This window comes from Camelus bactrianus, chromosome X, assembly GCF_048773025.1.
Source record: "Camelus bactrianus isolate YW-2024 breed Bactrian camel chromosome X, ASM4877302v1, whole genome shotgun sequence".
Classification (NCBI taxonomy): domain Eukaryota; kingdom Metazoa; phylum Chordata; class Mammalia; order Artiodactyla; family Camelidae; genus Camelus; species Camelus bactrianus.
This window is the reverse complement of record NC_133575.1, coordinates 16,559,048-17,135,763: the sequence shown is the minus strand read 5'-3', so window position 1 is coordinate 17,135,763 and position 576,716 is coordinate 16,559,048. Positions and strand designations below refer to the sequence as shown.

Below are 576,716 nucleotides of genomic sequence, written 5' to 3'. Positions count from 1 at the left end.
TTTCCAAACTATGAAAACTTAGACAATGAAATGCTCAAAATCAATAGCCATAGGAAGTCACATACTATGTTCTTTCTTGGCGTATAGTTCCAGGTTTCAGTTCCTGCATTGTGTGATAGCAAAGTTAGACCTTAATAAAAACAGTGCATTATTCCAGATATACTTTGAAAGTCCTTAAAAAGTGGTTTTCAGAAACAGGACAAATATATATCCTATATGGCTATTCATATATAGATAGTATGTGTACCTAACATTCTCATCCTTTAATTAATATCATCCCTGTATCATGCTGAGGAGGTAGAGAAAGCAAAACCGAGTAGCACTGATTGCCAGATGAGAGAACCGAAGCTTAAAAATGTTAAGCGACCACTCAGGGACACAAGCCTTTCGTGTCTGGGATCTGTGCATTTTCTGCCAGGTTCAGTTCTTCCTGTTACCAGCAGTTCTAGTATATATTAAAATTGTATTCCCTTCGGTGCATTTTCTTTTCAAGATTCCTGTTTTCTGGACTATAGTAATAAGAACATTAAAAATCTATTTTGTGGCAAACATCACATCCCACTTGGGAGGTGTGCTGGACCATGACAGATTCCTTTTGCACTTTGCGGGTCATTATATTAAATGTCTTATCATCTGCATTATCTCATAGCATTTCTATTTAAGCATATTATGCCTAATACTGGACAACATACCCAGAAAAGAATGTAATAAATGGAGAGATTTCAGGCTAGCAAAGAAGAATCCTCTCTACCTCCAATACCTCCCGTGCCCACTAGTGGATTTCTGAAATGTTCCACCCCTTCAGCTTAACAGTTTCATTCTTGCTAAAATAAAAATACCCTTGATATATGTCACAATGGAAGCTGTTTCCAGTCATTTTTACTAAGAATGATTTTAAGCCCTTTTCTAAAAACATCTGAGAGATGAAAGGGAAGCATCTACAGACTGATCATCTTAAATGGAAAAAAAAAAAGGTAGAGGGACAGTGGTAGAGACAGAAGAGAATGTGGAACAGTATTGTGGGACATCTGACTTCACTGTCTGCCTGAGTCCTTGTCACAGAATCACAGAATACATTCACTGGCCATGTTGTCGTGGGCAAGCCATTGACTCTTCCTAATCAAAGTTTTCCTATTTATAAATGATGGATTAGGACCACATGATCTCCAAGTTCTTTTCAGTTCTAGGATCCTATTATTCATTGATTCTATTTATTATATACTCTCATGAACATGGTATCAAAGGTGACTGGTAGGGGGGAGGTTATAGCTCAACAGGTAGAGCGCATGCTTAGCATACACAAGGTCCTGGTTCAATCCCCGGTACCTCCTCTAAAAAGAAAGAAGTAAACCTAATTACTTCCCCTGAAAAATTAAAAAAAAAAATTTAAGGTGAATGATACAAAGGGAACTATATTTGATACCTTGTAATCGCCTATAATGAAAAAGAATACACATATATATAATTATTGAATCACTGTGCTGTGCACCAGAAATTAACAGAACATTGTAAACTGAGTATACATCACTCAATCAATCAAATAATCAATGATAAAATACCAGTTGGCTTCTGTTTTCCTGAATATTAGCTAAGAAACCCAAAATGGTAATGAGATATTCATGGCACAGCCCGCATCAGTCATTGACTGCAGGCAAGCCTGAGAGGTGTTAATTCCCCGGCACTCCTGACAGCCAGAGAAAGCAAAGCCCTCCAGCAAAAAATGCAGGTTAGAAGTTAGGCCGGCCAACACCGAAGGGGGAAAGGTGAGGGGATCTGGATAAGGTAGAAGCAACATCACTGCCCGAAAATCATCTCAGTAAATCTTTACAACAACCCTTTGAGGTGATACTATTTCTATCGCTGTTACACAGATGAGAGAGCTGACCGTCAGCGACTGTAAGTGTCTCATAAGGGGCAGAGTTGAGATTGAAATCAAGTGACTATGACAAAATAGACCATATTGTTAAACCCTGCACTTCTGTGTGATGTGACAAAACCAGGGGATGTGTCATCTGTCTGGCAAGACTTGACCCAAATGCCCTTCCTTCTGTGAAGTACTCCCTGATTAGTCATCATTTTCCCTATGTGTTGCCATAGACCTTTCTTTATAGCTCTACAGGAACAGTTATCCACCTTTCTGTAATTGTTTTTATTCACCCTTCAAACTAGATGAGTTTCTTGGGTCATAGAGAAATCGGTCTCTTCATTTTTGTATCCTCTCCCCCAGCAAAGAGTTGACACATTGAAGACCCTCAGTTAATGTTGATAAAATGCTAACGCCTGAGGTTTTTCAGAGGCTTAAATTGGCAGTAATTTAACCATTCAAGGCAGCCAATATTGAAAGAGTTCCTACTACGTACTGAGCAAGAAATAGACACAGAAGTGAAAGTAGGAAATAAGTGTTGCTCTAAGGTACAGTTATATGTGTAAGCTTGCTTATCTCTTTTCCAAATATTTCTACCCAGTCAACCAGGTTTGATTAAATTTTTATAACTCTTATGGATGTTGAGAAAAAGCGGTCTTTCTTTTTAATCTTATTTTACTTGTGTGTGATAAACACGAAGAAACGTGTAAATGATGAAATCTGTTTAATTTGTTTTCTACAAGCTAAGGCTGTGTCTGAATACCTAGTTCTAAGATTCTGCATTTTTTAAAACTATTTATTTCTGATGTCAAAATGAACATGTTTCAAATCCACACTAAAATCTTATTTATAGTTGTTGCCGGTGCTTCCTTCAGCTGCCGATATACCTCATTGGGGACAGGCCAGGTGGGCAGTCATTTTCTACATATTTCCACTGCACAAGAAGCAGCAGTTAATTTCCAGGCACATATTGCTTTAATTTTAGTTAGTCCAATCATTTTTCAGTACAGTACCAGGGTCCTCCTGCCAGGGTCTATAATTTTATAAGAGTAGAACTCTTGAAAATGCGTAGGAGAGCTTAGTGGGTGTGCCTGAAACACTTTCTTTCTCACTTTGTACTGTACAGAAAGCCTCAGGAGGAAACTTTAGGAGGTGGTTTCATTTGGAGACAGTGGCCGATTTTGGATGAACTCTGGAGAAAAATTTAGATTGTCCTTAGAATTGAGTTATTGGAACTGGGAAGGGGTACCACGTTCCTGAGATGATGTTGTGAAAAGTGTGTAGGCCCCGTGTGAAAGCACTTCTCTCCTGCGCGTCCTTTTTTTTTTTTTTTTTTTAAAAAGACTATTGATTCTCAATTTGAGTTGGGGTTAAAAATGAAAAGAGCAAGCTTATTCCATGCCGGTCAGAACTTCATTTTAAAATATACTAAATACAGATATGTGTTTGGCGAATAAAGCGAGAAAAGATGAGGTAAGCGTGCAGTATTCTAATTAGAACATACAATTCACGTTTTATTTATTTCATGATGTATTGTATTTGACATTGAGTGTTCTATAGAGTTTCTTACAATTAACTCTTTGTTAGCATCCTTTTGTATTTAAAGACATAGACTGGTTAAGGTTAATTTGGAATTTCTATCATAATTTTGATATGAGTGTGCTTACAGATATGTAAGAATAATTTGCTGAATTTTTATCTTTAAAAAAAATCTATTCTTTAGTGGGGAGGGTATAGCTCAAGTGGTAGAGCACATGCTTAGCATACACAAGGTCCTGGGTTCAGTACCCAGTACCTCCTCTAAAAATAAATAAACAAGTAAACCTAATTACCTCCCCCCCAAAAAAATTAAATTAAAAAAAATCTATTCTTTAAAAATCTAAAATTTTAAAACACCCTATCTCATTAAATTTTCTAGAATTCTTCAATGTGTGTTAAAAACTCTACTCCCTTAGTGTTCTTCCGTGTGCTGGGTTTTTCTCTGACATTCCAGTATCCTGCCCAATTTAGACATCTTACACTAACATTGGAAGGCTGTCTATACTTAGTACATCTTAAAATGTGCAGCAAAATGCAGAGTTGACACTTGGCCTTAAACCTGTGCTCCATTTTCCATATGGGAACATAGAAAGTGAGTAACATTAATTCATGTCCTCATCAGTCCTTGGTGCTAATAAGTACCTTTTTTTTAGAACAATGAGTTTTATTTGATGAACATGTTCATTAAAAATTAGCTCAGGGCAAATTTATTAATCTAAGCCTTTATACTTGGAAGCAACAAACTTTTTAAAAGATTTAATCAATCTGTTAGTAAAAGAGTTTAGATACCTCCTTCTCAGTTCTCTTATATTTAAAGTGGTTGATTTAATTGTGTTTGATCATTCCCAGTTTCTTGATAAATGTTGAAAAGACTCGTGTTCTGGCTTAGGTTAAAGCAGTGTTCCCCAAAGTGCGTTTCACAGAATACTAATTCTACAAGTGTTAATTGGCGGTGTTCAGGGGAAGAAAAACTGTTTGCATGGTCAAGTGAATTCTGGAAATGCTCTATTAGACCAAGAACAAAGTTTAACAAGTTTCTTATTGTGGGACTTCTTAGAACCTTTAATACTATGAATTGTGAATCCCAAGAGGAGAGAGGGATATAATTTTCAGGGCTTTCAAATTGCTTTCACCATGGAAAATACTTTCAGCTACCTAGCCATAGCAGTGGTCCATGGAACATGGTATGGGGAACACTGGGTTAAAACCCCAGCAAGAGTAGGATTATTATTAACAAGAGGAATATCTGCATGGTGCTTAAAGTGCCTGTTGTTCAGAGACATTGAAATTTCTGTTGTGTGTGTCACTGATAATATTCTCAACTTGCAATTTTAAATAATTGACTCTCTGTGGGAGGGAAGGGTGACCTAGCCATGATAAAGCGAGAGAGAGAACACAGAGCAATTACAAAGCATTTTTCCATTCTGATTACTCTTTTTAAAAAAATCGTCTGATGTCTGTGCATTTTGTCTCTATGAGATAAAAGCTCTGAATTCTGATGAGGTACATCCCAAAGGTATACATTTTTTAATAATATCTTCTGGTAGGAAATGCCCAATCCAGTTCTTAAGCTTAGTTACCAAAATGGCCATATGTCGTGGTATGCGCAGTACAGTCTAGATTTGCACCTGTTACTTCTGTGCAATTGTTAATAACACCTCTGTTTAGTCTTAAAATATAGTACCATTTTGAATGATAAATTATATACTCATCATCCCAGTTACTCATGTGTGGCAGATTATTTTTTCCAAAGTGGTTGCAACAGTATGTCCTATCCACATGCCACTCTCCCATCAAGAGATGGAGTCTAATTTTTCTCCCTTGGAATCTGAAGGCCTGTGATACATTTGTAACCAGTAGAATGCAATAGAAAAGACCCTGCCTGGTTTCCCAGCTGAAGACATAAAAAGCCGTTCTGCTGCAACATCACTCACTGGAAACCCTGCCCTGGAGCCCAGTCCCTGTGTAAGCAGTCTGACTTTCTGGAAGCTGCCATGAGTGAGGAAGCCCAAACTAGCACACGTGGGGCGATCCCATGGAGAAGCTTCAGCTCTTGTCGTGACTGAACTGCAACTACATGAGAGATCGTGAGCCGGACGTGGCCAGCCACACACTTCCTGGAATCCTGAGCCACAGAAGCCACGAGATAACACAGTTGCTGATTTAAGCCACTGAGTTTTGGGGTGATTTGTGACACAACAAAAGATAAATGGAGCACTGTGGAATTTAGATCAGCCATAATGACCTTGGAGTGCTAGGGGTCCACTTACCTTGTTTTGAATTTGAAATTAGGCAGCAGATATTGAATTAACTATCTAAAATTCAAGTATAATATTCACACTTTATAGAAATGGTACATCTAAGTACTTCCCATCCAAATATAAATTTCCAAAATAATGCAATTTGGTAAAGAAATGAAATACCAAGTGATTTTTTTTTTGCCTTTCTTTAAGTTCTAATTTTACCTCTTAATTGTTTTTGTTAAATATATATCAAAAATAGTACATAAAACATATCTGTTTAGCTAAAAGACTGATAACAAAATGAATATTAATGCACTCATTTGCCACCCAACTACAAAAAAATTGAACATAACTAGAATCTCTGAAGTCCCCCTACCAAGTTTCTCTTCCCGAATTGCCTTCTTTCCTCTCCCAAAAGTAACTGCTGTGCCAAAATTTGAGTTTTTCATTCATTTATTTCTCTATGTAGTTTTACAGCTCACATACTATTCGTGAAACGATATATTATTTATTTTCCCAGGTTCTGAACATGGAAGCATACAGTATTTTTTTTGCCTCTGAGTTCTGCGCAGATGTATGTTTTTGGGATGTATTCATGTTAACGTTTGAAGCTATAGTTCTCTCCTTCCCCTTTTATACAACTCTTATTCCAATTAATTAAGTTAATGGAAAACAAAGGCTGCATGTGCATTTGCCTCAGAAGTTTCCACAAAACGAACAAAGGGCAAAAGCCAAAAAAATCTGAAACTGATTTAAAAGCATTCACAATCCATAAGTAAGGAAAAATTAACAAACGTGTTCATCTCTCAGTTCTGAAGGACTCCGGTCAACTCTTTCATCTCTGACACAACTTCCTCTTGGGTCTAGATGAGAAAGCAGCCCAATGTATGCATGATCTTAACCTAGCAGTAACAGAAATTTCTTAACAGACCATCATTCTCTCCTCACTGTGTTCATCATAGCAACATAGGTGCCCACATACTCATCCATCTGACTTCTTTATCTTGGATTCAGTGTTATTTGGGTGCCATGTGACTGATTCTGGCAAGTAGCAAGTCGGCAGATATGATGTATCCCTCTCCAGGGCATCATCATACATACTTCTCCATGAAAATCCTCAGAGATGGCTGTATTATAAGATGAAAGGAGCCTGGATCCCAGAGTTACACTAAGAGGGGATCTGTCAAGGAGAGTCAGTTGTCCAGCTGACACTGGGCTGGGAAATAACTGAGAAATAAACCTTTTTCCAGTAATTGACTTAGATTTTAGAGTTTTTGTCACAGCAACATAACTTCAGCTCTTCTGATCATTACCATCATCAATAAATGTCATAGAATGCAATGTCAGGAACTGGATGACATTGCTTTGAAGTTTGAGGTTTTTTTTCCTTTCGTTTTAATTGTGTTTTCACAGAGGACCAGCAGTTTTTGTGAGGTTGGAAGAGAGTATAAGATAAAACTTTATAGAAAGAATAACAACTACCATTAATTGAATCCTTACTACTTACCTGGCAATGTGCCAAATAATTTATAAGCCAAATATACTGGATTGCTCCCAGCAACCTTATGAAAGAGGTACTATTCAGTCATCACCATCTATTAGGAACTCGAGGCCTAGATATGAGAAGACACTGAATTAAAATTCTAGAGCCGATGAGTTCCAGAAACAGGACTTGAACTCAGGTCATTCTTTCTCCAAATTTCATACTATGAACAATGGTGCTTGACTTAACTTTAAAGCTTCCAAGAACAAACCAGTTTAGTAGAAATTAACTCTAACTGTAGTCAGTAATTGGAAAGATTCCTGTGCTTTCCTGCCATATTTTCCACATTTTTATAACTCTTACTCTGCCATAGAGAGTGGGCTTACCAAGGCAGTGTGAGCTGGGAGATACTCTCACTGTGATTATTTCCCTGTGGATGCTTTAATATTATCACTGCCAAGAAAGCAAACTCTAAAGAGAAAAGAGGGGGAAAAAGTCTGAGAACAGGCTCTGTGATATACATTAAACAGACCTTAAAATCATTCAGAGTTCTGGCAAACCAAAGTACGCTGAGTTGCTTGTATCTGTGCGAATTTGAAAGTCCACTGCCATGTCACAGGTGAGGATTTGAAATGCCTGAATATGGGTCGAGGCACTGTGGCTATTTAGGTATTCCAAATGGCACGCAGGGCTTGATGTGTGATTGTCACTTAACAGAATTTGCAAATGGCATATTTATCAGACATTGATGAATCTCAAAAAGATGGAGAGGTTCAAATAAGCATCCCAAGACTCTGAAGCTCATCGTTTGCACTTCTAAACGTGTTAAGGGCTTCCCTTTTTAGTTTAAAAGCAAACTACTTTCATGATGCCTTCTGAGTGTGGAATTTTTTGTTACAAAATCTTCTTTTCATGAATTAGAGGAAGATTGGACTGTATAATCTGTTTGGAAAACAAGGAGTCTTTAAGGACAATACAATATAGTGAAAAGAAAAAGCATCAAAGAAGAGAGGTGAAATGGAAGAGGAAAGACAAGAAAAATCAGAAATAGAGGCAGAGGGGGAAAAATACATCTAGAATGGAAGAAAGGCATAAAGGAAGAATACTTTTTTTTAAAGGAGCATGTTCAACTATTTATAATTTCCATGAAGAAATACCATTAAGCTTAAGAATATTCTACATTAAAGAGAGCTTAAGGAAAGAGAGTCAGTCTGTAAATGTTTTTCTTACTAGAGGGAAAGATAATGATTAATAATGCAAAGCAATAGATAATCCTAAAACATTCATTTTGTACTTATTTTCGGGATGCGTTTAGAAGTACTGCCTCTTATATATACTGACATAAACACGTCCATTTTGTGCTCCCTCTCAGTCCTTGCCCACTGTAAGCAAATGGGGGCTCATGGAGGAGTCCACCCCTACTCACATTCCATGATGATACAGACTTTTATCTAAACCACATGAGAAGGATGGAATTAATATGATTGCCTCATAGTCCTCGGTAAGCTACAAACGTTTTCTTTTTGAAAAGCAGATGAGATAATATGCCTGTGGTATCAGGATGATGTTCCCTGTCAGCAGAAGAAGAGAAAGAAGAGATAAAAGAGGAAGTCTTTTTAATCTGAATTACTTTGTGACTGGAAATTCACAAGTACAGCCTGGAAGGTCTGGACAGCTACTGCAGTACTGCTCATAGGAAGCTGATAAGCAGTGCCATTTATTTCCATCATTTCAGGATAACTCTAGGAAGGCCACCCACAGGTGAAAGGAGAAGGAAAGAGAAGCAGGAAGTCTCAGAGAATATCTCCTCGGATCGTCTGGCTTTACCCCCTTTTATTACCTCTGTCCTTATTCCCATCACCACTCCCCCATCCTCCTTACCCACCTTAGTGCACAAGTGAAAGACTTAGTAGTACAGCTGACTGAGAAAAAGAGGTAATGCCCAATTGAGATGAATTCCAAAATCAGCCCATGGATTTATGTTAAGTGTCTGGCTCAGCTCCAAGCATATCATTGGCACACGAGATACTGGTTTTCTTCCTTTCTTATCACCCCTACTCTTTCTAATCTCCAGTTTATTAGGTTGGTTTATTTGGGGTTGGCATCTGGGAGTAGGTTGACTAGATATCTGTATAGTCTTTTGCCTCAACAGAATAGGCTACAGATACCAAAAGTTTGAGAACCACAATTCTGTGAAATGTGCAATAACTTATCAAAATCAAGATTAGTCATTTGAGTCTCTGTTCTTTCTCTTACCATTTCTAACACATTTCTAGTAAAAGGATTTTGTCACTGAGATATTTTATCTGATAAAGTTGTTGCCTTGTTTTTTCCTCAAAATAAACTGACATGAATAGTAACAAAAGCAAAAGCAGTGACTTTTTTGCATTGAGAAAGTACAGCCATTGGTCAGTAACTGGAGTGATTTTTCATATATAATCTTATTTTATACTTACAACAACTTTCCTAGGTGTTATTATTATTCCTTAGTCATTACTTTCAGATTATATTTAAATAAAATGAATAAGAACACTGGTAAATTATCAGGAAAAAATATTCAATACATTTCCAAACCCTACCAGAAGTTCCATTAATCTTTACTGAAAAGCAAGTTCAAGATTGCAGTGTTGCTTTAATAAAATAAGCATGACCTAACCATAATACGGCTGAGCTAAAGAATGTCGATGACTCATTTTATGATCACTCCCCCCACATTGCCTGCCTTTAGCTAACACTATCAAGCAGTTCCTTATGTTACCATTTAAACTCATCCAAATAAATTAATTGATGGAAAGATATTGGAGATTATGTAATTAGTTCCTCTGGCTCTGGTGGTGTTGCCATCTGACTTCCAGGCAGCAAGATGAGATCTAAATTAAATGCAAATAATTGTTCACAATTAGGAAATGAAATGCCTGGAGAACCCCATGGTATTTTAAACAAGCTGATGCACTTGCCCATCGATCAACAGTTGAGACTTTCTAACATGTACTTGGCTTAAGTCCCAATGATGACATTGTGCATAGCAACAAGTTCCCCTTCTACATCACAGACGATAATTTGCAAGGATACTTCCTTCAGTAAGATGTGAACTTTTGCAGGAGTATGTACATAAAAAGTATTCTTTGTTCAAGTTTGTGAGGGGTACTAGATGGTTGATTTTAGGTCATGAAGTGACTTGTAATACACAATTTTACTTAAATAATCTTTTAAGGTAATCATCTTGGATATGTTGAGGACAGATCAAGAGTTTTCTCAAAGGAAAACATGTCTACCCTTCTGTCAGGGCATTTAAGCTAGTGAGTTTTGTGTTGCTTTGTTTTTGTTCCAAGGCAAAGAAGCTGTTCATTTTTAAGATGTTTCTCAGGATCCTTGGTGATGACCTTGATGGCAGCAGATCCATCCATACCTATAATGACCACATCTAACCAATAAGAAGGCTTCATTGCCTTTGAACATGCTAAAAAAGATGCTGCATTTTCAAAAGAGAAAAGGGCAGAATAATGAAGGCAAAACATAAGCCTGAAAGAAGAAAATGTTTCCAAAGAAAATGACCTTAATAGGCTAACAGCCTAGATGGGTACGAAGGTTTTTATAAACACTATTAGTATTCATTTAGTATAGGTAGCAGACAGCAACAAGAATTGGAAAATAACTTGGATGTGATCACTGAAGGAACAGAGGGAGGCAAAAAACCTAAGCTTCTTCCTGAGCACAAATCTCAGTGTCACCAGAGAGCACAATTGAAATGTCCTCCTTTCATGATTAGCAACCATCTAATCAAGGACACGGAGTGCCTGCCAAGTCTATATACATGTCATGCCGAAAAACGGAAAAGTTTAGGCAATGATGTTTTCAACCTATTGTATGCACCAGGTTAAGAAAAATATTAAAAAGTAGTTATTTGGGGGGATGGAGAAGTGGGTAGTTCTTTTTAAATGAAGAGAAAGTCTTGAGAAGTTATCGTTTAAGATATCCAAAGCTTCAGCATTTATGTACAGGGAGCTAAGGTAGGAGTGTGTAGGGATAAAGGAGGGAAAATCCCCGATACATATATATATATTTACAGATTTAAATGGAACAGTTGTTCAAGGAAACAGTCCTGTTTTTTCAATGTTAGAGACATGAGTGTTTTTTTCTTTCCTAATGAATAATCATCTGTTGTTGAGGAGATTCCAGAGGAAGAAGAAGAGGAAAATGGGTTGGTTTGGGTCAGTAGGGTCTGAAAACAATGATGAAACACACTTTGAGAAAGGGGCTGGATTTACATTTGAAGTCGTGATGACATTACAAATAAAGCTGTGCTCTCACCACTCAAGTAAGCATGAGAGAGGTCAGAATTAGCATGAACTTTCTGAAATGCAGATCTGATGATGTTCCTCTCTGACATAAAATTGGCTCCTTGACAATCTGTCAAAACTTGGTTCTCAGTTCCATCTCTCTTTCCCTGCATTTTGCCACATTTTCCTCCCCAAACCCTACACATTCACAGTAGCTTTCAGCTTCATAGAAACTCGGCCTTTTCTCAGTACACTGTGCTTTCCTATGCCTCTAAGCTTTGCACACAATGTTCCAGTGATTTCAAAATCTCTCCTCCTCCCCTCATCCATTTTTTAAAGCTTGGCCAAAACTTCCATATACAAAGTTATTCACTCCCTGTGAGAGCAGCTGTATATACTCTGTTACAATACTCATCACATATATGTTAATTGCTTATGTTCATTTCTGCTTCCAACAGTGGACTTCTTGCTTTTCAAGGACAAAGGTTCTGTCTTAGTGATCTTTGGATCCCAAAGACCCATTAGGTGCCAGAGGAAGCAATATAGTACAGTAGTTAAGAGCAAAGACTGTGGAGTCGGAGGGTTGGCTTCAAATCCTTTCTCTTCTGCTCACTAATTATGTGACCATCAGCAGGTCCCTTTGAATTTCAACTTTATCATCTACAATGATTATTATAATACTCACCTAAATAATATTCACTAGATAGAACTGGATAAAAGAATACATATCAAATGCTTAGCACATTACCAAGCACATAGTAGTGCTTAGTAAATTGTACCTATTTTTATCACTATAATACATTTTAAGGAAAGAAAGTTGTGCTATTGTATCTCTCTTAGGATGAAGAGGTAAAAAAATAATGAAGCAGTGATAAAAAGAAAGTCACAGGGGGAGGGTATAGCTCAGTGGTAGTGTGTGCCTAACATGCACAGGGTTCTGGGTTCAATCCCCAGTACCTCCATTAAAGATAAATAATTTAAAAAACCTAATTACCCTCCCTCCCCCAAAATAAAAAATATATAAATAAATAAAAATCTTTAAAAATATACATATATTTTAAGATTTTTATTTATATAAAATATATATATTTTTTAAGATTTATATATATATATATATATATATATATAAGATATGTTTAAAAAAGAAAAAAAGAAAGTCACTGTTTTATGCTGACTTCTATTGAAGTGGGAATACTGGATTTGAATAAAAAAGGAATTATTTTTTAAAAAAAGGAATTATAAATGAAGAAGTGTGAGATTTGAGCCCAGACATTTAAAGTGTGCAGGAGAAAATCAGAAAATAATGCTGTTAGTTACTAATTAGATGAATCAAAAAAAAACTTTCTTTGCATTACCAAAGTGTATTAAGAGGGAATAGGAAGGAAAATAAAAATATTTGTTGACAAATATCTCGTTGCAAATACTTTCACATAGATCATCTCAGTTAATCCTCTCTGAAAGGAGATACTGGTTGAGATACAGGTTGAGAAATAGTTAAGTTACCCTCAAGTAACTTGCTGCAAGATGTCAGATAGAGCCCCCGCCCACATCTATGAGCCATGTTTATTCATTCATTTATTTATTTATTCATAGAAACAAATGTTTACTAAATTCCTGTATTGTTCTAGGTTTTGAGCAGTGAGTGGTGGTCAAAATAAACAAGGCCCCTGCCCCCAAGGAGTTTATATTTTATTGGAGGAGACATAAAATTAGTTCATAAAAAATAAACAAGACTAATACAATAAAGAGTGATGACAGAGGTGCATCTAACTTAGGTTGGATAGTCTGGAAAGGCCTGTCTAAGAAGTGACACTTGGGCTGAGACCTGAATGAGGAGAAGGCACCAAGAGCATTCCAGAAAAATTAATAAATACTACAACTCTGAGGCAGAAATAAACTTGTTTAGTTAGAATACCAGACAGAAAAAAAGATGGTGAAAAACCCATGTTCTTCCATTATGTTTCACCAACAAGAAACAAGGATAAAGATGGTCAAGAAACCTAGAAAAGAGCTAATGTCGTGCAAAGAAATGTAAATGGAAGGCATGAAGCAGGATGTCAATAAAGCAGGGCTGCCTTTAGGTTGTGGTCCTTAGCCTTGAAGATAAAGAAACTACATTTTGTAAAGACCTTCAAGTAGAACATTTGGTGAGACTTGCTCATAATGATTCTACATTAAGGCTGGAGTCTGTAAACTGAAATACCAGTCGATTAGATTACAATGTGAAATATCACTGCCCAGCCCTCCCCCAGTAGAGACTTGGCTGTGGTCATAGAGCAAATGTATTTTCTCCCTATTGTCATATTACATAGGAAAGCAAATTACTATTATCGGGCTTCTTTGTGAGTAAGAAATTAGAGCAAAGAGAGAAGTAGTAATACAAAAATTTCCTACATCAGTCTCGGATGGTCCATAACAGGAATATACCTGCCAGATGAGCAACAGTGTAGCATTTGCTTGCCCAGGCACTCTCTCTGTTTTTCAGCATTTGGAAAAGCTTGAATTGAGCTGGCTTCTCAAGCACTCCTTATTTTCCCTTGTATTCCCAGTGCCTGCCTAGCGTACCCTGAGGTTCAAAGACAGTCTTAATAATGCTTGAAGAGAAAATGTATTAATGAATGACCTCTTACAGTTGATACCCTCTTTTTAAAATATACTTCTTCTTTCCTTTGAAACAGTCTTTTTTTTTTTTTTCCTGATCAAGAAACTAATACTGTGTGCTTTAAAGTGACTTTGCATTTCTCTGTTCTAATCCTGCGTGTGTTTGTATATATGATGTTCAGGCTGAATTCTGAGCTAAGAAATTCACTTTTGGGGGAAAAACATAATAGAAAATCTGATAGGCATTGTGGCCCAGGAAAATTGTCTACTATGCAAATGAAAGAAAGACTACTCAGGGAGGATGTCTTGATTCCCAGAAACACTTTGGGTTTATTAATATATTTTTAATGTTTACAAGCTGATCCCTTACATAAACCCTGTTTCAGTTCCCATAAATATCTCAAAATAACAGTGTCTTGGGATGATCTTGAGCTCCCAAGGATTATAAAATAGTCTTTGTCCAGAGTTACTCATTACTTTCTCAACTCACCTTTCAACTTTCAAATATATTAAGGTCTGCATTCAACTAGCAAGAAATTTAGACTTCTGTCCAACCTAAAAAGACCATATAATGTAAGCAGTAATTACTTCACAGAAGAATACTGATTACCCTACTAGATCTTAACCAACTACACTATAATAAAACACTCTAGGGATAGAGAGCCCACTGAAACTCCCCGCAAAACATAACGTAAGTTACATATGACCACAACAATAACATAAGACCACTCTCTGATGGAGGATCTATGCTTTCAACTTGCATCTAGATGTAAGACATTTCAGGGAGTGTGATGCCTTTTGAGGTTATACTGTGGTTTTAGAAACACAACTGAATTGTGAATGAAACCATGTTTTTCAGGCACTTTAATTCCTAAATTCTGTTTCTTTGTTAGTGGTGGTGTTTTTTGTTTTTTTATTTTTATTTCGGTGGGGTGGTATTAGGTATTTGTTCATTCATTTAGTTAGTTATTTTAATGGAAGTACTGGGGATTGAACCCAGGACCTCTAGCATGCTAAGCATGCGCTCTACGACTGAGCTATACTCTCCTCTCAGACTCTCTATTTCTTGATAGTCACTCTATTTACTGATTTTTCTCAGGAGACATGTGGGTAGTTACTGATACCCAGCAGGGAAATTATTCAGGGATTTTTATTTTCTCCTCTTTTTCAAAATATTTATTTAAAAGATAGCAGACACATATGATAGCTAAAAATGCCCTGAAACAGACTTGTGTTTAATGTTACTTGCTTATCTTTTGTAAGATTATTCAGAGTACATTTCAGACTCCCTACAAGGATACAGCCAAAGTATTGATTATTTTAATCCTTGGAGATGAAATGCTGCTTAGACTAGTGAGTTGAAGATCCTAAACTAGTAATAGGCTATTTCCATGTCTCTCTAATATTCAACCAAACTAATACTACAGATGTCTTGTGTCTGAAAGATTTATGCATTATTTCTGTGATTCTTTTAGTTGGTTTCTGTTCATTGTAAAGAATTTTAGTTTGCTTTTTAATATTCTTCAATCATATTTTTCATCTTCTGATTTTATTCTTTATTAAAATGTAACCGTACCTTCTTTTCTAGCTCTGTTCTTACACATGTGTGTACAATGTGTTTTGCATCTATCAGAAGCAACATACAGCTAACGCAAACACACTCAAAGATCTTTGGTATCTGGCATTAAATGTTATCCTTACAGATATCTTCTTTAAAGGTCCTTTGTACCTTTTGAAAAGAGAGGCAAGACAGTTTTAAGCAGTTTTGTAAATATGTCAAGTAAAAATGATGCTAATATTTATTTGTAGGGGCATTTACCATATTTAAATGCACAAACATTTGACCGTTTTTAGCCTGCCTTCAAATTGAATGACAAGTTTCTTCCAAAGACCACAGAATAATTATGGAGAATATTTTCAGTGGAGATATCTCAAAATGAAAAAGGGCATTTGAAGGGCAGTTTAACTCTTGAACAAATATTGAGAATATTTCAAATAATCTAAGGAAGAAGAAAATTCATCCCAGAACATAAATCTGTTGGGAAAAAAATCCTTTTCAATTCCATCACCATGTGATACTTTAATGGATCTGGGAGAGAAGTAAAACACGATAATTAAAGGGGAAAAAAGGCAAATTCAAGAACTCCAGTAATATTAGTGTGGAAATGGATACCTTGGCAGAAGCAAGGCAGAAGTCTAAGTAAATGATTTTGTAATGGACCCATCTGTCTGATTTGCACAACCATCCTATAACCTGGCACAACTTTTTGTATGTTGGGCTCAAAAGAACCTAAGGAATTGGAATTCTTCATGGACACTAGGTAAATACTCTTTGTTCTCATTTGTCTTGAGTTATAACTGATCATGATGGCTTGAAAAGTCTTGGTGAATAATTTTCCAAGAGCAGGCTGCCAAATTCCAAGGGACAATACTTGCAATGTATCTATTCATTTGCTTCCTTTCTTTCCTCTTTTGCAAACCAAAGTTAAATCGCCTGTGGTTGGTTATCCCAATGAACTGAGCGTCTCAAATTTAAACTGCAGGTGATATATGTAGCCTTACAGAATGTAAGAAACATTTGTTTGGTGCAAATAAATCAATACCTTGTATGTTTTGGTTTATAAGACTTCCTTCTGTGCTTTCCCAGTGCCCCTCCTTACCATCATTTAGTCAGCCATGGTCATAGAGCACCTATGTGCTAGTGTGTTGTCTTTTTTAAGATTCCTCAGAGTATACGTACCTTGTTGTATGCTAGGCACTAGAGCCACAAAGATGAGAAAGCAAGTTTGCCATTCCCAAGGAGCTCCGTATATAGTGAGGTAGACAGACATGCAAACACATAATTATAACAAAGTATTAACTGGTAGTAAAATGAAGTTAGATAAAAGGTCCTATGAGCACATGGAAGAGTTCCAAAGAAAGGTCTAAAAGAGAAATGATGTACTAAATTTGTTTTTTAAATCTGTGATGTAACAATAACAATAGCTACAATTTATCGAGTGCTTAAAACATTCCAGACACAGTGCTAAGCACCTAATATAATTCACTTTATTTAATCCTTTTCATGACCCAAGAGATAGATATTATCATTTCCTCCATTTACATATGAGAAAACTTGAGCAAGAAGAATTTAGATAAGGTTCTCACGGTCACACAGCTAATCAGTGAAGCCAAGGCTTGGGTCAGAAAATATGTCCATTGTCAAGATATTGTTTTCTCTTTAATTTTTTTAACTTTTTGTTTTGAAATAATTTTACCTTAAAGTAACATTGGAAGAGTAATACAAAGAATTCCCTTACATCCTTATCCAGGTTCCCCAGTTTTTTATATTTTTTTATCATATTTGCTTTATCATTCCCTTTCCCTCTCAGTAGATAGGTAAATTTATGATTTTTCCTCTGCATCAATTGATAGTAAGTTTCAAGCATGATGCCCCATTATCTCTGCTATAGGCTGAATGTGTCCCCTCAAAATTCATATGTTAAATGTTAACACCAAATGTAATGGTATTAGAAGGTGGAACTTTGGGAAATGACTAGGTCAAGAGGGTGAAGTCCTCATGAATGAGATTAGTGCCTTTATGGAAAAGACCCCAGAGAGCTAGCTCTGGGGCCCCGTCTGCCATCTGAGGACACAGTAAGACGATAGCCATCTCTGAGCCAGGAAGCTGGCTCTCACCAGACACCAAATTGGCTGATGCCTTGATCTTGGACTTCCCAGCCTCCAGAACTGTGAGAAGTAAATCTCTTCTGCTAAAATATTTTTTAGTATAGTAGCCTGAACTAACTAAGACAATTTCTGAATACTTCAGGGTTTATTTCCAAAATGACAAGGACGCTCTCCTATGTAATCACATTACAACCACCAAAATCAGGAAAATAACATTGATCCAATACAGCCATCTAATCAATAGACCTTATTAAAATATGCTAATTATCCTAATAATGTGTTTCATATTAAATATGTATTTTTTTTGTTCTGTTCTCAGAGCCAATCCAGAATCAGGTGTTTCACTTAATTGTCATGTCTCTTTGGTCTCCTTTAATCTGGAATAGTTCCTCAGCCTTTCTTCGTCTTTCATGACTGGCATTTTTGAAGAGCACAGGCCAGTTGTTTTGAGGACTATCTTTCAATTTGGGTTTTTCTGCTGTTTCCTCATTAGATTCAGGTTGTGCATTTCGGGCTAGAATACCACAGCAGAGATATTGTGTCCTTCTCAGTGCATACATCAGGAGGCCATGATGTCAGACTGTTTCATTACTGGTGATGTTAACGCTGGTCACTTGCTGAAGGTGGTATCTACCAGGTTTCTCCACTGCAAACTTACTATTTCTCCCTTTTTAATTAATAAATATTTTGTGGGAAGATACAAATATTTTGTTCCTTGATAAATATTCACCCACTAGTTTTAGAGTGATACTTGCCTGAGTTAATTTTTACTATTATGGTTACTAAATGGCAGTTTTCTAATTCCATCATTTTGTCTACATTCATTAGTTGACAATCTACCCTAATGAAGAGCTTTCCTCTCTCCCATATTCATTTTCATATTTCTTTTACTATTTATATTTGTATGGATTCATGAATTTGTGTTGTATCAATGAGTTATTTATTACTATCATAATTTACTTTGCTGCTCCAATTGTCCCAGGCTTTGTCACAGGTATCCCCTTCAAGGTTGTTCCTGTGTTCTATGAACATGTCTTGAGCATTTACTTTCTGACACCACAAAATATTTCAGGTGTACCCTTTTATTTTCCCTGCCCCAGCCATGGAATCAGCCATTTTTCTGAACTAGGCTCTTGTTCTTAACTTTTCTTTTTGTCCACTCACCAGGTCTTATGTTTATCCATATATGAACATAAGTAATACAGAAATCCAGAAATCCCTAGTAAGCAGCTGTTTTCACAACTACTACAGGAAATTTAAAACTCACTAACCTAGCTTGAAATCACTGTAAAATTTCCTAAAATGCCTTCTAAATTCCCCAAAAGGAATGACTTGGGCCCTAGGAAGATAAAAGATGATGAAAAGGAGAGCAAGAAAAGGAAAAGAAAGGAAAAAAAGAACAAGAAAAGTCATAGAAACAGATTTTTTTAGTACCTTTCCTGTGTCTGGCACCAAGATAGTTTCACGTGTAACTTCTCATTATATCTCTGCAGCCATTTCTCATGGTCGAGCTTATGATCCTCACTTAATAGATAAGATAATAGAGGTTTGGGATTTCTTTGACTTGCTCCATCCTACACAGCAAGGCAGAGAACTAGGAATTGACTCTAACTAGATCACGTTTTAAACCAGTCTTCTCCCACCCAATGCTGCCTCTATACAGTTTTAATGCTAATTCACTTCCTACATTCTGTTTCTTCAACTGGCCATCCCTCTACAACTTACATAGTAGTTCTTTATTTACCCATTTCCCAAATACCAGAACACCTTATGCTCAGACAGATGATAAAGACTTTCCTTAGCTCTAAGAACAACCTGTTACAACAAACATTTCCTTGAATTAGGATTCACCACTTGCTTTTTAGGTTAGCTTTATTTTCTGAACCGTGAAGCACTGTACTCTAGAACCACTTGACATAAAACAGACAGCCTTTATTTGGCAGGTTGTTATTAATGCCTCCTTTAATAAACACTATACTCGGTGTCTCCATTTTTTAAAGAAGACTATAAAATTTGGGAGGAAAATGCAGTTCACTCATCAGTAGACAATTTGAGAGAATGGGGAATTTTTATTTCTCTAACAGGGCAGAACTAAAATGTCTGATTAAATAGCAAAGCAAGGTGATGTTTATGGTGTTTATTCTGTGCACGAATTGATTACAGATCAAAAGCAGGATACATCTATAGATGTGTCCTAGCAAGTTAAAGCCGTCAGGATTCAGGCAGGGTTGTGCGAAACCTTTGGTGAAGTATGATGGAACACTTCCTAATAGAGCAACTAAGAATAGAGAATAACTAATTTTTGCACATTTAAAGCAGTGTATTCACCTGAATTTGCATCTCAAAATAACTCTGAAGAAGAGTGGGTGTATCACCTCGTCCTCATTTTACAGGTGAGGAATATTGAAGTTCAGAGAGATGAAGTGATTTGCCTAAGATCTCACAGCTAATAAACTGGCAGTTGATACTCAAATCCGGCTTAATGTTCTTTATACCCCACCATGATTTAAGTCCGACAAATTAGATTTTTGCTAGAATCTCTCTGGGCTTAATCAAATCAATGTGAGCACATGGCAAAATAAAAGAAATCCATTCCCACTTTATTCCTTGAAAGCTCTTAATAAAAGATGGAAGGCACAATGTGGGGCCCTTTATTCTGTCATTCTAGCAAAAAAAAATTGTGTTTTGTTTTTGAGTAGATCACAATATAACGTATGAAATATATTTTGGCCAAATTAAGAGCATCATACTGCAGAAATACTTTGCCTCTGATATTATGTGATCAGTTTATGCTATAGTTTCACTGTAGCAATCAAGTAACCTCTTCTATCATGTGAATAGGGATAAATATAAACCCAACAATACACAGGAAAGAACTAAAGGGGCGTCATGGAATTGGAGAGTTTGCCTACATACCCACCACTACCACCCTTGACTAAGATTACTAACTGACACTTATGACACAAGGGGATTTAAATAGGGGATCATTTTTCTCATATTATGGAAAATTTTATGCAGATACTATGATCATTATATACAGAACCTAAGACCAAATTCTTAAACTAAAAGTAATAATCACTATCATGTATTGAGTACCTTATATGTGTCAACTAGAACACATGGTGCTTTATTGCCATTTCGTCGTTTATTATTGAAACTAAACTATTGTGATGTAGATATTTATTCCTATTTTTTTAAATGAGAATACTGACGCTCAGACCATGCAGCTGATAATTAGGGAAGCTGGGATTAGAATTTCATTGTATTGAGCGCCAAAGCCCATTCCCTTGACAACTTGGCTACATTACACAATTAGAATGTTGTAGATATTATGGTAGACAGGAGTCTACTACTAACTCCCAATTCTTTTTCACATAGGAAGTTAGTGAATTAGCTTCAACCAGAAATGTTTAGGTCTCTCTTTCAGTTATCTTTCATCTTTATGTACTGCCATTTTTCCTCTCTTATTTTTTGCAGTCTTCTCCTGGGTGTGGTGAAGACTTGAATACTCCTTTTTCAGGAACCTGATTTCCAGTTATTCCTTTTCTAATTATTTGGACTTTGCTGCCAACTCTTTTTGCACACATGCTCTTCTATTCTGGAGTTTCTCTCTCCTGATGACTTATCTTCATCTTCTGGTCATTACTGTTGTAGCTCCATGGTACACTGTGCTCCATTTCTGTCACTTGTTGCTTGCTTGGCACATTCTCTGTTTTTTGAAAATATGTTTCATGCAACTTTCCTGTGACATTCATGTCCATAAAAATTTGCCTTCTCTTCTATGGACCAGTTCTTAGAACCTATCCATAATTAATCTTCTAGACAGTTAAGGGCTTAATTATTTTCATCTACTCCATCTCTTTCTTTTGGGCAGCAATACAATGGCCACTAGGAGGACAGTTTCCTTAGAACAATTCTCAAACTTCAGCCTGTATAAGAACCACCTGAAGGACTGGTGAAAACACAGAATGTTAAGCCCCACCCTCAGAGTTTCTGATTTCACAGGTCTTGGGCAGAAGCAGAGTAAGTGCTAAGACTTTGCTCTTCTAACACATTCTCAGATGATGTTTATGCTAGAGGTCCAGAGACCACACTTTGAAAACACTGCTTTAGACTGAGGGGAAAAAGAAAGCTAGTCTACCATGTCCCCATAGCATAGTATTCTTGTTGAGAACTCAGTCGTTTGACAATTCCTTAAAACCATCTGCCATATCTCAGCACATTTATTAGGTAGTGTGTATAAAAAGATAAAGAAGCCTTTATCCAGAATTTCAAGGAATTCATGGCTTGATAAGAGACATGTATGTAAATGAATAAATGCAATACAGTAATAATAAGGCCTGTAACAGTGGTAAAACAAGATAGCCAGAAGACAAAGAGGCGGTGGTTACTTCTCTCCTTAGAGGTTACATCAGGGTTTATTAAGTGGAAATAACAGTTAAAAGGAGCCTTCAGAGGAGGTGTAGGTAGCAAATTCTAGGCAAATAGAAGTGTGTTCAAAACCACAGAAATCTAATGTTTGCAGAGGTGGAGGGGATTGGTCGGTTTTTGGTATGCTTTAAGTGTTGAGTGAAGTGGAGATATTAAAGGGATATGATTGAACAAATAGTGAGATTGGATCTTGTGTGTAATCTAACATGACCTTTTCCTGGGGTTGAGAGAGTAATTTGAGTGTTTCTATCAGTGAAGAACGTTATTAGACTGGAGCTTTGGAAGTATCACTGTGGAAGATGGTTGGGAGGAAGGAAGAACGTGGTGCCAAATAGAAAGCATGGATACCCTAGAATCAAAAGAGAGACTCTCATAGACTGGGATACCAAAGATTTTGATACAAGGGAAAGTTCTGTTTAGTTTAGAAATACTCTGTAAACATTGTATTGTAATGATTGTATGTATGTGCCTGTCTTACACAGTACACTAAAAATTCCTTTGATCATCTTTGTATCAACACTACCTGTGGTAGTACCTGACCTGGCTTTAGTACGAGCTCTAGAAATTTCTCAGTGAATAGAAAATTAATGAAACCCAGTGTATCATTTATTCTCCTTTGGATTTCAGTCCTGTTCTCTATAAAATGGGGAGGAAAGGACTTATTTCATTCTCCCCAGAATATGATAAATGAATGGATGAATATTAATAAAGTGATATATACTTATTAGGAAGCAAGTAGAAATGGATGGCATCCTGGTGATGGGATTTATCACACAAATGATAACCAGTTGAACCTTCATTTATTTGAATAAAATTTCTGAAATTATCTCCAAATTGCTTTGGTAAAGATAGCTGGACTGAATTAAAACTGTTATTACAGAAGTCTCCAAATGTCCATTAATTTTTTTGCGCAAGTAGACTAATTTGCAGAAGATTTACCCATTCCTGTATGAAACCAAGGCACTGCTGGTTCTGTCAGATAATTTTCTCAATTACATAACTAGGCAATTAAATAAACTGCAAAAAAAAAAAAAAAAATAGTTCATTGCTTTCGGAACCTCCCATTCTGATAGGAGTGAAATTCTTACCCGTAAGTGACTAGGTATCACCAGCTAAACAGAAATTTTAAAAATAACTTGTTTTTAATTGTACCTATTTACTTTCCTGATCACTCTTTTCCTTAACACTCTAGCATTGGCAAGACGAAGACATTTTCATGCTTCTGTGATTTTACTTGTTCTTTCTAATAGCAATATAAATGTTCAGGGATTCAGATTCCAAGTACAAAAGAAATAACAAAATCAGAACTACATTTAGACATGCTAGAGATTCAAACCTAAGAGATAACATCCTAGAAAAACAGGGAAGGGGGAAGTGGTTACAAAATAAAGGAGAATTTGATTTTTTTTTCCAACAGAGGATGCTAGTTGGCCTTCAAAAATATGAGGGCTACGGATTCTGAACCTTGAATTCTAGATCCATTTCATCCTGGGGAAAAAAAGAGATTCTTAAACATGAAAAGGATTTGGAAAATATACTAAACACACACACTCTTTTCCTAAAAGTAATATGGCTGAAAGATATGGTCCAGCAAAACTAAAACACAATTCATAAAAGAGGAAGCTATCAGATACAAGAAACAGTGTGAGCAGAGAAAACAACAAAATCCATCCTTAAGCTGAAACCAGTTTTTTTTCCAATGGGGGTGCTGTGGGCATTTTGGGTGAACAACTGCTTGTTTTGTAGACTGTCCTGCCTATTGCAAAATGCCAAGCATCTATGACCCCCAGTTTTAAAGAAAGAGTTCTGAGAACAATAGAGACATAACACTTTTTAAAGTGAATAAAAAGCTAGAACAATAATACTGGGGGGGCAAGGAGTTATAGATAATGTTTATTGTGGTTCTTTGTATTATGAAAATTAGTATCTCAATGAGAATGATATGAACATGACAAAAGGCAACAAAGTGTAAAGTATACTTCACTCTAAGCCTCATTCTTGCTTCTCAGACTGTCTTCAGCTTTTGTACATGCTGCCGTAACATATTTATCAATGTGAGTGTATCATATACACATACTCATCTGCAGCTTCCTTTTTCCGCTTAATTTATCTAGCAGACATCTCCAAACCAGCACAAAAATAAACCTTAAACATCTTTGTTTTTGTTTTATGTTTGCTCATTTTTGTTAAAAGTATTATAAATGATATGCATGGAAAATAAATGAAAGAAAGGATTTTGATAGACTTTGCAAAAAGCTACTTATCAGCTATGATTGGATCGTAATTGAGGGGCACTTGGCCTTGCCTTGGAGGTGAATACGGCTTCTTGGAAGAGCCACGGCCTGAGCAGAGGTGGAAAGGGGAAAGGAGAGAGGCATTTCGGGCAGAGGGAGCATGAACCATCTATTTGGTGTCTATAGAGGATGACAGACAGTTTGGTATTGCCCAACAGAGATTGATGGAAAGAAGTGGGGAACAAAAGACAGGCAAGAACTGGTCATGGAAGGCTTTGTTGGCTGACAAAGAGGCTGGACTTTATCTTGGGAACCATTTGGCAAATTTCAGGTATTTTCAAATGGGAAATGGTGAAGCCGTATTTGTGTTTTGGAATGACTTCTCTAATGACTGAACAGATTTGAGCAGGTAAGATCAAAAAAGAAAAATCAGAAAAGGAGGCTATTGTAAAGGTCTGAGATTCAGAGGATGAAGATTTGGACTAAGACACATAGAGAAAGGAAAGGAAAGATTCTAGAGATATTTAGGGAGGAGAACAGACAGAACTGAGACTTGTTTTATGTAGGGTACAAGGAAAGAGTTGAGTGCCAGGTTTCTGATTTGAAAATACAAGAGTAGGAATGAATGTAGAAGAGGAAGAAAAAAAATTCCATTTTGGACTTGTTTGAGGATTTTAAGTTTCCTATAGGATATCTGCCATGTATTTTTCAAGTGAAAGTTGTAAAATCTATGTCATATAAATTCACGGGGAGAAAATGAATTCACTGGGAAATCTTGGGAACAGAAAGGCTCAACTGATATGGAAGACTCTTATTCTGTCAGTCTCTGTGGTGAACAAGATGGCCTCCAGTTTCCAGACTCATGTCCATCCGACCAGCTCAGTAACCTGAGGGAATAGTTGTAGCAGCAAAGATCTGGGAGGGGCTGCAGTTGGGAGCCCCAATCTGGGAGCAGTTTAATCAGCTCATTCACTCAACTAATCAGTCATGAAAGAAGCAAGGTACTCTGGTCAGGCCTGGACTGACTCTTACATCATGGTTGGGAGTGGGGTTAGCCCCACTCCAAACACATGTAATGACACCGCCCATAAAAAAAGACACTTCTTAAACTAGAATGAAGGGAGATAAGAGGAGAGATGCCAGAGAGGCAAAAAGTACAGATGTCTACTACTACATATTAAGGGATATATTCAGCAGAAAATTCTATACCACGGGCCTTAAGCTGGGTGACAGTAGAGAGAACCTTTCATTTAAGTGGAGTTTTGGAGTAACATTAGATGGCCTGAAATTTTTAATGACTGATAAGAGGCTGTTCTTGTGACAGAGACTGAAGAAGTTGTGGGACCATCCTGAGATTTCATTGAAGGCAAGGGAAGGCCCATGGAAGCAGGTTTGAAAGGACAGTGGGAGACAGTACCACATGGATTCCAGCTCATTCAGTAAAATAATTATGTTTTTTGGAAAAAAAAAAAAAGAACATGTATGTGAGGAGAAAATATCCAGTAATGCAAAAGAGCGCAAAAGGAAATATATCTCCTTCTCCTCTTTCCACTTTTAGCCCCCCACAACACACACACACACACACACACACACACACACACACACACGAAACCACTATGACAAGTCCTACCTTTATCTCTTCTGTGTTCTATCAATTTTTTGTAAAAGTCCTATGTCATGGTTTATCCTCTTTAGATAATCTCAGTCTCTCTCCCTCCCTCTAATTTCCTTCCTCCCTTTCTCCCTCTTTCCCTTGCTTTCATAAAATATAAGAAACTTGGCACTTTTTACCATATCCCCCATCTTCTCTTCCTTTTTATATTTGTTGTAAAATTTTGGTACATGATATTTGTCAGATGAAAAAAGTTTTCTTCTACTCTGATGTGTTAGAAGTTATTATGGTGACATGGGATTCATTTTTATTAACTTTACCCATGCCTATTAGATGACTGTATGATTTTTCTTATTTAAATGTTAATATAATTCTATAAATTGATATTCTAGTATTATGTCAACCTTGAAATCCTTGAATAAGTTAACACTGGTCGTAATACCAAGCCCTTCCTGACCCTGGTAGCGAGTCATCATGAAGTTCAATCCCTCAGGATTCACTGGACTTTTGAAATCTAAGAACTGTTGTCTTTAATTTCTGGGGAATTATCATCAAGTTTCTTTTCAGATGTTCTCTAACATGAACCTCTTACTTCTCTCCTTCTGGAACTCCAGATAGAAATATGGTAGATTTTGTCATTGGTGCTCCACGTATATTTACTATTTTCCATCTTTTTGTCTTTCCGTGCCTCCCACTGAATCATTTCTTCAGGTTCATCTTCTTGTTGCCTAATTCTGTATATAAATTAACTATTAAACTAACTCTTTAACACTAAAATTATATTTTTATTTTCATTTTTTTCATGTCTGGAATTTCTCATTGGTCCTTTTTCAAAGGTTCTGTGTCATTTATAATAGTTCATATATACTAATTGATTTAGGTATAAAATCATGAGTTTCTCTCTCAGAATGTTAAAGGCCTTTTTGCATAATTGCATAATGTTCTAGCTTGCAGTTATGCTTATGTAAAATATGATTCCTGTCTGATTCTTCAGAATGTATACTAACTCTGGTTGTCTCTGCCTCTTCCTCTCCTCTCTCTCTCTCACTCATTCACACACACACTGTGCGACTCTTCTTTGTTCTGTTTCTGAAAATATTTAGACTCTTTCGTTTTTCATTGTTGTTTAAACATATCAGAGTAAGTCTGGGTGTAAGTTGTTTGCATTATTCCTATCTGCAATCAGAGGACACTGGGTGAGGGGAGGGTACAGCTCAGTGGTAGAACACATGCTTAGCATGCACAAGGTCCTGGGTTCAATCCTCAGTACTGCCATTAAACAAACAAACAAACAAACCTAATTACCTCCCCCCTCCAAAAAAAACCCCAAAAAACAAAAACACCCAGAACATATACATAGAGAGAGAGAGAGGATATTTTGAGTTGAGAACATATATTGAAATTAGGGAAAATTTTCTCCTATTTCTCCATTTATTTCCTCTATTCCATTATATTAGTTATCCATATCCAAGACTCATTACTAGACTGTTGGACTTCCTGGATTGATCTTTTTTCCACTCTATCGTATTTTCTATTTCTGTCCATTTGTTCTTTATTCGGAAATACATCTTTACTTATGTTAAGAAGAACTTTAATTAGAGTAAAATGGAACCTCTATATAAGCACTTTCATTCACTGCACATGCTACAAGTGCTCGTCTTCACTAGGTCCAGATTCCTTTACTGATAAAATGCACACATTAAAAAAAAGATAGATCTATAGAAACCTAGGAACAGAGCCTACCTCAGCCAGCCCTAACTTGTAACGTGAGCAAGCAAAATTTTAAATTGTAAAGTCCTTGAAACACAAGTGCATTTTGTACCACCATATTAAAGGCTCACATTTAGTGAAATACAGGTATACTTCATTTTATTGTGCTTCACTTTATTGCACTTTGCAGATACTGTATTTTTTATAAATTGAAGGTTTGTAGCAATCCTACATTGAGCAAGTCTGTCAGTGCCATTTTCTCCAACAGCATTTGCCCACTTCATGTCTCTCTTACATTTTGGTAATTCTCACAATATCTTAAATCCTTCACCAGCAAAGATTACAACTTGCTAAAGGCTCAGATGATGCTTACTATTTTTTAGCAATAAAGAATTTTTAAATTAAGATATGTACATTTTTTAGGCATAATGCTATTACACATTTAATAGACCGCAGTATAGTGTAAATATACTTTTATATGTACTGGGAAACCAAAAAATTTGTGTGACTTGCTTTATTGTGGTGGTCTGGAACTGAACCTACAATATCTCTGAGGTATGTCTGTAATTAAAAAGTAATGAATCTTACTCCTGTAGATGAACATAGGGATTAATGAAGGCAATATTGTCCAGAGCCAGAGGGTGAATCATGAAGTGGAACCTGAGGGAAGCAGAGAGTCATCATCAGTGGGTGCTGTGAATATTAGTGGTACTAATTATTTGAGATAATAATATGAAAATTTTGAGTTTGAATATAATACTCTTCCCACCAACTTGTAACATGATCATTACTGTAGACCACAACATTAAAAATTTATTGACTATTGAATACCTGATTTGTGCACCAAGCTTGTAAACTCAGAGGGCACACAGGCTTCAAATTATATTCCTTGGCTTTATACTGAATTTAAATTCCATCTTCTCCTGATTTAGGAAATACAGAGAAAAGCATGTGGTTATCTATAATAGGATAAAGATGTCATTATATTCCATTTTATCTTCTATAGTTTGGAATATTTGTCTGATTTCTATCTCCTAGCCCAAGTAATCATATGCCAGAGTCCAAATTATTATGATGAAATATAGAATGAGTTTTATCATACTGGAAAAAACCGGTTAACTTGTATTGAATTTATATTAATTTATAGAGAATTAAAACTGGTACAATATTAAACCAGCTGTTTCTAACATTACTTTTTATTCATCTCTCTTTATACATTACTCATCTATTCTTATATGTTGTCTACTACAGTAGCCACCCCACTCCCTTATCCAGGGTTTCATTTTCTGTAGTTTCATTACCCATGGTCAGCCATGGTCTGAAAATATTAAATGGAAAATAACAGAAATAATTCATAAGTTTTAAATTGTACACCGTTCTGAGTAGCATAATGAAATCTCATACCGTCCCCCTCCATCCCACCCAAGACGTCTATCACCCCCTTTGTCCAGTGTATGCCACCCATAACTCATTTAGTAGCCATCTCAGTTATCAGATCTGCTGTTGCGATATTGCAGTGCCTATGTTCAAGTGACATTTACTTTACTTAATAGCCCCAAAGAGTAAGAATAATGATGCTGGTGATTCAGATATGCCAAAGAGAAACTGTAAAGTGCTGCTTTTAAGTGAAAAGGTAAAAATTCCAAGTTTAATAAAACAATTGTGTGCTGAGGTTACTAATATATAAACTAAGAACAAATCTTCTATCCATGAAATTCTGAAGGAGAGAAATTCATGCAGATTTTGCTGTTGCACCTTAAAGTGCAAAAAGTTATAGCCACAATGCGTGATAAGTACTTAGTTAAGATGGAAAAGGCACTATGTTTGTACAATAAGATACTTTGAGAGAGACCACATTCACATAACTTCTATATCAGTATATTAATTATAATTGTTCATTTTATTATTAGTTATTGTTCTTAATCTCTTACTATGCCTAATTTAAAAATTAAACTTTAGCATAGGTATGTATGTACAGGAAAAAAATTGTATATATAGATTTTGGTACTATCTGCAGTTTCAGGCATCTATCTACTGGGGGTTGTGGAACATATCTCCCAAGGATAAAGGGGGGCTACTGTACTTCCATTAGATCCCTTAGCATATGATAGAAATTAAAAACACTCTAACAGAAATAAAGAATACCTTTGATGGATTCATTAGCAGTGTGGGCACAGCTGAGAAAAGAATCTGTAAACTTGAGGACATGTGAATAGAAACTTCCAAAACTGAAAAACAAAGAGAAAAAAAAGATGGAAAATATGGAACATAATATCCAAACAACTGTGGGGCAATTTCAAAAATTGTAATATATACATAATGGGAGTACTAGAAGGAGAAGAAAGAGGGAAAGGAACAGAAGAAATATTTCAAACAATAGTGATTTACTTATAGAGAAAAAAGATAATTACATGTGACTTCTCCTCAGTAACCATGCAATAAGAAGAGAGTGGAGTGACATATTTATTGTGTTGACTTAAAAAAAAACCAACCTAGTATTCTGTACCCTGTGAAATTATTGTTCAGAAGTGAGGGAGAAATAAAGACTTTCTCAGACAAAGATTGACGGAATTGTTCAAGTGAATCTGCCTTGTGTGAAGCATTTTTAAAAGTTCTTCCGAGAAAAGAGAAATGACATAGCTTGGATCTGCGTAAAAAAGGAAGAGCACCAGAGTAGGAATCAGTGGTAAATCAGTAGGAATCAGAAGGTAAAAAATTTTTTAAGTTTTCTTATTCTTAATTAACCTAACAGATAATAGTTTGTTCAAAAAAGCAACAATATATTTAATGGTTATGCTTTATGGATAAGTAAAATGAATGGCAGTAATGATACAAGACAGAAGGGAGGAATTAGGTATACTTTGTTATTGTAAGGTTCTTGCACCATGAAGTGGTATAGTGTAATTGGAAAGTGGATTTAGATTAGTTGTAAATGTATACTGAAAGCTCTAGAGCAACCAGAAAATACGTTTAAAAAAATATATAGTTGATATGTTAAGAAAGGAGAGAAAATGGAATTATATAAAATGCTCAATCAAAATACAAAAGGCAGGAAAAAAGTTGAAGACAAAAATAAGAACAAAGATCAAGGACCAAGAAACAGAAAACAGTAAAAAAAAAAAAAAAAGTATGATAGATATTAATCCATTATATCACTTTAAACAGCAATGGTCTAAATACACCAATTAAAAAACAGATTTTCTGAGTAGATTTTCAAAAGACAAGACTCAACTGTGTGTTGTCTACAAAACTCACTTTATTTTTTTTCATTTTCAGTTTTATTAGGTAGAATTGTTACAATTTGACTGCACATATATGCTGTATTGCGTGTAAGTACATATACACAATATGCTGCACATTTTTTAAAATTTACATATGTGTACTGTTCATTGCAAAACCCACTTTAAATATAAAGACATGTATAGATTAAAAGTAAAGGGATGGAGAAAGATAACATCATGCTAACAGTAATCAAAAGAAAGCTGGAGTAGCTATATTGATTTCAAATAGCAACTTCAACACAAGGAAAATTATCAGGGATAAAGAAAGGTATTATATATGATAAAGGGATCAATTCTCCAAGAAGACATAACAATCCTTAATCTGCATGCATCTAACAAAAGAACATCACTATACATAAGGCAAAAACTGATTGAACGGCAAGGAAAAATAGATGAGTCCACTCTTATAGCTGGAGACTTCAACATCCTTCTAACAGTAATGAGCAGATCTGGCAAGCAGAAGCTCTATAAGGACAGAGTTGAACTCAACACTGTCAGTCAACTGGATCTAATTGACATATATAGAAAATTTCATACATTGGCAGCAGAATATACCTTCTTTTCAATCTCAAATGAAACGTTCCTCCTTTCACACTGCTGTCCAGGTGAACACAACCATATCTTTTATCAGCTAAAAATGCATATTTTATTAAATGTCTGCATCTGTATTTTAATCATGGAGCACAATCCATAGTGTTTTGGTTTCTGCTATAGTTCTAAAATCAAAACAAGCTCTCTAAAATAAGACTTCCTTAATTCCCCCCAAATTATAAGGTTAATTATAGTTTTAATGTCACTTCCTTCATTCCTTCAGTCAGCTATTAATGCTGTCTTTCTTTATTCCTTCATTCAGCTATTCAAAAACTGCTTTTAGCATCTACTTTATGGCTTATATTTTGCACAGCCTTCAATTAATTCTCTCACTGCCATTTTATTTTCCTTAGTCTGCCACCCAAGGAGAATAACTCCTGATAACCTCTAGGAAAGGGGAGAATCTTGTGCCTCATCCACTCCCATCTGTATATCTGATTTGTTTTTCTATCCATACCAACTTATCTTTGCATAGCATATTAAGGTTATATGAATATATTTATTTTCTGCAGTGTGGCAGAACGTGGTGAAGTAAAAATGAATGTAGGACAAAATCACTATTGCTGATTCTGAGAGGAAATATTAAAATACAATTTCCTGGGTGGCTTAAGTATCATAGTTCCACAAAATAACAAATTTGGGGGGAAAGTTATCAAAAAGACATAATCCATGCTCTTTAAATCTGTCACATCAGTGAAATGTTGTGAATATACATCTATGGTTCTTTCCCACATTTACAAAATGTAATTGTAGGTAGATGGTTGCCCTGGGAACTCTAAACCCACTTTTCTGACAGTTGTCACCTTGTTCCCAACCCAAGTTACTCTTTTTAATATAGTCCCAGATTTCATTATCAGATATTTATTCTGAGGGGAAGTTAAATCAGAAAAATGTAAGGTTCTCCTATAGATTTTCTTATCCATGTATTTGAAGCCAGAAGATTCTGCTTTTCCATACAATTGGTCATATCATATATATATATATATATATATATATATATATATATATATATATATATATATATATATATGCCTGATTAGATTATCTGTGAAATTGAATGTTAAACAGGGCTGATGTGACCTTGAATATTGCCCTTTTCCTTTCTTTCTTTTATTCCTTGTGATTTTTCCATATCTCACCCATCGAATTTTATTGTTCTAATTTCCCAGTATAGGATATGTGTCATAAAGGGTGAGTGAAATAGCTTTAGAGGAAAAAATAAAGGAAATGTCCAGAGTTAAAATAAGTGGAAGCATAAAGGGCACTAGCAACAAATAACCGCTTGCCATATTGAGACACTGTGGGAGATTCCCAGGATGCCCAGAGATGCTATGAAATTCACACTGCCTGACTTTATACCATTCTCTTAGGATTTACAGCAACTGCCAGAAGCCAACTGGGGTTTTTCTAGGCTATTCTCCACTTCCTCTTCCATATTCTTAATGTTCCCAAAAGTCATTGGAAGGGGTTAATGAAAAAGGATGTAGAATATTTTTCCTTTTAAACCTAAAGTGAAATAGTCATGTTTGAGGGACTTTTTAGCTTCTATGTGAAAATACAAAGACCTAAGTAATCCCTAAGGGCCTTTTGTTCCAATGATTATACAAACATTTTTAATTAAAATGTTACAATAGAAAGAATGATAAATTTAGTGAATGGAAGGTCATAAAATTGTTCAAGGCATGCAAATCAAAACAAACTAATGTACCAACTATATTGGCAAGAGATGCTTTGGGCTGAAAGAGATGGAAATTTCACCCAGGAAGATGTACAGAGGTGATAATGTTAGGTAGTGTTGGTGCAGCTGCCACCCAATGTCATTAAGGACCCAGATTCTTTCTCTTTTTGTGTTCCATCATCTTGGGTTTGTTGGCCTTTGGTCTTCATATTTTGACATCCTGATGGCAATGGAGTTTCTACAGTTTCATCGTGAAGTCCATGATCGATACAGGATGAAGGGAAATGGCTCTTACTGCCACATATGTCCCTTTTATCAGAAAAGCAAAATTTTCCTAGAAGGCCACAGGCATACAACCCCTCACTGCTTGAACACAGGTCATCTGGTCACTTCTAGCTTCATGAAGGTTGGTAAACTGATTCTGTGGTATTTTTATCCTTTACAGTGAGAAAAAAGAAAGAGATGGAGGCTTGGGATAGCTATTAGGCTAGACAACCAAGCATGTCTGCTACACAAACTAAGTTAATTGGGTTTTATGAATCCTTGTTTCATGTACCATTGTATGACTCTAGAAGATAAATTCGTGAAAATTGGTATTGTGGGAGAAAACTTCCTGCAGTTCTTTGTTGTGATAAACTCTTCTTTCTGTATATAAATCCTTGGGTTGGTTAACAGTGAAACAAGTTACCATGAATTAAAATGACTTATTTTACAAATGTCAGTCATTATACTAAAGATAAAAGTTAATTTAAATCCTGAGAAGAGATTTTGAGAAAATTATTGGAGTTGGTCCTCTTTTAACTTAAAAATCAGCTGCATAAGCTCTTGACCAAAATTTTCAAGTTAAAAATAACACTAACATCATTGTTTGAAAATAATATGGTAAATAGAGATTTGAGAAATTAAATGGATGTCATTGGAATCTGTAATCATTAGATTTCTAATGAGGGTGCCTCGAACAAACAATTAATCAAGCTTCAGTGGTTTGGATGAATCATGCCCATTCTTTGACTTTGTTACTTACAGAGCATTTTCTTTTTTAATTGCAGACTGAATATTTTCAAATGATGTTACTAGTAATTATTGATGAGTGAATTGCACAGGATTGTGAAATTTGGTTTCAGTTGAATAAGAAAAGTCAAACAATTGAGCAATTAAATTCATTCCAATCATCTGAGCTTCTAGAAAATTGGTTTGAAATGGCATTGAGGAATCTAATTGAATTTCTATATATTGTGTGCTAATATAACTATGGGCAATTAACTAATATTTGAAATTTGAGAAGAGTTTGAAGATTATCTCCAATCATCCAAGATGGTATGGTGGAAGTAAGTGAAGTTTAAATTAACTCCCTTACTTCCTCAGATAAAGAATTTTAGTTTAGAAGTGGTTAAATTACTTGATCAAAATAGTATGACTAGTTAGTTAAATCAAGAGCTAAAACCAAATTGGCTTAACGCTTGTGTCAATCCTCTAGTTTTATATTTCTCTTGAAAAATAATGGTCACATCAGTATTTTACTTGCTGCCTCAGGATACTGATAGGAATAAAATTTATGTGAAAACCAAGATTTGTAAATGATGTTAATGTATGAGAAATATGGGATTAAGGGGCTTTCATATACCTATTAATGTAGCCCAACAAAGAATCAGTAATCCATGTAGCTAGAAACAAACAAAATCTTGGACTTAAAAGAAAAAAGATAAGGCATCTATCTTATCAAAATCAGATAACAGAAAAATGCATCTCCATTGTATTCCTTTTATATTGTGTTCTCCTAGAAATCAATTTGAGGGGAGGACAATGAAAATATTTGCTGCAGCCAGGTGATTGAGTTCTCCTCTGGGGAATTGTAAAGGTAGTCAGAGAAAGAAAGGAGGTTTTCTGTTAACCCTATCTGTATTCTCTTCTATTTGCTGGGGTCAAAGTTTCCTTGCAAGGCTAAAAACAGTTTGTCGTTTTTCCCAGTAAGAGTGTTTTCTGTGTAATTCAATATTGGATAATAATAATAATAGCAAGCATTTAGTGCGCTCTCTTTTTTTGGTATCATGAACTGCACCTTGTGCTTTGAAGGCTTTTTCTTAATTGATTTTCACAAAAACCCTGTGAGATAGTGTAATATTCATTAGAACTAATCACAGATATTTCTTGTTCTTCTGGGCTGTGATAGGATTGCCCTTCTCTTCCCTCCTTGGAGTTAGGGATGATCGTAAATCTTGCTTTTAGCCAATGAAATGTAAGCGGAAGTGATGGGCGCCCTGTCTATGTGGAAGCTTTAAGAGCCAGTGTGCAATTCAACAGAGTCTTTCCTCTGCCATTACAGTTAACAATGTTCCAAAGAGTGGTACTCTCTTAACCTGTGTCTTAGAGTGAGAACCGCTGGGGCGCAGTTCCTAGCTGCCTTACAATGGAAATGTAAAGAGAGTGAAAGATAAAACTTTGTATTAAGCCATTAAGATTTTGAGGGTTGTTACTGCAGCATAGCCTGATCCATTCTGACTGATATAGGTAATAATTTTTACTACCTTCAATTTACAAAGGAGGAAAATAAGGGTAAGTTATTTATCCATGATGACACCACAACTTAAATAGAACTTAACTCGATTCAACCAAGCAATCTGACTCCATTGCTCATATCCTTAGCACCATTTTATATAGCTGTGGTAGTATACTTATTATAAAGAGGGAATGTCCACTAACATGATGTGGAGCCCTGTATTTAATTTCTAAGCATAGACAGGGGATTATTACTTTTAGTTCACTTAACTTTGACATATTTTTAGTATTTACGAATCATTTACACATGCATAATTAATCCAATAGGATATACCTGAATATTGTTGTCCTCAGGGAAAAAACAGTATGAAGAGGTCATCAAAGCATATATCCAGGGATCCTTTGCAAACATCCCTGTGTTAGTCAGTTTGGGCTGCCATAGCAAAATACCACAGATTGTGTGAGTAAACAACAGAAATTTGTTTTCTCATGACTCTGGAATCTGGGAAGTCCAAGATCAAGGTGCCAGCCCATTTGGTTCCTGGTGAGGACTCTTTTCCTAGCTTGTACACAGCTGCCATCTCATTGTGTCCTCAAATAGCAAAGAAAGACAGTGTGTGTCTCTTCCTCTTCTTATAGTAACACTTGACCTATCAGGTTAGGACCCCACCCTTATGACCTCATTTAGCCTTTATCACCTCCTCAAAAGCCCTGTCTCCAGGTATAGACACATCGGAGGTTAGGGCTTCAGCATATGAATTTTGGATAGACACAAACATTTGGTCTGTAACAATCCCCTAGGAGCCCTGAACAATTTAAGAAAGCTTTACTAATAAAGACTCACTTCCATTTATTTCCAAGTGTTTTCTGTCTCTATATATGGGACTAAAAAGAAAGTCCAATGAAAAGTGTATCATCCTTTCATTTATTCACTTATTTAACACCTATTTATTGAGCGTCTATTATATGCCATATTATTCTAGGCACTGAGGTACAGCACTGAACAAAGCAAATTTCTTTGCTTCGTGAAATTTATGTTTTAATAGGTATATATCATATGTCACATTATGCCAGAGTAATATATTACATTAATAAAAAATAAAGCAGATTAAAAGTATAGAGAATGATAGAAGCCAGAAAAAAAGTACTATTGCTGCTTTTCAATGGTAGTCAAATAAATTCTCTCAAATGAGGTGACTTTTATGCAAAGACCTAACAGTTATAGCTTTAACAGCTTCAAATATTGAAACTGAAAATATAATGAGAAAGCTATTCTCGGATTCCTTCACTTTACAGAAGGATAAACTGGGATCTAAAATAGGGGTTGGCAAACATTTTTCTCAAGAGCCCAGTTATAAATATTTTTTATTTTGCATGCTAGACAGTCTCTGTCATAACAACTCAACTATACTGTTGTAGCACAAAACAGCCATAAATAATAAATAAACAAAGAATATGGATGTGTTCTAATAAAACTTTATTTACAAAAACAGGCAAGGGGTAAGATTTGTCCCTCAGGCTATAGTTTGCCTATTCCTAATCTAGAACAATGAAATGACTTTCCCAGGTCACACGTTTCGTGGTTGATGACAGCAGAGAGGACAAATATGTTTCTTCTGTCACTGAAAACAACAAAGACATCTTTAGAGCAGGTTGTCACAAAGACAGAGTTAAATAAATAATAATATGTCATGGGTGAAAAAAAAATTATCCATTTAACTTCTGGCACCTGCATTTATTTTAGGGAGGGAACTGTCTTTGTTTAGGAAAACATATTGGTAAGCTACTTGTGAGAGAAGGTGACACCCTGAGGGCTGAGTTTAGCAGGAGGCAATGAAATAAAAAGGGTGACTCAGTGGCTCTGCACTAGAAAGGAACCAAAATTAGAAGAAAAGGGAAGGTAGAGAAAAGGAAAGAGGGAAAAGCCAATCGACAGAACATAGTGGTAGAAGAAGGCATTTGAAGAAAAATATGTTTGATCAATTTTTAATCAGCTGCATTGTGGCAATGCAAACCGTCTATTGTCCTCAAAAATTAAGAATACTCTAATGCACAATTCAAAGGCCTTTTATGAATGGGCTTTTGAATATGCCTGTGTGGGAGTAGGAGGAAGAAAGTTAGGAAGCTGAGTTTTGTCTGGGCCAATTCTTTTTGTGTGTGTGGCATTTAATTAAATCCCAACCTTCGATAGCTCAACCGTCTGTTTTCTCTATTCCTGTAGTTAAACACCACCAGGGAAGGTCCCGTTCCAGGGCATATTGGTCCAGTAATAAGTTTAAAACTTCCAACCTCAGAAGGGCCCTCGACAGTGCCCACACACTCTTTGCAACAGCTATTTCAAACGTTATCCACTCTATTCAAAGCATCAAGCTTTCCCCTCCTCCTCTCCACTTACATGATAGCCTGGCATTTTAGATAAAAAGAGAAAGCATCAGATGGTAACTCCCTTACCTTCCCACCCCACCTAACGTACTAATCACGGCACCTCTAACTTTGGAGTAGCCTCCTTCCCTTCTGTGAAAAGAGAGGGAGGGCTGCCTCTCCTCCTGCATAAGGTGAGACTTCTGCCTCGCGGACTGAACACTGTCAGCCCTTGTCACTCGCATACTCCAACGTCTTCATGAAACTGAATCCTTCACGTCGGTGCTTTACACTTACTTACGTGCCTCTGCTCTACATGCCACTGCCTTCTCCTGCCCGCTTTTCCTTCTCTCCTTCACCGCTTAGCTTCTTGAAAGAGTAGTTGGCGAAACTGTCCTCATTTCCTTATTCCCCCCCCCCCCACTTCTCAATCAACTTTTCCCAGTACCATAATCTCACTAAATGCAAGGAGAAATTTACATTTTTACCTTGTTCAAGATTTCCACAGAGCTTGACATTGTTGACCACTCCCTTCTTGAAAAACTAATCCTTTGGCTTATAAGTCATTACCCTCCCTTTTTCCCTCTCTGCTCTAACTTCTCACTAACTGCCTTATGTGCAGTTTCATGCTCTTCCGCTTCCTAGACACCCAGTGTTGAAGTTCCTCAAAGCTAAAACTGAGGTTCTCTTTTCTTTCTGCTCTCTGTTCTGCTATTAAGTGATCTTATTCTCATGCAAGGTTTCAGTTAGCACCCATAATCTGGTGACTCCATTTTATTTCTACAAATGAAACTCTCCTTGGAACTCTAGACCATAATTGCTAACAACTATTTGACATTTCTTTATAGATGCTTCAAACCCATGTCAAAAATCAAATTTATGATCTCCCTACTTAGTCCTCTTACTGAAGAGTGAATGGCATCACCATCCAACTGCTTATAAAAGACAGAAACTTAGTAATGCGTGACTCTTCCTTCAATTTCCCTCATATCCAGTTAATCACAAAGCTGTCAATTCTACCTCCTAAATATATGTAAAATGTCTCATGTCTTTCCACATCTCCTGCCACCACTCTTGCCTAAGTAAGCTATCTCCAACTCTCAAATGGGCTAATGCAATAGCCTACTTTAACACTTGGCCTCTCCACTCACTCCTACTCCAAACTGCGGTAACCAAGGTACTGGTTTGAAATGCAGACGTGGTTAGATCATACCTCCATTACATCAGTGGCTTGTCATTGTTGTTTGAACAATGACTGCAATCCATAACATAGCCTACCATTTCTTACATGTCATTGCTATTTCTTCCAATGTCATTTCACACCACAATCCATCCTAATTTGTGTACTTCAGCCGTGATGACCTTCCTTTATGATTTCCTTTCCACCATAGGGCCTTTCCATTAAGAACTCTCCATTTGCATCAGATGGTAACTCCCTTATATTCCCACCCCACCTAGCATACTAATCAAGGAACCTCTAACTTTGGGGTATCAACTTTTCCTTCCGTGAAAAGAGGAGGCTGCCTCTCCTCATATATAAGGTAAATCCTTCCACCTCATGAACTGTACATTTTCTATTATCCTTTAACACTCCTATATTCTAGACTCTCTCAGGGAACTGAATCCTTTACATTAGGGCTTAAGTCATTACTATCAAATGAAACATGGAGTTTTTTTTACCCTCTCCTTTAGCTTAGTTAACTCCTATAATTGTTTTGGATCACATTTTTTTAATTCTTAAATATATATTTTTATTGAAGTATAGTCAGTTTACAATGTTGTGTCAATTTCTGGTGTACAGCATAATGCTTCAGTCATGAATGAACATACATATGTTCGTTTTCATATTTGTTTCCACTGTAGGTTACTACAAGATAGTGAATATAATTCCCTGTGCTATACAGTATGAACTTGTTGTATATCGGATTTTGTGAGAATCCTGCTGTGTTTTGAAGTGAGAGACACTCTACTGGAGTTTGGTAAGTGTTCTGTGTGATTCAGTGGGTTTGTAGATGTAATTCTTGTTGTATTTGTGGGAGAGAGCGAGCTGTGAGCCTCTCTACTCCGCCATGTTGGCACTTCCTCCCTTGGATCACATTTTAATGGCTTCTTTTTTTTCTTTCAGGAGACTAGATAAAATACATGATTTTGTAAACATTCTCTTCTCCATCATAGCACTTATCCATTGTAATGCCCTAGTCACTTATATGATTATTTAACAGATGTTTTCTCTCAAGGTAGCCTAATGTTTTCCCTAAAACCAGCCCAGTGCCTCACATATAACATGGCCTAACAAATAATGGGCCCTCAGTAAATATTTGGTAAATGAATCAGTGATGCTCTGCAGAGCATACTGGATAGTAAAACACTATACAGTGCATTGCTTCAAAATAGATAGGAGAGTAAACTCAGAGGTGATCATGAGTATGACCTCTCTGAGACTATGCGGACATTTAGAAAATGGAATTGAACTTTCTACAAGCCATGAAATTGAGAGGTAAACAGACTTCTCTAGGCTATGGCTGACATCTGGATTGCAGTTAATTTCTCCAGCATGTGAAATGTGTAGTTTAAATTAGGAATCAAGAAGTGCTGACCCCATTTTTAACTTGGTAATGTTACATGGGACCACTATTGGGGAACAAAGTGAGATTTGGCCTGATCTCCACAGTTGTAAAACAAGGACTTCTGCCAAATGACTCAACAATTTTGTGAATTTTTAATAGCGTTCACCCCATTCTGATATTGGATAAGGGTGGCTTCAGTAAGATTTTTGAAGTTTATCTCATAAAAAAATAAAGAGTTAATTAGTATGTATCATCAAGTAAGGCTCAAATCCAGTTTTCACTGGTGTTATCTCACAGAGGGACGTCACACCTGCTACATTAAGAGCCAGCCGTGCTGAGCGTAGCCTACTTAAACAGGTCTTAATACCCTTTTTTGGCTGGGAAACATTATTGCACTCATGGAACATGTCATATTTTGCATATTTTATGCCTTGGGTTTTATAAGCATTAGATAAAACTATGATTCACAGGTATTAATCCAAGTCCCTCAGCAGTTCTCTGGCAGGCACCCGTTGCTCCATGACTTAGTTCCCCCAATTAATCATCTTCTTTTTTGACTCAAATTGCTCACAGCTGTGATCGAACATTGGCACCGCTCCTAAGAAGGAGGGGCATACAAGAGCTGTTATTGGGCAAATAATAGAAGCTGTCACACAACCTGTGTTTAGTTACAAAAAGTTTGCAAACTTAGAAAATGCTGGCTGTTGGGCAAGTGAAAGAGCCTCATTGGAAAGGGAGCCCCATTATTTAGATTTGTATAGCATTCTTGCCCAAGCCTGTGGTGTTGGAAATCATACCACTTGAGCTGTAAATCATTTTTAGAAGGTGTGTAAATACCTCATGAATGACTCTTTGAGGGAAAATTCTAAGAAAAAACGGAAAGGATTTGACCAATGGAAAAAAATTATTATAATTAATGTACCAAAGACCTTTGAAACAATGTAGGTGTATTTGTCTATCTTGTTTTTTGATAATTAATCTTTAGAAACTAAGGTAAAAGTTGTCCTCCCTCTTTCTGCTAACTTTATTTTCTCTGTATGAAGGAAAATACCAAGTAGAATAATCTGTCAACATACCAGATTCAAGAAAACTTAGAGCTATTCCTAAATTGCATTTTATTTTAAACTTGATAATGTAAGAAGTTTACAAACATTTTAGATCTCTTTTTGCACCTCAGATTGACTTATTTCCCTTGTTCATGTAGCTAGTAGTGGCAAATCTAAGGTTTAAGCTCAAGTCAATGGACTCTAAAGCTCAAGCTTTTAATCAGCCTCTCAGTCATCCTCTTATTTTGTTTTATATATTTACAGGGCTTAAATATTATTTCAACAAAAAGAAAACAGAATTCATCAGAAAGGGTACAAATATTGATGAGAATAAGATGTCTCCTCATGCTACAAAAGGCCAGATACTTATGAAGTTATTCACTTGCTAAAGGAGAACTTCATACAACTCCAGAGTGATTTTTCAGAGCTTTAAATTTCATAATTGTTATTTTACATCAGACGCCCATTAGTTTTCCCATTAATGTATCCAGTAAGAGGATACAAGTCCTGTATTTGCAAGGGTGTGGAGAAGCTGGCATTCTCACCCAGATCTGGAGAGTGTTCCAATATTCTTGATAGACATTTAAAAATTAAGCTAATGCTGTCTTACTATGTACACAATTGGCTTTTTTCATTCAGAAATATTTTGTAGAATCCATTGTGCAAATTCTTGAGTCCAATATAATCCCCCAGATTACGTCAGTTTTATAATTGTTCAGAGCTTGGTGGTTAATACACACCAGCATATTTTGGTTTCTTTTTCACTCAGAGAAGCTTCCACATTGACTAAGGCTGGTGCTGGTGCTGGTGCAGGAGTCTACTCAGAGCAGAGTGGTTTTATTTGTGTCACTGGAAAAACTGACTTGGGAAATTTTCAGTGGATTTCTGAACTTATTCCCCCAAGAGCTAGAAACTTAAATACAGGGGCTAATGTTATTCAGTCTGTCTTAAGGTACTGATCCAGATCACATGCTCTTTTTGGAGTTCGTTTTCTGAACTATAGGGCAGGGGGCCGCTAAATACCCAGAAAAAAAATCTCTAGCAAAAAAATAGTAAGAAAAATGGATATAATGTATATTTTTTAATATTTATTAATGTATGAATGAGTCAGCAAGGAAGTAAGGGAGATCCTCAGAGGTCAAAAATAAAATAAAATAATGACTCTAGAGATATAAGGAAGCTCTCAAACCAGTGCTTGCCCCAGAACTTCAGCCATATGGGCAGCAGGAGGTTAAGCTGAGGGTCCATGAAACGTGTGGAATCAGATTGGATGTTGTTGAATGTATCTAGGGCCCCCAGGGTTATACCCTCAGCAAAAAGATTCCTAAATTATGCCTCACAAAAGGACACAGTGAGGAAGCCTTCCTATCTCTAAATCTTGGGTCTGGATAGAGGGGGGGAAATAAATACCCTGAGCTGTGTTTGGGGCCCTAGTTTATATTTTCTTAGTTGTCCAAAAATTCTTAAGCCAAGGAATAATATTAATGTTGTCTTGGGTGATAATGCTTACAGGTGCCTGGCAGAAAATAATAAATAAGAATCCTTCTCAGAAGGACACTACTTCTACTCAGTTCTCAAAGTATTCCCATAGAAAAAGTTCATACAGATAACGAGCTTACAAAAAGACATCACAAAACCCAAAAGAAAGTAAGACATCATGAAGAAAAGTCAGGAGAAATAACCAACAGCAGGGACCCAAAAGCAGAAGTACATGGAAATACACAAACGCTTTCTCAAGTTTACTGCTGTCCCATTAATTAAACAAGTGACACAGCCCAGCCTGGAGTCATTGTGGATAGGTACTCCCGAAAGTGCTCAATTCCATCAGTAATCGAGGGAAGAGACATTACCGACAGCATAAGCTTTTTTATGTTTTTAATTTTTTATCAAATTGATCATAAGTATAAAAACTTATCATTAATGCACATACTTTAGAATCAAGCAGCTATATGGTATTTTTAAAGAAACCCTCTACTCTTATCATTATCCCATTTTCCCCTCCTAGAAACAACAGTCAACTCTTTTTAGATGATTCTTTCAGTATTTAAAAATATTTTTACTTATTTATTTCTTCCATTTTAAGCTATGGCACTCTTTCAAGCCTGGTATCCACTGCACACATGAATACTTCCTGTTCTCTCCCCCACTTTCCAAGATAAAATGTTTCAATTTTCTTTAGATCACTCTCCAGTGTTTATATTATCATGGTTATGAGAAGCTTTTTCCCTACATGATTATGAAAAGATAATGTGGCATACTTTCCTTGCACGTTTTTTTGTTTTCCTTGAAGATAATAATGATCTATTTTTATTGTTTTTTCCCTATATTATTGTGAATCAACCTAAAACTATCAATTATGTAAATCATACCTCAATACAGTAGATGATAAAGATATTCTATGAATGTAATCATTTTCAAGAAATCACTCCTGGGGCCTTCTGGCCTGCTCCAAGCAGAAATGGTTGCCCTCTACTCTTGGGGCAGAGCTATTTATCCTGGGATATACCTTTAGTATTATCCTGGCATTGTCTTCACGTCTTTCTGTGTTGGAGTACCCATTTTCTGAACCATTTCTTCTTTACCATCGTTTTGATGGGCCATATCCTATAATTGCTGTCTGATAAACAGTGCATAGAAGGTAAATTTTCTTGAGACTGTTCATGTCATAAAAAGTGTCTCTTTTTTTTTTTTTTTTTTTTTGCTACGTATTAAGCCATTTTTAGAACAGATTTCAGTTCACAGCAAAATAAAGAAGATACAGAGATTTCCTATAAGCCCCCGGCCCCTACACATGCATGGCTTTCCCAGTCATCAAAACCCCTCCCCAGGGCGGTGCACTTGCTGCTGTTGATGAACCTACACAGACACGTCATGACTGCCTCAAGCCCATAGTTCACATTAGATTTCATTCTTGGTGGTGCACAGTCTCTGGATTTAGACAAATGTATAATTACATGTATCCACCATTTTTGTATCATATGGAGTCATTTTTCTGCTCTAAAAGTTCACTGTGTTCCGCCTATTCATCCCTCCCTCCCTGCTAACCCTTGGCAACCACTGATCATTTTATTGTCTCCATAGTTTTGCCTTTTCCAGAATGTCATATAATTGGAACCCTACATTATGTAGCCTTTTCAAATTGGCTTCTTTCACTTTGTAATATATATTAAAGTTTCCTCCATGGCTTTTTGTGACTTGATAGCTCGTTTCTTTTTACTATTGATTAATATTTCATTGAATGTACCACAGTTTATCCTTTTACCTACTAAAGGACATCACATTTTTGGCAATTACAAATAAAGCTGCTTTCAACATCCACAAACAGGTTTTTGTGTGGATGTAAGTTTACAACTCCTTTAGGAAGTGTACCAAGAAGCGTGATTTCCAGGTCACATGGTAGGAATATGTTTAGTTTTGTAAGAAACCTCCAAGCTGTCTTCCAAAGTAGCTGTACCATTTTGCCTTTCTACCAGTTATGAATGAGGGTTCCTGTTGCATTACACTCTTGCCAGCATTTGGTGTTGTCAGTGTTCTAGATTTTGACCATTCTAATAGGTGTGTAGTGGAATCTCATTGTTCTTTTAACTTGCATTTTCCTGATGACATATGATACGAAGCATTTTTTTCATAAGCTTATTTTCCATCTGTGTATATTCTTTGGTGAGGTATCTGCCAAGGACTTTGGCCCACTTCGTAATCAGGTTGTTTGGTTTTTATTATTGGATTTTAAGAATTCTTTGTATATATTGGATAACAGTTTTTTTTTTTTCACGTATATTTCTTACATATTTTCTCCCAGTCTGTGGCTTATATTTTTATTCTCTTACCAGTGTCTTTTGCAGAGCAGAAATTTTTAATTTTAATGAAATCCAGTTTATCAATTCTGTTTTTTATGGATCATGCCTTTGGTGTTTTATCTAAAATGTCATCACTAAACCTAAGGTCATCTAGATTTTCTCCTATGTTACATTCTAGGAGTTTTATAGTTCTGCATTTTTATTTAGATCTGTGATTCATTTTGAGTTACTTTTTGTGAAGGGTGTAAGATTGGTGTCTAGATTTTTTTTGCATGCAGATGTCCAGTTTTTCCAGCACCATTTGTTGAAAAATCTATCTTTGTTTCATTGTACTGCCTTTGCTCAGTTGTTCTGGGTCTTTTCTGGGCTCTTTATTCTGTTCCATTGATCTGTCTATTCTTTCACCAATTCCACACAGTCTTGATTACTGTAGCTTTATAATATAAAAGTTGAGTAGTGTCAATCCTCCAACTTTATTCTTTTTCAATAATGTAGGTTTTTACTTCTCCATGTAAAATTTAGAATCAGTATGTTGATATATACAAAATAACCTGCTGTTATTTTGATTGGAATTACACTGAATGTATAGATCAAACTGGTAAAAACTGACATCTTGACAACACTGAGTCATCCTATCTACGAACACGGAATATCTCTACTTATTTAGTTTTTCTTTGATTTCTTTCATCAAAGTTTTATACTTTTTCTTATATATATATTTGACATATTTTGTTACATTTAAACCTAAGTATTTCATTTTTTTGAGTGCTAATAAAATGGTGTTATTTTTCATTTTGAATTCTACTTATTCATTGCTGATATATACGAAGGAGGTTGACTTTTGTATATTATTAACTTTATGTTCTTCAGCCTCACTATAATTGCTTATTTGTTCCAGGAGCTTTTTAATTGATTCTTTTAGATTTTCTACATACCCAATTGTGTATCTGTGAACAAAGATAATTTCATGTCTTCCGTCCCAATCATTGTATCTTTTATTTACCTTTATTACCTTATTGCATTAGCTAGAGTTCTCATTATGATATGAAAAAGGAGTGATGAGAGGGAATATCCTTGCTTTGTTCCTGATCTTAATGAGAAAGTTTCTCATTTCTCAACATTAATTATGATATTAGCTGTAGGTTTTTTGTAGATATTCTTTATCAAGTTTAGGAAGTTCTCCTCTATTACTGTTTTACTGAGGGTTTTATCACAAATGAGTGTTGGGTTTTTAAGTTTCTCATTATCAAAACTGAAAATAACGTTATTAAAGTCTTTCAGCTTGGGATTAGATAAACAAACCAAGGTTTGGCCACACAGTGGAATACTATGTTACAATGAAAAAGAACTATTTTTTATTTTCTAAAGTATTCCCACTTATTACTTTGAAGTTTCTTTTGCATATTTCTACTGAACAAATACATTTATTTCATATATTTCTCTTCAAAGATTCTGTCTAGTACTATTAACTGTAGACAGGGACTAACATCTGCAAATTCAGCTTTTAAAATAATTTTTCTGAATCTATTGATATAATCATGTGGTTTCTCTTTAGCCTGTTGATGTGATTGATTACATTAATTAATTTTCAAATGTTCAGTGAGCTTTGCATACCTGGAATAAATCCCATTTGGTCATGGTGCATAATTCTTTATATACATTGTTGGATTCAGTTTGTAATATTTTGTTGAGGACGTTTACTTCTATGTTCATGAGAGATATTTGTCTTTAGTTTTCTTTTCTTGTAATATCTTTGTCTAGTTTTGGTATTAGGGTAATTTTTTTTTTCACATACCCTTCAGTCTCACTCACACTCCTGGTTCCAGAAATACCAGCATTGCTGATTACTCAGTAAAAGTCTGTTGCTTCTTAGCTTTTCCCACTATCAGCCTAGGATTCAGCTTTCCTAGGTCTGCTGGGAAAGATTCTACTCATCTATGTGGTTTCATACTTCAAGATTTCATTTCTGTTGTCTTCTCTTTAATTCCCTTTTTCTTTGTGAGTCTATGCCTTTAAAACTCCTTTACTGCTGTTTAAGTTGGCTTTGGGGGAAAAGTAGATGTAAATGCATATGTTCAATCTGCCACTTTACGAAGACATCTGGAGATACAATTTTCCAGTCTCCAAACTGGCACAAAGAAATTAAAGTGTGATTATGCCCAGTTTTGGTGAAAGTGTGAAACAATTGGAACATTTATATACTGCTGATGGAAGTATAAATTGGTATAGATATACATGTAATTTAGTAGACTAATATGTATTAGTATATAAATATTAATATTAATTAGCATTACTGCTTTAGGAAACAGGATTAAATTGAGAGATGTCTATAATCAATAGCCCAGAAACTTTATCATAAAAAATACTTCAAACATGGAAAATTACATGCATATATATATATAGTAAGAATATAATAATAAAAAACACTCAGACACCCATGACCCAGCCTAATAAAATGAATATTACGAAATAAGTGAAGCTCCCTGCATGTCTATCCCTTTTCACAGACATTCCCTTCCTTTAGCTCTGGAAGTAATCACCAACTTGAAAGAGGTATTATTTGTGAAAGCAATTGAACTAAACATAAGTAGCTTTAGAATGTATTTCCCTTAAAGTGATATTTCTGCACTTGAATGAAGAACATTAAGTTCCAGTATTTTTAAAGAGTTTATAAAATAAATGCAGGATTTTGCATCACCTTTTATTTTATATATCAAATATAGATATTTTTTCAAGATGGAAAAGTAACACAAAATGACTCTTTGGCCATCCTAAAGAATAACCTTTAAGACTGTCTTGATACAGTTGTAGTGGTACGAATGAAGTTTTTTAATCCCAGAAGACTGGTGAAATCTAGTCTGTGTTTTCCATCCTTTAAAGACATAGAACATATCTGCAAGAGACTGCCTTAAGGAAAAACAGCACTCTGCTTTCAACTGCCGAAGTAGAAGAGGTTCCTGTAACTCCCAAACTGTCTTCATTTGTTTTATTTTATAGCTGCTTTGAATACTTTTAAAAAGTAACAAAGTGATTCAAAAGAGCAGAAGTAGCAACAACTGTATTGTCCATTCTGGTCATATTCTCCAAACTAAATGTCAGTTCATGCCCTTGTTAGCACTCAAAGGGAGCAATTCTGGTGCAAAGCTTGATTACATAAATATCTTTAAATTATGTACGAAGTGTTCACTGAACCATTCTGAAAGCTCCAATTAAATCCACAGTTAATTCTTACCTCATATGAATGGGGAAATATAAAATATATTCTCAAGCATAAAAAGTGTCCAGTTTCAGATACATGACCTATTCATTCATTATCTTCTCCTTTATAACTGAAAAGTAACATTTGTTTGTTTCTTTAATTTCCCCAACTTAAAAAAAATAAATAAAATTCTTAAAAGAGTTTAAACACTTTATACCAAATACATGTTTGTTAGTCTGAAAGAGATGCTAGAAAATATTTTCGGTGTCAGTTAAAGTGATACAATTTTCCAATTATAATTTTCCAACTGCCTCTCTTTTTTGGAGATTCTTGAAAGGTTTCCATCTTTTTGAATTAGTATGCAAAGTCCTAAGCTGTATCAGCTTAAAGTTTTGGATGGTGGTATTTTAATTTCCTGTGAGAGTTACATTTAATTCGTGTATACATGTACCTCATAATCCTCTTCTGGAAAGGAACCTCAATCTGGGCTAAAGGGAAAGGTATAATTCTAAGGGAGAATGAATCTGAGTTTTGGGCCAAAATTTCTACTTCCAAGTAAAGATATCAGAGCATAACAGGATCGTATCATCTTCCTCCTCAGGCATACAAATGCCAATAATAATATACGAATACTAGTAATAGATAACATTTATTCCAGTTGTATGCACTTCCATCGCTTTATATGCATCATTTCATTTAATCACCACAAAGACTCTATGAGGCAAGTGAGCTAGATTGTCTTTTGTCAGCTTGTCCATCACCATCCTTTTCTAACTTCTCCTAGTGCATTGCAGAGGAGAAAATGGGAACGTCATTTTCCAGAATGCCCTCTTTGTACTTGGTTTCAGTGTTGAGTCTGCCAAAAGGAGATCTGAAGAGATGTGTGCACAGACATAAAGTTCACAGAGCTTCTGGGGGGATCCCTTGAGGATTGCTCACCTCACTGCAGCACATTAAGGTGGTTGCTGGCATCTTCCAGGGATTCTTTACATTGCGGCAGTTTCCAAGTTAGCTCTTAAGCACCACTTGCTTGGGTTCTTCTATCAAGACTTTTGCTGACCACTTCCCTGAACTTTGCTCCCAGATCATCCAAAGTTTATATAAGTTTTTCATTTTCTGTATTACAACCATTCATACTTGAAACACATAGAGCACATTCTGTTTTCCTGGCTGTAAGTGGAAAGAAGAAAGTGCCTTTGGGACTTGACATCTTTCAAGGTGCACATCTACGTCTGGAGTATAAGCCAGATCCCATGGGAGTAGAGAAGACCACTGGACAGGTTGGGTGGAGGAAGCCCTGAATATATAATAAGGTATAATTAAGAGAGTAAGAGCACAAATTTCCCCCAGTAACTAACCACAGCCAGTTCTACCTAAGTTTTCCTTATCCTCTTCTGCCAGGATTGCCAGCTACATAAAAATGCATAGATAGGAACATGTAGCCATAATACCATTGTACTAAGTGGGTGAAAAACAACTGTCCTTACTCAAGAAGAAATCACCTACAGTGTATTCAAGCTAATAGAAGTTCGTCGCCAGTGATTCTGAAAGGTGGTGTAGGCTCTACCACCTCCTGGGGTATGTTGGGAAACACTCTGTGACTCTGTTGTAAGCTTTGTTGCTTTTTATGTATGGCCTCACTCAAAAATTGTGCAACTTCACTTTCATTGAACTCTTTTGGCTATAAGCAAGTCACAGAGACTACTAGCCCAGATTCAAGGGGATGGGATATACGGTTCCTTCCCTCCATGGGAAATGTGTCAAAGAATTTGCAGCCATGTTTTAAGACTATCAGACTATTCTATCTAAAATTACTCTCAGCCTCAACATCCCTTATCTCCCTTCTCTAGCTTATTTTTTTACAAAGTATTTTATTATATATTATATATATATGCCCTCCCTCATCAGAATGTGAGCTCCATGAGGACAGGGATTATTCTGTTTTGTTTACCAGTGTCTCCTCAGCACCTAACACAATGCCTGCTACACAGAAAGCAGTCAGGTATTTGTAGAATGAATGAATGAATTTCTCCACGTGAACTTGTAGTATCTCAGTGCTAGTTTTGTAGCTTTCCTGAGTTTTCAATTGATAGTTGCTCTAATAATGCTGCCAGCAAAATAGAGGACCAGCAAGTCATTATGTAGTGAATTTGATTAAAATAACCTAGTCATGAACTTGGATAACTAAAGCCAAGTTTTTTTTCCTGTTAAATTGGAAATTATTTGCTGATTGTTCCAATAAGGCCCTCAGCCCTTATTGATTCATATTTGTATTATTCACTTATTTCTAAATGTAATTGAGTTGGCTTCCAATAAAAAATGCCTTGTCCCTTTCTCTTTGTAATCCAGGGAAATAAACAAATCTAGAGTCATTCCAAGGAAGTAAAACAGGAGAAGACAAGTCAGGGTTGTGCTCATTGTTAGGTGAAGTAATGTGAGCTACATTCTGAATGCAATCAGTCAGTAAAAGGCTAATGTAAAATGAGCTTCAAAAATGATATCATGGTATCACAAAAGGCAGTTGAATGATTTTGCCAGTGGTTATCTCCAGTCATTCCCATCACTATTTCTGGAGATCAATCATGTTGCTACCACTATCAACCTATAGTGACTTTGTCGTCCAGACCTGGATGTTTTAACTTGACCAAGTTAGAACAAATGCATTTCTCACTATTGCACAGATGTGCTATAGTTGGGCAACTGTGAAGAATTTAGGCAACTAGGTAAATCTGTAAAATGAATATTGGATGCAAGCACAGACACACACACATACATACATGCATCTGGGATTTGGTAAGGTTCTGTGCCTTCTAACTATAAAACATGTGACAAAGACTGTTAACCCCTGTGAGCCTCTGCTTCCTCATCTGTAAAATGTCGATCACAACATCTTCCTCTTAAGTTGTGGTATATTTATACAATGGAATGCTGCTCAGCCATTTGAAAAAGAATAAAATAATTGCAGCAACATGAATGTACCTGGAGATTGTTATTCTAACTGAAGTAAGCCAGAAAGAGAAAGAAAAATACCACATGATATCACTCATATGTGGTATCTGAAAAAAAAGAAAAAAGAGAACACTGATGAACTCATCTACAAAATAGAAACAGACTCGCAGGCATAGTAAACAGTCTTATGGTTACCAGGGGAAAGGGGGTGGGAAGGGATAAATTTAGGTGTTTGAGATTTGCGAATGTTAACCACTGTATATAAAAATAGATAAAAACAAATTTCTTCTGTATAGCACAGGGAACTATATTCAATATCATGTAATAGCCTTTAATGAAAAAGTATGATAACAAATATATGTATATATATGCATGATTGGGACATTATGCTGTAAATTAGAAATTGACACATTGTAACTGACTATACCTCAATTAAAAAAATAAATAAAAGCAACAAAAAAGAAATGGGGTTTATGCCTACAACCCAGGCCTCTCCAGTTTGATGTTACAGTCACAACCTCCTGAGGCCACTATGTATCAGGAACAAGCTGTAAATCTGGGAAGATGAAAGGGATCCCCGTTCCCATGTCTTGACCAAAGATACCTGCACCATTCTGCAGATATTTTCAAATTCATTTTCTCATCTTTCTAGCCACAGGGGTAATACGGATTTTTTTCACTGAAAGAAAACTGTGGGGTTTCACCCTGCTGTGAGTAGTTATGTTCTTTAAACTTTATGGGAATATGTATAGTCGTGGAGTTTAAATCTCCCTTGAGTCGTTTCTTTGTCTGCCTTGGCATGCTCTGCGCTGGGATTTTCCAGCTGCATGCTAATGAGCTGAATGATGAGGGAAGAAGCTGCTCAAGAAAGGCACCATCGCTTGACTCCACAGCTATGTGACACTAATGCCTGTATCGATTACCTCTGGTTAATAAGCCCTACCCTCCTTGCATGACTAAGTTTTGACACTGAATGTGTACCTACATTTAGTCAATCCCTCCTTTTTGTTAAAAAAAAAAAAAAGGGAATATAACGAGGTTTAATTACTCTCTTGCTATAAGAAAGCATTTCCAATTACTGCTCAAATATAAATGAAACTGACAAAAGTTTTATTCAGGATTTTAAGTCCCTCCCCAAATCGTGTGTGTCCTAGAATGATACAGTTCTGATTCGTTTATAATGAGTTGCTGTGCATGGAGCGTGCTCAGGTTTAAAAGAAAACAAGCTTTGCAGTATAGCTCTGGGTTCTGGGAAACACAGGTTAAAAGTCAATTGAGATCAGAGCTATAATTTATTTTGCTCCAGTTACTTTCTCTTTGAATGCATCAGTACTAAAAAAGCAAATATGAAAGATTTTAAGACTGTAAAACAAGATCCAATTTTTTTTTTTCCTTAATGCTAGGAAAACACACCACAAATAAAAAACCAAAAGCTTGGTCTTTAATCGCCAAAACCCAATGACATAGTGCATTTTTTTCAAACGAGTTTTAATGTGTCCCTCTGTACTAATTGGGTTCTCTCTGTAGCCTTAAAGCAGGGAATCAAATTCTCAGGGGCTCCTATTAGTAAAGTCTGATATTAAAACATCAAATGTAAACTAAAGACATTTATAATTTATTTGTCATTTGTATCTATTTTTCATAAAAGCCCACTACTCTTTGTTCCTTCCAGCAGCTTTCTTATGTGCTTTGTAAGAACCATTCATAGGAATAATCTGTTTCATTGAGAAATACTTTAACCACTCCATCAAAGATACAGGACCACTGCTTCACCTATCATTTCCACCATGTTTAATTGAGGAGTAATCTGGATTCTGATTAATAAATAGCCTGACATGCTGTTGCTACTTTCAACCCTTCACCTATCTCTATCTGTGATTTTTATGTGTTTTGATTGACATATATATAACTGAATGGATAATTGATTATTTCTGCGGCTAGTGTGATGGAGATTGATTTTGCAGCCACAAGGTAAATTTGGAAAAGTAATTCACTAAAGAAACATGTTTCAGAGTCCAATTACATCTATTTCCTGCTTCTAAACATGCTTTATTTTTCTAAACCCACATTATATACATAAGTCAGGTACAAAGTAAAACTACCTTTAGGTTTTGGAACCTTTTATGTGGGCTTGAATTTCAGGCAGAAATTAAAGTGTAGGGATATAATCACTGAGCCATTTGAAAGGGTGGATTTTACCCCTCCTCCTTGACAAACATGGGTAATGCTTTACCAGGGACCCAAAAAATGCTAGCAAAATTCTGTGGAAGGTGTATTTACATAATGCGTCTTTTAACAAGAGAATGAGTGAGGGCATACGCGACAATGCTGGCATGATGTTCTCTCCCTCCTGTCAATTATCCTTGAGTCACCCTGCAGTTTAAGCTTTAGGTCAATAAAATGAATTTCAAAGCAGAAGCCTTCAGCACTATGAAGGAATTAACTCTGTGGGGTTGCTTCAAAAAAGCAATGAATCTTCCATTGCTTTTACCTTGTGCAATAAATTTTTTTCTAATTTCTGTCTGCTATCAGAAGGGTCCCTTATTCGCATTTAATTCCATTTCTTGATAAGAATTCATTTCTATAAATAAATGCTTCTCTTCCTTAAGTGTAATAAAATTGGGAATAAATTGCAGTTTTTAAAGCAAGAGATATATGTAATGAATCCCTATCAAATATTTGCAAGTAACTGTTTGGGGTTGAAGAGCACAATATTTTGTGTATTTCTTTCCAGTTTCCTATGTCATGAAATACGCTGTCTTCCCATGCCGAAAGATATTAATTTTGCATGGAGGGGAATCAGGCTTTAAACTCACTCTTTGATAATTGGGAATAATCGGAAACCATCTTGTTATCTTACGTTAACAAATCCACTTTTTTTTTTTATCCTCCCACAAAACAATGTGCAAACCAATCACTTCCTTTTTCATTTACTTAAAGTAGGGTCAGCAAAGTTTTTTTTAAGTTTTTATTTTAGAACAATTTTAGATGTACAGAAAAATTACAAAGAGAGTACAGAGAGTTCCCATATACCTTACACCCAGCTTCCCCTATTATTAATGTATTACATTACACGGTTCCTTTGTTACAATTAATGAACCAATATTGACATGATTATAAATTAAAGTCCATACTTCATTCAGACTTCTTTAATTTGTACCTCATGTCCTTTTTCAGTTCCAAGATCCCATCAAAGATACCACAGTACATTTAGTCATCATGTCTCCTTGGATTCCTATAAGTTGTGACAGTTGCTCAGAGTCCCTTGTTTTTGATGGCCTTGAGAATTTTGAGGACGACTGATTAGATATTTCGTATATATAATGTTCCTTGATTGGGATTTGTCTCATGTTTTCTTATGATTAGTCTGAGGCTTCAGGCTTTTGGAAGGAAGATCACAGAGGTGAAGTGCTATTTTCATCACGTAGTATCCTGGTGACAGTTTACTATCAGTATGACCTCACTCTTGATGTTGACCATGATCACTTGACTAGTGTTTGTGTCCACTCTAAAGTTACTCTTCTTTTCTTCTTTCTAAATTTTCTGTACTATGATTTTTAGAAGGAAATCACCATGTGCAGCCCACACTTAAGGAGTGGGAAGTAAGACTACATTAATTGAAGATAGAATATCTACATAAGTTATTTGGAATTCTGCATGGGTAATTTGTCTTTTCTCCTCCATTTAGTTATTCAAATACATATTTCTATATCTATATACGTATCTCTCTATATATATGTATGTATATACATATCAGTATGAACTTGTGCATATTTATATTATATTTTGGGTTCTAATCCAGTATTTATGTCTTTATGTATTTACTTATTTGCTCAAATTGTTTCAGCTTTGGTCATTTGAAGCTCTTTCAAATCTCCTTTTGAAAAGGACTCTTGCTTCTATGTTGGTTTGACATATTCAAAGATCCAAATCATTATGGACTGCTTTTTTTTTTTTTTTTTTTTTTTTTTTGAGAACTTGCTTACGTTCTGGCATTATAAGATGCTCCAGTCTCATCTTCTGTTTTGCCTGCCCAAGTCCTAGAATCAGCCATTTCTCTAAGGGGCCCTAGTTCCTTCTTATGAAGAATGGTATTAGAAACCAAGAGCTGGGTGCCAGGTGTGCTTACTGCTACTGAGGTATTAGTGCTCCTATGTTCTCTTAACTGACAGAGGAAAGGAATATGTGTATGTATCCTAATCTGGGCATATACACATATCTATAATTATTTCTATATGTAACTATCTAATATCTATATTAACCTGAACATGAGTTAATACTGATGTCCCTAGCTCTAATCAATCATCAGAAAAATCATTCTAGCCTCCTTCCCTTGCTTAACTGTAAACTCCCACTCCAACATTGAGAAACCTGGCTCCTACCATCTCCTGTCTGTTTACTTCATTGTTCATTTTCAGTATAAATATACAGCGGTATAGAATTCTTAATACATACCTCTATAGTAAAAATTCTGTCAACAAGAGTGGAGTGAGCATGTGTAGTTTCTTATGCCTTTAGTGTTACGGAGTCTACTCATTCCCAACTTACTCAGGTCACTACTTTCTCCCCCACCCACTTCAGTGAAGTTGTTTCATACATTTGTAATGCATTTAGATTATCTTGTCACATTATGCATTCTCCTGACATTCCCTGACCTTCTAAATGATTTTGTTTTTAATTTGGATACATTAAGTTTCACTCTGTGCTGCAGATTTCCATGGATTTTGACAAATTCACGTGTCACATTTCCACTATTATAATATCACACAGAATAGTTTCACTTCCCTAAAAAAAAATTTCCCTGTGCTTCATCCATTCAACCCTGGAAGCCGTAGGACAATTTAATCTCTCTATAGTTTTGCCTTTTTCAGAAAGTTACATAATTGGGAACTATATAGTTAATGAAATAAGTTTGGCTCCTTTAGTTTCCAGTATGCATTTAAGGTTCATCCATGTCTTTTCATGGCTTGATAGCTCATATCTTTTTATCATTGAATAATATTCTATTATATCGATGTATGAAGGTTTGTTTATCCATTCACCTATTGATGATCCTGATTGTTTGCAGTTTTTCAGCAAATATAAATTAGCTGCTGTAAACCTTCTCATGCCCATTTTTATGTAGACGTAAGTTGTCAAATTAAGTTGGTAAATACCTAGGAGTATGATGGCTGGATCATATGATAAGACTATGCTTAGCTTTGCAAGACACTGTCTTCAAAGTAGCTATAACATTACTCAGCAATGACTGAGACTTCCTGTTACTCCACATCCTCACCAGCTGTTGGTATTGTCAATTTTTTTATTCTAGCCATTTTTTCCAGCTTAATTGAGATATATTTGACATACTGTGTAAGTTTAAGGTATACAGCGTGATGATTTGATACACATCTATATTGGGAAAGGATTATCACGATAAGGTTAGTTAACATATCCATTACCTCACATTGTTACCTTTTTTGTGTGTGGTGGAAACATTTAAGATCTACTCTCTTAGTAACTTTCAAGTGTACGATACAGTATTGTTAACTATTTAACCATACTGTACATTGGGTCCCCAGAATTTACTCATCTAGTCATTATAATAGGTGTGTAGTAGTATCACATTTTTGTTTTAATATGCAGATTCCTAATGACTAATGAGAGTGAGCATCTTTTCATGTGCTTATTTACCAACTGTATATCTTCTTTGTTAAGATGTCCTTCAGATCTTTAGTCCAGCAGAAGTTTTTTAATTTCAATTAAGTCCGACTTCACAATTTTTTTCTTTTGTAGATTGTACTTTAATGTTGTATCTAAAAATGTGTCACCAAACGCGAGATCACCTTGAGTTTCTCCCATATTTCCTTCTATAAGTTTTATAGTTCTCTGTTTTATATTCAAGTCTATGATCCACTTTTATTTAATTTTTGTGAAAGTTATTGGGTCTTTTGCTAGATGATTGATGACGACGATGATGATGATACAGATGGATGCCCAGTTATTCCATCACCATTTGTTTAAAAAACTATTTTTTATTCATTGAATTGCCTTTAACCTACGTCAAAAATCAGTTGACTGTATTTGTATGGGTATATTTCTGGGGTCTCTATTCTGCTCCATTCATCTATCTGCTTGTTATTTTACTAGTACCATGCTGTCTTGATTATTGTAGCTTTATAGTAAGCCCTGAAGTTGGGTATTGTGAGTCCTCCAGGTTGTTCTTGTTCTTCAGTATTATGTTGGCTATTCTAGGTCATTTGTATTTCTACATAAACTTTAGAATGAAACTGTCAATATCTACAAAATGGCTTTTTGGGATTTGGATGGGGATTGTATTGAATCTATAGATCAATTTAGGAAGAAGTTACATCTTAATAATCCTAAGTCTTTCAATCCATGTACATGGACTATCTCTCCATTTATTCAGATAATTTTTGTTTCTTTCTTTAGAGTTTTGTAGTTTTCTGCATATACAACTTTTTTCAGACTGTTGCCTAACTATTCCATTTTTTTCCTAGTGCTATTGGAAATGGTGTTTTTTTAAATTTCAAATTCTAAGTGTTCATTGCTAACACATAGGAAAGCAATTGACTTTTGTATATTAAACTTGTATCCTGCAACCTTGATATGTACTCACTTTTAGATCCAGGAGTTTTTTTGGTTTTTTAATTCTTTGGAATTTTCTATACAGACAATCATGTCATCTGTAAACAAAGACAGTTTTATTTCTTTCTTCCAAACACATAAAACACTTAATCAATTTTCTTGTCTTTTTGCACTGATTAGGACTTCCAGTATGATTTTGAATAGGAGAAATGAGAGTTTGTTCCCAATCTTAGGGGAAGAGTGTCCAGTTTATCACCATTAAGTATGATATTAGCTGTAGATATTTGGTAGCTGGTTGTATTTATACCATTCACGTTTAAAGTGATTATTGATATAGTTGGATTAATACCAACCATGTAATTGATATTTATTGATTTGTTTTTTTGCTGCACTTTTTTCTGCCTTCTCTGGTTTTAATTGATTATTTCATGATTCCATCTTTTCTCCACTCTTTGCTCATCTATTATACTTACTCATATAAATTTTAGCAGTATTTCTAGAGTTAGCAATATGTATTTTTATGTAATATAAATCCTCCTTCAAATTACACTATAATGCTTGAGTTGTAGTGTATGTACACTATAACTGAATATTCCCAGTTTCTCCCTCACATCATCCCTTATGCTATTACTGTCATTCAGTTCACTTATCCATTGTTACTAGTAGTACTTTACACAGAGTTATATTTTAGTTCAATAAAGAATTAAAAATTAAAATACTTTATTTTTTTTTCATTTATTCCTTCTTTGACATTCTTACTTCTTTATTTTGATCCAGGTTTGTAATCTACATCACCTTCCTTCTCCCTGAAGAACTTCTTGTAATATTTCTTGCAAGGCAGGTCTGCTGATGATAAATCCTCTCAGTTATTGTTTGTATGAGAAAGTATTTCTCTTTCACTTTTGAAAGATAATTTCACTGGACATAGAATTCTGGGTTGGTGTTTTATTCTTTCAACACTAAATATTTTATTCCACTTGCTTCTTGCTTACATGGTTTTTGACAAGAAGTATATACTATAACTCTTATCCTTGTTTCTCTACGGATGAAATGTTTTTTCTCTCTGGTTTTTTTTCACATTTTCTTTTTCTTTGGTTTTCTGCAGTTTAAATATAATATAAATAGGTATGGTATTTTTAGTATTCATCTGCTTGATGGTCTCTGAGCTTCCTGGATCTGTGATTTGGTTTCTGTCATTAATTTTAGATAATTCTTGGTCTTCTTACTTCAAATATTTCTTTTTCTTTGTTCTCTCTTCTCCTTTTGGTTTTCTAATTACACACGTTACACATTTTGAAATTGTCCCACAGTTCTTGAATATTCTGTTTCCATTAGGGAAGTTTATTTGGACCTATCTTCAAGTTCACTGATTCTCTACTCAGCCCTGTCAAAGACATTTATTTCCATTACAGTGTTTCGTTTTAATTTCTAGTGTTCTCTTTTGATTCTTTCTTGGCATTTCCATCTCTCTGCCTACATTATCCATGTTCCTGCATGTTATCTACTCTTTTCATTAGAACCTTTAAGATATCAATCAACCTTTAAATATCAATTTAAATTTCCTGTCTGATAATTCTAACATCTATGTCATTTCTGAGTGTGGTTCTGATACTTGCCCAGTCTCTTCAGTACTTTTTTTTGCCTTTTAGAATGGCTTTTAATTTTTTGTTGAAAACTGGACATGACTTCTCAAGTAATACTGAGTGAAATAGGCCTTTAGTGTGTTTTATGTTAATCTTTTGGGCGTGTTTAATGTTTTTGGCAGCAGTAGAGACCACAGGATTCAAATTCTTCCTGTCTCCTTGTCTTTGTCTCTCCTGTAGACTTTAAGTTTCCCTAAATACTCCTCCTCGGAGAGAGTCTATGTCTTATCATTCATTCAGCTTCATTCACTGTTATTACGTTGGATTCCTGTTTGGTATGGTGATTAAAGTGTTGGGGGACGGAAAGCATGCTATTACCTCATGATTAGATCTTACTCTTTTATTGGACCTGTTCCCTAGGCTGTGACCTTCACAAGTGTTCCTTAGCTCGCCGGCCTTGGGTGGGACAGGAAGGCTAAAAGTAGCTGGAATGAGACTGTCCTTCCCCCTTGTGGGACCAGGCTTTTCTTATGGAGAACACTCTGGGTGTATTTCAAAATGGTTACTCTTCTCCTTGCCCTGCCAGAGCTTTGAGGGCAACTTTCTCACCATTTCACACTGGTGATGTTTCTGGAGATAAATTCCATAAAAGTGGGGGGGGGGGGCTCAAAGACTCCAGGATTTTCCCTCGCTCATGCTAGCTCATACTCAAGCCCCAGCAATTAATGAAGATTGTCATTTAAGTGTTCCTTCCAGTTAATGACCTAGTGGTTTCTGATCCAGGTAAGCAAATCTTGACAGTAACTCTCTGCATCCAACTGTCCCCCCAGATTGGGGGTGGCAGTTTGCTGTGTTGCCTTCGTTCTCTGATAAATAATGAAAAGTAATTGACTTTCAGTTTGCTTAGCTGAAAGGACAGGAGTTATAAGGACATGAATGACAATTTCTAAGGTCTTTGCATTTTGGTCCTGAAACTGGAATTCCCTGCAAAGTTTTTCTGTAAAAGGCCAGACAGTAAATATTTTCAGCTTTGCAGACCATGCGGTCTCTGTTGTAACTAATCAACCCTGTTGTTGCAGCATCAAAGCAACCAGAGAAAATATGTAAATGAATGAGTTTGGTTATGTTCATTGTGTTCCAGTAAACCTTTATTTACAAAAACAGGAAACTGGGTGGATTTGACCTGCAGGCCATAGTTTGCTGACCCCTGATTTAAAGCACAGATGGAAAATCCTGAAAGCTGGAAATCAATTGACAGTTTAATTTGTTGAGTGGATCAATAAATGAGTGAATCTCTCTGCATGTTAAAATGTCTTCAAGAGATTTGATGATGCCATGAATATGCTTCTCTATTAAAACTATCAGTTAGAGACGTTTTAATAACCCATGTGCTTCTGCTATTACAACCTTAATCATTCATATATATATATACACCCAAGTTCAAATGAAAAGGGGAAAAAGCCACTTAGTTTTCTCTTGAAATTACTTTTATTTTCTATTTTGCCAAATTATAATATTTGGGTCTAAATAATACAAGGCAAACAATGAGATATTTCCACTTAATTACCATTCAAAAATGATAACTTTCCAATGCCTGTAATAAGAAATGTAATGAAACCTAAAGCACCTAAGATTCAAGAAATTGTATTCCTCAACAAATTAGCATCTTTAAAAAATACGAGGCCTTCACAGGGTTAAAGAGTTAAAGCTTCACAGGATAAAAGAGAAAAACAGTACCAGCTAGCCTCATGAATTTAAACTATTTGAAGAGGGAGAGTTATATGAATGAAAAGCATAAATTTTAGCAGGCCAAATTAATATAACCAAGTTAGGATTTTTGCTACCTAAGTTAAAACTGTCTAATGCCTATAGTAAAAATATACTACTTGGGGAAATCATCCATAGAATAAATTTTCTAAAAATCCATAAAATGAAAATGTTTCTCTGTGAAGTATGTAAAACAATATTCCAAAACATTTCCCTCTCTGAATCTACAAATTTCCTCTCAAACTGCAAATCAGGAAAAGACAGAACCTCGGGTGAATAGTATTTAAGTAAAATATTTTGTGCATGTGATAAATTTGCTCTCTGCCAACTTCTTAGCCCTGGATTCCACTTTAATTTATTGTTGTCTGGCTTCTGGGAGCTAATCTGTCTTTCCTGAAATTGCCTAAGTCCTCTCTTACTTATTCATTACCTCAACAATTAGTTCAAGTTGCTAACATACATAAAGGCAGGTGACAGCATTAAGTCAGCAAATGAATATCTGTTATCTGTCTCACTGAGGCTAGGCGGTTCACTTCAATGACTACTCTCACTTTTTATCCAAGTTGATGTAAGAGAGCCTTTATGGATGGCAGTAACTGAGTTTCAAAATTCAACTTGTAGAAAACCCAAGTTAGATATTTTGGCCAGGATACATTGGCTTGTTGTTTACATTTTTTTAATTTCAGTCTTACATATCCTTATTAAGAATATTTATTTACATTGTATTTTTATTATGAATGTGAATGGACTGTACGTTTCCATTATATGTTGTAATTATTTATTGCTGGTATTGTAGGTAAGGCTTTGAATGTTAATTCAGAACGACCTTGTCAATATCAAGCCTTTATGTTTATTATATTTGGTTTTCTCAATAGACAGTCGTTATTGGTATGAGCAGAACATGGACTGTATGCAGGAAGTGACAGGAGATGAAAGTGGAGAGGATGTGAGGTCCATAGCAGCCGTATTTTGATAAGTGACTCCATCCCACTGGCCACGATTGACTGAACCATGTATAGAAACTTGATACATGTGGAGTCAGCCACTCTCTTTCCTTGGAATTTAAAACTAGAACTTAAAAAAACAAAATATTCCCTGCAAGTGCAAACAACTATAGTATGTAAAGTAAAAAGCTTTGTGGCAGTCATTTAAAAAGAATATTGTGCGTAGTAGAAGATTTATACAGACCCTCAGAGAGAAAGACAGGACAGATAGAGAGTTCTGGCTGTTTTCCAGGTCTTTCCTTAAACTGGCTGCATTCCTGCCCTTGAGTTTCATGAGACATCTCTGTATCCTTATAACACAGTGCTCTCTTTTGCTAAAGCTCATTTGATTTGCTTTCTGTTTCTTGTGACCAAACAACCTAAGATAATGTGTGTTACCATTATCACAGCATCTTTACCAAATTCTGCTGTAATTATTTACCTCCCCATCAAGATTCTTGAAGTAAGTGGCTAAAGCTTATTTTTTCCATATCCCCATCACTGAGTCAGCACTCAGCAAACATCTGCAAAGTGATGAAAGAGAAAAGCTTGTCTGGGTAGGAGACACAGCATGATGAAGCCTGCTACAACAGCTATTCCTTCTCATATGGAAATGTTTCTTTATGAACTATTTATTTAAGTCCTTAGAAGAGCCGTTCACAAATTGCATTCAGTGGCTACCCACTGGCTCAAGATAAGAGTAAGTGTTCAGTGCAAAATGGTTCCACAGTAGTTATGTATGTAAAATACTGTGTTACACAGAGTTAGCAGCTTTCTTTACCAAAGTAATTTTCAGAGCTTTTAACATGATACAGATATACTACAAATCTTTAAGAAGGTGATAAAACAATCAAAATTTCCCAAACTCTTTGGCCATGAGATCATTTTACCACATAACTACACAGAACTCAACAACAACAGCAACCCTGAGTTAACAACAGGCAAAGGACTAGAATAGACATTTTTCCGAAGAAGATACTTTTTTTTAAAAAGCCAGCAAGCACATAAAAAGATGCTCAATATCACTAATCATTAGTTAAATACAAATCAAAGCCACAGTGGAATACTACCTCCCACCCATTAGGATGGCTACTATTTTTTTAAAGTACATAACATTGGTAAGGATGTAGAGAAATTGGAACCTTTGTGCACCACTGGTAGCAATGTAGAATGGTACAGCCACTATGGAAAACAGATTTTCAGTTTCTCAAAAAATTAAAAATAGAATTACCATATGATCCAGCAATTCCACTTCTAAGTATATACCCAAAATAATTGAAAGCAGACTCTCAAATAGATATTTGTACAACCCTGTCCATAGCAGTATTGTGCGCAATATCCAAAAGGTGGAAGCAACCCAACTGTCCATCTGCGGATGAATGGATAAACAAAACGTGCTACAAACATACAGTGGATTGTTATTTAGCCTTAAAAAGGAAGGAAATTTTGACACATATTACAACATGAATGAACCTTGATAACATTATGCTAAGTGAAATAAGCCAGTCACAAAAAAACCACAAATAATGTATGATTCCATTTACATGTGGTATCTAGAGTAATCAAAATTATAGATACGAAAAATAGAATGGTGGTGGTCAGGGACTGGGAGGAGAGAGGAATGGGGACTTGTAGTTTAATAGATACAGAGTTTCAGTTTTACAAAATGAACATTCTGGAGATTTGTTGCACAACAATATGAATTTACTTGACACTACTGAACTGTACACTTAAAAATGGTGAAGATAGTAAATTTTATGTTATGTATATTTTACTGCAATTAAAGTTTTTCCAACTTCACAGAACAGTATCCTCAGAAAAAATATTTTTAGAAACAATGCCAAGACAATTTCATGGTGTTTTGCTCCCAAAAGCACACACATGGGAGCAAAGCCATTCTTAGAGGAAGAAATGGTGATGGTTAACTTTCCTTTCCTGTGAAATTTCCAGCATAGTAACTTTTAAGGTAATCAGTGTAATGTAGCACCCATGTGTTTTCTCTTACTTGAGAGTGGATGAAAATCAATTACATTTTGTTTCCTGATAGGTAGGTCTTATTATTCTATTATTATGTTGGCCTCTTCTTTCCATCTTTAAATATATGGTATCAGGGAATGATGACATGGAGAGAAGGTTCAGGGCTGATAAACAGCAACCATCTCGTCTACCTACTCCCCTAATTTAGTAGCCACAACACATAGCCCCAAGGAGACCTCTAATGGCAAGTGTAGGCTCCTAAGGGTCTAACAATAGTGGCTAAACTTCTAGCTACCAAGGTTTGGGTAAATTTAATCTGAGAAAAATCGTCTTAATCTCCAAAGTTTCTCTTTCACTTCTGACCATATATTTTAAGGGACAATGAAAACTCAGCTACTTATAATCCTACTGCTGCCACTTTCGAGCCTTTATCCCATCACATAATCTCTCAGTGGCTGTTGTCTTCTCTTAAACCTGGAGCCAGTAGCAGAACAACCTTCTTGAATCTACCCTGAAGAGTAATGAATAGAAATGAGTTATAAATATAAAATGATGTATAAATCTTTTAGCACCAGAAACTTGGGATGTTTTAAGTACACAAGGGACAGACTAATAAGACTATCAATCCTGTCTCCAATGTATAGACATTTAGAAAGTGGGATCCCATCCATCCCTGGCTCTTAGAGTGTCGGTTTAAAAAAAAACCTATGATTTCCATCAATGTAGAGAAATGTGCCCTTTTGCCTTTCTTTCTGGAGCTAATTTAATGAATTTTCCTGTAAATGCTAAGGCCATGAGAGATGGGGTTACATTTTATCTACAACGTAGCTAGACTGATAATGGACAGTTTTCTTAATTCAGAGAGTATTCAGTTCTACAGAGATGCTGCTCTGCTCGCAGCTGGCCACACTAAAGGTGTCAGATTGAGTATTAATGATAAGGTTGTTTGCGTATTATATGCTGAAAGTAAAACATTTCAAATTAAAAAGGATCAAGACTGACAGTTTAAAACCTTAATGGGGTACTATTTTCAACTGTGTTGAGTTTTAATGTTGAAAAACTTAACCAGGGCCCAATATTTAAAATTATATTTCTCTGTGAATTCTGAAAATATGATAAAAGTTGTTTTTCTGTTGTTCAAGGACTGAGCAACTCTCAATTGTGCCAAATTCCAATTATGTAACTTTTTAAACACAATCTGTAGGCTTATACCTACCAAAATTTTACTTGTAAGTAAGAAATCCATATTAAAGAGGCATGTGTGCTTATGTGCAACTAACTTAAGGGCCATTGCATATAACCTTCCGGCACTGAGTTAATAAAAAAGAAAACCATTTAGCTAGTAGTTCTGAAAGTACCTTCCTAGTCTATTGGAAGAAATTTCTATTGACCCAGTCAGCTGAATCATTACCACACCGATGCAGTATACCGGTAATTTGTCTTAAATGTACAGCACTCTAGTTTTTGAGGAAATTAAAAAAGAGATACACATCCCTGCAGGTCTACACATCCCTGCAGGTCTAGTCCTGTAGTAAAGTTGCTGGTATCCCACCCCAATACATCTTCCTCTCAATTTACCATTTGTATGCTGGTCTATAATCCTAGAGACAGTGTTTCCGCTGTTGAGGGAAATGAGAGAGCGTTTGAGACATTTTTCCTTCTTTTTCCTTCATGAGCCCAAGAAACAATGTTCATATAGCCTTCTTAGGTGTAAAAGAAATAATGAAGTAGATTAGCCACCTCTTTTTTACTGTCAATCAGAATTGAGCTTAAAAGAAAAAAAGAAGAAAGGAGTAAAATATTCCTCATTTCTACTTTCCTTTCTTTCTCCTTCTCCTTTATGCCTCTGACTAGCTTATTCAGCAGGAGACAGAACACTGGCTGAAATTGAGGAAAGGACCTCAGAAAAGCCATCACTGTACAGATAAGCAAACATTTTCTTGGTTACCAGGTGACTCCAAGGCCAGGTTGAGCCGCCAATTGAGTCAAATCCATGTGTACTTGTAGTTAGAAGCTGAGCCAAATCAAAACTACAACAAAAATTTAAAACTAAAAACATTGTGACATCCTTTGTTGGACCACCAGAAAGACAGGTGGATACTTTGTTGAACATTATCAGAGGCCATTTTGGCTGAAATATATCTCATATTCCTTCCGCATTTCAGCATCACCACTCAGATAAATGGAGCCTACCTAATCCCCAATAAATCATCAGTGACTTTTCTCTTTAAAATGACAGGTCTTCTTATTATCATTTCAAACCAGAGAGCCTACTGAAAATACTAGGTACTTTCCTACAGAGGTGCATTAGATTAGGGAAGAATAGCAGGTAAATTCTGACCTCTACAACTGAGACATGAGTTTCACTGATCACTATAAAAAATATTTTCAATTACTTAATGAGAAAAACCCCTCTATTTGTGTTTGCGAATCATCACTATCACTGCTGGTTAAGATGTTCTTCTCTCTAGTGATTCTTGACTGAAAAAGGTCAGTAGAAATACTTAGACACATAGTCACAAAAAATCTTACATCTGAGCCCGTCTATGTTCTAAAGACTTGAAGACCAAAAAAAAAAAAAAAAAAAAAAATCCTTAAAAAGGCAAAAATCAGCTTCAGAACCCAATTTTCAGATTATAAAAGGTTAATTCCTTCTCTTCTGACCCGATCACAACTTTGGAGGCCCAGCTATAGCAAGAAGCTTATCATATTCCATTTAGCACGGGCTAGCCTCCTATAATTACAGCTTTAAAATGTTTTCTAGGCTTCATACACTTGTCTAGAAAAGAACAGTTGGAGTAATAATAATAAGGTATCCTCCAAAGGAAAAAAAAAACTTTCACCTTCTGAAATTCAAGTCTTTGTGGCTTCTCATAGAAATCTGGTTCTTTCTCATAACATTTCATGGTCAGGGCAAAATCACTGTCGGTAGCAGCAACATAAGTTTCATCACTCAGTGACCTGGGCATAGGGCTGTTTCTCTCTGGTTTCAAGGCGGGAAGACTGCCAGGACCACAAGCACTCCCAAGTGAAAGGCCGTGCTTGACGCACTTACCATAGGAGTTGGATGATGTTTCAGAGCACAGATGCCAGGAGTTTTGTTTTGTTTTCCTTTTAATTTCATCATGCTTTTAAAACCATTTTTCTTTCTACAGGCCCCTGTAATGCGTTTGAAAAGATCCATTCTCCTGAGTCATCCAAGAGGACGGAGAACACGGTGAGCTTTCAGCTGAACGGGAGACTGTCCCTCCTCTGCCTGGTGAGAAGTGGCTCTCTAAGTGCCTTATATGTTCAACCTGTAGTTAATTCCACTCCCACTCTACCCACACTGGTAATGAAGACAAATAGCACTGCAGTCTTTGGGTATAGCCTCAATGTTTACTTCTGCTTACAGCCAAGGATCTACGGCTCAGACTCTGGGAACTATAAAAATCATTTTGGAGAAGAAATTTTTGACTCCCTACCTCTTCTTTATCTTTGCCCCAGAGGAGGAGGGCCACAGCAGTGGTTAAGAAAGCTGAAACAAGGAGAGAGGGTGCACAAAATCTGAATGCACCCTTAATCTGACTTCTGACATTCTATTATGTACAGTTAATTGCAACTGTTACTTATCAAGTATGGCCGATCTCCACGCCCCCAACCACCACACCCAGATCTCCTCAGCCTTTACCATTTCAGGGCCTGCCAACTGGCAGCATCTGCCTTTCTTTGCCCTTGGGCTTTCTCTGGACTTAAACTCCTCCATGCTTCTATTCCCCCATATAAACATGAGGCCAGAAATGCCCCCAAATAAATGCCTCCCTATAAGAACAGCCTTTGACTAGTGACAGACTGAAGTTGGTACATAAATATCTCAGTGCCCTTGTCCCTCAGGTGGGATTATCTCTCAGGTATTGTCCTACTCTGGGTCCCAGAGTTCCCCAGTGAGATTAAGTTCCAGTTGCCCACAGTAGTAATAATACAACTTTTTTGTCTGTTCCCAGCTCCTCCACAGTGTCCTCTACTGAGATCACACCCGGAATAAACCACTTGCAGTTGAATGTGTGTCCATGGGTTGGCTTCTAAGACACAGTTTCTGGATGTGGACTCTAAAAGAAGAGGATGAGCTGCTTTGTTAGGTGAGGTTCAGCTACAGACATTCCAGTCTCTCTTACATACCTCCCTCAAAGAACATTAGCCTCTTACAGCAGCTTTCCCCCCGCTATGATTAAACTTTATTTGATTTCATTTGGATATAAATGGCAGGGCTGGCTCCTGCCTCTTACCCCAACATCTGCTTCATCTCCCTCTGTTCCAGGTTGATGGATCTTTTGATAATCACCCTAACATACCCATAGATTTAGTTTCACTCAACTTCTGAGACCTCATAGCGGTCTTTCAACACACACACACACACACACACGGAGTTCTTAACATTTTTTATGCTATGAAATCCTTTGACAGCCTGTGGACACATCTAAGAATGTTTTTAAAGTCATAAAATTAAATATATCAGATTACAAAGTAAAAAGTTACAATGAAATATGATTTATAACCTGGACTTCAGATAAGAGTAATTCCTATGTACATACATATAAGCTCAAAGAATTTTAACCCTTATCATTTCTCATCATTTCCTTCATAAAGCAGTGAGACTTATTAATTCATGATTTCACACAATTTTTGACTTCCAGGACCCTTCAGACTCTCCAGTGCCAAGATCAGAGTAAAGATTTTCTGCTTATCATTGTTGGCCCTGATTTAATGTCTCACCCCCTGATTTAATGTCTCGCCTCTGCCTTTTTTCCCTCTTCTCGGTAGGACCCTCTTATATTAGTGCCACCCCTATGGACTGGTCAGTTACCTGGCTAGCTTTCTGCCCTGACATGAGATTGCTGACTGCCCTAAATCCCTTCTTGCTCCTTGTAGCTTCATATCTTTCAATATTTCCTCCTAAGGCCCCCTTGCTTTTGAACAGAGATACCATTTACAATGTCTGTAATTTTCTTTAAAATACACCAGCAAAGACTACATGATACAAATGTGTCAGTTTTAATCTACCCTTAGGAGCAATGATCCTAATCAAGAATCCATATCCCAGAAACGATGAGGTAACAATAAGAAAGGTCATTCCAGGGATGGCTGCTACAAATAACCTCACTATCTTTATCTTCCATCAACACTAGAAATTTTGCTAATTAGTTTAATCACTGGTAGAAATGTATTTTCATTAGTGAAATTTATAGCTTGCTAATTAGGCTAAGCAATGTTAGAAATGGGCTCTCATAGGTGCAGTTGGTGGTATTCAAGATGTATTTATTGGCTAAAATACTTTAAAGATACTATCCATCTTTGAGTAAACAAAGTATGAGAATCCAGCAAGCCCTTTATATTTATCATTAGTTTTGGCACAGAACCCAGTTGTTCTGGAATATTCCTGATCATCTTTGTATAGTTGATGGTTAGGCAGCCCCACCACTACAGTAATTTTGTATTTCTCTCAGGTGAACCTTTTATGCATGTTACTTGTGGACTACCAGAAATGACAGAACCTAGGGTTTCTTTAGTTTGGGATTATATGGCTTTTCTTGCCTGCTTGTTAATAAATGTCTGTTAATAAGCTATGAATGGGTAGCAGGATTTGGTCTGAGACTTTCTTTTATTACCAAGTTGTAGGAGAGATGCCAGCCCTCAACCTACCTCTAAGATTTGGTGATTCCTGAGTTTCCAAAATGAGCCTAAGAATTGTGATGATCAAACTGCCTGACCTCCTCACCCTAGTTCTTAATCACAGAATAGTAAAGATTTCCCATTATGCACAAGACTATCTTGTTGAATACCCTGATGCTAACCATTTTCCACAATGAGGATTGGGATTGTTTCATGCCATTGGGCCGTCCCCTTTGGTCCCAACTCTGGATTTGGGTGAGTCTTTCCTAACCTTCATCTTGTCCTAGATAATAGGTTTCAGTCCTGCTATGGCAGTTCCTTACCATTACTGGTGTCAAATTCATTCACTCACTTATTCAATAATTATTCATTGAATACCTTCTGTGTACTATATGGTGTTGTAGACCCAGAGGATATTTCAGTCAATAAAACAGATAAGATCATGTGATTAAAGATTGAACAAATTGATAAATAATTTCAAATAGCAGTAAGTGCGGCACAAAAATGAAATAAGATTATGGGATGTGGCATTAGAACAGGGGGCTGGCTATTTTGGAAAGAGTGGTCAAAGAAAGCCGCTTTAAGGGTTAATAAGAAGCACACTAAGCAAAGATCTAATAATTCTTTCCATCTGAGCCATCTAGAATTATAATAGGATTAGAAATTAGTGTGATTTGCAATACAAGGCGGCCCTTAGACCTCTGAAAATTTTCATTTTTAATCTGTTAGGAATAGCCAGATCCTCACTGGTGCCTATATGTCACCTCAAGGTTTAAACAAAGTGTGAAAGAATCCCTTAAAGAACCAAGGTCCATTTAACTTTCTTTGAGACAATATAATGCACAATTAGCACTTTGACTTTTTTCATTGAATTGATCAATTACATCAGTTTGTATAAACTGATTGGTTTAGCACTTTGTAGTCCACAAATAGACAAAGAAAATCAGTGGAAACCAAGCTTAACTTAAATAATATTGATAGAGTACTGAGAATCGTAAAAATCTGAGATATAGAGGGCCCTTAGAAATCAGTATACTCAGGAAGAAAATGAGTTCCAGAAAACTAACCCCAAAATGCTCAGCTTGTACACCAAAAGCTCTCATGTTTATATGGCTACTTACCCATAAACGCCTTTCAAAGATTCTTGGCTTTTATATCTCACTTACTATAAAATAGTTTATCATGAACTGTCTCAATTTTTAATATAAAAATAATATGAGAACATTTAGGTTAAAAAAAACAGGAAGATAAACTACCCACCAATCTACTGCTTTCAGTTTTATATTTATCAGTCACATTTGGTGCATTCAAATACTTACTTTATTTTAACCACAGAGTGCATAAAATTTAATATCATGCTCTTAAACCTAGCATTATATTATATGCCTTTTCCATAGTGTTATATAGTGTCTGTGTTTTGTTTAATGCCTATAAAATATTCCATTGAGCAGTTATACCCTAATTTAATTAGCAAGTCTCCTCTTTTAGCTATTTGGACTGCTTTTAATTTTCATTGTTATTTGAAAAATATCTTAATGCATAAGACTGTTCCAGAATTTGGATTATTTCCTTAGGCTAAAGTCCCAGAAGGAAAATTACAATATCAAAGGATTTGAATAGTTGTATAGTTCTTAAAAACTAAAGCTGTTACATTGCATAAAACGTAGGTTAACATTCAAAGCAGCAGTAATACAGAAGGGTATCAGATTTAACACATATTTACCAGCATTCATTTTTAAGGCTTTACTAATTAGGTTAAAAAAAAATGTTTCCTGTTTTTTATTGAGCATTTACTTGTTCAGTTTTCTTTTTTGTGAATTATCTGTTCACATCGTTTTCCTGTTTATTTGCTGATCTTAGAATTGATCCATTTGCTTGGACCCTTTATAAATTAGAAATGTTCACCTTCATCTCTCATTTTTTTGCTGCAAGTATTTTTCCCAGATGGCTTTTTATTTTATTTTGTCAAGAATATACGGAACTATTTGTCCACCTTTTTCTTTGTGACTATTTCTATCTTTCCTATACTTAGAAAGTCAGCATCCTCTGCAAAGTTTTCAATAAATAATCAATACAATTCAATTTCTTTCCATTTTATGTCTTTTACATTTTGTTCCTTTATTTAGAAGTTTATTTATACATAACTTTTCATTCGTATTTAGCATGATGTACATTCATTTTATCATTGTCCATTTGCTAATGAGTATCCCAATTTTATATGTTGTCTATCATTGTCCTTTTCCTATCTTAAGATACAAAATGACTTTGTTTATATTTAAATGTATATACAATATGTTCTATATATTTTAGTAGCTTTACTGAAATATACTTGACACACAATACATGTCACATACTTGAAATATTCCACCACCATAATCAAAATAATGAATATATCCATCACCCCCCAAAAGTTTTCTCGTGCCCTTTTGTATTCCCTCCCTCTTGTCCTTCCTGCCCTTTACAACCCCTTCCTCCCAACTCCAGGCAACCACTAGCCACTATAGATTAAATCTCACCTTTTAGAATTCTGTATAAATGGCATCATAAAGAAGGTACCCTTTTGGTCTGGCTTATTTCACTTGCATAAGTTTTTTGAGATTCATCCATGTTGCAGTGTATATCAATGGTTCATTCATTTTATTGCTGAGTAGCATTCTCTTAGAGGGATATACCCTAGATTGTTTATCCATTCTTCTGTTGATAGTTCATTTCATGTTTTTGGCTATTACATTTGTGTGCAAGTCTTTGGCCATATGCTTTCATTTCTCTCAGGTAAATATCTAAGAGTGGGATGGCTGAATCATATCATCAGTGTGTTAAACTTTTTAAAAAACTGTCAAACTGTTTTCCAAATCAGTTGTCTCATATTATATTCCCACTAGCACTGTCTGAGAGTTCTAGTTCTTCTACACTCTCACTAACATGTGGTGTGATCAGTCTTTTCAATTTTAGCCATTCTTAGTGGATGTGGAATGGTATCTCATTGTGGCCAATAATTAATGGCATTGCACATCCTTTCATGTGCTAATTTGCCATCTTTGTATAAAAGTTTAGAATAATAATGCTCTCTGGATGAGTTTATACTGTTATGATTATGAAATAACCATCTTTTTCCTTGATAGTATTCTTTCTTCTGAAATCTTTGATATGAATATAGTCACTCAGGTTTTATTTGAGTAGTGTTAGCATGGTGTATTTTTCCATTCTTTTACTTGTTAACCTACTTGTGTCTTTATATTTACAGTGTGTTTCTTGTAGACTTTTGAATCTTTATCTGCTCTAACAATCTCTAACTTCTAATTGGGACAATTAGAGCTTTTATATTTAATATAATTATTGGTATAGTTATGTTGAAGCCTATTATCTTGCTGTGTGTTTTCTGTTTGTCCAAACTATTCTTTGTTCTCTTTTTCTGCTTTCTTTTGGATTAATCAAATATTTTTATTCTAGTTTCTCTTCTTTCTTAGATTATTTGCTTATAACTCTTTACTTATTTTAGTGATTATGTTCGTAGTATAGATCTTTCACTTATCTCTGTTTACTTTCAACTGTATACCACTCACACATAACTGTGCAGAGCCTCACACACAGAATAAAAACCTTACCACAGTTTACTTCCATTTCTCCCCTTCAGGTCTGTATGTGTGTGTGTGTTTCCATACTACATTGTCATTATTTTTAAAACAGTACTCTTTTTTATTGTGGAAAATACATATAGCATCAAATTTACAAATGTCTTAACCATTTTAAATATACAATTCAGTGGCATTAAGTACATTCACACTGTTGGGCAGTAATCACCACCATCCATGTCCAGAACTTTTTTCTAATCATCCCAAACTGAAACTCAGTACCTATTAAAAGATAACTACCCATTACCCCACTCCTCAGCACGTGGTAATGACTATTCTTTTTTCTGTCTCTATAGATTTGACTACCCTAGATTCCTCATATAAGTGGAATCATACAGTATTGGTCCTTTTTGTGTGTCCTATTTCACTTACCTTCCCATACTGTTTTCAGGGTTCGTCCATGTTGTAGCATGTATCAAAACTTCCTTCTTTTTAAGGCTTAATAATATTCCATTATATGTGTATACCCTGTGTTGTTTACTCATTCATGTAACAATTGGCATTTCAGTTGTTTCTACCTTTTGGCTCTTGTGAATAATGGTGCTGTGAGCATTGGTGTATAAATATCTGTTTGAGTTCTTGTTTTCAATAACTTTGGGTATATACCTAGAAATAGAGTTGCTGGATTATATGGTAATCCTATGAAAAATAGCGAATTTTCTTTTGTAAAGATTTAAGTAAAAATTAAAATTATGATTTAAATTTTAAATTTTTCTATATTTCCCATGAAGTTAACATCTCTGGAGTTCTTCATCCCTTTGTGAAAGTCCCTATTTCCAAATGTATATTTACAGATGTTAGCTATTTGTTCTCACAGTTGAACTATAGGATAAAATTGTCAACTTCAGAAAAAATCATTTAAGATTAAAATTGGAGTTCCAGGTCACCTAAAACATAACTTGGAGAGAACAATGAGAAAATATTCAGTCTTTCCATCTAGTAATATGTCACAATTTGCCATTTATCCAGGTCCTCTTTTCAATACACAAATAAAATTTTGCAGGTTTTTATTTATTCAACTTCTATACATCTTTTCTTATGTTTATTTCTTCTGCTTTTAAGAGCATTATATTTCTATTAAATGGAAATATCTTAAAATTATCTTAAATCTTAAAATGATGTTTTATTTCTCTTTTTCATGAAGGTACAGAGTACTAGTTACTTAGGAATACTTATACACTATTACCTTGATTAGCTTTCATTAATGCTAGAGATTGTTCTTCTTAACTGAATGCCTTGGATTTCTAGGAATATAATCAAGTCATCTCAAAATAATAATTTTAGGTATTATTTTCTTTTACTCCTATTTCTTTGACGTGACTTACTACATTAATTAAAATTTCCAAAATGCCACTATATAAAAACAGTGAACATAGATATTTGTTATTGTTGTTCCTGAGTTTACAGGGACTTTCCCTAAGAGATCTGCTATTGACTATAATGATGACAGATTTATGATAAGGACTATTAATTATATACATTAACGGAAAAACCTTCCATTCCTTTTTTAAAAATACCTTTAAATGTTCAATTTTAGCAAATGCCTTCCTGCAGCTATTGTGTTATCGACATAATTATAGTAATGCATGTCCTTCATCATTCCTGCATTCCTGAGATAAGCCCTGCTTTACTGTGGTGGGTTATTCTTCTATTATATTGTTACACGCTCTGTGTTAGTATCTTCTTTAAGGAGTTAGTTAATGTGCATTATTGGTTTTAGGTATTCTAAGATGCAAAGAAGCAGAGAACCTCCTGCTACTCCACAGCTAGTCTTGATGGGGGAAAATCCATAAGAAAAAAAAAATGTGTGGTGGCCTTATTAAATAGCAAAAGACAAGGGGTTTTTGGCAGGATTTTTTTTTACCATAGGCCTAAGAGGTTGGATTCCTTAAAAGGTTGGTAATTAACATTACTACAGCTGGAAAATAAAAGGTCTTGCTTAAAAATAGGAAACAGGGTAAATAACTGAAAATAGGTTTTTCTACCCAGACATCTTCTTGCTGTTCCTACAGCCATTAAAAAAAAAAAAAAAAAAAGCATAGTAACATATAATGGAAAAGAATCTGAAAAAGGATATATTTGTATAACTGAATCACTTTGCTGTACACCTGAAACTAACACAACATTGTAAATCAACTATACTTCAATTTAAAAAAGCATTAAATCCATTTTTAGGACAGTAACAGACTCCCTTCTGTAATCCCAACATCGATCTGTCCATACAATCTCGGTGGAGGGGGAAGCAATGGTAAGAAATTGTTTTAAACCTTAGAATACACATTTTAAAACTACTATCTCAAAATTAAGGTTCATAAAAACAACAACATAAGGTTATAGAAAAGTTTAGTGAAAAACTAAACAATCCTATCTCTTCATTCACTACCTACCACCTTCCATGCTTTCCTATTATTCTGTATCACTTTATTGGAAACAGGAATTGTATATTTTTTTTGGTTGTTTTGTTTTTGTCTTCATATTCCCAGAGCCAAGGACACTTTAAGCAATTTTATAACTACCTGAATAAATTAAGAGAAAAATGGGGCCATAAAAGGCGGCTAAGGAGCAACAAAATGGGACTTGAAACACAATATGACAGCAAGTGAAGCAATTGGAGAACATTTTTTTCATCCTGTAAAATGAAATAAAATGGGGGAAATAAGATTTTTGTGCTGTAACTTTACTTTAAGTATATTAGATTTAGCCAGTGTTTGTGTCCATTTTCTTATACTGATAATAATTCACAAATGTTTTTTGTTTTAAGAATTCAAATGCAGTCCTTTTGGCAATTGAAGTTGCAGGGATAACATCTCTTTTGCTGATATAAACCATGGGGACTTCAGTTGCATGATCTCATTATCTGATTACAGCTGTGACTTTGAAGTAATATTTCAGAATGAGCACTGTTGGAAGAGCTGTTGCTCACAGGCCAAGCCTAAGGTTGTGGAAGAGGATTTGCAAAGGTGTTCCTTAACCCTGCTCTCTTTTCTTTTGGCTTTCTCCTGCTCTAGTCCACTAGTGTTTCATTTAGTTTCTCATCAGGCAGGAAACTACAGTGGGATTGATTTTAGTTCTATATACAAAGATCACTCCACTAGTACCACTTTACCAAGTGGGCAGTAGGAGAGCTCCAGTAGACTGTACTGCACATTGTTCCAAGGGACTCCCTGACACTGTGCAGAGTTCAATCCTATAAAATCCTTTTAAAAAGAAATTCCAAAATGATCTTGTGAAAATCATTATGTTTCACCCACATCTTTGAAAAAGCGATTTGTTTCCTTGGTAAGTAGCAAGTTTTATGTTTAGAAAATAAGTTTAAAGCAATCATCCCTAGGACCCATGGTTTTTCACTCTGATTCTCAGACACTAGCCCACGGAACATCTCTATCAAAATCACATAGAAAGCTATTGAAAACAATGGATTTCTGAGCTGGGATCCTGGAATGAATACACACACACACACACACACACACACACACACACACACACACACACACACACACATATTTAAAATTCACCATTTTAAACTATGTAACTGAGTACCGGTTTTTGCTGTTTACAATGTTGGCAACCATTACCACTATCTAATTCCAGAATATTTTCATCAGCTCTAAAAGAAACTATATACTTCCAGATGTCCCCTTCCCCCAATTCCCTAGTAATCACTATTTCACTTCTGCCTGTACTGTATAGATTTGCCTATTCTTGAGTTTACCATAAATGGAATCATAATATGTGATCTTTTGTGCCTGGCTTCTTTCACTTAGCGTAAAGTTTTCAAGGTTTATCCATGCTCTAGCATGTATCAGTATTTCACTCCTTTTGATGGCTGAATAATATTCATTGTATCAATCTACTGTATTTTGTTTATGCATTCATTAGTTTTCCTTTGGGTTGTTTCCATTTTTTTGCCTATTGTGAGTAATGTTGCTATGACTATTTGTGTACAAGTTTTTGCGTGGACATGTTTTCAATTCTCTTGGGTATATACCTAGGAGTAGAATTATTAAGTCATATGGTAACTGTATGCTTAACTTTTTGAGGAACTGCCAAACTGTTTTCAACTCTGGCTGCACCATTTTACATTCCCCCAGGGCATCAGGAAAGATGGCTGAAAGTGTTCTCCATTCCCCAGCAAGAGGGAATCCTGATGGCCAGAAGGAACACCGGAACTGTAGCACATGGCACAGAACAGGTAAGAAAACCAAAGGGTCACCAAGGCACCACTGTATCTAAAGGAAAGTGGCCCACAGTACCTTTGGTTCTCCAGAAAGCAGGAAGACAGGTGGCCCAAGGACCACCAGAACCATAGTACTGGGCAGGTAGGTGTTCAGAGGGTCCCTCCAGGACACCATTAGGAGGAAATGATGTAAACAAAAGGAGCCACAGTTTCGCAGCATGTAGGCAGTCTTGTGTCCCTAAGGATCCCAGGAATCCCAGGGGGCAAGTAGGCTAGTGACCAGATGGGCCCCAGGGCATCAGTGCTATGCAGGGAAGGTGACCTAAAGTGATCTGTGTTCCGCAGCAAAGGGGAAGGCCCACCCACAGACTGACACAGGGAAATTTCCCCGAAGGCACCAGCATAAGGATACGATTATAGGCAGGCCTGTGACCTAAAGTATCCCAGAAAATCCAGAGGGCAGGCAAGTTAGTGACCAGATGGGCACTCAGGACAGCTGTGCGCTGCAAGTAAGGCAGCTGAAAGTGATCTCAGTTCACCAGTGACGGGGAAGGCTGATAGCTGAAAGGACAACTAGAAACAGCACAGGGGCAGGCTGGCAGCTGGAAGGTTTGCCAGGGAGACTAGGGCAAGCATAAGATTCTGGACGAGAGGAACCACAGTTCCCCAGCACGTAGGCAGGCCTGCGGCCCAAGGAATCTCGGGAGGAGGGAAGGCTAGTAACTGAATTCCCTTCCCGCCCCTCCCCAAGCATCAGCACACGCAGGGCAGGTGGCCAAAAAGTTCACCCATTTCTCCAGCAAGGGAGAAGCCTGGTAAGCCTAAGAACTAGAGGTTCCCTAGCACACTGGCAAGCATTAATTCTCCGGAGGCACCAGTATGAGGGCAGGGCAGTGGCTGATAGGAATCAGGTTTTCCCAGCATGTGGGGAAACTTGAGCGCATAGAAATCTCCGAGACCCCAGGTGGCAGGTAGGGAGATGACCAGGTGTCCCTCTCTCCCTTCACCCCCACGGGGAATCAGCACACTACAGGGAAGGTAGTCCAAAGTGACCTCGGTTCCTCAGCAATGGGTATAACTGAGGGCCCGAAGGACATGAGAAACCATAGTACGTAGGTAGACTGATGCCCGGATGGTTGCCCCAGGGCACCATCGCAAGTAATGGGTGTAACCTTAAGGAGCCACAGTTCCTCAGGCAGGCTTGTAGTCCAAAAGATCTCAGAAATCCCAGGGTATGGGCAGACTAGTGACCAGATGGGCCCTTGGAGAATCAGCATGGTGTAGGGGAGAGGGCTGAAAGTCCACCCCTTTCCCCAGCGGAGGGAAGGAAGATGAGCCTAAGAGCTACCGGAACGCTATCACGAGGACAGGATGGTACCCGGATAGTTCTTCAGAAGCACCAGTGAGAGGATTCTACGGTAGCCTACAGCAGCCAAACTTCCGCAGCTCGCAGGCAAAATTGTGTTCGAAAAGATCGCTGAAACCTCCACGGCAGACTAGGCTACTGAGCACATAGGCCTTTCTGAGACTCTCCGCACTGCAGGGAAGGTGACTGAAAGTGCTTAAGTTCCCCAGGAAAATGGAAGGCTGACGGCCTGAAGCATACCGGCACCCCAGCGCTAGGGCTAACTGAGGCCGGGAAAGTCACAGAAGGCCCCATCATCAAGGTAATTAGGGTGGACGAAAGGAGCCACGTTTCTCCCAGAACGCCAGTAGGCTTATGGCCTAAAGTATCCCCAGAACCCTACCGTGTGGTTAAGCACTGTGGGGAAAGTGGATGAAGTTGATGAAGTTTTCCATTTCCCCAGCAAAAGGGGAGCTGAAAGCCTGAAGGACCACCGGAACTTTAGCCCAGGTGCCCGGAAGGTACTGTGCGGCAACACCTTTAGAAAACTGCAGCGAGCGACAGGAGTGATAGTTTCCCAGCATGAAGGCAAGCGTGGGGACCGAAGAACCCCAGAAAGGCGGACAGGGTAGTGACCAAATAGGCCCCTGGTGCGACAGTGCTCATGGGAAATGACCTAAAGTGCTCTTCATTCCACAGCAGAGTGAAAGCCCGTGACGGCCAGAAGAGAACCGTACCGCGCGTGCTCAGGCTCGTGCCCAGCCGGCTTCTCCTGGAGGACCAGGGCGGTAACACGGTAAGCAAAAGGAACCATACCTTCCAAGTACGCTAGCAAGCTTGTGGCTCACAGCGTCCCAGGGGAGGGCAAGCTAGTGACTGATAGGTTCCTGAGGCACCAGTGCCATTGAGTAAAGGTGGCCAAAACCTCGCTCACTTGTTCTGCAAGCCAGAAAGCTAGCCGCCCAAAGGAGTCTAGAACCCAGGTGCTACAGTAGGCTAGTCCCTGGAAGGCACCCAGAAGGACCCCCAGGGCACCAGTGCAAGGCATCGCCGGTGGCCAGAGAGAACCAATATTTCCCAGGCTCTCAGGCCGATGCATTACAAAAAGCCCCAAGGTTCCTTCGTGAGCATGCAAGTAGAGTCCCACATGAGACCCTATAGCCGGAGCTGAGGCAGAGTGATGGCCAGAAGACATCCAGAACCTTGAAAGGTCAGGTGGCATGTGGGCAAAAGATTCCATCAGTCCACACTGCAAGGGTGGCCAAAAGGACTCTGGTGTCCCTAGCGCGGAAGCTATCTGGTGGTCTGCCGCAGCGGATAACCAAACATCCAGACAGGCAAGTAACCCGAAGGGCTCCTGGGGCTCCGCCACACTGGAGGGAGCGTGACCAAAAGTGCTGTCCATTCCCCAGCAAGCAGGAAGGCTTGTGGCCAGAAGGAATACCAAATAGCGTCTTTAAGGACTTGTGCTACGTTCCACTGAACAAATAGTTGCTTAGCTATGTGAATAGGATGTTTCTTTCCCTCCAGGAGCCTGTGTGATGAAACGATACAAAGTGTGATTTTTTTTTTTTTAAGCCATGTGATTGCTAACAAATGCTCTAGGGCAGTGTTTATCTTACTTTAAAGTGCAGATGAATCAACTGGAGAGATGGTTTGAAATTCTGATTTAGCAGTCCTGAGGTGGGGCTTGAGATTCAACATGTGGAACGATACGGTAATCAGGTGTTGCCAATGCTGACTGACCACTTTCGAAGAGCAGATACCTAGAGCCACACACGCACTAGTCACCTGTGGCTAGTTAATGTAATTACATTTAAACGTAAACTTTAGCCCCTCTGTCTCACTGGCTACATTTCAAGTTCTTAATAGCCGCATGTGGCTAGTGGCTACCATACTGGACAACAAAGATAGAGGATATTTCTATCATATTCAGATAGTTCTCCAAGAAATAAATGACAGTATATTGTTGGGCAGTTCAAGGAAGTCTTTGTGAATTTTGTGTGGACCTGGAAATAAAAGTAGGATTGTGATGAAAGAAACAATCAATGTGGAAATAAATACTAGAACGCGACTTTGTGCTTCAGAAATAAAGGGGGCTCTGGACTAAAGATGCCTGGCATTGAAACCTGCCTCTGACATTTACAAGCTTTGTAATTCTGGAGGAGTTACTTTAACTTTCTCGTTCTTGGTTTGCTCAGTGTAAAAATGTCTGTGTGACAAAGTATGCATGAGATATATATGTAAAAATATTTTCAGCGTCAGTCTAAACAGATTCCTTGACCCTGCAGTTTGCCTTTTCCCCTTCTCACAGCTGAGGCCACTTGGGCCTATGTGTGCTCTCATCCCTGCCCTTGATTCCCAAGTTCAGAGTTAATATTTAATATTTACTAAACTCTCCATTATAGGGTAGCAAAATCCTGAAATTGATATGGAGGACCTTAGATGCCAAGGCAGAGAGGTCAGTTTCCATTGGCTAGGCACTAAGGAAACGATGCTTTTTAGCATGTTATTGTAGAGAGTGAGACATGCTTTTGGAAGATTAGCAACAGCATTCAGCATAAACAAGATGTGAGTAATGTAACTCAATAGGAGGCAGGGGTGAGAATAGAAAGGTTGGTGGGACCAGATCAGTGGAGAGCCTTGCGTACCTTGTTAAGGAGTTTGGCAGTTGCTGAAAAGTTCTAATCAAGGACATCTGGTAGGAGTGGGAGGAGATACTTGATGAGAACTGTCTGTGAAGAAGTGGGTAAAGAAGTGAAATGGGTGGAGAAAGAGAAGTCTCTAGTGAGAGATTGATTTCAGGTTTAGAGACTTTGAAAATGGAGCCCTTCTGAGTGATGACGAGAGTTGTGTGGCTGTCCAGGACCTAGAGAGGAAGAAAATTAAGTATAAGCCAAGACATCGCATTATTTCGCAAGGTGGGTGAAATGGGGCTTATTTCATTTAAGAAGTAGTCAAGGAAGGACTGTCTCCAAGGAGATTTCTTCCGTTAAGCTTCCCGTGTGGTGCCTGAGTTTCGAGAGCTGTAATTTAAAGTGCTAGATTTTTCGGAAATAACATGTGACCCAGCATTTATTCTATGTCCATGCTTCCTAACCATTATTATGATGAAAATCTTTCCTAGAGCTGGTTTTTCTTAGTCATAGAAAGCCACATTCCTTCACATTTGGGGCGTGGGGGCAGGTACTCAATGAACGATCCAGGAGCATATGGCATAAACAAGTTGACCTCTAAATATTTTTGCGTGGGTTATCTGCCACTGGGGTCCTGACAGCAGATATTTAATTCCTGTTGATCATTTCCCTGCTTTCTGAGCTGTTTGGTCCCCTCTAATGTTTCCCCTCCTCCATGTAATTGGGTAGTCCTCCATGTGAATATTGGCCTGAAAGAAGTAGGGCTGAGAAGATATAAAACTGTAAACTGCCTGCAGTGTACCTCCGAGCCAAATAAAAAGGATTTGGGGCCCAGTCTCTAGTGGGAATTATCTACCTCAGCTCTCTTCCACTGTAGAGAGGTGGCAGGGCATTTCTTTCTGGCCAACTTAGTGTTTGCTGTGGTCCTTCCCTTCTCCTTTATTTCTGGGCAGAATCTTATTCTGCTGTAAAACACTATACTACTTAGAACAATAGGAAGAAATATAGCAGTCCTCACTGTTAGGTTTTGGTTTTGAAGGGGGCAGTTAGTAATATAACAAGAAATGACTAATTATTTATTGTCTCAGCTTTAAAAGAAACAGCTCCACTATCTTTCAATCTCAAATTCTTAGATTTGAGGCCTATTCCAGTTTTATATCCAGGACTGTTGTTTGGAACTGGGGCAAAAAATCCAGTCATTAGAATTTGGACCCCAAGTTGTTGATTTGAAGTTATGTACTGGTTTATATGAATTTTTAAACGGCCATGGAAATTTTCAACATTTTAGCTTCCAGCTTTAATCCTTTCAAAGTTTATTTCCAGCTTCTCTCAAACCCTTGAATGTGTATCACTTTGTCTGAATTATTAATGCCAGACATACACTTCCATGAGTATAGTTGTATTTCCCACGTGACGCCGAGGCTCCCAGTTCACTTGCGTTCAGCTGCAAAAAGGAAAAAAAAAAGTGAAAAAGCTACCATTCTTGCCTGTTTCCCACTACTTTATGGAGATGACCATCTGTAAGCTAATTCTGAAGTTGTTAATGGCAAGAATTAGAGTCATTGGCACGTGTTTCAAAACACACGGTTTAAGGTTTAAGGTGATGTCTCCCACTCATTGATGGGAGCTGTGTGACACTGCAGTGTGTTCTCTCTAGGGGGTTCCAACAAAGACTTGTCTTTCAGTTGCTCTAACTGGCTTCTAGGGCATTTTTAGAGAGTGTAGATTAACTCCCAAACACAAAGCAAATCTGTGCTACTTGATTTGTTGTAAAACCATAACACGTTTTCCATTGATTTCCAGCCTAGCCACAGTTTCCATACTTCCCCTCCTTCCTGAGCTTGGAAAAACGAGTAGAAAAGAAGCTCTGATGCCTTTCTTTTCAACAAATTCTAATTCCAAGTGCCCACGGGAGGAATGACGAGGAAAAGAGTTCTTATTTCGAGAACAATAGGATTCTAGAAAAGGTACAGATATTCTTAAAGAATCTTGTACAGACTTTGCAGCAATCCGTTAATAGGGAAGTATTTTCCATAGCCTCGAAAATATCCTGAAACATTCCTGCCCATAAAAGTGTCTTGAGGCGAGCATGACAAATGACTGTGAAAAGCCAAGGATTAAAACACTGTCGAATACCAAAGGTTTTGATTTTTTTTTTGTTAAAACTACCTTCTGTAACCTAAATTCCTTAGGATTTGTTCTCATTTTTCTTTGAAGCCCTGGAGAATCTGTGCGAGTTTGTTTAGCTCTTTTGTAAAGGGGAGGCATCTTGCTAACACTGGATAAATTAGGAAAGGCTCCAAAACCAAAACAAGTTGTTTCTTTTATTTCCTCGTCTTTCTTCCCTGCTTAGGTAGGTTGCAGGGATCTTAACTAGGGATGCTCCCCAAATGACATATCAAGATTCTACATGTGAGGGTTTCGAGGAGCAGAACAGGCAAACATCTAAAGCTAAAATGTCACACAGAAAGACTATGATAAGTTCCAACAGAGCTCTGTCATGGTTGAGCCCTAGATTTGACAGTCATTAATTTGCTATTAATAATTCTTACTGTTACAGAGACTCACTTCGCCAGCCTCAGGAAGAGTTTGTTCTTTAGACACCCGTTGATTTAAGCGGCCTGTCAAATTGATTCAGACATTCAAGGTAAGAAAGAGATGTAATTAAATCTTTTCAACATACTGGCTAAGCACTCATCTCCTGCCAGCGATAGATACAATTTGGGAGTTGCTGTGATTTCTTTACCCTCGCCCTGAATATATTTTTAAATGATTTGTAATGCTGTAAATGCCTGTCAGCCAGTAGTAGACTTCGTGTTACTTGGGAACGTTAAACCATTTCCCAGTTAGATGAGTAAAGAAAGTTCACCTCAAAAAACTAGCTGGATAGTTTTTCCTGACACTAACGATGTGTGGCAACTATGACATACGTACATTGGTATATATTATTGCCTTCCATTTTGGGTTGATACAGAGTGGAAATGGCAAAGATGAGATTATCTATCAAAGTAAGTAATTCTAGATTGTTTTCCCCTGATTCTTTGCCTAGACGTTGCAAATTCAGTGGAACTGGAAACTTCAGTTCAGATTAGGGGGCGAGAACACTGTTTCAGGCAGGGAAGTCACTATCACAGTGTTGCGGGGACTCAATGCTGTGTCTCTAGCTCTGTTATTGGATCCCCTGCCTGCTGTGACCTACAGAGCTGACCTGTGCGGAAATGCCATCTCTTCTCACTTGCTCCCTTGTTTCTCTTTCTCTCATCACACCCTGAGTTTCCTTGAGCTCTGTCATAGATCTCTGACCTTCGTACCTCAGGGAAGACAGAATAAATTCCGGGACTGTGTGTCTTACTATAAATGTGTGGGAAAGGCTGGACTGGGCACAAGTAAAGGTCACCTTGCGGCTGCCCCACTTGATCTGTGCCCTTTTGTGAACAGTAGTAGTAAATATATCAGCTCTTAGCCTGGTCTAAATACCGGATTCATAGAGAAATCCAGCGGGAAAACAGTACTCTCCCCGTAAAGGGGTTTTCAGGCCTTATGCTACTAAAATCAGCTATTTTGTCTTGAGAACAAGATGGCCTTTTCATTTACGTGCAAAAATTGTTCTACCACAAATGGAAAAGTGTCTGAAAATGCCAGTGATGCCCCCCCATGAAGGATTCTCCCCTTGCGGGGTTCTTCTGATTATCCTGTTGAATTGCTTAACCTCTGCTTCTAAAACATACCCTGAAATTGCTACTGAAATACACTTGTTGCTGAGAGTTATCACTGGTACAGTAAAGACTTAACTCCGGTGTGCAGTACAAGGAAAACACTGGCTTTGGAAACTAGGATATATTATGTAGTTCCAGTGGTTTGCGTTATGGGGGTGCCACAGAAGGTAAATACATGTATCAAACTGCACAAGTGTCTGCCAATCTGGTGGGAAGGCAAAATATATACAAATGGAAAAACAGCAGAGATTTACAGAGCAACAAATAGAATAATACATGTAATAATCATTGTATCAGTGAGCTAGTGCTACTGACCACCACAAAAGTCTCGGTGGTTATAATAAGAATTGATTTCTCTGTGATTCTGCTGAAGTTTAGCTGATATAGGCAGAGCTCAGCCGGGCTTGACTGCAGGCCTTGAGTTTGATTCAGACCTGGTCCACTTGAGTGTCCTGCTTGTACCAAAGGGCTACCTCTTCTAAAGGTGATAGAGGTCAGAAGCTCCCAGAGAACAGAGTAAAGCAGGCAGTGCCTCTTAAGGCATTGTCTTGAAGTAGCACACAGTCAGCTGTGCCAACATAACATTGGCTAAAGCAAATCGCATGACTGAGTCCAATAGCAATGGGGCATGAAAGTGTACTCCCCCTATAAAGTAGGGAGGGGCGGGAGTGATAATTACTGAAGAAATAACCCTCATCTACCACAATTCTTAATTTTTTTCAGTAGAAGTGACATGAAAGACTAGAGGAATCTGTATGGTAGGTGGGTTACAGCAGGAGTTTTGAAAAAATCTAGGTGCCTTCTGGGCAGTTATGGTAATAGACTCAAGGCCTATCTGTAAACTTTCTATAAAATTTTTCATGGTTCGTTCAGCAACAAGGCGAGTTACAGTTTTCTCATCTTAAATGGCAAGGGGGTCGGGAATGCAGTAAGTCTTCTAAACCAGGACCTATTAGAAAAAGAAACTTATTTTTCCATCATAAAATTAGTATTTTGATATTTTTTATGGAGAAGTTTGCTGACACTTTAAGCTGTTCATGAACCCCATTAAGAAGAGGTTGCTGACTGTCACAGCCAGCCTCCAACTTGTACTCCCTCTGTGTTAAAATTTGTCTTCTGTTCACCGCCATTCTGGCCCTCGAAGTCGGTCCTCCCTGAAATGTATTTTCACTTGGTACAGTCTGAATAGCATGTCCAGGGATGATTACATAGTGGAATATTTCTCTGTTATTGTCACATATTTAGCTTGTCTCCACTTAAGCACACATCCCTGAAAGGGGTTGATAAGTCTCCAGCCTGCAGTTCATAGTGAGTATGTGTGGAAGCAGGATGTGGAGCAAAGCTCTCACTCTTCCCTTTAAATTCATTCATCTAGATTCATTCATCTGGATGACCAATTAAAATTCATGAAGAAGAAGAGAACATTTGAATATAGAATTGGGACACCAATATATGAAATGTCATTGTAAGGAATTCCAATTTTCTCTGTAACTAGCTATAGTACTCTGGGAAAGACGTTCTCTGCCGCACAGTTTTTTCCCTGAGTTTTTGTTTGATTTTTAAGGATTGGACTAGGTGGACTTCAGAATTTTAGTGTTGGTTCTTTCAAGCTGAAGCAGTAACTTTTTTTATTGAAATACAGTTGATTTACAATGTTGTGTTAATTTCTGGTGTACAGCATAGTGATTCACTTACACATATATATATTCATTTTCATATTTTTCATTATAGGTTATTACAACATACTGAATATAGTTCCCTGTGCTATACAGTGGGACCTTGTTTATCTGTTATATATATAGTAGTTTGTATCTGTTAATCCCAAACTCCTAATTCATCCCTCCCACCCTCTTCCCCTTTGGTAACCATAAGTTTGTTTTCTGTGTCTGAGTATATTTCTGTTTTGTAAATAAATTAATTTGTATCACTTTTTTAGATTCCACATATAAGTGATCTAGGATGTTTGTCTTTCTCAGTCTGACTGACTTAACTTAGTATGAAAATCTCTAGGTCTATCTGTGTTGCTGCAAATGGCATTACTTCATTCTTTTTTATGGCTGAGTAGTATTCCTTGTGTGTGTGTGTGTGTGTGTGTGTGTGTGTGTATAAAACATATTCTTTATCCAGTCATCTATCGATTGACATTTAGGTTGCTTCTATGTCTTGACATTTGTGAATAGTGTAGCTATGAACATTGGGGTGCAAAGAGTTTTCTCCAGTTACATGCCCAGGAGTGGGATTGCTGGATCATATGATAACTCTGTTTTTATTTATTTTTTTGATGAATCTCTATACTGTTTCCACAGTGGCTACACTAAATTACATTCCCATCAACAGTGTAAGAGGGTTCCCTTTTCTCCACACCCTCTCCTGCATTTATTGTTTGTGAACTTTTAAATCATGGCCATTCCCACTGGAGTGAGGTGACACCTCATTGTAGTTTTGATTTGCATTTCTCTGATAATTAGCGATTTGAGCATCTTTCATGTGCCTGTAGACCATCTGTCTGAAGCAGTAACATTTTTTAAATTCTACGATCAGTTTAACATGAAATAAATATAAGAAGGAAAATAAATATAGGGAGCATAGAATCCAAATTGACATAGGGAGAAAAAAAGTGAACATAATTAGGATTCTACCATTGAATACAGAAGTACAAGTCACAGAATAAGGGAGTTCAAGAAGCAGAGTCAGACATACAGGACCAAAGTTTCAAGGTGAGCCACTTGGCCCACCTGGCAGCTGGCCTGTGCATCACTGGTCTGATGCTAGAGCCCTGGGTTGCTCCTAGAAGAGCATTTACCTTCAGCACCTTAGGTGAGAAGATGTTGAGTGATAGAACTTTGTAGATGATAAAGTTATTTCCCTCACAAAGAGGTAGTTCGTAAGTCCCTTTAAGTCCCTGGCTGTACATATCATAGACAGTGTTCTTTTTTATCTGTTAGAAAAGCTTTTGTTTCTCATTATAAAATTGGGCTAGATTCTACCTTTGAGTTTCCCCAGAGTTACAGTTTCTTAAAGAAAGAAGACATTATTTTCACTGAATTCTTGAAGTACATTGCAAAGTATTTCCCATTGGGAACTCCTTTGATTTTTCAATATAAACCACCCACATTTGGGTTCCTTTAATAATTATAATGATTCCATTTTTGAAAAGAAAGTCATAAGAATATTCTGAAATACAGTATGCCACTGTTTTCTTGGAAAACCCAAGTTGTATGATATATGGAATGTTATGGATTTTGCACACTGTTATGTTGTTAATGAGTCACTATTAATTTTTATATTGTAGAGATACGGGGACAATGTTCAAGATAGCTTGTAGGACTTTTATCCAGAGATGTGATGAATCAATGCTCTAAATTCTAGGACATATTTTGCAGTGATAGGAAAAAAGCAATGACCAAAGACTTATGAAATATAAGTTAGTAGACTTCTCTGAACGGAATTATCTTTTTTTTTTCTGTATGAGACATGTCTTTAAGACATCCTGTATGTTAAGGTCAGCAACGATTAATTTAGAAAATGTGAATGTTAATTAAAGGCATGGTTTCAGAAGAAATCTTTTAAACATTTGGCTTATGCTGGTTAATTAGAAGAGCAAAAATTACTCCATTGTGTAAGTATAGGGAGAGTTTCTTCTTCCCAGTAATGTGACTACATACCTGTTTGGGTTGTATGAAAAGAGAAGAAATCATTAGGCAAGTAAAGTACCTAAGGAGACATCGACTTTGAGTTTTTAAATTATTTCTAATATTAGATTTTATGGAGCTATACCAGTGTACCTAGTCCTCATCCAACAGAGACAATAGCCAAAGTTGCAAAGCTATAAAAAGGGTGGAACTATCCACCATGGTTTTGTCTTTATAGATAAATGCAAACCCAATGGCAAAAACGTTCTAGGATTTCTCCTGCTGTAACTTTTGATCTGACTAATTAATGGTGTAATCTGTAGAACACCACAACTGGTCAAATCTTGGAAGTACCTATTACTCAAATGAAGCTATTTCTTTGTATTTATTGTTGGTTTGACAAAACCTATAATTAGTTTTTCAGAACTGCTCTTGCTTCCTTTTCATATAGCCTAAAATATAAGACATTTATGAATAGCTAAGATTTTGCATAAAGTCTTCAAACCTTCTCCAAATTTTTGTCATGAGGTAGAAGCAACCTTGATAACCAAGGGAAATCTATCAGGTTGAGAAATTTGCAACATGCCAAATTATTGCTGTGTGTGTGTGTGTGTGCGCGTGCTCACGCATACCCACACACAAAGTGAGATACTCATATAGGGATTTGTTACACTCAAGTGGGAGATACCTGGGGCCCTTCCTAGGAAAACTCATAATACATCACAGTGATTCAGTGTGTTGCCTGCTCACTACTCCACCCCAGAGGTAAAATCTGTTAAAATTAGCACCGAGAGCAATAATGACGAGGATAAGGTTGAGAGAGATGATGACTATAGTGCTGGGGTAATGAGGATCAGGGTCTGGTTATGAATTGATGAATTGTATTCTCTTACAGTAATGCTTTCTTTTCTGTTTTCTCATCTGTACCCCCACCATTCTGAGTCATTGGGACACTGAATACCTGATTTCCAAAGGAGGGACCCTGTAAAATTATCTGTCCCAATTTGTCAAAACTAGAGAGAATGACTAAGAACCAGTTTGTATTCTAGCCTCTGTTTTTTATTTTAATTCACAATTGTATTTAATACATAAAACCATTGAGCAGAAGTTATAGGGCCTACCCATTTCTATTTTAAATATCTTTATTTATAATAAGTCAAGCATGAAATCTGAATCTCATGATTTTTGAGTGAGTTATATTGAAATCTATATACTAACCGTTTAAAGTTTTGACAAATTTTTGCAATATGCATGATTTTACTTATTTAAGATACATTGCAAAAATTAAAATATACTCAAAGTATATTTTCAAACACACCCATTGAAAACCAGCAAGTATTTATCATACATATTTTTGTATATATTTTAAAAGTTTACTTCATACTAGGAAAAAAAATTCCATGTATTTTATTCCTTTAGTAATATCATTAAAACAGATTGTGCTATGAGAGGGGAAAAAGAAAAGAGTAAAGCATTTTTTATTTATTTATTATTTATTTTTATTGAGTTATAGTTGGTTTACAATACTGTGTTAGTTTCTGGTGTACAGCACAATTTTTCAGTCATACATGAATGTATATATTTTCATTCTCATATTATTTCTCCCCATGAGTTACCACAAGATCTTGTATATATTTCACTATGCTATACAGTCTAATCTTGTTTATCTATTCTATATATGCCTGTCAGTATCTACAAATTTCGAACTCCCAGTCTGTCCTTTCCCACCCGCCTCCCCCTTGGCAACCACAAGTTTGTATTCTATGTCTGTGAGTCTGTTTCTGTTTTATATTTAAGTTCATTTGTCTTTTTTTTTTTTTTGATTCCACATATGAGCGATATCATATGGTATTTTTCTTTCTCTTTCTGGCTTACTTCACTTAGAATGACATTCTCCAGGGACATCCATGTTGCTGCAAATGGCATTATGTTGTCATTTTTACGGCTGAGTAGTATTCCATTGTATAAGTATATCACAACTTCTTTATCCAGTCATCTGTTGATGGACATTTAGGCTGTTTCCATGTCTTGGCTATTGTAAATAGTGCTGCTGTGAACACTGGGGTGCAGGTGTCTTTTTGAATTAGGGTTCCTTCCATGCCCAGGACTGGGACTGCTGGGTCATATGGTAAGTCTATTGCTAGTCTTTTGAGGAATCTCCATACTGTTTCCCACAATGGCTGCACCAAACTGCATTCCCACCAGCAGTGTAGGAGGGTTCCCTTTTCTCCACATCCTCTCCAGCATTTGTCATTTGTGGACTTTTGAATGATGGCCATTCTGACTGGTGTGAGGGGATACCTCATTGTAGTTTTGATTTGCATTTCTCTGATAATTAGTGATATTGAGCATTTTTTCATGTGCCTATTGGTCATTCGTATGTCTTCCTTGGGGAATTGCTTGTTTAGGTCTTGTGCCCATTTTTGGATTGGGTTGTTTGTTTTTTTTCTTATTAAGTCATATGAGCTGTTTATATATTCTGGAGATCAAGCCTTTGTCGGTTTCATCTTTTGCAAATATTTTCTCCCATTCTGTAGGTTGTCTTTTTGTTTTGCTTATGGTTTCCTTTGCTGTGCAAAAGCTTGTAAGTTTAATTAGGTAGGTCCCATTTGTTTATTCTTGCTTTTATTTCTATTGCTTGGGTAGACTGCCCTAGGAGAACATTTTTTGAGATGTATGTGAGAGAATGTTTTGCCTATGTTTTCTTCTAGGAGGTTTATTGTATCTTGTCTTACGTTTAAGTCTTTGATCCATTTTGAGTTTATTTTTGTGTATGGTGTAAGGGAGTATTCTAGCTTCATTGATTTACATGCTGCTGTCCAGCATTCCCAACACCATTTGCTGAAGAGACTGTCTTTATTCCATTGTATATTCTTGCCTCCTTTGTCAAAAATTAATTGACCAAAAGTTTGTGAGTTTATTTCTGGGCTCTCTGTTCTGTTCCATTGGTCCATATGTCTGTTTTTGTACCAATACCATGCTGTTTTGATTACTGTAGCTCTAGTATAGTCTGAAGTCTGTGAGGGTTGTTCCTCCAGCCTCTTTCTTTTTCTTCAGTAATGCTTTGGCAATTCTAGGTCTTTTGTGGTTCCATATAAATTTCATTATGATTTGTTCTAGTTTGTGAAAAATGTCCTGGGTAATTTGATAGGGATTGCATTAAATCTGTAGATTGCCTTGGGCAGTATGACAATTTAACAATATTGTTTTGTCCAGTCCAAAAGCATGGGATATCTTTCCATTTTTTTTTAAGCCTTTTATTTCCTTAATCAGTGTTCTATAGTTCTCCGTATATAAGTTTTTCACCCACTTGGTTAGATTTATTCCTAGGTATTTTATTACTTTGGGTGCTATTTTAAAAGGGACTGTTTCTTTACCTTCTTTTCCTGTTGATTCATCATTAGTGTAAAGAAATGCAACTGATTTTTGTACATTAATTTTGTATCATGCTACGTTGCTAAATTATTTGATTAGTTCTAGTAGTTTGTGTGGAACTTTTAGGGTTTTCTATATATACTATCATGTCGTCTGCCTATAGTGACAATCTTACCTCTTTTCCAATTTGGATCCCTTTTATTTCTTTCTCTTGCCTGATTGCTGTGGCTAGGACTTCCAAGACTTTTGTTGAGTAGAAGTGGTGAGAGCGGACAACCTTGTCTTGTCTGAGATTTTAGTGGGAAGGTTTTCAGTTTTTCACCGTTTAGTACTATGCTGGCTGTAGGTTTGTCATAAATAGCTTTTGTTATGTTGAGATATGTTCCCTCTATACCCACTTTGGTGAGAGTTTTTATCATAAATGGGTGTTGAATTTTATCAAGTGCTTTTTCTGCATCTATTGAGATGATCATGTGATTTTTGTCCTTTCTCTTGTTGATATGGTATATTACATTGATTGATTTATGTATGTTGAAACATCCTAGTGTCCCTGGGATGAACTCAACTTGATCATGGTGTATGATCTTTTTTAATGTGCTGTTGGATTCTGTTTGCTAATATTTTGTTGAGGATTTTTGCATCTATGTTCATCAGTGATACTGGTCTGTAATTTTCTTTTTTGGTAGTGTGTTTGTCTGGTTTTAGTATCAGGGGGATGGTGACTTCATAGAATGAGTTTGGGAGTACTCCCTCCTTTTCAAACTTCTGGAAGAGTTTTAGAAGGACTGGTATGAGTTCTTTTGTATGTTTGGTAGAATTCCCCAGTGAAGCCATCCGGTTCTGGATTTTTATTTGTAGGGAGGTTTTTTTTTTTTATTGCAAATTCAATTTAATTTCTAGTGATTGGTTTGTTCAAGTGGTTAATTTCTTATTGATTCAGTCTTGGTGGACTGTATATTTCCAGAAACCTGTTCATTTCTTCTAGGTTATCCATTTTGTTTCCATATAGTTGTTCATAGTATTCTCGTATGATACTTTGTATTTCTGTGGTATTGTTATTTCTCCATTTTCCTTTCTTATTTTGTTTATTTGTGCTCTCTCTTTTCTCTTCTTCGTGAGTTTGGCCAGAGGTTTGTCAATTTTGTTTACTCTTTCGAAAGACCAGCTCTTGTTTTGGTTGATTTTTTTCTAATTTTTTTTTAATTCTATTTTATTTATTTCCTCCTTGATGTTTATTATTTCCTTCCTTCTGCTGACTTTTGGGGGTTTTTTTTTCCTCTTCTTTTTCTAATTCTTTTACTGGTAGGTTAGATTGTTTATTTGAGATTGTTCTTTTTTTAAGGAAGGCCTGTATCGCTATAAACTTCCCTCTTAGCACTGCCTTTGCTGCATCCCATAGATTCTGTGTGGTTGTGTTTTCATTATCATTTGTCTCAAAGTATTTTTTAATTTCTTCTTTGATTTCATCATTGACTTATTGTTTTTTTAATAACATGTTGTTTAATCTCCATACTGTCATTTTTTTCTCCTTTGTTTTTCTGTAGTTGATTTCTCGTTTCATGGCATTGTGGTCAGAAAAGATGCTTGAAATAATTTCTATCTTCTTTAAATTCTTGAGGCTTCTTTTGTGCCCAAGTACATGATCTATCCTAGAAAATATTCCATGTGCACTTGAAAAGAATATATATTCTATTTTGGGGGGATGTAATGTTCTGAAAATATCAACCAAATTTAGTTGTTCTATTGTATCACTTAATTTCTCTGTTGCCTTATTTATTTTCTGTCTAGAAAATCTGTCCAGTGATGTTAATGGGGTATTAAAGTCTCCTACAGTGATTGTGTTCCCATCAGTTTCTCCTAAAGCATTTTTTAAATTGAGAATCCCATCCTATGTAATTCTAGTAATATTCTACAAGAATTAAAATTAATTTAGTATTGGTATTAATTGATTTGCTTATTCAAATAAATTCATATAATGAATCAAAGACTTTTGTTCTTAATTCAGGTAAGAAATTTTATTACATAAATATAACAAAAATATTTTAAATTTTTTAATAAAAGACTACATTTCTTAATCATTTAGATAAAACAGGGTTTTTTTGTTTGTTTCCTAATTTGGAACCAAACTTTTTTTCCCTGTTGAATTCTGTTATGTAGTTTCCCAGGTTAAATACATCATGGCGGGTTATGTACAAGCCACGAGTTAAATAGGGTCTACCCCGCCTGTGAGTTAGAGATGGAGGGATCAAGGTAGTCTTTGGGTCATTAAGAGATTCTAATATATACATTACACTCTTGAGACCATTCTGCATTCATGCATCGTCATCTACTTATCTCAGTTATTTTTAATGAGTCATCTAGGTAAGCAATATGAGGGGAGCTTTAGAAAAGGAGTGTTTCTGTAGATAATTATACTGAAAGCATGTGCTTTGTCAAACGTATTATTAATGCATCATAAATAGTTTCTAAGAACATATGTGATTCCATAAAACCTGTCAGGGGAGATGTATGCTCATAAAAAAAAAAGCAGGTGCAATTATTGCTGAGTGTCTGTGGTGCTTCATGAGTAATGGAAAAATAACTGTACAAATATTAATGTGGCCAAATGAAACTCAGTTTGAGCAGAGCAAGAAACCATAGCAACTCATCTTTTTCACCCTGAAATAACAAGAATTGTAACCGGACAATGATCTCAAGACAACATATTCCTACCCAAGTATTATTTGATTTCTTTTTATCATGTGTGCTCAGTAGAATCCTTCAGTCACAGTGTACATTTTCTAAATGTCCTCTTAGAATTTTATGGAAAAAAGGGAAAGAGCTATGGTTTATTTTATTACTTCTGATATGAAAGCACACATTTTAGCTTTAATACTTTTTCCCCAGGAATACCTAAAGTTCTGTGTAATAAAAAAAAATGGAAAAAGAAGAAGGATAAATGATTTTATATAAAACACTAGGAAAACAAAATGGCAGAACATAATTTGGGGGTTTCAAACCCACATGGAGAAGCCAGTGTAGATTCTCAAATCATGTCAGGAAATGATGTTATAATCCACAGAGCCTGTTTCAAATGCTTATTTAGCTCATTATAAACACACAAAACTTCACATTTGCCCTTCTGAATCTACCTATAAGCGCAGGCTTGTGCTGCCTTTGGGCCAGGAAAATGGTCCTGATTTTCAGGGCAAGAAAGATTGTTCACTTTATTGGCACAGCTTCAAAGAGCACTCCCATCACCCTGTCAGTATCCCAGGTAGTGTCTTCTCCCACCACCTCCTCAATTAAAGCAGCTCAGAATTTTCGTACTCCCCTTCCTAGTAAACTTTGATTTAAATAAAGGAGTCTGACCAGAAAATATGTTAAACTGTTGGACCAGTGAATGGCTAGCAGCTCATTCCCTTGCCTTCTTTCCCCCAGAAATCTTTCCTTGAACTTAGTAACAGATACATATTTATGAAACATTGTATAAAGACACTCTTTCATTTACCTTATATAATTTCAATGTTGAAGTATATATACTCTACCTTATATAATTTCAGTGTTGAAGTATATATACTTTCAGAGGTAAATTACAACATAAATTAAAAATCTAAAAGACTAATATTTTTATTACTTCAAATATAAGTTAGCTCACAAAGGCTTATTTCTTTAAATTTTTTTATTGAAGTATTGTCACTTACAATGTGTCAGTTTCTGGTGCACAGCATACCATCCCAGTCATGCATGTATATATACATATATTCATTTTCATATTCTTTTTCATTAAAGATTATTATAAGATATTGAATATAGTTCCCTGTGCTATACAGAAGAAATTTGTTTTTTATCTATATTTATATACAGTAGTTAATATTTACAAATCTCAAACTCCCAAATGTGTCCCCTCCCACCCCCTTTCCCCAGTAACCATAAGTTTGTTTACTATGTCTTCAAGTCTGTTTCTGTTTTATAGATGAGTTCATTAGTGCCCTGTTTTTTTTTTTCTCTAGATTACACATATGAGTGATACCACATGATATTTTTTTTTCTCTTTCTGGCTTACTTCACTTAGAATGACGATCTCCAGGTCCATCCATGTTGCTGCAAATGGCATTATTTTATTCTTTTTATGGCTGAGTAGTATTCCATTGTATAAATATACCACAGCTTCTTTATCCAGCCATGTCTATGGACATTTGGGCTGCTTCCATGTCTTGGCTACTATATATACAGCTTCTATGAACACTGGCTAAATGATGAATACGTATAGGTTAGGGGGGTGGTGATTTGTCTCTTCAACCTTCATATGCATTTAAATATTTCAGGATCAAGTATAACATGGCTAATAAAAAAAGCAAGTCCTAGTTATATTGTACTTAGAAATTAAGCTTTAATATACCATATTCTCTAGAACTTTTAATTAGATTTATACTTTTAAAATACTTGCCCTATTCTGTTAAGAAAATGGGATTTGGTGTGGAAAGAATGACAGAAAATACAAATGGTGAGAAAGCATAAACCTTGTTGAGTGTTGATGAGTATGCTTGTCTGTCTAGGGCAGAGGATTTGCATGAGGAAACAGGTGGAAGATTATAAAGAGAATTTAGAGACAAACTGTGAAATCATTGACTTTCAAAATTCAAAGACTCTGGAAGATCATTTATTTATACCTTTTCTCTGGTGCACAAACTCCCTCTCCAGCAGCACTAATAAGCAATCATCTAGTCTGTTACACCTCCCATGTCAGCGACTGCGTGACTTCAAAGCCTTTTTTGTTTGACAGCTGCAATGACTAAAATGTCTTCCTTGTGTCAGAACTGAAACTTCTACCATTGGTCTTAGTTTTGCCTCTGGAATACCAAAGAATCCTTTTTCTAAGTCAATTCTTTTGAAGGTTGAAAGTGATTAAAAAGAATACTCTGACACACTCATGTGATTTATGACAGTCAAATTCCATAACCTATGACAATTTGCTCTTCAGCCAGAAGGGAAGTATATATGCTTAATATAAACATTAACAAACACATATATATTTTTAATGTGTCAGGCACTCTAATTTACATATACTAATTTATTAATCCTCACAACCTTTCTATGAGGTAGGTACTATCATAATCACCATGTTTTCAAATGAGGAAACTGAGGTACAAAGAGGTTAAGTAACTTAGCCAAGGTTACGTAGCCAGTGAGTGGTAGAGTTGGACCTTCAAGATAGCAAACTCCAATACAAATGACTTCTTGACTGACCCATTTCAAATGTCTTTGCATTTAAATAGGGAACCAGCAGACAGAAAGAGAGAAAAACACTGAAACTAGAAAAATCCATCAGTGGATTATCAAAAATTGACCTTAGTGCTCTATTTCTCATTTTCAGGTTACAATTAATCTCATTCTTCCACTTTATATATGACTTCATAACTTTGTTGTCTTTCGAGTGATATTTCTGTTTAATTTCTTATATCCAACTCCAGAATAACAGAGCATTGGGCATGCTGCTTTTACTGTGTTTTAGGCATCTTGTGCATTAGTCTCTCTTTTTTTTTTTCAAAATCAATAATTAAATACTTATATTATGCAAAAACCTCATATCTTAGTAGTTTCATTTTAGGAAATGGTAATGTTTTAGAGCATAGAATATGTTCTTTCTCCAGCTATATCTGAGTCAGTTTTAATGGTTACATTTGCATTTTCATCCCTATCTCTATAAAGTTTCAGCATTTGTGCAAAAAAGGACATCACCATTTTCTAATGTTTTAAATCATCGATATACATTGGAGATAGTCTTGAAGTTTGAATCTTCTAAATCCCAGTATATCAATATACTGAGATAGGTCCCAAAAAGGTAGACAGTCTCATTCACTGAAAGAAGTAATTTGTCTAATTTTAAGTAAGATTCTACCCTCTCAAACTCAAAATACTGGTACAGTGAGCGCACTGCTCATGTTAGGGTGTGTGTATATGCAGTAGCCTCTGTCAGAACCCTTCTCATATGCCTTTGCGTTTACAGTTCCTGAAACCACAACTCTATTTCAGGGATTTCTCTGCCCACAGTAGTATGCTTAGCTCAAGCACATGGTTGGTTGGAAGGGCTGGGAAGTTGTCATTGATTAACCTCTTAACCAGTAACAAACTAGAATTGGTAGATAAATATGTTCTTTGCTGCTCAGGTGGGGAAATGCTGAGGCATGTTCTACACTGCCTCCCAGAAGTCCTCCGTAGGATTGAGCCCCCAGTCGCCCACAGTGGTAATCACTCATTAACATGTTATGTATTGGCTGCTTTCACTTTTCTTTCTCACCTCTCTACTCCTTCCTGGTAATCACCTCCTAAATGTGTGCTCAAACCCTTGTCTGACAGTCTTAGTTAATGGGGAATCCAGGCAGATACTCTTTTTACACAAGGAAGCGCCATATGGGTAGAGTTATCTAGAGAGACCACTGCCCTTGGAGACAATGCCATCTCAGTTTTTCTTCCTGGCACTTGGTAACATATTTGTGACTATGTGTATTATCTTTATAGGTGTGTCCTCTCTCGGGGTCATCTGTCATTACCATGCAAATTTTTCTTTGTTTTCTCTACTTAAAAAAAAAATCTTCTTTTGTCTGACTCAAATCACAGGAACGCTACTTGGCAGGCCTAGATTTCTGGACATACAGTGATAAGATAGGCATGAGTCCTTGTTCTCCTCCTTATTTTTCCTATTATAATCAGCTCACCCATGAAACTGACCCTTCCCTCACACTTGTCTGTGTTAAAATTAAGTTCTGTCAGGTAAGCCACACAAATAAGTCCTAAACAATTCAGTCCCCTACCCTCACAGACACACTCCCAGCTTTAGACCTCACCATTCCTTGAAAACCTCAGTTCCTACACCAGCCCCTCAAATCTCTGTGTACCCTCACTCTCTCCATTTTGGTCTGTCATCTACCCTGCTGCCAGAGTATTTTTCAATATTGTAAATTTGATTGGGTTACATTTTTGTCTCAGAACCCTTCAGGGGTTCTATTTTACCTTTCTTACCAGAGATTGTAGGTTCTTGTCTCATAAAGGAAAGAATTCAAGAGCAAGCCATAGTAAAGTGAAAATAGATTTCTTTAGGGAAATACACACTCCGTATAGACAGAGTGCAGGTCACCTCAGATAGCAAGAGAGGCAGCCCCAGAACATGGGGTCATCTAGGAAAGTGAAAGTGGCCATGAGTTGTGGGGATGATTAGTTTTTATGGGCTGGGTAGTTTTATAAGCTGAGTAGGAAGTTTATTCTAATTCTTTTGGGGAAGGGATGGGGATTACCAGGAATTGGAGTCCCGCCCACTTTTTGGCCTTTGATGATCAGTCTGGAAACTGTCATGGTGCCTATAGGTGTGTCATATAGCATGCTAATGTATTACAATGAGCCTATAATAAGGTTCAAGGTCTACCGGAAGTCGAATCATCCACCATCTTGGGCCAAGTTGGTTCTAACCAGTTTATGTCCTATCCTCAATTGCTATGTCATTCTTTTAATGTTTTTGCCTTGCCCCCTTCCCTCCTATCTCACCTTGAGAACTGTCCCTACTCTTTAACATGGAACACAACATTCTTCATTATGTGGCTCCCAACCACCTCTGCAGACATGTCTCTGTCCACACTCAGCATTCATTCTGCCATCCAGGCACAGTGAGCCATTTGCAGTTCCCTGAACACATGGTGACAGGACCAAGTATGCCTGAGTCTGAAGTCTGTTCTGTTTCCCCCTATTCCAGGATGCCTCCCATGCATGATTTCCCAAATGCAGCTTTAAGAAAAAATTTCCTGGGACTGAGAATGAGAAGGAAGGGAATATTATTTCAAACCCTGTACAAAATAATTGTAGATACTTCACTTGGGAATTTCTAAGTGCAGTAGAAATCTGGGTGAGCAGGTGAAATAGCTACATAAATAAAATGCACACCTTTTAGGTCACATCAGGAGATTGCCTTGAGGTTTAAATGGCTGAGATCATTTTCACGTTCCTCACAGCTAGCCATCTATAATTAAACAGCAGCGCCAGTCGGCACACATTCATCATCTCCAAAGAAAAGGAAAGTCACCTCCATAAATCTCAAAAGATGGGATATTAAAAGTTTGTTTTTATACTAGCTAATACACAATCATTTGTGTTAACATCTGCTTAATCTGAATCCATGTCCCAAGATTCAGGATTTACTCATGTAATAAAGAAAACCTGCTAGTTTTTTCTTTGCTAAAAGCAAAGAACAATAAACTAATAGTTTAAATGACTTTTAAACTTAAACAAGTTGGATTCTGAGTGGCATTAGTAAATTCACTATGTATTATAGAGGGAACCAATCCGTTTATCACAAACACTTTTTAATGTTCCATCCCAATTCATACCTTTACCTCTTACAATTCTCCCTCTCATTCGCTTAATGGATTACTGAAGAATAACTCTACTAAACAGAATTCCCCTTCTGAAGTGCTCTGTGTAATTTCATCAGATTCTCTTATAATTCTCTCTTTCTACCTTCTATTACCTTAAGTACCAAAAAACATTCTTTCTTCCTGAGATAATAAAGCTCATGAAGTATCAAATTCCTAGAAAGAAACAGAGGACAACCCATTCTACTTTACTTCTTCCTTAGTCAGTTTTCAGGGTATGACTCTACATACGGTTATCTAGGCCTGGAGTTGGCACACTTTTTCTGTAAAAGGCCAGAGAGTAAATATTTTAGGCTTTGTAGGCCATACAGTCTCTGTTCAAACTACCCAGCTCCACCACTGTAGTACAAAAGCAGACATAGACAAGGCGTAAAGGACTGAGCCATAGTCTGCTGATCTCTAAGCAGCCCCTTAAATCCTCTCTGACATTCTCTTAGGACAGTAACAAAAGGATTATTTGATTTGTTTTAATACAAGTTTGTTGAGCAAAACACATGCAAATAGCCCTCTTTCTCTGAGGACTCCCAACTCAAAATCAAATAAGTTAAGTATACTAATACTAGGTATGTCTACATCATTTGAAATGATTAGAAACAGGACAATAAGGAGATTGAAGTATATAATGTCAATTGCAGGTTGAAGAGAAAATAGGTTTAGAGACAGGGTAGAGATTGGGAAAAACAATTCTGGCTATTTTCTGTCGAGACTGAATGGGAATGTATGTTAGTTCAGTCAATTTGGAAAAGTGGAACAAGTATGCGATCAGATTCCAAGGCTGAGTTCTTCCAGTTACCAATGGCCATCAGAATTTGAAGAAGTCGTAATATCTCTCAGACCTCCATTTTTTTTCATCTATAAAATGTAGACAATACCTGTCCCGATGTCTCTCTCAAGGTTGTTGAAAGACTGTATATGTGGAAACTCTCTTTAAGAAGTAATTTTCAGCTACAAATGCTCACTTTAAATACTCAAAGTGTGGAGGAATCTATAGATCTGATGATTCTTTTGAAGCATTTTACTTAAATGCTATGGATGCCCCTTGATCATTTTAGTTGCCATTTTCTTGGACTTTTCTCTTTTTTTTACGTCTTTCTACAAGAACAGTGACCAGAAGTAAAACACATAATACAAACTTTTATTTCTAAATAGCAGGATATTTTAGGGATTTCAAGTTTTTTAAAAGTGGTGCCCAAAGTCAGTTTGTTGTCATTCTTGCTAAATAGGAACAAAGGGATGGAGTCACCTTAAAGCTACTATCCAGATAGCTGTTTCTGCGTGAAAGAAGTCAAGAAAGGGGAAAGACTATGAAATGAGGCATCATCTCTGTCTACTGTCACTTTAAGCCTTATTAGCCAAAACTATTGAGCTGTGGAAAGGTCAATTTCTGGTACATAATAGTTGCTAAAAAGAAAGTTGCATGAAGGTCTGGAGGTATGAATAATAACCTGATCATTTAATATCTATGCTAGGATTAGTTGACTAAGAACAAGAACAATTTAAAATTGTAAATTTGGACTACTTAAGGGGAAGGGCATAAACTAGACAGTAGTGGTACCCAGGGGTTTTGCCACTCACCTTATTGCTAAACATATTTGACCACACTGGACCCCACAGATTTTGGCCAGTGCTTTCATCTGATAGAGAAGATACATGACTCAGCCAAAATACTTAGATCATTGGTGGTGAAGCCAGGGCTTGAACCAAGCTAGGTTGATTGAAATCCTGATTAACGGAACCATTCATTCATGCCTCACACATTTACGTTGGTTAAGTCTGAAGCAAATATTTCAGCAATTTTCTCTGCTATGTTTTTTTTAATCCTGAGTGCCTCTTGTTTATTATACAACCTCAGTGATTATCTCAGCATATCATTAAAGACATCGCATTCAAGGGTCTCTTGAAATTATTTTTTTGGTTCACCTAATTTCTGGTTCACTCACACCTGCAACCAATTCTGAGCCTTCATGTTCTTCATGTGAAGAAATCTTTTAAAAAGAAAAAAAATGAACATTTTCGGTTGAATTTTTGTCTCACCAATGACCTTTTTTTGAAGTGGAGAAATTTCATTTAATATTAATTCCTCAGCTCAAAACAAGATTCTGATGTTACACCCTTATAAGCAGACAATCCCTTTTAGTACAGATTACTGAACTAAAACATAAAATGCAGGGAGACAGTCTTATAGAAAACTTCAGTCCCACCCTCGGATCATCTATATCTAGAAAAGGCAGGTACAGTAAATACTAATGGAAGACTACTAAGATTCCTCTAACAGAAGACTGTTTAGACTTATATGAATTCTATTTCCCTCTTGTTTAACCATATGCATTAGTGGTGTATGTGAGAAAATGCAAGGCAGTCTTTATTTTGAAATGTGATAAATGGATCTAAATAGAAATATTTTATGTCTGCCAGTCCTCACATCCTAATTCTTAAAGGCAAATCCATCTTAATTTCTGTTCAATGGTTTTAATAAGTGAAGTACCGAAATGACATAACTATGAAACAATACCATGTATAAAACTGTGGTTTTGAGATCTGAGGTAAGAGACAATCTGAATTCCAACATCTTATAGTCAGTATGTTAAAATTTCTGTCTTTGACATTTCACTGTATATCCACTGTTATGTCTTATTAAGTGGGGGCTCCTTATTTCTCTTACTGAAAACTTTGTCCCAACCTTCTTTTCTTTCTGTTGGGAGCTGAAGAACTAACAGTTTAGAAGGGCATCTTTCTTTTTTTTTTTTAACTTTTGGGAAAACCCCTTTTATTTATTTGTTTTTTTGAGTTATAGTCAGTTTACAGTGTTGTGTCAATTTCCAGTGTAGAGCACAATTTTTCAGGCATACATTAACGTACAAATATTCATTGTCACATTCTTTTTCACCATGAACTACCACAAGATCTTGTATATATTTCCGTGTTCTATACAGTATAAACTTGTTTATTCTATGTATACCTGTCAGTATCTACAAATTTCGAACTCCCAGTCTGTCCCTTCCCACCCGCCTCCCCCTTGGCAACCACAAGTTTGTATTCTATGTCTGTGAGTCTGTTTCTGTTTTATATCTAAGTTCATTTGTCATTGTCTTTTTTTTGGGGGGGGGGGATTCCACATATGAGCAGTATCATATGGTATTTTTCTTTCTCTTTCTGGCTTCACTTAGAATGACATTCTCCAGAGACATCCATGTTGCTGCAAATGGCATTATGGTGTCATTTTTACGGCTGAATAGTATTCCATTGTATAAGTATATCACAACTTCTTTATCCAGTCATCTGTTGATGGACATTTAGGCTGTTTCCATGTCTTGGCTATTGTAAATAGTGCTGCTGTGAACACTGGGGTGCAGGTGTCTTTTTGAATTAGGATTCCTTCCATGCCCAGGACTGGGACTGCTGGGTCATATGGTAAGTCTATTGCTAGTCTTTTGAGGAATCTCCATACTGTTTCCCACAATGGCTGCACCAAACTGCATTCCCACCAGCAGTGTAGGAGGGTTCCCTTTTCTCCACATCCTCTCCAGCATTTGTCATTTGTGGACTTTTGAATGATGGCCATTCTGACTGGTGTGAGGGGATACCTCATTGTAGTTTTGATTTGCATTTCTCTGATAATTAGTGATATTGAGCATTTTTTCATGTGTCTATTGGTCATTCGTATGTCTTCCTTGGGGAATTGCTTGTTTAGGTCTTGTGCCCATTTTTGGATTGGGTTGTTTGTTTTTTTTCTTATTAAGTCATATGAGCTGTTTATATATTCTGGAGATCAAGCCTTTGTCGGTTTCATCTTTTGCAAATATTTTCTCCCATTCTGTAGGTTGTCTTTTTGTTTTGCTTATGGTTTCCTTTGCTGTGCAAAAGCTTGTAAGTTTAATTAGGTAGGTCCCATTTGTTTATTCTTGCTTTTATTTCTATTGCTTGGGTAGACTGCCCTAGGAGAACATTTTTTGAGATGTATGTGAGAGAATGTTTTGCCTATGTTTTCTTCTAGGAGGTTTATTGTATCTTGTCTTACGTTTAAGTCTTTGATCCATTTTGAGTTTATTTTTGTGTATGGTGTAAGGGAGTATTCTAGCTTCATTGATTTACATGCTGCTGTCCAGTATTCCCAACACCATTTGCTGAAAAACTGTCTTTATTCTTGCCTCCTTTGTCAAAGATTAATTGACAAAAACTACTAGAACTAATAAAAGAATTCAGCAAGGTAACAGGTTACAAGATTAACGTACAAAAATCAGTTGCATTTCTTTACACTAATGATGAATCAATAGGAAAAGAAAGTAAAGAAACACAATCCCTTTTTAAAAAGCTCCCAAAGTAATAAAATACCTAGGAATAAATCTAACCAACGAGGTGAAAGACTTATACACGGAGAACTATAAAACATTGATTAAGGAAATTAAAGAAGACTTAAAAAAAATGAAAAGATAACCCATGCTCCTGGATTGGAAGAATCAATATTGTTAAAATGGTCATACTACCCAAGGCAATCTACAGATTTAATGCAATCCCTGTCAAATTACCCAGGACATATTTCACAGAACTAGAACAAATCATAATAAAATTTATGTGGAATCACAAAAGACCCAGAATTGCCAAAGCAGTACTGAAGAAAAAGAAAGAGGCTGGAGGAATAACTCTCCCAGACTTCAGACAATACTATAGAGCTATAGTCATCAAGACAGCATGGTATTGGGACAAAAACAGACATATGGACCAGTGAAACAGAATAGAGAGCCCAGAAATGAACCCACAAACTTTTAGAAGGGCATCTTCTTCATATCTGTTCATGATAATGTCACAGATGTAGTATGACCAGCATAACCTGGGTGGCAAATACTCATATTCATCATCTCCATCTTGATTGCAGTGTATTTCAGCAGCTTAAAAGCATATTAAAATTGTAATTATCTTTGTCACCCCCAGATATTCTGCTGCTTACTGAAGAATGCATTACCAGTGATGAAGGACTCTTATTTTACTCTTCCTTGCATGATACACTGGGGAGATTATTTTGTAAACTGAGTGAGTGAAAGAGCTGCCAGACACCATCTCCTGGAAATGCCTGGTAAGAGAAAAACAGCAAACTTTGAAAAAGAGATCTGCCATCCTGCATCAAATCAGCCACCCCCAACCTGGGCTCCTCATACTGACTCGGTAAGTTCGGTCTACTGGCAAATCAGACACCATAATTAACTGTCCTTAATTCTGATGAACATTTTATGGGCCTACAGGGTCTGGAGAGAAAATCGTTAGCTTCGTTGACTAATTTTCAGCAACAGTTCATTCAACAGAGCACTAATAGGGCAGCCTTGGTTTGAAGTATAGGGATATGATATTAATTGGCTTCTTCTAACAGGGTTGAGGATGCTAAATGGCAAAGACCATCTATAGCTCTGTAAAGGACACACTTGAAAAATGCTTTGTGAAGGTAAATTATAAAACAAGAAAAATTTTTTTCCATTCAGTCTACAAAATATTTTGTTTCTTTTGTCATTATTTGATTCTTCCCTTCAGAGACTAAAACTTCTATGCAAAATACTGTTTTGTGTGACGTATAGAAATAGTGAAGCTAGGTGCTCTTCGACCAAGTCTTTTAGATTTTTGACTTGGAGGCACAGTTTGGGAATACTGAATATGTGTAGAAATAAAAATTGTACATGTGTATGTGTGTATACTTGTGTATATTTATATCCTAGCAGAACCCCAAATAAGTGGAATTTCTTGGGCAAAATCACTTGATTAAAAGATGAAGTGAAAGCAGTCTTCATGGCTGTTATTTATTAGATGTGTCTGAAAAAATTAAAAACAAATTAAATAGCATTTATTCAACGCTTTGAATTAGAGTACAGGAGAAATCTCCTACTCAGTAAAAATACATCTGAATGTTATGTACTGCAGTACCGAAGTACCTCAAGAATGGAGGATTTAGTTAATTTAATTTTCCTGCTAATTAAAATTTAAATCTAATCCCCCTTTATTCTAATTCTTATTGTTGAAATGTCTTTTGAAATAAAATGAAATATTTTCTTACCTTAGTAAGTTGAGTATAGGATATATAATTGAATCATAGATCATTTAGGATTTTCACTAGGGTCGTTCAGAAGATCACTTCTCATGCTGTAATGCAATAGAGGTAGGAATAGAGGGCAGGTTTAATTGAATAGAATTTTTTTTTTAATTGAGTAGAAATTTTACTTTGACCTTAGGACCATTAGGCGTGAGCGCACACTCTCTCTCTGTCTCTTTCTCTCTGTCTCTTTCTCTCTCTTCCTCCCCTCTCCCTGCTCCCTCTCCCTCTCATCCTCCTTCCCTCTCCTTTCTCTGAAATAAACTTGTTTTATTTGCCTTCCCCTCTGGTTTCTATTAATGGATTATTAAAAAGACCTTTAATTAAAAGTTTCTTTTAAGATTCTTTTAAATTAATAAAAACAGCAATTTTGTAATTCCTGAGGAAAATATTTCTTTGTCTCAATATCCACATAAAGTAAGTCAAACAGCCAGGGTTTGAATCTGCCATTCATTTCAGGGAACAGTAATTCAGCCCACTGCACTGCACGTATAACTGGAAATCTAATCATCTGTAAGATCCTTTCTAACTGTAACAATCAGGGTCCAGGATCAAATGCTAAGCTCCATCTTTTTTACCTAATAGAATTCAGATTTCTGTGGGATTAATGAGGTTTTCATTTCTCTGTCTCCTGAAAGAGTAAATGATCTAGTTCAGATTCAGTATCATGGCAGTGAGCTAATATCCCTCTGCCCCTGACTGAAAACACACAGAAATTCTTAATAGAATATGAAGCAAAATAAATGTACCATCATATCACAACTATAAGAAACTGGTAGCTGAAGATAATAAAATGAATAAACACATAAAATATTTGACTAGAAATTTAAGATTTGATCTAAATTATACATGTAGAGCCCTGAATGGAGTCTAGATGTATATTTTGACCAAGTTTATTTCCAAAATACGTTGAACATTTGAAGCCAAAGAAAGTCTTGAGAATTTTACCCCAAATTATAAAAACAAAATATTATAAAGCAAAATAAAATCTCTGACTATAAGTCACTTAACTTTAAAAATAACAATAAAAAATAGTCACAAAAAAGACTCACATATTTGGAAACTAAACTGTGCATTCTAAAGTCATTTAAATTAATAAGAGAAAATCAGAATAAGAAGTCTGTAAATGTATACAACCAAATCACAATGAAAATCCTCCATAGTAACAGTTGTAAAAGGCAAATAAAATAATACTTAAGTGAATTTGTAGCTTTACATATGCTTATTTTTTAAAGCTTTCAAAAATAAGAATTCAGAATTTTTTATTGAGGTAGAAATGACATAACATTATGTAATTTTCAGGTGTACAACATGGTTTGACATTCATATATACTGTGAAATGATCACCACAATAAGTCAAGTTAACATCCATTACTGTATATATTTAGGAAAAAAACATTTTTTGTGTTAAGGACTTTTAAGGTCTACTCTCTCAGCAACTTTCAAATGAGATACAGTATTATTAACTGTAGTGACCATGTTGTACATTACATCCCCATGTCTTATTTATTTTATAACAGGAAGTCTGTACCTTTTGACCCTCTTCACCGATTGTACCCACACCCACTCTCTACCTCCAGCAACCACTAATCTCTTCTGTTTCTATGAGCTTGGGTTTTTTTTTGGTTTTTGATTCCATTTATAAATGAGATCATACAGTATTTGTCTTTCTTTGTCTGACTTATTTCACTTAGCATAATACTATCAGTGTCCATCCATGTTGTTGCAAATGGTAAGATTTCCTCATTTTTAAAATGGCTGAATAATATTCTATTACACATATATACCACAACTTTTCTATCCATTCATCTATCGATCTTTGTTTCCATGTCTTGGCTATTGTACATGATGCTGCTATGAAAATGTGATGTATTTTTTGGAGTTAGTATTTTCATTTCCTCTGGATATGTTCCCAGGAGAGGAATTGCTGATCATATGGTAGTGTTTAGTTCTATTTTTAATTTTGGGGGCTCATCCATATTCTTTTCCATAGTGGCTGTCCCAGTTTACAGTCCCTTCAAAAGTGCATAAAGGTTCCCTTTTGTCCACGTCCTCACCAGCATTTGTTATCTAGTATCTTATTGATGATAGCTATTCTAACAGATATGAAGTGATACCTCATTGTGGTTTGGATTGACATTTCCCTTATGACAGGTGATGTTGAACATATTTTCATGTACCTATTGGCCATTTGTATATCTTCTTTAGAAAATAATTTATTCAGGTAATTTGTCCATTTTTAATTGGATTATTTTGGTATTTTTCTTTGATATTGAGTTGTGTCATCTTTATATATTTTGAATGTTGACCCTTATCAGATAGTTTGCAGATATTTTTTCCCATTCTGAAGTTGTCTTTTCACTTTGTTGATTGTTTCTTCTGCTGTGTTTGACATAGTCTTACTTTTTTGTTTTTTACTTTGTTACTTTTGCTTTAGGTGTCGTAAGCAAAAAATCATTATCAAGACCCACGTTAAAAAGCTTTTTTCATGTTTTTTTCTATTAGTTTCATGGCTTCAGGTCTTATATTTAAGTCTTTAATAATAATTTTGATTTAAATTTTAGAAATGGTGTAAGATAGGGATCTAGTTTATTTGCCTAAGTTGAACCATCCTTGCATCCCAGGAATAAATCCCACTTGGTCATGGTGTGTAATCCTTTTAATGTGTTCTTGAATTTGGTTTGCTGATACTTTGTTGAGAAATTGTGCACCTGTATTCATTAGGAACATTGGTCTGTCGTTTTCTAGTGATGTCTTTATCTGGTTTGGGTATGAAGGTTATACTGGCTTCATAGAATGGGTTTGGAAGTGTCCCCTCCTCAATATTTTGAGTTTGGGGAGGATTGATATTAATACTTTAAATATTTGGTAGAATTCATGGGTGAAGCCATAAATTATTTAAAACTTTTTCACCAAACATGATACCCACACTATCCTGTGTATTTGAAGTTCACATGGGTAATATAAGCTCTTACTGGAAAATAATTTGACAAGCAAATCTCTTTACAAACAAAAGAATGAAAGCTCAACAAGGAAGTTTATCAATTAAAACATACATCAGAGTGCAGTCTAATCTTACATAAGATGTTTGCTTCATCCTGATTAGTTACCTAGTCAAAGCTATTTCTTAGTTTACCAGGTTATAAATTCACTTTTAACATCACAGGTACTTGCAGATCCCATCTCAATAATTGATGTTCGCTATTTTAGGTCAGAGTGATTAGTTTTGTTTTTCTCTAATTAAAGCTGGTTTATTAAAGAGATACTTGTTTCCATTTTCCTATTTTTTTTCTCAAAAGGAGCATTTCCACATGCACCCTCCCCCCTTTATTGCTTTCAAGTACCATCTTTCTTACATTTGACTCTGCAGTGTATCTGTAAAAATCAAAGTATGGATACCTTCTGCATTATTTTAAATATATGCATTATTTTTTTTCTCAGTTTAAGGCACTTCTCTTTTATAGCCATGATTATTAAGAGCACACATCTAGTATTTAGAATTATTTGGATAATGAATACTAAGTAGAAAAAGGTATATCATTTTTGATGTTAGTTAATCTTTCTTTGACACTTACCTACAACCTAAAATGGAAGATGGGTATAGTAAGTTGTAAGTATCAGGGTAATTTTTTAAAGTTCAATTATGTCTGTGGTTGTTATTTTCATCTCTGTCAACAAAAGAGTCTTAACTTGCAGTCAGTACCTTAAAACTAACCCTTGATTTTGTTTTGAGATGGTCTAGGTTAAATCTTATTTGTGATGTCAGTGTCCTCCAGCCAAAGACCACCAGAAACACACCTATAGTTGAACAAAGTTGGGCTTCTTAGCTATTATAACAGAAAAGACAGTACATCATGAGGATGTAGTGACAGAAGACAGAAAATGAGGCATCTCAACAAGAGGGTTTCAGAAGGGACCTTTCATAGGATATGGGCTTCTGTTCGGCGATGTTGGAGGTAGGCTCAAGGAAGCACAGTTTTCCTATGGATTGCTTGCTCTCAGAAGACAAGGGAAATTTTATGTTTCTGATCTTAATAATTTTTATCTTTGCGGTGGGCATTCTAAATGATAAACTTGGGACTAGTAGGAAATAAATACAAATTTACTTTTATAGCTGGAACATGATACATGAAACTAAGAGCAAGGAGCTCTTAGTGAGAGTGGCAGGTATCTCACAGGGAAAACAAAGATTTATGGCTGGAGAGTATGAAACTCTGGTATTGAGTCATTGATTGGAAGGACTTCGTATGGTTCTATCCAGTGCAATTGCAGTGATATCCTGTCTGCTGAATCTTGAATTGTATCCAGTCTCTGAGCCGTAGCCCAATAGCATCTGTTCTTCCAGCCATGAATTGAATGCCTTGTCACAAGGCATTAATTTTTGTGATCATGTGTAAAAATATCATCTAATGTATGAGTATTTTCCAAGTAGATGGCTGCTGCATTGCAGCAGAAAATCTTACGATCATATTTATTAACATTAATTTCTCTGTTGATTATATATCTCATGCTCAGAAGCACTACTGACTATAATTATTATTTTCTTTTCACGCTCCAATGCCACAGTTTGACCACTGGGAACGCCTTTAGGTTGGCTCCCTTTACTACTACCCCAGAACTTTTGAAAGCATTCTTGCTTTCTTAGAACAAAATAATCTAGACTCAACCTTATTTTTTCTAACATACTACTAGAGTTTACTAAAGATTTTCATTCATACTTTACTAATAAATCTAACTGTTACATATGATGCTAAGTATATAGGCTGGTGGAATGCCACCAAATTCCAGAAAGGCGATTTGTAATCAGTGAGTTTGTCATCAGTGTTGTCTTCATTTGATTGTGGTTTTCAATTACTCTAATCCTTGTAGTTTAATTACAAATACTGTCAATTTAGCTCCATTATTAATTTGTCTTGGGAATGGTTGTTTGTTCACCTTACAGGGAGAAGGGATACAGTTTAGCATCAACAATATTTTTGATGTATAATTTTCTAATAACTAGATGTGTGTGCACTGAAGTTCAAATATGAGTCTCAGTTTTTGAGCAGCTGGATTCCTGAACTTCAAAAATGTTTAAGGACCTAAAAATCATATTTAAAAACTCATTTTTTTGGAAAATTAATAAGTGACTCATGTTGCCAACAACAGTTTTACTACGAATTGTTTATTTTCTTCCCCTACAGTTTTTGATTATCATGGTTGTCATTGTCAGTATCATCATCATTTTCCCTTTAGAAAGTACAAACAAGTAATAAAGATTGGTTCATAGACAAAAATTTAAAAACTGCTTAGTGAAGTCTCTCTCAAATGGAACTCATGTTAAAAATACCAGAGTATGTTAGGTGATTTTATTTTACAAAATATTCATATCACTTCCCCACCAGCAATCCTGATAGACTAGGCATGTGCATTACAAAAACTGCCACCTCACCTTTCTTTCCTACCTACCCAACCTTGAGAATCACCACTCTTCTAGGTCTCTAGTCCCTAAAGGTTATGAATGGATGTTGCTCAGCGGGAGCAAAGACTCAGCCCCTTGTGGACTTTTATGTGTCCATATATTCAAGATTACAGTGGTATTGGCTCCCTTTTATCCTGTAGTATGAGCTATTGGACATAGAAACAATAATAAGATCTCAGGGTGTATACACAATTTTCATTTCTTTCACTTTTGATCTACAGACTCCAGCTGGGCTTACTCACAGATCACTCATCTGTTGTTGCGTTGGGTGGCTTGTTGAATTCAACTAGGTGATCTCATGTGTGTAAAGGTCAATAGGTCAGCTGCAGTTTGACTGAGTAAAGATATGGTGTCTTTGGCAGCTCCACTTCACATTGCAGTTCTGTGATTTGGCTACAGATATTTCTCATCCTCCTCGTCGGAACACTAGCCAGCTGTTCCAAGGGTGCAACCAGGGTATGGCCTCCTTATGGCAGTGGTAGAGGCACAAAAGTCCTCCTGAGGCCTAGGATTGGAACTGGCAGACCATTGTTTCCTTCTCATTCTGTTGACCAAAGCAAGTCATACAACCAAATCCAAACTCAAAGCGTAAGGAAATATAATTTGACTCTTTGAGGGGAGGAGCTACAAAGTTATATATCAAAGGACATGAATAGAGGAAGGAAGACAGTGAAGAGCTGGGACAAGTAATGACATCTACCACATATCTCTTGCATTTCTGAGTATAACAGATGTAATTCACATGAAAAAGTCCCACAGGAATAATTCCTAACCTGATTCAGAAGCCAGCCATCTCAATCAGGAAGGAAAGATACTGAAGTGATTAAAGGCCTAGGGTTTGCTAACAGCCAGACTAGGACTTGAATAGTTGCTTTACCCACTTACTAATCAGGTAACTTTGAGCAAGTTGATTTCTCTGAGGAATATAGTGTTTCCAGCCAAACAATGACAAATGTAATAACACCTAACTCTAGGACTTGTTTTAGAATCAAATGAGGTAATGCTTGAAAGTTGTTTAGCACAACCACATGTAGTTGGTAAGAATTCAAAATGTCATATGTATAATTATTTTTCTTTCCCTCCCTCTCTTTATTAATCTCTCTCTCTTATTTTCTTCTTCTCCCTCCCTCTTTTTTCCCCTTTTCCAACTCTTTCTTTAGGATTTACTTCCTGATTATTATACTCATTCTTGAATCAGCTCACTTTACATGAAATATATTCGTCAAGATCTCATTAAAGCATTTTTCTTTTTTCCCCAGTTTTATTATAATTGACATACACCACTGTGTAAGTTTAAAGTGTACATCATAATGGTTTCACTTAATGTATTGTGAAATGATTACTGCAATAAGTTTAGTTAGTATCCATCATCTCCTATAGATACAATATAAAAAGCAAAGAAGACTTTTTTTTGCCTTTTGATGAGCACTCTTAGAATATACTCACTCAACAACTTTCTTCTCATACAGCAGAATTAACTATAATTATCATAATGTACATTACATCTCTAGTACTTACTTATCTTATAACTGGAAGTTTGTACCTTTTGCCCACCTTCCTTTAATTACCCTTCACCTCACCCCCTGCATCTGGTTAGCACAAATCTGATCTCTTTTCCTATGTTTTTTTTTTTTTGTTCCACATATAAGTGAGATCATATAGTGTTTGTCTTTCTTTGTCTGGCTTAATTCACTTAGGGTAATGCCCTCAAGGAACATCCACATTGCTGCAGATGGCATTATTTCATTCTTTTTATGGCCGAGTAATATTCCATTGTGTGTGTGTGTGTAATTTATATATATATATGCCACAACCTCTTTATCCGTTCATATGTTGATAGACACTTAGGTTGTTTCCATGTCTTGGCTATTGTAAATAACACCACTATGAACATAGTAGTGCCAGCATCTTTTCAAGTTAGTGTTACTGTTTCCTTTGGATATGTTCCCAGAAGTGGAATTATTTCTGGATCATAGGGTAATTCTATTTTTATTTTTTGAGAAACTTCCATGATGTGGGTTTACTAGTTTATAATCTCACCAACAGTGTACAGGAGTTGCATTTTCTCTACATGCTCACCAGCATTTGTTATTGCTTGTCTTTTTAAATGATAGCCATTTTAACAGGCTTAGGTAGTATCTCATTACAGTTTATGATTTGCATTTCCCTAATGATTAGTGATGTTGAGCAATTATTTGTGTATCTGTTGGCCATTTGTATATCTTTTTGGAAAACTGTTTGAGTCATTTGCCCATTTGTTAATTGGATTATTTGCTTTTTTGCTTTTGAGTTGTATGAGTTCTTCATAAACTTTAGGTATTAACCCCTTATCAGATAGACAGTTTGTAAAGTTTTTTCCCATTTTATAGGTTGGCTTTTCATTTTGTTGATTGCTTCTTTTGCTGACCAGAAGCTTTGTAGTTTGCTGTAGTCTCACTTGTTTTTTATTTTGTTGCTTGTGCTTTAGGTGTCATATCCAAAAAATAATTGCCAAGACCCATGTAAAGAAGTTTTTTCCTCATATATTTTCCTTTAGGATTTTCTTGATTTCGGATCTTACATTTTAGTCTTTAATCCATTTCAAAATAATTTTGTGAGTGGTGCAAGATAAGGGTCTAGTTTTATTCTTGACATGTGAATATCCAGTTTTCCCAGAACCATTTATTGGAGAGACTGTCTTTTGTCCATTAAGTATTTTTGACTCCCTTGTCAATTATTAGTTGTAGACCATTAGACCATGTATATATGAATTTATTTCTGGACTCTCAATTCTGTTTCATTGGTCTTTCTGTCTGTTTTATGCCAGTACCAGCCTGTTTTGATTACTATAACTTTGTAGTATAGTTTGAAATCAGGAATTATGATGCCCCCCACTTAGTTCTTCTTTCTCAGGATTGCTTTGGCTATTTGGGGTCTTTTGTAATTCCGTATTAATTTTAATTTTAATATTGTATTTCTGCATCTGTCAAGAAATGACATTGGAATCTTCATAGGGATTACATTGAATCTATAGATGGCTTTTGGTAGTATAGACATTTTAACAATATTAATTCTTCTAATCCTTGAACACAAGATACCTTTTATTTGTGTCTTCTTCAGTTTCTTTCATCAGTGTCTTGTAGTTTTCAGAATAGAGATCTTTCACCTCCTTGGCTGAGTGTGTTCCTAAATATTTTATTGTTTTTGATGCTAGTATAAATGGGGTTGTTTTCTTTATTTCTTTTTCATAAAATCTGTTGTTAGTGTGTAGAAACTCTATTGATTTTTGAATGTTAATTTTGTATCCTGCAAGTTTATTGAAGTAGTTGACTAAATCTAACAGTTTTTTGGTGGAGTGTTTAGGATTTTCTATATATAAAATCATGTTATCTGCAAGTAGAAACATTTTTACTTCCTCTTTCCAATTCTGCTGTCTTTTTTTTTTTTTTTTTTTTTTTTTTCTTGCCTGATTGCTCTGGGAAGGAATTCCATTACCATGTTGAATAGGTGAGATTGGACACCCTTCTCTTATTCCTGATCTTAGGGGCAGAGCTTTCAACGTTTTCAATGTTTCACCAGTGAATATGTTAGTTGTGGGCTTATCATTTAATACCCTTACTATGTTGAAGTACATTTTTTGTATACATGATTTGTTAAGAGTTTTTATCATAAATGGATGTTGAATTTTGTCAAATGCTTTTTCTGCATCTTTTGAGCTGATCATATGATTTTTTTTTCCTTTTAATGTATTAATCTGATGTATCACATTGATTGATTTGCCTAAGTTGAACCATCCTTGCATCCCAGGGATAAATCCCACTTGATCATAGTGAATGATCCTTTTAATGTGCTGCTAAATTTTGTTTACTAGTATTTTATTGAGAATTTTTACATCTATATTCATCAGGGATGTTGGTCTATAGTTATCTTTTCTGGTAGCATTTTTTTTCTGGCTTTGGTATCAGGGTGATGCTGATCTCATAAAATAAGTTTGGGAGTGCTCCCCCCCTCTTTGGTTTTTAACAAGCATTCATGAAGGGTCAGTGTTAATTCTTCTTTAAATGTTTGGTAAAATTCACCTGTAAAGCCATTTGGTCCTGAAATTTTCTTCATTGGGAAATTCTTGATTACTGCATCAATTTCCATAGTAGTAACTGATCTCTTCAGACTTTATAATTCTTCCTGATTTAGTCTTTATAGATTGTATGTTTCTAAGAATTTTTCCATTTGTCTTGGTTGTCCAGCTTGTTGATGTATATTTGTTCATAGTAGCCTTGTATGATCCTTTGTAGTTCTGTGGTATCAATTGTAATGTTTCCTTTTTCATTTATATTTTTGTTGATTTGAGTCTCTTTTCTTTGGTTAGTCTAGCTGAAGATTTCTCAGTTTTGCTTATCTTTTCTAAGAGTCAACTCTTAATTTAGTTAATCTTTTCTGTTGTTTTTTCTGTGCTCTATTTTATTTATGCTCTAATCTTTATTTCCTTCCTTCTGCTAACTTTGGGCACAGTTTGTTCTTTCTAGTTCCTTAAGACATAGATTGTTTATTTGGGATCTTTCTTGCTTCTTAATGTAGGTGTTTATTGCTATGAACTTCCCTCTGAGGACTGCTTTTGCTTTATCCCATAAGTTTTAGTATGTTGTACTTCTATTTTCATTTATCTCAAGATACTTTTTTCCCATTTAATTTTTTCTTTAATCTATTGTTTGTTCAGGAAAGTATTATTTAATTTCCATGTATTTGTGCATTTTCCTGTTTTCCTAATGTTACTATTTTTGTTCAATACCATTGTAGTCAGAGAAGATACTTGGTATGATATCAGTCTTCTTGAATTTGCTAAGATGTGTTTTGTGGCCTAACATATGATCTATCTTAGAAACTATTCCACGTGCACTTGTGAAGAATGTATATCTGTCATTGGATGGAGTGTTCTGTATATGTATGTTAGGCCATTTGACATATAGTGGTTTTCTTGCTGTTTCCTTATTGAGTCACTGTTTGCATAATCTGTTGTTGACAGTGGGGTATTAAATAAAGTCCCCAGCTGTTACTGTATTGCTGCTTATTTCTCCATTTAGCTCTGTTTCTTTTTCCTTTATGTATTTAGGTGCTCCAGTGTTGGGCACAGAAGTATTTACAAGTGTTAACATCTTCTTGATGCATTGATCCCTTTATCATTATATAATGACCTTCTTTGTCTCTTTTTACCATTTTTAATTTAAATTCTATTTTGTCTGATATAAGCATAGATACTCCTACTTTTTATTTGGATACCACTTACTTCAAATACCTTTTTCCATCTCTTCACTCTCAGTCTACGTGTCTTCAAAGCTAAAGTGAGTTTCTTGTAGGCAGCATTTCTTTGTATCTTGTTTTTTTGTGTGTTTGGTTTTTTATCCATTTAGCCATTCTACGGCTCTTGATCAGAGAATACAATCCATTTTTGTTTAATTATTGATAAATAAGGATTATTGTTGTTTTCTGATTATTTTTTAGATCCATTGTTCCTTGTTTCATATCCCACTAACTCTTGTGTTTTGATATATTGAGGCAACTATTCAAGCTCTGAGGTGAGTTGAGAGGTTGCCACTGGCTGAGAACAGCTAGGTAGGACTGATAGCTTGGTTCCCTCCCTAAGTGAGGCTGTAGGATGGGCTCCACTGTTGGATTCTCTGATCAGGCTTACTAGGCATTCAGGACTAGGTACTATACTCAGCAACAGGTGGGACCTTGCATTAGCTTTCCTGTCCAGGCAGGGCAGCAAGATAGGACCTGCTTAGAGAAGCAGCTCCAAAGCCACTAAGGCTCCTTGTTTGTGGTCTTGATTCTAGCTGACTCATGCCTCAGGTTCCCTGGCCAAACAGGGCCAGTGGCTTTGCTCTGAGGGTGATCAGCTCTGTCCACCTGCTTCTCAGCTTGAGCGTTGTTGGGTTATGCAGCTTCCAGGTGTTCTCACCAGCCCTTTGTGTCAGCAGGTGTGGCTGTGACTCACCTCTTCTGCCTGGGTGTGAACAGACCAGGTTCCAGGGCTGGCAAAACTCCTCCTTTGAGGGCCCAAATCAGGCAGACCTGCAGCCCACTGAGTTCCCTGGTCAGACTGCACCACCAACTTGGTTCTGCAGATGAACAAAGCTGCTGACGGGGACTGCTACTTGGCTCTGCAGGTAGAAACTTAGTCTACCAAGATCTGAGTGTAAACCACTCCTCCCTTCCCTGTCATGATGAGATTCCTAGTAGTTGGGTCCTACAGATTCCCCCTCCGATCCCTGTGGAGCAAAACCAAACTAGGGGTTCCCATGAATTAACCCACAATGCTGAGGGGCTGGATTTCACCCCTGGGCTTTTCTCACTGGAGGAGCCAGAGGTTCAAGGGAGACCTCTCCAGGTGGTGCTGCTCTGGCCTTGGGGGAGGTGCAGTGTGATCAGCATATAGCCACTTCTCTTACCTTTCTAATGCACTCTGCCTTGGTTTCTGGGGTGCAGGGGTGCTTCAGCCTCACTCCCACATTCTAGGATTCTCTCTGTGTTATCCATGAATAGTTGTTAGTTGTTGTTCTTGGGAGGGGAGCTAAGTCAGGAGTGACCTGTCACCATCTTGGTGGTGTCACTCTCTGAAGTATTTTTCTTAAAAAGATACTTTTTAAAAGAGAACTAAAAATAATTTCCTAGGTTTGACCCTCGAGTCTGAACAATACTTCTTGAACAAAACTAAACATAAAGCAGTTCTCTTAAAGGTACTGAAAAAAAGTCATGGGGTCTCTAAGTTCAGAATAGCTTACATTTTGCTGTAAAGGAAATACTGATTTTCTGTATTTCCAACCATGACCTTGCGTTTGTGGTAACCATGGAAACTGCCTAAGTTGTGAGGCCTTGGTAAAGCCAACATGGCAGATTCATACTAAATTAGCTGGAGTAAATGACAAGGGGGGTATAATCAGCATAACTGTTTATGTCCCTTGACTATCTAGTAGTTAGTGATCTCTGAGGCATTTCTTAACATCTTCCTCTGATCCAGGAGTCCTCAAGCTTGGCTGCATGTTAGAATCTCATGAGAACTTTTAAAAATGCCAAGGGCCCATCTGTAGAGATACTGCTTTAATGTAGGTGAAACGTAGGCATCAGTATTTTTAAAAATCCCCAGATGATTCTAATGTGTAGCTGGGGTTGAGAACCATTGTTCTAAACAAATATATACCTCTTCATTTGAGATATGCTAAGTAGAGATAAGGTGCCCAGAGGTAACTGTAACATTCCCCTGAACTGGCTAATCAGTACAGTTGCATCACATAACCTAAGAATGTGTGAAATAGATACCATATAGTAAAAGTCAGAGGGGCATTAGGAAGAATAGGACTAGTAGGAAACATACCAAACTGAAGGTAGGTTGAATCCATGCGTTGGAAACACACCAGTGGAGGCAGTTTGCTGTTCTTGAAGGAGAATTATACAGGGACTAAAGCACAAATACTTACATAAACATGGACCAGTCATTATCCTTATCTGGACCTCATTCACCTCATCTACAAAATAAGAGGACTTAATTCATTGATTTCCAATTCGCTTTGTCTTCTAAAATTTTGTGGTTTCTAAAATACAGAAGGATTAAAACATGCTATGCCAGGGCCCCTCCTCAAACCAGTTAAATCAGAAAGAACTTCCAGGAGTGGAGTGTGGATGTCAGTATTTTTTAAATGCTCCCAAGGAATTCTAATATTCAGTCAGCATTGGTAGCAGTTAGACTTGAAGAATATGCTACAGTGCAGTTTTATGTGGAATGAGAAAAAGGACAGAATAAAGTCTTTGAAGTTGAAAAAAACGGGATAAAAATCACTAACACTTTTATAGAGGTTAATTAAAAACTCATAGTACCTTTTCCACCTCTTATTGATTTTTTCACTTTTACCACAGTCTTAGATCATGGTTCAGCATCTGTTTTCTCTCTTCTCTTTTGAACCTGTCTTACTAAGACATTTCATTACCAATGAATATTTCATTTGAAGAATTGAGAAAGTGATCAAAAGCAGTATTACTTGGGAAATGGAATTTACAAGATCTACTGCTAAGAGAGATGTCACTGAAACTGTAACGGAATATATTTTATTTTAATTTTTACAGCTGTGAGGATGTGTGCTTTCAGTAAGTGTATATTAAAGGCAATTCACTAAAAATGTCAGCATCTGTAAAAAAAAAAAAAAAAGAGAGAGAGAGAAAGAGAGGACACAAGAAAACAGACTAAATTTAGTCAGAGAGAGGCTAAAGGCATATGTTTTATTATGTACAGTTGTTGGGAGCATGGTAGCTTAGCCCAACAAAAAACTGGGCAAATGGCCAGTATCTGGTGGGCAAAAAAAAAAATCTTTTCCAGAGGCAGTATATTCACCCCCAACATCTTCCTCAAGTCTTGGCCATTCTTCCCATTGTCTTAGAAGCAGTAAGAGTTTACTCCCAGAAATTGCACCTCTTACAAGTCCTATCTGGAGATGTGATGCCCCAAACAGTAGCTACTAGCCACATGTGCCTATATAAATTTAAAATTAAATTAACTAAAACTCAAAATTTAGTTCTTTTGTCCCACTGGCCACATTTCACATGCTTGATAACTAAATGTGGGTATTGGCTACCATATTGGATAGCAAAGAATATTTCCATCATCACAGAAAATACTGGACAGGGTCTCACTGGAGTCTTAGCAGTGTTAAAGTTAAACTTACTTGCTAACCAAAGGTAATTTCCTGTTCTTTTGGAGCCCTATAGTACATAAAGTCTATGGGTCTCAGTGTTCTCCTCTGACAAATGGATATGAAAATAATGCTTGACTCCAAAGGAAAGGTTATACAATTATGTTTCAGTATCCTAAGGAGCATAATTCTAAATAAAAACCCTTACACATGAAAAACAACTATGTTAGAACTCATAATCAGAGGGGAAACTAAGGTGTAGTAATAGAAGGCTTACCAGTATTTCTCAAAATTTACTTTATGTACCACTTGCTTTGGACTCCCCCCTCTCCTCTCCAGCCCCACTATTGCTTATTAAACATACAGATTTCTGTGCCTTATCCCAGAGTTACTGAATCAATATTTGAATGGAACCCATGACTGGGCATTTTAAAAAATCCGCTGATGATGCTTATGCATACATAATATTGAAAAAATGCCTTTTGGGGGAAAAAAAATCATTTCTAATCCTCCCCAGCATCCCCCACTTTGTGTTTACATTTTAATGTGACTGATTTAATTTATCACTCCTTTTGGTCATTAGGTTATTTGCAAACCTGTTCACGAAGTCAGAGTTCTCTCCAACAGCGAGGTTACACTCATGATCCTGTAGAGTTAAATGGCAGTGTATTCCACACTCACTTTTCCCGTGACTGGGCAGTACCAGTGACTTTTAGTAATTTTATTTAGCATATCTTGCATAAATTGCTCATTTGGGGCTAGCCAAATGATCACCTAGGAAATATTTTGCAGTTTCTGAAAGAAGCTGTTTCAATTGCAAACAGCAGGAAAACACAGCCATTAAAAGAGAAAGAATGCCTGTGTTTTTACAACAAAATAATTAGAAGCCATTACTGGCGCTGTTTAGATTTCAGTACCCCATCTATCTTACTTTCAATTAGAAACAGTGTGCCCAGATAGGAAGAGTCTGGCTAAACATGAGTGCATTTTGACTGTACTGTTTTGATAAAGTGTGACCCCACTGATAACATAGTCCATGCAGTATTCTTTAAGTACAACTTGGTTGGCTGATAACAAATTTTTGAGGTAAAGAGCTGGGTACCAATTTCATGAATTTATATCCATTTATCCATCATGGTATTAGAATCTCAAAGATGAACTATTTAGTTTAAGCTCTACTTCTACCCAATGTCTGGATCATTGCACAGCTTTCCCAGTACATGATAGTCCACCCTCCATTACAGCACTTTCAAAAAGGAGATCATCCAAAGGAAGCTGTTCCCACTCTGGGACAGCACTGACTTGTACACACTTCCTGTATCTTTTATCATGTGGCTCTAGTCCTGCCCTCTTGGACCACAAGGAGTAAACCTAATATCTCTTTACATGACAGCTTTCCCAAGACTGGAAAATTACTAGGGCATTTCCCCTTGTCATCACCATTGTGTATTCAGAAATACTTTCTTTTAACTAACATATTCTGGCTTTCAGCTTGTGGTGATGAAAATAGAACAAATCATTATAAATTTCTTCTACTTCAAAACACTTGCCCATATTCTTAATTTAGACAATGAAAGGTTGACAGTTCATAGTTGGCAATTCAAGGAGACTTAACCTGTAGCAAAGACTATCTTGACTAAAGAGGGTTTTTAAGAAAATACATCCATTTCGTCTAATCTTCAGTGGTCTATCGAATCTCTTTGCTAAAAGCTCAAAGTTTATTCAGTAATTCAGCTTATTTATTAAATGTCCGATTGCTACATGTAGGGACACAATCATGAGTAAGAAGCTTAAGATCTAGAAAAACATTTAGATACCTGTTATAATACAAATCTTAAGCACTGCCCTTTCATGAGTGCTCATTTAAAAGTGGCGCCACAGGCAGTGGTGGGGTAGGGCTTGGGGGGTCGAAGCAACAGAAAGGGCACTAATCTAGTTTTAGAGAGGTAGAATCTAGTTTTGTAAGTCCAGCTCTGCCTTGTAAATATATCAAATGGCCTTCACCCAGTCATTGAGCCTGATTCGACTGCCATTTTCAATGTTGCGCCTACCTCATCAATTTGCATGCATTTTGTTGTAATCAGTTGAGAAGATGCTTGTCTTTCTATTAAAGAGAAGGAATAAATACAGATATAATAATAATCTGTATTTGCTGTATTTACACTTTACAAAGTTGCTTCTCAAACATTATATCCTTAAATATTTTCAAAGATTTGTGAACCCTTACTTCACTTGGGAGGGAAAGAAATGGCAGCTGAGATGGGATAGGCATTCAATTTGAAAATTATTACAGTGATTTTTTTATCATTATTTTCTGTGTAACCATTCCAGGTTGTTTTGTTAATGTCTGATGATGGTTTTTTTGGTTGTTGTTGTTGTTTTGTTTTGTTTTGTTTTTGCCCAAAGTCAAGTCTGCTGTCTACTTTGTAGATGCTAAAGCTAATTTAGTAGATTATGATAGCTCCTTCTCTTTAAAAGCCTAAGTTTTTTTTTTTCACGATAGATAAGCTTTTGCCAATTTCCAACCTTTGCCACACTGATCAAGTACCTGACTTTATGGCTTGACAGCAGGGAGCTTGTTTCCTCCAACCATTTTAAAAGTAGCTGCTGAAACATGAATATCAGAAGGAAAATAAAGAGACCTCTTGAATCAGTAGCTTGATCCCTTTCTGTTCTAGTTCTCTTTTCCCAGATACATACTTCGTAATGTTTTGTTAGTTGAGTTTTAAGTGTCTCAAGAGGTGGTGGATCTGGCACTTCTTGGCAGCATATTTCACAGTCTAATAATCTTAATAGCTTTAATAGCCGTGGAATGTGTTTAATCCAGTCTTACTTGTTTCTATAGGTTAAAATTTCCCAAGGGCCTCTTGTCACCCTAGCAATTGGGATTTTTCAATGGTCTCAAGACTTTTTTTTATTGCTTAAACTTTTACCTTTTATTTTTAGTGCCTAAAAAAAAAGGTTTGGAATGAGCATTTTACTTTGTCCTTCAAAGGCCTTCCATGGTCACAACCAGGATCATTTGCAGCGTTCTTTTCTCAGCTTAATCCTACAGCTTTCTTCTTTTGTCCCGTCCCATCAAATTAAGTTAGTTCTCTATATCCTTATTTAGGTAGCAGTAATTAAAGTAGTGCCTGTAATTTACTCTGTGTTTACTACAAATCAGGTGGTGGGCTACATTACGAGACTTCCTCAGTCTCGGCACAGTTGACTTCATGGGTTGGATTAATTCCTTATTGTAGGGGACTGTCCACTATAAGATGGTGAACAGTATCCCTGGCTCCTATCTGCTAGATGTTGCCAGTAGCACCGCCAAGTTGTAACAACCAAAACTGTCCCCAGATGTTCACTAGGGAGCAAAATTGCTCCTGAGAACCAGTGACTTACATGATCTCTTACAAAATCCTTGTAAAACAAATGTTATTATCACAATTTTATAGCTGAAGAAAATAAGACTAAAGGAGGATAAAAAATTTTATGTAGAGTCACACAGTGAGCAAATGGAGAAGCCAAGATTCGAGCCCCTCTTCTGACTTCAAAGCTGATATTTTCCTCCTGTCAGTACAAACTTACTTCAGTAGTATGTTCATAAAGTTAGTTTTGCTGTAATACTTTTACCACATTTGAGTTGAGTGGCATTTATTCTTCTTCACATTTCTTCAGTTTTTCTTCTTATTTATTTTTCTATTTCATCTGAACTTTTAAATCTCCTTACCTTAGAGGGAAATAATTCCCTCTACTGCTGTGTGAGGATCTTTTTTTTGTATTGTTATTAATCAGTACTTTATCACTGTCTTTTTTGAAGTCAGGATTACTTACCTGAACTATCAAGAGCTCATTTTGTTTTAATTTTGACTTCTAAAGAATGCGGGATCCCTCCCAGCTTGCCTAGTCCACAAATTTCATTAGTCCTTCCTCTATTACATCAATAAAATATTTGCTATTCTGGATGGCGTACTCCATTACATGTCTCTTCCCAAAATAGCTTTCTCTCTATTTGGATTTTTGCCAGTTTACAATTCATTGATCCCATCTAATTCATAGCATCCCATTTTTCCATAAAGATGGGATCAGGTGCTGAGGAAAAGCAGAAGAAAAGGATAATGAACAGGTAAGCAGTGTGACAGTAGCAGCAGCAGCAGCCACAGGAAAAGGCTGTATTCCTTCATCTCCTAGAGGCATATACCTTAGGAAAATCATCTAAACACTACAAAATGCAGTTTGAACTCAGTCTTACTCAACACAAATGAAGACTATGAAATATAGTTGACCCTTGAACAACACAGGAATTATGGATGCCAACTCCCCGCACAGTCAAAACTCCCTGTGCTGTTACCTCTGCCTCAAAAACAAAGGGATTGATAAATGACTCACCCAAGGGCAGGAAACTGAAACAGTTTGGGTAGGATCCAGACTCCAGCTCTAGTTCTTTGGATCCCACATATTGTGATCTCTAATTGAACACAAACTTACCCACACACTTAGTTAATTTAAAGATCTGTAATATGAAATTATTTTGTTTATTTTAAAAAATCTGCATATAAGTGGACCTGCACAGCTCAAACCTGTGTTGTTCAAGGGTCAACTGTGTATGATTTATACCTAGGCTTCAGATCCTTGTTGTTTTTTTTTTAATATATATCTTTATTGAAGTATAGTCAGTTTATAATGTGTCAATTTCTGGTGTACAGCATAATGCTTCAGTCATACATGAACATATATTCGTTTTCATATCCTTTTTCACCACGTTACTACAAGATATTGTGAGTATAGTTCCCTGTGCTATACAGTATGAACTTGTTTATTTTATATATATTAGTTAATATCTGCAAATCTCAAACTCCCAATTTATCCCTTACCACCCCTTTCCTGCCCTAGTAACCATAAGTTTGTTTTCTATGTCTAGGAGTCTGTTTCTGTTTAGTAAATAAGTTCACTTGGCTTTGTTTGTTTAGATTCCACATATAAGTGATATTGTATGGTATTTTTCTTTCTCTTTCTGGCTTACTTAGAATGACGATCTCCAGGTCCATCCATGTTGCTGCAAATGGCATTATTTTGTTCTTTTTTATGGCTGAGTAGTAGTCCATTGTCTAAATATACCACAACTTCTTTAACCAGTCATCTGTCCATGGACATTTGGGCTGCTTCCATGTCTTGGCTGTTGTAATTAGTGCTGCTATGAACATTGGGGTGCATGTGTCTTTTTGAATTAAGGTTCCCTCTGGATATATGCCCAGGAGTGGGATTGCTGGATCATGTGGTAGGTCTATTTTTAGTCTTCTGAGGAATGTCCATACTGTTTTCCATAATGGCTGCAGCAAACTGCATTCCCACCATCAGTGTACAAGGGTTCCCTTTTCTCCACAGCCTCTCCAGTATTTATCATTTGTGGACTTTTGAATGATGGCCATTCTGACTGGTGTGAGGTGATACCTCATTGTAGTTTTGATTTGCATTTCTCTAATAATTAGCAATATTGAGCATTTTTTCACATGCCTATTGACTACTTGTATGTCTTCCTTCTTCCTTGGAGAATTGTTTAGGTCTTCTACCCATTTTTGGATTGGGTTGTTTGTTTTTTTCTTATTAAGTTTCATGAGCTGTTTATATATTCTGGAAATTAAGCCTTTGTCAGTCTCATCTTTTGCAAATATTTTCTCCCATTCTATAGGTTGTCGTTTTGTTTTGCTTATGGTTTCCTTTGCTGTGCAAAAGCTTGTAAGTTTAATTAGGTCCTGCTTGTTTATTTTTGCTTTTATTTCTGTTGCCTGGGTAGATTGCCCTAGGAGACCACTGTGAGATTTATGTCAGATAATGTTTTGCTTATGTTTTCTTCTAAAAGGTTTACAGTGTCTTGTCTTATGTTTAAGTCTTTAAGCCATTTTGAGTTTATTTTTGTGTATTGTGTGAGGGAGTATTCTAACTTCGTGGATTTATATGCAGCTGTCCAGTTTTCCCAAGAACATTTGCTGAAGATACTGTCGTTACTCCATTGTATGTTCTTGCCTCCTTTGCCAAAAATTAATTGACCAAAAGTTTGTGGGTTTATTTCTGGGCGCTCTATTCTGTTCCATTGATCCTTATGTCTGTTTTTGTGCCAATACCATGCTGTTTTGATTATTGTAGCTCTGTAGTATTGTCTAAAGTCTAGGAGGGTTATTCCTCCAGCTTCATTCTTTTTCTTGAGTATTGCTCTGGCAATTCTGTGTCTTTTGTAATTCCATATAAATTTTAGGATTATTTGTTCTAGCTCTGTGAAGAATATCCTGAGTAATTTGATAGGGATCACATTAAATCTGTAGATTGCTTTGGGTGGTATGGGCCATTTTAACAATATTAATTCTTGAAATCCTTGTTTATACTTATTAGCTTCAGTGAAAAACCTGATTTAGATTTTAAGAGTTCAGCAATGGGTCAAATGGTTTCAGAGGAAAAGAAGGACAAAATTCAATGTTAGTCCATCTTTTAAAATGTAGCCTAACAGACTTCACAGGAAACACTAAGCTGACAAAAAAAAATAGATTCTCATTTTTCCCCTCTGGTGACTCTAATCACTCTGTCTTGAGGTCAACACTGCAGGTGTAACAGAATGAAAGTCACATGTTTTAGAGAATGCCAAATAAGCCAAAGAACAAAACTACAACTGTGGACTGTAAAGTACTAAGGAACATCTGCTGGATTAATAAGGTGTTTTTTTTTTAGGGGTGACCAAAATAATGCATTTGTAAGATGTTTGGGTAAATTGAGTGTGACACCACAAGTCTCATATGGAACAAAGTTCATTCAAATACTGGTGGTCTGTGTCTGTGGCATATGTTTCATAAACACATTTCTCTGACCAGCTGCAAACTATTTAATAACTGGATTACTGATCAGATATTTTGTAAATAACCTGTGAGTTGATTGAATTCCATCTATTTCCTTTTCCTGGTTTGCATGTGTAGGCGCATGAAAGTAACTTAAAACAACTGAATAACAAGTGCTAAAATGACACATTTCCTTTTGGCATCCAGATTGCCAGGACGGAATTTAGGGAATGAGAGAGGTAGGCTGATTTTGCACCCTTAAAGATTTCTGTTTACTACTTTACTGTGCTTATCAACAGAACACATGTTTGTTTAAAAGACTCAGGAGGGTTAAGGAAAGAGCCTTGTAAACATTATATAATGATATGAAAGCCCAGTATTGAAAATGTCATGACAGACATCTAGTAGAAACTGGGAAAAGAGTGATCATTTCCCAAATAGTTAAATGTATGTGAAGTTAGGGGTGAAATACTAAATATTCTGGTTTTAAATTCAAGGTTTGCACATTTTTAACTGAAAGAAGTCATGGAGATAATGATTTGAGCTATGTTTAGTATCCAATGAACTAGTCATTTTCTTATTAGTAACTATCTCAGTCAACTTCCAGAATTCCCTGTGACTGTATCAAAATATCCCAAGCAAGATGAGATGCTAACAAGTGAGTTTTTAGAATTCAGATTGGTTTAACAGATGTCACAAGTATCTGTGAATATTTAGGCATCAGAGACATGATAATGCTATGTGTTGATTCACTGTTACCAAAATTCTCATATTCTATGGGGGCTCCTTTTTGGGTTATGATTGAGGAAGATAAGGACATAAATAAATAAAATCAGAGGTGAGTTATTTGGATCAATACAAATTGGACTATCTCTGTACCTCTATCATAGCAAATAGCACTCGTCTTGGGTTGAGTTCTCCCAAAAGCAAGCCCTGAGACAGGGATTTAAGCACAGATAGTTTATGTGGAAGATGGTTCCAGCAGTGACTGAGAGGGCAAGGAGGAGCCAGAATAGGCAAGGGAAGGAAGCCAGTACAGGCTGCATGATGAACAGGTTCCCACTGAGAGCAAATGGAACAGTCCCAACACTGGAAACTTCCAGGAGACAGTGGAGGAGATGCCTCTGAGCTGACCCACCCAAGAGCCAAGGAGGCTAATGGTATATATCTGTCAATTCTGGCTGTCCTTTATGGACGACTGCCCCCAGGGGCAGAAGTCCCCGGAGGTGGCCTGTCCTATGTGCAGCTTGAACAAGCTCCTGGGGTTGGAGACTGCCCTCTGGCAGAGACACACAGAAGCTTGTAGTAAGATGCCCTTGGCCCATGAGTGGGACACAGACAGCATCTGTGATGGCACTAGTATTCCCTAAAATATCAACATGAAGCCCCCTAAATGAAAAGTTCAAATGGGTTAGCGTTTGGGATCAGAAATGTGAAATCCAATTCCAGTTAACTGCTGTTTAAAAAAAAAAAAAAAAAAGAAAGGAAACCAGTATTTTCCTGATATTCCTCAAAACTGCTCACACAGGAAAATCTACAGAACCCTTGTAAATTGAATCCCACACCATTTTTCCAGCCAAGGCTGTTGTATGCTATGTCCGTTTAAACAGAAAACCTCACTGGTTCTGACTTGCTTTTGTCAATTTGCTGATGTCCTGGGGTGCTTCATTTACACATGCACTTTCTAACTGAAAGAGTGGCCCTTGGAGAGAAGTCTTGGCAATCATTTTAATTAGCAGCAACTTGAAGACTGTCTTTTCTTTCTTCCCCCAGTAACCCTAATGAACTGAGAGATAAGCTTATAAAGTTTTGCCCCAAAGGTTTCTCAGCTGGCAGCTGATCAAAGTGTGCAGAGGCAATAATACTAGACAACTATTTCATTCTCAGGCTGATTTTTAAACTATTAATTATAGTCAAGCTAAGAGGTGAAGGAAGGTCTGTGATTGCTAGAATCATTTATAAGTTGTCAACACTTTTTTGGTCTACCCTGAAACCTCAAAGAGTTCAAGGGAAAAAAAAATTCATATGAATTCAGAAGATAAACTTTTAAAAATGTTCTTTACTCTCTGAAGAGCTTATCTCTGCACAACTATCCTTAATAACTGTCCTTAATCTTTCTTGTCTCAGAGTTAAGGAAATCCTTAAATATGCAGCCATTTCAAAATTGAACAGAACCAGAACTGATGCTGAAATTATAAAGCACAAGACAAATGAAACATTCACTCACACCTGTACACTTTTGCTGTATTTTCATTTTAAATGAAGTTTTTTAGGTCCATTTCCACTTTGATCAGACTCTTGATTCTTTTAGGATGCTGCTGGTTTTTTTCTGTTGCTTTCTCTCACCTTCTTTGAGTCAGTCTTAGGCCAACTCTTAGAATAGATTCACATGCTCCAAGAAACTACTTCATTGTATGTCAGTACACTCTCATTCTTTAAACTTACCTAAACACCTGTACCCTGGGTGGGCCAGTACCAGGAGGAGATACTAAAGGGAAGGGCTTAGATGCAGAGCTCTATCTACCAAATAAGCCCTTTCTTGCGGGACAGAGCTTTCAAACTAGTTTTTTAAAATCATTCTTTTGTTTCCCAGAAGCAAATTGTCCACTGTTGTATTTTCAGTAACTAGTATCATTTTAGAGATGCTCTTTTTACTTGCAAGTCAGATGGCACATTTTAAATCATCTCCTCTTATAAAATGCCAAGACAGAGAGCATTATATAAATTCAAGGCATGTACAATACTATGCACAATTCTTATTGAATAAAAATAGATCTTAGAGTCATATAGTTACTGTCTACATGATCCTCTAACAACCCATGACGTATGAAACACTCAGGTGGTTAGGCAAGTTGTTTCAGCTCCATTAAACCAAGCATCCAGTGTACAGAGAAATCATTTAGGTGCTTGATTACATTGTTTTCACATTTGGTCTGTTGACTTGGCTTCATGGCAGTAAAGCCCTGGAACCCCACTGACTCCCTGAAAATGTATTTATTTCTGACAACAGAGCTATCTTCGAGCTACTTTTCTGCCATTTCCATAATGATTGGCATAGACCTTGACTATTTTACATGTCTGTGTTACTTGATCATAGGAAAAATAATTCCAGGCTCAGTTAAAGATGAAGAAATGTTTAAAACAGAGCTTTGTGACTATTCTGAAATGATATTAAACAGTGCAAAGTAATGTCAAACTTGGGTTTTCCGGAAATATGAAGTCTCTCATATTTTCAGAAAATAATTTGCAGAATTCTTTTGGACCATCTAATGAGATGCATTGCCAGCTATTGCATTTTATAAACTTGAAGAGGTTGAATGGTTTTTCCTTTCCTTGTCCAATCCAGTTCTCTTTAAGTGTTTCAAGCCAGCTTGGATTTCCTTGGCATCGCCGCATGTGGCTTTTCCAGGATTGTCTGATGGTACTGCTGTGAAATGTGATTAGGGAATTTGAGAGAAGGAAGTTGGCTGAAGGTCATTACCAATTAGATGAAAACTAAAGGCTACGGAGCTACTCAAACAGAGTAATGAATAATTATCCAAACTTTGTGAAAGACATTTAGAATGTAATTTCATTGTGGGTTTTCATTAAATTGAAAAACGGCAGAGCTATCAAGTCTGCCAGACACCCCAATACACTACTTCCATGGCAAGGCAATTTCCTGTCATCAGGGAGGAGTGGCTAGTGGGCTAAGGTTGGAGCAAGATTGCAGAATTGCTTAAGCCATCATCAGTAGGTACCTCAATGGATAAGAGAAGCTCAAACCAAAGTGTGGCCCTCTAACCATCAATCCTAGTAGTCTCACAGGCCTGAGCATGATATTGCAACATCCTCCAACAGTTCCTTAGTTATTAGAGAATATAAAAGGGTAGCCGTCTCCTGAGACCAGCATCTGCCTCACCTAATAGTAGGGGATTAGATTCTTTGCTTGTATCTCTAATAGGCTGATATAAAATACTAATTTGCCCCATTTTAAAATCATATTGCATATATTCCCTGTGAGCATACAGGTGTATAACAATGACTTAATTGTTCTGAAAGGTAAAATGTAAGCAACTATCCACAGAATTGGATTCTTTTCTCATGTGTTACTTTAATTACAGTCATGTTAACAGCATCACCAATTACATCATCCTATTTTTCTCAAAAGCAATATAATTATATATAAAAAATTCAAGCAGAGATGTGACCAAGCAAACCCAGAAACGTGTGACTGGTTCTAGTGAGCTGAGAATGAATACTATTTAATATTTATCATTCAACTCTATAACCAAAAGGAAAATATAGTACTGTAAGTCTTAAGCATTAAGAAGGAAAAGATATGCCAATCCCACCAGAAGAAACTGCTTCACCTAGAGTAGACCACAAAGAGTGGGAAAATTAGAGTCAAAGAATGACCATAAAATCCTCCATTAGAAACTGGAAGTCTGAATTTCAGACAGCGTTTAGTGATTTGGCCCAAATCAGAAGCAACAGAAGCCTGTGACGAAGGTGGATATTACAGGTCAGCCTTTTCCCATTTCTGAGTTATAGAATGCTTTGTAAAATTAGGCTGTGTTGTGTCTCAGAAATTCATTGAAGTGTCCAAACATATCTGAGCTGGAACTTCTAAAGGAGATAAAGCAGTCAAATGCATCTATAGAAAATGGAAGAACTACACATCCATTCTGTGAAAAGAATTTCCACAGCAGCTATGAATCATAAGATGAAAATTAGTCCTGTGTTTAACTGCAGGAAAACTAAATCCAAATTAAACTAATGTAGCATTGTCATTTTTACACACTAAACAAATATTATTAAGGAAACAATTAACAGAGTGAAAAGGCCAACTACAGAATGGAAAAAATGCTAGCAAATGACATATCTGATGAGAGGTTAATACCCAGATTATATAAGGCACTCCTCCAACTCTGTAGCAAAAGTAAATAAATAGCCTAATTTTAATATGGGTGAAGGAACTGAGTAAACATTTCTCCAAAGAAGACATACACATGGCCAGCAGGTATATGAAAAAGTGCTCAACCTCACTAATCATTAGGGAAATACAAATAAAACCACAATGAGATAACACCTCACACCTGTTAGTATGGCCATTATCAAAACTTAACAAGTGTTGGAAAGGATGTAGAGAAATTGGAAACCTTGTGCACTGTTGATGGGAATGTAAAATTATGTAGCCGCTATGAAAAACAGTATGGAGGATCCTTAAAAAATTAAAAGTGGAACCACCATATGATCCAACAATTCCACTTCTGGGTATTTATCCAAAAGAACTGAAATCATTATTTTGAAGAAGTATTTGGATTCCCATGTTCACTGCAGCATTATTCACAATAGCCAAGATGTGGAAGCAACCTAAATGTCTACCGACAGATGAATGGATAAATAAAATGTGGGAGATACACACACACATACAGGACTATTATTAGGCATTAAAAATGAAGGAGATCCTATCATATGCAAAAGCATGGATGAACCTTGAAGACATATGCTAAGTGTAGTAAGTCAGTCACAGAGCGATAAACACTGCTTGATTCCACTTACTTGAGGTATCTGAAATAGTCGGGCTCAGAAGAACACAGAATGATGGTTGCCAAGAGCTAGGGGGAAATGGGGAATTGCTGTTCAGTGGGTATAAAGTTTCAGTTATGCGAGACGAGTACATTCTTTAGATCTGCTGTACAACATTGTGCCTATATTTAACATTGCTGTGCTGTACACTTAAAAATTTGTTAATAGAATAAATCTTATGTGTTTTTTTTTACTACAATAAAAAAAAGTCTAACCATTTCAGCCTATATGGAGATGATATGTCACTAGGACATATTAATTAGCTGGCACATAAATATAGAAAATGATGAATATCATTGTGATTGCAAAAAAACAAAGGATGATAGAATATGCATGATTATTTACTTGCCTTCATTTTATAAGAAAATAAGCTATTTTTAAACTTTCATTGAAATATAACATATACCAAAAATCATAATCTGTGAATTATCAGAAAGTGAACACACCGAAGTAACTACCACTCAGATCAAGATAGCAAAACAACCATTCTAACAGATGTTAAGTGATATCTCATCAAAGCTTTGATTTGCGTTTCCCTGATGATGAGTGATGTTGAATATCTTTTCACGTACCTGTTGGATATCTGTATGTCTTTGGAAAAATGTCTGTTCACATCTTCTGCCTATTTTTAATCAGATTGCTTGTTGCTATTGAGTTATATGAATTCTTTACATATTTTAGATATTAACCTCTCATCAAAGGTAAGATTTGCAAATATTTTCTTTCATTCAGTAAGCTGCCTTTTTGTTGATGTTTCTTTGCTGTACAGATGGTTTTTAGTTTGATGAGTACCAATGTTTATTTTTGCTTTTGTTGCCTTTGCTTTAGGAGTTGGATCCAAAAAATCACCACCAACACCGATATCAAGGTGCTTAATACCTATGTTTTCTTCTTAAGAGTTTTACAGTTTCAGGACTTATGGAAGTCTTTCAAGTCTTCAGTTCATTTTGAGTTAATTTTTGTGTATGGTGTAAGATAGTGGTTAAGTTTAATTCTTTTGCATGTGGCTGTCCAGTTTTTCTAACACCATATGTTGAAAAAACTATCTTTTTCCCTTTGTATATTCTTGGCTCCTTTGTTGTAAATTAATTCACCTCATGATAGGTTTATTTCTGGGCTTTTTATTCTATTCCAGTGATCCTTATGTCTATTTTTATGCCAATACCATACTGTTTTCATTGCTATAGTTGTGATACATTTGAAAACAGGGAGCTTGATGCCTCCAGCTTTGTTCTTATTTCTCAAGACTACTGTGGCTATTCAGGGTCTTTTTTGGTTCCATACAGAATTTTGGACTCTTTATTTTATATCTGTGAAAAATTGGAATTTTGATAGGGATTGCATTCAATCTGTAGATTGCTTTGGGTGGTCTGGACATTTTAATGATATCAGTTCTTCCAGTCCATGAGCATGGAATATCTCTCCATTTATTTATATTTTTTCCATGAATGTCTTACAGTTTTCTGTGTACAGGTCTTTCACTTCCTTGGTTAAATTTATTTCTAGGAATTTTGTTCTCTTTGATGCAATTGTAAATAGGATTATTTTCTTAATTTCTCTTTCTGATAGTTAATTATTAGTGTGTAGAAACACAACAGATTTTGTATCCTGTAACTTCATTGAATTTGTTCAGTAGTTCTAACAGTTTTTTTTGGTGTTTTCTATATATAAAATCATATTGTTCACAGACAGTGATAGATTTACTCCTTCCCAATTTGGATGCCTTTTCTTTCTTTTCCTTGCCTAATTGCTGTGATTAGGGTTTCCAATACTATGTTAAATAAAAGCAGTGAGAGTTGGCATCCTTGTCTTGCTCCTGATCTCAGAAGAAAAGCATTTCACCACAGAATATGATGTTAGCTGGGCTTGACATAGATAGCCTTTATTGTGTTGAGGTGTATTCCTTGTTGCGAGTTTTTATCATAAATGGATGTTGAATTTTGTCAGATGTTTTTTCTGTGTCTTTTGAGATGACCATATGATTTTTATTCGTTTTTTAATGTGATGTATCACTTTGATTGATTAATAGACATTAACTGTCATGCATCACTGGAATAAATCCCACTTGATCATGATGTATGATCTTTTTAATATATTATCGAATTTGGCTTACAAATATTTTGCGGAGGATTTCTGTATCTATGTTCATCAGTGATATTGGCCTACAATTTTCTTTTCTTGTAGTGTCTTTGGTTTGGGTATCAGGATAATGCTGCTCCCATAGAACTAGTTGGGAAGCAGTCCCTCCTTTTCTGTTTTTGGAAGAGTTTGAGAAGGATTGGTATAATTCTTTGAATGTAGAATTCACCAGTGAAGCCTTTGAGTTTTGGACTTTTGTTTATTGGGAGTTTTTGTTGTTGTTGTTGTTGTTGTTGTTTTTTATTTTTTTGGTTCAGTCTCCTTACTAGTTATTGATCTGTTTCTATTTCTTCATGATTCAGTCTTGGAAGGTTGTATATTTATAGAAATGTATCCGTTTATTTCTAGTTTGTCCAATTTGTTGGCATACAATTGTTCTTAGTAGTCTCTTATGATGTTTCATATGTCTGTGGTATCAGTTGTAACATCTCCTCTTCCATTTCTGATTTTAATTATTTGAGCCCTCTCTGTTTTCTTGGTGAGTCTAGCTAAAGTTTGTCAATTTTGTTTATTTTTTTTCAGAACCAGCTCTTGGTTTTATTGATCTTTTCTATTTTATTTTTAGTTTCTGTTCATTTAATTCTACTCTGATCTTTGTTATTTCCTTCCATCTCCTAACTTTGAGCTTCATTTGTTCTTCTTTTTCTAGTTCTTGAGGTATAAAGTTAGATTGTTTGCTTGAGATCTTTGTTTAAGATAGGCATTTATTGCTATGAACTTCCCTCTTAGAACTGCTTTTGCTGTATCAGATAACCTTTGGTATTTTGTATTTCCATTTTGATTTGTCCTAAGGCCTTTTGGGATGTCTCCGTTTCTTTTTTTACTCCTTGGTTGTTCAGTAGCGTGTTGTTTACTCTCCACATATTTGTGAATTTTCCAGTTTTCTTCTTGTAATTGATTTCTGGTTTCACACCATTGTGGTTGGAAAAGATGCTTGATATGATTTCAGTCTTCTTAAATTTATTAAGTTTTGTTTTGTGGCCTAACGTGATCTATCCTATAGAATGTTCCATGTGTCCTTAGGAAGAATGTGTTGCCTTTGGATAGAATGTTCTATAGATAGATATATAGATATATAGATATATATAGATATACATCTGTTGAGTCCATCTGGTATAATATGCCATTTAAGGTCGATATTTCCTTACTGATTTTTTTGCCTGGATGTTCTATCCGTTGATATAAGTAATGAAGTTCCTTACTTTTATTCTGTTGTTGTCTACTTTTCCATTTAGGACTGTTAATATCTGCTTTATATATTTAGATGCCTTTAGAGTTCCAACAGAAATCCTTGAATATATGTTAGGATTCCTCCCTCTTGATGGTTTTGAACTCAAATTTTCACCCTAGGATGCTTCTGAGTCTGTTGAAAGCTCTGTCCCACTTATAAGCCTGTCAGCAACTGCTTTTGGAATTGTCAAATATCTTGAGGTAAAAAGCAATGCCAAATGCCAGGCTCGCTTCTCTGGCTTTTTCTTCTCTATAGGATCTTAGTGCCACTAATTTAATCCTTGCACCTTGATAGGTTTCCTATACCTTCAAATAGAGTTTTTTTTTTTTAATATTTTGTTCTGATTTTCTAGTTGTTCTTAGTGAAAGACATGTTACATTGCCAAAATTTGAACTCCCTCTCAATCTGTGCACAGTAGACATAGGCGTACACCACATTTATTGAGTGCTTCCTGACTGCTGGGCGCTAAACAAAAGGCTCATACTTGTTTGTATGATAATCCTCATAGTAACTCTGAGTTCAAGAATTACCATTTTACAGATGAAGGTAAAGACACTGCCTAAGACTGTATACTTAGCAGTTTCCAGATGTGGAATTACATACATTTAGCAGTTATCTTTGTCCTCACAACTTATGCTAGATATCTGCAATTATTTAATAATAAATGAGACAAGTTTGGGTTTTTATTCTTCACATACTAGAAAGCGCAGGTCTAGTCACAGTTAGAGAAGTTGAAACTTTCTTCAGTGCCTAGCATTATGCTTGGGTAATAGTTGATGTGCTGTATTTACTTCAACCTGTTTCTTCTTTTTTCTAATTTTTATTGGAAAAGTTTCCAGATGTACTAAAGAATATAGGATACAGTGAACCATAATGGATATATGACACAGTTTCAGTCACCATAAATATTTTTTATTTTAAAAATCTATCCCCCTTTATCTTCTCCTTTGCTATGGCCTTTTAAACAGCATTGTAGAGTTTACCCCCTAAATACTTCAGTTTGCATCTTTAAAAGTAAAATTACTTTTGCTTCATACTTTTAAAAGGTTCTACTGAATGTATGTCACTCAGATCAAACTAGAACTCTACTTTTTAGAAAAGCATCAGCATCCCAGAAGTTCCATTCCGGGCATGCACTCAAGAGAATTGAATGCGTATGTTCACCAAAATGCATGTACGGAATGTTCATAGTAGCTATATTCACAATAGTCAAAAATTTAAAACTACCCAGTATCCAACAGGAATAGACAATATAAATGAAGGACAGTATATTCATACAACAGAACTACTGCCACGTGCAACAGCATGAGTGAATTTCACAGATACAGTGTTGAATAACAAATCAGAGAAAAATATATATACTATGTTTTACCCTATTTATATAAATTTCAGAAAGACGCAGAATCAAGTCATGGTAGTAGCCTTGAGAAAAATGGATCACTTTGGGAAGGAGTGGTGACTGGGAGGGAACCTTTCTGGGGTGCTGGAAATCTTTTTTTTATTTTTTCTCAAGTGGTGATCACACAGGTGAATACCTATATAAAATTTTATAGAATTTGTACCCTTCACCCTTTATTGAAGTATTACACTGTGCTTCAACGAAAAAGTAATTTTTAAAAAGAAGCAACAAGTATGCTCTAGATCAGGAGTTGGCAAAGTTTTTCTGTAAGCAGCCAGACAGCAAGTGTTTTTAAGCTTTATGGCTCATAGAGTCTGTCACAGCTCCTTACTGCTGCTACAGTGCAAAAGCAGCCATGAATGGTGCATAAACTCATGAGTATGACTGTGTGGTGATAAAACTTTTGATGTTGATAAATAGATTTCAATTTGATATAATTTCTGTCACAAAATCTTATTCTTTGCACTTTTTTTCAACTATTTAAAAAATGTGAAAACCAGTCTTAGCTCATGAGACATACAAAAACAGGCAGTGGCCATGTGGGACTTCATTTGGACCACAGGCTGCAGTTTGCCATCCCCTGTTCTAGGTGTGCTTGTGTCTAAACACACCAGGAATGTATAGATGAATATGGGCAAGAGAACGTGAGCAATTCTGGAATAGCCGAAGGCCAAATGAACTGGGCATTCATGCGTGTAAGATTTATTTCAGGGAAAGATAAAAAGAGCCAGTGTTCCATGCTAACTGGTCACAGTGGTCAGTAACAGGAATGAATATGGTTATGTTCACACAATGATTTACCGTGAAAGTAAATAATGCTCTGGAATTGTTATCATGAGACCACAGTATAAGCATTTAACATTTTCTTCCCTCTGCTTTTTATTTACCTAAAACTTTGCAACAGTGGTGACAGTAGTAATTTGGGATTTCGGGGATGTCACTAAATGCAGGCAGCTTGTGCGTGGAATGTCTCAGATGAACTTTCTTCACCAGCCCATCTCCAAAGCAGACTTGTTTTATGAACATGTTTGTGTGTGTGTGTGTGTGTGTGTGTGTGTGTGTGTGTGTGTGTGTGTGTGGCTTGGAGGTGTTCGTGGCAGTGATGATAATAATACGACTTGGCATTTATGTGGTGTTTTCTCCTTTCAAAGTTCTTCTCTCTAAAAAGAACCTAAAGGGTACATTTTAAATCCATCTTCTTTTCACAGCAGTAGAAGCCACACTTTTTAGTAACTCCAGAGAATCACTGTAGCCTTTTTGAAAATATGTACTTAGTTTGCTACCAGAAAGTTCTGGCTATGACCAGCATTTTTCCTTCAAAAGCTGTGCATTTCACTTTTTTAATTTTGTCTCTTTTGTTCTTCCATGGCACAAATTGCAATCGATTATATAAATGAAAGTTTCCTCACCTAACCCAATAGTCTCTTTTTACAGCTTGACTTCCTTGAATAGTAACATTAACAAAAATACTGTGTATCTGCTTAATCTGGATAGTTGTTTTTCCATGCTGCCAAAATTTATTGAGATCATATGTGATGAGCACTACAGGAATAAGGAGTAATTAAATAAGAGCTTCCAGAGGGAGTTCACAGCCTTGTGCGAGAAACTTGGTGGATAGGTCCCATCCCGATCCTTTATAGCTGGATCCTGCTGAATACACTCCCACAGGCACATAGGTACCAGCTCCTGACAACAGTGCTTATTGCAAGCATTGCCTGGGATAATACGCTGCTTTCTTGAATTGAATTTCTCTTCTCCTTGGCACCAGCTCCCTTCTACTGTCTGCTTCTGGCCTTGTGACTTTAACTATCTGCTTTGATTTGAACTCTTTGGCTTATAGAGTCAACTTCCTGTTCAACTCAGCTGTGCATCCTCCTTGATTTCAGCCCTGCTGAAGCTTCAGGGAAAAGAACTGCTCCATTAGTCCTGTACCCAAAGGACTGTGATAGCCCGGCTGACCTCTGGCCTGGGGAGAAGTTTCTGGGCATACACCACAAATAGGCATAATATAACTGAGTGGAACAACTGCAGCAAGGGCACAGAGGACTGAGCCAAATATCCCTGTTCGGATATTAGTAATTGTCTTGGTTTAATAGCTTCCTCAGAGCATAAATCTCCTCCTCCGAAACAGAGGAAATATCGGCAATAATCATGATTTTTGACCTCTGTGATTCTTCCCTATATATATATAAGCAAGTAGAGGTCAAAACGTTGCAGTCTGTAGATTGCTGTTCCATTGATAGTTTCCTCAGTTGCTACAATAAATTTTTGAAATCTGGTTCCCTTAATCTGTGAGTAGATGCCTATTCTCATGCTTCAAGCTCAAGGAGTTTTCCATTTCTGAAAGGCTGTCTTTTCTTCCATAGACACAGCCTACTTTTGATTAAGCCGAGTGGAATGGCCAAGCCGGCAAATAGAGCATCCAAAAGGACAGTCACAGTGAGGTGTTCTCTTTGTGGGACTCCGTCAGTTCAAGCAGGAAAATCGATGCATCGGAGTGGGGGAGAATACAATAGCAGTCCAACATTATTAATGCTCAGGAGGCAGCAAAAAATACAAGGAGAAAAATGCACTCAACTTTGGCCATGCAGAGAAACAACAGGAGAGGTAGCTAAGCTTACCCTCATTCACTCAGAAGAGAATGTCCATTTGAGAGGCATTGCCAGGTTTGCTTGTAGCTACTCTAGGTACTGAAAGAAAAGCCACATATTTAAAGTACCGTGGGCTTTTAAAAGTCTTGGCGATCTTTGTTTTTCATCACACTTAGTTCGGAAAGAAGGCTAGGGAGTCCTTGCTTTCCTAGTAACAAGAGTTGAGCAATGATGCGTTCAAGGAGGAGAAATTTGCATCATTGAGGCCAGAAATAGACCTTGTTAAAAGTGAATGGTTCCATTCAGCTGCCTTGCCCACTGAGTTGTACAGTTTCTGTTACACAAACCCTTAGACTTTGAAGGTCTCCCTATTAAAACTACTAATAGAAACTGCCTTGAAAGCAAATAATCCCTGTCTGGTCTCCCCAGCATTACATTCTTTAAGCTTTTTTGGGGGTGGGGGGGGTAAGTAGGTCTATTTATTCATTAATGGAGGTACTGGGGACTGAACCCAGGACCTCGTGCATGCTAAGCACTAAACCAGTGAGCTGTACCCTCCCCTCTGGTCTCCCCAACATTAAAATCTAGAGGGAGCCTGGAAGAACTATGGAGGCTAATATACAGAGTATTCCAAGAAAGGAGAAATCCTTCTTATGTTTTCCCTGTGTGAGTCAGCTGTGCTACAACAATGGTGAATAACAAATTGACCCAAAATTCTGTGTCTTAAAACAGACCTGCAGGTTGGCTCTGCCTCAGCTGGGCCAAGTTGAACTCCAGGCTCTAAGTTGGAATAAGGCCTATCCCCACATGTCTCCACATTCTCCTTGGACCAGTGGCTTCCCAGAATAGGCTGTTCTCATGGCAATCACAGGAATGCAAGAGGCTAAACCTGACCATGCAAGTAGTTTATAGCCTGTTAATGCTTTCTTGGCTGGAACAAGTTACATGGCTAAGGCCAAAGTCAAGAGGTGAGGAAACAGACCCAGTTCACCATGAAGCCAGGGCAAGTATGTATATATATATGGAAGGAAATGAAGTATTATGAGCAGTGCCCTCCCTTAACTGCCCAAATGGAAAGGATTTTCTCTGGTTGGAACTGGAAGGTTGCCATAGTAATCGGGAATGTTTCTCTTTTGCTCATTTAAGAAATAATCTAGTTGCTCACCTGACTAGCCTCACTCCATCTATTAAGGTCAGTGGGGTCTGACTGCTTTCCTGGATTTTCTTACAACTTAGCAAGGTGAAAAAGAGAGGGAACGTTTTCTTCTATGGTCTCTAAAAAGCCTAGAGCTGTACTATCCAGTATGGTAGCCACTAGCCATTTGTGGCTGCCTGAATTTAAACTATTTAAAATGAAATAAAGTTTAAAATGTACCTCCTCAATTACACTAGCCCCATTTAAAGAATGCAGTAATTAAATATGGCTTGTGGTTACCACGCTGGGCAGTGCAGCTCTACCATATCATCCCATTTATTACCTTCATAACACAGATCACACTCTAAAATCATCTAATGTATTTGCCCACATATTTACTTGTTCTCTCCCCCTGTGGTAGACTGAATGACCCCCGCTAGAGATACACACATCCTAATTCTCAGAACTTGTAAATGTTACTGTTCATGAGAAAAGGGGACTTTGCAGATGTGACTGAGTTAAGGATCTTGAGTTGGGGAGATGATCTAGGCAGGCCCAGTGTAATCACAAGGGTCCTTATAAGAGGGAGTCACGAGGGTCAGAGACAAGGTGGTGTGATGATGGAAGGAGAGGGACAGATTTGAAGATAGAGGAATGGGGACATGAGACATAGGATGAAGGCGACTTATAGAAGCTAGAAGGGGCAAGGAAATATACTTCCCTGGAGTCCCCAGAAGGAATACAGCCCTGCAGACCCATTTTAGACTTCTGACCTGCATAACTGAAAGATAAGTTGGTGATTTTTAAGCCAGTAAGTTTGTGGTAATTTGTTACAGCAGCAATAGAAAACTGATACAGTCTCCACTAGCATGTAAGGTCTATGTGGGAGGAACCACATTTGTCTCATCCACTATTTTATCTACAGGACCTAGCATAGTGCCTCTCGAAGAGCAGGCATTCTTAATTATTTGAGAAGTAATGAGTTTAAGGATAAAAGACTAACAATTAGCTCCAAGAGGCCCTTCTAATGCAATATATCTTCCACAATCATGTGCCGCCTGTCTACAGTCTCCACCACAGGAAGTCATCATTTCTTGCATCTTATTTCTAGAAAATCACTACTGGGAGACATCAGATCAAAACAGAAGAGTATATTGAATGAGCAGTCACCGAAATTAATTTATCAGTTAGGCAAACAGTACAACAGACCCATGCAGAACAAAGAATAGTGAAGATCTGAAAAAGGAGGGGGGGTGCATGCAGAGGGAGAAGGAGAAAAAAGGAAGAGCAAGCGCTCCGTAATAGGCACATCCATACCAATCAGCAGGTGTCTTGCACTTTGAAGCTGCAGTTCCCCTTCATATCTTTTAGCTCACTTGAACTTGGACCATTCATATTAAGTAAGCAGACAGATATTAATCCCATCAGCTTACAGAAACTGAGGCTCAGAGATGTTACCTGTCATGCTTATTGCACTGCAACTAGAAAGTGGCTCATATTCAAATCGCACAACCTGAAACCTAGTTTTCTTTCTGCTACGCTTGAAATGACATCAGGTGCAAAAGTATTGGGAAGGCACTGGAAAAATCCAGCATTTCTGTTTCAAATTCAATGTAGCATTTTTCTGCTCAGTTTGAGTCAAGGTATCTGGCAACTTTCAAGTCAAGGAAGACAACTACAAAGACAGGCAGGCCACCCACTGAGTGGCTCAAATCACAGCCCACACAGTCCTCACCTACATCAGAGTCAAGTGCACTCACATTTCAGAACTTAGAAACACAGCCTCCATTGAGGAGCACCCTGCTTGCAGCAGGGTATTTGGAAGCAAAGAAGCATGATTGTTTTGAACAAAATATAAAGTGCAGTACATATATTTAGCCAATGAAAATAAATGGTTGTATTTTAAATGGTTATGTAAGCTGTTACATCATAACCTTGATTTTGCTTCTTAGCCTGAGAAGCCTAAAGTATTTACTATCTTGCCCTTTAAGTAAACATTTGCCAATTTCTTCAGATGAAAAGTGAGGTACTAACAAAGAGATGTTTTCCCCTCAGCCCTACCAGAGAAATAAGGATTGAAGGCCTAAATCCGTGTCTCACTGTGACTTCCTGTCTCCTTCTCTGTGATTCACTTCCTCCTTTCTTCATACAGAGAGGTTTTAGTCTCCTCTCTGTGGAGGAACAGAAAGCTAAAGAAGTGTTTGGATTTTTTTAAATCGCTGCATAATGATAACTACAAACTTAGCTTCATAAAACAACAATTATTTTCTCTTCCTCCTCGTCGTCTCATAGTTATGGATGCTGATTGGGCTAAGCTAGGTGGTTCTTACTAGGAGTCCAGTGGTAGCTGGGGCTAAGTCCCTATCACAGGCATCCTCTGAGATGCCTGTCACCTAAACTGAAAGACTCAAACAGCTTAGGAATGGAACAGCCAGGACATCTCTATCTCTCTGTGCTCTCTCTAGCATGGTGGCTTCAGGTGAGCCATACTTCTTACATGGTTGCTCTGTGTGCCAAAGGTCTGAATCCAGAGAAAGAGAGCATGCCAGGTCAAGATTATACTGCCTGTCTGCTTTTTATAACCTAGCCTTGGTAGTCCTGTAGTATTACTGTGCCTATTCTCTACTGCTGCCATAGCAAATCGTCACAGAGTTAGTGGTTTAAACAACACAAAATTACTATTTCATGGCTTTGTAGGTCGGATGTCCGGGTATGGTATGTATGGCTTGTTCCTCTGCTCCTGGTCCTACCAGCAATGCATGCTGTTCCCAGTTCTCCAGATTCTCACCAACACATGTATTTTCTGTTATTTTATTATTATTATTCCTATTACTACTACTATTATTGCCATCCTTATGGGTGTGAAGTGGTACCCCATTGTAGTTTTGATTTTCATTTCCCTAATGATTAATGATATTGAGCATCATTTAATATGCTGATTTGCCATCTGTATATCTCTGAACAAATGTCTGTTCAAGCCCTGTGCCATTTTTTAATTGGGTTGTCTTTTTAATTGTTGAGACATAAGAGTTCTTTATATATTCTGGATACCATACTCTTAACAGATAAATAATTTGCAAGTATTTCTTTCACTCTATGGGTTATCTTTTTACTTTCCTATTTTTCCAACTTTATTGTATTTAACATAGAACATTGTATAAGTGTGAAGTGTACAATTTGATGGTTTTATTCGTTTATATACACACATACACAGTGAGATGATTAACACAGTATATACTAGGTTAACACATCTCTCACGTCACATAGTTAGCATTTTTGTGTGTGTGGTAAGAACTTTTGAAATGTACTCTCTTAGCAACTTCCGGGTGTACAATAAAGTATTGTTAACTATAATCATCATTCTGTACATTAGATCCCCAGAACTCATTCATTTTATAACTGGAAGTTTGGGCTGTTTGACCACCTTCACCCACTTCCTTTACCCATTCATCTCTTGATGGAAACACTTAAGTTGTTTTCATGTCTTGGCTAGTAAACAATACGGCAGTGAACATAGAGGTGCATATATCTCTTGAACATAGTGAAGAGATATGTTCCTTCTTTTCCTTCTGATATACACCCAGAAGTAAAAGTGCTGGATAGTATGGTAGTTCTATTTTTAAGTTTTTGAGGAATCTCCATACTGTCTTCCATAGTGACCACACCAATTGACAGTCCCACCAACAGTGCACAAGAGTTTCCTTTTCTCCATATCCTTATCAGTATTTGTTACCTCTTGTGTTTTTGATAATAACCGTTTTAACAGATGTGAGGTGACAGCTCACTGTAGTTTTGATTTGCATTTCCCTGATGGTGATGGTGAGCACCTTACCATGTACCTGTTGGCCACTGATTATCTTCTTTGGGAGAGTGTCTATTCAGGCCTTTTGCCTATTTTTAATTGGATTATTTTTATTTTTGCTGTTGAATTATATGTGTTCTTTATATATTTTAGATACTAACTCTTTATCAGAAAGCTGGATTGCAAATTATTTTCTCCTACTTTGTAGGTTGCCTTCTCATTCTATTGATTGTTTCTTTTCATATGTTGCTTTTTAATTTGATGTAGTCCCACCTGGGTTTTTTTTTTTAATTTGTTGCTGTGCTTAAGGTATCATATCCAAAAAAATCATTGCCAAGACCCATGTGAAGGAGCTTTTTTCCTATGTTTTCTTCCAGGAGTTGTATGGTTTCAGGCCTTACATTTAAGTCTTTAATCCACTTCAAGTTAATTTTTGTGCGTGGTGTAAGATAGGGGTGCAGTTTCATTCTTTTGCACATGGATATCCAGTTTTCCCAGTCCCACTTAGACTATCTTTTCCCCATTGTGTATTCTTGGTTCCCCTATCAAATATTAGTTGACCATACATGCATGGGTTTATTTATGGGCTGTCAATTCTGTTTCAGTGATCTTTGTGTCTGTTGTATGCCACTAGCATACTGTTTTGATTACTATAGTTTTTCAAAGTAGACTTTATTCTTTTAGAGCAGTTTCAGGTTCACAACAGAATTGAACAGAAAATACAGAGAGTTTGCACACAGCCCTCCCCACCCACACATACATACTCCCCTACCCTCAACATCCCCCATCAGTGTGGCAGATTTGGTAAAATTGATGAACCAACATGGACACATTATTATCAACCAAAGTCCGTAGTTCACATTAGGGTTCACTCTTGATGTTGTACATTCTATGGGATTTGACAAATGCATAATGACATGTAGCCACCACTGTAGTATCATACAGAATAATTTCATTGGCCTAAAAATCCCTTGTGCTCCATCTGTTCATCCCTCCCTCCCTCCCTGTCCCCAAACCCCTGGAAACAGCGATCTTTTTGTTTCTGTAGCTGTGCCTTTTCCAGAATGTCATTTGGTTGGAATCGTACAGTTTGTAGCCTTTTCAGGCTGGCTTCTTTCATTTAGTAGTATGTCTTTTAAGCTTCTTCCATGTCTTTCATGGCTTGATAGATCATTTTTTTTTTACTACACATATATTTTTTAATTTACATATATGTAGTGTTCCTTGTTTCTAAGAACATTTAGAGCTTTAGCTTTTTAAACTTACATAGTTATCAAAGGAATAAAGACAAGCAGAAAATAAGAATTAACTCAAAAAGATACATACACCCTGCTGTTAACAGCAACATCATTTATAATTGCCAAGATACTGAAGTATCCTAAATGCACATCAATAGGTGAATAGATAATGAAGATGCAGCATATATATACATACACATATACACACACACACATATATATACATACACATACACACACACACATATATATACATATACATAATGGAATACAAGTCACCCATTAAAAAAGGAGGACATTTTGCCATTTGCAGCCCTTCATTCACTTTTTTTTTTTCCACTTCAAAAACCAGAACTTTATAACTGGCGGAGACATTTTCCATTACACCAAAAACAACAAAATACCTGGAAATAAACTTAACCAAGGAGGTTACCTATACTCTGAAAACCAAAATGACACAAAGAAATGGAAAGATTTCTTGTGCTCTTGGATTGGAAGAATCAATAGTGGCAAAATGGCCACACTACCCAAAGCAATCCACAGATCCAACGCAACCCCTGTCAAAATACTCACAACACTCCTCATAGAACTAGAACAAACAATTCCAAAATGTATAAAGAATCACAAAAGACCCCTAACAGCCAAAGCAATCTTGTAGGTCTCTCTTTTTTCTTTCTTTCTTCTTCTTCTTCTCTTTTTGTATGGTTTGATGACTAGAGAAGGTCATTTAACATTTGTTGTAAAGCTGGTTTGGTGGTGCTGAAATCTTTTAGTGTTTGTTTATCTGTGAAGGTTTTGATTTCTCCATCAAGTCTGAACCAGAGCCTTGCTGGATAGAGTATTCTTGGTTGTAAGTTTCCCCCTTGCATCACTTTAAATATATCCATGCCACTCCCTTCTGGCCTGTAGAGTTTCTGCTTGAAAATCTGCTGATAACCTTATGGGAGTTCCCTTGTATGTTATTTGTTGCCTTTCTCTTGTTAATTTTAATATTGTCTCCTTATCCTTAATTGTTGTCAATTAATGGACCTCTTTGCGTTCATTCTGTGTGGTACGCTGTGTTTCCAGGACTTGGGTGACTGTTTCCTTTCCCAAGTTGGGAGCATTTTTGATTATTACCTCCCGCAAAATTTTCTCAGGTCCTTTCTCTCTTCTCGTTCTGAGACCCCTGTAATGCAACTATTAGAGCGCTTCAGGTTGTCCCAGAGTTCTCTTAAACTATCCTCATTCCTTTTTCTTTTTTCTGTTCTGCAGTAGTGATTTCCACTGATCTGTCTTCTAGCTCACTGATCGTTCTTCTGCCTTGTGTAGTCTATTCTAGGTTCCTTCTAGTGTATTGTTCATTTCAGTGATTTTATTCTTCAACTCTGGGTATTTATCTTTTCCAACTCTGTGGTAAAAACTTCGCTCTGTGCATCTATACTCCTCTTGAGTTCTCTGACCATCTTGGCCATCATTACTTTAAACTCTTCCTCGGATAATTTACCTATCTCCTCATCGCATATTTGTTCTTCTGGGATTTTATCTTGGGCCTTGGCCTGGGAGATGTTTGTGGACTCCTTCCACAGGCTTTGGGATTATTGTGTTCCTATTTCTGGTATCTGCCCCTTCTGGATGAGGCTGGACTAGAGGCTTATGCAGGTTTCCTGGCAGGAGCAGTGCCTGCCCACTGCTAGGTAAAGTTTGGTCCTGGACCTCTGGTGGGTGGGGCTGTGTCTGGAGGCCTTTGTGGCTCAGGAAGTCTGCTGATGGGTGGGGCTGTGTTCCCACCTTGTAGGTTGTTTGGCCTGAGGCTTCCCTACAGGCTGTTGGGTGCTAATGATCCAATCAAAATGTCAGCCTCCAGGAAAGCTCATGTAGATTAATACTGCCAGAATATCCACCACCAGCTTTTATGTCCCCTGGGTGAGCCACAGCCATCCCCCACGTCCCCAGGAGACCCTCCAAATCCAGCAGGCAGGCCTGGCCCAGGTTCGTATGAAATCACTGCCTCTGCCCTTGGACCTGGTGCATATGAGTTTCCGTGTACGCTTCTCAAGCGAATGGAGTCTCTGTTTCCCCCCGTCCCATCAGGCTCCCAGAGCCAAGTCCCCCGGTCCTTCAAAACCAGATTTCCTGGGGTCTCCTTCTCTTCCCAATGCCAGGACCCGAGCTGGGGAGCCTGACGTGGGGCTTAGAGCTCTCACTTCTTTGGGAGGGCCTCTACAACTTAACTAATCTTCAGGTGGTGGGTCGCCCACTTTGGGGGTATGTGGTCCAATTATATCACCAGAGCACTCCTCCTACCGTCCTGCTGTGGTTCCCTCTTTATGTTTCCAGTTGCAGAAGATCTTTGCTAGCTTCCAGTCTTTTTTCCGATGGTTGTTTAGCATTCAGTTGTGGTTTCATTGTAGTCACGAGGAGAGGCGAGCTCATGGTCCTACCACTCCGCCATCTTGCCTGGAACTCCCTTAATTACTATAGATTTTGTAGTATCATTTTAAATCAGGACGTATGATGCCTCCAGCTTTGTTCTTATTTCTCAGGACTACTTTGGCCATTCAGGGTCTTTTGTGGTTCCATATGAAATTTAGGAATTTTTTTCCTATTTCTGTACAGTATGCCACTGGAATTTTGATAGGGATTGCATTAAGATGGCTTTGGGTAGTGTGGAAATTTTAACAATATTTTCTGATCTGTGAACACAGGATATCTTTCCACCTCTTTGTGCATTTTTCAATTTCTTTATCAGTGTTTTACAGTTGTCAATGGACAGATATTTCACCTCCGTGGTTAAATTTATTCCCAAGTATTTTGTTGTTTTTCATGCTATTAGTCTTTTTCACGGTGATGCTCTCCTTTGAAGCAGAAAAGCTTCTAATTTTAATGAAGTCTAATTTGTCTGTTTTTCCTTTGTTCCTTGGGTTTTGATGTCATATCTAAGAAATGGATACCTAATCCAAGGTTACAAGATTACTGTCTTCTAGGATTTTTATAGTTTCAGCCCTTACATTTAAATCTTTGATCCATTTGAGTTAATTTTTATATGTGATGTGAAGTAGGGATCCAAGTTCATTCTTCTGCCTGTGGATATTCAGTTATTTCATTATAGATATTGGTATTTCATATTGACTACAGTTTCTAAATGAAAAGACCATTCTTTCCCCCCATTGAATGTCTTGGTGCCCTTGTCAAAACTCACTTGTCCATAGATGTCTGAGTTTATTTCTGGGTTTCACTGATCTATATCTATCCTTATGCCAGAACTACATACTGTCTTTATTATAGGTTTGTACTAACAGTGTAATTGGGAATTCTGAATGAGTCCATCAGCATTGTTCTTCCCTTTCAAGATTGTTTTTAGCTCATCTCAGTCTGTAACATTTCCTTAAGGATTTCAGGATCAGTGTATCAGTGTCTGCAAAAAAAAAAAAAAAATGACAGAGTTTTGATAGGTACTGAATCTGTAGGTCAATTTGGGGAGTACTGCCATCTGAACATTATTAAGGCTTCCATTCCGTAAAATTAATAAAGCTTTTTTAAGCCATCAGTTTAAGGGCTGCTGCTGAACTGTTTTTTTAGGTCTCCAGAATCTTGATGAGAATCACAAGTTGGGGTCTTTTTTTTCCATAGCTACCTCTGGATCCTGCCTGTCGCTGTGAATGTAGGATTTTATAATGGAATGGCTTCTTCATCAGTGGAGTAACAGAAATTCTGATATATTGGTAGTCAGAATGCAAAACAGAATCATCACTACGAAGGGTATTTTGGCAGTACCTATGAAATTTACAGGATACCATGGGAGAGTTCCCTCCCATCCATCCACCCAGAATCCAGGCCAGCAAGCTTGTTTTCTGTCTCCCTCTTCCTGTTCCTTTAACTGAGGAAGTAGTCTTTTGCGAGTACCAGCATTATGTATGTATGTTTCATTTCCAGCCGCCATGCTATCCAAGCCTACAGCGTTGTCGCCTGTCCCCAAGGCGGTGCTAAACACCAGCTTGCTAAGTTACTAAGACCAGCATTCATCCTGTCTTCATCTAGGGTACTCAGCCTCAGTTCAGGTACTTAGATCCTGGTTTTCAGTTTTCTTTTGGATTTCTTCCCCTTGAGAATTTCCCCTAATTTCATAAAAGCTCAACTATCCACTTAAAAGGCTATCGCTGTCCCCTTTTCCAATATTTCTAAGTACTTTTTAACAGGATGATTTTTCTAATTAACTAGTACAAGAAAATGCCTAAAGTATTTGTAAATGTAAGCATATAGTAGATCAATAGACATAAGTACAATACATAAATCTGATTGACAGACTTTATTTTCCCTATGTTATTTTTTAGTTGCTGTTTTTTTCTACCCCCAGTAAATTCTAATGAAGGCCTGTTGCCTGCCTAATAAGGAGGTCACTGAAATGACTATATATAATTTTTTCCTTGGGAGTAACTTTTGATAGGTATGTGCTTACTGCCACTTAAAAAATTGTTTTCCTCGCTGTTTTGTAGTTTATCTGTGCTTTTCTTCTCTTGCTCTCTCCCTTGGTGATTTGAAGATTGTCTGTAGTGTTATGGTTAGATTTCTTTCTCTTTTGTGTATGTATATTTACTATAGGTTTTTGCTATGTGGTTACTGTGAGGCTTAGATAAAGTATATTTATAGCAGCCTATTTTTAAGTTGGTAAGTTGGAACACATTTTTACTCTCCCCGTTTTGTTTTTGATGTCACAGTTTACATCTTTTTATCTTGCATATCCGTGAAGACATTACATTGGTTATTGTTATTTTTTCTACTTTTCTTTTTTAATCCTTCATACTAGATTTATAAGCTATTAGCAGCCCATCACTGTTAAAACAGTGGACTATTCTGAATGTAAGTATATAATCCCTTTAATGGTGAAACTTTACTGTTTCCTGTTACTAATTAACACCCTTTTGTTTCAGTTTAAAGAAGTACATTTCCTGTAATAAAGCTGGTCTACGAGTGCTACATTTCTTCAGCTTTGTCTGTCTGGAAACCTCTTTATCTTTCGATTCTGAGGGACAACTTTGCTGGATAGAGTATTTTGGTTGGTAATTTTTTTTTTTTTCTGTTCATACTTTGTAGGCCAGAAGGGAGTTTTGTGATAGCTTCAAAGTTTCTGGTAAAAAAAAAAAAAAAATCTGCTGATGGACCTAGGGGGTTCCTTTGAATGTAACAAGGTTTTCTCGTGATGTTTGTTTTAAGATTAACTTTTACTTTTGACAGTTTAATTAGACATAAACTTGGTTTCTTCGTGTGGTTCTCTTCTGATTACCGGCACAGGGGGCAGGGAAGATAAAGGTGCGTTTGGGGAAAGTAAGGTAGGTATTAGAGAGGCTGTAGGTCAGGGGCAGAGTGTAGGCCTAGCATGCAGGAGGTCCTGGATTTAATTCAGGAAGGGAGAGGCAGGATTCAATATATCATTCCCAGTATGGGAGAGAGGCTTACCCGTGCCCAGACCGGAGATCTGTTTTCAACGTCTGTTGATTATCGTGATGTTGTGTGATGTCTTTCTCCCCTCCCCCACTCCCTAATTTATTTAAAGTACACCTCTGATAAACAGTACAGGGTTAGATCTGGCTTTTTTATACATTCTGATGTTCTCTGACTTATATTGGAGTGTACAGTCTATGGATATGGTTGATTTTAGGTCTGCTACTTTAGTACTGCTGGCTTGCTTTATTTTGTTCCCCACTCTTGCTTTCTTTGGATTATTCCAGTATTTTTTAGAATTCCATTTCAGTGTATCTACTGGCATTTGCTGTGTCTTCCTCTAATATTTTAATGTCTAAGTATTACAATATACATCATTAAGGGGCCACAGTCCACTTAGACGTGATACTGTACTACTTCATGTAAAATGCAGAAGTCTTACAATGATAAGGTCCATTTACCCCTCCCCGGGCTATTAAACGTATCATATGGATCTATATACCTTATTTGTCTTTTTCCAGAAGACACTCGGGAGAGAGTTCTGGGCTGGCAATCTTGAGGATGGCCTGAACGTGATGGACACATCACCACCATCATCACCATGGGGTAAGTAATGTGGCATAAAATACTTAGCCTGAATCTGATCATGCCTAGACAAGCAGGCAAATCCAAACTGAGAAACATTCTACAAAGCAACTGGCCTGACCTCTCCTAAAATGTCAGTGTCGTGACAAATCGGAGCAGGCTATATCAAACATAAAATACACATAAAAAAAAATATACACTGTATATATATTCATTTATAAAGATGTTAACACATAGATAAACATGTTACTGAAAATAAAGCAAATGTGGCAAAATGTTAAATTAATCGCAGTTCTGCCCTAAGTCTGAAATTATTCTACAATAAGAAGCCAAGGACCCTTTTAACATTGGGTAAGTTAAATAAGTACAATATAAAATATTCTTTACAGAGTGATTGGGTAGAAGTGAAGGAGTCAGAGATTAACTGTTAGGAAGTCAGACTCCTGTGTGTGCAACTGTTTGTCTTTTTAAACAAAACTTAGGACACTGTCCCCTTTTAAAAATGTATACAAGACACGGGACAGAGAGACTTACCAGTGATGAGTATTTCATGGTTACACAGATCACCCAATATGACTTCACTCACAGTTCTCTTTAAAAAGTTACTGGGTGACAATGAATGTGTGTATGTTCATGTATAACTGAAAAATTGTGCTCTACACTGGAATTTGACACAACATTGTAAAATGACTATAACTCAAAAAAAAATGTTTAAAAAGTTACTGGGGTTACAAAAAGAATGCAACTCTACCAGAAAATGGTTCAGCAACCCCCAGCCTTATCGCATGAGGATGCACACTGCATTTTTTACACACCTGTGTGCATCCTTCAAGAATATGGTGGGTTAAGTGCAGTTGGCTTGTCCAGTTGGAAAAAACTCACCTTTGAATTCAGTCTTCTCAGAGAACAAACTTACTGACAACAGAGCCTATCCATTTTACTTTGGCAAGTTATCTCTTAGCCCAACTCAGCCACTGGTAAAAGCACTTCTGTCCTTCTGCGATGATCCTCTCAGCTCCACAAATCATCCAGCCCACGGCCTGACAGGTACTTTAATTTGGGTGCTTCATGCGCAGGCCGCCTTTTTGCCAGTCTTGACAGGCCTAAAGAATTAATGCTTCAAGGAATTCACCCGAAACTGGGATGGTGGATCCTTGGTTTAGCTTCGGTGCAGCCTATATGATCAATCACTATTCTTGCTATACTTATGTAAATAATGAGGCCAAGTTTATTGAAATGGGGCATATTCTGTAAACCAATTAGTGTCAACTTGAATTATCTCTGATAGAAGTAGGGGTGATGGTGGGATCCAATATCTAACTGAATGTGAACTTGATGTAAAGTTCAGAGAAATCACTGTAATAGCTTTTAGATAATCTCTGTGCCTTTTGCTGTGTAGGCCACTCAGAAAACTTACCTGAACACCTGATGACATCATCCGAGACCCAAACTGCAAAGAATGCTTAACCCCAACATCTAGGTATCTTCTCTTCCCTGCTAGCTGCCCTCGGGACTCAGACAGGGTTTTTAGTGTGCACCAACCTTTCTTTTCCTTTTGTTTCCATAGAAATGCCTTATTAAATACCTGATTGGTCATACCATATAGACCTAACTTTGGGAGCCCACCTCCTGAAATGAGACATACTGTTTGTTTGTTTTAATATTGAGAATAGGTCAGTTCAGTCAGAGACTGGTCAGTGACATACGGAGCAATCTATAAACTTAGCTTCTGGACTGTGAAACTGCCTGGGGAAATTTCAAAGGCAGAGCTGAAGGGGAGTAGAACCGGTCACCCTAAACTATGCCTCTTTGGCATAAGGACTATTTTAGGCCAACTGTGTTTGAGAAACAGCAGACATAGGAAAAACTCTGAAAACCAAGCAGAAGTTACCCCTTTGTGAAAGAGAGAAACACATTTACAAGGGGAATCTTCACTTGTAACCGTCTCCTTCTCTGTACCAGGAAGAGGACGATGACTAAATCTCTCCTCAGTGGAGGCTGTAACAACTGGAACAAATGAAGATAACAAAATTAGACCTATGGGACAATTTCAAATAGGTAAGAATATGCTTAGAAAATAGTGTGACTAGACATATAACAAAATGTTAACAACATTTGCCTTTGGGTGGTATGGGATTATAGACATTTGTCCTTGTACTCATTTTTAAAGTTACTGTATATAAATTTATTATTTTGTGATCAGACAATATCTAGTAAATAATCTATACTCGCCCCTCTCTTATGAAATATTTTTTTGATCTGACCCTTGATTCTGAGCCTTCTGCAATATGCAGAATTATGACATGAGAATAGTTCAACAAAGTGTGTCATATTTAGACTGCCCCACTGGTGAGCAGCGCCTCAGGACTACTTCAGTCTTCTGGCAGATCTCACCACTGGACAGCACAGTGCTCTTCACTGAGCATTCCCTAGCGTTACTATCATTTCTAGAGGAACTTTGGTCCCAAACAAGAGCCCTCTTAACCCAGAGCTGGAATACCTTCTTCGTAGAACCCTTGTACCTCACATTACCAGGTGTATACAGAAGAGGTATGTTTTTAATGCTCTCTAATGCCATGAGCCCCTTGTTGGAAATCTGGGATCATATAGCCCATTGATAATTCTGTTACCACAAATTCTGGAAATCTTTCAAGCCATAGTCTTTCTAGTGGAAAACCAAGTAAACTTCATCATTTTCTTTCTTTGCTGCTTTCAAAACAGCATTTCTCTAGCACCCTTACATTTTCTAAAGGTTTCAAATGTTAAGCTGTTTTAAATCTTACAAAAGCGTTTCAGGGCTCTCCTGGGCTGATATGCAAATTACACTTTCACTTTAGATATTCCGACGCTACAGTGGGCATCAGTATGCTACTTATGGGTGGAAACTGCGTTTGTATTTTGTTCTACTTTTGGCCCAGGCGGGTATGAATGGGGGAGTCAGGTGGCATGGCCATGAATAGGACAGTTTCATTATGTTTTGAGATTCTTAAATGAATCTATTTGGAACATAAGCTAGAACCAGCCAAGTCTCTAGGGAAGTCCTGCAAAAAATGAAATCATTTTGCATCCAAACCTCAAAGACATAAATTCATGAAATTGAAAACTGAGTATCACTTTTAGCCCCTTAGGAAGCCTCAGTAAGAGATTAAAAAGGGAAATTATGGCCCTTCTCTATCACTGAGCAGTAAGAGATTACCTTTTCTCTGTGGATGATTTGAATTGGGGGAGTGGCACACTGCAGATGATTGGATCACTTTTTGTAATCTCAAAATGTGGTTTCCTGTTGAGTTTACATAAACTGAATACACTCAGGGAAAAATGGTCTCTGTGATGACTGGTCATAACTGCACTATGTTTGTGTTACAATGTCTTGCTTACCACTGTATCACCTGTGGCTAGCACAGGCCCTGGCATAAAGAAGGCCTTCAATAAATAAACTCTAGTTACTCTTAAAAAAAGAAGTTATCCTGAAGACACCAAAATGGAGATAATCAGAACTGCACTGGCACAAAACATGACAGAGAATCACAAAGGAAACCAAGTCTAATATTCTATATAGAAAAGTCCTCACCTGGAATTGGGAAAGCTCCATGAATGGCACCAGCTGCTGGTAAACCATTTGACTCTTCTTAGTTCCCTCATTTAGAAAGTGAGAGTGTTCTGGGTGTAAAATGTTCTAATTCTTTCTGAGGTTCTTCCTCTAAACCTCTCAGCCTTCCCCTGTGGACCAAATTGTATTTTAGATAAGTGAAGTGGTTCTTTTGCCAGTTTCCTCGCCTAGGACTTCAAGCTACTCTATGGGCCTTTCTAAAGATCACTTCTGTGTTCTATTTTAAGTGTCCTTCACATACAAGACTCTTGACCCATCCAAACTAGGTTATAATGCAAACCTCAAGTTCGCTGCACACTTTTCTGTCCTTATCTTAGCCTCTCTTCCATAGCAAGGAAACATCCTTGCAAGGCTGCTGCCCAAGATGGAGCTCAAAGTCTGCAGTGATACTTGGAATAAAGCCTTAGAGAATTTTAATTCCTACCATTGGCCTTCCCGACCTGGTGTTTTGACAAACTCAATCAACAACGTAAACAAATCAACTCTAACATATTCTTTAAGATGATTGCATCTTCTCAAACCCCAAGATCTAAATAGAAGACATTTTGGAAATCTCATAGAATAGACTAGTGGCCTCTCAAACTAAACTTAGGGTCTTTCATCTTATTTGTGACTAATCTAGTGCCTGACATTTACAGGTATATTGAATACATTTATTACCTTCCAGAGAGAAATACTTACTAGCATTCATCTGCTGTTTGTTTTTGTTTCCTTATCTGTGAGTTTTTCCCTTTCTCGTTTGCTTTCATAACTTTATCTTTGCCTCACACACGCATACAAATTTAGATACTGCATGAAAGAACTCCGACAACAACCATAAGAAATATAGGGACAGAGTAGACTACAGCACATGGAAATAGGAATTTTGTATGCATAAGAAATTATGTCTGATTCCAAAACTAATGGTGAGATTTGTTTAGAGATACGATGACATATGAAGAATGTAACAGAAAACGGCAACAAGATGATGAGTGGAATGAAATCTACCAAACACCTTACTTTCCTAGGTAATTAAATTTGTAGATTTTTAAAAGAATTCATATGTTATTTATCCTCACAAATACTCAAGAAGGCAAGCCAAGCATTAACTATTACTCTGACTTCACAAATGACAAAACGAAGGCCTAGGGGAGAGTCAGTTGTTTGTCTAAGATTAAAACTCAGATCTTCAAACTGAAACTTCCATCACCTTTTCAATATGCTCTGTAACATATTGTTAGCCAAAACTTAACCTAAACCACATTTGTTCTAAAGCATATTCATATACTTGATTCAGGAAGCAAGATAGCTAAACATAGTAAATCATTTTGATAATATAGAAACAAAACAGTGTGATCTGATTATGACGGGGGAAAAAAGCCCAGGCAGTTACTGTTATACATGAGACTCATTTTAGTACAGATAGTAATTGCAAGGAACCATGGGGTGGAAAAAGGGTGCTGAGTTTTCAGTGCAAATGCCACCTCAAAGCATCAAAATGTTTCAACATAGGCAAAACAAACATTCTCTGACATAAATCTTAGCAATGTTATCCTAGGACAGTCTACCCAGGCAATAGAAATAAAAGCAAAAATAAACAAATGGGACCTAATTAAACTTACAAGCTTTTGCACAGCAGAGGAAACCATAAGCAAAACAAAAAGACAACCTATGGAATGGGAAAAAACATTTCCAAAAGATGAGACTGACAAGGTCTTAATTTCCAGAATATATAAACCGCTCATACAGCTTAATAACAAAAAAACCAACAACCCAATCCAAAAATGGGCAGAAGACCTAAACAAGCAGTTCTCCAAGGAAGACATACAAATGGCCAATAGGCACATGAAAAAATGCTCACTATCACTAGTTATCAGAGAAATGCAAATCAAAACTACAATGAGGTATCACCTCACACCAGCCAGAAGGGCCATCATTCGAAAGTCCACAAATGATAAATGCTGGAAAAGGGAACCCTCCTACACTGCTGGTGGGAATGCAGTTTGATGCAGCTGTTACGGAAAACAGTGTGGAGATGCCTTAAAAAGCCACAAATAGACTTACCATATGATCCAGCAATCCCACTTCTGGGTGTATATCTGAAAGGAACTGTAAATGTGAAAAGATACATGCACCCCAATGTTCACAGCAGCACTATTTACAATAGCCAAGACATGGAAGCAGCCTAAAAGTCCATCGATAGATGACTGGATAAAGCAGCTGTGGTGAATTTATACAATGGAATACTACTCAGACATAAAAAAGAATAAAATGACATTTGCAGTAACGTGGATGGACCTGGAGATAGTCATTCTAAGTGAAGCAAGCCAGAAAGAGAGAAAAATATCATATATTACTTATATGTGGAATCTAAAAAAAAAAGGAAAAGAGACACTAATGAAGTCATCTATAAAACAGATACAGATTTGCAGACATACTAAACAAACTTACAGTTACTGGGGAAAGCGAGTGGGAAGGGATAAATTTGGGAGTTTAAGATTTACAAATGGTAACCACTATATATAAAAATAGATTAAAAAAAATTTCTTCTGTATAGCACAGGGAACTATGTTCAATATCTCATAATAACCTTTAATGAAAAAGAATATGAAAATGAATACATGTATGTATATGCATGACTGGGACATTAAGCTGTACACCAGAAATTGATACATTATAACTGACTATATATACTTCAGTTTAAAAAAAATGTTTCAACAACCTTTGTACACATTAGAAGTAAAATTTTAAATCACATCAGGAATGCTTGTAACAAATTAAAGTGCATGATCAGAGTATCCATTTTGGAGGTTGGCACTAACATTGGCAAGACAGCTGTACCTTATTGCTTAAAATTACTCCTGAAACAGTTTTCATTCAACCTAAGCAAAATACCTATATGCAAAGAAAAAGCATACACATTCAAATACTGAAATATTCTGAAAACCGAATCTCCCAACTACTTGGCAAACTTGGAAGATTCAGGGAAAATGAAAGCAGAGTGACAGTTCTAACAGTGGATGAGTATTTGGACCATTAGTCTCTTTTATACCTGAGATCCTAAGAGTCAATGAATCACATCTAAGTATCACAGTTCTCCTTACTAGTTATTTTGATGTCTTGCTAAATGACCTTCCATAACTACCCTTACTGAATAATGGCTACATAACTTGGGCTGGAATTCAGGGCCATTCAAAAACTAGCTTTCAATCTCTTCCTTCACACACTATCAGTGATGTGGAAAATCACGTCTTAAGAGTTTAAGAAACAAATCTGATTTGTAGTATTTGCCAGTTTTCATGTTGTTAATACTCCCACTGTGACCAGTTTCAACCTACCAAGGATTTTCAACTGGCTTGCAAACATCCCTGAATATTTAACAGTTGGCTCTGTCTACCCTGTACCAGTTGATTCAGCTCAGGCACACCACTGACTCACCCCATCTTCCAGTCAGATGAATTTATTGCAGCTGTACAAATATGCCTTTCCATTCCCTGTAACAAACTATGCCTCCATGTATGTTGGAGTGAATCCCATTTCATATCAAATTCCTAACCACGCTTAAGTTTCAACCTAAACACATCTCTTTCTTTCTAATATCACTGGGAGCTAATAAAGTGCTCTACACATAATGATACTTTTTTTTTTTTCATCTGTATATTTTGCCATCTGTGTCAGGCAATGATACTTCTTAGATTCTTAGTTTGGGAATAACTGGCAAGTGGTTTTTCAGTGACATGTAAGGCAATGACTAAATAAGTAGAGTCCATAAGAGTGTATCTGAGGGTGATTTTGAGGCTTAAAATTAAAAATAATACATGCAAATTAAAATTAGTTTGAATATGCATTCACTCGAAAATAACCTCAGAAGTCACACTCATGAAATAAATAGTTCAATACTATTAGTTTTGTCCTGGATCACTTGGGGTTCAAATACTCTCTCTACTACTTACTGGCTGGTGATACTGGGCAAGTTATTTAATATCTCCAAGCCCCAGTTTGCTCATCTGTAAATTGGACATAATAATACCTATTCTCATTAAGTTATTGTGAGTATTGTGTAGAATAATATACGTAAAGCACTTAAAACAGTGCCTGGCACATACTCAGCATTCATTGCACACTTGTTAGTAATAGTAAGTATAGTAATAACAATAGTGGAAAATAGTGCCTATCACTGAAAAATAAATCTCAAACATTATAAATAACATGAAATAAATGAATGTTAAATAGGAAAAGGGAGAAATAGGTGACTATTTACAGTAATCACAAACACAGAATTTGTTGCCTCCTAGGCCTTAAACTGAACCAAACACCAACTTTTACAACCCTAGTAACTTAAAATCCTAGTATCCCCTCCTGTCCCACTTTTTCCTTATCAAATAAGTCCATCATTTTCCCCACAGCCTGCTTCATAGCTCCCAGGTAGTGTCCCACTGTACAATGCCAAAGCCATAATCATGTTTCCAATGTCCACTTGTTAGAAACAAATTTTAAGATCAGCTTGTTGAAACCACTTCTAAGCCTGCAGCATTTACTTATCTATGGTACACATGGCCCCGACTCACATTAGCCTCAACAGCTTCATGAAGTGTCCCCCTCAAATGCTAGACAGATGAACCATGAAGGACATGGAACTGCTGACATTTCATTTAAACATATGACATTTTAAAAGGATTCTGGGTTACCTGCTTATTCCACATTGGATAAATATGCTGCCTCCACTGTAAATCCTGATGGGTAAGAAGAAAATGAGTAAAAGGAAAACTCTTTGCTCATAAGCGAGAAAGAATAAGAAAATACCCAGACACTCTGATCTAAAGAGAGTGTGTCTGCCTTTTCAGTTCACTGTGGAGATTGCTGAAAATACTGAAGGAAGAAAGTTAACAACTGATTGTCCCTTAGCAGAGAGCTGAAAAAGCACTGAAAAATGTGAGGGTCTCTCTTTGGCAACACGTATTTTGGAAATTAGGCATGTGAGAGAAACAGTTGGAGATTATACTCCTACTTGGGACTTTCACATGTTTCACATAAATAATTCCAAAAATGAGTATTTTTAATGCCTGTCTCAGAATGGCATCTAATCTCTCACAAGAATACAGAATCTTGACAAACAGGAAGTATTTGATTGTATTGCAATCTCTTTCCATAGGAGTATCAACCAACTATCTTTTCAAAGAAGCCACTTGCTCAAGCTCACCAGCTACTCAGCAGCAACGTGGAAACTGTCGCCAGGCCTCCTCAGGCCGCCGCCTCCTTAAGACACAAGAACAGTTAAGTTACACGCTGCCGTGTGACTCTACAACAAAATAAGAGATCTGATAACATGGAAGGTTAGGGTGCAGGTAGACAGCTACTCTGAGACTGCAGGTTCCAGTGCTCCAGCCTCTGGGAATGTTCCAGTAGTGACTTGCCCAAGATTGCAGTGAGTCACGAGATAGGTCAGGAAGGCAACTTCAAGCTCCTGCTGAGACTTCAGTGGAAGAAACTGAATCAGCTGAGCAGGAATAGACAGCAACTCTGAGCATTTCAGAGCAGATCCCACGGATGAGCTGGCTTCATTTAAGTGGCCTGAGGAAATCTCAGATCACTGGCTAGAGTTGAATGCAACGAGTAATTTCAAAGATTCAGTACTGGCAGCAGACTTTGTACATGTCTGTGAATACTGTGTGCCTTTGAATAGGCCGAAGACCCTTCTCAAAAGGCCCTCTAGGTAGCATAGTCTTGCAGGAGTAGGGGATGAAATAGATGTAAGAAATCATTTCCATTTCCTCTCTTCCTTAGGCAGGAAATTCAAACAGATGAGGTTGTGTAGGGAGACAAGTTAACAGTAAGAGATTAGGTCACATGGGCAGGGATTAATTTAGAAGGCAGAGTCAACAGAGATGGGGTGACAAACAGGAACAAAGAAAAGTTTGATGATCTAACCCTATAAAAAGGATGCCTTCAGTCAGAGGAAAGGGACACTGCCTCCAGAATTGTATTTTTGTTTTCAGCAAGTAGCAGGGAACCACTGAATCACTTGACCAAAGGTGGGAACTTAGAACAGCCATGAAATGGTAATGGCAGAGAAGAAAATTAAGGCAATGACTGTGAAATGACTCAGAAGTAAATGCCTCCGTTAGCATCTGTTTCTCAAGATTTAAAGACAAGAATCTCAGACCCTCTAATCATCCATTTCACAGGTTCTATCAGGCTTTACCACATAAAGCAATCCCGGGCCCTACAAAGACCAGTGGTTCCCTAGCCTCTCCCTGACAACCTAGCTTTGCTGGGAATAGGGTGCTGGGTGTGACGGCTGCCCGCCAGCTTCCTGCTGAGGAGCAAATGGCTACAACTAAGCACTCCTTTCAAAACATCAGGGTGCTCAAGCCACTGGTTTGGTGCTCTCTTCCCTTGAGACCGTGTAACAATTCAAGGGCTATGGAGATTAAGAGCCCATTTAAAGAGACAGCCATAAAAGTTGAACATCATGCATTTCTAAGGATGTCACAGCACCTTGGTGATGAATGCACAAAATGGTTGTGTGTTGTGGGTCTTTGGGCAGAATCTCTCAAAGCTGGGAGATCAGGGTGGGGGTAGGATGTGTAAGTCTGTCCCTCAACCTGGAGTCCTTGTGAGAGTGGGCTAAGTGCTGGGCTCAGTCACCACCTGAAAGGATTAGCAGTTTTTCAGATAAATCATGGACATCCTAGAAGCCCTGCCTGCTAGTAAGTACACAGTTCGTTACACAGGATCATAAACCCTTGATAAGTTGCACAGTGGGTGCCCTCTAAAAATGTCCTAGTCAAGTAAGTGCCCAGCCGCCTGATCCTTCTCCAGATCATCCTCCACGGTCACCCCATCCCAGTGCATCACCTGAGGTGCTGAGGTACAGAGTGAGCTTTCACTGCTTCCCATCAGCAGTTGTCATGCCCCTATAAATTGTATAACCTAAGCAATTTCATGTAAACTATGCATCTTGTAATCATCCGGCAAAACTACAACAATGACACATGTGTGTCTGTCTACACACATGTGCGGATAAATCCATTCATTGGATTTTTGTGATCTCAACACTGCAAAATACTAAAATACATAATGTGCGGCTGGGGCTTCTCCCAAAGTTCACCTCTCGGAAAGATACTCTCTCTAAACAAAATTAAAAGCAATAAACACACCACCTGGAACTCATGCCTCATCCTTCCCTTATCATTGTGGCCTTCATCCAAGACATCATCTCATCTGGCCTGTCTCCCAGCCTCACGTCTGCCCACTGTGAGGCTACGTCACTCTAGGAGTGTTCCTCTTGCATGCTTTTGGCTTTCACTGAGAGTCCCATCTCCAGGCTGCCATCTTCTCATTTGTCTCTTCAAAGCCTTCCCCACTAATGAATATGGAGGTTAGACAGACAAATGAGGGGATAATTGAAGATGAGAGCCTGCTATAAAGATATTTCATTGATAAGGCCCACAACAATGTGGCCAAATGGGGCCAGATACAGAAATTCAATTTGTATAAGTCTGCATAGCTGGGCTACCTGGCAAGGATCTGAAATACCAGTTTTGTCACTTACACGTCAGTAAGACTGCTCTGGGCAAACTGTACCAACTACATTGTCATAGTCCTGTATTAAAAATTTCCCAGTTCCAAAAAGATGTAGTACATACTGTTCAAGAGACTAAATATGAGTTCTTTCCTTTCCTCTTCCTTATCATTTGTCATAAATGATTCACCTAAAAGCCTCTCTTTACACTGACTCACCCAGAGAAGTACCCAATTATGCCTTTCTTTCTAACGCAGTTCCCTCTTCATCATCAGTCTTGATCCTTCCTTCACAGACATCTCCAATCTCGGCTACAGCCCAGTCCCTCAATAGCTGTGCTGTGAAATTTCATCAAGGCCTTTTGAAAAAGCTAGGGGGTGGGTCGAGGGTTCAGTTGTGTGACTTGGGTAAGCTCCTTCATCTCTGAAGCTCAGTTTTCCAATCTGTTAAGGAGGGACATAGAGTAAATTATCATCAAGGTTCCCTTGAGATCTGAGAAGAACCAAAGATGCTGAAATAAAAGAGGGGGGAAAAGAGTAAGAGAGGTAATTAGCTTATCTGTCTCGGGAGCTTGTAAGCTGCCCCTACTTTCCACTCTCCCTAAACTTGTCTCTGTCATCAAAAGCCCAGAGCCTTCCTATTTATCAAAACATACCATCAAGAAAGATACTGTCAGATATTGGCCTGCACTATAAACGCTTCAAGATCAGAGACAATCTTTGTATTCTCAATGTTTAGACCCTAGCTCTCATCCTCTCAGTTCTTTAACTACTGAATGTGATGTGTCTCCCAGGCATCTTTTAAATTAAAACCTTATCTCTAAATAGAATGAAAGATTTCATCTCCTAATAAAGAAATTTTAAGAGAAGTAGGGAATAGAGGATATTTATTGCATAGCATCCTTTCTGTATGCCTGAAAATTGGTTCATTTTATTTTATTTTGGTCTAACCATGAAGCAGGTTAGAGAGTTGAAGTAGATCTAGGAAGAGAAACCCCTGGGAGACTGAGAGCAATCCCTACTTGTGTCAGTCAGATTCCTGGCAGGAAAGAGATGGGGGTGAGTCTTACAAAGGTCCATTTAAGGAAATCCAACAGTGGAGAATCCAGTACTCTGGAAATAGCACAGCAGGGAGCCATTAGCACTCAGGCTGGAAAAGGCTGGGGCCCTAGCCCCCTGACAGGAGTTGTTGCCTTCAGCAGAGGAAGCCAAACCCCAATGACAGGGCAGGAAGGGATCTGGGAGAACAAAAGCCCAGAGTCTCATTCTCCTCCTGCCCACCGAGCTCTTACTGGGACCTCACACTAGCCAAAACCAACGGGCAAGGGAGCCCATAGAGGCAATCTATGAAAATAAGCCTGCGGAGACAGAGTAGGTTGGAAAAAGCAGAAAGGAGCCCTGGAGTGACCAATGGGGAAGATGCAGCCCACTACTCAGACCGCTCATGCCCAGCACAGCTCCCACGCACAGCTATGGCAGCAGAGCGCGGTTCTGACCCCTGCATCACAAGACCCTGTGTTCATCGCTCGTCTCCACACACTGGCCTCCAAGAAAATAAGAGCCAGAGTCCTCATGCCTAGGATAAAATCAGTCTGTTCCTTTTGAAGCCACAGAGAAGTACCCCTACCGCATTTGAGCCTGGCCTGAGGTGGGAGGCCCTGCGCTTTAAAGCCCTGGTGCCCGTTCAGCGTAAGTAAGCCTCCGTGCTCCAGACGTGAGCCGTGTGGGTGTTGGAGTCCGTGCTCTTGCCCACAGCCCAGTCACACCTCAGCTGGCTTGAAAACGCCTTACAATGACCAAATCTGTGGGGTTTCAAGTCTACAGGCTTCCTTCTGTGAAGACAAAATAACCTGGGTGTCTTCTCAGATTGGATTCCTCTTTTGAAGAGGTAGCATTCTGGCAGAGAACTATAACTTCCTGTAGCTTCTAGCAAGTGCCTCTCGCTTGAAAGAAATAGGGTTTCGCCCCAGAGGGCTTTAGGAGGGAACACAAACTAGAAAGATCACTCAGAGCCACAAAAGCAGATTCTCTCTCTCCCTCTTTTCTCCTTTTTTGTCTAATTTTGCTTTGGCCATAAAGCATGAATCAGACTGTAGAAATTAAAGTCCCATCTTGGCTTTAATGAAGTCCAATTTCAGTGCTGATGAAATCCCTGACAGCAATGTGGGCTTGTTTACTCTTCACTGAAAGGAATGCTCCACCAGAATTCATAGGAAAATAACCCTTTCCAAGAAGCTAATGGAATAAAAAAAAAATGTTTTTAATCTCTTTGAAAAATATGCCAGAATAATCACAGATTCTCTATTAGCAAAAGTAAAATAGTACCCTTTCTTGTATAAATATAGTCCTTCTTGCTTGGGAGCAAACTGTCAAAAGATTCTAGGTTTCAAAAGAAGGATGGATTTAAGACAAGCCAGAATGATGTCAAATTTCATGGAGTCCAGATGGTTCTGTCAGACTTGTCTTCGGCTGCTTGGTTTGTGATGATTTTTTTTTCCTAAGAGCTAAATAGACGTGGGTGATTGAAACAGAGCAAGCAAGCCCGGGAATCCATCTGAATCGTGGTAGTAAATGTTTTCAAATGTGGGCCCATCCTGAGCTCTACTTCTTTTAACAGTTCTCCCCCTCTGAGAGGTGAGGCTCTGAAGCCAAGTCAGTGCGGTGCTCTCACCATGCAGTGACCCCAGCTGATTGGACCAAAAGTGGACACTTGACTCAGGGAAACCAATTCACAGTCTAGATTGGCAAGGAAAAATGTCTTTTCACCATTTGGTGTTGGGACGTAGAAAGTTCAGGACAAATAACGGTAGGCATTCATTTTGTAAACTGATGTAATGTGGATTGAAGAAAATAAAGAAATAATCCCTTTTAAAATTGCACCCAAAACAATAAAATACTTAGGAATAAATCTGAGCAAGGAGGTGAAAGACTTATAGAGAACTATAAAACATTGATTAAGGAAATTAAAGAAGACTTAAAGAAATGGAAAGATATCCCATTCTCTTGGATTGGAAGAATCAATATCGTTAAAATGGCCATACTGCCCAAGGCAATCTGCAGACTTAATGCAATCCCTATCAAATTACCCAGGACATTTTTCACACGACTAGAACAAACAATCCTAAAGTTTATATAGAATCGCAAAAGACCCAGAATTGCCAGAGCAATATTGAAGAAAAAGAATGAAGCTGGAGGAATAACCCTCCCAGACTGCAGACAATACTACAGAGCTAAATTCAAAACAGCATGGTATTGGCATAAAAACAGACATATGGATCAATGGAACAGAATAGAGAGCGCAGAAATAAATCCACAGGACCTATAGTCAATCTCCAACAAAGGAGGCAAGAATACACAATGGAGAAAAGATAGTCTCTTCAGCAAGTGGTGTTGGGAAAGCTGGACAGCAGCATGTATATCAGTGAAGTTAGAACACTCCCTCACACCAAACACAAAAATAAACTCAAAATGGCTTAAAGACTTAGGTGTAAGACAAGACACGATAAATCTCCTAGAAGAAAACACAGGCAAAATATTCTGACATAAATCTTAGCAATATTCTAGGGCAGTCCACCCAGGCAATGGAAATAAGAGCAAAAATAAACAAATGGGACCTAATTAAACTCATAAGCTTTTGCACAGCAAAGGAAACCACAAGCAAAACAAAAAGACAACCTATAGGATGGGAGAAAATATTTGCAAATGATGCGACTGACAATGGCTTAATTTCCAGAATATATAAACAGTTTATACAACTTAATAGCAAAAAAGACAAACAACCCAATCCAAAAATGGGCAGAAGACTTCAACAAGCATTTCTCCAATGAAGACATACGAATGGCCAAGAGACATATGAAAAAATGCTCAATATCACTAATTATCAGAGAAATGCATATCAAAACTACAATAAGGTATCCCCTCACACCAGTCAGAATGGCCATCATTCAAAAGTCCACAAACAATAAATGCTGGAGAGGCTGTGGAGAAAAGGGAACCCTCCTACACTGTTGGTGGGAATGTAGTTTGGTGCAGCCACTGTGGAAAACAGTATGGAGATTCCTCAAAAGACTAGGAATAGACTTACCATATGACCCAGGAATCCCACTCCTGGGCTTGTATCCAGAAGGAACCCTACTTCAGAAAGACACCTGCACCCCAGTGTTCGTAGCAGCACTATCTACAATAGCTAAGACATGGAAACAACCTAAATGTTCATTGACAGATGACTGGATAAAGATGTGGTATATTTATACAGTGGAATACTACTCAGCCATAAAAAATAATAAAATAATGCTATTTGCAGCAACATGGATGGACCTAGAGATCATCATTCTAAGTGAAGTCAGCCAGAAAGAGAAAGAAAAATACCATATGATATCAGTCATATGTGGAATCTAAAAAAGAAAATAGGACCCTATGACCTCATCTATAAAACAGAAAGAGACTCGCAGGCATAGAAAACAAGCTTATGGTTACTGGGGAAAAGGGGTGGGAGGGGATAAATTTGGGAGTTTGAGATTTACAAATGTTAGCCACTATGTATAAAAATAGATTTTTTAAAAAGTTTCTTTTGTATAGCACTGGGAACTGTGTTCAATATTTTGTAGTAACCTTTAATGGAAAAAAATATGAAAACAAATAAATGTATGTACATGCATGACTGGGACATTGTGCTGTACACCAGACGTTGACAGACTGTAATTGATTATACTTCAATTAAAAAAAAGTCAACTGAAGGCCACCATTTAGAGGCAGCTATGACGTGCCATATGTAAACATGGTGGAAGAATCAGCCTAAAGAGCGAGAGAAGTACAAAGCCAATAACAGGGATTAGCAGATATAAAAGACCATGTGGTCCCAAAGAGTGAAATGCGTATAGCTAGGAGGGGTCTGCCTTCCCATCTATGTTGACTTTCCAGGTCCTGTTTCCAGTCCCTAGTGAGGCGGGAATACATCCTTGCCCTTGGCATTGTCGACATGCCCTTGTATTCCTCCAGGGAATGTCCCCTTTTAGTTTAACCCACTTTGGATTTTACCAGCAAAATTATCTGAGGAGATAATTACCTCTGGAAAAAACCTGAATCAGGTATCTCAGGGCTTTAGCCTCCAGCAGCAATACCATGCAGGCACAGAGATTCCCACAGAAGTGTTCAGCCTGGTTCTCTAATAGCAAGACAGAGGACATCAAAGGGAATTTCTCTGCACGGTCAGAAGAGACAAGAGGATTGGCAGCTGTTCAGCAGAGGATGGAGTAACCCTGAGGCAGCTCTGAATGCCCCAGCACTGGAGGTGGGAGAGCTGGGAGGGTACATATCAGAGGCAGGGCTTTCAAGGGACTTGGTTCGTTACTCTGTTCTCTGTTAATACTTTATACTTAGCAGAACTCCAACAGCTGTGTTTACATTTGGCTGTCACCTGTAGCACTGCCTGTTTTATGCATCAACCTAAACTTCGTTTTAACCACACCAAGCTTAGAACACACTAACCCTATCAAATCGCACGTGTTTAATTCAGCCAGGATAAAAACCATTAAAGTTAATTTTTAAAGCAGCACCTTATAAAATATGTAACATGTTCTACAAAATGACACGACGTACTTTCAGGTTTCAAAGCCCTTGCTTGCTGATTGTTCACATCATAGCACCAGGTAATGACTAAGTTGTGGGTTACACGCCGTGGAGGCTCTCACACATTATATTCCACTTTCGTCAGCCCTACAGCAGCCCTGTGAGCTCAGCAGGGCAGGCATTAATAAATTCATTGTCAGTGGAAAAAGCGAGGCTCAGTAAGTCAGCTGCAGCGACCCCAGGCTTTATGGCTAATACGTGAGCAAGTCAGGACACAGATTCAGAAGTTCTAACTCTAAAGCCTATAATCCTTTCCCCCAGAGAGGAAGTGCAGAATTGTACAGAATGTCTAAAACGCAGCCTTTATTGTGGGAACCTATTTCACGTGGGTTCTCACTGCACTGTTTGCAGTTCATAAGACCTGAGAGCACTCCTTGAGAGGAAGACTGTGTCTGACTTGCCCGCGGCTGCATGCCTAGCACCCTGAACGCTCTTAGGTACCTAAAAGGTGTGTGACTTGGATTGGGTTTCCCAAAAGCAAGCCCTGAGATAAGGATTCATGTGAAAATGGTTTATAAGGAGGTGTTCCCAGGAAATCCATAGGGGACTAGGAAAATGAGACTAAGAGGAGGAGGAGGCCAAGCAAGGACAGGACAGTGACTCCCAAGGATCGGAACTGGCTCAGTCCCGCCAGGGAGACAGTCTGACTTCAGACTTGTCCCCATGAGGGGGCATGATGGCTGGAACATTTATTCCTTCTCACCTATCAATTACTGGTTAAGGGATGCCCACAAGGGGATGTAAATTCCCAGGCCCTTTTAGTTCTTCAGGCAAAGTGGGTTCTGGCAGCTTGAGGGCAACCCTTTGACAAAGAGACACAGATGCTGGCTTCAGGGAGTCAAAGGCACAAAAATTACAAAAGGATCCATGGGAACACGGATGGGGCACTGACAGCATCTGGCACAGGTTCAATAAGTATTTCTTGAATGAAAGAAATAGAGACAGAAAGGAGGAAGGGCAGAAGGGCAGCCTACTGTTTTCCACGTGCTTAGTGATATTACCTCAGCCAAATCTCCTGGCAACCCTTGCAGATAGATACGCTTTTCTCCATTTGACTGATCAGGGAACTCAAGCTCAGAATGTTTAAGGAGTTTGCCTAAGGTTACGCAACTTATAATAATACAGCCCCAATTCAGACAGGTCCGTCTAGCTTTACAGCCTCTGCACTTGGCCCTCCTGCACTCTGTCTCACCGAGCTGTCCTTCACGTGCCTGACCTCCATGGAAACTGCCCGCCTCCCTTTTCAACTCACCAAGAGTGAGCTGAGCTCTGCCAGGTCACAGTTTGGATCAGTCTGCAACCACGTTCTTGAGTCCCATGCATATTTCTTTTCTTATACCCTTAGACCTTGCCCATTTGAAACAGGATCCGGAAACAGCAACAACAAAAGAGTTGGACATACAGGCGATCAGATAAAAGGTGGTGGCCCATTGCTATGCGAAAGCAGTGAACGAAGCCAAGTCCTAATCAAGAATCTCATCTCCTGCAATCTCCTGGCATTTTCAGCAGACTGCAGTTTTCTGAGAATGTCTTGTGTTTTCCAGAGCATGTCTGCTCAGAATGTATGAGCCAACACCTCCTAGGGATTTTCCATCACTTGTTTGTATTGTGCCTGGATCTACTCGAATGAGTTTATTATAAATAAGATAGAGTGGTGGGATTTTTTTCATGAATTGAGACTGAAAATTGGTTTTAAATATTGTTTTCTGCTTTAAACTAACTATAAATGGCATTTAGACTGATTGCACTATTAGTAGGTAAAGAGTGCTGAGTTTTTAAGGGATTACAACCTGATTTAATATAATTACGAAACCAAATTACAATCAGACGGGTTGGGTAGGAGGTTGTAAGAAGCAGCCATTTCCTTTTTTCCTGTATAATACTCAAGCCTATCCCATTAAACATTCAATTCTCTTTCAAAAGAAGAGAAAGAAAATAGAATTGCACATGTTCCCAGAGCTTAGCACTCTAGTGTAACTTGCCTCTGCTCTCCTCCAGGATCCCTCTGTCTATGATGGTTTCTCCGCCAGGAAAACACATCCATCCAGCTTGTCTCCTGAGACATCCTAACCACCCTCTTAACTTCAGTTCTCCAACAGGACTGCTCTGAGGCGGACAGAGGTGGATGGCTCTATCTGGGGTCTGCCGTAGGGCGAAACTATGGAAGCAGATTGAATTCCATCTTTCCCTTCCTTTCTTGTGGTCCTTTAGCTTTTCAATGTCCTCCTCTTTCCCCACCAAGCTTCTCAAGTGCTCATACCCGACAGCGTTGATGACTGATTATCAGTGAAGTTTTGAAGCTCTCTCAAAGGCATTTCCTTTTACAGGAGACCAAGCAGCAGCAGCAGTGACAACAAAACAAACCCAAACCCCCACAACGTTTAACTGAAAGGGAGATAAGACAGTGTGGCAGCCTCACGAGGACACGTGTCAGGATGAAGCTTCTCAAAGTGGCGCACGGAGGCCGTGATCTAGTTCGCCAACGGGGTATGTAAACAGAGGAGACGCCTGCACTTGTAGCAACTTTTAATAAGAAATTTAACCACATTCATCATATCTGATTCATATAAAGTGAAAATTGCTCCTCCCCAAAATGGAAAAAATTCAACCCTGGCACCTAGGTCTCTTTTAATTTCCCTTTTAGACATCAAAATAACCTCAACTTTTTTTTCCAGCTGGCACACAGCTGACCACAGAAGCATAAGTCAGTCCCACAGAGCCTAGCTCACTTCAGGAGAATCATCCAGCCGCCCTAGATTCATGAACAGTAATAAAGAGCTGTTATTTTAAGCCACTAAGTTTGGAGCAGTTTGTTTTACAGCAGCTGATACGGGGCTAACTGATGTGGGGCTCAATCTTCATCATAAACAAGCTAGCACTATGTAAAGCCCAAGCGCTACATACAAAAAAAAGCAGCCCCTTGGAAGAAAGACACGTGTTCTTATACTAGGAATAACTAAGTAAACTACGTGCACACATATAAAACCTGCTACAGTGTGTTCCTTTATTATGTGATTTATCAAACATGAAAAGGGTAAGCTTGGACACTGCCCATAATTTATGAAAAGGTAGCTTTTAAATTATTATTTTCGGTTTTACGGAGATTGCAAACAGCCTACTTCAGCTCCCACCATCTTCACATTTTACCATTATTAAAACATTCTCTCATCTGTGACATCCTTGACTCATGTGACCCAGGGTCATTTTTCTGCTCCCTTTTTTTTTTTCAAACTATCAGTTATAGTGGGTGACAAAAAGCAGGTGAAAGTGGCAGATGAATTTACCCTGAAAAATAGGCAAAGCCCTTCCCCTAGAGCTGATGCCTGAAATGACTCACAAGGTGTGCCCTTACCCGCCCCACGTTAGTAAAGATGTCTATTCCTGATTCCTAGGCAATTTTCCCAGAAGTCATTTGAATGTGGCTTAGAGGCCCATCTATATGTTATAGAAAACTGGCAATTACACATATCAGCTGTACCGGAGACTATGAATTTTCCAAACAGTAACATCAAAAGCCTGGTGTTTTTCTAGAAAGTGTATGAATCCTATTTTTCCAATGCCCCAGGCCTCACCTCTTATCCGTGGGAGCCATAATTTTTGAAAATACTACTTGGAATAACACCTGAGAAGTTTTCAAAGTGCTTCCAAATCTTACTTCATCTTCCTCACAGTCTTGACAGAGAGGAAACTAAGAATGAGAACAACTGTCTTGCCCAGGGTCACACCAGAGAGTTAAATGCAAGGACTCATTTTTTTCACAAATTCCTATTTATTTTTCAAGTCCAATTTTACATATCACCTCCTCTGTGAAGCCTCCCAGACTCCACAGGCAAAGACAAAGGCTCCATTCTCAGTGACCCTATAGTTCTTTATGATATGACTGTGTATTTTAGTTACTGGTAATGATGCCCTAGCTAGAAGGTGGTTTTCCAAGCCTCAGGAAAACCATGTCTTGTTCATCTTATTCTCAGTGCTTTAGCATGAGACAAAGAGCTCTATGCATGTTTAGTAGAACCCTCATTAATTCACAGATGATGACTTTTTTAATACAAATCCTGTAAGTATCCTTTGTCAGCACTATATGGAAGCAGAAGAACGCAGTGCCTAGAAGGTAAACAGGACTCAGGTTGAGTCCCAGTTCTGACACTCAGTAACTGAGTCACCTTGGATCAGCCACTTCACCTCACTGAGCCTCTGCTTCCTTACCTGCCAAGGATTTCTTCTACAACCACATGGTTAAGGCTAGTTTCCAACAGTGAATATCAAAAAATCAATGAGAAAAGATATATGCACCCCAATGTTCACAGCAGCACTAATCTACAATAGCCAAGGCATGGAAGCAACCTAAGTGTCCACTGACAGATGGCTGGATAAAGAAGACAGGGTATACAGATACAATGGAATACTGCTCAGCCATAAAAAAGAATGAAATAATGCCATTTGCAGCAACGTGGATGGACCTGGAGACCGTCATACTAAGTGAAGTAAGCCAGAAAGAGAAAGAAAAATGCCATGTATCACTCATATGTAGGATCTAAAAAAAATGACACAAATGAACTTATTTACAAAACAGAAACAGATTTATGGACATAGAAAACAAACTTCTGGTTACCAAAGGGGAAAGGGGGTTGAGGGGAATAAATCAGGAGTTTGGGATTAGCAGATGCAAACTACTATATATAAGATAGATAAACAACAAGGCCCTCCTGTATAGCACAGGGAACTGTAGTATCTTGTAACAAACCATAATGAAAAAGAATCTATGTATATGTAACTGAATCATTTTGCTGTCCACCAGAAACTAACAATATTGCAAATCAACTGTATTTCAATTTTTAACAAGTGAACAGGAAAGAAAAGAGAGGCAAATAACAAGAAGTGGTAGAATGAGACCACTTTCTCTAGTTTCATCATGTGACAAGAACTGCAATAATTCAGAGACCCGGTGATTACATTTCTAACTTTAATCATTCCGGGTATGACTTTCAAACTCCCACAACAGATGAAATGCTAGACTCTGGGCATGTAGTTGAACGAAAACACAATCACTCTGGTCTGCCACGTCGCATACCAGTTGTTTTGGGGAAAGAGGGAAGATACTCCTAAATGTCCTATGATTTTTTACTACTAGAACTTCAGTGGAAAAAGTTTTTTTCCAGTAACAATACCTGCTCAAACTTGATTCATATTTTTTATCTTTTGTGGTAGTGCTGATTCTGTAAAATATACAGCATTTCCCACATCACAGATAATTATACACAGCCTAGGCCCTCATCCACCTACCCCTCTACCACATGCACATGCATCACTTGATAACCATAGATCTAGACAGATTCATTTTGGCTCCAACCCAAGATAGCTCAAGTGGAGACTCCCTTTCTTGTGCTCTCCATCTCAGAAAGGATGGATGCTGGCCGTGTCTGGGCAGAATGGGAACCTGGGCAAATAACCCACTCCTGCACGTCAAGCAAGATATTAAAGAGTTTCAATATGACTGTCATTTCCTCCACTGGCAGGGAGCGATAAATGAAACATACGTTCCTATTATCTGCCCACCCTTCGGAGTGATGGATTACCTGAGTGGAAAAGGATATTGCTCCTGGGCTCCCGAGAATTATAGGTAGCTCTTCATGAATGTTAATATCAAATGGGGCCAAATTGGCACAGCAGAGGCAAGAACTATCTGGTAATTCATTCTTCCTTTATTTTGTGTTTAAAAAAAAAAAGCAATGTCTTTTGCCTTCTTCCATTTTCCATATATTTTTTCCTCTAGAAAGTACGCAGTAACGTCATCATTCCTGCACTAATGGCAGTATTGGCCAAAATGTGCGGCTTAAAAGCAGGGTGATGTGTTTTGAATAGAGCTTCTGGGAGGCTGAACATCCGCACTCTGCTACAAAGGAATACAGGTAATGTTTTGCCAACCAGAAGGCTGACCTCGCCTGCCACAGCGGCAAAGTTTAACAAGTAGAATCTTGCAAATAAAGCATAGGATTGTTAATACTAATAACAAGACTTTTAGTAACTAAAATGCCCTGGGAGTGGAGTGTTTGCGGAAAACAAAGATGTACCTGAAAACCCACTTTAATTCACCATTTGCAGTTTCAAACATTTAAAACTGATTTTCCTCCTTTTTCACCTTCATAAATATGAGTTACTCTTTATCAAAGAAGGCTATAGAGTGCCCTGAAGTCCTCATTGCAAAGGTGCCTATATTTCAGATAGAGATGGAGAGGCGAAAAAGCATGTGAACAATCAACTTTAATGGATCTGACCCAGGACCATTCCCTGGAAGTCGTTTAATTAACTAAATCCTCGATGGCAGTTTGTTTCCCGGCCATTGGCCTCTTTATCTTATGAGCTTAGGCCAAAGCAATTCCCAGCATTTGGGCTCACTAGGTCAAGGTTTATAGTAGGAGAAGGCAATGACACTGCTTTGGAAGAAGACTGTTAGCATTATTTTAGAGCTGAACCTTTTTAAAAAGTCTAATTTGAAAGGAGACAGAGAGGGATTTTCAAGGCAGGGCCACACACTAGATCTCAATGCCTTCTGCCCACCTTGCCCCACTCCAGTAGTCTTTAAGAACATACAGCTGTGAATTTTCAGTCATCAAAGCACTAAACACTGGCTGCTTTTTCACTGGGCAGAATACTATAAATGTTAGACTCTGCAGGGATCATTAAGACTATAAACCAAAAGTCCACAAAAACATGTTTTCTCAGAAAATAATCCTAAACCATTTGGATCCAATTTGATTTATAAGAGAAATGAACATATTCTAAAAAGTGAATATGGGGATTTTTTTCTTGACCCTAAAGGGCTACCATTTGTTTGATATGAACTAAAATTCCCAAGATTTGTTGCACACAGTCCAGCCTGAGAACAATCTGTTGTGGAGTCATTTAAAATCCCTGCTCAGGGAGCACCAGGGATGCCCACAGCAGCTGAGCTGGAAGAGCGCTCAGGAAGGGGAAATAAAAACAACAGGAGTGCATTCCCGGCTGTATCAGCTGCTTCAGACGCCTTCATGTGAAAGATCAAATCGTGCCTTTGTGAATGTTTCGCTTTTCAGATTTCACCCCTCAGACTATGAGGGGGAATATGCTTTTGTTATTTGAAGCAATCAATGACTTTTTCAACTTTCCAGATACGAAGAATCAAACCAGTGTGACACTGGATGTCTTATGGGTGTCCTCGTGAGAAGCCAGAGATGGAAGATAGAAAGTGCTGTGGCTGTCAACTGCGTTAGCAGTGGAAAGATGGGAGAAATGCACACACACACTCACCCTGAATCCAATCTATACTGATAGTGGAACCGCTATTTAAATAATCATTCACTGGCTGTCTTCAAGAATTGGAAGCTGCTGTTTCCATGATGAAAGATCTAATTCATAATATCAGTTCACCACATTAAATATGAAAAAATACCAGTCTAGTGCATCAGCCTAAATTAAGCTTTAGTAAATGTTCAGACTTAGATAAATCATCACTCTTGGAACTGAAGAAAAATTCTTTAATATCTGGTCCAGATCAAATTTGAGTTGCTTATCTTATTGTATATGCAAAGTGAGCTAGCACTCATTTCCTTAAGGAGCTCGTGATCTTTTGACATAATATATTGGAACTTGAAACTGTATGATTTACAGAGTTTATTAAGGGTTCTCTGATGCCACATTTTCGGGCATACTCGGAATCTCTCGGTACCACTGCCACCTGGTGCTTACCCTGCCTCCACCACTTCCTTGGCCCATCAACTCCTCTCCCGCCTGCGTGGTTCTGCCATCTGGGATCAGTCAGCTACTTGCCTCAGGAATCCTGGATGCTTTGCCTTGGCCTCTGCCATGCAGCCTGTGGACCAGTCTTTTGCCTGGTGTTTCTGACCCCTCCTACCCTGAAGTAGGATGGGACACCCTCCACAGGGCATGGGATGCAGCATCCTCTTAGACTCCAAAGGATCGGGATGATACAACCTAGAAGTGTGGGGGAGTTCACACTCTTTGGGGTAAACTAACCAGTGGGAAACAGGAGCAGGTGGGGGAGACTGGCACATAAATTCTCCCTCGATCCTCTCTTCCATGAACTGTTTGGAGGCACAGTTTATCCACACAGTTTGTGCACAACATCCACTGACATTCTAAGAGGTCACATCTGCCAAGTGACCTGCTTTGTCTCTTTGGGGCTCATAGCAAAACACTATCACATCACCTCGCATCGCTTCCCCTCCTCCCTGCCTTACCTCCTTTATCCTCTCACTGCCCTGGGTTTGTACCTCTCCAATTTAGTATCAGTACTTCAGCCTTGCCATAGGCTCTTGGGAACCTGAGCTAAGACAGCTCATTAGAAATCATCCCTGCATTTGCAGATGCATGCATTTCTCAGCCAAAGAAAGAGGCAAAGTACATTTCATACATCTTTCTGATGTTTTGAGTCCCCAAAGCAAAAAGAGTCAAGTTATTAACATGTATTTGAAATTTGTATATTTATATGTAATGAGAAAATAATGTCACTCCATTCAAACTCTAAAATGTCAATGAGGACCTAGATATTGACTTGTTATGCCATTGTTCCTAGGGAAGAGCATAAGGTTGATTTTGCCTGATTACTGAAATCCCATGACTACAATAAAATTTATGTGAATTTTGGGGTTACAGAGAATGTGAATGGTACCTTAGCTTTGCCACCTACTTAGCTGTGAGATCTTAATCAAATTACTTAAACTCTGATTTTTTATTCCCTCCTCTGTCATGTGTCACTAATAATACATACTCCATACTGTTGTAAAGCATCTGGTCCTGTGCTTAGAACTCAGAGTGCTCAGTAATTAGTAGCTATACACATTATTACTGCAGCTTTCCAGTTAAGGAAAAAAGAAAAAGTTGGGTTTCTTACTGAACTTTTGGAAGAGCTGTGACGGACCTGAATTACAAAGAGGTGTTTTGCTGACAAGTGGTAGAACGGTCACTCAAACGAGCTTAGACAACAGAGGGGAATTGTTGACTCAGAACACACAGGGAGACAAGAATGGATGGAGCCTCAAACATCAGAGCTCCAGTGCTTTGGTCTGTGCCCTCTTACTCTCCATCTATCAGGCCCACTTCCTTGGCACGTCGGCTCCATTCTCTCCCATTACAGGTGCGCTTCCATGATGTCCACCAGCATGGCCAGGCTTATCCCATGTCAGCTCAGCAACCCCAATGAAAAGAGAGCTTTTCACCAACATCTATGTATCAATCCTTTTGGACACTGATGGCCCCTGCTGGTTTCACAAGGTCACCCCTTGGACCAATCATAGTTATTAAGGTGATGACATACTAGAATTGGCCAAGTCTGATCACCTGTCTGCCCTGGTGGTCAAGGGGACAAAATCTGTTATTTAAAGAAGGGGACTGAGAAAGTTTCCTAGGCACACACACACACATGCACACACACACACACATGCACACACACACACATGCACACACACACACATGCACACACACACACACATGCACACACACACATGCACACACACACATGCACACACACACACATGCACACACACACACGCACATGCACACACACATGCACACACACACATGCACACACACACACACATGCACACACACACACACATGCACACACACACACACGTGTGCGCGCACAAGCCACCACACAGGGATCAGCCAACGTTTTCTGTAGAGGGCCAAAGAGCAAATAGTTGGGTTTTTGCAGTCCACGTAAGGTCCCAGTGGCATGTTCTTCTTTTGTTTTTTTGTTTGTTTTGTTTTTACAACCATATATAGTTTTCTTAGCTTGCTGACTGTGCAAAAACAAGCCACGAGCCATCGTTTGCCAACCACTCCGCTACAGTATAATGCAAGCAAAGTGAATATGGAGGACCATTCACTGTGGAGCTGGTGATATGCTGGATATATTTATACAGGTCTAAGTGTTTGGACTTTCACAATACTACACTAGTGAGGAAGTACATGGCAGAGCTGGGGAGTAAGGAAACAATTTCTATCCAGCAGTCAACAAATATTTTCTGAGCACATACCACTGAAATTCTAAAGCTCACAGCACACTCATAAATTGAGCATTGCATTTTAAAGACCCCAAGTTACCAATATTTTGTGTATCAGTATGGAATTAGAAGGAGAAGAACAGAATAGATATTCTAGAACTTTAAAGGAGGCAACAGAAAGAACAAAAGAACAAAGGGAGAACCTTTGTACCAGTGTCTACCCTTCTTCCCTGTAAAGTATTCTGAATACTGAATAATGGGAGCAAAGGCAAATTTAAACATTTTCTGCCCTAATGAATTCAGTTCAAAATCTGTTTTAATATTAGGCATCTTTATGAATATTAATGCTGTTGAACATAGGTAACGAGAGAAAAGAATATTCAGCATTCCTCTCCCCACTCCACCTACTAGCTCTGTCATCACTCCTATGCCCTTTTAATGTCATTTTCTATCAGTGAGATGAAGACACTGACATGCTAATGCTATGGGTGTTGCTCAAAATTAAACAAGTACAGCAAAATAAGTCACTTTTTACAAGAATCCACACCGCTTAGTTCCATTTCTGAAGATTTACTTTTTAACATTAGACCAGCGATTCTGAAGGCAGAAGCCTGGAAACTTGCATGGAAAAATTAGATCTTTATTTTCACTAATCACTAACTGAAATTTAGCATTCCTTTGAGTTTTAAACATAGCCAACAGACCACAGTAGTATGAGCAGTACCTGTGATTTTGTCACAAAATCACAGATATTTTCATATCACATCTTCTATGTGTTATATTTTCATCTTCCATCTTACATTAAAGATGTTGCAGATCTCCAAATATCACCTCTGCTCACCACTACTTCAAAATTACAGTAGTTACTAACTCACCACTCGATCAAGTTGTAGGATATGTTAATAAAAACATATTGCCATCAAATTTATTTTTTTTTAATATTTTTACAATGCTACTTCAAGATAATTGATCTCCTTTGTAATTCTATGTTTTCCTGAGAGGTGTTCCACAGGCCTCAACTTCCTACAAAAGACATGATGGCATAAAAATGTTTCAAACCTGCTGCTTTAGACAAAGTTGACTCTTCCCTACAACTTGAAATATATTCTTGTTGTGTTTTTCTCAGCTTCACGCTCTCCTGATTGTCCCTCTATCTCACTGGCAATCTCCTCCGCTGGTTTCTCCTCTTCCCCTTGACTTCGATATTGAATTGGTCCATGGCTCACTCCCAGGTCCCTTTCTGTATCTGAACTCAAGCTGAGAGACCTCATCCCATCCATGGCTTTCAAGATCATTGATAAGCTGATGATCCACGATCTCCATCTTCAGCCTATTGTATCCAATCCTGACATCTCCACTTGAAGATCTGATAGGAATGTCATGCTGAACATGGCCATAACACAACTTTTGACCACCCCACCACTAACAAAACCTCTGCTCCCCCAGTTTCCCCATCTCAGTAAATGGAATCATCTCCTAAACCAATTGCTCAAAACATATCTTTGATTCCTTTTTTTCCCTCTCATGCTCCATATTCAATCCATCAGCAAATTTTTATCAACTCAACCTTCAAAACACATCCTCAGTTTGTTGACTTCTCTCCTGCACACCTGCTACCACTCTAGTTGTAGCTCCATTTATCACCCGAATTATACTGTGGCTTCCTGTCTCATCTCCCTATCTGGAAACTTGCATGGAAAAACAATTAGTTTTGTACACAGTAATAAGAATTATTGTAAAATTATGGAATATTTCTGATACGCAAACAGGAAAAAGGATTAATACATTTATACTTACCACTCAGGAAAATTTTTTATAATAATCAGATCATTGTCATGTCTCTGCCTAAAATGATGTAATTGCTATCCATTGTATTTAGAATTAATTAACAACTCTTTACCATGACTTACAAGACCCTATTATGATCTAGTCCTTGCCCATATCTATAACCTTCCCCTCCCACAACAGTCAGTCACAGTGACCTCACTGCGGTTCCTCAAAGCCACTGAGCTGACTCTCACCTCAGAAGCTTTGCATTAACTACTCCATCTGCCTACAGTTCTCTTCCACCAGATCTTTGCATGGCTGGTTCTTTCTGGCCCCAGCTTAAAACCTCATGAAAAGACCTTCACTGTTCATCCAACCTAAGGAATTCACCTGCTAATCCCTATCACATCACTATTTTCTCTTCGTCATTATATTTTAAATTGTTATTTTTGTTTATTCCTTATTTGCCTATTTATTTCTATAAACACACACGCACGAGCATGCACTCTATGAGACGTGGGATGTTGTCAGACTTGTATACTCTTTTAACTCCAGTACCTATTAGATGCTCAATAAATGTTTGGAGAAGAAAGGAAGGTGGGGGGGAGAGAGAGAGAGGAAGAAAGTGAGGACAGGAAGGAGGACGAAAATGAGAAAAGAGGAAAAGGAAGGAATTTAACATTTTTAAGTACTCCATCTAAAAACCTGTCACAGAATGATTTCAAGCAGCATCTCAATAGACATTTCTAGAGATGAAATTATTCACACCACCCAGTAACTTAAAAAAAAAAAAGTGTCATGCTCTGATCTTAAGGAAAAGAGACAATCATAAAAGATGATGAAGGCTGAACCATCACTGGTACAGCTCAAGAGGCCTAATTGCAAAGTATGTGGCTGCCCACTCATCCTGCGACAATGCCAAGTTCACCATGAAGAGCACAGTGTGGTCACTCAACCAGAGAACGGTGCACTGCCTTTCCGCCCAGATGAGCTGATCATCTCCCAGAGAAAAATCAGCATTAACAAGAAAATGTTTAACTGAGACAGAACACAGAACTAACTCCTACAGGTGAGAATCTAAGGTGATCCTCTCAAGTTTTCAATGTTAATCATTGATGGACTTGGTCACCAAACCTCAGAGTAAGGTGCTTCAGTCTACACCATCAGTTAGGCTTCCTATTCTAATTCTCCACATGAAGAGGCCTGCTTTAGAAAGCCTGGGTGGATTCAGAAGTGCTCAGGTTGAGATGTTCTTTCTAGGCGCTCCCAGCCTGGGCCTCACATCCTGACTGGAGAAGCATCTTTCGGATACCTATTACATGCTAGTCACTGAACCACATGCTGGAGACTCAAAGATCCTGACTTCACCAATTACTCACAGTGTGTCTTAAGGAAAGAAACTTACCACCTCTGACCTCAAATTCCTACCTGTAAAATGGGAACAATGATAGGACTTCCAAGCTCACTTGGGTCATTGGAAGAAGTCATTTCCTTGCAGCTGTGGGACACCTTGCAGCTGGCTTCTTCAAAGCTACCAAGGAGTCTCTAGAGTAAGCTGCTAGCAAGAAAGTTTATATAATGTAACCTAATCATGGGACTGACATCCCATCATGTTTGCCATAGTCCATTGATGAAAACAAGTTACCAATCCCAAAATCAAGGTGGGGAATAATACAAGAGTATAAACACCAGGAGATGGGGATCACGGGGGCCACCTTGAAGTCTGTCCACCACAGTTAGGGATAAAGCCAAGCATTTCCAGCAGAGTATGAGAAATGCTCTAATGGTCAATTACAGAATGCTGCGCACAGAACTTTTACTGGGTAAGTCGTGGTGGTGGTAGTGGTTCAAGACTTACTGGAGGAAGAACCATAAGCTGAGACAAGGAGGACATGTCCGAGTTTGCCATGTAGGTACTGGGAAGGGTATGTGTTCCAGACAGAGAGCCCGATGGAATGAAAACACTATAAATAAAAATTAATGCATATGACCAACCACGTTTCATTTTATTTTGTATTCTATGAACTGCTAACATGTTACCAGGTGAAAGTTCTCCATCATAGGCACAAGGTCACACCCAGTAAGTTTAAATACTTTCTTAAATTAATATCTAAAGGAAAAATCTTTTCAAATTTGCTCCTCACTCTTAGAGGGAAATGCTTACAGTGTTCTCAAAGAAAAGATTTCCAGTTTATGAGTTCCCATCACTATTTAAAATAGTGACTGACTCCTAAGGTTTTAGTGCATCCTTGGTCTTGAACAAACCTAGCTCAGATCCCAGCTCTTTGCCAATCTCTAAAGTAATTATCTTCTGAAAAGAAAGGCCCATGGGTGGGAAAGCACCAGCTGTTGAACACTTAATACTACATGCCAAGTGAACGGCCAGTTGCCCAAATAAAATAGGTATCTAAGCCAGGTGGGATTGTTTATTCTAATTTGCTTATTCAAATTGGAATGTAGCCAGTTAGTTTTGTAAAAGGCGCTTGCAAAATAATAAACTGGTATTGACTGCTAGACAGTATCCTCCTCTGTGATGTCTATACTGAACCTCCACTTCAAAAAGACCCCTGAACTTTGCCCTCTGCTTAATTTCTAATGGTGCTCAGATTTCTCAGCCATATTTAACATCAACTCCAGAAAAGTCCATGAAATGGGGCTTGAGAGCAGAGCTTACTGTGATAGATTATAGTTAAAGCAAAATCTTTATTGAATTACTTTCAAAGAATAAGTTCTAGTAGTCACACTCCCTCTATGCCTAAGTGTGTCCATAAGAATGCTTTCTGGTATGAGAAACAGAAGTCCTCATGTAAATGAGCTAAAGCACTAAAGAAGATTTAGAGGCTAATGTAACTGCTAAGTCCACAGATAGTGGTGGTTTCAGATACAGTTTGATCATGCCTTCTGGCTCCACTTCCCTCCTAAACTCTAGGCAATTTTCTCAGCTCTTTTAAAGGCGGATTCCCAAGAGTGACTGTGAGTAGCAATTTACATCCAAGAGGAGAGGATTCCTTCAACCATTCAGTGAAAACCCTGACCACTGAGCCAAGAAAGCCACATTCAAACCAGTCCCTGTGGCCAGGGGTCATCATTTGTTAAATGATTCAGTTGTGTGATTTCACAAGGCAGTGTGGTTGTGTATGTCTTTATCTGTGAGGCCAGTGTGAGGAATCGAGTCCCCTAGCCAGTGTATGGGTCTTACAGGCTGCCCAGCACCTGCAGCTCAACAGAGCTGTCTCTTCTCTAGATTGTGTTCATACTATAGACAGATTTATGAATACAGGCATGCCTGAAGGTCTACTGAGATGCACAGGGAATGTCAAGGGCCCACTCTTTGAGGTTTGATAATGTACCACAATGGAAGCACTCAGAGCTATTCCCAAGCGCCCCAAATCAAAACATCAAGACGTTCGGCACGCTGCAGAATTCCACTGTCTCATGCCCCATAACCAAACTTACTTGAAAATCAATCTCATAGCAAATCTAGGACAGGGGAAATGACCCCAGCTGCACCAGCAGCCTCTCCCTGACCAGCTTATACAATAATATTAGAATTGTATTTAATCATGGCATTTCAAGAGTCCTTTTCAAAGTACTCTTTTTGCTCCTCCAATTTTCTAGGCCTTCACATCTCTCAAGATATCAAACATGATGTTTTTAGGAGCCAACCAAGTTATACATAATGCATTTTTATGTTCCTAAATTAACAAAGTGACTTTAGATCTGTGAAGGGTGTTAAAAATTATATAAGCCATGTAAGTATTTTTATTTGTTCAAACATTTCCAGTTTCCTTCAGGGCTTAAAAGTTTCTGAGAACTTTATATTTCTAAGTAGGCCCAGCTTGTTATGTATGGGGAAAAAGGTACTCTAAAAACATGGCCATTTTTTTTTCTTAAGGGCCTCATGGCCAGCTTTTTTTTTTTTTTTTTTTTTTTTTTTTTTTGCATTTTCTAGAATGCCAACCAGTCATTTTAGGCATATCTATCCCCAAACGATAGAGTATATAGACAGCTTGCTTCTTTCTAATCAGCATTCATGAGGTCGAGTGGACCATGAGATAAGGATTTGAGTGCAGGTAGTTTATTTGCAAGGTGATCCCAGAAAACACCAGTAAAGAAGGGAAGTTAGATGGGAAAAGAAAGCAACCAATTCAGGATGTGTTGTCAGGGAGCAGGTGTCTACCGTCTGCTTTTGTGGCTTAATCCTGCTGGGGACCCCTGGGAGAGAGAGTGTAGAATAAGCTTCAGTGTTATCTCATCTGAAGGGCAAGTAGCTGGGATATTTATTCTTCAAATCCTTTCCATCACTGGTGGGGGGACTGGTCCCAAGGGGGCATTAGCTCTTGGATATTTCTGGCCTTCCCAGACAAAGGTCAAGACAAAGGCCATAAGCAGAGAGCTGCTCAATGCCTGCAGAAGGATGCTAATAGTACACACTGGTCCTGGGAGTGCAGACAGTATGGGCGGGGCACCAGCATATTTGCAGCAATGCCTAAGGGTACAGGGTTAATATGGAGATACTTCTTGGTACCAATCGTAAGTATCACTGGTTGTTACTTTAAAAAGGAAACATTGCATTCAAGAAATTCCTATTTCTTGAGGTTAACCGATATCATTTCACTTACATCTCAAGGCATCGTTGCAGAGTGAAAAGCGCCCTGAACTGGGGATGAGCAGAGCTAGGATCTGGCCCAGACTCTGTGGCCTCATATGCAGTGATTCTTGACTCTGGACCTCAGTTTCTTCAACGTAAATTGAAGCCTTAAGCTAATGATAATAGAAAACTCAGATCTGGCCTTATTACATGCCAGGCACCATTCTGAGTGCTTTAGGGATGTTAACTCATATTAACCCTCAAGACATTCAATGAGATGAGGACTGTTATTATTATCTTCATTTTACAGAGAAGAAAACAGACACAATGTGCTTAAGTAACTCGAATGAGGTCACGTTGGCAGTAAGTGGTAGAACCGGGATTGGAACCCAAATTATCTGGCTACAAAATCAGGACCCTTAACCCCAACTAGGCTTCCTCTTAATGTAGTCATCTCTAAGCCCCCCTCATTACTAGTGATCTATAATCTTTGACCTCTGATAAAACCAGGCAGGAGAGTAGTATATTCCTTTGCCATATGTTTTGACTTCCTTTGCCTGACACAGGCTGACTTGTGTCTTCCCTCTCATGGCATAATTTACAAGATACATTTATAGCAGCTAGCAATAACCGGAAAACATCATGTACCTAGTAGGTCCTAATATATCCTGTCTGGAAATGGCAATCCATGTCTGCATCAGGAAGAGATGTGATTTAAATCCTTAAGAAAATGAATTGTCATATCTTTCCAATACCCTTGCAAATATTTCACCAACTATGGAAGCTTTAGACCATCAAAAACTGATCTTCTGCCAGTTTTATTACTAGAATATATCCTTTCAGAATGTAACCTACATTTGTTCAAGTAAGATGCCAATAAACCAGTCATCATCAGTCTGACTAGGATTTTCAGTTTCCACTGGAGAGCAGTCGTATATATCAGCTCAAGGTAATCAGGCCAGTTTCCATCATCTCTAAAAGTCTGGTCCAAAAATTTCTTAGAATATCACTTTCAGATGTCTGAAAACTTCCCTCTGAACTCGTATTATTATGGTGAAAGTTATTTAATTCATTTATAAAACGTATGCTAATTTCCTACTACATACAGCCCACTATGCTAGGAATTGAGATTTGAGGATAGTGACATCCATTGCTGTCTCTGCCCTTTATGATGCTTCAAATACAGAAGGCGAGAGGGATACAGGACAACAATACTGGAAAGTGAATGACATGTAGCAAGCGAGACTCTAAGTGTAAGGTGAATATGGAACTGGACATCCTCAAAGATCTAAATTACTGAAATGGTGTCTGGTGCTTATGACTGAAGATCTTCATTCATTCATTCACCAAATAATTACTGAGCACCTATTATTATGTGCCAGGAATTTTGCTGTAAAGAAGATGTTTGCAATCAAGAAGACAGCTATGGATTTTGCTTTCATGCAGTTTACAGTTTAATTGGGTGATTGACAGATGAATTAACAACTGTTCCACCTCTGGCAGGTGCCACAAGTCCCTTACCATCGTAACCTTCCAGGAGCCAATTCTAACTCCTCAAACATCCAACCTAGATGATTTTCTTCACTTTGTGCCTTAACTGGTTTCCCCCTTCAGGTCAAGGAGGGTTCAAATGATGTGTTTTTAAAAGAAAGAGAAAAGGTCATCCTTTTTGCTGTAAAATTCTCTGGCTGGAGCCAAAGGATTCCCAAGCACCAAAAGAAGAGGCACATGGAGAGGGAACATAGCTAGGCAGAGTGGAACGACTATGGAATTCTCTACACAGTGAAGGGATGAGGTTAAGGGAAGAGGTTTAATGAGCAGTCGTGCCATTAAACACCAGAAGAGATGACAGGCACCCACCTAACCTGGCTTCTCTGGGCACCCCTTGTGCCCCCTACACAGATCACATCCTCTTTTGAGCCTCTGAAGGCAAATTTGCCATTTGACGTGTTTTTTATTTTTTTCTGTTATCTAATAGAAACAAAAGAAAACAAAACAAAATTCCTAAGGAGGGTAGGAAGTGAGAGAAGGATGGACCACTGACGCTGTAAAATCCAAGTGATGGCCTTTATAAAGTGCAACACAACGGCAAAGTGAAATATGCCTTTGACATTCTTTAAACCTTCCGGACATTCTGTCCACCCTTCCGAGCAAGAATCCTTTTGGTTCCCTTACTAACTTTACACTTAGATTTCTCACTATAAACAGCAACTAAGGATGTGACTCTGGCTATGATAACATATGACTCAAGCACACCCCTTGGGCACATACTGTGGTCTCTTATCAGATGACCTGCCTGACTTTGACACCCTTCTCTACTTCAGGAAATTTTGTAAGATGGAGTTTTAAGTGTAACCAGTCCTAATTCCCTTTATCCCCAAAGGCTCCCAAGCCAGCAATCTTGGAATGATCCATGCCTTGCGATTCTCACATTTCCCTTATCTCTGAGACTACTTCTCATGTTTGATTTGATGCCACTCGAAAAATATTCACCCCTTGACCTGCAATAGAACTGAAATCCCCATATATATCCTGACCTCTTCTTGCATCAACCCTTTGTCATACCACCTCCTAATACCTTTCTAAATCCCTCCTGAACATGAGAATTCTGTTCCTTGTAGCCGCCCCAAACTCACTCATCTCAACTTTAGCTATTCTAATCATTTTGTTTAACTCCAGTTTTTGAAAATTCAGCATGTGTTGCTTCTTGCAGCTCAGTTTATAGCCAAGGGCTTCATCCTACTTATGTCAGGTTTCCACTGTAAAATTTAATTGGAAAATTGAGGCAAAGATAGGTAATCCAGGGAAGAGCTTAAAGATAAAAATAAAAAACTGAAATGGTTTTACCATCAATATTGGCTACTCTCCCATCATCTATCTACATCTTGCTTTGAAATAGAAGGGAAAATGAATGAAGACCAAGGAAAAGATCAGGGTAAGAAAAGGGGTAAGTCGGAAGACACTCAGAATCAAATCTGGCTAAAAAAGAACCAAACTTTGCCCCCTCCCCTACTTTCCCACAACCCCTTATCAAGTATTACTTCACAGTGGACTTTTGTTGAAAGGTGCCTTGCAAAGAGTTTTGGAAAGAGCGTGAACACTGGGAACAGATGAACTTGGACTCTAATCCCAACTCTATCATTTGTTTGCTGTATGACCTTGTGCAAGTTACTTATCCTCTCGAAATTGTTTTCCCATCTACAGAATGAGGGTAATAGTCCTTCCTTATAGGATTGTTGTGAGAATTAAATGAGATGACTTATAAAAAGCATCTGTCAGGGGAACACACATTATATCTGGTCGCTCCCTTCCATTACCTTTAACTGAATGATTCAAAGAATTCTGTTTCAACATTGATTGATTCTACATTCCACTGAGATGCCAAATCGCAAACCCAGCAAGACAACAGCAGAGACTTCTAATATTTCCCCAAGATTTCCACAAGGAGTTAGTAATCTAGGTGGACTAAACTTCATTCAGGCAGGCTACACAGTTTTCGTGCCTTTTAGATAGCAATCCTCAAGCCTACAGTATCTTCAGACTGACCTGGTTTGCATACTACATATATATTTCAGAAGGATGGGTTCTAGAAATCTGTTTGTGACAAATTTCTAGGTAGTTCTGACATTCATCCAACTTTGAGAGCCTTGCCTCTTTAAAAGATGCTTCACTACTACAGTTTCATTTATAAACCAAGTCACATCCTCCCAACTATGTTAAAAAGTCCAGGGAGATACTACTTGTCTGACCACTAATAAATATGTCATTGCTCAACATCATTGTTTTCTGGAGGTTCCACTCTATGTGAATTAACTTTTTGAATTTTTGTTCAATTCTTAAGGTAATTTCGCAGGTCTTGAATGCCAGTGGCCTGAAGACAATTATTATAAATAAACTAAAAATAAAATGTAGTCGAATTTGCAGAAGTCTGCCAATGGCCGAACTAAATCTATAAATGGGAGAATAATTTACAACTAACATGAACAAATGATGGATCAGTAACTGTATTAAAGCCACCCGTGCCAAAACCTTTAGCCAGATCTCCAGCCTATGTAATCTGCCCAAGTCCCTGAAGCCCTTCCCTCCAGAATGGATGGATCCTATCTCATATGCAAGGTGTTCCAAAGCAAAACATCAGACAGTGCACTGTACCCTGGGAATGTCACCTGGGATACTTTGGCCAGGCAAGCTGAAAGTATTCAAGGGGGGAAAGTAATAAAAGAATACTTAGTACATTAGTGGACATCACAAGTTCTGATTTTAAAAGATGTGTTCTCAAACAAAATATGTTTAAGAAAAGGTATTTTAATTTTTCTTCATTTGGGCATAAAAAAATCTCTACAGGCTTCACTCACTCATCCATATATGTCACTGAACCAGCGTTTACTGATGATACGTTATTTTCTAGGGTTTGCTGTTGCAGACGCTCTAGATGCCACTGCCCACCCTCTGCTTAGCTCTCATCACACCCTTTCACACCAGTGGCTTTTTTGGCAACCCCCTGATTTTCCACCTAAGGGTATTCTGGAACTAAGTTAAAAGTACAGCACAGGTCCAAATACCAGGAGCTAAGACCTCTCAGTCAATAAAGGATGGGGGTTGGCGGAGAAACATCCCAGTGTCCTCACCTTGGAGTGAGACACGTCTGACGAGAGTTCTGTACAGCTTCCCAAAAGTCCCCAGTGAGATCAGCCCCAGGTGCCGTGCCCTGGAGACTCAAACACAGTTTGCGAGACAGACCCAAGCCAGCTGGTAAGTGCTGTACGGTAATAGAAAATATATCCAGATAGCACAGGAGGAACGACTCTCCATGCACGTTAAGGAAGGCTTCACAGATGAGGTCAACATTTTAGTTGTCGAAAGTATGTGCAGAAGCTCAACATCTATCTAAGAAGAGAAAGGGCATTTCAGACCATGAGAGCAGCATGCAAAAAGCACCGTATCCCCCCACCTACCCTACCATTTCTTACACGCACGTATGCAAGATCCCTGCGCGATTCTGTATACTTGGAGAGCAGAGCACACTGGGAAGAAATGCAGATTAAAGTAGAAAAGGAATTCGTTGTTTGGTAGCGGATGTCCCGATGCACCTTTCCTCCCGTAACTAGTCTCTCGGGTAGTCTTCTCCCACACTGAATCTGGACCAGCCTTAGGACTCCTCTGCAGTCAACAAAATGCAGCAGAAGTAAGCTCTGTGGCTCTGGGCCTCAGGTTGGAGGAGACCTGATTGCTGCTGTCCTACACGTTATGGAGCCCCGAGCTACCACGTAAGAAGCCCGGCCACCCCGCTGGAGACGTCACGAAGAGGGGCCAAGTGGGGAGGAGGGACCCTAGAGTCCTAGGTTCCCCTCTCAACACAGCTGCCCCAGCCGAAGCGCCGGAGCTCCGAGTTCAGTCACCTGTTTATACCAGCCTCAGATGCCATCTTGAGGGATCCCAAGAGAAACTAGCCCACAGAACTGTGAGAAATAAAAGTTTGTTTTAAGCAACTGTTTTCAGTTGATTTGTTCTGCAGCAACAGAGAACCAAAATGTGAAGGGTCTTAAAAGCCACAATGAGCGGCCCGCATGTAATTCGAGACAAAAGACATTAACAAACTGATTGGAGGTCGATGAAATCGTTTTGGAGAGAAAGGTCTGAAGGAGGAGCCACCATTTATCATCAAGGGTCCACTATGTTCCAGATATTTTTTAACTCTTATCTTATTTAATTATCACAAAACATTATGAGGTAGGCACTATTATCCACAATTTGTAGGTACAGAATTGAGAATCAGAGTTTGACAAGCTCACCCCAGGTCACAGCGTTAGAGCTGAGACTAAGCCCAGGACTCTGTGATTCCAAAAGCCTTGTTCTTTTCATGACTACACCATGATGCTGAGAGACAGAGACAGCGTGGTAGGAAAGGCTGTATTTGAGACACACTTGTGAGGCAGAATTCACAAATATGGTGAATGACTGGGATGTATCTTGGTCATGGAGAGCATTCAGCAATGATACTGCCTTCTATCTCAAGTGACAGGTTATTATAAAAAGTGCATGGTTACACATTGTAGAATTAAAAGTGAAGAATCAGGTAAAAAGTAACTCATTCGACATGCAAAGGAATAAGATAAATATGAGGCCATTCAGGGTTTTGCATTTGGACAGTGCTTTGCAGAACTGATGATAATATATATAAAGAAGATCTAGGAAAGTAAGAAATTCCAAACCACTGCACATAGAAAGGACTCAAAATATTTCTAACTCAGCCCTCCAGGTTTCAGGTCAGAGGCTGCCTTACTTTAAGCCCTCTGAGGTTTTTATACCAGGGCTGGGAGAACTTACTTAAATCAAGAGCCACTGAAAGAAAATATTTCTCTCATTCATTGTCCAAAGGGCAGGTTTTTTACTTTATCAGAATTAGAAAGGAAGAGTTCAGCAAAATATTTTTAAGAAATATAGCAACACCATAAAAATTTTATATTAATACCATTTTTCAAGAACTGAAAATTTTTTTAAGAAGATATAAAAGTGAAAACTGTATTCACCAGAAAAAAAATGCTATCCACACATTGATCCATTCTGAAGCACCAGAGGTAGGAGACAGAATATTCCTGTGAGGGCCATGGACACTCAGAAAAGAAAAGAAAAAGAAAAAAAAAAAAGGAAAAGAAAAACTCAGTCAAAGCTCCCATAGGAAACAGTAACTTTATTTTTATTGTGTTTTAGAGCAAGAGAAAGGTTAAGTGTTCTCTGCTTTAAAAATTAACAAAAGGGAGCACAAAATACTATCTAACGTGAAATTTTATCTTTGTTTTATTTATACTAAAATTATTTCTCTCTTGAATCTGTGCAATGAATACAGAAAATAAAGAAACTAAGTGAACCAGGCCTTGCTGATTCTATAGTCCATGGGCTCCCCAATACACCAGGCTGCCTATTACAGAATCAAAAGGATGTCCTTCCCTAGAACACAGCTCCTAGAAAAGGAGATGTGAAAAAACATTTTCCAAGGGAACATTATGCTCCAGAGTGAGCTTACTATCCCCCCAAACACACCACCCTGTTAGTATGGTGGGATGGACTGAATTTTCCAAACGGGGTCACAATAATGTCGGTATGACTTCCAAGGGTAGATCAGAAGAAGCCTTGCAGTTTCTTCCTTGGGCTTTTGAATGCTCAGTCTCCAGGTGCTCCCTTTTTGGATGCTCTCTTAGGAACCCAGTCACCATTCTGTAAGAAGCCCAAGCCACATGGAGAAGCCACGTGCAGGTGCTCTGGTCAACAATCCTTCGGAGCCCAGCCGCTGTGTCCATCCCAGACATGGGAGGGGAGAAGCCCCTAGATGACTCCAGCCAGCAGCTCTCAAGCCACCCTAGCCAACTGGGTCTTCCCAGATGAGGACCAGACACTGTAGAACAAAAATAGTCCCTCCCCATCATGCCCTGCTCCAATTCCTGACCCACAAAAAAAGCTGTTGTTTTCCACCACTAAGTGTTGGGTGGTTTGTTATATGGCAAAAAAGAACCAAACTATACGCACTTGGCAAACACTCTTCCCTCTTCCCTGCCTCGCTGCCTCCCATCTTCACGTATCATTTTACCCACCATCTTCCCTAGGAAGCATCTATCAGCCACCCTCCAGCTGCCGACAAAAGTGAAAACAATGGGCTTGTAATGCTTATACAATTTTAAAACAAGTCTCTCTCTCCTTCCCTTTCTACTCAGATTGCCTTTTATGGATCAATTCTGGAGGCACCAACTCTTCCCACACCCACTCATACAGAGGACACCTCACACTGTATCTGTTCAACAGTTGGCTTCTCCCAACAGACTGGTGTTCTCTGAGTGTTGAATGGTATCTGGTTTACTTCCCAGAGTCTAGTATAGTATATGATACAGAATAGCTACTCCATATGTATTTAGTGAATGAATGAGTGAAGGAATGAATGGATCTACACATGGCACCAGCCCTCCAACTAGCACACTAAGGCAGGGCACAAGCAGAGGCACAGCTGACCTAAGGGAACCTGCAAAGACTAAGTGTCCATGAGCCTGATCCCTCCCTCCATAGCTGGGAGGACTTTAGGAATATACTTTTCAAAACTCAAAAAGAACAAAAATACTAGCTCACAATAGCACTCATTACTAAGTGTTGTACACAAATTTACCCATTTACTGTTCACAACTTTAGAAGGCAGTTATTAACTCCACTTTAAAAATTAGAAAAACAGACATAAAGAGATTGAACAACTTGCCCAACATCATAGTAGGAGATTTACTCCCCCCAAGACCAGAAAATCTGCTCAGCTGACAGCACTAGCATCAACGAAAATTCTAGATGTATAGCAGCCAAAAAGGAACCATAACCCATGGCTATCCACTACCCTTCCATCTTCCTCCCCCTCAACACAAGATGCAAAAAGAAAAATAAAAAAGACAATGAAGCCCTAAAAAAAGAACATCCAAAAGAATCTGCAATACCATATTGACTCCTACCACTTATAATGAACACAAGATCCCATCGACAGTAGAAAGTTTTGAAGAAAAACATAAAAACCAAAGTCAAGAAGCACAGTTAATAAAACACTAGCTAGTCATAGTTCTAACATGGATTTTAACTGTAAATAATATAAAAAATGATATGTGCCCAGCAATTTGAAGAATCATGACTAAAAAATGACAAATTCACCCCTGAATCAAAATAACGAATCTCACATTGATCTTACCCCAGCCAACATTTCAGCTTGATGAAACTTTTGCCTGGTTCTGCCAATTTACATTACGCTCTGGGAACTTCTGGTTTCCATTCTGGCACGTAAAGCATCCGGAAGCCATCATGCCCATCCACACAACAAGAAAAAAAAAAGTTTAGTAAAGTGAAAACAAAGAGCTGCAGTCAGAGGGCAAACTGCTGCCCCCACCACTGCAGAGGGAGATGCGCAAACAGAAAATTAGCTCACCAGAGCAGAACGTCCCAGGGAACCAGTCTAGCAGAGGAAAACCTAAACTGTAAATGATGAATTGCTAGAGGCTCAGTGTGGACAAGTCTGAGAGTTTAAACAGTGCAAGGGGCCCAGTCTCATGGCGGCTCCCACACTTTTGCGAGTTTTACCTCCAGGAGGCCTACCAGGTCCTCATGGTGAAAACAGGAGAAAAACCTGGCAGCAAGACGAGGGGGAAAGTAGCCGTTCTGACATACACCGGAGCACTGTGCTCTTCAGGCCTGCCCTCAAAAGCAACGATTTCACCAGAAATCATTTTACCCGTGTCTAACCGGCTTCAGGGGAGTCAGGGACAGAAAGCACCAACTCTAGCCTCCTCTGGGCTTCCTATCTCACCTAAAGGGTTGGGGGTGAGTGTGGATAAATGAGATGGACCAGTAAAGTTCACAGTCGAGGGGAACAGGCTTACTAAGAGGCCAAGACCTAATCATAGGACTAGGATGTGTCCCCTCCACTCACGCCTTACCACTGCATCACTGAAGTTCTATCTACCTCAATTCCTTTTACTCAATACATCAAGTCTAGCTTTCAAAAGAAATTACAAGGCATAGTAAAAGGAAAAAAAAACAATTTGAAGAGACAGATCAAGCGCCAGATCCAGTGCCAGATCCAGGCTCAGATATGGAAGGGATGTTGGAAATGTCACACCAGGAGCTAAAAATTACTATGATTAATATGCTAAGGGCTCTAATGAAAAAAGTAGGCAACACGCAAGAACAGACAGGTAATATAAGCACAGAGATGGAAATTCTAAGAAGGAATCAAAAAGTGCTAGAAATCAAAAACACTGTAAGAGAAATGAAAAATGCCTTTAATGGGTTCATCAGCAGGGTGGACACAGTTGAGGAAAGAATCAGTGGGCTTGAAGACATGCCAAAAGAAACTTCAAAACTGAAATGCAGAGAGAAAAAAAAAAAGGACTCAAAAAGCAGAGAATATCCAAGAACTGAAGGACAAATTACATTACACTTTGGATCTAACAGCATTCTCACCATCATCTCTATTTGTCAAGAAGCTAAGCACAAATGATTAATCCAACACTTATATACATGTTCACCCATGTAGGCGGAGGCCTATATTATGAATGACACGTAAACACAGAAATCGTAAATGTCGACAAAATCACTACTTTGAGTAATAAAGAAATAGCACTTCTAGGGTATATACTTCTCTGAGCAAAAGCATCTTTCTGAGGATTGTCTTGTAATTTATCATCACAAATTTCCTTTCGGCTGCCCCTATACCGGCGCTACCTTCACAGAATGAACTGGAGGTGGACTCTCAACGGACAATGTGTTTGAGAGAACTAGGGGAGTCTTTGACAGCAGCACTATCCAACAGAAATACACCATGAGTTGGCGGGCGTGTACTTTTAAATTTTCTAGTACTTTCATGAAAAAGTGTATAAAGAAACAGATAAACATGATATTGTATTTTATTTAACCCAACACATCCAAAATATTATCATTACAACATATCAATATTTTTAAATTATTGAGATATTTTACATTCCTTCTTGCATACTAAGCTTCAAAATCCCATGTATCCTGTGCTCAAAAGCTACACATGGTTAGGGCTACATATTGGACAGTATAGTTCTAGGGCCTTAAATCTAAATGTGTGATTCCCAGACTAGAAGCACCAGAATAAACTGGGAACTTTTTAAATTGAAGTACAGTTGCTGTACAATATTATGTGAGTTTCAGGTGTACAATATAGTGATTCACAGTTTTTAAAGGTTATACTTCACTCATAGGTATTACAAAACATTGGCTATATTCCCTGTGTTATATAATATACCCCTGTAGCTTATTTGTTTTATACACAGTAGTTTGTACCTCTTAATCCCCTACCTCTATTGTGTCCTTCACCCACTGGTAACCACTAATTTGTTCTCTAAATCTGTCAGTCTGTTTCTTTTTGTTATATTGACTAGATTGTATTTATTAGATTCCACATATAAGTGATATCATACAGTATCTGGCTTTCTCGGTTTGACTTATTTCACTCAGTGTAATATCCTCCAAGTCTATCCATGTTGCTGCAAACGGCAAAATTGTGTTTTTATGGCTGAGTAGTATCCATTGTGTATGTACACACATCTTGATCCATTCATCTGTCGATGGACAGTCAGGTTGCTTCCATATCTTGGCAGCTGTAAATGATGCTGCCATGAACATTGGAGTGCGTCTTTTTGAATTAGTGTTTTTGATGTTTTGTATTTATACTCAGGCATGGAATTGCTGCGTCATATTGTAGTTATATTTTAAGTTTTTTGAGAAACCTCCGTACTGTCTTCCACAGTGGCTGCACCAACATACAGGCATTCCCTTTTCTCCACATACTCGCCTACATTTTTTATTTGTGGTCTTTTTGATAATAGCCATTCTGACAAGTGGGAGGTGAGATCTCATTGTGGTTTTGATTTGCAGTTCCCTGATGATTAGTGATGTTGAGCTTCTTTTCAAGTGCCTGTTGGCCATCTGTGTTTCCTCTTTGGAAAAATGATGATTCAGCTCTTCTGCCCATTTTTTAAATTTTTTTTTTTAATGTTGAGTTGTATGAACTGTTTATATACGTATATATAACTATACTGAATTCATTGATGAGCTCAAGTAGTTTTCAGGTTGCTTCTTTAGGCTTTTGTATGTATAGTATCATGTCATCTGCAAACAGTTTTACTTCTTTTCCAATATGGATTCCTTTTTTTATTTCTTTTCTTCTCTGATTGCTGTGGCTGGGACTTCCAGTACTATGTTGAATGAAAGCGGCGACAGTGGGCATCCTTGCCTTGTTCCTGATCTTAGAGCAAATGCTTTCAGCTTTTCACCACTGAGTATGATGCTAGCTGTGGGTTTGTCATATATGGCCTTTATTATGTTGAGGTGTGTTCTGTCTATGCCCACTTTCTGGAGAGTTTTTATCATAAGTAGATGTTGAATTTCATCCAAAGCTTTTTCTGCATCTATTGAGATGAGCATATGGTTTTTATACCTGGGAACTTGTTAAATTCAGAATCTTTAGTCTCACCCAGAACTACTGAGGCAGAATCTGCATTTTAACAGGATTCCCCCATCAGGTGATTAGTGCCCATTAAAATTTGAGAAGCACTGGTTTAGTATGATGGGCCTTCAGGAGAAATGAGAAAAGTACATAAAGGAGACAGGACAGTGCAAAGTTTAATGTGCTCTAACCAGCTCCCAGGTGATGCTGATGCTACTGGTCCTCTGACCACACTTCTAATAGCAAAGAGAGTTTAGTCCAGAAATACACACTGAATACTTTCTATTTTCCCAGCCCTATGTCCGATAAAAATGTATTAGATTAAATCTAGCCCCAGAACAACCTATGTCTACTTGGAAAGACAAGACCATTGCAGATGAAAACACCAGAAAGCAATAAAGGGCAGTATTACTAAAACAGCAAAATATTGAATCAGACAGGGAGTGCTGTGAGCTATCAGGGAAATGAACAATTTGAGTATGGGTCAATGTCAGCAGAAAATGAAGCTTCCCTGGTTATCAGAGAGGAGTTTAAGCTGGACTGTTAAAGAGGCATAGCCGCCTTTAAAGAAAAGGTCAAAGTGGGGATTGGAGAGTGGGCTCTGCTTACTCTGTGCAATAATTCTTGGTTACTCGTTGTTTTCTCCAAGTGATCTCAAATGTTCTGATTGTATACAGCTAGCAGTAAAAATATTGTTCACACATATCCTCAGATGATGTAAATTTATTTCTAAGCTATATACACATACTATGCCAATCCATAAAGTAAATATTAATAAAGATTAATTTCTTATCTTTTAGAATAAAGATATGCACACATATTCCAATATTGTCTTCCTGCTCTCTAATAGATTTTGGAAGCCACTGCTCTAAGCCAGGAAAACATCTCAGCACTCAGCAGAGTGTGATGCAATAAACAGAGGTACCAACTAGTAAAAAAAAAAAAAAAAAAAAAACTGCCAGGAGACTGGGGAGTTGTCACAACTTGATGTTGCAGTGGTAGATCTCCCCCAAGGAAAGAGTTTAGCCCATCACAAAAGGGTGAGCTGTGCTGAAGGTGGGCAAGCCTCAGCGGTTTTGACCAGCGCTCTTCCAACTGGCAAACTCTTTAATTACCCTTCCGGTCTCAGTTTAAGTCTTCCTCAAAGGGGCCTTCCCAGATCTTGCAGTTTAACTTGCGGCCTCTTGTGGATCTCACTCACCGCATTATGTCCTCTCCCTATATAATATTCATTACAATTTGTAACTCCTAGTTTCCTCGGGGGACCGTGCCTTTCACAGCTGTCTTCCTCACTGTCCTGTTAAGCTCCCTAAGAGCAGTGATTTGTTCACCGCTGTGTATCCAGCAATGAGCCCTAGGTCTGAGACATAGGAGGTACTCGATACATGTTTGTAGAATGAATGGCAAAGAAAACTAAATATGGCCATTATAGTCCTTTTAGTTTATAAAATGCTAAAATTTTCGAAGTAACTCTCCTTTAAGTGAAAGAGTCAGAGAGCTGACTGGGCCTTATTCACTGGAGCTCAGATGGTGACTGACTGACCACCCCGCTGTATGGACTGGACAGAGAACGGGACACAAAATGTGAAAGTTGTTCAATTTTTTTTCCCTCCATTTTTGCCATCCTTAATCCTGACTCTCGTTTCATAAATGCCTTTCTGGTATGCCATGAAGACATCTATTGTTTGGGCCAGTCACCCACATTGGGCTTAATGGGGAAATGTTAGCAACTATCAAAATCACAACTCTGCAGAATTTGAGGGAATCCAGTCAAGCAACACGTGGTCAGAAGTGGATCTGTTCTCCACTTTCTCTGGGTTCTTATTCTGTTACTTATCCAATTGATGCAGTTGGTCATTGGTTGTTGGGTCCAGTTCAAGCAGCCCATGTGAGCTGAGATCTCGATTTTATTTACTGTGTCTGTACAACAACAAAACATGTCCCAGCTTTGAATTCAGATTACGTCTGACATGCAAAAGACACCAACCACCAAAATCCCCAGTTAGCATTAGACTTCACATTTGATTAGATCCATTTCCATCCACATCTTTCAACATTGCATAGACTTGCCTTTGGTGGCACTACTAAACCACTTTTATACAATATTAGGTTGATTTATTTGTCCGGTTTTAGGAAGCATTATCTAATTTTAGCTAACTGAGCACAAGTTTGCATCTTGCTGTTGTATCAGTGTGTTTTAACAAATGCACTTAGTAGAGCCTCATTTTGATGGGTAAGTTTCATAACTATGCAATAATCGATCCTTGTACAGCTGCTTTAATCAATTTTAGTATTTTCTTGAATAGATTCTATGCCTGTATCATTTTGTCACTTCTCAATTGAGGGAGTGCGCAGAAGTTGCCAGAAGCAGCAAAAATTCACATTTATAGAATACCTTTTCACTGCATTGAGATTTTTCATGTTTCATAATCTTTCTGGAAGATGTTTCTGAGGGATTTCTCAGAAGACAGATGCATTGGTTTCTGTGACTGATGACAGTCTGACTTCACAAGTGGCCTTTTTGAGAGGTTACTAAGACTTGACACGTTAACATCCCATAAATCTCCCGTGTTCCAATTCCACAACGTACATTTCCTCTCCACCAGCCAGGGCAGAGAGGAATGCTTGTGCTCCTTTGACAGTTATGCCTAAGAAAGGAAAAAGGGAAGCCACTTCTGCAGGGACATTAACCTGCTCGATGTCTCTGCTATTTTATGTACATACCCCACTTCTCTCTTGCCGCCTCCGAGAAAATATGTGTGACCTTTGATAGACCAGAAGAACCTTGTAAACCTCTCTGATGTTTAATAATTTCATTATTCTTACTGGAATGATGTACCAGCCGGTACAGACAGCTTGTGGAACTCGGCTCATGGGTAAATGTTCAGTCTCATGCTGTTTTAACAACATTGGCTCCATCATCAGTGCAAATAGAACCAGTGGAAAGAATATGAGGAGTGAGATATTTATTTGGAGTTGCGGCTGTGATTCTGTTTTCCCAGGCGCCGTGATGAAGGTGCACTTTCTGGGAGATGAGGCACTGGCCATGCCACCGAGTCCCCCATGAGGGCTTGTTCAATATTTGCTGGTAATGATGATGATGTAATTCCATGAGGCAGCTGTCAGTTAACAAACCTCATGAGTCTCAATCAGCCCTGATTTAATTTGCCCTTCACTAAAGGTTAAAACATGGGGAAACTCAAAATATACACTGTGTAGAAAAAATGTACTACAGCTTTTAAAAAATTACTTTAAAAGCATTTTGGGGATTTTGAGGGGGTTAATTAGATTGATTGATTATTTTTTAACGGAGGTACTGTTGAACCCAGGACCTCGTGCATGCTAAGCACGCGCTCTGCTGCTGAGCTGTACCCACCCCTGTATTGCAGCTTTTGAATGAGTGCTTTTTAAAGGAAAATGTACCCTTTTAAAGGAAGATGCTCAATTTTTCAATTATTTCTCTCCAACTATAAGTGTCTTCTCTCTCGCTGGACCAAAAAAAAAAAAAAACAATCTATACACACACACACAGAAGCATATATCTCAGTATAATTATACACAAATAAGATTAATTCCAGAATGTAATGCAACTGTCTTCATCATCACAAAATAAACAGTGAGCAGAATATCTCTTGCTGTTGGACTCACCAGCTTGCAAATATTTTCAGGGTAGGCTGGTGCTTCCAACATGAATGATTTACCATTCCTTTCTCCTTTCCTATCATATTGATCATTTACTTACCAGGGAAGATTTTGTACCATGAGCAACAGCTTTTAAGGCTAGATTTACAAGTGTCTACACTAGTGGTTCTCCACTGGGCTGCACATGAGAATCAACCGGGGAGATTTTAAAATTCACCCTGCCAGGGTTGTACGCTAGGCCAATTAAATCAGAAATTGGGGAATCAGAACTTGGGAGCTAGGGGACATGGACACAATACTTTTAGAGCTTCTGAAGTTACTCCACTGTGTAGCCAAGGGTGAAAACCAACAGCCCACAGCAACAAATGGTTTGATCAGTGAATGAGCCAGTTTTGAGTTAAAAATTCTAAGTTCCATGAAGCCATTAGACAACTGACAACTATAGCATCTGGAAAGATTTCACAAAGCAAAACCTTGTGAGGATGGAAAGGAACAGGACATGTCAACGCGACAGCGTACCAATGACTGCACTCTGAGTAACTTTCCAAGGCAATCTAAGAGAGACTCCCTGCACTGTCGTCCTCTCCCCCCCTTACTAGCCAAAAGACCTGGGGCACGTGACATTTCATCTTAGAGCCCTAGCTTCCTCTTCTACGAAATGCTGTTGCTATTACCAGAATCTACTTCGTATCATGAAGATGAAGTGGACTATGGCAGGATCGGCAAACATTTTCGGAAAGGGGCCTATCATTTTGGCTTTACAGGCCGTACCGTCTCTGTGTAACTACTCAGCTCTGCCACTGAGGCGAAATAAGCAGCCGTCAGCATTGGGGAAATGAACACGAGATCATTCGAGCTGTGTTCTCATTTAACCTGATTTACAACAACAGGTAGTGGCCCAAATTCAGCCCCCAGGCTGCAGCTTGCCAACGCCTGCACTAACACATGCTACACGGTCGCTACAGGATGTTGCATTTTTGTTACGAAGTGTGGAAAGGAAGCCATCTCCCTAAGATATACACCTTTAGCCCTCTCTCTCAGCTCCTTTTAACCCGACCGGACTTCAGCTGGTAGAACAAAACTCCAAAGGCTGCAGTTCCTAGGAAAGGAGAAGGTGGCGGGTGTCCTGTGTCTGTTTTCTCCCTTTACAGTGGCCACGGTCCCAGAGCTGGGGGCGAAGAGAACTAAGGCCGGAGCGCAGGGCCCGAGTGCACTGCCCCGGCGGCGCATTGCTTTACGGGAGCTCTCGGAGCAAACAGCACAGACACTAAAGCCATTAGGGAAACTGTGAATTAAACCCCGAGTTGTAAGGAGCCACTGAAATCCCAGAGATGAAATAAATCATTACTGTCAACTGCTCAGCATGAGTAATAAAAAATATCAATCCACTTAGCTAGAAATGAATTTGAAAATTGTGCTTTAAACAATAGTGATATGTGAGCAAAATCAACAACGAAGCAGTTCTGCTATTTCATCCTTCAGGGAAGGACCGATGAGCGTGATCCCGGTGGCGAGTTAGCTTCTCTGGTATCAAGGGAGCAGGAGTCAGTGAGAAACGGCTGTGTGAGTCAGCAGTTAGAAACAAAACTCAATGCAGTGCTTCACTCCTTCCTCATGATATTAAACACATCCTTTTTTCCCCGCAGGTCATATTTCAAAGGCCAGATCCTTCCCAAGGCCTAAACTGTTCCTTGGATAATTTCAATCAGCCGTACATTCACTAATCATTTAGTAACCACTTCAACATGCCAAGCAATGTGCTCGGGGCTGGAAAAGCCAAGGCCAGGAAGCCTGTGTCCTTGCCCTCAAGACCTCTCTAGGGCCACTCTTTAAATTTGCTCATTCAGATGCCCACATTCTTAACTTTTCTCCCAGGAAGAATCCTAAGGACCAAATCTTACCTATTTTCTCAAATGGCTTCGAAGACCCACATCATCATGCGGTGTCCTGTCATTCTTTGCTGATGTACTTTCATCTTTGAGTTTTGCTTGCTTCATGTTGCTGTCAAAGACTGGCTCAGAGTGCGGGGGTGTCTTTCTCATTAAACCTTTTCTCACAAAACTCCAGAGTGTTTTCATCATTTAAGAAAAAGCCAAAAGCTATCTGACTTGTTTAAATGTGTGCGAGGACTTGTGGGGAAGGGAGGGGGAAAATGACAAGAACAAGTGGTAGGAATTTATCATAGTTACTATCTGTAAACTCCTAAGTAAGGTCCGCAGAGCCAAATGCATGGACAGCATCGAAGGTCTCATTCGGGAGTGTGTCTGCAGTAGGTACAAAACACAGTAATGCCCCCCTCCAAAGATGCCCGCGCCCTAATTCCCAGAAACTGTGAATTTGTTGTACTATCGTGTAATGATGACATGGCAAAATGGACTTTGCGGGTGTGATTAAGCTAAGGATCTTGAGATGAGGAGATCATGCTGGATGAGCTGGGTGGGCCAATGGAATCGCAAGGGTCCTTATAAAGGAAAGGGGGCAGGAGTGTCAGAGTCAGAAAGAAAGAAGGCGATTGAAGATGCTACACTGCAGGCTTTGAAAACAAAGTAAGGAGCCATGAGGCCGGGCATGCAAACAGCCTCTGGAAGCAGAAGAAGGCAACAAACACATTCTCCTTGAGAGCCTCCGTGGAGGGACACAGCCCTATGGAGGGACACAGCCCTACGGACCCACTTCTGACCTCCAGAAGTGTAAAAGAATGCATTTGTGTTGCTGTTAAGCCACTAAGATTGTGCTCATGTGTTACAGCAGTAGCAGGGAACTCATACGGCACACCTGTACAGGTATATTGCTAACAAATGCAGAAAGGGAGAGGGGTGCCCTTTAATTCAAGTGTGCTGATTTGCCACCTTAGATAATTTGTTTATAGTCACGATATAAGCAAAGCAGTTTATGTTCTCACCCTCGGCTTGTCTTTCCTAAATAAGGCTATCACAACCATTTGTTGGGAATTTGAGAATATTTTATCGGCACAGCATGTTTCTTGCATTAGATTATTTGTTGTACTAATGATTGAAAAACCCAGAAAAATACAAAATTGCATATGGGGGCTGGAGAAAATGTTCTCTACGAGACAGGAACAGTTATATGTTTGTGGGTACGTGTGAGCATGAAGGAAACCATTTTTGGCCCATCAAGGCTTATAGAAACACAGTGATCAATAATGTATAAAGAATTTTATCTTAAAAATCAAATGGCCCTGATTTTAAAAGAACAGAATATATTGCATTTGCACAGTCCTAATTTTAATATACAGTCCCTTTTCAATCACCATTTAAAAACCCCTCATTATGATCAAATTAGTGTTCCAAAATAGGTATTTTAGAGTAACATTTATAATTGCTCAAGTAATCAGACTCACAGTGGGTTGTGAGCCGCAGAACAGGACTCCAGCTTTGACCACTCTGAGCTCTCAGGATTTTGTTGCTATTACTGATCCCTAGGCCTGCATATGCCACTTCTGATGCCAAGGCACTGCGCCAAGTGCTTTATAAATATTCACTTATTTAGTCCTCACAGCAACCTTTTGAGGTGAACACTTATTATCCCGATTTTACAAACTAGGAAACTGAGGCACAGAGTGACCAAGTAACTTGCCCAAGTTCCTAAAGAACTTTAGCCCCTGGCAGATATCACGAAGGGAAATTGGGGACTGTTGGCCAAATCCCAGGATACCCCAGGAACTCTCCAGCAAGGAGGCAAGGAACTGGCCGAGGTATCGGGAGAGCAGAGATCATGTGTCCTGCCATATGGATGGAGATGTAACACCCACAGCCAGAGGAAGGTGGTATAAGGCCCTCAATAAAGGAAAAGTACCAAACTGAAAGGGCACGGCCAGTGTTGGTGGTTGAAAAGAAGAATGATCATTTAGGAGTTAGCTTCTGCACCTCTGGGTGAAGAAGCTTCCACCTCTGGGAAAATCTCCTTCCTCTTGGGGTTAAGCTGGCTCAAGTTCTCTCTGAGCGGAACACAAGCACAGACCATGGTGGGAGCAGAAGACCTCCATGCAGGCCAGATCACGGTGGGAAGCTGCAGCCACCACCAAAGAGGAGGGGGAAAGGTGCTGCTAGAGGAGATCATAAGAGTTCTCATCAAGAGGGAAAAAATAATTCATAACTATGTGAGGTGATAGATATTAACTAAACTTAACTGCAGTAATCATTTTGCAAGATATACATGTATTAAATCATTACGCTGTACACTTAAAACTTAGACAATGTTATATGTCAGTTATCTGTCATTAAAACTGGTCCAGTATGATGCCCATGATAACATCATAAACATAACTTCATCACATAGATCCAGGAGAAAAACAAACCTATTAGAGTAAATAGCAGAATCAGCTGTCTTCCAACTGTTAGTTTATCCCGGAGTGGCAAAAACATTGAAGTACTTCATTAAATATTTTAAAAACTGAAGCTTATTTGTTTCCATGCAACACAGTAAGTTAAGCTGCCATCACAAAATGCTTTTTTCACTAGCATCTCAATTACAAGTAATTAGGTGTTTTTAAATGGCTTGTGATGCTAAAATCAGTTGGTCTTTAAGTATTTTAACGTCCCATGCTAACTTCCACCATGACAAAAAAAGTGTTGTTCTTTTCCTACTGAACAAAAATTTTGTTCCCCATACCCCCGAAAAAGGCAAACTGGTACCCAGAAAGTTTGATTTATCAGAACTCTGAATTACAGTTCCAGAAACTATAAAGAAACAAACATGTTAAAAATTAAATCAAGGAAACATTTGGTTTATTTAAGAATAAGCACCCAAACATATGTGTCTAAATTTCCTGAGTTCTCAAATCTTGGCCCAAAACATCTTGGGAAAGCAGATATACCAAAGAGGTTTCTTGGCATACATCTTTCTGAGTTGTAAATACTAGTAGAGTAACGTTTCTCTAAGTAATTTTGGCACATTTAGTGTTGAGAACATTTAGAACAGAATCTGATTCTGTTCTAATCAAAATTAGTATTGAACTCTAATTTTAATCAAATTATGTCAACTACTAATTTCTGTCAGCTTATTTCTTTGCATTTATTTTGCCACACAGTAAAAGAGAGGGACTCAGAGAAGCGGGTGGGGTGTCTGTCTGGTCAGCCCCAGGAAACTAGAAAGCCAGGTAGCATGTAGGTTCCCGGAAGATGTGCCTACAATAGAAGCCAGTGGCTCCACTAGATGGCGCCATAAAAGACCACAGATTGGTGTACATAAACCTTTCTCCATAGTTCCGCTTACTAGAGCAGAGCTGATAAAATGGTCCGTCTTTCTTTTGTGACTTCTTCCCCTACTGCCTGTGTTCATAAACCTATAAACTCACAGAACTCAATATCCGAAGTCACTTTAACTCTTGAGTCTTTGGGCAACACAAAGCAATAAACAAGGCATGAATTTTGCAGATGCAGTGAAACCCAGCCCAACCCATACAGAGGACAGAAAATATTTACTTTAAAGAGATTATTGTGCAAGTAGGAAAAGGTATCTGCAGAAAGCTGTTTACTGAGGTAGTCTATAATAAGAAGAAATGAAAGCAAAACAGTCATAAATGAAGGAACAGTTTATATATGGTACAACCATACAATGGAGTACTGTGTGGTTGCTAAAAGCCATGCTGTCGATCTGTATTTGTGGAATGAGATGACATTCATGAAATAGAGATGAATGAAAGGGGCCAATAATAAAATAATGTGCAAAGAGATCCCACATAAGTAAAATTGAATACACAGAATGTGTTTCTATATATGTGCAAAGAGACATCTTACGGGAGCCAAAATGATAACTAATTATCTTCGGATGCAATTTCCTGTGGCCATTATTCCTTTATTTTCCCTTTTTAGTATTGAGCTCTTCTGTAATGAGTATGTAATATTTTTATTAAAATAATAAAAACTATATAATAAAGATATATAAAAATAAATAGAGTACAACAGTGTAGTTCAAACCAACCAACTAGGTACGCCTATAGCAATACGTACGTATCTTAAAAGCACAGTGCTAAGAATAAAAGAAGTCAACTAAATAAAATATATAATAAGAAAAGATCAATTATATATATTAAAATATGTGCACATAATGCAATTTTATAAGACCATACTTAAAAGATACATATTAGCCATTTTTAAATGGTTGCTTCTGGTGAGGACTGAGGGCATGAGAGAGTCAACTGAGGGGAAAAGAAATACTGATGAATTAATTGCCTGAGCCAATGCTGATAACTTTCCCCATACTATTACTCAACCCCTACACCTGAGGCCCCAAAATGTAGACACAAATTTAAGAACAAGAAACATTTCAACATATAAGCATATGTATAAAAATGGACAGTTTATTGGCTATTTTCAAAGAAACTATGGCCTGTATATTGTAGAACCTAAGGGGTCTTAAGACCCGCAGACGTATCATCTTGGACATGTAACTTAACCTTACTAAAGCCCCATTTGTTTATCTATTAAATAAGGAAAATCTTTCTCAGGTGTTACTAAGATTTGTGATGTCATTCTCAAAAATAATCATTGTGACTCCCAGTTTCAGCTCTGGCAAGTCAAGAGCTTAGAACTCTCATCCATACAACAAGAAAAAGCTGGACACACTACAAATCAATGACTTGTCTGGGACCTGTCAGAGAACTGAGTTTCCAAGGGAAACCATCACAATGAAATCTGGAGAGACAGGCAAATCAAGAGTCACAGCCACAACCTGCTTACCTGAAATAGAAGCCACTGGAACTATCAACTGGCTAGAACACTTAAATAATTTCATTGACTTTATCTCCAGGATCCCCACTAGGATCTCAAGATGAAGAGCAAGAAAGATCCCTTCATGGCTCAGGAAGGGAGAAGAGTAAAATAATTTCGGTAAAATATGTTCAGAGCTTTCTGCATAACAAAGGCCTAGGCTTCATGGAAAAAGACTTCACCAAAGTCTTGTCCCAGATCTTCTCCCTAGACCCCCTCCAGCATTCCTATCTCACATAATTGGGAGCGGGGAAGCTATACAAGAAAAAATACTTGTGATGATCACCAGTCAGTCACAGTTTCCCTCAAAGACTGAGATTTCATTAGGAGATTATAAAATGCTTCACCTCCCCCACATCAAGGTATGGCATCCCCATTCCAACAGGGCTGCAGCAGAATACAGTAGATTGCAGCTCACAGAGCAGAAAGATACATCTTCTCTGAGAAGTATTTAGGGAAGCCCAGAGTCCACAATGAAGACAAACAAGGACACTAGAGGACTTTGAAGCCTCTGGCACCTACAGCCACAGCAAACATAAAACAAAGCCCAGCTTCTAGCCAGATTAACATAAATCCTCACACCAGAGGTGTTTTGTCCTCAGTTCCTATTACCCAATACAACATCTCCAACTCTGAATTTTAAAAATACAAGCCATGCTAGTAAACCTGTCTGAAGAGACAAAGTAAGCAGAGAACTGGATTCAGATGCACCACGGATGGACTTACCTGGCAGGGTATTTACAATAGCTGTAACTAATATAACAAGGGTGCTAATGGAAAGAAGAGACAACACGCAAGAATATATGAGTCATATAAAAAGAGATGTGGAAAGAATCAACAGGAAATGCTGGAAATCAGAACCACTGCAAAAGAAATGAATGATGCCTTCAATACTTATCAGGGAACAGAGACTCAGTACTGTGGAGGAATCAGTGACCTTGAAGGTAACTCAGTAGAAAATTCAGAAATTGAAATGCAAAGAGAAAAAATAAGCTTAACAAAATGACAAACATCCAAGAACTGCGGGAAGATTTCAAAAGATATCACAGGTTTGTAACTGGAATACCAAAAGGAGAAGAAAGTGAACAGAGCCAAATAAATTTTTAAAGGAATAATGGCTGAGAACTTTCCAAAATTAATGACAAACAGCAGACCACATCCAGGAAGCTCAGAGAATGGCAAGCAGGAGAACTGCACGCACGCACGCGCACACACACACACTGCTGGGCATATCATTCCAACTGCAGAAAACCAAAGACAAAGAGAAAACCTAGAAAAAAACTAGAGAATAAAAACACCAGTAGAGAAGCAAAAACATAAATCACATCTGATTTCTCATCGGAATCCATGAAAATAAGGAGAGAATAGAGTGAAATATTTAAACTGTTGAAAGAAAAAAATCACCAACCTGGTATTATATATCCAGGGGAATTATCCTTCAAAAATTGAGAAATAAAGGCTTTCTTAGACAAACAACAAGTAAGAGAATTCATCCCTAAAAGACCTGTCCTGTAAGAAATATTAAAAGATTTTCTACAGGCAGAAGGAAAATTATTTAAGTCAGCTTAGCTTAGCTCTATATAAAGAAAGAGAATAGATAAACAGGTTTATACTGTATAGCACAGGGAACTATATTCGATATCTTGTAGTAGCTTACAGTGAAAAAGAATATGAAAACAAATAGATGTATATTTATGTACAACTAAAGCATTGTGCTGTACACCAGAAATTGACACAACAATGTAAACTGACTATACATCAATAAAAAAAAAAAAGAAAGAGCATCAGAGAAGGAATAAATGAAGCTAAAATATTTTTTAATTGATCTAATATATACCTGCCTGTTTAAAGTGGTAATAGTAACAATGCATTGATAACATATGGATAAACAATGTCCCAAAGGATAGGAGGGAAGAATTGGGAATACACTGTCATAAGGTACCCGTACTACACATGAAATGCAATAGTGCTGTCTGAAGGTGGACTTACATTAGTTAAAATGAAGTTACTTACAAAACAGAAACAGACTCATAGACATAGAAAACAAACTTATGGTTACCAGGGGGGAATGAGGGTGGGGAGGGATAAATTGGGAGTTGGGGATTTGCACATAATAACTACTATATATAAAATAGGTAAACAACAAGGTCCTACTGTATAGCACAGGGAACTATATTCAGTATCTTGTAATAACCTGTATTGAAAAAGAATATGAAAAGGAATATATATGTATAAATAAATCAGTATGCGGTACACCAGAAATTAACACATTGTAAATCGACTATACTTCAATTAAAAAGTTTTTTTTTTAAAAGAACAAAAACTTTAAGGCAACCACTAAAAAGTTTTTTTCAAGTATCAATTGCTACACTAACAGAAGAGACAGAAACTGAATTCTATAAAATGCTCAATTAAAACCAGAAAAGGGAAGAACAAGAAACCTCTGGTAATAAGCAAAAAACAGTTGCAAACATACATAGTATTAACCCAAATATACTAAAAATTACTTAAATGTGAATGGTCTAAACACAACAATTAAAAGAGATTGCCATACTAGAAACAAAGTAAGACCCAATTATGTATCGTCTATAAGAAAACCACTTTCTAAAAATAGACTGAAAGGATAAAGGTAAAGGGATAGAGAAAGACGTACCACGCTACCACTAATTTAAAAAAAAAAAGTTGGAGTAGCTTTGTTCATTTCAGATGAAGAAAATTTCAGAACAAGAGAAAATATCAGGGATAAAAAGAGGAACTACATAACGATAAAAGGATTAATTCCCTAAGAAGATGTATCATTCCTAAATATGTGTGCACCTAACAATAAAACATCAAAATACACGAAACAAAACCTGATAGAACTGGAAGTATAAAGCGAGAAATCCACTACTATAGTTGGCCACTTCAGCCCCTGCCACCCACCATCAGTAACTGCTAGATCAAGTAGGCAGAAAAACCAGTAAGGATATAGCTGAGTCGAATGGTACTGTCAATCAACATAATCTAATTGACAGCTATAGAAGACTCTATCCAACAACGGCAAAATACACATTCTTCTCAAGCTTGCATGGAACATTCACCAAGATAGACCTCATTCTGGGCCACATAACCTACTTTAACAAATTTAAAAGAATAAGTCATACAAAGTATGTTCTCAGACCACAATGAAATTAAACTAGAAATCAGTAACAGAAAGATAGCTGGAAAAATTGTCACATATTTGGAAGTTAAACAGCATACTTCTGAGTATCACATGGATCACAAGAGTCTCAAGAGAAATTGTAAAATATTTATAACTAAAGTAAAATTAAAGTACAACTTAGCAAAATTTGTGGGATGTGGCAAAAACAGGGCTTCAAAGGAAGTTTATACCTTTACATGCATATATTAGAAAAGAAAAAAGACCCAAAATCAATAACCTAAGCTTCCACCCTGGGAAACTAGAGATGTAAGAGCAATTTATGCCTACAGCAAGTAGAAGACAACAAGTAATAAAAATTAGAGCAGGGGGAGGGTATACCTCAGTGGTAGAGCAGGTGCCTAGCATGCACAAGGTCCTGGGTTGAAATCCCCAGTACCTCCATTCAAATAAATTAATTAAATTTAAAAATCTAATTACCTTCCCCACCCCTCAAAAAAAAGACATTAAAAAATTAGAGCAGAAGTCAATGAAATTGAAAATAGGAAAACAGATAAAAATCAACAAAACTAAAAGCTGGTTCTTCGAAAAAAATTTTTAAACTGATAACCCCCTGGCCAAACTGACCAAGAAAAAAAGAGAGAAGACACAAGTTACCAGTATTAGGAATCTACAGACATAAAAGGAAATTTAGGAATACTGTGAACAACTCTATGTCCACAAATTTAATGATTTAGATTAAATGAACCAATTCCTTGAAACATACAAACTACCAAAACTCAAACAAGGAGAAATAGATATAAGGCTATTTAGATTCACCATTAAAGCAAGTGAATGAATAAAATAACCTTCCAAAAAAGAAATCACTAAGCCCAAATGGTTTCACTGGTAATTCTACCCAACATTTGAGGAAGAAATTATACCAGTATTTCCCAATCTCTCCTAGAAAGCAGAGGGAACACTTCCTAACTCATTCTATGAGGCCATCATTACCCTTGTAACAAAACAAGATGACATTACAAGAAAACTACGAACCAGTATCTCTCATTAACATACCTGCAAAAATCCTCAACAAACTATTAGTGAATGAAATCCAAAAATAACTATGCACTGCATTCAAGTGTGATTTATGCCAGATGTGCAAGGCTGGTTCAATATTCAAAAGAAATCAACCTAACCCATTACATGAGCCTGGTGTATTTCATAGTGCCAACATATTAAAAAGTGCTCAAAAACAAAAACAAACTCCACACAGTCCCAACAACGAACTAAAACAATCTGAGCAAAAAAATAAAGTAGTCCTTGATTTATAACCCCAATTGTAATAGAAATATCTATGAATCTACACTGATATGAATAAATGATTTAATAAATAAATGGGGAATAATATACCGAGGAGAAGAGTTCCAAATAGTTTATGTAGATACACTGCCCTTAAGGAAGTGGACGATAACTCCTCACTCTTTAAGTGTGTTACTCATGATGACTTTCTTCCAAAGAGGATAACATGGAAAGAGGGAGAAAAGGGTACCTTTACAATGGAGAAAGCTGACTGTCACTCCCTTAGCCAGGTGGTCAACGTCACCATTAGCAGTGATCAGTCACATTGAGAGTATGTACTTGCGACATAATGTGATGAAAACGGCACTTCACCTCTGTGATCTTCCATCCAAAACCACATTAACCCATTATAATCATGATAAAAATATCAAAGAAACTCAAATTGAGGGACAGTCTCCAAAATACCTGACCAATAACCCTAAACATTGGCAAGGTCACCAAAAATAAGGAAAGTCTGAAAAACCCTGACAACCTAGAGGAGGCTAAGGAGAGACATAGCAAGTAAACGTAATGTGCTATCCTGGAAGGGATCCTGGAACAGAAGATGGACATTAGAGAAAAACTGAGGGAATCCGAATAAAATGTTGGAATTCAGTTAATCATCTTGTATTAATGGTTTATTAATGGACAATGTACCGTATTAGTGTAAGATGTTAGCAGGTAAAACTGGATTTGGATATGTGAGAACTCTCTGCCATCTTTAATCTCTATCTTTGCAATAATTCTGTAAATCTGAAACGGCTCTAAAATTAAAAGTTTACCTTAAAAATGACCACTGCAGTTTTAAAATTACCATAGCATGCCAAAAGACTTTTCAGGGTGAGCAACACAGGCAGAACCATTTGTCCTGGTCCCCTCTCCTAATGTCCATGTACACAGACACATTTGCCCAGCTGAGCAATTTGTGTATCAGCCCCACATTAATAGACACCGCTTCACCAGCTGTTTCAATTTCTAAGAAAACAGATCAGTTCAACTTGTAGACATCCCAGACAGGCTCCACACTCACACCTGTGCATACACACACGTGCTGCACTTGTATCTGCCAGATTGACAGATGATTAAGTGATCATTATCCGGTTATGAAAAATTAAAATAGAAGGATAAAAGGCAAAACCTGACTATTCTGTTCTACCTTTGAATTGTACTGCTTTGGGCCAACCACTGTTGCAGCACACCTCGGTTCGCGCTCTTTCCTTTCCCTGCGATTCCTACTAGGCTGCTTACTGATGAACAGACTGGCCCAAGCAAGGGAGAGACAAGAGAAGCCTCAGGAGAGGGAAAATCCAGAACCTGAGTCCAAGCCCCGAAATAATTAGCTATAGAGGCTCCACTGCCTTTCTGTCATCTGACTGTTAAGTGAGAATCCTGTTCTTCATCACAAATTTCCTTCTGTCTTGGCTTCGCGTTTTACAAACGACTGGCACTTTTAAACTATGAGAATGGTTTACCTTTCTGGCTGAACAGTCTCTCAAAAATCATTTTATTAGGGGGAAAAAACAGGGCCAGCAGCTCAGTGAGTTCTCTCTTGGCAGCATATCTTTTTATTTTTGAATTTCATTGTGACTTGTTTGCTTGTCCCTCTGCCACCGTCTAGTCTAACATCCTAATAACAGCCTGTAACTTGTAATTTGGATTTTCAAAGCTGTATTTTTCAGGCATGTTCTTTCTGTCCAAATCAAAGACACCATTTCAGTGTCAGACGGAGGGACAATGAGAGAAAACATGAGCAGGCAGGTGCATATACACACATTCACACGCGTGCACACACACGCACACGCACACAATTTCCAGTCAAAGTCTTGCCTGAGTTCTAGCTCAAATATTTTTTGTTTTTCTCTTTCCTCTGTTTCTGAGCATCTAGCTTCCTGGGCTATAAAGGAAGTTTGGGGTTTGGGTTATTTTTATTATTCAATGACCTTAAGTAGAGTTCCGACCATTATATTTTCAAATCAATATTGAAGATTCTCCTATCAAAGATACAGAGATTTTTGCAAATAAAAGCATTCTGACCTTCAAGAACATTTAATTTAAGCACACAAGCATCTTGTATTATTGCTTGAGTCTTTATATTTTGAACTTTCTTCATCTGTTCTGTGCTCTGTGTCAATAGTGATTAAGTTAGTAAAACTTACTGTGCTCAGACTGTCTTCCAATATGAGGAAGAATTTTTTTTACATATCTCCACCCAGTTACTTCTTCCCACAAATGTTCCCGCCTCTTAAATAGAAATATTGTTTACAGACACCTCCAAGGGAAATTTAGTGTATCTTTTCAACTGCTGAAATTCTAGAGCTGTAAGTGACTAAAAATAATTAGCCCAACACTTCATTTTAAATATAAATAATAATTTGTAAAAACAAGAAGCTATCATTATTAGCAAACACATGCCATGGTATAGCTTATCTTATTCTTTAAGTTTGTGACTCTGCTCAAATTTAGATACTTACACGAGGCAACATAATCGATAAGATTCCTACTAACAATGGAGTTATACTATTTTTAATACATGATTATGTACCAAGAAGTGACAATTAGCAAATTAAACAATTGTGCTGTTATAAGAATTAAATAGCCTAATTTAGTTGTTCCATTAATTTTTACCTTAATTTCTAGCTGTTGCTAGTGACTAGAAAGTAAAGTTATTTGGTTATCACAAATATACTTAAATTTGCATTCCACAAGTTTCACTCATCATAAACTATATTCTTTAGGTGAATATATATACACATTTTTATCTTACCTTGATCCAAAAAGGACTTCAAGCCATTTACAGACGTTCCTGTAATGTAGCAAAATAAAATCCCATTAAAATTTTAAAAACATATGAACCAAAAGATAACTCATCACAGGAAACTAATACAAAGCAATTAATAAGGTTGGAACACATTGGTGTTCATGCCAAAGGTAGCCCAATACTTTTGGATCTAAGCTTGCCAACTACCAATAGGAATATAGATCCAATTTCAAGTTTTATAGAACGTATGAAGAAAAAATAAACTAGTTGCTCATGAAAAGCACTACTGCTGAGACCAGAGGACAAAATATCTCCCAGTACTGTCTCAGAAAGATCAGAGTTTAATTCTATTCACAGAAATATCTATATGATAGTCAGTGAAAAGTTTCACAGAGCTTTGATTTTTTTTAAACAAATTAATACTAGCTAGGATTCTATTAGGTTGACTATATAATTGATTCCGGTACTCAGTTCTCTGGGTTGTCAATTAGTACACTTCAGAGTTTCTAGCAGTGGTACCTAACCAGGGGTGGTAGGGCTTTGGAAGCATGGGACGGCAACTGTTAGTTCTCATGATGATGGGAGGTGGGCATCATTGACATTTGGTGAGCAAGGTTTGGGGATTTTAACATACTACAATGCATAGGAAAGTCACACACAATAAAGAATTCTAATGTCCCAAATGACAACTGCAGCCTCACTGAGAATTACTAAGAGAAATGAACGGATTTCATGTTTTTCAAATAATCCCCCTACAGATACTGTTTCTCTTGGACAAGCTATTAAAAGGTATTGCCTGGCATTGAACTCAAAATTATTCTACCTGGCAAGTATTCAAAACATTTTTTAAGCTAATACCTCTGACCATGGCATAAAGTCTTACTTAAATAACAATTTTCCTATGGATGGGTATTTATCCATAAAGAGGCAAGACAATAAAATAGATTTGTTTCTCTTTCCTCTTACAGTAGCCACAAGTCAATGACTGAGAATAGCCATCATGCCATCTGTACTATGTACATATTATATATATTTTGCATATGCATATGGGGTTCATACATGAGTAATAGTTCTTTCTGATTCTTGGATAAACCTGGAACTGGTATTTTCATACATGACTTTCTTCATTAGTCTAACACCAAAACCTGGTATAATGACTCTGGCCTTATCTTTCAACCCATACCAAGTTCGTTCATAAAAGATCTCTTCATTTCAAATTCCTCAACACCAGGCAGGGCACTCTCATTTGTTTCTATAGTTCTATTATTATTATTATTATTATTACTACTACTACTACTACTACTACTACTACTACTACTACTACTACTATTATTATTACTACTACTACTATTATTATTATTACTACTACTACTACTACTGGCTTTAAAATGTTATTTACTACATTATCAAAACATTTCTTCTGTCTTCAATATGGGGTCTATATCAAAATAGGATATTTTCATGAATAAATCATTATGTTCTTCATTCCAAGAAATTGCTTTTTTTTTTTTTTTTAATTATCACTCCCCACACCCAACCCAGTGGCCAACCCATCATGGCCACTGAAGCTTTGCGGGGATATAACACAGACAAATGCAGAGAATTCAGTCAAATTTTTGGTTTTCAAACTCATGACAGAGAAATCATTTCAAAATTCAAAATGTCTGATAAGCAAGAGCTAGGAATTTTGGAATTCAAAAGGCAAACCTAGAAGAAACAAGATGCAAAGTTTATGCCTGAATCGAAAGAGAATGGAGAAAAAGCCAGATTATTTATTCCAAGGATAAAACAAAGGCTGCCAGGGCAAAGGCGGGAAGAAAGAAACATTACCCAGGAGGAAGGCTGGTTGGAAAGTGGGTAAAAGGACTAGACTTCACGTAACCACAAAGAAAGGAGCTGAATCAGCACTTGAGAAATAGCATGGCCTCTGCTCAAGCAAGAGCCACCCATTACAAGAACCAGGGAGCCATAAGGAAGCTAAGCCAGTCCCCAAAACTGTCCAAGAAAGGCACAGGGGAATCCCCCACTTCACCACTGCACCCAGGAGTTCTAATGATCCCACTGGATGCCAAGCAGCAAGGACCTCCCATTAACAGCAGCCTGCACACCATTCATTGATGAGCAAGAACTAGATAATGCCTGTATCCCAAGAACTGTTTTTGGACCCATCCACATGGACAACTGTCCTATCAAGAACTTAGTTGAATCATCACCCTCCCAGCAAAGGGGGGCTTTGGACAACCAGAGGCAAAATGGCGACATAAAAATGAGAGAACACAACACTTAAGTTTGCATGGAATTCAATCCAGCCTGAGATCTTTGTTGGGCCCTGCTTTACAATATCCCACAGTTCTGCTGCTACTACTGTCATATGTACAACTTACCTGAGTGCCTATTACCTTAATACTACTACGTATAAGATCAGAAGATTTCAACATGCTTAGAAGTACAGTGTTAAGACATATAAAAACGGAGTTGTTCTGTGGAAGTAAGGCCAGAGGGGCTTCAGAGCCCTTGTTGTTGGGCCTCTTACCACAACCACCCTCACTGCCAGCTCAAGTGACCCCTGTTATCTTCCTATGAAAACATACTTTGTAAAATATTCTTCTAGAATTTTCTGGGGAGGATTTGGTTTTGTCTCATAATGGACAATGATGCTTCCTAAATGTAAGGCTGCATTCCCACTGCATCAGAATCATCTGGAAAGTATTTGTTTATGTCTTTATTGCCCCTACTCTGGAGAGTGTGACCCACAGATCTGAGATAGGGTAGAGAAATCTGTTTTGAACAAGCTTCCCAGGTGACACAGACATTCAGATGGGTTTCCAGCCAGCTCAGATAAAGCTCACAGGTGGTGCTATTAAAATCCCTCAAAGACTCAAATAGCACCAACGCCTCATTGACCTTCTCTGGAGATGCTGACTTAATGCTTTATCTGATCAACTCCCAAGTGACTCTTCAGCCTCCTTGTTGTGATTTATCTGGAAGCTAAGTTTTCAACTAAGGAGCAGACATGATTCCATGTCGTCCTCTACCTATATTTTCAAATTGACTCCACGGTATGTTTCTATCTCATTTTTCATTTCAGTCTGCAGGCAATATACATTTATGTTGCACTGGAACAAAAGGCTTTTTCCTGTATCTGTCCCTACATCATCAGTATCCATTGAAGTTTTTGTGAGAGTGAAGATTAGTACAAGGAAGTTTTGTAAATGAAATAATGCTGACGAGCTTCTCTGAAGCCTCCTTTTAATGTGTTTTTTTTTTTTCAAAGAGGTTATGGTTTGAAGCAGGCTTCGAAGTAAATGAACCCATTAATCAGGCACTAAAGCGCTGCTACAGCAGTTTAAAACTATATCAATGAAAGTGTATTCTGGAAACCTTTTGCCAAAACTGTCCAGCTTGATTGATTGTTTTATATATACGTATATCTTTTGTTCCCATAGTGCTGCTGTGTTCCTGAGTATAGGCAATATTTAATGTTCATAGGGCAGAAGAAGAAAAATAACACATCCACAAATATCCAGTCTTTATATGAATGCTCATATAGTAAACCAAGTATTCCACAGTGAAAGGAGATGCATTTAGGCTGCACACACCTCAACCACAATAGCAAAGCAAGTGAAGATTGTCTTTGGCCACTGCTTTTGCTTCTTATTACCCCATCAATCTTTTCCTGCCCCATGGTTCACAACTACCCATCCCAACAAAGGCAATCTCCTGAGTTCAGCATCCTTGCCTTCTAGAAGCTTTCTCCAACCACCTTATCTAAGAGGGCAACCCCCTTCCCTAACACTGTAGCACTGTCAGTTCTGACAATCTGTTCCGTCTTCTTCACAGCACTAATCACCTTTTGTTTAGTGTTGCTCTCCTCCACTGGAATGGAAAATTTGAGAGCAGGACCCCGTCTGTCTTGTCCTCACAAGTTAAGCAGAGCCAAGCTCAGCACATCATAGGCACTCAAGAAATATTTGTTGAACTTAATAGAAGGAACACGAACTACTGAAAATCAGTTGGCCAAATATCTGCTCTCCAAAAGGCTAAATAGAAGTTGATTTGCTATTTGAAAATTTGATGAAAAAAAAAAATTCTAAAAGTGCTAGAACAGGCATAAAAGAGAAAACAACACAACAGAGGATCCGAAGGAATTTCATATAAACTGAAAAAAAAAAATCCTACTTGAACTTCTGAAATGTTGTATAAGGAAAAAATACCTTTCTAGTTATTAAATATCTTTGTAAAAATATCAAACTGCTATATCAGTCTTGGTTTGCAACACTTTGACTAGTCTTCCAAATGCTGCTATAAAGACAAAAATGAAAGCTAGTCAAGTAAAAAAACTTCACAGAAATCTCCCAAAGCTCTTAGGACCATTCAGTGTCAAATGCAGTAAGCTTCATAAAGATTTAATATGGGGAAGTTAAGTTTTAGGTAAACTGATGAATTTGATAAGTTAGGCTAATCGTTCACTTGAAAAATATTGTTATTTAACAAATCAACTATTCAGCCTATTGATTTTAGCTATTTAGCTACAACCTTATTTTGGACCTAGAACTGTATTATTCCCACCTTACAGTGGATGAACCTGAGGTCCACCAGCTTGCCCAAGGACACCCCAGCAGTAAATGGTGGAGCTGGCCTTCAGACTCCAGTCTTTCAAAATGTGGAGTCTGAGCCTTCAACAACAAGTGGTACTGTCTACCCCCAAGACCCTCAGCAGTCTAGAATTTAATATCAAAGGTTTCAAAACTTCTAGAATACTTCTGTAGGACAGAGATATGTAGTTACTTGTAATTTGCATACGGCAGGAATTTGAATCAAGGCTGCTTAGTGAGCATGTATGGCAGGCTGTGGACGTATCTGAATGCTTATGAAGCTATTATTTTCTGCTCAAGGTTACTTGGTCACTCTCAAGAGTCTGAAATTTACTAGGAAAAGTGCATGCTACAGATGAGAGGTATTTACAAATCTGGGCTATGTTCAGCACCCAGTGAAAGTCAACTTCAAGGTCCTCACAGAAATAGAATATACCTTATGATGGCAGCCTTGGGTATTCATGAATTTTCTGCACTTTCCCACACTGGCCTCTTTGTTTTTCTGAACAATATGGTAAACAGGGCCACTGGCTGAGAAAAAGAGCAGGTGAGTACTGCATGAGACGAACTGGAGACAAAGATTATTTCTGCACATGTCACAGACTAGTCATTTCTCTGCACCAAGCTTTGTAAACATTCAAGAATCTCCTGAGATTCTTAAGCCTCATAGGTTATTTTTGTTTGTTTTTGTTTGCACTTTTTAAAAGATAGTAATTCAATTCTCTCTCATTTCATAGATTTAAACTCAAGCCCCCAAATTTTTAATTTTTCTCAAGGTCACTGACCTGGTCACTGGTGGAGTATGGATGTGAAACTAAGTCTCAGTTTTCCCATGCCAGAGTTCTCTTCTATTATCAATGGTTTTTCAAACTTTTTTTTTTTTAAATGAACCATTTTTCCTCTGAACTGAATCTAACCTCAGTATACGTAACTGATAAAGGCTGCATTTTATTAGTATAAAATTATTGATGGGTATTATATGCAGCATTTACTTATAACATCAATCGAAGAGAAACATGAGATTTTTGAAAACATTTGAAATAGGGGATTAAGGATGCCAACAAATCTGTCTCAGCATCCAATTTTTCTTTTTATTTTATTACACAGTACCGAGAAAATCCTGACTCACTCAGAAAAGTAATTGCAAATGATAACAGTTTTTAATAACTCCCCTTGCAACCTCAGAATGCTCTTGAATCAAACTTTGCTCTTGAACCAAACTCTTGAAAAGGCTGGGGAACACCATGCCTGGAAAAGAGTTTGGAAACCGCTGCAATTAAACTACATTCCTTTCCCATCTTTTGCACAATATCCCTGCCAATGACTATTCAGTTCAATAGCAGAAGTCATCAACAGACTAAATGCTGACTGAGGATGGTTTGGGAAAAAAAAAACAAAAAAAACAAAAAAAACAGAGCCTGTAGGAAGATGGAAAAAAGAAAAGGGAAAAGCAAAGAGTTCAGTTTCATTCTAGTGCAATTCACTGGAAATTAATTCAACAAATGAGCAGTTTGCCAAATGACTAATTAATCAAATTTATTGATTTGCCAAAAAAAACCAAAACCTGTTTCTTATGACTGTCTAGTTCAGGGCATTTGGTATTGAATGTGATGCTTTTAACAGCATTCTGAAGGCCTTTGCTAAATTTCAGTTGAGTGGTTTTCATTTTGCTTTCAGAGCAGCATTTTAAGGAAAGTACAATTGACTTTGCTCCATCAACCTACAACTCAACAGCAGGGAGGGAGACCTCAGGCCTGCAAAAATCACTCCTGGCCTGCCCACCCCAGAGAGGGGTTACTAATGGGCCGAGAATGAGGAGACCAAGGGGCAGATGGAGAAAAGGTGAGGGGCAGAGAGCGTGCAGAGCACGAGGACTACATGACAGTGGGAGGGAAGAGCAAAAGGGAGGGTTGGGGTGGGCAGAATCCAAAGGCCCCAGAATCCAGGAAAGTTCTGGCTCTTCACAGCTCTCCTTGCTAGTTCCTCCAGTATCAATGGATGTAGACTTTGTTAAGAAATTAGGTTTCAGAAATGGGTAAAATTGCTGAGTATAAGACATGCATTCTCTTAAACTACTTGGAGAAAAATTAAGAGATTATCAAATCCTCCTCCCTCAAAAAAAAAAATACATACACACACACACACACACAGAAAGTATATACCACTGGAAGTGTGGAAATTCAGCCGGGAATGAGAAAGCAACTTTCTCATAAATCCAACTAGAGGCAAACCCTGGATTAAAACCAGATCTGATTCTTAGACTAATGCCTTTCCTGTTGCTTTTTATAGCTTTTTAAGGTGAATATGCCTGTCTGGACATTTGCCTCCGTTGGCTCTTAGAGATTTCTCCCCAAAATAATACCAAAGTAAAGTAAAATGAAATTACATTTCACAAGTTAATTTCTTATTCTTTTTAAGTGACTAAATTAATAGGCTAAAGTTTCAATCGGTCCAAAAGACATAACCCTCGTAAAAATGAAGTCCTTCTTAAACGCCAATTTAGTCATCAGGTCTGAGACACTTTTGTTTAAACCTGCCTAATTTTTAGAGGTTTAGACGTAGTTAAGCTTTTTCCCATTCTTTGAAGACTTCCTGCAAATGAGACATGCAGCCATTTTATAAAAATGATAAATTGGCTTGTTGCAAGTAGCCCAGCATCCTATTCCTCATGTCTTTTTCTCCTCTCACACTGTATCACTTCCTGGAAGTATTAATAGTTGCATTTCAGTTTCCTATATAAATATTTAAGGACTGTAATTCTGCCCAGTTGACATTGGCAGTGCCTGTGCACGGTGATGTTTCATTATCCGCTCCTCGTATCAACATAATCTTGTCAAACTTTGTTTCCAATAAATATGGCAGGCTGTATTTGGAATATTTTAATAACCGAGCAGAGTCATATTGCTTTCAATCATGGCCTGCTTACAAATCCCCAGCTAAGAGGTGCAGTTACATGGAACAATAACCCATGAGCAGCGTCCCAATATATTTTCATTAGTCAATGACACCCAGCTGCAGAGAGAAATTAGGCTGTGTCCTTTAAAACTCATCGTTCCCTTGTGGCAGAACCACAGCAGGCCGATTGGCTTCACCAAACCTTCCTGCCATTGTTCAATGAATGCTCCAGCTGGGTTGTGTTCATCATAAACCCTAAGTCTGCAATTTTTCAATTCCATATTAGGCTCAGATTCAAAGCCTATTGTTCTGCCATGACTGGGGAGGCAGACAAGGAGAATGTCACTGAGGAGCTATTGTTTAAAGCACTTCTTCTCACCCTATTATTCTGGGTCATTTGGAAAGATAATTTATCTCTGGAAACTTTGGAAACCATGATTGGTTTGGCATTACCTTTGATTTTCTCCTGGTTTCTTAATTCTTTAACAATACTCTTAAGAAGGACATCATTTTTCAGACTTTTCAGATCAAAGTAGCCCAAATGGGGACACTAGAAAGGAAACACTTCAAATGGAAGAAACTTCGTAAGTTATGTTTTCATCTTTGTTTTAACACTAGTTCGTTTTTGTTCTTTCATCATCCAAAAAGCTACGAAAGTGAAACCACATTTTTCTGTAATAGGCAGGTTGCCATTTAGATGAGTAAAACCCCAACATCTCTCAGCAAAAAGAAGTAAGAACCTGAGCTTTACACCTGTAGAGGGCTCACATCACACATCGACCAAGCTGAAATACCTACAAGGTCTGGGACAATCACGTGGGAAGTGTGCAGGGTCTGAAAAACAGCACAGAATGGTGAGGGTCATGAACTAGAATGTGAACTGCCAGCCTAACTGGGGCAGTCGCTGCTCAGATCCAGCTGATTGTTACCCTGTAAGAACAACAGGCCCATGGAGCCAAAGATCGTGATTTTCTTTTGGAGAGACTATAGATCTAAATTTGTACGTGAGATCCTGCAATTTGAGAAGATTAGCTAACATTAAAACCTATTCTGAGGGGATAAACAAAGCATGTCAACATTGGCCTCAGGTCCTGGCCACTGAGTAGCCACCTTACAACTTCCTAAGACAAAACATAAATAAATGAACAGAACAGTCATTCAGTCTGAATATTAAATCATTAATAGAGGCATCAACTGTTAAAACTACAAGAACATTAAAAATCATTCCGTTTGATCTAGTTACTGGAAAAATAATGAAAATAGAAGAAAAAAGTTAACAAACTTAAGCTTTCAGAGGTAACAAGAACTAGCTCATGATGCCACAGCAGATGGCAGGATTCCGAACTCCTCGTCCAGGGTCTATGCTGACATCCAAGTGAACCAGCCTTGACTCCGTAACTCGGGACATTTCTACACTGAACCGGCCAACACCACCATTTGGATAACAAAAGCAGTAACAGGTAAACCAAAGAGTCATATCATTTGTATAGTGAGACTTAAATGCCTATATTTTAAAATATTAGAGGAAATACTTTCAGACTGGAACTTGTCCTCCGTGTTCAAGAAAGAACCTCTCTGGGATACAAAAAGCATTGAACTCTTGCTATGAACCACTTGCTGGGCAAAAAGCTGAGGGTGAAAACAAACATGAGCCCAAAAGTTTATAGTCAAAAGAAACAAACCCTCATCAGGTTTGTCACTCCCTGCTTACAATCCTTCAATGGCTTCCCCAACCTTAAGAGTAAAAGCCAAGTAAATAAAAAATTACTCAAAGAAGCTAGGTAAACAGGAAGACAAAGAGAAGTGTATGTGGTGGGGTACTACTGTGGTTACAGAGGTTCCTCACCTAATGGAAGAGATGTTCCCTTGAAATATATCCCGTTCACGCAAACTATGTGTTATGTTAAACCATAGAAAATTATCAATATTTGACCATTCTTTAACTGTAAAAAATAGTAGTTTCATATGATTCAATCTATTACATAGAATCCTAGCTTCACACTGATTATTACCATTTAATTCTCTCTGGAGAATTCTACACTGTTAACCCCTTCTCCTCCTTCCTGAAAGACTCTTCTTCACTTCCATGATGCCTTGCTTTTCTGATTTTGTATCCTCCTTCATTGGACACTGCTCTTCTAGCTTCTTTGCTTGGCCCACCTTGTCCACCAGAACTCTAAAGGTCAATTTCCTAAGGCCTAGGTTCTGCTTCTTTTCTAAACACTTGCCTATTGTTTATTTATAATATCTATTTGAAGATAATGTCCAAATTTACATAACTAACCAAAATTTTCTAACTACCAGTCTGACACATCTAACTGATAACCTGTTATTCAATTTGGCTATCTTCTCCCAGGCATCCCAGATGCATCATGTTGAAGATCAAGCTCCTGGTCTTTTCCAAAATCTGCTCCACCTTTCTTCCCCATTTCCATAAATGCTACTTCTAACCACCACATTGCTTAAGCCAGAAAACCTGGAGTCCTCCTCAGTATCTCCCACACTCTGACCAAGTCCTGATGGTTCTAAACACAGGATCTCAAAGGTATCTGCTTCTTTCCACCTCTAACGTATCCACCATAGAGCGAGACACCTCTGGCTGGAATACTGCAATACTTCCCTAATAACTCCCCTTCCCTGCTACTGGTCTCTTCTCCACACTATAAATTCATTTCTTGTTCCATTATTTTATTCATTCCTCAAATATTTTGTGGGCCACTATGTGCCAGACAGTGTACTAGGTACTGGAGATTAAATGTTGGACAGAAAGTCCCAATGAAGCAAATACCACATCATGAAACTTTCCTATTTGAAAACTTTCAATGGCTTCTCATCTCTGAAAAAGATCCAAATGAATTAATATGAGAAAAAAGTCATAGATGACGTGGCTTCTGGCCACCTCTCCAGCCCCATCTCTCAGTTTATCCCCCTCACTCTCTGTACTGGTCACATTGGTTTTCTTTTAGTTCTTCAAGCAAGCCAATGTCTTTCCTGATTGTAGGCCTTCCTTCTTGGTAATTTCTCTGCCTGTAAATTTCTTCCCCATCTTCCCCATCACCTCTCCTCTACCATCTCATTTAAATGAAATGGGTAAAAGTCACTCAATTTCTATCACAGTGAAGTGTTAGAAATAAGCTGTGCATATATCCAGAGAAAACTATGTTAATTCGAAAAGATACATGTACCCCAATGTTCACAACAGCACTATTTACAATAGCCAAGACATGGAAATGACCTAAATATCCATCAACAGATGATTGAAGAAGTGCTATATATACAATGGAATACTACTCAGCCATAAAAAGAATGAAATAATGCCATGTGCAACAACATGGATGGACCTAGAGATTATCATACTAAGTGAAGTAAGTCAGACTGAGAAAGACAAATATCATATGATGTTGCTTATATGTGGAATCTTAAAAATTATATAAATTTTATTTATAAACCAGAAATAGACTCACAGACATAGAAAACAAACTGCTTATCAGGGGGGAAAGGGGGGTGGGAGGGATAGATTAGGAGTTTGGGATTAACAGATACACACTACTATATATAAAATAAACAAGTACCTACTATAGAGCACAGGGAACTATGTTCAGTTTCTTGTAATGAGCTGTAATGGAAAAGAAATTGAAATATATATGTATGTGTGCAGGTATGTATATGTATAACTTTGCTGTACACCTGAAACTAACATTGTAAATCAACCACACTTTAATAAAAAATAAGAATAAAAAAAAGAAAGAAGCCCTGAAACCCTGGACCTAAAGTCAAAAACATTGAGTGCACATCTTGGGTCGGTGGAAGGTTTGTCATTAGTTGTCTCACCAGTAAAGAAAGGGGTAAGCATGGAGAAAAGACAGTCTCCTTAGCAAGTGATGTTGGGAAAGCTGGATAGCAGCATGTAAATCAATGATGTTATAACATTCCCTCACTCCATACACAAAAATAAACTCAAAATGGCTTAAAGACAAATATAAGACAAGACACAATAAATCTCCTAGAAGAAAACACAGGCAAAACATTCTCTGACATAAATCTTAGCAATGTTCTCCTAGAGCAGTTTACCCAGGCAATAGAAATAAGAGCAAAAATAAACAAATGGGACCTAATTAAATTTATAAGCTTTTGCACAGCAAAGGAAACCATAAGCAAAACAAAATGACAACCTACGGAATGGGAGAAAATATCTGCAAATGATGCAACTGACAAGGGCTTCATTTCCAGAATATATAAACAGCTCATACAACTTAACAACAAAAAAACCAACAACCCCATCCAAAAATGGGCAGAAGACCTAAACAAGCAATTCTCCAATGAAGACATATAAATGGCCAACAGGCACATGAAAAAATGCTCAATATCACTATCAGAGAAATGCAAATCAAAACTACAATGAGGTATCACTTCACACCAGTCAGAATGGCCATCATTCAAAAGTCCACGAACAATAAATGCTGGAGAGGGTGTGGAGAAAAGGGAACCCTCCTATACTACTGGTGGGAATGTAGTTTGCTGCAGCCATTATGGAAAACAGTATGGAGATTCCTCAAAAGACTGAAAACAGACCTACCATATGATCCAGTAATCCCACTTCTGGGTATATATCCAGAGGGAACTCTAATTTGAAAAGATACATGCACCTCAATGTTCACAGCAGCACTATTTACGATAGTCAAGACATGGGAACAACCTAAATGTCCATCAATAGATGACTGGATAAAGAAGCTGTGGTATATTTATACAGCGGACTACTACTCAGCCATAAAAAATAAAATGATACCATTTACAGCAGCATGGATGGACCTGGAAATCGTCATTCTAAGTGAAGTAAGCCAGAAAGAGAAAGAAAAATACCATATGAGATCGCTCATATGTGGAATCTAAAAAACAAAAACAAAAACAAACAAACAAACAAAAACAAAGCGTAAATACAGGACAGAAATAGACTCATAGACAGAGAATACAGACTTGTGGTTGCCAGGGGGGTGGAGGGTGGGAAGGGATAGACTGGGATTTCAAAATTGTAGAATAGATAAACAAGATTACACTGTATAGCACAGGGAAATATACACAAAATATTATGATAACTCACAGAGAAAAAAATGTGACAATGAGTGTGTATATGTCCATGAATGACTGAAAAATTGTGCTGAACACTGGAATTTGACACAACATTGTAAAATGATTATAAATCAATAAAAAATGTTAAAAAAATAAAAATATTAAAAAAAATTAAAAAAAATAAAGACTATCTACTGCAGACCCCTGTCTTACTGATAAGGAAACCAAGGCCCAGAATAGTTAAATTAACTTATCATAGTACAATAAACAGCTCTTTTGTTGGGCAAACCCTTTTTCTAACATTATGTAGGTGCTATTGGCCTTTGGAACTGAACAGATTGTTTTGTACTAAGGGAGGAAAACAGACAGTCATATTTAGCTAGGATAGTAATTCAAAATGTTTGCACTGGTACACAGACAGAAACTAACAGTAAATGAAGAAACTGGGATGCTTAGTTAAATATATATTTTTTAAAAAGATGTTTTATAAAGATGCGAACATTCAGTACAGCAGATGGACACCCTGTTCGTAAAATCATTTCCCTGATATACAAATTCTAAACCTTCCATTGTCACAGTACTTTCATTAGTAAATTGGTTCAATGACCAATGCAAGGAACAAAAATGTCCATCTCCCTAGGAGACAGGGAAGCATATGCTGCATGTAGGTCCTAGAGAATCTCCTGACATGAGTACTTCCAATCAAAGAATTGTTTTCTAGTTGAAATCAAGCTTAAATAAGGGAGGGAAACACCTTATGGGAGAAAAAACCAGCTGGCTGAGATTGGTGGTTAAGATACAGACTAAAGGAATCACTTCCCCAGAGACCTTAGAAATTAAAGTTGGCCAGTCTGGGGACAGAGGGATAATATGGCCGGTGGCTCAGTTGACATGTTCATTTAAGTTCTGGGGCAAGAGTGTGAGTATGTCCCAGTCATCTTAAAAGGTAGTTACAAAGAGAGCCAAATACTAATTTTATCAAAACACCCTGTGTGGCACCTTTACCATAAGTAGACACAGAGCTAGTGAGTGAAAAAAAGTTAAAAGAAATGAAGTCAACAACAGAAACTGCAGGAAACATTCATTTACATACTTTAATTGGCACCAACTTATGAAAATTTAAATTTCATCCTCTTTCATAAATAAGCTATGTAGAACTCATCAGATGCCGTAAATATGGGTCACCTTATTTAGAACGCAGGGGATAAACCTGAACAGAAATATTTTAAATAGAAATCTGAGGGATGATGAAGATTTAACTGTTACACAGTCTTGTTTATGACGTATTTGAAATCTCAGTGAGACGGCGTATAGCAATTCTACCATCTTTGAAGACATCATGGAGAATACAAAAATTATCTTTGAGGAAAATAATCTGGATACAAGAGTCATTGTTAAGAGCTTTTTCAATGCAATTCTTCTCACCTGTAAGGTCCAATGGACTCTTCTAAGCCCACCTAAATCTCTCTTGTTTTCAAGGTCCAATCCATATCCCATCCATAAAAATATGGAAAACAGTCAACTTGACTGGATTATACATTAAAGCAAGATTTTCTTTTTAGTTTTCAAATTATCAAAACTTAAAAAAAAATAATAACAATGCCGAAGCTTGTGAGGGTGCAATGAAACAGAGCTCTCGCTGGGAAGAATGGTGGGAATTTGGTTAACATATCAAGAGGCTTAAAAGAACTCATTCTTTGACTTACTAGTTCCATTTCTGGGAATATATAAAAAAGATAGAATCAGATTAAGAGAAAACAACTTTTAGTGCATAAAAATATTGGTTCCCATGTTATTTAAATGGGAAAACTGGAAATATTGATATGGCCCACAATAGGGGAGTTGAAATTACAGTATATCAACAATGGCCATTTTCATTTTCTTCTCCCTAGTTTTTTATGCCTTAAAATTTTATATGCTGTATTACATCTGCAATGCTATTTATATTTTATACTGCTGCATTTCTTTTATTTTGCTGAATTATTTTTTCTTTTAAGTTGTCTCTCTACAGGCAAGTCTTAGTTCAGGTTGATATTTAAGAAAATTCTCTAGGGCTCTATTCTCACAGTTGGAGACAACAATGAGATTATGACGATGGATACTGTCACCAAAGGAAAGAGGGGTGAGACTATTCTTGAGAAAAATTGACCACTGGCCTTGGACGATCAGGGTGAGTCCCAAAGATTGCTGAGCTCTCAACCGGAGCTGACAAGTGCTGCTTCTAACGTCAGAAGGGAAAAGTTCCCATATTTGTTACATCCTACCAAAAAGAAATAGTAGAGAATTCTAGCAGATTTGAACTCAGAGTGTTTCAAAAGAAAAGCTATTTAGATTGAGCCCGTAGACTGGACAAATGGGCGCTACTGATACAGGAATACTGATATATTTGTGAATGCTTGAGATGGCCAGGCAAGTCAGAGACTGACATTCTAGGGAGGGGGAACTGACATATTCAAAGGCACAGAGATGTGAACAGGCATAGTGTTTAGTTTTGCTAGAGTGTAAAGAGAAACTGGAAAATGAGAGATGAGGCATGAAAGAGGAGAAGGAAGGTCTTCTGTGCCATGTTGAAGAACTGGAGATAAAGAGCCACCAGTGATTTTTCAGCCATCAGAGAAACACGATCAGATGTGCTGCTCAGAAGACTATCAGTGCAGAAGAGGAAGGTAAAACTGGAGGCAGAGAAACCAGATAAAAGTTGTTTAAATAGTCCCGGAAGACATGTTAAAAATTATTGTAGGTTGGATGCAACCTCAGGGCTTGAATATAGAAAAAGGTAGGTTCAGAAGATTTAGTGAGGGAAACCCATTGAGTAATAAAATTAAGGGAAAATGCACATTTGTGTTTCCACCAAGAAGGATCACAAATTGAAGAGCAATGAGCATGGCAATAAAAAACTTGTTCGAATTTGAAAACATGAAACCCTCCTACGTCTGTCTACTTAGATCTGTGGTGGTTGTAACTGATGTCCACAAGTTCTTTGATCCACTTTCAAAAAGATGGAGTCCAGTTCCCCACCCCATGGATTTGGCTAGTCTTGGCAACTCTCTTATAACAAATAAAATACAGCAGATTTACAACATACAAGACTAGAACTCACTCTCTCCCTTGGGATCCAGCCACCATGCTATGAGGAAGCCCAGGCTACACGGAGGGACCACTTGCTCCAGCCGTGTCATCTAACCATAGCTCAGGTGAAGTCCCAGTTGACAGCCAGCCTCAACCTTAAAACCTGTGAGTGAAGAAAACTTTTGAGATGACTCCAACCCCATCCACTACAACTGCATGAGAAACCCCAGATGAGAACTGCCCAGCTGGACTCAGTCAACAACTTCAACTGTGAAAGATAATATATAATAAAATGATAAAATATAATAAAATATAAAATAACATAATTGGGGGAGTTGATTTGTTATGCAGCAAAAGATAACTAGGACACATTCGCAACTATTTTCTTTTAAAATGACAGAGGTCCATACACTTGTCCTCAGGGACAGGACAGAATGTAGGGAATTGGGCAGTACTGAACCTCAGAGTTCCTGAGAAAAGAACTCCAAGGAAGAGAATGTCAACAGGGGCTTCCAAGAGCTCTTAGCACTAGACATGCTAAGACCTTAGCTACAGAAAGACACAAAGAACGTGCTTATCAATTTTCAGGTAATGCAAAGGAGGTAGAAATAACAAACCCCTTAAAAGTTAACTTAAAATTCAACAGCAATTTGATCTTAATTTAACAGAACAGATAATATTGTAAAAAAAAAAAAAAAAACCTCCTACTACAGAATACCTAAAAAGGTTGGAATATAAATTTATGTATAAATATTTATATGTATACATACACACACACACCTCCCCTGTACATGGGAGCTAGGTAGCAAGATACACGGACTCACTGGATAGGTGGATGAACTAGCAAGATAATGAAGTCTTCACTGGCTAAAAAGAAGCAAAAGCAAGAATCCAGAGAGAGAACAAAATGCTACCGCCCACAGCTGCCCTGATGTTATCTGCAGATCCTTGGCTGCCTAGAGTTTTGGGTTTTAAAGGAACAGTGATCAGGCTCAAGCAAAGAGAAAAGCTGAATAGGTTTCTTTGTAATGGTTGGTCCCTTAGGAGCTATACTAACTGAAAAGGGGGGATATTCCAGGTAACAGAGTTATAACAAAGTCATTTTCCTTCCTTAGTCATTTCTTTGGTGGTGGGGGTGGCAGGGTCTCTCCTGATCATCTACAACTGTAAACTGGTGTTCATGCAGAACTGGATCTAGAAATCACCCACCTTCCAAGAACTGAAAAAAAAAAAAACACTGGCAGAGACTTACTTTAAGAGGTCCAGAAATCTCCCAGAAGTAAACCCAACTGCTTTCTGGAAGAAAGCACATTAAACCCAGGTTTTAAAGAATTCTCAGAGATGACAGTTTCTACAAATATTACTCATCACAAAAGGAAGAGAGCAAGAGAGGAAGGAAGGAAGAATACAAATCACAAAACACACAGCGAAATCGGCCACTTATTTCATACCACTTCATATCCTCTTGGCTTTACCCAACACTTGTACAAGTTGCCACTGTGATCTCCAGCTCTGCAGATTCCAGCCAAGTAAAACGTATGCTCCTGAAGATAGGACCAAACTGACAGTGCCTCATTTTATACCTGGGCATTGCACCTCTTGCTTCCCTCCTGAAGCAACCTGCCACTATGACCCAGTGGCGTCACTGTACACAACTTGGTCATGAGAGAGAGCTAACACTCTGTGGGTCAAACTTTGACCAATAGGAGCTACAAGCTGGGGGATGAATGGTTCTCCTTTATCCTCCCAATGGCAGTCTTGAGCAGCAGTTGATTTGGCTCCTCGGATACAGGACTCTCAGGACAAACACAGAGAGTATGCTAGCAACAGACCTTCCAAAAAGAAATTCTGAAGAATTCAGGTCATGACAAAGGAAGATGATTACAGAAGGCAAGTCTGAGATGCAAGAAGGAATAGTGGGCCAAGACTATGGTAAACTGTGGGGAAATGTAAACAAGTATCATCTCTATAAAGCAACGCTAGTTTCCAAATTTGTGATATTAAACACAAGATACAATTAACGCAGTAGACAATAAAAGGATAGTCAGAATTGGGTAAGGAAAGTTAAAGCTTTCTAAAGTCCTCATATTCTTTAAGAGCAGGGTAACTAGTGCTGAGATTCAGGCTTCAACAAGCTAAATATACAGGTGTCACTGGATGTTCAGCTGGATTCTTCCAGACTCATTTGTAATTGGGACACCAATAAGGAAATATCAGATACCAAGGTGAGTGTGCAACTGAAGCTCTCACGTACGCAATTTGCAAACACTTATTTAAGAACCAGTCTCATGACCTTTGGAACCCCCAGGCAGAACAAGGATATAAAAGGGAGTCAGAATGCAGAAATGGGCCAAGATTTGATGAAGATATATCATCTGAGAAAGCTATTCCCAAACTGTGATTTCCCACTTCCCTTGTTGGGGAGGATTGAGGTGGTGCTACCTTCCCACCTCAAGTCTAATCTGAGGCATTTCCATGGTTCCACCCAGCGCGCTCACGCTTAAGTATATTTCCTGTATTTGGAAGACATAGAAAACTTGTCTCTCACGCCCGAAAAACTTAAAGCGACCTATGATGGAAATGGCCACCTAGAGATTCCAGCAGAAAGAAGCTGGTATCAAGTGCTAGATTTCTAAGGGCCATAAAAGTAAAAAAAAAAAAAAAAAATCCTACAGCAAACACCACACTGGGAATGTTAAAAGAATCTCTTTTGAAAGTGGAAAACAGAATGGTCGCTATCACCACTTCTATTCAGTGTTGGCCTGGATGCCCTAGTCAGGCAATTAAGACAAGGAAAATAAATAAAAGCTCGTAAGAACTCAAAAGGAAGAAATAAACCTGACAGATGCTATGATTGTCTGTGTGGAAAAACTAAGATAATCTATAAAGATATAGTCTTATTAAGAGGGTTTAGCAAGAGTGCAACCACACTACAATGCATTAGTTAGCAACCAGCAAAGTTAGCAAAGTCCTGGGTTCAATCCCCAGTACCTCCTCTAAAAGGTAAAATACATAAATAAACCTAATTACCTACCCCCTGCCCCCCCCCCAAAAAAAAAAAAGACACCATTTAAAACCACAACAAATGAATACAAGGCACATAAGAACAAATAGAAAGTTGTGTTAAAGACTTATTGAGAAAATAAAGATATTCAAAGATATTAATAAAGAGTTAAATGGAGAAATACATCCATGGATAAGAATACAATTTCATAAGGCTCTCTTCACACCAAACTCATCTGTAGATTCAATGATATTTTAATAAAAATCCTAACAAGTTTTTTAAAGGTATTTAACAAGCTGATTCTAAAAATGATATTCAAGAACAATAGACCAAGACACTTCCGAAGAAAAACAAGGTGTGAGAACTCATATCAGATATAAAACCTTTCTATAAATTATAACAATTGAACTATTGTGGTTTGGGCATAGGAATAGGCCAATTGACCTCAGTAACAAAACAGAGAGCCTAGAAACAGATTCCTGCCTAAATGGAAACTTGGTACATGACAGAAGGGGCATAAGAAATTGGAGGAAAGGTTGGACTCTTGAACAAATCTGCTGAAACAATTAGTTACACATATGGAGGAAAATAAAATTGGATTTCTTCCTTGATTTAAAAAAAAATCAACTCTCCATAATATAGGGACTTAAATGTGAAAGGCAATATTCTTAAAATATTTCAAAAAAATATAAGAGACTATCTTTATGCCACTGGGGTAAGGAAAGATTTACTAAACAAGATCGCAAAGTACCAACCACTCAAAGGTATCTAAAAAATAAAAATTAAAAACAAATTTTAAAAAATCACTGCCCCCCTCCACTTCTGTATATCACACCTTTAGAGGAACAGAATCAAAGGGAATCATGTTCACATAAGGATAATCAGCATAGTTCATGGTGAGGGGACTGGAGATCTTCTTACATATAGAATGGCTACATAAACTTGGGATTTTTAATTTTTTAAAAAAAGAGAAAGCACAAATTTATATGGCAAACAATAACCGCCTTTCCGAAGGCTTGATGTACGCTGGAGGACAGGAACTTATCACCACACACCTCCAGTTTTCTCTCTTCTCTTGGGAGGTACCAGTATGGAAGGAACTCTTTGGGTTTCTCTCTTCAGCCCACCTGTCTTCAGTAGAGAAGAGGAAAAAGAGGCTCAGGCATGTGTAGACCCTGAACTTGTGGGCTTTAATCTTTCAGAGTTCATAGGGAGTTCTGTTTGCCCCTACAGGAGGAGGTGGTAGATAAACATACAGAGATGCTTCTCTGCCCTTCAACAAACTCAGCCCAATTCAGAGGGAAGCGGTGGATGCCAAATGTTTTCAGGCCAAAGCCCCAATTTACCCACAATAATGTGGAACTTGCAGTGATATCTAACTTGTATGTATATTTCCAGTTGGCTCAAAACCAACAGGGAAAAGGTTATGAGTAATAGCCACATGATCACCACCCTTAAAACCGCAACCAGACTTGTGAGTTATGTTTATACATCCTTCCTTGACCTGGAAAGGATTTTAAACAACCCGCCTCTTAGGAGTGGTTGTTTAACCACTTAGGAGTTCTCCAAAGCAGAACTAAGATAAATAGGTATAACTTATAAACAGAAACATTTCCACTTGAACTTGTTAATATGAAACAACTTTCTTGTTAATATAAAAGAATACAATAATTGGTTGGTTCAAGTGTAGTTAAGTTTCCTGGCAAATTTCTAGTTTAAGCCACCAACCCACAGAAACAGAAGGGAATATTCCTTTAGGATCTGCAGCCTCTAATGTGCCTTCTGACTGTAAGAGTCAATGAAATAAAAGAAATGCAGACTTAAAATAGAGCTTGGTCATTTAAGGTCTTAAAAAACAAGAGCAACGCTGGTGATTTCTGACCAATATTCTTGAATTGCCAAGTAACTTTTTCAAAATTTTCATGCTATTTCCTATAATTTTTGCCATCAGAATCCCATAGGACTCTTTCTTTCTGACATAAATTTTGAAGTGCGTCAACCACAAAAGCAAGACAATTTCTCACAGAGAAGAATGGTCTTACCTGGAGAATTAATCATCACTTAAAAAGGGTATGGAGACTGACTCAGCCGCCTTTAGATAGAGCAGAAGGCATTCTGTATATGTAACTCATTTTATCTGTCTTTCCCCCAAACTCCTATCTTGCTTTGTTTTTCTGTCAAAAGCGGCGTCCTGCTTTTCTTTTTTGAAAACTGCCCCTTATAAGAGAGTGGGTTGATAGCACAGTGGGTGGGTCTCCTGCTTGTCTGAATAATAGGGTCACCTGGAGAGGTTTTGCAATTTCAATGATCAGGCTACACCCCAGACCAATTAAATTAGAATACCAAGAGGTGGAGACCAGATCTGCACGTTTCTTTTTAAAGTTCTCCAGGTGATCACACTTCTCGGACAAGGTTGAGACCCACTCTATGAGCAAACACTAGCAGTTCCCAAACTTGAACCTGCATCAGAATCATCTGGAGGGCTTGTTTGTTAAAACAGACTGCTGGGCTGCACCCTGCTGGGTTTCTGATTCAGCAGGTCTGGAGTAGGGCTGAGAATCTGCATCTCTAACAAGTTTCCAGGTGATTCTGCTGACCACACTGGGAGAACCATGGGAATACACAGATGTGTGGACTTTAGCCTATTTGGTTCTCAAGTAGGGAGGCTACAGGATAAAAACTGAGTTGGTTGGTGAGGTTGCCATGGTGAGGTGGATCCCCCCCCACCCCACACTACACACACAAGTCAATAAAAAATGATGTCTTCTAATTTGAAAAGATACGTGCACCCCAATGTTCATAATAGTACTATTTACAATAGCCAAGACATGGTAACAACCTAAATGTCCATTCACAGATGACTGGAAAAAGAAATTGTGGTATATATATACAATGGAATACTACTCAGCCATAAAAAAGAAACAAATAATGCCATTTGCAGCAACATGGGTGGGCCTGGAGATCATCTTTCTAAGAGAAATAAGCCAGAAAGAGAAGGTATAATACCATATGATACCACTTAAACGTGGAATCTAAAATAAAAGACATAAAGGAACTTATTTACAAAACAGACACAGACTCACCAACATAGAAAACAAACTTATGGTTACCAGGGTGGAAGAGGGTGGGAAGGGATAAATTGGGGAGTTTGAGATTTGCAGGTACTAACTACTACATATAAAATAAAGTTTCTACCGTATAGGACAGGGAACTATATTCAATATCTTATAGTAACCTATAATGAAAAAGAATGTGAAAAGGAACGTATGTATGTATATGTAAGACTGAAACATGCTGTACACCAGAAACTGACACAACATGGTAAACTGACTATATTTCAATTAAAAAAAAAGAAATTTATCACAAATAAACAAAGTGAAGTAAGAAAAAAAAAAGAAATGGTTCCTTCCCTCTAGTTTGTTTTTCCCCTACTTTTAGTTTGTGCTTAATACCCCAGGAAGTCTCAGTCTAGAGCTCACTTTTAAAGATTTTAACATAGTATAGTTATAGCCAAAGGAGGTCCAGAAGGCTTTGCAGAGTTCCAACAGCCCTGATAGAAACAGATTTTTTTAAAAAACCAAGTCAAATATAAAACCCACATCATCATCTCTTTAAGGGGGAGAAAAAACATACATGTATATATACACATCCATATATACACACAAATATATTTATTTTCTTTTTATAGTAATATTTATAACAAACATGATGAAACCAAGGTTTTTAAGTGCAATATTTAACCTGGCCATTTTCAGGCAAGCCAGGTCGCTGCGGTTTGAGACAGACAAATTCACAATGCTCCCAGGAATAGATCCCTCTCCGCCCATCTCCCAGGGTATTCGGGAACTCTGTCTGAAGGAAAACTCAAGATGTATCTGCTATTCCTATCTGTTTCAAAGCCTTGATAGTCTTTTAGTGTTTTGGAGGTTTTGTTATTGAAGAACAGTGGAAACAAAAAAATTAAGTTACTCCTGCTAAATTTGTACAATCAGTCTCAGCAACCTGGCCACATCCTTGAATCTATCTATCTTTTCAAGCAGTCCTGGCCTCAAGTTTCAGATTTATGCAATTTCCCTGGCTCAGACAATCTGCAGGCTGTTTCAATATCAAACCCAATGATGAGAGTGCCAAGACCATTATTTTCTTTAAATTCAAAGGGAAGACTTCCATTTTTTCCACTTTATATTCAGCATTTGCTACCACATTCTCAATGTCTTCCTTGCCTTTCACAGCCTTCTTTCAAGTTGGGAGTGAGAAGCTAATGAAATTCAGGAAGAACAACATAAATGCAATCTCATCCCGGAGGAAAAATGCAGTCCTTCATTTTGCCTAAGATTGAAACCCTCAACCCTGGTCCCTTGAAAATGTGCTTCCAGACTATCTTCATCATCACCCTCATTCTATTCTGGGTAAAATGAGAAAAGATGTGTGAAATACTTAAAAGAGCTCAGAGCACTGTACAAGTCTGAAGGTTGGTTATTATTATACCCAGACACAGGCTGCTACTCAGGCGTGTGATCCTCTTCCCCGATGACTCAACGGTTGATAAGTCTTCTTACAACTGGTCCAAGAGTAGTAATTAGTCATCTGTCTGGCTCTCACCCTGGTACTGCATGGAGTTGGGTGGGATGCGGGGGTGGGGAGGAGTCACATGAAGACTTAAAACTAAGTACTGATTCATGATCTTTAGAGTATCAAACCAGAATTGAGTCTTACTACATTGACCTCATATTCACCTGGACTGGGCTAGAGGAGTTTTTCATTTAAGGCCTGAACCTAGCTGGACTCACAATCAAATTTCAAGGTAGGAGGAGGGACGTTGAATTCAACTCTCTTAATTTACACATGGGTCAAAGAAATCCAGAGAACTGACTTGCCCAGTGTTTCACAATGACTCAGGACCAAGCAGGAAGTCTATCACAGTCCTGATGCAGCTTCATATGGAGAATCATACTGTCTGGAGCTAAAGCACACTGATCATAGCCCCAGTGATTAGTAGAAGGGTAGATGGACAGAAAGATTCGTTTAACACAGTATTTAGGGATGTCCATAGGAAGCTGGTCTAAACATTGAGGATTCTGTTGACATGCCTTTTGAAAAAGTCTGCAAAGTATTTCCATCTGTGGTAAAGTAGTCCTTGTACCCATTAATAATTCACAACTCAGCTCAGCAAATTGAGCAGAGAACAAACCTTATCATTAGTGCAAACTACTACTGTCAGCACTAATGAAAGTAATTAACATCGATATTTAAGTTTTTTGCTTACTGAGTAATTGGCAAGGGATTTAAAAAATAACTTCATGAGGAAATTAACCAGCCATCCCATAACTCTGTACTTTCGTTCCATTGTTTTAAACATCTTAATTGCCAGGAAAGCTTAACCACACAAAATGGGGGGAAAAAAAAAGAGGTTAGGAACTCCGGAAGGGTGGTTCATCATTTTCCGCAGCTTACTTTTTTCATTATAATACATTTTCCATTTTTAATTAAATGAATAAAATAGCTGTATGGCCTGTGAGATTATATATAATTGCCAGATAAAGCTGCAGATATCTCTCTCCTTAATGTGCTTAGAGAAGACAGCTCTGCTGCCTTTTAAATAGACACATTTTCTTCACTTACCTTGTTTTGAATTTGTGCAGGCTTATAAAATCACAACAGATGTTTCCTGTGGGTACCAGGTACCAAATAAATTATATATCAGTTTCCCGTTGGTTTTCTTTCTTAGCAGTCATCAGATTCTTTTGAACTCAAAGTTGGGTAAGACAAAATCAACTCTATTTTCAATCTTCTCTACTCCTGCATGGAGAATGAGGGCCAAGTCAATGATAGTAACCTGGACATTAAGAATTAAAAAAAAAATTTTTTTTTTAAAGGAGAAAGTTGACTACCTCCCATCAAAGTTTAAACAGTAATACACCAATACACCAATGGGCATTTACTGTGTCCTGAGCACTAGGAAGGATACAGAATGATGAGACATGGTCCTTAAATTCAGGGGGCTACCACTGAAAGTAGCCAAGTTAAACATAAGAGTAATATGCTGAGGAAAATGGTGGAGTTCCTCTCTCTGGAGTTGGGAAAGCATTTTCAGTAGGGAGGGAATTTGTTATAAACAAGATGGCCACTCAAGTTTCCTTAAGTCCTATGGATCAGATTTTATCCAGTTCAAAGTTGTAGGGATTTAAAATACTTGGCAAAAAACACCAAATTTTCAGCAGTGATTGCATGAGCTACAAGAGATGACTTTGGAATAGGCTCTGCCATGCCAGGGCATCGTGAAAATCATCAGGTATAATGATCACATTGGATAGAGAGGGAGAGAGTAAGAAGAAGTCAAGGGTGAAGTCCTCAATGACTCTCCAAGAGGTCTGGAGATGACAGTGCAAAGAAAGGGGTCTCAGCAATAACCGGTTGGTGTGACCCTTGTAGAAAGAGTGGTTTCCCAATAAGAGCAAGGGTGCAGTGGCCAAGCTACCTCTAGGTCCTGGGTCCTGGTGGGGCAGTTATAACTAGTGGCGCCTGTGTGGCTGCTGTTTCAAGGAGGAGGAGGAAGAGGAGTAATTGTGTAACTAGATTCAGAGTATCCATTTACAATGAAACCGAGGGCAAGAGGGAAGACTGAGAACTATTAAATGGTGAACCAGCAGGGGAATGGGAAACTGAGGACCAGGACAGTCCCAGACTGGATAAAGGTAATACCAGAGGATGGAGAAGTGGGGCTTGCACCTTTGGTGAGTGAGAAGCAAAATTTCTGGAACTGTAACTGTGAAGCTACGCAATGGCCCCTCCTCTGCGCTCCCTAACTACCCAAGCCTGGAAAGGCTCAGGTCCCAGTTTAGAGAGAAGTGATAGTCCACAAAGACTGATAAAACTAAGCATTGAAAACTTGTCTCCAGTATGTCTTTATTATCCTAGAGGCCTCAATAAGTGTTTACAATTAGAGTGTATCTTCAAAACTGTTTGCATCTTAGCCTGAGGAACACACACGCTTATTACTTTTCCACTTCACTGTTTGGGCAACTCCCCTCCCCAAATCTAAAGAGCCATCATCGTTGTCATTTATTACTATAAAGATGGTGATGATGTGAGAGCTTAGAAATGATCAGTGTTGGTCTGACCCAGGTTTTGCAAGCATGGCTCTGGCCCATCCCTGTCACTTCTAAAATTGCTTATCTCTACTCGGTGCGATGTGTAAATTGTCAGCTGCAGTTGGAGCAAAGAATCTTACTGCTCATCATGAAAACTGGCTGTTCTAAAGCGCGTTCTGCAAGGCAGCTCTTTTCTAAAAGTGGCCCATTATTTCTTGAATTTTTAACCATCTTGTTCTAGCAAGTCTAGGGAGGAATAGGCCACGGAATGGGTGTGCAGAACTGAGGACAGCCTGGCCCCCTTCCCATGTCCTTCCTTGGCCACCACAGCTGATGAACTGAGCTAACAGCACATGCCAAAGGCTCTCCTACTGTCTGACACATACTTAGGTTTGGGGTTTACTGGCTCAGACCCAGTAGCTGGGCTTCTGTGCTGCAACTGGGATTTCCTTGACCACCAACCATACCTGCTATCTTCTATCTTCCCCACCAACCCAAACCCAGAACAATATCTGAGCACACCTGTGACCTGACCCACAGCATCCCTGACATCACTCTTATTTTCCTGGGGACCCAATCTGCTTCAATCTCCTTCTTTCACTTTCACTGTCAACACCTCCCACTCTAGAAGACACAGGCCAGGAAAAATACAGGATCTGCACCTGAGACTGAATGTCTCCTTGAATTTTGCACTCTGGGCACCTCCCTTGTTTTACCTTAGTCCTGGCCTTGAGAAAACCCATCCTGATCTATAGCTCATTTGGCAGGATCTCTATGCCCTGTGTATTGTTGTTACTCTGTAATAAACCACTCCCGAAATTCAGTGGCTTAAAATAATAACCATTTATTTATATCAACTCAGGAGATTGGCAACTTCGGCTGGGCTCAGTAGGACAATTCCTCTGGTCTCACCTGGGCTCCCTCAAGGGACCTCGCTTAGCTATGGGTGGGCTCGGGGGCTCTACTTGACTGGTTGTTGACTGGATTGCCTCAGATTGCCTCCACAAGGTCTCTCATCCTCCAATAGGGGCTTATTCTCATGGAAGGTAGGGCTCCCAGACACAGAGAGCAGATGTGCACAAAACATACTGATGCCCAGGCTCAGAGATGACACACTGCCTTATCTGCTGCATTCTGTTGGCCAAAAAGAATCATGAGGCTAGCCCAGATGTGGGAAATTACCTCTACCTGTTAATGGAATGAGCTACAGAGTCATAATGCAAAAAGCTTAGCTAAAAGGATGGGTGAAGAATTGCAGCCATTTTAATCCTCAATCTACCACACCTTGCCTAGCTTCACTCTGGCCCCTCTTCTCCAGGACTGGCCCCTATTTTCAAACCCTAAGCCCACTGAGTATGATTCCATTGCATATGGATAGGTATCTAACAAACAGGGTAATATCTAACCATCTGCCAAGTTTTCAACAGCCATCTGAATTCCTAACTACCAGGTCTATACATGTCTATGAATCCAATGATGTCAAAACTTCTAGAAGTTGGACTGAGATAACATTCCTTTGGCAGTGTTCCTAGATTGATATAATGTCTCCAAGAGGCTGGCCTTCATGTCAATTTCAGTTTCATCATCCCCACCCCAACTCTGTCCGTGCCTTCTCTTTTTTATACAATCTCTTCTCCTTCCCCTGAAGGACTCCAGTAACAAAGCCTTACACCTGAGTCTTCCTGAATGACAAGAACTGTGAAAACTTCTTATCTGAATCAGTGGTTCTCAAACAATAGTCTCTTCAACAAATGATGCTGGGATAATTGGGTATCCACATGCAAAAGAATGAAGTTGGAGCCCTACGTCATACCACATATAAAAACCAACTCAACATGGATCGAAGACCTAAATGTAAGAGCTAAAACTATAAAACTCTTAGAAGAAAACTTAGGGGTAAATCTTCATGACCTTGGACTTAGCAAAGGATTCTTTGATATGACATAATAGCACAAGCAACAAAAGAAATATTAGATAAATCAGACTTCGAAATTAAAAACTTTGCTGCATCAAAGGAAACCATCAAGAAAGTGAAAAGACAACCCACAAGATGGTACAAAATATGTGCACATCATGTATATGGTAAGAGTCTGGTATCCAGAATATATAAAGAACGTGTACAACACAACAGCAAAAAAACAACCCAAGACGAAGTGGCAATGGACCTTCGTGAATGGCTAACAGCCCCTGCACAGGAGTTAAAAACCTGTCTTGGGGGTAGGTATGGCTCAGTGGTGGAGCACATGCTTAGTATGCACAAGGTCCTGGGTTCAATCCGCAGTACCTACATTTAAATAATTAAAAAAAAAAAAAAGGAACTTGTGCCTTGCCTGGAGCTGAGTCCCCAAAGTTTTCCTGGGAAGCCTAGATTAAACTGAAGATCAAAGTAGACAGGGTGAGTTCTTCCCTGTGGTAGACTGCCTGCTGTGGCCCCATTTCATCACAACTTTCTGCATCCACACACTTGCCACAGCCTCATCATGAGCAGAACTTACTTCTCTCCACCTTTCCTGACATTCTGGCCACGTGACTTGCTTTGGCCAATAAAATGATGCAGCAGTGACAATGTGCCAGTTCCAAGCCTAGGCCTTAATGTAACTTGTGCACTGACACTTCTCTTTAGTCTTTTTGCAATCGCATTGTGAACAACATGCCCAGGCTGGCTCACTGATCCCAGTAGGACAAAGAGAGACACATAGAGCAATACCAAATTGCCTCAGCTAAACCCAGCCTAGATTAACCAATCTCTGGTCAACCCTCAGATTTGTGAGCTGAATACCACTTTTTGTTTGCTGAGATTTTGTGGTTGTCATGCAGCATTACTGTGGCCACAGTTAACTGCAACACCACCCCAGCCCCATCTCACCACAGTCACTCATTGCAGGGCCAACAATACCCTTAGATATGCCAGGCTGGGGACAGCGCTTTCAGTCAGCATCTTCAAGCTAAGTGTCCTGCTGACTTTCAGGTAAAGCCTAATGTGGGCTGAATTCTAGAATCCATAGATGCCCAAGAAAGAAGACAAACATTCCTCCTTGCCAGCTGATTAAGTACACGGTGTGGCTAACTGCATCATATCCCAAACCTCCGAACTCCTAACACGTTCCACAGAAGCAGCAGATGTCATCTTGACAGGATTTCTTTGTTTTCTCAATAGATGCTACAAGAGCTGCCCATGTTCTCTAGAGCAAGCAATTTATCAAGAGATCAAGATTATTCACTGTGTTTTATTAATACATTTTATGCAGTCATACTGATTTCAAACAAAGTTATCTTCTATCTAATTGTTTTTGCCTCTAATCTGACGAGAGCATTATTTGAGAACAATTGTATCACTCCAAAACTTATCTTGGGTATAAAATGTAAAGAGACTACACAAAGTGCTTCTGCCTATAATGAAGTGTCAAAAACTTCCTGAGTCTGACAGCTTTACCTAGATATTGAAAATAACATTGTACCTTTCCCTGCCTCTGTAATACCATTTTTTTTCTTTTTTAAGCAGGAAGACATTAGGTGCCACGGAATTCTCAGAAGAGTAGAGTATACAGTAAAACCAGCTGCTAAGAGGCCAAATCTTTTCCCAGCAGGCAGGTAGCGTGTTCAGGTGTACCCAAAATGATCGCCTCTGAATTGCCCTCACCCTCCCCATTTCTACAACCAAAGTCTCTCCCTCTTTGTGAAGCCACTTTTACTTTGTGAAACCCTCTCTCTTAACTACCAAATAAGCAAACAGGGGTACAGGTGGTTGGAGAGTCTCAAGGAGAGGTCTGACTCAAGTCCATTATTGCAGCCAACAGAATACACCTCCCAGACTTCCAACTCCTGGGGGCCTGGGCCCCACTGCTGTGCTCCGGAAGCCACTGGTGCATTTGTGTGGGGCCGCATCTTGCAGAGGCTGCTCCAAGCCAATGGCTGAGCACCGCAGAGGTTCTAAGTAAGGGAGGCCCACTCCTAGGAGAGAGGGAATGCCTCTGAAGGCCAATGTGGGCTGGAGAATACCCTGACAGCCTTGCCAAACCTGTCTGTGACTGCCCAAAAGTCTAGGACACTTCCACCCAACCTCTCATTCTCCTCTTCACCCCGGGTCACACTTGTGTTGTGGTCTGATGGCTCTCGAAGCCTGGCCCAGCTCCCTCTCCATTTTCTCTCACACGTTCTTCTCTTAATAAAAGCTTTGCACATTTAATCCTGTCTTGACACCTGTTTCTTAGAGGACTGGGACCAACACATACATACACCTGTCCTATCTTTGGGACCAAAGGTTCAGAGGAGAATGGTTTCTCTGCTCTTAAGAAAATCTACTGTTATGTAAACCCAATGAACTTTCTGAAGAGCCTAATACGAAATTCTCTGCAGGTGCTTATTATAATTGTTCTTTATAGTTGATTACAACAATAAAAACCCATCTCTTGGTTGTTATTATTGTAATAATCAAAGAAGATACAGAGAGTCATCCCACTTAACATGTTTAACCATGACCTAAGACTCACTAAGTATGATTATATACCTCTTTTACTTCTGTGTCTCTATGGTGTAGACTGTTCCTCCACTGGGGACAGAGGGAGTCCTTCAACTGGTGGGAATGAAAGGATGAGTGCAATTCCAGGGCTGGTAAATACCTGAGCAGTTGGTAACATTCGATCATGCCACAACCCAACTTCAAAATTCTGCATTCTCCTCATTTCCAGACAACATAGTCTAAACTCCTTGACATGACATAAAACTCTTTCATGACAGCCAAAGTCCTTTATAACTGGTTCCAACTTACCTTCCTAGTCCCCTGACCTCCTGTCACTTTTAAATGCTATCCTCCGGGCACCTCACTCTTACTAATTAAAATGACATTTGAGGGAAAAGAGCTCCTGGCCTGCTTGGTCACAATAGTGATAAGATGTATGTGGGGGGAGGGAGGACAGCACTGACTGGCTCCAAAGAATAAGGAAAATAGAATTAACATCTGACTATGGCCCAACATCTATGTATTCTCACTATCTTTTTTTTTTTCATTTTGGAAAATTATTTACTAGCTTTTTTTTTTTTATTACGTATAGTCGGTTTACAATGTTGTGTTAATTTCTGGTGTACAGCATAGTGATTCACTTATACATATATATTCCTTTTCATATTTTTTCATTATAGGTTATTACAAGATATTGAAGGCAGCTGATCATCTCCAGTTTTTTTTTTTCCTTACGAAAATAACAATTTCCCCTGGCTATCAGTCTCTATATTGATCAATACCTGTTTTCCAAATGATTTTCAGTTTGCAACACGTGGGGCAGCATTTTTATCAGTCTGTAGGAGAGTTGATTATGCTAAAATATGCTAATATTGATTTGACTAACTAATGGACAGGATCTACCTGAATGAAAACTCTGTGTGGGACCTCATCTTGGCCCTGAAACCTTATCTGGGATGCCACATGCCTATCTATCAAGATTTGGTCTACATAAGTCACTCACTGCTCTGTTAGAATGACATAGTCCATGTTTCCCCATTTCCTGATGTCACCACTATCCCTACCATCTCTTCCCTGAAAAGCTGTGTTCTGTTCTGTGCCCTAGTGATAGACTCCTCCTAGTTCTTGTCCAGTTGGTTCTTGATTCCTCCTTGGGTCTTAGTCTGTACTATATTTGCCACTTCATCTGTGGTTGTTCATCCCCTCAGTGCCCTGGACACAGGGCACTGTGGCACCATCCAGGCAAATGGCCCAAATCAGGGTGTGGAATGGACTAGAATTAGGGAGGAATTGGAAGGAGACTGGAGCAAAGACTATGGTATTGTTCCCAGGTCGTTTTTCAGCACCATCCCATTCCTTCCATGGAAACTTATCCAGCAACACTAAGAATATCTGCTGCATCTCTAAGGCTCAAACACCACCCAGGTCATCTGTGAATGAGGCCCCCACACAGTGGGTGAGCCTGGAAAGGCCAGAGAATAAAAACAGATTTTAGAGAAGGATTTCTAAGATAAAGGCTCTGGTGAAGAAATACATTTCTTCACAATGTAATCCATTGAAAAACAGTTCTGTAAGTCATTAAGAGGTGCTGTCATAAAATAAACTTTATTTCCATGGTCAAATAAGTCTAGAAAACTGCGGCTTAAAGTTCATAATTTTTCTTCACTTACAGGACTTCTCAGAGCTTTTATTGCACCAATAGGAATTGTAAATCAGCAAAAAAAGAAAAAAATACAAGATGAAGCAATTCTCAAACATATTTGGCCATGGAAGCCATACTTTGTTTTTTCAATGAAGACCTACTGATGTCTTGCATAGCCTAGTATTCAGAGGACCAGAGTTTGGGAAACACCAACCAAATGTAATGTCTCTCAGTCACAGATTACACAGGGGATGAAAAATGATGAAAGATAGTTTCTGAAAAGCCAGGTTCCTCCCCTACAAGCGAACTGTACAGTCCTTCCCCTATGTAGGAAACCGATATAACTCTGAGTTTCCAAACTTCTGGCAAATCAGTGAGGGTAGAGTGACCTTGGGAAAGTTACAAACCTATCTCAGGCATGGTTCCTTCGTTTATGACAACTGGCCATAAAGATCTATCTTCCCACTCCAGTTCCCAAAGCTATAGAATTAATGGAGCCATTCCTAAGGAGTGATGTGAATTCCTTGGAGAAAGCCTCTATGTAAATACAAGGTCTTGCCATCTTAAATGCTGTGGATTTATGCCCTGGACTGCACAGTGACAGCCATGCAGATAGCTCTGTTATTTTTCAAAGCCAAAGAAGTCTGATCAACACATTAGCCTTTCAGCCATCCACCCTCCCCAATACTGCCTTTTCACATGAAATTCTTATTTCTTCCTCTGTGAACTGATAAAATGTGGCAGCAATGTGCCCATGAAAGCCAAAACTCTAGTATTTCAGTGTAACTATTTCTAAGGGATAGAAAAGGTAAACGACTTGTAATGTGGGATGCATGTGTATTACATTTACTTCCACAGTAAAAGGAAGAGCCAACATAGATAGGATGAATCGGATTCTTCATTATTTATGAAAATTGGCCTTTGAGACCTATTTCTTAAGTACTTAATCACATGAAGGGAAAACTGAAGCAAGATTTCAAATTAGTTTGGCATAAAGATATATTAATTACATCAATGAATAGAAAATGCTTTGGTGGTGTGGATGTGTGCTATCTGAAACACTGGTTCAATATGACTCAGATAATTCTTACTGCAGACTAGGTATTTTTGTATGTTAAAAAGTGACCAAGATAAAAGAAGTACAGATAGTAGGGTAATCATAAGCATGAACAAGATGTCTTTTTTTGAAGTAGTAGCAACAGAGATGGAAGACACATGACACTGACTGACTATTGTAAACTTGGCCAATGTCGTGTTGGTTGTAGGTGATCATGAGCTAAGTGGATGTGGAAGGTCTGGCTTGGCGACAACAGCTGGTTACATCCACATTACAATTTTGCAGGGATTCTTGTGCTTTGTACCCATTTATTCTTGTGTCTTACCTGCCCCAGGGAATTCTTTGTTAGAGCTGAATTCTTTCTTCGAGCTGAATTCTTTCTTCTATATAAATGTATCCTTCCCACCTTGAGATCTGCCATCTCTATTACCACAATCTTTCCTCTACCCAAAAGGCATTTTATCTCCTAACCTATAATTTTCCTTTTGCTCCCAACTCTACCTCAAGAAAAGTTTCTCAATCCTTTGGAGACAAAGTGACAACTGAGAAGTGGGAGAAAAAAAATCTCTCACTGTCTCTTCAGTTTTTTTTTTAAAAGCATTCATTCAGTTCAGACTCCAGGGAAGCTCTTGGACTCTGCCTTGTCACCCCCACATGCACCTCCCAGGATTGATCCTAATCTAAAATCCCAAATTGCCCCTTTGGAATGAACAGTAGCTTAGAACATTCCTTCTATTGCTTTGGAGTCTCTGAAATATCCCCATTAAATAAATGCAGAGCCTGCAAGAGTTGTGAGATGAAACTGGTGGAGATGAGTGGTCCTGAGGGAATTTTTCATCTAAAAGAAATTTCTTGCTGCCATTCATGAACCCAAATTAGCTATTTTATGGAGCAAAAATAAAAAAATAAATCCTCCTAAGTCATCACTTGATTTAGTAAGTGATGTAGAAATATCCCATCAGTTGCTATAGGAAATTGAGCCTAGTCCATTTATTATTTTAATTTTAGTTCCTTAAGACATGTAGACAGAGATCTTGACAAAACCTGAGATGGGGCAAGAAGTTCCATAAGATCTTTAAAAGCCACTGGCATTCCCAAAGTACATGGAAAGAAAAATCCATTTTAATGGAATCAATAACGCTTTGGATTTCCTGCCAGATTTTGTGTCTGTCCGTCATTCATTCAGTATCTGTAGGAACACGTACTAGGTAGCGCTGCTGGCACCATGCAGACCACCCCTTGCAGAATGGACAGCCAGACCATACAGAATGAATCAGGGATCCTAATCTTGCGAGTGCTGTCTCCATGGGTGCCCTGGGCAGTTCTGCTTGTTAGGAGATACACACGCACACTCTGAAGGTACTGAGGGGGAAGAAAACAAACACCTGACTTAAATCACTGCAGCAAAGAGTGTTTTGACAGGATACTGTAAGACTAAAGGCAAAAAAGAGTGGTGCACAAGTACTACCCTCTAATTGATAAATTTGTTTTTCACAGGGTTAAGGGTTAGCAATTCTGAAACTATTTGTATTCCAGAAGTGAAATAAGTAAATACATTGTAGATAATGAAAGCCAGGTTCTCACTGTCAGAGCAAGAAATTACAAATAAAGAAAATGGGGGAGGCTAGAATAAATCCTATGGTGCTGAAGTCAGAAAAATCAATAAAAACTCATGATTTACTATATATATATATATATATATATATATATATATATATATATATATATATACACACACACACACACACACACACAGACAAAAAGATACAGAAATATAGACGTGTGTGTTTAAGTACAACACCCCAGTAGCAATATTTATTTCTAAGCACCCAAATCTTGATTTCTAAATACCATTCTCCAATAAGAGGAACTAGGCCAAAAAGTAAAGAAGTACTCCAAAAAATTAGAAATTTTTTTAAAAAGGTGAAGACATGTTGAAAAGTCATAGGAGCCAACCTGAAAGAGCTCTCAATGGTCAAAGTTGGAACAATCTGAACAAGGAAATAGAGTATTGGAATATAAACCTAAGAATAAATAAACATTCATGAATCCATGCTGATACAACTGAATAAATAAACAGGGGAGAAGGACAGCTCTCCCTAGAGCATTCTAATTAAATAATACAGAAGGAATTAAGAAAACAGAAAATAACCATTAGAAGACATCAGTAATTGCTGCAAGCAAGAGCCACCAATGGATGCTAAAATTAGTTTGCAAAAGTTTAAGTAGAAACAAGATATTTGCTTACTCTCAAAGTCTCTCTCCAAACTATTTAGTAATTACAAAGAGAAAAATAGTAAGTTTATAGTCAGGAATACTGGTAGATACCACTCTGCAAATCAGCCAAGTGAACAAGATTAACATCACCAGGAATATATATGAACAGCATGTACCCTCTGATACTCTGTACTGAAAAGGGCACATGGCCTTTGGAGAATCCTTCCCAGGAATGCATAGCATCAATCTAATCATGAGAAAACAACAAGCTAATCCAAATTGAGGAACACTCTACAAAGTGACTGACCAGTACTCTTCAAAAGTGTTAAGTCATAAAAGACAAGAAAACACTATGGAAAGGTCAGAGTGGAGAAGACCACAGACACACAATTAAATGCAATACAGAATCCTGTGTCATATTCTAGAACAGAAGATGGTAAGGGAAAAAAAACTGGTGAAATCCAAAGAAATTCCTTAACTCAGTTCATAGTATTGTAGCAAGGTTAATTTCTCAGTTTTCATAATTGTTCTACAGTTTTGTAAGCTGTAATAGGAGGGGAAACTGGCTGAAAGGTATGTGGGAACTCTGTACTATTTTTGCAACTTGTCTGTAAGCCTAAAGTTATTTCAAAATCAAAAGTTAAAGCAACAATAGAAAAAAAAATCAGAGGCGTAATTCTTAAGCTCCCGTGACTGTCTTTTCCAACAACGGCCCCACCTGCTCCTCCAGAACCTTGCCACCCCCCTATCAAGAGGTGAGGTCTATTTACCTTTCCTTCAGCCTGCACAGGACTTGATGACAACTTCCATGAGTAGGACAGACACTGCCTGGCTTCTGAATCCAGGTCACAAAAGGTGGTGCAGCTCCTACATGGCGTGTTCTCTCTCTCTACCTCCCTCTTCTCACCCGCGGAACCCAGCCACCATTTTATAAGAAAGCCTAGGCCACGTGACGAAATCACGTTTATATGTTTCAGCTGGAAGCCCCAGCTAATAGCTAAGGCAACAGCCAGACCTGTAAGTATGCCTTCAGATAATTCCAGCCCAATGCCTTCAAGCTGTCCCATCCGTCACTAAGTGGAACAGAGATATGCTATTGTCCAAATTGCAGATTTGGGAGCATAATTACTGTTGTTATTATTTTAAGCTACTAAGGTTTGGGGTGATTTGTTATGCTGCAAAAGATAACTGAAACAGCTGCCCTAAATTGGTATAATTAATTGCTATTGGAAGATACTATATCCATTCCATCCCTTAAAACAAAGCTTTACTAACAAGAGTAAAAAGAGGACTCATAGGTGGTGTGAGTTTAGTAGCATTTCTTGCCATTCTGTCTCTACAGTGATTTATTTTCCTATACAGTATCCCCCTCTGAAGGAGATCAATATGACCTTGAGATATTAAGATATATCCTAATGGCATATTAGACTTGTGTTTTGCTAGGTCTCATTCTAAGCACATCCATATTAATGTCTACCTGTTTACTTTCAGAACTAAGTCATCCTATTTGTCAGTGAATAAAGAGCAAAGTGATCAGAGTCCTCAGTTTCTCCCTTTACTCTGTGCCCTATCTTCACCCTTTAAGTTCAAACCTCTTGCCTTCTAAGTAGAGCTGGGACCACACAAACAACCATCATTTACGTGCAAAAGTTTTTTCTTAAGTTTGTCAACTTGAGAATTCTGAAAGCAGAAAAGCCAGACACATCAATTTAGCAGTAAAACACGCTGATATCAAAGATATCAAATAGGTCAATAACCATCTTAGGAGTATTTGAGAACCTCTTTTTCTTTACAAAGCTTCTAACTCTTCATTTTCAGAATTAAGCTAAATTATGACCTTGATCTTAAAGAAATTATGAAATAAACTGTACCATCTTCGAGATATTAACATGGAGAAAATAAAACAGGGAATTATCAATGCTTAGTTTTCTTCCTGCTATAATTAAGGAAGAAGCTAATATTATAGGGATGTACATTACAAAAGTACTTTGCTCTTCTCTGTCAGATTAAAGTGAAGCATGTTTCAATGTACCTTCTTTGAAGTCACTGTATGTGAGTTCACATCAGTCTCTTGCTTTTCTCTACTTTGAGAGCAAGGGAAATAGCACCGAAAAAATCGAGTTCTGAATCACAAACACCTGAGTTTGAATCCGGGCACTCTCAGTCACGTACTTGCTATGTCAGTGGTTCTCACAGTTTCAACGTGCATCAAAATCACCTGGAGGGCTTGTTAAACCACAGGTTACTTGGGGCCCAACCCAAAGGTTTTTGATTCAGTACGTGTAGGGTGGGGCCTGAAATTTGTGTCTTACGAGTTTCCAGATGATGCTGAGTTGTAAGCGTTTGAGCAAATTACTCCTTGGTTTGAGTCTCGGATTCTGTGGCTGAAAAAAATTGGAGAGTTTCTTCCTACACCATAAATACTTACGTCCTTCCCCCGTATTAGTCAATACCCACAACAGGTTCAGCACCCTTTCCACAGTTCTGAACCTGAAACATTTCAGGAAACAGCGTTTCTTTTTCTCTTAGGTTTGGTTCAAATTCATTAGGCAACAAACCTGGTCTACTAACAGTCTTCATTTATTACATATTGTTTTTATTCGGTATCTATTTTATTATATGTATAGTTTGGTTATCGGGGGCTGTGACCCTACCCCACTAGAATGGTTTTGTATTAAACAGGCTACGAACCATACTACCTTTCTAAAATGAGGGAAAAGGTCTGAATCCTGAAGTCCTGGCTTTAAATATTTTGGATAAGGAACTGGTGATCTGTCTTTAGCACTTCAAGAGATTTATATCTTTTCTTTGACTTATTTAACTGTTTTCAGTTTTCTCAACTTGCTTATAAATCCCTCAAGAGCAGAATCACGTCTTGTGTGGCAACCCCCACATCACCTATCACATCCTGAACCTGAAGTATGTGCTAAATAAATAACCACTGGTTTGACTTTATTGACCCTAATAAGATTTGAGTAAAAGTTTGACATGATTCCACAGTATGAGATTCAAGAAGGATAGATGGAATCAAAAAAATTGCAAGGTTCTCAAAATCGCCATTCTGACTATAATCCCCATCATCCCAAATGATACTGACAAGAAGAAAATGTGACAGTGACATTTCTGCTCTTCTTTGCACTTGTCAAACATCATATCTAAAGTATTGGAACTGGACCTTGTTTCTGCTCCCCGTCTTAAGAACCTACACTATTATTCCCACACTTTGATTTGATCTCTTTTCTAATGGCTGCTTTCCAAAAGCCTTTATATATGCTCAAAGCTGTTGCATCTTTAAAAACTAAAGAGAAAGAACGCATGTTATGCACATAGGAACAAAGGTGCTGTGACTTGAGGTGTAATCTATGAGAAGGTGACCAATTCCATTTGTGATCCAGGAAGCCAAAGTGAGGTTGGCAGATGGGGTAAGGACAGTCCACCAGATTCACTTACAGAAGCTTGCAAAGATGCTGCAAGGGTCAGACCTCTCATTCAGAAGGCAAACTTTGATGGGAAACTGGATACCAGGCACCTGGATCATCAGTGGGACAGTACAACAAAGCCTGTCCATCCGGGTATTGCATTATTGCGTTATATAGAGATTTTTGCCCCCCAGGATCTTAAGGTCACTGCTCTTTTAACAATGCCTCTAATACTACATCCCCACACCCAGAAAATCCCCTTGAATCTAAGAGCCTAAATAAAGGGAAAAAAAGCAACACTATTCACATTGCAGGAATGATGACACAAACAAATTCACATTCTCATTAGAACTGGTCCTGCAGGATTCTGCAGGATCAAGAATTTCATATGCCATTGCTTTGGCTGGACCACAGGACCTCCCCTCCAGATATATGAAGTACATCAGTGGGTTTTCAAATTAACACTTATTGAAATCTGAAACCTCTCCTTTTTCTTAATTTTTTCCCAGTATTATCTATTGACCTTCACAGCTGGTATCTGGAGTAATACACATGTGCTTGCAAAGACAAGAAAATAGAGAATGGAGCCATGAAAAGAGACTGAGACAGACACAGAGAGAGGGAGGCAGAGAGAAGGAAGAGATACAGAAAAAATTATGATTCACTACAGGAAATTGCCAAGACTGTGTATCATTTTTTAATGTATGAAAATGGAGATTTCATATAGTTCAACTTCAACATAAATAACTACTATCCCACATTTTTATAAGAAAACAAAAAAGAGAGAAAGAAACGAGAGGCATTATACGTAAGGATGATCTAGATGTATCTGGGCCCTACATCTCCATAACACTGACTCTGATCATCCTCTTTCAGAGACAAAAAACCAGGGACCATTATGTGCCGGGTCATAATTTAGAGATGCACAAGAATGGAAGGGAGGCTTAAAAAGAGCCACATCAAAATTAATGGCTAAAGGGTCACATGCTAGACTTATGTATTCAGGGTCGCCAGTCTCCTTTAAGATTCTTAGCTCAGACTGTTGATTGCCCGCCTCCCGGGAGACCACACTAAAATCCATCACTGCACTGCCCAGCATTTGTTCTTAGTGCAGCCTTCCCTGCAAAAGGCCTGGGCTTCCCCTGTGGCATCAGAGTGCCCAGGTGCCCATGTACTGATAAAAGCACACACTTCCCTTCCCCTTTCTTTCTTTGTTTCACAGGTGGAGCTAGATGGCTTCCATCATCACTTGACAATCTGGCTTTTGTCAGAATCAGTGCCTCTCTCCCCAGGGAAAGGGAACGGAGGAAGGGAAATTGCAAGAACTTCTTTTCCTCTATTTTTCCTCCGAACGTCTATTTTTCTGACATTCTACTTGCTGTTTGTTGGAAACTGGATCCTGGCCAGGACCTCAGAATGAGGAGTGTGTTGTCATCACCAGGGAGAATACATTGAGCAGAACTTCTAAACTTGGGCTGAACACTGCACTGATCTGGGGTAATGCGTTAGAGCACATGTTCCCAGGACCCTACTGAATCAGGCACCCCCACCCCTAACCCGAGTCTGTCTTGTTGCTTTAACTCAGTGGTTCTCAACCATGGGGGCGGTGATTTTGCCCCCAGGGGACATTTGGCCACATCTGGACACAGTTTTGGGTTGTCATAACCAGGAGAGGGGTGCTACTAGTAACTGGTAGGTCAAGGCCAGGGATGGTGCAAAACATCCTCCAATGTATGGGAGAGCACCCCCACCCCCAACAGAGAATGGGCTGGCCTTGGAAGTTAGCAGTGCCAAGGTGGAGAAACTCAAGCTTAACTCCTCGGGCAGGTCTAGTGATCTGACAGGTTTCAGAACTACTAACTGTAGATAGTCCAAGAAGATGGTAAGACTGGAAAAGATTATAAGTGGGTCATTACAACTTATTGGTAAGAATAGTTACTAATTGCTGAATCTAGCCTGTATTTCAATTATCCAAAGTCTCCAGAGAGAGAGAGGGTTGACCATAACAATAACAACAAAAAAATTATACAAATTTTGCCCCTCCTTTTACTTACATTAGTGTGTGAAAGTGACGGTGATATATACACATATATAATACACATATATTCTTATTCTTTAGTTTATATATAAGAAAAAGTGGCATTATTGAAAACAAGATGTGTACACGTGGCTTGTGGTATATTCGGGGGAAGTAATATTAATAATGGAGGCAAGGAATGCTTGGATTTCACTTAATGCCTTGCCCAGTTTTCTTTGTAAAAATCTGGAGTTTTATGGTGAATCCTGAGATTCAAATATTGACTCAGTAGGCCAAAATAGAGAGCTTCTACTTTGCCTATTTGATACAAAGGTTTCTGCTAATGAAAGTGAAAGGAATTTTATCAGTTATCTTTTTTCTAATCTTTTCCTATGGTTTCTGGAAATAGCAGTTCCGAGGGAAGAGAAACTAGCCCCACAGGCTTAGAGATAGGTCAGAGATCCATCTTTTTTCAAACCCCTATAACTCATGACTTCTTACCTGCATGTCCATTCCGGAGACAATTTATGTAAAAAGAAGACAGTACTGGGGGCCTTATTTCTACATTCATCCATCCAGTCATACGTTCAGTACTGCTATGAGAATCTGCTATGTCGGGCAGTGTCCTAGGTGCTGATGGTACAACGGTGAACAAAAAACAAGACACTGCCCTCACAGAATTTCCCTTTTGCCGGGGCAGATGCACACACAAAAACTAAACAGCTAGTCTGTATATAAATAGTTAGGGGGCAGGTGGAGATGAGTGGTATCGGGAGAATTGAAGCAGGGAAAGGAGAAGAGGGAGCATCAGGGTGGAAGTAAGAGTCCACCTTACAGTGGCTGGTCAGGGAAGGCCTCTGTGAAGAGGAGATGCTTGGGCAGAGAGCTGAAAGAAGCAAGGGAATAGCCAGGTGGTCATCTGGATGAAGAGCACATGTGGCAGAGGGAACAGCAAGTGCAAAGACCCTGGGGTGTATGAGAAGCAGAGAATGAGTGAGAATAAGAATTAGAGAATATCTAATGGATCTGACTGGCCTCAAAACTTTGACCTTTGTTTTAGGGGCTTCTGGGGAGTTTGTAAAGCTATCTTGGGCACTGTGACTCTATGTACTCCTCTTCTCCCCACTTGAAAACAAGAAAATGAAGTAACAATCAACTAAGGTCAGAGAGAGAGAGGTGATTATGCAGTTTATTGGCACAAAACAGAGGAACTTGTGCTCTTCATCGCTTTCCGGGGGAAAATCGAACATGGTCTGTGCTTAGGGAAATACTGTGCTTCTTGGACAGCAGAGCAACAAGACAGCGCAGCAGCTGCAAATGACTAAGAGTTTTGGAAAGAGAAAAAAGGTGAGCTGAGTGAGTCTAAAGTTTAGTCCTGCAAAATACAAGTGGATAGACAGATACACTAACCCAGGACACACAGCTAGCTGCACAGACGGGACTGTCACCACCCCCAGAAAAATCATTCATCCTTGGGCGGGAGCCAAAAACCAGTGAGCAGTCCTGTGTAAATGAAGACTGTGCCCAAGGCCTGTGAACTCTCTTAATTAAAATATATTAAAAAAATAAAATAAAATAAAATAAAATAAAATAAAATAAAATAAAATAAAATAAAATAAAATAAAATAAAATAAAAAAATAAATAAAATAAAATAAAATAAAATAAAATAAAATAAAATAAAATATATTGATACCTGTTCAAGGTTGATCAATGAGCAGGCACCTTGAGTGCCCTTGGCTAGCTGGGTAAAAGCAATCCTCAAGGAAAGGGCTCTCTTGAAGAGGACTCCTAAGAGGGGACCCAAGAGATGTCAGGAGAGCAGAAGGTGGCCAGTGCCAGCCCTTTCACAACTCGATGGACCTACAGATGATCATACTAAGTGAAGTAAGTCAGACAGAGAAAGGCAAATATCATATGATATCACTTCTATGTGGAATCTAAAAAAATGATACAAATGAACTTATTTGCAAAACAGAAATAGACTCACAGACACTGAAAAACAAACTGATGGTTACCAAAGGGGAAAAGGGAGGGATAAATTAGGAATTTGGGATTAATAGATACATACTACTATATATAAAATAGATAACCAACAAGGACATACTGTATAGCACAGGGAAGTAGATTCAATATCTTGTAATAACCTATAATGGAAAGGAATCTGAAAAAGAATATCTATATAACTGAATCACTTTGCTGTGCACCTGAGACTAACACAACATTGTAAATCAGCTAAACTACAATTTAAAAAAACAGACTGAACAAAGGGAACAAAGTGGATGAAGGGGTGGAACCCACCAAAGGGGCAGAATTGGAGGATAGAAAAAATCCGAAGTCAGGGCAGAAGCTGGGATTACTGAGGGTCAGTCTGGGTTGAAAGAATGAGGAGACCCTTGAGGGTGGAGGAGAGATGTAAGGGCCAGAAAGAAGGAAACTGGAACCTAAGAAAGACTGAGGAAATGTGGAAAGTGGGAGACTGGCCCATAAGAGGATTTATCTGTGTGTGTCCGTGTGTGTGTATATCTGTTGTGTCTGTCTGTGTGTGTATGTGTGTGTTTTCAGCAAGTTTCTCACGGTGGAGGCAGGGAAGTCTCTCGAGATGGAGCATGACCATACTCTGAGGGAAAAGAGACTGGATGAAAAGGAGAACTAACCACTGGACACAGAGAGAAAAGGAGCAAAGCCTGGAGCCAGAAGGAACGGAAGCACCTTCAGGGTAACTAACATCCGGAACACAGGCAAAGTGACAGCAGCAGCGATCGTGATGGAACTAGAAGAGTGCGGCCAACGCCCATCCGCCACTCATTTCACATGCATCCAGTATACACTGAGGTCCACTATGTGCCAGGCACTGGGTTAGCTACAGAAGGTATAAAGAGAAAATTCCCTGGCCCTGCCCTGGGTTAGGCTATCTATCTGGTCAAGTTCATGAAGAGTAAAACAGTCCATGATTGCCTCTCTGGGAGGAAATGCTCTGAGTCTCTGGCTTCATGTTGCTTAGAGGATGAAATAGCATAATCTGGAAAGAAAAGCCGCTCGCAGCACGCTCCCTACCATCTTCAGTTGGCTTGAAAACAGTGATAGGGATAAAAGACTTAAATAAGGTTCTAGAAAACCCCTAACCACCCCTCCCCTTGAAGAACGAAGCTCTGATTTACAGCACTGATTTTCAGGGAGACCCTCTTACTGTCAAGTCAGCTGAATTTCTGTGAATTTTAGATGCCCAAGGGTTGGGTTGCTGTTTTGAATTAGTTCCTCTTGCCAAGGGATATAAGAAAAGGCTCCCGAAGGAAGCCTGCAAAAACAGCTCATTACTGTGCAATCCATTCCCCCGCCACCTTGCAGAAGATTCAGGCGGAAAAGCTTTGTTGCCACCGTCTGATAACAGAGGTGGTGGCCTGAATACTAACCAGAAAGCTGCAGAGAAGGAAATGTTTTCCGAGAAAATGTGTCTCTTCTGTAGGTAGGAAAACAACAAGACAGAAAAAAAAAAAAAAAAAAAACCCCACAAAAACCCCACAGGTCTCCGCTCACAAATCTCAAGCGGGTAAAGCTGCAAGCGTCTTGAGAAGGGCCGGAAGGTTAGGTCTGGAGGTCTGGCTTGTAAAGCCATTTTCAATGCCTCCCTTTGGCTGCTCACATACAGTGGGGTTGGTTTGCTCAAATGAATGCAAACAAAGGAATAAATTTGTTTGGAAGGGCAAGCTTCATTATACGCTAATTAATGTAAATCTCACCCACAGAGAGGAACCAAAATAAATAGCTATAGTAATTAAAGTTTAGGGGTTTTGCTTTGTTTTGTTTGGAGGGGGGGTTAGTTCAGGGATTGCCTGCAAAGGATTCAGATTTGATGGAGTTTTGGGGATGGATTTTTGTATAATAATTTTTCAGAAGAACAAACTACCTAAATCACTCGCATAGTTGTCCCTAATCCAGGTCAGTAGAATCTTTCCTCTCAGAAAGGAATACACTATGTTCCCACAAGAGGTTTTGGAAAACAGAAACCAATGTTAAGTATCAGAGCTCCAAAAATGTTAGAGAAAAAAGCCTAAAACAATGCGGGGGAAGAAAATTAAATCATTAAAGCACTGTCACATTGAAATAACCAGACCAGCAGAGCCAAAAGATCAAAGCTGAGTCTATTAGTTACCAGGCAAGGGGAAATGGTGTCATACCGAAGCGGGTTTGGTGAACCGCCCCAAGAAGAAGAGCTGAATAAGGTCAAAAGAGGAATTTTTGTCAAATAAGGCAGGATTCTGCAAAGAATTATTTGATTGGCTAAGAAGTGAATTATACAGTCTCTTCGGGGATTGATCATTGCTTGATTTAGGTCACAAAAGCACAGGCAAAGTTCTCAAAGTGGTCTAAGTTCTGTTGCATTGAGAGTCTGTTATGTTCAGGATCAGGGAACAGCTACCTGAATAACAGAATCCCGAGCCATGGCTAGCAATGACCAAGATATACTTTTCAATTAATGATCTAACATGGGCTATCGGGAAGGCAAGTGTAATGAACGTGCACATTTCTTTAACTTTCATGGCAATTAATGTTGTACTCGTTTTCACCTGTGACATATCCACACTGCCTGGTGAGGGAACCAAACAGGCAAAGATCTCAGAAGGGGAGGAAACAAGTGCAAAGGCCCAGGAGCTAAAATAAGCCTGGTGTTTTTGATAAACAGCAAGGCCAGTGCAGCCAGATCAAAGTGAAGGAGGAGGAGAGTGATAAGAAATAAATTCAGCAAGGTCCAGATTGGCCCAGGATGCGGTAGGACATGGACTTTTACTCCAACTGGGACGAAAATCCATTGAAGAATTATGAGCAGGGAAGGGTCATAATCTGGTTTACAACTTTTCAAAAGTGACTGTCTGATATGTGAAGAAAATTCTCCAGGCAAGTAAAAGGAGAAGCGGAGAAACCAGTTCGGGGGCTTCTTGTGATCGTCCAGAATTTGATGGTGGCTTAGACTAGGCGGAGAATAATGGGGAGTAATGGAGAGAGGTTAGATTTGTGATCTACTTTGGAAGTAGAGCCAGCAAGAGTGGATGAAGAACGTAGACTGGGAGTAAAATTGGAAATTAACATGATTTCTGGATTTTCAGCATCTTTTAAGATTTATAAGAAGGGCAAACACTGGAGAAGTAAAGGCTTTATGGGCTCATTGGAAGTTCATATTTGGACGTGGTAAGTTGGAGATGCCGGTAAGACATCCAAGTAAATATGCATATAAGCAGCTGGATATATTCATTTGAAATTCAAGTAAAAGGCAGAGATAAAAACTGGATCATTAGGAGACAAATGAACTTATTTACAAAATAGAAACAGATTCACAGACATAGAAAACAAACTTGCGGTTACCAAAGGGGAAGAGGCGGAGGGGGATAAATTAGGAGTTTGGGATTAGCAGGTGCAAGCTACTATATACAAAATAGATAAACAGTAAGATCCTACGGTATAGCGCAGGGAACTATATTCAGTATCTTGTAATAACCTGTAATGAAAAGAATATGTATATATGTGTATGACTGAATCACATGCTGTACACCAGAAACTGACACATTGTAAATCAACTATATCTCAATTAAAAAAAGAAAAGAAAAGAAAAAATAAATACAACTATACATATATCTTAAAAAAATAAATTGGAATAATTAGTATATAGGGGTCTTATAAGTCATGGGACTGGTTGAAGCCCTTTAGAGAGTAAATACTGATGGAGAAGGCAAAGGGAAGAAGGGAGGGGAGAGGAGGAGAGAAAAGGGGGCAAAAGGAGAGGACAGGACACAGCAGGGGATGGAGCCATGACCAAACGTAGAGATCATGTTGTGGTTGTTTGCTTCGATGGAAAATATTACAGCATGTTCACATGTTAATGGTAAAGAGGGGAGAATTTATGATGCACAAGAAAAGAGAAATAAGTGAAGGAACAAAGTCCTCAGGTAGTTGGAAAGGAATGGAGAGGATGCTCAGGGGACAGGTTGACCCCAGAGAGGAGCGTAACGGACTAGTTGTGACAGGAGGGAAGGGAAAGCATAGAACTGATAGATGCCTACAAGTAAGTGAGTCGACTTAGTGGTGGATGGACGAGGCTGTCCTTTTCTGAGAATTTCCGTTTTCTCGGTGCATTAAAAAGTGAGATCATTAAGAAGAGTGAGAACTGACAGGAGGCATTAGGAGAAGGAGTTTTGGCAGAAAGAGGAAAAGGTAAGAAACAGGTGTCTCAGAGGAGGGGAGAGCTGACTGAGCAGGGAAATAGGCCATACTGGTCAAGCAAGTTGAAGTTTACAGTCATCAGTTTGAAGGGAGGCCAGCAGCAAGGTTGTGTGGTTTTTTTTCTGGTAACATTCAGGTCCTCAGAAGGAAAATGGGCAGAGGTCTGGGTTTCACCTGGCTCTGGAAGATCAAGTAACTTAGAGACCAGAGGTTTGAGGGGGAGATCTCCTTGGATGTCCGAGCTGCAGAAGAGTCATCACCAGAGTAGTAGTGGAGGGGCGGGCAGGAGCGAGCCATGGGCTAAAATCTCCGTCAAAAGCGAGATGGCGACAGGATGTCAGCAGGTGCAACAAAAGGTCAGCAATAGAATGCAAGGCAAGTAATATGGGGACATGTGCTTCAAAGGAGCTTAGCGTTTGAGGAGGAGGGAGCTGCAGAAAGGACATAATCCCAGCAGGTCCACAAGTAAAATGGTGAGGAGGGGGAGCCATAGGGACAGCAGTGTCTTGAAAGGAGATCAGTTAGACCAGTGGTTCTCAGCCAGGGGCAATTCTGCCCCCTTAAGAGACATTTGGCAGCATCTGGAGACATTTTTAGCAGTTGAAACCTGTTGGGGAGAGGGAATACTTGTGGCTTTCAGTGGGGAGAGGGCAAGGAGGCTGCTAAACATCCCAAGAGTGCACAGGACAGCCCCCCACCCCCAGCAAACAATGATCCAGCCCAAAGTGTCAATAGTGCTGGGGGCGGGGGTGTGTGTTAGGGTTGGGGGGATGATATTAACAGGAGCTTAATCTAAATTTCAAATCTAATCCCTGAAAGGAAGACAGAGTTTGCTTGTACAGTTTCAAGATAGATGTCTATAAATGGGCAAAAAAAATCAGTCATAAAATCCTATATTAAAATGTCACATTTTGAAAATGATGGAAACTGAATATGTGCAGTGTGATAAAAAAAATTTTGGAAAGTGTTACTGTGCCAGATGAATGTACCTTAAATGTGTCATTTAGATTCTGACAGTTTCAAATGCTCCCTTTTTGTTCTCTCCTTTGTGCTAGAACACTGCAAATTCAGGGGAACTAGGGGATCTCTTGGCGTTGAAGACATTCTCTATTTTCGTGGCGTTATCCAGTTGAAGAAAAAGCTATAGACTTCTTAGAAATATTTTTTCCCCAAAATAGAGGAATAATTTCACTGAGTTTTTTTTTAATGAAAATAACATTAATGAATACCCACTCTGTGCCAAGAACTGTGACTCAAAGGAACAGAGTACTTTAATTATAGCATTTCTAGTTATTTCATTAAAACACATTCTCTCAGAGCAAATCAAAAGAGTCAAAAGTTAAAGATGAGTAGTCACATTCAAGTGTAATGTTTTAAAGTTTACAAGGATTTTTAAATTTGCCCATGAAGGAAATATCACATTTTAAAAAGTGCCACTTCAAATTAAAAATATATCTGTGATTTAAACCATTGACTAAGATTTCAATAGCAGGCATATTAAAATTTAGTCAATAGTCAAAACACTGTTTACAACCCTGGATTATTTTATTTCGAAATTTTAAACCGTGCATTGTACATCCAGATTATTCACAGATATTTTCCTGATGAGCACATGACCAAATGCTATCGATATACCTATTTGAGTGACTGAGTTAAAATTCCACACTAGTGATTTTTAAGCTGTCCTTTTAGCTCACTTCTTTGCCACCTTGTCAGGATGTCTCCTTGGTCTCAAGGGGAGCCGAGTTGCCGCATGTGGATACATCAACACAAATTCAGCAATACTGCTGGGAAAACATCCTAACAGTGGTAATGAGTGTAAGGAAAACAGATGACATCTCACTTTAAAACAGTGTTTAAATGTCATTAAGGTGTTTTGCTCTGTGTGAATGATAGAGCATCTGTAAAAAAGAAAAAAAGCTGTTTCTAAATAACTCTGTTATTGAGGTGGTTCATAAATTTTGGTGTAGGGATCCCCTTGCTAGGACTACCAAGCCAAGTACTATCTGTAAGTGAAGTTGTAGCCAGTCCACTTCTCCCACCGCACAAGTAAATCTGGATGGAAAGGGATTGAGGTGGGCAAATGAAAAGGAATGAGGTCATTTTCCCTTTACAGAGGGGAAAAGAAAAGGGTGTGGGAGCGAATGAGAAAATTACTCTATCCATCTAAAACACCTTGTGTAAGGCTTTTTTTTCTTCTCTTTTTATTTTTCTGCCTAGTGGAAAAGTAAACAAGAGGAAAGAGAGGGGAAGACAGGAGGGAGGAAGAGGGTAGAAGGAGAGAGGAGGAGGGGAGAGGGAGGGAAGCAAGAGAAATAGATTTGGGGAAAGGAGGGGGGAGGGGAGAGGAACGGAGATGCTGCGTCATCATGTCCCCCCTGCCCCGCCACCACAGCACTCCTCCTCCGGCTGCTGATGGAGACCCAGGTTGAGAGGGAAGCTGCAGTCCTGATGTGAATGAAGAAGACAGGAGGACTTTAGATCAAAGCAAAGTCACAGAGCAGTAAAGCCATGAGGAGCTGGGGGGGGGGGGGGAGGGTTAAGTACCACAGAAAGCAGATGAGAAAAAGGAGTCAAAGGTTTCCCTTTCAAAAGATGTACGAGTTAAGAGAGAGGAAGGCCAGCCATTATCAGAGTTATCAAATGGTGAACAAAGGAAGTGTTTTAACTTAGGTTGGCTAACTTTACAAGCTGCAATTAAGTAGCCATTTTCAATGTTGTGTCTTTTATAATGCCAGTTGACTAAAAAGATGCACGTTTGATAATTATAGTGTAGAAAATGCAGGGTTATTCATCTTTGGGAGGGAATGTAGGCAGAAAATACTATCCAAGCTTCAGGAAAATTGTCCCGGCCACACTGAAACATGAAGGCGGCACTGGCACCCATGCAGCATTCAATAAATGTTTGTTAAAAGGGTCAATAAAAGAATTGTTAAAAGATAAACTGAGGCATATTAAAATCTTCAAGAGCTTATCTGAGCAAAAATCAACTGTAATCAGACAACATCCAATCTAGTGAAACAGAGCAGGACCCTGTGGGGCTCTCCCAAGTATAAAAGCCTTTTTGTGTCCCCTGTTTCTTGTTTGTAGGGAAAAGGCTTCAGCCTCCTAGACCCTCCCTGAGTTCCAAAGGGCAGATTCTAACAGTTGCTAATCAGGGAAGGGAGGGGAGGCTGAAACCAAGGAGGAGCAGTCAAGAAACAATAGCGCAGCCGAGGGGCAGGGTCCTGGTTCCAACTCAAGGAATATACATACAATATCTTTGAGTCCTTCTGCAGGAGCTAAGGGCCCCAACCCAGGTGGAGGATGGTAACTTCAGGCCAGATGACAAGATTCCTGGAACACCACCCCATTACCTCACCACCAACTAATCAGAAGAAAGTCACACACCCTGCAGCCTTCATCCCAAATTTTACCTTTAAAAATCCTTCCCTGAAAACTGCTGTAAGCAGAAAGGGTAAGGGGTCCCCGGAGAAAGAGAACCAGGCGTGGCTTTCTTGACATAAGAGAAACCATTTTGGCCTGAGTCATTTTGTGATCTAAGCCTGGCCACGATGCTGTACTTGAACAGACCTCAGCAATTCCTGATCTTAAGGGAAGTGAGGGAATGCAGGAACAAAGGAAAAGCAGTCAAGAAACAAGTTCAGCAATAAAACAGAGTCCAAGTTCCTCCTCAAGGGATTTTACGTAACAACCTGACACTTTCAGTTCTGGAGGAACTAAGGCCCCCGCCCAGGTGGAGGATGGAAGGAGGATGTTGACCTTTTCTGACCCTCATGACTCCAATCCACTAAAACTTGGACTTTCTCAACCTTTGCCCAAGTTCTATGCTGAACTTTCCTCTGCTCAAGCCCCTTCATGAATATTCACATGCCCTTACCTTCAAATTTCCCGTTTTGCTGCTGCGGAGACACTGCTTTGGGAATGATCCCCAGTGTTCTCCTTACTTGCTGCCAGTAACGACTCCTCCCTTCTTCTGATCTTTGGCCTGGTTGTGTCTTTTGGCTCGACAGCCACCAAGGGGCAAACCCAGTTTTTCAGGTAACACAATCAGGGAGTTCGTGGGTTTTGAGCACAAGCAGCCCAACCTCCTTGCTCAGCCCTGCTCCAAAGGCCAACACTTCGGTTTCTTTGGACTCACTGTGCGTCGGGCACAAACTTGCACTTGGCAACTTCATTTCTGGGAGAACCAAAGCTGTAATTAAGTCTCAGTTTGGGGACATGGGGCTTAGCATAAAGCCACTCCATTTTGGGCTGGTTGTCTTGTTTTTAACAGAATGAATGGATGCATGTATAAATGAAGAAATGAAGGCAAGCAAGCTGATCACAGAATCCTTCAAATTTCAGGAAACGTATGTTAAGATTGAAAAAGCAAACTCTGGAAGAGAAAAAACCAGCGTTACAAACTAACAGAAAATGCCTCCTTCCGCGGTTGAGAGCATCGCTCAGCTTTTAATGACAGAGTATATGCATATTTATATGGAATTAAATTCATGGACTTGACAGCTTAATTTACAGTGTTTTCTCCTCACCACTATGTTTCTTCAGAAATCTGCTAAACAAGAACTAAATGCCCAAATGTATGCACTGTGGCGTTTCCGATGTTGAACAACAATAAGGAACCTCTGTGGTGTACTGTGACAGGCATTTCCTCCCAGGAAAGCTTTCCAGGATCTAACACTTGGATCCCACTTGTGATGCTTGAGACAGAATGATTTGCCCCCCATTAAACATGCTTTTCAGTTAATCCTCTCAAAAGTGCATTCATAAGCCAACCGAAGAGCTCTGTGCATTAAGAGATTTGGTCAATGACCATCAGCTCACCAAGTAGTGGAGTTCTTTTACCTGCAAATTTCCCCTGATAGGCCTTGCTTTAAATATGCAGGCGCGGGGAGATGGGCTGGGGAATCAAGCCAAGAAGAGAGTGTGAATTATCAGCACATCACAGCCTTGGAAATTGGCAAGCCCGCTTCATAAGTAGAAATATCCCTTAGCAGAGGCCATCTGTCTCATATTCCATGTTGAGTCTTTTACCTGTTCTTTTTAAGTAACAAAATATGGCACAGCAGGAACTTACCACCCAAAGGACATGTCTTGAAGAGTGAATTAATGGCTCCATCTAAAAGGACTCCAAGTGTTGGCTATGAGTCTGGGGAAGGAGCAAGGCTGGCCTTACCCTACCTTTCCAACCTGACTTAGCACTTCCCTCCCCACATGTGCGCCCGCCAAGAATAACCAGGCTCAGCTTGGTCTCCTCTGGCGTTATTTTGGTGACCTTTACTTAGTTTTGGTGAAATAGTCAAATAGTCAGATAGGTGACTTCTGGATTCAAACCCAACACCTTCACTTTCCGGCAATGTAATCCTGGAAGAAGTAACTGGAACCTCTCCATGACTCAGTTTCTTCATCTGCAAAATGGGTTAAGAGCAGTACAACTTGTGTGGGGTTAATGCATATAAAATGTTTGGCACAGTGGCATACAATACACACTTACTTGATTTTGCCAATAATTATACCATCTATCATTAGAATTATAGCTATCCAATGGAATCATGAAACCTTAAAGGTAGTAGAGGTTTTAAGAGCACTAAAAATAGCAGCTCCTGGTGGGGAGGGAATAGTTCAGTGGTAGAGCGCATGCTTAGCATGCACAAGGTCCTGGGTTCAATTCCCAGTACCTCCATTTAAAAATAAATGAATAAACTTAACTACCTCCAAAACAAACCAAAAAAATGGCTCCCCATTTAAACTCCACTGTTACTATTGTTTTATTTTGTCTTTAGTACAGATCCTCTAGGTTCTACCCCTAAAAACTGTGACTGAATTGATCTGGGTGGAGTCTGGGCACTGGGATGTTTTTTAATCTCTCCCAGTGATCCCAGTATACAGCCAGAGTGAAAAACTACTGACATACCACAACCACCCTCATTTTACAGATGAGGAGCCTGAATCTCGAAAAGCTGACCTGACCTCCTCACGGTGACATGGCTACTTCATATTGTCAGAAGAAGAAACAAAGCTGGACAGTAGTTAAATTGGTAAAAACAGATTTTGTTCAGGACTATTGCTACAGAAGAAAAGAGACGTCAGTACAGAACCAGGGTCAATTCCCAATACAGCATGGGCAAGGGGGATTTTATAACCAAGGAACAGGGAGGGAGTCAGTGGATGGAAAATTACTAAGAGAAACATGGGGGCAAGGGAGGTTCTAGCTAAACCCACCTAACAGGACACTTGCTGGAGACAGGCCAAGGTGGTCAGATATCACCTGGGGGATGAATGAGGATGAGGAACCCATTCAAATATTGAGGGTGATCAGATATTGAGGGTGGGAGGGGCTGGTTCTGGTTAAACTGACTTGCCCGGGTTGTTGCCAAAACTGGACATTAAATGTAAATGCACATGGGCCTAAGAGAAGGTTCAGGAGCCTGAGTAAAGTTTGGTCAAGCAAAGAATCTTCGTCAGTATGCCCAAGTCTCCAGCCCAATGCGGGTACCCTGTCCCCTGCTTATAACCCTAATGTGTCTCCTCAGTAAGGTTCTATCTGACAACATATTACTTACCTTCTAAAGTAGGTATTTTCACCTACAAGAGGGCTTTGGAAAAGAAGAAAGATGGCCAGTCCTTGGGTGGTAGTCAGCCCTCAAGGGGCCAAGAGGCAGCACAGTCCTCAGTCTAGGGAACCTAAGAGATCAGGGGTCTTAGACCCAAAGATGATTTTGTGGTCCTGGCCAGTGAGGCACAAGTGGCTTGGATGTTATCACCAGAAGCACATGTGACCGAGAGCTGTCCTGGTGCAGGCTTCCCTGCCTGGTGGTCCACACAATGGCAGTTAGGAAATGGACAAGAAAGTCATGTTTACAAGAACCTGTTCCACATCCAGGCATGCCTTGGCCTACTTCTATTTCTCTTCATTCTGGATTATGGATGTCTAAGTATGAAAGCTGAAACCTTACACAACATACATTTGGAGATGCAGCAGCCTTACTCCAGCCCAGGCCCATTCCTACCTCTGGGTCTTTGATTATGCTGTTCCACTCTCCAGTAGTGCCCTTCCTCCTCCTTCTCCTCCTTCTTTTTCTCTATGCAAAAGTCTATTCATTCCTCAGGGTCCACCTTTGTCTTAACTAGCTCTACCTTGAAAATTTCCTCTTGCCTGTGGACTATCACACTGGTCAATATCAGACAGTTCAATATTTAATCCAATTTAGAAACTCAATTATGAGCTCCTAAGGGTAGGGAATTGTAGGAACATTTTTCTGTATGTAATACAACACTAGAATATGGCTGAACACATCAGATTCTCGATAAACAACTCTGGCTTGATTTATTTGGGGTCTATTACTTCTTAAAGTGTAGGATAGTGAAGGAAAAAATATGGATAAGCTATGAATAAAAAACTTAATGAGTAGATAAACATTTTAAGAATATATAGAGGAGGAACTAATATAACAAGGAGGAAATAAACATGTAAGGAAACGAAACCTCTACTCCAGAGGGCAAAAGTGGGCCTCCTGGAGCTGAGCATGGAATGGAAGATGGCTCCTTAAAACCCTTGTTCTCAATTCACAGAGAAAATTTACAAGGAGAGGAGAGGAGCACTGCTTTGTTCCCTTTGAAATCCACAGGGAAACTTCATGACCTTCAGTAATACTTCAGATTATTGTTCAACAGCTTCCTTCACTGCCCTCACCGCCCCCACCCACTGTGGATACCCTATACTTCCTTGACCTCTTGATGTTGGACTTCACCATGTGACTTGCTTTGAACAATGTCATGTTGGAAGACATGGCACAAGCAAGGCCTTACATGTACAACCAATGTGCTTGTGGAATTGGGCTTGGCTTTTTCATGACAAAATTCATTGACAGGAAGACCACACCATGATAGCCACCACTCCTTTAGCCTGGGCTCTGTAAAGAAACACATGGAGCACACCTGAACCCAACCCACCACCTGGAGCCAAGTCCAGCCAACCTGCCACCCAGCTCTAACCAGCAAACCACAATCAACTTACAGACCTGTGAACAGGAGAATAGGTGCCTCTTGTTATAAGCCACTGAGTTTTTGGGTTGTTTGCTATGCAGCATTATTATGACAGCAGCTGGTTAATAAACCTTACATAGTCTGAAGGGGAACATTGGGTTGAATGTGTTGAAAGGAATAACCCAGATAAATTCATTATCTGAGTACCACACACCTGGTTTTATAGCTTACATGACTCACAGCCCTCTCAGTTACAGGCAGCTAGAAACAAAGATCTATGAGAGAGAAAATATCTTCCTGCTCATGCAAGCATTTTCTTCAATATTAGCTCCAGAACTTCTACAGAAAAGGAGCTTTGGAGAGGTAATAAGATGGGGGAAGGGGAGCTGCAGAGAGCCCAAATCTGGATTTGCACAACACTTAACTGAGAAATGTCAACTCTCTTCCATGTGGAAGGTGTGAGGTAGCCAATGACAATGAGGAGGGAGGTCTGGAAAAGCCTTTATGCTACCCTTTGGTGTCCGATGTCTCTTCCTCCATATGAACCCTGTGGAGGGAGGGAAGGTAAACACCTGCAAGTTTCAACAGGACTCATCTGATCCTAGAACAAGGTACTAAACTAATGATACTTTATCTGGGGCTTTGAAGAAGCTAAAACCATAGCTTCTTAGCTCTGTTCCCCTATGTTCATAGGGACAACTAGAGGGAAAGAAAAACTGAAGGTAAAGATAAAAAGCTGACGTATTCAGGACTGTAACATCTCCATTCAGTAATATGCCACAGTATCTTTACATTTTATACATAGACACATATATATTGATTTTTTCAAAAGATAATACATTCGTCTGATTGAACACGTCTATGTATATATACGTATTCATGTATGTTTATGTATTTCCATGTCTACATAGAGAAAACTCTCTCTCCCATGCTGTCCCACATTAGTCTAGTTCCCTATCCCCTAAAATCCACAAGTAAACACTTTAATTCATTTCTCAAATATATTTCCAGAACTGCTCTAGGCAAAGAGAAATATGGCATTATAATTTTCTCATTTTTAACACAGAAGATAGCATACTATACCCACTGTCCTATACTTTTTTTTAATACCTCATAATATACCCTGGAGATTTTTCCATTTCAGGATATAGAGACCTTCATCATTATTTTTTAATAGCCACATAATATTCGATTCCTTGATTGTTACTGTGGCCTTTTGAGAACTTCCAATAAGACTGTGTTATTGCTTGAATGATTCCAAGTTTTATATTTCTTAGAGATAAATGGTTTTATCACTACATTTATTATAAATGGGATAATAATGATTCAAACTGAAAATGTGATAATTACAGGATGAGTTTTATTGGCGTCTGAAAACAATCTCTGAGATGTTGGGAACCTTAGTTTAAAAAAATTCAAGAAGTCCAAAGACTTCTTGGCAGAAAATGTGACTCTAGGAGTCAAGACACTCCTCTGGGGGAACCATCATTACAAAACAGAGGAAGAATGGAGCCATAGTCATGAAACACCCACAAGATGTGAGCTAAGAGATCTTGTCCTTAGCTGTTCATGTGTTAAATCTTTCCCTGGGGAGCAAACTAAAGGGGGTAGAGCAAAGTCCTGCCTTTGTTTTCTAGTAGAATTCTGGGGACTTGACTACTATTTCCACAGGTCTTTGGGGGCCATGTTTTCTCTCATTTCCAACCTCTCCCGAGGCACCATCTGGGTTTGGATTTTATGTCTGTTCAAACTCTCACTTTTATAAAATTAGATTCCTTGCTTTACAGATAACTGTGAGATTTTTAAAACCGTCCATAGATAAAGTTCTTCTTCCTTTTGCTGATTAAATCTTAAGCTTAGTCTCGTCTTAAATAAATCCTAACCTTCATTATAGTTGTTTTAGTTATCAATTGCTACATAACAAACTTCCCCAAAATGTAGTAGCTCAAAACAAAGGTCTTCTTTTCCTCACAGTTTTGTAGGAATTCAGGAAAGGAGGGCAGCTCACCTCTGCTCCACATGGTATCAACCCAGGAAGACAGTGGAGACGCCCCCTCTAGACTTCTTCTTCATCAGCTCAGGGCTTTAAGGGTGGTCTGAGGGACAGGATGAGGCAGTCTCTTCTGGCCTAACCCCAGAAATTACCACAGTGTCACTTCCACGATAGTCTCTTGGTCAAAACAGTCACAGAGCTTGCCCGTATTCAAGGAGAAGGGACACAGGGCTCACCTTTTGATAGAAAAAAAAAAATCACATAATTTGTAACCATATTTAATCTGTCATAAAGGGGATATAATACATTCCATTCCTTAAAATTCTGACACCTTTTAAAGTTTCACTCAGAAATTGAAAGTCTTCCAAATACAGTATGATCTCACTTATATATGGAATCTAAAAATGTCTAACCACAGAAGCAGAGAGTAGAATGGAGGTTGCCAGGGGCTAGGGGTGGGGGAAATGGGGAGATGTTGCTCAAAGGGGACAAACTTCCAGTTATAAGATGAATAAGTTCTGGAGATTCAATGTACAGCGTGATGACTAGAATTAATAATACTGTATTAGATACTAAAAATTTGCTAAGCGAGTAGATCTTAAGTGTTCTCAACACACACACAAAAGGTTAACTATGTGAGGTGATGGATATGTTAATTATCTTGATTGTGGTAATCATTTCACAATGTGTAAGTATATTAAATCATCACATTGTATATCTTATATACAATTTTATTGGTCAGTTATAAAAAAGAAAATATGTTAAAATTAATTTTTTTTAATTTTAAAGAAATGAAGTCCTCATCACACTCATTTGAATTAGGATATGCTTTGGCTGATTTGCAGCTGTACATACTATAAAAAGCATGAACCAGCATAGTCTTGGGGAGGATGAGATAGATTTGTCTCTATCACAGAGCAGTGAGCCCCTCTTTGGTGTCTAAAAATAAAATTCTCACATAACGTTCTAACATCCCAGAGAGGTGAAAAATGATTAACTGTTTGGAATATGAAACAGGATGACATGTGAACTCACCTTAAGGTGTTATGAAACCTCAGCGACAGCTGTACTTCTACTGGAATAGCGTGGGAGTGTGTTTAGAAACAGGTTCCGCAGATGGACCACTGGTGTTTGAATCCAAGTTCAGCCATTTACTTACTATGTGACATTAGGAAGGTGACAAAAGCTCTCTATGTCTAGTGTCTTATCTATAAATTTAGGTGTATGATATATATGTGTGTACATGCATATAAATTTAGGTATATATGTGTATAAATTCAGATATACAGATATATATATATATAAGTATATATATATATATATATATATATATATATATATATATATATATATATATATAAATATATAAATAATAGGAATGTGATGAGAAGTATAACAGATAGTGCATAAACTTAATGTGGCATCTTTTAAGTGCTTCACTTGGTTGAAATAACATTAGCTGCTGTTATAGATAAGCCCCAAAGTCTAACTGGCTTAACACAGGAGAAGTGTAGTTCTCGTTCATGAGAAGCCCACTCAGAGGCTGAAAGTAGGAAAGGATGACACTGCTCCGGGTAGTCACTCAAGGTTCAGCGGGAAGGTGGTTCTTCTGCCTTCTTCAACAAGTGGCTTCCGAGATCACCTTGGGTGTTGCCATGCAGCTATCAATGGGAGGAGAGAGAGAGAGAGAGCACAGGATCCCTTGAGAAGCTTCTAAGGATTAGGTATGGATATGGTATAATCAATTCCATTTACATTTAATTGGCCAGAACTCAATTACATGACCACTCCTAGATGCAAAGGGGTCTGGGAAATGTAGTCTCTGGCTGGGCAGCTGCTTTCCAACAACATTATTACACCATGGAAGGAAAAGCACAAATACTTGGTGGACAGCTAATATATTTACCATGGTGCTCCATAAGTCTTAGCTTTTAGAACATATAATGGCTATGGCTGTAATTTTTTTCTTTGCACCAGGAACCGAAAAAAATTAAGGAGAGGTTAAAACTCCATCTTGCAAAGCAACCTACCACTACTATGGCAGAGTCTTGCTAAGTATGCCTCTTCCCACCCTCCTCCCATGCCCCAGACCCCCACTCACTGTGATCTTTCAATCCCTAATTTCAAATACCGCACTTAATTCTTGGTGATTCATTATGTATTTAGTAATGAAAATAAACTCTCCCAGGCCACTTCAGAATGAATCAATCATCTTCCATGGGAAAGTCCAAGATAGGAGTATCTGGTGGTCTTAGAGAGGAAGGGCAGGGGGATGACTTGAGGTTGAACAGCCCTTTGATGGCAGGTGATTTAGGGCAGGCCAAGTTTTCTTTTGGGAGAAAGACGTATTCCCACACAACAATGAAAAGTAAAACTTTTGCAGGAGATTAACCTCTCCTACTTGAGGTGGACACTATCTAGGGATTCAAAATCCAGATGTGCGTACACATTTGGGTAAGTGGAACTGACCACTTCTGTGATCCAAATTTATTAAGACTTCCTAGGGGAAAAAACACTCTCCCTGCACATGCATTATGAACCTGGGATTTGTGGACTAGGATGTCCATGGATGGTCTTCAAGGGGTCTACAGGTTCTCTGAGCTAGTATGCAAATGTGTGCATGTGTATACACGCATGTATACACACGCACATCCCTTCATGCTCACCACTTTCATACAAGCTATGGAAACCACTTTCTGAACCACTGTCAGTTATGTGCCAAGAGTTCGGCAGGATTTCCACAGTGCCACATGGTATGAGTTAAGAAACAGGCTTTTCTGGGGGTAAAAGGGAATCCACAAGTCCCCCATCCTCCTATTATTCCATACGAGACATCCTGAGACCTGGATGGTCTGCTAGACATGCAGTACGGATTTGTGCTTCCTAGAAAAGGGCTTCTCAGCCAGGGATGAATTGTGCCTTGGGGTCATTTGCTAGTGTGTGGAGATAGTTTTGAGTGTTAACAATCAGAAGGGGTGCTTTTAGTACCCAGTGGGTAAATGCCAGAGATGCTGTTAGTCATCCTACAAAAGACAGGTCTTCCTCCACAAGGAAGAACTATTGGGTTCGTATCAACAGTGCTAATGCTGAAAAATCCTGCATGAGAGGGACTTTCCCAATATGGTGGTCTCTCTCCAAGTAGGTTCAGAATTCCAAAAGATCTGCTCTGTTAATCTTGCATCCTACAGTAAGACAGGCATATTCCTACCTTCAGATTTTAGTTCTCCCCCAAAGCGGAGCCTGAGACAAAGCTCTCATGACATGGCTTGCGTATCAGTTGTTTATTTTAGAAAGTGATCCCAAGGAACAGAAATGAGGATACTAGGAAGAGTGAAACAGAGAGGCTGCAAAGCCAATCTAAGGGCACATTATTAAGCAAGCTGTCACCACTGTGAGCAACTGGAGTTCAGTCTCTCTGGAGATCCCCGGAGGGGTCACGTAGAATGCACCTCAGGACTGTCTGCCCTAGGGACCAATATTTTCCTACTGACTGCCATTCCCCAGCGATCAAGGATTTTCCCCTGGGGCTTAGCTCCCTTAAGGTTTGTGCATACCCTCAGAACACAGAGGCTGCAGGGAAGCCTTAGGTCAGCTCATTAAGGCAAGATGTTGTTAGGTTCCATCTGCAGATAGCTGGTTGCCACCACAGGAAGAGACTTGGGCCAAGAGGAAATGAGGCTGGGCACAAGATATGTCCAATACTCTCACTGTAGCAATTTATTTTGCAGTAGGGGCCCTGTGTTAAGCCCTCCCTGCTGCCCACTATTCAGCTTTACAGAGAGAAACAAGCAATCAAGCTTCTGGCAATTTTTCTAGCCAAAAGTGAGGCGCTAGCCTGGAGGGAGGCTTATTCTCTTTCTTGGTAATATTCCATTTCTATCTGTCCTAGATTTTTTTTCCAAACACCTCCTCGGTGGTATGATTAGGATGCCCTGCTGCCCAGAGAGCATCCTGGGTGAGGCTTTTTTCTCCATTCTCTGTTCCTAGGGCACAAGGCTTTCAGATTATTGAGGGAGGAGGGGAGGCTGCTTCACCACCTGGGGCCACCCTTCAGCACCCAGGATTCTGCTCTCACGGCAGCGGGTCCAGCACTCCAGAATTTCCAAACGACTGGCTTCTCCAAGTCCCAGTCAACATCAGATGAACCATGAGGCTACTAAAACACTGCTCATTCCTGGGTTGAGGAGCCTGGCCTGCCCTCTCAGCGGCTGTGGTGACTCACGATTACTCTGGTCATCCAGTGCCCTTCCCTTGTCCCACATGACCCTGCTCACCAGCCCTCCAGGTACCTTGTCCATAACCTCAGGAGGGGTATCCCCTACATCCAGGGACCCTTTCCTCCTGAACAATAGGAATGCTCCTCACCTGATGTGCCAGGTAGGTCCCTTTGTGGTTATCATCTGTTGTGTTAAAAGGCTCAGAACAAATTCCACACTGTCACACCATACAGAGATAGCGGAAACTTACAAGGCCAGGGTCATAAGAGAAGAGAGGGCATAAATGCCCTCCCTCTCATAACCTACATGGAGAGGTAGCCCAGGGACAGGGCAGGGGTTTGCATTCCAGGAAAACGATTCTGGGCCTTTCACTCTCAATCTTACAGCAAATATGTGAGAAAGTAGTCCTGCCAGAGAGAATACAAACACACTCCTGGGCAGCAAACTGACTAGATCTGGGTCCCGGTTGTTTAGAGGAGTTGCCTGGAACCACCAACTGGCAGGTATCTGGAGCCTCAGGGGACCCATGGGAAGCTACAGCCAGCTTTGTCCAGGTATGGGACCCACTAGTGGGAAACCGAGCTTGGGAGCGGCCAATCCCACTGGGCGAAACAACAGTAACTAGGCTGAATTGAGTCTTATACTTAGGAATATAATACTGCCAGAACTTTCTCTCTCTCTTTCCATTACTGAGAAATATAATGACTTATTTCATATAGTATACAGCCTGTTTCCATATTTATGTAAATCTTATGAATAAAAATAGATAAGTTGCTTTTTATTTGGTTGCCATTTAGTTATCTTCTTTATTGAGTGGCAGTTAGAGCCCACTTCCTTTTTAACAAATGAGACATGATCAGATTTCTCTTTTAGAAAATAATTTTACAAGCAAGGATAGAAAAAGGATAAGCAAATAAATATTGAGGACCCAGACCCTCCTGCTGGGAGAAAGAAGGGTCCCAGTCCAGCCAGCTCACTGCCCAAGCTACCCAAAGTAAGCTACCTGTTGTACCATCAGCTCCCTGCATCCCAGACCCCCTGCAACATTCTAAAGCCTCAGCAGTGTCTCAGTGAACTATTTCAGCTAGCAGTTCTAATTTCATTGCTACATCCGCCCTCACATTCATGTGTGTACCATTCACTTCCTTTTCTTACAATATTTTCCTTACTCTGCATACACATATCAGCTAAAAACCTCCGCTACTTACACTGATTACAGAAAAGAATGTGATGGTAAGTAGACAAGATTTCCTAGGCAACTAGCCACATGACCACCCAATCCCTTCAAAAATAACAAAAAATCAAATAGTTAACATAAATCAGAGAGATTAACCATCACTGCACTAAAATTCCAATGTTGATGTACTTCATTGCTAAAATATAACCTAGAAGAATTGAAGGGGCTAATGCTGACTTTCTATATCGGCTGGGAAACAATGGGGATACATTGACAAGCAAAACATCGCCTCTGTCCAGAGTCTAGCCACTACTGCATCCATTAATTTCCCACCCAGATGACATCATGCCTCCTAATGTTTGCTTTGCCACTTCTATTTTTCCCAATCAGCTGCAGTGATCCCCTTGCTAAAGAAAGTAAAAACAAGTGCCTGGTAAGGAAAACACAGAGAAAGCTCCATTGGTCTAGACAGACTCATGCCATCCTCAGCTCTGACAGCAGCCTTAGAAAAGGAGCAGCCAAAATGCTCTCTTTCCATTCTTAAAGGGGGGGGATGGGGTAGAGAAAGGAAAGATAAAGTTATAATGTATATTGGGGAGGTCTCCTCAAATAAAGGAGGTAGTAAAAATTATTGCCATTGTGTTTGAATGCAATTGACTTCCGGCACGTTTATAGCACTGAAGAAATAAACATGAGGAACTGCAAGTAAACAAAACTGCAAATGTCGTTTGGTCCTGAGGGGTGCAGCACCCGAACAGCACGTGGAGAGAATCAGTAATCACGTTTTCCTCCAGCTCCTGGTTAACAAATCAGATGGCAGCACAGGGCTCTCTAGGTATCACGGCATTCTAAAAATAACCACCTTGCCTCCTTATGTAACCCGGCGGCAATCTCATTCCATTTCTAAATTTAGAGCCCTCGGCAAAGGCCAGTCTGGTGGGGAATTGGCTGGTGATGCCAGTTAGCGGAATGACTCACAGAGCTCAGCTAATAAAAATTAAATGTGTCTCTCTCTGGAATAATATATGAAGTGATATACAGGTATGGAAAGCATTTCTAAGAGCCCCAAATAAGATAAAGACAGCTCTGTCATTGCAATCAGGGAGGGAGAGGACAGCTGGAATTATCTTGTAATAGAAACAAAAACCCTACTATGTTTATCTGATCATCTCATGAAGAGGAATTCTGAAAGCATCAACTTGCAGCCAATGCTTGCGGACTGTTGATATGTGTGGGTCAGCAACTCGGTTTGTGTGACAATTTCTGAAGCAAAAACACAATTTACGGACTTTGAAGTTTTCCATTAAACAGACACCTGCTTTCCTTCTCTGACCCTCTCACACTGTTCATCTCTAGTAGCCGTTCTAACAGCAAGTTTACAACAGAACTACACACACACACGCACACGCACACATGCACAACACAGAAGCATTTCTCCTAATTAATATACTAGGTTGGCTATGTAATAAAATCAGCTTTGTTTCTAGTCTCTAATCACAAATTATTGTTTATCTGGGTAAAGCTTCATTTACCCAGCATGCACACCACCAGAAAGTTCTAACGGCCAGAACTGCTTTGCAGTAATGTTCCACAGTCACAAATGCTCATGATGGTGCTTGAAGTGTTACATACCCTGAAGTATCTTCTGAATTATGAGAGAAAGTCAGTTTTCTGGTTTGAAAGAAATATATTAAGATTCTTTGAAAACTGTCTGTTGTAGATGGATGAGAGGAATTTTCCATGGGCCTCAGGAACTGAAAACCTGGATTCAAGTCCAGACCCGTTGGCAGTTCACTTCAGGATAATTTGTTTAAACTTTCTGAGCCTCAAAAACTCCTCACCTGTAAAATGGGGCTAATAATATCGTAGCAAAGTATTATAAGTCAAATGAAATATTATATGCAAGAATACTTTGTAAATTATAAATGGTTCGTTTTAGGTTTTTATGCTCTAAAGGCTAGGTAGCATTTAAACTTTATCAGAATACTCCTTTCAATAACCATTCTAGAGAAATTAAAATTTATTGTACTTAATTTATGCATTTATTGGTAAGAAAATTGGAGCTACACCCATAATGGAAGAAAACATTTGTCAAATGTATAACTTCCACTTCAGTGACACATCTGTTCCAAAAGCTAATTATTTATTTAAATATGAGCATCTTCCCTAAGTACAGCCTACAGGGAAATGAGATGCTGGGAAAGAAGGAAACATGATAGTAACAACTAACACAATATTCCAAGCTCTTCTTCTGCACCCTTCTAAGTACTTTACAAATACCAATGCGTTTAATTCCCCTAACAACCCTCTGAGAGGGTACTGTTATTGGCTTCATTTGATAGATGGGGAAACTGAGATACTGAGAGATTAAAAATAACTTTTCTGAGGTCTCTCAGCATCTGAGTGACAGCTGAGAGACCCAAACTCAGATTCCACTCTTGAATGTGGGTGTTTAACCACTGCACACATTGCCTGGACCTGGGAGCTTCTTTTCCCCACAATGAGGATGCAGCCTGCTGACCCTGAGTCTGATTCAAGATTCAGGAGGGTCCCAGACACTTGTCAGTATTTCCTGTTACCTATACATGCATTGCCTGTGGAGAGTTTCCCCAAAAGCTCACATTAGCCAGTTGTAAAATACACAATCACAGCATTCAAAAGGAAGCTCTCCCAGTCCAACAATACTAAACCTCGTCTCAGGATCAAAATTATCAAAGGCTGCTCTGCTGAGGTCTCTTTTCTACACCTGCAGCCCCCTCGCTTCTATAAAGTCTCCCATCCTTGACTAAATAAATCAGGAATTTACTGTGTGGTGAGTGCAGGGCTTCCAATCATTCCAGAGCTGAGGAGGAACTCATCACAAGAAAGCTGGGCTGACTTTGCAAGTATATTTCTGCCTCTACAACGTCGAAAATTCACAAGGAAGAGCCAGTGTGACTTAAGTTCTAAATACACTAGATAACAAAACCAGTCTGGGGACCCAGTGCTATCACATCTCCATCAGTAACTAGGGGGTTAGAACTTGACTGAAACACTAATCTAAGAGCCCCTGCATCGCCATCTGTAAAATGCTCATTGAAGAACTCCAAAGCCTCTAAAAAGTCCACTGCTCTAAAGACACAGGCTTGACCTGAGCAAACAAAGAAACTTAAAAGTAGGACTATACACCTAAGACAAGTATGGGTGATTGTAACAGACTTTCTGGTGGGGTTTTAGGGCATTTGCCTCCAGGGCTCAAGCTTTGGGGGAAGTTTCTTGCCCAAGAGAAACTCCCCAAAGTGCTTGGACCCTGGAGACAAATGAGGGCCTAAAATCCAACCAGGAAGTCCATTACAATCATCTCCTACTCTCATGTGGGTCTGCTGACTCAACAAGAAACATCTGCAAAATCTTAGTCTACCCCAGCATACAAAGTCTTTGGGGACACCCTCTAAAACTCCTATCAGAACCATAGAAGCTACCCATTTAATGAGCTGGACCTGGAGGGCTTGGTGAGCATTAATGCTTGAGAGAGAAGGAAATGTGATGCAGAGTCAACGACTGAAGCACCAGAAAGAAATGGTGCTACAATTGGTAAATTCAGAATAAATACTTTATGAGGGAGGTACATACACATACACACACACACACAGAATATTCTCCTCTCTTCTAATTAGCTATCTAGCTAATTCAACTAAACAGAAAATAGGAAATTACAAGGGAAAAAAATCTTAGCAATCAAAAGAGATGGTGACACTTTACGCATAGAAACGAGCCTCATTCAGAAACGAGCCTCATTTAGAATTTGTGTTCTAACTCGATGTGGTGTTCCAACAAACTTAAGTTATCTGGTTGCTGTATTAAAAATAAGAATGACTTAGTTTGAAGGGGGGAGTGGTAGAAACAGACACACTGACTGGGATCATAGGGAGAGAAAAGTCACAGCAACTTAAAAAGGGAACGCAAGGTAGTATTCAAGAGATACAGTCACGACGGGCCATTTAAGGGATCAAAGCCCTTTGATTATATCAGTTGGGCCTGAAGACTCACCACCACCACTGCTAGTCATGGTGATCCTAAATCATCCAAAATGTTTAGACCATGTTCAGAATTCTTGAGTGAAGGAATCGAAGAGGACAGAAACACATTATTAAAAATTTGCATCACTCGTAGACATAGTAGACAATCTTATGGTTACTGGGGAAAAGAGAGTAGGAAGGGATAAATTTGGGAGTTTGAAATTTACAAATGTTAGTTACTATATATAAAAATAGATTTTAAAAGTTTCTTCTGTATAGCACAGGGAACTATGTTCAATAGCTTGTAATAACCTTTAATGAAAAAGAATATGAAAACAAATATATGTATGTATATGCATGACTGGGACATTGTGCTGTGCACCAGAAACTGACACATTGTAACTGACTGTATTTCAATTTTTAAAAATTAAATTGAATTAAAAAAAAACAAAACAACAAGATACAATAAACCTCCTGGAGGAAAACATAGGCAAAACATTATCTGACATACATTTCAAAAATTTTCTCCTAGTAGAAATAAAAGCAAGAATAAACAACTGGGACCTAATGAAACTTACAAGCTTCTGCACAGCAAAGGAAACCAGAAGTAAAACAAGAAGACAACCTATGGAATGGGAGAAAATTTTTGCAAATGAAACCGACAAAGGCTTGATCTCCAGAATATATAAGCAGCTCATACGACTCAATAAGAAAAAAATAAACAACCCAATCCAAAAATGGGCAGAAGACCTTAACAAGCAGTTCTCTTAAGGAAGACATACAAATGATCAAAAGGCACATGAAAAAATGCTCAATATCACTAATTATCAGAGAAATGCAAATCAAAACTACAATGAGGTATCACCTCACACCAGTCAGAATGGCTGTCATTCAAAAATCCACAAATGACAAATGCTGGAGAGGCTGTGGAGAAAGGGGAACCCTCCTACACTGCTGGTGGGAATGCAGTTTGGTGCAGCCACTATGGAAAACAATGTGGAGATTCCTCAAAAGACTAGGAATAGACTTACCATATGACCCAGGAATCCCACTCCTGGGCTTGTATCCAGAAGGAACCCAACTTCAGGATGACACCTGCACCCCAATGTTCATAGCAGCACTATTTACAATAGCCAAAACATGGAAACAGCCTAAATGTCCATCAACAGGTGACTGGATAAAGAAGAGGTGGTATATTTATACAATGGAATACTACTCAGCCATAAAAACCGACAACATAACGCCATTTGCAGCAACATGGATGCTCCTGGAGAAGGTCATTCTAAGCGAAGTAAGCCAGAAAGAGAAAGAAAAATACCATATGAGATCGCTCATATGTGGAATCTAAAAAACAAACAAACAAAAACAAAGCATAAATACAGGGCAGAAATAGACTCATAGAAAGAGAATACAGACTTGTGGTTGCCAGGGGGGTGGAGGGTGGGAGGGGATAGACTGGGATTTCAAAATTGTAGAATAGATAAACAAGATTATACTGTATAGCACAGGGAAATTTACACAAAACGTTATGGTAACTAACAGAGAAAAAAATGTGACAATGAGGGTGTATATGTCCATGTATGACTGAAAAATTGTGCTGAACACTGGAATTTGACACAACATTGTAAAATGATTATAAATCAATAAAAAATGTTAAAAAAAAACAAAAAAATTTCCATCAAATAATTAACATAAATAAAATGTTGACACATGTATAATTTTCGTCTAAATGGAAAATTTCTTTAACTGAATCATACCATTTCCTTCTGATGTCAGCACATTTACTGGTGATTATCCTGAAGAATCTTTGCAATGCACCATACTAAGAACTTGCAGCAAAGGTATGCAAATTAAGACAGGAAGATACAGAAACAGGGTTTAGGGTGTGCTCTCTGGGCAAGGTTAATGGTGAGGCTGAATGCAATGGAGAAGATCATAAATGCTGAGACAGGAGAGGGAAGCGCAGTTGCAGTTGGAAAGACATTATCATTTTAGATACAAAAACCCTGAAGTGATGAGAACATTATCAAAGCTCTGAAATCACAATCAAAATCCTTATCATAGACAAAAAGATGCTATCTCTGAAATTTAAATCCCTGATCCTGTTGGCTTATGATTTCTTGAGATTGCAGCACCAACACCTGGGTTTTCAAGGGCTGCTTGAAAATCTCTGGGGGACAGCAATCTTCCACAAAATCCAGTTCCACGCTGTTTTGGTGTGAAGGAATCCCACACAGGGTGTTTGTTACCAGCACCTTTAAAGGTAGGTGAGCAAATGAGACAGCCAGAAGACTTCTGGGATGTGGAACTTGGCTGAACAAATCTTCTCACTTCACACTTCAAGCTGGCTGCAAAGCACTAAGCAATATGGTGCTTGTTTTGTGCCATCAGGGCCAGGAAGCTCAACAAATTCTAATATACATATGTATATACATATACACACACACACACACACACACATATTCTTAGCTGAGTCCACAGTATAAAGGCTCTTTATTTCCTCCTAGAGGTGCAGAATATTGATTTAACAGCTATCCCCTGGGCAGAGAGACAGAATTAAGATTGTATTTGCCTTTGTCCAGAAATTCTTCCCATCCAACAGGGCGTGAAGAAATGACCTACACAAGCAGGACCTGGTATGTTTATCTTTCTTTCTCAGGTATTTGTATTTTCCCTATACATGTGTATATATACATCATAGCTTCCCTTATGACTACACTGCACTGAAAGAAGTTGGAATAAGGTGATGGAAAATCCCCTTACAGAAATCCCTACTGTCAAACAGCATCTCTTACTGAGTCATTTACTCCTCCAACTGCCTAGAAAATAGCCTCTTCCAGTGAACTAAATGGCATCTCAAGTTGCTTGAGAAATCTAATGCACCTCCTTCTACGAGGCAATCTGTTCTCTTTTCATATGTAGCATTAGGACTATTATCCTTAATTCCATACCCACATGGGCTGTTACCTAGGCAACAATAGTCCTGGATGACAGACTGGTCAAGGCAAAATTTCCATCCATCTCTGTGAATCAAATGGGTGGCTAATACGAACAAAAACACCAAAATTGACTTTCAAACAGTTACAGGAGGAAATTTGCAAAAATAGCTAGAATCTCAGTGGTCAAAAGGAAGGTCGGTGTGTGTGGGGAGGTGTTTAGGCTGTTTCCAAGGCATACAGAAAAGGTCTCTACAAGCCATTTAGTCTCCCCAAGTCAAGCAGCAACTGAGACGGTGCCGGTGGTTGTCTGAGGACTTCTTTCTGTTCCTTAGAGGGAAACGTGTGATGTTCTATCCATTTGGGATCTCCCAGAAGCAGATCTTGAGTCAAGGACTTGGGTATGAGTAGCCTACCTGGGAGAGGATCCCAGGCAGGCAGAAAAGGGAAAGAAGCCAACAATAGATAAATGAACTAGTTACTGCTGTGGGAAATTGGGGCATAATCCCACTGGAAACCCACTAGAAAGAGTATGGAACATAACTCAGTCGTCTGAATGACAGCAAGGAAGCTGAGGTATGTATCCACCTATCCCCAAGCCTTCCTGGTTGAGGGTCGCTCCCATGCATGGACTCCCAATCACTTTCCGTGACTTTCCTAACTTCTCTGTGCTTCAGTTTCCTCATCTGTAAAATGGGATTAATACTAATGCCCACGCTGGGATTGTCTTGAGAGCTACATGAGATGATCTGTATAATGTGCTTAATGTAATGCCTAGCACACCCTATGCAATCACTAAATGGGGAGTTGTGGGGAAGAGGAGGGCTTGTAGCCTGAGGGGATGGAGACTGTGGAAAGTGAGATGTTTAATGATAAAGTTGGAAAATGACATCCTAGAGAGACAGGAAGGGGATAGAATCAGGAATCAACAGCATTATATTCCCTAGGGAATTCTGTTTTAAACTCTGATAATGATTTCTCCTATTGCTTTATAATGAGCTTTTTATGGGTCTAAAGTTTTCCACTAGACTCAACTCCTCCATGAACCTGTAATTGTTGAGCTCAATCTATATGTCAGACACTGTTCGAGGCACTAAAGTAGTGAACCAAATGCCCTCACAGGGCTTCCAGTGGGGGACAGGAAGATAGGCATAAATAAAGACATAAATATTTAAGAGAAAAGGTAGTCATGAGAGCAGGATAAAAAGAGGATGAGGGCACCAGAGCGGAGGGTGAGGATGATCGGGAAGTCTTTGCTGATAAATTGACATTTAAGCAGAGACCTGATGAAAGTGGAGGAAGGGGTCACATGTACATCCTGAAAGGAGCATTCCAGACAGAGGAGAGAGTGGGGAATTAAAGCCTTGAGGCAGCATGAGCATCACTTAAGAGTGTGAGGAAGAGAGTGGAGGCCAATGGGTTGGCCAGTGGGGCTGGACTGGAAAGAGCAAGAGGGGAGCTGTCTGAGCTAAGGTCCAAGAGGTAGCTGGAGGGTAGGGTCATCTAAGGTCCGTGGGACGGGACCTCAAACTAATGCACAAAACAATCACAGGAGATGCTTTGAAAAATCCCAAATTCCAGGCTGCTGCACAAACAAGTTTAATCATCATCTGGGGGTGGGACCCAGGCATCAGATCCCTAGGCGACTGATATGTGGCAAAATATGAGAACCCCTGACCTAGGTCTTTGAAGGCCATTTTACAAACTTGGGCTTTTACTCTGAGAAAGAAAGCCATTGGACAATTTTGAGCAGAGAAAGGACATGATTTGTATTTTAAAAGGCTAACTCTGGCTGCTGCATGTGGAAAAGACTAGAGGGGAGAGAGGAGTGATACAGCTAGACCAGTTAGGAGGCAAAACACTGTCTTATTGATTTTCTTCTATCTCCAGTGCTCAGGACAATTTCAGACAGAAAATTAATATCCAAGACATTCCCTCTGCCTGAAACCTCTCCTCCAGATATGTGCATGGTTTATTACCATAGTTCCTTCAGAGGTTGCCAGATAAGATTCAGGATGTCCAGCTGAATTTTAATTGTGGATAAACAATGAGTAACTTGCAATATTGCATGAAACATACTCATACTAAAAAACTTATTAGTTATTTCTCTCATACTCAAATGTAACTGGACACCTGGTAATTCTATTTGCTAAACACTGCACCCCGAACTTCAGGACATGGAGAAGGCTTTCCCTAACTATCAAATATAAAAATGAAGCACTCTCCCCTCAGAATTCTCTAGCTCCTTTACCTCACACTTCATTTATTGTCAAAGCTCTGATCGTTACCTGAGATGATACACACTGACTTGTTTCTCAGTTGTCTCCCCCACTAGAATGCAAGCTATAAGAGGGCAGGAATCCTGTTATACTCACTGTGGTACACACAGAGACTAGAACAGTGCCTGGTATAGAGTAGATACTCAACAGATAGTCGTGGAAGGAAGGAGAGAAGGCAGGGAGAGAACAAGCAGGAGAGGGAAGGAGAAAATGAATACACGTATGAGCAGAGAAGAAAAGAATGGATGATACTAGAGAGAAGTTTTCTGGCAGAGGAAAAAGCTTAGAAAGCTCAGTTCTGACTTTTTCTTTCCTCAGGGCACAAGAACTGGGGTTATCTGCTCTCTCTCTCTTCTCTCTCTGTGGGAGGCAGAGGTGGGCAGAAAATTCAATGAAAGAAACAAATGTTTAGAAAGTCACAGCGGGGCAATGGGAAAGTGAGTCAGCAGTGGAAAACATAAAAGAATTGTTAGAGCAGGAGGAACTACCCAAGGTTGAGAAGCATAATTTGTGATGAGGCTCATCCAGGTAAACTCACAATTCTCTCCACTGGGGCCCAGAGACCAAAGATTAGGAGAAAATACATATCAAGCAGTTTGGGCAAAGGGCTGAGCTGTGAGAGGGTCAGATGATCAAGGAACCCAGAAAACTGATTCATAACATAAGATAAGCTAAGTTTCAGGCTGTGTTAGGTGGTGAGAGGATCTAGGGGAAAGTAACTAGACTTGTAGCAGAGGACGGGGCTGGAAACCAAATCCTGAGGTGTGGGGTATAAGGTTAGGATGCTGTGGTCAGAGAGAAGAATTTGAGAGTAGGAATCACTGGAAGAGGTAAAGTGGCATCAAAAGATGAATTGCTCAGCCTCTGAAGCTAGACTGTTGAAGTCTGAACCCCAACCCTGCCACTTATTAACTATGTAACTCCAGACAAGTTATTTCATATTTCTGGGCCTCAGTTCCCTCAGCTGTAAAACAGTGATAATAATCGTACTTACCTCATAAATTACGTTGTGGTGATTAACTGAGTTAATGTATGTAAAGTACTTAGAATAGTTCATGGTAGGTTGTTCGTAAGTGTTCACTATTATAACTCTGGGTGTGGGTTGTTACCATTTAGTAGGAATAAAAGTGATTGTAATCCAGGAAGTTCACAGTGAGGTAAATAAATCAAATGTGCCAGATCAGTTTTATCTTAAGAAAAACGCAAAAATAACTCGAGAGAAAACTAAAGGAAAGAGAAAGCAGAAATAAGAGAGACATATAGAAAACAAATCTGAAAACGTCGTATCAGAACTGATCAATTCAAGACTGAGTTCTTTGGATAACAAGTGTTGGTGAGGATGTGGAGAAAAGGGAACCCTTGTGCTCTGTTGTTGGGAATGTAAATTGGTGCAGTCACTATGGAAAACAGTATAGAGATTCCTCAAAAAACGAAAGACAGAACTAACAAGTGATCCAGCAATGTCAATTCTGGAGTATATATACGAAGGAAATGAAATCACTGTCTCAAAGAGATAGCTGCATGCCATGTTCATCACAGCATTATTCACAGTAAATAGCCTAGATGTGGAAACAACCTAAGTGCCCATCAAAAGATGACTGGATTTAAAAAATGTGGTATATACATACAAGTCCAAAGAAGGAAATCTGCTTTTTGTGATAACATGTATAACCTTGTTATCACATGTAATCCACATGATAACATGTATTACACTGACCTGAGTCAGACAGAGAAAGACAAATACTGCATAATCTCACACATACATGGAATCTAAAACTAGCAAAATCATAGAAGCAGAGAGAATGGTGGCTTCCTGGGGTCAGCAGGGTAGGGGAAACAGGGAGATATTGGTCAAATGATACAAACTTCCAATTATAAGATGAGTAAGTTCTAAGGAGTCTAACATACAGCAAGGTGATTATCATTAATAACACTGTATACTCAAAAGTTGCTGAGAATAGATCTTAAATGTTCTCACCACAAAAGATAATTATGTGAGGTGATAGAAGTGTTAACTAATGTCTCTGTGGTAATCATTTCATAATCTATACATGTATCAAATTGTTACAGTTGTATACTTTAAACTTAAACCATGTTATATATCAATTATATCTCAAAGCTGGAAGAAAAATACTTAATCTTTGGAAAATTAGCAAATCTATTTTTAAAGATAAGATAAAAATAATGCAGGGCATAAAGTACAAGACATCACATTTTAATAATTATAATCACAATGAGCTACTAAGAGCAGGGATTTTATATTTTGCATCTTTTTATCTGTTGTGTGTTAGACTAGTGTCTCATCACATATTTGTTGGATAAATGAATAAATAAATAAGTAAATGGAAGGAATGTTTACATTCTTTAACACTTATTTTCTATGTTCTTGCTTTTTAAAAAACTTTGAGTGAGCTTCCAGATATGAAAGAGTAACTGACAGAAGATCAAATTTCTATCGAGAAACACTAGAAAAAAATGGTTTAAAAAAGAGAGAAAAAGGAAAGGAAGGAAGGAGAGAGGGATAGAGGGGGGAAGGGAGGAAGGAAGGTCTATTTGAAAGCATCAGAGGTGCTAAGGCAAACAAAACTCTAAAAAGGGGGAAGCTGCAGAGAACTGAGCTGGTGTTCCTCAACTGCTTTTCCCTGAGGGCAACAGGCTGAGGATGCAGGCTTTTCCCAGAGAGAGGACTTCTACTAATAGGCAGAGAAACAATCAGAGCTTTGATGGTCTAGGATCCCAAAGAGAAGAAAGGAACAGAGATCTGAATCTTCTACTTGACCAATTTTCCCCTCAAAATGTCTGGTGAATTCTGAAGCTGTACAAGACAGGAGGCAAGAAGGTAAGCAGAAAGCCTCTAAAAAGCAAAGGCTTGTACTTAACAGTTTTTCCACACTAAGGAGACCAAGAGCTTGGGATCAACAACAGTAGAGGAGCCTCATGGAATACCTTAGGTTCTCAGAACCCTGGGGGACTATACCTTAGGAGCATGAAACAAACAACTGGTAGACACTTGAGGAAAAGCAACCCAACCTTGAATCCTTGTCTCTGATTAAATTAAGATAATCAGCACCTCCCGCCCCCGACTAATCTGCCTAGAAGGGAAAAAGATAAAACCTCTCTGGGGAAAAAATGACATCATCCAGACCCTCTAAAACTTTTCACACACAATATCTAACATTTAACCAAATAATATCAGAAGTAAAGAGGCCCAAAATCAAGAGGAAAACACCCAAAGATTATCCAGATTTTAGAATTAGCAAGCAAGAGCTTTGAAATATCTAAGATTAATATCTTCTAGAAAAATAGCAGAAAAGAGAAAGAATAGATGAAAAGATGGAAAATAGCATGAGAGAAATGGTATCTATAAGAAGGAATCAAATGGAAATTCTAGAACTGAAAAATAGAGTATTTGAAATTAAGAACTGAACAGTTGCATTTAGCAAGAGATAAGACATAGCAAAAAAGAGGATTCATAAATTGGAGGACAGGTCAATAGAAAATACACAGACTGAAGCACAGAGAGAAAAGAGTGGAAAATACTAAAAGGAATATAAGACACTTATGGGGGAAGTAAGATGTCTAACACACAGTCGCAGAGAAAAGGAAAGATAAAATGGGGCTAAAACAATATTTGAAAAGGTCATATCTGAGAATTTTCTCAATTGATGAAAAACACCAACCCACAGATTCAAGAAGCTTCGCATACTCCAGGCAAGATGAACACAAGGAAAACCAAAGCTAGGCATAGAATAGTAAGGCTTGTAAAAATCAAAGCTAAAGAGAAAACCTTAAAATCAGAGGTCAGAAGATACACAGAGGTAAAACATTAAGATCTATAGCTGGCTTCTCTAAAGAAGTGATGGAGCCCAGAAGGCAATGGAAGTGACATTTTTAAAGTGCTGAAAGAAAATTACTGCCAACCTAGAATTCTATGTGAGGTAAAATATTCTTCAAAAAATGTAAGGGAAATAAAGATGTCTTCTAGCAAACACCGAGCAAATCCATCACCAGCAGGCCTGCATTATAATACCAAAAACAGTTTCTGGAAGGAGAAAATTCATCTTAGAGAGAAACATGGAAATACAGAAAGGAATGAAGAGGAACAAAAAAATATGAAGGTAAATCTAAATGAGTACTGAATATAAAAAAAAAATAACAAAAAGATTTATTTTCTTGTGGAGCTTAAAATATATGTATAATTAAATTGCATGACAATAATATCACAAAAGGCAAAAAAGAAACAAATAATGGTCAACTCTTCCAAGACCTCGCATTATCAGGGAAGTGGAAAAAGTAAAAGCTTTTATTAAACTAATAAATAAAGGAAGCGTGCCATGGTCTCCATGGTAACCATTAAATGAGTAGCAAAAGGATATGTAACTAACAAGCTAATCAAGGGGGAAAACTGAGTAATAAAAAGTACTGATTACCCAAAGGAAGGTATGAAAGGAGAGAAAAAGGATCACAGAACAGGTAGATCAATTAGAAAACATATAGTAATATAAGAGACTATAAATTCACATACATCAGTAACTGCATTAAATGTAACTGGTCTTAGTGGATTAAAAAATCAAGTCCCAAGTATATGATTCCTATAAGAGAAACATCTTGAATATAAGAACACAGAAAGTCTGAAATTAAAATTATTTTTAAAAGATACACCATGAAAAAAATAACCAAAAGAAAGTTAGTATTGCTATACTAATATCAGAAAAATAGATTTTAAGGTAAAAAGTAACATTTGAGATAAAGAAAGATAATCTGTAACAATAAAAGGTTTAATAAATCAGAAAGATACTAAAAGTCTATAGCTATCTGAACCCAGTAACATAGCTTCAAAATGTGTAAAGTAAAAATCGACAGAACTAAAAGTGGTAGATAGATCCATCATTACACTAAGAGAATTAAATTTAATTGACTATTTATGCAGTGTAAAAATTAAGCCTTCAAAAGAAATATTTTACTTTAAAGCATTTTCCCAGTCTATTCTTTCGCTTTTATTCTATATGTATTACTTATATTCTGCCCTTTTTCACAGCTGTGTGCCAAATGCTACTTTTTAAAATGAAAAAAAAAATTTTTTTATTAAACTGAAAAATTAAACAACAGAATTACATGTAACAGGGTCATGATAATGCAATGCAATCAACTCAAATCAAGTAGTAGAGTAGGGTAAGAAAGAAGTGTACTAATTTTATCATTTCTCAAAATAAAAGATTAATAGATATTTTCTGAAAAAAAGGTTAAAAAAGCACTATATGAAGCTATAATTATAAAGCTAGCTACCAAAACAAATATATGAACATTTCCAATTACCACAACAGACTCACAAAAAACAAGAAATAAAACTGACCAAACAATAAAGGATTTTTTAAAGATATAAAAACAAGCAACTATGACCAAAAATAAGATGGCTGAACTTGTGCTTCTGCTAGTAACAGATTAGGTAATTTAGATACACTCTCCCACTAGAAAGGTATAACCAACTATTTTTTTTTAATCTGCCCAAAGGCCTCCCAATGTTAACAAGGTAGAGAAGTATAACCTGGACAGGATCTAGAGGAGGATGGATATGCCCTGAGAAATGAACCTGGTGTTTAGAGTCTCTACTCCTAGGAGTGTTTGATGGTTCTGTGGGGGACAAGAGAGGGGCTGAGAGGCTAAGGAATAATTGAATCAACCTGGGAGCTAAAGGAACAGACATTGGTGTCTGGGAGCCACCAAGAAAGTAGGGGTTGGGTGGCACTGGTCAAGTTTCCTCACTTTGGATTGGTTCTCCAAAGATCTGCACCCTAAAATCAGTGTGAACTGAAACTACACAGATCAGTGTGGGAACTACAGGTCATCCTCGGATCCCCTCTGAAATTGGACAGAGGTGATCAAAACTGCTAATGCCTTTGAGCATCTGGCAGGAACAAATGGGAATCCACTCTGGAGGAAAACAGCATCATCTTAGGCCTCAGATTGTTTCTACAAACAGGTTTTCAAATACAATGTCGAAAATGCAAACAAAAGCAAACAGGCTGGAGACAAGACAACATGAATGAAGACTAGCAGGAAAAAATAAATAAAAGTAGAATAACAAGGGAGGATGTTGGAGTTACCAGACAAACACTTTAAATGTGCTCACCGAATTCAAAGAGATAAAAAGCAATTGCAGCAGAGAAATAGAAACTATATAAAAGAATCAAGGTCCTTCTTCCAGTACTAAAAAGCTACATGTTAAGTCCAAAAACAAGTGGATGTTCTTTGTGGCACTGGTATGTAAAATTTTTGATTCATTTATTTAAGGGGCAGATACTGAGCTAGTTTTCTGTACAAGCCAGTTAGATATTGAGGGAGATTTAAAACAAAAAACAGAAAACAAAAAAACACTGGTACCCCAACTCTCACGGACTTCATAGCTTATTGCTGTATTTATCATAAACATGGTACTCTATTCAAAATAACACTGATTGGCAAGGCCCTAGGGCTTTATGTCGTTTTTAAGAGCTTAAGAAAAAGGAATACGTTTTGATGTTTAAATGGTCTGGTTCTATATATATTCCTTAGGGAAGTTTCCAAAGATGGATGGACGGGAGGCCATCATTACTGTGGTGTGTACAAGGGTTGGTCACCTTAATCTGGAACAGCAAGACATGAGCCGCAATCATTCAAACCCCACAGCACAATGACTTCCATCTAAGTATTAAGATCACACAGGACTTCGGGTCAGCACCATCTTTCAGCCCACACAAGAAGCACAAGGAACTTGGTCCCATCTGTATTTGAAACTGTATTGATTTTGGGGCAGCTGAAAGCAATATATTTCTTTTCAATTTCTTTAAAACAGGAAACTGCCTGGGCCTCCTGGAGAAAATAACTTATTCTCCATGCTGAGAGGACACTTGAATTAAAGTGTAAGTTACTTAACTTCCATGATGGATATCCCTCATAGCAAATACGGCCTTGAAAAGTTTCCATCCAGAGCCTGGGAAGGAACAAAGTCATTTCTTACAAGTGAGAACAACTTCTCTAAGGCACAATCATGAACAAAGGGGATGAAAGCTGGTCTGTTAAAAGGCAACACACCTTACAAATCCCCTTTATTAAAGGGCTATAGGCATGTGGAATATCAGTGTCCTCTTACATCACTCTCCTAATCTGTGTTCCTGCATAAGTGAGTGGTCCAGGGGTCTAACTCAAGGTTAACACTTCTTAGGTGGTTATGCAGTTGTTGGTTGGGTTACTACCAACACATTCCACTTCCAGAGTGAATCCCTAATGTGGCTCCTCAATGTCTGCAATTATAACGCTCTGGGTGATCACGTGTGGTTCTAACAACATATGCAAAGCAAAGTCAAAAAGTTATCCAAGGTTAGAACAAAACAACATATTGTCCTAAAATAAAAGCCAGGTGAGGCAAAGAATTTGGGGGTTTTTCTTAGACTGCCCAGTTAATTTTCTCACAACTTCTCTTCCATTGGTTAAAGAATCACGATCCTTGCCATCTCCACCATACTTAATCTGAAGGACATTTTGTTCTGGCTAATTTCAATGGCTAAAGGTGCTGTTTGCCAGGGCTTTCCATTTTGATGTAAGGTGGTGACTAGAAATGTCAGTGGTGTCCTACCTAGTACACATTGTTCTCACAACAATACCAGGGGGCAGGGGGCGGGGGCTTGCAGTTCAGGATTTGTAAAAATTTTTTAAATTAAGTATTGAATTCACAGTGCAGGACAAACTCAGCTGCTTAACAGTTACTCATATTCTATAAACAAGCAAGTATAGCTATTGGGCATGCACAGTCACAGAGAGGTTCAGAGGGAATCTGGTTTAACCACCAATCCTTTCTCACCAGGAAATGGATGAAAACACTGCCCACTTGCTTCTGCAATTCACTTCCTCTCTCATAGTGTTCCTGGTGCATTGTCCACAAATACATTTCTGTACTGCCTGATGTCAGAGGTGTTATGTATTGCATTTGAAAAGTATTCTCAGTTTCCAAATGATACCTTATCAAAGTTCAATATTTAAAATTCACAGCCTTCATCAAATGCATTTCTACTATTCCATTTCCATTGCTATTTGCTAGTGCACGGGCTTGTCCAAGTGAAAGACGTGAAGGTTATAACTATCCTGCACTATAAGTGAGTTCTAGAATACCTTCTGCCAAGTCCCTGCAAGGCAGAGCCTCCTACAGTGTGTCTGCAGGGCTTCTGTAGACCTATCTTCAGTTGGGAAAAGAAAAAGACTTGGCAAGTTTGGTCTAAAACCAGGCTCTTGAGAAAAATTTTAAAGAGCATTTGCCTGCCCCCTTTCCAAAAACCTATTATTTTATAACACGTTATTCCTCTTTTTAAGATATTTGAAACTGTTTTCTTTTTAATATATTGACACACTTATTTCCATAGACCTCATGGTCTCCAGTTGCCATCTGGGACTTGTTTTCCTGGTTAACCTTGAGTGAAGTTCAGATTTTACATTTACAGCTGTAAGTCATGGAGAGGGGGGAGGTCCTCTTTTCAATAAATGTTCTAAATCATCTCAAAATTTTCAAACCACTTTCTTCACAAGACATAACAATGAAAAAGAGAAATCCTAGATTTCTCCAAAGAGTCCATGCATTAAGATAAAAGGCAATAACAATTTTATTTAAATCTCCAAAAGTCAAGAACAAATGTCATGGTAGGCAGAATAATGCCTCCACTCCCAAAATGTCCATGTCCTAATCCCTAGAATCTCTGAATATGTCATGTTACATAGCAAGATGGAATTAAGTTTGCTAATCAGCTGACCTTAAAATAAGGAGAGCAGCTTGGATTATCCAGGTGAGCCCAATGTAATCACACAGGTCCTTAAGTGCAAAAGAGGAAGACAAAAGATCAGAACCAGAGAGATGGCATCATGAGAAAGAGTCAATCAGCCATTGCTAGCTTTGAAGATGGAAGAAGAGGTCACAAGCCAAGAAAGGAAGGTAGCTTCACAATCGAGAAAAACTGAGAAAATGGATTCTCCCCTAGAGCCTCCACAAGGAACTCAGCCCTGCCGACACCTTGATTTTAGCCAAGTGAGACCCATTTCAGACTTCGGATCTCGAAAACTGTAAGAAAATAAATGTTTGTTGGTTTAAGCCACTAAATTTGCGGTAATCTGTTACAACAGCAAATTAATACAAGTGTTGACGTGCTTTGGGGTATTTTGGACTTCCCTGATGTTGCCAGTCACTTTAAGAAAAGCTGGCATGGAGAACAGAATTTCTGCAGTATTCATGCATCTCCTTCTAATTAATTCCCACATTTCTTAGCCTACCGCTCTGGGCAGCCAGTCTTCCCCTATCATAAGACATTAAATGATTTGTCGCCAACACCAATTGCTGGGCTTCACCCCCACAGTTTCTGACCTGGAGTGAGGCCCACAAATCTGCATTTCTAACAAATTCCCAAGGGAAGTTGATGCTACTGGTCCAGGGACCACACTTTGAAGGCAGCTGTGCTCACCGTTATACCAGCAACACCTTGCAGGGGACCACACTGTGAGACCCACTAGTCTAGTGGAATAGAAAGACATGTAAACGGGTGGGAGGGCATATATTTGGGAGTTTGATATTTACAAATGTTAGCCACAATATATAAAAATACATTTAAAAAAAGTTTCTTCTGCATAGCACAGGGAACTATATTCAATATCTTGCAGTAACCTTTAATGAAAAAGAATATGAAAACAAATACATGTATGTATATGCATGACTGGGACACTGCTGTACACCAGAGACTGACACATTGTAACTGACTGTACTTCAGTTAAAAAAAAGAAAGGCGTATAAACAATTAAAACATAGTGTGATAACTGACATGATGTAATTACACAAATGGTACAGCAATCACTGTGCAGAAGCATCAAAATCTTGCAGTTGGTTGGAGAAAGGTTTTAGAAAGAAGTAATGTTTCTGCTGAGGCTTTAAGAATGTCTTTAAAAAAAAACAGAAACGACAAGGAAAAGTCGATCGGGGAAAACAAAAAGAGAAATATCTGGTAGAGGGACATCTGTATGAGAAGACACAAGGTGGCGAAACTGCTTTTTTTAGGACACTGAAAATACACAATTGGAGAAAAGGATGCCCACAGGCCAGTAGAGGGAAATGAAGCCAGAGAGGGAGACAGGTCAGACATGAAGGCCTTTCTGGGCTAAGCAAAGGTATCTAACATCCCAAATTCTAGAGCTGTACATCAGTGTCTATAAACAGACTTACATGTTAGAGGGCTTACCTGGCAGCTGTGTCAGATAAGTGAGGCAGTGAGGCTGGGGGTGAGACCAGACGCAGGGAAAGCAGTAAGAAGGCACTTCCAGCCGTCCAGAGAAGCGATGAACGCATGCACTATGGTAAAGGCGATGGCTTGGGTGGCATAGCTGTGAGGGAAGCATAAAAGTAGAATCTACAGACCTTGGTTACCAGTTAAATATGGGAGCGAGGCAGGAGTGTGGAGGACTAGGGCTTCTAGACTGTACAGTGAGTTGGCTCAGGGAACCATTCACCAGGAGAGGAAGCACTAGAAGAGGAGTCTGCTGGCGGGGAGGTGATGATGCAGTAATGGATTCACTGGGGCTGAAGTGCCTGGATTACATCCAAGGAAAGTCGGCCACATAATAGTTGTGAACAGCTATGAGATGCTAGTATATCAAAGCCCAAAATGAAACTTAATGTTCAAATCAAACAAATGTTTACTTATAGACTTTTTTAAAGTAACAAAAGTAGTTTTATTTTCATCAGATGATTTTCGTAGAACAGTGTGTAGCATCCTCCTACTCCTCCCTGGTCTAAGGTACAGCTGGCCCCCTTCAGAGTCAACAGCATTGGAAAGAAGAAAGGGAAAAGGAAGGGACACTAAGTTAAAATTATTTATTTGTGATAAAATACACCTAATGATAATTATACTGGTAGGTGATCTTCCTCAAAGCACATGCTGTGGTGTTTGCTACTACTTTGCTCCTTCTCCCCTATAAATATACAAGGACTTATGGATATATTCTATCTTTACCCTAAAGAGGGAACCAATTATGTTGATTGCAACGAAACATAGGCAAAATGTGGAGTAAATTAGAGTTAATGTTTTCAATTTTAAGCAACTATATAGATATTGCATTAAGAACCTAAATAATTTAGCTCATACAACCCAATAACAACAACAAAAAAAAGCCAATCAAAAATGGGCAGAAGACCTAAAAAGACATTTTCTCCAATGAAGACATACAGATGGCCAATAGGCACATGGAAGGATGCTCAATATCACTAATTATTAAAGAAATGCAAATCGAAACTACAATGAGGTATCACCTCACACCAGTCAGAATGGTTATCATTTAAAAAGTCAACAAACAATAAATGCTGCAGAGGGTGTAGAGAAAAGGGAACCCTCCTACACTGTTGGTGGGAATGTAATTTGGTGCAGCCATCATAGAGAACAGTACGAAGGTTTGTTAAAATACTAAAAATAGACTTACTATATGATTTGGCAATGCCACTCCTGGGCATATGTCCAGAGAAAACTATAATTCAAAAAGACACATGCACCCCAATGTTCATAGCACCACTATTTACAATAGCCAAGATGTTGTAGCAACCTATCTGTCTGTTGACAGATGACTGGATAAAGAAGTTGTGGTATATATATACAATGGAACACTATTCAACCATAAAAAAGAATAAAATAATGCCATTTGCAGCAACATTATCATACACAGTGAAGTAAGGCAGACAAAGACAAATATCCTATGATACCACTTATGTAGAACTTAGATGAAAATGATACAAATGAACTTACTTACAAGACAGAAAGAGATTCACAGACACAGAAAACAAACTTATAGTTACCAAAGGTGAAAGAGGGGGCGTGATAAATTAGGAGTTTGGGATTAACATATACACACTATTATATATAAAAAAAGATAAACAACAAGGTCTTACTGTGTAGCACAGGGAACTACATTCAGCATCTTATAATAACCTATTATGAAAAAGAATATATATAACTGAATCACTATGCTATACACCAGAAACTAATACAACATTGTAAATCAACTATACTTCAATAAAAAAAGAATCTAAATAATTGATGTATACTGAGCACTAATTAAAACATAGCAAGTGCTATTAGATGTTAAAATGCAACTAAGTCATGTGGTTTTTTAAAGGTTTTTGGGGGGGCGGGGAGGTAATTAGGTCCACTTATTTATTTTTTTTTTAGAGAAGATATTGGGGATTGAACCCAGGACCTTGTTCATGCTAGGCATGTGCTCTACCACTTAAGCTATATCCTCCCCACCATGTGGTTTTAAAAGATAAAAACTTAACGTTGACTCTCTAACAAATTTAATTTAAACAATTAATTAATAAGAGAGACTGTAGAAAAGGTAGAAACTTGAAAGCTTTTTTTCACAGAGTACCATATAAATGCATATAAAATACATACAAAAAATGACCTTCAGAATTACAGATAATTTTAATGTTTATATATCCATTCCTATAATGTATAAATATTAAACAATGAGTATGTATTGCTTTTTCAAACTAAAACACAAAAATTATTTAAGGCTATTTTCCCTAATAAAAAAGTATTTTGAAATATATTTTTAAGTATATTCGAAACTGAAAACCTAAGATTATGCAGACATCTGTCCCTACAACAGATGTTTGCCCAACTACCTCCTCACTGTCTAAAATGCAGCCAAACGGTATCCAGTGTGATGTCAGTCTTGGTGACAGACATCTGGGCTTAAGCAGAGCTGGGGGCACTAATAGCTTGCTCATATGTGACTGAAATATAACAGAGAGAGATGGAAAGGTTGAACTAAACAGGGAAAGGAAAGCTTTAGGGCATCAATTTAGAAAGCCATTTCAGATTGCTGGGAACCATGGACGGATGGGTTAAAAGGAGGAGTTTTCTCCAAGGCAGCCCATGCTAACTTAAGCCTGTTTAGATGCAAAGATCAAGAATGCGCACCATGGTGATGATGGCTCTATAAACTCCCGGAAGACAGATTTGTCAGTCATAAAGCATAGGGCTAAGTCATCGAGGTAAGAGCAGCCACCATAGCTCAGCTACTGCACAAATGGCTCCCACAAGTTAGGAGATCCCAAGACACCAATTCAGAAGAGAAAATCTGAAATAAGGATTTATGCTGATAAGCACAAGACTTTGCATATAGTCTTCAGTAATTTGATCACCAGGACTCTGGGAAACACCAGCTGCATATATAATATCTGCTAAAGCTAAATCCTCCGCCGTTTGTTCAATGTTACTGCACAGTTTACTGAAGGTTAATCATCCTTACAACTTGGATATTAACGACTAAACCATGAAATGAATACATGAAGATGACAAAACCTGAAGAAAATGTATAGTATATTAAACTCTTTCAAAGGTGAACTCTCCTCATGTCTTAACATTAGATATTTGTAATTCATGTTTTTAAAAATACCTTACATTAGAGCCAATTTTTAACTGTAAAACTGGACAATGTGCAATTCTCTGACCACAGGGGAAAGTGAAGGCAAAATGGCTAGTATGAGTTAGCTCTCACTGTGTAACAAAGCATCCCAAATCTCAGTGACTTAAAACAATAAGTATTTATATTACTGCTCACAAAACTACAGGTAATCTGGGTGGTTCTTCTGGTCTCAGATGAGCTCCTGCCTGGGTCTGCAGTCAGGTGTGGGTTGTGTTGGAAACTCTGCTAAGCTTGGCTACACACTCACACGTTTTGAGGTTGGCTGACTTTAGGCTGGTGTAGGATGGCTCTCCTCAATGTGTTCTCTCATCTTCTAGCAAGGTAGACCAAGTTTGTTCTTCTGTTGACAGGGTTCTGAAAGAGTTGAAGCACACAAGGTCTCCAGGCTCAGAACTGGTACATCGACACTTCTACCATATTCTGTTGGGCAAAGTAAACACAAGGTCAGCCCATATTCAGGGTGGTGAGAAAACAGACTCCATCTCTTGATAAGAGAAACTGTGAAGACACACTAAAAGAGTGTAGCTATAGGGAGAGGTAAAAAATTAATTTTGCAATCAGTCTGCTACAGACATAAACCAAACAGAAAATCCAAGTCAAATATTAGGAAAAAAGTTAAAACACAAGTGATGACCAATGAAGTAAGCAAGCCATCTCTTTCCTAATGCATGATGACATGATGAAAAAAAAGTTTCATTCAGCAGAGGAATCTCCACTTTATCCCAGCCAAATATGAACTCCATCTATATCACATTTTTACTAGGGCTGCCCTTGAAAGATGCTTAAAATATAACTGAGTTCTTCCTACTGGAAATGAAATATATCTATTGATGACTCTGTCAAAGAAAAAAATGTATTACTGCATTCAGCATAATGTTGCTGGAATTATGAGCTGTGCCAAATTCTGACACTTTTCAGAATGACTCAGATAAAACTTTGCCAAGAAAATTCCAATACCTGAGGCATTTTTTTCCTAAATTATCCAATTAATGACCTACTCTTTCCTCTTCCTTAGTTTTTATAGACACAATCCAAGCAGACTGCATTTTTCCATTTGTGACTCCTGAGCCATTTGAAAATCAAGAATAGCTGAATCCAGAGTAATAATAAAAATCTTTGACAAGCAGTACAGCATGGGCACTGACCAATCACAACAGTCTGGCACGGGATTTTGCTCTGCTGTGAGCCCCACCCCCACCTCTCCACTCACAGGGGAGGGATGAAAGATGCCCCTATTTCACCTCCCAGGAGAAAGACACATTAATGAGACCCTTGAGAGGGCTAAACGTGTGCTGTCCGGAGCATTAGAGATACTCTAGACTGTTGTTTGGAAAGTCTAAGTTGCAGGAAACAAGCTGACTGATTTCTCTGATAGCTGAGGAAGAGGGAGCTGGCAAGACTGGGACTGGCAAGTGCTGCCAGAGTTGATCAGGGAAAAGAAAGTATTTCTCATGGGCCAGATATTGCCCCTCGCTAGAGGGAGCTAGCGTGGAGGTCATCTTCTGTCTGGCCCCAGAGGACCATCGGGAGGGATGAACACAACTCACTGGAGAGAAGCTGTAGGAACTGCCAGGTTCTCAGGGGCTGAACAGGAAATAAGAAATGAACTGGGAAAAAGATGTGTTCATCTTCATAAAGGAACTACAGGGAGAGATCCTAAGCAATGAGAGCAATTTTTATCAACTACAAAAGTGTCCGTGAAAGAAAGTATCAATTCTTAAAAACTGTAGTCAGGCCCAGAAAGCACTGTCCCAGTTTCATCTGGTGCCAATCAAGTAAGACCTTCTCTACTTCCCTCGCCTCTCCTCCTCAACCCCCTGCACTCTAACTCTGGAGAACCAAGACCTCTATTTAGTGAAACAGGGGAGAAGAAATCAAAGCAAATGTGGGCAAGGCAAGAAGGGGACCACAACATTCTCCCCCAACTGCTAGTTCTCCACCAGCCACAGCTGGGGAAGTGGGGAAAGGCCTCACTCTTAAACCTATACTAAAGTTTAACCATCACATCAGACTGGACATTTTAATTACCGACCACAGGGCTTTCTATATAGATGTATAGAGAAAAGTCATGAGATGACCCCAATTTTCACCTGGGACAAAGTAAAATGTAAAAAGAGGAAACAAAGATAAAATTGTTTTATAATTATACGTTACTCTGTGTTTCTATGATGGGCCAGTACAGAGAACTACCTCTCTTAAAGATGACATTCTCATAGAGGAAACAAAAATAAGAAAAGTGGTTAGTTATATAATAATAAGTGCCATGAAGAAAAATAAAGCAGGGTGAGGAGCTACAGACCGCTGGTAGGGTGGTGCTATTTTCCACAGAGTAGCAAGGCAGGCATTGGAACAGGAACATGACGCAAGAGAGTCAGCCAGAGGAAGATCTGTGGCAAGATGGTCCTGGACCTGCAGTACAATGCAAAGCCATTTGAGGGCCGAGTTCCATCCTTCCATGCTTACCCTGGTTGCTGGGTCCAGAAAGGATGGTAGCTGCCGAGAGAATGGAGACTAGTAACCAGTGACCAAATGTGTCAGGCAGCAGCTTCCAAATCACCTTGGATACCTACTGAAGGACTATATTACTAAGCCCATCCATCTCTCAAACCTACTGAACAAGAATCTTGTGGGAATAAAGTAAAGGCTGCTATTTTTAGCTGATTTTCCAAGAGATTCTCTCCTGCTGTCAGAGTCAGGAATCACTACCCTTCATGACACAGTGGCCATTTTATGAGCACCCACAAAAGAACTTCTGCTCAGTATCCGACTTCTGCTCTCTGAAATGTACATGTTTTATTTTGCCTCTTTGCTTTAAACACATTTCATCTGTTATTAACAACAGTGCAGGACTTTCTGGTTCAAATTTTTTGGTTTCAACTTTAACTTGGGCTTAATTTTACTATTTATTCTACCTTCATTTTCCCTTTTCTTGATATTTATTTTTATTTTTTATAAATACTATTTTTAGTATTTATGCATACATTTTACCATTTTTAAGAATTAAACTGCCACTTCGGCAATCTTCAGAGTACTATAATGCACTGTACGTACATGTAATTTAGACTTATACCTGTTACAACTTCAAAGCCTTCTCTGATATAAGGTGGTATTCACATTATCTCTTTCTTTAAATGAAACATTTATTTTGTTATCTTTCTACCCACCACAGTCATTCAAACAGTAACTGGATGAGCTCACACTTAATGCTATTTAAAATTTTTGTCTGCTACAACACATTCATCTGACCTGCTTTGCTGCATAACATATATTTCCTAAACATAACTAAAAATAAGTCTACCTCTTTTAACCCGTGGGAATTTTATCATGATACTGATTTTTTCTGTCCAATACATTATCTAAGTGGTTTCATACCACATTCAACCATAGTGAATTTCAATAAAAGTAGGAGAGCACTTTATAGATAGTGGAGAAAACTTAAAGTGAATTTGGCTGTTTTCTTATTACAAGAAACAAAGAATGGTATTGTACCTTAACAGAAATATTTTAACAGCTCCTAAACTCGGGCAAAAAAAGGGAGTCAAGTTTGTACTAGTCTAAGTACCTACAATAATATGACAGAAGTCTTTACCACCAACATTTCATACTACAGCAGTCTGTACTCCTAATATCAAAGCATTCTCACTAGAAATACTGTATTAACACTGGACTTTCAAATTGCCAGGTGTGAAAAATCACCTACTCTAAAAAAAAATGCACTGCTTATTTTAGGCTGGTCAAGGTTAAAATGGCCATTTATATTATTTCTGATTTCAGCTCTAAGCTTGTTTGCATCTGATCAGCCAAAACGAGAATTTGTTTTTCCTGTATCCAACAGAATAAAATGATCAATCAGCAATAAGTTCATCCTTTGCCAAAAAGAAATATGTTCTAAATTTATATATTATAAACTACATAATAAATTATATCCATATACTACACATTTCATAGTTATAATATGTACCATTTAGGAGAGGAAAAACTTCATGAGAGTTTATTCAAATGATATATAATAATACCCAAGAATGTCAATTTATATACACACACACGTATGAATTCTGAATGAAGTGTAAGTAGCCACCTTAGCAGGAACATAACAAGTCCCTATAATGCAAAAAATGATTCTAAGGGCACCTTCTAAAGCAATTAAATTCATACAATTTAGTCACATTCATTAACATCATTTACTTTTCTCTAATACAAAGTCATCTGGTAGTCTTACTGTTAACTTCATGCTAAAAGATTCTAAGTTTAGAATCTTTACCAATAAAAGAAATAAGAAATAATACTTATTTTCTCAAGTTAGATGGAAAAGACTTTTCATACAATAATGAAACCCAAGCAAACGTGAATTTGTTATTATAAGAATGATGATCATTAATATATTATTCAAATTCTTCCATGACACTTAAACTGTAGTTTAAAACCTAATACACAAGAAACCATAAGGACAAACTCTACTATGAAATGAAGAATTATAATAAAATCTATTCAGCTTTAAATATTTAGTTCAAGACAATGAGCAGAGGAGCACACAATTCATCTGAATGACATCATTTAAACAGTGTAATAACATACTGTTACTTAAGACTAGTAAGTGGGTGCATTATGTGATTCCAACCATTATGAAAAAACAGTATTAACAAGGAACAGCATCCCTACCAGCTTGGAGCTTACAGAATCAATTACTTTGACCATAGCTTTCCAAATGATTTAATAATGCCTTTTAACATTAAAAACATAAATCTATCATAGTACTGGAATTCTGATGTATTTTGATGCTTCTGAGGCTGCCTAAAAATGAGAAGGTATCCAAGTGAAATTCATTATATACTTATTATACCACAAAATTTCAGTGCCTAAAATGTGAAATAATCGTCACCATTTAGCTGTCTGCCTTACGCTATATTCGAGATTTTGACTTCCAGGATTTTTATTGTACTTTGGGAAATGAGAGGTAAAACATCATTTTAAAAAAGCACTATGTCAAATCATTACTGTACACCTTAAATTTATACAGTGTTATATGTCAATTATATCTCAATAAAACTGGGAGAAATAAACTGTGACTGTGCTTATATTCATGGAAAAATAGCATTTTTACTATGTTGAAATTTAATCCTTTTATACAGGTTAACAAGACATATCACCAAAAAAAAACAACAACAACAACAACAACAACAACAAAAACCTTTTGAAAGTGGAACAATGCCAATTTATTTCAGGAGCTCAAATTATAAAAGGTCACCCTTGGATCAATTTCCCACACTAAGGGAACAAAGTTGTTAAAATACAGCAATGCTCCACTGAGCCATTTATCCACACTACAGTACAGAACTTGAAAGAAATCCTAACGTCCAGGTTTAAAACCACTTTAAGAGACAAGATCCTGTGTTTTACAGCTATCTCTGTAAGAAGTGCTCTTCCTTCCGCAAAGTTTAATTAAAAGGTTGGCTATATTTAAGGGTTTTTTTCCTAATCAGTTCTTCAGTTCAAACTACTATTATCATTATTCATGGGATCTATATCTTGTCTGATATGAATGATATGATCCAGAAAAGGGGGCTAGGGAAGGTGGACCTTGCACTGGTGGAGGAGGTTATAAGAGTCTTTTTGATATAAGCCTCATACCAGGATTTGTTCTATCCAGTTGTGTAAACAGAGGGCTCTGAGTTTCTGGTTCTTCAGTGAATTGGGCTAAAGAGTTCAGATGATGACAGTTACAGGGGAATTCACTTACAGGTATACCACCATCATGAGACAAAGGAGATCCCAGAGGAGGAGGATTCCTATAAGGTGGTATGTGGGCAGTAACACACCCAGGTGATGGATCAGAAGTCATGGGTGGAGGTGGTACTTGACTACAAACCAACTGAGGAGTACCTGAATACTGGAGAAAATATGACAATGGATGGCGTCCTGGTGGTGGAGGAGATGGGGGTTGTGCACGTTCTTCTGGAGGCATACTATATGCAATTCCACTGGCTGACTGTGATATTCAGGATGATGGTGAGCAGGTGCTGGGGCAGGAGGTGATAGTTCTTTGACACCAGAATGTGAGTCACCCCGAACAGGGAGGATTATTAAATTGCTGTGATCTCCTCTTGAAATTCTTAACGGTTTCGTGATGGATCAAAGGAGGTGGGGGTGGCGACAATTTTGCTAGAGGACCATGAAGATCCTCGTGTGGCTGATGACTGTGCTTGTGTGACACACGTTGCACAGGAGGTGGTGACATAATGGTGTACAGCTCTGATGGAAAATGGCTCACGTGGTCCTTATCTAGCAGCATTTCACGGATTTCCGTTGTTGGTGAAGCAATAGGAGGGTGAATTCTTTTAAGCAGAGCACGGGTGACAAGGTTTTTTTTAGCTCTCTTATGGCAGTAGTTGATATGAGCTCTTAAGTCTCTTTGAGACAAGTAAGTTTTCCTGCATTTTTGGACAGTGCTACACATGAAGACAGAACCTCACATGTGCTCCTCAATTTGCAGCATAGGAATACCACAGTCTGGACATATCTTATCTCCTTTTTGGGGGGTATAAACTATCACAGTCATAGCAAAACGCATGCTTGCATAGAATTATACGCCCATTGATTTTAAAAGGCATAACAGGCATATCACATTTGTCACAGAAATGAACTAGTAAATCATCCTTTTCACCTATGATGGTTATCTTAAAGTCCTCCCAAATGCATTCAGGAAATGTTCTTTCTTCCCAAGAGTTCACCTCCTCTACAACCTTACTGCTCTCCTCTATTACATTCAAATTCTTCACCAGTGGGCATCCCATTCATAGTCCTTGGAATTTGAGACACAGATTTGATTTTGCTCACCTGCTTGGAAATGAGCTTTAAAGGAACTCGTATTCAACATCAAGGCCACCATACGATCCAGAACTCTCGGTCTGTGTAACTCACTGTCAGCGTCAGCTGGATCCATGTCTGGCTGTTCAGCTAGGAAGCCACCAGGGAGCAAAGTCACACTCCGCATGCGCAGCACAGCCTCCCCACGCCCCAGAGAAGGAAGTTCGGTCAGATCCCTCCCCTGTGTCTGTAGCTTTGAACTTCGAGGGGTTCTTTCTCCTTTTCCCAGCCAATCTCACTACTCTGGTGAAGGAGTCAGGCATAGTTTGGACAGGGGAAGAAACAGCTTCAGGGGTCGCCAAGGCTGCTCTTCGTGTGCCATGTAGAAATGTGGAAATGTGGGAAAAGCGACTGATGGGAATGGGGGTGGGGAACACAGCAGCAGTCAAAAGAATAAGCTCCCAGCAGACTCCACAGAGCGCTGCCTTCTGGAACTGCCTTATTTATTTTTATCTTATTGCACTTTTGTTAATGGCCTTAAATCCCTCATGGGGGTGTCTGTGTGTGTGTACATATGTATGTATATAGACATACATACATAGACACCTTTAAGATTTGGTCATGCTACAGTGAATATAAAATTGCCCTAGGTGGAGGGGAGCACTGTATTTATCTTATCAAGGAAGAATCATGTAAGAAGTAGTGAACATGGTAATTTCACAGTGCTAGACATTTGCTGCTCTTGCTTAAAAAATGATTATGGGTATTTAAGCCAAATTTCCCAGGTCTCACCTTCCTGCAAGTAGAAACTGGACCACAAAAACAACAACAAACCATACATACTTGGCTTTACCCCACCCATAATTGTCACTCCTCTACACCTTAGGGGTCTCTCCTGAATGTGTAGACATTCACCCTTTTGGCTATGTCAACTGTCAAGTCTCTCCAAAAAACACTAGGGAAAAAAACAATGATCAAGGAAAGCAAAGTTTTCTAGACTTGCTGCAGCATAGGAGAACACTAATACAGTCTAAAGAGTATCTCAGAAGGGGGATATTAGGGACTGGTCTGGGTGATTTTAGGGCAAGAGAAATGGGTAGATCTTAGAGCATGACAGCTAAAGATCAGCAGGCACAGAGAGTTGAGAATACTGAAGCAAGTATTAATGGGGAATATGTTATTCTTGTTAAGTAAACTCTTTTAGTTGGCTCACAATTTTATCTTTCAGGAAAAAGTACTTCCTGGAACAAGTAGCTAAGTTTGCTTATTCTCAGGAGTTTTTAACATAGGAACAGAAAATTATCCCCTGTCCAATTACTGTTTTACATGGTGACAGGGAATTATGTTGGTTTCTTCTAGTCTGGTCTGTCTTGTTTGGGCGTTGATTCTTGGATACGCCAATGGTGAAAACACAACAATGCCCACAGAGCCACCAACGGCACCAGTGCCCACTAATGCCAAAGTCCCTGCTGCCCCAATAAAGAAACAATACTCACTGAAGGTGCTGCAAAGTCCAAGATGATAAATGGATTTCCCATTTCCTTCTCCTCTTTTCAGTCCCTCTATTACATGGCTACAAAGCACTTCAGATTAACACTCACCAGTGTGTTAAACAGATTTTTCTGAAACTGCCCTTTAAGTTTTTACTTGCTCATTATTGCCTTGTGAGGCAGTGCTAGCTCATGGCAGCTGGTTTAAACTTGAATATAAATTGGGAGTTTGATTCCACATATGAGCAATCTCATATGGTATTTCTCTTTCTCTTTCTGGCTTACTTCACTTAGAATGACATTCTCCAGGGACATCCATGTTGCTGCAAATGGCGTTATGTTGTCAGTTTTTATGGCTGAGTAGTATTCCCTTGTATAAATATACGACCACTTCTTTATCCAGTCATCTGTTGATGGACATTTAGGCTGTTTTCATGTCTTGGCTATTGTAGATAGTGCTGCTATGAACATTGGGGTGCAGGTGTGTTTTTGAAGTAGGGTTCCTTCTGGACATATGCCCAGGAGCAGGATTCCTGGGTCATATGGTAAGTCTACTCCTAGTCTTTTGAGGAATCTCCATACTGTTTTCCACAGTGGCGGCACCAAACTGCATTCCCACCAGCAGAGTAGGAGGGTTCCCCATTCTCCACAGCCTCTCCAGCATTTGTCATTTGTGGACTTTTGAATGATGGCCATTCTGACTGGTGAGGTGACTGGTATCATCTCATTGTAGTTTTGAAAAAAAATGAACATAAATACAAAACAGAAACAGACTCATAGACATAGAATACAAACTTGTGGTTGCCAAGGGGGCGGGGGGTGAGAAGGGACAGACTGGGATTTCAAAATGTAGAACAGATAAACAAGATTATACTGTATAGCACAGGGAAATATATACAAGATCTTGTGGTAGCTCACAGAGAAAAAAAAATTGTGACAATGAATATATGTATGTTCATGTGTAACTGAAAAATTGTGCTCTACACTGGAATTTGACACAACATTGTAAAATGACTATAACTTAAAAATGTTTTTAAAAAAGAGAAGAAAAAAATAAATTGGGAGTTTGAGATTTGCAGATACTAACTATGATATATAAAATAGATAAACAAGTTTCTTCTATAGAGCAGAGGGAACTATATTCAATACCTTGTAGTAACCTATAATGAAAAAGAATACAAAAACAAAATTGACACAACATTGTAAACTGACTTCAATTAAAAAAATAAAATAAACTTAAATATACAGTGCTACTCACTTGACACCCTCCCCTAGTTCAACCTTTTCAGTATTCCAGCAATGCTATCTTCTCTTAGGATTCATTCACTCCCAGGAGGCAATTTTATTCCTCAAGCAAAAGAAATTCCTTATGGGTCCATCTCCTGGAGTCTCCAAATATACCTAACTTGCCTGAACACTAAGGCCAGTACACTTTATTCTCTCAAACCAACTCTCTCAAATTAAATCTTGTTGATTTAAATTTTAGATAATTTGAAACTTCATTGGCTTTTTTTTTTTAAAGTACTTTTTAATAAGCCAAAGTGGTTCTTACAAAGCCATGAATGTTCTGCCCCTATTATAAACAGAATTCTAAGTAAAACCTAAAACTTACAGCTTTAAAGCCTGTGCAAATGTTCCTGTTTTACAATTACAGTTACTTGTTTCTAGGCTCTTTATGAAGGTTCAGGTTTTTTTTTTTTAGTGATATGCTTATAATTCAAAAACAATGAATACAAAGGGGGGAAAAGTCTGTCAAATAAAATGTCCATGACTTATTTTCTCTTTTTTCCTGGAACCAGTGTTTTTCTGTCTAAACTGAGACATTTCTCATATGACAGAACGTTGTCCTTACACATGACCCTGAGTGAAAAAAAGCCAGCTCTCTTTCTTAGTTGGCTAAATTTGCTTATGTTGCTCATTGGGTCTTCTTCAAATTATTTTAGAAATAAATTCTGAGTTTAGCTTTTGAGTCATGAAAGCATGCTTTACTATAGACAAGGCATGCTAACTTCGAGACACCCCCCACCCAGGAGCTGTTCTGGTTCAGCCGTACCAACAGCTCTGCTTGGAGTGTTTGCTGGTTTTTAGCTGAGAAGCCTGACCTGAAAGGCCTTAATAAATTTTCTTTTGGTGAAATTGTTGATAAGATAAAGCGTATTGGCCTTCCATTTATCCCCATCAGATTTAAGAAGCTATCTTGCCTCACTAGAAAAGCTGCCTTTACAAACTTATCATTATTTAGTACCTTTAAACAAAACATTAAATGGGCTTCCATTCAGCCACCTCCTTCAGGGCAAGGAGACTCTGTCCTACAAACTAATTTCTCTTACAAGTTGCTAGACTTACATTCCACTGACGAAAGAGAGATTTGGTGTCTGTCCACCTGTAACAACGACTGGATATAAAAAGGTTTGGGTTTGGAGACAAAAAAGAAAATTGGATCTTTTGAAATTGCTTTGATTCATGTAGGCCCGTTAGAATTCAGTTGCCTCCAAAGAAATCTCAATAGCACTGATGATGAAGAATTATGGACTGCACAATGAAGGAGGATCAATGTGCACAATTAATGCTAGGAAGCAGGTTGAGACATCTCGGTCTAAGCCACATGCCATCTGGCCCATGAGCAGTCATTCTACCAGAGTGACACCAAAGGTCGGCAGGAGTGAGAGCCGTATGTCCCGCTGCCAGGCTCCTGGATTTTATTTCTCATTTAAGGGAATCTGATCTGTCATTCCTCTGGCTCCCGAGGGCTTTAAATTCACATAATCAACATATCACTGCTAGAGACTTTGGAATAGCTGAGGCAGTTTAAAGGTGAGTGGAGAATAATCATGTTCCCAAGCTGGATGCCTTCAGTTCTGCAAAGAAATAAAAATTTCATCTTGGGTTCCAAAAAGTAAGGCAAATTGCCCAGTGTGAAAAAGACCTCAGCTCTCCTTCAACATATCTATTTTTTAACATCCTGGGAGGGCTGGCCATTTGCAAAAGCTTAGAGCAGTGCTTCTCAAAATGTGGTCCACAGATCCCTAGGGATTCTCCAGGCCCTTTCTGAGGGTTCTGGGGGTCAAAACCATTTCCATAATAGTTCTAAGAAGTTACTTGCCTTTTCCACCATTTGACATTTGTGATGATGGTGCAAAATCAATGGTGGATAAAACTGCTGGCTGCTTAGCACCAATCAAGGCAGTGGTACCAAACTATTCTAGTAGTCACTGGATCTTTTTACTGCCACGCAGTAAAGAGAAAATGTGTTTCACTTAAGAATGTACCTGATGAAGTTCTTAAAAATACTAATTTTATTAAATCTCAACCCTTGAGTACACATTTTTTTCATATTTTTTGTGACAAAATGGAAAAAAGTATATATAAAGCACTTTGGGGGCATACCGGTGTGATGCTGTCTCAAGGAAAAGTATGTATACCATCATTTGAGTTGGAAGGTGAACTCTGCTTTTTTTTGTGGAACATTATTTTCACTTGAAAGAACAACTGACAAGCTATGGGTATTCAAACTTGGGTATCTGGCAGACATTTTCTCAAAAATGAACAAAGTTAGCCAGTCACCTCAAGAAAAACAACTGACAGTATCTGTTTCCAATTACAAAATTTAAGCTTTTGAATGAAAATTATTATTTTGAAAATCTTGTATCTGCCACCATGACCCTGGCAGCTTCCCAGTACTAAAAGCTTATCTGATGAGATCAGTGGTAATTAATAATGAATGTAGTTTTTGAAACTGTATAATGAAATATGTCAACACTTGGAAATTCTGCATAACTCAGTGAATCAATATTTTCCAAATGACCAATGGTTGATGTTACACAATTATGCATGATTAAAAGGCCCATTTAAAATCAAGACAGCAGTGGATTTGAGTGTAACAGAGTATGAAAGCCTCACTGATATGTTTCAGATTCCATATTGCAACTAACCTTTAAGAAACTAATACTTGCTGAGTTTGGTTTAGTTTCCAAGAAGAATATCCACAATTACCTGAAAGGCTATCCTAATACTCCTCTCTTTTCCAACAATATATCTGTATGAACCTGGATTTTCTTCCTAAGTTTCACCAAAACCAAACATCCCAGAAGACTGAACTCAGAAGAAGATATGAGAACACAGTTGTCTTCTGTTAACCTAGACATTAAAAAGATTTGCAAAAATTTAAAATAGTGCCACTCTTTTTTCTTTTGTAAAATATATTTCTCATAAAAATGTGTAATTTATGTTAATATGTAATGGCTTGTTATTTTTTTAATGAAATAATAAATATTTTAAAGTTTCTTGATCTACTTCACATAAACAAAAGCTCTTTTGAGTCCTCACAACAGAGGTAGAAGAGTCATGCAAGTGAAATGTCTAAGAGCTGCTACAGCTGATCTTTAATGCTCTGTCACCTTCCCTCTCAGAGACACTGCCTTCCCCACATTCATTGCCCCAAACTCTGTTTCATCCAAATCAAATTGCCCAGAAGGTCCCAGACCGTCCCTATTTTCAAAATTAGCTGATGGTGGCATGGAGAAGGGAAAGAAAGATCAAGGTCACTTATACACTAAGCAGTGTGCCATGCACCTAATGTATGGTCTCTCATTTAATCCTCACAACAGCCCTATCAGATAACAATAATAATAATGATATATCCAAATAATGAGGCAGCAGGACCCATGGGGAGCCAACGCTACTGCAAAGGTCAGCAAAGCCCATGCCCCTAAGAATTACTTAGAGCACAAATAAAGACAAACGTTTTACAAATACCACACCACTTGTTTTCAAATACATGTGCATGTTGCTATACTTAAATAAAAGTTCACTGTAAAGCATTATCAAATTCACAAAAGTTCTATTATCACTATATTTTTTTTTAATTTCAATCAATGAATCACAACAAATAAATCCCACAAATGTGGGAGATGAAAAGTTTTTGACAATGAAAAGGGAACAAAGGGATCTTTATCTTTGAAAAAAACTGAGAAACACTGCAATGTAGTAGCGTAACTACACTGAATCCACAGCAAAATCAGAACCTTTGGGACAATGCTAAGCTGTTTAGAGTAATATCCTTCCCAAGAAAAGCCCACTTTTGCCATCAAAGTATTTAAAACTCAAGACAGGGGAGTCAATACACACATATGAAAGCCAACCAACGGCCCAGGATAGTACAGAGTTGGGTTAGGGACACAGACATGAAGTGCTATAAGAATTCGAGGGATGTAGAGAATTTCTGGTCAAGATGGTACTGGATGAACTAAGACTAGATCTGCATCTTTAAAGACAGAATTTAAATAGGCAGAGAAGATAGTGACTAGCCTTCCAAGTCAAGGGAATCATGTGGACAAAGATGTGGAAAGTAGATGTGTTCAAGGGCATTATGCTTCTCTCATATAAGGAAGTAATGAGAGATACAGTTGGGAAAGGCAGTTCAGGGACAAATGTTGAAGGATTTGGATGGACTAATGAGGAGTATAAACTTACCCCTCCAGGCAAGTCAAAATCATTGAAGAAAGATATAAAAGAAAGCGAGCAGAGCGTACTACAGACTGGCAAACTGGGACAGGAATCAGAACGTCCTATGAGGAAGCAATTTATAGCTCAGGACTGAGATTGTGCAGGTCTGGGTGAGAAATAGAAGCCAAAAGAAATGAGCATGTGGGAGACACCAAGAGGCCACGGTTGGTGACTAACTTAATGGGAGCAGGCAACCAAGGAGGGAAAGGGAGATGACTCCCAAGTTATTAAGCCCAAAAGACTATCACATGATCCAATCAGGAAGGAATCCTTCGGCCTGGGGCACATTTGCTTACTCAATACCCTGTAAGTTTGGCCCTGGTCCACCAGAGGCTATGAGACCTATATTTAAGTGACATGGAGGAATTTTGTCTGGGCCTAAAAAGGTTATTGGAGCAGTATCCTGAACTCACTACTCATCAATGGTTCAGCTGTTTGGGGGCTGCCTGCCTTCCTCTACTCCATGGCAGTTAGCCTTGAATTTTAAGGCTGCAGGTGTCCACTCACTACCCCAGCCCACGTCCAGGCTGCTCCAATTCTGCTGGATTCTCCCTGGGCTTTTGGACCAGCAATCCCTTTGGAGTTGGCTTTGTTTCTTTAAGGATACTACCTTGGATTGAGAGCCTTGATTCTGTACTGACATCTGGGCTCACTGACCCATGACTCAATTTTACTTGGCTTTACTCCATAGCTGTGGCTACCAGGCACCTGCCTTGACTCTCTGTTGCTCTCCCAGATCCTGTTAAACCCTCCCTTTTCCCCATCAATTGGAGAGAAGAACAACTGGGCTTTTCGTATAGTACTAGGTCCAGTTCTGAAAAGTGCCTGGCAACAGTTAAAAGGAAAGGGATCATAGACATGAAAAGGAGAAGGACAAGGGAAAAGCTAAAGATGAACATTTTCCATATGGCGAAGGGGAAGGAGGGTGACATGATGATGAGATCATCGTCCTCAGGTACAGAAAGGGCTCTGTTGGAGAAAGTCCTCCCATCCGGCCAAGGGCAGACCAAGGGCTTAGTTACAGCTCAGGGGATTTACGGAAGATAAAAGAATTCCCTGGACAAATGTGAAAATGGGTTTCAGAGGGGTTTTATGTAATTACCTTCATAGGGGATGGCTAAGAATAGCACAGCTTCTCTGGCAGCCGGGAGGTGAAGAGGTGTTATGTGGACAAGCAGAAGGTGAACTTAGGTCTTTTCCTGCCGCCCCTTCCATAACTTCTGCTCTTCTTAAGAGCTCTGAACCCTTCTCCGGAGCAAATGCTCTTGGCCAATTCTTGATATTTTTAGAATAAAATCAGCTAGTAAAGCTGTTGCCCCAGTGGTCACCAGAGCACTGCAGTGGGGATAATTCCAAAAGTCACAGAAGCAGTTTCTGACTAAATGATACTGTAGGCAGACTAAGAATTATTTCTTTAACTGAAAGGTTGCATGGCTGGTTTTTAATTAGAATGGATTAATACAGTGTTCCCATTTATAAAAACTTAAATTGAAAGGAAGGAGATGCAATGAGGTAATTAAAGTAAGGAAAATATCCTCCAGATCCTCTCCCACCCAAACATAGCCCTCAAAAAGAGAAGGAAAATTAAATAAAATTTTATGTTATTCTTTATATACTTAGGTAACTTCATGTACTTAGATAACCTCTGTATCTAACATCCCCAGGATATTACATAGCTGTAAGTTTCTAGTGTGTATATATGTGCACATGAATATATACACATGTGCATGGTTATTCGTACGTGCAGATACATACTTTTGTACCTATATCATCATATAAACACATGTGTGCATATTTTTGTTTACAATAGTATATGACAATGTATATAAATACCACTTCTATTTCCAGAACAGCATTAACACAGCGCTTCTCAGATTAATTACCATTTCCCTCTCAACTAACTGGTTTGGCAAAATCAAAAACTTTACGTGCTAGTGCACAAGATGACCTACCTGACTCTCCACTGAAAAACTGTGAAATGTGCCATTACATTTCCATTCTCAGAAGCAATGGTAAGTAGTTGGTAAGCTTCCTCTTGTTTGTCACAGCAACATCCTTTGAATGTAACTGTAGAAAGGTATCAAAGGGGGAAAGAAAGACATGAAGGCTATATATGTGCATATCAACTCCAAACCCACCAATGACAAAGTCCCATCAGAACAAGTCTGTCCCCTCAATAGCTCTCACATCTGTCCCCACCACTCCATCCCATGCCACCAGCATGTCCTATCTCCACAACGGCCTCTTAACTGGCCCCCTCAGGCTTCTGTCTTATCCCTCTCCAAGTGCGCTCCACACCATCACCAGCTTACTCTCCATTAAACAGAAATCTGATTGTGTCACTGGTTTGATTTCAGTTGTTCAGTGGCTCCCAGATGCCTACAGGATCAAGTCCAGACGCAGCAGCATAATTCTTCAAGGCTCTTCTCCCTCTGGCCTCTGCTAAATTAACTTGCTTAACACTAACCCCTCCTCAGCCACTCTTCAAGCTCCAGCTCTAGCGAGCCATTTCCAGCCCCTCCCAGCAGGTTTCCCCCACCACATCTGCATGCTTTCCAGCAGCCTGGCCTTTCTGCCTGGAACTCTCTGCTCTCTGCTTGCCCCTCCACAGCTGTCCCTGATGGATACTGCAAGACTCATGTCTGGCTTCATCTCTTCCAAGAGACCACACATCCAGTCCTGTCTCTTACATACATTCCTCTAACAGCTGCAGGATTAACCAAGAGCACCAGCAAAGCAACAGCTCAAAAAACAAGCACAGAAAAAACTTCCGAAAGACTCTGATATTTATTTCCCTCAAAAAGCATCAAAGTAGTTATCACGGCGGAAAAAAATCAGAACTTACGTGGACTTTGCTGTATTTATTTTACTGTTACTAAAAATTTTTATAGTGAAATAAATATATATACATATATATATATGTGTGTATATATATATACATACATATATATATATACACACACACAAATTGTTAATGTAAATACCTCCCAGATCAAAAAACCTAATATCACCAGTAGCTCAAAAGCCCCCTTGTGGGACCTTCCAGTCACCGACCCTCCAAGGGCAACCATTCTCCAGACTTCTGATAGTAGAGTTTAGTTTTGCATACTTTTATGTTTCATATAAATCCAGTCATAAAATGTGTTCTCTTTTGTGTTTGGTTTCTTTCATTTAATATCATGTTTGTGGTAAACATTCATATGTATGCAGCTGTGGTCTCTTCGTTGTTATTGTAGACTAATAGTCAAGTATTTACTTACTCTACTGTTGATGTGCATTTGGGTAGTTTCTAGTTTTGGACTATTACAAATAGTGCTTCCAAGAACATCTTCTACATGTCTTCTGGCAAGCATATGTGTGCATTTCTGCTGGGTAAACATTAGGTTGAAAAATATGAAACTGCCAATATTCAACTATTTTCGACTTACTAAGATGGCAACTGATACCTAGAGGTGGAATTGCTGGGTCATAGGTTACACGTAGATTTAGCTTTAGAAAATACTGGCCTACTAGTTTTCTAAAGTGGCCATAACAATTTATAATCACACCAGCAGTATATGAGAGTTCTGCTGTTCTAAGTCCTTTTGTATTTTAGCCATTCTGCAGGGAGGGATGTATAAATAAATCACGCTACGGTTTTCATGATTAGCGAAGTTAAGCACCTTTTCACATATTTGTTGGCAATTCACATATCCTCCTTGGTGAACAAGTTCAAGTCATCTGCCCAATTTCCTACTGAGTTGTCTGTCTGATTAATTTATTATTATTATTTTGACTTCATGGCTGAGGGCATTGTAATTCTTCCACTGCTTAGCTCTATAAACATTTTTATTCTCAAACAACTCTGTATTCACCTCTGTCCTATGATATATTACACTGTTGGAACTGTTATTTACAAATCTACTTTTCCTTATGAACCGACAAGTAATTTTAAAGTTATGAAATAATTGGGAGCTAGAACTCTTATTCATCATTGTATTCCCAGCCCTACAACAATATCTAGCAGGTGTTTCAAGAAATATTTGTTAAGTGATATGCATTTAACATACTATTCTTCCTAAATTGGAATTAAACTATTATTATATCCCATTGTATAAAGTTTATGTCAGAGCAAGGCAAACAAACTGTGAAGTAGAGCATTCTGCTTCTGTCTCCACTACTTTACAAAAGAACTCTAGTTGCAAAAGTACAAGAGACAATAATCAGAGCATAGCAACAGTATTTTTCTATTTAAATTATAATGACTACAAATAATTAGCAACAACAACCTCATATAATTAAAAAGAAAAAATCAAGATCTTAATAGCTTTATGGGCAAAAGGCACTGCTGTGTAGGTAATCTGCATCAAGAGAAGTAAAAACCAAAAAGCTAATTAGTAAAATTAAACAACCAGTCACACTTTTATATATTTAATAGGTGCAAAATATTAGCAAAGTTGGAATTAATAATACCTAGGACTGTTCAGGTTTTACTAAATGTGACACCTTCTTATATTGTTCTTCATGATGCTTGATATTATAGTTGTTGGCTTAGACACTGACTTCCCCCAGTATACTGTAACTTTCCTATGGGCAGGACCCTTTCCTGATCTAGTTCTATTGTAAAACGATGTATATGCCCTCATACATACAATCTTGTTAAAAAGCAGTTTGTCAGTAAGTATATTTCAAAAGCTTATACATGCCCCCTTTGATCAAGTGGATTCATTCTTAAATATTTATTCTAAAGAAAACAATCAAGAGGAAAGGAAAAAGTTCTACACATTAAGGTATTTAACTCTGTATTATTTACAACACTTTAAAAATGAAATCTGTAGTAAATTTCTAACAATAAAGAAATGATTGAATAAAATGTCACAGAAACACTAAAGAATATTATGTTGCCATTAAAATGGAAGATTATTTAACACCATGGATGCACGCCAATACTATTAAATGAAAAAAAATCATACAAATCATACTATGCTCTGACTAAAATTATACCATATAATTATGCAAGATCCAGGGAGCAACATGGGAGAAGACAAATAAAAAAGAAATAATTAGAAAATTTAAGGTTCTGGATTATAACAGAGTTTCCTTATTAAATGTTGCTCCTATGCATTCCTTCACTATGCCGCCCCCCGCCACTCCCCTAGACACAGCCACGATGATCTCTCACCTGGATGGCTGCCGCAGCCTCCTAAATGGTCTTCCTACATCTTCCCTGGTTCATCCACAATCTAGTCTCAGCATAGCCAGAATCATACTGGAAATCATCAGTCAGATCTTGGCACTTTTCTGCTCAAAAGTCTCCAATGTGCTTCCCATGAGAAGATAGGGGAAAGCTTAGTAAATCTGAGAAACAAAAAGAAGACCAGTGTAACTGGGGAAAAAGCAATGGAGACATGCCAATGGAAAAGGGAGCGCCAAGTCACATACAGCCTTTAGGTCTGGGTACAGTGTTGAGATATTACTGTAAATGCAATGGAAAGATCATTGAAGGATTTAAAACAGGAATGACAGTGCTGTTATCATAATATTGCATGTGAACTTTGGGGCTAAAGTCACTGAAGCCCTGGGCTAATCAAAATGCAGTATGACAGCTAGCACTCTGCCTCATGTGCTGGAGACGGATCTCAAATGATAGTCAATTTACTGTTCTTATTCTACAATAAGTATTACTTCATACATATTACCGACGGCCCTGGGTGAGGGAGTAGCTTCATTATTACTAGTGTTTGTAGAGTAGTTTTAATATGCTGAATGCTTTAGAGTGGTTTTTATTCGATGCTTACAATAAAATTGAGGCACTGAGGTTTCAGTTCCTAAAGAACCATTTATGCTTAAAAAGGCTTTTGATTGATTTCTTCCCAACAAGCTATGTGCATTAACTCAAACTCAATCTGCACCGGAGCCTATGTGTATGCAAGTGAGAGGTGAAATGTGAATCTCCAAGGACCCTTGTTGATAGGTAAAAATTTCCTCTGGAGCATTCATGACAAATCCACCCTAGCATTCTCCTAGATGCATTCCCAGGTAACTCTGAAAGGTGGGCAGAGAAGATTCTTTCACCTCAGATGAATTCTCCAAAGACTAAGTTATATGTCTTGAGGAGAAATGGAAAATACCAAATGCTTATGCATGCTTGTTGTATTAAAATAACTAAGAAAAAATAGGACTGGCTTCTATGTAAAATAAACTCTTCCAATAGTCAGCAGTTTAAAGGAAGCTTTAGACTCTTTAGTTACAGATATTGCTGGGTAAAGGCAATAATTCAGTAGAACTTTATCTAGAGCAGTATTTCTATCAAAATAAATTTTTGTTGTATTTTCCCATTAGAAAGCAAAACGTAGACCTCCGGTTCCTCAGATATGGATCTACTCTCCCGCTCACCAAAGGGATACTAAAAATACTAAAAAGGCCATGTGGGCAAAATAAGAGACCCCCTACTAGAAGCAAGCTGCGGTGGCCTGCGGATACCAAAAGGCCTTAGGCCTTGGAAGCTGTAGGAACAGTGGTCAGGATGCATGACTCGGTTACCAACAGGGTGATGGCTGGAGAGTCTCCAATTTTCTTAGGCCCTCAGCTACCCACAGGCAGGGTCACAAAGGTTTTGTTCTCTGGGGAAAATGACGTGGAGACATTTTGGTTTCAGAAGACTCAAAAGAGAGGGCGTGAGCAATCACAGGGCTGAACACAGGTAAACTTAGGGGGAGTCTACCAACTCAACTGGGCTATCCCAGCCCAGAGATCCAGGACTTGGGGTCACCACAGCTATACGTTTGCCTAAGGGAGTACATAGATAAAACCAGATTCAAATCTGGCCCTGTTGCTTCCTAGCTAAATAATGATAGGCAAGTTATTCACCCCTCCAAGCCTTGGTTCCCACCTATTAAATGGGGTAAGGTTCTGGAGAGCTTTCTGAAGGACTCAAGATGGAACTATCTTCAAGTACAAATACCTGTCAACTGACTCTTTCCTTCACATTTTTTTCCAACAGATGACTGTGGAGTATAGCCTGAAATCTTCAGTAAGTCATAAGTCAAAAGCTGGTTTGGAATGTTGCTCCAATTGCTCAGTAGAGCATTAGAGAATGGGCTTTGAAATCAAACAAAACTGACTTTATGCCTAGCTCCTCCAATTACTAATGTGGTCTTGGCAAGTCACACAACTATTCCTCAGCTGTTAAGTAGAAATTATAACAACCATTTGCAAGACTGTTGTGAGGACTGGCTATAATGCAGGGCAAGAACCTAGCAGAGTGGCTAGAACACGGTAGGTGTCAAGAAATGTTTGCTGTTTTCATCATGATTATTAAGCAAAAAAAAAAAAAATCATTTACAAATGCCTGGCCAATCTCAGAATAAATTTGCTCTGGGCTAATTTCTTCATTCATCAAATGTCACTGGGGTGGAAGGGTTATGTGACTGTTACCAAGGTATGGATTCCACTGACTTCTCTTCAAAATCAGTTTGCAAATTGACAGAGTGCACTTCTAAAGGGTAAACTATACTGTTCTTTTCGCTCAGGACACCTGCAGATATTTCAGCCTAAGTGGCAGCATAAATGATACCCAATATTTTATCTAGCTTTTACAGTGGGAATTTTAACTGAATCACTTAGTTCTTCTTTCTCTGTAAAGTGGCATCTCAAGCCAGAATTAGTTCAAACAGTACTTTTGTGGCTTGTACATAGACAATTATCTTTGTTTCTTGGGCTCTGAGCCTCAATTCCTCTTTCAAGTGGAGAAAACATAAAACAAGAATATGATGAATAGCATTTCTCAGCTCTAATCAATGGAGAAAATAATTTTCATATAAATTCTCTAAAAATCCTAGAAGATCTAGCACTACATGTTATTTCATAGGATATTTTATTTACTGTTTCAATGGGATATATTTTAAAAGCTTAGAATGTATTATAAATCCATGGCATAGCCACAGAATCTTATATTCTGTTATCTTCCTAATTGAGACAGTAACAAAACAAAATACACATTCAAATGAAACATGTAGCTAAACCATTTAGAAATAATTAGAATTATAGATCAGGTTTTCTTTCACTGATCACAAATTATGGTAATGCTTTTGTGGTGCTCATTTCCGGGCTCACTTTGGTATGTTTATTAAAGCACAGTATTGTCAGATCACATGGAATATCTCATTTTCATTTTCCTATCTCCAATTCTAAAGGGGATTAAATTATCCAATTAAGCTGTTAATTAAAAAGATTCCTACAGAATAAACTGCAGGCTACCAATGGCATTTAACATTTTCATTATGCTGTGCTCAAAAGCAATTTCCTAAATTCAGAGGAGCTCAAAGTTACTGCCTGGTATTTCACTTTAGAAGGTGTCGTTGGTATTGCTAGCTGATAGCAAACCCATTTCCTCCTCTTTCTGGGCACACAGCTATACTATATATCCCAGACTCCCCTGCAGCTAGGCTAGGCCATATGGTTGAGCTCCAGCCAATGGAATATGAGCAGAAGTGACATAGATAAATTCTTGGACTAGACCAAACCTTCCATTCAATATCTTCCATGGTCTCTTCTCCTCCATCAGCTTCTTGAAGATGAACACGTATTCAATAGTGTTGAAAACAGGAGAATCACAATATGGAAGGGAACCCGGGTCCCTAAATCACCAATTGTAGGAGAGAAGCTCACTGATCATTAATACTCATTTTCTATGTAATGAAAACAAGAAATTACCTTAAATTGGGTTAAACCATTGAGGTGATCTGTTTCAACATCTAGGGTGATCTTACTTATAAAAGAAAGCAACTGAACTTGAGGGACATGCAAATATCTTAAACCTAATTGGAAACATCAGCCTCCTTCAAATTTTAATCAGGTCCACTTAGATAAGTATCTAAAAATTGAAGCAGACTCAATACCTCAAAACCTATGAAATAGACCACAGCAAGAGAGATTCTAGATTTCTTGCCTCCATTTCCCCAAAGCCCTTCCTTCCTGTCCATGCCCCAGAGATCACTCAGGAACTGTCATTTCTATGCATCTTCCTTCTGCCACTAGCCTACATACAACTCGTATTTCAAGGATCAGCTCAGAAGCCAGAGTAAACTCTCTACAAGGGGCACTAATAGGCCATACTCAGACATTTATTCCCCACCAGCTCTGCAGTCTGATCTCCATGTCCTGTACGTGGATGCAATGGCACCCCTACTATATAAACCAGGACTTTTCCAGATCTTAGAACATTTCAGTGTAAGAAAGATGCCTGAAATAGTCAAGCGGGGGCTCTAGCTGCACTGCAGCCTAATCCCAAAATGCCCAAGGGAAGAGTGAGTATGAATACCACAGTATGCCTCTGGATTTGTCTGGACTCAAGCAAGGCAGCCAGATGCTCATCGTCATCCTGCACCACTCAGTCTTCGTCCGAAGGTCGCCAGGGGATACGGGCTCCCGGGTACTTCCAGTTCTCCCAAAGTACTTGAGGCACAGAAGCTCCAGCAGCATGAAGACAGCCGTCCTCGAGAGCCAGAGCCAATGAGAAATAAAAGCACACAGAAGGTGAGGTTGGTGTGCCCCATCAAAGGGATGTGCTGGGGTCTGGGCAGAGGGAACACGGACCGCATCCACCGGAGAACTGAATAAGCCCTTCTCTGCGCACCAAACCTGATGTCCTTGTAGATCATCACCCTTGTCAAGAGACAGGGTGACTGTAACAGTTTACATATCTGTTTCCCATGTTAGACCAGACTGTTCATTGAGGCCCAGAGACTGCATGTGATCTGCTTAAATACAGCTAGTTAAGTGATTTAAATATAATGGCAGTCAGTTACTGTGAACTGAATGAGTGACTGTAAGTTGACTAGATTGTTAAATAAAGCTGATAGCATATAGAGAAATGTTCATTGTCACTTTTGCAAGACCAGTCTTACCATGGTTGATAATTTCCTCAGAAGCCTCTCTTTTCTTCAATAGGAGTATTATTGCAGAAGCAATAAACCACATCTGCTTATATTCTGGAAGAAAATACAATGACCACCTTGTAAAGGTCTCTCGTTGTCTACAGAGAAAATTAGTGCATTCAAATTTCACTTCCCTAAATCAAGAAACCTAGTCTACCGCAGTGCTTTGTGTACTTTGTAGGCAAATAATGTCTAAAACAGAACTGCATATGTTATAGATGTAATAAATGTTAATACATTTTTAAAAAGAGAGGAAACAGAAAGTCTTCAACTTTTTATTGTCCTTAAAATGATTACTCACACGGTTTCACAAGTAGGGGGAAAAAATACAACAACTATTTAAATGTAAAATGCAGAATTCAAGCACATCTTTCCTAAACCAGTGGGGCACTGCCACTGACAATGATAATGGTGTTACTTGAAATAATCATATATTCTTCCATAATTTAATATGCAACTGACACATTATGCTAAAAATATGAAGGAAGAAGCCTATCAAATGCTCGGTGATTAGAGAAACACTGATGGAATAAAAGTCCTCAGAAATGGGGTAACCTGAGGGATGAAGGTTAATGCAAATGTCAGCGGCCCAAGAAACAAAGCCTGCCTTTCCTGACTCTGGGATACTTGATAAGCAATTTCAAACCTCTCCACTGGTCTGGCACAAGCATAACCTGTGTGGCAAGGCATAGTTCCTGGTTGTTTCTTAGTGATGCTCCAGGGCTAAATAAGATAAAATTTATGTGCTGTGCTTTAAGCTCCATTGAGGAAAGGCACTGAATAAACTTCAAGATAATTTATGGATCCTGAGCTTGCATTAGTCATTTCCAAGTCCATCTCATAAAAGGAAAAAATGGAAATAGGAGGCCAACGCTGTGTGTTGGTGAAAAGCTCAACAAACTTTGGGCAATGATGAAAAGCCCAAACAAGACCATTTCATATACATCAGATCGTGGACTAATCCAGGAGAATTTCACACACACACACACACACACACACACACACAAACCCTAACTCCTTCCACTGCCCAGACAATCATTAACTGGCAAGACATCTGAGATATGAACAAGAGAAGTGTGTTACAGCAATCCTGGTCTGAGTTCCAATATCTAATTTCCTTTTAATTTACCGTAATTATTTTTGTAAAACTTCATGGCTCTACTCCAGTGGATGTGCTAGTAAGGAGTGCCAAAATCCTGTGTTCACTTCAGAGTCACATTCTTGGGCCAGCTTCTCCCTTCCAGCTGCATTTTACCTTCCTCCCTCTACCACTGAATCAGAGTCTGCTGCTTTTAGTAATCTGTACCGAAGAGAAGGGGCAAAAAGAATGTACTCTGAAAATTTAAATGTGAGCATGTATTTGGAAAGCTGATCTACTAGAAAACTGTTCCAGCTAGCAGTAGTGATGATTTTGGGCTGCTTTGGGTTTGTTTTAAAATGGCCATCCTATCTACAACTTTCAGTATAAATGAGTTACATCAAATGAAGTTAATCAGGATAAGGTAGCCACATCATTTAGAAACTGTGAGGGCCCCAACTGTTTACCAACCAATTTTTCTAAACCAGTAAGTGACTGAATGAGCCCCATTTCCAAAGTCATAATTCTATGCTTTTATCAAACACTTTCTCTGACCTGCAGGAATGTGTTTATTTGGAGTTTACAAAGCGAAATCTAGAAGGGAAATGCTATTCACATAAGCCTTAAAAAACCTCAGCTGATTTTAAATGTTCAAGTACTGGAATAAAACCGGGAGACTCTTATATGTCCAAACCAAATCAGAATGATTCCACCAGAGAAAAGGCACATAAGTTTCCAGCACCCCTAACTGCTTGCTTTTAAAATACAAACTAAGGTCACATGAAGCCATGGTTAAGAGGAGGAAAAGGCAGCTGCCCTTCAGGAGTTGATCCATTCGGAGAGGAAGAAGTCAAGGGGAAAATCACTCTCCTCTAAGGCAGAGTAACTGTTTTCCTCCTGATGGCGCCACTGCATGTTTATCCCTTTACAAGTTCCCATGGTTACAAGAGGACGTTGCATACAGTTATACTTCAAAAAAAAAAAAAAAAAGATGCCAAATCCCAAGGATGCAAAATGGCTTCCTATGGTCAGACTGAATTTGTCATTTTCTTTTCGAGACCTTCCCATTTGTCCACTTAACCCAGAACTCCATGTACCAGGAATAATGTGAAGAGGAGATGGCTCCTTTAAGAAATCAAAAATGCCAGGGAACCACTTTAAGGCTGTTACAATTTTATCCTACACACATTCTCCTAAAGATGGAGGAGTTCACTTGAAAGGATAAAGCTCTGAGGATCAAAAACATACTACTGTTCTGACAGACTCTTGAGAGGAAGACTTGAAGAATAAAAATTATGTTTGTTTGGACAACGCAGGGAATTTTAAATTCAATCAATAGTTTCTAAAATGTCTTCAATCAAGAAACTTTTTCAAAAAAGGTTTTTTTAAAGAGAGGTCACTTTAACAGAGCCAAAACAAAAGGGCACCTTCCTCAGTGTGGGGTTTGTCCCTCTGCGCTAAAGGGGAAGGAAAGCCACACGCTCCTAATGGGGAATCTGAAAATCATTTTCTCAGTAACAGGAGAATGCACATATATGAGGATAAGAAGACAAACAGAGAAGTGTCTGTCACTCGGACATCACCACCCAGGTTTGGATTTTGGAGGTTTCACCTCCTTCTCATGTCCCTGCTGTTGCGAGGCTAAGAGTTCTGGCTTCTTCTGGCACTTAACGATATACCCTCTTCTTTCTATTTGATAAACTCAAACCTTGGCCTTCTGCCCACTTTCTTCATGCAGATTTGAACAGGGTGATGGGCTACATCAGATACAAGCTGTGAGGCACGTATTCATCCCCCATAGACTCCAAAGCTGAAGGCAAGAACTTCATCAAAAATTGTAAAATGAAGATTCAACATATTTCCAACTTAACTACCTTACAGTTAATCAATGCTATGCTACAACGATCTATGAAATCTAGCACTGCATTCCACAGACCTCCCAGGTATCCATGCCCATGTCTACTTAACTGAGGGTTACAAGTTTAATAGACTGAATTTTTTTCTGGATACATTCTACTTAGGGCCCCTGCAAAGCAATAGATTAAAATGGTCCATACCACTTAGCTGTGGCTTACATACTAAAATGGACAATAGCTACAATTCAGCAGATAGTGTTTTAACAAAGTAGCCTAGGGATTTATTTGTGTTGGTTTGGTTTTCTAAAGAAACATACTTGGTTCACTTTTCATATTCCATTTTTTAAGCCTTACAACGTTGAATAGATATTATTTAGATCTAAGCAATACCCAAATAATAAAGATGCATGAAAAATAAACATCCTCGGGGGGACATAGGCCTAAAGCAGTAGGTGATGAGTGCTCGGAGCTGCCTCTGCTGGCACTGTACAGCTCTCTCAGGATGGCATAAACCAGCAGTCCAGCTACCAGAGTCGGCAGGAGTCTGTGCCTCTGTTCATCGTGGAATTGGATGGACAGTTAAAAGCTTTCTGGAATTCTTCAAAGTTGCTAACTGCACCATTGACCCTGAAAAAGATATGTCAATGTCCATGTCATTTAATTCTTACGTATCAGTAGGTTCTGGATAAAATTGCAGGAGCATATTCCTTGATGCGATGTGGCATTCATTTAATCTGTTTACAGGGAAATAACTGAAGCCCAAAATGGTTAAGTAAATTTCCAAAGAAATTAAGAGCTGAGACTAGAATCAGGCAAATGCTATTCATCTTCCAAATATCTTCAAATTCCTGGAAACTGTAGGATTTACATTTCCTATAAATTATATTTAGGGTTGTACATGCCTATAAATTTCAAATTTCTACAAACAATAAGATTTACCAATACTTAGCTTTTCTATTTTTTAATTCAACTTTTAATGGAAGATATAAGTGATATAGAGCACACACATTTTAAATATAAAGCTCACTGGTTTTTCCATATACATACATGTACATCCATGTTACTATCACCCAGACCAAGACATGTACTATTTCCACAACCAGAAGGCTCCCTTGTGCACCCTAACAGTTGCGCCCCCAAGGATAACTACCAGCCTGACTGCTATCGTCACAGATTAGCTTTGCCTGTTTTTGAACTTCATGAGTGGATCACACAGCATGCACTTTTTTGTCTCTGACTTCTTTCACTCAATATTATGTCTGTAAGATTCATCCATGTTGTTGCTGTCTTTAAATTATCTTTAAAGAACTCAATCTACAAAAACACTTTCTATAAATTCCTATTACATTTGAAGGCTCATATTTACCTAGAGTTTGGTTCATGCAACAATAAACTCATGAATGGTGCCTAGTTGTTACAGATGAGTAATGCTTTACTGGAGTTAGCTCCAAAGTCTGGTGTTCTTGCAAGTTTCCCGACTGCAGTAAAGACTGCGGATTCCTACTCAGCACTTTGATTGTAACTGCCTTTTGGAAGTGGTATTTCCATTGTGTGATTTCTGCTGCACTCAAAATCTGCAGTTACTGCAGACATCACTAACAGGCCAGCAAAAAACCTCCTCCCTCATCTATTTCTTACTCAACTGCATGTTCAAAAGGTTGACTGGAGACAGCATCCTCGGTCACTGACTGTTCTTTTCCCTAATGATTTTGTTCCCTATGGGCATTTGAATGAATATAATGGCCTGTATCCAAAAATCTCCACAACCTCTTGTGTTTTAGCTGGGATGTATGGGGAGAGATGTGTATTTCATAGTGTGATTCACCCTGGGCAAGTGTTAAGGATAGAATTTAGCTGACAATTTACAAGCATAGTCTGCAAATTATCAGCTAAAATCCAACATTACACGCAACTAGTTAGTAAAAGGAAATTAGTTTCTAAAAACTCATCTGTTGAGTAATTAATCTACTGTGTGGTTTCATCTGCACCATTTGTCAGTGGGATCACATTTTAGTCCATTAGAGACTGTCAGCATTCTTGACAGTTTAGCCCAGTGGGGGAGAATTTCCAACACAGTGATTAGATTTTTATGCTATCAGGTAATTTATAGTCAATTTCTGAAACATTTCTAAGGCAAGGTTTTAGGAATATGATTTTAAAATATAGGAGAAATTTTAGATGACTTTCTGGCAATATGCTAATGGATTCATTTAAATATTAAACATAAAGCTATCCAGATATAATAGGTTCTAAGCAAAGAACAAATAAATATAAATTATCATGATTTCTTGGACTTCCTATTATAATTCTCTGTCCCCTACTATAGAAAACTTCCCTCAAACTAAGCTAGAAACCTAGCAAGGGGCAAGTAATATTAACCTTAATTTTATTTTTACTTAATATTTTATACATTCTAACAATTAAATAAGACTAATTCATAATCCTTTCACCTTCATATATAAGCAACTATTTCAAAATATGACTTAAACTAAAAGCCAAAATGTAGAGCTTTTGCCTCTAGATATGAATTACAATAGCTAAATATCACCATATATCCTCCTTTGTGTTCAGAGCTATTCAAAAAGTGGGTAGTCCTTCATGTCTGTTGGTTGGCTGCATGAAAGAACAAGAGGCATTAAATAGGATATTCTACAACATAAAGTAAACCAGAGCTCTAGGTGTTTTGAGGCACAGTACATAAGATCTCATCCTTGTCTAAGAAAAGAGAACTTTTTGGCCCAGATTTAAAAAAAAAAAGAAGGTGGTTGGAGATATCAAATATGCCTGTTTACTGAGCACCCATGGTGCATCCATAGCACATGGATAGCTGCCTTTCAAAAGTTGTAAGATAATAAATGGGAATCAATACTCAAGCTATGTTCTGGACTCTAAACTACCTGTAAATTACCTGTGGCAATCTTCTACAATCTCATAGATCACTTGATACTAGAGATGTGTGCAAAAGCCTACTACAGATATGTAGGGGAGAGAATGCTGACTAAACCAGCTTCCTGCTAATTAGAGAAGATGCTTCATTTCTGTTTGGCCAGATTTTTTTTTTAATCTGTGAAATGGAGCTATCACTGTTCACAATGCAGGCTTTTGTTGAGATCACCTATTTGTAGAGCTCTGGGATGGCTGGGTAGTGGAGTCGTGGAGAGATGTACAGTTAAAAACTAGTGTCACCCATTTGCCTATTTACCTAAACTGAGGAGGGCTGTGAGCACCAACTTGGATTTGTTCTCGGGCAGCTTCTGGTCTGTAGGAATTGCACCTCACCTAGAAGAGAAAAGCATCCCAATAATTGTTTCCATTTCAATTACACATTTTCTACTGCCTTAACAGTTCCAAATTATACTGAAGAGTAATTTTAGACTCAGTGGATGACAGTTTTAGTAGATCAGATAAAACCTTCATCAGTAGTAACATCTATTACTCCAATCCCCAAAGTAGAAGGTTTTACCGATCGTGAATACTTCCACAATTTGAGTAAGTAGGAAGGTTTCCAGACAAATGCTTTAAATCAAGAGAATAGTGTATATGCCCAAGAATCAACCAATGTATTGATTCAATTAATATAATGTGTAGAATAACCCTTATCAAATTGAACCATACTTATTTGAGTTAATAAAATAAATCAGCACCCATTATTGAGCATGGTCACAAGAAGTTAGTATTTTGCATCCTGGGTGCCTTGCTTGCCTCATTGCAGTTCAGGCCCTGGATAGGAGGACATTGCTCCTGCTCCTGTGAAGTTAGGCAGGCTATGTGACTTGCTCTGACCAACAAAATGTGAGCAGAAGTGATAGGTGTCACTTCTTGGTGCAAGCTTTAAAAACCTGGCAAAAGTTTTAAGAATCTTAAGAACAGTTTAAGATGCCACATTAAGAGCCAGTGCACATTTCCTCATATTTCTTTCCTACTCCTGTGGTGACCATGGAAGCACATGTTGAGATAAAGACTCCACAACCCAGGTCCTTGAGTAGTGACTGTGAGCAGAGCCCCACTGCTGCCCCATGTTGGACATGGAGCATGAACAAGAAAAAAAGAAACTTTCCTTGTGCTGTTTGTTCAGTACCATAACCTACTTAATTCTAATTTGAACTGTGTCTTGAAATAAGATATAGCTTGAAGTAGGAAAAGAAGTAGGAAACAGGAATATGATGGGAGGAATTCCAAATGGAGGAGAAAATGGAAACAAAGACATATCTGAGAGGGGAAAAAAAAAAAGCAAGCCATTCAGCTTAGCTGGACAGGCAGCAATGGGAGAGCAGGGGAGGGCGAGGCCGGGGCTGGAGGTCTCAAGTCCTCAGCAAAAGGCTGAAGTCTTCAAACTATATTTAAACATTGTTTTTGAGCACAGATTTGATTTAAAAATCTACTTTTAAAAGATTTATTGGACATGGGTATAGTAGTAGGAGGAAATCAGTGACTAGTTAGAAGAACATTTATGGGCCCCAGGAAGATTCCCAATAAATGTCCACTAAGTAAGTAGCAGTGAGAACAGAGAGAAGTAGGAGGGGAAGAAGACTATATGAGGGGAGGATGGACAGGTCACTGAACCACAGGAAGCAGGGAAGGTGACACGATGCTATTGCTTTTGATGAAGATAAACCATCAGTCACTGTGGCTCTGAATTTGACTTTGAAGTTTTTGTAATGAGTCCTTCACTTCCTCCGAACTTGGCTAACATGAAGCCGTTTCTCACAATCAATTTGACCTCACTTTTTCTTATGTTATTTCTTCTTATATTCTTACATTATTATACAGCATTGTCTTTGCTTCATATATCATTTAAGAGATTTCTAAAACACACATTTTGGTTCTTACTGTTTTCCTAGTAACTTCTCAGGAGAGAAAATCATTTTACTCCTTTTATAAGTAGACTTATTCCAAAGTACAAAAGGTTGAAAATCTCCTCAATCTGTCAGTATGAAAAGCTCCAAGACAAATTTCTCATAAGTAATACTAAATAGCCTGCCATTTTTCCTTAATCTCTTTAGTTTAAAGTAAATTATATATAGTTTGAAATTTTATTTGGAGACATTTCAAAAGTATGACTGTAATGGTGACAGCAGTTAGTTTACTTCACATACTAAGATGGACCTTAGGTAAGTAAGAATCTAAATAAGAACTGATGGGCCTTGTACTTTGGCCTCTAGAGTAGGGGACAGCAAACGGTTTCTGTAAAAGGACAGACAATAAATATTTTAGGCTTTTCAGTCTTAAAGTTTCTGTTTAACTACTCAACTCTGCCACTGTAGCACAAAAACAGCCACAGACAATATGTAAAGAGCATGGCTGTTTTCCAATAAAACATTATTTACAAAAAAAAGATAGCAGGCCATATTTGGCCCAAGGGTTCTAGTTTGCCAACCCCTGCTGTGACTATATTTGTGTGCTTATTTTAGATACCTGATCCAGTACTGACCCAAAAGGAAGTCTCCTTAATTGAACTGTGTTAATCTTATCCTTTTCAAGAAATTCATCTAAAAACGTCAAGTGTCTTCAATACACCCACCAACTTTTCTGGATGCTACGGAGATAAATAAGAAGTGTAAGAATTCAGAAGATTAGCTACAGAGATAAAACTAAAAGTCTTCACCATTTTGGTAACAATTAAATATTCAACTGCATGGTAATGAAGGTAAGGGCAAAGGAGTTGGAGGTTTTTTGCTTTTTATTTTATTTTTTTAATGAGAAATGGAATCTTTGAGGAAGTTTGTGGAAGATGTGGAGGAGGTAGAATCAGGCATGGATCCTGAACGGTAAAGATGGAAGTGAATAGTCTGAGGAGGAGAAGTAGGAAGGGGACCACTTTATAGGAGGAAAATCAAAAGCAAAACCACAGAGACAACAGTGAGCATGACACTGTGGTGGGGAAGTGAGAACACCTGCCAGGCTCAGGGTGAGTCCAGTGGAGCAATGGGAATTTAGAGCTGGTTAGGAAGAGTTGGATAAGATGGAGGAGAACTTTGAAAAGTGTTTGGCCTTGATGTGGTAGACACGTGGGAGCCACTGCAGTTCCTTCAGCAGGTCAGTAATGAAATAAAAGAGGTATTTCAGTAGCATGTAAGACAGACACTGGTGGAAAGATGCCGAAGGCAGGAAAACATGCCATAAGGCTGTTGGGATAATCCAAAGGAGATGAGATGGAGGCCTAGTCAACAGATGACAAGACAGGGTAACGGGAAGAAAGAGGGGTCAAATCTGAAGAGCATTTAAAAGGATGAAACATCTAGCTGTGGGGACACATGCCAGAAAAATGAGGAGAGATAAATCATATAAGACCTAAGAATCCAGGTTTTATAAGCAAGAAGACCCAAAGACTGAGGGTGGGGGTGTGTTGACAGAAGTGAGATAATTAAAAAGGAAAGTCATTTGTTGCTGACTCTAGCTCTGCTGATATCAGGGTGATACATGATCATTTATTTACTGTTGTCACATCAGCCTTAAGAAATAAAAGACCCCATACAGGTGAGAATCCTTAAACCAGAGTCAACCAAAGAAGACATGGAAAGGAATGAGCTTACTGAGAAATGAATGAAAAGACTTAGGAACAAAAGGTTGTACTGGTGAAAACTTTTGTCTAGTTTTGAGCATATACAAACAGATATGCCCGTTGTGAGGTCACGCATCAGAACTTTCGTCGACCCATCCCAGACTTGTCTGAAAAGAAGGCCTACATATTTGTGACATAAACCAGTGCAATAACCGAATAACAAAGAACAACTGGGGAGAGGGTATAGCTCAATGGTAGAGCACATACTTAGCATGTACAAGGTCCTCGGTTCAATCCCCATTACCTCCATTAAAAAATAAATAAATAAAAAAACCTAATTGCCTCCCTCCCATCCCCCCATAAAAAAGCCAAAAAAAAAAAAAAAAAAACCCTTCAAAAACAAACAAACAACAACAACAAAAAGAACAACTGGCACTTGCTTCATTGGCCAGATACTCAGAACTGTGCCTTATTGAGGGCACGTCTTCTTTGAATTTCTGCTCAGAGAGCCCATTAAACTCACAAGCAAGTGACATGACTCTCCTGGCCTTTGTTGTTGTTTTTAGCTCTAGTCGTCTTCACATGTGCGTCTGGCAGTTGGGAACATAGCCTTGAGGGTCCCCCACAGGTTGAGAGTGGTGGGATAGGTCAGCAAATGAGGCGAAGGAGGAGAAATGCAGGAAAGGGCAGGGCCAATAAAGCCAAGTCACTAGAAATGGTTATAAACAGTATCAAATACATTAAGAAGTCAGGATATATTAAAGAAATAACAAGTGAGTTACCACAGGGTTGGTAACACACTTGATTAAAAAATACCAATAAACCTTGATTCAATCAGTTAACCGATTATGTTCCAAAGAACATTAAGAAGGTGACATTTATCCTGAAAATAAGCAGCAAGGTAAAAATTTCCACTGAAATCAAAGTTGTGCCATTAAACTCTGGTTCTAAACCTTTGATCTAGGGAGCAAGCCAAAGTCTCACATTTCATCTTTGACATTCCTTCCTTGGTCTTACTCACTTGAGCGTAACTCAGGAAGAAGAGCTGGTTGTTGGTGAATTCGATGCCGGGTAGGAGAGGCTCTTCAACTCCTTGCCTCTTGTCATTTATCCATTTCCTATAAGCCTGGTAAGAGAAGAATAGACGATCCTCTGGCAATAATAATGGCTTTTCTCTTTTCTCATCCATTGCAGAGATATTAAATATATCCTCCCCCATGTGCAAAATGCATACTGTCACATTTTCCTTTAAGAAAACAAACACCTGGAAATGCAAGTCAACGCTGTATTGCTTAACATGGAGGCAGGTTCACTTGCAAAAAGACCTTTCAGTCAACAGATAGCAAAGCAGCTGGCCAAAGTGGTCACATGTTAAATAACTCCCCCTCCCCTCAAAAAGTTGTTCTTTCTATGCCTGCCAGGGAACAGACAAATTTAACACAATGGCAAGCCCTATGGAAATAAATTCGGGGGCCAATCTGTTGACAACTTTTTATTTTGCCAAGTAAGAGGGAAAACTGTGATGTTCGATCATAATCATTTTATAAAATAAAGTGTATTTTAGGTAGAATAGAGGAAGATAACCTGAGGATAACAGCTTAGTCTTCATATTGAATGCACCTAGCTTTATGAAAATCTTTCTCAATCATCCTTATACGTCTTGCTTAAGCATGGACCACTGGATGATGAAAACATTATTATGGACTCTTACCTGGCCCACTGTATGAGAACTACTTGCCTCTGGCCATAATTAAGAAGTTTGATATTTTAAGAGAAAATTATACAGAGGGCTATAGAGAGTGTACTCAAAGAAACTCCTATAAACCTAGCCCCAAGGGGATTCTGTAGCATGTTTTAATGTTATTGTGAATGTATCTTCTGAAAACTATCTTTTAAATACATGATTCCTAATAACAAATATTATTCCTTCGGGTGACTTTACACCCCAAAAAGAAAAAAGGGAGAAATGCAGCCGTATTCATATAATAGACTATAATAGAGTCAATGGGGAAGTATAAATCAATTTACAGAAATTCACAGTTTACAGAAATCTAACTCCTCAAGAAAATGTCTGTGGTGTAAACTGAGGAGCACTCATATGGTATTTTATAGTTTAATTTTTAAAATCACAGCAAATGTTGCAGCGCATACCCTAAAAGCTTGCCGCAGACCTCCATTATCGGCAATATTTTCTCCCAGAGTCCTCTTCCCCTTCACCTAACAAAAAGAAAAAGATAAAAAAAAGTGTTTCACAGCCAACTATCATTCAGCAAGAGGCATAAATATGATAGCAAGAAAAAAAGCCATATTTTAAAGAGGAAATTGCATTCAATAAATCAGAGGTAATCATAGAATATACTGTGAGATGGCAAACTAACCCCAGAAAGGTGCTCCTGAATATCATTTCTATTTTATTATGCTACACATTTCCTTCTCACCCACTTCTCTATTCTCACCAATTTAGCCAACTCTAACAAAATGTTAACAGTATTCTGAGTGACTCTGGTTTAATGAGGAAAACATAGAAATGTCAACATACAGATTACTTTCTCTAATTAACTCACATAATTTGAGTATTCTTTTCAGTAGGCTTGTGTTTCCCAAAATCTACCACCCACACTGGACCAAAGTTTTAAGACCAACTATTACCATTTTACCTTCAGCAATTTCCATGAAATATTAAAGAGAGGTCCTCATGGGGAATCAAAATCAAATAGAAGTAGTGCAGACCACAAGGTCAAGGTCTGCAGTATGTGTGACAAAGAGCCAAGTATGAAGAAATTCTTCCAAACATCTGAAGATTGTTTCTTAAACCCTTAAATAGGCGAGGACAAAAATATTCTAAACCAAAATGGCCCAGAAGCCAAAATCCAACCTGCTGCTTGTTTTTGTACAGGCTGCAAGGTAAGACTAGATTTTATATTTTTCAATGGTTGCGGATAAAACATAAAGAAGTGTTAACATCTTGTGGCATGTGAAAATTATATGAAGTTCAAATTTCAGTGTCCATAATTCAAGATTTATTGGAACACAGGCACGTTAATTCAAGTGCATGTTGTCAGCGGCTGTTTTCCCACTACGGTGGCAGGGCTGAGCAGCTGGAACAGAGACTTTACAGCCCACAAAACCTAAATTATTTACTATCTGGCCCTTTACAGAAAAAGTCTGCCAACCCCTGCACTGGAGACAATATAATGTTCTATAATAATAAAGATGTCTATGTCCCAATCCCTGGAACCTGTGGAAATATCACCATACGTGGCAAAAGGGACTTTTAAACTATGATTAAATTAAGAATCTTGAAATGCAGACATTAGCCAACATTATCCAAGTGAGTCTAATGTAATTACAAGGGTCTGTATAAATAGAGGGAAAGAAAGCCAGGAGAGTGAATGTGTCAGTGATGCAATGTGAGGCAACCCAACTGGTCATGGCTGGCTTTGAAGAAAGAAGGGGCCAGGAGTCAAGGAATGTGGGTAGCCTCTAAAAGCTGTAAAAATAAAAGACAAGGAAACAGAGTCCCCCCTCTAGAGTAGCTAGGAAGGGAAACAGTCCTGCTGACACCTTGATTTTAGCCCACTGATACCTGAAATATAGAACTGTAAAATAATAAATTTGTATTGTTTCAAGTTTGTAGTGATTTGTTATAGCAGCAAAAGCAAACCAATACACACTGTTCTAAACTTTCAACCCATGGATCCTACCAATCCTTCATTCTCAAGCTAGCCCAAACACCCCAGGTACCAAGCAATACCAATGAATAAAAACAGTCTTCAAAAACATTAACCTCCGTAATCACCCAGGATCCTCCCAGCTTTGGTCCCTAAAAGTTACCACTCTGGCTTTACACACATTCTTTCTTCTACTACAATCCTAGAGGTAAGTACTATTATCACCATCCTTACTTAACAAATGAGGAATCTAAAACACAGAGTATGTGTTGCAGATGTCACTGGTGCTGTACCAGATCCCGTTTTCTACCAGGACTGTGCACCCATTCCTGCACCTCTCCTGCTTCCAGAAGATTAGGCTTAGCTTAGGGGACTCCTCTCACCTGGAGACTACTGGGAGGTGATACGCCACCTCTCAGTAACTGGCTGATGTGCAGTCAGAATAGCTCAGCCCCTTATTTCAGGCTGAATAATTTCTGTGGTGCAATTGATGCTCCAGAATCCTCTGTGGGATCAGACTGAGGCTAAACTTCTGAAACCAATTATGTTTTCCTCACCACCTTACAGGTTTCTCCTGAAACTACTTGTGCAATAAATCATTTATCTAAGAAACCCTTTTTGAGCTCTGCTTCTAATGGACTTGACCTAAGAGTAATTAAGTGAATTGCCCACATTTCACAGGGATTCAAACCCAAGCAGTCTCTCTTCAGAGCCTCTGCTTCATAATACGCTACCTTCTCAAGTCTTACCTCCTCTTGACTCGAGTACTTCTGTTTATAAACACTCATGCCCATATGTAATCTTCTTTGTTCCTCTAAGTCTTATCTAAATTAGAAGTTCAGGGAATAGCCTCACCCCTGTGAGGCTCCTCCCACTGTGGACCACCTCAGTAGACTATACAGCCCTAGTTCTGCCTCTCAGGACTCAACAGCTGCTAACAGTTTGCTCCTGGAGTGCTCCATCAGAGCTCCCCCTAGTTCAGAGCAGAGGATTCAGGCACAGAGGACTGGCCTCCACGAATGGAGCCATAAAAATAAAGCATGGCCCTTCATATCCACAATGGAAGCCACCCCTTCTCCTCAGAGAATGAGACTGAAGCTGTTTTCTGGCGGCTGAGTGGATTTATGCTGAGACAGGCATGTCCTTTCTATCGTCCTTGTTGCAAAGGTACACATTTGTCAGAATTCAGTTTCAGTCTCTGACACTTTGACCAAAATGGATGTTGTAGAATAGTCCCCTCAACACATCACCCAGGTATAAAATGAACTGAATATATGAGAACAAGAGCATGATATGGGGGGAAGAGTAGGGATTTTGGAGTCATATCAATCTAAACTCTAATGTAGATTCTACCATGGGTTTTAATCTCTTTGAGCCTCAGTTTCCTCATGTGTGAAACAGGCTGGTAATATGTACACCTCTCAGAACCAGTATGAGAATTGTTTGTTTCAATTAAGTGTAAAGTGCAACTCCCATGGCTGCATATAATAATCACCAGGAAAAATGCATTCCCTTCCTCCAAGAAAACTGCTCTTCTACTGTTTTTTTCTTTTTTTCACCCCCTACTGTTTTGTTCTCCCCTGGGATGGCATGCCTATGAGTATGTGATGAAGTATTAGGAATATTAACTACAATTTATGGAGCACTTACTGCATATAAAGCATCATGCTGGTGATTTACATTATCTCAGTCATTTAATTCTTACAAGTTAGTGAGCTCAGAAATAGTTACCCATTTCATAGATGAAGACTCTGAGATGCAGGAATGTTAAGGAACTTGTCCAAGTTCAAAAAAACTTGCCACCTGCAATTGGCCGAACCGAATTTTGGACCTGTGTCTGACTCTACAACCCCTCCCCATGCTTTTCTTGAAGCAACATATATTCTAGATGGATTTTCACAATGTGATAACCCCTGAAATGAAAACAGATACACAGAAGGGCCCATTTTAGCTCTTCCCATGACACAGTAGTAGATATTTTTAAAAATATGGGCAGAGAAATATGGGCTTTCCAGGACACTGATGAAGGAGCCAGAAGTACCCTTCAAGGATACAGACTTTGGTTTCTCCTCCTGGATAAGGAGTGGTCTCCCTTGTGCTGTGTATGATTTAAGAACCAGGAGAACCGACTCAGTGTTTATAAACATTCTCTTTAAAAGCACATGGATTTTTACCTGAATTCTGGAATGCTGAAATAAACCCTACTATGATAGACTTGAGGCAGGTGAATGTATAGCTCAGTGGTGGACTGCATGCTTAGCATGCACGAAGTCCTGGGTTCAATCCCCAGTACCTCCATCTAAATAAATAAATAAGTAAGTAAAAAACCTACTTACCTCCCCTACCCCACCCCACCAAAAATGGACTTGAGGCACAGCAACGTTTCGGGTGCCTTCCCAGCACCAGTAAGTTATCAGGATGGAGTACATGCCTGGCTAAAGGACCAAGAGGCTCTGGGAAAACCACATGAAGGTATACTGGTCTACTCCAGTTCTTTGTGGTGCCCTGCTTCTCTTACGTGCTGTGCCCTGAAATTTATCCCAGTTTATATGAGATTCTACCATTTGACAAACATCTAATTCAGTAAGGAAAAAATGCCTTGTAATCATGACTAAAGTGATGCTGGATCAACTGACTATCCTCTTGGAAGAAAATAAAAGTGAACTCTCATATTAAACTCCACAGCCAAATAAGTTTCACATGCATGAATATTTAAATGCAAAATAACCAAACAACAAAAACCTTCCCAGAAAAGCTAGGAGACTACATATATGATAGAGAATGGAAATGCAGAAACTTTTTTTTTAAAGAGATAGGTATCTTTGACCACATGGAAATATTTAAATTTTGTATGTCAAAAGATACCATATACAAAGTCTAAAGGATGAGAAATATATTGGGGGGAAAATACTATAATGTGAATAACAGACAAAATTATAACATCTATAGTATTTTTTAAAGTTCTCATAAATTGACAAGAAAATAACTCAATACATAAATGCTCTTTCATACATCACTGGTGGGAATATGAAATATTACAACTTGTTAGTGACAGTAGGAATCTATCGTACAGGGGAAAAAAAGAATATGTACATAATAAGAGTGTTCGGTCCAGCAGCATTTATTGTGAAGAAATAATTGGAGACAGAGCATAGCCCCTCAACAAGAGGGTAGATGAATATGTTACAGGACACTCACACTTTTTTTCAGTGGACTTTTAGGCAGCCACTGAAGACAATGAAACAAGGTGTGGGGGTGTGTGTGTATCTCTATGTGAGCATGGGGAAAAGTGTATCAGGGTTACTGAGAGGGATTATAGGTAGGGACGTTAATAGCGATGAGAGGGAAAGGGGAAGGAGATGAAGGTAAAGACAAAAAAGAAAGGAACAACATTTCACACAACAAGCAAGTATATAATTGTATTTGTGCCTTTATAAAAATGTATATATGTATATATACTAGAAAAGCAACATTTTAAAAGTCATTACTTTTGTTCAAACTTCTCTAAGAACTCTTAACCAATTCAGAGTCATTAGTTCAAATTAGTGAGTTTTTATTTCAATTAATTAAACCTAAGCAGCAGTCTGGAAGGAAATCTTTTTAATGATATGGAGATTTGTAAGAATTTTACTGCTTATCTTTGCTACAGAATTTTCTACATTAGTCTAAATCTAGGAGAACAGACTAAAGTTTAGGCCTGTGATTCCCAAACTTCAGCTTATATCAGAATCATCTGAGGGCTCATGGAACGACAGACTGCCAGACTACCTGGCCCCACCCCCTGAGATTCTGAGTCAGTAGGTCTGGAGTAAGTAAGACTAAAGAATCTGCATTTCTAACAAGTCCCCTAGGGAGGCTGATGCTGTTGGCCTGGGAACCACATGTTGAGAACCAATGGTCTAAAGCAAGCTCAGGTCCACATGAAGAAAGATGACTCACAAGATGCCCCCTTTACCATACTTGTACTCACATTTAAGCCAGCTTTCTTCCAATAATAGTTGCTATACTGGGTAATCATGCACTTTGTTTTTTCCTTAAACTTTTCTTCTGAGTCAACAGACCACCAAGGATCCAGGTTTCCATTTTTATCATATTTTCTACCTGGTAACAAGGAAAGTTAAAAGATAATTCGTATTAGTTGTGGAAACAAATTAATTGCTTCCTCTTTCCTTTGACAAGCTCTCTTCGACAAGCCTTGCAAAAGCAGTCCCAGCAGCAGGGACCAGGCCTGGAAGGAGCTCAGCCTTCTCTCCCGTGTCACAGGTTAACTGCAAAAAGTGAGGAAAGAAGAAAGAGGTCTGAGGAAGTTCTTTCCTTCTAAGCACCAAAGAAGATTTTAGAAATAAGATTTATCAATTTATGGCATGTACCATTCTTAACCAATCTTGGATCCTTTTTTCTCACCTGCCCTGATCCAAAATGTTCTCTAACTATGAATGAAATGGCCTCATTCAGAAAGTCCATGGAGCAAGTCAGAGCGCCACTACCACTGAAATTCCAAACACCCAGAGGAACAGCCCCGGTGAGTCACTCGCACCCTGTGACCACAGCCCCTGACTCAGCCCTAAAGGAACGTGTTTCCTCCAAGTTGCCAGGAGCCAAGAGACACATAAAACCTCTCTTATGAATCACTCCACAGCCACTAGTGTAGATGGAAGGCCCAGATGTCCTGCTTTGACAAGGAAGGTTGCTTTAAAAAGAGAACTTGGAACACGAATGGAAATCTCCAAAACACAATGGGAAAAAAGACTAGTCACACATGCTTTTTGCTATGGGCTCTCTCTTCATTTCCTCTACATCCTTCCAAAAAAAGGTTTGGGTGTATCTGGTGTATAGACCATCTTCTATACTCAAGGTCACTATAGGTTTAAATTTAATTATGCAGAGAGCTATTCATTGGGCTTAGAAAAAAGTCCCCGAAGCAAAGGTGTTAAGTGAAACAATCCAACACTCTTCAGAAAAGCTGGATGCCACCCACCCTCCCCGAGAGCGCACAGAGTCACTGTTCTCTACCCACTAACCAATCATTGAACAGTTACTACTGGCCATGTACTTATATGTGTAATGCAGTGTTCTAAGTATTGGTTACAGAATGAAATGCCATCTTCAGATTCTGTCCTTCAAGAGAGAATCCAGAAGCCTTCCAAAAGATTCTGAGGGAAAACTAAACTTAAATTTCCCAGGAAAAAAGCCCCAGAACCAAGAGACCACTACCGGCTTTTGTTTTGTAGCTAAGACTCTCCTCTCAGATAATACAAACATGCAAAGACAGAAAGTATAGCTCTGGGGATTCAGGTGACTACAAGGCAGCTACATTTCAAGCTGGGACAGGAGACCAGGGGAGCAAAAATCCTAGATGATTAAGGAAAGGCTTGTGTGAGTACAGGAAGAATCACTCAGAAGGAGAGGAACCAAAAGAGTCTCTGGTCGTGTTGTAGGCATCCAGGAAAGGATGCTGGAGACATCACAGACATGAAAGAAAAAGGTCCCTCTAGACAACGTTGCCTTGGGCCAAGGGGTTCATTGAGTCTGCCTGTAAGTCACTTTGTGGATGTGGATGTGATTGTAATTTGCTGCTAATTCATAAGTCTCAGAGATTTCATGTAGCTTTCCAATGATACTCAAGAGTTAAAGGAAAAAGGAGTGTTGATTAAAAATGATGACTCTACCATATGATCCAACAATTCCACTCCTGCGCATACAACCGGAGAAAATTTTAACTGGAAAAGACACATGCACCCCAATCTTCATAGCAGCACTGTTTACAATAGCCAAGACATGGAAGCAACCTAAATGTCCATCGACAGATGACTGATAAAGAAGATGGGGTATGGGGGGAGGGTATAGCTAAGTGGTAGAGGACATGCCTAACATGCACAAGGTCCTGGGTTCAATCCCTCCATTAAAATAACTAAATCAATGAATAAACCTAATTACCTGCCCCCACAAAAACGAAGCCATAATAAGAAGATGGGGTATATATACACAATGGAATACTACTCAGTCATAAAAAAGAATGACATAATGCCATTTCCAGCAACAGGATGGACTTAGGGATTATCATACTAAGTGAAGGAAGTCAGCCAGAGAAAGACAAATATCCTATGACATCATTTATATGTGGAATCCAAACAAACAATGCAAATGAATTTATTTACAAACCAGAAAGAGACTCACAGGCATAGAAAACAAATTTATGGTTACCAAAGGGGAAAGGCAGGGGGAGGGATAAATTAGGGGTTTGGGATTATCAGTTATTTACCACCATATATAAAATAGATAAACAACAAGGTCTTAATGTATAGCACAGGGAACTACATTCAATATCCTGTAATAACCTATGATGAAAAAGAATTTTAAAAGAATATATATATGTATAACTGAATCACTATACTGTACACCAGTGTTGTAACACAACGTTGTAAATCAACTAAACTCCATCAACAACAACAAAAAATGATGATTCTCAAAGGGCAATCATTTCTTTAGTTTATGCCATATTCTGCTCTTTCCTTTTGCTTAAATGTCATCAGGATACATAGCATATTCTATATTATACATCACTAGGAAAGCATAGCATTTCTTAAAAAATTCTGAATATATGCCAGCATAGAGAAAAACAGAGATTAAGCATTGCATAATTCTTGAAATGGTATAAAGGAACCAGTCAGCCAAGTCACAGACTCCTAACTCGCTGAGTCCTAACTTGGCAGCATGTATAATCATCTTCAGAGAAGAGCTCACACCTCCAGGCAGAGCATCTCAAAGTGGTGAATAAATAAGTGAAAGGAAGGGAAGCTATAAAGCAAATCCTATAACTACTGGTGAAGCTAGAGCAATCCGGATCTAAACGCGAAGCTAATTTCATTGAAATTACAAGGTCTTTTTTTCATTCTGCCCCATCACCGACGGGAGCAACTATTTATTTATTGCAAGCTATCACAGCAAGACATGGAGGAAAGCTTTCAATCAGCAATTATATGGCTTTGGATAATCTTCAATCTATGATGTTGCCACTATGCAAAGATAATAGCAACAATTAACATCCATATCGTCAACATGACCATAAAAGCATCAGCTTATACAATGAACCAATACTTACCATTATTATCAAATCCATGTGTAAATTCATGTCCAACAATTACTCCTATAGCGCCATAACTCAGAGATCTATGGCATAAATATATAATTGGGAGAAAATTACAAGCATGAACCTCAGAGCATAATCCTTTAATTTTTTGCAATGAAAAGTCAAGATATTGTTTTCTAGTAACCACGGTAATTAATAATCTACTAACCACAACCATGAAATTGTAAAGAAGTAAACAAATCTTTCTCACTGAAATAGACAAAGAAAATATAACTTCTAACATTGTCGTTGTGACCATGTATGAACCGTAGTTCCAACCCTCTGAAATTAGGGATGTGAAAGAGATGGTTTCTAAAGTCCCTTCCAGCCCTAAGGCTTCTATGGTTCTACATCCACCCTAGCTGCAGTTTATAAACACCCCGAGCAGCAGTGGGGTTTGAAAAGATCCTGTCAGCAAACATACCATTTATTTTTTATCTGAGAACCTGCTGAAAAATCACTATAGACTTAGACGTTAAATTGTTTTCCAAATGTAGTCATAAAACAGGAATAGAGCAGAGATTAAAAGGGATCACTCTGCTTTCAAAGGCAGTCACGTTCCTCTGCTTCTATGACAAATTCACAACTGAACAGCCAAGACTGTGAAGCCTTAACTAGGTTTGGAAAAATCATTATCTTATTTCTCTTCACCTCTGAAGAAGCATGTGGTCGATTACCTACAAAGGTGACCAACGACAACTCCACCCACCCTGAACACATGTGCCCCTCCTCCCACCAAGGGGCAATCTATTTCCTTCTCCTTGAATCTGGACAAGCCTTGGGGCTTGCTGTGACCAACAGAATGCAGTGGAAGGGCCAGGTGTGACTTCTGGGCTAAGGCCTTGTAGCTTCCTTTTTTTTTTTTTTCACCCCTGTGGAAGGCAGCTGCAATGCAAAAAAGTGGGAGTAATGAGCTAGAGAGAGAAGCCAAGTGAAGCAAGTGACAGATGCCAAAAGTTGAAAGACTCTAAAGGAAGAGAGGTCCAGCTAGGCCCCAGCCATTCAAGCCAGCCCAACTAGGGCACCAGACAGGTGCGTGAAGTCATCTTAGGTCCTATGGCCTTAGTTGAGCTGCCCCAACCAATGCCACATGGAGCAGACAGAGATAAGCTATCTCGACTGAGTCCTGCCCAAACTGCAGAATCATGAGCCAACAGTGGTGGTGCTTTGTTACACAGCAATAGATAACCGAAACAGAACACGTGAGTCACGTATGAGGAAATCAATAAGGGGGCTTCCATACATGTGTGTCTGGGATCTTCTCTCTCAACTAAAAGTTCCCTGAAGGCCAAACCCCTACCTACTTGATTGCAGCTAAATTCTCTGTACCTGGTACACAGTAAAAAAGTAACAATGATTTAACTAATTGATTAATTAACTTTATCATTTCATGCAAGTGATAGATCAATATGTAACTGATTTTAGTCATTTAACGTGTGCATGAGGATTGCAAACAACTTAAAATCCTCGTTACAAGGATTCTTCCTTGTATTTGTAATTATGCTAAAAATATTTCGCAGTTGGTTCCTGACATACAATGTCAAAGTCACCCAGGAAACAGACAGGACCTGTAAGTGGAAGGAATGAAAATTTTTACAGCAGTATGTTATTACAGGACATAATGATCCTTAACATGCTAATTGTTTGTCTCAACTATACCCAAGGAAGTGCTGTAAGATTTAATTTTTCCCCTTGGTGGCAATTCTTTCCTTTGTTATTTCTTTCCTGCAAGGTAATTTACATTTGAAAAAATGCTTTCCTACTGTTTTTCCATCATTGCAAACCTTCATTAAAGAAGTAAGAGTAAAATTATGCATTTCAATCATAGAGCTATCATAGCAGTGTGGGACAAACTTGTAATTTTACATAGTGCTAATTTTTGCAGCAGTAGCTATCACTATGCAGCCTGTAACATTTCGTTTTTCCAGGACTCTCAGCTCTGAGAACAGTACATGGTCCTCTGAAAGCCTTGGTCAATGCTGTTGACTGGATGAATTGAAGGGATGAATAACAGAAGCTTATAGGAACTGCTCTGCAATAAATGTCCCTTCAGAGGGACTGCTCCAATGGGCTTCCTATCTGCAAATGGTAACAGAGAATTCAGAAAATGATTGAATCACTGCAAGTTCCAATTCTCAGTTACATAATCACAATCCTTTGGACAAGAGACAAAGAAAAAGTAATTTTAGATGACTAAGCCTGACAGTGATAATGTTTCATAATACTAAATTCACATCTTCCATTTTATCAATGGGCATGATTTAAATTAGCATGGCATAAAAATAAGTAAATAAACTCAATTGCCTTTTAAAACGTGACTGGCTGGCCGGAAACAAGAAGACTCCTGCAGAGAAAATCTAGCTTTCCAAAAATAAAATGGGGAAGATGACAATTCTTCCACCTACTCAGTTTCTCTTTTGTTCTTACTACTCGATGAGTTTAACACATGCACAGGATCTGCTGTCAACAGGGAAACAATGGTACTGCTGTCTGGAGTGACCATGATCTCACGCTGTCATCAAGTAAAGGCTACTCTATGCCTGAAATGGAAATTCACAAAAGTCTCAGAGCTGCAAGCAGCTTTAAGGTCATCTAGCTCAAGCCCATGCCTCTGCTACAAAAGCCCATTCAAATGGTCGTAAGATTCTCCTTGGGCATTTCCAGTACCCCGTCTGAGGTGGCCCATTCCCTCTTCTCAGTTCTAAATAAAACAGCACTCGCTAATGTTGATCTAGAATTTCTTTCTTATTGATTCCTCAAGTGTAGTGGTCTAAAGTGTTCTAGCTGGACACCCGCTGAACCACTTTCCAAATACAGTAAATCATACCACCACCTTAACTTTCCTTCAAAAATGTTAAAAGACAGTTATGAGGTTCTCCCTCAAGTGTTCTCGAGTTCTTTCAACTCTTTTTCTTCAGTCATGAATTCCAGACCAGCATTTCCCAAAACATAGAGAAAGGGGGAGTTTAGGAATCTCTGGGTTAAACACATTTTAGATAGGTTTTTCTTGCAGAAATTCTTGGGAATTTTTATGCTGCTAAGTATTGTGGTTCTCCAGAACAAAGGGAAGGGGAGGATGACACTTTGGGATATGCTGTCTTAGGCCACTTACAATCCTGAGTCTTTACTCAGGAAACAATTCAGCTTGTTGATGTCCCCACAATTAGACCCAACACTCACGGGAGGGCTAAGCGGACCAGTGTGAGCAGAAAGGATACCCACTTGTTGGTTCTGGAGGATATCCATCCAGAATAGATGGATGTATGGGAACCTATCTCACTAGACTGTGATTCCCATCTCTCCAGCATCTCCATATTTCCAATGCAGAATGCCCAAAAGATGCTTAATAACTATTCAGTGAATGGGTATCTTAAGAGGATGAATGGCTTCAATACAAACACAGAACTCTTAGGGGAAAAAAAAACAAGTTTCTCTTCCACTCAGCATAAAGTTGAACTAACAGACACTAATATTGGCTAAGTGTCTATGATTTTGACTTCTGTATCAGGAAATCATCTCATGGACCCAATAAACAAATTCACTGAACCAATAACTTCAAAATCTAACCAGAATATGTCCAAGTCTCCAGATATATAACCACAGTAATAGAAGCTCAGTTAAATTGCTAATGATAATTAGAATCAAAGAATTCTAGGACTTTTTAGTGTGAAGCAAGCTTAGAGAATATTTAGCCTCAACCTTTAATTTTATGGAAATATATATATAAATTTCTAATCTTAACAATAGAGAAAATTGACTACAAATATCTGAACACTAATGAAAACTATGCAGCTGAAACCTAGTATGATATTAATGGATTTGGTGACTATAAACTGAGAATTTTCATTTAAGCTAATGATGGTGCTCCCCTATCTTAGGCTCTATCAGTGCCTGCTCCTGTCCCTCGGCACTCATCATTTTCAAGCACATCAATGCCAGCAACTGAAACTAGTTGCCTGAGGGCTTTTTTGGGCCACCAAAGCCCACTCAGCCTAGGTTGGTCAATGCCAGGGAGTTAATACACCTGGTGGCAGCCCTCAATGATGTAAAGTGAGTTGGAAGATAAATGTCCCAGCTCCATTGCCCCTGAGGCAGCATCACGCTGAAGCACGTTCTACAATCCCCCAGCAGGACTAAGCACCAGTGGCCAACAGTGATAACTGACTTTTAAAAGAAAATGTGGAGAAGAAGGCAGAAGACAAGAGTCAGAAGGAGATGTGACTAAGGATGAATGGTCAGAAAAACATAACTGCAAGTTTCGAAGATGAAGGAAGAGGGCCTTGAGCCATGGAATGTGGGTCACTTCTAGAAGCCAGAAAAGGCAAGGATGCTTCCCTACAGCTTCCAGAAAGAAAGGTATCCCTGCCAACACCCTGTGTTTAGCCCAGTGAGACCTAGGTTGGACTTCTGGCCTACAGAACTATAAGCTAATAAACTGACGTTGTTTTAAGCCACTAACTTTGTGCTAATTCATTATGGCAGTCACAGAAAATGTATACGACACAATTTAAGAGACGGTTTCCTCCTCTCCCCGTCTCACTTCCCAACTCCCCTACTGGCGTTTTCTGGTGTCTCCTCCCAAAAGAACTACTTGCATTTGAATCCTTGTTACAGTATCTACTTCTGGGGAAGCCCAAATCAAAACCCTGCCACCGTATCTCTCTTATTTATATATGTATGTGATCCTCTGTCTTTTTAACCCTCATAATCATACCGAAATTGTCATTTATACAAACCAAAACACAAGAGACTACTAAAATCAAGATTAAATTTTCTGTGCATTAAAGCACCAGAGCAAGCAAAGGCACATAATAAAAGTAATGATATTACTGAAAATGAACATTATCAGAATTCTCATTATATATAAATTCTGAACTACATAAGTCTATAATCTCTTGCTATTAATGGCCTTTAAACTGATATTCCTAAGTCCAGACACTGCCACTTTTTGACCTACTGTTACCCAGGTTATACTTCTACAGACAAATTTAACTATCTCCACTTACTCAAAAACTTCAGTGCTTTCTCCTGTCTGATGTCCAGGCTTCTTACCTGGCATCCAGAGCCCTCCAATATCAAACATCGACATTCTTTTCCAGACTTCTTTTCTACTACTTCCCTTCATATACTGCCTGGATCAGTCAAACTAGCTTCTTTGCTATTCTAAAAGCAATTTTCTTTCCTTTTCTCACATTGTTTCTTCCATCTGGACTGGCTTTAGACCCATCACCATCAACTCAAATCCCAATGATCCTTCAGGGTCCAAGTATTTGCAGTATGAGTCAATGCATAAATGAATAAATGCATAAAAAATGAAAGCTACCTGTGTATAAGTTGGCTCTCCTGTCTAGTCATACAGCCTGGTAACAAGACTCAGAAAATCGATACCTAAAACAGTCAGAGTGGGGCCAACCCCACTCCAGGTTCCATGCCCTCTTTCTGCTAAATAACCACTGGCTTTTTTTTTTTTTTTGACTTTATATTCTATATTCTACCGAAGTAGCATGTTCTTCCTTACTTGTTTCTTTATTAACTGGTTTCTTTATTAGTTTACTTACCGAGGATACTCTGTTCCCCAAAAGAAAGGCTTCTGGAGCTCTCCTGCTGGAAATCCTGGGAGAAAGACAAACAAAATTAGAAGGGATACAGAGATTTATTTGATGATAAGGGTCGGGTTCCAGCTTTAGCCTTGAAGTTTCAAAGGTCAATTTGAAAGGTAGTTCTCATGAAGCTGGGAGCCCTGTAAGAGATCCAACAGTCTCTAAGATGATATTAATTCAACTGAGTTTGAAATAAGTGCATTACATCAGTTTCAAGGATACCATTTTGCATGGATACACTATGGGCAGTGTCCAGCCTGCTGTGAACTGGGTTCCTTCATACACAGCACATGCAAGAGGCTTACAGCTGTCTAGCAGCTTCTCTGATGCAGAAAGGGCCAGCTTTATGGGCGTACAACCTGTGCAGTCACACAGGGCCCCCCAAGCAGAAGGACCCTGCACTTGATTTAATGGTCTGCTGTCACTGTCTCGAAACTCTTAATGATTTTATCTTTGAATGTGATTTTGGGAGTGGAGAACAAGGGGACAGGGAAGTACGAATGTGAGCAAAGGAGCCATGCACCACATTCCTGCCCTTGGTTCCTATTATACCCCATTCGCACACAGTGTCCACGATGCTCCCAGGAACACAAAACCCCAGTAGACCCCCAGTGTGCGTGAGTTCAGCAAGACTCAAGGAGAGTACGAGGTAAGCACGCTTCATCTAGGACTGAACAGATGACAGCCCCATGAGGACTCTTTCTGTCAGAGCCAGAATTTACTGTGATCACCAAAAGGCAGTAGTGGCATTCTAAGAAACATGAGTGACCAAGAAACTCTGTCATAGTCTTTCTTATTCCTATTATGTCCTTGTACTAGTCAACCACATATACTGAAAAGTATGACAAAGAAAGAAAGGGAAAGGTAGGGCTACCCAGAGTTTCTTCCCCTTTCTGTCCTTCCTTACTCATTATAGTAAGCCAAAAGTAGAGTGTTGGTAGAATGTACACATAGTAAGAAGTAGAATAAAAACAGCTGAATTCGTTTTATGCAGTGTTTCCCCTGTTATGGTTAGAACAAAGTACATATGCACATACAAGCCAGAAAATACAAACTATAATTTTGATGATTCCACATATAAGTTAAAAGTTCTTACGTTCATATTTAAAACTGGCATTGTACAATATCAAGATGAATGGTATAGCAGCACTACATACAACAGCCAAGACATGGAAGCAACCTAAATGTTCATCAACAGATAACTGGATAAAGAAGTTGCGGTATATTTCTACAATGGAATACCATTCAGCCATAAAAAAGAATAAAATAATGCCATTTGCAGCAACATGGACAGAACTGGAGAATGTCATTCTAAGTGAAGTAAGCCAAAAAGAGAAAGAAAAATACCATATGATATCATTCATATGTAGAATCCAAAAAAAGAAAGAAAGAGGACACTAATGAACTAATCTACAAAACAGAAAGACTCACAGAAATAATAAACAATCTTACGGTTACCGGGAAAAGGAGGGTGGGAAGGGATAAATTGGGAGTTTGAGATTTGCAAATGTTAACCACTATATATAAAAATAGATTAAAAAACAAATTTCTTATGTATAGCACAGGGAACTATATTCAATATCTTGAAAAAGAATATGAAAATGAATATATGTATGTATATGCATGACTAGGACATTATGCAGTACACCAGAGATTTACACGTTGTAACTGACTATACTTTAATTTAAAAAAAGATGAGTGGTAATATTGTGTCGATGATTCAAAATTGCAATTTTTCTTACAACTTAAAATAGTAGTGAATAGCAAATTAAAAATCCCATGACAAGTCTAGAGAAAGAGAGGTCATGGAACACAGAACAAAGCTTTATATTTTAGCCCCTTTACAGCACTTTTTCCTGCTTTCTGAATAAGGGGGTCCCCATATTTTCATTTTGCTCCTGGCCCTGCGAATTACATAGCTGGCCCTGAATACAGACAAGTGGAGAAATCCCTCGCTTTGCTTCATCACTGAATTCACCACTAAATTTTGTACCCTGGCATTGATCCAAGGATCAATACAAGAGATCACAACTGAGAATGCAAAGAATACTAAGAATACTACCCTCCAGGACAGGATACCACGAGAAGTGCAGGTAGAAAAGCATGTTCTTAATTCAGAAATGAAATATTAATTCTATGTAATTCATATATACATTCTTTACATTTTCTTAATAAAATCATAGTTTGAGATTTCAAGGTGCAAAAACCTAACTGCAAAACAGAGACAGGTCCAGCTAGCAGTGCTCTGTTCCTTCACACAAAGGAAGATGCATCTGCCTCTGAAGGGGCAATGTCATACTAATCTTCATAATTTCCACATTTTCTTAAATATCTTTGGCATCTTTATATCAATATTCCATCCTCTTTTTGGTAATTACTCTTAGTAAGTCATTCTGAATTGGATATATATGCAAATATATCTTACACATATATGCAAATCAGTGTTTATATGAAAACTCTCTCACACAATATTTTATCAAAAGCCATGATATTTCCTAATAAGAACAATGATCATAAACCAATGTGATTTAATTATTAAATCACTACGGCTTTCCTGCTTGGTTGTGCCCAGCTGGAAGCATTTATGCCCACTGCCAAGCCCTTTACAGGAAAACATCTGACACCTGCACGAGTCTCCATTTCTGCCGCTGCTGCTGTTGGAGACCCAGACTCGCTGGGCGCAGCCATCACACTCCCCGATCAGCTGTATCTTCACAGCTTGTCAGGGCCATGGAACCCAATACTGATCAACAGAAGAATCTGATGCCCTTAGGGCCGTTTTGCTGAAGTGAATGGATTAACAGTTTAAGCTGCATTTTTGGAGATGTCAACTGGCGAGAGTGATAGATCAAGTCCCAACAGGGCCAACTCAGTATCTTATCTCATAAAGCGGGTGAATTCTATTTGGCAAAGGCAGAAGAGCAAAATAATTAAATAAATGGAAAGGGGATTCTTTTTCTTTTTCTCTCCCTTTTTCATAGGCTTTTAAAAATCTTTTCTTGCATATCCATTTTATTTCCTTTTCTCTCCATTTCAGCACTGCCTCACTACCTGTTTCACACTTTTCAAGCCCCCTTTTCTTAGAATATTTATGGCAGGCATTCCTTACAGTGTAAATGTGTGTGTGTACATACACAGACACATCTGTAAGAATATGAGAGACAGGCAGGGAGAGGGAGGATAGAGAAATTTAACTATTGGATTGACCAAAATTAATAAATTTAATAATAGGTAATATTGACCAGGGTGTAGGAAGCCTGTTAGTGGGAGTGTAAACATTGCAGGCACTTTGGAGAGCCATTTAGTCATCTCTTAATGCTTTAAATGCCATTTAAAAAAATGAGTAAGTATGTGCTGATAATGAAAAGGCTCTAAGAGATTCTATTAAGCAAAAAAAAAAAGTTAAGTGAAAAAACAGCATTCAGTCGTGAATGGGTCCTTTTATGTGTACTAGATGTGTAAATGTATGTATAGGTACATAGAGCCAGTCTGCTATAACACTTGTACTGAAAAGGCAAATTTGTTCCAACGTGATTGATATATTAGAGAAAAGGATGGGACATAATGCCAATTTCACATTTGCATGTGCGCAATTTTGTCCATGAGAAATTCTAGATGAAAGCAAAAAACTGCACCCAAATAAACTGAGCCCCATAGGAATACACAAAACGCATACATTCCAACATGGACCGGCTACCTCTGTCCAAGTGTTAGAAGCCATACCCCGCAGCTTCTGGTGTTAAAATTTTCCTTCCAATTTCAGATAAACATACTTTCACCGCTGCAAAATAACTCACAAGCTATAAGACCTCAGACATCAACCTCCCCAAGCAAATTACAGGTCTTCTCAAGGGAAAGCACCATATTTACCGTAGCATTTATGTATTTACCAATTTAACATGGGTAAAACCATGCTATCGTTTTTATTAGGCTCCTAGCTTTTGTCTTCATAAAGTTTTTGATTGCTGTGTCCCTAACCCCATTTCTCCCATAAGCCTTGTGGCTTTTATTGCACAGTTTGGCATAGTGCTGTGATGTTTAGGAACACATATGTTATGTTATAGCAAAACTGACTATATATGTACACGTATGCATCTATGAGTACATAGACACACATACATTCCTGCCAGTGGTTCTCAAATTTTGTCATGCATCAGAATCACCTGGAGGACTTATTGAAATATAGATTGCTGGGTCTCACTGTCAGAATTTCTAAGTCAGTAGGTCCAGAGAGGTGGCTAAAAATTTGCACCTCTAGCAAGTTCCCTTGTGATGCTAATGCTGCTGGTCTGGGAACCACACTTTAAGAACCACTGTCCAATCACAGTCTCACACACACTGTGGACTCATGGTGAAATGTGTTTATTGCTGCATTGTTGTAACTGAGAAAAGTGTGCAACAATCTAGATGTCCAACAAGAGGAGAATGACTTAATGATGGTATAACCATATTATGGACTGCAGTGTAGCAAATGGAAAGAAAGAGGTAGGTCTTCATATTCTATCATGGGAAAACCTCCAAGAGATGCTGTTGGAATAAAGCAAGGTACAGACATAGATATATAAATACTATTTATATTTTTAAAATAAGTACCCTATCAGTGTGAGTATATGTATGAAAATTTACAGAAAAGGTCTGTAAAATATATATCAAAGTGATCATAGTGGTTACTTACCTCTTAGAGATTACTGGGATTTGGGGTGGTGGATGATTAAAGGGGTTTTGGACATTAATGTTTTAGATTTTGACTAATCAAAGGTAATCAACTCGTGTAATTAAAATGAACTCTTTTAGAAATAAACATGTGTATTGCAGAAAATTCTTCTAAAGGCTATCCAAAAATGGTTTACAGTTAACTAAGCTTTGATAGTAGTATTCTGCTTTTGCATCTGTCAACACCAGCAAACTTCATTCCTATTTTGAGCTAAAATACAGATTGTGGCTATGTAACCCTAAAGGCTAAAATTCTGACAAAAAAATAAATATTGGTATCTATATGTTATAAGAACCTCGTTATTTGTTAGTTAAGAATTCTCTTTCAAATCTGCACGTAGGAAAATCACAAGGCCTGCCTTTGGTTTTTTACTGGGGTCAGCCTTTAACTTTTATTGGAGTTTCTCTTAACTCTCGTATCAACGGCCATTGACTAACCTACTTGGATTCTCAGCAAAATGCTGACCATAAAAGACAGAGTGCTTTTATTAGGTGACAACTGTCAAAGAACTGATCACATTCAGTGGGTCAGGTTCAACTATTTGACCTTTAAAATCATAAAGTTATATCCTAACTGTAGCTACAACTTTTCAGAAAAAGTTGAATGCCTCAATGTACCTGAATTTCAGTATCCATTTTATTAGTGTAAAATCACACTAATTAGGCTTTTTGGTATAGTCAACTATAGAGAAATAAACAAAATTAGCCCATTATCCCACAGCTCAGACCTAATAAAGCAAACATAACCCTCAGGGATAGCAAATTCAAACTATGTAGAGACATGAACAAAAAGTAGTAATTTCCCCTTCTTCCTACCCCTCTCCCCCGAACTTGGAACTTTCCACTACAAGTTGCATAGCTAGCTTCAGAAATGTACCCAAATGTCGCCTTCCCTAGTGTTTTTTAAAGGAAAGAGGTGTTAGTCTACCCCCCCTTTCTTGCTTTATATCTCACCATAACACCACCATCTATGATATTCTACATTTTACTTATTCTTTATAAATTATTGCCTGTCTTTCCCTAACTGGAATGCAAGCTCCATGACAAAAGAACTTTTATTTATTTTTACTGTTCTTTCACTGCAGTATCTCCAGAGCTAGAACAATGCCTGGCATGTGGTAAGCACTCAATAAATATTTGTTGAGTGAATGGAATCTGCACTTTGTGAAACTCTAAGGGGTGACTGGGGTTAAGCATTACCTATAAATTATGAGTGTGTGCTGTTAGCCAAAGTCTAAAATATTACACGATACTATTAGTGCCACCAATGTGCTACTTCTTGAAGTTCCCACATTCAATACCAGAATGGAAATACATTCCATTACTCAAGTTCTGGTTTTCATTTTCCTTCTAGAGTAGGGACTCTGTTGGTTTCATTCCCTTGCATTCACGCAGAACTAGTACAGTTTTGAGGTTGGCACATTTTTTTTTCCAGTAAATTTTCAATCACAATGCAGGTATTAAGAAGATTAACAGCCCTGCCCAGCTCCCTGCAAGTTCCATCACCCCATGTCCTCTTAGCTCTGCTTACCATCAAGGAATAAAAGTAGGATGTTGCCCTTTTTATGGTTATGGCATATGCTAAAAAGAGAAAATCAGGCAAAGTACTGATTTAGATCAGAGTCCTTTGGTCCTAACAATATTAAACAAACATAATCTCTTTTCCCTACATTCTCTGTATGCTTCCATGTAATTGCCACATTAATTTTAAGTTCCATACACGTAAGTGTATGGTTCAGCAAAGTTATCACATGGCAAATATTCAGAAAGCATTACTTTCCAAAGTTTTGTTATTAGGAAGTTGGGTTGGGGGAGGGCTATACCGATGCTTACAAATGGTGATTATTTTAAGACAACTATAGTCAGCCTGGCACATCATTTTCTGTTGTTCCCACGCTTGGTCAGATTTAACAAAATGGGAGGCCTTCAACTTTCACTACAGGTCTTCCAAACCCAGACCACCTGCTTCTTCCCATTCTCCACATCAAACTTTTATAAATTTACTAATATCCTCCAGTTCAAACTTGGTTGGGTGAACTAGATACAAAGGGCTAACTGTAAAGTACAAGGCATCTTAAATTCCATCTAAATTTGGGAGCAGTTCATTCTTAAATTCAATCACTCTCTTGACTCCTTTGAATAAATTAGCATGATTGAATTTGTTCAGTTAGTATCCCTCCAGCAGCCTTGGGGGCAGAAGTGGCACAGCCAGAAGCAAATGACAAAGTAAACTCAGTCCAAAAGAGGGGAAATTCTAAAGGAGAATCCAATGGGCTTGAGAACGTAAAGACCAAAGTGCACACTCAACTGTTTAATTAAATCTGCTTCCATATCTGCTGTAGGTGCTTTCTCCAGAGATGCTTGAGTTTTCCACTGAGTATGTATCTGTGTTTTCTTTCACGGTGGGTATTTGTGATATTTTAATTCATGGGCTGACTATATCAATACACTGTATTGTATTATCAGCTTTGTCAGATAATACGACGTTCAGTCTTTCGCATGGATTTATTTATGTGGATTTATTTATTTATAAATGTGACTTTATTCTAGTAAATGTCATGACAGTTATTTTCAAGTCATAAGTGTATGCTTATATTACTGAACTAATCCATTTATCAAACCACATCCCAGGACTTAATGGTGATGCATCATCTTAGCATTATTACACTTCTTGTTGAGATTCACTTGTAGTTACTTCTGCTGACTTACTTGACTATCTTACTTGTCCTGTGCAATAGCTCCAAGTTCTGTAGTTCACTAAGTGAACATATTTTATGACCTTAATTTGGGAGATGTTAATATATTTAAATACCATTATAAAAACTACCGGAAATAGTTTGGTTTGGTTATGATGATGCAATTTCCATACATAACCACTGCCCAGTAACATTTACTGAGCACCCTGGTGTTCCAAGCCACACAGGTAAGCTTTGAACATACAAATGTCCTCAAAGAAACTACAATCCAGTGAGGGGAAAAGGATGTGACCAGAAAAATAAATTTGATTTTGCAAAATCTAAAGAGGAAGGTGAACTGATACCAAAGCTCTCTAAAATGTGTTTTTAATTGAAGTATGTCTTAAACTCAGTAAAGAAATACTAGATACATGGGAGTAGATGCATAGGCATGTTTTAGGAAAGGGGTTATCTACACACATGTCTATGCTAATGGGCAAAACATTTGTAAGGTCAGGGGGAGTCTAGAGTTTTCAACAAGCCTCCAGGTTATTCTGGTACATTCTAGTTGAGACCCACTGACTTAGATCAGGATAAGGAGTCTCAACCCCAACTGTACATTAGAATCCCTTGGGGAGCTTTTCTAAATTTTCCCATGTCCAAGCCCCTGCCTCAGACTTATCAAGCCACAATGCCCAGGATGGAGCCCTGAGCATCAGTATGTTTTAAAAGCTCCCCAGGTTACTCTAACATGCAAACAAGTTCAGTTGGTTTAGGAGAGATAAGAAACTGCTTATATTTAACTTAGCTGATGTATATAAATCAGCCCTCCTGTCTCATTCTCCTCTTTTTACTGCTCCTCAGCACTGTGCTTGTAACATATGATTAGATATTTTATTATAATTTTGTAGACAATTCTTTCAAAAGTGAAACTTCACATGGCTTATAAATTATGATTGTATAAAAAGACAAAAATAGTTTTAATTGCAACTGCTTTGGAAAATCCAAGATGAATGCTCACTCTAAGAGAGAATGAGTGTTACATCTTACTCAGGATTAGTTCTTATAATCAGATAAGCCGGATACCATTCTTCTAGAATCTAGGAGGCCATCAGTTGGGACATGGCAATTGCTGCAATTACAAAGCACTTTTGGTTATGTTTTTTGCTGTAAAGGGATTTCATTGTCAAAACTGCTAAGATTAATAGTGGCTTTTTTTTTCAATTTGGCATCTTGCAGTAGTTTGGTGAATGCCAACCCTCCCCTTTCCAGAAAATATCAAGTTCTAACAGCTGTGACTCATGTCAAGGGATTCAGCAAGATGCCTTAGCCATCTGCTGGTTTCCTGCAGGTAACCTCCTGCCACCGTATCTATCAGCCTAGAACTGACAAGCAGAAAGCAGCTTCTAAATTCTCCCCTCCGTTTTGAAACCTTCTCTTCTGGTCCTTCTATTTTTTTTTCCTGCCATAATTACCTCCAGGCTGCAACAAAGAAAGCCTCCTCTTCTTTACCATGGTGACCAACCACTCCTGCTCACCCGGGCCTGAGGGGGCTCCTGGGATATGAAGCTTTCAGTGCTAAAATCAGAACAGTCCCAGGCAAACCAGGAAGAGTTAGTCTCCTTACCTTTATCCAACCAAGCTTGACCTCTTTTGCATTTGCTGCATTTTCATAGCTCAGCAGTTCTCAAACTTCAGCATCAAGCAGAGGTTTGATGGTTAAAATCTTTCTAAAACATAAATTGTTGGGCTGACCCCCAGAGTTTCTGATTCCATAGATGAGGGGTGGGACCAGGTAATGCCCATTTATCACAAGTGATGCTGATGCTGCTGACCCAGGAGCCACACTTCGAGAACTACTGCTAAAGTTCAACATCTGACAAAGGAAACACGAACTTCCTCTAACTATGAAGCTCAGTATCTCATATTCTACTCATGTGCCAACAGGTCCTTTCATACATAAAACTGCTCTGCTAGGTATTTAAAACTGATACTAGAGGTAGTGATGTTCAGACCAGGCCTGGGAGAACAGCAGATGCTCAACCAATGCTTGCATGGGGTCACTGATTCAAATCTGGCTGTGAGATAATGGTTTCAAGAATGAAAATGTGACTCACGTGTTGCCCTTATCAACTAGACAAAAAAAAACAAAAACAAAAACAAAACACCTGAAGTCTCATATTCACCTCCTCCAAGAGTATCTTTATATTGCATAACTCAATAAAAGAAAACCATCTCATCTACTGTTACCAGAAATATAAACTGGATGATCACCTCAATAGATGCAGAAAAAACATTTGATAAAATTCAAGGTTCATCATGATAAAAACTGTTACCAAAGTGGGCATAGAGGGAACACAGCTCAACATTAAAAAAGCTACTTACAGCAAAGCCAAAGCCATCATAATACTCAATGGTGAAAAGTTTAAAGCCTTCCCATTAAAATCTGAAACAAGACAAGGATACTTACTCTCACCACTTCTATTCAACAAAGTACTAGAAGTCCTAGCCATAACTATCAGACATGAAAAAGAAAAGGGATCAAAACTGGAAGAGAAGTGGTAAAATTGTCATTATATGCACTATGTTACTATATATAGTATAGGATATATATTCTATATATAGTATCATTTATTATATATACATATACTATATATATATACATGATATATGTGTGTGTGTATATATATCTATATATATCTTTATCTATATCTATATATATATATCTCCTCCATAGTGGCTGCACCAATTTACATTCCCACCAGCAGTGTAGGAAGGGTCCTTTTTCTATATATATTCTACATATAGTATCATGTATGATACTATATATAGAAAACCCTAAAGACTCCACACAGAAACTACTAGGGTTGATAAACGAATTCCGCAGGGTAGCAGGATACAAGATTAACATACAGAAATCTTTTGCATTTCTTTATACTAACAAGGAAATATCAGAAAAGTAAAGTAAAAAAAAAATCCCTTTTAAAATTACAGCAAAAAAATAAAATACTCAGGAATAAATCTGACCAAGGAGGTGGAAGACTTATATACAGTGAACTACAAAACACTGATTAGGAAATTAAAGATGATTTAAAGAAATGGAAAGCTATTCCATGCTCTTGGATTGGAAAAATTAATATTGTTAAAACGGCCATGAGACCCAAACCAATGTACAGATTTAATGTGATCCCGATCAAATTACCCAGGACATTTTTCACAGAACTATAACAAATAATCCTAAAATTTAGATGGAATCACAAAAGCAATACTGAAGAAAAAGAACAAAGTTGGAGGAATAACCCTCCCAGACTTCAGACAATATTGCAGAGCTACAGTAATCAAAACAGCATGGTATTGGCATAAAAACAGATGTATGGATCAATGGAACAGAGAGTCCAGAAATAAACCCACAGACTTACGGTCAATAATCTTCAACAAAGGAGGCAAGAATATACAACGGAGAAAAAATAGTCTCTTCAATAGGTGGTGTTGGGAAAGCTGGACAGTCACATGTAAATCAATGAAGTTAGAACCCTCCCTCACACCATACACAAAAATAAACTCCAAACGGCTTAAAGACTTAAACATAAGACACCATAAACCTCCTATAATAGAACATAGGCAAAACACTCTCTGATATAAATTGCAGCAATGTTCCCTGAGGGCAGTCTACCAAGGCAATAGAAATAAAAGAAAAAATAAACACATGGAAACTAATTAAACTTACAAGCTTTTGCACAGCAAAGGAAACTATAAACAAAATGAAAAGACAACCTACGGACTGGGAGAAAGTCTTTGCAAATGATGAGACTGACAAGGGCTTAATTTCTAGAATACACAAACAGCTCATGCAACCTAATATGAAAAAACAAACAACCTAATCCAAAAATGGACAGAAGACCTAAACAAACATTTATCCAATGAAGACACAGATAAAATACTTAATATCACTAATTATCAGAGAAATGAAAATCAAAACTACAATAAGGCATCATCTCACACCAGTCAGAATGGTCATCATTAAAATGTCCACAAATGATAAATGCTGGAAAGGGTGTAGAGAAAAAGGAACCCTCCTAAACTGTTGGTAGGAATGTAAATTGGTGCAGCCACTATGGAGGACAGTACGGAGATTCCTCAAAAAACTAAAACAGACTTATCATATGACCCAGCAATCCCAATCCTCGACAGATATTTGGGGGAAAATATAATTTGAAAAGACATGCACCCCAGTGTTCACAGCAGGGCTATTTACAATAGCCAAGACATGGAAACAACCCAAATGGTCATTGACAGATGAGTGGATAAAGAAGATGTTACCTACATATATATACACACACACACACACTGGGATACTATTCAGCCATAAAAAATAATAAAATAATGCCATTTGCAGCAACATGGATTTACCTGGAGATTGTCATTCTAAGTGAAGCCAGAAAGAGAAAGGAAAATATCATATGATATTGCTTATATGTGGAATCTTAAAAAAAAAAAAAAAGGACACAAATGAACTTATCTACAAAACAGACATAGAAAACAAACTTATGGTTACCAGGAGGTAAAGGGGGTGGGAAGGGATAAATCGGGAATATGAAATTTGCACCTCTTGGGGAGTGATGGAAATGTTAGCTATCTTGATTGTGGTGGTGATTTTATTGGCATATACATCTATCAAAATTCATCAAATTGTACATCTCAAATATGTGTATTTCACTGTATAGGAATCATACCACAATAAAGGTGTTAAAAATAAATAAAATTTTAAAAAGAAAAAAAAGTCCTCAAATGACAAATGTTGGACAGGGTGCGGAGAAAAGGGAACCCTCCTATACTGCTGGTGGGAATGTAGTTTGGTGCAGCCATTATGGAAAACAGTGTGGAGATTCCTTTAAAAACTAAAAACAGACTTACCATATGATCCAGCAATCCCACTCCTGGCCATATATCCGAAGAAAACTCTAATTTGAAAAGATACGTGCACCCCAATGTTCAAAGTAACACTATTTACAAAAGCCAAGATGTGAAAGCAACCTAAATGTCCATCGACAGATGACTGGATAAAGAAGATGTGGTATATATACACACAGTGGAATACTAATCAGTCATAAAAAAAGAATGAAATAATGCCATTTGCAGCAAAATGGATGGACCTGGAGATCATCATACTAAGTGAAGTAAGCCAGAAAGAGAAAGAAAAATATCATATAGTATCACTTATATGTGGAATCTTAAAAAAAGACACAAATCAACTTATTTACAAAACAGATAGAGACTCACAAACATAGAAAAGAAACTTACAGTTATTGGGGTTGGGGGGAGAGGGGCAGAGGGATAAACTGGGTGTTCAGTGTTCAGGATTTGCAGATAATAAATACTATATTTAAAATACATAAACAACAAAGTTCTTCTGATTAGTACAGGGAGCTATATTCAATATCTTGTAATGGCCTGTAATGAAAAGGAATATGTATGTATAAATGAATCACTTTGCTATACACCAGAAATTAACACAACATTGTAAACCGACTATACTTCAATTTTAAAAATCACATTTATTAAAAAAAAAAAAAGACTAAGATCAAGGAAGCGAAACTGAAGTTTTTTGCCTCCCCAAAAAAACTATACTAGTTCCCTACAGCCTGTCCCTCCACGTGGCTAACAAGGCCCTCATCTACTACTTCTCCATCTCATCTCCCATCATGCCTTCTTCCCCTGCTCCACATGTGGTCTGTGCCCCAGCAACTGTGACCATCTCACTATCTGATCCTGCTCTATGCTCTGCTGTGTCTGTTGCCTTTGCACCAGGCAGTACTTCTGCATGTCTCAACCTATGTTCTTTGCCTACAGAATTTTTCCCTTTCCAAACCCACTCAAATGCCACTTTCACTGTGAAGCCAATGTTGACTCCCCCAGGTAATGACCCCTGCCCTGTGTCTTCCAGGATGCACTGCACACCCTTCTGTTGCACACTCACCATGATGTCTTAGAAATGACTGGTAACAAGTCTGTCTCTCCCCATTCCTCAAAAGCAAGACTCTTTACAGCAAAGATTTACTGACTACCTACTGCAAACCAGTCTCTCTTCCAGGCACTTTATATACATTATCACCTTTAATCTTCATGACAACCCTATAGGATAGCCATTACTATTATCTCTATTTTGTAGATAACTGAACTGAGGCTTAAATATGCTAAGTAACCCGCCCACGGTTGCAAGTCACTAGTCAGGATTCAAAATCAAAGTCCATACCCTAAACAACTACACCTTACCATATTATAAACCCTAGCACTGAACTCAGTACCTGGTAAGCTGCAATGTCTGCGTAACTCATCTCCTGCTATATGACAAAGTAGCCCAAAACATAGTGACTCAAAACAATAAACAATTACTATATCAGAGTTTCTCTGGGTCAGGAATTTGGAAACAGCTTATTCGGGTGGTCTGTCTCAGGGTCTGTTGTGAGGCTGCTGTCAAGCTATCAGCCTGCGCTGCAATCATCTGAAGGCTTGGCCGGACTGGAGGATCTCCTTCCAAGATGCCATGCTTGTATGGCGCTAGTCACGGGCAGGAGGCTCAGTTCCTCACATGTGGACCCCTCCACCAGCTTCCTGAGTGCCCTCCTGACACCGTTGCTGGCTTCCGCCAGAGTACACAACCCAAGAGAGCAAGGTTCTTCAGAAGCCACTATGTCTTTTATGACCTAGCCTCAGAAGTCATATTCCATCATGTCCACTGAATCCTACTAGTTACAGAAGTCAGCCTGATCCAGTGTTGGAGGGGGCTATACAGGGTGTAAACACCAGGAGGTGAGAATCACTGGGAACTCTATAAATATTAACTGAATAAGTAGAAAAAATAAGAATTGCTCTGAGTGTCAGGGTCTCTTCTAGATAATGAGAAGTTTGCAATTGGTGGCCACTGAAGTTTCCTTCCTTCCAGCTCCAAAACTATAGGAGACTTTTCAAACTGTCCCCAAAAGAGAATGTCAAGTGGATTCAGGGATTTAATTTCATTAAATTCCAGTAGAGGCCCCAGGCAAGTGAGTATTTGCCAACTCGGCTCCCACTTTATGGTTTTAGGCAGAGTCAGCAAACTATGAGAAATTCTCCTAGCCTGAAACACAGTTATTTCCTTAACAGCAAAACAAGTCTATGTTTGATTTCAGGATTAATTCTCTAGTTTCATGCCAGCATAAGCCCAGCCTCCGGACAAAGGCTTAACTTCTGTGGCAGAGTGTCTGTGATTAAACTGAGGCAACTAAATCCCTTGCATATAAGAGCAAAGACAATAAAATCATTGGTTTTAGCCCTTAGGCCTTGCTTGTTTTCAAGCCAAGGGTTTATTTGTTTAAAGTAATTCCTTAATATAATTTGAGACGTATGAAGATCAAAAAACTAATATGGAAATGAGGCATGAGGCAGCTACACTGCAACACTAAATACATGAAATCAATTTTATTCTAAAGACTAGTCCGTGTTAGTAGAAATGAAAACCAAACACGAGCCATGGCCGTCTTGCCCCCATGCCACCACCTGATTACATCCAAAGCAGTCTGGGAGCTGGGTCAGAACACATCCTCTCGGTGCTCTACACCAGGGACTGACAGACTACAGCCACGGAAACAGTTTTACTGGAGCACAGCCACGGTCATTTGTTTATGAACTGTCTATGGCCGCAATGACAAAGTTGAGAATTTGCAACAGAGACCGTACAGCTTGCAAAGCCAAAAACATTTACTATCTGGCTCTCTACAGAAAAGGTTTGCCAGTTCCTGGTCCACACCTCTGGCGGCTTCACCTGCGGCAACCTGCTGTAAGCCCAACCATCTATGCATGCTACATGCTATCCTAAAAATGTTACAGGGGGGAAAGGGGTGTTACTGTTTATGATGAGGTATTATATACATACAGTAAGGCACAATTTTTAATGCTAGAACACAATTAGTTTTTACACATGCATCACCAGCACGACCACCTCCCAGATCCAGACCATGTTTCCTGTGCCCCTTCCCAGTCAATATCCCCCAGCAAAGGTAGCCATGAGTTTAACCTCTATCACTGAGGTGACAGGTTAGCCTGCCTATTCCTGAACCGTCTATAAAAGGAACACGCGGTGCTCCACTGAGTACGGAGTCAGTGGCATTCTTACATACCGCGGCGTGGACCCGCATGCCCCTTTTCATTGCTGGGCAATATTTAGTTGTATGAATACACCACAATTCATCTACTGATTCTTCTGTTGATGGAAATGAGGTTCCTTGCAGATTTTTATGATCGTGAACAGAGCTGCTATGAAAATTTATGCCTGTGTCTTTTCTTGGGCATGAGGATCCATGAATCTTATCAAGAGTGGAATTTCTGGGTAACGGGAGACATCAACAAACTGCCAAATACTTTTCCAAATTAGTTGTTTCTTAATGTACAAAAATATTGTTTTAATGTACAAAATCTTTTGAGAGCAAAAGTTCAAAACACATCCCCTCCCCAATCTTCAGATTCTGCCATGCATTCTACGATGGACTGGCTCTCCAGGGACTATCGGTGGGCCAGTTTGAGATACACAAAACCCTGATCTTGGCAATGTGCCTGCAGTTTTCAAATTGATCTTGTTTAATATGACCAAAAACCCTATGGACTAAGTAACCTCAACATGTAGCAGATGAGGACAAGAGGGGTCAGGAAGGGGAAACGCCTTGATCAAGGTCATACAACTACATCACTGGCACTTAAGGTTTCCCATCAAGGTTCTCGTCATTTCCCTACTAAAAGCAGGAAGACCAGTTGTGCATTTATCACAGAGTTAGGGAAGCACACAAGCTTAGGCACCAGTTACCTCAGCTCCTTGTTTTCCTGTTTAACCACCTTATCAGTTCAAATATAATTAAATTCTGCAATCGCTTCTGAGTGTAACTCCCCATACAGCAGACTTACATCATTATTCTTTCACACTGTGTGTCTGAGGACAATGCAACCCAGCTTGACAAGGGTAGAAAAATAAAAAGCTATAACCACCCTGCAAAAATCTACCATTGAAAGATGGCCACAAATCATAGGCATGGATCTGCAAAAACAAAACAAAAAAACAAAAAAACCTACAGGTTTTTCTATTTTCTTTTCAAACCTCTACTGCATGCTAGCTTAAATGACATAAATCAGAAAATGATAATGGGAACTGAATGAAATTCTCATAAATCACGTTACTAAGTATAGTTACATCTTAGATGTGAAACCCAATTAAACAGATGGCCACATGCTGTCAGAATCCACCCTTAATCAATAAAGACGTTCATTTTAGAAAATCACCTCAATTTTTCACTTCTTCAGTGAAGCAGAAAAGAAGGCAGTTGGGGGCTGGGGGAAGCCCCAGGAAAGTCAGTCGGGAAATGTATAAGAAGGAACTCCACCTGTCTTAATTTGTAGTCCAGAAAATCAGAAAGAGGAGAGAGAAAAAGAAGTCACCCACAGGATTCCTTGTCATCTTGCCTGGGAATGTAATTTACAATGAGAGCAAGCACTGGTCATTATGAAAACAGAAACAGCTTGAATCTCTTAATTAAAATACTGCTTCAAATTGTTCATTCCAAACCCTCTCTGCTCATGAGATTTTGGGAAACAAGTGGATTACCCTGAAATGGCTGCTTCTTCAGTAAACCTCTGAGAGGATCAGCTCTTCCCAGATAAGAAAAAGGCTGACCCAGGGTAAATCCTGGAGGCAGAAATATTATTGGGCACACTTAAACCCCAAAAAAAACCAGTAAGTGTTCACTGACACGGGAAAGTGAGTGTGGAAACACTGGTCAAGAGTCTATCTCAATGCTTTTTCTTGCACAAAAAGTGATCTATTATATTCACTAGATTGGTGAAAATTGTCTACCAATGCCTGAAAATGATGAAAGTGAGAATTGATGAAAATATTTCCGTACCTTGGAACACTCATCCTGGAAAACATTTGGTGTTACCTGGTAAAGGTGAGTAGTTGCATACCCTACAAGCCAGTAATTCACTCCTAGTGTATACTCCAAACACTTGTTTCAAGGGACATGTACGAGAATATTCAGAGCAACATTGTTCATAACAGCAAAAATCTCAGGGGGAACACACAGGTCTGTAGAACAGGTAAGTAATCTGGGGTGCGGTCACACAGTGGAATACTACACAGCAGTGAAAATGAAAAACCTACTGCCCCATGCTACATGGATGAATCTTAAAAACATGTTGGTTGAAAAAACACAGCTGCTTAAGATTACATGCAATATAATACCATTTTTTATGCTAAAAATGAGTAAATAATAAACAATATACTGTTTAGGAATAAGTGGTTTAAAATTAATTTTTTTAAAAAACAAGAAAATGATAAACACAAAAATCAGAAGAGTGGTTACTGCTATGGTGAGCAAGAAGAAAGGGATGGGGAGTAGCACAGGCAGATGGAATGACATCAGGAATGTTCCAGTTCTTGGATGGGTGGTGGGTTGATAAACATATATTTTATTGTATGTCTTCTTATACACTTTATAACTTTATGGGTTCTAGCATGTTATATATATTCTTTTGCATGTACATAGTAAAATTTTAAAACAGAAAATCTAAAGAACTTTCTATCATCCAGTAAGTTACTCCAGGTGATATTATTCTAATTCATATTATATAAATAACTTATAGTATTATAAACAGCAGTTCTAATTAATATCTAGAATATCAGAAATTCCCATGTAGCACAGCTTAGTTCTCAACTTGGAGCTATAGCAAAACATCATGTTGTGCATTTTAAATATATAAAATGTTTACTTCTAAATAAAGATTAAATAATAAATATTATACCTCAATAAAGCTGGGGGGGAGAAAGCAATGGTATTTTCATGATAATAATATACCACCATCTGCTTGCTTTCCTTCAATTCACTACTCTCCCAGACTAGTCTTGCAGAGTCTGCCAGTCCTAAAAATGGCCACACGAGGGCGACTCTAAGGAGATGTGCCTGCTGGGAGTGGGCTGTCCTCTATGGCCAGGGAGTCCTGTCAGGATGAGGGCCAGCACAGAGGACCCATAGCAGGTGGGCAGACAGGAACCCTCACTGAGAAGGTGACATTCAAGCAAAGATTGGAAGGAAGTGGGAACACAAACCCTGCAAATCACTTGGGGAAGTTTTCCAAGGTAAAGAGAACCCCTAGTACAAATGCCCAGAGGGAAGAGTGTGTCATGCTCTGGGACAGAGAGGAGACAAAGGCAGCATGGTAAGAGGCCTCCAGGACATTTCAAGTAATTTGGCTTTTATTTTGTGGGGGGGGATGCTGATAACTGGTTGATTCTGAGCAAAGGAAGGACATGAGATGACTGTAAAACATCTCAAAATGGTTGCAGTACTATATTTAGAATAGGCTGCAGTACCTCCTCCAAATAGAAATAAATTAATAAACCTAATTACTTCCCCCTCATAAAGAATAGACTGAAGGGGGAACAAGTTCGAAAGCAGGGAGGCAAGTGAGAAGGCTGTGATCAGCATCCAGTGAGGAGACGGCAGGGGCGTGGTCAAGGGTACCAAGTCTTTATAAATTCCATGCCCCACATTCAACAAAGAGCACAGAGATATGCTTAAAACCACGAGGTTAGATGTGCTCCCCACGCACAGGAGGGAAGGTGGAGACCAGCAGGGGTGCAGGGGGATGGAAAGCCTGCAAGGGCCTGCACAAGGGAAGCCTGGCCTCCACCACACGTCGCTGCGACCTGAACTTGGTGTGTGTCATCCTCCTGACCGTCTTCATACTTTTCACTACATATGAATGGACCACCAGACAATACAAACTGTTCTGCTGGCTTTTCAACTTTATATGGTATCACACTCTATATATTTTCCCAAGTTGTTTTTCCCACACACACAACTTATTATTTGTGAACTTCACCCAAGTTAATACGTGTCACTCTGGCCACTCACTGTCCACTGCAGTATGGCATGCCCTTGTGTGAAAATGACACATGCGACTCATTTTGCTGCAGAGAGGCATGCTGGTTACGTTCCCTTTTCTGCTATTATAAGAAACACTGCAATGAGCATCCTCACATGGGCCTCCTCCTGAGACACTTCTCTAAGGCAGCAGGTCTCAAACTATGTTAGAGTCACCTAGAGGGCTTAATAAAACAGATTTCTGAGCCCCCCATTCAGGGTTTGTGAACAACTGCTCTAAGGTGGGGCCCGAGAATCTGCACTTCTAACAAGTCCCCTTGGGATGCTGTCACAGGACCACACTTTGAGAAACGGCATTTGGGCACATACCAAGAGGGCAAATGATATTCACAGATACGCATGCCCATCTTGGGCATTTCTAGGTGTTGCCAAATTGCTCTGCAAAGTGAGTGAATCAATTTACATTTCCACCAGGCACTATGTGTACGTGTTGCCAACACTCAGCGCTGTCAGAGTTTTAATTTGTGCCAGTCTGATCTTTAATAATTTTTCTACTTTATCAGGGTACTTGTAATTATATACCCAGTACATGTATATAAAAGAATTAAAGGCTTTAGATCCAAGAATTAATTAGAGTATTTCAAAGCTTCTCTTACAGATGGTTCCCTCAGCTTCTAAAATCTGCCCAGTTACCTGCTTGTTTTCCCTGTCAATCTTAAAAATAAATAAAACAGTATAGACAAAAATCAGTAAGACCATTAAGAAAGGAAAGTGGAAGCTTGTTCCTTTTCATGGCCAACATCACTTAGTGTTTATTGTAGCTATTTTTTTTAACTTAATGGTGATATAAAGCTTTTTTAAAAACTTACAATGTAAAGAGAATGAGGAAAATTGGGTATATGGCTAGGGAAGCAAACTTCCTTTGCCAACACACCTGGTCATTTTGGGGGGAAAATATAGTATGCCCTGCTCTTAAATCACAGTCATGGAAAAGGTCCTTCCATTCTGCACCACATTAACAAGGAGACAATGAGACGGTACTCACGGATCTGGTTGGTGGATGCACTGTAGAAGGCATTGACGGTTGTTGGATTTGTAAACCACCTGTAGAAAGAGGAACAAGTATCACCAAGCGATCATCATTACCCAGGCAGGAGAGCAGCAAGAACAAACATGGCAGGACTTATCAGCAAATCACCAGTGAACGAACAATGGGGAAGTGGGGCGCACAGGGAAATTACCACTTCAGTTTGGGGCTATTGGTCTGCCAGTGAACAATCTCATCCTAAATTGAACATGGTTTGATGAGACTATATTAACATGCCTGGTTATTCACTGTTATTAACCTAACGGGAAAAGCACCAGTGCTTCTGAAACGCTTTAATGAAAAATTCTAGGATCTAATGGACTCTCCTCCCCACAGATGGGAACGCAGCAAGAGGCTGATGTTTGGCAGGCTCTGTTCAATGGGTCCATGGGACAGCTGAGTTCTCCATGCTGCATCACCTCTGACCTGTCCATTAAAGGTTTGAGATTGGTGACAATCTCACGTAAAGAGAAATGAAGAAAGGTCTGCCTGCTCCCATAGAAAGCTGACTGGTTTAAGCACCAAAAGACCTAACAGCTCGCCCTGCCTCTATCCCTAAATTGCTGAGTTGTGGTGGAAAAGTCGCCTACCTTCCCGGGGTTCATTTTTAGCTCTAAAACTAGTACACTGCATTAAGAGACCTTGGGAGTACCTTCTAACTATGAAGAGTCTACACTCCATTTTAAACACACAGTAGGTTACTTAGATCAGGCTCAGCAAATTTTTTTCTGTAAACAGTCAGATCGTAAACATTTAGTCAGGCATTTCGTGGGCCAAGATGTAAAATCAAGGATGTTATATAGGTACTTTTATAGTGAAAGAAACTTTTCCACAGAATTTTATTGATGAAATTCAAAATATGATAATAACCGAGTACAATTTTTGGTGGCACAGGCCTATTCATGAGAAGAATGAAATTCTTTGGGGGCAGGAGAACATTTCACTTTGGTGTTCAAAGTTAGTGTGTCCTGCCATCAACTGCAAACATTTATCTTTAAAAATCATTCTGAGCTCATGGGCTGTACAAAACCAGGCAGAAGGCAAGACTCAGCCCTCAAGCCATAGTTTGCTGACCCATTGACTTAGATGCCTGTGAGTGAGGGGCACCGCCCTTTATGGTTAAACCCAAGCATTTGTCTTAAACTAAACTTCCCAAAAGAAACGTGTATAAATTCCTTTTCAGAATAATCATTTTACTAAATTATGTCTAATAGAATAATTATGTCAGACTAACAGGAAACTGGTAGAAAAAGCACGTGTTGGTTCTAGTTGGGCCACCTGTTCTCCTCATCACTGCAGATAAGGACAATGAGACTTACAAGCATTATATACTTGCACAAGGTCTAGTCTGACTTCAAACCAGTTCTTGTAAGCATTATATTATACTGGAGACATCACTGGAAATGAAGAAAGAGTGCTTCTTTCTGTCAGAGACGAAACCTATACTCACTTCCATAAAATGTATATTCTTTTCCTTGAAATTTAGGATTAGCATGTCAATAAACCCTAATGTTTAACACAAATTTACTGGCTGGCTTACTTCCCTGAGAAAACAAGTACAGGGGAAAGCACCTTTACTGACCTAATGGCACTACCCATGGTGGGTAGAATTATGGCCCCCACAAAAGATGTCCATGTCCTAATCCCTGGATCCAGTGAACACGTTATGTTACATAGCAGAAAGGACTTTGCAGATATAATTAAGGTCAAGGAGCTTAAAATAGGGAGATTATTCTGGATTATCCCAGATGGGCCCAATCTAATCACGAGTCCTTAAAAGCAGAGAACCTGCTCTTGCTGGAATCCCAGAGATGCAACGGAGGACAAAGTCAAAAGAGATGCTGCAGGATGTGAAGTCAGAGATTCAGGGGAGAGAAGGATTCAACATGCTGTTGCTGGCTCTGAGATGTAGGGGCCATGTGCAAGGACCAGAAAGAGTCCCCGAGGACCCAAGGAAGGAAATAGGGACCTCCGTTCTACAACCATAAGGAACTGGGCCAACATTTGAATGAGACTGGAAGAGGATTCTTCCCAGAGGCTACTGCTAAGAGTCCAGCCAGCTGACACCTGACACCTTGATCTCAGCCTTACGAAATCTGGAGCTCAGAAAACAGCCAAGCCATCCCATATTTGTGACCTACAGAATTGTGACAGAATACAATTGTGTTGTTTTGAGTTGCTAATAATGTTGTCGTAATTCATTACAGCAGCAACATAAAATTAATACACAATGAACCCAGAATTGGTTGTCTGCTCTTTGGGTCAAGAGGAGAGAATCCAGGTGCCTCTCAACTTGGCTTCTTAATGGCATTGGACTGAGCTACAATATGTACATAAGATGATGTGTATTCCTGGAGCTCATCCCATCTCTCCCAACTCCCCTCCCTTTAGCAAAGAATAAACTTTCATCTTTTTATTTTTTAATGGAGGCACTGGGGATTGAACCCAGGACCTCCTGCATGCTAAGCATGCACTATACCATTGAGCTCTATCCTCTTACAAAGAATAAACTTTCAAAACATTAGAGTAAGAGTCATGTAGGAACAATGTTTCTAACTGCTGATGGACAAAGACAGACAAAGAAATCAAAAAACCAGATGGGGCCTGATGGGGCCTCTGAAGCTTCAGCAAGAATTCCTAAAACATCTCCTATCAGACTCAGGATCTCACCTTTCCTGACTTCCCGGAGCTCCTGCTGACTCCAGGACATGCTTGGAGCCCTGATTACACCCTGATATTAAGTAATTGCACTAATGGAGCCTACCAGTTGTGGATGCTATTATTTCTTCTGATTGGTCAGTATCCACACCAAGCCAGCTGTTAAATATTTTGCATATCTCCCTGATTATATCCAAGTTTATTATATATTTAGTTTTACTATTCTCTAATGTAAGGCCACATGTACTGGTTTAGTAAGTGTTTGCAATTTCTTTTTTTTGCACTTGTTCCATTAAGAAGTAGACTCTAAATTCCTCCCTTCTCGATTATGGGCTAGCCTTGGTGACTCACTTCTAAAGCATGAAATGCAGTGGAAATGACACCACATGACTGCCAATGCTACGCAATGAAAGGCAATACAACCTCCCCCTGGTGCATACACACGTGCCTCCTTCCTTCTCTCTCTTTCAGGAAACTTGCCCTTTAAAGTTTCGTGCTCAATCAGCATGCCACAAAGAAGCCCAGTACACACGGGGAAGGGCCACAGGAGGCGCTCCAGCCAACAGGTAGCAATCGACCACTAGACGTAAGAGAGGAACCTTCCCACATGACTCCAGCCCCAGCCACTACCTGACCACAACATACACACACGGCCCATGAGCAAGAACCACCCAGCTGAGCCTAGTGACAAGCAGTCATGAGAGAGAAAAATGAATAATTATTGTCACTTTAACCCTCTAAATTTTGGGATGGTTCATTATATAGCAATAGTTAACTGCAGCTGGCTGTCCACAGACTAAGTCCTACCAATGGCTTGAATTTTCTCAGAAAAACGTTTTGTTTGTCCAACACAATGTTTTTTTAAAAGTACTGAAATGGAATTCCTTTAAATGAGGTGTGCAATCACTAGTTCTCCATGGTCTTCACCACGCCCTCTCATTTATACCTGTCCAGCTCATCATCTGTTAACTGATGGGCCCTGAAGGCCTTTGAGTTTGCACAACTGACCTCCCAACAAGATTTTAAGTTCCTTATGGGCTAAGAGAATTGCCCAAGTGGTATGTGCTGGGCACAGTCACTGAATCTATTTATTGCTATGTATACATGTACTTGAATAAATAAAGAGTGTCATTCAAGGGCTTTAAATTCTTTTTACTGTGTCTTCAGGGTGTTCCTGCAGTTTGTGTTTGGGGAAGTATTCAGTAGGAAGAGGTCTCATATAAATTTCAAATCCAAAAATATATGGAGATGTACTGGACAATGCGATACATAAAAGAACCGTATAAAATAGATATACATCAGGCTGAAGTTTTACATATTACTTATCAACTCAAAGATAGCCTAGGGATGGAATGGAAAAATCACAAGAGTATTTATTGCTTTATTTTGCATATTCTGTAAAGTATATCCATCCTATTCCATGCAGTAGATAATGCTTTTGCAAACAAAACTTCTGGGCAGGACCATAATTTGTACATTTGATGTATTTTTACATATTTTTCAAAAGATGGAGAAAAAATTCAGACATGTTTGTTCACAGCAGAATGATAGTGAGTTAATAGGGAGGCTGGCTTAAAATCATTTCTGTCAAAGAAAGAGGATCCTGAGGGAAAGAAATTAGTTTTGACTCAAGCTGAGCAGTGAAGTAAATACTCTATTTTTAAGCAAGCTGATGAAGTGACAATTCTGAGAACTAACCCCTAAATATGTACCTTCAGGGATGACCACCCAATTAATTTCATTCTTGCTGACATTTCCCATCATGTTAGAAACATCTTAATGCACATTAGTGCAGCTAAAATGGATTCCATGAGAATGAAAGATAAAGGGTGTTTATCTCCTATACCCACAAAGAAGCAAAATGTTATTTCAGGGCTTTGTGGAAATATAATCATGATGTGCTGTTCAAAGTAAACCAGTGTAGTGGAGCTACTCCAGGATCATCCTCACTTGATTAACTCATGAATTTTCAGACTTGAAAGATGTCAATTAAAGTTGATGTATATCATGAAGCTAAAATTCCCAACAATGTCTTAAAAGGGCCAGACAAAAATTTCTTCTAAAACAAATGACTATCATAATCACTTTATCTTGCAAAGAGGACCTTCAATTTCTTAATGCTGCTTTTCCTGAAATAGACACAGTCTGAGGAATTACTAGCATTGCACTGATTTTCATTCCTAGAGAACTTTTCCAGAAACATTATCCAATTTCATGTCCTTGTGAAAGAAGTATTTGTGTTCACTGACAGAAGAAAGCAACACAAATCACACAGTTTGCTTAAGCCCATAAAGTCAGCCAGCACTTTTCCAAGGCACAAATACTAGAAATAGTCAAGGCCATTAGACTTGTACAGCCCACGAGTATGTTAGGATGATAAAAATGACACATTCAGGAGTTTCTCAATTAGCAACCCAGGCCTTGCTACAAGCCCAAATGAGTAATGACAGGTTGAAGTTAAAGAATATCAACTTAGAAGCATCTCCAATATGGAAGGGTCCCTGAGAACACCCTGAAAATTCACAAAAATACTGGTGAGAACCTTGAATTTTTCACAAGTTGCTACAACAGAGTTTGAACTTACCTGACGTGGACCTGAAAGGGCAGGAGGATTTATGTACTACATGCAGATGCTCACCAAGAAACTGAAAACCACCTGAAGTCGTGTGATTTGAGAAGCTGGTTTTAGAACCCTAAATCCAAAATTTCTATTGAATAATTCTGGTTGAGAGTGAAACAGGAGAGATGGACTGAGAGATACTACTGTGGTAAGAGGAGAAAGTCAAGGACAGTGGAGCAGATGGGTTTATACAAGCTCTCTGTCATTTCCAAACAAGTTCTACAGTCTTCTGCTTTCTTCCTTTGTATTTTTGAGTGGAGTCAGGGATAGGTAAGAGGAGTGGTTCAGCTTTAGGCCTACTCCTTAGAGTCAAACACTTTTAACTAACTTTGGAGGTGCATACTGTAAGACAGTTTGAAGGGGAGAGGGCAGTATGGCTGGATGGGAGCCACGGCTCAAAGAGAGGCCATCATCATAGCTTAAGCCAAGGGAGGATACAGGGGCTAGAGTTTTTCCAGAGGCCAGAACAGAGCAGGGAGTTGGAAGACAGAGTAACAAGAGACCCAGGGACCATAAAAAGAGGCAGCTAAAGATCTGGAGACCAGAATATCAGCCAAGGTCAAAATGTGGATCGTAAAAAAAAAAAAAAAAAGCAGGCCGTGGAAGTCAGGCTTCCAGCTATGACGCTATGAAAAGGTCAACAAATCCTTTCCACAAAAACCAAGTATAAAAATGGACAAAACTGTCAACAAAAAACCACTTTAAGGCTCTGGGAACTGATCAAAGGCAAACAACAAATTGAAAAATGTTAATTTTGAAAAACTGCAATAACCTACAAGTAAGTGGAACAGGAGTCTGTGGCCTTCTTGCCCGGGACTGTTCCCATCCCTCCCAGCTCAGTAAGTGAGAACTTATTTTGTTAGGATAGGGCTGGCTAGAGAATCTGCCACTTTGCTGCCACAGGGGTGGACTCAGTTAGGTGTGGGGTGAAAACCTGCAACCCTGCCAGCTAAAAGTGATACACTTGGTAGAAAACAAATGAGGAAAACCCACAGCTTTCCTAGCGTGAAGTTACAGTTATCACTGAGGAGAGTGACAGACCAGCCAGAAATTTAAAAGAGAGCTCCTAGAGCTAAGAGAGTCACAGAAGAGTGAGATAAGTTCTCCATACCCCTCTGGCTGACTAGGAAACTAGGTATGTGCGCAGGGAGACCCAAGAGAGCCCAGTGGCAAGTAAACTCCAAGGGTGACTGAAAACTGCTTGTGACTTTGAATGCACTCCCAAGCCCCATGCAGATCAACTGGCAGAGGGCAAAAACCCTACAGGTCTGAGACGTTTGAGCACAAGCTCTGCCATGACCCCTGGCTGAGGACCCAGCTATGTAGACACAGGGACAATCTCTATGAAGAGAGGCTAAAAAATAAGAATTTAAAAAATAAGCAGAGACATCCATGGCCACATAGTGTAGGGGAGACAGATTCCACAGTGTAAGTCCAGGAAAGTTACTTTTTAAAAAGCCTCAGAAAAATAAATCAGAATCCACAGTTGCTGTATTATCTAAAATGCCATTTTCAAGAATGACAAAAAATGATGTTAGAAGAAAAAAATGTAAAAAAAAAAAAGCAACTGATAAAAACTGACTGAGTGACTGGATTTTCAGACAAAGACTTGAAAGCAGCTATTATAAATTAGTTTAAAGAATTAAAATAGACTATATTCAAACAATTAATGGAAAATATGATGACAATGACAACAAATAAAGAATTCTAACAGAGAAATAGAAACTATAAGAAAAATAAATGAAACTTCTAAAGCTGAAGAATACAGTAAGGTGAGGGTGGGTATAGCTCAGTGGTAGAGTGCATGCTTAGCATGCACGAGGTCCCAGGTTCAATTCCCAGTATCCCCACTGAAAAAATTAAAATAAAAATTTTTAAAAAGAAAAAGAAAAATACAATAAATCAAAATGAAAAATGTGTTAGACAGGTCAACTGTAAATCTGAGAATGCAGAAGAAAGAATCAGTGAATTTGAACACAGATCAATAGAAATTATGCACTCTGGAGAACAAAGAGAAAAAAACATGGAAAATTGGACCATAGCAGAACATAAAGTAATCTAAATCTGAGCTGAAGAATTTCTCAGTTGTAAGCCTCTTACTCATTTGTAAATGGGGCTAATAAATAGTACCTACACCTCACAGAATTGATGAGGATAAAATGAATTAAAAAATGTAAGGCACTTCCTGGCACACTGTAAATATGTAATAAATTTTAGTTGCCATCATCATCATCATCATTATCATACATGTTTTGCTATGGAAGAAAATCATGGCTGGCCCTAACTCCAAAAGTTCCTGAGGAAACTTCTCTAACCTGTAGAAAAAGTTACTACCAGCATGTGGGAAGAAGGCAATACATCATAACTGCTATTGAAGGAAAATAAAAGAGCTATCAATTCTCTGACACTCATTACCTCAACAAACATCCTCTAATTACTTCATAATCAAAGGCATACCTTAGAGATTGTGGGTTCAGTTCCAGACCACCATAATAATGTCAATACCACAATAAAGTGAGTCATAGGAATTTTTTTGGCTTCCTAGCACATATAAAAGTTACATTTACAGTATACTGTAATCTATTAAGTTTGCAATAGCATTATGTCTAAAAAACAATGTATATACCTTAATTGAAAAATATTTTATCACTAAAAAATGCTAACCATCATCTACAACACAGGGTTGCCACAAACCTTCATTTTGTAAAAAACACATCTGTGAAGTGCATTAAAACTGAGTGCAATAAAATGAGATGCACCTGTATGCAATTACTTCTACACTTGTAATCATACTTTATTTTTTAAATATTTGCTTTTTTTAAAAAAAATCTATCAGTTTCTGCCTGAGTGTGAAATTCTAAAGAAATTTGTTTCATATATATATAAATAACAAGATCTAGAAATGATTTGAACATTTGCATCTTAATAACCCTTGTTTTGCTATCTATTGATGCTAGGAGTGAGGGAGCCACAACTGGATTGAACAACTGATCCATTTAATATCAAAAATAAGAGTTGCCAAAACATAACAGATTTTGCCAAGCCAAGATAACTGGCAAGCCAGCTACTCTGACCTGAGGGGAATTGAAAAGTTTGATCTAAAGAGACTCTACTTCCCACCAAAATATTTATCTATTTCACCTATTTCACTTTTTCATTATTTCTTTCTTGATTTCTTTTTCTTTTCTACTCACTCTGTTTTTGGAACAGGTTTTCTCAGCCAGAAGAAATCAGTCTGTGCTAAATACTTGCGGGTTTGGAGGACGTTGCCAAAGTAGTCAGATTCTGAAAACTTGATCTGAATAAAACAAACCACAACCATCATTGTTCTAAGTGCAGATAAGAGATGGCTCTGAAAAAAGACTTAAGCACCCAAACGAGTGACCAGCGGAGAAGCTAGCACTCCTCACATCATCTCTCAGCCATCACCCGTTAACACAGTATTCACAAAGCCATGAAATTTAATCTCAGTGATTTTCTTTTAAAACAAAAAGCTCAAAAATCAATATGGTCATTTTTGGATCACAGTAAAAACAAAAAACCAAAAGAAGCTCCAGCAATTTGCAATATGCTTTATTTGCTTTGTAATTGAAAAAAAACCTACTTTAACCTTTTATAGAACATATTATCTTAAGTTTGAAATTAATTTGCCCACATGAGTCCTTGATCTTTTCTAAAAATGTATACTTTATTTGTCACATAGGTCCTTCTAATAACATTCAGCTTAGTTAGCTGAAACCTTGTTTAGTTTATAGATGATGATTTAGTCGAATGTTGAAATCCAATTTACTATAATCAGCATTTGTTCATGAAGGAAAAAATAAAAGTGATTCAGACTTATCTTCTACCCTAAGCACAATGGAGTCACTAGAATAATTTAATTATTAGTAGAAACTATCTGTTAACACTCAAAAAATGCTCTGGTCATTAAAATTAATGAAATTACAGAGGTAAATCAGATTATAGCTTGCATGGAAAAACAGGAAGTTGATGGCTCATGACAATGTTGTCTATTAAAATAGGGAAAAAGACAACTGATCCTTGAGTTTGCCTTTTTTTTTTTTTTTGGAGGGAGAATGGCAGACAGTTTTAACTCTATATGCACTCCGTGTACAAAACTAGCAGTACTTAACCTAAATATTGTAAATAATATCTGTGTAACAGTAAAAGCAATGGTTTGCAGTCATCCCTAATGCTTTGGTTTTAAAATATATTACTGTGGCAAATGAAATAAGAAAAATACACATTTGAATAAGCAAATAATGAAGAGTAATCAAATTCTTATTATCTACCATATTTTTATGAATTTAAGCCATGATCCTCTTTTAAAAGCAAAAATTACAGTGTGGCAAATGAGTGTATATGAAACCCACAGGCATCACATTATAGATATGAATGAATACATACAACATAACGATTACAGACTGGACGGTGGACTACGTGTTGGCCAATGTCTGGCTCAGACTGATCTCTTCCCTAACATATCACAGGTACTCACTTTGTCTGCAGAGTAACTTTTGTTAATGATTCATCTTAGCAATCTCTGGCCTGGGAGCCAAGCCAAAATATAAAGAAAGGAGTAAAATAAAGGCACAGGGAGAAAGGCAGGAATAAAAGTATCAATTCCGGACATCCTTGGTATTCTACTTAGCCAACAAGTTACAAAGATATGATTTATTGTTCCTCCCTCAGTCCTCTTGGGGCAGGGGGGATGGCTGATAAATAAATCGTGGTATAGTCACATAATGGAAAACCATACAGAAGTCTAAACAAATAGTCTGTATGTGTGAACATGAAATAATCTCAAAACCAAAGCTGAGTAAATAAGGCAAGTTGTATGTACGAGAGAATGTAAAGTTCTATAACATGTAAAACAATACTACATGTTGTTTATGGATACATAGCTCTGTAGCAGAAGCATAAAGAAATGCATAGGAATGAGAAACACTGAATTCAATAGAGTGTTCGTACCTAGGGAAGGACATAGGCAGGGAGGAAGGATGTTAGGTCAAGGAGGATTACACAAAGAATTTCCAATCTATCTGTTTATTCATCAAAAATGTATGTGTGCATGTACACAGCTAAGATGACAATATGTTTAATATTTCTTAAAGGCAGAGGTGTTCAAAATATAATTTTATATACTCTTCCAGTGTTTCAGATGGTTCATAATAAAAAGAAATACAGTCAATCGTATTTTGATAGATGTTTATACTCAGCCTCAGAAGAAACAGAGTAAGCTCCTTGTTTTAAGAGGCAATCGTAACTAGCAATCCTAAGGCATTCCCAGATCACATAGTTTAAAGAGGTGTCCACTGTTCAACCCTTTTTAGCTTTTGTTCCCAAGACAGCTCTGCCAGAACCTTCAGAATGTGACTGTAACTGAAAGAAAATTCAGATACGTTCTTGGGTTCAGAGCACTTTCCAGGAAACTCTCCCAAAGGAATTTCCTTCAAAAATACTAACTTTTTTTTGGTAATATCAATGGGGTCAAGCTGTTACTTTTAGAAGAGATTGCTAATGGTGATACTTTCCTGTTCCATTTGAAAAAAAAAAAAAAGAAGAATCTTGATATTCAGGTTGTTCTACAGGCACTAAATGGAAAACCATTCAAAAATTTCAAAGAAGAAGAGTTCCAATTTAAATAAATTTGGTTCCACCACAGCCACGGAAATAATCATGGGCAGTAAAACTCAGGGGCAAGTAATTTGACAACAGGTTATCTATGTTTAGAAGGATTAAGCTTTTAATTGTTTTAATTATTAAACTGAGAATATTTTGTATTTCTTAGCCTGGTAGAGCTGATGTAGTCCATTTATCTAATGTAAATCACAGGGACCAATTTTGACTTTCTCCTGTAAGACAGGAAGGGCCTGCCGCTGTTATTCTCGCATGACAGATGGGAAACAGAGACAGAGAGATTATGGAACATTGCAAAGTCGTACAGTCCAAATCATTAGGCTGCTACTTCAGTGTTATTTTCATTTGTCCCAATAAAAAAAAAGTAACAATTCAACAGAAAGAGTACAAGGAAGGAGCAGGAGAAGGTAAGAATTATGGGTGGGAAGAACTGCAGTGATTAAATAAGTCAGAGTACAGTTTACTTAATATCAGACAGCTGTTAAAATCCTAATGATGGCTGTGGAAGACAAGGCAAAACAATACATCACCTGTAGAGGTCAGTATGCAAAATTATACATAAGCATCAATTATAGCTTCCCCCAAATGGAAAATAATACACTAAAACAGAAGTATGTATTACTATGTTCAAGTACCAAACATTAAGGGTGCTTTTTCATTCCTTTTCTCTACTGCCCAAATTTTCCACCATGCAATAATACTTTGATAATTTCAAAAATTTCAACAGGGCCTTGAGTGAGAAAAAATGATGAAATGCAGCAATCACCGGGAAAGTTTTACTTGTTGTAGAGACAACAAGAATGAATGCACATGAATATTTTAGAACCACTTGTAATCTTCAAAAAAAAAAAAAGTTTAAGCTCTGAAAGGGACAATAATTGGCCCAAAAGTCTCTTGTCCTTTCAGTTACTGGTGAAAATCTAGGTCAAGTTGATAATGACTTTCAATCATTTCCATTGCCTGACTTTTCAATTGAGTGACTTTGGGGAATTAATTGGGGCTCTCATATCATTTCCTAAGAACAGCTGTCCAGATCATAAAATTTAGGGAATCGTTCTCTTCTTGGAAATCCTATCCTGGATGCCAAGCACCAAATGCCACAGACTAAATGGAAGAATAAAGCTATTATCCTCCCCACGGTGAGGAACACCATTATAATAAGGGCATAAGAAGGAAATGTGTTCAGCTTCTCTGTAGGATCAGTAAATACAAGTTGATAAGAATCTACATAAGCCAATAGGAAGTACAGATCTAGAACTCTTTTTAAGCTGAATCCACTTAAAGATACTCAGCTATATATCCAAATATCTCTAAGAACGATTTTATGTTAGGCACCCAGAGAATTCTCTGAATACTTAATGGAATCTGGATTTTAGATTCATGTTTTGCTTTATTTAAATAATGAAGTAATATGCAACACTGCCACGTTTAGGTGGCTATGCCTGTAAGTAGTATGTATGTATACATATATGCATGCCTACATACAGGTGTGATGTTCAAAATGTTTACCAACCTACATAGACAGTACACCATGGAAGATACACCTCACATAAGCAGACACAGAAAGGTCACTCTGAGGGAGCACCAGCTAGCACACCAACTCAGGAACCAGATGAAACCAGGTGCCCTGTCGCCAGCACCAGGAGTAAGGGGAGATCTTGGTCTGCTCTGGCCAGTGGAACACTCGAGATGGAGGCCGGTGTGAGAGGTAGGGAGACTGGCTAGAAGGTTGGTGGGCACCAGTGCACCTCCCTCCAGTGCCCACTCTTGTCTCTCCAGGGCTGTGGTGGCCAGAGATCACTAGAGAGAGCTGGGGGCAAAATTTCATTTTGGTAAAAAAAACCCAAAAAACCCACAGAATTATTTCAATATTTTAACAACCTGTTTTTCTGGAGCATTCCACCTAAATATCACCTTACTCTTGCACAGTGGCAGCAGCACTCCCTGTCAATTTATACACACACAAAACATACACACAGAAACACCCAAGTGTTCCACTGGCCAGAGCAGATCAAGACCCACCCCTGAGAATATTACATGGCTTCACATATTACCTATGTATCTCTATATGCATATTTATGTCTATATGTGTATGTGTATATCACTCACCAGAAACACTGATCTTCTCTGAAAAATTATCCATGTCTAATTCTCCTAAGTAAATGGAGGCCAGCTGTGATTCTGATTTCAGCTTCTACTGCAATTTTCCATTGGCCTTCACAAGAATGAGTGCCTAATGGTGTTGATTATTTACTGTTGTCTCTCAGACACATGGCCACCCTTATACTCTGCTCTATAATGCTGGGGCTGAGAATCTGAAAACCATTTCTTGGGCTCCATTGCCAGTTGGCTTCCTGTCAATAGGAGGCTCTGGGGGAAATCAGCAGGTGGCAGGAGGGGAAAGGATGCTGTGGTTGTCCCCTTTTATTTGCTCTCTCTCTCCTCTTTCTTCTGACAATGGCTCTCGAAGAATCTTCAGTCCCAGCTCTCCTCCAGAGTGGCAGTTCCTCCTCTGCTCTTCTAAGCAATGGTACCATGACCTCCTCCCTTCTGAGTCCCTATACACAGGAGTGGTAACTGCTTCCTAAAAAATTGATTAATCTCTGGTTTACCTCACCTTCATGATTTTCACCTTCCAATCTATTTCCTGTATTAAATCTCTCCTTGAAACATCTAGTGTGGTTTGGCTTTCCTGGCTGATACAGAAATCTTCCCACAATTGGTATCAACTTACTTGAGTCAATTTCCATCAAGGATCAGTAAAGGTACACTTTATACAGTTTATTTGAAAGTGATGTCTATCTTTTTAGGCTAACTAGTAGGCTTTCCTGCATGCTACCCGGGGGTCCACACAAAAGGCATTTCCTTTTTTCTTGTTCTTTTCAAAGACTACAGAAAGACTGCTGTTCAGAAACACTTCGCTGGGTATCGCAGTTTACCTTATCATCCTCAGAAGAGAAAAAAAAAATTCTAATTCTTTACATTTGCCTCTAAATTCTTTTCCATCTGCCCTTACGTACACATGAGCCCAATTTCAGTTTTCAGTCTTTCTCCTTGATCTTCTTCCAGCTCATTTCCCAACCTCTATCCTCTTTCCTTCTGCATCTGCGCCTGATGAATCACATCTTCACTTGCATCAAATAACGTAAGCTGTTTTTCATTTGTAGCAGCCTCTCATGCTCAGAGCTTGTATTACCAGAAATTTCTCATAGGCCCTACAGTAGTCCTTATCTACATGTTTCCCAAAACTGAAAACACAGTCCCATTGTGTATCAGCAATACTTCAGTCCTTCTGCTATTAACGTCAGTGACACTATTACTATCTATCGCATCAAGCATCCTTTACCTATTTTCAGGTTGGGTTTTATTAGTTTTCTCTATCAGTTTCTAAATAGAAATGTATCTTTCTTTCAAGTATTTGGATTTTTTTCACTGTCTTTTTTAAACTGTTAGAAACTCTTAGGGGTAATTGTGTCTGCTTTGGCAGTGAGTCAGAAGGAAGCCATTTCTTCACAAAAGTGCTTAAAAAGCTTGTTATCTAACAGCTTCAAGTTCAGGCCCTGGAGAAACTAGGAAATATACCCAACACTGCATTCTGTTGGGCACCTACTTTCTTTTCACAAAATACACTACAGTCATTGAATTCCTAAATTTCAGGCATTCACTTTTTTTTTTAATTTTTTTATTGAAGTATAGTTGATATATAATATTGCATTAGTTTCTGGTCTACAGCATAGTGACTCTGTTATACAGATACATATTCTTTTTCATTATAGGTTACTACAAGATACTGAATATAGTTTCCTGTGTTATACAGTAGAACCTTGTTGTTTATATTTTTTACATATAGTAGTTTGTATCTGTTAATCCCAAACTCCTAATTTTTCCCGCCCTCCCCTTTGATAACCATAAGTTTGTTTCCTATGTCTGTGAATATTTTTGTTTTAGAAATAAGTTCATTTGTATCATTTTTTTTAGATTCCACATATAAGCGATATCATAGGATATTTCTCTCTTTCTGTCTGACTTATTTCACTTAGTATGATAATCTCTATGCCTATCCATGTTGCTGCTGCAGATGGCACGATTTCATTCTTTTTTATGGCTCAGTAGTACTCCATTTTGTGTGTGTGTGTGTGTGTGTGTGTGTGTGTGTGTGTGTGTGTGTATATATATATATATATGTATATGTATATATATATATATATATATATATATATATATATATATATATATATATATATATATATATATATACACCCCCATCTTCTTTATCCAATCATCTGTTGATGGATATTTAGGTTGCTTCCATGTCTTGGCTACTGTAAATAGTGCTGCTATGAACACTGGGGTGCATGTACAAAGATCTGGCTTTCAGATGACAAACTCTAATTCAAAAAGATACATGCATCCCAATGTTCACAGCAGAGCTATTAAAAACAGCCAAGACATGGAAGAAACCTAAATGTCCATCAACAGATGATTGGATATACAATGGAATACTGCTCAGCCATAAAAATGAAATAATGCCATTTGCAGCAACATGGATGGACCTAGAAATTATCATACTAAGTGAAGTGAGCCGGAAAGAGAAAGAAAAATACCATGATATCACTTATATGTGGAATCTAAAAAAAAGTGACACAAATGAACTTATTTACAAACAGAAACAGACTCAAAGACATAGAAAACAAACTTACGGTTACCAGAGGGGAAAGCAGGTGGAGAGGGATAAATTGGGAGTTCAAGATTTACAGATACTAACTACTATATATAAAATAAACAAGGTCCTACTGTATAGCACAGGGAACTACATTCAATATCTTGTAACAATCTATATTGAAAAAGAATATGAAAAGGAATATATATAACTGAAACACTATCCTGTACATCAAAAACTCAGACAAAATTGTAAATCAACTATACTTCAATTTAAAAAAAAAGATAACGTGCATGAATATGGCAAGTGTGTCAGTATTTTTAATTATCATTGCAATAGTTAGATTTTTCAGTATGGAAACAATGTATACTAAGTTGGGCTGCATGAGCACTGGAATACTGTGAAGCGTAATTATTTTCCTCCATGGCAACTGGATCGATGCTTTGGAAGGCCATATCTTGGAGCCCAATGGAGAAACTGTCTAATTAAAGTTTTCACTCACTTTTGAATAATCTTGTAAAATTCCGATGTGCATGTACAAAGCTAGGATTGCTTTCAGATATGCAACTTGTTAAACCACAATTTCAGGAAAGAACTACACCTCAGAACCATAGTTATTTAATAAATTCCAAAAAAACTACTTTTTCAAGAAAATCTAGTGAATGGTAAAAACAGAGGTTTTTGTAAGGAAAAATAGTTCTTTATCAGAACTATTTGTAGGAAAGAAAATAACAGTGGTGATTAGAAAGACCTGTAATGAACGTATCTACTGGAAAATATATGCCCCAAAATATTGGAATAAAAAAGAATTACTATTCCTCCATCAGTAACTCACTGCAAATATACAGACCAACTCACAATAAATTATCATCATATGTATATGCATTTAATTTGCCAAAACACTCATAAAGTTTAATGCAGTTAACTTCCGACAGGCAGATTTATTACTGGTCATTTAACATGAACGAAGCACATAAAGATGGTTTAACAACAAACATCATTCAGTCAACATTAGATCATGCTCACTAACTGTAAAATACTCAGTTTGCTTAATTCTTTCCTTTATGATCAAATTAGACCAAATCCAAGTCCATTTGCTTTATAGCACCCACTCAGCTATACATTCTTTCTGACACTTCCTTTGTTTTGAATCTGCTCTAAACCTTGTGATTTGCCTGGCATAACGAGGCTCATACCTAGCCAAGGAATGAATCAAAAGTTGGTGCTTTTTGGCACCACCAGATTTAATTGCTGGACTTGAGTTAGGTGAAAGGCATGAGGCCAGTAAAACTTGCCAGAAAAAAACAATAGAGTAAATTTAGCACTTACTGCCTTGAGGTCTTCATTAATATGAGTATCATTCATTATAAACTCAGGATAACCAACTTTTGCCAAAACAGCTCTTGCCTACAAGGAGGAAAAAGAAAAATGAAGTCAGAGTTTCGGCACTTAAATCATTAATAATCACAGGATGTAGAAATGCAACCTTCATCTGAAAACTCAGTTTACTGAATATCTACTATATGGAGCCCACTGCGAAGGAAAAAAAAAATCTAAGTTAGTCCCTGCCCCCAGTATACTAAAAATATAGTGAATGTAGCAAATAACTATATAATACAAGATAAAATTTCATTTTTAGACAATATTATTTATAAGTAGACAATTTTTTATTTGTAGACAACAGTGTTATCAAAGTTGAGAGCAGAGACTACTTCCTCTTGGGGAAAAAAGCTTATTGGAGAAGCTGACCAAACTGAGTCTTTGAGAAGGGTTGGGATTTCAAAATGCAGAGCTAGGAAGGACATTCCCAGGAGAGCAAACGGCAGGGGCAAAGACAAGGAGATGGAAACAAAGAGCACGGCAGAGACAAGGTGAGTAGATTCCTGTAGCTGGACTAGAAAGCACGAGGGGTGGAGAACGGAAAACCAGCTTGGGCCAGATCACAGGGATTCCTGAACACCATGCTGTGAGTCTGTATTTTACTTTACAGACCAGAGAAAACAAAATATTTTTAGCAAGAGTAACATAAGATGAGTCACCTTCAGCAAGATTTACTGTACAACTCAATGAATGATGGCCAGGATGCCAGAAAAACTGGAGGTAAGGGGTCCAGACTAATTTAAGATGCGTCATTACCATCCTTGTGATAGACATACTAGTTATTCCCCATTTCACAGTATATAGGGAATGGATGAAGGAAAAATCACCTTAGGCACATACATGGAGCCTCCACATGAGGGACTGGCAAACTCCCGCCACTGGGCCAAATCCGGTCTCTGCCCCCTCCCCCCTCCATCTGTTTCTATAAAGTTTCACTGGCACTCAGCCATGCCCACTTATTTACATGGAATCCATGGCTGCTTCTGCGCTACAACAGCAGAACTGAGGAGTTGGGACAGAAACCCTGAGGCCCACGAAGCTCAAATATTTACTCTCTGGCCCTTTACAGAAAGGGTCTGCCGACCCTTGCTCTTGAGAAATGTTACAGTTTCAGGTGAAAATTTGTCTCTCTCCTCTCCGCAGATGCTGGGTTTCACAAAAACAAAAGAATAGCCTACTCAAAGGGTACAGGGACGGAGCTCTGCCCAGATCCCTGTTATCCCTCCCCAGCATCCCTGTTCTTTTTCTTTTCTAATGGCCAGCACTTGAGACTCTGAAGGCCTCCCCAGGGCTATAAGGATACCTTGCTGGCACTCCAAACAGTTACTTCCTGCGAGTCTATCCACCTTGGGCTCCCTCCCCACTGCCAACCCAGCATCCCTCAGCCAATGACTGACTGTAGCAGGAATATGAAAGTCCAGCTCCTTTGCTTCAATTCAGGACAAACTATGAGGTATAATTTGCACTCCAGACTTCCCCATGGGATCAGGCTAACTGAGACTTCCCCTGAAATGGCACCCTGGCCTGTCTCTCACCCTTCCCTCCCTGGCTTCCTCTATTCCTCCTTTGCTAGCTTCTCTTGGGAGCACTTGCTGAATAAATCACAAATCACTTGCACATGAATACTCATCTCTAGCTTTGCCTCCAGAAGACCAAACATAAGACACCAGGCAACCTCAAACACATTGCTTTCATTCTACCAAAGCAAAACCAGTGACCTTCGCACACTGCTCTTAATAATGGGGTTTTTTTCCCCTTTAGTCTCTTTCAACTTTCCTCACTCAAGAAACAAATAGAATAAGATGGTATGCTTTCCTTATCTTCCTTAAGATAATTCAAATATTAAATATCAGCAGACAGTTGAAACTCAAGACTCAGAGAGGATTTTACAAGTGCCGTATGACACAGTCATAATGGGTTTTGCTGTTCCACAGACTCAAATATAGAACAGATCAAATTCTGCCTTCCAACCCTGTGGATTACACTGAAAGCCTGATGTGACCCAGATAGCAGGTAACTAGAGGTTACAACTCTCCCCCAACAGCAAACAATACACCATGTGTCTATAGGTTACCTTGTTCTGAGACTGTTCTATTACTTCCCTCATAGTATTTAATTCCTCACTATACTTCCTCAGCTCAACACAAGTCATACACATAACTATAACAAGTAAAGAGATCCAGATAGTTTTAAAAAATGAAGAAATATGTAAGCTGAGTCATCCATAACTGTTTTCCGAACACTGTTCTTTCCAGGGCATGGTGGTAAATTATGCAATGTTTTTCAAACCTCACGCTCTGGGACCCCCACTGCACTGTGGAGCTTCACAGAATATATTACCTTCTGCACTATAGATGCAGGTCATTGAATCCTGTTTTATTATTGATTTAGCAACAACATGACTTGAAGAGAGCCAGAACAGAGGTACAAAGAATCTCTACTCACCTCCTAAAAACACACAGACAGAATAAGGTAATAATGCTAGTAGCAACATTGCCAACATCTGAAAAGAATGCTCTTCTTCCCCAAAAGTGTGCTGTGTACATACGTACACATGCCTGTGTTCCAACTCAAATGTTCCTTCTGCCAGACAGTCTGTTGTCACTTCACATCTCCCCACCCACCTCATTCTACATTCTTCCCTGAGAAGCTTCCGAACTACATCTCCCAAAACCCCACGGGACATAGCTCCAGGCTAGATTCTGCCCAGGAGAAGCGCCGCCAGGAGACTGGAAAGGTGGAAGAGGAGGAGACACCATGGACTCACTCGCTGTTGGAAGCTGTGGGCAGGCACCGAGGCGTCTGCTGAGCAGAGTGCTTTGGCAGCAGCTTCTCAGGTTCTCCTGAGAAGACTCCTTTTCTGTGGGAGCATTAGAGATCACTGGCAGGCTCTGCCCTTCACTCCCCAGCCCTCCTAATGATGCACAAGCCTCCACATCCCCACGTTAAACATCCATCTGCTTGACACACTGAGAAGGGTGACCATTTTCCTGAATGAACTCTGATATACCCTTTAAAGCACATAACGATCACACCACTTTTTAATTTTTTTCAGAATGGAAGAAATGAAGCACCAATAGTACGATGGCTTATGAAGGGCAGGCCTGAAATCAATTACTCCTTGGGTTACGTGACAAGAAGGCAAGGCACGTCCCACTGCAAATACTGAGAGAACAGTGGAATAAACGGATAAAAGACTGCACGTTATCTCCTGAAATATTTCCTAGGCTGCTTGTAGGTGATCAGTTTTCCATAACCAGTGTATGCATTTCTATCCCTTATTCACAAAGACCTCTAGAAAGGGCTGCACATGACAACTGGACATCCCTCCTCAACAGAGGAAGCTCAAATGATCTCAACTACTCGCGAGACCCTGAGCAAAATACTTAACCCCTCTGAAGTAAATACTGCCTATTATCTACCCAATATCCACCCTCCTTTCCCTCCCTTACTCTCAGACCCCAATCCTGCTCAGGATGACAACGGATCCAACAAAAAACAGCTGCATCCCCCAGCTTCCTTTACAGTTCGAGTTAGCTATGGGATGAGATTTCGGACAATGACATGTAACTCGAAGTCCTTGATGCACTCTCAGGAATCCATTTTAAAAGACGAAGACTCAGCAGGCACATGCTCTCTGCCTTCAGTCCAGGGTTTCTCAGCCTTAGTACTACTGACATTTTGGCCCAGATAATAATTGTTGTGGGAGCTGTCCTGTAGACTGTAGGATGTTTAGCAGCATCTTTGGCTTCTACACACTAAATGTCAGTAGCAATACCTCCCAGCAAGTCGTGACAACCAAAAATGTCTTCAGACATTGCCAAATGTCTCCTAGGGGCAAAATTGCCCACTGGGTAGGAACACTGCTTTAGCCTTTCCTCTTCCTTCCTGCAATGCTGATGCAATGCCAGAGGTAGGGAAGTCGTCCTGCAACCACAAGGCAACTAACAGGAAGAAGCAATCTACATGCTAAAGATGGTGGAATGAAGAGTCAGTGACATCTGGAGCCCACCGTATCAGGCATGAACTGCCTTCCCTCCCACTCCACGACATGAGGAAAATAAACCCCTATTTGTTTGAGGCCTTATATGTCATGTTTTCCACTAGCTGCAGCAGAATGTAATCCTAACATGCTCTTCTTTTCATCAGAAGTAGCTTGAGAAAAAAAAAAACAAAACAGTACCTACACTTCACTGAGTTGTCTGCAAGGATTCAGGATGACACTGCACACAAAGCACTTTTGTATGCCTTGGTCCAGAGTACATGATGAATGAATGTTGGCCATAGATTACCCAGAGAAAGTAGGAACATGACTTCTTCTAAGGATCTAGAATAACACTGTTGTGTACAAGTTTGGAGGGTCTTTCAGGGGAGCCGAGGCCAGGTTATATCCTTAACCAAATACTTGAACTCTCTTGGGGAATAATGTCACTCTCTTTAGTCACAGGTGCAGTTTCAGGGGGCCACACCGTGTGGTGAGGGAGAAAGGTGTTGAAGTAACCCTGTGATCAATGAAGAGACAGATATACCCATGAGATTCCTGAAGCATGGTGGAAGATTTCCCAAGTGAAGCCAGACTCTAAGCATGAGCGAGGAGAATTCAGGTTCTTCACATCTCCCTAAAAGTCTGAGGATTCTTTTGAGGGCCACTACTTGCACACCTCAGAAAATAAACACAAGAAACACTACGAAAGCTAATTCTAGAAAAGATCAAAGAAAAGGTTTCCTTCAGCACTCACCATCTTGGATTCTGTGTTTCCCTCCTTTCTCTTTCCTATATCCATTCCTCCCAACACCTAGCAGGCCTTGTGCGTTCACACCACTTGCTCTCTGATCATACTCAAACTGGCTTTCCTTGGTAATACACTGTGCTCCAAACTTATCTCCCTCTTCCCTCCTCACCCCATTAAAACTGTTATTCCCTCAAAGCAGCTAACCCATTAGCTGTCACTGGGACCTCAAACTAATTTATAATGAAATGTGAGTGACTAATAGCAATCTAATGTATTAACCTGGAGAGATATCTATATTTAAAAGAGTAGTTCATTAACCAAAGGGATAAATCACATTATAAAGGAGGTTTCTGTAGCTGAGAGAACCTTCTTTCTGATACTACTCAAATGAAGCTAATGATCTATTCCACTTAATCATCATTGTGTTCCCCACATGGAACACCCATGGTAAACCCATTCTGATCAATGTCAACAATACTAACAGAAAATATAAAAGGTTATAGTCTAACATACGACCAAGAACATCATTCAATTCTGCTCCCATCAAGGCACACATCCATATAAACCAATCTTACCAGAGGAGAAAAAAATGGGGGAGAAAAGAGATTTTGTGAGAACCTAGGGAACTTTTTGGAAAATGGAGCAATGTTTAAAATCCATTAGAACTGATTCTTGATGGCAACTAAAAAAAAAAAAAATACACACACACACACACATATATATATATATAATTTGTCTTCTGCTGTTGGATGGAATGCTCTATATACATCTATTAGGTCCATTTGGTCTAAAGTATGGTTCAAGTCCAATGTTTCCTCATTGATCTTCTGTCTAGATGATCTCTTTGTTGAAAGTGTTGCAGTCCCTACAATTATTGTATTGTTGCCTATTTTCCCCCTCAAACTATATTTTTAACATAAGTTATTTCAGTTAATGAATACTTATTGAGAATGCCCTCTAGGCTCAGAACTCCCCTCAGTGCAAAAGGAATATAAAAATATATAAGACAATCCATAGCCTCATTGTATCTGTACTAAAAAACTGAGGAAAAACATTCTACGACAACTTGCCATGATCGCTACTACAAAGTATCAGTGATACCTTAATTATCTGAACCTCTCTGTTCCTCAGTTTCCTCATCTGTAAAACGTGAATAAAATTGCTTCTAATACTAATTTAGTGAAATAGAGAGTTGAAAAAAGTATTTGGATAACAAAGGAATTGGGAAAACATAACTCGGATTACCTAGATCAGAGGTTAATAAACTTTTTCTGTAAAGGGCCAGATGGTAAATATTTCCAGCTTTGCAGGCCATATGGTCTCTGTCAAAAGTATTCAACTCTGCCTTGTACCTGGGAAAGCAGCCGTGGACAATGCATAAATGAATGGCTGTGTGCCAATAAAACTTTATTTATAGACACTACTGAAATTTGAATCTCCTGTCATTTTTATGTAACATGATATATTCTTCTTTTTTTTTTTTTGACTTTTTAAAACCATTTAAAAATGTAAAATTCATTCTTACCTTTGTGGGCTGTACAAAAACAGGTGGCATGTTGAATATGGCCCAAGAGCCATAGTCTGCTGGGCTGAGGCAGATAATTCAATGAGGGTAGATTGTTCATTGAGTTGCCTCAATTAATGGCACAAGGCCTAGTACACAGTAAGTGCTCAACAATGCTTGTCAAATTGACCCACCCTGAATGGGATGGGGTGTGTGCGTGTGTGTGCATGGCTTAGCTATTAAGTTTTTTGTTTTTGTTTTGTTCTTTGCTATTACTAACATGTATATGTATACACAACAAATCTTAGTTGCTTGGGAGTTTATTCCTTGCCTTAAAGTCTTAGGGCTAGAACTTAAAAAAATCACAATTAATTTCTGTAGAGACAACAGACAGTTCATAAGGCAAAGATTATTACCAAGAGAGAGAAAGAGAGAGAGAAAGTGAGAGAGAGAAAGAGAGAAAAGCTATCACAAATGAAATCAGAAAAACAAAGAACACTGAAAACACAACGTGATTTAAACTCCCAAGTCACCCCTCCTTCCCAGAATTTTCCATAAGGTATACTACAACCTGATAGTTCTGGTGGGAAGAACAGAACCAACTATAGTTCTGCTTGATTTGGCTATGAGCACTTAAACAATGTATAATTTTTACACAGATGACCAAACTGATTTAAAGTTTGGTTAGGTTGACTGCTTTACTCCAGAATTTTCAAAGCCACTTTGTATTAAGCTGATCAGCAGAAATCGAGACAGAAAGCTCAGTTGTTTTAATCCCCACTGACTTGGCCACTTAGGAGAGTCAGGTAAATTCTCTAATGTTTTGCATTTATTACATCAAAGGGATCGCTTTAATCACTTAATTAAACTGCTTTGTGTTTCCTCTACATAGGTAAGTCACTTAGCATATTTTTTTCTTTTTTACCAGTTTAACATAAAAAAAATAGAACAATTGATGATCAACTGCTCTTTTACAAGAAATTTATAGCACAACTTTCTTACACTTGCAATGGCTTTGAAAGCTTCAGTCAGGCTTAACCACGCCAAGGTCTCATTTTCTCTGATGAGTTCTATAATAACTATTAAACATCAATCAAAATTTTGAGGTTTAAGCACCTGAAAGTTCAGGAGACTGTGCATGAATTACACTATCCTTCAAAACAATAGCAATTCCCATAATGCCAAATAAATGACTGACTAGTATAGATGCCCTGGCTGAAGATATTACCCTAAGCAGAGCTAATGGTATTGATGAAAATTAGCCTGGGGAACAGGCTTTAATATCTTTGGGGGCTTTCTGGATTCCACAAATAATAACAACACAGTTATCTGACAAATCACATTTTATCTGCTTGATAAGAATGGCAGTGATTTATTATGCGTCTTCAAAAACTTCAATTCTGTAAATTGCTTTTGGGTGTGGTTTGCAGGCTCATGCATCATGCTGGGGTGGAAAAGAGATAAGCGCCCCCATGAATCAGAGGGCTTTATACATGCAAGTCACAGTTCTGATTTTTCAAGAGCTGGAAGACAGGAATGCTCAGATTTCAGGTCTTCCATCCTTAACCCTGCATGAATAATGTCCCAGTATAGCAGACGATCCCCATTTCTCTCCCACACAGAGATATGAACAACATTCTAAAAAGGTACGTTCTGAATTATAAAGAAGCTCCATCCATCTATCCTCTTTCTTGAAAACACCTACTCCACGTATCTTGAAGGTAGGCAGTTTTTCCAGTCTGAAAAAGGAAACTCCTCCAGCACAGGTAAATCATAATTTAGCCATACCAGCACTAATTATTTCCCTGGTATCTTTGTGATAAGCCTCTCATTTGGGTGAACGCTCCACTCAACAAAGTTAAAAAAAAAAAAAAAAGCCAACATATGCGTCTTCTTTGTAGATAGATGGAGCAGGGAGTAGCAGACTTAAGAACCCAAAACCATCCTATGACTAATCCATAAAACAACACGTCTCTCTGAGGGTTACGGGCAGTATTATCTTAAAAATAATGGCAACTCTCATGTATTCCCTTTAAAGCTGAATAGGAGAGTAGCCAGATCATATAATTTTTTAAAAATCAATGTCTTTTTATTACTTTCAATTACATGTAGTAAACTGCTCACAAAATTTGCCCAAACAGAACAGCTGCTAGACCTGCTCAAATAAATATCCTAAGCCTCAATTAACCAAATCCATTTGTCCAGACACAGTCAAGATAATAAAAGCCCAAGAGCTGGAACAATCTTGTATTATAGTTAGGCTTTGATATGGGCCAAAGTAAATGGTATTTTCCTCTGTTCCACACAAGGGCTCTATATCAGGGGTCAGCAAGCAACAGCCCAGCCCACAGGCCAAAATCAGACTATCACCTGTTTTTGTAAAAAAAAAAAAAAAAAAACCAAAAAACAAAAAAACACTTTTTGGAACATGATAAAGGGATCCAGAATATCCCACTGCACCATGAGAATTACTTTGAGCTGAAGGCATTGGAAACTCAACAGATATACTCTGCACTCCCCTTATCTGCCTAAAAGCAGATTTTCTAAAAGAATTCCAGTCATAAATCCCTGTTAAGGGAGGCTTCCCATACCAGGGGAACATAGTGACTCCTATCACCAGAGATGAGAAGTCAGCGCCAGGATGAGAAATTGCATAAACAGACCTTACTAAAACAAATCTTACCTTCTGTTGGTTTCCCCCATATATTTCTCAGTCATTTCCCACCATGTACTGTCCCTGGAAATCCTAATTCCCTCCCCTTTTTAAGATGGTATATAAGTACTATGTATAAAATAAATAAGCTACAAGGATATACTGTACAGGGACTATAGCCAATATTTTATAATAACTATAGAGTATAATCTTTAAAAATTGTGAACCATTGTGTTGTACACCTGATATACAATATTGTGAATCAACTATTCTTCAATAAAGAAGAAAAATGTTTTTTAAAAAAACGATAGTATATGAGGCCCAAATTCTCAGTGCTTCTTTGAGCGGCATTTTCTTTGAGCTCCCACCTATCTAAGGGAATAAACTTTGTCTTTTCTCTTGCTAATCCATCTTCTGTCAGTCTCATTTGCAGACTCCCCGAACACTGAACCTCAAAGAGTAGTAGAGGAGAACTTTTTCCTCTCCAACAACAACCACATTCGTTCACCTATGTATTGTCTAGAGCCACTTCCACACTATAGCTGCAGAGTGGAGGAGCTGCAACAGACACCACAAGGCGCCCAAAGCCTCAAATATTTACCATTTGGCTCTTTGCAGAAAAAGTCTGCCAACATCTCTTCTACCTAACAAGTTTCCAAATTTTTCAAAACTAATAGTAAAGATGGCAAGGGAAAAATAAGGGACAAAGGCTAATCTTTTAGGGCAGTTTCATCAAAATATAAATGTGATTAAACGTGTAATCATGCTTCATGTTTTGTTGAGGTAAATACCTGAATTTTAAAGCAGAATCAGCATACAAATATTAACCAGAATGGGGAATTAATACCATGGAAAAATCAATGCACCTTTGGGGGAAAAAGAAAAAAAGCACACAAATTATTAAAAATCATTTTCAAATGTCAAGATTCAAAGGGTTTAGAAATGCACATTTTACACACAGTCCCCAGGGGGGTGGGTATATATAGCTCTGTGGTAGAGTGCATGCGTGCATGCACAAGGTCCTGTGTTCAATCATTTGGAGTTCAATCAACCCCCCCCCATCCCGACCAAAAATGAGGCTGCCTTTTTAACACCTACTCCCTAACACCTAACATTTCTCAGATGAATTTAATCAGCTATTTAATCCTCCTCTAATTGTTAAATTACTTACTTAAGCAGGAGGCAAGTTCGAGATTAACTTAAATAACATATCCCTTCTCTCATCAACAGTCCAACTGAACAAGAACTGTCCTCATTCTTTCCACTGAGGTCTACCTCTGACATGAACAATTCTTTACTAGACTAAAAAAACTTCAAACTACTTCCCTCATAACGTAGGAGAGAGATGAAACAATATAACTTCACTGAATTATTAAATTAGGTAAATGTAAAATGTCATAGTTTTCCTAAAAGGGGGATGCTGTAGAGCCAATTCCCACACATACTACTTGTTCCTTTGACACTGGAGTCTTCTAGTTCAAGACTTCTCAAAGCTCTGTCCTTGAACCAACAGCATCAGCATCACTTGGGAGCTCATTAAAAATGCAAATTCATGGACCCTCCGCACACCTACCAAATCAGAATGACTGCATTGCAATTGAGGAATGTGCACTGTAATAAACCTTACCATAAGGCAGGGTTTCTCAATCTCGGCACTACTGACATTTAGGCGGAATTCCTCTCATTTGTGAGGGATCTGTTCTGTGCAGCTCTAGGATGCACAGCAGCATCTTTGGCCTCTACCCACTAGATGCCAGTCTACTCTTCCCTCTTGCCAGTTGTGACCAAAAATGTCTCTAGACCCTGCCAAATATCCCCCTGGGGGTACAATATCACCCTGGGTTAAGAACCACTGCTGTAAGGATTCTCATGCATGCTCAAGTTTGAGACATTCTCTGATGTCGATTGTGGTACTTGTCAAGGTATCTGTACCCACTTCGGAGAACTCCTGACATTGTATTATCCATTCATAAGAAGAGGGCTCATCCACTGCTTCCATATTCCTTTGGCATTTCATTAATAGTCACCACTATTATGCCATTAGGGATACTTTATGGAGAAAACCCCATGATCTGCTCTCCCACCAATTGTTTAATGTGTCTCAGGTACTTGCAGTTCAACCTAATTTCTGGCTAATGCCACCTAAATCCCAGGAAGATAGAGACACAGAATTAACCAACAACAGCAAAGTGCTCTGGAACTATAAGCCATGATGCAAATATATCCCCGTATCTCAGAGATGTTTAGATTAAAAGTTCTAGTAACTTTTCTCTGAGTAATTTGGTAAAATCTATTTTTAAGTACTCTGAGGCATCTAAAAAGCCACGTTAATACAATTACAGTTCACTGAAAAATTAGCATGCAATCTAGTTTGAAAGCAAAAATCAGTCATCACAGGGTAATATTCCATTTAATTATAAAGATTAATTCAACCTTCATTTATTTGTTCATGTGTTTGGTCTTTTCATTTTTCACAGAACACCCGAGATTCAAATACCATCTGCTAGAATTGCCACACGAGTGTCGGCAGCATCTATGAGACTTGCAGATTTCATCCCAAAGCAAAATTCATAAAAGACAAAGGGAGGAGGGGAAAAGAGGAAGGTAGAAGCAATAGAGACTCAGTTAAAAATGACATTTTCCACCAATCTGATGGAACTGTATCCTTCTCTCTCCTTCGTTCCCTGCCATACCACCCGCATAAACAGTTCTAAACAACAAGTCCTGCCATCCCCATTTACTGAATTTTCTGAAACAGCCAGGTGAAGATTCCAGCAGTGTTGTGAATAACAGTGTGAACTCTAATTATGAACTATGTCCACCATGTTTTTCAAAATGTTTGTTACCTGTTCCTTAAAATTTGGCCTTAGTCACAGGGTGATCAAGATTGATCAGTTCCTTCACTGTAATATCTGCTCAATAGCCCATCTTAGTTTACTGAGTGATTACTAACTGCCAAAGAAGCACCACAGGCTGGAAAATCTCTTTAAAAATTTTTTTGAGTTACACACAAAGTACACAAATATTAAATGTACAAATCAAAGACTTGTTTTTAAACATACACAAACCTGTGCTAGTGGCTCTGAGATAAGATTTCAAACATTTCTAGTATACAGAAGGCTAGCTCGGGTGCCTTTCCAGTTAATAAGCCATCTTCCCGCAAGATAACCACTATTCTGACCTCTGAACCACAGATGAGTTTTGCCTGTTTTTGAACTTCAAAAAAAAGTGTGTACTTTTGGGTCTGGCTTCTCTCAGCATTACATCTATGAAATCCATCTGTGTCCTGTGTGTAGTAGGAGTTGAGATACACAGTTTAACAAACTGTATTCCTGTCATCAAGGAGTTCACAGTCAGTCACAGGTGGAGAATGGGATGCAAAAACAAAAACAGAAGAATGTAGAAGAAAAGATGGGATGGAAGGGAAGGGAAAGGACCTGGGAGAAAAGGTCGTCTTCAAAGAGGAGCACTCTGAGCTAAACAGAATCAGTAACAGTAGAAATAACAGCTTTAGCAGTAACAAAAGTACTGTTCTTCGTTAAACCTCTACTGTGGATCAGGTACTGGTCGTGAGGTTAGAAATGCAGGAATATACCGTAAGCAGCAGACCAGGAACCTTGGACCTTACTCAAAGCCCATGAGATGGAATATGGGCCTTCTGAGAGATGAGCTCTCAGTTTCAAATCCGGGTCCCCCCAAATTTTGGCAACTTGATCCTGCATTATCTGCTTGTAAGAATGTATTATTAGCAACATGTAACTTTCTGCTGCCATAGCAGACACACATATGGGTAGGACATACATCAGCGTGACCCACGTGGGTCCATGTACCTTGCTGCTGTCTACCTCTCAGACAGAGGACCAGCCTCCATCCCTTCAGACTAAACTCCAGAAGTGAGTGGTAGGAGACAGATAAGCCCTCATAATTCAGACCTGGTTATTTATTCTGGGATGCTCATGGGCCATATTTTGGAACAAATTTTAGCTCTATTTTGCTCTACCTCTGAAAAGGCAGTCTAGGGAAGCAAAACTGAAAGGCCACCTATACTCAAGTCAAAGCAATGAGAAACAGCTAAGGGACAATGTAGGCTGTTTGTCAACAGCAGCCTAAACGTCATCATCAATTATTCATCATTCAACAAGCCATCGAGTAACCTCTTACAAACCCACTCAATTCTTACTCAAGGTTTAGCCCAACAAGAGAAGAAAGCAGCTAGGTGTTGGTCAAAAACTTGAGACTAGAAAAGCTCTAGATCAGGTTGGCCAGCTATGGCCTGAAAGCCAAATTCCAGCTGCTGCCTGATTTTGTAAATAAAGTTTTATTGACACACACCCATGCCCATTTGTTCACATAATGTCTATGGTTGTGTTTGTGCTACAGCAGTAGGTTTGAATAGCTGCGGTAGAGACCACATGGCCTGCAAAGCCCCCAAATCTTTACTATCGGGTCCTTTAAGTGAGAAGTTTGCCAAGTCCTGCCCTACACTATCACTGCTCGAAGTGTGGTCCATGGTCCAGGGACACCAGCCTCACCTGGGAGCTTGCTAGAAATGCAAAATTACCAAGAATCTGCATTTTAACAAGGTCCCTGGGAGAGTGGTGTGCACATCCAAGTTTGAGCAGCAATACTCTAACAGGGCTCTGCTTCTCAAGCTAGGCTGCTTTTTGGAATCGCCTGAGGAGTTGTTTTGTTTGTTTTGATTTAATACTGATGGCCTGTGTCTGAGCTAACTCCAGGCTGGGAAGTCTGCAAGAGCTTCCAGCTCTTCCTCACAAGGTCATGTGGCAACCCCACATAGCTCTCACTTTCATTAGATGCTGATAGAGGACACTCAAATATAAGCATCCCTTGATCAGGGAGGGTTTGGGAAGTAGGGAGAGGAGAGAAGGGGAATGGACTTTCTCTTCTACTCTCTCAGGTTTCCTCATTTCCAAATCGCTCTCTCTGACAAGCTCTTTTTTTGTGAGTAATTTTTAATGGAAATCAGAAATGACTTAGGACAACTCATAGGACCTCATTAGAACACATCTTTTTACAGATCTATACAAGCCACTTTGCCAAAACTCAACTTTGATTTTCAAAAGCCTGGCAGAATAAGCCGAATTATTCCATATACTCATAAATGCATTTTATGACTTAACATCAGAATTAAGCAAAGGCTCTGTTCTGCAGCCCTAAAGGACACAACCTTGACTCTGCTCTGCTTTGGGACAGGTCCATTCGGCTCATTAGTTTAATCCTTACAAACCCCTGCAAAGAGGCTCTCGTTAGTCTGCACAGTGACTTCAGTGCTGGCAACACTGAAATATACCTAAGGCAGCAGATTTGTCCCCTTTACCTTAGGCCAGCAAGGACACAGAGTGAGGCATGGCCCTTTGCAATGCTGAGTCTTTGGCTATAAAGTTCAGGAAGCTGGTGTCAGGAGTATCTATACTGAAATTACGTTTATTTTCTAAGGAACTCAAATGTAAAATGGGGGAAAAATGAAGTGTCGACTGGGAGTGGGTTGGGACCCTTATGACTTAGTCTGGTGCTGGGGCCCTAACATCTAGTAGGTATTTCTTACACCTATGCAAAATTCAATTCAATTCAATAATTCAAACAGTTTTGTAAGTCAATATATTGACTTATTATTACTGGTGGTTTTACTTATTACTGGTTTTGAGCTAAGTAAAAAAAAATCCATCAACAATAGGAAATAATCTATCCAATCAAACAGAAAACAGGGGGGAAAGTTTAATGACACTCAGTGGTCAGGTGTTAAAGAGAGTGAGCAAAGGTAGTTCAAAGTTCTCTACTGTAAACAATGAAAAACTGAACACAGATGAGAGAGGCAAAGGACACAGATTGTAAGTAGGTAATTTGCAAAGATGGCTGCCAATAACATCTTCCCTGCCCATGTGCTCACACTGTTCCTCATAGAATATGGACTGGCCTTGTCCCTGGCTCTGACCAAAAGAATGCAGCATAAGAAACATTCTGGGACCTCTAAGCCCAGGCCTTAAGAACACTAGCGGCTTCTGCTTCCTCCCTCTTGGAGCCCTTAGCTCCCCCATAAGAGCACCATGCTGCCCTGCTGGAGAAAGAGGCCACATAAGGAACACTGAGGTGAAAAAGAGTGAAGAAGCCACCTCGGATGTCCAGCCATAGCCGCCATCTGATGGCAACTGCCTGACAGACTCCAGGTGAGACCAGTAGAAGAGCCACCCAGCTGAGCCCCAGGCAATCCTCAGAATGATGGGAAATAACAGAATACTTGCTGCTTTAAGCTCCCGCAGAAGATGAGTCATTCTACCCGCATGAAGAAAATTAAAATCTGCTCTCTTCCCTGTGGCAATGGATGGATTCAGAACCAAAACAGCACAAAACCCCCAAATCCTCTAAGAGGAGGAATCAATCCTTCCACAAAATCTTTTTCAGAAATGCATTTTGTTCATGTGAAATGCCAAGAATTATAATATTTTAAATCAAAATGAAATTTATTTTACAAAGCTGTCAGCACCTCTATCAGAACACTCTGATCATGCCATTTCTTCCTAGCACTGCTTCCTCCAGCGTTTCCAATCCCAAATCTTTACCTTTTCCCCAGTTTCTTTTATTCTTTCTTCTCTTGGTGTCACGGTGTTTCTCTGGCTCCTAAGTGAGATTCTGTCAGAAGTGGATTTGCTACCACGCCCTCTAGCCTGCCTTTACCCAGCTATGCTAGGGTCTAGAAAATGACAACTCTGAACACCAGGTTAAATGCAATTTCTCTCTCTTCGCCCATTTTCCACTATCTGCCTGTCCGGCCCCTGGGTTATTAATGGAACTGACATTCCCGTACAACTGACTGCGCAGGCCCAGCAGCCAGATAAGAAGGGAGCCACTGACAGCGGCAGGCGCAGGCCCGGAGATAGCAGATAAGCAGACACATCATGGCTATTAGTTTCATCTTGGGCCGAAAAAGAAAAGCAGCATCACAAAATATACACAGAGATCTCAAATATTCCTAATGGGCTCTTTTCCCATGAAATTAAAAATCAATATATCAAAACTGATTCTTCTTATCAAACCAAATATGTATTTGTAAGTGAATTCCTAACATATTCAATTTGGACTTGGACCAAAAAGGAATAAAGACAGGCCTTAAACCTCCCCTACCCATCCCTGAATAAAGGTAATAAATATTCTCCATAATTTTTTAAAAATCAGCTCTCTGCTCTGGGTCTCTGCAGTTTCACTCTGAGGCTATCATAGCATTTCCCAATTGCTTTCCAAGTCCTACAACCAACAAATCCCATAATCCAAAATAACCCCTAATATACACTTGAACACTAAACACTTTTACAGTACCACGTTTAAACTATTGCTGCTTGCTGATAGTAACATTTTTGAATATTCACTATTCTCAGTTTCATCTGTTAACATAGTTCTGTTACACATTGCTCAAATTAGTTCTACTCGACATTAGCATTAATTTTTAATGCATGGCATGGTCATACACCAGTTATATACTTATTTATATTCTTGATGATCAATGTTGAGAATGCAACACTGCAGAAACTTTCAAAAACCATCGAGTATATATTACATGTATACCCACTGACATGAGCTAGTGCCGCCTATAAATGAAAATTCACATAAATCTCTCACTCAAATTTCTGCAAATCTGCTTATTACTGAAACTCTGTATTTCAAGTTGGTAAGGAGTCTCTCTCCTCCCCCATAAGGACAACAAAAGATCAATATATTGCTCATAGGTAGAAAAACTAATTAAGGCACTGATTTATAAATTATTCCAAACAGTTTGTGACTAAATAGAAGTCAAACATTAAAGGATATCTTCTTTGCCAGGAAGCAAAGACACTGTCAGGAACAAATGGAGTCATGTCAGAAGTCCCTAAAGGAAGAGCCTCATGTTGGCCAAAATGGGACAATTTGTACTAAAAGAGAATAATGATTGCAATGAATCTAAACAAATCAACTATACAGAATTCCCTGAGTTGATCATGATATTAAAAAAAACAAACTGCTTTGGTAGCTTTGGAAGTACCAGGACACCAAGTCACTGTGAAAATTAATAAATTAAGACAAAGACACTTACACTGCCTTTCAGCAGTTTGTATCAGTATAAACTGTATGTCAGCATAATCAAGTGGTAGATGAGAGAAAATCCTTTTTTATAGAAAAATTCCAGCTAATAAATGCAGAAAGAATAATAGAACTGGAAAATCACCAGCTTCAATCCCTAATGAATTCATGTATCTATGCATTATATCAATAACCGCTTAAACGATTAAAACAGTGGTTTTCAAACCTGGCTACATATCTGCATCTCCTGGGAAACTTTGAATACTGATGCCTGGGTCCCACTCCCAGAGAATCTGATGTCATTAGTCTGGGGTGTGGCCTGAGCATTTGGATGTTTTAAGCTCCCCGGGGGTAATGTGAAAGCACAGTCAAAAAAAAAAAAAGACCACCGCCTGAGGGGAAAGGCTGATGTGGAAGTTAAAGAGGAAGGAGCAGTCCGACAACACCTGAACGCACTGATCAACCTATTCCGTGGAAGCCGGACAACACAGCATCCTGTGCCTCTTGGAGGTCACACAGGGAGCGCACAGCACTGCCCATCAAGACTTCTCGCCAAAAGAAAACTGATGAATCTAATCAAACCTCTAGATTTAAGTACCAATTTACAGGAAAAGCGAGGGACAGAAGAACATGATAAAAACAACAACAGGATATTAATCGGCCAAATCAACAGTGCTGAAAATTCTACCAATGACACCATTTGTCCAACAAATAAATTTCAGGGATAAAAGGGGAGGGGAGCTCTTAAAAATTTTAAAGCCTTAAAAGATGGACCTATTAACTGCAATATGTATACGTTGTTTAAATACAGATTTGAACCATTTAAAAAACAAAAACATCTGTAATTTGAGATAATTACAGAAAATTGTACACAGACAAGATACTAATTAATGAGGTATTGTTGTTAATATTGTTGGGTGTGTTTAGGGTACTGCAGTTAGTTTTTCTAAATCCTCATCTGTTGAAGATACATAATGAAATGTTTATAGTAAAGTGATACCTGAGATGAGCTTTAGAATTCTCAAGCACAAAAACAGATGGGGTGGGGAGAATATGAAGTCAAATAGCAAATACTGCTCACTGGTGAGGCTGGATGATGAGAACCTGGGGGTTTGTTATGTACAGCTTTGCGCACATTTAAAATTTCCATTAACAAAATGTTTAAAAATATTGAACAGAGCCAAAGTTAATAAAAGTCCATTCTGTACCTCCACCTCAAAGAAACCAATGTAACTGGCATCAGCTTTTCTTTCCCGATTTTAGGAGACTTTCATGGAGCATTACATTCTTTGGTGAGGAAGAAATAAAAGGAAACTTAGGAAAAAATGAACACGTCATCTTACTGAGTATTTCATCTTTGCTAGTCACTGTACATACATTATTTGTTTAAGTCTTCCCAAACACTCTGTGAATACAGTTCATTTATTCTCATTTCATGGGTGAGGAAACTGAGCCCCCAACCCCAATTGTGCATGTTGCCTATGTGTTTGGTGAAGCCGTGATTCTTACAAAGCTCTGCCCAGTGGCCAACAAAGGGAAGCCATGTTAGGTTCCGAGCATACAAGAATAAACCAGCCGGCCACAGTTCCTCCCCTTACAGGGGTCACTTCAATCCAGTAATCTATACTTTGAGGGGAGAGTTTTTCAGTTAAAAACACTCTGATGCTATTTTAAAAGTTCAGAGAAGACAGGTAAGATCTCACTATTAGAAATGCTAAAATGGTTTGTTATTCTCCTTCCAAGACCATACATGGGGAAGTGGACTAAAAAGGATGAGAGGATGTATGTTACAATTTGGGTGAATCTAGAAGACATTATGCTGAGCAAAAGAAGCCAGACACAAAAGGTCACATACTGTATGATTCTATTCATATGAAATATTTAGAAGAGGTGAATTCACAGACAGAAGGCAGATTAGTGGTAGCCTGGGACTGGTGGAAAGAAAGAATGAGGAGTGACTGACTGCTTAATGGGTATGAAGTTTCCTTTGAGGGTTATGACAATGATTTGGAACTAGATAGAGGTGGTAGTTTCACAACACTGTGATGGTACCAAATGCCACTGAACTGTACATTTTAAAATGCTTAATTTTATGTTACCTGAATTTTTACCTCAATAAAAAAGGAAAAATGGATGAGCCGCTAGGGAAGGAAAGAACTATGAAACAGAAATGGTAAAGATCAGAAAGCTGTTTGGAAGACTCAACAGGATTTGAGTGCTTCCACTTGGTTGGGAAGGGAAATTGAGATTTCTGGTTTGGGAGTCCCGTGGAATGATGTAATCTCCACCAAGGATAACAAAGGACCTTAAAAAGAATGGGAGCCCAATGAATGTTCAATTTCACCAAGCTCCCACTTTTTTAACAGAACAGTAAATTAGAAAATCAAGGAATACCCTAAATACAGTGTAACTGGATTCTATCAAGGCATTGCTAAATATCTCAAGATCTCTGCAGGCAAAATGGAGAAATCAGACAGTAGTTCCATGAAGTTGTTCAAAGTAGAACAACTGGACTAAAAAATCCACGGTTAATGAATTGATAGGCACCTAATAAAAGACCTGCCATTGAGTGGGTTTTCCATGAATCTGCTCAATAGATGAATCTGGAAGGAGTCTCCAGTGGATGAGCAAATAGGTAGGTTCCGGTTTCATTTTGTGAGCACACTTATTAGTAACCCAGAAAAAGAATCAACCCAGAAAAAGAATCAAACCAAAAAGTGGATTTATCAAATTATGAACAAGGTGGAGACAATAGCTGATATACTGAATGACAGATGAGATTTTTAAAGGTCTTTTGAGATGTGATTCTATGGAATTAGTCCTAAATTTGGGAGGAAAGCATTATACACAAGATGTTTATCACAGTAGTATCAATAATAATACAACCTAGATACCCAACTATGGAGAAATGTTTAAGTAATCTGCATAACCACTGGAAGAATATGCAATAACTGAAAATTCTTTTATAAAGACTATGTAGTAATAAGAGAAATATTTAAACTATAAAAAAGAAAAAACAAAGGAATCAAATTTATATATACAGCATTGTCCAAGTTTACACATAGGGAAAAAATAAAGTAAAACATCAAAATGTTAGCAGTGGTTATGCTTGGGTGCTAGGACTAGCAATGATTTTTTTTCTTTCTACTTTATCCTTTACCCTCCAGATTTTCTATAACGAGCAAAGATTTTTGTAGTAAAAATATTAAAACATATAGAAGATGCAGAAACACATACTTTTTAAAAATAAGAGCCATGACCAAAGCTAAATAGATTTTTAATAAGAATAAATGTGAAATTCTGGGATGAGGGTTTAAACAAAATGCCAAGTTTACGACTGGAGCAACAGGGCTTAACAACAGTTCCTGTGAGATTAAAAAAAAGATGTAGAAATTAACTGACTGTAAATTCGTTACGAGCCAACAGTGACACGGCTGAGGGGAAAAGATAGCCATGATATAAACTTCGGATTTCTAATATAATTTGTATGCAAAACAAAGGCAGTAATCATATTCCCATTGTGCTGTGTGAGTTGGACTATATCTAGAATATTGTGTTCAGCTCTGAACTTGAGCTTTAAAAAAAGATGTTGAAAATCTGGAGAGCAGCCAGCAGGATGAGGCATCAGAACCACAGCAGAGAACAGTGATTCCCACACTTTGGCTGCATCAGAATCACCCAGAGGGTTTATTAAAACACAGATTCTTGGGTACCCTCCTAGAGTTTCTGATTCTATAGCTCTGGAGTGGGGCCAGGAATCTGCATTTCTAGCTAATTCCTAGGTGATGCCAATGTGGCTGGTCTGAGGACCACACTTACAGACTGACTTGCACTATGGATAAAAGTACAGATTCTGAAACCAGACTGCCAGGGACTGAGTCCCAGCTCTTCTACCTACTGGCTGTGTGACCTTGAGCAAGCTTGCTTGCCCTCTCTGTGCTTCAGTTTTCTCATCTGTGAAATGAAATCATTTGACTGACCTCTGAAAGATATGGCATTGAGGTAGTTAATATTTCTAAGGCATTAGAACATCTAGCCTGGCATATAATGTTTGTTAATTTAATGAGGAACACTGGAGACATTTCATCTGAAATAGAAAAACATTTAAACATCTTCATCTACTGGAAAGGCTTTTCTGTGAAAGATATATTCCTCACAGTTCCTGGGGACAGACACGGAGTCAGGGGGTGGAATTGACCAAGATGGAGCCTTTGGATCTGTATCAAGAGGGCTTTGTAGCTCCTGGAGCAACAATGGAGTGGGTGGCCTGGTGGGGTTCTGAGTGTCTCAGGACTCACTAAGGGCACTCCCCAGGAGAGATGGTGAATGGGGCTTCCTGTAAGGAGCAAGACAAAGTAGTCACTTAATAAACATTACCTAGTTCTAGCAATACAGCCTTGGCGTAAGGGAACTTTCACCTGAAATCACCCGGAGCTCTCCAAGCGCTGGCCTCAGACCAATAGCATCACCAAGAACTTGTCAGATACGCAAATTCCCAGGCCCCACTTCAGAGCTACTGACTCAGAAACTCCGGGGGTAAGGCCTGGCAATCTCTGTTTTAACAAGCCCTCCAGATGGTGCCAGTGCACCTCAAGTGTGAGAACCAGTGACCTGTAATATTGCCCAAAACAGTATTTCCATGAGGCTCTACCTAGAACACTGAAACTTGATTAAGGTAAACTCACTCCAATAAGGTATCAGGTATAATAACATGCCTTTGATAAGTATACACAGCAAACTCCTCCTTATACCAAATATTTGCTTTCGTGTTTAAAATGTATATCACAAAGATAATACTGAATTTGTTCAAAACAAGAAAATCCAAAATCCACAGAGAAAAGCAATGTACCCCCCCCATCACCCTCTCAGCAGGCACTGCTCACTATGCAGTACCCTGCAGGGAGGCGGGGGGGGATGCGGTACCGAGAAGGACAGGGTTCCGACACGAAGCACCAAAGCACCTGAGGGGTGAGAAGAACCTCAGAGACTGGGGTCTTATGTCACCTACCTTCCCAACCCAGAGGAAAACACAATGACCCGGACACACGGAATCTCACTTCCCATCTCCCTCCCCTCCTGCACAGGACAGGGCTGGAAGAAACAGCTGAGCACACTTGGAAAGCCTTTCTCATGCTCCAGGCACTCTTATAAAGACTTTTGGTGTATTAACTCCTTGTAACAAATCTCTTAGGTAGGTACTAATCTTGTCATTTTACAGATGTGAAAACTGAGGGTCAGAAAGGCTAAGTAATTTCCAAAATGTAATACAGCTAATAAACGGGCAGTCATAGACTCTGAGTCTAGGCAGTCTTTCTCCAGGGTCTGGAAGCTTCTTTACTGTTTGGGTCAGGAAGGGAGGGGAGACACAAGTGTGAAGGCCACTACTCCAGCCTGTATGTATGTGTGAGAGAGACAGAGAGACATGGCAGGCCAGTGCCAGCCAGCCCAAAATGGCAGCAAGTGTGAACCAGAAATCCAGAGGGAGTGGGGCGAGCCCAAAGACGGTTTACATGCTGTTTTGTCATTCCCTGTGCCCATGGGTGAGCACTAGAGAGGATGCAGGAACTGGGGTGACTGCATTCTCAAACAGTGACGCCAACAGGCTTGAATCTGTCACAGGCAAGGGCATGAGACAGTTTGACAGAAGCCCTTCCCTTCCTTTCTTCTACAAAGCAATTTAAAAGGAATATGTGAGACGAAGCAGGAGTGAAGGTACCCAGGGAAAGTGACAGCTCGATGCAGAGTTGTTGGGATTACTAAGTAAGGAAGAGCCAGAAGCAGCCATGCCCACAGGCTGCATGGACAAGGGCAGTGACAAGGAAGAGAGAGGAGGCAGAAGGGGCACTCCCCAAGTCAGCTGTCCCCACACGGGGTGTGTGTGCTCCTTAGAGGCTTCCTCTAGACCCCCGTGACTACTTTGTGTCTCCACTGCATTAATTAACACTTCTCCCCATCTTCTTGGCATCCGTGTCACTGCTGTGCTCTCTGAGGAGTGTGAAAACCCCTGCAGAGAAAGGACCACAACTATCATCTCTGAACCTGCAGCTCCTAGTCCGGCACCTGGCATGCTGTAGGTTCTGGGAATGTTTGTGGAACTGAATTTGCTGAAATAGTGCTAGCATCCAGATGCAGTGAAATGTGTTGTCACCTTAAGGTGAGGAAGGATGGGAAAAGCGCACACCCCAAAGGCTGCATCCTAGTTAGGGAGCCCCCGGGGGTAGATCTTGGAACAAGGATTCAAGAGCAAGCAGTTCACTTAGGACAGGAAAGAAACACCAAACACCAACAGGGGACTGGGAATTGAGTGGAGAAAGACAGGTAGTCAACAAAGGGTATGTGATAAAGCCAACTGTCCATGTAAGTGGCTGGAGTTTACCCCACTGAGGACACCCCGGGAGCCTGTGGAGAAACACACTCAAGGGAGGAGGGGGCTGGGGCACATACACAGCAACTCCCATCAATCACTGGGTTGTACTCATTCCGCAGACCTTTGTGCCCTCTGTGTGGGCAGCGTAGTGGGCTCCAGTGGGAAGAGAAAGCTCTTGCGGAAAACACAGGTGCTGGCAGCTGAAGTCAGACAGGTGTGCAGTGAAATGGCAATGGCAAGGAAGTGGGTCCCCCACCCACACACCCCCAGCAGATCTGGGGTGGTCCTGAAAAATCTTCTTCTCTAAGAAGTCCCCAGGTGAGGCTGCTGCTGCTGCTGGTCTAGAAGCACACCCTGAAAACTACTGGGCTCGGATGTGGGCAGGACACCAACGTGGCTGGTACAGACTAGATACCAGGGCAAATCCAATGCCTATGGCTGGGCGGAGCATAAAGATAAAGGAAACTGGAATGACACCCCAAAATACACCTCTTTGATATAAAAATTATTTTGAGCTAAAGGCAATTGAGAAGAGGCAGATCCAAAAAAAAGCTCCTGCCCTCCTCCAACTTTCCTAAAAGCAGGACATAAATTTTCAAAGTTGTCCTTCCTCTGCTCTCTACCAGGAAGGACAAAAATGGAGTCACTGAGACAACTGTAAACCCTACAGGCCTGGAGACACTCACAGAGGAACCTACATAATGAACTCTGCTAATGAGCCTGCATCTACCATTAGTTTCCCACATACTTACATCCCCACCATCTGCCACCCTTGGAAGTCTAAAACCACTCTCCCTTTGCCTTGCCACTTCTCTACAAACTTATTGTTCTCTGTTGAAGATGGCATATAAGCCAGAGTTCTAAGCCACTTCTCTCAGTTACTCATTTCTCTGTGTTTCTCTCACATATGCATGAGATATGCATGTTAATGAACTTCTGATTTTCTTTTATTAATCTACCTTTTGTTACATGGACTCCAGTCAAAAACTTAGAAGGACAGAAGGTTTTATTTCCTCTCCAACAGAGACAAAGCCAAAGAGGTGAGCTAAACTTCTGTTTGGCCCTCTGAAGGAAAACTCTTCCCCACCTCACCTAAAGCCTGTGCCTGGGAGTCATATGCCAGTGGAGTTGGGACCATTAGGCTGACTTCCTAGGAACTCTCTGTATCTGCTGTGGCCAAGGTTAAGGCCACTCACAGCATCCTGAGGATGCTGCCTCCTTTAGAGTTCCATCAGGGTATTTTCCTCTGGGGCAACAAAGGTCCCAGGGGCAGAGAGCACAAATACTTTAGAAAAAATCCACCTTTTGGCTACAGAATCCAATCCAGCTGGGGACCAGCCGAGTTCAGGAAGCTGCTCCTCCGGATCTGACACAGCTCACCAGCACAAGCCCAGCTCCTGCCACAGGGCAGCCAAAGGCATTGCTGCATCCCTTCCTGCCAGGCCTCAGAATCATTACTAGTGTAGTGACCTTGAGATCCTTCTCCTCTGTTCTGGAAAAGGCAAATCTTCCAGAAGACATTCCCCGAAAATAATCTGTATCATCTGACACTCATTCAATAACCATGATAACCAGAAAAAATAACAGGCCTCCTGTCCTTTGCTGTTTGTTTACAATAAAAGCACATACTTGTAGGGAACACAGAATTCTAAACAAAAATTGGTGCTTATTTGACCATACTAAATTTCCAGTCGAAATCTATACTGTTGGTTTCACAACACAAAACCACTCATGACTTCCTGAGAAATGAGAGGGGAAAGACAGGGAGACAGAGATAACAAATTTATACTTTATTCACGGGAGCAGAGGCATCCTTGTTTATCTTTTACAGCGATCCCCCTTAGCAAAGAGCACGACAAAGCCACATCTCCACACTTCCATTCTGAGACCAGAGTAACCACCACAAAAGCCGAAGTGTTAGGACTTAGCCCACTTCAGGTATCTGGACCCTCTCCCCAGCCAGGAAGCAGGTCACTAGGAAATGCTGAGGTCAACACCCCTTAGAAGACACTGTAATTAACTGCAGTCCAGAGCTTGACGGTGAGGGAAAGGAAAGCTTCTCCCCCCCACAAATCGGAACATTTTTCCAGCTTTCCCAATGGGTTGCCAAGTGACTCAGCACTGGCCCGGTGTGGGCACTATTATTGATGAGAAATCTTCCGCCTGGGTGATATACTGCATACAACACATGCCCAAAGAACAGTGCCAAGTCATACCAGGAAGAGCAGGCGAATTATTCACCTCCACTTCGGATGCAGGCAAATCCTGTCTTAATGCAGGGGCTACTCAGCATCAGAAAGACAAAGCCTTCAGATTGTCAGAGATTTCCACCTAAGATTCAAGGAATTAATAGGCAGAACCTCTCCTTTTTTGTTGACTATTAAAAGGCAATCAAATAGAGAACAGCACAGAAAAAGGGTAAGAAAAAAATAATTTTTCAAAAACAACCCCATAGCAGAAAGCTGCATAACAGCCTTAAGCACCTTCAGTGTTGTCTTTATGAGTGCTACGAGCTCCACCCAGAGGTCATTTCCAGATCTGCATGTTCATTTAATTTGGAAAAAGAAAATCTGCATCTTCTGGGGTCCAGAGCACAACCAGCCTTGGAGAACTGCTGGAAATTCTTGGACATTCCCTCTTTCTTGCCTTTCACTAAAAGAACTGCTCTGAACTCTGAAATGCAAGATATACTCAGGGAACCTGGTGAAATCCAGCAGGACAACCACCTCTCATATTTGCACCTGTCGAGGAACTAGTTTGAGTTCCTGGCAGGTTGAACTCAGCTCAAAGACAGCAGAGTGTTCAAAGAGTACTTTTAGAAGAAAAAGCAAGGGCTCTCACTGAAATAAAATCTAAGACTGGAGAGAAACTCAGAGGGCAAATGAGAATGTGCCTAGTATTAGAAGGACAGAACAATCCTCCTTCAAGGACGCATGGCCACTTCCCTAGAAGGCCACATTTTAAGGCACCCATTCCCTTACGCAATGCAGAAGATCGCCCACTAAAGCAATCACCAGCCATACTCTCCAAAGAACTGATTGCAGTCCCCAGAACATTCCCCTTGTATCCATCCATTCATAACATGCTCACGGTCCTCACCACCCCACCCCCACATCAGTGGGCCCCAGTCAACAAGGCATCAGGCTCAGATCAAGCTCCCAGTGTGTTAGGCTCTCAACTGCCCAGTGCAAGACATGCTCTGTTCCAGATATCACAAGCTACCCCAACAAAGAAATGAAGCCTTCAAAAAACAAAAACAAAAACAAAAACAAAACCCCAATAATATGTTGGTGCAGAAAGTTTCATCTACCATCTGCAAAACTTCTCATCACAGTTCGCGTGCCCCTGCCTTCATCAGCTTGTGCCTTACATGACTTAAGACAGCTTTGACAGATTCTCAAGGAGGGAAAAAAATCAAACATACCCTTTGTCTTCCTCCAACACCCCCACCTCCCTACCACCCAAGTTCTTTCTTCACTATAAACACTGAACGGCCTTTTCGTGTCTATTGACAAAAATATCTATGACAATGTTTATCCACCTCGGGAGTATTAAAGCTCCAGAAAATATTTGTGCTAAACTTCTGCACATTCTTATTTCAACAAGACTAAGCATTCCCAGAATGTTACCCTCTTTTTTTTTTAATAGACTTTATTATTTAGAGTAGTTTTAGGTTCACAGCAAAGCTGAACAGAAAGTACAGTTCCTATATACCTCTGCTCCCACACATGCCAGCCTCCCCCATTATCAACATCCTCCCCCCGCCCAGAGTGGGACACTGGTTACAATCAAAGAAACTGCACTGACATATCATCACTATCCAGCGTCCATAGTTTACATCAGGGCTCACTCTTGGTGCTGCACATTCTATAGGTTTGGACAAATGTATAACGACATGTATCCACTATCATACAGAGAAGCCTCCCTGCTCTAAAACTCCTCTCCTTCTTCATTTCTTGACTATAACGCAAAAATTTCTGTGCTCAGCATGACTCAGTATGGTGGCTCTAAGCAGTGTTCCCAAGGCCTGTGTAGCGGTAAGAATCACTAAGGAGACTGGTTAAAATCACAGATGTTCAGACTGCACCCTCAATCCACTAAATCAGACCTTGCTAGGGAGGGGCCCAGAAAGCTATAGATCATCCAGGCACCCCAGGTGATTGCTATCATGAGAAAACGTTTCAAAAATACCTCTCTAAAGAAGAAATACTCCGAAGTTCAGTCTCCCAGCGGCAAAGCAGCATCCGTTAAGAATACAGGAGGTGTTTCCTACCCAAGTGAGCTCCAGCTCCATCAGAATACCTAGGCTTCAAGATGGGTCCCACTCTTTATTTTTAAACAGCAAGGCTCCTGATACTTTTCTTACTTTCTTCCCTTATCCTGTTGCAGAGCACCAGAAAGTTTTACAGGGCCTAGTAAGTGTCCATTTCTATTAGGAAATATTTTTGGATTCCTACACAATGGTCTACTATTGGTCTACAGTTTAAAAGCATGCCGTTTGGATCATTTGTGCAAAGTGATGGTTTAGAAAGTAGATCTGCTTGGTTACAGGAAAGGATTTGCCCGAGGACATCAGCACACATCATGCAAGGAGCAGAAGGACACACAGCCAATATGGGTTTTTCTTCTGTGTGCCTTGAGGGCTCCTCTGCCAGCTGCTCCCCCTGGCTCCCCACCGCTCTGCATTCTGCCACAGCCAATGAAGGTTTATGGCAAAATTCGCTGGGCCACAAGCCATGTGGCTCTTACAGACGGCAATTAGGAGAGAAGGAAAGGCCCAATTACAAGGTGTTTGAAAATACAGTTTGAAAAAGTCAGATCTTGTTTTCTTTTACCTCCTGGTAATAAAATCTATGTATTCATCTCAAAACAGACACGGAACTCTGGGGTCATTCAGAGTCAACAGCTCAGTCAATATAAAAATCCACTACATGGTCAATGTGGAACATGAAAACCCATTATGTCAGAAGTCATACTATTTTCATCAAAAGGAATCCTTACCTTTTCTTTGGCTTTCCATTTTGTCCCTGCATCCATCCACTCATTTTCTTTCTCCAGCATGTCAACAAAGGCCCATCGAACACCCTCAATCAATTCCTCCATCTACAAGGAAATATGCAAAGAAGCAGGTCAAAACCAAAAAGCTCCAGACAGGTTTTCTAGGCCATAAGAAACAGTTCAGTGCTAAACACGGTGGGGAAAAGGCTCCTTTCAGCTTGATTCCATGCTCTGGCCACATTTCTTTTCCTGAGAAAATGCCTTTTTTCCCCCCATTGCTAGAAGGAAACTAACCATTTCTTTCCTTGAGAACAATTTGATGGCTCAGTTTTAAAAAGATTATATGGGGAAAAGAATTTGCCATAGGTTATGACTAATAACTTAACTGCAGATACTATATTAGCCCAGTCTCATCAAGGTTGCAACTAATTTTAATAGTTTACTAAGGGTTTGAGAAAAACAAGCCAAGGCATGGGCTGTGTACTTCAGACAAGTACTGCAGAAGAAAGTGAACAGTTGAAAAAGACACTGTTAACAGAGAAACAGGCAGGGAGAGCCAGCACCCTAAAGGACACTTTTCTGACACAAATCAGACTTAGCACAGGACCCCAGTTCTCTCCAAATTAGAGCCAGTGCTTAAATCAAATGCTTGGCTGTTCTCTGTCATCTTCCTCCTCTCATCTCTCCTCCCTGACAGCTCAGAAAAGTCTTCAGTTATTTCCAATCTAAAATGGTAGGTCGAAAGGGGCTGCAACAGAAAGGCTATCTTCTGAAAGACCTGTTTCAAAGTCTTCCAACAGTGAGACCACACCCACACTGATGACCTGTTTGCCCTGGCTTTTCTTCGAGCATACATGGGTCAGCAGAGAGGACTGGGGGAGTGGAGCTGTGTAGAGATGCTCACATTTAACTTCACAGGTCCACACGGAGCAGTCTGGGGAGGACCTGCCTGTCTAGGGGTGCGAATCCCTGGAAATGCCATTCTCCTGCACAGATGCTTCAGTTTTCCTAATAGGACACTAAAGAAAGAATAAAATATTAGGTTTGGCACCAAAATTAAGTTTTCCATTTGAGTTTATGGGATTGTAAATCCTTTTTTGGCATTAATTCTGGAAGGAAAGAAGTTTAGATGTTTCCTTGGTTCTAGAATGAACTGTCGGCAGAAGTTTTTTTTTGTTTAATAAGTTTTCAGCTCTGTTTTCAGTTCAATAACAGTTGTAAGAGAGCTGTAAATCAGTGGGCTGGGTTCCATCATATGTAAATAAGAACAAACAGCAGATGGAAGGGGGAGGACTTCACAGTTATTTCTTCCCAACTTGGTAAAAATATTAAAAGAAAAGAAATCTGAACTTGGGATTGGGGCATGATAAAAACATGAGATGACAGAAGGGAAATCATTAAGTCACTGGCTCTTAACCCTGTCTGTACACTGGAGTCTTTGGGAGGAGCTTTAAACAAACCTGAGGCCTGAGCCTCAGGGTGCTGAATGACGTCACTGTTGCAATGTGAGGCCGGAGCACTAGGATTTTAAAGCCCCCCGGGTACTCTACTGCGCAGCCAGGATGAAGACTCACTGGGCTAAGGGAAGCCCTTATTTTACAGACAAGGAAATTAACAGCCAAGAGAGTCCACAATCTGTCCTAGCTCTTACAGGTATGGAGGGTCAGAGCCAGGACCTTATCACAAAGCTAAATGACAGTTGTGAGCTCAGAACTTCCAGGAGCAACAGAGGTGTTCCTCATAAATCAGAGGAAAATACTAAGAAAGTAGAAGAAAACCAAGAGATGCAGCAGTGACAATTTCAAACAGAAACCCCACAGAAGGAGGGTGCTAAACCAACCAGGAAATCTTCAGGGACTACATTTTTTGCCTGTGCAGCCACCAGCACCCGTTAAGTCTTTATGACATCACTGTAGGGGAGCAAAATTTGCCACTCTAAAATGTTTCTTTGGTATATCGTTTTAAGCTGATTATTTCCTGAGAAACAGCAGATATGGGAAGAGATCTGGGAACCAAGTAGGAGTCACTCTTTTATGAGAAACATCTATATCCGTGTCTCCCTCTCTGTACCCAGAAGAGGAAGATGACCAAATCTGGGGAAATTTATCAATGGGGAAGGCAGTGACCTGAATCTGCATCACAATCACCTTGCTTATTGTGCTTTTCCTGATAATCTCCCGTAGCTGATTCTCCTCACCCCCAACATCCTCTGTTTTTAGCTGAAGATGGTATATAAGGTGAGGGCTCGGGTCATTTTGATGAGTTACTCAGTTTTCCCAGGTCTCTCCCACATACACATGTTATTAAACTTTGTATGGTTTTCTCCTGTTAATATGTTTCATGTCAATGTAACTCTGAGGCCAGACAGAAGAACTCACAGAAGGGCAGAGGGAAATTTCTTCCTCCCTGACATCATCATGCAGCAACACACATCAGCCAGCCCATCACCTTCACATAAAAAGAGAAACAGTATCTTCCCAAACAAGGGAGGAGCAATAGGAATGGAAACAAATGGGTGTGTTCATTAATTCACCAACCAAATCAACAGAACCAGGTGATTGATTTTATGTGGGGAGGTGAGGAATAGGAGGGAACAGTCAGATTCATTTTCAGGCTTCAGGCATAGGCAACTAGGTGGATACTGCCACCATTTTCTTTTTCTTTCCTTTGTTTTTATTTTGTTTTGTTTTTGTGTGGTTTTTTTTTTTTTTTGCATTTAAAAAAATTGAGGTATAACTGACATACATTATATTAGTTTCAGATGTACAACATGATTCGCTATTTGTATATATTATGAAATGATCGCAACAATATATCTAGTTAACATTCATCACCACATATAGTTACAGAAATCTTTTTCCCTTGTGATAACTTTTTAGATCTACTCTCTTAGCAACTTTCAAACATGCAATTCAGCATTATAAACCACAGTCACTGGGAGAGAAAGAGGGCTGAGGACAGAGGCCAGACCTCAGGGGGAAGTGGAGACATCAAGTCTAGATGACCCAGTCGAGGAGGGCTGTCTAGGAAAGAGAGAAAGCAAAGACAGGGCACAAGGGGATATAGGGTTAAGAGAGGGTTCTGAGGGTGTTGTGTTTGGGTTGTGTGCATCTGTTTGTTGCTGCTGCAGTTGTGGTTGTTGATCATGTGAGAGATTTTACCATATTTAAATATTGATGGACATTCAACAAGAAGACAACTTGCTTTAAAAAACATGAGCCAAAAACCTTACCAGACATATCACTGAAGAAGACCTACAGATGGCAAATAAACATGAAAAGATGCTCCATATCACATGTTATCAGGGAAATGCAAACTAAAACAATGAGATATCACTACACACCGATTAGAATGGCCAAAGTCCACAACACTGACAATACCAAGTGCTGACGAGGATGTGGGCCACTCACTGCTGGTGGGAATGCTAAACAGTAGAGCCATTTTAGAAGACAGTTTGGTAGCTTTGTTACAAAACTAAACATACTTTTACCATACAATCCAGCCATCACATTCTTTGGTGTAAGGATTATCTCAAGCTTTGGTGTAAGGATTATCTCAAGCTGATTATTTTCAAGAAACAGCACACAGGAAAAGCTCTGAAAACCAAGAGGTTACCCTCTTGGAAGAGATAACTGCATTTATAAGGGAAATTTGCACCCGTAAGGGTGTCTCCCTCTCTGTACCAGGAAGAGGAAGTTGACTAAATCTCTAGAAACTTATCAGTGGAGAAGTCAAAACTTAAATCTGTGTACAACCAGAACCCTTGTTTATTGTGCTTTTCCTGATAACCTCCCTTAACTGCTCCCCCACCCCCAAACATCTTCTTTGTCTTTAGCTGGAGATGGTATTTAAGGTGTTTGGGCCATTTTAGGAAGCTACTCAGTTTTCCTGGGTCTCTCTCATGTATACAGGAGATACACATGTTATTAAACTTGTTTTTCTCCTCTTATTTGTCTTTTTATTACAGGAAGGTCTCAGCTAAGAACCTAGAAGGGGAGAGGGAATTTTTTTTCCTCCTCCTACATTGCAAACCTAAAACTGCTCTAAAAAAAATTAAGTCTTTAAAAAAAAAATAAAGTCTTTTGCAGGAAAGAAAAATTTTAAAAAAGGAAGAAAAACAATGGAAATGATCCAGTAAAGAGGAGGTGGTGAAAACACAGGAGAAAAAACAAAAGACACGTATGGTCCCTGAGAGGGCAAAGGGGGATGGGATTCAGGGAATATATGGAAGGATTCACCTGAGACATGAGACAGGATTATGAGAGGTGAGGATTATGAGAGGCGAGGAGCATAAAATGATGGACAGGAACGTAGAAGAATCTACAGATAAGACGGTGGAAAGGTGAGAGTCCTAGCAGAATGGCATGTCTTTTCTCTATGAAATAGGAGCAAGATCATCTGCTAAAAGGAAGGTCTCTCTAAAAAGTTCCATCTCCTCACACACAGCTATCTGCATCCTGGCAGCATGAACATGTGAAGGAAAAACGGGGCTGGTCTAACAAGATAACTCACAAATCTAAGTATTGGAATACTGATCTGAGTTCTGCTAGACTAACTTGTAAATCTAGGTTAATTAGTGTTGGTTTGCTGTTTATGTTTTTTGCTACCAGCTGGGTTTTCAAAGATACATATCTGGCTTTGGAATGTTGGTTTGCTGCCTCCCCGCCTCCACTTTTGTGATGACAATGCTGCTAAAGCTGTTCCATGCCTATTGGCCGAATACCCCAAGCTTGTACTTTACCCATAAAACCTCATGTGCACATCTTGAAGGTGCTCAGAGCTTCGGAGCAGAAGCCCCTCTGAGCCCACTGGCGTAATACATCTGAGTACTCCAACCCTCCGAGTGGTGCTTGTTTCTTGACTGCCCTGTCGTTTCTGTAACAAACATACTGGTAGGAAGAGGGGTATTCACAGATGAGGACAAAGAGGGCAATGAAAGGTTTCCTCTCAACACCCTATCCAAAATGTCACCATAATAGAAAGCCCCTAAAGAATATGTAAAAAGCTGAATATATCCAAGGAAAATATTTATATGAAGGAGTACAAAAGCTAATCTGCTTTCACAATGGTTGAAAATAAATTAGTTAATCAAATAAAACAAGCACTCTCCAAGCCAAAGAGATCTTGGCAAATGTGTATTTTGGAATTTGGGGATTTTCACAGTGAATCTTAAGGTCATTTTGCCTCTATTCTCTTTGGAGCATTTTTATGAAGTATGGATGATTATTAAAATAGGCTGACTGCTTCCAGATACCTCTCCCTAAGCACCTTGGTTTCTTAGGACTCTCCTTGGCCATTCCTGGGTGATAACAATGGCTTTTTAATTCATTAACATTTTAATCATTTTGCATAGTTTTCAAAGCTCTCTGTCTGTACCTTGCTGATTGGCATTCCAAATGGAAATATAGTGACAAAAACATTTCAGCCTATTGCTGGGATGAAGAATGACTAACAGTTGATTCATATGCAGCTCCCTTCCTCCTCTTCCTTTCCTTCTTGCACCCTTCCCTCCCCTTACTGAGACAGGAGGAAAGGGGACAGGGCACAACCACTGAAGGAATGACACAGCCATTGAGGACAGGACAACTGTTTAGAACCAAGATGGTGGAGGATTCTACTTCCAGTAGACTTTGAGCCTCATGGCACACCCACAGGCGCCATGACAATTTCCAGACCAAAGGTCAAAAACTGGGCGGGGGCCTGATTCCTGGAACTCTCCACCCCTTCCCCCAAAATAGGTGGAATAATCCTCCTACTTGTTAGCAATATGAAATTACTGAGCCCATGAAAACTAACAACCCCACTCACGGTCGCTCTCGCTCTCTCTTGCCATCTGAGACTCTGTCTATGGAGTACATATCTCCCAGAATAAACTTGCTTTTACTTTACTATGCCTCGCTCTTGAATTCTTTCCTGTGCGACAAAACAAGAACTTATATTCTCCAACATCATTACCACCTCTAACTTCCCTAAACCTGCACTTTGATAACTCAATCTTTTTGTGACCCTCTTACAGATGTAAAAATCGAAGCACAGTCAGCCCTCTGTATCTGCAGGTTCCACATCCATGGATTCAAACAAACACAAATTGAAAATATTTAGGGAAAAAAATTTCAGAAAGCTCCAAAAACCAGAACTCGAATTTGCAGCCTGCCAGCAACTATTGTTATAGCATTTGTATTGTACTAGATACTATAAGTAACACAGAGAGACGATTTAAAGTATATGGGAGGATATGTGTAGGTTATACACAAATATTACACCATTTTATATTAGGGACTTGAGCATCCACAGATTTTGGTATCCGCAGGGGGTCCTGGAATCAATCACCCACGAATGCAGAGGGATGGCTGTAATCGCTCTCCTTTTTTCTTTCCCTGTGAGCCTCGGCTGGTCTCTGCCCTAGTCCTCTGAGGCACCACCACTCCCCATCCCAGGCCCCATCACAGATTTTCAGTTTTTTCTTTTTGCACATGTTACAGATTTATTGTATAACATTTTCTGTGAAATGGTACTGAACTACCTCAGGAGACTTTAAGAACAAGGGAAATCTCTGAAGGTGATTAATGTCATTACTTGGCATGTCAATGCAAATAAGAGAAATAATGATTTTAGTATGCTGGATCTAGAAGATAAATTACCGAACACTTCTGATTTTTATCTTCAGAGTACTTTACACCATCACATAATAACATCACCTTCAGTCAAGTCATGTTCCCTGAGGCAGAAAAAGCCTGATATAATTTTTAAATAAGAAAAAAAGACAGAAATACTATTTCTTCACCAAAACTTGACCTAATGCCCCAACCAGCCAGCCTATAACATTAATAGAAATCACCTAAATTGGAAGTCATAAGGTGAAGTTATCCATAGAAAATATTTATTTAGAGTCAAAAATCAAAACATAACATATAAAAATTAACCCAAGTGTTATGGTAAAATTTGCCACATTCAGGATAAGAGTCCTCCAGGTAAAGCAGCATTTTGTTAAGCATCTACTTCTTTCAGATTTTACGAATCCACACTGAAAACAGAGCTCATTTGGTCAGCCTATGGGCAGTTGGTAATTGTTTTTCTCAATGTTATTTAAAAGTGGTTTTCCCTTTTCACTCTTTGCATCCAGGGTTTTGCCCATAGCATCCTACATCAGACACCAGACCCTGGTGAGTCCCAAATGCATATGCATACATCTGTTACCTTTCCAGCAAAGGTTTTTTTTTAAAAGAGATTCTTCTGAGTTAGTACATTAAAACTGTCTCAACTATTCCTCTTTTGACCCCTCTTTACCCCTTCTCCCCTCACTTAGACATCGGAACTTTGTGTTCTATACAAATGGATCAAGATGGGTTTATTAATGCATTTGAAGGGACATATGCCAATATTGCTTTGAGAATAAGTGAAACCAAGCTGGGCCTTGAAGGGCCTTCCTGGTGACAGACCCCTCTGTGTTCCTTGCTTCTTGTTTGAAGAAAAAGCTTTAGTCTCCCAGACCTTCCTCAAGTTCCAAACAGCAGACTCAAGCAGTTAATGATGAGAGAAATGAGGGAATGCATAAACAAAGGAAAATCAATCAAGCAAAAAGTAATGATAGTTTATGTAATAGTTCAGAAACAGAGTCACAGGACTCTTAGTTCCTGCTCAAGAGATATAAATAACAATCTGCCACATAACCTTGAGGTGGTTTATAGAAACCAAGACCCCACCAGATGGAAACCACTGACCACAAGCATGTAGACCCCAGACTATCTGGAACCAGAACACTGATGACTGAGATTCTTATAACATCACTGTTATCTCACCACCAACCAATCAGAAGAATGTCAATGAGCTGATCACACACTCTGCGACCCTCACTCCTAATGTTTCCTTTAAAACCTTTGTCCAAAATCCATCAAGGAGTATGGGTCTTGTGAGAATTACCTGCCTACTCTCTTTGCTTGGCACCCTGCAAATAAATGCTGTACTTTCATTCACCACAATCCAGCATCAGTAGACTGACTTTGCTGCACATCGGGGGAGCAAATTCAAGTTCAGTTCGATAACAGAAGAGGTCAGTTCACCTCACTGTCAGTTGTAGTTTCCTCCAAAGCTTTGTCTCTGGCAATAAAGAAATCCTACACGGCCAACTAAGATCCTACCTCATACCTATGAATCCAAAACACTTAAATCCACGCTTTCAGTCCCTTCTCTGAGTTCCTGTTAGTCTTATAATCAGAACAATATAGATGTGTGTTTAATTGCCATTATATTTATTTGGTCTCCCCAACAAATCCACAACCTGTGAGAACAGGAATCATGATTTAGATCAAATGAGATCATGGACATGTAAGCAAACTAAAAACTGTTGAAGGAGAGCAGAATTTGCCACCCCAAAACACACATTCTTGGCATGAGGATTATTTTACATTTTAGGCTGATTATTTTTAGGAAACAGCAGTCTAAGAGAAGCTCAGAAAATGAAAAAGTTGCCCTTTTATAAGGAGGATTTACATTTATAAGGGAAATCATCATTTGAAAGAGTATCTTCCTCTGTACTCTGAAGATGTCATGATTAAATCTCTAGATGCTCTTATCAACAGAGAAGGCAAGACTTAAATCTGTATAACAACCATACCCTTGTTTACTATTCTTTGCCCAGTAATCTCCCATAACTGGCTTCCCTCCTCCACAACATCTTTTGACTCTTGAGATGGTATTTCAGAAGATGGCGTGGGCCATTTGGGGGAGTTAGGTAGTCCTCCCAGGTCTCACCCACGTATACAGGAAGTATACATGCTATAAAACGTCTGTTTCCTGATAATCCGTCTTTTTTTTTTTTTCATTACAGAGGGGTCTCAGACAAGAACGTAGAAGGGTAAAGAGAAAAATGTTTCTTCCCCTACAGTGTTCTGCAAATTTTATGTTGTTAATTTTATGATTTCATATTTTTTTGTTATGATTTCATATCTTATACTGTTAGTTTTATGATTTCATATCTCACATGATACGACATTGCACATGATATGATTTCGTATCTCACATAATACATATATAGATGTGGGTATCTAGCAAAGAAGTAAAATTTAATCAAATATCATGTTAGTATACAACAGTTATTCCAGCAGTTATTCCAAATATAAACTTTAATGGAAATCAAATGACTCCGTAAGTTAGTCCAGTCCATCTGAGACTGATGATGACAATGTAGTACAGGACAGATAGTTAAGAATGGATTAAAAAACATATACACACACACACACACACGTGAGTGTGTGTATATCTGATAGAAATAGCTGTTGGCTGATAGAGTTCATAAAGAAAAAGAAAAAAATCTTCAAGTTTAATTATGTGTATTAATCTTAAAATAATGTAATTTTAATGAAATTCTTAAAAGGCCTAATGTTGAAGAGATTTTTCTCTTTAATATATTCAGAAATTATAAATAGTATCTTAATAAAACATAATATTAAAAAGTCTCCAATCTCCCCATTGGTCTAGAGCAGGACATGGCTCTTTAAGTTGTAACCACTTGATTAGTGAATGTGAGAAATGAAAATTATTATCAACAATTCATGTGACTAACTGAAGGAATAGGCTCTAATCTAGGGGAAGTTCCTAAAACTTTTCTTTGTGGCAACTGTCACTTTACTAGAAATACAGACATTAAATATATCAATGTACTAATAAATATTAACTGTCCACTGACTCATAATTTATACTGTAACTATTTATAAAAATGAGTTTGAATTGGTTCCTGATAAAAATATAATAAAGGCATTGACTTAACAAGTAAAGAAGAGATCCATATTAAGGTTGGGAAAGTAGTAGAGTCAGAAAAACTAAGAATAGTTAGAAAATGCTGAGGTTTCTGGCAGCCACGCGAGCTATAAAACAAATCATATCAATTTGTCAGGATTAACAAACTTGCAAAGCTATTAAAAATGCTGGCAAAAGGGAAAAAAAAGAATATCAGGTTATTTTGGCCCCAGATATGCTATAAAGCTATGTGCTAGTCTGGTGGTGCAGGAGTTTAGCATGTCCTTTTACCAAAAAGCATAAGGCTAGGGTTGAGGTAATAAAAGTAAATCATATTTACTGGGTATGAACAGATAGACTGTGTTCTAATTTTATAACTCATATTTTTCTATTTCCTACTTTCCCACTCTGAGATGAAATGGATCAGAGAGTAGAATAATATTTCGAAATCAACCAGTCTCAAAAAAAAAAAAAAAAAAAAAGAAGTCAACCAGTCTCACAATGGTCTAGTCCTTTGGCTATGGATAAACTCGCTCCAGCAAGGAATTCTGCTTGGTCACTTCCAAAACTCAGCTCTGTTGCAGGGTCCAAGTGCTTTCTTTCAGTTAATGAATTTCCAGTACAAGGTCTTCATGGCCCACAGGTCTGATCAGATCTGCTTGAAAAGACTGTGGCTGATAATATGTGACAAAGGCAACAGTGTCCAGCGTTACCCAGAGATGGAGATGACAAACAAGAACATTGGGCCAAATGTGTCATCACCGTGACAGCACAGTTGAGGACAAGGGTACAAGCAGTGTCCACACTTATTTCGAAAGAATTCCCAATGAGCTTTCTAAATTACTTGTTTTGCTGGATGTCATTTTACCAAAAGATGCTTAAAAAGAGCTGTCAGGATTGGGGTCTGATGACATCTGCTATAATAAGATTTAAGCCCACATAGAGTTGTGAAACCTGGATCTGTTATAGAAATTATATTTGGCTCCTTGTGTAGTTTCATGAGACTCTCCTATGAGACAGATTTAGCATTAAATGATAGGGCAGGTTCTGGAACGTGGCCAGGGCACTAGCATTAAAAGGACCTTTATCCCAACCGGAAGCTACTGCACTGGGCAGTATGGAGGAGTAGACCAGCCAACCCCTCAGGCAGCTCCCTCACCCTCACTCTGTTGAAGATAAATTAGAAAGAAGAGATTGCAGTGCAGGAGAGCTGCCACAGTTCTTTGACGGTGTGAATTCTCCCCTCAGGATTAGCCTTGGGCACGGAACACAGCACTAACAGTAGCTGACATCCCCAGGCACACATGGTGCTATGCCTTCTACATGGATTATCTCACGCAGGCCTCATCACAAACTAGCCAGGTAGGCACTGTTTGTATCCCTATCTACAACTCACTGCAGCAGCGGCTTTAACTCTATACCCCCTTGCCTCTAGCCACGGCCTCTGCTGTGAGATCTTTAGCTAAATACGCAGAGTCTGTTTCCCCCTCTGTCGATCTGGACTGGCCGCGTGGCTTGGTTTGGACAACAGAATGCAGAAATGACATTATGCCAGTTCTGAGCCTGGGCCTCAGGAAGCCTCATGTGCCTCAGCAGGCTCACCTGCACATCTGCCATGGCAGGGAGAACGTGCCCAGGCTAGCCGGCTAATGGAGGTAAAGCACATGGAGCAGAGCCGAGTCATCCTGATCCCCTCTGCCGAAGCCAGCTAAAACCAGCCAACCCCCAGACATTCAAGAAGTCTAGCCAAGATAAGCAGAGCTGCCCAGGGGACAACCAAGTGACTCCAGATGCATCAGCCATAACTGCTGATTGGTGAAGGCCACTGAAGCTTTGAGAGTGGTACCCAGCATTACTACTGTAGCAGCAGAAACTCATGTATCATCAGACAGAGACACAAAGAGGGTAATTTGCCCAAATTGAGAAGAGTATAGCTGGGCTATGAGACGCTAACTCAAGCTTTCAGAAAATCAGATGTAACTTCTCCATGAGGTCAATATTAAAGCCCTTTAAAACTCAAATCATTTGGTTTGCCTTAATTCAGACAGGTCTTCCGTAAAGACCCAGAGAAACTGATCCTGACATTATAGCTGATACCATTAACTAGGCAAACAGAAACAGGGACACTTGATAGCCGGGTAGAATACCCTTTCTTTGTAGGAGCTGTGTTGAAGGAAGCTTTATCTTTATCAGTACAATGGCTGGACTGAGAGCAACCCTTGAGAAGCAGCATCCTCAAGGAGTGAAGAACCCCTCAGTATAAGGGCATTGCTGTAATGCATGACACTGACTTTCATGTGACTTCTGCCACTAACGTTAGAGTTACATCTCATTTACTCAACCACTGAGAGAAACGGTGAGCAGGGGAATTGAAGAACTTGAATATTAATGGCAGTAAATCAATTCAATTATCTCAGCTAACTAATGAGGTGAACTCCTAGTGTAGGGAGGTTGCAAGTTCAAACTCCACCACTGCTATTGGACCCATGTGGGTACTTAAGTCTTTGGCACCAGCTGCAGCAGTATGGGGTGGGAGGAGAAAACTGTTCTTAGGGTAAGAATTACTACCAGAATTGCTCATGCAGAGCACTCAGAGAATTGGAAGATACTGCAGGTCATCTATGGCATTACTTGGGGACATGAACAATGTCCTTACCACAAAGGGAAAAAGGAATAAGACGCTAGAGTGCAGGAGAAATCAGTGAATTGTTTTACACACTAAGTAAAGTTTTAATTTTTCATTTAATAAAGTCTAAATCTGAAGGATAATGAAAGATTCATTCCTCTTTAACTAAATTAACCTTCTGCATACAGAATGTTTTAATGTATAATAAGAGACAGGTGACTTTACCTTTGATTTGAGGGTTGAGAAAGAGTCTCTCTTTAACCAAACTTCAGTCCAGTTCCTTTGAGCCCTTCTCGACCAGGCCTCAACCTTGGCCCCATCCTGTCCTCGCCAGGTTTGCATGGCCCAGTTTTAGCAAGAATTCTGGTAAGTCAATTCAGAGAGAATTCCCTCCACCCTTGATATGTGAGCACCCTCCATGCCTGGTCAAATTCTTTATATCCCACCCGTGACATCTCAGCACCCTGGCCTGCCTTCAGCAAAAGTCGCCTGACCCCTGAAGGTTTCCTCGTAGTAATTTCCCACCCACTGGCCCTCTCACTCTGCTCATTGGCCATAAATCCCCAGCTGTCCTTGTCATATTCAGAGTTGAGCCCAATCTCTCTCCCCTACTTTGAAAGTCTTAACACCCTTTGCAATAGTTGTGAATAAAGTCTTCCTTATCATTTTAACAGGTATCAGAATAATGTTTTCTTTAACAGGAGCCTATAACAAAAACAGAAAATATGAGGGATTAGCAACAAAATGCCTATTGGCAGAGTTGAGATATATGAATAAAGATAAGTAATTTGGGGACAGGTCTAAAGTGAAATGAAATCATGTGGTTTAATAACTTAGCTCAGCCAAAATGTTCAAATGGGAACTCCAATTTCCTTAAATTTTCTAGAACTACAATTAAAGCACAAAGCATAAAGATCTTTTTTTTCCCTTTTCATCATCAATACAAAAGAAAATCTTTCTTTGACACAGATGTTTACATCTGTGTCTGCCTTAGTAATTGAAAAAGGGTAAACATTTTTAAAAGATTGTTTTGATGAGAAATCCTACAGAGCCTTGGGTCACCATTCCAAACATCAGGGATCACTCCTCAGAATGATACATGTAGAAGATACTGGAAATTGAGCTCAGTGTATGGACTGAGTCAAAGATACACCTCAAATGTTGCTCTTAGATGCAATCTCTGATAATCAGCTTGCTTCTTATTGTTTCCCTCTTTCTTCTAAAAATTAAATGAACACAAAAAATGCAATGTCAGCTGGTTAAATGAATTAAGCTTTCACTCTATTTGTCTTTAAAATACTGACATACTAGAGGAAAAATCTATTCCAACTGTTCCTTACCTCTAAAATGCTAAGAAATAAGAAATATGTGCCTTTTATAAGATTGTAATACATGAATAAACAATTTCCTAATAAGAGCGAACTAACTGTAGGACAAGCACTAAGAAGTATCCTCATTATGACTGTTCTCATTCCAGTCATAAAAAATGGTGAAGACTCGAGTGTTTTTCTGAGAGAAGCAACGTAACAGAATACTGGCTTAAAGACAAATTATTTGGGTTTGAACTCCCACCTAAACCATTTTCAAGCTGTATGATGTTGCAGAATTAAACTCTGAGCCTCAGTGTCCTTATCTGGAAAATGGGGGCAATAATAGCAATTGTATGGCCATTGTGAGGATTAAATGAGTTAATACACCAGAAGCACTTAGAATGAGTATTAGACAGTCATCTAAATCTCAATGAAAATTAGCTACTTTATTATCATCACCAGATTTCATGAACATAATATATCCATCATTGCGATCTTCACATGGACATGGATACCTATCTGGGGCATTTACTCATACACTACAGATATAAACTATCATTAACAATAAAAAGGAAATGGAAGAGAAAAATAATAAGTAACAACTTTAGGCATCCCTGCCCACACACACATACCTCTAAATCCCCTCTCCTGTCATTTAGGTCATGAGCCTACAGATCAGGATTTGTCACAGTAGAACGAGAGCATCATCTCTGTTTATAGTGACAATCCAGTGTGAATTCTGAGAGTTCCACTTTCATATCTTGTATATAACTTTCCACAAAAGCAACTTGTTAAATGTTCAGTTAATATGCTGTGTTTTTTAAATATGTATTATCTTTTCTAAATAAGATTTTAAAATCAAAGAAGTTCTCTGACAGACAAGGTCCTGATTTTTGGTTCTGAGAACTGCGAGAAAATGCTAGTATAAAAGGCACAAAATGGTATCCCAAGGACATATTTAGTTTGGCTTCCAAAGTACTGACCAAGATTTAAAATGTGGGAGATTTCACATAAAAATCCGTATTTCTGACTTCTCTCAAAAAACAAAAAACAAACCCAGAAACCTAGCAAACCTCGATAGAGACCTTGCATAAATACAGCCTGCCGACTGCTGAACAGCACACTCATTCCTATTCACCACTACTGTGTCCCAGACACCGACGACCAGGGGCAACTGTCACTTATCACTGCTCTTGCCCTGGCTTCTGCTGACACCCAGCCAGCTTTACTACTGTACATTATTTGAAGTTCCTCATGGGCTGTGAGGGTATTTGAGCTTGGAACCCCTGGCTTTTGACTTGACCAAGTTCTCTGCACCTTTCAGGCACTAAACACCTTTAATTTGCCAAATCCATACCACCCAGTCCCTGAGCCAGTGAGAACCAAGCCTCCAAGGTGTTTAGGTCAGAGGAGAGTCTGGAATTTGCTTCTTCCTCTAAGCTGGTATCTCAGAGAACCTGAAACATCTTCACCAAGTAGCGGCTTGACTCCAATTCCCAACCCTGTTCCCAGATCATGAATCTCGTGTGATGCTGCTTGAGTCCTTCCCCTCTCATATTTGAGCCCTCCAAGAAACCCAGTTGGTCAGATACCAGCAACTCCACCTTCCCAGTCCTGGTTACTAGCACTCACTCACCCAGGGACTAAGCTCTGCCATGCTGAACTCAAGGGGTCCCTCTTCAATTCTTTAGACAGGCACTGTCCAATATGGTAACCACATGTCCAAAATGGTAGCCACACATGGGAACTGAACACCTGAGATGTGCTAGAAATATGAAATACACATGGGGAATAATGTTTTAGATATATTTGGTTAAACAAAATATATTATTAAACTTAATTTCACCTGCTTCCTTTTACATCTTAAATAAGGCTAGTAGAAGATGTAAAATTACGTAAGTGGCTTATACCAAGTTCTGTTGGATAGTGCTACTTTAGGCAACAAAGGTAACCACTGTCCGAAGAGTTCTGCGACTCCCTACTCTCACTCCAGGGACCTGTCCCTCTAAGACAGGTCAAGTCTGCGGGCAGTCCCACGTGGATTAAGGCCCTGTCTCACTATCTGAAATGTAGGAGATTTTTCCACATGGCCTCTTTACACAGTTTTCTGTGGAAAGATTCTCCTTTCTCTACATGTATTGATACTGAGCAGGACCCTGTGCAGTCCGCCCTGGTACAAATCTTTCCGTATCCCCCCCGCCCCCCCCCCCCCCCCCCCCGTTTCTTGTTTGTAGGAAATAGGCTTCCTTGACTATCCCTGAGTTCCAAAGGGCAGATTCAAACAGTTGCTAATCTGGGAAGGGAGGGGATGCAGAAGGAAGGGCCAGGAAACAACAGCGCAGCCTTGGGGCAGAGTCCTGGTTCCTCCTCAGTATCTTCAGCTTCTGTAGGAACTATGGCCCCCCAACCCCTGCCTCTTGTTTATAGCTGATGAGAACCTTCAGAGACAGTTTTTTTCTGGGGGACACTGGGTCCACCAGGTTGCAGGCATTCTGATTAAAAGCAACTTTCCTTTTGTTACTAAGGCTGTGGCTCCTAGGATCATACCCCTGCCCCTCCCTCAAATAGAAACCAATTACTCTTATCTAAGTCTCAGGAGGCAGCTGCAAAGAGAAACAGTAAGAATTGCTTAGAACCTTCAAAGCCCAAGATGGTGGAAGATTTGACTTCCAGTGGACCTTGAGCCTCATTATATTAACATGCTAAATGACACACCCACCAGGGCCATGACAGCTCAAAACTGCATGACAGCAACCAGAAAAGCCCATACAAGGAGGGAAGACAAGGCGATTGGCCCGGAAGGAAGACATGATGGCAGAAATCTCCCATAAATGTCCGGAGGGCAGCTGACTGCTTGAGTGCCTTGCCTCCCCTCTCCCCCACCCCAACCCCAGCTCTGCCTCCCACTGCTCAAGCACTTTCTTTTGTTTTCCTCTTTTGAGAAATAAAGCGGCTTTTTTTCACTTTGTCCCTCTGCCTCTTCTGAGAATTCTTTCACAGCCAGCGGCAAGGATCCACACTTTGGTGGGCTTCCTAATTTAGGGGTCTTACTATCCACTAACACTATTCTTACCGTTTCTAATTAAATTTGTAAAACTCCCATAGTCATGAGTGAATGAATGAATATGAGTGTATATGTGTGCATGTGCAGACTTGCATACGGGAAGTCATAAGGAAACACTAATGTGAAATTGTGTGTTTTCCCCAATGAAAAGGAAGAGAACCCTGGTAAGTTGGGAGAGTGGGGGCGGATGCTTTCTCCTCTAGAAAGGAAACAAAGTGAACCGCCCTCCCTATAAGGGTGCCAACCAGAGGCAGTTGGGCCAACCCACCATTAAGAGGCTATGGAAACAGGTACCTAGGTACCAGTTTTTAAAGGAAAACTAAATAGCTCAGTGAAAACAACAGCAACAACAAGCCTGGAGGCCCTCACAGGGTTTGGCCCAGTCCATTTAAACCAATCTAAATCAGGGAAATTCTCAAAGATCTGAAAATCAGAGCGGTCACTTGCACTAATGCAATAGGTTTTAGTAAACCAAGTACTGCTGTCCCGAGTCAAATGCCTGCCCTACTCACATGACGTAAATGCAAGGCTGCATTTAGTATCGGCTTGCAAACCAATGAAAGATGCAAAGACCCTGCTACTCCAAGTGTGATCCCTGGACCTGCAGCATCAGCATCATCTGGGAGTTAGTTATGCAAATTTTTGGGTCCTAACCCAGACCCAGTTAAAAGATCCTTATTAAAATAAAACGAGATTTTGCATTTTAACGGGAAGATCCTCCTGTGATTCCTGAACACATTAAAGTTTGAGAAGTACCTGAAGTTTAACCTTCTAACTGTATTCATTTGCCTAACAACTGTTTTTGAAAATAAAACAATGGCAGCCCTCCATCTGAGTTAGTATCTCTGAAATCTGTCCCACTGGGGATCTTTCTGTTTTTCTCTTTGGATTGTAGCTAATAATACGGAATGTTTTTCAAGTAAATCAGTGGTTCCAGGTGGTTCTTGGATGGGAGCCCTGTAACATGGCTATAAAAAGCCAGATATTTCTCTTATAAGTTTCCAACTTAAGTATTCCCTCAGGCAAATAGCTTCTGCTTAAAGGAGCAAAATACTTTGTGTAAAACAGATGAGTATCTGCGTAACTATCATACTACCTCCGTGTCCCATGTACCTCAAAATAAGGGGGGAACTGCCAAAATCAACTTAATTTTAGAGTGTCACACCCTGACACATGATAAAGGGTCTTTCACACCAAAACTGAGAAAAACAAATCAATCCACATACCTTTCATATTACTTAAAATTCTTCTACCGCCAAAAAAAATCCTGCTATATAAAAAAAAAAAACACCTCCATTATCCCTTAATTGTTTTTATATCCTTCCCAGAGCTTATAATGTAACCACTGTGATTATCTGATAAATTCTCAATCCCTTTACTCTGACCAAAGAGTGAAAAAAAAAAAAACACACAAAGGGAATACTGAGTATTTTGAAATAAGACATTAATTCTTCAGTGGAATTATTTGCAAGAAGAGGACTTTCAGGTTCAAATATAAAGTATCAAACTTGGCAGAAAATTCTCCGAAGTACAAAAATCAGAAAGATCCAAATAAATGCACTTAGATGTATGGTGTTCCAAAGCAAACTTTAGTACATAGTTATGTAATACATAGCAACACATGATACCAACCAGTTGAATTACTGTGACTTAACAGATTTTTTGTGTCTCTGCCTTTAAATTCAGTGTTTAATGACCACCTGTATCCTAGCTGCTTACATATTTGTCTCTGACTGACCACAGTGGATTGCTATGGGTGAATGGGTGCAAAATACATCACCCCAAAATATCCCCCTTTGGCATACTGATTATTTGGGGCTGATTATTTTTGAGAGGCTGCAGACACAGGACAATCTTTGGAAACAGAGTTGAAGTTACCCTTTTGTGAGAGAAATTAACATTTATAAGGGAAATCTCCATTGTAAGGGTATGTCCCTCTCTGTACCAAGAAGAGGAAGAGAGCTAAATCTCCAGAAATTCTTACCAATGGAGAAGGCCAGGACTTAAATCTGTATAACACTCGTACCCTTATTTACTGTGGTTTGTCTGGTAAAACCCATAACTGGCTTCCCCCACCCCTCAACATCTTCTTTCATCTTTAGCTAGACTTGGAATTTAAGGTGGTGGCTTGGGCTATTTCTGGAATTTACTCAGTTTTCCTGGGTCTCTCCCAGGTATACAGGAAGTATGCATGTTATTGTACTTGTTTTTTTATCTCCTACTAATCTTTTATTACAAGGGGGTGTCAGCCAAGAACCTAGAACAACATGGGAAAAATTATTTTTCCTCCCGTATATTAGTTAATCATGCCTGAATATTTTGTTTCATGTCATTTGTAAAATATAATTCTTCACAAAGAAAATGCATACCAAAAAAAAAACCTTACTAAATTCAAACGTCTAATTCAAAATAGACCATCTCCTCCAACACAGCTGAAACAGACAGAAAAGAACACACAGCCAAGATGAGAAATTCTTCCCTCTCCTCCACCTTCGAACTCAACCTCTGTCCTCAAGACTCACACCCTAATGTCTCCTCGACATCTCCACTTGGGTAACATCTCAAATTCATCATGGCCAAAACTGAACTCGATCTTTCTTTCCAAGCCTGATCCTCCCCACAGTACTCACCTTCTCAGTTAACAGGCCTCTCATCAAATCTGTCAGCAAATGTGCTGGTTCTACTCTCCAGAATGTATCCAGAATACCACCCTGTCTCACAACGTCCACTGCTACCACCTGGTCCAAGACACCATCCTCTCTTGCCTGGTCCCTCCCATAGTCTCCTAATTGGCCTCCCTGCTTCTATTCTTTTTTTTAAATTGAAGTTCAGTTGATTTACAATGCTGTGTTCGTTTCTGGTATGCAGCACAGGGATTCTATTCTTGACCTGCTACAATCTCTTCTCAACACAGCAGCCAGGATGATTCTCTCAACGTAATCAAGTTGCATCAGGCGTCTACTCGAAAACCTGCATTATTTCCCCACTTCACTAAAGGTAAAAGCCAACATTCTTACAATGTCCTGCAGGTCTTATAAAATGCCACCATCCCTGTTACTGCTCTGACCTCAGTGCCTATTTCTCTCGCCCTCACTCACCCTGCTCCAGCCACGTGGAACTCCTTGCTCTTCCTTGAGGCCTCCAGGCACACCCCTGCCTTAGAGCTGTTTCATGGACTTAGAACACTCTTTCCCCAGATGGCTGCCATATCTAATTCTTTCACCTCCTTCAAATCTTTGCCAAATGTCATCTTCACAGTGGGGCTCTCCTTGACCATCCTATTCAGTCCTACAACCCACTCCACACAACCATACCCTCCAGCACTCCTTACTTGTCTTTATCCTGATCTTCTCTTTTCCAGAGTCCTTATCATCTTCTAATACACTTGTTAACATATGCATTATGTTGATTTTTAGTCTTTCCCCCACAATAGAATGTCAGCTCAGGGATCTTTGTTCTCTGCTGCATCCCAAATGCCAAGAACAGTGCCTGGTCTATAACAGGTGTTCAATAAATATTAGTTGAATAAATGAATGGCATTAAAGCTCAGCTTTTATTAGTAGGTGTATCTGGTTGGGCCATTAATGCCACTATAGCAACTACAAATAGCCACGGATAGTGGGTACCTGGAAGTGTATTACAATGCTCTTTCCATTTTCATATAAGTTTAGAAATTTACAAAATAAAAGGATTTACAAAATAAAAGGATTTCTTACTTTTATGAAGGTCTGACAGTGTTTTCTGTGAGATGAATGTCACACTTCTATACTTTTGAGAAGACAATGTCAGGAAAGGGGAAAAAAACCCTGCATTTTATTTCTATTTCTAAATCACTTAAGAGGTGTTAAATATATTACAAATCAGTTCATCACTGGGTCTCCAGTTTCCTCAACTCTAAAACATGGAAGTCTGACTGGAAAAATCTCTATTTTTTGTAATTACAACAGTTCAAATATCCAATCATAAAATTATCTAGGCCCTCTCTTTTCCTAAGTATTGACCTAACACGTTTAATTTCTACAGGAAAGGGGGGAGGGTAGAGCTCAAGGGGTAGAGCGCATGCTTAGCATGCACGAGGTCTTGGATTTGGCACTGGGGGTACCTCCTCTAAAAAGTAAATAAATAAATAAACCTAATTACCTTCTCCCACAAAAAAGTAAAATAATTTCTACAGGAGAAATTCTGGCTCTATGTGGCATGATTTCACCCTACTGACTCACTTCTAAATTTTCTTAATTTTCGTAACATTCTACATTTGAATCTGAGTTTTTAGATAATATGGTACTGCAGGAATTCCTCTTTGAAGGAAAACTGTTAACAAGATTCATCACTCTAAGAGCTTGAAAGCTGACACTGGCCTGTTGACCTTATTCATGCCAGATCTGGTTGACCAGCATTGCTTTTATCAGCTACAGAATAGCACTTACCATCTCCTTCTTGTCTTCCTGGAAGTGTACATCCACAAACATTTTTCCAACAACATAAGGGAGGGTACTTTCAATAAAGTTTACACATTTGTCCCACTGAGGCAACAAAGTTGTGGTCCCCTGGATTACCTGTGGGAGATAATTTATCCAGATTGAGCTTCACTTAGATAAAACCCATGGCTGAAAAAATGCAAACAATCTGAAGAAAACAGTGTACAAAACACTGCATACTCCAACCAATAAACATGTGTCCGAGAGTAAAGTGAAAGATAAAATCAATCAAAGAAAACTACTGTTTGTCCCAGTTATATTTAAAACTAAATGAAAATATTTTGAGAATGGAAATTAATACAGTCCTTCTTTCCTTCCAATTTTCCCCATTAAACAAAGGATTTGGACAACAGCATAGCTTGTCTGCAGTTAGCAGGGACATGAGGGATGCTGTCCAAGTGCCCAGATAGTATTTATTATCTATTGAGAACTGAAGTTCCACCACAAAAGGTCTAAAATCAATACATGATCAAAGTTCCTGCCCAGCTCTGGGAAGTACACTCACAAGGCAGACCAGGAGAACACGCCCACCATCAACCACCCAGGAAGTGTATTTACATTGTGTCGTAATAGAACATACTGATGACCAAGTAAAAAACACATGTAAATGCTTTTCCCATCTGTCCCAATCAAATAGCTTTAAGAAAACATTTACAAACAAATAAAGAGGTTCCAAAGCAGGACTTGGAAGGCTCAAAGGTTTACTCTTGGGGATGATAGCAAAGAAAAAAATCTCATTTAAACTGCCCTTGTAGGTCGGGAGTTTGGCGCACTCAAAATGCAAAAGTGAAGGCAGACAGCAAGGAAGCGAGGCCCTGAGAATGGTGGCTGGAGGTGTCCCTTGAACGCTGTTAGACACAGGCTGTTGGTACAGGGCAGATGGGGTTAACACTGAAGTACATATATACTTCCTCTATTTTCTGATAACACAACCCCTCTCAGAGGTAAGAAATGAATCTATTTTTAAAACCTCTAGAGAAAGAGATCCTACAATCTTCTCTGGCAATTCAGTATTATATTTAGCACTTTACACTCAAGAAACATCCCCTCATACCAAACCTCAAATTTTCACACACTACTTCTGACACCTCTCCCTCTTATTCTCTTCCCAGTGGGGGTGGAAAGCAGCTGGGTACCATCTTTTATGTGATCCATGGGAGTTAAAAAGACAGACACACACATATATATAATCTACTTGTTTTGTAGCTTAACCCTTTGATGTGACCTCAGTATATATAGTTGTTTTATGATGTGCTCTATAAAGCTCAATATTCTAGTGACTTGAAGGGCCACAATATATCCAAAATAATTGCTATTCCTCAAGAGTAATGACCCATTAAGAAGTTCTCTACCTATCACTTTCTCTAATAACTAAAATGTCTGTTAAATGAAATTACAGCTTATAAACTTTGTCATTACTTAATTCCAGAATGGGAGAAAAATGAACTTAAAGTATTTTTTAAGTCACAAAATTTTTTAAACGTAAAAAAACCCCACAAAATTCTTAAGTCTTGAATTAGAAGAATTACATACACAAAAGCCTCCGAAACAAAGAGTAACACGTATATAAGTTCAGAGGAGACCAAGAGTGGGAGAGAAGGTCTCAGAGCCTGGAGAAGAAGAGGAGAAAAAAAGTGTTTTGGGCAGCTGAGTCACATCTCACAGGAGACTAAATTTAGGCCTCTTGGGCCTAGCAGAATTAGAATGAATGAAAAACTGAAGATCAGGGTAAGGTTCAAGACAAAACTCTATCCTGAAGATGAAACTTTATCATCTAATACATGTATCATGCATATTTTGAATGTTCAGAATACTGGAAATGAAAGATAGTTACAAATATATCACTAAGAAATATTACAATTATAATTACAGTGACCCAGTTAAAAACACTGGGGCAAAAAGGTAATAAATTGGTAAGAATAGTAAAGTCAAAACAATGTGGTGGTCCTAAGTATTGCCCTAAATATCCTTATATAGCCTCATCAACATAGAGCTTGAGTATACTTTACTGTATGTAAGGTTTACCTCAACAAAAAGAAATAAAGAAAAAAAAAAGTAGAGCTTGAGCTGCAAAACTCCCTCTGCCCAATCCCTAAAGATGATTTTTACTGGATTAGTTAATATATAGACTGTTCCGGCATGTAAAGTTATCCAGTGATGTAACACTGCAATGTTCTCAAAACTTACCCGTGAGAATTCCAGCCACCTATACTGAAAGCGCCTGCTAAGGTTTGGAATTCTGGAATAAACCATCCTCCACACCAAATAGTTGGCAATGGTCCTGTTAACAGAGATAGATGCACATTTACTGTCTTGAGGTTGATAGCTGATGCTCTGCAGAACACCTTGGGAAATGTGTTGGAAAAACTCCATGGAGGGACCTCTTACTCATACAAAACTACAGAACTTTTTTCACTTGAGAAATGACATAAAATGATACAATGTCAATAAACTCAAACCAAAATTGGCTTGCTTTTCACCACCTAATACAGATAGAGGATATGAGGATTCCAGGCCCAGGCCTGAGCACAAACATCCTGGTTTCCCTCTCAGGATACGGAGTCCACTGTTGCCCTACCTTTCACATCTAGAAATTGTCAATACCTTTGAATTATTAGATGACTTGATAAAATGCAGACGAATTCTTACCTTTGGAAACAAACAGCAATATACTGGCTAATACCAATTATCTAGATATGCGCCCTGGTTCCATATGCACTAGATGTGTGAGCTTCGGCAAGTCACTTAAGCTCATTGATTTTATCTTCCTTTGTCATACAAAGAGGATGACCCCTCCCATATAGGGTTATTATGAAGTTAAAATAAATAACAAAGTGCTTAAGAGTAAATTTCGGATTTTTTTTTATCATTGTTCACTTCCAAACATATGAACAACCCCATACACTATGCAATGTCCATAACACGTATTTTTTAAAATCTATTATTTTGTTAAGTGTTGCCTTTTTTCTAAGCAAAAAATGCCCTGACCTCAGAAGGATGTGTGATCTGAGTTAATTTCTATCTCAATAGTGATGATGAATTTTTAATGACCTATCCCCTCCCAGCTGTGCCATTTCCATGGTGACTAATAACACATATTCCTGAGATGGCTCTCGGGTCAGCCAGCCGTGTGGGAGCAGTGTGACATGATGATGGTAACTGGCCCATCTAGAACAACCCACACTCTCATTTGCATAGTATGTTTTATATGAACGTCAAACTGAAGACAGGAAAGATCACAGAGACTTGTTTTAGCCCAGATAGCTAAAAGAAAGTTCTGTTGCAGATGACCACCACTAGGCCAGACCTTGCCGGGAAGAACATCCCAAGTCAAATCTCTCTAACCCATCCTTCCTCAGACTCTCCCCACTGCCATTCGTGCTCCTCAGACCAAATTAATGGTGAGTATGTGAGGCAGCCTCAAGAACTGGGGGGAGAGCTGAGGGAGGCAGAGAGGGAGGGGAGTCTGCAGCGCCCCTCAAGCAACAACGTGCTGGCACACGGTTCACAGCCGACTTGCCAAGGGGAAAAACATGATTCATAGCATGTGTCAATTTCCCTGGTGTGAATATTCCCACCAGAGGTGATTTCAAACTACGCACATGAGATCATTCAACATGAAGTTGGAAAGAGATGCTCGTCACTCAAGGGACCCATCACATCACCCTCTTTCCACCCTGAACACCAACTTCTTTTCCCCACTGGCAGCCTCCAGCTCGTGCCTCCAAATGGCCCTGCCTGGTCACGTACTCCCTTGAACCACAAGGGCCAACAGTCTCTGGCACCACGTCTGGGGGAATGTCATTACACAATTTCTGTGCCACACACTACCTGCCAGAGCCAGTGCCACCACCCCCATAGCCAGTCAGTCAGAAGGCGGGGGGCCTAATCCCACCAGCTGGCAGGGGCATGATAAAGGAGGGGGGCAGCAGTTAAGAAATGCAGCTGACACCACCGCAGGACAGCTCGGTAACCCTGAAAGTGGCAGGAGTGTTGTCTATCTTCAAAACTAGCAGTTAAGTATCTGAAAAGCATCTCTTTTCTACCCAGGGACATGTATGGAAAAGAGAAAGGATGCAGAAATGGGAAGGTTTAGAATTTCAATTCTGCCTCCTCTTAGAGATGTGTCCTTGGGCACATTGCTTAACCTCAGCTTCTTCATCTGTAAAATGGGAACACAGAATTATTTTAAGGGTCAAAGATAACTGTTAACCATAATGGTGGTTAACATCATCATAACCCACATGTGATTTTCATAGGCAGATTCTCAGGACAGAGGCATGGAAGACACACCCAACTTGAGGAAGATAGGTTGACTCTCTCTTCAATGGTGCCTCCAGGGGAAAGGCAGAAGGATGCTGGAAACCAGAAGCTGATGCCTTTCCTCTACACATCCTGAGCCTGAACCAGCCCCTTGAAGCTTCCCCCAGCTTTCCAGACTCCTGCTTCAAAGGCAACATCTAGGTTAACGCCAGTTGCATCACCCAACATGCTCAACATCCTCTTTTCCCACTCTCCCCTACCTGGCCCCTAGTTTTCCCCTAAGAAAAACCCCTCCTTATCCTTTCAGCTTCTGCTCCTGTCACCTCCTGTATAGTGGTGTTTGAGGTATCTGGTTTACTTCTAGAAATTTTTAGGAAGTATCTTCTATATGAAAAGTACCATGCTAGGCCTTGAAGTTACAAAGGCAAATACAAGAGTGCCCACCATCAGGTGCTCACTGTGTCATGGGGGTGGGGATGGGGGGGACTAAATAATAAAACTGGATAACTTTTTTGATATTTTGCCAGACTCTATTTCCCAGCTTCTCTTGCAGTTAAATGGGTTATGTGGCTGAGTTCTGGCCAAAGCAGTATGGGTAGAAGTGACACACACCACTCCTAGGCCTTCCCACAAAACCTCCTGTGCAATCCTCCACTCTCTTTCCCCATCCACCAGCTGAATGGGGAGGATTCCAAAATTCCTGAGGAAGGCAAAGACACAAGATGAAAGGAGCCTGGGTTCCCGAGTCCCTACCTGGAGGAAAGCTGCCTTACAGGGACACCCACGTTGTACTTTCCATGAGCACAGAGTACATTTTTTATTGTACGAGCCAACAAGAGTTTAGAGGGGCTTATTACAGTGTCTGGCTTGTCCTGACTAACATGCTAACAACAGGAAGGAAGCCTAGGGGACATCTCCTTCATCACTCTCGTGATGCAACACTAGTGAGACTCCAAGATGATTAGCAGTCTAAAACACTTACTGTGCTATGCAAATGAAGTGTTATCAAACTTCTCATACAGCGTTTTGAAATCACATAAAAAATACACAGAACATAAGTTGTTTTTGATGAACTGGTTGCTGAAGAGTAAACTATGTGAAAGAGACTTGGTTTTTATCTTTAATTAAAAATGAAGTTTCTTAACATCTGAGGGTTTTTTGTTACGTATATAATGTTCTGCAGGTAATTTTTCTATTTACATTTTCTTCTATTGTAGTTCATTATGTTTACACCTGTCCAAGTTATGATTTTGACAAGAAGCAGATTAAAATCCCCCTCCAATCATGGTCTTTCTTGGTCCTTTTTGTCATGACAGGTCCTGCAGTTCTAAAGTATCATTGTCACCATAAGATTATTTTTCTAATACAGTAAACCAGGGCCTATCTAACCCCTAGTTATAAATTAGGCTTTTGTGGGAATAAAACTAATTATAAGATTCCTGAGGTGCCTGTTAAAATACAGACTCCTAGGCCTCACCCCAGATCTACTGTGTTGGTCTCTCTGGAGGGAAGGCCTTGGAATCTGTATTTTTACCAAAGGCCCAAGGTGATGCTGCTGGTATTACTGGTCCATGGAGCACACTTTGAAGAGTAAGGCTCTAGTCCACACGTATACTTACCTACCTCTAGATTCGATTGTCACTTAGAAATTTTTTTAAAGAATCACTATTTATCTCTAGGTGGTAGAATCTAAATATTGTTTCTAATCTCCCTTTTCTGTATGTTTACTTTTCTATATGCTTTCCTCAATGAACACATATTGCTTTCATCATAAAAAAAAATCATCTTAAAACAAACAGCTCTTCAAAGGTGTCTAAGTGTTTTCATAGGTGGGGTGGATGCTAAATTTTATTCTGAGGACTTCTGCAGGTGCCTTTTTTAATATAATTCCTGGCAATGATGATTCCCAGCAACACAGCCTTGTCTAAGTCCAAATAAGAAAGTATAATTTTTAATCATGGCCAGGCAATTAGCCTAGTAAACTGTCTTTGTAAACTAGTTGACCTTCCTGTGCTTCATTTTCTGTAGTCAAATCTGAATGGCTCCATGAAGATATAAAATTCTCTTTCCTGGATATTTTCAGAATTTCCTTGTTTCATAGTGCTAAAAAGAAGAAAGCAACAAATTCTAAAACATTCTTTAAAATAAGAAAAACCTGACAGTTCTGACATTGTTTCATCAGTTTAACTTTTCTACGGTTCTCAGAGTGGTCTTACATCTTTTCAGTATAGGTACTTTGGTTTATTGCCACAAAGTGACTTACTGGCTAAACAGAAATAAGGGGAAAAAAAAAAAAACCAGCAGCAAAAGACCAAGAATGAACCAGGGGGGAGAAAAGATTTTCATATAGAAATCTCAGAAAATAACATCATTACATAACTAGTTCCCCAAACTAATAAACAATTTAGTCTTTCAGAGAGAAAAGTATGAAGAACAGAAATAAGGGGCAAAAACATTATGTATTTGTTGTCATCAGAGCAAGTAAATCACACCGGACGATGGTTTTGGCCAATTTGTCACAAAGGGCACCACTATTTTTCCTAAGACTCTTGTGAGGTAACTTTCTTTAAAAACAGTTTTCAAAGGACATGAGAGGGAAGGCCTTATAATTTAAAAGGAAAAATAAAAGTCATGGTAAAATGCACAAGAAAGCTCTTACTTCTTCCTCTCAGAGCTTAATATCCTAAACAAATCCTTAAAGTACTGAGGGACACGGACCACCACGTTCTCTGAGGGGCCAATGTCCTTTAGCTCAGGGTAGAGTCTGGTATCGATGACCTTCTTGATGTAGCCCAGCCAGTCAAACTGAGGAGAGAAAAAAAAAAAAAAACCAAGTGAGTGAACTTCTGCGGGGCAACAAGCCATAAGAAAGGAAAATAGAGTCCAGCGAACATAATCCACAGTTTGTGATGTCAGACCAAATAATTAAAGATGCAACTGCTCAAATCTAAAACATGAATGCCTGATCACTGCCACCCAGACAAGACCTATCGCTGGAATCATAAATGGAGCACGTGTTCAGAACCACCTGCAATATGGACCCCACGAGCGCACATCACCCACTCCCCTGACCCCTCCAGCGCTCTCCTCCCTGCTCTTCCACCCCCTCCACTCTCCCTCCTCGTCTTCCCTCTCCCCCTTCCTCCCCTCCTCTCCTGTGTGCTCCCTCCTTCCTTCTGGCACTCTCCCTCCCCTCCCTCCCCCTGTACTTCCCCCCCCCACCATACTTATTCCACAGACACAGATGCCTCAGCACACCTCTGGTCTTCTCTCTGGCATGGTCTTTCTTACACACGGGGACACAAACAGCAACAAAAAGGTGTCCCCTCTCACAGCACCACTATCTTGGTGTTTTTACCTGGCTAATCCAAAAGTCATTTCCACTCTTTTTCTCTTCTTTTCCTCCCTTGTCTGCCTCTACTTTGAAATGGAAAACCAATTACTCACTCGCCTAGCCTACCTTGTAGGTAGGGATGGCCACTTGCCCCAATCCTACTCAGTGAGAAATAAAGGGAAGACATCTGGGAATATTCTAGAAGGCTCTGGTTTTTTCTGGTATAAGAGATAGACATGGCCCTCACTGGCCCTTCCTCCTTCTTCCTGCCCTGATGGCAGATGTGACATATGCAGCTGTGGCAGCCACCTTACAACTGTGAGTTATCTAACACAACATCAAAAAGCCAACACACTAAGAAGAGTAGAGTGGAAAGAAAGAAGCTGGCTCTTTGACAACACTGGGCAACAGCAAAACCAGTACAGCCACCTGTGTCTAGACTTTTGTCAAATAAGAAAATGGGCTTTAAGTTTTTAAGCCACTCTTGGAAAGGTTTTCTGAAACCTTTAAAAGAAGGCATTCTGATGCACAGATAAGAGGTATTTTACGTGATGACTGACAAAGAGGATGATGACCCAAGAGACCAATGGTAGGTTTTACGAGTCAAAAATTTACAAAGAGGTGAAAAAGAATTGCTTGTCAAATGACCAGTTAAGATAAAATCTCCTCGATCATTTTCACCAACCTGGGGGATCATAGCGCTCAGCTGGGAAATGTTCATTTTGTTGTACATGGCCTCACTGGTTCGGTTTTCATGTGGAATCATTATCTGTTGGAAAGAGACTTTGGTTATTTTTTCAAATGAACCATTTCTTACTGCATGACTACTTTCTACATGTGCCAAAACATCTGCATAGTATCATAAACTTTTTTAAGATTTTGGTGTGCTGCCAAATCTGAGAGATAGAAAAAAAGATACCACTTTAGGCAAGATTAAGAAAATAAAAAGAAATTTTCCAGTCCTGTTCAGTGTGAAACACTGTCCTTGGTACAAAAATAACTACTCAAAGCCCTCCCTAACCTATAATGTGGATGGACAAAATCTATTACTGGCTCAGGTTTGACAGCCAAACTAAGGTTGGGCAATTGAGACAAACATCCCGCCGTCACCTGTGGTGTCCCGGTAATGACCTCAGTAGTTCATGGACTACAGACCACCCCTTCATCCCTAGAGGAACAGTGTCACTGAAGAGCACTACACTGTTTGAACAGCACTGCCACCCGTGACCATTCTGTCAACAGCTCGTTTCCTCACGTCTCCTATTCCCTCTGGTTTCTCTGGCCTTAAGACTCCCCTGGCCCCACTGCTAGGGGTGTGGGTTCAGCCACCAGTCAGACACACTTCCAAGTCTCCATCTCCAGCCCTGGCTCTTTCCATTCCCAGTACTTATGCTCTTGGCCAACTTGCCAATGCCAAATCTAAGCTTCTGGCCTCTGCCATGTTTAATCTAAGAAGAGCAGCAATGATGACCTTCCTCAAGGGCCATCTTAATCACTTCCATGGACAGGTAGCAGCTCCCCATGCCCCTGAGCCACACTATGATTTTGCCTTAAGGCCCTCCATCACCTGAGTCCCTTACATTAAACTTGCCACCTTCCAACTCACACAGGACTCTCCTTACCCTTGCATCCCTATCCACCATCACCACCTTCATGGTTTGAACTATAATTCAAGACTGCCTGTGATTCATTTTCTCTTTCAAGTCTTTCCAATTAGCCTCCACTTGGCTCTAATCTCAAGGGACACGCCATCAACAAGACCTCCCTTTATATACACCTCTCTAGCTGGGATCAGTTAAATGCAAACTTCCATGGCTGTATTTACATTTTTTGTGTTTAGCTAGGTTTTCCTGTCTCCCCAGCTTCAGAAGTTTCCCTAGGACTACGTGCCCCACTAATTTTCAATGTCCCTAGTGACCTGGGACTTAAGAGACAAAGGTGAGCATTACTGGCGGGCCAAAAATCCTCAAATCACAAATTTTTCAAGACAAAATCACAGAGGGCTGAGTGGCAGACATCTGCCCCTCTTTTCTAAATGCTTCAGTGCCCTCAGCTTCTCCCTCCTCGCCCTCAACTGGAGAGACTTCATGTAACTCATAAACAGCTTCCTGGCTCTAGGTGAGGCACTGCCTCCGAGAACATCCACACTCCCCCTCCCTCTACTCAGGCTCACAGGCCCAGGTTGGAGCCCTCTGGCCTCAGAGCTGTTTTCAGCTATCTGCCAGCTACATTGTCCCACCCCATGGATCTGTCACTTCATTTAGCCTCTTGACAATTCCCAGTCTTGCCTCAGCCCAGCTGTTTTTAGTTCCCTTTTTGGTCCAAATCCCTGGCTCATGGCAAGGCCTTTCCCGCTGTTCAGAGCTTCAGTCCAAATTGGATCTCTGGGTCTCCAATTAGCCTGGGAAGGGAACCCAGATGGCCTCTAGACATGGCTTAGAGGCAGTGTGTGACTCCAGGACATCTGCAGCGGTCCTTGCACAGTCTTCAAAGGTGACTTGCAGGAATGAACTTTTTGCGCTGCAAGGAGTCATCTGGAGAAAGATCCACACACACCGCTGCCGCCGAGAGAACAATTCCTCCTGACCCTGCCCATCACCCCACTCTTCACCGTGGCGCCCCCCCCCCACCACCTCGCCAAACACAAACCCAGCAACTCTCAGACTCACATGCACTTCAGGGTTTTGGCCAACTTCTGTTATAAAACACTACCAACCAATATGCAACAGTTTCTTGACAAAAGGATCATTTTTTTTTTCACTACCAGGTATCTCCACAAGCAGATTTCACCATATTTGTTCCCTCTGGTCCTGGGAATGTATACAGACTTTATACTTTGCTTCTTCTAGAAAAAGTTATTCTTTTAGGATTTCTCATGATTCTCCCATAAGTTTTTTCTTATATCTTTTTGTCTCCACCATGAGCCTGAACGAATTTAAAAGGTGACCTATACAGAACACGGCATATGACACAATGACATTCGTTAAACTGGGGCAAGAAAAGAATGAAAAACAGGCCTGGGGACAAAGCAGCAATAGAAAGGCAGCTAAAAAATGCTTACCAACATGCTTGAATACACTTTCTATATCAAATTATGTATCCACTATGGGTGCATATAGACTTTCCAAAGTTCCAATCTTAGATCAGACTGACTCTGAGTAGGAATGGTGTATAGAGTGAACTAGACTAAAAATAACCTTCTACTCAAGCCAAATCACTAAGGATGTATTAAATATATATTCTTCAGTTGAAGCCAAATAGGAGTTTCTCTAGGGAAATAAGCGTCTCTCCCTGCTGCTGTCCTTTGGCCACAGCTGAGCAGCATGTGGTCACTGAATGGGCTTCAAACAGGAGGAATGAAGAGCTCTTCTTTCTGTCATGGTTTTTCTTCCTGTTACTTCCCGGGGAGGAGGGGTGGGGATGATATTAGTTCTACCTTAGACCCAAAGGACAATGTCACAGAACACTTTTTTATTCATATTTTCATTCAGGGTATACTGCCTTTAAAATAAGGAAAAGGAAAAAAAAAGATTTTAGATTAAGACTTACCTCAGCTATCTTAATTTCCAATCTAAGCACCGACTTCATGTCATGCTCTGCTCGGGAACTATTAGCTCCCAAAAGCACGGCAGTATCCACCATGAACTTGTAAAGGGCATCCCGATACTGTAAGAGATAAAAAAGCAAGTGACCATGACAACAGCTTATTAGGAAGTATGTTTCAGGGACACGGAAGAGCAGAAACAGCGGGTGGAAATAAATGCCCTTTATTTTCACTCTGTTCTCAAAGTGTGGTATAGGCATTATGCACTACCAACTACCCACCTGCCACCTTGGGACAAAGAAGAGTGATGGCTCCTTGAGTACTGCTTCCAAGAGAGACAGAGATGTCCAGCCACCAGAGAACTGGTTTTCTGGCAACCAGAGATATTATGGATACATGAAACATCTCCAAATGAGCCCAGAATAGTTAAAAATCAGACTCCTCTTTCCAGGCAAGTAAGGCTCTAAAAAATTAATGGGGAAGAACTATTGCTAAAAGCAGGAGGCATGATCCATGAAGACTGGTGAGAACTATGATTCATTCTCTTCCAGCTCAATTTACCCACCTTCACACTAAGAAACAAAGGACAAGCGATCACAGCCCTATGTCTTTTCAGTTTTGTATGGTTTGTACAAAGTCCTCCTCACTAACTCAGGGTAAAAAGGGAGAGAAGAGAGGAATGATGAAGAGAAACCTAGCAAATATAGAATTTCTTCCCTGCATGTTCATAAACCCATTTTTAAGCTATTCATATGTTATTGGAGTGGGGGACCTTACTTTATGGGAAATGAGGAATCTTGTTGGAGGTCACCTCCCCTTTCAGATATATTTGTGAGAACTCAATACACCAGGTGTTAAACTGTTTCATACTTATGCTATGAGAATAAGATTTCCTAACAAACACCTTGATTCTGTAGAGCTGTTCTTACAATGTTTATGACTTTGAGACCTATACAGTGCTTGGCATATAGCAGGCCCTTAATAAATATTTGTTGAATCAGTAAGCAAGCTTTGCAAATAATTATAATTAGAAATGTTTTGCAATTCCCAGTTCAATTCCAAAAATATTTATTCAGTCAGTACACATGCAAGATGTATTGCTAGTCCTTCTGTGCGCATGAGGTGTACAGATGAAAAATTAAATAATACTCGAGTCTGGTCCTCAGTGTGGGATCCTGTGAGGGAGATAAACAGGTCATTATTAACTGTAACACTAGCAAGACCAAAATAAGTTTCTTAATAAAGTTGCTAAGTGCTTGGAAACTCAAGAACAGGACAATTTCAGCCTTGGGAAACCACGGACATAGTATTTAAAGGAGACAAGTTCAGGAGCAGTGAGGAGTCCTGTAAGGTGGGTGAGCTGCCTTTGTTGGGGGGAAGAATAAAAATAGATGAGACAGCAAAGGTGGTTTAGGACCAGGTCTTGAAGAGGCCTTGAACTCCCCCTCAGGAACTGAGAGCCTAGCTTATGAGCAGAAGCATGCTGGGAGCTATGCTTTGAGAAGAGAACTTGTCAAGTGGGGCTAAGAAGGCAAAGAAATGAAAGGGAGGAGGAAAGAGTTAAAAACGCTACTGGCTATCGTCAAGTCAGGGTTAACAAGGCTCTAACCTAAGGTAGTAAGTACGGAAAGCAGGGACCAGGTGGAAGAGATATTTTGAAGGCAGAATCTACAAGACCTGACTGACTGATTATAGGGTGGGGAGAATATATCAAGCCTGGTTGTTTAAAAGGTGGTGACCCCAGCAGAAACAGAGATGCCAAAAGTTCAAACAGATTGGCAAAAGTTCACTCTGTCCACTATCGAGAAGAAAAACTTGCCAACTTTCTCGGGTGAGTGCCCTCAGCCAGAAAGTTGCCTAGGATCTTGGCTAGCTTTCTGCCTGCCAGACCCTTCTAGATACAGGGTTTCCTATCAGCAAAGAAACAGGGAATTCCACTGCAAGCCTGCACTTCCCAGTCTAAGTTCCTGCATTCTTAGGCTGAGCCAGAAACCTGAGAGCTCCCTGGTTAAGGGTCTCCTGGGTCTAAGGCTCCTTTGGAAGTTTAATAAAGTTTCCAAAATGAATTCAAAGTGTCAGGAATAAACCAGCTCTAATCCAATCTCCAGGAAACTACTAGGTTTCCAAGCCAACCCAAGAAGTCGAACCAGATTGATCCCATCTGTTTCTGATTAACCTTACATTAACCTGGAGCACCAGTTAAGAAAACAGATTCCTGAGCCCCACTTCAAGTCTACTAAATCGGACTCTCCATGGCTGAGGCCGAAAAACCAACATTGAATAGAAATTTCTCAGGTGATGAATTTGGGAACCACTGTCGACTGGGTATCCATCCCCACACTTCTACAATACATTGTGAGCTCTCTGCACTTCTGAGGAATGGCTGCAAGCTCATTCCTTCATTACTCCATTTTTGGGTGTCTTCCCAGCTCAACCATGAGGGCACTGAGCACAGTGACTTGTACAGCCTTCATTCCCAGACTTTGAGGAAACAGGGAGTGTCATTTATCGGCCTGAATAAAAGGCCTTTGCTTCCTACATTGGGAAGATGGTCATCAAACACCCACAATGCTCAATTCCCTCAATTCTAGTAAAGAGTCAGGGATCTGAGAACAACTTACAAACCCAACAATGCCCAACAAGGTGCAGTCAAACTTACAGACTTGGCTTCTGTGCTATTATCAAGGTAGTCTTCCCTCACGGCTAGAGAGAGAGCTGCTTGGTCCAGCTGTTGAAACAAAATACAAAGCATTTTGCTTGCAGCATAAATTCTCAAGTACCATGGTAACAAAAGTCAAGAGATCTACACCCCAGCCATATTTTGAGCATGTGTCACCATTAGAAAAACAATTAACTACGCTCAGAGCTACTTGCAAACAGGCACTTCAGCAATGAAAGATACTATATCAGAGACCTGCCCCTGCTTCATGATTTCTAACCCTTTTGAGGTTCTATCAATATTGAATAGCATCAAAGCTATCTGAGTTGGAATAGGTCTTAGAGATTATCTGATTCTCCCCCTTATTTGATGGGTGGAGAAACAAAATCCAGGGCAGTGATGTGACTTCCCCAAGTTAACAGTAACACACCTAGGCAGAGCTCAGAGAATCATTGTCTCTTGTCACCAGACCCACCCTTCTTCTCTACAGATTATCATACTCAGTGAAGTCAGACACAGATAGACAAATACCATATGGTATCTCTTATATGTGGAATCTTAAAAAAAAAGATACAAAAGAACTTATTTATAAAACAGAAATAGACTCACAAACATAGAAAACTTATGGTTACCAAAAGGGGGGGGGGAGATAAATTAGGAGTTTGGGATTAACACATACACACTACTGTATATAAAACAGATAAGCAACAAGGACCTACTGTATAGCACAGGGAACTATATTCAGTATCTTGTAATAACCTATAACGGAAAAGAATCTGAAAAACAATATACATATATAACTGATTCAGTCTGCTGTATACCTGAAACTAACACAACACTGTAAGTCAACTATACTTCAATTTTTCAAAATGTGCTACAATTGGACATCCATTTGCCAAAAAAATTAATCTCAACCCATACCTCAAAACTTGTACAAAAATTAATTCAAGATGAATCACAGACCCACATGTAAAACCTAACACTATAAAACTTCTATAAGAAAACATAGAGGAAAATCTTTTTCCCATAAGGTGACTTTTCTTTACTCCCAGTGCCCCAAACTCTTTCTAGACAGAGTTCTTAGAAACAACACAAAAATCAGAGCCATAAGAGAAAAAATAAATTGGACTTCATCATCATTAAAATTTTTTGTTCTGTAAAAGACATTGTTAAGAGAATGAAAAAGACAAGCTACAGACAGGGAGAAAATATTTGAAAATCACATGACAAAGGACTTGTATCCAGAGTATACAAAGAGCCCTCACAACTCAGTAAGAAAACAAACCCAATTTAAAACTGGACAAAAGATCTGAACAGACACTTCACCACAAAAAATATTCAGATGGAAAATAAATTCATGAAAAGATGCTGAACATCACTAGTTATTAGCAAAAAGTAAATTAAACCCACATAAAACACCACTACACAGCTACTAGATTGGCGAAAAAAAAACCCCAAAAAAACCCAAAACCTGGTAATACCAACTGCTGACAAGGATGTGGAAAAATTGGATCACTCATACACTGCTAGTGGGAATGAAACATGGCAGAGCCACTTTGGAAACCAGTTTGACAGTTTTTTATGAAATTAAACATACACCTATGTATGACCTCTCACTTCCTAGCTATTTACCCAAGATAAATAAAAAGTATGCTCACAAAAAACCTACATGTAACATTATTCATTATCACCAAAAAATGGAAACAACCCAAATGTTCCTTAACTTGCAAATGGATAAACTCTGATACACGATGGACTGCTACTCAGTCCTAAAAAGGAATGAACTACTGATACATGCAACAACATGGGCAAATTTTAATCACATTCCAAAAAAAGGCAAAACTACAGGGACAGAAAATAGGGTTTGGGGATGGGGAAAGTGGATGACTACAAAAGGGCAACATGAGGTAAATCTGGGGCAAGTGATGGAACTATTCTCTTCCCTGGTTATGGTGGTGATTACATGACTCCATGCATTTGTAAAAACTTAAAAGGCTTGTGCATCACAAAAAGTGAATTTAACTGTATGTAAATTCTAAAATAAGTAAAATTTTTTAAAGGTCCAGAAACTTCTCTAAATCTATGGCTGTTCTTTCTTGAATATTAGTAACTGCCCAAGGACTGAGTAAAACTGATCCCAACAGCAGATTTTCTAACTTAAATCTTACTCACATATAAAAAAAAGTTAAGCCACATTAATAAAATACAAAATCTAAATGATAAATCTAAAGTTAGTGGCACCTGAATAAAAACTGGATCCTACATGCATGCCCCTATCATAAGTTTATATGTCTTTACGTTGTTTTGATCTATCTCCTCTAATTTCATCTTTCTCTTACTGTAATCTCAAAAAATTTTTAATACATAAACTCTGTATAGGATCATCATTTTTTATGAAAATCCCCTTCATACACAAGAAATTCCACAAAGGCCAAGTTAAGAGTTAGTTACGAAAAATTCAAGGAAACATATTGCTCTTGTTTCAAGGAGGAAGAAGATGTTTTCATAACATCCATCATGCCTGTATGTATTGTTAAAAACCTCAAATTATTGTGTTCGATCTTCTCTAATTGACCTCAAACAATCAAGTCACAAGCCGGCCTGGCTTCACTGTATTCCAATTCCCAGTATACCACCATTTCTTCCAAAAATTTAGTAAGCCAGGAAGATGAAACACAATATTATGATTAAGATGCTTTGGCTTTCAATTAGATTTGGACCACTTGGAGAATTTTTTGAGCTTTAGTCTCAAAGGAAAGGAAACTGTGTAGACAATATCAAGAAAGCCAAAGCTTCCCTCTGATGAAATGAAGTTAAATTCCCTTATTATAAAAGTTTAGACGATCCAAGTGAAGTTACCAGACATTTTTTAAACCTTCAGATTGCTATGGTTTCTAGGGAACATCTTAAATATACCAAACAGATTGAATAAAGTCAGTTAACCAAATCTCATTAGACACATACAAACTCTTGAGGCAAAAGGCTTTCTCAAGAGGCCAGTATTAGGACACTATGCTACCTGAGGTTTTTTAATCCCTGCATTTATAACTAATATGAATATTGCAAGTAGGAAATACGTGCTTAGGAAATACAATATTTTGAACTCAAATATGAATTTTTTTTTTTGCCAACTGCAATAAACCACAGATTAGGAAACAAAGTAGTAATACAAAAAGAAACATCACACAAATTGTGATGTAGGAAAAAGGACAAAGAAGTTAGAAAAAGTTCGTTTCCAAGGAAATCTCTCCTTGTCATCCTTATGGATTTTGCAGGCCACTGGGTGATGATGACTTTAAGTCACTGTTTCAGTAACAAATACTGAGACAACTCTGTATCCTTCCAAACACTCCTTCAGGATCACATATATTCAAGCCTTTTATTGTTCCTTAAATCCTTATTCTTGCTATCTCCTTACACAAAATAAACCCAAACATATGTAGCAAAATATGTTTTGAGGCATTAACTTCTGTTGTTTCCTGCATTTTTATACTTCCTTTCTCCCATTTAAGCCTGCGGCCAATTCTGCGCCATCTTGCCACAGGGGGAACTTCACAGAGGACCACTGTGTGCATCTGAGCAACCCTTGTTGCCAAACTGCATGTCCTGGGTGTGAGAGTACATCTGCCCATTGGAAAGGTGCCTTTTTTCTTTACCCAAAGGCGCCACCTGCTCACCCAATAGTATGCCCACAGTGCTGTGTCTTCCCGAAGGAGTCCTTTTTCTTATTTCCATGGGTTTGTAGGATTAGAAAAGCTAGGAACATTGAGTAAAGTAGAACATGACAGAAAAGGAAGTCTAAGTACAATGAGGGAGGAGAGTCTGGGGTAAGAGAGAGTTCTCCCAGAGCAAAAAGAGGATCTCCTTGACAACCAAAGAAGTCAGAGTTTCTCGTGAGCAGAGAGACCAGTCAGTGCCCCTAGAAAATGGCAGGATTCGAGAGGGGGTGGGAGGTCCAGGGCCCCAGCAGCAGAGAGGCACACTTGAAGGGGCCACGTGGGCTGGGATGGCAGGTTTCTTTTCAGAAACAGGTAACTGATGATCGGAGGGTACTCCTCCCAGTGCCCTTGGAGAAACCTGAGAAATGGGGTAGATGGGAGGTGCGGAAGGGCCGAGACTGGTTCTGTTTCCAACTAAAAGGTGAGGTGGAAGCTCAGAGTCAGAGATGAGATTGACTAAAGAAAATGCCTATTTCTCACACATCTGAACTTGAGATCTGAGAGGTGGGTTTGGCACAAAAAATGAAGAGAAACATTCCCCAAATGGTTCTGACCAGTTGCCTGGTCATGCTTTAAGGGAAAGGTACCTTTGTCATGTGCCACTGTATACTAGTATCTCTCCTGTAAACTGTCACCAAATTCAGCTCATTTAAATCTCACAGCAACAGTGAAAAGTAAATTCTAATTCTCTCTTCATTACACACAGGGAAAAAGACTGGGAGACGTAAAACAATTTGCACAAAGACATTCCATGAATAAATCACAAAGCCAAACCATGAACCTAATCTCTTTAACTCCAAAGCCTACTCTTTTTTACATTACAGCAGTGGTTTTCAAACTATGTTCCACAAAACCTAAAAGGTGCTTCAAAGGCTCCAAATATGCTGTTAGCTTTTTTAAAGTCTTAACTATTTCTAATAAAAGCAACTACATGGGCAGCCATCAATACACTAGTTTTTTTTTTTTGTCAGGTTCACTGGGTTTTATGCCGTTCTCAGAAGAAAGCTTTTCCTACCAGTTTATCTAGAAACATGCTTGAACTTCTTGCAGCTGTGTCATCATTAGGATGACTGCAGTTTTATTTTGTTAATGCAGGTGTCTGAATATTCACACATATAAAACAGTACCCACACGGAAGAACAGGAATATAACTAAAGCAAATGTGCCCTGCACTCAAATGCCAGGCCACACTCAAACATCAGTTTGGAAGAAGCTGCCATCTTGGCAGAGGAGAGCAGCAGTAAGCACATGAGTGCCTCTTTACGTTTTGAGAGTGTTCCACCATTGACAGTTCAGTGTTTCTAGGATCAGTTTAATTGAATATTAAGCGTGCAAGGCAAGCTGTTAAAAACTGATTACCATGTTCCTCTATTTCCCACGCTTCCTATAAGCTGATAGTAAAACTAGAGGCTTGATTAGATCCGAGTTCATTTTTTTCTTTTCTTTTGGCATCACTGGTGATAGTGTATGCTTCCCACCACGTGGTATCAGGAGGCATACAAAATCTGGTTGCCCCACTTTTAGCAATGCTACCATTTGATACATGAGTTCTTCTGATGTCAGTCTGATCTCCTTGTCCTGAATTTCCCCATCAACCATTCATCTAATAGTTTCAGCAGCTATTGGTGATAGCGGCTTTGATCCTTTATTTCATTAGGGATCTTTAAAAATGGTAACTTTTTATTCCTATTATTACTCCTGCATTTTTAAAACTGATTCTCCTACAAAAAAAGAATTTTCCCTCATTAGCTATTAGGTTACCCTGAAATCAGTCAAATCCAGTATGTTGTAAATTAAAATAGACATATCAACCAAATACACAACGTGATTCTTTTTTGAAACCTGAATCAAGGACCAACAGTTTAATTTTTTTTTAAAGGATATATTTGAGACAATTAGGAAAACTGAGAATTAACTGAGTATTAGATGCTAATTATGGAATTATAATTACTTTTTTGGTTGTGATAATAGTCCTTTCCATCAGATAAACACTGATGCATTTACTAGTGTAATAATCTCATACCTTGGATTTGCTATAACATGCTCCAGCCTCCCCTCCAAAAGGAGGAGTTTAGACAAAACAGGAAGAGCCAAAAGTTGCTGGCTGTTGAAGTTGGGTTGATGAGTACATGGGAGTTTGTTGTACTATTCTTTTTACTTTTATTTGTATTATTTTCAATAAATAAATTCAATCGTTAGACTAGGTCCAGAAATCGGCAAAAAATGAAATGGTTATCATTTGCCTGTGTGTGAATCAAGATCTTCCATCATGCAACAGAGTGCATAAACTTAGGTTTGAAAGAGTCTCCAGCTTACTTCAAAACACCACTTAAGGAGTTTAGAAAGGATATCATACTAGTTCTGGAATTAAGCATGACAGTCTTAAAACCTGGTGTTTGTTTAAGTGAGCAATCTATCAACATGGGACAGCGGTCGCCTGGACCATCACCATCATGTAGACCACTGAAGAGCAGGTCTCATCTGGATAGTATTAGAATATGTCTCAGTGCCATGCAGTTGTTCCATCACCCAACGTGGAAATACAGCTGTCTCTGTAACTAAGAAATTTGCTCTTGAGTAGATGGGAATTCGTTCAGTGACTAAAGATTTTTTTTATTGAGACTCCTACTGCCTAAACTAGAGATGACAAACCGCAGCCCGCAGGCTAGCCCGCCGTACACCACACGCACTTATGTTCACGCTGCCTACAGCTGCTTCACCGGGGACAACAGCAGAGTCGTCGCATGGCCCACACAGCCTAAAATATTTACTATCTGGTCCTTTACAGAAAAACATTTGAATGCCCCTTGGTATAAATCAAAAAATAAACTCCAGGGTGTCAATTTTTAAAAGTTGACTTGTAGCCAGAGAGGATAATACAGTCTAAAGGTTTTATACTTCAATGATTTAAATATCAATATATCATTATTTTCTGGTTCAACAAAGAACAGAATTGGGAGGGAAAATCACTGACTTGACAAAATTTTCATTACCAAAGTAACTGTGGAGCCAAAAAAAAAAAAAAAAAAAAAAAAACAAGATCAAAACACAAAGCAATTTGAGAAGTGTTATTTGTATTCCTGCCAAGCTCTTTCATTGATGAATTTCATTGTTGGCAGTTTTCCGACAGTCTCCTGATTTGACCAATGTAATACTCCACCTCGCAGTATGTCCTCATGGCCAATTCCTTTATGGAAGAGATGTTTACTCTCCCAACCAAAAATGCACCCAACCACTTAGACCAGAGCAAGCTCTCTTATCTTTTGAAAGGAAGGACAAGAGACTCAAGACTAAACTTGACAATGAAATCTTAGGCATGTACACAAGATGTTAGCGAAAGGAAAACAAGGACTCATAGCACGGGTTCACTCCTCCATCAGGGGAGGGAGGAGATCAGAGGAAGAGTAGTTCAGAAAGTCTCTGCAGGTCTGTCCCCCCTGGAATTTAGGGGCCCCACACATACTCAGGGTAGATATTTGAGGGCCAGATCACAGATCACTTGAAATTCACTCACTGGCTTCCTGAAAGACTGACAAAACCAGTTTGTTCCTGATTTACATTCTGTAAATGTGGGGGAGGGAGAGGGGATAGTCTAGATCCTAGCGGTTAACAGAATTTTTAACCCTATCATTTCACTAAGGTGGTAAGAGTCTCTTTCCCTGGGAAGGCAACCCAAAAGGTCAACCTTGGACTGAACAGAGAACATGAACAAGTCCTCACTATACCTTCAAGATGTGTTTGCTGGACACCTTGTCATCAGAAGACACATACAAACGGATGAACACAGAATTACTGTACTGGCCACGAAACGTTGCAAGCGTCTGCAGGAGGCTGAACTTTCTCTCTGACCAAACCCCTTCAGGACCAATATTAGATTCAAGCACAGGCCAGCGGAAAGGTGAGTGCCGCAGGATATGTAGCAGTGGCTTGGCATCTGCTTTTTCAATCGCTTCTGAAAGGGAGCAAATATGAAGGGAGAGTTAGAATTGCAAAGAACTGGATCACCAAACTAGAAAACAAGTATATCTTCTCAAGAGAAAATTCCAGTAAGGCCCCAACCTAACTTTTTGGGAGAGGTGCAGTGGATTGAGCATGACCACAGAGACAGAACTACCCATGACTCACACTTCAACATGACTGTCTAAACCTAGTGTTCTTGTCAGGAGAACTGACTAGGGAACCTGCCCAACATTTCCAATAAAAGGCAGGCTCACTATATTGACCCAAGCCAATAAGCATTGTGAAGCTGATAACACTCTGCAAGACTACAGAATAGTCCTAACTAAAGGAAACTGCTCGATAAAACTAATCATTCCCCAATAAAAATGAATCACTGCCTCAGACTCTTTCATCATCTTTGACTGCCCTCTTCTAGCTCACCAAATAATGCCCCAAAACCTAAACAAGTTAACATGCTTCCCAGAGGTACTGGCTTCTTCCTGCAATGGTCTTGACAAAACAAACCAGGTAAAACGTCAAGTGTCTCCTTTAACTCTAATCAGACCCAGGATGCTGAGACCAGCCTACAGCACCCAACAAAGATGCCTGTTAGGCTGATAGAGAAGCAGAAGGAGCCTGGCCCACCTGGGAATCTGGGTTTCTCTAGGCCCCAGGAGGTTCCATGGGACATAGCAACACTCCCAAGTGCCCTCCCTCCCAGGCTCCTCCTCAAATCAGACGTAGCCTCCAGATTCCGGTTTCTGTACCACATGCAGTAGGGTTTGCCCTTCTGACCCTGCCCAAGTTTCTCATGGACCAACTAACCCAAAGAATTCAAACCACCCACAGAAATAAAATTTTCTTATTTTCGCCATCAAGCCAGGAACAGGACATTAAGACCAGGCTAGTCAAAATTCAGTCTCGGAGAATTGCTCCTTCCTTAAACAACATTTTAATAGAAATCTTAGTAGTTATCTTTTTACTTAAACAATATCTATAACCATTAATAGAAGTCTGAAGAATAAGGGTGGTAAATATTTTATTTATTTTCTTTATTACTCACTCTCATTCATGCAAGATGAATAAAGGATTTTGGCTTTCTGTATGGCTTCAGTGTCCCTCCTTCTACTGACTGATTTCTCCAAAAGCACTAGAAAGGGTAAAAAGGGATTCATTAGTATCCACCTACACATGGTGCTGAGTTGGAGGTCATCTGATAATCACAGTCATAGTCTCCAGAAAGTTAAATGTAAAGACAGACAACTCTGCAAAAGACACATCTATAAAAGACACTCAGACAGAAGAACCTATTCCATGTTGCTTGAGGTTCAAATAAAAAATATTTAACATTCTCTTCTCCAAGGTTCTCCTAATTCAAAGAAACCAAAAGTTCAATTTCCAACTGAGACTGGACCTTCCACAGGGGTTAATGTTTTCTCCCACCTACACAAAAAGAAACAGAATTCATTTATTTAAGAACCAAAAACAACTGAACTCCATTTCTTGTTTCTGCACCGAGTAATATTCTCAACGGAGGCAATTTCATCAGGGTCGAGTTTCTTAAGATTTTTTGACAGCCCGGCCCCTCAGGGAGGTCACCTGGAAGAAATTTCCTATTAGAAGTTTTATTCAATGTTGCATAAACACACTGAGGACACGAAAGACGTTGTTTAGACAGGAAATGGAGAAGCAAGAATGGAAAGCCTACCCAGATTGCCTGAAAACTTGCCCATTTACACATTCAAAGTCCTGGCCATTTAAAATGAGGCCATGTATATAAAATGGTTGCCAGTATGGACATAAGCCCACCTGAAGAATGACTTTCTATTTATAAAATCACTGATGCTATTGTTTGAAGGTAGAAAATGATACCTGTCACTATTTCATGAAATAAGGAACTAGGAAAGCCAAGACTCAATAAAAACTACCCTCCGCCCCAAAAATACCATCTTAGATGTATAAGAGAGTATCAATTTACTGACATGAAGCCAAGACAAAGAATCCCCACACAGCACCACGGCAATCCCTTCATCGAGCTATGTCAAACTGCAATTGTCAAGGCATTTACCTCTGAAACACCCTAGCAGCTTCCAAATGATGGTACAACAGATGCTCCTACAATACTTGGAATAGCTTTCAAGATACAACGTACAGTGGTAATCAAGTTAAATAATTACATATTCCCTAAAGAGGGATCTACTTCTAAACTAGAAGTTCTACATTTCAAAAACAATGCAACCCAGAGCTTCTGTCCAGTTTTCTGTAAGCACCTGTACATCAAACAAGTTCATATAACTAGATAGATTCAATTAAAGTTGAACTGGATATGGGCCTATCAATTATTTCAACTTGTTCATTTCTTATGTATTATCATAGCAATAAAAGTGGGATAACTAGCCCCAAGGATAAAGGAAGGAGACTTTTTTTAATAAACAGAAATCTCTAAAACCATAGCCACATATATTTCTATTCAAATTAGATCATGTGCCTTTCCACCATATTGCTTCCACAGTCACTGGATTGCTGGGGGGAGACATTTGAAAGTAATCCAAATTTCATTTCATTTAGGGATGTAACATTATTCTGATACTATAAACACTCCACAGGCTGCAAGCATGAATACCTTGAGGACCAAAAACAAGCCATAGAACAAAAGAACTTAAAGTATTAAGTACGTACCTGAGTGTGCACCCAAGGCACTGTGTCTCACGAGAAGAGGGAAGACATGTATATACAAAATAGGGCAATCCCCAAACCCTGGCCATGCACAACCATCAATAATTTGTATGCATCAGAATTCTGGTTTCTGTGCCAGAATTTGGCTTTTAAAACAAATTTAGCTATCACAGGTTTCTTGTTATACCCTTCCCCTTCTCCTCACCTCCTCTTCATACCCAAGCAGGCAGGAGAGCACTGATATGCACATAGTGTTGTGACAATCAGTTGGCAGCATCCATTTTATCTATCTCTGTATTTGAATTAGTGGCAAGAAGAATTCAATCTAGCCTGGAGAGTCATTAATGAGCAGAAAATAAAGCCTCTCAAAGGCAATTACTCAGGTTATTAAAATGTCCCTAAAGCACTGAGACGGGCTCATGGGTCACCCATATAAGGGCTTTCCCATCATAATCTGTATTGTTTCTTGGAAGATTTCTCAGTCTCCCCTCACCCCCATGCAGGTATTCTAACCAAGTGACAAAGAAAAGGGAAACTCCAGTTCATAATAACCTATAGTGCAACAAACCTCAGATTCTAAAATCAGTTTCAAGTGTCTCTGATCATCAAAATTTGATATATATATATGTATGTATGTGTATGCGTGTATATGTATATATCTGTGTATACATAATGTAAGTATGTTTTTTCTCACTATGCTCAAATAAAATTTTTTTACCAAAAAAAAAAAAAGGCAAAATAATAGACATAGTCAAGGGGGTGAGCTCTCACTCACAAAGACCCGGGTTCCAGATGCAGCTTGCTGCTATTGTCTACCTGGAACTTCAGCAAGTTACTTAATCTCTCTAAGCCTCAGTTTCTTCATCTGTAAATCTGGATAAATACTGGTGCCTACCTCCCAGGGCTGTGGTGAGGAGTGAACACTTTGATGCACAGAAAGTCCCTATCTCAATGCCATAACACATGGCAAGTGATCAGTCAATCAATGGGGGCTTAAACCAGCTTCCAGGCTGAGTCAGCCATACACAAAATTGTCATCAAGCTTGTTTCTAGTGCTTCCTCCGTAAATGTTTTCTCCTCCCTTCTCAGGATACTGGTCTCCAAAGGCCTTCTGCTAACCTAAGACATTGGTACTCCTTGTGCAGGACTCTTTCATCAACTGGACCTGCCCTAAGAGCCAAGCAAAACCCCATGCTCTCAGCATCTCTGCTGCTTCCATAGTAGTGGTAATGCTCCGGCAAGAGAGAAACTCTGAAAATATCTGGCTCCATTCCTCAACCCAGACAACAAAGTCTTTTCCTTCTGTAAACTTTTTTCAGTGCAATTATAACATACACAGAGAAAAGTGCACCTGTCATAAATCTGAAGGACTTTCACAAAGTTAACGTATGCATGTAATCAACATTATGACCAGAACCCCAGGAGCTCCTGTGCTTCCCTCCAGTCACTATCTCCAATCAAGAAAACCAACATTCTCTTTTGTGAAGTGCTTCCTCAACTATTTCCCACATTTTTATTGGGAATCTACCTTTTTCGTATTGATTTATAGAAGTTCTTTATATATTCTACACACAAGTCCTGTATTGAATATTTGTATTACAAAATCTTCTTCCATTCCACAGACTTCATTTTTTCTTAGCGGTATCACGTGATGAACTGAACTTAGTTTAATGTAGTCCAGTGTGACCATTTGTTCCATCTATGGCAAGCATATTTTGTGTCCTATTTAAGAAATCTTTGCCTACCCTGAGGTCATGAAGATCCTGCCTAATGTCTTCCTCTAGAATCTTTACTGTTTCACATTTAGATCCACAGTCCATATAGAAATTGGTTTTGCACACCCACTGTGGACAGCCATGCCATTGTAACATAAACCTGGCCTCAAAGGGGACGAATCATGTGAAAATTTTAGTAAAGAAGGTGTTTTTGGTCACTGGGTCTCACATTCATCTGTGAACATCCAGGGCTTAGTGCTTGGCATGGCTGGTGTTCAATGTTTGTGCAGCTGAATTCCTGGCAAACAAAGTCTGAGAGTTTTTCACCCAAATGAAAAGGAAATGTGAGAAGTTGGACTAACTTCTTTTATTATTTCTTTTTATAATCAGCAGTGTCCTGATAGCATAAACATCCATGATCTCCTTTTCTCACATTCCAGTCCCTGTAGCAACCATACAATGACATCCAAGATCGTGTCTGTTTCTGAAAATACCAGTTTTTATGCTACCCAAGTCTTATTTCACCAGTGGTCTCAGGTTAATCAGCCACTTCCACTTTCCTGCTCTTCTGTGGAGGGGGGTGCCGAATACTTAGTTGGCATTCAACCTCCTTTAAGCTCAGAAGCCAGGTGAGATTACTAATTCTACTCACTCATCCCATTTCTCCTGCTCAGACAGGGCCTTTACTGAGAGCTCTGGAACAGGAAGAAGAAATTCCAAAGGAAGAAGGACAATACTCCCGAGGACTGAGAAGTCCCCTGGTAAGGCAAGAGCTCACAACAGTCACGAGCAGCTCAGGCCAGTCAAGTGGAGTTTGGGAAATATTCAGGACTTTCCTAACTAACACTGTTTTCAAAAACTCCACACGCACAAACTTTCAGGCCCGTGAGCAAACACCTACCAAGAACCTCAGCACTGAGCTGATGCCATCTGAAGGAGAGAGCTCCCAGAGCACAGGAACTCTTTCAAAACACCCTCCTTTCTGTTCTTTCTCCAGACCCTGTAATCTCTCTATGTGCCTATTCTAAAGGGGATCCTCTGGCTACGTGCTAAGAGATCAATGAATGCTGGAGCTGTTTGCCTGATTTGCTTAATAGAAACAACAACTGCATTCTAGAACCTCCAGTCAAACATCATCCAGGTGCATTCTCAATTTCATGTAGATTATGCCAACGTTTCCCTTAGAAATCAGGGGGAGCGTCCTTTTAATTCTAGTGAGAGAAAGAACATGAAAAATCAACTCTGGAAAACCAAATCTACATTTTAAGGGAAGGTGTGTCCTTCCACACCTACATAAGAAACAGAATGCTCTCTAGACATATATTTTTTTAAAAATCTATCATATCATAGCCTGCCTGGTTTCTCCTTTGGTGGTACTTTAAAGCTACTTTCAGATGGTCCATGGCTCTAATGTCACCTCTAATCTTACTATTTTTAGTCTCTGTTGATTTTCCAGGCTGCAGACTTCAATCTGGTTTCCAGGCTCCTCAGTTTATTTACCGTACTGAGAAATTTCATTTTTCTAACTCACACTGCATGGATATTAAATTCTTATGCAGTTAGACCTGGAGACTCTAAATCAGCTTGCAAAGGCCGTTGTTATTCTCATTAAAAAATAAAATTCCAGTTAACTAAGTCATGGTCTGTGGATCCCGTAACCCTCATGTTTTCACACGGATTGTGTGACACTCGACTTTGCAGTTCTTCAGCCACATAGCCGGTCAAGCATGGGATTAACTGAGTCTGTTTGACATACTGAAAAGACAATAAGAGCTGATATTTCTCATTCTTCTGGAAAACTCCCATCTAAATATAGGGAGAGAAGCTGTCAGAATGCTTTTCTCTGTTCATTTTTTATGATCACCTCATAAATGATCATTGTTGGCTGGCATTAGCTTAAGAAAAAGGGACAGAGATTACTTTAAAGGCATTAAAAACCTCTAAGTCATCGATCTAAATCACGGGTTACCAAATAACATAAAAATATCCCCCTTTTAACACAAAAGACCTCTTTGTCCATAATGAAATCAATTTTATACAACTGCCAGACACTACAAAAGTCTAACAGAAGGCAACTCTTTTATTATGTTGACTTATAAGTGAATTTTTAAGGATTACACTTACCAAGGTCACACTTCAAAATAATTTAACTTAAATTTTAAGATTACTCTTTGATAGTATATCATTACAATGATTCTGCCAACATGATATTTTAACTCATAAAAACAGTTTCTCTGTTTAGATAATTTGTATCATAACAGATAATTTAATGTAAGGAAGGCCTGTGCTGAACTCAATGTCATTAAAATTCATCTTCAGTTTTTTTCCTATAATAAGAACCTTAATATCACCTGCTTATTTCTACCATCTTAACATTACAAGGAAAAGTCCGTGTATGGCTATATGGTCCCTGCAGTGGTCCTTCCTGAGCAGTCCCAAGACATCCAAGGATCCTAGTGACAGTGTTCATTTATTAAGCACCTGCTCTGAACAAGGTGTACTATATTAATGACCCCAATTAATCCCCCACCAACCCTAAACAGCATGAACCGTTAACCCTATTCTACAAGCAAGATAACTGTAAAAACTTGTCCAACGAAACTCAGCTAGTAAAGGTTAGAGCTTGGATCTGGACCCAAGTCTCTGATTCCTGCTCGGATGACCATTAGGTACCCACCAGTAAAATTCTGCAGGGCACTTTCCTGCACGAGAACAAGGCCCCCAGGTGGCTAAATCAGAGGCAGCAACGTGCTCAGGGACTTTCTTGACAGATCTCTCCATTGTAACTGGAAGAAAGGCCTTCCCTGGTTTTACCAAGACTTGTTTTTCACTGCAGTGGAGTGACTCTGTGCTAAGCCATCTTCACCCTTTGCCCTGTCACCCTATTTGTGACCAGGGACACACACTCCTGAGGCACCTACCCAGAGGCAGGAGCCCTGGTGAGGTTAGATCAAAACAAAATGAGCTGGTCCCTAAGGCATGACTTTACATAATGTCCTAGACTAAACCAGGGGTTTCTAAACTTGAGCATGCATCAGTATCATCAGAGGGGCTTGTTAAAACACAGAGTATTGGGTCCTTCTGCCAGAGCATCTGATTCAGCAGGTCTGGGGTGGGGCCCAGACATTTGCATTTCAAACAAATGCTGATGATACAGGAAGAGGATCATACTTTGAGAACCAGTACTTTCAACCAACAGCACTCACCAGCCATCCCTTTCCCCCAAACTTTACTGAAGTATAGTTGACAGTTATTAGCAGTCCTTTGATGTCTGTGAGCCCAGGACATCACTAGCCCAGATTCCTTCCTCCCCCATTCCCTAGTGGCCCAGTCAAATCAGGAGTTTTAGCCTTTCTTTGCTGATTTCCTCACTCTGCAGCTCCATTTTAATTCAGTGTCAACATTCTTTACAGAGAGCATTACTTTCTCTTGTCCTGGAAACACTCTCCTTGCATTGGCCCATTTAGGTCTAAGTTAGTCCTCAGTTCTGCAAAACTCAGCTTTAAAAAGTTCCTTTCTTAAAGGTGAAATGCAACAGGGTTTTGAGGTGAGAGTCGATTCACTGGTTTAAGAGAGAAAAAAAATCAGCACTATGCCGGAAAGACTTCCAAAATGAAAAAACAATACAGGATAGCTATTTTCAACTCCTGCTTATACCACACCCTACGAAGAGGAAGAAATACTGAATCCCCGGATCCTAAAAAATCTGAGCTCCAGACTTCATGATTCCTCTCTCATCTACGACAGCGGCATCAAAACACTGTAAACATAGGTTTAAAAAGCCACTTCCCAACTAACCCCTGTTTTCACTCCCACCTTCCCTGAGGAGGTGAGAGCAGCAGAGGTTCTATTCTTGGCTGTTCAAACCACAGTGTGCGGTTGAGGGAGGCTATCCTCTAAAAGTGGGTTTCTGACAGTGAGGGGTTCGGAGCTGGGCTCTCTTTCCTTCTCTATCCAGAATCCTCTCCTGCAAAAGATGGGAAGCAACAGCACCCTTGGCAGGAGCAGAGGACCCAAAGGGCCAAAGGACCAAAGGGCTGGGGTGGGGGGGACCAGAATTAACCTCACTGCCCATTGGCTGTGGCTTCGGCTCCCCTCACTGATTCTGCCCAGTGCCTGGGGGTGTTTCAAAAAAAACAGGGGCCACAAAGAAGAGAAAATGACCCTTCATGCTGAACTGAGAATAAAAGAGAGAAAAGGATGCCGAATAATACTTGAGGTTTTCTGTAACAAGGAAGACAAACTCTACCTTCATCTGGGTCCCAAGCTAGAAAACAGAACAGCATGCCAGGGCCTTCTGAACTATCTTCATACATCAATCCCCTCCTCTGAGCCATCCCCCACATGCAGTCCGTGTGCTCCGGCAAAATGCATCACTCATTGCCCCCTTGACATGACATTTACAAATGGCTTCCTGTTGCCGGAGGATAAAAGCTGAAATCTTTACACTGCCTACAAGGCCTGTGAGCTTCAGCCCCTCCTCTCCCTTCAGTTCTATCTTGTGTCCCCTTTCCCCTCCAGCTCTGAGCTCCAATCACACCGGGCTTCTTGGGTTTCCTCAAAGGCACCAGCTGGACAGAGGCTCTGCTCATGCAACTCTTTCCGCGTGGGTTAAAATTGGAGACATTTGAAATGTTAGACCCATAATCTGTGGGGGACAAATTATATGGCTGGATTGGTTTGGGCAAGTCACATAATTTTCTTGACCTTCGCTTCCTCAGATGTAGGGCAAAGACAGAAATAAACAATGAGGGCCAACATCACAGAATTAGAATGAGGAACCATAGAGAAAACAAATGATTCACTAAAGGAATAAAATTAGTAACAAGAAATGCACGGGCCTTGAGGAAGTGAATTTATGAATTCAGAATAGACAGCAGGTAGGAGAAGCAGTTCAATTTGGAACTCAGTCTAAAAGGCCACTACAGGAAATCTCTGTTTAGTGCCACAGGCAGACCTGTGAGTATACTAGCGCATGTATGTGAGTGTGTATGTTTCTCTTCCAGAAACGTAAGTTCCCACACGTATTTCAACTGTTGTTGAAAATAAAATTCCCCTCTCGTTTTATAAGTTAAAAGGTCCACGCATGTCTTAGAAAGTATCTGTCACTGCAGAAATATCAACACCGATGAGGCTTTCCAAACAAACATATCTTGTTTGTGACAAGCTATTATCCAACCAGCCTACAATTAATTTTCCTGTTATGGGTAGTGCCTTTTTACATGGAATGTTCTCTTGACACTTTAAAGCAAATAGTCCGTCATTACTAATTCATTTAGTATACACACAGATGATATTAATCACAATGAACTAATGTGGTATTAATGGGTGGGTTATTAATCTGCAATTACATGCAGATTTCCTAATAAATTCCAGTTGTCCAAGTTTTCTGAGGAGGAAGGCAAAGGAAAACAAAATGAACAAATCTTTCAGAAAACAAATTAAAGGGAAGAAATACCTCTCCCTGTACCATAAGAGAGGACACACAAAATTCTTGTTTTCTTTTTATCCTAAGAAATCTTTGCTCTTACCCAATACAATGACATTTGCAATATATAGGGTTTCATCAAAATAGTAATATGAACGGAAGAAAAACAAACCACCCCTGCACCCTGGAGAGGTGCTGCTTTACTGATATACCACGTCCTCAAATATAGCAAAGTCTGGCTGCTCAATGTTTGGTCCCTGGAATAGTAGTGGGGCATCACCTGAGAACTTGCCAGAAATGTAGACTCAGGTCCCTTCTCAGACCTACTGAAACATGATCTGCTTTTTAACAAGATTCCCATGTTATCCACATACACATTCAAGGTTGAGAATGGTATCAAAGTACAGCTTTGCAGCTACAAACTAGCATATAAGAAGGAAGAGGGGGAGTGTTGCTTATACGTCACTGAACATTAAAGCCTAGGTGTGCTGAGGAGGGAAATCATGCAAATCTCATTGAAACTGTTCAAGGTACACAAACAAGGTGGATATGACAGAAGTTGGGGAACCTGGATTATGAGAAATACAATTTACATATCATATTTCATGAAATCTAAGAAGCTTTTTTTTTTTCACATCTTAACATCTCTGAAATTGGAATCCATCTTAAAACTGTCAGCTAGGCACAGTCACGACGTAGATGCCATTGCCTGCCCACGCGTGACCTTGACCTAGCAGCTCTCATCATTGGCACTTCAAATGAGTTGGTTGCATGGCTAGCAAGTTGTCACTTAACGTTTCTTCAGGAAGATTCACTACAATTTGGCAATGAAATTAAAACTTACTACATATTCAAAAAGGCAGTCTTGGAGGAAAATCCCTGAGATGATTGAGAGCATGTTTTAGAGAAATGCTGAATCACTGCCATTATTGATGGAAAGAGAATAATATTTTGTGAGAAAACAAAAGTATTGATGATTTCAAATCAAAAAATACTATGAGGAAGTTTTTGGAATAACTTAGCCCATTTCTTTTGCTTGCATATTCTATTTTAATTAATGCAAAAGAGTAATATATGATAAAAATTAATGTCTAAGTCTAAAAGAACCTGCAATGAATATGAAATAAAAAGTTATAAGAAGCCAATGTGTAATAGCTTAGTCTTGTTTCATATACATGAAACAACAGGGCATCTTACAGTTGACAGTCTTTTTGATTCAATGAAATATGGTATTAATTTACTTGAGGCTATGAAAAACTCAGCAGTGTTTGTGTGCTCTCTTGCTTAATTTTAAGTCAATAAATATAACCAACAAAATTGCATGTCACTATAGCATTACCACTACAGAAGACTCAGTATTTTTCATTCTGGGAAATAATAAATGTGTCCAGAATATTCAAGCTGTGTTTGGATTTGAATAAAAGAAAGCAATAAAAAATTACTCCAAATGAGTCCAAGAGCATTTTAAGGACAAGTGAACCTCCGGGTGAGATGAGACATTTTAATTCCTGAATATTGGGTTTCACATCCAGGTCTCAGGGGCAAAAATACAAGCTTGGCCGAGCGGAAAGGCAGGCGTGAGGCCTCTGGCAAGAGCAGCCCCGTGGGCGTCCCGCCACCCCGTGGGCTGTGCAGCCTTCAGACCTCAGCCAGAGCCACAATCGCCTCCTTTCCTCACCCAGCACTTCCCGCGTGGTCCCCACTAGACATGCCTCCTTCTGGCAATGACCTGCAGTTTTCAAACCCCAACTTCCTCTTCCCCACAGCTCAAAGCTTCCAGACTGGCACCAACACTTCTGACCTCAATTAAAATAATAGAATTTGTACGTCTTAATTAACTTGCACTGGTGTGTATCAAGGGAGGAAAAAGAAATCTCTTTTCTTACATTATCCAGGACTTCGCCAAAATGTTGGGAAACGCAAATTGAGAGAAATTAATAAAACAGTTGGGGTACTGCCCGACATTCTTTAATGTCAACTAGCAAAGCATATTGCCAGACTGGTTATTTTGAATGGATCTCATTTCACAAAACTCACAGAATATTCTCTAATGGACAGCAGCTACAGTTCTCTACTAGGTTAGTTTGGACATTGCCCTTGAGTAGGTTCTCAAACTTGGCTGCATGTTAGAATCACCTGTGGGGGAGGGGTGGTTAAAAATCCGGAAGCCCAGGCTGCACCCCCAGACCAATTACATCAGAACCTGTGAGGATGGGCCCCGGGCACCTGTGTCTTTATTTTGGGGGGGGGGGTAATTAGGTTTATTTATTTATTTATTCTTAGAGGAGGTACTGGGGATTGAACCCAGGACGCCATGCAGGCTAAACATGTGCTCTACCACTTGAGCTATACCCTTCCCCCATCTGCGTCTTTTAAGCTCCCCAGTGATTTCAGCGTGCAGCCAGGCTTGAGAAGCACTGGTCTAGAACTGCTCTGTCCGACACAAAAGCAGTAGTCACAAGGGGGTCTTGAGTGCCTGAAATGTGTCTGGTCCACACAGACACGTGCTGCAAGTGTAAGATGCGAGCTGGATTTCAAAGACTTAATAGGTAAGAAAGAATATAAAATGTCTTGAAAATAAGGTTTTTATATTGATTCCATGAAATGACAGTATTTTGGATATACTGGGTTAGATAAAATATAACTTCACCTGTTTACTTTAATGTAGCTATTAGAAAATGTAAACTGACTATAACTCAATAAAAGAAAAAAAAGAAAATGTAAAATTGAGGTGGGGTATGGCTCAGTGGCAGAGTGCGTACTGAGAGTGCACTAGGGCCTGGGTTCAATCCCTCTATTTAAAAAAAAAAAAAAAGAAAAAATGTAAAATTTCATGTGAGTTGCATTTGTGGTGACTTAACATTTCTTTTGGACATCACTGCTCTGGAAGGTACCTTTATAGGTCATTAGCTGTGAATATGAATGAATTACTTAACCTCTCCAAGCCTCAACTTTCACAGCTGTAAAGTGGGATAATACCATCTTACCGGTTTTCAGAGGTTTTATCAGGTACTAAGAGTCAAACCATCGGAATTCTAATCCTAGCTCCATCGCCTATTAGCTGTGTGACCTTGGGCTGGTTATTGTCCTGCTGGGCTGCTTTTGTTTTCTTATTTGCAAAATGCGGATAAACCTTCCATCTTATAGGCTTGTTGAGAGTTCAGGTTAGAGTTCAACAAATGGTAACAAGGGTATTTATTAAATAAAGTCACCTCTAACACGTGCCTGGACTGTTAGGCCCTTCTCTATGTGATGTACTCTTACAAATTTGTGAACGTTTTTTTCTTTTTGGCATGTTAAAGGGTCATTTCACAGTAATGAGTAGAAATACCCCCATTAGTAGTAAATCGGGAAAATGGGAATTTTTCCACTTCGTAAAAATGCTCAACCCATCCACACCTTCAAGTTGCCATTAAAAAGTTTTCAGAATTGAGGGTGAGCACACAGCTGAAGCCATCTCATCAGGGAGTTTGGAAATGTGAGGATCAAATTTTCAACTCTGTTGGAGCATGCATTTGTGTGCAACCAACTTTTTAATTTTTCTGGTGCCTGAGTTTTGTCACTGACCAGTTAGGAGTGTAGTAAAACCAAGGGGTGGCTATAGCTCAGTGGTAGAGCACATGCTTAGCATGCACGAGGTCCTGGGTTCAATCCCCAGTATCTCCACAAAAAAAAAAAAAAAAAAGGAGTGTAGTAAAAGTAAGTGATCATTCCATTTCTCAAAGACACAGGTTTCAATGCCCAAGAAATCTGAGTCATCTGCTTCTGCAGTGAAATCTGGATGACCCCTGGAAGTTCCTGCAAAAATCCTGTATTCTCAGCTCCATTTTTATTCTGGCTTCTGGCAATGAACAGCAGGAATACATGAGGACTTGGGGGAGCATCAGGAATCGCTACCACCAAAGCTCACGTGAGCACGCCTCCGAATTGTAACCACTAAAGCCAGCTAGGATTTTTCTTCCCTTTTCAGTCATCCTCTTTCAGGAAGTGGCTTTTCAAAAATACGCAACCCTTCTGAACAACTACAAAGTAAAATACGTTATACACGCCAACCATGCAAAACAGGGCATGGGTGTGGGCAGGTTGAGAAGTGGCGTCGTAGGTGTATATGTCTTTCTCAGGATGTGCATATTGTGCCAAAAAACTTATATTTAGTCCAAAGAACTTAAATTTAGTTGACAGTCTTCTACAGTAAAATGTTTTTAATCTTCCTACAACATTCAAGCTAACTAGCAGGAAACTTTTCATAATGTGTTGCAATATTTATGCTACAAAAATGCCCCCTCATCTGTTTTTCCACTCCTTTTTTTTCAGTCAAGAGTCCCACGCATAGCATTTCCAGGCTGTCGCTCCACTTCTCAGTAACCTCAGCATCTCCTGCCACAAGTCAAAAATCTCACAAATGGATTCTGACATCCTTCATCTGCCCATCTCACTCCTGTCAGTTCTCACCAACAGCCCTGCTCATTCCTTCCTCCCCACAGAGCCAAGTTATACTGATTTGGTCTCCTCCTTGGAACTTCACCCCAGCACCTCCAGTTCCCCTTTACCCCGTCCTTCCAAGTTCAAACAAGAGCACCTGTCTTCAAGATCAGACAACAAGCGAGCTCTTTCATACACCACATAACATGTGCTTCTGAAGACACTACTTTGTGTATTAGTATTTTCAATTATTTGCACTGTTTATAAATATTTTTAACTACACCATGGCAAAAGCTGTATCATCTTTAGTTGGGCATTGACCTTTAACTCTCTGCTTTCATAATAGGTATGTAGGAACAGACTAATTTCATCCATAAATGTATCTGTTTCATGACACAGGCAACCCCATAAAGCTCGTACTTAATCAGTGCAAGCTTTGGCATTGGCACAAATCTCCAAACACATACCTCTGTTTTCACCTAATATCCTTATAAATAAATAAAATATAATGTGCTCATTATCCAGGGATTCTAGACAGTGGACTGTTCAAAGATTTGGGTACAAGTGGACTCATGGAGCCATGTAATAGTCATCTCCAGTAGAAACACCTGAATTAAGATGCACTGAAAGGCTGGAGTGAAATAAAACTATACCTTCTTGAGGCCTGCCCCAGCAATCTTTACATAGGCAGGGGTTCTTCATCTTTTTTATGCCATATATCCCCTGGACAGGTTCTCAAAACCTATGGGCCATTCTCAAAATAATGTTTATAAGAACATAAGAAATATAGATTTACAATGGGAATCAGTTATTTCACAACACAGTTAACAAAACAGTTGTTTTACTGTTTGACTTCGTGATATATGTGTCACTTCATTAACTCACTAAATAAGACCTAGCATCAAGTCGAGCCACTACTATGGTTTTCAATTGGTGATGTATGTAGATAATATTTCAAGATACCTGCAACATCTGTATTAAAATTTTTAAAAGTGATTCCCATTGGTAACAAAGTCAAAGCTAATAATACCAGAGATTGTAGCCTACATTTATAATTAAAGAAGATGCTAAAGTTCCACCAGAGGTTTGCAAAAATAAAGGTGCATTTTTCCCCCCTATTCAAGTCCCTGAATTTTATCAACAGCTCTCTTGAGAAGACATGGGTCCAAGTTAAAGATCCCCTAGGGATGAGGAAAAGAGAGAGAAAGGAAATTGGTGTAAACAAAAACGACAACAACAACAAAAAAATAGTGGTATCTGAAGAGGATTTACAACAGCCTAAGATGACATTTTTTCTTCTACCAATTCCTCTTTCCTCTTCTCTCTTCCCCTGTAGGAGAGATTTAAAACTCATGTACACCAATGAGTGTGTTGTCTGACCAATAGATTATTATCGAGAACTTCCAAGGTTTCATGACCAAGGTTCGGCAATAAACGTTGGGAATACACACAAATACCCTAACCTATTTATTGTTTTCATGCCCGGGCTTGCTTCTTTCAGGATTAGCTGCTCATTTACAGGCATAATGAGACTTCTGGAAAAAACTAGATCACAATATTTCACTCGATAATAATGTTGCTAAATTTTTCTTATCTATTAAAGTTCTATTTTTTTTAATTGAAGTACAGTCAATTACAATCTATCTCTGGTGTACAGCATAATATCCCAGTCATGAATGTACATATATTTGTTTTCATATTTTAAAGTTCTAATTTTATTTGACTAGGAAACTAACCTTTCTTAAGCACCTAGAGTCCTGAACCAAGTGTACCAAGTGCTTTTAAAATGTCAATTTAATCCTCATGAAATTAACAATAATAACAGATGCCACTTTTTGAACCCTGTAAGACTTCCAATGCATTTCATTGAATTCATTCAACAGCATTGCCAGATAAGAAAAGGAGGCTCAGAAGGAAGTGGTTTGCCTGTGATCATATAGCCAATAAGTGGCAGAGTCCCAATTTCTTTTCAGAGCCCAAACCTGAACACCATCCTGTGAGTTCTTATTTTTCTTGCTGTAACTTACACAAGATCACACCGCCAGGGAGTCTTGGAGTCCCGGGAAGGGCTCTAGCCTATCTCACTATCCACTCCCCTGTCCTGCCTTCCTGATACCTAAAACACAAATGAAGAACTGACAATTAGCCTTCACCTCCAATCAGGGGCAAGCTCTGGTTGCAATTCAGGGCTCTTTTAGGACAGCATGCCAGCCCCAGGCACAGAAGGAGGGGAGAAAGAGAAGAGAAAGCCACCCAACCCAGCCAGCCTCTCACCCCGACACTGCACTCAGCCACTCACAGAGGGCACGATCTTTCTCTTTCTTCAACAAGTATTACTAAGCAACAACTATGTGCCAAGCACCATGCTGGGTGCTGAGTTACAGTGAAGCCTAAAATGGACAAGATTCTGGCTCTCAGGAAATATACCATGGGAGAAGTGGGGACGGCAGCAAGCAGAGATGAGAAAAACAAGTAAACAAGTGTAGAGACAAGATAATTTCAGACAGTTATAAGTATCACAGAGGACACTGATAGGGTAACAGGAAAGAGAGGAACTGGAGACGGGAGGAGAGAGCTATTTTTAATAAAGGTGTTCTCTGATCCTTCTCTATCAGTGTAAAAAATTTGAGTTTCTTCCCAGATAGCTTACCTTTCTAATGGCCTGTTCAGGACACTAGAACAGCACTGTCTGACAGAAGTATTATCTGAGCCACATATGTAATAGTTATTTTTATTTTAACTGTATTTGAATAAGTAAAACAAACAGGTGAGATTATGTCTAATAACAGATTTTATTTAACTCAATGTATCTTAAAATATCACTTCATTATGGAATTGATGAAATAAATCATCAGTTTATTAGTGAGATATTTTATATGTTTTCTAAACGAAGTCCCTGAAATTTGGATGTATTTTACACTTATAGCACATCTCAATTCCGAGTAGCCATATTTCAAAGGCTCAAAAGCCACATGTGGCTAGTTGCTACCATATTGAACAGTGGCTCTAGAGTCTTGATTACAATACCTATTGAGATAGTTTGTGATGTGCAGATTTTTAATTTCCACATGGTAGTCTTGGGGGTCTCATTAACTTCTGCAACCTCCTGTGCCCAACACAATGCCTCTTGCTAGATGCAAATGAGGAAGTCTAAATTCTGGTTGCTACTGGCAACAATCGTATTACCAAGCAGACTTAGAAAGAAGCATGAGACAGTGGATGTACACACAAAGAAAGGAATGTAATCCTTAATGGCATAGTTCAGCTGCTGGATCAACTCTTACCTGAAGGCCACACTATTACTAGCCATTTTGGTTACATGAGCCAAAAAATTTTCTTTCTTAAGTTGGTGTTTCTGTTACCTGTGACTAAAAGAAACTGGTGCCAGGAAAAAAGTAAAAGCTCAGTAAAGAGTCCTGTGTTCACAGATAAATGAATACAATCAAAATGCTGTGTAGTTCAATCTATTTGAAGTGAGCACATTTCCCTCATATTAAAGAACATACAACTCAGAATGAATGTAATTGAATAGGTCTGGTTCTTATCAACCGTACCCAACTTATTTGTAATATAAACCACTATGAAAGAAAAGCTACATTAAAGCCACAAGGGAAAAGATTAGATCTTAAAATAAAAGGCTTGGAATAGGAGAGAGTCAAAAAGTAAGACAAGGACATGCATGGGGGGTGGAATGTATACACAAGAAGAGAATCTAAAATGCTGACTGTCGGAACTACCAGAACACAAGCTTTTACATGTAGTGGCCATTCTCATGGCCTCTTTACTTCCTTAATCTATTTAGAAAGAGGTCATACCCTAGAGCTAAATGCACATTTTTCACAGAGCCTTCCAGAAGAAATTCATTTCTTTTTAAATTTTTTTTGGTTTGGGGGGTGGGTAATTAAGTTTGTTTATTTGTTTATTTATCTTTAATAAAAGTACCAGAGATTGAACCCAGGACCTCTTGCATGCTAGGCACGCACTCTACCACTGAGCTACACCTCCCACCCATTTCTGTATTTGAAGTGAATGTCTCCCAACAGGAAATTGCAAAAGTTTTAAAAATTTGACAACTTCTTTCCCCTTCCTCACACTCCCACCCTACTCATGCTGAAATGGGGTACTGCAATTAGGAAAAATGGAAGCAACAACAACAACAGACTTTTCAAGTAAAATCATTTCATTTCATATCCTACAAGTCTTCGATACAAGCCCACATCTTTACACAGCACCCCTCTGTGCATGCAGGACCAATGACGACATACGTAGACTCTAGCAATGTGTTGCTCCCTGTATGGCCACACGACAACAAACCAGCATGGTCAGAAAAACAGGAATCTGCTCTGAGTGGGCACACTCACTCCAAACAGCAGACTCACTGAGACTGACAGGAGCCAAGTTTTCACCAGCAATAAAAAGTGCACCACAGTGGCTGACTGCTCCTTAGCACTTCCCCACCACATCCCTGTTTTGTTTTTCCCAGTCTGAAATCGTTTGTTTCAAAAAGCTTAACGATGTCAAGGCTCAATTTGGTACATCATTATAGTGACTAAAATGACACAATTCACAATGTTTCCAGTAATAGGAACTTTCTAATTATCAAATGACTTCACAGGAGATGAACTGAAGTCTTCAGCTTTTTATTATCTGCAAAAGATGATTGGGCTAAGATCAGTAATAGGAAAAACAAGATTATGAGGGGCAGGTATTTAATTATGAGAATCATCTGAATCTCAGCCAGCAGGTATTAACAAATAAATAACCAACCTATGAATCACAATCATCTTTCTCTGCTCATTAATGCACAGATCCTAGTTCATCTTACTGTTCTGCTGGTGCTGTCTGTGCTTGAACATAATAATGTACTGCATTTCTTTATAAAATATTGGCAAAGATCGCTATTCCATAATAGAGATGAGCTGGCCCTAAGCTGACTCATCTGTCTTCTGTTTGACACAAGTGTTCTATCTCACTCGTTGCCTCATGTTTCATAAGGGCTCATTTGCAAAATTTTCATCTGCTCGTTCATAAGCAATGCATGCTGTGTCATCTTCATAGTCACATGAAGACAAATTTGGGAGGTTTTATAGGAAGCAAATTCTAATACATTGAAACACATGACTGCATTCAGCCTTTTTTAAAAAAAACAAAAAACAAATCTTGGAGCAAACAAGAAATAATTTTATTTTCCAAGTAGAAATCTGAGCCTTATATGCCATTTAAAGAAAAAATTCATGAAGCCAGATTACTGACTTCAATAGAGGGCAATTTTTCATCAGCAAGGTCTGTCAAATCCATTTTCTTCCACAAATTGGACAGCCGTATCTGTGTATTCTCTATCAGCCCTAAGAAAATGGTATTCTCTTGATTGGTAGTATTGGGTTTTATTTTTGGATGTTCTCTCTTTTTATGAAGGGTGAGGAAAAATATCTAGACAGTATTCAATATTTTCGAAAGCACATGATATTTGTGGAGGATAAGACCAGAAAAAAAAGTTAAAGCACTTGAGAGACACTACTTCATGAGCCTTAGAGCTATCTTTGAGACAAAATGGAGGAGCAAAAGGACAAACATTAATTGAGGGCCTGCTGTATGGCAGAACCTGGCCTGTGTACTTTATGTAGGTCATCTCCATTATCCTCACAAATCCTATGAAATGAGTATTCTTCTCTCCATTTGAAACACAAGAAAGCTGAGCTTGGTAAGCTAAATAACTGACCAAAAGTGACACAGAAGAGGAATGAAAGTGAACCAGGATTCAAATCTAGCTCTGTGGCTTCAAAACTCATGCTATGACTGGCTTACAATGAGAAAAAAATCTGGAAACAACCTAAATGGCAACACAGGAATTGATTAAACAAATTATAATATATCTGTATAAAGCAGTCATGGCAAATGATGGTATAGGTCTATTTTATTGACCTGAAAAGACATTAACATGTCAAGGAAAAAGATCAGCTCATAAAAATAGAGTACATGATCCTTTTTGAGATCTATATATATAATTTTTCCTGTATACTTCCATTTGAAAAGTTATCACGGGGTACTGGGATCTGATGTTTCTTCTTGTTAGTCATTTATAGTTGGTCTACAATGAGCTTATGTTACCTGGATGGTTAGATGGGTGAGTAGACAGACTGAGAGATACACAGATACACACAGAATAAAGAGATACAGATAGAGTCTAAAGATCTAGTGTTTAATTCTTGGATTGGCTTTTCTTCCCTTCCCTCTTTCACTCTTTCCAGTCCCCCACCTCTATTTCCCGGGATCACTTCCCAAAATAAACAACTTGCATGCAAAATAAGTAAATAAATAAAAATCTAGTGTTTAAAAAAAAATAAGACTGTCAGTATATCTGATATTTGAAAAGCTCTATTTATACACTTTAAGAATATCTAATTATCTGCAACATACTTGAAGAGTTCAGAAAAATATGTATCTATAAATCTCTGTATCAATAATACCATCTGTACATTTATATAGTACTTCTATCTGTATAAATGTACAGATACAGAGAATGAGACAATATCTATACATTTATAGACAGAGAAAATGAAAGAATATGATAAAGCAAATAAAGCAAAACAATAACAATCAGGGAATCTAGGTAAAGGGCATATGGGAGTTCCTTGTGCTATTGTTTCAACTTTCTCTAAGTCTGAATTACCTCAAAATTTAAATGTTTAAAGAACTAATACATATTTTATATTTCAAACACATACAACTGGTACAAGATGATGCTAATTTAAAGAGACCCTACTCCACCATTTGCTCTCCTTCTTGGCACTTGAAGCAAGAGCCCCATAGTTGATTTTTGAATGCATCCTACACAGTGCTTGTCACAGAATAAACTTGGAGTTTATTTGGGTTGTGTCTTTCCCAGAGCATAGAAATATATGGGAAGCCTCCCATTTTGTTTCACAAGGCCATACAACCTTGATAACAGGAGTTGACAAACCTAGCATACAAAAATCCATGGATCAATTCAAACCATAAATATAGACACAAATGTAAGAAACGATACTAGCTTATTCAATTTTAGCAATGTCTTAAAATAATAAGCTATTCATAAGTAAGATCTATTTCAAGATTATATGGTTAATTCAGCATGAGGAAAGCTAGACAAGTCAAAAAAAGATACTCCATGTAAAGATACCCCCTTGATAGTGAAGAGACATTTTTCTTGAGCAATACCTTTTTCCATAGTAGGAATAATAGAACACAATTAAAAAAAATATTAGAAACAAAGGAAAAATATATTGGAGAGAAATACTAGAGGCATTACCACCCAAACTAGGAATAAGAAAATTATACCCATTATCATTGCTATTATTCAACATTGATCTGAGGCTCCAGTCAATACAGTAAAAGGAAAGGGAGAGACAAAAATTATAATTACTTCTAATTTTACGATTACCTATCAAAAAAATCCCAAAGAAGCCACCAAAAAGCTATTAATTAATAAAATAGTTCTAATAGGATCCAATATAGATATATCAAAGGTTTGTAACAGGCATCAAGAGTTGGCAAACTTTTTCCATTAAGGTCAGAGAGTAAATATTTTAGGCTTTGCAGGCCATATGGTCTCTGTAGCAAATACTCAACTCTCTCTGCCATTGTGGTGCAAAAGCAGCCATCGATAAAGCACAAACAAAGGGATATGGCAGTCTTCAACAAAACTTTATTTACAAAACCAGGCTGGATTTTGGCCCACAGGCCACAGCTTGCAGACCCTTACTTCATACCCCTTCCCCGAACAAAAAAATTTGATAAAGAAAAGTTACCATTTACAACAGCAAGAAACTATATAAAGCCTAGAAATCACTTTCTAAAGGGCAATTCCGCTTTATGCAACAAAAATGAAACAGTGAATACTCTTTCAACACAACAATTTCATTTCTGGGAATTTATCCTAAGGATACATTTAGATAAGGCCATAAAGATGTGTAAACTTGGCTATTTATTATAGTGTTATTTATAATAGAAGATATCTACTGACATAACCAATGTCTATGAGGAATGCATCGTTTGTTAGAGTAGGTGACAGAGCAGCATGCATAATCAGCTAATTTTTTAAAATATAGGGGCTTGCATACGAGATTATGCACATGTGCACACACAGGAAAAAAAAACTGTTAAGATATATACCCAATTGCTTTATTAGCAGTTATTTCTAGAGGTGGATTTATGTACCACTTTCTTCTTATTTTTTGCATGCTATTCTTGTTTTTTATTTTCACTTGGACATATAATTTTTCACTTTTAAAAGTAGCAAGCAAAAAAAAACAAAAAAAAACTTGCGCTGCTCTGAATAATTTACTCTTATTTTTATGAATTTTAGCCCATATACAGAATCTTCCTCAAAGTTCATCGATACTGATTGTAGTTTTTACATTAAGACATTTTCAGAAAGTTCTTTAAATTACTATAACTGCTTCATGCAGTTATATATGAAGATAGAAATCTTTGGGCTATAACTAATATAAAAGGATCACCTATCTGAAAAGCTTGACTTTTTCTTATCCTTCAGTGATATTTCGGTTTGTGTGACTGTGTGTGTGTGAGTGCGCATGCACCATGTCTCTGTCTAGGAAGAAAAGAGCTAGAGAAGGGAAAAAGGAAATATGCAAGAATGGTAGGTAAAGGACCAACACAAGATGGTCCTACAGGGAAATAAATCTTAGTAAATTCTTTCCTTAAGGTCCTATTTAGTTTTGCAGTACAGAAACCTCACCTGTGGGGTTATGGGCAAACTCTGACATTCTTGTGAATTCTCATTTATAACTTATGAAGACTAAGTTTGAGCCTCCTACTAGAAAATCTAAGTCCATATGATTGACAGCCAGTTGTGAAATTTAAGCACATTTTCCCTTACAGTTGACAACAGGTATTTTGCCAGTGGTTTCAGTTGCTATACATATATAAATTGATACATATTTAACTTTCATACACTTAAAGTCTTGGTGAAAAGGATATGGGGAAGAAACAAAAATAATGATTCTCAAAAATTCTTTGCAGATGTGTTACTGAATGCAAGTTACACGGCAACAATTCACAGCTACCAGAAAGAGGACAAAAAAAATACTATTTTTGCCTTCTCAAAACAATACCTTACCTGGCCTTGAAATCTCCCTACTTCCAACCCGAAGTGGTTTTCTCCAACAGCTCAGCATAAAAAAATAGATCAATTGTGAGCAGAAGATCCTCTGGCAAAAGACATTTCCAACTTTTGAAAAGTGTGTGTGCACGCACGCATATGTGAGTATGTGTGTGTGAGCTTGTCGTTGCTAGAGAGGCCACACGAGAAAGGAAAGTCTCCCCAGAGCCAACTTAGAAGTTAAGAGGAACAATATGACAAATACAAGGTCATCCAGAGTTCTCAAAAGTAATGTCAAAAAACAATGAAGTGTAAAGTACATTTTGCGAACTATGAAAATCCAGTACACAATCAGCAAGTGATGAAGTTTGTTCTGAACACAACAGACAAATAAGTATACTGATATAACATGACTTTCATTAACTATCCCTTTGCTCCTAACCTCAGTCAAATGCTATTTATCCTTCAGCAGCAGAACTTACTATTATCAAACTTGAACATAACGAGCTACACTAGGCTTGCATTGAAATCTGGGAGACTGGAATTCCACAATTTTCCTTTCAATCTCCCACTTTAAAAAATCTTAGAAATGAATTTAGTATAGTTAAAAAGTGAGCAGTCATGCTTCAAACCCAAAACTATGTTTTTCGTGTCAAATACTGCTCTCTGTAAAGAGCATCACTAAACCCCACCAGAAGCTTACCCTTCAACTTGAGGTCGACATTACGTCTCAGCCAAGGATAAATCCCATAGCTTGGCATATCTTCAGGAATTGGATTACTGTTTATCCAGCCATCACAAGCAAACCGGAAGAAATTATCACAAGGGTCCACAGACAGATTTACTTTACTCAAGATGGAAGCAGCTATTTAAAAAGAAAATCATAGGATTAATGACAAGCACTGAACATTGTGTACTGGCCTCGTCCAAATTAAACAACAATTTCATATCAACCAGTTCCCAAGTCTTGGCTTTTACATTTCCCCAGTTTTGGCTTTTACATTTCCCCTCAAATGACTCCCTGAGTCAACCTGACTACATTCAATTATTATATTCAGAGTGAGCGGATAAAAGTTTGGTGGTATTATTGCTTCTGGCTTCTGCAAGACTGCTCCTAACATCTGTGGGGCCCGGGACAGGAATACAAATGGAGTGTATGTTAGATTGTTTGCAAGGATGTGTGTGACATTTCCTTCCATCCTCTCGTCCTTCTGCAAGGTGACTTTGCCCCTCTTCCCACCAAGCAGAAGGATCTATTTCTCCTGCCTTGAATCTGGGCTGGCCTTGTGACTTGATGTGGCCAAGAGAGTGTGGCAGAGAAACTTTTCATGAGTTTCGAAGCCAGGCCTTAAGAAGCCTTTCACTTTCCATGTTAACTCCCTTTGAACGGAGCCCCAAGGGCATCCTTTAAAGAAGCCTCCTGGAGGAGGTGAGGCCACATAAAGAACCAAGCCACCATGAACTACCAGACACATGACTGAGGCAATCATGGACATTCCAGGCCATGATCCAGCTAAATGCAGCTGTAAGAACCCAGGCAATCTCAGCAGAAGAACCCTCACCAAACTCAAGGCATCAAGAGAAACATTAAATCACTCTCGTTTCAGGTCTCTAAGGTTTGGGGTGGTTGGTCCACAACAAAGGCTGACACAGAGGCCCACATGTCATTTCTAAGTATTGAACCGATCTATCTACAACATACCTTCATAAAGACCTGCAGAGCCAGGTCTGAATTCTTGAGGCCCTTGACATATAGTGCAGCTCATGGAGGAATGACTCCCTGGAAGGGACCCAAACAGGCCCTGAAAGGAGGCTTGGGGCCATGCGGCAGGGAATGTCAGGTTGTAGAAGGAAAGGGCTGCTGCCCTGGCCTCACAGACTCCTCGACCAGGGAGAGGTATGGCCAGAGCAGGGCAAAGTGGAACATTCTAAATGAAGGGCCCAGGTCTAGGGGCAGAACTGAGTATTTGTGTAACTTAACAGAAAGACACAAGAGACTGATCTACCATTCTTTCCTCTTAAGCCCACAACTGATTACATATGTAAGACAGTCAATTCGTAGGAAGTTTGTGCATAATTAAATTTATATCCATGAGCTTTAGAAAAAGTCTTTCATTACTAAATAAGACCCCAAAATTCCTCATAAAGCATAAAGATATGCACCAAATGATTTTTTTTAAAGGCAGCCAATATTTTAATGGCATTAGAAAGATGACATCCTGGGTAATTTTCATACTCTAATGCCAGAATACATCTGTTTGAAGTAATGAAAACCCAATGAGTTTTCAGCTAAATATGAATGACTTGCCGAAAAAGTATAATCTGCATAAATTTAGATACACATATTACAATTCGGTTATATGTGTGGCTCCTCCAGGTTTAAGAGTAAGGCTACATAGTTTTCTAGCCTAGTCTTTCTATGAAAATTTCAAACAGCTTTTTGTCTTTGATGAAGTGAATAGTACAGACGTCCTAATCTCTACAGAACTTCAAAATCCCCACCATTCCCAATCCTTCCCCACCTCACCCCAAAAAACAAAAATTGGTTTGGAATCTAAGTTTGATAAATTTAAAACTGTCTTAATATTTCCATCTTTCACAATTAATTCAACTGTCTCCGATTTTTACTTACTGCTACAATTTTATCATTACTATTTAATAAGCAAACATGCTAGAATACATAAAATCTTCATTTCAGTTTGTATTTGTAGTTACTCTGGCTCTGCAACCACAGAATGAATCTGCTATGTGACACCTCAGGGACATGGATCAGACAAGCTGCGATCCCACACAATATTTAGAGTCACACAGAGGCGCCCTCCCACACATTTTTATTCACATAAGGACACTGTTATCTGGCCACCTTCCCAAACTTCCCCCTGCCCCCAACCTTCCAATGTAACCTCTCCATCTTCTCAGTGTTCTTGCAGGTACCTAAACTGCAAGATCAGCTCTGACCTCAACCCTGATACAAAGTGGGAGAATACATCACTCACAGGGAATTTGGAGCTGAGCCCACTAAGTGGAAAAACTCTAGCTTCAGCCTCTAAATTCATCACTCACAATCCACAGCTGGGCACAAGGCTACACTTTCTGCAGGGGAACTGTGAATTCTAATTGCAAGGGACCATAGTTGTCAAGACCCCAAAACTCCTTTCCCCCCACTCAGCTCCATGGAGAAAAAAACCCCAGAGAGTCTTGTTTTAATAAAAGAAATATGATGATGAAGGAAGTCTGTGAAAGGCCAGACTGTGTATTCCCTCAAGTCACTGTATGTAAGGTAAATTGTTATGCAGTCTCCAACTAGGTTTATGCAGTACAGGTGGAGGCATTGCCCCATATACCAGCCTGACTTCTTAAGTTTAATCAGGGCTCAGGGAGAGGGTGATGGTGGTAACAATAAAAATTAGAAATATTGAGCATTTCCTCTGTGCCAGGAACTATGCTAAGCCCTCTCCCGGCAGTACAGACTTCTCACAGACTCTGGAGCCAGACCACCTGGGTTTGAATGTCAACAACACCCTACAATAACCCTGTAACCTTAGGTAGGTTACTTGGCCTCTCAGTTTCCTCATCTGTAAAATGTGGATAATATTAGCACCACACAGGATCTTCTTGAAAATTAAATGAATAAATATGTGTAAAGTGCTTCCAACTGCATCAGGTACATTGCCAAATAAATACGGTTGCCAGATAAAATACAGAATGCCTAGTGAAATTTGCATTTCAGATAGATGACTACTTTTATGGCATAAGTACTACCAAATATTGCATGGGACATGTTTATGAAAAAAATTGTTGCTGTATATCTGCAATTGAAATTTAACTGAGCATCCTGAATGTATGCATGTAGCTAAATCTGGCAACCATACATATAAATTTGCTATTATAATTCCACACTTAATCTGAAACTCTTGAGGCCAGATGTTTCAGAGCTCATAGATTCTAGAAAAGCAATACAATGAATATACTATAGATTATACAATACCTCCAGCAATGTCTGGAGCTGCACTCCTGAAGCAAGCACATTAATGACCACATAGGGAATAAATGCATATATAAAGTGGGATGAACAAAGCCTAGAACAGCCTCACATGAGTTAAGACCCAGTTTTGCCATCACAAGAATTGAAGTTGGGTCCAGTCTTGACAAGTAAGAGTCACAATGCTCTCTGGGTTTGGGGTGAAGGATTGGGCATTGTGGACCTTGACTGCCAGTACTACCACCATCACTATTTTTTTCTATTCTCACGACCAGTAAGACAAGTAAAAACTGTTACTTCCACTTTACAGACGGTCAAACTGAGGCTTAGGATGCTTTATGGATTTAGCCCAGGATATGTGGCTTGTAAGAGGCCAGCTCATGCTTCCAACCCAAGTCAGCCTGTCTGCTGCTATCCACTATCATTAGCATGCCCTTGTTTCCTTGTTTCTTTGTTTTCTTTCTCCACCTTTTATTCTGAAAGAGGGACTAGGATAGATGGAAACAAGAGACAAGGAAGAAAGAGTTAAAGGAATGAGGCACCTCAGAAAAGATTGGCACCTGCTCAGAAAGGATTGATACCTGGTCAGAAAAGGTCCAGAACATACCTCTCCCGAAATTCATCCTGAAGAGACGCAGCGCGGCGCCTAAGCACACATCAGCCGCGCACCAAGCACACGGCACGAGGCACCGCGCTCGCACGCAGCGCGCCGCCCACGCACGTGCACGCACGCGGCGCAACGCCCACGCACGTGCACGCACGCGGCGCACCGCCCACGCACGCACCGCCCACGCACACGCACAGCGAGCCTCACGCTGCACGAAAGAAGACTAGCCCTAGTGAGCCATTCGCTACAGAAACAGCAAAAGTATCCTTTTCAATATTAGAAAGCCATTCACCAAGGTGAAAATTAAAAACAGGACAGCAAGGCAAAAAGCTAGCTGGCAGGAGGCAACATTATCAGTGTCATTCTTTAAATTTTACTCGGCGTTATTATGATTCTAATAAAAACACAAAACTCATGAAATGCATGGCTCTGTGTAAAAAAAAGTTGACTCAACGCAAATTGAAAATTTGAGCTCAAAAATTTCAGTTTCACACATCTGCAAGAAGCATTCCACAACAAAAGCACAAGGTGCTATCACCTCTAAGACCTGTCCTCTGATAGTCCCACACCCGACTCCACATCACCCTCGCTCCGCTGGAGAAAACCCTAGGGCAGCTAGCTGCTCAAGCTGGGAAAAGCAAAGGGCCTGGGAATTCCCACATCTTTCTCACATTTTCAGGGACAAGATCAAAAAGCTGAAATGGCTGTCTAGTCACTAGACTAGTAGTTCTAATACGATGAAAAAGCAAGACAGGACCAGGGTCAAAGAGAGTCACCTGGCATGGCCTCTAGCACCAAGGCACAGCTGGAGAGGAGCCAGACGGGAACTTGAAGCCCAGCCCGCCGTTAATTCAAGCTATGACCCTGGGCAGGTTTTAGCTTCTAGAAGCCTAAATCTAAGCGTCACCTTTTCTCACAGCCCACATCCAACCCTTCAGGAAGCTCTCTATCTCCTACTAAACCCTCCAGTCTCGCTTCCCATCTCTTGAATTCAAACCACTATCACCTCTCACCTAGCTTACGGAAGTGACCACCTGCCTGAGCGACCTTCTTCCATTCTTGCTCCCTGTGGACGGTCCTCCACCCAGAAAGACCCCACTGAGTCTGGCTATCCATAGAGATCTTTTTAAATGCTAATAAGATAATGCCTCTGAAAACCCTCCAGGGTCTTCTGAACACACTTAGGAAAGACTCAAACTCCCTGGCACCTGGGTTCCCCACTGATCCTCATCACCTGCACTCTGCTCCTTACCCAGACGCTCTTCCTACTCAAGTCCACCAAGCTCTTTCCTCTACCGGGTTCTTCCCCCAGCCCCCCACCCCAGAAAGCCTTTTCCTCCATCTTCACACAGCATTCCCGTCATTATTCAAGGGCCAATTCAACATCATTATTTTTTTAGACTTTTCAATCTCGCCATCCTATCACTTGCCCCCACATTATTCTATTTTAATAATTTTCTGTCTAATATGTACTATCAGCTAATATTTTTCTTGTGCATTAATTGCCTTGTGTGTTTGTCTCTTTCTTCCCTTACCTGACCATTCTGTCTCACTGCTGAATTTCTAAAACTTAACTCGGTGTCTGGAGTGCAATAAATATTTGGTGAATTAATTCATTAATCTCTTCTGTTAAAGCCAAGACGAAAGTGAGAGGGCCGTGTGCTTAACTTATCCTATCACTTTCCCTTTGGAAAACACACTAGTGTCCCTGGCCACTTTAAAAATGGGGGTGGGGCTGGAATCCAGGTCTTGCAACTCTTGGCCCTAACCCTGGTTTATGGAGGGTATCTAATAGAGGTGGCAAAACTGAGGCAACTTTAACCACTCATCTTCACTTTGGGGTACCCACTGATACACAGCCTGTCACTTTAGGAAAAATTTAACTTGTAATGTGTAATGAAAGACCCAAAGGGATTCCAGGTGACAGTGAAAGGGTGGATTTACAGAGGGTCCCTGCTTAGATGCAGGCAAGTGAGACCCACTGATACAGAAAGACTGCTTAAGATAAATAGGAATCTATATCCAGCTAAAGTGATAGGAAGGTTGATGATCTCTGTCTTCAGGTCTCAAGAGAAGCCATTCAGCCTTCCAAGCCCCTTCCTGATTTCCTTCTAATGACTTGGAATGCTGCACAGCTGTTTTATTGCAAGAAAAAAAAGAAAACTTACATTCCACGACTTCACACCAAGACTTGCAAGTAAACTTAAAATTTCATCAGAATTGCATTTCATACTTGGTAAACCTCAAGCAAACAGAATACTAAAAATACCACCTGTTTTCTCTTCCATTCCCCAAGGTACTATAATTATAACTTGACACAGGATGGAAAACTGACTTACCAGCTTCAATGCATTCTGGCTTCAGGCAGTACTCCGGTTTAGCTTGGAGACTTAAGAAACCTTGACTCACTGAAAAAAAAACAGGCCAAAATAAAGAAATGACTAGCTCGCAGCAGACCACCAGCAGGTAACCCACTGTAGTCAGGCACATATGCGACACATTTGATATCAGTTCATCCTTCTCAGTGTTCACACAGAATTCAAAAATCCAGTTGGCTCAGTATCACAGAACCAGACTCTGGTCACTAGCTAAATAACTTTGGTGAGACTCTCAGTTGTTTTCAAACTTAGTTCTCTCGACAAGTGGGCACAACTAGACCAGTGCTTCTTAAGAGTGGGGTCGTCCCTGGGGCAGGGGCAGGGCAGCAGCAGCAACATCACCTGGGAGCTAATTAGAAATGAACCCTAACGCAGACCTGCTGAATCAGAAACTGTTGGGTGGGGCCCAGCCATCAGTGTTTTAACAAGCCCTCCAGGTCATTCTGATGCACTCAAGTTTGAGAACCACTGGGCTAAATGATCCCTAATCTCTTCTATCTTTGATTATCTGTGGCTTAAGTCTCATAATTTCACTCTTTTTGTTTATAACTACATTCTCATTTTAGTGATGGGAAAATTGACACAGACTATGTCATTTGGACCAAATATAGAGTTGAAGGTGAAAGCAAGCAGGTGTGGCATTTAAAGTTCTGCATCTTATTTAAACCATCTATACAGATGCGGCCCATAAAAGGGGGGGAGACTAAAAATATACTATATATAATTCAGTCATCTACCTGCTCCATATCCCACACACCCTCCTCCCACCAAACCCCGTCTAGCTACCAGACAGATGCAGCTTTGTGGACCAAGCTTCCAACTACTTGCACCAAAACAAAACCAAACAAAAACCCTGCAAGATGGTGGCTCAATTTCCCCCCAATCTGGCTGGTAATATCATCTAAATGGATTTCTGCAGAAGTATAGAAGGGTGTCCTATTTGTAAACTTCAGGTATCACCTGGGTGTTAGCAGATGTGAGTTTAGATTTCAAAAGTATTTTTGGTAACCAAGGAAATTGTGGAGATTCATTATTGCTGTACTCTGGGAGCAGAAATAAGGAATCATTTGGAGATGTGGCCATGGGGAGATGGATGGTGGTGGGTGAAGGGGGGGCCAAGGCTTTTCATGGTATCCTCAGCAGAGAAACAGGATCAGAAAGCATGGGGGTACCTGTATTTCTGCTGGAGATGGAAGACCTGTACATCACTTGCCAGTGTGGCAATTTGTATTATTTATTAACCCACATTCTAAGAGGAGCCTGCTTTTCCTTTGTTCTTTTCTCTGTTGCCATCCTCCAAACAGCCTTTTTTTCTGTGTTACATTAGAGATTAAAGAAAACTGCCTATGGAACATCTCAGGCCTATTTTTAAGAAAAGAAGTATCTTAGCGTAAAGTTACATTTTGATTTCTTTAGAAAGCAAAAAAATTAAAAAGGTGAAAAAATATATGTGCAGCATAAAGATTAGTACGGAATACTTCAATATGCCTTGGCCGTGGAACCATGGGGTAAAGTTTCCCTTCAGTCTCCTTCTATATGTTTACCAAATGTTCTTTAATGAGCATGTGGGGTTTTTTTTTATAATGAGAAAACAAACTTTACTGTAAATAATAATAGTTTTAAGATTCTGGGCAATACCTTCTTGATAGTAGCCTTATTCTATTTTAGAAAAAAGATAATATAATGGTTAATCTAAATTTATTCCTTTCAAGATCAAAACTTCCAGTTATAAAATAAAGAGGTCATGCGGATATAATGTACAGCATGGTGACTATGGTTAATAATACTATATTATATATTTGGAAGTTGATAAGACAGTATAGATCTTAAATGTTCTTATCACAAGAAAAAAATATGTATGTGTGGTGATGGATGTTAACTTGACTTATGGTGATCTTTTCACAATATATACAAATATCGAATCATTATGTTGTACATCTGAAACCAATATAATAATGTTATATATAAGTTATATCTCATTTTTAAAAGTTTTAAAGATTTATTTCATGGAAAATAATTATTGACCCAAAACCTCTAGTGAAGCAGAACTAAAATATCTTTACCTGATGATGAGTTAAAGGAAAGTTTAAGCTAAATTAATTGAGACACAGACAAACCCAATCCCTCAAGGAAGAGCATTATATCCAGGAGTAATTATCTTAAGATCCTGCAAATGAAGAAGGGTCAACAAGCCCAGATAATGTGAAGGTTTAAGTCAATGAAACAGTGACAACAAAGAAAACATTTTTAATATAAAAATGAAAATATTACTATTGACTGGTTAGGAACTTTAAAAAAACTTAAAGAGCAGTTTGGTTTCTTATTTTGGATTGCTCTATAACCAGCAGAAATGACCTCCGAATGCAGTGCGGTCATCTATAGGTGGAGAGCATGGGAATGACCGTAAGAATGTTTCAAGACATGTGAAAATGATCTGAAATCTACATTTCAATGTCCAGAAATCCAAGTGTACCAGAATACAGCCAAGCCTATTTGTGTATCTATTGTCTGCGGTTGCTTTTGTGCTATAACACAGTCGCGTACCCACAACAGAGACAATATGGCCCAGAAAGCCAAAAATAATTGTACATGTGAAATTTATATAATGTTATACACCAATGTTACCTCAATAAAAAATAAATCTAAGAGAAAAAGTGAAATACAATAAAAATTGATTATAGGCGTATTGGTATGCCTGACGTCTTAAATCCTAGTGCTGTCCATTCTCTGAGACCACCCCAAGGCCAGTAGCAATCACGTTTACTGTAAAAACACTGAAGTTTAAAAACAGAGATTACTCCAGAGCCTGAAATACAAAAAAGTGGTAGGAAGGAATGCTAGAAATTACAATCATGTGGCTGAACTTGCATAGGCAGAAAAATACACCAGAAGTTTACCTGGAAGCTCTTGGAAGAGAAGAGGACCTTAACCAGAATATTGTCATAAAGAGCACTGCCTGGCAGGTCTCAGGAGATTTGCAGACAAGGACTTTGCTAGGTGCACAGTGGAGGTGGGCAGCAGAGCCTGTGGGACTGGGCAGTGAAAAGGGGTGGAGGGAAGGGAGGGAGTCAGAAATAGTGCAGAGACATTTGCCAAAAATACCATTTATTTTTTAATTTGAGAGTGTGCATTTATTTTAAAGCAAATGTCTCTGAATGTATACATCCAAATGGACGTGGTCCCCTGAAGCAGTGCTTCTCAAACTTTAATTTGCAAATGAATCACCTGCGGATCTTGTGACAATGCAGATTCTGAATTGGTAGGTCTTGGGTGGAGCTCAGGCTCCCAAGTGATGCTGATGCTGCTGGTCTGTGGACCACACTTTGAGTCGCAAAGGCAGAGAGAGGCCACATCCTTATTGTCTAGTACTGTTAGAGCTCCTCTTAAAGATGTGAGGTGAGAGTCAAGTTACTGGGCACACTGGAAAGTTACTTTTTCAATTTTATGCAGGCCTCCTTATCCGTATTGCCTGACTTGATGAATTTTACTGTGCTCTAAAACCTTTAGAGCTGATCCCAAAGAATCATCTTCTCTCAAAGATTTGCTGTCCTCAAGAATATTCTGCCTAGTATCCTACAGCCTCGGAATGTAATCATAACAGTGGGATTTTGAAAAAGTTTCAAGCAGCAGTAACATCATTAAAAAGAGCACATATTTTTACATCAACAATAATCATTTGGATTTTTAAGTTTGGAAGTATTTGCAGAACACAAATAGTCTAACTTTGTAGTCACTTCTCACATAGTACGTAGTCCCTTGGCATGCCCATAGTATTTTTCCTCCAGTTTTGAATTTCAGGATAAGACACTTGCTTAAACCCAAAGTGCCAAGAAATCTCACAACAGTTTTTGAAAGCCTCAAATCCAGTTGCAGGAGTAGGAGATTTAGCTGTACCAGAAAGCAAGAAACCCATCTAATTTCCTAAATCTTCAGCCACAGAAAACATGGAAAGATGGTTTGCTCGTTTTAGCAGAGTTTTCAACCACACAGCCCGAACTCTTTGAAAGTTTAATTACTGGTTTTTCCCTGCCAAGATAAACATAGCCTCCTGCGTCCTGTACATGCCAAGGTATGTTTCCAGGCTTGCTGCATTTCAAACTGCACCAAGAATCTCCTAAGTACAGGGCTTGGTCCTATATAACTTTCAAGCTAATGAAATAGTATGGGCTGGATGAGAAAAATAAAGGAGAATAGTCAAGGGTTCAAAATGCCCAAAATTTTAGAACATCCCTCTCCCCTTTCTAAGACACTTCATTCTCCTCATAAGAATATGCTTTTATCATCATATATACTCCCTAGGTACTTCATTAAAATAAATGAATCACAATACCTTTCAAATCTTGGGAGGAAAACCTCTGTTTTCCTTCCTACTAATTTTTAAATCTAATAGAAAGGCAGAGTTAAATTTTTATTCCACCAGACTCACTGGATTAGAAATGAATTGAATATCATTAAAGGTGCATTTTTAAAGACTTTGTGTTTTGTGAGTTAAATTTCATGACTGACTCAGGCAAACATTGACAGAAATCAAACGGAAAGAAATTCCAACATGGTCTGATCACGATATAAAGTCTTTCCTCACAAAATAAATGAAAGTATCTGACTATGAATTCATAAATACTCCTTTTGCTAAATGTAATGCATAAAAAACATGTCTGCCCAGTGCCACCAGATCCTCCAGCCACTCAAAGCCACTTTATACCCACTTCACATCCTGGACTATGCATTTGGTACTTGGGTGTATTTCTTCATTTACCCTCCTAAAGAAACAGCTTCTTTTCATTTGCACACTCAAGAGAAACTAAGGATGCACCACCTACTAACACAAGCAAACAGCCCTCCACCTGCATCCTGACAAGGTCTGCCAGAATAAAGCACAAGGAAACGTCACTGCACTCACCCAGTTCCCTGGCCTCCAGCGCCCCCACTTACCCAGAAAGAGGACCGTGCCCAGCACCAGGGTGCCACCGACGAACACGATCAGGGCGATTTGAGTACCTCTGTTGGCCGTCTTTCCACTCTCCATGCTGCTCCCCGTTTCTGCCTCCATCAAGAGAGATGTAGAGGCCAGGCAAGAAGAAAGTTGCTTTCTGTGGTTTGGTGACTGGTCTCAAGAGCCTGTTAGGTGTTGACATCCAAGGTTCTCGTGCTCTTCTACTAATAGACAGGTTAAAAAAGATCCCGTCAGGAAATGTCCTCTCGCCACCCCTTCTCAAATAGTTCTTCACAAATGAAAGAAAAGAAACCCAAAATATTGGTTGCCTTGGCTTTCCCCCTGACCAGACAAAACAAACAGCGGTTGCTTTATCTTGGTGCTCTCCCCCCAGCAAAGTCCCTCTCAACCAATTGTTTGGCAGCCTCTTCTCTCAGGCGTTCCGAGTATACATGTTTTACTAGGTTGCTGAACAGATGTTTTAGCGATTTAAATGTATAGTCACTTGGGGAGGAAAAAACAATTGTCTTTATCAAAACTGGATTCTCGTCAAAATACCCCAAACCATGATAAGTTAGGTGGCAAGGATGCTCCGGACCCACTTCAAGATCAATGAATCACATCATTCTTTTGCCATAATCATTCTGCTCGCCTGAACTGTCCTCATCAAAGATATTCTTTCAGTGTGTGAGTCCCTTTTTAAAGCCTTCTAAGAGTTCCTGGGATATCCTGGAGCATTTTATTTTAGGAACTTTGTGTATGACAGCATGTGCCAAAAATCAGAGTCACAGCCCAGTGCAGTGCAAAGTAGCAATTAAGACAACCTACAGAGGCTGATGGTTTGGACTGGAACTTTTTTTTAAGGAAGAAGGAAAAGCACTTCCTTTCTGTGGTGCTAAGAATTGTACAAAAGGCAGGGAAGTGTTCAAATTAAGCTCATTAGCAACCACAAAAGTTACAGTAAAAGGTTTTTCTCTGCACGTTTTGATGAAAAGTGCACCCATGTATTTCGTCCTCCAGTCCCACCACTGGTTAGTATGTTTTTGTTTTTATCAAGCGCCGATTTCAGCAGATTCCCCATGATGAATTCAAAGGTGACTTGTTTCACCGAAAAGACTGATTAATAACTGGGTCTTTGATTTCTTTGATTATATTAATGATTTAATTATGAAAATCTGCTCTCTCCATGGGGCAGGGCAACCAATATTGCAATGCTGTTGAAATGAAATAGACTTTATTATCCAATCCTACAGATACTAATTCACAAAACAATTACCACCTCCCTGTTTTTGTTTTGCTGGAGGTCATAGGACAGTAGGAGTGGAGCTGGAGGCTCTGGCTCCTCTAGAAACCAGCAGAGCACTTTTCTCATGCAAAACTTCCGCCGGAGGCCCGGGGGTGGGAGGGTGGTGGTCACACCAAAGCTCAGGGACACTGATGAGTCCAGTATGACGTGGCCCTGTAACCCACCCTACTTCACTTTCTGCTCATTTCATATTGCCCCCAAGTCAGAAAAGCATAGCCTGTGTCCAAACTACGACGTCATGGTGTCCCGTAGGACACTTATTAGCTGCTGATGTTATTTGGTGATTGTTCCATAACACAGCCCAGCAGGCCTTTGGCTCCTAGGATGGGATCCTCCCAGGAGTTTTTGGACTTGACTCTGTAATACTTAGACTGTGAGCTCCATGAGGTCAGGAATCATGTCCATCAAATTCAGTGCTGCAGCCCCATCACCTACAGTTTGTGGCCCATAACAGTGAAGGGAGAAAGCTGAGAAATGAACATTATACGAGTTAGCCCCAGCCACTGACTCCTAAACGGCAGCTTCACGACCCTCAGATGCTAGTGTCTGGGGTCTGTCAGCCTCCTAATTCCTTCTAAATGCTTAAACGATAGTGATACTTCACATGGGTATAGCACTTTCATATCCTATTTTAACCTCCTGGTAAACCTACATACTTGCTAGCAAAGGTATTTCTATCTCTGTTTTACCCCTGAGAACACTGCGACCCCAGGCCTGGCCTCAGGTGACAGAGGAAAACCAGGAAATGGAAAGATAGCAAAGAGCATCTGCCAGACACAGCACGTCTCCCTGTGCACAAGGGAGACGACATCCACATAAGCATGACACCAGGGCCCGCTTCTTCCCTCTTTCCTTCCTTCTCCACATCTCCTCACACCTTTCCCGGTCCAGATTGCTATGCAGTGGTGACCATGAGTTGCCCGCTGGAGTCACCTTCACCCACCTTTAACTGGCGGTTTCCCCAGAGGTGAGGGCAATTGGGTCTTACTCTGAAGTACACCTATCCATCACTTAACCACATGAATTCATTCCTGAATACTCAACTGCTAAGTGAAAAGCCATTAAACCAAAAAATACTTCCATGAATTAATAGGAAATTATGATGCATTCTATCCCAAACTAAGATATGCAAATGCAGACAGAAAAAAGTAGTAACTGAACAGTGAAAATAGTCTATTTTAAGATGCTGAAAATAAATACAGTTTGTTGATATCATATAATCTAATGAAGGTTTGTTTTACTCACCAAAGGACTAAAGGAAGACTTGAGAGTGGGTGGGGCTTGGCAGAAAAAAGGCTGCAGGTGAGTCATTCATCATCAGGCACATTCTTCATTCTCTGCCATTTTCTGCATTAATTTTTCAACCTTTTGGGAGATGATGATTATTTTGCACTCAAACTGCACTTAAAAACAAAGTCATTTAACACAGAAAAACCCTTTTAGAGCCAAATAAAGAAGTTCCAAGTACAGAGAAATAACGAGCACTCACAAAGGACAAAAGCACACATCTGCAAACGAGGGCATGTGGCCCACTGCCTGTTTTTATAAATAAAGTTTTATTAGAACAAAGTCATGTCCATTTGTTTATGTATGATCTATGATTGCTTTCAGGCTCCGAAGTCAAAGTTGAGTAGTCTCCTGATACAGATATTATGCAAAACTTAGAATATTTTCCCTCTGGCCCTTTACAGAAGTTCACCAACCCCTGGACTAACAAGCAATACAAGATGCTGCCTCTTCATCCCACAGACATGAAGCAAAACGTTCATCCACACTCGACCTGCTTCTCAAAATCATTCCATTCAATGTTCTCTAAATACAAGCTGGTGTGTCAGGGAAATTCATCCACATGTCTTTGCCTGAAACTGCAATATTCAAACTACAGCATATTATTTAGTGTGTTTTGAGGTGAAAAGTCATTATTGTGGTATAAAGAGGGGAGGGGTTGTCGAAAATTTTTAAATACTTTTTCAAGAGCTGTAAAAAGTTATGTGAAAAGTCACTGGGCACATAAGCCTATTCAGTCTGTTGTGCACCCACTCAACTGTTTCAATTAAGAAGCTCCAGGACAATCATGAACCTTGACTGGACTCAATGAATGAGTCAACAAAAGCTTCTTGAACTTTGCTCGGATGCCTGGCCCTGTGCAAGGCCTGAGGGAAGACGAAGAAGCTCTGTGCCTGAGATGCGGGACTGGTGAACTGGGCTTGGACAGGAAACTATGCAAAGCCCTTGGCCACTTAGTGAAATACTAAAAGCCAGTAAGTGTCCAGAGAAAGAGAAATCCCTGGGTGGTAGATTTGTTGGGAAGACTTCCAGAAGGAGGACCTGCAAGAATGGATAGCTTGTGGGAAAAAAAGGGAAGGGTTCTGGACAGGTCAAACCCAGCCTCGAGATGGGGCCTGCCTGGGCATGTACGTCTCCACCTGCAGGACTCATCAGTGAGATGACTGATCCAAAACAAGTGAATCCTGCCACCTCAGCCCAACTCCAGGACAGGGGGGACAACTGAAGGCGAGCCTTTGTGCTAGACACGAGTGCATCTGGTCATTACTTGGATGTTCGGGGGCTTCTGTTTCTGGCAATAAAATCCCACATGGGCCACAATTTCAGTAAGAAAGAAGGAAATGATTCAAATCCTGAAAAATGTATTCATCCGTCCCCTGGAAGAAGGACAGAGAGAGTGAAGGGAAGCAATGGAGAGAGACGCTAAACGCTGACAAGTCAGAGCTGGGAGCTGTGGTGGGGCTCTGTTACCTGTTGACTGGTCTTTCAGCCTCTGGAGGGTTCGAGTCTCGGCCCTTCCACTAATGAGACTCATCACTTACACTATATCTGATCTGTTCAAATATCTTTCTTAGCTAGGTGTTCTCTCTCCTTATACAGATGAGGATACTGAAGTTTGGCGCTGTTAAGTGATTTGGCCAAGGTCACAGAGCAGGTATTTGTCTTAAGGCCTGATGAGTTTCAAATTCAACCCCCTTTTCTCTGTGCCATGTTACTTGATAAATTTGTTTATCTACCTCAGGTAATTAGCAGAGGTAGGTATAGCATGTCAAAATTACACCTGAACAGAGAAAAAGCGATAAACTATGCTTCCTCTAATTCTCTTGTTGAAAAGACTAATTATCAGGTTTTATCTCCTTAACAGGAACAGCAGCCATCATTTAATATGGGGGGGAAAAAGTTTTTTCAGTTTGGAGACAAAAATAGCAATACATAAAATATCTCCCAAGTTGCTTCTGCTAGTACTAAGCATTAAGAAAGATGTAAACATTTGAAAGGTTATCTATCCACAATTGTACTTGTTTACTTCTGAGCCTAGAGGGGAATTCTACCCCCGAGTTTTCTCACCGCCTGGGCCAGACAGCTACTATGCCTTCAGTATGGCCTCCCCTTAGTGTATTATCACCAATCCTTACAGCAGTTCTATGATAAGAATCTTTTGCCATGTTTTAAACAGATATGATGACAGAGGGACAGGCTTTGAAAGAAGGGTTCATTGCTCACAGTTTTCAAGAGGCAGGGGCACGCCATGTCACACAGGGCCACATGGGAAGCACCAGGGATGGTCAGGTGGCAGAAGGAGTGAGGGGAAAGTACAGGCAAAAGCTTTCATTGTAGTTTTCAAGAGAAGTGGGCAAGGCAGGGTAAGCAACTGGGCAGGCTTAGGATCGGAATCATGTCAGCAGGCTCTGGTCTATAAGAGTGGTCTCTAGTTGTCCAGTACCTGGCCCTGGGGTGATTAGGGCAGGGGGGATAGTGTCCTGGACTGCCCGAGCCTGATAAAAGGACGCAGGTGCGGGACATGGACTTGGGATTGGTTGGTCTGCATTTCAGAGGCACTGTGGAAGGCAAGTCACTCATTCTCTCTAGGAATTAGCAACCCTTGGAGGGGCAGTCCCTCCCTGGGTCCAAAAGGCCTCAAGATGTCAAAAACTCATAAAATAAAAAACACAATTACCAGCTGCAAAACCCATAAGCTCTTTTCCAAAGCATACTTCTATTAGAATGTAATAACTATTCCTGTAAGCTAGTGCTTACAGGCTACATCCTCAAACTGATCAGACCCACCCTGACCCCTCAGTTAGACTACTAACCTACAGAAGTCACAGCCAACTGTTCAAGGATGGCTTATGCAGATGTTTATGAAGGGAAGGGGCATATAGAAAAGTGATCTCAAATGTGAGTGGTCAGGCACCAGAATCTTCGAGAGGGCTGGTTAAACACAGACCACTGGGTTCTAACCCTCGGGTGTCTGATCCAGTAGGTCTGGGTTGGTCGGAAATTTGCATTTCTAAAAAACTCCCAGGTGATGCTAACACCACTGGCCTGAGGACCACATTTTAAGAACCACTGGCTTAGAGAAACTATTGACTATAGCGTAGCAAGGTAAACTCAAGACCTAACAAATCTAAACATTAAACGTATGTAGTGAAACCAGGGATGACATTCAAAATATTTAACCAAAAAAAAAAAAAGCCAATAAAGTATTTTTAAAATGTGGGTAGGGTAATAGCTCAGTGGTTGAATGCATGCTTAGCATACACAAGGTCCTGGGTTCAATCCCCAGCACCTCCATTAAAAAAATAATAAAATAAAATAAATTTTATATATATATTTAGAGGGGAGGGTACAGCTCAATGGTCGAGTGCATGCTTAGTATGCATGAGGTCCTAGGTTCAATCCCCAGTACCTCCATAAAAAAAATGTAATAATAATAAATTAAGAAACCTAATCCCCCCCCAAACAATAAATATTTATATATTTAACAATCAGTATGGCATGGTACTGACCAGGGTACTGGGACTAGTCTCAGGGACCCCTGCTGTGGCAAGGCGGTTACAACTATGTTAAATTCACACTTGTGAAGTGGAGCTCAGGGTGCCAGATGGTGAGCCTGGTTCAACAAAAGACTGCAAGAGAAATGGAAACGGAGTTTATTCCTCACAGGTCCTGGAGGACGTGCACGGCACACCTCGAGGGGCCACCTGGGGAGGTGAATGCAGAGAGGCAGGACCTGGTGCACGTACCTTTCTTAGGACCCTCAGGTGGAGTGCTCTGGAGTTACTGAGCTAAGGCCAGAGTGGTCAATTCCATCCAAAAGGAGCAGGGCTGGTAAGCTCCACAAGGGTCTTATCTAAGGGGCGCACCAGGGGCCGGCCCTGGGAGGCGGGGAGACTGTTCATCGCAAGGGCTGCCCTTGGAGGGGCAGTTGCATCAGGAACTCCCATTTGCTTGTGCAGAGTGCGGGCTGTTACCTAGGGCGCATGCCTGCACGAGGGGTGGCTGTCAGTTTCAGGCCCCCACAGGCTGCCTGGCCAAACAAAAGCGCAGCGCCATGGAGTAGCTCAGCTAAGCACTCGCCGCCAGCACTACGTCGTATGTTTTGTTACCCATAGATATACCTGTACATGCTTTCTATTTTTTTTAAATTCTCATTCAGGGCTGTCTATGCCCGTGGGAGGTATTCGGTGCAAATTTGCTAGAGGAGAGGAGGAATGGGATAGAAAAGAAAGGAAAAGGAGGGGTAAGAGGAAGGGAGTGGAGGAGAGGGGAGGGAAGGGGAAGGGAGAGAAGAGGAGAAGGGAAGGGGAGAGGGCCAATGCAATGGAAGGGATTGAGGGCTAGGGGAGCAGCTACTTTCTAAGCAGCATAGAATTATTTCATTATTTTAAGACTCAGCATAGCCACACACTTGCTTACCAACAGAACATGAGCCTGGTGGCTCCCTTCCTCATCCGTGATCTTCAAGTCACATCAACTCCCACTCTTCTCCAACACCAGATGCAGAGATTAAATCTGCCAAAGCCAATCCTAATGGTTTTCTCTCTGCCCAAAGGGTTTATCAAAATGGTGCCTGTCCTTCATATCCGGAATACAGAAAGAACATGTACAAAGCAGTAAAACAGGTCACCTAATGGAAAAAGTGGACCAAAGACTTGAAAAGACACTTCAAAAAGAAGTTATCCAAGTGACCAATAAACATACAAAGAGATGCTCAAACTCATTAGTCACTGAGGAAACGCAAATTAAACAACGTCCCCTCTTCTCTGGTCTCTTCACCACAGACTCGGTCGTCCTCCAATCCTAGTTGGGTGTGTTCCCAATTGGTAGTAAAGTGTGAATATATACCTGTCTGCTTCCTCTCATCTTTGAGCTGCTTGGCTGAGATCACAATCTGGATACTTTTTTTACCCCTGGGACTGGAGGAAGAAAGCATTTAACACTGCAGGATGAATGCAGCTGAAATCCCAATGAGATGACAGAAGTCAGCCTGAAAGGCTAGGTTTGGAATGTGATTTTGCAGCCAGAAAAAGAGCAAGGAATTGAGAGGAGCAATAACGGACCCTTTCTCTGAAGTTACTAGACATGATCAAGGACAAAAGAGATCATTTCTTTCAAGATAGTGGCCGACGTAACTTGTTCACATCTCTTCTACCATAACTCGCCATTGGATTTCTTAATATCAAGTGCTCTCTGGGTGCACAGAGCCTGTTTTTTTTTTTTTTTTAATCAAATGAAGACACAGCCCTGTTCTCTAGAATTTCTGTCAATAGAATACTCATTGGAAAAGAAGAAGAAGAAAAAGGATGGGTGCACATTAAATAGGGTATCTTCTAAAAATGGAGGAAGGGAACTAAGATTTTCAGATTTCAACTGATTCTTTTCACTTTCATAATGCATTTGAAAGGTTTGTACTCTAAAAGGAGCTCCGTTTGACACAACATAATATTTGCCATTATCTTTCCAAACACGAGTACTTACTGTTCATATTTTTAAAAAATTACAATACAGTTCCTCAAGCTCATTTTTACATGGTGAGAACAGAGTACCAATGCAGGTCTATCCACATATCATCTCAAGCTGGAAACCATGCTTATAAACTGCTAAACACACTCTAACCCCCTAATTTGTAAATACACTTCTTACCCACCTGGAAGGCCAGGTTCCAATTCAAAGTTCTCAGACTCTGTGAAGTTCCATGCAAAACCATGTCAGCATCCCCTTTTCTCCACTCACACCCCCACCACCAGCAGCCCCTCAGCGTGGGCAGTAGGCAGTGGGCAGTCTTCCAACAGGCTGTGGTTTGTTAAACTGAGAAAGAGACCCCCAGGAGCCCTGGAAGTGGGCGCTGAGCAGTTGAACAGGAAGTTTCCAGTCTTAGGAATACAAACTGTGTTCTGGGAGGGACACAGGCACATCCCCTTGGCACCTCGGACCCCTCCCTGGTGGTGAGGGGCACGGCTGGAGGAGAGCCTGAGTGAAGCCCTCCTGAACCCAGGCCCCAGGGCAGGATCCTCCTTGACCACTTCTCAGGGCAAAACTGTAGCCCTAGTCGCACAGCTTACAATTTAAAGCCTTTCACATTCAACCTATCCAAATAGATTTAAACTATGAGAAGTTTTTTAAAAGAGAAATACAGACCTCAGGTGTTGGGGATGAGCTCCACTGCAACTAAGGGCTGTGACAGCTCAAACCAAAAGGAAAAGATCCCAGGCGTTCTTAAATAATCCACACAAGTTCATTTGTTTAAGGAGACAATGTTCTTCAAAGTGTCGAATTCCAGGAACATTTTGTCATATTAGTATTGTATACAATTCATCAGGTGATATATGAATTTTAAAAATCTAATACATTATCCAAACAGTAAAGACCATTTGTCTTCCTAAGGAGGTGATAAATACTACATTACACAACAGACTGCCTCACTGATATTATTAGCCATGAATTCCATTTGGAGTTTACTGCTCATCTCAAAGGCTTAGCATTATTTAACTGAAATAACCCCCAATCGTAACTACTCAGACAATCGATCCCGTTGAATCACTGATGTTCCTGTAATGGTGAAAAGGCTGGATTATTTTTGTTAGAAGCTGGCACACCACGTCCTGTGGCATGGTATAATTAAGAACAACTGTTTACTTTTTCTTAAATTCAACACCCCTCACCCCCACCTCAAAAGCTAGACATTAAAGTACTAAATATAATGATCTCGGTAAACCAAATTGCTATGTTCCTGGCAGCCCTTCCCTGCTGTTTCCCTTAAACATTTCTATCTGAAATGATGAAGGAAGAAAAAAAAACAGAAACCTGGAAAATATACAGCTAACCCTTCACTGTATCGTCCACCTAACCATCAGAGTTTCCGCTCCAGTGCTGAAAAAGACTCCCTCCCTCCTTCCTCTGTCCCTCGTTGGCCATTTTAGATTGTTACTTGCACTGTTTCAAATGTCCATGGAGCACACCATGCAGGATCATGAGACACCAGCCCATTATTTTATGTCTATGAGTTAGTCCCCCAAGTAGACTGGGGGACATTTCTGAGGGCCTGCAGTCATCTTGGTTTGCTTGGTACCTTGCCAGGGCCTGACACATGGAAGCATCTGTAATGTCATTGAAGAAACACATGATCACCTTGTGGCCTTCATGAACTATGTAGTGTTGAGACTTATTCTGGCATAAAGAATATCAGAATCAGTTCCCCACAGAAGTGAATGAACCCAGTGCACGACCCCTGAAGTGTAGACTCTAAAAATTAGAAAGTCTAGATAGAAGATCCTGGTTGATTTCATTCAAATCCCACCAGATAGGGAATGACATACAGAGAACTCCCAGAACTTAGTGGCAAAGACAGGACTGACGAGGCATGCCCTTGTGAGATCTTTTTTAAGATGCACTTTGTTTTAATTACATTTTACAACCATCAGGAGACTAGCTTTGGCTATGATTTGAGAAACTGTACAACGTTGCACTTAATCCAAGGTTATTTTTTAGAGGTGAAATTGAAAAGACATCAGATTCTGGAAATGCTTCAAAGGGAATCACTCTGGCACTGGAATAAGTAACCAACACAATATAGCAGCTGACGCCTTTCCTCTCCTCTCCGTTCAGCTCTCCTCTTCTAAGTGTCTTAACACTGTGCGAGGCCTCTGATCACTTTGGGGAATAGAAGGGTTATAAAGCATGAATAAAGACAGATAACCATGTGGGTTTTGTGCTCAGCTAAGCAGAATTTTGTGATCATTACTAACCAAGTCATGTTTCTTTGTTAAGGTGGGTCCTGGCTTAGTACATTTTACTAGCATCTGAATTGTTCCCAAGATACAGTTTTACTATTATTTTTTTTTGGTGGATTTCATATGCTGAAGTGTTTTGTCCACAAACTTAATAATCTCAGGTATAACTACCACATTTGGTAAAATATTTTATTCAGAGCACCTTCGGTAATTTGTTACAATGCAGTTAGTTAGCCTATGAGAACCAATCGTACATAACTTAGCTGTTAAATGTTTAAATTTAATGTTTAAAAATAAATTATATAGTGGGCCATCAGGAAAAATTTCATCTAGACTGTGATCAACATATTTTTCCTTTCTGTAATATTCTAGAATAAAATATAATCCATTGGCATTCTATGGCCATCTGTGTATCTTTTTAAAGAACATTTTTGGCATAGCCCCAACTATCACTTTCTCAAAGTCCAAAAACACCGTTAGACCCAGAAACAGGCCCATGAATAAATGAATAACTTAATGTAGGACAACAAATGCATTTCAAATCATTGGGGAATGAATGGACAATTTGATCAAGGGTATTGGGACAAGTGATGATCACCACGGAAATAAATACCCTCACAATTCATAGCACACCAAAAACAAAGACAAAAAATCCTCCTCACAGCCTACCAAAAAAAGGAGTGGGATCATGAAATGCCAGATCATGAAAGACCTAGCTATGAAGAGACAGACTGGGATTTCAAAATTGTAGAATAGATAAACAAGATTATACTGTATAGCACAGGGAAATATACACAAGATCTTATGGTAGCCCATGGAGAAAAAAATGTGACAATGAATATATACATGTTCATGTATAACTGAAAAATTGTGCTCTACACTGGAATTTGACACAACATTGTAAAATGATTATAAATCAATAAAAAAAGTTAAAAAAAAAAAAAGACAGACCTAGTTATGAAAAGCACAAGTGTAAAATACTGGGCGGGGGGGCAGGAATTGTGTCTGTGTGTGTGTGTGAAAATCAGGCCAGGGAAAGGTTTCTAAAATAAAACACAATAAACAGAAATCATAAAGGAAGCAGACTGACAAATCTGACTACATTAAAATAAAAAATTCCTGTGCATCAAAAATATCATTAATAAATGAAAAGACAAAGCATAGCCAAAACTAGTCTCCTGATGAGTATAAAATGTAATTAAAACAATGTGCAGGGGGTGGGTATAGATCAGTGGTAGAGTGTGTGCCTAGCATGCGCAAGGTCCTGGGTTCAATCCCCAGTACCTCCATTAAAATAAATAAAAATCTAATTACCTCCCACCAAAAAATTAAAAAAAAAAAAAACAAAAAAAAACGAAGTGCATCTTAAAAAGATTTCACAAGCGTAGATTGGGAGTAGATACTTGTAACTATATAAGCAGCACAGGACTATTATCCTGAAGATGTAAATACAGTATATCAATAAGAAAATAAAAGCCCAAAAGCCAAATGGACAGAAGACAGGCATTTTTCCAAAGAGGAACATTGGCTGACCAATGAACTTATAAAAATGGGCCCAACCTCATTAATAATCAGCTGAATAAAAATTTAAACCACAAGAAATTACCATTTCACACCTCCAGATTGGCAAACATTTCAAAGTCTAACAAGGCCCAGTGTTAGCAATGCAGCAACTTCAACTCTCATGCCCTGATCATAACTGGTATCCCAGTTTAGAAGCAATTTGGTGACATCTAAAAAAGTTGAAGCCTGGAGAAGCAAACATGTGGGAAGATTCCACCACTTAATTTCTTTTAAAAGCAGCAGTAGCTTAACACAGCAGGACGTTTGACTGCATTAGTATAAATTCTGATTTTGTATAACTCATTGTTGAAAGCTGATACTTGCTGGTAAATAATAAGAGTTAACATTTGATGCTGAACACTGGAATTTGACACAACATTGTAAAATGATTATAAATCAATAAAAAATGTTAAAAAAAAAAAAGTTAACATTTGAGCATTTACTCTGCCAGGCACAGCTCTAAGCATAGATTTTTTTCATTTGATCCTGACACGATCCAGAAGGAGGTTGCTACAAATTGAATGTTTACGTGGCCACCAAGTTTGTATGTTGAAATCCTAACCCCCGATGAGACCATATTGGCAGGTGGGGCCCCTAGGAGGTGACGAGGTCATGAGGGTGAAGCCCGCATGAATAGGATTAGTGCCCTTAGAAAAGAGACTCTAGAGAGCCCCCTTGACCCATCTGCCATTGAGGGCCCAGAAAGAAGACAGCTGTCAGATGCCAAATCTGCTGGTGTAACATCTTGGACTTCCCAGACCCTTGAAGTATGAGAAAGAAATTTCTATTTATAAGCCACCCAGTCTATGGTATTATTATGGCAGCCCAAAGGAGTAAGACAGAGGAGCCATTATCATCCCTATTGTACAGATGTACAGAGGGCCAAGGCCCTAGAGCCAGGATACGAATGAATCCAGTGGTCTGGGCCCACTTTTACATCCTGCATATCCCATGAGTAAATTGTTTTTGCAGGAGTCGGCACTGCTTGTCCTAAATGTGATGAGTAAACTGTAACAACACTTAATACGTGTGAAGCACTACTGACTTTCTCTTTGGAAATTCAGGGTGGTTTCTCAAGCCAGTCTTTTTTTTTTTTTTTTTTAACATTTTTCATTGATTTATAATCATTTTACAATGTTGTGTCAAATTCCAGTGTTCAGCACAATTTTTCAGTCATTCATGGACATATACACACTCATTGTCACATTTTTTTCTCTGTGAGTTACCATAACATTTTGTGTATATTTCCCTGTGCTATACAGTGTAATCTTGTTTATCTATTCTACAATTTTGAAATCCCAGTCTATCCCTCCCCACCCTCCACCCCCCTGGTAACCACAAGTCTGTATTCTCTGTCTGTGAGTCTATTTCTGTCCTTTATTTACGCTTTGTTTTTGTTTGTTTGTTTGTTTTTGTTTTTTAGATTCCACATATCAGCAATCTCATATGGTATTTTTCTTTCTCTTTCTGGCTTACTTCACTTAGAACGACATTCTCCAGGGGCATCCATGTTGCTGCAAATGGCATTATGTTGTCGGTTTTTATGGCTGAGTAGTATTCCATTGTATAAATATACCACCTCTTCTTTATCCAGTCACCTGTTGATGGACATTTAGGCTGTTTCCATGTTTTGGCTATTGTAAATAGTGCTGCTATGAACATTGGGGTGCAGGTGTCATCCTGAAGTAGATTTCCTTCTGGATACAAGCCCAGGAGTGGGATTCCTGGGTCATAGGGTAAGTCTATTCCTAGTCTTTTGAGGAATCTCCACACTGTTTTCCATAGTGGCTGCACCAAACTGCATTCCCACCAGCAGTGTAGGAGGGTTCCCCTTTCTCCACAGCCTCTCCAGCATTTGTCATTTGTGGATTTTTGAATGACGGCCATTCTGACTGGTGTGAGGTGATACCTCACTGTAGTTTTGATTTGCATTTCTCTGACAATTAGTGATATTGAGCATTTTTTCATGTGCTTTTTGATCATTTGTATGTCTTCTTTGGAGAATTGCTTGTTTAGGTCTTCTGCCCATTTTTGGATTGGGTTGTTTATTTTTTTCTTATTGAGTCGTATGAGCTGCTTATATATTCTGGAGATCAAGCCTTTGTCGGTTTCACTTGCAAAAATTTTCTCCCATTCCTCTCAAGCCAGTCTTGATGTTACTAAAAGTAAGGAGTGGAGAGAAGAATGCTTGGAACTCGTGACTTCCATGTCCAAGGAGCAAATACAATTCAGTCTTGTGTTTCGGGCTCCCTAATTACTAAGAAAATATGTTCACCAAATGGCACCTTTCCTAAGTTTCCAGAACAATGTTCCTTCCAGGAAGCCACAGACTTTGGCACCTCACACCAATGTAGGGTGTCTGTGAAATTCATGGTATTATTTTACTCATGATGTACCTGTTAGTGCTTTTGGTTATTTCCTTCAAAGATTTTACTATCTCTTTGCTAATAAGAGGTCATCTGTTGCCTGCTTCCCTCAAAGTGCCGTCCAGAGCTGTAAGATTCAGTCTTCACATGTTTGTCAGAGTCAAGGTGGACCATCTGTGCTATGGCTGAATAAGACATTTTCCCCTTTCCTTCAACACCATGAATTCTGAACAGGGGGCATTACCACTCCTTGGATTTTACGTTACATTCAGAAGTCAAATATGGTAGATTGAGTTACTGTTCTCAATTTTTCACTCCCTTGTCATTCATTTCGTGGTCATGGCTTTGGGGTTGACAGAGCAGACTTCCTTGCCTCTCAGCCTTGGCCTTGGCCATGCAATGTGCTTTGACCAATGGGACAGTGACAGATGTGGTACAGAGGTGGAAAAGTTGCCTGCATCATCGTGCTTGCCCTCCTGCACTTCCGTCTTTCACCAGAACATGTCTCAGGTAGGTACTGGTCCAAGGAGGAGGAGAGACAGGTGGAATAGACTTGACTCAACTCACAGCTGACAGCAGAGCCCAGGCTAGATCAGCTGAACCCTAGCCAACCCACAGATGGGTTAGAGAGAAATCCACACTTGCTGCTGTAAGCTGTTGAAATTTCAAGTTTGCTTGTTATGCACTGTTATTGCAGTAATAGCTGACTAATACATAAGCCCTCCTCCATCTGCCATATTTTGAAGACCATCTGTATTAGTTTCCCAGGGCTAACGTAACAAAGTACTACAAACTGGGTGACCTAAACAATGTACTGTCTCACAGTTCTAGAGGCCAGATGTCAGAAATTAAGAGCTTGGCAGGTTCGGTTCCTTCTGAGGGCAGTGGGGAGAACTGGTTCCATGCCTTTCTCCTTAGGCATTCCTTGGCCTGTAGAATGGTGTTCTCCCTGTGTCTTCACATCATACGTGTTTCTAGGTCCAAATTTCCCTTTTATAAGGATACCAGTCATTTGGATAAGGGCCTACCCTAATGACCTCATCCTGATCATCTGCAAAGACCCTATTTCCAAATAAGGCCACATTTACAAGTACTGAAGGTTAGGACTTCAACATCTTTTGTGGGGGACACAATTCAACCCATAACACCATCCCAGATGTCTTTCTGGTGGGGGAGAAATAAGACTGGATGGGCCTGATGGCCTTTAGGTTAATGGAAAACCTAAGAGTTTATCTCTAGATAGCTGTAGAGCAGAGAAATAGAACAGCTGACTCTGGAACAACATCTTTGAACTCCCTGGGTCCACTTACCAGCAGAATTTTTTCAGTGGTAAATACCACATTATCCACCAGGGTTAGCTGAATCCGAGGATGTGGAGCTGCAGATACTGAGGGCGGAGTGTAAAGTCATACTTGGATTTTCAACTGTGTGGGAGGTCAGCACCCCTAACCCCAGGGTTATTCAAGGGTCAACCATATTAGGTGTTGCTATCTTCTCATAAATGTTTAAAGCACTTGCAGTAAATCACCTTCATCTCTACTCCTCCCTTAAATGACACATGTGTACTTTCTTCATAGCCTTTATCTTAGTACATCTACACTGACTCGCCTTCATGCTTCTATTTCCAGCAGCTCTCACAGTGTCCTGTTGCTCTGGGCCGGTGTTTTCTGCTTATTTTTCTTTGCTGCATAAGAGGCCGCCCACGTGTTCTTTGCTCTACACATTGCCCTGAATACCCAACACTGTCTTCTAGGACCCTCTAAGCAGAGGCTGCGGCAAAAGTGGCCAAGATATGCTACTGAGAGCTGTTCTAATACAACGTCAGGACTGAATCATGTGACCTCTACTCCTTCCTCCTTATTCTTCTTTGTATTTTGAATAAACTTGCAAAAGACCCAAGCACGAATTAAAATTTGTTCTGGTTCTACTCTCCACAAAAATAAACAAACTTACCTAAACCCATAAAATCAAAGCACAATCCAGGCTTCAGGAAGTTGAATGTTTAGTTGAATAAAAAGGAGAATCCTTTATCCTTGTGTTCAGAACCTCCTAGCTGTCAGGGCAATGTCTGCACACTGAACCGGGTAAACATGCTTTCAGAATTATGAGGACAACTTACTGTCTGCACAGGGTCTCCACTAATTGGCCTCCATCCACTGCCAGTTTTGTAATTTTTCAAATGCTGGGGGTATAAATGCCCTTTGGGGAGTACTGAGAGGTTAAAATCGAGCCCTAGATGGTTTATCTAATTGCCTTTGTAACAAAATACATGAGAACAACCCTAACCCTCGGAAGTCAAACAGGAACTCACTGTAGCAATTACTGTGGCAACACCTATTGCTCTCAGGCCACCTGTAACAATGCTGATATTTAAAAACATTTCAGTTCCCAGTGGTTCATGCAATGGCTTTCTGTGGTTTTTTTCTGCAAAGCCACCTACCTGACCTTCCTCTTACCAGCCTTCTAGCCCAGAGACGCTCAAAGTGTGGTCCGCAGACCGGCAGCATCTGCTGATTAGACTGTGAGAAATGCAGACTCCGGACCCTGCCCCAGACCTCCTGAATCAGACTGTATTTTAAGGAGACCCTCTGGTACTCCTTATACGCACTCAAGTTTGAGAAGCACTGCCCTAGTTTTTCTATTCCTATTTCTAAATAGCAGGACAACTACTGTTCCAGATGAATCTTTTAAGCCTTCAGCAAGTTTTCTCCTAAAACTAATTGAATAGCTTTTTAACGTGACCCCGTTTTCAAATTTAACATGTTACAAAACAGGGCTTTTTGCCGTAAGTAAAAAGAAGGCTTCAGACCAACTCTCACTCTGCATTCTCCTCTTCTGCCATATACACGGGGAAAGAAAAACAGAAAACCCTTCAGCCCTGCAGTGTCTTAGCAGAAGCTCAGGAACATTTAACAGCAAAGAAACAGTGGGGGGTCTTTGGAGCAAGATCTTTGCCAGGGGGCCTTTTGTCTCTAAGTCAGTGGGACCCGCAAGAACTCGAGTGCAGACAGGGAGCCAACAGCCACATCGTCCTCCATTCTCACCAGCATCTCCATTTAGACGGACCCACGGTAGACAATACGACCGCCGGCACACCACTGCCCTTGGCCTTAGGGATCTCCGGTGGGAGACCTCACAGGTATGGTTTTTTCTTTGTGTGGCCATCAGAAAGCCCACAAGATATCATTTAGCCAAGAGAACTGCTGCTGCCTCAGGAGCATCACACTTATTGTGTCCTAAACTAGATCTTAAAAGCAGCATGTGCTCATGCGGGCACTTCCCTGGCCCCTTGAGCCTCATTACTCTTAGGTTTCTGATCCTATGTCCACAAATCTTGCTCTCATGTCCCACAGGCAGAGGCGAGCCCAACTGTGCCATGAGAATTCCTCCCTTATTTTTTCTTACTGTTTAACGTTTTACTTGGAAATAGTTCCAAGCGTAGAGAAAAGCTGCAATAAGAACTTGCTAATATTGATACAGTACTTTATCAAAACTACCATGCATATAGCAATTTGTTTTTCTATGCAATAATGCCCTTTAAAGGATCTGTCCTCCAATATGGGAGCCAGTGTGGGGTCAGATACTGCATTTAGTTGTCTTGTCTCTTTAGCCTCCTTTAATCTGGAAACCTCTTCACAGCCTTTTTTTTGACATTAGTACTTTCAAAGAATACAGACCTTTTAAAAATAGTATGTTTCTCATTTTGGGTCTAATGTTCCCTCATGCTCATTCAGGTAACAGCCTCAGCCTAGCACTGCACAGGTGGCTACGGACCCTGGTTGATTTTCATCACTTTGTCAAAGTGTTGTTCCATTTCTCCACAGAAGCAACACGTGGTAAGCTGAATAATGACCCCTACAGATGCTGACATCCTAATCCAAGAAATTTATGTTACCTTATGTTGCAAAAGGGACTTTGCCTTGACAGGGATGCAGAGAGAGTCAGAAAGAGAAGGTAACGTGACAAGAGAAAGAGATCTGAAGGTGCTATGCTGCCGACTGTGAGACTGAAGGGCCCAGACGCCAAAGAATGCCTCTAGAAACTAGAAAAGGCAAGAAACAGATTCTCCCCTAGAGCCTCCAGAAGGAACCAGCCCTGCCAACACCCTGACCTGAGCCCTGGAAGACTTATTTCAGACTTGTGGCCTGGTAAATTCGTGTTTTTTTCAAGAACTAAGTTTTTGCTAATTTGTTCAAGTGGAAACAGGAATCTGCTATATAACTCATAAGCAATGTGTTGGTGACACTTGAAAAACCACACAAAGATGCTCCTTGACAATTTACCCCAAGATTTTATTTACATCAGTGGATGACTCTTGCCTGATTCAGTCTCCACTGTGATTACAAAATGCTAGTTTTTCAGCTCCCTCCCCTTAACTGGTTGGCACTGAGCTTTCTATAGTAAGGGTCTCACCTATTTGTATATTCGTGTCCTCCGCTTACTTATGTATTTATTTCCCATACAATCTCATGACTTCCAATTTTTTGATGGTTTATAATTTGTTATCCTTTTCTTTTAGGGCACAAACCCTTCTGGATTTACCCAGTGGGAACCAAGGGCTGGTTCAAACTAAGCACAAGCGGACAGGATCAGTGTCGTGGCCTTGCCGCCTGGCCTCCAGGAACTGGCACCGTAACCCAAGACACAGCCCCCCGTAGGCTGATCCAGACCAAAGTGGAGGTCGGTGTAAGGATTCCAGCCAGTGGGTAGGGCGTCACCAAGGGCAGAGAAGTTCAAGAATGACAGTTATCCCCCGTGCCTCCGTTAAAAAAATAAGTAAATAAACCTAATTACCTCCCTCCCCCCACCAAAAAAAGACATAGTTGACAGTGGGGCACAAACAAACATGAAGAAGACTCACAGCAATGGCTGACACCCAAATGGCCGCAGATCCCACACACCATTTCGGTTTTCCAGGCTGAATGCTGCACACCTTCCTGAGTTTCTGCTCCTCTTCAGCCTTTGGGGGTACCCAGAAAGAGCCCGTAAGACAAGGCCCTGGTGAAAGGACCCCCTTCACCAGCACAGCGCTCTCACCTGCGCAGCAGGACAGGGCAGGGCGGGTGGACTCGCTCCCTCGATGCCTGAAGCCCCAGCGGCTTCTCCCTTTAGCATCCCATGGCTTCTCCCTTTAGCATCCCATCGTTGGCTGCTTTTCTTCTTTTGTGATGTAAAAAAATGCTCTTTAATTTTTGGGGGGAGGGTGATAATTAAGTTTTTATTTATTTACTTTTTAACAGAGGCACTGAGGACTGAACCCAGGCCTCATGCCCACTAAGCAGGTCCTCTGCCACTGAGCTCTGCCCTCCCCCACTGCTTTTCTTCTTGAACATTCCCAACCCTGCATCATTTCCTCACACTGGCCTGTTTCTTTTAGGTTCCACCTGGCAAATTCAAAGAGTTCCCTTTTACTACAGAAAGAGTGCACTTTAACTACGTGCACAGAGCACCAGACCAGCCTGAGCAAGAGATACCGAGTGACAGCCCTTGGAGCTTCCATTCCAGCCATCAGTCAACTGAACTTGGGCTGAAGGGCTGGCTTCCCCACCCCCATACTTCCGTAAAAGGCCTCCAGCTCTCACATGGCAGAGCCAGAAACCACACTCACATGTCCTCTCCCAGCAGGACACACTGTCTCTTCAGACATGAAACATTTAACCATCTATGGCCAATAGATAAGGGATAAAGACTAATAAGACTAAGAAGAAAAAAAACAGAAACACTGAGTGTGAAGGGACCACAGGATGAACACACAGGATCTGAAGCTCCCTAAGCCCTAGGAGGAAGGACAGACGGGTAATTTTATGTATAATATTCAACTTAGACAACTGGAAGCAGGCAAGGCAGGGTTGTCTGAAAGCAGAGGACACAGCATGGAGTCTAAGGAGCATATCTGTCCCTTTGCAATGAACTTAGAGCTGTCAGAATCACTTACTGAGAACCTGAGTTACCAGCATCATCATCTACCACTAAGTGAAGAGTATTTCAGAACTAGGACAAGAAAAAAGGATTTTCCAATAGGCGGAACCAGGAATGATCTCTACCAAGTTAACTCCAGTAACACGACCCACATCTACAGAAAACAGCACCTCGCCATGTGCAGTCCTGGCCTTTCATCTCTAGGCAACGGGGGGGGGGGGGGGGGAGCATCCCCCCAGTCCTCCCTCTGGATCTTGGAGGGCTTCTGTCAAAACAGACCTGGCTTGTTTGGCTTGCTTCACCCAGGAGAGCTCCTGACTCTTTTATTCTATTACCATGCATTGTTGCACAGAGAGGGCCTTGTTCCCTAAAACTTCACCTTAAAGGAAGCACTCACTGAAATGACCACCATGTGATTGGCTGCCACCCACAGATGAGGTCTTTATTAATTAGCTGGCCAGGGCATCGCTGGGACCCCCAAATACAGGGATACGCATACCTGTCCAGCCACATTTATCATCTGATTTCCCAGGGAAATCACATCCGAGAGTATTCAAATAGCTTTCCAAAAGTACTGGGCTATTTCTCACCCATGTTCTATTTCTCATTTTTGAAATAACAAGTAAAGCCTGAAATCAGTGGAATGACTGCGCTAGGTAACTGAGATTTTAAATGGTTCTGGCCGAGTAGAACTGATCTGCCAGTAATGGTTTGAGATTGACAGCAGAGTGAAGGGACCCAGCCTCCCTTCCCCACCATCTAAATACAATGAAACGATGGAAGCAAAAACTGTAGGTCAGGGGTCCGTAACCTGACATCTATGGACAGAATTCTTTGTGGCCCTAAACTTGGATAGGAAAAACCTATGTAGCTTTATTTTCACTAGCCTCTAACTGAAATCCAGCATTTCCTTTAAGCATGAGTGTAGGTGACAAACCATGTTAGCACTGGCAGTACCTATGACTTTGTTAACGAGAAGTCACATGCATTCTTGCCATATTTCAGTTGCTACAGATCTTGTTTATACTCATTATGCTTCAGAATTGTATTTGACCCACAACTAGATCCAGTTGTATAGCAAGTTATTAAAGCACAAATATTAAACCTGAAGTCTTTGAAAAACAATGTAACTTGTTACGTAAAGCAGATATGATTATAAGGTATTTAAAAACATGTTTCTGAGGAGGGGCTCACAGGTTTCACCAGGCGGCCAAAGGAGTCCATGGTACTAAAAAGGTTAAGGACCCGGACAGGGGCTTTCTTACAGCAAATTCAGATTGTTATTAGCCACGAGATCCCTGGGCACATTTCAGATTTTGACAGCTGGCCTACTCAGTGATGTTAACCTCCAATTCACAAAGCTATTTTAAGACTAAGCAAGAGAATGTAAAGGCAAGTTGTGTATTAACCCAAAGCACAGCGATGTAAAAGATGACGTGGTATAAAGGCACGCAGCAACAGGGTGAAATAGAAGGAGCTTAAGTGTTTCTTTGGGGCCTCATAGCAGCTCATGTCAAATAATGCTGCCCAACCAGCCTGGAGAACAGTGCTACTCACATGGTGCTGTTCCAAGACAGGTAAGGAGTGCGTGCTGCAGTGTAGACCAACATACTGCTTCCTTCACTGAGGGAGTCTTGCTGGGGATGAAAAGCTTCAGCCAAAGCAAACAGAACAAAGTGCTTAGAAAATAAAGAGCTGGTTGAAGGACTTCGAGTAGCACTGCTCTAGTCTTGGGCAAAGGCCAAGGATACATCACATCACGCCCTACACACACACTTCCTTCGCCCTATCCCAGGAGTCATGGTAAAAGAATGAAATTGATCAATTGAGATGAACACACACTCTGACATAAGCAATAGTTAAGCAAGGGACTATTCAACTGCACAGGAAGTAGCAGCATTTTAATTTTGCCCAACAGAAACAGCGTGAGCCCAGCCTCCTCCAGCCCAGGCAGATCACCATCAATCAATGTTTTTAAATATTCAATCACATTTTCAGGAGAAAGCAGCATTTCTTTCTTTCTTTTTTTAAATAAATGAATACTTGATACCTGCTGATGTGAATAGAATTTAAACTACAGCCACATTTGTCTTGTCTTTAATTAAAAAGCAGCTATATACTACAGTATATTCTATTTTAGATTATAAAGGAGAATACAACACTAAATAACACTACAGCCATTAAAGTAATATAACAGTGCTTAGATCTTATAACATTTCCTTAAAATGCAGCAAAAGTAGAGGTTGGTTTTAGTTATCAAGGGTTCAATTTGCATGCTTTTAAAACAATTACAAAGATGTTTAAAACAATCAGACATCCTTTCTCCAATACAAAGAAATGAACTGGGTCAGAATTCACCATTATCACTCAAAGTCAAAAATGTGTTTCTTTCCCTTCTTCCTCACATACTACATACCTTATTGTCTCCTGGAGATGTCTTCCACCGCCTGGCCCAATCTGATACATTTCATTTCTAACCCTCAGCTTTTGGCAGGACCTGTGTGTCACCAAATTCACCAGCAGATTTAGCCTCAGACTCAAGCTAGCCTTCAAATATAGTTATGCCACATATTAACAACAACATATCCAGATAGCAGATATACTTGGTTTATTTTCTAAAATGGAAAAAAAAAAAAACAATTCTATTTACCTAAAACTGTGTTCTAACATTACAACAGTACCATCATTTTTAATCTTACACAGTATAGAGAGACTTTAAAAAGCATTCTAGAGGAGTCTGAGGGGGTGAGTAGGACTTCCAATGCTGTTTTTAACACCTCTATGTGCAAGAAAAATATTTGCTGAAAGCCAATCTAGTTCCGACATGACTCTCCTTTTATTAGTTATTGTTTCTTCTCCCGTGCCAAACCAATAAAGAAGAAAAAGCAGGCATACATCTATTTTTTAAAGAATGTTACACACCATGAACCTCTCTCAGGAGGAAGTGCTCCAGGCTGACACTAATTTTATCTCAAAACAGACATTGGCTATTTCATTTTTCATGTTTTGCTCACTGCAAATTCACCATAAATGAAATCATTCCATTGATAAAGCATAAACCTTTTATAAAATAACAGCATAACCCAGTGATTTCTAACAATCCAAGTCAATATAACCTCACCTTTGATGTGGACTGTGCACCCAGAAACACACCACCAAGCTGTTACATGCGCCTCCTTAGGTGAGTTTAAGTTGCCCTTGTGGTTGTGGGCCTCTCCACACATGAACATCTATCATCCAAAAAACTTCTCAAAAAAATTTCACAGCAGCAGCTCAAAGCAATCTTTATCTTTACATCTAATACGCCGGTAAGAGTGGGAAGAGAAATAAGCTTTTGATTTTCAAGTTTACAGTAAGGCCAAATCCTTTCCTATCCTCAGGTCCATTCTATAATGAAGAGCTGGTAGATGCAATAGGTTGTTTATCATTTACCACAGTGCTAAATGAAGGCATTACTACAGTTCAAAAAAGGCCCCAAGGCCATCCTATTATAAAGAGATAAATGGCACCGAGTGATAGAACTAAAAAAAGACCAGGAGACACTTTTATTTTGTGAGATCAGAAGTGAGAAAGAGGGGACCTGGCCGAAATAAAACAACAGACACACAAAATTTCTCATTTTAATTTTAATCGAAGCATTGCTATTCATTTTTTTAAGTCTTTTCTTATAAGCACCAGATTTTAATATCTGTATCAATTTGGGGGGGGGGGAGAAACTCCATCAAGAACTTCCCTCCAGAAGAAAACAATGTTTATCCCTCCAAACAACCCAATTCAAAGTCTACCAAAACAAAAAAAGCCCACACAGAAAAAAAATAACAAAAATCACATTCTAGGGGTTCAGTGCATTTAGCAGCCTTCACTGTGCTGTCTAATCATCCTTCAGCTGACTTTCAAAAAAATAACACCCTAGTTCATCAAAATATACATTTTCCATTTGATTTTTAAATTAAAAAAATAATTAAAAAAGAAACTTGAAGGAATTCATAATCAATTGCCTGACTCGTTTCGATGTCACATATGAAGGTCAGGAAGGCTATTTGCAGCACACACGATTAGGGGAAATTGATTTTCAAGGTTTAGCTTTCTTCCAAACAGTGTAAAATACCCACCTGGCCAGGGAGTCAAGGAATAAGAGGTAATTCAAGGAAGAACAGGCATCACTTAAAATTTGTTTACTGACCTACAAATTGGAAGATGGATGAAAGCTTCAGTGCTTACAGCACTGTGGTAATGAGAACGAAGGCCCCTTAAACAAGGCCACTTTGCAGCCAGGCCGCCTACCACCTGTGACACTGGGTGAGGGGGGGAGAGCAGAGAAAAGGTTAAAGGGACAGAAATATTCTCTCAGGTCACACGACTGCTTCCAAGGACTCTAAAATGGTTTCAGGAATCATATTGGTTGGGGAGTGGGGAGACAAAGACAAGAGGGAGGCGAAAGGTAGGGTGTAGGGGGGATGGGAGGAAAAGAGAAAAGGGGGATGTGGGAGAAGGCAAGGGAGTGAGGAGGAGGAAAAAAAGGGGGAAGCATGGAGAGTAAGAGGAGGGGAGCCGGAGGGTGGAAGCCTTTTCTCCAAATGCTATCACCTGATTTCTAAAGACTTTCAACATTGTTATCAACCAAGACCTGGCTGTAACAAGCGCTCTGGGGAGGAACCCTGACGAAGGTGGAGGTCCACAGGCCGCGAGGAGCCTGGCCAGCTGCCACCCACCCCCCAGCCTCGGTCACAGAGCTCAGGCTCCCAGGTTGGGGCCTCACTGGCAGCCAGCAGCAGTCACAGGGTCTCCCTGGAGAATGAAAGCTGCTGTCACAGGAAGCTGGACCCTGCCACCTCCAGTAAGGAGGCTTTGGTCTACAGACTCCGGTCCATTTTTTAGGAGGAAATGCACTATAAATTTCCAATGACAATGCTCTCATTTGGTTCTTCTCTGGGTTCTTCCCTTATCTCTCTGGACCTACTTTACTAAGTGAACTAATGGAGAACCTCAACATTAACTTGGCGATCCTCAGCATTATTTTTAGCTCTGTCTCTACCGCAAGCCAGAATCAAGTGAAGTGTAGAAACGAATATTAAAGTAGGATAATTTTCATATGAAAGCAGAATGAGCTTCTCCAGTCAGCCTGCTACAGCCAGGGTGGTGTTTTAGGGCTGAACCTCACACATCAATCCCTGGGCAGGCTGCTGGAGACAGGTCCCAGCCCCGCCCTCCAGTGTTTCTAACTGGGCAGCAGCCTAGGGTAGGGCTGGAGAATTTGCAGGTCTCAACAGTTCCCAGGTGATGCCGTAGTTCTGGGGACTGCCTGTGAGAACCTGTGGGGCCAGATCGTTAAAACGACCTGGGAAGTTGTGGCAGGCCGCTCTCCACAATCTGAGGGTGGGACCAGGAATCAGTATTTTTTTTAAAGCTTCCAGGGATTCCAATGTGCAGCCAAGTCTGAAAACCAGGGTCTTATATACTACAGAACTAATTCTGTTTGTTTAAAATGTTAAATAGGCATGGGATTTATATGGATGTTCTGATTTGGCAACAGAATGATATGGTCAAAGGATATAATTCCAAGTATGAAGGGACACAGACAGTCTCCTTCGAGAATTCCACAGGACAATACAGGCGCCCCAGCTGTTCTTCATAGAGTGACAGGGCTTCCGTCAAATTGACACAGTTCCCCTAAATCAGAGAGAGAGAAGCAAACAATAGGATTCGTAAGTCCTTCTGAGGGTCCCACTCATTTTAAGGTCTCCAATAAATGAGAACAATTATAGCTTTAGATAAAAGTTCATCTCTGAAAATGAGATAAGGCTTTAGTACTTTCACAAATTGCACTGAGTTCTATTTATAGATCCATTAGGTCATTATCTTTCTACCTCATTTACCGAGCCATTTTCAAATTATTAGAGTATGAAGCAATAGAAAGCAGTGAGACCAATTTCTCATTAGTGACACAGTCATTATATCAACACCATGCAATTAGCAAAGATTCATACACATAACCCATTCAAAATAAGTTTTCCCAATAGTCACCACTGTGTTGAGAATGAAGTATCAAAAAGATAATGTTCTGGATTTCCAGAATGGCTTAAACTATGACCCTCCTAAGAGTCTAAGACATTGACACAGAACTATATTCATACCCCCTGTGCTTTCCCCTAAACCTGTGATTTATTTTAAGGTATAAGAGAACAAAAGTCTGTTCAGGATATATACACTAAGGATATTCCCCAGTTCTAGTCTTTGTCAAACATTTTCTCTTGACTTCATGGTTCTTTTTTCCCTTTCTTGTCAGTTTTTTTGTTTGTTTGTTTTTGCCTCCCCAGCACCTAAGGGTGGTCAATGAGACAGTGGAATTCTGCCAGCAAAGTTTTTTTTTTAAGCTGAAGTATACTTGATTTACAGTATTGTGTTAGTTTCAGGTGTACAGCGAAGTGATTCAATTATATACATATTTTTCAGATTATTTTCCATTATAGGTTATTATAAAAATTGAATATATTTCCCTGCACTGTACAGTAAATCCTTGTTGCTTATCTATTTTATGTATAGTTTGTCTCTGTTAATCCAATACTCCTAATTTATCCTTCCCCTTCTCTCTTCTCCTTTGGTAACCATAATTTTATGTCTATGAGTCTGCTTCTGTTTTGTATATAAATTCATTTGTATTATTTTTTAGGTTCCACATAAGTGATATTTGGTTCAGGACAATCAAGTATAAACAGAGTGACCCTGCTCCTTCAACTTTCTTCCAGCCTATAACTTAGATGTGTTATTTGGAGCTGCAAAAGCCACTATGACCATAAAAAAATAAAAATAAAAGATGAAGAGAATCAGATGCTGACCAAGACACAGTAGAGCTGCTGAACAAACACAGTATCTGCCTAGGTCTAGAGCAGTGATTCCCAATCTTTAATGTGCATATGAATCATAGCGGGGGCTTTGTTAAAATGCAGATTTTCATTCAGTAGGTCTGGGCTAGGGCTTATCATTTGAGCACAATTTTCCCCCAAGGGCTTTTCATAATGGATTTAGAAAACATGATGGGTATTTTAATATTACCTATTTCCTTTTAACCTCTGAAGTTAACATTTGGAAGAATACTGAATATATGTGCTGATCCCATTCCTTCATAAGACCTTCACTATCAGTATGCCTCAAAATAACCAAGTACAATGTGTAAGATGAAAATTATTCACAAATAAAGTAGCCTGTGATGTAAGCATTCCTCAGGATGGCATTTCCAAACCAACCAGCCAGCCAGCCACGGGCAAGTGGGTAGACAGAACTATTCCGAGAGCTGGCCTTGGCGGTTTTAACTTAGCACATTCGCTCAGCATGTTGTCATCCTTCAGTGCCAGCCTGTTTAGTAACCCATCATCTAGGGTCCTGCAGTGGGATTTGGCCAAAGTGCCCTTCACCAGCATATAATTTGGTTTCAACATCAAGTTCACCACGAGAGTATATAAACACCACATGTGTAATTTAAGATTCACAAATAGAAAACACTGCCTGGTTGTTTTTAGAACACCTCACTCCTAGGGAAGCTATAGAATGGGAATGCCACCAAGGTTCACAGTTTAAGATTTTCCTTGCCATCTTAAAGTTGACACCACGCTCTCTCTTTACAGAAGGTATATGGGAAGACTGCCTAATAAAGAATGTGGTAAGGAAATAGGTTAGTTTCAATTTGTTTTTCCCCAACACTGTCATAAAGCAGTTTAAAAAAGAAAAAGAAAAAACACAGATACCTATCCAAAAAAAGTGACATGATATATTTCACTGTCCTGGGTATTTAAATGAAACTACATTGTTCTTAAGGCACATGGGAGATGCAGAACAAAAATCTAATAGAAAATAATTAATCTATTAAGGATGAGAGGAAGGGAATAATGTGGCAAGATACGGGCACCCCTAGTGGGTAAATCCCAATACAGTAGTTTCTGTCCTAGAAGGTTCTCCTTGCCCCAAGTTACCTGTGGGTGACATTTGCTTTTTTACTTTATAGATTTCAGTATTGTACCTTTTAAACAGCTTGTGTGATTTCTGTAATATTAAAGAAAACAAAAACAAAAAAAACAGCACAGCTCTGGAAGAATATATCCTTAGTAACACCATCTTTATCAAGTTCAAAAGCAAGCAAAATTAAATACTACGATGAGTTAGTAAACCACACATACGTGAAACATCTATGAAGAACAGCACAGAACAATAGAAAAAAAAATAACACTAAAGATGAGTTACTCCCGAAGGTGGTCAAGAGATCGGGGGGGAGGTAGACATGTCAGGGGTACTGGTACTGTCCAGGTCTGCAGGGGGTGAGCGGTTAGTATTTTTGTATCATAAGTTACATGAATGTCACATGAATGTCACATACATATTTTTGTACTTTCAAATAACTTAGTTTTGGTTTTGTTTTTAATGGGGAGTAGGGTAAAAGGCGGAGGGAGGCCAAGCCACAGGATCTGCCTCCTCATCCCTAAAAGCAATTCTTCCCCAGATTCAAATTGCCTTGGCCAACCTGCCAGAGGTGGCTGCACCCCCACACTCCAGGACACTTTTCCTAGTTTTGTGGCCCCTTGACAAGGCTGTCTGCAGGTAGCCACAGTGACACCAGCGACACCAGGAATTCACCACTGTAATGCAAGCAATTTTAGGCAGGAACATTTAGCTTTTGTCTGTCACCAAGTAAGAGGTCCAACATTTTCATCCCATCTTTAACCTTATTCCATTCTTAAGCTACAGGCTCAGGGAAGAGGTTGGTTGTGAATCCAGGCCATCTCCTGAGCATACCATGTGGCAGCATAAGAAAACATTACACTGTGGCAATGACATCAGTACATCCCAAGTCAAACCACACTGTGCTCCTGACTTGACTACTGCTTCTTCAAAGGCCTACGCCCCCAGTCTGCATGACACATTCAACAACCCAAGGTCCAGTGGGATTCCTGGGTATCATAAAATAGGATCGCCTTGAGTTTCCAAGTGTTATGAACAGAGGGACAGGAAACAAGTCCTAATACATCTTTTGGACAATTCTTAGAAACCAGCACAGCCCTGAGTATTTAATGGCATTTTTGGTAAAAGTTGGTTGGCAAGGGGAAGTTATCAAAACCTCGATCATTATAATTACAAATGGGCAGCGGTCAATTGTCAAGCAAGCATTTCCATGACTAGTCCATACTGAGAAAGCCAATCCCCCAGGAAAGCAGTCTACCAGGCAAATAGTCACAACAAAAGATAATAGTCACACTTTCTTCCTAATTGCACCTGTTGTCTTCTACAAACTGACTGGTCTGCAGTAGATCCCAACTTTTTCAGCCTTTTTGGATTAAAGACCCCAGAGCCTCATTCTCCCTCCAGTTAAGTTCCTTGAGATGTCTTTCTATTGGCAGGAACATAAAAAGAACTAAATTCTGTCAATATATGCTCTGACTGAGAAATATCCACTCATGAAAAACCTAATTCACTGAATTTGGGTTGCTTTTACAAGAATAAGACGACTTTGAACAGGTTTCACTGTAGATTTCCTGTAAAGCAGGGGTCAGCAAACTTTTGTCAAGGACCAGACAGAAAACATTTTAGGCTTTGCAGGTCCTGTTGTTCATCACAGGTTTTCCAAGCTGCTGCTGGAGCGCGAATGCAGCCAGAGCTGCTGTGACGAACAGACGTGGCTGTGTGCCAAGAAAACTGCAAAAACAAGCAGCAGGTGAGATGTAGCCCATGCTTCACAGATACCTGCTTTTAAACAGTCAGTTCTAGAATGTGTTTCAAATTTCAAAACATCAGGGGTTTAAAAAAAAAAATCCGTTCATAGACAGTTGCCTCTTCTCAAAGCTTCCCAACACTGTCACCAAGTGTGAGGTCTATGAAAATCTGCCACGTGTTGGGGGGGCTTACGTGCAGGGGGAGGAGGAAGAAAACAGGCTGGGCTAGACATTAAATCAAGGTGTCTCTCAGAGTTGCCAAGTTGCTTTCGGGATTATCTTAGATCTCATCAGCTGTCGAGGGTCTGCTTAAAAATGCCTCCTCAAGAGAATAAGGTTAGGCTCTCTCTAGCAGTTCTTGACTTTTAAATATACCAGTGCTTTAAAAAAAAAAAAAAAAAAGGCGGGGGGGATGTAGGAGTCTCCTGAAAATGCTTAAGAATTACAGGGACCAGAGGGCAATACTAAGTAAATGCTTCTCTTCTGCTTATGGATCAAGGGGTCTTTGTACCCAGTAAAGAGAATGAATCATCAATTAGCTGCTTTTGCTGTCCTTTTCAAAATGTTAAGGACTTCAGTAGGAGATACACTAACTTCAGTAGGAGAAACACTAACTTCAACCTTTCTTTTAAAGTTAAGAATCCTGTAGAAAATGACGAAAACACAATCTGCTTCCATCTGGTGGCAGCAGCTCATACTACAGCCAAAGCAGTTAACGAAATTTTTGTTGATGGCTTTTCCATTAAGAATGTCCTAGAGGATGGGGGGGGGGGGGGAACACACAATCTCTGTCTCCATCTGGTGGCAGCAGCTCATACTACAGCCCAAGCCCAAGGCTGATAAATCGGGGCAGCTGCGTAACAGGACACAACAGAACCCATTAATTCCCGAAAGATAACATGTCAGCGATTTACAAACTCAGTGCTTGAGAGAATATAATCCAATTATGCTGTTCTATCCTTAACAAACCTAAATTTCAACAATACGCATTCAAATTTCAAAATACAAAATCTCTTTTTCCCCCCCGGTACAATAGGGCTTTATTTATCCACTTCTATACTACATCTTCAACTACCTTCTTTCATATTGAGAATGCTGGGCATGATGGAATTAAAATATTGCATAACTGCTCAATTGCTGTATGCCACATGACAAATACAACCACCTCTGAATAACAATACTAATACCATCACCTCCAATATGATTACTGAAAATGCATACAGATGTTTGCATATGCTTGTCCCATTCTCTCCCGCCCACCGTTATTTGTAGTAGTTGAGCCACCTCTACATTGTCAGAGCACATAGCCGTCACATACTGTACCTCCTTCCTTTTAACCTTCATCTCCAAGTTAACTAGAGTTAGTGCTACCACTTAGTCTTCATGTCAATGTCTCTCTAGGTATTTTGGTTGTCTGAAACACAAAATACAAAATTATCTTTGAGTTTGGGGGAAAAACAGTTAAGTAGTCTTTACCTGTGTAAAATATTTCCCATTCTGTTTCAATACTTTCATTGAGAGGTCAAGAATCAGTCTGAGAAACTCCCATGTAGAATCTGGATGTTAAAAAAAAAAATTTGTTTTATAAACGTAGGTTTTTCATGCCTCAGAAACATCTAAAGTCCAACATTCACATGAATACTCAACAATACAAAAAAATAGTCATGCACTTAAGATCTAATATTCGAGAGCTTATTCGTGGATGGTAAGGTACCGTCATATATTCTGTGTTCTGCACACACGTGCACATACATGCATGTACAGGCAAAGTCAAAAGCAAACGTGCGTGTACGTGGCACTGTTCTCACAATACCCAGCAAGATTTGACACAAAGGCAGTGGTTGAAATCTGAAAGACAACAGCTTTAAGTAAGGGGGAAAGCAGCAGCATCCTGAGAGAGAAATCCCAAGGGTCAGCAAGGGTCACGAGGTGTGGACCCAAGTCTGGCAACTCAGCAGGCAGACCAGGTAATAAAAAAACATTAACATGGAAATCCTAAGCATGCAGTGATTTCGAGTGTATGGCTTGAGAAGGGGAATTGTGCCTGGTGTTGCTTAGAAAGGTCACCAGATTGTCCCAGTATAAGGTAAAAAAAATCAGATTATGTAAATCAACGATCAAACAAGCTAATGCCTCAATGGTATGATTATGAATCATTTTATTTCATGTTTGCTTTAAATGACTAAGTTAATTTTGTTCATTTAGTGGCAGAACAGGATTTGACCAAAGCCACATCCAGTTATCTTTCCACACTGGGCCTCAGTTTAACTACCTTTAATAAATGAAGGAACTTCACTAGATAATCTCTTAAGATCCTTTCCTTCTCATATGGTGCCAAGAAAAACATTTCCATCAACGTTACCTTGGTTGAAAACAAAAAAAAACCAAAACAGAATCTACCTTCTTCTGGAGATGTGGAGATTGGAACAGCTGTCAAATCATTAATCACATAATCAAACTCTCTCCCTTCTTTGGCGTACCTCTTCAGGACTGGAATACAGTCTTCTATTAGAACCTTCCAGAGAGAACAGGAAGAGAGATGGGTGAGCCAACACATGTGGAAGTAGTTAAACCCGTGTAGAAGGAAGGGGGAGATGCACACTGGGGCTGAGATCCACAGCACCTGCCATCCGAACAGAAATGGCTTCCATTCACGCCTGCTACTGGCTGAAATTCAGGGCTCAGCGCTGGCTTTAAGTGCTTCTCATTTACCCTGAACTCATTTCAGGTTCTGTGATCATCCCCATTTTACAAATGGAGAAGAAACACACGAGAAAGGTCACAAAGTTTGCTCAAAGGCACCCAATCAGAAATGGAGCCAAGAAGTACACCTAGATCTGAACACCAAGTTCATAGTCATCTATGCTGCCTCTTCTACTGTACGTACGTTCTTCTACTTTTAGTTGTCCTTTTATACTAAGCACTGAGTGATTTTGTTGTCTATGGATTTATTTTTGCATCTTACCTTGAACTATTAAAAAAAATTTATTTCCTCTAACACTCCAAGTACAGCAGGTACTAAAGCCATGTAATAAATGGTGGCTGCCACAGTCCCCCGTCAGAGCGCAGGTGAGCAGTCAGAAGTGGAAATTGTCATAGGACATCAGTTTGGGGTTTGCTGTGTCTTTGAAGTACTGAAGCTATATGCTGGAGACCCACCCAACTGTACGCAACTTCCTCACCTGGACAGGAGTTGTTCTCCTAGTCTTTTGATTTTTCTGGCTACAAACTACATGTTTTAATCAAGTTTGATCCAATCCCCTAAAGTAGTCCATTCTAGATTTTTTCCTAGAAATTTTCTTACAAATGTCCTCAAAAATCACAAATTTTTTAAAGAAACATAATCTTAGCATCCTATTGTTTTTATAACTTGCTTCATTCAATTTCATCAAGTGCAACCATGCATAGAAGGCAGCAACACCCCAGCTGCCTTCAATCTATGTATCAGACCTATTTAATATGCTGTTTTTTCCTGTGCTCATATAGACTCTTGTGAACACTCACCTGCACATAAGCACAAATGCTTGTACTCTTTTGTAAGAACGAGGATCACACACATTGTAAACTCGGAAATTTTCACCCAATACCATTCCAAGTATGATTTTTTTTAAGGGTATCATTCCACTAAAAATGTACCCTTCAAGCCTTGGTTCCTAAACACAGTCAAAACAAAACTCCTTGTATAGATGGCTGCTGCCTGGATGCTCAAACACTGGGTGGCCAAGACAAAGGCATGTGTACTTTCATTTTTAATTGAAGGCTATTTTTGCTCCAACCAGCAATGCAGGCGAGCACCTGTGTCTTTGCATCCTTCCCGGTACTGGAGGTTGTCCCTCTTCTCATATTTTTGTCAAGTTCCTTACAAAAATTTTCACAAGAACTTCGTGGGCCACCAACGGGAGTGAGCATTTTGTCCTAAGTTTGCAGGCTATTTGACTTTTATCTTCTGAGAACTAACAGTGAGATCAAGTCCCCCTAGAGCCGAATCCCTCTGCCGAGTTTATGATTAACCTATCGAAAATTTTATTCCATTTTTGTCCCTCATCTCTTCCCATCAAGATTCATAAATATCAAAGAAAAGGAGTAAGTGAAAGTGAGCAGGGCTCTATAGGTCTCCCTCCCGGGTACAAAAGCCCTTCTGTGTCCCTATACATAACAACCTGCTATGTAACCCTGAGCTCTTCCACGGGAATGAAGGCCCCACCCAGGTGGAGGCCGGTAACTTCTGGCTGAGCACAAGCACAAGGACCTGAGACCCACTGGAACCAGAAGGCTGATGACTGAGATTTTGGAAACACCACCGTGTTACTGCACCACCAACCAGAGGAAGGTCACACACCCTACAGGCCTTCCCCCAAATTTCGCCTATAAAAACGCTTTCCCAAAACCATCAGGGAGTTCAGATTTTCAGAACATGAGCTGCCTGTTCTCCTCGCTTGGCCCTGAAATAAACCTTTCTCTGCTCCAAAGTCTGATGTTTTGGTTTGTCCTCACTGGGCACACAAACTTGGCTTCACCACCACCAGTTCCTATTCTTTACACCTTTAACTTCTTAAACATTTTAAGTACTAGGGGGCTCTTTGCATTAATAAAGGGATTAACTCCCTGTCATGTTTGTTGCCAGTATTCTTCTCAGTCTGTCTTTTGGCTGTTTATGGTATTAACTTGGCATTAGTTTCTGGATTTCTTGGCTTTCTTTAAAAAGTTTCCCAATTGCAAGGTTAAATACTCTAAATTTTCCTAAATGTATCAGTGTTTGTATCTAGAGCTTAAGCCATCTGAAATTAGTTTTCCTCTGCCTTCTACAGTTAAGTTTGTTCTCATGCAGATGGACGGCCCAGTGTGTCGACATCACTTATTAAATCTCCTTTTCCCAAACTGAAGACACCTTAGGCTGTATATTAGCTTTGCGTGTACAAATACACACTCAGACATCGTCAAGTCTCCATGCCATCCCTCTTTCTTTTTCATCATACCTCTTGTCTACTATGCTTCACAGTAAATAAAAGGGCCAATCTCCCTTCACTATGATTATTCAAAAAAAATTTTTTTGGCTATTCTTAGATATTTATGGTTATAAATGAACTTCAAAATGATTTGCTCTAATTCTAAAAACCCCCTTGGAATTCTGATTTTCATCCAAGAAATAACATCTCTCTCCACATACTCACACTTCAGTTGCTGTCTTTCAACAAGATCTTAATTCTTATCAGCCTCACAATACCATTCTTGTTAAATTTATTCCTCCATACTCAACAATTGGTCATTATTTTGAATTGGATTTCCGGCCCACCCTCCATGCTCAATTTCCATTTAAGCTTTTGCATTTAGAATAAGGAAAAAAGTTTGTCTGCCTTTATCCAATCACACCACCACATTCTGATGAATTCATCTTGTTTTCTAGGTGAGTTTCCTTTATTTTCTGAGCATTCATCCTCTGCAAGTAATCTGATTTTTTCTATATTCATACTATTTTCCTTCCTTACTGCATTAATGACTCAAAGAAAACATTAAATAAAACAATCCTCCTCTTGTTCCTAATTTTAGTGGAAATGCCTTATATCAAATGGCAAAATATGTAACATTTTTACATTTGATTCTATTATGTTTAGGTAGTTTCCCTTCTATTGCAATTTTATCTTACCAAACAAGTCCTTATTAAGACTGCTAAATATTCCCAAGTGCTTTGTCATCTGTAAATACCAATGTTACTATTTATATACCAAATTGCGTTAAAATTCTTATCTTTACATTTATTAACTAAATCTTTTTTGGACATAATATGTAAGTCTTTAAATTGCTAGATTTAACCTACTGCTCTTTTACTTGGAAATCTTGTGCATATATAAAAAATCTTTAGTTTTCTTTCTGTACTGCCTTAATGATTTTAGTATTAAAATCTATCATTATAAAAGGAATAGGAGTGCTTTGAAACATTTTTTATTTTCTAGAAAAGGTTAACACAGTAATTAACTATTTTTTCAATGATAAACAGCTGCAAGGACCTGGTTTGTTTTAATAGCAGTATTTTAATGGCTAAGGGGTTTGTCTACTGCTGCCCAACAGAGCAGGAATACCCACCCTTCGAGAGCTCCAGGAACTCTTCCGCCTCAGAAGGATTTTCCAGGCTCCCCCTGGTGGTGGTTTTGTTCCAGAAAGGTGGGGACGCGGTGCGGTTTAAAATATTTTGTGTTCTCTAAAATGCCCCTCTGTTTATGTCACTATCTGCCTTTGGTACTCTACCTTCAGATGCAGCCACAAGGTGAGAAGTTATTTTCTGGGGCCATTTGTAAATCTTCCCACTTATATCTGTATCTGGCCTCTAATTACAGCAGTCTACAACACAGTACTGCAGCTTTGGGTTTGTGGTCCTAGTTAGTTTTTTCTTAGTCCATATAAGGAAGCCACAGAAGGAGCCAGGAAGACATGAATTTGAATCACTCCTCTAAAGTTACCCCACAACCCTGAATCAATGTCCTTCAAAACTCTCCACTTACTGTCTTCTTCCATAAGACTAGAAACATTTGGTACAGGTGTGAGGTTTAAACGTTTAAACACTTCAGGCAGGGTAATTTTTAGCTCACAGTCAAACAAGTCTACCATGCTCTAAAGACCCTAATTTCTCCTTTTGTTCTTTCACGTGTACATTATATTTTGACTTCTGTGTACACTACAGCCTTCTCACCCACCCAGCACCATACAGCTGATCCTCTTTACCCATTTCACCCTCCCCACCCCCCCACCTCCACCCCACCGCCTTCTCAGAAGCAATACTCTATTCTCTGTACCTATGTATTTTTGTTTGGTTTGGTTTGTTCATTTATTTTTTTAAAATCTTTTTATATTCCATGTGAGTGAAATCATACATTATTTTTCTTTCTCTGGCTATTTCACTTAGTATAATTCCCTCAAGGTCTATCCATGTTGTCACAAATGGCAGGATTTCTTTTTTTTTTTTTAAATGGCTGAATAGAATTCCATTGCATATATATACCACACCATGATCTTTATCCAGTCATGTGTTGATGGACACTCGGGTTGCTTCCATATCTCAGCTACTGTCAATAGTGCTGCTATGAATGGGGTGGGGGGGTGTAAGTATCTTTTCTAGTGCTTCTGTTTTCTTCAGATAAATAACCAGGAGTGGAATTGCTGGATCCTCCCTCCCTTTTTAACCTTTCAAATAGTGAAAGTGAAATATGTATCTTTCTTTCCCTTTTCCCCATAAAACCATCTCAACTGCATTTTAACGTAGACATAATTCCTCTCTCAGCTTAAAAAATTAACGTGATATGAAAAAATTACTATGAAATGAAATTTGGAGGCACACACAGAAGATGCCATAGGGTAAGTTAGTTATTTATATAACAAATTAAAGCACTCATCGAGATTGTTTATAAAACTGGAGATACACATTTAAGATTTCGGTCAAATAAAATATGTATTTGCTTAGCTATCTTGCTCTACCAAGCACTGTAGGTATGAGCACTGAACATATGCATCCTGCAAGTACAATACAAGAGCTATCCTACAAACTGTAATGATTGGATAACTTGCAAGCACAGCAGAATTTAGGACAGAAACTAACTTGCTGTGCAAGAAGCAGTGATTTCAACATCAAACATTTTAATCATCTACGCCTTCCAATTAAATCTCTGAATTCTCTCTGAAAGACTCACAGAGAGCATCAGGCTAGAGGGACAAGGGTGGTGGAATGCCAGGTCATAAAAAGGTACATGACATCTTTTATAAAAGAATGAATTAATGTTATTAAATTCAGAGAATCTGGAGTTGGTAATTTCCTTTTTTAATGATAGGTACACACCTTCCCTGAATACAAATGTATAGAGAACTCAGAGAGAATGAAGGATGATGGCAGAACAGGCCACCTCAAAATACGAAGCTTTGGCATATTGACTATTTTGAGCTGTAAGCACTTGGGAAAAAGCAAATGTAGCCAGAGACTTTCTCTGAACTCTTTATCTGAAGACAGAGCCTCCAAAAGCAACTCAATTGTCATAGATCCCCTTCCTGAGAGATTCATCCAGGGTAGCTGGCCTCTTATCACAGAAGAGGAGACCGACACCACACCCAGACAAACTTTGTCACAAACTATCACACCTCCTTATCTACTCTTCTAAGGGCACTGTTCATTTTTCCTAAGTCATTTACTCCCCCCAAGACACCTACGCCCCCTTTTCCCTATTAAGATGACATTTAAGCTAAATTCAAAAGCTACTTCTAAGTTATTTTTCTCTGCCTATTTTCCATATATACATGAGTTAAACATGTTAATAAACTTGTTTTTCCTCTTGTTAATCTTTATTACAGGGGTTCTCAGGCAAGAACCAGAAGAGTAGAGGGAAATTTTTTCTCCCCTACAAGATGATCTATCACCTTGATGATTTACATTCTTAGCCAATCATACTTAAAGCACTTTTAAGAAAGCACAGTTCTGATCAATAATCTTATCAGTTCACTTAATAAAACCATTATTTGGTGAACATTACCTGATAGCAGTCTCCTTTAAGATTGTCTAAGACATCGCCACATGTTTTTCGCATGTATTTCTTACATCCGTCAATCACCATTTGGTCAATGTTCAAAAGAGGTTAAGGATAGAAATTTCCCCTGTAATTGGATTTATGAAAGAATTCTGAAATATAACACCTTAAAAAAAAGATTAAGATGAACACAACACTAATGTGGGTATCACAAGTTTAAAAAAAAAAAAAGATGAATGAGATGATTTCACTTGTGCATCAAGAACACTCAAAAGGAATTGAATTTTCTTCTAATGAAGAAGCCATTTCAGCAAGTGCTGAGAGGCAGACATGGTACAAAGGTTACTTTTTAATTCTCAACTCTGTTTCTTAGTTGGTGGCCACATAAAAAGGCTATTGATACTAAGTTGAAATGTTTGTTCAAGGTAGTCTTAATAACACATTTGCCTCGTAACATTAACTGGAGTCTTAAGACAAAAAAAGAGAAAGAAAATGAAGCCCACTTAACTGGATCTCTTATATAACAAAGGATATCTCTACCATAGTGACCATCTTTGGTTTCAGTTTGACTATTTCACATAATATGCCCCCATCTCCACCTCCCAGAATGAGTACATCTTTGCCGGTGTAATCTTCCTTGCCACTGCCCATGATGGCCCGGGTATACGCCAAGTCACTTTCTGCCAAATCTAGGGAGGAGAAACAGATCCAAAATGGTGACTCTACCCAAACGTACACACCACCCTACTTACCATACTACAAAGTGCTGGAATCTAGCCTAAAATGCAAAATTTTTCATTTTCAATGTTTAAAAACTATCAACAATGTACAGAGGTATTTTTAATTTTTTGGATTGTGGACCTTTCATTAACCCTGCTCATCTAACACCCAATATGTTACATAGATTATACACATACATAGTTTAGTCAGTGGGAAGAAAATTCAGTCTCAAGATTCTTCTGATATGATGAATAATTAAAAGCAATTATATGTTTCTAGATGAAATAAGATGTCAGAGTTGCTTTAAAATAATGAGAGGGAGAGAAAGTGGACTAGAGTTTAGGAGAAACAAGACTGGCCAGGAGTTGATGATTGTTGACACTCAGTGGTGAGTATATGTGGGTTCATGATATTATTTGGTCTACTTAGGTTCGAAATTGTCCATAACATAGACTTCTTAAAAGGAGGGCGAGGGTACAGCTCAAGAGGTAGAGCACATGCTTAGCATGCACAAGGTCCTGGGTTCAATCCCCAGTACCTCCTCTGAAAACAAAGAAGTAAGTAAACCTCATTACCTACCCACTCAAAAAAAAAACAAAAAAGTAATTACATTCCTTTGAAATACTCATCACCAAGAAACTAAGAAAAAAAAAAGATTATCAAGACAAAGTTTCCATGGCTCTGCTATAAAACATGAAAGCCCAGACAATGAAAGCCCAGGTTAATCCGATGCAAATGTTCATTGCAAACAAAAAAGCAGGGCCAAGGACAAACCTGGACAAATCCACAACAGTGGTATTTGTCAGGAAAGCACCCTAATCTAACACACGGTCGCTCTGTTACATGATTGGGGTAGCTAGGGATGGAATACTTACTAACATCCCCACTAAGGATGAGAATGTTTCCAAATTGTTTCGAGTGTAAAATTTTAATGTTCTGGTAAGGTGAGTCTTCATCATACACCACTTCATCTATGTCGTACTCAACCAGACGGCCATCAGCAGTGGGCCAGTATCTGTCAATGGCCCCTCCTCGAACTATGGGTGGTAAGCTGTAAAATAAGGGAAACAGAAATGAGTCTTACAACAAATGCTACTCTTATGGTGAGGCTGCCTTAAAAGAGGACCTGGGAGCCAGAGTACGCAGGAGCCACACGACCCCAGGCAGACTTCTAAAGAGTACACAACAAATCTAAAGCTTGGGGTTTTTAGGTTATACAAACATGGCTACTGACAAAGTTCAACACCGTTGTACAGTAAGAGTTTACTTTTTAAAAAGCCTTTCTGACAAGCTGTAAATTTTCCCTAATAAAAAGTTAAAGGAGAAAATGACCATGGCAGACATCACACTTCACTCCCAAACACTGCAGCAAGGATCTCTTAAGATTGTGTACACTGCCACTCCAACATCCATGCAAGTGCACACAGATGGAATACCGTCACCTAGCACAGAATCCATGTTCAAGTGTCCCCAACTGCCCCAATAATCCCCTTCATAGCTCTTCTACTTTTGAAGAATCGTACACTGTATTTTCCCTTTTTCTTTCTTTTTTTTTTAACCCTCACTTAAACTAGAACAGTCTGACACTCTCCCCCTGCCATGTCTTGCATAACATTCACATCTCAGGAAAGTCCAGACCAGGTGCTCTACAGACAATCCCTCAAGTAGGTTTGCCTGAGGATCTCTTCATTATTGTCAGGTTGGCACATATTATAACAAGCATCACATCAGGGGCATGAGATGTTTGCCTGTCCTATTAGTGATGATGCTAAGAGTGATCATGCAGTTATAGGCGATGCCAACCAGATACCTCCATTTGCAAAGGTACCTTTTTTTCCCTTTGAAATTACTGAGTAGGCAGTCCTCTGAAACTGGGTGAAGGTCCTGATCTCCCAATAAACCTTCACCAGTAGCTCTGGCATCTAGAAGATTCTTGCCTGAACCAATAATTTACTAGAGTGGCTGCCAACCGATGATTTCTCATTCCATTCTTTTGTAAATACTCAGTGCTTTAGATAGGGTGAATGTACTAGAAACTACCAGCAGAGGACACTACATGACGGGAAAACCAGACCTGGAAAAGGGGCTTAGCAACTCTAACAGGAACTAACAATACGAGAACTCAGCACACACACAACACAACCACATGCAAGTCCTGTGTTCTCAAGTACAGTGGGATTCACAGGAAGACAGCCACAGGCACCTAAAACGCTGGGATCAGCTACCTCTGACTTGCTCAGATGAGTCTTTGCTCTCTCTGCTCACCTGTTTCCAAGAGTACAGTCTGAACCTGTCACAGGTGCTTGAGGCCTTCTGTGAGGAAATACTAGTATCTGTAAAAAGCACTGAATTTACAAAGCAAATTCCCATAAATTCTCATTTAATCCAAACAACTCACGGTTTAACTACTTCATCTTTCAAGCCAACAAATTCAGCTGTTGGAATGAAGAAGACCAGAGGTTTTTCTCGTAAAACATGGAGCCCCCATCAGGCAAACAGGACTTGGGGGAAGCCTCTTCTACCCCTGGCTGATGGGTGGAATGAGGTGGGAGAGTGAGCCACCTGTGACACTGGATGACGGTGACAAATAACAAGTCACAGGCTTTCAAGGGAGGGAACCCACCCCTTGGTTGACAGACAGCCAGCTACAGGCAATTACTGAACCAAACCCACTGAAAACAAACATTGCCCATTGTCAATTGTGTCAACAGTGCCTTGGCTCAGGTGCAGAACTCTTTCCTCCAATACAACACAATGGTTTTTGAAAGACATGCAAAGAAGCAATGATCTTTGAGAATGAGGAAGCATCACCTTGATGAAGTACTCATGCTACCAGGAAGTGTATCTCCCTGAAATGGGCTTTGGGAGATATTCTGGAGTCCTACACAGCTCTTGTTTCAATCTTCACTGCTGAAAATTGAAACTGGACCATAGAGAAGAAGTCAGAATATGCCCTAGGCTTCAGGTACACTGTGTAAATTATGAGAATTTGTCTTTTCAACAGAACAACTGATGTGGGCTCGTTTTCCTGTTCCTTTTCTTGTGAAAAGTAGAAAACAAAAAATTTTTTTCTCATAAAAGTCATGGGTTCTAAGTTGAAAATTTAGATGTAATTCATTGATCACAGGGGAGTAATCATTTTAGCTAGTGTTACTGAGTCATTTAATGATTCCATCTCTAAAAAGGTTATTCCCCAGGTAGAAAAGTGGCACCATTCTTGTCCTTTTGAGGCCAAAAACAAAGCGCCTACAACTTTCTGTTCTCTCCACCCTAATTTTATGAAAAAATGTAAAAACAGCAACAAGGAGAAACAAGGCCTATGCTGTGTTTTGAAATGAAAATCTGCAGTGTACCTCCACTCACTTCGAAAACTCCCAAACCAACACCACCAAGGAACTAGACTTGTCATGAATGCTGAAGACAATAAATGCATTCCATCTATTTACTCACTCCTAGAAGTAACCCTGAGAAAAATCAGACCAATAAAGAAAAAAAGAAAATCAGGCATTTTGATGTTGGCCAATTCATTATCACCGCCCCGAAGACACAGTGGGAACCCATTCAATTCAAATGAATGCAGATTAGGAAAATTTCGTAAGCAGAAAAAGAAACTCCTGAAAGAAGTACGGGTGTGAATAAGTTCTTCAAGGATGGGGAAGGGCCTGAGGAAACCTAAACTGAACTTGGGTGGGGTCAACAAGTCACGGTGCTCTGAAAGATTTCAACAAAGGGGACAAGTTTCTTGCAGTTTCCAGGCTTTCTATCCAACTTTCCAGTCATCTTACATCTGCCCCGGGGCTTTCCTCCAGGCTAATCTAACTTAGCAATATGAGTCATTAAGGACAAACATCCTAGCTCCAGCCACCAAAGATACCTTCCTTCTGGAGTGTGCCCTGAATTGGAGAAGTCTGTATTCTGGTCATTTCCATCAGTGATGGCCTGACCTTGGTCAAGACTCCCCGTGTCTCTGCATGTATGTATTTGTCTTTAGGAGCAAGGGATGGGTCTACTTTGGGGGGCCTGACAAGGATCCACCCAGGTAGTGCAAGAGAACACTGCTCAGAATTACTTGCTGGGCATCCATGTTGACTTCAAATTCTCAGTTCCCAGGACCTACCAGACTCTATCCTTCCCCATAAAGGTCAAAACTGTTACTTCTATCAAAGCTCTTTTCACATCTGTCACAACAGAAATGTTCTGTATATGTGCTATCCAATATGCCAGGCACTGGCCATTAGCTATCCGCAGGAGGTGAGGCTGAGGAAGGAACTGTTTTTATTAACTTAGTTTTAAATAGTCACATGTGGCAAAGTGGCTTCACTCCGAAACAAAAGCTTAATTGTCTTAATTATCATTTGAAAAGAACCTACCAGCAGCTGCTCAAGGTGGGTGGCCTCAGAGATTCTTAGTACCCTGAAATGTTATCTCAGCCTGAAAGCACTGAGGCAAATGTTCTGTCACCCCATCCTGTCAAAGTCTCTTAACACTGCTTAATTCCACTCTGGGGCCCAGAACTCTGAGAAAAGGCAGAAGATCCTTTCTCTTTTACTGGGCAGAGTCGGGGAAGAGTTTTCTGGCTCCCCTTTGAGGTTCCAGGCCCATGTGGTCCTCTGCTTTTATACAGTTCCAGCTCCTTGGAATCACTCCATTTCTGCCTCTGCAATCATCTCCTTTCAGCACCTCTCCCTGTGTGTCTCTGTGTCTGTGTCTCTCTCGTACACACTTGGTCTCCTTTGGGGGTGAGGCACCCACTCTCTCCGTCTACCTTGCTGCCAGAGCAGTAGTTGACTTTGATCTTCTCCATGTCTTAAGCAGACACTGCTCACCATTCTGATTCTTTTATCGATTAACCAAATATAAAAGGACATTCAGGAATGGACTTACCGCTTCACCCGCTCAGTACTGTCCTGACTCAATTCTTTCATTCTTTCTTCTACTTTGTTCAAAAGCTACAATTATAAGAAAAGAAATTAATGGGCTTATAGAATAAGCCGAGTGGAACAGCTAACTTACAGACCAAGAGGTTGAGACCGCGCTGACAGCTGTGATACTGGCAGACACCCAAACACACTTGTCCTCCCCCGGCCCTACACAGAGCGGCCTGCAGCCCTGGCCCAATTCCACACTCCCACACAGTCAGCCCTCGTGGTGCCAGCCTAACTTCAGCCTAAAGTACCAACAGAATAACGGGAAAGGGGAAGGCTCAAAGATATTGCAGACATAACATCCTGGTTAAAGGCTTACATTCCGTTCAGTGGAAGGTGAAATCATTACTCAGTACTCAAAGCAGTCGAGGGAAACTTGATAGCTAGATTCCTAAAAACTACTGGAAAACAACTGTTTTTCATCTAAAACCACTTATCTGAAGAGAGGCGAGTTTAAAATTCAGTGAACTGGGAAGTCAGCAATTAGATGAAATTAATTTTAACGTCATTAAACCGAGCAGTTTTGTGATCCTCAAATACTTGAGTAAATGAAAGTGAACAACTGACACTGTCAACTTCTTTGCCTTGCGCATCCCCGTCATAACTCTGAAGGTCCAGCAACACCAGTCCATGTGGGTAAATTCTCAAATTGGCAAAGCTGCAGAGGAAAGCATAATTTTAGGGGGTAAGAATTGATATCATCGCACTCAAAAGGAAAGACGCCCACCCAGTTAACAGGGAAAGCCACTGCTCTTTTCCCCTTAATTACATAAACCCTGCTGCTTTCTTGTTAGAGCCTCTTCATGGGGGCAGTGAAGGCAATCATTTAGGGAAAGTTTTAGGGTCACTGAATGGTAGGGTTTTCAGAATAGGTTCTTGGGCCCAAAAAGTGATTCAGCAGCAAGTTCTATGACGCTGATTTTTCTGAAGGCCCCCCAGCAGGGACTCGCCAGCCTTAGTAAACTCTCTTTGAAAGGAAGGGAGGGTGGGGAAGAGCAATTTGGGATTTCCCAATACCCTCCAGAGTTCAAAACCATGTTTTTCTGAAGGCCCCCCAGCAGGGACTCGCCAGCCTTAGTAAACTCTCTTTGAAAGGAAGGGAGGGTGGGGAAGAGCAATTTGGGATTTCCCAATACCCTCCAGAGTTCAAAACCATGTTTTTCTGACTGCAAGCAGGTGGTGGCTAAAATCCAATGAGTTTGGACCCTCCAAGCCAAATCCAGCCCGCAGTACGTTTTGTGGAGCCTGCAAACGAAGTATGGTTTTTACATTTTTAAAGAGTTGTTTTAAAAAAAAAAAAAGAAGAATGTGACAGGGACCTTATGTGGCTCCTTACAGAAAAGGCTCTAACCCCTAATTTAGTGGATCTAAGCAGCTTTTTTTTTTTAATGAAGTAAAAAAAGAGTGTCACATGCTTAAGAACTATCTTAAACTTGTTTCGATTAAACATATATATTTTGTATTGCACATATGCAGATGTGTGTGCAGGGCTATGATATGAACATCTGAAAAATACTAAATTAAGATGAAGAATTCTGTTCAGAGAATACAGGTAGTGTGCCTGGATTAAAAAATAAATACAACTAGTTAATTTTCACCTTCAGCCCTTAGATAGCCTCAAAATCAAGTTCAGGGCCCAGGGCCCCACAGACATCTACTACACCTGAATGAGCTGATCATCCCCCCCACCCCTCCTCCAAAAAGAGGAGCCAGGGGTGAAGGATAGAGAAATGCCAGCCCTTAACCACCTAGCTGCTTCTAGCAGAGTCCTATGCCTGAGAACCGCAGAACATGGAGAACACTGGAAGTGTTAATCATGAGATTAAAACCAGATTTAAAACAAAAATTAAGAAACAGGAAAAGCTGCCGGGGTGTGGAGCTGCAGGCCCTCCCCAGGGCCAGTGCCTGGGCGTGGAAAAGAAAAGTGAGGATTCAGACAGGCAACATGGAGATGGGGCCCAGATGGCCAAGTGAGAGAAGAGAAAGGCCAACGTTGAAAACAACTTTTTGTTAACTAAGCATGTTAACTTTTTTTTCTGCTTTCAGAAGCAATTTCCAAACCCCTCTTGTCACTCAGAAACTCCCTTCCAGGAAGAATTCTAAGCCTTCTGGAAGGCTGGGATTGGTGCTAGGGTAGAAGACTCAGGAAGTGACGTAGAGAGGTTGGCCTCGCCAGGTTGCAAAGGCCATTAGGAGGTGGTAAGAGAGGAAAAGTCCCAAAGGATGGACCACAACAAAGACAGCGAGATGGCAGGGAGGGTGAAGAGGACCAAACAGAAGGGCTGCGGAGCTGGATGGCTTAAGGCCAGCTGCAGACCTCTGCTTCCAGAAGACTCGCCTTAACTGGGCCAGAGCCCGAGGACGGAGGCAGTGGAGGGTCTGCGGTGGTACTGATTTGGGGTCACCCTTGAGAAGACATCTTTCTAGATACCTCTGAGATAGCTGCTACTCACACTGAGGACGGCTATGTCACCAGAAATATAAATCTGGTCTTAGAGGAGAGGGGTTAGGATGTCTCTGAGACATTGGGGTAGGAAACACCAGTCGTTGCCACAGGGGTGGACCGTATGTAGACTTATAAAGAGAACAATGGAAAGGGAAGGGTGAGTTCAAAAGTGCAAGTTTCCTTCATCTCACAGCACTGTCTTCTGGGCCTCTGTAAGAAGAGGGTAGAGGGTGTTTTCTTTTAATTAGAAAAACAAGGGAGAGAATGTGGCACATTAATGAAGCCATGAGGAATTCTAGTACTTAGTATCCATTGGGGGAATGGAATAAAAGCCATCAAAAACATCCAAGAATTCACATTTTAAAGTTAATAGTGTGAATTACTAAGAATCTTAATAGTTTTGTACAGCAAACAGTCCAGATGATACAAACCTAGACTTAGGGAAATACAAAATGCTCGAGGCACCAGTGTCTTCTGGTGTCAATCTTCTCCTTTCCTACTCTCACGGTGACTTTCATTTACATATTGATTAGGTATAAAGTCTTAAGGGCAAAAAAAAAAAAAATTGTTAACTGTTGGATCCCCCCTCAGTTTCCTATCAAGCTACTTGCAGACTCCTATCCCACACTTGACTGCAGTCTGCATTAACTGATGATCAGTTATTACAGTGCTACTCACGGCAGGGCCAGCTGACTGGCAGCTGGGAGCTTGTCAGAAATGCTATTTGGGGTGCTCCCCCGACCTGTGGCATCAGCAACTTCTGGAGCACAGCACGGCAAGCTGTGTTTTAAACAGCTCTGATCACTGCCTGCGGGCTCACGCTGCTTATGCTGCCCAAGGGTTTTGGGTCTTGGCCACACAGCAGAATCACCTGGGGGGCTCTGGAGAAACAGTGGTGCCCAGAGACCTCAACCTCTGCAGGGAGCGCTTGGGCCTGGGATTTTGTGAAAGCACTCCAGGCAACTCTGCTGTGCAGCCAGAGCTGAGAAGCACTGAATTCCAGCCCCCTCCCTAATGATGTCAAAAGAGGAAAGGAAAAAAAACTGGACGCCACCCCACCACCACCCTTTGTGCACACACACACAACCCCCACACACCCTCACACCGCTGAAGTGCTGAGATCTGAAGACGAGCACTCAACCGCCACCTCACCTGCCATTTTTGTTTATGTAGGTCGCTAAATAGCCATGGTCCTGCCAGGTGTGCACCGACTCCGTCATCCCCTGCTCCTGGAAAATGGACTGGAGGCCTTTCAGAATGGTCTCACCATCAGCTGGAGAACAAGGAGAAGGCAAGATGGTCAGGGTGAGCCGCTGAGAAGCAAAGTCAGTGAGGCAGTCTGACGGCTTAACTTTTTAAGGAAACCTGAACAAAGTAGCCAGCATCATTCATCCCCTTCATCGTGAGCTACGAACATTCTCAGTCCTGCAAGGATAGGCTGCAGATTACCAGGTAACACAATAAGCACACAAACACCAACCACAAAACAGCTGTGCCAGAAATGCAGACAGATATTCAGCCAACCAGAAATAGCCTTACAAAATATTCCTCCTAGCCAGCAATCAGAAATACAAACACAGTAAATGACATTCCACTTCAGTTTAAATAAATTAATGAGGATATACAGTACTAGAAAAGAGATTCCATCCACCACTAATGGGTATCATAAATGACTTCAAAATGTTTGGCTTTATGTTCCAGGTGTTTTACAGTAAGGATGGCTTGCTTTTATAACTGGAAAAAAAATAACTGGTACCACTCAGTAACCTATTTCTAAATGGTGGAAACTGAGCAACAATTCAGTAAGGGACAAGCTGCTAGGTGTGTGACCCCCTCTCCCACCCAAATGGAGCTCAGTGATCACAGGTAGGACTAGTCAAGGTTATTGATAATGCATTAACCTCTGCAGGTTTACATGAAGCCTTCATCTTCCAGAACATCCAACATTACGACACTTAGATGGAAGGCAAAATACAATGTATCCTTCTCTAGTTGTATCTGCCAAAGTATTCATTTCCTGAGAAGGGTAAGATAAAGAACCAAGATGAGACAAAAATAATGATTCTGTACTGTCCCATAAGCCCTCCACAGGCTGGTACTTTTTCCACATGAAAGAAAAAATAGCGTAGGCTGCAAAGCCTCGTATTGAAGCATCCCTGTGAACTGAACTGAGAGCAGAAGAAAAAAAACAAGAATATCCACACTTGACCGCAGTGTGGTTTCACAAGAAAATTACACTAGAATGCTTTCCATAAACTAAGGAGTGCCAAAACTTAGACTCTGGGTAGATTGAAAAATTCCATCCAGTCCATCTCCAGTGACACGTGGAACTATGCTCCCAAGACCTTCCAGCACAAACTGGGTTCAGAGTCCAAACTGGGCAGCAGAGATGTGTTATTCTGGCCTGCACAAACTTTTTTTTTTTTAAATGTAAGTTAATTGCCATTTAAAAAACAGATTTCATCACCCCCATGGCAGGGGGTGGAGTAGTTCCCCCCCCAAAAAAGATACATCCATATCCTCACCCCCAGAATTTAGGAGTGTGACCTTATCTGGAAAAGGGTTTTTTTTTTTTTTTACAGACGTGGGTAATTTAAGGATCTAGAGAGGTAGATCATTTTAGATCATCCAGGTGGGTCCTAAATCCAGTAAGTATCCTTATCAGAGACTAAAGACTGAAAGACATAGGGAGACTGAGGAGCAGGCGAGATGAAGACAAAGGTAGAGACTGGCATGGAACAACACGTGGGGCTACGAGAAGCTGGAAAAGGCAAGCAAGGACTCTGCCCTGGAGCCTAGAGCCCTGAGAGGGAGGGGCGCTCTGTGGATACTTTGTTTTCAGAACTGCGGCCTCCAGAACAGGGAGAGCAAGTTTCTGTAGTTTCAAACCACTCAGTTTGTAGTTATTTTGTTACAACAGCCCTAGCCTGGCTAATACATTCACCAAAATGCGGAGTTAGCTTTGCTTAATGAACAATAGCAAATGGAGTGGCATCAATGGCAGTGAAGGAGTGATATTTTTTTAATCTCAATTTCCAGAGAGAAATTAGGATACCACAACCAAACCTCACAGACAACATTCAGATCAAAATTTCAAAATTAAATGACACTGTATTCCCTAACAGCACGAAAGGAGTAGGTGGAGACAAGCAGCTCAGCCCAGGGACTGCTGTGCTACCAGCAACTCTGACAGCAGTCAGTGAGCAGAGCAGAGGGACTGCAACCCCCTGTGATAATGTCAACAAGGGTTCACCGGCGAGGAAGGTGCCTCCACTGAGTAGGAGGCAGAGCCCAGCAGGCCACACAAGTGAGAATGGGGACCTGGGTAGGGAGGGGCAGTGTCGGGGTAGCGCAGCCCTGTGAACGGCCAAAAGGAATGGAGGCCTCTTGCAGGAAAAAGCCGCCCATCAGAAAGGGACCACTGGAGCTGCATCCACGCAGCCCCATCAGAACACAAGCATCACCCAAGACGAGCAGTGACCTCAGGTCTCATTCAAGTATCACTCGGTCCCAGCAAACCATGCCTTTGGGAAACTAATTTGGCAAAAAATAATCTAGCTGGCTTCACTATTCTGAAATTGCTTTCAGGAAATTAAAAGAGGGAGACCTGAATTATATCCCCCAGAACTGTGGTTTTAAGACTGAATTCTGTCCCCCTAAAAAAAATTTCCATTTCAAACTCAATGCAAAGAACTGATCTTATTCCGTTAGTGTTTGTCAATGAAGCCCAGTGGAGTCAGGCCACCGTGGAAGTGACCGAGCTGCAGGGCGGTGACGACCAGCGCACCCAGCATGCCGGCGTGCCACACGTCCCAGCAGTACTTAAACCGTGAACAGGAAAGCCACTATGCAATTATTCAATCCCTCCTTGGCCAGAACAGATGTTTTCTGTTTTGAAAGTGTATAAAACAAATCATCACTCCCGGTAAACGGCCTCAAGATCGGGTAGTGTTGGCACACTGCAAAACAACAACCCGCCCCGCCCCACCCCGCGCGTGCTGGTGAAGGGGCTGTCCAGGCGGGGGCCACCCTGCATGTCACTGGCCAGGCTGTGTGGTGAACAAAGGCCCCGGGGCTGAGCTGGGGCAAACTCAGTCCCTTGGGCAGGGAAAGGGGTGTCTTTGCTGGCCAAGCCCAGCATGGCGGCTGTCCCTGTTTTCCAACTGGCACCATCAGCAGAGAGGCACCGACTGGGATAATGGAGGCCCTCCGGCCAGGTTTCAAGTGGAAAACAACAACAACACGTAACAAAAGAGATGCAATTTAGAGGTTTACTTTATTTCTATTCTGTGGTCTCCCCACCCCCAACCCCACGGTTCAGTAGAAATACACTGGGTCTAAACGTTATTTCTGGCTGTTGTCACTGTCCAGTGCCTGTGGCCATTGTGTGCATTGGCCCAGCCAGGGGTAGGGAGACCACGTTCTGTCTACTGTTCCCCTCACCTCATAGTCACCTTCCTCCTGACCTGGGGGTTCCCGTCACCCACACTACTCCCAGCCCTTGGGGAAGACTCCAGAAAGGGGAGCTGGAGCTGAAACAACTGCTTAGCAGCTCTCTGCCAGAATCAAAGTTTTAAAATGAAAACTGGAAGCCAAAGACATGGGCTCCACTAGCCTTAACAAGGTGGCTTCCTTGGTCATCTTGATCTTAAGTGCTCAGTAAGTGTTTCGGGGTAATGGAAAATTTCGTTTGGCTAAATCAGTCATCCTTATTTGACACAACACTGTAAAATGACTATAACTCAATAAAAAACATTAAAAAAAAAAAGTCATCCTTATTACTGTATCTCTGCAGGGTTTCTAGAACACCTAGACCAGTGGTTTTCAATCCGAGTTGTGCATTATAATCACCTGGGAAGTTTTTAAAATTCTGATGCCACATCCTAGACCAATTAAATAAAAATCTGGGGGTGGGACCCAGGCATCATGATTTTTTTAAAGTTCCCTGGGAAATTCCAATGTGCAGTTACGGTTAAGAACCACTGATCTAAACCACTCGATACAAAGAAGAAAAAGAAACCCTCACTATCTCCAAACTACACGGAAGTCACCAAAAGGTTATAGAAATATTCAATGAAACAGAAGGTCTGAGGCAAGTCCAAACTCCCTACTAGCTACAGCCACAGGTAACTGATGACAGGCCCCAGAAAATGTTTTTGCAACTATTACACAGTTTCAACCTTCATGCCTGTCTAGCAAGGAGCATGTAACATGACCAAACAAAATGTGCTTGCTCTATCAGGGTTCTTAAACAGGGGATGGCAATACGGTGTGTATGAGTGTCCTACCTTTCACATGACTTTAGATAATCCCAGCCATACCCACTAAATATGAGGAGTGCCCCTCCTTGTGGAAAAAAAAATGACCCATACCCCAATTTTCCAGGGGCAGAAGGGACACGAGTAATGCAATCCCTTGAGAACTATTAGACGCTCTACACATGAGTGAACACAAGTGAGATCAGAGCATATCCAGATTTGGGAAGACAAGATAGTGATGTCATAAATGCCAACAAATCAGAAAATGTGAAATAGATTCAATGCTAAAAGAGATAAGTACACCGCTTTCAGGTAGACATGCTAATTCAAACTAGGCTAATAAAATGTTTGGCACAAGTTCTTAGAAAGCTCTGGCCAGGCAAGAATGATGGAATGATGTGTAACTAGTCAACCACTCAGACAGCCTTTCAAGTGCTCAGAAACACAGTGACCTGTCCCAGGGCAACATGTGTCCTTTGTCCAATGGGCAACTCAGTGTCCTTATTTCCAGACCACTGCCCACTTTGGGTGTGTTTATTCAACAACAACTCAAGGAAAATCAACTTGGTGGTCAACAAATTTAACACGCCACTACCGAAAGAAGGCAAGGAAAGACAAAGTTTTATCCCCCTGCCTCAATTTCTCCCCTAGACCCATTTACAGGGCTCTCTTGGATAATGAACCTCATTCCTCGGACCCTGACCATAAGCTCCAGATGCCACATCCTAGACCAATCACAAATTTGGGGCCAAATCCCAAATTTCTACATCCAGCTGGAATCTGCCTCCCACAAATGCTCACCACACTGTCCCAATCTCAAATCTAGAATCAAAATCCGGCTCAGACTTCCCTACTCCTTCCCATCAATGGACAATGCCCCTGCCGCTTAAGATCCTCCTTCATGGCCCCAGACGTTTCCCCAAAGGCCCTCCACCACAGCCTAAGACACCAGGCACCATGGCAAAAAGACAGGAAAACATGCTTCCATTAAATTCCCACTTCTTTGGTTTTAAGAAGCTAAATACTATAACCTTCGTAACAAAGTGAATTCCATTAGAGAGGATGCCCTCAACAAATAAGCAATTTTCACACCTCCAGAAAAACTCTGGACTCTTCACCCCTGATCTTGACTTGTGCCTTTTAAGTCTTTCTCAACTGCAGAAGCTTCAACTACGAGAACTCTGGACAGAAGGTGAGAGGGCTTTAAGCTCCACAAGGCCAAGTCTCAGGGCCTGCGGGGCCATCACCATGCCAGCTGTGGGCCCGGGCCGCACCGCCTCCTCTGCGGGGTCAGGCTGCTGCGGGCCTTCCTGCTTCCTCACGTTCAAGCAGCAAGCACCTGGTTTATGAAATTAGGAGATGAATTCCTATGCTTGCCAAGAATATCTTTAATTACATGGGCTGGAAATTCCACACCTCACCACCAAGCGCACCCCCCACCCCAGTTATGTTGTCTTCTAGGTCTCCCTCCCACAAAGCTCAAACAACTGAAGTTCCCAGGGGTGGTTAGTTACTCCCATGGCTGCACCATGCCCAAGTGGTGAGGCCCAAAGCCCAGCGTCCATCCAGCCCACTTTCCACTCCCCAGACCCACTCCATGCCCTAACTTGTCCGCGCCTCTCGGCTCCCTCTGATCTGCCTCTCCATGCACTTTCCATTTACCATCCAAGTCAGGGAGCCCAGCCACCTCCTTTCAGAGATCTGTGCTCTTAGTGGGAGAATGGCCCTGAAACTGGTGGCAGATCCGTTTGCTCCTCCCTCCAAGGGGCAGCATAAATGCAGGCCTCCTTCCCCAAACCCGAGACTCTGATGTCAGAGAACCGAAGAGTTGGACTTAGGTTGTGCCCATTTTACCAGCTTTCTGGTCTTCTTGATAGAACCTCAAATCTAAAAGAAGGGAAACTGGACTCCAATAGTTTGGAATCATTCAAGTATCTGCTTTAAAAAATCCTCTCAGATGTCCTCATCTTGACAGCGTTATGTCTTGATCAAAACGCAGAACTGTACACTAAATTTACTCTATGTAAAATATATCAAGGTAAAAAAATCTGTTCCACAGCTACCACCACCACTGGCACAACCACTCCTGAGAACAAATGAGCATAACGTTTGTTCCTCATGGGCCCCTCTCACCCACACCAGTTGCTCACAACAGCCTGAGTTCCAGAACATCTTTTGAACTCATTCTGAATATGCTAGGTACAACAACAACAACAAAAAAAATTAATGTTGAGAGGCAACAAATCTAGATTACTGAAATCAAATGATATACAGAAATAGACTTCGTATTTCACAATCAAAAACAGCTTAACACTTAAATTTAAAATTATATTTTATTATCTTTTTAAATTTTAGCAAAGAGTCTGTGCCTCAGGAGATTTCTCAGACATTCAAAAGCCTAATGAATTTCCAAGGATTAAAGTGGAGATCAAGCAGGTGCTTCCTCGGCCTGTCTTAGGTACAACAGCTTGGTCTTATATTCTACATCCAGTCCTTTTTACAACAGCTGCAGGATGATTAATCTCATCACACAAAACCCAAGCCAACAGGAATGTCCAAAGCAGCATGACTCATAATACTCAAAAAGTGAAAACACCCCAATTGTCCATCAGGGTGTAAGTGGAAAAGGGAAATGTGGTCATATCCATACCATGGACTATTATTTAACCAAAGAAGGAATGAAGTGTACCAACACATACTACAACATGGGTGAATCTTGAAGACACGATGCCAAAGAAGCCAGTCACAAAAGACCACATATTGTGATTCTATTTATATGAAATGGTCAGAAAAAGCAAGTCCCTAGAGACATAAAGCAAATTAAGTGGTTGCCAGGACCTGGGAGGAATGGAGGTGATAGCTAAGGGGTACAGAGTTTCTTCCCGGAGTGATGAAAATGTTCTCCCGGAGTGATGAAAATGTTCTAAAATTGTGGTGATGGTCGCACAACTCTGAATATACCAAAACCATTGAATTGTATACTTTAGATAGGCAAATTGTGTGAAACGTCAGTTATAGCTCAATAAACCTGTCCCAAAACACCCAAACAAGGGGCACTTTTAGATTCTCAGTTACTGTGAGGTAATCAAGGCAACAGAAAGTTCCAGAAGCCAGTTTCTACCCTCAATCAACCATAAGACAGGCTCCAGGCACGAGGTTAAAGGGGCTGCAAGAGGCAGTCTTCTCTGTCCGTCCCCACCCATCCCTGAATAGCTTGTCTCTGATCCGTCGCTCTGTGTGGGCGCTATCCCAGGGCTGGAGCCAGTAAAGCGTGCCTGCGGCCAGCGCCGATGCCTCAGGCTCCATCACAGCAGCCGCGGCCATCGTGGTGACTGATGTTATTAATACTGAATTGTATCCTTGAAAGCTGCTGGGAGAGTGGATCTGAAAAGTTCTCATCACAAGGAAAATAATCTGCAACTATGTGTGGTGATAGATGTTAAGCAGACATTGCAGAGACCATTTTCCAGCACGTATTGAATCATTATGTTGTACACCTGAAATAGGTTATAGGTCAATTATATTTCAATTAAAAATAATTAACAGCAGAAGTGGGGCTGCAAAATACTGAAAGGTTCAACAACATAAACAACATGGAGGGCTTATTTTCATAGCAGTTTTTGGTATTCAGAAAGAAGAGAAACCCAACCAGGAAAAGTTAATTACAGAAAAGAAGAAAAAAGACCTACCAAAGTTGGATTGACAGCCACACAACACAGAAATGACACCCCAGCTCTTTTCATGCAATCATGCTTTAAGGAAAACCATATGGGACTGTTTACAGTACCAGCCACAATGACTATTTCTTAAAACTCACACTGCGGTACGCTTGGTATACTGTAAACATGCTGCCAATTATCTCACTGCCCTGCCTTCCCTTTCCCACTGCAGGAGAGAGCAGTTAAAGGGGTATTTCCCACAGACACGTGGGCCCCCAACACCTACTGGAAAGGGGGCAGGAGCCTCACTCTACTTTAAAATAACACCAACCCAGAGCCAATCTCCTTAAAGAAATTAAAGTGCTTATTAAAGAAAGATCTATGAGACAATGCTAATCCCTCTGTAGTCTGGAATCAGAACACTAATACAATATTGGATCTTCTTCCTGGTAAGCCAGTTTCCCCCACAGGACTAGGAGAGTCTTAAAAGTAGCCACAAGCAACAGGTGGCACTGTAGGGTCTACCTCCACGGAGCTGTCACGTGGCTCCAACTCTCCTGTCCTCACATTCTAAGCCCACCCGGAAGGCTAACCAAGAGTTTTAAAATAAGGCACAGGAAAGAGAGATCAGGCAAAAGCCTGGCTTTCATCTGGGGGAAAGCTGACATGTTAGTTTGTGGCCACAACACACTGAACACCAGGCCACTTGCCCTCTCCCAGAAGGAGTCACTGGAGGAACATCTGGTGGACAACGACCCCATGGAACGTGGGAAGGAGTCAACTTGGCTGGAGCTGGGGAAGAGAGCCGGGCAGAGGACACAGGAAGAGGTCACGCCACAGTGAACCCTCTTGTGGGCCGGGCTCAACTTGACAGGAAGTGGGAGTTAAAGGAAGCGAAACCAGGCCCAGCAGCATCATAAAAGGGACAGGCAGGTGGCAAGAGGGGACTTGCAGGGTTTGAGGATACAGGACAGAAGACTTAAGACATCTGGCCCAGGAAACAGGACAAGCCCTTACCTTTAGTTCAAAACTGCTGTCCACAGTCCACTGAGAAGCATGGAAAGGGTCCCCGCCACCACATGCCACCTCCCCTCAATTCACAGAGCAGCAGGATGAGAACAGGGGACAGGCGGGCCCCAAGTGGGCTGGCAATGGTTTCCTTCAGCTCCACCCAGAAGGAGAACAAGATTTCTTTCCCAAAGTAGAAATGGCAGGACTTTTTTTTTTAATCCAGGAAGGATGAAGTATGTTTTCTGAGCACTTAAACACTGAATCTCCAGCTTTCCTGCCACTAACTTTAGGTGGGCAGAACCCTCACAGGTCAGACCTCTTAGCAGTTGTATTTCTATACAAAAAATTCTAGGGTTTCTGCCAGAGCTGCTATGCCAGGCTGCAAATCAACAATGAAAATAGTATTTCCAGAGATAAAGCAGTTTGGACTTTGTGAATCTGTGATGTCAAAAATCACATTTGTATCAGAGCAGTCCCTTGCTCTGGCTTTGGCCAGGGCAGACTCAACCAGGTCAGCACTGAGGTCTGTGCCCCTCAGAAGGGCCCTCCAAGGAGACTGCTTTGCACCCAGGAGGCGCTGGGCAGGCGAGCGTGACTGGAGAACGGTACGGAAAAGGACCCAAACTCCCCAGACACTGGGACGCGGCCTGTGCTACAGAAGATTCCAGATGATGCAAAGGCCACAAGGCCGTGTGAGGGGCCTGTGCTCTGTACTTGTACACTTTTCCAGGTGGCTCTGAGGCAAGCCACGGGACTCAGATGGTCTAAAGGCAGAGGTGGGCAGGCTCGCTCTGCAAAGGGCCACACAGGACAGATGCCAGGCTTGGCAGGCCACGTCAGGTCCTGTCACCAATGTGTGTTTGTGTTTTACTGCCCTTTAAAAAGGCAAAAATCATTCTTAGCTGGAGGGCTGTACAGAAAGAAGCCAGAAGAGCAGGATTTAGCCCAAGGGCCTTAGTTTGTTGACCCCTGGTCTGAAGTCTTTTCCAGCTCTAAATTCTTAACAGGGACACTCAGCTGTAATTCTACAACCTGGATTTCCAGAAGTGACATTCTAGAATTTCAGACGAGAATAATCTGAGAACATTTCCTACATTTAACTGAGCAACTTAGTAAATGTGGGAAAAATTACAGCTAATAAGCTATGTAACCAGGACCTCTGTGTCTTAAGAACTACAGAGAACTAACGCTAGCAGCTAATGGGAACTCCCTCACGCCAGAGAACAAGAATGTGTAGGAGTACCAGCCTCCATGTAAGTCTCAAATCACTCATCTATGCTCCCACTTCAAGAACTTAGAAAAAAAATTAACCCAAAGCAAGCAGAGGAAGGGAATAAGGATAACAGCAGAAATCAATGAAATTGAAAAACAAAACAAAAAACTATAGAGAAATCAATGAAACTAAAAGCTATTACTCTGAAAAGGTCAATAAATTGAAAAACTAGAGCAAGAATGACAAAGAAAAAAAAAAGACAAAATATAGATTGCCAGTATTAGGAATCAAATTAGAGATATCATTACAGATGCTGCAGACACCAAAAGGATAATAAAGGAATCCTACAAACAACTCTAGACAGAAATTTGATAATTTAAGGAAATGAGCAAATTTCTCAAAAAACAAACTACCACAACTCACCAATATGAAAGGTAATTTCAACAGCCCTATAACCACACTAAGGTAATTAAATGTGTAATTTTACAACACCGCCAAAAAACAAACAAACAAACAAACAAAAACAACCTTGAGGCCCAGATGGTTTCACTGGAGAATTCTACCAAGCATTTAAAGAATTAACACCAATTCTATATAATCTCTTTCATAAAATAAAAAAGGAGGGAATACCTCCAAATTCATTTTGTTTTATAAAGCCATTTATCCTAACACCAAAACCACAGAAAATCCAAAAAGAGAAACCTACAGACCAGACCAACATCCCTCATGAACAGAAACAAAACTCATTAACAAATCCTTAAAATCCTTAATAAGAATTTATCGATATGAAAATAATTATATAACATGACCAAGTGGGATTTATTCCAGGTATGCAAGGCTGGTTCAGTTTTTTTAAAAAGCAATGTGGTCCACCATATTAATAGGCTAAAGAAGAAAAAATCACGTGGTATTGGTCAATGCAGAAAAAGTATTTGACAAAATTCAACACCCATTCAAAATAAAAGCACACAGAAAATAGGAACAGAGGGGCATGTCCACAACTTGATAGGGAGCATCTACAAAAAACTGACAGCCAGCACCGTCCTCAATGACAATAGACTGAGTGCTATCAGGAATAAGGCAAGGACGTCCGCTCTCACTGCTGCTACTCAACCAAGTAACGAAAGTGTAGTCAGCTCAATAAGGCCAAGAGGCCAAGACGTGTCCAAGGTTACACAGCCAGTAGGTGGTAGAGCTAGGTCCAAACTCAAAGCAGCCGGGCTCCAAAATCCAGTGCTTTTAACCATGACATTGTGTTGCTTCCCTTAGTTATAGATGGGACAAGAATAAGCCACTTGTCCCATACACAAAACATCAACAGTGGTTATCTACGTGTGCCAAGATTAGAGATCTGGCTTTCCCCCTTTCTATTTCTCTACACCCTGTACTCGTCTAAAAGCAGCACATGACCTAAACGACAACAGCAACAAGAATGTAGAAAGACAAATGCATAAACCATTACTTGAACAGCTTCTGCAGTTTCTTCAAGTAAAGCCATATCCTTTGTTCAAAGGGGATAAAAAAGCACACACAGGGGCTCTATTAATAATTTAACATTCACCAAAAAAAAATTTTTAAGACCTATCCTATTCCAAAGGGACCAAGTTGGTGGTAAGCACTTTTTCTCTCCAACCTAGACAAATTCCACTTAGGAACATCAAACGCTTGGACAGACAGGCCCATGACCCTCTTCCTCAAAACCCCAGAACCGACTGGGCCACTTAGTTGCAGCACTCAACAGTTCAAAGATTCAGTGTTAAACCATTTATAAAACCTACACCATTACTGTTTCCCAAAGCGTGACCCATGGCTCCAGTTCTAAGAAAAAGGGTCCCATAGATAAGTCATGGGATGTAATGTACAGCACGGTGACTATAGCTAATAATACTGTATTGTGTATTTGAAAATTGCTAAATAGATGTTAAAAGTTCTCATCATAAAAAAATAATTTTGAAACTACATATGGTGATGGATGTTAACTTGTGATCATTTTGCAATGTATACAACTATTGAATTGTGATGTTGTACACCTGCAACTAATGCAATGTTACGTGTCAATAACCTCAATTAAAAAGAAGGGCCCCATGTTGAACCCAATTTGAGACATCTCCTAATATTCACGTCTAGAAACTCAGAATGCCCGTTAGCCTATCAGTTTTGCTTGACCACTATGACCTAGTCCTTCAGAAGAAACAATTTGGTTATTAACAATATCCTAGAAATTGCTCAGGAGTCTCATTGGAGAAATATCTATTCCAGGGAAAATGGAGTCGTGCAACACAAACCCATGGAAGTGCTATCTTAAAAATCAGCATCTTTTTAAAATTCTGCTTTAATAACTTAGTGAGGTCTTTTAAATAAAGTAGATCAACCTTCAAATCACATGCCAACCCATTATATTCTGCGTCTTCTTTTGCCAGAAGAACTTTCCTTATCTTTCAGTAAGTTAAATTTACACCTCTTTATAGCTGAGCATCTTTATCCACTGGCACCATTTCAAAGTACTCAGCGCTAAGTATTGCAATTGGTGTTAAGTGTTTTATGTATCATTTGACACTCTTCCAAACATTTTATTGGACATCCCACCCAACAACACAGTGTGTGGGATTTTGGTATCATTAGCACCTTCAAGCAAAGGGTGAAATTAAGGTGCATGGGAAACTACCCAGAGGGTCAACTCAGCTCAGGAACCTAGAATGCTCTACTGGCTCTTACCAGCTCCTTTTGACTTTGTGACTTAGCATATAAATGCCTTTGATCATAAGCATGGCCACTAGCTCAGCAGCTCTTTCCATGACACAGGTGACATTATCTGTTTACCAAAATGCAGGCGGACCACAACTCAGGGCTCCAGAATTCTTTTTCATGGGGTCTGGAAAAGTGCCTAGTTATAAGGGTTTCAAAGAGCATTTGTGCAATGGTTTACATACTTGGTTTGCAGAATTCAATTGAGGAGGTTTCCCAACTTTTCAAAAGAACTGAGCCTGTAATTAAACTACCATGAAATGGTGGTTGGAGCCGCAGCGCACACCAGCAAGCTTGGGTTACAACTGCAGTGAAATGGTGGATTAAAATGCCCAGAATGTGTGTGACTCCAAAAACTAAACTCAATAATAGCTTTACTGAACATGGTTTTAAACAGACGCCCAACCACAACTCAGTCACTTTCTAACTAATCCTTACCTGCCAAGGGTTAGTATAACCACAGTGGTCTCAATTCAAACTATAAAGCCCGTAATTCCAAATCTTACCAGGGTCCCAAGTCCAACACCAAAAGCTCTAGCTTTTCACAGCTATGGGAGACCACAGGACTTCAGTCTATCTCCCAAGAAGGAGGCAAAGGCCTGCAAGTGCTGATTCAAATACGGCCAATTTCATTATATACAAGTAAGAGGCTACAAAGAAGATTCCAAATTGGTAACTCCTCCACTGCCAAACAAAACCAGCTTTCCTCCACAGAACAAAAATCACAAGACAAATCATCTACCAGTTCATTATTAAACTGAAAAATGCTCTTTTTTAAGAAAAACCACATGCAGAGCTTTGGATTACTTGAAAAAAATATCTCTCTCTTGTTGGGGTGGGGATTGTTCCTAGTGCCTGGATTATGAAATCAATTTCTTAAACAGCTGTTATCCCTTCCAAAGCATTTTAAACCAATAGAAAATTACTAAGTGAAAACTAGAGGTAGCTTTTTGATATAAAGCACAAAATAATTTTACCATACACTACCTCTACAGGTTTAAAGACATGGCTATGACTTTGGAACTATACTCTAAAAACCCATTAAGGTTTACACAATTTTTTAATGGCAATCTCACAAAATGAATTCCCAGCAATGTGCAATTATTCAGCCTGTAGTCAAATAGTGCACGATCAGCGCAATTAAGAATCTTTTGCAGAGTTGGGGGAAAGGGAGGGTTTTTTAAATCCCAACAAAGCAAAAGAACATGTCAAACAAAGGTGAACTCCAACAAGCGACCTCCCCCAAGCAGTCCAGAAAACATCGTCAAAGACAATAAAGGTAGCTACATAATGGACAAAAAACACATTCTCCAAAGCTGTTAGGAAATTCTGAGTGCAGGTGCCTCCTGACTACTTGGAAGCAAAAGAAGTATGAGACTCAAGTGTGTTGGGTGAAGAGGGAGAATTGGACCATCATGGACCTTGTGAATGCTGTTAATGAGTTTCAACCCACGGGAGGGTTTTTAAATGGAGAAAGGGACAGGCATCTGTTGAGCTCCTGTTGATTGAGCCCTTCCCAAAAATGGAGACAAAGAGGGAGATTATGGCTAAGAACTGTAGCCGAGGGAGCAAGGAATTTGAGAGGGTAGCAGGTAGAACCCACAGGACTTAATGACATGAATGGGTGCCTCAAAGGTTTCTGGTACAAGGGGTTTTTTGTTTTTAATGAAGATCCAATTGCAGTGGTTCTCATATTTAATCAGCATCAGAATTACTGGGAGGAAGCTGGTTAAAAATGCAAACTCCAGGTACTACTCTCCCCTCAAACACTGTTATTCAAGCCAGTCTAGAGTGTGGCCCACGCATCCATTTTCCCACTCCCAGTCACCAGCTGCCCAAGGTTTCCCTGCTAAGGCGGCTGCGTGGGTGTGCTGCTGTCTATCAAAATGATGGGTAAAGTGTGGTGGGACAAGGGACAGTGATAAGAGGGTAGGGAGAAAGTTTTTTTCTATTCTTAAACAAAAGAACAAAAAAGCTAGATGCAATCAAACCTGGATTGTTTTAGGTTTTATGCTTAAAGTTACAGCTATTTTTAAATACACAAAGACGATATGCTTCCACCAGAAAGCAGCTCAATAAGTACGTGGGGGAGAGGGAGCTTGGTGGAGACGTACAGGAATTCAGGGAGGAAGGGTCACCTGAAGCCACAGGCCTCGGCTGGGTAGGAAGTGCTAACCAACTCCAGCGCAAACCTCGGAGGAAGGTCTGGCCCATCCTCCCTCCCCGCAGCGCAGACTTCGAAAAGAACCAGAGAAATTTTGCTGATGATTTGTCATCCAGATCACTCCAAACTGGTTAGAACTTACACTGGGGATCCTCCAGTGCTCTTTTGAGCTGTCAATGCTGTGCACTGCTGGATGTTCAGCAGCATCCCTGGCCTACTAGATGTTAGTCCCCAAGCTGAGACTACCAAAAATGCCTCCAAATAGTATCAAATGGGGGGGGGGGGACGGGACGGAAGAGGGAAACAGGGGCATAGAGACTCTCTGCCTTTACTGAAAGGCTTTGCAGTAGTGTAATTACCAAAGGCCTTGAAATAAAATAGACATGGCTTTGAATCAGATATCCCACTTAAAAGGTGAAAAGCTTCAACAGGCCTATTTATTCAATTTCAAAATGGAAATAACAGGACTTACCATAGGGATGTTATGAGGATTATATAAAATGTGTTATGCGCTTAGGGCAATGGCTAGCCCAGGAGGCACTTAGTAAATATTGGCCTTTTTTGTTTTCAAAAAGATGTTCTGAAGAGAAACAAGGGGTATTTGCTTATAGCTTTGGCCTGAATGGAAACCGACTCCCAAAAGGAACAATAAACAGAAATGATAGTCCCAGTTATCTCTCCAGCTCCTGGTGGGGGGTGGTCTGAACCTGGGGTCCAAGGGCTCCGAAGGGGCCAGTGGACACAATTCAGGGGGTCTGCGAACTTGGATGGGAAAACATACATCTTCATTTTCACTAACTGAAATTTAACATTTTCTTCAGTTATGCTTGTAAAACCACACATCAACTATATCTGGCCATTGTCACCAATGATCACACAACAGCTGAAATACTGACTTTCTCAGCACTACTGCAAAATTATGAAAGTCATGAAGGCCTGCAGCTAGACCGCATTTTAATGTCTTACTAAAGAAGCACCTATTATTATTTACTATGTCACCTATTTGGGGCTTATTTTGAAAATTTTAATTTAAATAATTGAGTTATTTTATGCATTTAAAATTCTTCCTGAGAAGTGCTCCACAGACTTCCCCAATGAGGGTCAAAGGCACACAACTTAAGAACCCCTATGCTAAACCTTTTTCAGCTAAGCCTGTAATTCCCAAGCAGCCTTCTGTTCTTAATGTTTTAAACACGATTATTGTTATAAAACTAATTTGTTGATTTGAACGGTACAAGTCACTTTATTTCCCTAAACTATAGATCAGTGATCCAAAAGACCCTCAGCATCAGCCAGGTTTCCCCCACTCACTATCTTCTTAATTCTAAAGGTAAATAAATGTGTGCTTTGTTTTCACCTAGTGGACTTGAACTAGCTTTCCACCTTTACCATAGCACCCACCGGGTTCATTTAACCAGGACTTCTCAAACATCTCTGATGTATCAGAACTGTGTTTAGGATAGACCCTGAAGGTATGCCTTCAAGGACACTCCCAGCCCAGAAGTGGACATGGAAAGGAGGACTGCTACCTTTCCAGGGCAGGCAGAGGCCGGGCATACCTCACTCACCGCCGTCCATGCAGCACGCTTGCTCACTGCTGCGCATAAACAAACCATGTATCCTCCACCAGCCCAGAGATGCTTCAACTATACAAATGTAGGACGTGTTTATTCTTGTTTGCCTCAGGCTGAGAAATCACAAAATGTTTTCTGGGCTCGAGAGTCCTCGAGTCCAATACTTCACTTACATGATCAAAGATGAGATTTTTTTTCAGCAGAAATTAAGATTCACTGAGTTACCTCATCAGCCTAAACCAAACAGGTACCGCCAGCCCAACCTATAATTGCCCTCAGTGGCCCAGTGGCTGCTGGATACTAGCTGGCTTGCACTGGTAACTAAGTTATACAGAATCGCAACATAATAACGTAACAAAGTGGTTCAAGTTTAATTCCTCTAAAATCACATCATGGAACTGGAGCATTAGGAAGGATTACTGACAAATGGGAAAAAGAACATGATCCCAGGCTCCACGGGCATTTGACTCACCCTTGAGTCACATCCAATACTCACATGCCAAGAGTAATGCCTTTTGACTCATTATCATCAATTAAAATAAATGTTTTGGGAGACCTCACAGGTGGTAGATTTCTCACCAAGCGTCCCTTAATGAAAACCAAAGCCTTAGATTCTCGTTTAGCCAGACCCCTTTACAACTGTAGATACCTATGGACAGCAAAACCAAGTGATTGGGGGAAATGCAGTAAGAATCAGCTTTGTTACTTCCCAGTTTTGTAGGGACTCAAGCTCTCACACAGATGCATACCTACACGTCCCCCTTAATATGGTTTCTTTCTAGAATGTTTTTCATCTTGCCATCTTTAAAATTAATCTGGGAATTAAGAATAACTAGCAGGGAATTCTCTCTCTTATTTTAACTTTCACTTGGCACAACTAAATTATTTAGATGCCACTTCCACACTTTGCCCGCTAGAACCTGCCAGTTTCCCCTGCTCCCTTCCAAACAGTCCATGCGTGGTTCTTTCTCCCTCTCTAGCCAGTGTCCGCCCAAAATGTTCACGTTCTCTCGTTTTTTCTTCATACAGTTAAGTGAAGGTTTTTCCCGCTTTTACAGCAAAGCACAAAAGCCCAGTGTGGGCAACCATTTCAACAGACAACACCTGAATTAAGCTAAAAACTGTTTAAGGCTTCAGGCAAGGACACTCAGACTGAGGGAAGTGCCAGAAGCTTCTGGCCTCATCCTGAGATTACCTTCTTCAGAGCCTAGAAAACCCACGCTCAACAAGCAGAGGTGAGTGCTCACACGTGTTTGCCACCAGAGAGACTTCCTAGAGTCAACTCTTAGCACCTGGGTGACCCTGAACCACGGTTTCTTCCTCAAGCCTCACCCTCCTCACCTCTACATTCAGTATGCTAGCACCTTCACTAAGCCCTAAAGCTGGCAGGATAACTAGTCAACAAAAGCTTTTAGCTAGCTCCAATCACCATTTTATCTCCTGATTCTCCCCAGTCGCTTTCCTCCCCTGCAGCCGCACCTAAGAAAGGAGGAAACTAAGAAATGCTTTGTCTTCTCCTCGTCACCTCCCCCCACCCAAATACGCAGATATTACTTAACAAACCGTGGTGTTTTAAAGCAACTCCCTTAATATTAAAAGCCCTATGAAGTGTGCACCACCCTTCCCTTTTTTACCACAGAGAAAATGAGGCTCAGAAAGGTTGAGAAATAAAGCCGAAGTCCCAAGCAGACCCCATCAAGACAGGACGCAAACCTACGTCTTTCTCCAAATCCTCAAAGCCTTTTTCCTTTTTCTCATTTTATGCCTTCGGAAATCCTTTCAGTTTGGGGGAGAAAAACGCAAAGTGAGTACTCAGAAGTTAAAAAAAAAAAAAAAAAAGGGAAAGTGTGACAGTAATGTTTTCAATGCTAACAGAAAAGGTGGCTCCAGCCAATTGAAAAAGCAAAACCTGGACGCAACGCTCCAAGTGGGAGGTACGGGAAGCAGATTCAAGTCTGCGGCAGTCACAGGTTTAAAAGCCACCAGAAAGTCCTACCCCTCCCCCCCCCACCGTGTTAGACGCACCCACAAAAAAGCGTGCAAAATACCCTCCTTCCTCGCCACAATTCCTGCCGTCAGTCCCAACTTTCCCAGCCCTCTGTTCTGGTCGCCTATCAGCTCTTCCGAGCCTCCCTGACTCGGGGAGTTTACAGTTCCCGCGCTCCGACCTCACCAACCCCCCCAATAATAATATGATCATCGTTTCCTTTTCCCGTGCCCCGTCCCTTTCCGGGGAATCTGTCTCCTACGCAGTCAGCTAAGAATTCTGCGAGCACCGCGCGGTCCTGCCCCAGCCTCGGCTCCCACGAGGGGAGCCCCCGCCCCCGGGGGGGAATTACCCGCCTCGAGGAACGGGAAAAGGTCCCGCGGGCGGCCCTGCATGCCCCCCGCCCCTGTGCCCCTGCCCCCGGGGGGGGGCCGCGGACCCCGGGAGTCTTCTTCCAGCGCGGGGGGCAGCCAAGCCCGCGGGGGTCGCGGGTGGGCGACCCGGGCCCCAAAGGGCGGCTCGGTCGGGGTCGGGGAGGGACCTGGCGGGCCCCTCCAGGCCCCGCGCCGCCGCCGCCGGCGGGACGGAGCGCAGTGCGAGCAGGAGCGCGGCCTCCGCGCGGGCGCCGGTGCACGCGGCAGCCCCGGAGACGCCCGCGCCGGAGCCGGGGCCGCGCGGCCGTCCGCATTGTTCGGCCCGCGGCGCGCGCCCCGCCCGGCCCCGCCGGCGCCGGCCCTAGCAGGGCAGGTGGCGAGCGCGCACCCTCACCTTTGGCGCCGAGCATGAAGTCGAGGGTGCTGTGCCGTGCTGCTGCCATAGTGAGGCGAGGCCCTGTGCCATGCCTAGGGCAGGCGGCCGGGGAGACAGGGGGCCGCGAGGCGTGTCAGGCTGCGGCCAGCGGGGAGTGCGCCGCGCCGGGGAGGCCGAGGGTAGGAGGTGGGAGGGACCGCCGGGAGCCACCCGGGGCGCGGGGGCGGGGTCGGGCCCGCCTCCGGGAGGGAGGACGCGAGGACGCCCGCCGCCCCGAACTCCGAGCGCCGGGTGTGAGGCCGCGCTAAGGCAATGGTGGAAACGTGGGCGCTGTGCTCCCTGGCGTGCGTCACCAATGGCCGCGCCCTGCGCCGAGGATCGGGCGGGCGCTCCCGCCATCCGTTAGGTCACCTTAGCTTTAAACCGCGCCGCATGACTTCCGGGGGGCCCACCCCTGCACTTCCCCAGACTGGCCCCCGAGCCCAGGCCCCTCTGATTTCCTGGCCAAGCCCAGAAAATAAAATGCTGGGATCCACCCTAGAGCCTAAAAGTACTGCCGCCTTTTTCTTAACTCTTCTAAGGCTGCAGTTTAATCCATTAGAATTGTCATGTCCATTATCAGGAGCCAGGGCCGGCTTTGCATTTCAGCACCGAAGAGAAAGCTCGTGGATTTTCAAGTTTGTTACCTACTTTTTCGCGAAATTGGGAATGGGGAAGAAGCAAGTGAGAGGAAAACGGTGTAAACGTTGATTTGGGAAATGACAGCTTCTGAAGTTGCTTCTCCATCACTGATGTCTCCATTGGTGGCACTGAACCTCGGCCGTGGGCTCGTCTGACTTCAGGGTTATGCCTGGTGTTCCACAAGATGTGACAAAGGAGAGAACATCAGTGTCTGCACTAAAGCCCTCCTTTATTACACTGACAGTGTCACTGGGCAAATGCCTCCATCATCCCATCAGTCCTCAGTGCCTCGGCGTTCAGAAGCTCCGTACGAACTGCTGTAATGGCTGGAAAGAATTGACATCACTGAACTCTTGTATTTCCACAAGCGCAGGAGGAACCTAGATATTAAACTCATCTCTCCCGTAAACACTCCCTAGTGGCCTTTTTGCCCCAGTCCTTTCTACAAGGACTGCGCAATGTCTTCACAACTGTTCTTCAACAGATCATCCTGTTAAGAACTGCATTCCCTTTTATGTCCCCTACATTAATTTTCTCCTGCCCAGGCCACCTGTTTGTTGCCCTGCCTCTTTTCTTTTCTTTGGATCCCAGGGTTTTCTATTTCCATAGCTGTTCCACTATCTCAGCCTTGAGTCTCTGTTCATCAGACTGCAGCTCCTGCTTGCTTCCTGGGCTGTTCTCCAGTTCATGCCATTCCTCCGGAGTCAGGTCCCTGGGAAAGCAGTTGTTGTCCTCTGCCACGTTGCAGGGGCCCAGGTCTCCAGTGTGCCTCTCTTATCCGCAGCATGGAACCTGTGCAGTGACACAGGGCCTCATACTCCGAAGGGCTCTGCACTTGCTTTAACTCTCCGCTCTTGCTGTCTTGAAATTGTTAATAATTTGTGAACGAGGGCCCTGTGTTTTCATTTTGTGCTGGGCCTGCAAATTATGTAGCCAGTCCTGCTCAGCAGCTTGTGTCCTGCAGGACAGGTGGCAGCAGCCAGCAGCCAGTGCTAGTGCCCCGCCTCGCTTCTGCAGGTGCGAAATAGGTGGAAATGAAAGTCCTTGAGATGCTCTGCCATTAACTAATCAGACAGCCACAACCAAAGTGGAGTTTAACAAAAACACTTCATCAAGTTAGTATAGCATCAGAGATAAAGGGGCCTTGAAAAGGAGGCAACATTGTTGGGGTGATTTTAGGAGTTACTGTAAGGATGTATCACCTACCATAGTGCATGTACCGCCTACCAGTGACACAGTCTTGGCAAGATTGTTAAAGGTGGGACATGGACAGGAATCAAGGGCTTGAGGCCTTTTTAAATACCTCCCACTGAGCTGTGAGTACGTATTCGGATTCTGGAATGTGTCCTCATTGCCTGAGTTTTATAGTCTAGCCCCCTGGCTTCAAGGCCTGTTAGAGGACAAGTAATCACTTTGTTGTGAGAATCGTTTGTGTTACAGTTGACCAGTATATCCTGTGCGATTTTTGTCACATCAGAGAATTCAGCAACATATCCTGCAACAAAAAAGGAGAGACTTACCCAACTCCAGCCTGCATTCTCAAAACAGCCTCCTAATCAACAAAATCTTGGCAATGATGAAAATGTGGCTTATCATGGATTAATGTCCTCTTGCCTGCCTTTGTGTGCCCTGGGCCAAAAGGAGGCCTGAAGCAGAGAAAAGCAGCCCCTGGCATCCGTCAGGAGTTGGCCGGGTGCTCTCCTGTTGAGCATAAACAATTCTCCAGAACCCCAACATCAGACCAGGCCACTCTGTGAGCAGGATGGGCCAGGACAAAAACAAGACCGCTCCGGAATCATGTTAGAACCCGGACAAAGCAGGAACTTGTCCAAACCACAAAAGTCACCCAACGGCCCTGGCTTCTGACTCATCTGAGAGACTGCAGCTTCTTCACTAACCCCAGCCTGGTTGTCTGCTCTTCCCGCTTCTCGGGAAGATTACTAAGAACCTGATCATGGAATCACCCCTGCTTCCTGACAGCATCCAACCCAGGGCAGTGCCCGGCTTCCTTAAATGCTCCCCGAAGCACCTGACACAGGCCCCTGCCCCACTCCTAGTGTGGTCCTTCCTGACAGCCTGTTGCTGGGATGCCCCACAGTTCCCCATGGAGTATGGCTGTTCCACTGCAGGTGTTCCTGGGAGGGGCGGGGTGGCGGAGGAGTGGCTGGAGGGCAGTGACAATAAGATGAAGTCAATACTTAGAATAGAAAAACTGTAGGTGACCCTCTCAGCAAAATGCTACTTAGCGTTAGATATTACTCTTATCCAAAACTGACGTTCACACGGGGCTGTCTGCTTATTGGCAGTCTGGCCAACTTGCACATCTGCAATGTCTGCAACAGTTTTTAAAAACTCTGAGGAAGAGCCACACTATCCTGCATAGTTAGCAACAGTCACTGCCTCCTGGGAAGAAGAAAATCAACAACAGAAAAGAACTCTCTGTTAAAAAAGAAGGCAGTGGTGGTGGCAGGGAAATGGGGGTGCTAACTGGAAACCGCCCCAGGTTGCAAGAACCCACAGGCCACCTATTGGGCTGGTGGCCCAAACCTTCCTTGTGAAGGAAGGGTGGGGGACACTACCCAGTAGCCTGTTGTTTTATTGTTTGGTTGTTTTGCTTTTGTACCAGTTCACTTGGGACCCTGGGAGACATTCTGCCTCCCTGCCCTGTGTGTGCAGCTGTGGTGAAATCACTTCCTCTAAAACAACAACAACAACAACAACAACAACAACAACAACAACAACAACAAAAACTGGCTTTAGCTATTAGGGTTGCAATGGCTGACAGAAATCTGGATCACTCCCTTGCCATTTTTCAGATGAATGTGGGCCTCACCCAGCTGGTCAAACACAATTTAAATTTCTGATTAAAACAAATGTATAACTGAGAGGGGCCTACAATCTTTTGATACTGTGATTCTCAGCTTTGGCTGCACATTGGAATCACCTAGGGAGCTTTAAAAACTACTGCTGCTGCCTGGGCCCTGACCCAGGTACAGCCCAGATAACAGGTTGTTAAAATAAATAAGTAAAAACCCAGGAGATTCCAATGCAAAGTGCAGCGTGAACCCCAATCGATACACCCACGAGGATGGCTCTGACACAAGTAAATACATACATTTTGAAAGCCAAAAAATAACAAGTGTTGGCGAGGATGCAGAGGAATTGCTGGTGGGAATGTAAAATGGTGCAGCCACTGTGGAAAACAGTTTGGCGGTTCCCTAAAACATTCAACATACAGTTACCATGAGACCCAGCAATTCCATTCTTGGGTATGTACCCGAAAGGAAGGAAAACAGGTGTGCAAACAAAAACTGGTACACAAATGGTTATAGCAGCACTATTTACAATGGCCCAAATTTCCATCAACAGATGAATGGCTAAACAAACGATTATTCAGCCATTAAAAGGAGTAAGTCCTGACACATGGCACAGCAGAGGTGAACCTCGAAAACACTATGCCAAATGGAAGAAGCCAGTCACAAAAGGACAAATACTGTATGATTCCACTTGAAATGTCCAGAATAGGTAAATCTTGGAGACAAAAGTTGGGTTAGTACATGACAGGGGCTGAGGGGAGGAGAAAGGTGAAATGACTGCTTAATGGTATGGGATTTCCTTTTAGGGGATGAAAATGCCTTGGAATTAGATACAAGTGGTAGTTGCACCAAACTGTAAATGTACTAAATGGCAGTGCATTTTTCACCGTGAAATGGCTAATTCTATGTTATATACATTGTACCTCAATTAAAAAAAGAAAAAAGACCTGTAGCCAAACCAAGTTGGTAAGGCAAAACAGGTAGAACTGTATAGAAATTTTTAATGAAGTGAACCTCATCACCTGAAGCAAATTTCAAGTAAATGCCTGATGGGGTGGCATTGAAGTTAGGCATTTGCAAAAAAGTGCAGAAACCAGCTTCCTGGCTGTAGTTTTCCCACAGAAAAGCATTCTCCAGCTTCAAATGCTAACTTATTTAAACCTTACCACAGCCCTAAGAGGTAGGAGCAATGATCCCCATTTTATAAATGGATTAACTGAGGCACAAAGAGGTTCGGTAGTTAGAAAGTGGCAGAGCCAGTACTCAAACCCAAGCAGGTGGCTCCAGAGTCTGGCTATTCATCCGTTCATGGTGCTGCCTGATTTTCCTGCCTGTTGTGTCAAAGTGCCCCCCTTTTCTTACAAATCCTCAAAGCCAAGGTGCGAGTCAGCCTCCCTCCCACAAGCAGGTGCCCTCTCCCCAACAGAGAGTGTGACTGGAGAGGGTGTCTGGCTTCCCTCCTCTCTGGAGCGATTGCCTATCTCCACCAAACAATTTCTGGGGTGAATTCCTACTCGACCTCTTACTAGCTGTGTGACAGTGGACAGGTTCATCAACCTCTCTGTGCCTCCTTCCTCCCCTCTGAAAAAATGGAGCTAATAACAGTACCCACATCATAGAGCTGTTGTGAGGATGAAATGAATAAATATATGACAAGCACAGAGGGCGGTATCTGACACATGACAAGTATTCAATAAATGGCTACGGGGACGAGGATGCTGATATTATTACTAAGGCACACCCTACTCTAGGCAATAAGCTCCTTCAGGACTCCTGACTTTTCATCCTTGGGTTCCCAGTGCTTATCACTGTGCCTGGCACACAGTAGGCCCTCAATATCTGTCCTCTGAAATGAACTGAGGACTAGAGCATCGTGCTTAATACCCCAGTGGACCCCAAGCAGAGACCACATTCTCTGGGTCGGGGAAGCAAAGTGACAGCCAGCGAACTCTGTTCCCCCTCTGGACTTCCCCACTTTCTTCCCCATCATTCGACTCATGCAGTCTGCCCTCTGTATCCGTGAGGTCCGCGTCTGCAGAGTCCGCGTCTGCAGATTCAACCAACCTCAAGTTGAAAGTGTTCAAAAAACAAATTCCAGAAAGTCCCCAAAAGTGAAACTTGAATTTGCCCATGTACTGGCAACTATCTACATAGCATTTACATTAAATTTATAACTATTTACATAGAATTTATATTGTATTAGGTATTACAGGTAACCTAGAGATTGTTGTAAGATACTAGAGGATGTGCTTAGGTTGGTTAAATGCAAACACTATGCTATTTGATATAACTTGAGCCTCCTCAGATTTTGGTATCTTAGGGGGATCTTAGAACTGATCCCCTACAGATGCTGTGGGACAACTGTATTCCTGACCCTCAGGGTGCCAGTCAGTCCACGGCTCATTCAGAAGCCCCTTAAGAGTTCACTGGTGGAACTCTCTGGATGATTCTTTAAGAAAAGTAAATGACAAAATAGGTTTTCCTCAAGACATTTTGAGCCAGTACCCCGAGTGCCAGTCATAATCCTCATTCGTGTCCCCGCTGACCCTTGTCACAAAAGGATGAGAAGTTGGTTCCTGCTATTACCCCACAGCCACTTTCCTCACCCCTGCAGACTCTAAGTGCCCTGAGATGTGTCCACGCCTGCCCTCCTTTTTCCAAGTGAAATACTGTCTAACCCACCCACCCCACTTCCTCCTCTCCTCTCATTTCCAGCAAAGAATGGTGCGGTACGGGGAGGGGAGACTGAATGGCTGTAATGCACTACCTAAGTGCCCATGCTCAAATAATGACACAATCAAAATTATTACCAAAGCAAATAACAGAGCATGTTTTGATCCAAAATGTAATGTTCTGACCTCTTATCTGACTGAAGCATTTACCACAGCTATACTCAAAGATATGACTAAATTTTCAACTGTTAGTGCTATTAAATACATACTTTTCTGTAAGATGGAGTCCTTACTTCCTCGGTCTCTAGAGGCAGTTTGCAGAATGGTTAGGATCAGGGCCTTTGTCAGCCAGCCTGGATCGTAATCTTGATTCCTCCACTTGCTTGCAGGTGATCTTTGACAAATGATCTAATCTTTCTAAGTTTCTTCAGCTATGAAGGAGGTATCACAACAGCATCTCTTTCACAGAGGATAAAATAAATGAGAATTAAATATATTAGGATTAAATAAATGAGGATTAAATAAATTAATAGAAGTACTGCACTTAGAAAAGTGCCTGGCACATAGAACATAGAATGATTAGTTATTATTAATGAGTTAAGACTGCTGTTTAGCTGGTAGTTTCCTTTTCCCCAGCCCAAATGGTGAGTACCCTGGGGTTTACAGGGCTTCCCGTGTTTCAGTTAACATTTCCTAGAGTAGAGCTAAAAGATTTCCAAAGCCCACAGAGTCCTCTTATCTTAAATGTATTTCATACAACAGTCAGAGGTAGTCCCAGAAGCTGATTGCAGTGAGTTGGGTATGAGCCGCCATTCTGCAGCACCGTGCCCTTTCTCCTGCCCGACACGGGTTTTATCCTCACCTGAAACACCTTCTTTCCCCAGTGGGAAAGCCCACATGTGAGCGTTCAAGGCCCAGCTCAGGTGTCACTCCTAATCCAGGCAGAGCTGATTGCTTGTTTGCTTGCTCATCCGTGCTCCCACAGCACAGTGGCCAGCACTCCAGTGAAGAACCTTCCACCTTGCATTAGTGGTAGCATGCTAGTGCTCGTCCAACTAGACCTGTGCTTCTCTCCAGCCAACTGTCCTTCCCTCATGGGACAAAAATCCAGAAAGTGTGAGGGACCAGCCCAAGGTTAGATGCTTGTTAGTAAAATGAAGTCTCAGGGATCACGACTGTAAGCAGAAAGGGTAAGGGGTCCCTGGAGAAAGAGAACCAGGCGTGGCTTTCTTGACATAAGAGAAACCATTTTGGCCTGAGTCATTTTGTGATCTAAGCCTGGCCACGATGCTGTACTTGAACAGACCTCAGCAATTCCTGATCTTAAGGGAAGTGAGGGAATGCAGGAACAAAGGAAAAGCAGTCAAGAAACAAGTTCAGCAATAAAACAGAGTCCAAGTTCCTCCTCAAGGGATTTTACGTAACAACCTGACACTTTCAGTTCTGGAGGAACTAAGGCCCCCGCCCAGGTGGAGGATGGAAGGAGGATGTTGACCTTTTCTGACCCTCATGACTCCAATCCACTAAAACTTGGACTTTCTCAACCTTTGCCCAAGTTCTATGCTGAACTTTCCTCTGCTCAAGCCCCTTCATGAATATTCACATGCCCTTACCTTCAAATTTCCCGTTTTGCTGCTGCGGAGACACTGCTTTGGGAACGATCCCCAGTGTTCTCCTTACTTGCTGCCAGTAACGACTCCTCCCTTCTTCTGATCTTTGGCCTGGTTGTGTCTTTTGGCTCGACAGCCACCAAGGGGCAAACCCAGTTTTTCAGGTAACAGGACCCGGGTGCCCCAGTTCTCAGGCCAGGGCTCTTTTCTTTAACCTACGTTGTCCTTATGTCCAGCTTCCATTACCAAATGTCCACCATGGGCCACAGTATTTGTAAAGCACTGTGAGTTCTTTAAACATGTCATTTCTAATCCTCCCAACCCAGCAAGATTTATTCCTTATTTAAAGACATAGACACTGAGGCCAAGTGACCTGCTTAAGGCCACATGCCAGTATGGGACAGAGCGAGGCTTTCAGTGTGGGTCAGTCTGACTCCAAAGTCAGGAGAATTTCTAGTCTATCAGGTTGCCGCTCAGGGCTGGAAATGAGAGCAGAAAAAAAGCGCTGAATGGTTCATTTAGAACACACTCATTTTACATGCAGACAATTGTTGTTTTAAGGAAAGGGTAGAAGAAAAAGAGAGATTAGATTTTGGCATGCAAAGGCAAAACAATAAATATTCTTTTTTCCTGTTCCTGGATCCCATTGCAGCTTCTTCAAAGCAAGTGAATTTATGCATGTTGACACAGCTCTTATTTTAAAATCTTCTTTGGCTCAGTTTTCAGCTTCTTCCCCTTGGCACAACCAGATGCATGACTCCCCTCTGAGAATCTGCCTAAAATCATTATGCAGCAGTTACTATTAAGATCCACGCTGCAAAAATAATTCACTTCTCTCCACTCAGCCACAGGTTTCTTCTGGTTTTATAGTATATTTCCTGGCATATCACCATGTTAATCATAAAGGTCTTGTACTTTAAGGATACATTAATATTAATATTGAAAAAGTAGGTTCATTCCATCAGGAAGTTTATCCTTTTTTCTAAATTATTTACAAGTATATAGTTTTCTCATTTTTGTTTGAAATAGTAGATCTTGTTTCAATCTAAGTATACCTGTTGACATTACAACTCCACAAGTAAAAATGAATAGATATTATTTTATACTTGCTTCCTTAGAAAAACACCAGGTTATTGTACTTCAGTTATTTGCAATTAATCAAAACTGATTTAGAAACTTCACATTATCATGCTAGTGCAAAAAAGAAAAACATACTGCAACGTGAGATGCCTGCCAAATGGGAAAAATAAAGCTCAGAGAACATTCCATTGCTGTTATAAAGCAATGGCAAGATCTTCAATTAGGCCAAACTGACATCATGTGCCTCCTGCTGGAATGTACTGAGAAGGACTCAACATCCCTTCTGTGGTCTTTTTGCCAAAAATGCACGACTTGAATCTAATCATGAAGAAACATCAGACAAACTCAAACTAAGGGACTTTCCACAAAATGAATGGCCTGTATTCTTCAAAAAAAAGTCAAGGTCAAGAAATACAAAGTAAAGTTGAGGAACAGTTCCACATGAAAAGAAACTAAGAAGACAGGACAACTAAATCACAGTGTGTGAGTCTGGATTGGATCCTGGACTGGGAAAGAAAAATAGCCATAGGAGACATTATTGGGACAATTGACAAAAGTGGAACATGGACTATGGATTGAAGAATAGCTTTGTAGCAATGTTAAATTTCCTGACTTTGATCAGTGTACTGTGTGGTTGCATAAGAGAAAGTCCTTGTTCTTAGGAATTACAGCCTGAAGCATTTTGGGTAAAGGGGTATAACATCTCCAACTAACTAGTGGTTTGGGGAAAAAAATATGCATGTAAGAATAAAGAGAAAGAGAAAGAGACAGAGACAGAGAGACTGACGAAGCAAAATATCAACAATGTTTGAATCTGGATCAAAGGTATAAAAGAGTTCCTTGTGCTCCTTTTACAGCTTTTCTGTGCATGTATTTAAAATTATGTCAAAATGTAAAATTATCCAAAACAGTGAACATACAGAAAATATAAGCATATAAGAAGGGAAAACAGAAAAGCAATGCTCCTGAACTGTGTACGGCGTCTAAGACAGGTCTAAATCTCTTGCTAACAGGCAAGCTTGACTTAAGGGAAAACACCCTGACTTTTAAAGTGCAGGATTGAGGAAAACAGGAAGGTGGCCTTTTTGATACTTTCAGCCCATTGTTCACAGACTTAATTAAAAAAACCACAGGAGGTACATGCCTCATCCAGCCCAGTCACTCTCTACCGGGCCTCCAGGTCACAGCTCACCTTCACCGACAACTTTGACACCTGCGTGACCTCAATTCAATGCCTGCCTCATCGTGGGTGGAGTTTCGGCTTCTGGGTAGAAGATTCAGCCAGCGCCCTGTCTCAGTTTCTTAATCTCCTCAACTCCAGTAGTTCTGGATATTTGGGATGGGTTGGGCGGTGGGAAGAGGAGGCAGCTTCATGTAGAGGCCCCGGGCTGCTCAGAGTACGTGTGCTGTGCTTGTTCTTTGATCATATCAAGACCTTCAGTCCCCGGACTACCCTATTTCCCCTTTGCTTTCAGTTACCTCTTTTCCGTTGCCTCCCCACGGTTAGTTATCAACCATTTAAACCCTTGTCCTTTGTCCCTGCAAACTCCCAACCCTGGATCAATCCAGCCATTTGCCTCTTCCTGTCCTTCCCACTTGTTGCTCAGAATAATGGGAAAAACCTCACGTTGGTGCTGACTGGTATGTGTGTGCACGTGTGAGCGTGTGTGTGTGTGTGTCCCACTCCCCAGCATGACTGGGCTTTCATCTTATTTGGCAATCTTTGTTCACCTTTTCTCGATTCTTTTATCACTTCGACTTACTTTAAGTTGTTGAAACCTCCTTTTCCCGTGCCCTCCATGACTGTCTTTGGGTTCCCGCTGCTTCTTTGCCTTGACAGCTTCACAAACTTCATCGATTCCACTCTCTGTTGTCTCTCCAAATGTTGAGCTGCTGCAGGTTTCCATCCTTGGTGTGTCTTCTTTCCTTACCCTGAACCAGTGGTTCTGAAATCTGGCTGCATATTAGAATCACCTGGGAAATTTTAAAAATTAGCATGCCTGGTTCCCATCCCTGATTTGATTGGTTGGTGGTACGGCCTGGAGGGCATTGGGGTTTTTCAATCCCTCCAAGTGATTGGAAGGTGCAGCCAAGGTGAAGTTCTTCCTCCAGCTGATCCCATTTACTCCTACAATTCTAGCTACCTGTATGTAGAAGATTCCTAAATCTTCATCCCTAGCTCCCACTTCCTGCCTTGAGCTTTTGGACCTATCTATTGGTTAGGTTCACTCTCTGCAGAGTCAAAGTCAAATGAACAAACTGAAGGTCTTTACCTTCCTCCTTAACTTGATCTTTCTCAAGTAATCTCACACTTGAGATATTTTCATGTTAGTAAACAGTGAACAGAAACAGATTGTGTCCCACCATCATTCACTGAGGTGACCACATCAGAAACTTCAGACTCATTCTTGACTCTTTCTCTTCACTACCCACACTCCACCAATCCCCAAATCTTTCTTAAATCCATCTTATTATTTCCCTCACCCCCTATTTCCCATTACCTAAATTTGGGCCTTTATTCTTTCTATCCTGCATAGTAATAACTGGCTTCCTGCAATTCATGCCTCTCAGACTTCAATATTTACCTTTCCAGAACCCAAATCTAATGATGCAAATCCCCCCTGGCTAAAACTCTTCAATGGCTGCCAGTTGCCTACAGAATAAAGATCAAATGCTTAAAGACTTTTCACAATCTGGCCTTGGACTTCCTTTTCTGACTTAACAGCACTTACTCTTCCAAAGACACAGGCTCTAAACCTGTTAAGTTACTGCGAGCCTCACACATATCATGGTCTTTCATGAGCCAATAATGTTAAGAAAAATTATCCAAAATTTGGGAATAAGATTACTTATCAAATAATAAAAAGACTATTCTGTGCTCTGTCAATGTTGTACTAGAGAATTGTCAAATAAGGACCACTATGTCACCTGATGCACAGCAGTGCTGTCCAATGGAGCCACATATGCAATTTAACATTTTCTAACTACCATACAAAAAAGGAAGTAAAAAGAAACTGGAGAAATTGATATTAGTAATACATATCATTTTATCTAATATATCCAAAATATTATCCTTTCGATATGTTTAAAAAAGTACCAAAAATCAGTTTCCTTTAGTATTTGCCTCCACATTGATGAAACTAGTTTATTTTTTAAGAAGAATTGATTTGACTTGTAGTTAAAGCATGATAGTTTCAAAACCATGTCTATCCGAGTTAAGTAAATAGACTAACTCAGCATTCTTAACATTAAATCCAAAGGGGTATTGTGCTATTTGAGAAGCAATTCTAAATTTATCAACATTCTTCAAAATTTTCTGCCAGTATTTATAGCTAATTTACCTAATGCTATTATAATTAAAATCTTCTATATATTGATTCATGTTAGAAAAATGTATAAAATCATAATTTAAAAAAGTCATAAATATTGACTTAAATCATGAAAAATTTCAATTTTAACATAAATTCTTAGACCTGTCTAGCTCAGTTACAAGCTTTTCTCTCCCTGGAGTTTCAAAATTTATCTTGTTCATATGCCATGTGAAATCTGTGAGAAAACATGCACATCACCTTGCCTTTTTTTTGGTTAATGCACATTTGGCAAGCATTACTTTTGTTTCAAGGAAATCTTGAATTGGAGTTAACAGCACAGTAAATCTTTGTAAAACTCTTTGTGGCTCAACCAACAAGTGTTGGCAATGAATACAAGATCTTTAAATTTATTGCTTCTTTCAGCATTTCCATAAATTGGTGATGAGTCACAGCATTTGCACGTATATGCTGAACAGTTTTCACAACTGTATCCATGATGCTTTTCATAGGGTCTGTTTCAGAGGACTGAGCACAAATATTTTCAGTGTGTATCATACAGAGATATGAAGTCACCAGAAAAACATCAGTCTCTTGTTTTTAAAATTCCAACAGATCCAGAATTTTGACCTAACAGCTGAAGCACCATCCGTTGTGATATATTTTTTCATATCTCACTGAATTTCTTCTTTGACAGATGTAAAAGATTTAAGAATATCTATGTCACAGTTTTTTAGGCTATGAATTGGTACTTTTTGCAAATATGGCAGTCCTTTGAGACAAAACTTACCCAAAATATCAACTAGGCAGTGTCTTGTATTACATGAATCACCTAAAGCTATAGAAAAGTACTTGCACTTTTTCCAATTTTTGAATCAATTAATCTTGGATACTGTTAGAAAGGTCTTGTATTCTACAGGCAAGTATTTTATGGTTTAATTGAAGATCTTTCTTTTTTTTTGGTAAAATATCATTTTTAGCCTTTTCTTCACATTTTTTAAATAGCATTTCCATAACTGAAATAATTTCTTTTACTATCACCATCTAAAACATGTTTTTTTATGTGCAAGAATCCAAGCCATTATAAAGCTGGCCAAAGTTACAAGTTCAGAGCCTGTTACCATTTTTTAAAACAATTTTCATTGGACATTTCATTTTGAATGTAGGCAACTAATTTTATTGATTCTTTTTTGACTGTTCTCATCAAATTCACTCCATGCTTGCTGAAAATGTTCCTTACTGTTATCAACTTTATTATCTTTAAACAATTTTTACACAACAAACAGCTTTTTAAATTTTGGTCTGCTGCAGCAGATTACATGAAAGTACAACATATGTCCTTCCAATCTCTGTTTTTTCCTCTTCTGGTATAGTGCTAGTATCCACATCTCCACTCAATTCTGCCTCAGTAGTATGCTTTCATTTTAAATTTAAAAGTTAGTCCATACTTATTTATTTAAAAATAGTTTAATTATAATTTAAAGCATAAGAAGTATTTCAATTTAGTTACCAATTACAATGCACATAGGTATCACTGTAAATGGTGCTGTCTGTATAAAGTGTTCAAATAAACACTTTTCAGTGTTAAATTAATGCATAGAAAAAAATTTGAATTGATTCAACTGGTTGACACTAACTAGACAGATGATGAGTTTACATGTAATATTGGAGACAACTCACAAATTATACTATAGCAACATCCACAAGATACAACAGTTAAAGTGAAATGTAGTCCTAACAAAACAATAAAGTTGAATTTAATGGAAAAATATTTTACGCTGCTCAGTTTTAAGTTAAAATTGAGTAAAATTAAATAAAACCAAAATTTCAGTTCCTAAGTCATACTAGCCTTTCAAGTGCTCAGTGGTCACTTATGGCTAGTGGCTACCATATTGGATAGTGTGGCTCTAGAGAAGGGTAACTTAAACTTACTAATTACTATTGATAAGGGTCCAGACTCTATGAAGTCACATACTTACATGTTAACTGGTAGAAAAGACCGATAAGGTTGTGAATGTTTTATATATATATATTTAGTCCAGTAGAATTGCAAATGATTTCTGCCTGGTAAAAATGATAACACTAACAGTTGCATTTGTATCTAACTTTGTAGCTTAGTCAACAATTTTATTCCAACATTCTCTCTTTTCATATTGTGCTACCCTTACATTTTATATCCTAGGAGAATATCTGATGGTGTAGAAAGATATTCAGAATGTATTAAGTGAGAAAAAATAGGTCACAAAAGAAAATATAGATCAGTCTACTTTCATATATTTTAAAGTATGTATGTTCTAGAAAAATAGGGTATAAACAAAGATGCTTACCATCACCTATGGGTGGACTTATACATGATACTAAAATATTTTTCTCTTTTTGACTGTCTTCATTCTTAAAACTACAGTTGACACTAAGAGAAATCTCATTAAAGTATTTTATAATTTTAACTCAGGTTAACTGCAGAAGACCTTTTCTCACCCTAGTTTAGCAAGACTGGTAATCCTAGCTACTTGACAGCTAATTCAAATTGTACTTTTAAAAAATGATGGTGATGACATTGAGACCGTGGGGTTCTCTACGTGTCTTTTCTATAACTATGCTAGGTTCTTTTGCCTGCTTACTGAGATACTGTGCTTTTTTTGACCTTCCTTGTGAACAATATTTTGATGTGCCTAAATTGTGAATTAATTGACAATGCCTTATAAATACAACAACAAACCCAGTGCATACTTATATCGGTGCCTGGACTGAAGGTTTAGGATCCATTGTTTATGTGTCTCTCTTCCTCTCTAGCCTGTGAGCCTTTGAAGCAGGGGCTGCGTTTTATTAACCTTGTGGCTCAGTGCCTAGGAAAACTTAGGGCATGTAACAGGAGAGTGGGCATGCTGTAAATCTGTGAGTAATGAATGAAAAAAAGGGAATCCCCATGTATTCATTTATCCGTGCGTGTACACACTCTGCCCCTACTATGTGCCATCCTTGGCATGAGGGATATAGCCATGAACATTTATAAGTCTGGAATATAAGAGGAGCATACTTGAATATGATCAAATCATATACTTAAAAGCAGAAGTTAAAAGACATGAAACCAAGCAGGCAACATAAGCCTGAGTAGCTTTATACAGTGGGATATTCCTCCTAACCAGGAAACAATTGCATTGCTGTGAAAGAGAGAAGCAGTGTCCTTAATAGACTTCTTTCTCAGCAGGCATGTGCTCCTAACTCCACAGGAAAAGCTTAAAATAAAAAGATGGCTCTTTGCTCCTTTCCTTTCTCCAAGTCTCATGATTTGGGATCAGAATTTCAAGTTGGCAAACTACACAGAGTTTGTAGCATTCTGTTTCATTCTGTTTTAAGTACAGACTCTGTTGAACTACAAATAGAATCAAATATTTTCATCACAGCTGGATGTCCACCTTTTTACACCAGCTCTGGAGTCCGCTAGCTGGATAATCTGTCAGTGGTGCTCACCTTCTGTCTGTGTTCCCATGGCATTAAGGCAGGTATTTCCACAGAGAAAGACTTAACTCTGACACCCATTTATGATAAAAACTCTTGCCAAAGTGGGTATAGAGGGAACATATCTCAACATAATAAAAGCTATATATGACAAACCTACAGCCAGCATAGTACTCAACGGTGAAAAACTCAAAATCTTCCCACTAAAATCTGGGACAAGACAAGGATGCCCACTATCACCACTCCTATTCAACATAGTCCTGGAAGTCCTGGCCACAGCAATCAGGCAAGAGAGAGAAATAAAAGGGATCAAAATTGGAAAAGAAGAGGTAAAAGTGTCATTATATGCTGATGACATGTTACTATATATAGAAAACCCTAAAAGGTCCACACAAAAGCTACTAGAGCTGATTGAAGAATTCAGCAA

At 39.4% G+C, this 576,716-nt stretch overlaps 2 protein-coding genes and 1 long non-coding RNA gene across 20 annotated transcripts; all 3 read right to left on the bottom strand.

Annotated features, from left to right (window-relative positions):
- Window positions 1–146,614: 146,614 nt before the first annotated feature.
- Window positions 146,615–322,339, bottom strand: LOC123612910 (uncharacterized). 16 transcript variants are annotated; one of them, XR_012504528.1, is made up of 12 exons: window positions 316,819–317,215; window positions 316,459–316,573; window positions 300,955–301,127; window positions 273,648–274,273; window positions 272,628–272,848; window positions 266,514–271,166; window positions 258,114–258,280; window positions 240,140–240,316; window positions 215,894–215,932; window positions 156,777–156,925; window positions 155,097–155,212; window positions 146,615–150,596 (listed from the first exon to the last, which is right to left on the bottom strand). It is a non-coding gene; the product is annotated as an uncharacterized LOC123612910 (long non-coding RNA). The 16 variants fall into 16 exon arrangements; XR_012504533.1 differs by lacking the exon at window positions 146,615–150,596 and adding an exon at window positions 231,545–231,676 and having other exon boundaries at window positions 152,230–155,212; window positions 316,819–317,217; XR_012504521.1 differs by lacking the exon at window positions 146,615–150,596 and adding an exon at window positions 297,467–297,608 and having other exon boundaries at window positions 152,230–155,212; window positions 316,819–317,216.
- Window positions 322,340–324,682: 2,343 nt separating this feature from the next.
- On the bottom strand, window positions 324,683–496,519 carry PHEX (phosphate regulating endopeptidase X-linked). 2 transcript variants are annotated; one of them, XM_074359209.1, is made up of 23 exons: window positions 496,387–496,519; window positions 493,835–494,059; window positions 488,864–488,932; window positions 482,639–482,800; window positions 459,658–459,744; window positions 458,381–458,607; window positions 450,937–451,005; window positions 448,283–448,399; window positions 445,419–445,502; window positions 444,059–444,204; window positions 439,324–439,417; window positions 437,086–437,214; window positions 415,927–416,028; window positions 387,548–387,625; window positions 379,113–379,216; window positions 370,599–370,657; window positions 350,218–350,272; window positions 344,633–344,700; window positions 341,501–341,631; window positions 336,011–336,076; window positions 334,881–334,985; window positions 330,560–330,636; window positions 324,683–327,984 (listed from the first exon to the last, which is right to left on the bottom strand). In XM_074359209.1, the coding sequence occupies exons 2-23, from the start codon at window positions 493,950–493,952 to the stop codon at window positions 327,882–327,884; spliced, it is 2,250 nt and encodes a 749-aa protein (XP_074215310.1). In that variant the 5' UTR covers window positions 493,953–494,059; window positions 496,387–496,519; the 3' UTR covers window positions 324,683–327,881. The 2 variants fall into 2 exon arrangements, with proteins under 2 accessions (XP_074215310.1, XP_010968603.1); XM_010970301.2 differs by lacking the exon at window positions 496,387–496,519 and having other exon boundaries at window positions 493,835–494,550.
- Window positions 496,520–517,620: 21,101 nt separating this feature from the next.
- SMS (spermine synthase) lies at window positions 517,621–560,973 on the bottom strand. 2 transcript variants are annotated; one of them, XM_074360063.1, is made up of 11 exons: window positions 560,682–560,973; window positions 541,455–541,575; window positions 538,424–538,514; window positions 537,816–537,880; window positions 533,807–533,982; window positions 532,746–532,900; window positions 532,218–532,307; window positions 526,108–526,222; window positions 525,184–525,263; window positions 519,564–519,679; window positions 517,621–518,106 (listed from the first exon to the last, which is right to left on the bottom strand). In XM_074360063.1, exons 1-11 carry the CDS (start codon window positions 560,728–560,730, stop codon window positions 518,082–518,084), a joined length of 1,083 nt encoding a protein of 360 aa, XP_074216164.1. In that variant the 5' UTR covers window positions 560,731–560,973; the 3' UTR covers window positions 517,621–518,081. The 2 variants fall into 2 exon arrangements, with proteins under 2 accessions (XP_074216164.1, XP_074216163.1); XM_074360062.1 differs by having other exon boundaries at window positions 517,621–518,121; window positions 560,682–560,971.
- Window positions 560,974–576,716: the final 15,743 nt, after the last annotated feature.

Coding starts and splice junctions, on each gene's coding strand:
- SMS (XM_074360062.1), bottom strand. CDS start 560,730: ATGGCAGCAGCACGGCACAGCACCCTCGACTTCATGCTCGGCGCCAAA. Junction 537,881..538,423: donor AAGGCAAAGAAGTTGACAGT/GTCAGTTGTTCA, acceptor TTATAATTGTAG/CTTTTGAACAAAGTAGAAGA. Junction 519,680..525,183: donor ATGGGAAATATTTTACACAG/GTAAAGACTACT, acceptor TCTCTGATTTAG/GGGAACTGTGTCAATTTGAC.
- PHEX (XM_074359209.1), bottom strand. CDS start 493,952: ATGGAGGCAGAAACGGGGAGCAGCATGGAGAGTGGAAAGACGGCCAAC. Junction 488,933..493,834: donor GGGCACGGTCCTCTTTCTGG/GTAAGTGGGGGC, acceptor TTTTTTTTTCAG/TGAGTCAAGGTTTCTTAAGT. Junction 341,632..344,632: donor ACATGGATTTGATAATAATG/GTAAGTATTGGT, acceptor CCTTGTTACCAG/GTAGAAAATATGATAAAAAT.